General features: G+C 47.3%; 4 protein-coding genes across 9 annotated transcripts; 2 read left to right on the plus strand and 2 right to left on the minus strand.

The window, feature by feature from the left end:
• The first annotated feature begins 5329 nt into the window (after positions 1-5329).
• Positions 5330-255059, plus strand: DOK6 (docking protein 6). The gene is made up of 8 exons (XM_045850074.1): positions 5330-5625; positions 78783-78890; positions 96888-97002; positions 150236-150355; positions 160140-160329; positions 196723-196861; positions 207031-207148; positions 247351-255059. Exons 1-8 carry the CDS (start codon positions 5560-5562, stop codon positions 247488-247490), a joined length of 996 nt encoding a protein of 331 aa, XP_045706030.1. The 5' UTR covers positions 5330-5559; the 3' UTR covers positions 247491-255059.
• Positions 255060-266284: 11225 nt separating this feature from the next.
• CD226 (CD226 molecule) lies at positions 266285-317345 on the minus strand. Of its 4 annotated transcripts, none has more exons than XM_045850177.1 (7): positions 317217-317345; positions 305263-305334; positions 304595-304933; positions 281440-281787; positions 272140-272242; positions 268882-268930; positions 266285-266580 (listed from the first exon to the last, which is right to left on the minus strand). In XM_045850177.1, exons 1-7 carry the CDS (start codon positions 317227-317229, stop codon positions 266467-266469), a joined length of 1038 nt encoding a protein of 345 aa, XP_045706133.1. In that variant the 5' UTR covers positions 317230-317345; the 3' UTR covers positions 266285-266466. The 4 variants fall into 4 exon arrangements, with proteins under 4 accessions (XP_045706133.1, XP_045706134.1, XP_045706135.1 ...); XM_045850178.1 differs by lacking the exon at positions 317217-317345 and adding an exon at positions 310930-310985; XM_045850179.1 differs by lacking the exon at positions 317217-317345 and adding an exon at positions 305540-305707.
• A 19785-nt stretch (positions 317346-337130) lies between these two features.
• On the minus strand, positions 337131-428613 carry RTTN (rotatin). Of its 3 annotated transcripts, none has more exons than XM_045850265.1 (49): positions 428353-428613; positions 427952-428139; positions 426944-427121; positions 425736-425825; positions 424534-424624; positions 423287-423401; positions 422217-422367; positions 420447-420612; positions 418151-418344; positions 415945-416060; positions 408904-409074; positions 405727-405939; positions 404407-404519; positions 402825-402951; positions 400421-400546; positions 399595-399711; positions 398645-398784; positions 395774-395945; positions 394483-394582; positions 392303-392391; positions 391771-391888; positions 391410-391506; positions 390707-390775; positions 388935-389123; positions 388078-388317; positions 386834-386978; positions 385734-385888; positions 383219-383438; positions 379824-379952; positions 379270-379380; positions 377190-377348; positions 376406-376477; positions 371635-371824; positions 369697-369788; positions 364006-364105; positions 360452-360644; positions 359449-359539; positions 357517-357670; positions 355022-355159; positions 352371-352588; positions 347751-347856; positions 346883-346980; positions 345669-345746; positions 344512-344638; positions 342412-342614; positions 340887-341154; positions 339508-339611; positions 338458-338527; positions 337131-337566 (listed from the first exon to the last, which is right to left on the minus strand). In XM_045850265.1, the coding sequence occupies exons 1-49, from the start codon at positions 428381-428383 to the stop codon at positions 337481-337483; spliced, it is 6708 nt and encodes a 2235-aa protein (XP_045706221.1). In that variant the 5' UTR covers positions 428384-428613; the 3' UTR covers positions 337131-337480. The 3 variants fall into 3 exon arrangements, with proteins under 3 accessions (XP_045706221.1, XP_045706222.1, XP_045706220.1); XM_045850266.1 differs by having other exon boundaries at positions 346883-346968; positions 360452-360650; XM_045850264.1 differs by having other exon boundaries at positions 360452-360650.
• Positions 428614-489499: 60886 nt separating this feature from the next.
• SOCS6 (suppressor of cytokine signaling 6) lies at positions 489500-495104 on the plus strand. Its single transcript, XM_045849831.1, has one exon. The coding sequence runs from the start codon at positions 489624-489626 to the stop codon at positions 491247-491249; it is 1626 nt and encodes a 541-aa protein (XP_045705787.1). The 5' UTR covers positions 489500-489623; the 3' UTR covers positions 491250-495104.
• Positions 495105-576716: the final 81612 nt, after the last annotated feature.

The following is a 576716-nucleotide window of genomic DNA, read 5'->3' on the forward strand; positions in this document are numbered from 1 at the left end:
AATGTACTGTAAATGCCCTCTACAAGTGGCTTTTACATACTTTAATTTATTAATGATTTCTATTTATTTAGAGAGCAAGCTAGGTCCAGGGACCCACACTGGATATGTTGAATGTTCTCAGCGAGAATAAGATGTCTATACAGTTTGTATAAGTCTGCTATTAGAGAGTTAAATGCAGTCCTTGGTGAAGTAAACGTTCTTCTTTTCTATGCTCCAAATATTTTAAAAGGTTTGTAATAATTAAAGTTATAGAAAATGAAATGTACATTTGTAATCTGCTTTAAAGTTATACTGCTTTCATTCCACAGTCATTTGATGATCATACCCACCATCTGAAACATTTTGTTTGTATTGGACACCCACTTTAGTTTTACCAAATAAACTTAATATCAAAAAATATAAATTATGCCCTGGCTGGCATAGCTCAATGGAGTGAGCGTGGACTGTGAATCAAAGGGTCACCAGTTCAATTCCCAGTCAGGGCACATGCCTGGGTTGCGGGCCAGGTCCCCAGGAGGGGACACTTGAGAGGCAAGCACACATTGATGTTTCTCTCCCTCTCTTTCTCCCTCCCTTCCCCTCTCTAAAAATAAATGAATAAAATTAAAAAAATAAAATAAATGGTGGCCCAATCTTTCCCAGTTCACAGAGTTTATAGATTCCAGAAACACAGCCTTACATTACAGCATGTGACTTCAAACCCCGTAGTCTTGACTCACTTTCAAGTTGCTTCTCTGCTAGATACACTGCCATTTTAAGTATAAGGTAGCTGCACAATGCAATATCCAATGTTTTATATATTATACTAATGTTGTTAAATACTGTGTATACAATATTAAAATACTAAAGTATTTTACATTAAAATATGATGTAAAATACTTAATACAATATGAAACACAGTAACTGTGAATCAACTAGAAAAACTATTTTGACTGCAATTAGTAATACTTTCTCTATTAATAGTAATATACCTTGCAATTAGTAATACACCTTGCAACTAATAATACACCTTGTCTATTCAGTTATATATATGTTACATATATATAATATATATAAAATAGTCTGTCCAGAAAGTATCCAACCCAGCCGTAGGCTATGAAAAATGGAGACATTTACTGAAGAACAAGGTACAAGAAACATTGTACATAGGACAGTGACGCCTCAGTCCCCTTCAAAGTAGGCACCTTGGGACCTCCCAGTGTCTCTTCCACTGTTCAACACACTCTGTAAAATCCTTTGTTGGAATTGTCATCAGCTACCTGGTCATATTTTCCTGAAAGTTTTCAAACATGATTTTAGTTATGGGAAAAGCCAGAAGATTTATTGTTAAGCATGAACATTCCTCCATGGGAACTATTTGAATGATTCAGAAGGCTTTTGGTGATGATGCAACGAGTACAGTGCAAATAAAAGTGAGGCACAAACACTTCAATGATGGTTGAGAACCTGCTGGAAGGGACCCACATTCTGGAAGGCCTGCGACAAACAGAACACCTGAGAGTGTTGAACGGGTACAGGATACAGTCAACAAAGACTCGTGACGCTGGTGACTTGGCCCTGTTATAGCTCAGACTTGATGTCATGGCTCTGCTGACTCAGTCATTTTGAAGGCAACTGCCACACCTTACAAATGCTCACTCAATGGCATCTACCACCCCCAATGACTAGTACGGTGAAGCCATCACTGTTCATGCATGTGCATTCCAGTCCACTCTCCTTGACTGCCAGGTTACATTGATGACATGCAACCATTCTCATTATTTTAACAGACCTCGTGTGTGTGTGTGTGTGTGTGTGTGTGTATGAGTGTGAAATGGTCTGTCCAGAAAAAGATAAACCCAAAACTAATAAAAATATTTTCCTAAAAAGAAAGGCAGAAAACAGAGAGAAAGGGACAGAAAATAGAGCTGTATCTCTCAATGTGCTTTGTTTGGAAGATTTGATTTTGGAAACTCGCATATTTTTCACATAATGAAAATCTCAAAAGAAAATAAGCAATGCTTAAATATGGGATCTGTCGATATTAATTGGGGTTGGAACTTTTCATAAAAACTGATCATTTTTTTCTTTAAAATGTATGTCTAAAATAAGAGCATTTCATTTCTCTGCAACTGAAAAGATTTGAACCACTACCTCAACAAAAGAAAACAAAACTAAAAACAAACAAAAAATCACCTTAGTAACCAGATCATGAGAACTGACTTTCAATTCCCATTAAAACAAAGGTTCCTAGGAAAAGTAATGTATTCCAGTTCTGAAGTTCGAAATGTACAAGGTGAACCTGGGGTATCTTGTGACTGGTCACAGCAAAACTACAAAGGTCCAGGGGTGCCTGATAAAAACAAATAATAAGCGTCCACTAAGCTGATCCTTCTGGTTAGTGACAGGGCAATTCAAACACAAAAAATGATTACTGTGAGGTATTGTGCAAAACTCCATTGGTATTTCAATAGAGAATGCATTGGATGTATAGATTGTTTAAGGCAGTATGGATATTTTAACAAAGTTAATTCTTCCTGTCCATGAGCATGGTATATGCTTCCATTTATTTGTATCTTCTTCAATCTTTTTCTTCAATGTTTTATAATTTTCTTAGTATTGTACTTCCTTGGTTAAATATATTCCTAGGTATTTTATTTTTTGATACAATTGTAAATGGGATAGTTTTCTTAAATTTTCTGATAGTTTGTTATTGTTGTGTAAAAATGCAACCAATTTCTGAATATTAACTTTGTATCCTGTTTCTTTGCTGAATTAATTAGTCAAGTTTAATAGTTTTTGGTGAACTCTTCAGGGTTCTCTAAATAGAGCATCATGCCATCCGTAAATAATGACAGTTTTATTTCTTCTTTTCCAACTGGATGCCTTTTATTTTTTTTCTTGCCTGATGACTATTGCTAGGACTTCCAGTACTACATTGAATAACATCGGTGAAAGGAGACATTCTTATCTTGTTCCTGATCTTAAGGAAAATGCTCTTAGCTTTTCATTGCAGAATACGATGTTAGCTGTGGCTTCGTCGTGCATGGCCTTCATTGTGCCGAGCCGCATTCTCTCCCTGCCACTTTTCTCAGAGTGTTTGTCATAAATGGGACCTCGATTTTGTCAAATTTTTTTTATGAATGTCTTGAAAAAAGTATGTGCTTACATTTCTAAGTCACATTTCTAGCTAGCAAAAGTTGGAGGCTTAAGTGACACAGTAAATGGTGTAATGAAGATATAGTTAACCAAATCCAGAACTGGGTAAACTTAAATGACAAATGCCTAGTGCTTTAAGGCAGCAAACAAACCAACAAACCAACAGTTTAAGAGGGAAAGGGTACTTACTATAAACACACACACACAAATTGCTACATCAGAAATTTCAGCATCATATGTGACTGTAGGAGAATATTTAAATCATACCAGGGTGTTAAGAGACCCAAGTAAGCACATGCACAAAGGTGTAACCATTATGTATTACTAACAACCAGACTTGCAAACCACACCTCCCTTTAGTAAGCACGAACATTGTTGTTGCAATGAAGTTAATCCCTCACTTCAAATATTTTACAATTGACCTGTGGAAACAGATTGTTATATAAATAGTGGTGGAGGTAGAATTACTGTAGACTCAAAACCAGTCTTGAAATCATGGCTCTACTATTGAAGGTCCCTGAGCTTGTTTCCACATCTCAGCAAGTAATTTTTGGTTAACACGTGGGGTTGCAAAGGAAGACTGAATGAAATAATGTATTTAAAGTACCTATCTGCAAACCTCACAGCCTTTGTGTAAAGAAAAGAAATAATAGCCATGTAGTATATGTAACAGCAACAAATGAATGGAATGGTCAACATACCTGGGCGTCTGGTAGAGGGAATCACATTAAGTTAAGGGGAGTGTATGCAAGTTTTCTGGGAAGGTCAGCCTAAGGGATCTTGCCACGTGATTCTAGGTTTCTGCCCCAGCCTCCAGGGCTCTGCATGCTTGACAGACCAATTGTTTGCTGCATAAAGAATGAACAGGACTACTATGCTGGTAAGGCAAGTTTGAGTTCCTATGGAGTATTTAGATGGAGACAAAATGATGGGACAAAACTCTCTGTGGTTGGGTTCATGGGCATGCTACCATGTTATTTGAGCTTTCGTATTGTTTTTTTTTCCCCTCCTCAATTAACTAATTTCCTTTCTCGCTTAATATTATTATGTTTCCAATAAGGCAAAGAAATTTTAACTGAAAACATGGAAAAATACTGCTCCCTATAAATGAACAGAAATAAATACAATCTTTTGACCTTTTATTAAACATAGATTTTATAAACAAAGGAGTCATAAAATTTTTAATCTCTGTACATATTTTTCTTAATTAAAAAAATCCTAAGATACTAAAGATTCCTATTATTACTTAGCAATAATTCTTATATTTTACATTCCTATAGCAAAAGTCCATACATTGCCTGCAACCCAAATGCAATACTTCCTCATTTTTTTCCTTGAATCTTTAAAAAAATGATATTTCAGATGACAATTTCTTCATTACAGAGAATAGCCTATTTTAAAATGCCATGCGTTCCCACATTAAGAGGAGAAAGTTCTTCGTCGTTTTGTTTTTCCAAGTTGATCATTTCCATGAATCATTTGCACCCACGGGTAACAGCTACGGTGCCCATTTTTTTCCCTAGAAAATGGAAAGGCAGGAGCCACTTTCGGTCGTAGTTAACCGAAACGCGTGCAGTAATCCATTCACGCCGGCCCTGGCTGCTTGCTGGGAAGGGTGTAGGCGACAGGCTGCCTCGCCCAGCGTCCCCAGCAGCACAGGGATTAGACACATGCGCACGATTGGTCTCTTTGTGTGCACCGGGAAGGGCTTGGCGTCGAGCCACACTTCCTAGCGGGGCAAAGACCTGGAGGGCGAGCCCGTGCCCGGGAATAAAGATGCATTGTAAACACGGCCCTTGCAATACACAGTTGTCTCGCGCGCGGTTGCCTCTTTCCTCTGAAGCCTCCCAGCCGCCTGCCCTTTTCCCGGGGATGCACTTAGGAGTGGAGATCAAGAGCCCCAGAATGAGGAGCTGGTGCTCAGGAATCCGGCACTGGGAGCGGCACTGGGAGCGCGCTGGGCCGAGGAGCCGGGTGGGAGCGGAGGGGCACTGGAAAGGGAGGCGGTGTCTGGCGAGCGTCTCCCAGCCCAGCCACCCCGCCGGCCGTGGGGGGCGGGCGGAGGGAGCCGCACCGGCAAATCGGCCCGCCCCCCGCCCCTTCCCTCCCCCTCGGCTCCCGGGATCCGAGATGGTGCGCTGCAGCCGGCTGTGCGCCGCGGAGTGAGGGGCCAGCTCGCGGGAGCTGCAGGGGTGGCGGGGGCGAAGGTGGGGACCTGCACGCGGAGGGCGGGCGCAGCTCGCTGCGCCAGGCCGTGTCCCTGTCCGCGGCCGCCCTGCCACCCACCCCCTGTCCCCGCCGGCGGGAGCTCGGGGGCACCAGGCGGCGGCGCGCTGCTGGCGGCTGCTGGCTGGATGCGGGACTGGCGCGGACCCGGCGGCGGACGGCGGCTCTGGACTCTCGGAAGCCGAGCGCGCTGGCATGGCCTCCAACTTTAACGACATAGTCAAGCAGGGCTACGTGAAGATCCGCAGCAGGAAGCTGGGGGTGAGTGGCTCGCCCGGCTTTCTCCTTCCCCAGCGCCCTCCTGGCTCGGGCCGGCGGAGCGGGGGGCGGGGAGCAGGGACTGGCGCGGGGGCTCGGGCAGCGCCCGCAGACGGCTTGCTTGTTGCTGGGCGTCCCGGGCCGCACCTGCCTCGGGGGCTCTGCGTGCGGGGCTGCGGGCTCCGGGAGCGTTCCGGTCCCCATCCCCGTGTGCGCCAGGCTGCTTTGGACCCAGACTGAGATAGGGACTGTCAGATCCGCGAGGAATGTGCCCTAAGGACGGTTCATACACAGTGTGACCCACCCGTGGTCTGTTCTCCAAAGTGTGCGGGGGCTAGACCGACCCGCTGGTGCGTGTGTTTAGGGTCACCATTTTCTGGTTCCCGCTTCCCAAGCCCATTTCGAAATTCTCTCGATGCCCAGGCAGCACCGCGCGCCCCTGCCGCCGACTGCCAGCGACCTGAGTGCATCCTGAGTGGGTGTGCGTGGACGGGCTCCCTGGCCATGTGTGCTCCCGGACAGGTGCACCTGCGCCCGGGCGCGGGCAGGTGTGTGCTCGCAGCCGCTGGCACTGGAGCGTTCACAACCACAAAGTTTACGGAGACCTTTGCATAGTTTTGTTTTGTTTTCCTGAAAGATGCTCTCTGCCCGACAAGGGCAGAAACAATGTAAACCCCGGGGGTTTGGAACTTCTCTAGCGACTAGACGAGGAGGTAAGAAGGACTCGTGCGTGGTCGTGGAGGACCTGGGGTGTGGACAGGAGGGGGCAGGAGAGGAGGGGCAGCACCTGAGCTGAGAGCTGCCCAGCCTTGGGGGACGTGGGAAGAGGTGGGAGCCACTGGCACGAGGTTCCGGGGAACCACAGGGTAGAGGTGGGCACTGGGTCCCTACCCGGGCTGGCTGGTCCGGGGCAGGAAGATAAACCCCAGCTGTGGGAGAAGAGTGCCCGTTTTTTTGGATTCCTGGGATATCGGTCTCCCTCACTGTTCTCAAAGTTCCTGTTCCGAAAGCTCCGGAATTTGGGGGCAACGCGGCCTTGGACGAGAACATCCCTTACCTTCCCCTCTGAATGGAGGAATACTACAATCGGGAAAGGGGAAAAGGAGGGAGAGCCTCATTCATTTGATCACAAATTAAAAAATGAGAGAGATGAATATAGCTTTAGAAAACTGAACGAAGGCGGGGTAAAGTCCCTAGAAGAGGAAGGAACCCCAGACACCCCAAAGGAGTCGCTTCGTGGGGAGTGGGTGGGTGGGTGGGTGGGTGGTGGGCTCGCGTGTTGGAGGCAGGGGAAAGCCGACTCGCCTTTTTGTGCTGCCGCTTCTGGGTTTCACGCTCGAGGTGCAGATTGCCCCCCAAGGACCCAAGAGACCCGTTAGGGAACTTGGGCAGATCTGGAGAAGAGGGGGGTGTACGACGCCCCTCCCCGCAGCCTGGCGCGGGAGGAGGGGGTGCAGACCCTCAGCGGGGGCTCAGGAGCTGCTCTCGGGTGGAAGAATGCGCCTCCTTCTCGTCCCCGGAGATAAGGCAGAAGCCACGCGAGAAGCTGCGGTGGTCCGGGCGGGAGGCCGACGGCTGCTCCGGGCCGGGAAGCAGGGCTCAGATCTGTCCCCCCGCACAGCCACCATCCACGGAAGGAGGTGCGGAGCTAGAACCGGAGGCGAGAGCCGTTTCAGGAACTTGACCTTTGAAGCCCTCCCTTCTCCCACGTGGTGCTTATTCATCATTCTTCCTCTCCCGTCGTCTTGGAATCTCAGTGGTGTCTGACGCCTCAAAGGTTATAAGGTCCTGGATGATTTAAGTCCCCTGGGGACGTGCGTGTGCGCTCCCGCGGAGTCACCGTGCACGTGAAAATGAGACCGAGGCACGCAACAGCGCGGAGAACTCTCCTCCCCGCGCACCTGGCCCGGGGGTCTGCGGGGCTGAGCTTTCCTGGATTGCATGCGAGAAAAGCAAATGTGCAACCTAATTAAAAGATAGGATCCAAGGGAAGAACCGTGAACGCTTCCTGGGTAACCATGGCATTACCAGCCTCTGAAACGCCCTCTCAGAGTCCCATTTCCCCTCAAGATGTGTGGGGATGTGTAGGGTTTCCCTTTTCAAAGCTGCTCTTCCAGACACGCGGTTGAGAGTTGTGCCTTTGTGATGCGCAGCCTCCGTGGAAAACAATAAAAGCGTTTTTGTACACAGAGGAATTACTTTTGTGTTCCATTCGTACTTGAGAAACGTGAACTTCACTGAGGTTGGTATTGAAACAGTTTGTTGTTTTGTTGTTGTTTTAATCTTCAAATATTAAACTCGATTAACCTTGACTCTTTTGGAGAATAGTATTTATTTAAAAAAAACTTTACAGATGATTCTGTTCAGAATATTCGAGTGTCCACAAGGGTGAATGGGAATGACAGGACTTCAAACACATGTTTCTGTGAAGCTTGATAAGTGGGTCCCATGCGATAAGAAAGCTCTAAGCAAATATCGTTGCCTTAAAAATGAGAAGGTACAGCCATATCCAAAATCATAGAAATTGGAATTATATAAACATTTCATTTTCATAAGTAATACATATTACTAATTTTATGGACTCAGAACTGTGGGCTTCCCCAAATAAACTATTTTTAACTCAAACGATAACATCATGATTCTTCTATGGTTCACGTTCAAAACGAAATTTCAAAATTAAATACTAATGAAACAGGTACAGGCATGTGATTCCTTAAGGGCGTATGCTTTCAGACACCCAGTTTAATGGGATTGAAAAGGACCCAAGTAGGAGGCCAGTTGAACCCGAGACTCTTAGGAGGTGAAAACATAGTTGGAGAGGAAATGTTGTCATGTACCTTCACTCCTCACAGATCAGTGCTGAGTGTTGTCCCGAATGAGGCCGCAGCTGACCCCCACCCAGGAACCTCCCGGGGTGAAGTGTCTTCTGGGATATCCTAGTGCTAACTGCTGAGGGCGGCCTCTCAGCTGGCGGTCCGGGCAAAGTAGAACTGTTAAACCTTGTTTTGAATGTTTGCTTTGACATTTGTCTTAACTGGTTAATCAGCTTTTTGTCCTTTAAGAAAATAACGTTGAGGAAAAAAAAAATGTTCCCGCATTTTATTCTTGTCCTTTAGAAATGTTGATTGAATCATTAAATGTTTAAAGGCATCAAATCATGAAAAGCATTGTAGAATGGCATAACTCTTACAATCATTTCTGTAAATTCTGTATTCATTCTTTCCTTATAACATACCCCTCTTTCCGTGAATGCAGGGTGGGGCAAAAGTAGGTTTACAGTTGTGAGTATGGGAACACAGTTTATTCTTGCATAATTATTTATTGATTACTGTATTATTTTCCATGCGGACAGCTGTAAACCTCCTTTTGCCTCTCCTTGCATGCAACACACCTGGCTCATGGTAGACCCCGCCCTTTGACCTACTGATACTGGTATTTCTAAACAGCAGACACTGACGCGACTTGCCACAATGAGGGGACATCAGTAGTTTGGGAGTATTTTATATTTGATGTCACCTCTTTGGGACACCACCTCTTTGCTTTGGGCAAACTACTTTGTCAGGTTTTGTATTTGATACAGTCAAGGGATGAAGGTGCAGTCAGATTTTAATCCAGAGCAGTTGCTTGAGTAAAGGGGTTTTAGAGGTATTAGGTGGGCAAATGACGTGCCCGGCTGGATGGGCGTGAGGCCGCGGGAACCAGAGGGGAGGTTGCCAGGGTGTCACGCACAGGCAGCCCCTCCAGGGAGGCGCCGGGTTGCTGTGCTTCCTCACCTGGGCCCTGGGACCTCCTTGTGTATGCCAGACTCGCTCTTTGCTGTCAATCTATAAAAAGTCACCGTAATTTTCGAGAGATACCAGAAGCACAGGTAATATGACCTAGAAAACACTCCACTTCTGGCCCTTCCATTGTGCAGGGCCTGGCACAAATACAGCCCTTTTTTATTACAAAATCTTTTATTACAAAATCATAGGCATGAAATTCTGTAACATCACAATTTCACCCTCAAGCATACCACGTGACATTTTAGGTGAAGTGTTCAAATTAAAACTATAAATTATTACACCCATATCATTATCCTACCAATCACCCTCAAGCAAGCATAACTTCTGCCGGATCCTGTAGATACCTCGCCAATTTCCAGCCTTAAATAAACTTCATGTGCTTCTAATACCTCTGTTACATGTGCTGGCGGGGGCAAGGCCCCCCGCACTGTGCCTCGCCCCCTTTCTCACCCTGGCTTTCACTGACTCCCCTCCTCCTTCCGCTCTCCCCATCCGCACCATTGCCACGGTTCTCCCAGTCTCTTTTTCACATCCTGTCCTCTTTCCCTTGCAATTCTCATTTAGTCCTGAGCCCTACAGTTTTATCCCCACATCTCCAGAGACTTCTCTAAAGTAGCTATTTTAAACTTTCTTCTCACTTCCAGTCTCCATATGTGCATGCTCCAATTTCTCAGAAACTTCTGCTTGGTACCTGTAGTGCACTTCAGACCAATGAATGAGTCTCAATAGAACGTACTCTTCTTCCCAAACTAGCCACTCTGTCACAGATGAACATATGTAAGTAGATGCTTCTATCAGCATTGCTCTTCATCTAAACATGCTTCAGTATCAGATCTCAGAGACAGTACTGGATCTTTCCTTTCTCTGAGTCACGACACGCAACCAAATGCCACATCTCATTGATGCCACCTGGGAGTGTCATCTGTGGCCTCTCTCCAGTTGAAATTCCTCTTCTGTAACTTTAGGTTCAGATGCTGATGGGACTTCCCAATGGTCTTTTTTTACTGCCTGCCTGCTCGATTACCTTTGTAGTCCTGCCAGAGTAATTTTCCTAAATTTCAGTTTGAAACATATAATTCCCCCTCTTAAGTTTTCCCATGGTTTCTCATTACCTAGAGTAATAATTAAACTTAAACTTGTAATTCAGAGCTATCCACAATACCTACCATTGTTTCATTTAGGGATCTAAAAATTATGTAATATCCCAAGCACACTGGAAATGACACAGACTCATATTACAAACTACCCATATTTTACCAGTGTTATCACCGTGCCTTTTTCTGATTTAAATTTTTAAGATAGAAAAATGCCGAGTCGAAGACCCATTTGAATCCCTTGCTGTTTAACACACTCCACAGTGGCATTCAGTGTTTCTCTGTTCCCGTACAGACCCAGTTTGCCCATGCCCATGGTTGCATTGCCTTGTGTGGCATGAAGAAAACCACACTCCTCTGTTGATGGACATTTCTAAGGTTTTTCTGTCTGTGTTTCAACAAATACATGTACATGATTCTCTTCGATCACATGTATCCAGGGTATGTGGTGTGGATAAAAGTAGAGTTGTTGGTTTTTAAAACATGTACGTTTTAACTTTACTAGAAGTTTTCAGATTGCTCACAAGTAATTGTTCTAATGGATAAGCCCAGAAGCAATGATACGAGAGAACTTCCTTTATCATATCCTAAACTGTAATTGACACTGCTGTATTTCTTTAAATTATAAAATATTTCAGGCATACAGAGAATATAAAACTTTATTAGAATAATATTTTGCTACATTTGCTTTAAATTTAAAAATATATTATAAAATGGATAAACCTGAGGCCCTTATACATCCCAATACAGTAACTTCAGAAGTAAACTTATACTTGTAAATCTATGCGTATAGTTTTTCTATATTTATTACATTTTTATATTTATTTCATATATGCTCTTGTTTCATATAGTTTCTACTTTATATAATCGGAATCATATAGTATGACTTCCTGAAACATATTTGGTTATGTGTTTGAGATGTAATCATTTTGATAGATCAAGTTCTAGTTCATTCATTTGATTTCTGTGCGCTTTTTCTTTGTATACATACTCCACAGCTTGTATTTCCTGATGCAAGTGTGCAAGAGGTCCTTCAGGTTCTGTGCTCAGTGATGGATTTGCTGGGCACGGGCAGGTCCATGCTCACTCACTTCTGTGCTTCCCCACGGGGTCCCCTCACTCCGCTTGCTCCTCAGCGCCTGGTGGGGTGAGACATTTTCCTACCGTGGATAAATGAGTGTTTCAAAGTTGTGCTTCCCTGCAGTTTGAACATGTTTCCATATGTTTATCGACACATTAATTTCCCAGGTTTGTGAGTTATCTCTTCAGTTTCGCAGCCCATCTTTCTGTGTGACGTGAATGTGCAAGAGTTGTGCCTCCTTTTTGAGTACTGTTCTCTTGCGGTTAAAAAACTACACAGCGACCTACACCTATGCTGTGGCTTGTCTTTAATTTCCTTATGGCCTCCTGTGTCTTACTGATACTTTAAGTTTTAGTGAAATCAACTTATTTATTTTCTTTGTGGCTTATACTTTTTGTCTTATTTAAAAAGTCATTCTTCACTGTAACGTAAAATTGCTGTTTTCTATTTTATTCTGTTGTTTTCATGCAAGTCTGTACACACTTAAATTTTTAATCGGCCTATAATTAATTCTTATTTTTAGATTTAGGTTTGGAATCTCTTCATATCCATATGGAATAGCAGTTTTCCACATCCATTTGTTAAATGTGCTTATCTGTGAGCTTGGTAACCAAGTCCTACTTATTCGTGTTTTCCAATTTGTACCTCCAAAAGTTTGTTTATGTATTCTTATGTACTTCATGTTTTTTGTTGTTGTCTGAATCATTCCTTTTGTTTCAAGTGAGATTATCTCATTGGTCACTGCTGGTTTATACAAAAGCGGTTGTTCTTTTCATAGCTGGTATCTAACAGCGATCCGCTCATCGGATGATCACCGCCTGGAGACCCTCCTGTGCGCAGGCACCGTGTAGGTGGCTGGGCACGTCAAAGCAGAGAACATGACTTTTAAGTTCTAGGAGCACGTAGCATAAGGGATCAAGAAAGCAAACGGACAGATTTTACACGTGCCTTTTACAAGGGAAGATGGTGAAACGAGTAGAAGGTGACGCTTAAACTGAGAACCAAGAAGGCTCCCCAAGACATGGAGGCCTTTGAGTTAGTTCTGGGGAGGAGGCGGAGCTCGTGAGGTGGGTGCAGGAAAGGTACTGGGCAGGTAACTAGAGTGACCTGGGCAGGTAAATAGAATAACGACCTGGGCAGGACAAAGGGACCATGGATAGTCTTCATTTGTTTTGTTTTACTACGTGTATGAAAAATAGCGACTGCATTTAAGCATTGTTTCTTTAAAGCCACAGCCATTAGATCATAGGAATCTATTAATATACATATAAATTATAATAACCAAAGAAAAGGAAACAAAAAGGAATCTGTAAATATATTACAATTCAACACAAAAATATTCCATAATAAAGGATAAATTTAGTGAAACTTTTCTCAAAAAATTACTAAACTAAAACCAGTTCATCGTTGAAATTCTGAAGTGGTTTAAAAGACCCCAAATCGATCGATAAACTGAAGAGTGAAAATGACTTTCAGCTGATTGTTGAATAGGTATGCACATTTCTGTATTTGAACAAGGTTTCAATATGTAAAATTAATCCTGTGGACAGTTTAGTTAATTAAATAGTGACTACAGGCAACAGGAATACATTTGTTGGTGCTGATACCTAGACATTAGAGTTCAGAGTTTATATGTTTAAACTCTCCCTCAAAAAGAGGAAAAGAGCAAATTACTAATGGAAGAAAATAAAATGTTATTTAAAGCATCTATTAATACAATTTTCACATGTTCATTAGAAAACACTTATTTGTGCAGTGCTTGAAAGATATCAGATGAATTAAGCTAAAGAGTAGCTCCCTGATTAAAGATAAAGTGAGTGTGCCTGATACTTCCGGCCAAATAAAGGTTATTGAATCAAGGCTTTGAGGCTGTGGGGATGTCTGCTGGACCTCGGAAGGCAGTTATTTACTTGCTTTAATGGTTTTGATTATTGCCAAGTCATGGAAGTGGCAGCTTGCAGAAAGAGTGCTGTCAGTGAAATCACAGACTCTGCCTTCTACTCGCTTCGTTTTACTCAAAGACCTTGATCGTGTGTGTGTTCTAATGGGTCTGAATCTACTTTGTCAATGTTCATACAATCTGAATTTACTTGAAAAATGAAGTAGGACACATCCCACTTTCCTAGGGGACCTACTAGCTCTGTATTTGTTAATGCTCACTGGCCACTACTATTTTTGGAGAACAGATAATAATACTCTCTTAAAAAGCAGGCTTCCATGTTCCTTCCTGAATTTTTTTTTGAGATCCAGTGAAATGCTTTTAAAAATTATTATTTAATTTAGTGGCAAAAAAATAATAGTTTTGACTTCAGGGAAGCTTTCTCAAAGATATTTCGCAAGAACCCCTGTCTAGCCCATTGCGGTAGAACTGGCAGGGGAAGTTGGAGGTGACTTTTAAGTGAACAACGTTTTATTTTTTTTATTGCATCCCACGTTGTAAGTTAATTAGAATGTAATAAAATATTTTAAACCAAAATAGCAGCCAAAAGTCACCCCAGATAACGCTAAATGGCACATCCATCCAGGCCTGGTGCTGGACTTGACACTGTAGCGCAGGCGCGTTGGCCCCGAGGGGTCCCGCTGCGGGTCTCGGAGTAGCATCCCGTGAGGCTTGGTGCGCGCGGGGTTTGGAGGCTTTTCTCTGTGTCTTATGTGCACACAGTGGAGAAGACGACACACAGACTGTCTTTCCTTTTTAAAGACCTGGGTATATAACTAGTTTGGAAAGAAAAGTGGAGTGCTTCCTCTCGGGAACTATTTAAATATATAGTCACTTACAGGACACTGACGTCACCAGCGAGAGCACAAGTAGGGAGTGAACGGCAAGAATTTCCCATTTGGGATTGTGTCACATATTTTCCTAAGTATTTTCTGACCTCAGATGTTCTATATCCTGTAAAGTGTGCCGAAGCAAGGGGGATGTCGGAAGCACACGGGGTGCACCTTCTGTGCAGCCGCAAATACAACAAGGTTTCCTATGTATACACCTGATTTTTCCACTGGGGCTATCCCGTTTCTTACTGCATTGTGTCTTTTAACTATTTCTTACCGACTTTGGTTCTTTTCTGAGCATAAGTATGTGAGGATGCCTCCGATTCGACTGGGGGAGTTGGGGAGGATCTTGGAATGCTGGTGGAGGGGTGGGGGCAAGGTTCATAGCCAGGGAGAGCTGTGCTGGGAGCCTGTCTCCGGTTTTTCACTCATTCCACAGTGACCCGTTGACCTCTAGCCCTCCCGGCGTCTCCATCGTTAATGTTTCTGCCAGGTGACCCCGCGTGATCTTGGATGAACTGCTTAAACACATTGAACTTAAACTGAGTCTCCCCTTTACAACGGTGAAGAGGCTCAAAAGAAAGGAAAGGAGCCCGCAGATGCGCACGAGGGGGGCCATGCACAAATCCCCACCGGGAGGCCTACTGGGATTGTCTTGGCAGGTACCTGTAGGAGGGACTGGCACAGGGAGATGCCGGAGCTCTCGCGGCTGGAGCTGTGGCTGCAGCCTGCCCCTCAGGGACCTCAGGGACCTCTGATACTGGGAGGGCTCTAGAGAGGTGTCACGAATTGGGGCAAGGAGGCCAGCCTTCCCATCCCACGTGCCAGCCATAGCCTCAGGGTGACCCCTCCAATTCACGATCCAATCGCGTTTAAGTCCATGCCGTCACCGATCTATCAAATAGTCATCCATCTGCTGGAGACAGACAGAGGAGACACGGGTCCTTCCATTAAGGAATCACATGGAACCGGTGGGGATGGTCTAGTAGCTACTAATTTCTGTGGAATCTTAGCAAGCTCACGATAAAATAGGGATATGTTTTGGGCTCATGAAAGCACAGAGCAGGGCATTTCCGTTAGAGAGTGGACGCGGGGTGGGAAAGGACGCACGGGAGATGTGGGTGCCGCACTGAGGCTTCGATTCAGTGAGTAGGTGGACGAAGGAGTGGTAAGAAGTTCAAGTTGCAGAATAACATAAAATATTCTCTGTGCCCTTTAATGAATCTATTCAAATTATTGTATTTGCTTGTTTTTTTTTTGCCTAAAATATTTCCAATGTTTTATTTTTTATTTTTTAAGAATATATATATATATATTCTTAATATATATAACTTGCACACAATTTTAAGTGAGCATTTCTCTCTTTTTTGGTTTCATCCCTCTGAGGTTTATCTACCCTTTCTCTTTGTTTTTCATCAGAGATGTAAGGATAATGTTTAGGATAAGTTAGCATCATATGTCTTCACTCTCTGCCATAAAAGTAGATAAAGTTAGCACACATAAATTTTCTTCTTTCTGATTTTTGCATTGTATTCTAATGTATTAGGGCCTTTTAGATCTATAATCTGTCTTATAGAGTTCTCATAACTTTTAAAACCTCTATGTTTGTATTCATATTATATTATTAGATATTATATAGTTATGTATAGTTCTATATTTAAATGTACATGATATTCACACCACAGCCTCTCCATTCTTGAGCCTTTATTTGGATACATATACTGGTCAGTCGGCCGTCACCAGGAGATTGTTTTCAGGAAGACAGGGAGAGTCGCCATGAGGAAATTCGCTTACGCACTGCATACGTGGGCGTGTCCGCCTGGAACTTTTATACTTGAAAGAGAACTTGATCCCAACTATGAGACATTCGGGAAAAGGCACAAATCAAGGAGACAGTAAAAAGATCAGCGGTCTCCAGGGCTTTAGGGCCGTGAAACTGCTTGTTGCTGTTATGGTGATGCCTTCATGTCATTACACGTTGTTCGAAACCATAGAATGCACAGCACTAGAGCAGACCTTAACGACAACTATGGGCTTTGCACAAAAAAGAGGACTTGGGCTTGAATATGTTTCTTGGGTTACAGTTTTTTTTCAGCATTTTATTTTATTTTTAATTATTTAATTTAATTTAATTTTAATTTTAATTTTATTTTTACTTTTATTGTTGTTCAAGTACAGGTTTCTGCCTTTCCCCCCATCCCGGCCCACCCCCCAGCCCTCCCCACCTCCCTCCCGTTTTCATCGAGACCCTTCTAGCATTGACTTTCCCTGTGGAAAATTTCGGTGTGTCGGTCGTTTTGCTTTTCAACCCAAACTGCTCTTTCTTCTTGGGTTTCCATTCTTACCAAACAATACGCTTTGTTTCCCTTGACTCCGGAAAACCGCAAATGTGAGACTGGGAAAGATGGACTCTGTTGGAAGCCCTTCCCTTTGAAGAGGGGAACCAGTGTGCATGCGGGGTGCAGATGAGGCTTTGCTGCACGTCCCGAGGGGCGGGAGATCCAGGACTCTGGAAGCACCCCAGACCCCGCTCTTGCACGCCCAAAAGGCTAATTTGAAAGTCGCTTCACTGCCTTACGCATTCGAAATTACAGTAGAAGACAGAAACACGCTACCGTTAAACTTTTCAAAATGATTCTACATACCTCCTTTTTTCCTGGCAAATTTTGTGTTTTTAAAGTTTATATTAAATCACTCCTAATAGTCCACGAAGAAAAATTACCCTTAGTTCAATACCCAATGATATTAAAGTAACATTTCATGGCAGGTCTTATTATAACACTGTTACTCTCAAGAACAGAGTCAAAGTATGACAAATTACTGTAATGGGGCTTACTTTTTGAAATTCTGTAGTTGTTCCTCTTCTGTCCATTGTATCATCTTGTGATAGGGATTTTGAAGACACTGGAAGACCAGAGAAAATACATTTAATGTGTCATCTCTGTATATAACATCAATTGGTGTGCAATTTACTTGGAATGGTTTTGAACAACATTTCTCACAAAGAGAACATTTTAAAACCACACCAAGCTTACCTGCAATGACTCACTCAAGCATGGGTAGCCTGGATAACTTGAACTCACAAGTTATTTCTGAATCAGAGGAGTCTGTTCTTTGGCCCACCAGAACACGCACGGGGCGATGTAGCAGTGAATGTAGATGCAAATCGGTTATTCTTTTTTGTAATGGAAACATCAATGGCCGGGGGACGTACAGACGCCTCGTGCACTGAGCAGCCGGCGCAGGTGAGGAGCACCCCGGGGCCCTGTGGTGTACAAAGAGAGGGCGCAGGTGGGAATGCAGCGCCGGAATGTGTGATGCAGCGCCCCGCGCTCGGGCTGCCTTCAGAAAGACACAACAAAGCATTTTTGATGCTGAGAGAAAAGGACAAATCATTCTCGCTGGAAGGAGGGCAGAGTTCAGAAAAATACTTTAGAAAGGAGATAACGTTTAAGCCGAGGATTAAAATAGGGTTACCCTGGGGTACGCGCAGATGGGGGAAGAGAACAAAATAAAGGATTCAGAAGATTTGGATAATCCTAAATTGTGTACACACTCTGCATAATTAATCAGTCTTTCTTTTACCTTGTGGCTTATTAGAACTTTTTAAAAAATTCACCATTAATGTTGCTTTGGACTTGTTTTATCCTCTTTCCTTAAAATAGAGTACATTTGTTCATCTTACGGATGCTTACAAATCACCTGTTAGGTGCTTTTAACTTTTAGCTATCTTTTAGGATTCTGAATATTCTTGGCAAGTTATTTTTCAGCAGTAGAAATTCAATTTCTTCTGATACTTGTTTACATGCGGATTATTGTCTTAAAAAGTACTTGTATTTTCTCCTCAGAGCAAATATCGTGGTCTGTAATTATATAGAAAGAATATATATTTTCTTAGTGTTTCTCTCACCCACTAGCTAAGCTCCTGAGGTTAGGGACCACTTCCATTGTCCTCATTCCGTTCTCATAACGCAGGATGCCCCGTGACAGGTGCTCTGTAAGAATTCACTCAATCCATACACTAATCAATGGAGGATAAAGGTTTCTTCACACTGATTTTGTCTAAAACTGATGATGATGACTCAGTTCTTCTCGTTTGGTATAAAGAGGGTCCGTAGTGCGTGGTCTACCTCACAACAAATGTTAGGAGATTCAGGGTGTGAATTAAAAAACTAGAAGCTATAGATTCCTGAAAATGATTGTTCCATATTGACTTTTAAAATCTCTATACCTATGGAAAGATTTTAGTGTCTGGACATGAACACGGGTTACGTAGCTGTGAATACAGGGCCCCTCTCTCAGCAAGCGGGACGGAGCCCTTAGGAGACCTGATGAGGACTCCGTGGCTCAGTAGCTCGGTGCACAGACGCCACAGCAAGCCCGTCTCGGTCAACACCTCGCTCCGCCCTGGCACTTCCTGGCCGTGGTGGGCATTCACCTGCTCTTTGTTCTCCACTTTTCTCCTCTGCAAAGTGCTGTTGGGGTGAACACTAAATCAGCTTCATCATTTAGAAAAGTGCTGCAAGCCCAGTGCGATCACAGGGTGTGTCATTGTGATATGACTATGGGGACCAGGGGCCCCCATGCTCCTGGCCGCAGCTGCCTAGGGCAGAAGCTACTCCTCCTACGCCGGGGAGATCTGACGCCCTGTCTGCTTTGTGGATCCCTCTGCCCGTAAGAGAGTAATTGTTGGGGTGCCATAGGGGTTCCACTTGCTTCCACATTCCATCAGGTGGCTTGATGGTGCTGTAGATGAAGTCTAAACGCAACGTGGCCTTCAGACCGTGCGGGACCTGCCTCTGTCCGTCCAGCGTTTCCCTGTGCACCGTACTCGCTGGGCACGTGGGCCTGCCTGCTGCTGACCGCGTCTTCGTGTTGCTCCCTGCACATAGACCTGCAGTGTTCTCTTTAAAGACTTATTTACTTATTTCTAGACAGAGGAAGGGAGGGAGACAGAGAGGGAAAGAGACATCAATGTGTGGTTGCCCCTCGCACCCCAGCACGTGCCCTGCCTGAGAATCGAACCGGCAGCCCTTTAGCGCACAGGCCAGCACGCATTCCATTCAGCCACACCAGCCGAGGCGGGACCTGTGGTATTCTTCTCACGGTATTTGCCGGCTTAAATTCCCAGGTGTCACCTCCGCTGGAGATGGTGACCTAAGTCCAGAGTAGAGCTTTGTAGTGAATTTTAAAATCAGGAACTGAGTCCTCCAACATTCTTCTTTATCGTGATTATTTTGGCTCTTTGGGGTTACTGACAATGCCATTTTGAGTTTTGAGTTATATAAATTTTTGCAAAAGGCCAATGGGATTTTGATAGGAATTTCAGTGACTACGTAGGTCACTTGCTGGAGCTGATGAACGTGAGATGTCTGTCCGTTTATTTAGGTCTTTAGTTAATTTTGGAATACTTGATAGTTTAAATTTACTAGTCTTCCACTTGGGTAACATTTATTTCAAAGTATTATATTTTTGATGCTATTGTAAATGGAATTGTTTTCTGGATTTCATTTCAGATTATTAATTGCCAGGTTGTAGGAATCCATCTGAGTTTTTATGCTGATCTTGTATTCATTCTGTCACTTGGCTGAATTTGTTTATTAGCTCTTACAGGTATTGTGTGTGTGTGTGTGTTTTAGAATTTTTAGATCGGGCCTTTTGCAAATATACTTTTGCTTCATTTTTTTAAAATTTGGATGCCTTTGATTTTTTTTATTATCAATTAGTTCTGTCTAGACTTCCTAGTACAACGGAGAACACCAGCCACCAAAGTGCCCACCCTTGTCTTGCTTCTGCTCTTAGAGTGAAATTCAGCCTTGCACCACGGAGTGTAGTGTTAACTCTGCGTTTCTCACAGATGCCCTTCTTTGGATGAGAAATTTCCTTCCATTTCTAGTTCATGGAACGTTTTTATTATGACAGAGTTTCGGATTTTCTCAAATGCTTTTCTGCGGTTGAGATGATCAGGCGACAGGGACTTTTTTCTCCAACATATTCTGGTGTGTTACTTCGATAGATTTTCATATGTGGAACCACACTCGCATCCCTGAGGTAAATCCCACTTAGTCATGGTGTATAATTTTTTGATGACGCTGGATTCGGTTTGCTAGTATTTTATTGAAGATTTTTACAACCACTTTCACAAGGAGCATTGGTCTGCAGTATTCTGGTGGTCTCTTATTGGTGCTGGAACCAAGGTAATTCCTTCTTAATTGAATGAGTAAGCTGTGCTCCCTCCTCCCTTGCTGTTGTTTGGAAGAGTTGGAAAAGGATTGGTGCTAATTCCTGTTTGAAAATATTGTGTCGTTCAAAACTATCTGATTCTGGGAGTTTTTTTAAGGGTGGAGGTTGATTACTGATTCAATCTTTTAAACTATTATACATTTACTTGCATTTTCTATTCCTTTTTTGGTTTGGTAGTTTATGTCTTTAGGAGTTGTCTATTTTGTCTGGGACTTCTAATTTTTAGCATAAATTTTTATCATATCTCTTCCAATCCTTATTTCTATAAATGGTGTAGTAATCTCCCCCGTCTCATTTCTGACTTTAGTAATCTGAAGCTTCTTTCTTTCCTTCTTGGACAGTATAGCTGAAGGTTTGTCAATTTTTCATCTTGTTTTCAAATACTCTGCTTCAGGTTTTGCTGATTCTCTTTGTTGTTTTTCTGTTCTCTGTTTCATTGATCTTTGCTCTAATCTTCGTAATTTCCTTATTTTTCCCGCATGCTTCAATACTTAGCCAGCCCAGGGACAGCTCCGCCCCAGCCTCCCCTTGGTGCTTGCAGGGACCCCGGAGGTGAGAGAGCCGTGAGTGCTTACATGAGGCTCAGCTTTTCCAAGAGCAGGTTCACAGCCCTGGGCACGTGCCTGGTCTTCCCGGCTGCCCAGCACACACACATGTTCTGGAAGCTCGTATTGTTCCAACATGTCTCTTTTCTCAGCCTCTTCTTCCCTGGCTTTCTGGTCTCTTGCTGGTCCTGCTACCCCTCTCCCAGGCTTCGGTGGCCAACACTTCTGCCTTGAAATGCTTTTGGAAAGTGCTGCCTTATCCCCCTGGGAATGCCCTGACTCGGATGAACTGATCATAAGCCCTCACGCTGGTCATCCAGGGGCCTCTCAGGCAAGTCAAAGAGACACCATCAGGGTGCTTCGAGAACAACGCCCATGGGGTCCCCTCTGGCCCCAGGAGCCTGCGCTGCTGTTTCCCTGGCCACCGCTGACCTGGAGAGCGGCAGAGGTCCCGCTGGCGATTGCAAATGCCGCGGCATCTCTCAGGGCAATGCAACATCTTCTTCCTTCAGAAAGCTTTCCCTGGTGGTTCTAAGTGTGAGGCACAATTCCAGAATTCTGCAGAAGTTAACTCTGCCAGTTTTCCTGATTTTTAGAGGCTTTTGCGCTAAGATAGGGCCCTGAGTCCCCCACACTGCCATTTCGGTGATGTCACTCCATCTTGGTCCCCAATAGTGGATGGCTCACACCAGTCTTGATTTTTAATGGGAACTTATTAAATGTAGTTTTAAGTACTAGATAATCAGGAAATGTGTTATCTTTTAAATCAAGTATTAGGGACAATGAAAAGTGGCATACTTAATATGTTCAGCAACTACTGATTAAGTGGCTTTTATATCAATGACCACATTTTTAAAAAGCAGGATATTGGAGACAACTGTATTTGAACAACAATAAAAATGATTTTAAAAAAGCATAGATTATAGTAAAAGGTAGTGAAATAATAGGAATAAAAAATTAAAAATAACCAAAAACATTGCAACTAAAATAAAAGGAGAATATTGCAAAAACACAGACTATATTTTAGGGTGATCAAATAAATAGTCACTCAACCCTGGACCCTTGGAAAGTTCAAAAAGCCAAGCAGCTAGGAGCTCAGGATTACAGTGTACCCGGACCATATTGACTCCCCAGTACGTGTGATTATTCTAATTCAACCTTCCTTTCCAGTGAATGATGAACTGGACTCATGGTCTGCAACTGTGGTTTGTAATTGTCAGTTTCTGATGTCCTGCTATAGGTGTGTAAAGAGCTTGTTGTTAAAGAGTTGGGTAAAAGATAAGCCTGTAATACATTTATGAACAGTATTTCCCGTTCATTTGGGAATCGTTAATAATAATTATTATTAATTAATAATAATTTATGGCAGATATTACATTAGAAACCTTTGCATCACTGCTGTAAAAATGTAATTTGATGTGCAGTATGAGGAATTAAGTGCTTTTAATTTTTAGTATTGAATCCACTTTTACTAATTTTTGTGTATGGTATCAGATAAGAGCTCATTCTTTTACATGTGACTGTCCAGACATCCTGTGTCATGGAGTGTTTAAGTGTCCATGCTACCCCAAGTGATCTACAGATTCAGTGCAATCTTTATTGATCCCAAAGACAATTTTTACAGAAATGAAAAAAAATAACTAATTCTATACTTAATGTGGAATCAATTCTATACTTAATGTGGAATCACAGAAGGCCACAGATACACATAGCCATATCAGTCCTGAGAAACAAGAACAGAGCTGGAGGCATAACCCTTCCTGATTTCAAAATATGTTTTAAGGCTACAGTCATTGAAGCAGTATGGTACTGGCAAAAGCCATCCTGTTGACCAGTGGAACAGAATGGGCAGCCCAGAAGTAAATCCACATCATGCGGTCAGTTCATCTTCAGCCAGGATGTCAAGAGCACACAGTAACCAGAAAAATAGCCTTTTCAACCAATGGCGTTGCGGAAACGAGTAGGTAAGCTTCCGGCAGTAATCATGGGATTCCAGCAATGCTAGAATTCCATTCTTGCTGGATAAAAAGTCACTTGGCCTTTTCACAACAGAAAAGCTTTGCTACATTGAGGGTCTGTAAATTAATTTCATGTGTGTATTCGTTTCAATATATAAAGTGAACATGGCTTGAACTGTTTTCAAAAGAAATATGCATCCATATATTATATGTTGATGTGTTTTGTATATTAATATGTTATTTGCATATGGATGAATAATTCATAGTATAAAATATCTCAGTGTGGTTTTTTTCCATGTGCTTTCTCTTTTTTGGCATATGGGGCATATTTGTTAGAATCATGTAGAATCACAATTGTGCATTGGGAGATATTTGATGAGTATGGAGGGTCATGTATACATGGAGATATGAAGGTAGACCCAGAGGGACTCAGGACTTTAACTGACAGCAGATGAGGAGCACAGAACATGTTAGGGGTAAATGCCACAGGATAAAATGTAAAATATTGGCAGTCCTTCTTTTTCCTCAAAATTACCTGCAGCTGTATTGGCAAAGGACTTGTCATTTATATTCAAAAAGCTAAATTATAGGCAATTTGAACTCATTTATCTTTTTTAAATTCAATGCAAATAATGACAACATTAATCTTTTTTTCCTTCAAAAGAATGAACAACTAGTTGGAAATGCCAATTCTCTTAGAGATTTCCATGACTATAGTGTATCCAGATTAAAAACCAGAATTTAATGGGGAGATTAAGGACTCTAAATTTGTTTTAAGTAGAAGAAACACAGGTTTCAAATTTGTTTCTCCATACAAAAATAATTATTATTCAAACATTACAGAAGAACCACATCTACCACATCAAGATGTGTGTTTTAAAAATGTGTAGAAACTTAGTTTTTATTCAGAAACACATTTCAAAAGCAAATTCTTTTATAATATTTTCACTATAATCCAAATTCAATAAAGTCAACTGTAGTAACACCTAAAATGTGCTTTTCGTACATCCTAGGACTCAACAGTCTTTCTGAAAGGTTGGTACTGTTTCTCATTTCACACCTGCTGCCTAAGTTTCTTCCTGTCCTCCTCATTGGTCCTCATGTTTTATCGGTGGGTGACACCAAACGCCAGTAATAATGAATGGCCAACCTTGACCGATGATGCCGTCACACGTGTCAATGTTCTCTGCATTTTACTTTTTAATAATTTCACATCTACCTGTCTGGATATTTGAGGAAAGTCAGGCATCTGGCGAGTGACTGGCAAATCCTGAAACAAGGTTAACGGCCAGCCAGCCTCATCTCCAGAACCCAGGCTCTGAGCACGCTCCTCACAGCCTTTGGCGATGGTTGTCTTCTGTGTCTGTATTTAGTTCTCCACGACTAAGCTTCTGCCATCATTGTTAGAACCCGCCTGCCACTGAGCTCGATGAATCCTGTTCCGTAATTCACGTTCAGGAAAACATCTCAGCAGGAGCTGGGAAAGCAACATATTCATTACATTTGGCACTTGGTTTCAATGTTCATAATCGATATAATTTTTATTAGAGAGTCTAATAGTGTTTTGGTGCTGTTATCTATGGATAAAAGTCATGCAATAAAGAAGCTCCTTTCCTATTCATGCGTTGTGTCAAAACAACTTTTTCTTATTTCTTTAATATCCTTTGTGTATTCATTTTAAAAAATTTGATTGATAATTAATGTCTCTCATTATTCATCTTGATATTTAAGTTGTCCCCGAGGTGGTCTCTGAGAGCCTGTCCCTGCGAGGTCCCGTGTGTCCTCTTCACACACCCACCGGCTTTTAACCAGCTCCTTACTTTCTGGAACAATATGTAGGTGTGTTGCGGAGAGGAGAAAACTTCTCTTCCAAAGAGTGAGCAATGAAAATGCACAAAGAGTGGTAGAAGTAGAAAGAAAAGTATTCTTTTACAATCACTCAAGTAGTCATTGAATCCCTCTGGCCTCATCGATCATGGAGTGATAACAGCAAAAAGAAGATTCACAACTTAAAAGATAAAACTTATGACTGTGTATGGGCCCAGTGAGATTACTGGATCCTGATATGATGCCAAGCAAGGAGGTACACATGCGAATAACAATATAACATATCAAAAATGTAACAGTTTAATAGTATAATGAATATGCTAATATGGTATATTATACATTAATAATCATTAGATACCAATAATATTGTTGATGCAAGTGAAGCTGTGACTCTGTGCTTTCTATAAAGCTACTGGATGGGCTTGGCCAATGTGTTTGTACTTAAATATGTTCATGTTTCTACATACACATTACATATTGTGACATAGTAATTAAATATGAAGCCATTCACACCCTTCCATGGGCAGGAAAGAAATCGTATCAAACTCATAGACAGTGAAGAAACTGTATAGCAAGCTCCTTGGTCTGAGAAGTTTACATCAACTGACACTTCTGTGAATTCATTACTTTCCCACTAAGCTACCAAATCTACTGGTTTTCAACTTGTACAGAACTGGTAAAATAGTGGCATCTATCCTAAACTAAGTGTATTTTCTTCTTCCCGTGTTTCATAACCATTGTTTTCGAAGTCCCCTTCTGTCTTTCTGGAAGTTTCCTCTCAATCCGGGCCATGCTCACGTTGGGCTTCCCGAGGGAGAAGCACATTCCGCTTCTATTTAGCCATTTCAATTTGTCTCGTTTGTGTGTGTGTGTGTGTGTGTGTGTGTGTGTGTCACTGTGTGTGTGTGTGTGTGTGTGTGTGTCACTGTGTGTGTGACTGTGTGTGTGTGTGTGTGTGTGTGTGTGTGTTGGCGTTTCCACTAGCCACAAGGTCCGTGAGAGCAAGCCTCCTGTGTGTTTCTCACTGTGTGTTCTCAAGGCCTAGCCCAGGTGTCCGCAGAGAGAGGTAATTCACGAACCGTTTATAAGATAAGATGTTAGTCTTGTGACATAGAGGGATGGGTGTGTTCTCAAACCTCCCCGTGGGCTGCAAGGGTCAAGACATTTACGAAATGTATCCTCAAACATCAGCTTCCCATGAATATTTTGTTCACATTATTGCTTCTTTCCATTTCCATATTAAAAATTCTAAATGCCACAGGTATTTAAAGGTATATTTAGTCAACACGTTATTATAAATGATAGAAAGGCCCTGTCCGATTATGTGCCAGCTTTTGGGTCTTTATTTTTGTTAAAAGCTTTGGTGAATTGCTTTGGCTAAAAAAAAAATGTTTTTATAGAGCAATCACGAAGGGTATTAACTGATTAATCCTTTTGCTAGAAAATTGTGAAACCCTCCACTCTGTGCAGAGTTCAACAAATCCAGATTAATAGCATTTTAAGCACTGGAGAGGGGGTTTCTTTTGGGAGCTTAAGCATTTTTTTTAACTCTATGTCCAACTAAGTTGAGCCATTAAGGATTGTCCTGCCTTTGAAATTGCCTGAGCCAGGAGGATGGCTGGCAGGTCTACCTGTCTTTCATTCCTTTCATCCGTAACTTCTCTTCATCCTGTTACGTGGAGGTTAGTCTTTGACTAAGCACCGGCCATCCACATCGCCACGCACCCCCACCCTGCTTTCCTTCTCCTAAGACTTGCTTAAAACTGAGCGTTTGGGGATGGACAGCAGCATTGATAGGATGGCTACGTATTGTGTGGCTTCTTCCCATGGGAATGTACTCAGTTACTGAAACACAGAACTGTTGTCATCAAACTAACAGACATTTAACTTACACCTAAGTTAAGACACTTGATAAAGAAGTCCACGGAACACGTTCCACTTCTACGGGCTGCACGGAATAAGCTTTTTCCCCGTCTTGTGGGTACGTTCTGATCTTCACTGTGCTCTTGCTCTCGAGCGGATTTCACGCCGCTCTGTCTGTGCCATCGACACAGTGCTTAGCGCCCCGCTGACATCAAATAAAGCTTCAACTGGAATCGTTGCAGTTGGGCTGCTTTTGTTGGAGAATAATCTTTACTATTGACTTTTGTCAATATTGTGTTACTTAACTCGCTTCCCCCTGCGTTAATAGCGTTCTGAACTCTGGACCTAAAAGCGTAAAGATCTGGGCCATCTAAAGATCTGGCAATTTTTTTAAGTGCACAGTAAGTCCTGGGCTTCCAATGTAATTGGAAATTGTAGCGCGATTAATGAGGACAATACCCAAACAGCATGCTTGTTGTTTCCGTAAACATGTTAGCTTAATGATAGACTCGTATCTGAAAAGAAATGATCTAATCAATGTGAATTCCAGTAATTTGTCGCAGACCCTGATGCGGGAGTGACATTTTCCAAAGCGGGAGATTGTATGTAAGACATGCCCTTCCGGGGAGGGCGTATATGTATTTCTGTTGCTTACATTTGCTGTTACGACCCATTTTTGAATTCTTTCAGGGGAAGTCTATTCCCTGAGTTGTCTATCTCTTTACCTTGAGACATGCTGACAGTTTGGTGACATTTGTCTTTTTTTTTTAAAAATGGGACTTTATATTAGATTATAAGAACTGGAAGTTAATACGGAGTGGCATTTTTATTTCACCATCTCCAGTCCAAGATGCAAGGGTTCGGTGAAGAATTCTGCTGTGAGAAATGACGGAGGCAGGGTGACCGGTGAGATGATGCGGGCACGCAATCTGTAAAACTCTGCAGCTGAAACTCCGTGGGTGTCTTCCATTGGTTGTTGACAGAGTTTCGCCTTTCGGGTTTATTGTGGTGAGCAGAGGCAGCCTGCGTTGATTAACAATGTAAGCTACGGAGTGTCTGTAGAGACGTGTAACGTCTTCCATGAAGTTAATCGGGACCTGAAGGATCTGCTTCCAAGAACAACGAAAACAAAAACTACCCCTATTTTTAATTTTCAAATCACACTTTTTAAAGTAAATGCTCTTCAAATGTACTTCAAATGAACTTTTATTTCAAATTATTTAATTCCCTGTAGCATCTTTATGTAACTTAATTGGCTATGAAGTGCTTTTGTTTACAAATGAAGTTAAACTTTACTTCATTCAATATGGTTCCATGTTATTTAAGTCTATAATTTGTTGAACCCGAATATGGGGAAAAAGATTGTAAACCCACACATACACACACACACATGCACACACACAAACTAGTTTACTGATTTGACTGTATGGGCTTTTGCTTTCTATCCTGGCCTGGAGGAATTTTAGATTTCTAATAATAGTTGTCATTGAAAGCAGATATTGATGAATTATGTGTCTTTATTTTAGACAGAAAAACCCTGAATTTACTTTTGCATTTTTGTGATGGCATTGTAAAAGAATGAGCCAAATTTTTAATAAGAGGGTTCTACTATTCCTTAAATATAAGTGTAATATATAATTGTGTGTATTTCCCTGCCTTTAAAAGGTTTTCCAAACAAACAAACAAACAACATAGGAAGAATGAAAGAGACTCTTCAACATACTGGATGATTAATCACATATGTAATGCAGAGTGAGGCAGAAGCAGGTTTATAGTTCTGGGTATGCAAAACAAGTTATTCTTATATTATTTTTATTTATTACTGTATTATTTTCCATACAAACAACTATAGACAAAGATCCCAAATGTGAGAGAGAGGAAGGGAGGGAGAGGGGGAGGGGAGAAGGAAGGAAGGAAAGAAGGGCCCTCTCTCTGTCCGTAATGAGATAATATTTTCTGATGAATAAGGTGTTGATCCAAGTTACTTTCAGATTGATACTGGGGGAAATTAGGGTCCCCTGCCCTCTCTTTTCCCCTCCCCATCCCCCCTTCCCCTTCCCCTCTTCCCCTGAAATGGGAAGGAGAAAAGACGAGGAAGGCACTCCTTGCCAGGATGGGTGATGACATCAGAGAGACCATGACTAGTTGTAACCTCGGCGTGTGCGGGGAGGGGGGGCGGGGGGAAGGACCCACCCGTCCTGCGCGCGCAGTGTGATCCGGCAGACTATCGTACTGAATATGTTATAAAGCGGAGGGTGGGCATAGTCGGTGTTTGAAAGAATGGTGAGAGTGCACCACGCTCTAACAGTTGCAGGAAGAGGCCTGTGGCAGCCACGGTGATTCCAGATTACTGATAATTCCCATCTAAGATCCGAGGACCATTTTTAAAGGACACGCATGCACGGAACTTCTTCAAAAGCAATATTAAACACACACAAAAAAACATTGGCAATGAACCAAGTAAGACTTTGTCCTGAATCAGGCAGTGAAGTGATCCTGTTCTAGTCATTAAAACACAAGTGTTTTCAAACGCCATCTCACAGTTTTTCAAGGAAATGCAGTTTTCTTCCCTGGTCCATATCAGCACATCTGTATCAGACTCACTGTATACATTAATAATTTTGGATGTGTTTTCTATAAAGCTATCTAGATATTATTATCAAATCACTTATTTTCTTACATCTCTTACATAATAAAAGTGGTGATATATATATATATATATATATATATATATATATATATATATATCCTTGTGTATACCACCAGATAAACGCCATGCAGAATTAACCCTGAAGTGTGTAAATATGCAGTCTTCTGTGCCATTGGGTGGGAGTTATTTCTCTGAGGCACACCTTAACTTTTGGTCTTGGTATTTACAATTATTATTACTATTGTGATATCTGTATTTGCACTGAGGATTGACACAGTTAGTTACCCAAAGGATTTCAAGAGACGTGCTAGCTCCCTGATTGGCACTGGGAGTTACAGGGCAGAGAGACGGCTTACAGTTTCAAAGAGCAGAATTCCATGCGATGGGCAGTGATTTAACTTCCAAGTCATTCTGTTACATTTTCAAATGAAATGAAAACTCTGCCTTTTGCTGTGTGCCTCGTTGTTCATCATTTATTCTCCTTAGGTGATGGTCATGGTTCGTGTGCCACTCCCTGGCTCGTCTCGTAGACACAGTTTCCATTATGTGCCGGTGGCAATTTGATAGTTTTCATTACGACAGAATTGCTTCCCTTGTACATGATAAAGGAGGCTTCTGCATTTCAGGAAGCAAGTTATGCATGCTTATTTAACAAAGAGAAACGTGTCTCTGAGTAGATTCTTCCGCTAAGTTCTGGTCCACTTGGAATTTCAGACTCAGTTCAACTCAACACATTAGTAACACGCCCAACACATCTCATTGCCTGGGGTGCACCAGGTCCTCGGACAGGAGAGGGGCGCTGTGTGGACCGCTGAAGAGTGGTTGGCTCAACACACGGGGTTTCTGCTGTAGTGTGGTGTGTGTGTCTGTAGTCAGTATACGTTATATATCATTTCATATATGCTATATATGCATATATTCTGTATATGTGTATATACACTATATAGGTGTGTATATATATATTTTTTCTGTGCACTATGCTGGTTGGATATCCTAAAAAAACCTTTCTGGCCGGGAGAGACTAGCCAGTCCTAACCTGCCCACCCTGCCCGGTGTGGCCGATCCCGCGGACTCCCCAGTGGAGTCCCCGGCCTGGTGCTCCCCTCGCTCCCGTGTCCCGCCTCCTGACCACCCCGGCGTCTTTCCCGTGCGGCTCTTTGTGTACCTGCCTCCTGCCCCCAGGACCTGCAGGTGCTATAGACTTTGTTTCCCCGAGTTTCTCCTCTGTCTCCTCTGTGGCTGCTGACTGCCTGACCAGCTCACATAGGGACACAAAACGTCCCCGTGTTTCTATCCATGTATCTGTCCTCCCTTTGCTGAGATCCGAGAAGCAGGGATGAGGCTGGAGAGAGGAGCCGCAGGTGTCACGTGTCTCATGTTCAACTGCACTAAGATCTGGGGCATGTAGGTCTCGCACTTAGATGGTCGCGTGGTACTGGTCACAGGTCTGCGTGATCGAGTTGCTTCCTACACACAGGCGAGAGCCCTTCCTAGAGTCTCTCACTCGTGAATGACGAGCTAGAAAGAACCAGGAGTACAGCAACCAGCTTGACTATGAGGAGAGAAACTCAACTGTGGGTAAACGTGGGGGTTTGTTTTTTGAAACAAAAACAAAGGAAGAACCATGATATATTTCAGACTGAGCTACAACAGGATTTTGTAACGACTTGGATATTTGGGACCAAGATGTGGGAAGAGCTATTCTTGAAGGTGGCGTCTTGTGTGGCTGCTGGGGCTGAGGGTAGTGGGGGTGCTGCTGAAGGAAGCATGGGTGTGAGTAGACACTTCCCGAGTTTGCTGGTGTTCGGGCTGACTTCCCTGGGAAAGGAGAAGCAGCAGGGAACAGCACCCACGCTGCGGGACAGGAGCCCCGTGAGCCAGGGCGGGAAACACCGACACCTCGCCCTCCCCCGTCTGCCGAAGACCCACCGATCATCACGCAAGTGGATTTGACGTCATTCGATTTCTTACTAATTTACTTACTTGTTTTTAGTTTTGTACAAGTTTAAACAACAAAGCCTTGTAGCCTTATCCTTAATTTAAATATGAATACACTACTTTACGTTCAAATAATTTAAGTTTGTGTCACTGCCGTGTGGGATGGAGAAAACAATTAAGGAATTTGGAGAGGTGGTGATCTGATCTAATTTTTAAAAAACACATATCATTTGCGAACCACTCCAGAAAGTTGGCACGCTGAAGAAACTAGTGTAGGAGCGGAAAACAGTGAAAGAACCTTGTCACTCATTCAGTTAAGAGTTGTTGATTTCGACTCAGGGGCAGGGGCCGGCACATGGGAGTTCTGTCCTCACAGAACTTCTGTTTCAGAGGATGGATGCAGGGAGTAAACACTGAAAAATAAACAAAGGGACAGATGAGGATAAGTGCTCTCTAAGGAGTTTTGAAAGTCTGCTGCCCTAGGGGACGCGGGAAGGGCATCCCAGACTCAGGGAGCGGACCTGGCGTGTCGGAGAGACAATTTGCAGAGCCTGGCGGGACATCAGCCAAGCGAGGCAGGGCGTGCTGTTCGGATTTTATCTCTGAAAGTCAGGGCACACTTCTAAGCAGACATTTGCCCTTATCTGATTTCTAGTTTTCAAGGCTCACTCCGGCTGCTGGGTTTGAAGTGGACAGGGGCTGGAGGAGACGGCTGAGAAAGGAATCTGGGAGCCTACCGAAGATGCTGCCGTGATACTGTTTTATCTGGAATAAGATGCTAATCAGGAAATTATGAATGAATGAGCGCAAGGTCTTCGGCTCCTGCTAGCACAGACAGAGATTAGTTCTTGGTCGCCCAGCAGATGTGGAGAAACCATCCAAGCGCCTGATGGGATGGGCCGGGGCGCTGGCTGCTGAATTGTTTCTCTCCACTTCTTTGTGGCAGGGTTCGTGCAACCTAGTTTCTTATGCCCGTGTGGCCTCCATTTTACTGCAAGATTTACAGGAATGAGTATGGGATAGTTCGAATAGAGAAACTATTGTTTTGTTACTAGTGGGCTAGTTTCACTGAGTCACTGAGCAAGCAAGGAGTGTGAGCAGCGTTTTTGTGTGCAGTATCTCATACCAGTGTGTGCAGACCGCTCTGTGAATCAGGTCATGTAAATGCCCCCGTGTTACCTACAAGGAAGCTGAGGCTTGAGATCTGCGTTTCTTCACTGCTGCTTCTCTCCCGCCCTCCTCGCCTCTGGGCGTGCTCATCCTAGGACACCCCAGGAGAGAGAAGACTCTCCCATTACTTCTAGAAAGAACCTTTTCATCATTTATCTTCATCCCCATTCTCACATCAAGAGAAAAATTAGGAGAAAAAACGCACGTGTCTGATCCTGTTATGTCTCCAAAGAAACATTTTTTTTTCTTTTCCATTTGTCCTCCATCACAAAGCCTGGCCTAGAGGCAGACAAATTATCCGATTAAAATCATCCAGTTCCAGAACTCCTTTGTTAGAAACGAAGAATGTCCGTCATAGGTTGTTCATGTCATACGGGTGCCGCTCTTTCTTCCCCGTGTCGAAGAAGTTTATTCTTATTGAAACCCCTTCAAGTTCCAGAGCGCTAGTGATAGGACTCCAAGCACATTGTATATTTACTTCATATAGGACAATGTAGCAGGTACAGACTCGGAGGGCGGGATTAATATTCTTTATTTTATGTAACTAATATCATCTTGCTTTCCAAGTTTGAGAAAAAGTTCCCTTGATTACGAGGCATGTCAGGTAGAACACAGGACGCACAGTTAGAACAGAATGTCAGTCAACCATGAATGCGTTGTCTTAGTGTGAATTCCACGCAATATTTGTATTTTTATTGGCTAAATCTGACAACCCTAATTGTAACCTTAATTATACAAGTATTCTTAGTTAAAAAGCCAGATAACAGAAAGGCGTTAAATTGCGTCGGATTAGTTGACGCACTCCCCAGAGCGAAGTGATGTGCCCTGCTCTGTCCCCAGTAGGTGGGAGGAGCCCTGTCACGGTTGTCCTAGGGCCCCTGCTAACACAGACTCACCTGAGCTCTTGTCACTGTGGAAGACCCCCGTCCCGACACCACTTTCCTTGGCACCTGACCTCTGTGCCCCCTCCATGAGCCTCTGCTCTGGGGTCAGCGGGGACCCTCACCACGGTGGCCGACCCTCCCGTGTCCTGGCTGGGTGTCCTGAGGGGTTTGGGGTCCCTTTCATGTCACAAGCTTGCTGAGGGAAAGGGACTCACAGTGGACGAGTTGTTGGGACTCTTTTAAATTGCTTCGGCCCCCTCGCTTGCTGTTGGGTCCTCTGGAGGGGTCCTGATTTCTAGAAATACAGATGCAAACAGGATGCATGCCCGTCTGCTCTTGGCTTCCTACTCACCCTTTCTGGTGTTTGTATCACGCTCCGGGAGTCCCCGCCCAGTGGGGGCCTGGGGAGAAGCGGCCTAGTGGGGAGCGGGGCCTGATGTTTCTCTCTGCCTCCAGGTCTCCCTTCCTAAGTGGAAGGCCGCTTCCTGTCAGCAGGGGGCGCCTGTGAGTTCAGCCTCCCTCCCCCCCCCCCCCCCCCCCCCCGCAACCATGGCTTAATGCTTAGCTCAGGAGTGCAAAATGTGCCTGTAAACATTAGGAATATTTTTTCGTTCTCCATATATCCAGGCTTTGAAGACTCAGTAAAGATATCGGAAAGCAGGTTTTCAGATTCAGTGACCCCTTTCTCCCAGGTACTGGCACCCTCCCTGGGACAGGGGGGCCAACCATGGTGGGGGGCAGCTTCAATGCAGTAGGATTTCAGGGACTGAAAATATCCTGCAAAATAGTTTTGAAATCTCCCATGATACAACTCTTATTGTGTGTGTGGATGGGAGTGGGTGTTCTCCGCCCCGCCCCTGACTCTTTCTGTTTTTAAAACCATGTGATTGTATGTGCATACTTAATAAAACCAACATGGCCCCCTAGATACTGGGGAAAAGGAAATCATTTGAAATGCTGAACAACGCTGATGCTGAAATTTAGGTGCAAGGCGAACGAACTCTGGGCTGCTTTATTCTAAGATGAATATGAAACATTCATTTTATTTAAACTCAGCAAGTGAGGGGTTAGATCTTTAAAATAAAATTTTTACATACAAGTAATTTGAATTTGCCTCTTGATGTGGTTTATAGAAAGCTTAATATATTCCAAGGGCCCATTTCTTAGAAACTGTGTCAAAACTCTGAAAGCAGAGGGGAAAGGAGCTGCCTGTCCCTTCTTTGGCGAGAAAATCTTTGGTCGTAGCGTAGGTAAAATAGTCCCAGAGGTTTCCCGGTGCAGTGTTGGAAGGGCATTGTATTCAGGGGTAGGGCAAGTTTTATCAAAACCAAAAGCTAACGCAGTCTCATAATTCTTGTCAATAGCAAAACTAAAATAATCTTCTCATAAACACTACAACCCATATATTAATTACCTGCAAGTTAAAAACTTGAAACAAATCAAAAGGTATGACACAATGGAATGCTTTGTTAAACAACAAGGTGTTTGTTCCAGATATTTTTCTAAAATATGTTCATCTTGGGTAAAATTTCAATATATAAGTTCCCAAATAAACCCTGCACTAGATAGATGTTTTTCTGTTGAGTTTCAGGGGGAGCATATTTGTATTGGTTTGGGCATATTAAGGAAAAGTTGAATAAATCATTACCAAAGAAATAATGTAATTTAACAGCAATTTTATGCCTGAGTATTTTAATCTATGTTAGCAAAGCAGGACAATAGTATAATGTATTCAACCATTTTAGAGAAAAGAAAGAAACTCCGGTTATGTAAAATATAGCACTGGAATCTGACTTCCCCCAGCGTTCTGGGAAAGCAAAAATACCACTCCTACCCAGAGTAAGGGGCTTTCAAGGCAGAAAGCAAAACCAAGCACCCAGAGCAGACCTGTGCACCTGTGCACCTGTGCAGATAGAGGCACTGTATCGATCACAACTACCTGCTAATAATGTGTAACGTGTCCATTAGGAGATAGTAAACAATGAAGTACTTTGAAATTAGAAGTATGAGACAAAGATTAAAACAGGAAGGACGGATCCCAGAGCTGGCAAGTATTTTGACGAGAGAAATTCATCGCTTCCTGTGCTGTTGGGTACTGCCTCCGACTTTTCTAAGTGAGCCCTCAGGAACGTGGCTTCGTCCCGGCTTGACCTGGAATCGCCTTCCTGAAGGGAGGGAGGGAGGAGGCGTGACTCTCACTGGCAGCGCACCGAGCTGTACGTCGGCTGGAAAATCGTCTTCCTTTGGAAACACCGGCTCTTCCAGCAAATGTGCAGCAGCTGTCCCTGTCTTGCTTTCCATGCGAATGACTTTGTTTTCGCCCGTTCTATTTTATGAATAATGCTCTTCGAGTTCTACGGAACAAGCATTAAACAATCTGAGCTGCTTCTCGTGGGTTCCTAACATCCTAAATGCAGCTCTCCACGGGCACGTTTTTGTGATTTTCGTATCATTGAGTTCATCCACGCGTCAGCTGTCAAAGGGAGTTGGCCTCCTCTGAACCACTTTTTTCTCTAGCAGGTAGTTTTTTAAAAATATATGCACATATGTGAATTTTTCCTATATAAAGAATATATCTGAGCAAGAAAGTTTCTAGATAGTCCTAAGACTCTTGGTCTCGTAATAAATGTCAGTTCCTGAGGACTCGTGGTTTTTATCTTCTGAAGAGTGGGTCAGCAATCAGGGACTCTTGGGAGACACATGCAGTGGTCGTTTCTTCAGTCCGGGTCCCTGGAGGAGTCAGGCGGCCCTCTCAAACAGAGTCATTAGGGAAACATTGTTGTGGACAAGGCAGTGAGGGGATGGGTTCAGGGAACCCAATGATAAGAGCCAGCGTCTGCCGGCCGTGGGCCTGAAGGACAAGCAGAGGGACTGTGACTGGCACCGGAGCTGGCGGTGATGGCAGAGCTGCCCATGGCATTGACCTTGAGCACAGGAGGAGGAGCAGGGTCTGCAGAGGCCGCAGCTCCTTGGAGTTCTCCTGGGTCAGAGCCCCAGTGAGACCATCTGGAAGCACAGGGGCTGGCTCTGCGGTCCCTACAGAATAGCCTGAGGGACGCAGAGCAGGACGGCGGAACCCAGGACACAACGCCCACGCTCACGAATGCAGCACACCACAGGGGGATGAGACGACCTGGGTTTGCGGCTGAGGCCGCCTGCGAGTTCTGTGAACACGCCCATCCCTGGACCCGGGTGCCCAGCCGGCTTCCCAAGTACATTCCTTGTCTCCTGGGGACACTGTATCTCTGTTTAGAGATGGGTTTGGTTGAGTGACAACTGTGTCATCATCTCTTCCCTTTGGGGGGGTCCTAGCCCGGTAGGCCTTTACAAGGGGTGGAACGTCACAGAGGGGATGTGTCAAAGATGCCAGGGGCTTCCCTGTCCATGAGTGTCCTCTAGATCTGAAAGCGTATGCCTCAGCTTCCTGACCACTCTGGTCCAGAAAGCGTTCCAGTTAGAAGTTAAAAATGTGAGAGTGAAACTCAGCAAAGGGTTCCTGCACTGACCCAGAGAGGACGGGGAGGCAGAGTTGGATGCGCAGCCCAGCAGTGGGCAGTGCGCGCGCTGGACAGGGGGTGCTGAGTCTGGGGGGTGTGCCCCCAGGAGCTGCCCTGGGTGGGTGGGGGTGTTGGGCCAGTTGGCAGTAAATACAGAGGCAGTTGGGAGGGTTCTGGGAGCATAACAAACAGTACAATCTTTTTCTCCACTTACATTTTGCTGCAGATATAGTTTATATAATATGATCGCTATCATAAATTTTTAGAAATTTTACTGTGAGCTCTTCGGAGAGAAAACAGTCCATGAATGCAAGTTTATATGTGTAAGTAAAACACTCTTTTCTGGGTAATTGATTCATTCAGCATATTTTTACCAAAAAGGGAATACTCTCTGTCACTTATGGTTACAGTTAGAAGTGACTTATAACTTATTTCCACAAGGAGAAAAAAGTGCTTAACATTGTTAAGTAGGGCTCTGAAAATAATTTAAGGAAATCCTTCTAATTCATAAACTATTTTGAATGAAGGATGGCACTAACATAATTAAACACTTCTTTTGCATCTGTTCAGTCTCTTGTGAGTATGGGGTAGTGACCTGATTTTAATTTAATTATCAAAACCACTAATAAATTTAGACATAAATCAAGAGGGAGCAGGTCAGTTCCAAGAGTTGTTAATAAATTGGCACACTCAAAACTATTTAATTCTTCAGCATCTAAACTAATGAGATGCTACAGGCTATTTGTTGGCATATTAATATAGCTGAATACATTGCTATTAATCAAATATAGAACAGTTGAAATGGTAAAATAGATATATTTTATAGTCGTGATAACTTACCTCAAAGTAATTTTAACTAACTTAAAAATAAATTATAAAGTTCGACTTTTAAGTAATGGCTTGTGAACTATACTATCATTTTAGACATGCTTATTGATGTGCAACTTATAAGATCAAAGGTAATAAATACTACCCCTGGGAAACTTTTTTCTCCAAATTTTATCTAACTTTTAAGATGTTGAAATTCATGTCAAAGTTATGGATATTAATAGAATACCTTAGCAACAAGAAGCTAACACATTTTTTCTTTTTTTTAAAGATTTTATTTATTTTTATTTTTAGAGAGGGAAGGGAGGGAGAAAGAGAGAGAGAGAGAAACATCAATGTGCGGCTGCTGGGGGTCATGGCCCGCAACCCAGGCATGCACCCTGACTGGGAATCGAACCTGCGACACTTTGGTTCTCAGCCTGCGCTCAATCCACTGAGCTACGCCAGTCAGGGCTAACACATTTTTTTTATGTGTTAGTTATATGTCCTTGTTAATCACTTTATGGAAATGAAGTAGCTCATCTAAAATATCCCTGTAGCCTCTTCTACAATTAATATGATTCTCTTGAGTTTATATCATCAAACCAAGACTAGTGATATATCTGATCTGTTTGAGCTCATTGAGATATATTTATCAATTTCACTTGCAAATGTGTAACCTGAGTACACACATCAGGGTAAATGGATATGATCTTTCACTTCAAAACCTTTTAAAGTCTGGGATGTGAATTATTGGTGCCTGTAAACAAACAAACAACATTGAGCTATGGGAAGATCTCAATAAATGACCTCATAGGTAAACACATTTTTTTTTCCACACCTCCCTTCACCAGGGCAGTTTAGTTCGGACTGGAGAGTACCTTTGTGTTGTGTTGTGCTGTTGGGAAGTATGTAGTTACGACAAGAAGTGTCTTACACGTGAAACACAGGCGGGGAAGGAGATGGGATATTGAGGAAACCAAGGTCACAGCCCAGTGTAAAGATTTTGAGTTGGCACAGGATTGTAGACTGAGCAGCACCCAGGTAGGTGCTGTTGGGTGAGGGTGGGCTTCTCATTTCCAGGCTGTTGCGTTGGGTGGAGGCTGCCCCACCACAGGGAGCTGTGGGTGGGGAAGACCGGCAGGACCCTCTGCAGAACTCACACAGGGGCCAGCGACAGCTGGACAGCCAGTCAAGGTCAGCCAGAGAAGTAAAACTTCTCTACTTCCACAATGCGGAGGGGAGGGAAGAGATACACAACCTTCGTCCCTGGCATCCCCTTCTCACGTTCAGTGCCAGAGGGTGAGGCTCTGCTGAACAGCTGCAGGAGGACCAAGCCCGCACTGGAGCCCACGTTGACCACGGGCGCTTGAAAGAAAAGGAGGAGGTCACGCCCCCACCGTTCACCTCCCTTGAGCCCCCTGCTTCAGAGTAGAGGCGAGGATTGCAAACTGTGCCGCACGCAGCCCTTCCCAGCTGAAAGTCGTCCAAAAATCGGGCGGTCCACCCAGGTGTTACAAATACCTGGGTGGACCGCCCAGTGGGGCATGGCATTTTCAATCTAGCACGTTTGGGGGAAGACACGGAGGAGAAATTAAATTGATTCAGGTCTATATGGCGTTTAGAACACTCAACACCCTCATTGCATGTGATGGAAGGGATGGGCTGCAGCTGCTGCTGAAGCGGACCCCCCATTGCTCAAAATGAGACGCACAGTAAAAATGAAAATGATAAAACAGATTGATACTTCACAGATGAATGAAAAGAATCCGTTTGAAAAGTTTTGGTTTGCATAGCATATGTGTATCTCTGCTCTCTGGGATCTTTCTGCTTTAAATATTCTACAAGATAAGGAACATTATGAAAAAGAATGAAATTAAAGAATTATGTAAGAAATATGAAGAATTTAAAAGAACTGCCAAACAGTTTTCAGGATTTCCAGCCAAGATGGAGGTACAGGTAGACACACTGTGCCTCCTTGCACAACCAAGGACAACAACAATTTAAAATTGAAAAACAAGAACTGCCAGAAAATCAAACTGTATGGAAATCCGACAACCGAGGAGTTAAAGAAGAAACACTCACCCAGACTGGCAGGAGGAGTGGAGACAGGCAGCGGGGCAGACAGGACTCTCGACAAGGTGACGGCTGGTGGACCGGGGGTCCCACATCTGCCTGCAGAGAAACCGGGAGGAACAACTGGGGAGTGAGACAGACGGCACAGCCCAGGGTTCCATCAAAACCTCTGACCGAGAACACCTGTGGGGGTGGAGGTGACAGAGGGAGAAAGTCCCAGCCTCATGGGAAAGCTCATTGGAAAGACCCACAGGGTCCTACCTAGAACATACACAAGCCCACTCACCTGGGAATCAGCACCAGAAAGGCCCAATCTGCTTGTGGGTAGTGGGAGAAGTGACTGAAAATCTGCAGAGAGCGTAGCAAGCTGCATTGTTCCCTCTTGGACCCCTCCCCCACAGACCTCAGAACAACGCAGCCACGTGGGTTGCCCCGCCCTGGTGAATACCTAAGGCTCTGCCCCTTACTTTGTAACAGGTGTGCTGAGGCAAAAAAAAATATGGCCCAAATGAAAAAACAGATCAAAGCTCCAGAAAAAAATACAACTAAGTCATGAAGAGATAGCCAGCCTATCAGATGCACAGTTCAAAACACTGGTAATCAGGATGCTCACAGAAATAGTTGAGTATGGTTGCAAAATAGAGGAAAAAGTGAAAGCTATGCAAAATGAAATAAAGGAAAATGTACGGGGAACCAACTGTGATGGGAAGGAAACTGGGACTCAGATCAGTGGTTTGGACTAGCAGGAAGAAATACAAATTCAACCAGAAGAGAATAAAGAAACAAGAATTCAAAAAAATGAAGAGAAGCTTAGGAACCCCTGGGACAACTTTAAACATTCCCATATCTGAATCATGAGGGAGGGGGTGCCAGAAGAAGAGGAAGAGCAAGAAATTAAAAACTTATTTGGAAGAATACTGAAGGAGAATTTCCCCAATCTGGCAAAGGAAATAGACTCCTTTTCCAAAGAAGTTGGACCCAAGGAAGTACACACCAAGGCACATCATCATTAGATTACCCAAGATCAAAGATAAGGAGAGAATCTTAAAAGCAGCAAGAGAAAAGGAGAGAATTACCTACAAAGGAGTTTCCGTAAGACTATCAGCTGATTTGTCAAAAGAAACTTTGCAGGCAAGAAGGAGCTGGAAAGAAGTATTCAAAGTCATGAAAGGCAAGGACCTACATCCAAGACTACTCTATCCAGCAAAACAATCATTTAGAATGGAAGGGCAGATAAAGTGCTTCCCAGATAAGGTCAAGTTCAAGAGGTTCATCATTACCAAGACCTTATTATATGAAATGTTAAAGATACTTATCAAAAATATGAACAGTAAAATGACAACAAACTCACAACTATTGACAACTGAACCTAAAACAACAAAAACAAAAATGAACTAAGCAAACAACCAGAACAGGAGCATAACCACAGAAATAGAGATCACATGGAGGGTTATCAGTGGGGAAGGGGCGGGGGAAGAATGGGGGGAACGGTACAGGGACTAAGAATCATAAATGGTAGGTACAAAATAGACATTGGGAGGTTAAGAATATTGTGGGAAATAGAGAAGCCAAAGAACTTATATGTATGACCCATGGACATGAACTAAGGGGCAGGGATGATGGTGGGAGGGGGGTACAGAGAGAAGGGGAATAAAGGGGAGAAAAAAATGGGACAACCGTAATAGCATAATTGATGAAATATATTTAAAAAAAATAAATGACAACCGCTGAATGTCCATTGCCTAGTTACTGTGCTTTAAGGATGCAGTACCGCCCAGTGGCCCCGAGGTCCCTCTGTCTTAGGAGGCTCATTCTGTTTCCAAAGCGGAGTCTCAGAAGAACACTGTCTTGAAAGGGTCTCAGGCAGCTTGGGTGCCGCGGGCCTCCATCTCCTATAGAAGTTTAACAGACTGTGGAGTGGTCACTCTCCAGGTTCCTCCTTGTGACCTTTGCCGGCTCCTCTTGTCTTCGGAACCTTTGTAACATGCGAGTCCCTGCGGCTCCTTTGCCCTGAGTAACTGTGGTGGCATCCAAACCTCGAGAAACTCTCCCCACCGACTGGGATAACAAATTGTGCAGGGGAGGGTTGCTTAATGGGTAATCCTCAGCAGGACTGTGGGTTTAAATCCTACTTGACTGTACACAACTCAGAAAAGGAAGACCTTAGGCGGACGAGGATCTGAATGTTCCTTTTGGACTTGTTGCACAGCCTCCATTTAGGAAGTTAATTGCTTCCTTTTAATGATTAAAATGATTTTTCTGGCCAATAATGTGCCTGCCAAATTGAGTTCATTCGATTATTTAAATCTTTTTAATTTTTCAAATAAACAAGCATGTTCAAATTCTTCAGAATTAATCCTAAAGTTTTCTTTTTTAATTTTTTTAAGATTTTATTTATTTATTTTTAGAGAGGGAAGGGAGGGAGAAAGAGAGAGAGAGAGAAACATCAATGTGCGGTTGCTGGGGGCCATGGCCTGCAACCCAGGCATGTGCCCTGACTGGGAATCGAACCTGCCACACTTTGGCTAAAGTTTTCTTTATCTACGACATCAGAAACCAAGAGACTGAAGGCTCTCTGATCTTTGCTGACATCTGTGACCTTAATATATATTGAATCACCTTTTGCTTAATTTATAAACCCAGAAGCCTGAATCTAACCACTGAAGATAAATTAAAGGTCAATGCAAGAGTAGCTGAAATACTACCTTTTTAAAAATTAAAACACTTTTTTATTTTTATTTTTGACACTATTTCCGAAGTCCCCGTTTCCCCCCTTGTCCCTGCCCACCTCCCCCCAGCCCCCCTTCCTTCTGGCCGTCAGCACACTGTTGTTGGTGTCCGTGGGTTGCGCATGAATGTTCTCTGGCTAGCCCCTCCCCCTGATTCCATTCAGCACCCCACCCCCTCCCCTCTGATATCTGTCAGCCTGTTCCATGTATCCACACCTCCACTTCTATTTTGTTCATCAATTTATTTTGTTCATTAGATCCCACATATGAGTGAGATCATATGGTATTGGTCTTTCACCAGCTGGCTTATTTCACTTAGCACACTGCTCTCCCGGTCCATCCACGCTGTCAGGAAGGGTGAGAAGTCCTTCTTTCTTAGGGCCTGAAGTGTTGTTGTTCCTATGAAACACTTTGATGGACTGATTCTATGTAATACGTGTATTGTTAATCAGTCTCTATAATGTAAGCAACTGAAATATTTATTTTTTAGAAGGAAGCCAAATAAGTGTGTCAGCTTCATAAGTATGCATAGAGATTCTCAGTTGATTTATTTTCGGTGATGGGAGCAAAGCCTAAATTTAGAAGCTATCTTTTTTTTTTTTACAGTACAGACCTAAAATACTTCGAGACATTTTCTGGTTTTGTACTCTGTATTTGCTTAATGAATTCAACAATTAGCATGAAAAGATGTAGATGGACTTTAAGCTTTGCACATTATTGGGCAGTATATTTTAAAATAGTTTTGTTTCTGACAGACCCATGAAAAACTAAACATATAAAAAGTGTATTTTAAAAATATGTTTTAAATAGTTTCCAGAGTTACTTCAAGAAAATGGACTCTACCGTACTCATGTGAGGAAAGAGTTGTATATACAATTGATTCTCATTATTCATGACGGTTATGTTCCGCAGTTACCGAGAACGTGGAATTGGCTAATTTAACCCATTTCTCCTAGGAGAGATAGAGCTGGGTCCAGTCATCCTGTTTACATTTTCTTTAACCAATCAATCCATAAACTTGTTTTCAGTATGTACATATTTTTAAGATTTTATTTATTTACTTTTGGAGAGAAGGGAAGGGAGGAAGAAAGGAGAGAAACATCAATATGTGGTTGCCTCTTGAGTGCCCCCTACTGGGGGGACTCAGCCTACAACCCAGGCATGTGCCTTGACTGGGAATCAAACTGGTGACCCTTTGGTTTGCAGGCCAGCTCTCAATCCACTGAGCCACACCAGCCAGGGTTATTTTCAGTATGTTTTTGGTTAAAGGTGCATTATTTCCTGTGGACTGTTGATGGGTGAGCACGGAGCTCATGGAAGCGGGCCCGCATGGAGCTTCCCTAGAACACATGTTTTCTCCCAGATGCACATCACAGTCGCCCTGCGCTTGGGGACAGGGGCCAGCACCTCAGCACGGTGCTTGGGGCCTTTTTTAAAGAAAACAGTGCAACCAAAAGCACAAAAATGTAAACTATATGGCTAATACGCATTCCATGAGAGAAGACACTTATTTACAGTAAGGGAGCTGACACAGAAAGACCGAGCGTCACTTTGTGGGGCCTCGGCTGGGAACATGTGGGCCCTGGCTGGCTCTCGTGGACCTGAGGGTCACAAAAAACACTAAGGAGCAGATGAATTCACAAATAGAGGATCCACAAACACTGAGGACCCCCTGCGTTCCACAGCGCACCCTTCGACATCCTGTGGAGATCGGACTGGGGACTCTAAATTCCAAGCCCGGCCCAGGTAACCCAGGGGCACAATGCGGATCTGCAGCCCACGGAGCCGGGGCTAAACGCCAGGCTGCAGGCTCGACAGCCTTGTAGCAGCTTGATTTTAGATCTGTCAAAATGAATGATGTTCTTAAATGCGGTTCTATGTTAGACATGTTTATTTTTTAAGAAATGTATTTTTGATGTACTTTATAAAGTGCCTTGATGGGTAGGAGGTTTAAAAAGAAAAGTTGAGCCCTGGCTGTGGTGGCTCAGTGGATTGAGTGCTGGCCTGCAAAGCAAGGGGTCTCTGGTTCAATTCCCAGTCAGGACACTTACCTGGGTTGCAGGCCAGGTCCCCGGTGGGGGGTGCGCAAGAGGCAGCCATACATTGATGTTTCTCTCCCTCTCTTTCTCCCTCCCTCCCCCCCCTAAAAATAAATAAATGAAATCTTTTTTTAAGAAAGGGGAGAAAAAAGAGATCCTTTTCCCCAGGCAGTTGGAGAGGATTGGCTTTGGGTGGTCATTTAACTGTCCCACGGGTCCAGAAGACAGAGCAGATGGCACAGCAGACACCCCGTGTTGGGTTCCTCGTCGTCCACCCTCAGCGACCCCCCTGCCCAGGCCTGTCCATGCTGGGAAGCGAGGACTCAGCCCTGTCGGCCTCGCCCTGCACTCGGGGCCTTGGGAGGAGGGAAAGTGGCGGGGGGGGGGGGGGGTGCGGTGCTAGCCGACACCTGACTAGCCTGGTTTGTCCTTCTGCGGAATATAGAATTGACAGTGCCTTAAAAACAAAGACATTTTTCTGGTCTGGTTTAAGACGAGACAAAATATTCTCTGATTCTACTGAAAATTTTAAACCCAAACACTCTGCATATCTTGGAGTGCATGCGTTATATGTAATGCATATATATATATGCACATGGATAGTCATATATTTATTACATATGCACATATATTTGTAGTAAATAATCTATAATATATTGACAATCTATAATTTATTTATGTATAATTAATTTTCTGTTCATTCACAAGCCCAAGTGTATCACATAAGTACTATCACTCATTTACTTACAAGCATTTAATGAGCACCTTCCACGTTTGGGATTTGTTCAGTACTATTTGTTGGATGATTTTGTTCATCAATGTCTCTTAAATGCTGCTTTTCAAATGGAAGAAATCGGTTCTATCCAGGCCGCTAGTCGAGAGAAGATGACACAGATGTTGGAGAATGGAGCCCTTGGGGGAGGGGGAAAAAGGACGACTCCATAAACGATGAGATCGAGCACACTCGAAAACGTCTACTAGATAGATGGCTGATTACCAGTCTATGCATCTGGTTGTCAAAAACCAGGTAAAGATGGGGAGAGCGTAGGTAGGTGAGGACCCTACTCCTGTCTCAGAGAGTGGAAGCAAACTTATCACACGGACACCTCGGCTGGGGGCCCTGCTGCCTCTGCTCACCGGGGAGTCACCGTCTCGGACAGGCTGCCTCCTTGGTGGCCACCACAGAGATTAAGGGACTGCAGGGTGAGCCTTTTCACTGACAGAGCTAAAGGTGACATAGGTTGCTGTTGCAGAGTAGTGGTGATGTGGCCATTCCAGGGGCTCGGGGCCAGGGGCCAGGGGCCAGGGGCCAGGAGAGCAGCTGGAATGCGAATGAACTATGCGTCTGATGTCAAGGAGCGGTGACAGGGATGAGATGCCGTTTGTAACCTGAAAACGTTTTGTGGCTAGAACTTAGGTCAGCGAGTGCCTTGTAACCTACTTGCAGGCAATGGGTAAGTGTGACTGACTTTCTGTTTAAACCCATCATTCACTGCATAAAATACATTGATGTTCATCTGGTGACACTAACTAATCTAGGACAGCGGTTTTCTAACAGTGTGATTGGGGCCCACACATCTGTGGGAGGGTTTCCAGAGTGTTCTCTGCAGGAAGAGGGGAGATCAGGTGGGAGGAACATGGCCAGTCTCCAGGTTTCGTTTCTCAGGAAAGAGGAACCCTCAACAGTGTCCTTCATTGCAATGATGAAGAAGGCTTTGTTATTAAATAATAATAAAGGAGAAATTTCTGTTACTGAAGAATCATTTGAAACTGAATATTTTACAGAAACATCATGTCACTGCCATCACCAATTTGATTTTAAGATCTGTAGCACAAAAAGATAGAATTTTAGGTTCTTGATGACCAACCTCTTTGACATTTCAATGCAACATAAAAATATATATATTTTATTTTTAGTATTTTACTCCACTGTGATAAACATCTTCTCACTTCCCGATGTTTGAGTATCAATCACCTAATTCTAGTCTTAAAATAGATTTGCTAACTTATAATGTCATATTTATACATTGAAGAGTTGCATTGTTCATGAAGAAATTGAGTGACAAAGCCAATCACTGAAAGCATAAATTATGATAGTGTATTAACTTCATGGTAATGCATCACCACAGTGAATACAGAAAATATAAAATTATATATGAAACGTCCTCGTTAATAAAGGAATTGTAACAATGCAGAAATGCCTTGCAGGAACAGGGATCAAATGAGTTGAAATAATGAAACGTTATTAAAGCATCTATAATAGATTTTGAACAAGCCTTAAAGAGAATTACCCTTTGGAAAAATGCCACTCCACTCACAGTAAATGCATGGTTGTTACTTTCATTTAAACTATGTTATGCAAATATTTGACAGTGAAGTCTAAATCACTGACGGAAATTGCCGTGGTGTTGTTGGAGCCTTTGACATTTATTTCCCCTGCGAAACACATTTGTTTCCGTTGTTCAATATTTAATATACACTGCAGATTAGAAGTCTAAAGATGGATGACAGTCCATTGATAAAAATTAAAACTGCCTGTGGCCTTTTAGGAAGGAAAATACTTTCTTTTTTAAAGTTTTATTTATTTATTTATATTTAGAGAGGGGAAGGGAAAGAGAAAGAGAGGGGGAGAAACATTAACGTGTGGCTGCCTCTTGTGCACTCTCAGCTAGAGACCTGACCCGCAGCCCAGGCATGTGCCCTGACTGGGAATCAAACTGGCAACCCTTTGGTTTGCAGGCTGGCACTCAATCCGCCAAGCCGCACCAGACAGGGCTAGGAAAATACTTTCATACTGAAGATCTATTAGAATTTTCTTATTTTTCTCTGTGCACGTGCTATGTTGAACCACAAAATACTTAGAAATAAACTCCAAGTATATCACTGTAGATAAAGATTGTGTAGAAGCTAGAGTTAGTAATTGTAGCAATGAGAAACAAAATCAGGGTTTTTTTTTAAGATTTTATTTATTTGTTTTTTTTTTTAGAGGGGAAGGGAAGGAGAAAGGGGGAGAGAGAATAAATGTGTGGTTGCCTCTCACATGGCCCCCAATGGGGACCCGGCCTGCAACCCAGGCATGTGCCCTGACTGGGAATCGAACCTGCGATGCTTTGGTTCGCAGCCCACACTCAATCCACTGAGCTACGCCAGCCAGGGCGAAACAAAATCAGGTTTTTAAAACATTGTTCTTGTTTTTTTCTCTTCTGCATATTGGTCCATAAGCAATTGCAAACGCCTTTTCTCACCCCACGAGCTCCATTCAGCCCAGGACAGCCTTTCTGGCCAGCACAAAGCAGGCATCCAGCTGCTAGGCCGCGTGCCTTGGAAACTAACCCACACGGAACTGTTTGTGAGTTCCGAGCACGGACAGATCACGCCTCTAAATATTAGGATAGCTTCAAACTTCATACACCATTAGACATAAAACAGAAACAGTAATGTTTGTTTTGCTTGCCAGGACAAGTCAGTGTCCTGAAACAATGACATTATCTCATTCACGTTTTTCCAAGGTTGGAAAGAATGGTTCGTCCCTGATCTATGGGGTAGCAGCAGGAGTGACAGACGCTGGAGCTTTGCTTCCCTCCACGCTGGTTTCTTCCTCACTCCTGGGTCTGGGTCCTCATGGGCCCGGGATTCCCCTCTCCTAGCTCGGGCTCAGCCTCCAGGGCCTCTCCCTGTGGCTCACGCTCCTCCTGGTTCTGTCACACCTGCACGTGCCAGGTTTGCTTTCCAAACACAGGAGCCTGAGTCTCCAGTCCAGCTAGTTTCTGTGACAGGGACTGGGGCTGCTTCATTCCATCACACGCTTTTGGTCAGAGCGGTCAACGGTCTGCCCAGTGCCCGGGATGTCGGGGGTCAACCCCTCCCCTGATGGGGGAGGAACCAGGGCCCGTAGCAGAAGGACACAGCATAGGAGATGTTATGGTGGCAGGCTTTGTAAAACAAAATCGGCTACAATTCTTAACCTGAAAAAAACGAAAACATCTTAGAAACTGAAATTTTCCAGAATAACAGGTCAAAAAGTAATGAATTGAGAAGCAAAGATGTGATTAACTGTGAATACCATTTCATGGCACTTGCATAAACACTATGCGCATTTTGCCACGTCACAGGGCCCTGAAGAAATGTACACTCGCTATTAGAAATACAGAAATTCCAAGGATAGGTTCTAAATTATGATCAGCAAGCACAGAGTAAAACCTTCAAATGTGTACCGCAGTTTGAAAAGAGGCGACACTTGTATCTGATGGGCTCCAGGGTGACATGAATACTGCTGGGGAATTGTGAGACGTCTGGCTGGATCTGAAGCGAGGGAATTTGTGTTCTGCCTTGGGGCCATGTAAACACAAACAGCAAAACTTAATGTAGCTGAAAAATGGAGCCAGCACATTCCCTATTAATCCTTTGGTTTGTCATTAGCGGGCTGTTCTTTGCCATGGATGTTTATTGCATCTTCAGGCACATCCTCCACGTGGGTTCACAGTGGTGCATTATAATACGGCGGGTTTCCGCGTCAAATATGAAGCTGATTACTGACCTCAGTGACCGTCCCCAGTCTATACGGGGTACGTTTCACAGAGAGGACTGTCATTTCATCTAGGTAGCTAGATGTATAAGTACACCCCAAAAAGTCTTTCTTAAATTTGTGGGGTCAAGAAGATCTATTAAGTTGAAATCTCTAAGTCTTCTTTGGAACTCCTCCAGCTACCCCTTCTATCTGCAAACCACCAGCAAGGGTGGGGCGGCACAATCGTCTAAAACAAATACACCTACTCTTTCCTCATGAACGTGGTTTTCATGGAATTAACATGAGGAGGGAGTAGAAAGTATACAAAGAGTTTTATATTGGAACCGTGTGATTGATATTTATCTGACTCTGGCCTCTGGTTACTGCTTATTTTAATGCTTGCTGTGTTATTTCTATACCTTGAGTGATGGACTTAATGAGACATGTTAGTGAACAGTGTGTATTCCATGAATATGAAAACTGGAAAGAGCATATAATGAATAATACTCACATTTAAAAATATACAGTTGAAAGTGCATATTCTTTAATAGTTCATTCAAGAAGAAATATATGTTCTCTGTCTTAAATAAAAGTGGCATCTTTTGGACACATGTTTAATATATGAAATATCACTCTATGATGGGCTAAACCAACCACGGGCCACCAAGTCACAAGGGCCATCAGGAGAAATTGTCGAGATTACTTATGAGACATGGTCTAGGGCTTTTGAGATTCCACAAGAGAACCACTTAAATTTTTTTTTTTAGTTTTCCACCAAAATTCTAATGTTGTTACAATAAAAAATTGAAGACTTCGAATAGGACATTACATAATGGAGACCACGACCAAATGGTTTTGCATTTTCACATAGAAATGCTTGCTTGGTTAAGGCACATTTTAATTCTCCTTCCCTCCAAGAGCACAGTCCCAAACAAATTGCTTACTTAATATGTAAACTCGTATTTAAATAAAATATGAATGCTTATATTTAACTACAACAGTCCCCATGGGATTTTATTCCTGGGTGAGCACAACCAGATTGCACTGATGCCAGTGCTGAGATTCTTGGGGCGCCGTGTGTTTCCGCCACAGCCAATGGGTGTAAAACGCTGTCATTATTTCCCCTCTCCAGGACGGAAATAGCCCCAGCAGCCTCGGCAGCAGCCGCAGATTTTTTTGCTCGTAATGTTCGCCTCAGTCAAACCGCTCCGTCTGGATGGTAATTCTATTAGATGAGTGTTGCAGCACCCCCATCTATTGGAAGGACGGTGATTCAGCGTGAATTCTACCCTGCGATTCCCCTCCTTGGGGATTAATGCTCTAATTCGCGTTTCACAAGCTTATTATTATTTTAGAATCGTTTTGGCTAAAATTTGATCATTCTTCGAAACAAATGAATCCCAGATTTCTTATTAAGCACAGAAAGCAATAAAATGTGAATTTATTACACTGAATTGGAGCTGCTGGGTATTGTCTGTTTAATTCTTTATTACTCGTATATTTCTTTTTGGCACTATTAGAATCGTACGATATTGCTTTTAGGTAATAGCAACCATTAAATAATGAAAACATCTTCAATCACTCAACAAGATACCTTACCTCTCAGTGTTCATACCATCAATTCTGCTTTGGTGAACACAGACTACTGTTTTTATGTTAACTTCTTTACTAATTGCTTTTAAAACATTCATGCCAAGTATTTTTTAATGAAGGAAATGAGTTGGAGTTTTGTGGATTGGTTCATTACATTTAAATACCAAACACTGAGCGGATTGTTCTTAAAATTTTCTGTGGTTTTCTAAGGGGAAATTGCCAAGGTGAATGCCACTAATTTTTATTCTACCCAAAGCAGTCTATATTATTGTAAATTGGCCACAATAGAAGGCATTAGCATATTTGAAATTATGTTTAATGCACCATACAACAAGTGTTATGATTCTAAATTGGTATGAAAGTGACAGGAAGTCAGATTTGATCTAATCAATTTGATCAATCACCTTAAGAAATCATATTTAAAAACTAATTCTAACTCAAGGTTAGAATAATTTTGATAATTAAAATTATTTAGATTTTTTTTTGCTTTTTCTCCTCCTCTTCCTCTCCTCTTTATTTTGTATTTGAACGAAATTATCAACGTTACTAAAATAGGTGAAGTTAAGTGGGAGAGATTAGGAAGAATACGAATAATTCTGGTGACATTATCTTATTTACAGAACAGCAAAAGTAAAACAAGACTTGTTAGCAGAGGAAACGGATTCTGAAGAGGGATGATTGGAGCACGCAGATGGCTCCATATGTGTGACTTTTTTTATATTAAAAATTACTTCCTTCATATCCTCCACATCTGGTATTAAAACATTATGTTTGCAGTTATGTAACTCTTCCTGACCTTGGACCACGTCCCATGTCATCTGCTCTTTATATCTTGGCATACAGCTCCCACACATGATGACAGTTGTTTTTTCATTGAAATGCACCGCACTACATCAGGGTGGAGGTACAGATCTGTAATACTGTAATCTGTGGCTATTTCTGTGCAGTTCTTGTCCTCTCAATCTGACTTTCACTCAAGGGTTAAGCTCTAAGAAACTCCATGCCTAGGAATTAAGGGTAAATATTGAAGGACTCAGATGCCACAGGGAACAAGAGGTCTTCCAGATACACAAAACCTTGCTTCAACTTTATTCTCCCCACGCAGACCCTCCCTAAGGGGTATGGAGTCTTATACACACAGGCACACGGTCATTTTTCAGTTTATTAGCGTCATATTTTAGCACAGTAAGTGGAAGTTGGTGGGTAAGGCACTTGACCATGTTGACATATGAAAGCATTTTCATTCATTGATCCCATGAATGGATCCCAGAGACCCATCTTATCCCACATTTAATATTACGATTGGCAATATATTCTACAAAATATTAAACAGTCTGCCTCGCTAGTTGTACAATGTAAGCACCTTAATACATCATTGAACTTATAGCTGTTGCACTAAAGCTCTTGTAGAATGTGACTCATTTAACGTCCATTTTAATCAAGCATCCAGGAGGCTAAAATCACTGTACTTGTGGTAACACGCACCAGAATGCTGGCTAAAGCTGGGAAACGTGCTGGGTAGCTATGGTCTGTGTGTTGAAGGGGACATCAGTGGGGTCAGGCTGGGGCCGATATTTGAGTTCATCCTGATAACCTCGGTAATGCTTCTGAAAGTGGATATTAGTTGGTTTTTCTGTACCCACCTTTCTGCCCTCCAGCCCACCTCATTCACCCCCCTTTCACTCACTCATGCGCACACGCACACACACACACACATACACTCTGAGTCTCTTTACTTAAAAAGCATGCTCTCGGTTATATCCAGTAATCACAACACCCGGGTAAGTTCTAGCTCTGCTGGGAAACCGGACAGAGAACACGAAATGCATTACAGCTCAAACCCTCATAGTTCTCCTAAGAAAAACAGCATCCAAAACTTCAAAAGGAAAAAAAAGCCTACTTCTTTATGGAAACCACATCCCTTATTTCCAGATAGGGCTGCCTGTCTCAGTACTCCACCAGCTTTCATAAACACGGACAGGGCCGGGATGCTCACGCCTCGCCACTCAGCGTCCTCTTGTTCTTGGGCGTAGTAGTTTGTTCGAGTGTGGGCCTGCAGTCCAGCCAAACCTGTCAGAGTCTCCCCCCTCAGACTTCGCCCCTTAGACCATCAAGTAAAGAGTTTATCTGGGTAGCTGGAAGCCAAAGAAAACTGTAATATAAAGAATACCAAACTAACCTTTGCCTATAGCGTTAGCAAGGGATAGCATCTTGATAAGTTCCTCAGCTCCCTGCCACTCAGCCCCCAACTAGGAGACTGAGAATTTGGTCTGGGCCAGTGGTTGCTGTGGCTGTTAGCCTTTACAAATGGTTATGCCTTTAACGCAAACAAAGCAGGTATACGCATCCAGACTGGCTGAATTCCTTTAGTAAATTTAACCTTATTTTCATTACCTACCACAAATATACGGCTTTATTAAATATATAAGGTAAAGTAGTACATTGCTGTCAAATTTAACTCTGAAGTCTATTTTTAAATTTTTATAATATAATTAAAATTCAGCAGTAAAAGCTGCTCACTAAATCTGATGCCTATTTTAGCTTAAATAGTTTATATTTGCACATTACAAATACTTGTTTCTGTTCGTTTATTTATATTGAACAAATCATGGCAGAAAATATGTTTGGTCTTGTCTACAAGAAAGAGGAATCGCTCTTAAGATGTTCTCTCTTAAATTTATCACACATCTTTCATCTCAAACAATTAAAGCAGATTTTTTTGTTGGTGGTGGTTTTGTTTGTTTATTTGTTTGTTCGTTTAGGGTCTGTTTTCATTTCCATATCAGGTCACAGCCCTGCGGGGCGCAAAGACAAAGCCCCCAGGTGATTACGCAGCATGCCCCGCCCCCTACTGTCTGTGAGCTAGAGCCCCCCTTTTCTCGGAAGACCCAGGGCATCAACGCAAGCCTTTGGGTGTGGCAGGCAGGCCCGCTCACCTTGACTCTCAGCTTTGTCCTCTGTCCGTAAGGCTAATCACACGCTCAGCACAGTTACCAGGATGACGTGGTGGGAAATGCTTCAAGTGCCCCATGGTGGATCCTCAGTGACCTGCGACTGGCCTCGCGTAGGGGACGTGCTCTCGTTCAGGCTAGGGTGATGTCAGCGTTCTCGTTTCGTTTCAAGTGCTAACCCGTTTTCACCGTGCTATGAACACACGTGAGAGGAGACCAGCATTGTTCCATCAAAACTGATCTTGCCCAACGTGGTTTACAGTTTAATATGTCTGTCATTTCCCAGATTCCTTTTTTTTTTTTCGACCATAGAAGCAGGAATGCGAAGTGGGGCTGTGTAAATATACATGGGACTAAAAGAAATTTCCATATTTGGGGTCCGATACCCTTTGTAATACATAGGAAAGAAAGGAGAAATGTTTTCTTTTCCTTTCTGGATTTAAGGTGAACCTGATCATAAATTCAGCAGCCTGTGTGCTTCATTGTTTTCTGATAGTCGCTAGATAACCTCCTTCTTTGTCATCACTTGGTCAATTATTTGTCTTGTTTCCCTTTGTTTCTGAGCCATCTAAGGATGTCATTACCACAAAGCCAGTGACATGCTGAATAAATGAGGGATCCAGGCACGAGCTACACAAGATAAAAGCTATTTTTAATACTCTTTGTTCCTGCCACAGCTCAGATGGGACAAAAATAGAATGGATTTGAAAAAACAAACACATATCTGAAACCAGACAAAGGAGAAAAATCAGAGAAGTCAGTGGGGAAATAACTTGGGAGTGAAAAATACATGGACACTAATCTTTTCACTCTCACTTAGCCTGACTTTACTTTATGTCCACATTTTTCAGGGGAAAAATGAACTTTTGCGTAAGACTACTTTTGTAGAATAATAGTGTCCCTCATCAACCCTGTCTTCCCTTCTTATCTGTCTCTCAAACTGGGATCAAGTTTTTGGAGAAGTGGTACAATGGAAGGAATGCTTTGTTCTTGTAGAGTTTCCCAGAGTTTTCAAGGGTGTTAATAGGAATTATAAATTTCTCAAACCGATGTATGCATTTCCAAACTCTTTAGACCACAGGTTCATTTTCGCCAGAACTCACGTTAGCATGTACTGCTTTGCCTTCATTATAGAGAAGAAGCTGGTCAATTGTTACTTTTTTGCAGCTCTGTCATTCCCAGCATGATTTCAGTCCCCATCCCAAAGTTCACGAGAGACTCTCAAGGGTGCAGGCTGAGAGCAGAGACTTTGTCTTATACGTCTTGGCGTGCCCGTAGATTTTACAAAGTGCACGTCATCCAAGCAAGTTTCGTCTTCCAGGCTTTGTACATCCTACTGTGGATTCAGATGTTACCTTTCCTGCACTTGAACTAAGGCCTGGTCTAGTGACAATGGCAGAAACACAAGTGCTAGCTGTCATACAAAGAATGACTGTTATGATACAAGTGCATGTAAAATCCTAAGTAATAATTCAGTAAAAGTTCTTCATCCTCCACGGAAGACTCGGGGTGAACAATAGAAGCAGTACACAGAGCATGTGGGTAAGGAATTGTGGGGGATCCCGCCCCGCAGTGTCCCCCAGAGTCACGGATGAAACGAGGCTACCAACGCAAGATCTGCTTGGGGAGAGAAGGCTGGCTAACCTCTCAGAGGACAGGAGCCCTGAGGTCCTTTCTCCTGAGGCTCATTTTGAGAATGATGTGTGCAGGGGTGTACAGCAGGCATGCAAAGCTCACCAATCAATGTTGAAGGACATGGTTGCAGAAAACAGATACTATCTAGAGATAACAATTGAGGAAGCACAGAGATCTGCCTCAGGTCAGGGTCTGTTAGAGGTGCTGATGCCAGAGGGTCGTTAAGGCTGGTTCATGAGACTAGGAATTCACTCCTTCTGATTTGGGCTGAGCTACCTGATTCACGGCAACAGGGCTATACAAAGCAAAGCAAGCCTCAAGGGGAATGATGCATTCTTTCAGCCTCATTTCCCTCGGGAACCCTTGGTGCTAGTATCAGGTCATGCTTTCCTCCCAGCATTCCCAGCGTTCTGGTGAATACTTACAGGCCTGGCTTGCATGGGGCTACACTTCCTGATGCTACACAAAGTGGTCCCCGACAAGGAATTAAACAAAGATATGATAAATTGAAACATTTGATCAGAATTTCATATTAACATATTATCATGGAACACGTATGTTTCACGAGTGGTTGCCAAACAATTATTTTTTAGAAAGTAAAACAACAGTCAGATATTGTACACTTCACTTGAGAAACAGTGTGCCGCTTTGTTTATTATTCAAAGAAACAAATTTAAATTTAAACTCTAAAATTGGATTAGTGTAATACATGTCATAGAAATGATTTATTGGGTTTATATACAAGCTTTTCTATTTTGATTTCAAAACAAATGCTTTATTGAAGCCTGTATAACCTTTTAAACCAATGCCACCCCCAATACATTTAATAACAAATAAATTTTTAAATGCTTTATTTGATGGTTAAAAATATTTTCACTTTAATTTTTTTCAGACACTATCAATATTGATCTGCCACCAAAACTTTTTTGCCACTATATAATTTTTCCCATCTCATTTGGTTTTGTATGTTTTGTTTATGTGCTTTTGTAACTGAGTCAGCACCAATAATGTCTGCACTACTGGAGCCTCCCAGAAACTCTACTCCTTACAGTAATGGGTAGAGTCATGTGATCTACAGAAAACGGATGAACATAATTGCAAATGCATTAGGTGAACGTGACCCAACAGCTAAATATTGACTTGGAATTTTGTTCTAAAGCTATTCCCAATTCATAAGTGTATAGTCCAAAGCGCCTCTCTCCGTTCCATCCCTGTTTTTCTGCAGTTGGGATACTGCGGAGATGACGTCACACATGCACAGGTGCCGACGTCTAATTCCGTTACAAGGGATTGCATCCGCACCTGCCTGCCGTGTGAGGTGGTTTTCATATCCTGGGGTCTGCGAGATGCTTTGTGTTTATTTTGTGTTTGAGAGAAACACACTAATTGTGTGATTTTGTTACTCTTTTGGTCAAACCAGACAGTTCTGCATAAGAACCGAAGTTATGGAGTGAATTAATTATTGAAAGTTAACCGCTTGAAAATTCCATGAGGTTGAATATCTTAAACGTAAGAAATGAAATGAGCAATACTTCATGCATGTGATTCAAATGTTTTGGGTGTTATCACCCCTTAGCAGAAAGTATGTTTTATTAACCGTTGTCATGGTTTCATGAGATATTTTATATAACGTAAGGCTTTATTAACAGCACTGGTACTGAGTCTGTTGTGAAACTAGGGTGTCACTCTCATTGTCCCCACATTCCTTAGTAGAGTGGAAAGTGTAGCGACTTCACCTGCAGTGTGGATGTGGCATAAAGTGACTTCTGGTGATTAAAACAGACCCTAAACATCGTTTAGTGTGGACAATTATAATCACAAATGCACTAAGGAAACCGTCTAGATCAAGGCTATTTAGCCTGTTCAGCAACTGCAGTGGAAGTGTAGAAAGATCAGTGAGTCATTATTCTATTTTTCTGTTTAACTTGAATCTGATACCTCCTCTTCATCTTCACAGCATTTGCTTTAGTCGAGACACACTCAACTATGCTTCGCTATATATCTTCCTGCTCCAGGCGACTTGCCATGATTGGGGAATTTAGCAATTCTTTATTTCTACAAAAGGTCCAATAGTAAATATTTTAGGCTTTATGGACCATAAGTCTTTGCCACAACTACTCAACTCTGCTACCATACTACAAAAGCCAATATAGACGATGTATAAATGAATGATTATGGATGGAACCTAATGGAACTTTATTTATGGACACAAATTTGAATTTCATATAATTTTTACTTGACATGAAATACTCTTTTGTTATTTTTTCAACTAGTTAAAATGTAAAAGTAATTTTTGGTTTTTGAGTCATGCATAAATCTGACTTGTGTCCTTTTTGTGTTTTATGAGCTATGGAGCACACACAATAAAATCTGAGAAGCACTAATAGGCACAGTTTAAAGCTTATTCATGATGCCATATTTATAGAAATAAATCATTTTATAATAAAGTTATGCATGCTTTTACTTCCTTACTAAATTTTTATACCAGATTTCTTGAGATATAATTCACATACTGCAAAAGTCACCCATTTCATGTTAGCAATGAAATGGTTTTTAGTATATTCACAGAATTGTACATGTATCACCACAGTCCTCTTTAGAACATTTTCATCATCATAAAAAGAATCTCATAACTACTAACAGTCACTCATCATTTTCTTCCAATCTCTCCACCTAACCCTAGGCAACTACTGATTCATGACTTATGTTGATTTGCATATTCTGGACACTTCACATACGTAGAATCATACAATATGTAGTCTTTTGTGATTCACTTCTTCCACTTGGCATAATGTTCTCAAGGTTTGCTTATGTCGTAGAATGTGTCTGTATCCCATTCCTTTATATTGCTGAATACCATTCTACTATATGGACAGCTCACCTTTGAGTTGTCCATTCGTCAGGTGATGGGCATTTGGGTTATTTCTACTTTTTGGTCTATAATGAATAATGCTACTATCAACATTTATGTATACAACTTTGTATGGAGATAGTTTTCATTTCTCTTGGGTAAATCCCTAAGTTAGAATTGCCAAGTCATATAATAATTTGCCAAATTTCTTTTCATAGCAATTTCTAATTTCATTCCATTGTAGTCTTAGAACATCTTTTGTGTAATTCCAATTTATTTAAATGTGTTGAGGTTTGTTTGAGGGCTCAGCATCAGGTCAATACTGAAAAATATCCCATGTGCACTTGAGAGCAAGAAAATACGTGTCTATGTACCAATGCACGCATATACTCATACAGATAAATATGTCTATAGGTAAACATTGATCTGTCTTCACATCTCACCCACTACCCTGTGGGTCCTTCAAGTCTCCTTCCCTCTCTGTAACCTTCCAGTTCCACAAGGAGAAGCCTGGTCCCCCCCCCCGCCATCTACTGTGTGGTTGTGGTTGTTTAATTCCAGGACACGGGTATAGTGGTCCCAGAACTGTTAACTGCAGTCTCGTTGGAAACAGCTTTAGCAGTTAGAGTAGAACAGTTATATGGTCATTTTTGCCCTTAGTTTTACATTTCCACTTCTTTCCAAAGTCACCCAGTTCAGCACCTAACCCCCCACCCATTCCAGCAAGGTGGCCTCATGCATGTGATTCGATCGGATTATCTCGTAACTTTCTGCATGCCATCCTGGAGGTCCAGCCTTCCCGTGGACCACCTGCTGACCTGTATGACAGGGGAGCCTGCTTTGAAAAGGCGAAGAAATGCTGAGCTCTTATTGATGGAACTTTGTACTTTTAAAAACCAGCAATCCTGTTTTATATACCTAAAGAACAATCACCGTGAATGAACTTTGAACTTGGCAATAAGCATCATCGTTAAGAGCCATCTTCCAGTACATGTGCTTCGTCATACAATTGCATAAACTAAGACTGAGATACAGGAAGCCCATTATTACTATCACATAAACTAACGGCAGAGTCACTGACAGGTGGTTCTTTTCACCATTCTTCCCTATACTCTCTCAGATACAACAATATCACAAACAACTCTACTATTCCCTACTGACATTCCTTTCAGAATGTTAAGTTTTCTAACATACCTAGCATTAATATAGGATGGAAAATAACTGTGAAGTAAACAAGTGCATCCCTCCTCCGTAGGTCTTAAGAGCAGGTTAGCCTCTGAGTCCGGTGAATTAGAGCAGGGAGAACTTCGATTTCTGCCTTGGGCACTTATCCAGGAGATTCCCCGAAGCACAGCCCGACTCTCACTGCTGGGAAGGGTACTTCCCCCAAGGAAGGCCCTAAGCTCGCCAGCCCTGCAACAGCAAGGAGCTCCAAACCGTCCTCCACGCCAGCATTTATTTATTTAGACATCCTACTTAGAAGTAAGGTTTAATAAAACTGGACCTCCATCATCTGAGTACTCATCATTTTCTGGAGGTCTCCCTGGGCCTCATTAATTAATCTTCGGTGCAACCGTGATGTCTGTAACATTACTCAACGTCTCTCTCGGTTGGAAACTACTGAAATAGCATCTCGTTACAGCAGCTGGCTGGGCGGACATTACGGTCTTCTCGTCATTCTCCTTTCAGGAAAGGGGGAAACACAAGTGAATTTCCATTGCCCTGAAAGGTCCAAAGCACATCTGCATTTTTGGGTTGTTGACTCTTGTAGTCGGGTCTTGCAGGGAGTACGGTGTGTTTGTTGACTACACGTATCTCCCCGCTCTTGCCATGCACGCACACATGTGTGCGCACTCCGCTCACTCTCTGCAGTAAAAGGGAATTGCATAGTAAATCAGGTGATTTACTGCCAAGACTGAATCGTAGTTATGCAGCCGGCATTATTGAATACTCTGTAAATTCCATCCTGGTCTTGGTTTAATAATTGGAATTCCTCTTTGATTTCTTTCTCCTTCCCTCCCCTTTGTGAGTAACCAATCGTCCTTTCCTGGCATTCAGACTTTTTCCTACTGGCTACTTCTTTTAAATTCCCCCACTCAGCAGCACTTTATACCTTCATCTCAGATGCTGGAATCATTTCTCCACAGACTCCAAACTCCGTTCTCCAAAGTATGTTCCCTGTCTGCAGTCTCTGCAGTCTTCACTTCTTTCTGTAACTAACCTGTTCATGGCACTGGGGCATCGCCTCGGGAAGGAGGAAATGCTGGCTGAGTCTCAGCCCCCGCCGCGCAAAGCAGTGACTGCCAGACACCACACTGAGGGGTCCCCAGCGCAGTACGCCCTCTGCCCCAAAGACCTCTTGCATGTTCTTTCTTTACATCTTTGCTTGTCATTCTTACTAATCAGGAACGATCTTTTTTTTCTTACTTTTGTAAAATTCAACATACCAATCCTTTCAGGTTTAATATTAATGTCCCTCTATTCTGTGGAATCTTCAGTGGCAATCCAAATGGGAATGGAAGTCTTATTCTTACACTTCCATATTATTTAGTCCGGGCACTCTCCTGTTTCACAATTCCACAAACCTTTAAATCATTGTTATACTAATGCACGGGGCACGTACGGTGCATTATGTCATCTGCGCTCCAGTGCACCAAGTACGGAATCTGAGAGGCTTATTCTGTGCCTTGTCTTTGGTCCTTTCCAGGTGAGGAGCTCCGGGCTAGTCCGTTAACCGTCACTCTAAACCCACCAAATCAGAACTATCACGGGGTCTCATAATGTCATTGTGAAGATAAAATGTGATTAGGCATGCGATCCTAGAAAGGGCATTCACAATTGCTGTTGTTATTAATGAGGTGATCACTGATGGAACTGACGCACCGGCGGCGCAGGAACCCGACCAGGATCGCACTGTTGGGGAGCAGCCCAGCCCGGCTCCCTGACTGCAAGTGACGTGCGGCGTTGTCTACGGCACGTTCCTCTTTTCCGTGAGACTGAAGGGTTATCTTTTATACTGAAAGTATCAGACACACGGTAGCTGTATCTTAACAGCAAAAGCACACTGTGTGTTCCACGTGCTTCAACTGTGTAAGACTGCCCCTTGAACCCTGGCATCTCACAAGTCTACCTGAATCCGAAGCTGAGCTTAGGCTGGGAGCAGGTAACATGAGCATGTCAGCCGGGTCACCTGGAGAGCAGGTGCGGCTTTCAGTGCCTCACCGAAGGTTAGAGAACCAGGGAGGGTGAGAACTGTCAAGAGAAAACTGGACGGAGTTAGACAGACAAGGAAGATTTCTTTCAAGATCATTGCAATAGGTATCAGAGATAGAACTCAACTCCTCCGAAAGGCAGGAGGGTCTTGGAGCACAGGGCAGGCTAGAAGGAAAATACCAGGCACTGGAGAAGGGATTTGTCCACGTGACTGAGGCATCGGCATTTGCTAAGGGTCACTTAAGGAGTGAAGTTCCCACCCCCCCACTGAGCCTGAGCGAGAGGGGCCCTCTCTCCTCCATGACCACATTGCGAGGGGATAGCTCCCCCGTCCTCCCTTCAGCAAGACTGTCCTGTTTGTCACACTCCCAAGAGGCGGGGAGAACATCTAAGGCAGAGGAAGAAATGGCAGCTGAAAGTTTTCTCAAATAAATGGTAGCTAGGGGCCCAGAATGAGGAAAACCGTGGTCTGGAGCTGAGGGAGCTGGAAGCAACGTCTTGGCCACAGTCCCAGCAGTCACCCTAGTCCAGGGCGTCAGAGTCACCAGAGAACTTGTTAAAATATATGCAGCTGGGACCACCCCCAGGGATTCGACTCATCACTTATTCCCAAGGGATGCTAAAACTACTGGCTCCACACCCCGAGCGGAAGGGTCCTCGAAGGCGTGTGCCATGGTATGAGGGCCGGTCCACCATTTGCCCTCACTGGGAGGACGTTGGCATCTATCAGAGGCTCCGGCCGAGTTCTTTGCATCACTTTCATTCTCTACAGAAATACTTGAAGACTCTGCATCAAACGATATATCTTAACCAATGAAAGGACACTTTCTCATTTTATAAAAAGGTGAAAATAAAAGTTTTTCCTGCCAATTCTGGTCAGAATCTGTTTAACCATTCAAAAGTCTGATGGAATGGGTTAGGTAGTTTTCTTAACAAATTAGGCAATAATTTTCTTTAAATGCATATTCACTGTCAATAGCTTTGACATATTTATGGAAATAAAATTGCTATAAAAATCAAATGTCGGTGGTGGTTAAATATTCATAAATGTGTGTGTTGTTTTCTCAGCCAACAGCCTTATGAAAACCATCAATTTCCAAGTCTGTTCTTTTGGGACCAAATGAATCCAGACAGTCATTTTGAAAGGTGGTGACTTTGGTGATACTCTACGAGAAATAAGGAGACATAACAGTACAAGTAGGTTCTTTAAAAGAAGATATCATACGTGTAGGGTCACTCGATATTTTATCCTCCTTCAGAAAAAATGGTTATTTATGGAAACAAAACACTCAATCCTCTGCTTCAAGTGGAAACTGCTTCAAGTTTATTTTAAATTGCATAGTATATGTTTAAATGAACTTGCATATAACATTGCTCATTGCTAACATCATTCCGGTGTTAACTGAACATTAGTTCTGAAAGATTTCTTTTTTTTTCAAACATTTCAATTGTATTCTCATTATCCTCTAAAAATTTATTTTTACTGTGGCTTGTCATGTCTTCTATAATGCAGAATAAAGCATGTCTAACATTATGCCAACAGATTTTTCTATTCCGTCAAATTGAATAAAAATAAGATTCTAGCCATTATGTCCCAGAAAATTATAAAAATGGAATCAATTCATGTTATGCAAATATAATCATTAACCCAAAACTGTAGGAAAAAAGAAACTTTAATAATCATTTTATTTCAACAACCAATATGAGAAGCACCTTAATAGAATCATTATGTAACTTTTTCACTTGTTAATGGAAGAAATGTGGAACTATGGGGAAAATACCAGATCAAGAGTATCAGAAGGGAGTTCCAGCCCTAAATATTTAATTAAGAAGTGCCACTGATTTTAGGGAAATTATATAGTCTCCATTTTCTCATCTATGAAATTAAAACTAGGATCATTTAGATGAAGATGATCTCATTAGATATATGATGTTTACAGACAAATATCTGATACTTTCATCCTAATAAGAACCAGAGCAAATTGGTTTTAATTTTGACATCATTAATCTACAAGTCTATTCAAAATGAAGTCACTATTATACATTTCCCAAAGAGCACGGGTATGAGCAGACAAGTGTGGTATTATCTGGTCAGTCCATAACGTGGGAAGACCACGCCCTAAATCATCATCTACCTCAGTGAATTGTTGTGGGTGCCAATTAGTGACCTGTGGTATAAATTTGCCTATATGTAAATGAGAGATGAGATTCCCCCAAGGTACTTAAGAACTGCCCTCTCCAGCACCAGCGCTTATGGTTCTGCCTCTGTAGCATCTGTGAGACTGGACCTCTGCTCTCCTCGGTGTTGCTTTAGTAACTTCAGTCTTCTCTCCTGTTTTCCTAACTGCAGCCCTTACTGGTTGTATGTGCTTCAGCCCGGGCTCAAGTTCAACCTCACAGGGAATCATTGCTGTGCCATGGCTTTATGCTGTCAAGTTTCAATCGAATGCCTTGAATTTTAGCTCAACTAATCAACTAAATGTTGGTGCGTTAAAACTACCCCACTGGAACACTAAATTATCATGGAGCCATGGCACATTCTGATTCTTATTACAGAAAGAGAAAACTTCATATACTTATAAGTAATAATACTTTGTTTTCCCAAACTTGGGAGACAGCAAGAATTAGAATGATGAAATGTACTAACTTGAAAAGATGAGTTATTAAATTTCCTCTCAAAATCTTTATTTATTATGCAATATTTTATCAGTACAAAGATTTAAAGAATAATAAAATCAATACTTGTATATTCTCCAACAAACCAAAGAAAAAATTAACTACACAGTTAAAGAGCCTTTGTGTATTCTTTCATATGTGCTGATTTGCTACTGGCTTTCAGTCAAAAATGTCCAGGTTTTCTAAGTTATATACATATCATTCTCTCTTATGTATTTTTCAGATATCATCTGCAGGAATGATATTTTTTGACAAGTAACATTTTATACTTTAATTTACTTAATGCTTATCAATCTCTACTTTTATATCCTGTGCATTTTATATAGTCAAAGAAATTCTTCCCAAGCCTAATGGAATAAATTTATTTCCTATATTTACTTCATAATTTTTGTGTTTCTTTTTACATTTACAGTGTTTATCCTCAGGGACTGATTTTACACATGGTGAGAAGTTGGAAGAATACTTTTCTTTGTTTTTTCCATATGCATAACCGGTGTTTCCTAGTGCCATTTATTAAGTAGTCTTTCCCTCCATTGCTCTGAATTCCAGCTCTGTTACGTCATTATCCCGTATATTGGTAGACTGGTTTATGAGCTCCATCATGTTTCCACCTGTCCCTTTCTCTGTCTCTGCATCAGCACCACACAGTATTAGTTATTATGCCTCCATTAGAAGTCTTCATATCAGAAAGGAAAGATCATTACATCATTATTCTGCAGCATTCGCCATGGTCTTAGATTTGCCAAGTTGGACGAAAGAACATGTATAGGCTTTGGTTGAAGTTACGTGTATAGATGACTGTGGGGAGAATCGTGGTGAATTCATCTCTTTAGGACTTTAATATCTTTCAACACAGTTAGATATTTCTCCATAATACTCTTAATTACCTTCCTTAGATTTCTTTCTGTTTTGTATTCTCAGTGCCGTTGTAAAACTAATCTTTTCATCTTGCATTTTTTACATCTTTGTTGCTGATGAATCAGAAAGCAATTAATTACTATACATTGATTTTATTATTGACTTGATGAGATCTCTATAATTCTTATAATTTGATATAGATTCATTGTTTTCTAATGTAGCCAATATAATTTCTATAAATAATAACAGTTCTGGTTTCTTTTACATCTTTCTAACCTTTACATAGCTTTTATTTTTTCTTGATTAATGAGCTTGCTAAGAATTTTAGATAAAATATATATGATAGAGGACTTTCATATAATGTTCTTGATTTTAAGCTTACTCTTTCTGTGCTTTATTGCTAAATATAGTGTTTCAACTTAGGCTATATCAGAAAAAATAAAAACCCAGAGTTCTTCAAATTTCCAAACAAAAAAAGGATAGGATCTTACGGACAAGCCTCAAATCTCCTTATGAAACTTTTGATTCCAAAAAATAGCAGATCAATACCTATAAAGTTCTGAGTGATAGGAAACCTTATCCAAAAAATCTTCCACTTGGCCAAATTATGATTCCAATCAATGCAACAGGCACACATTCCAAAACATGAAAGATCTTTAAAAATGTATCCCCTAGAAAGAATTCTTGAGAAATAATAATAAACTAGAAAACCCTGCCAAAGAACAAATTGAGATGACATAGGGAAAAGACCCGTGCCAGACTCAGAATCCACATAATTAACAAAGCTCTCACAGAACCGAGCATTTACAAAGAAATTGAATCCAGTCAAATAGTCGATGAATATAAAGAAGACACGTGGCCACCTTCAACACTTGAAGAACTCAAGGATTAAGCCTATAAACCTTTCTGAGAACAAATGACTTGGCAGCAAAACCAGGTCCACTGAAACATGTGTGGATGTAATTACCTCTGGAACAGAGGGTCTATGATGAAAGGATTTGGTAAGCACTGAATCCATTGATCTCTAAATAATTTATTCAGTCACGAGCAGAATATAAAGTAAATATTATAGAATTTGATATGTAAAATTATGACTAATTAAATACAAATGGCTGAATACACATATTGTTAAAATGGAAAAGTAAATTTATTTAACTTTATCAAATACAGTTTTATTAAATATATTTCATTTTTATAAAATTAGCTCTGACTATCCATTTATTCATGTACATGAACAAAAAATCTATATAGAATATTGACTATTTTAATAATTACAGTTATTCCCATTTAAAGATTTTCTGCCTTCTCTACAATTTTATGGTGTTTAAAATTTTTATAATTAATATAGATGTCATCATTTTTATTAAAAAATCACATCTTAATTTTGATTTATTCTTAAGATTGAACAATAAAAAAGATGCAGCCTACAAATTATGTGTATTAATACGCCCACAATATATCACAACATTTTTTGTTTTAAAAGTACTTTTAATAGTGATTTAGTTTAACTCATTCATTTTGTAGGGAAATAAGAAAGTCTCAAGGGTTCAGAGAGCTGTCCACTATCACTTAGCTGGCTAGAGATTGAATGAATGTAGGATAAATTTAATAAATCTTAAATTAATTCATCATAATTACCATGCAGACTAAAGAATATACATATGGACAAGAAAGAAATATTGAAATCCTATTCAAGTAATGATAGATAAAATGACTTGTAAGGATGATTTCCTATGATCTTATAAAAGACCTTTGAATGTTTGGAATTCTGCTTTCTGCCTATGGTGTTGCCTGGTTAACTGAATCTCACTTCAACCCCCTTTGCTTTTTCCCCCTTCTCCCCGGGCTGTGCCGTGGCCCACCTTGTCTCAGTGCACCCCGAGATGATCACCATCATAGCACTTTCTGTAGTGAATTGAAATTATCTTTGCCTGCTGGTCTGTCCCCACTCAACTAGATGTTCCTTCAAGTCAGGATTCACTGATTATCATATTCCCCAGTTCCTAGCACAGTGCCAAATATTATTAAGTCTTCTGTGACTATTTGTTGAACTGACTGAATTACATTTAGAAATCTGTGCACTCAACAAATTATTGAGCACGTATTCAGATACATTGATAATAGCTGGATCATTCCTTTCTGCCTAGAAAAATTTGCACAGACATGCAAAATTCTACCTCTTTTCTGATCTTATGTTTTTTGGACAAAGAACAATTCATGACCTTGATTTGGCAACCACTTTTCAAAGAGGTCATCAATATCACCTGGCCAAGATCCCGACAAAATCTCATTACAGGGGGAGCGCTCTCTGCTTTTATATGACTTTTATCACAGTGTGCCTTAAAAGTATATCAACGGTATAGCCCAACATGTCCAAGATGTACCAGAGATATAGCTTCCAGTAAAAATAAGCTCCTTAGAAAGCTTTTTGTATTGTTATTTTTTTCTGGAGGAATGATTGAAGGGTTTTGAAAAGAGGACTTGTATCTAAGCGGAGATTTTAAAATAAGACTGTCATGTTCAATTTGATGTTTCACAATTGTGACATATGAAAAATCCTGTAAAGTTCCAGGGCTCTCATCATTTTACTGAGATCCTAGGTACATAGGCTCTTTTCTCGTGTATCTTCTTGGTCAAAAAAATGTGTTTTGCAAATAGAAATGTTATTTTGATCTATGAGAACCTACCTGGAAGATAAATAGGAGAAGCATGAGGAGAAAGATAAGTCTTATTGCAAGTCCTGTAGCTTTTAGATTATAGCAGAGGCCACCGTGGACCTGGTATCTAAGTTTTACTATTATTTTTCAAGTGAACTATAGATTGCCCTTTTCCTTCCCCAATAAACATCGTTAAAGTAAGTACCTTAGATGGCTCATTCATCTTTTACTATGCCATTCTTCAGATTCCCACCTGCTCTCTTAATCACTGGGATACTTCACTCTCTCATTACTCTTGGTACCTTTCTGATTGTCCTCCACGGCATCCCTTCTCCTCATGTCCCTTTACACGTCAATCTTTCCTGTTCTTCCTTCTTCTGCTCCCCTGTGCAAACGCTGTTTTGGTCCTCTAAGGCCAGAAGGCACTTTGAGTTCGGTTGCTTCCTCTGTGAAATGGAACTAATAGGAGTAGCCCCCTCACAGCATGGTTGTGAGAATTGAAGAGGGCGCCTGCTGTAGCAAAACTGTTGCGTGAGTGTCAGCTGTTATGAGACAGAAAGCCAGCTACGGGATGTCCCCGCCTGCGGCGTTTCTTCATCCAGCTGCTCTGCACCCCACAGCCTGCCTTAACCATTCTAAAAGCCAGCATGCCCATGGAGTTTTCCAACAGCTCTTTATACTCATTGTCTTTTAACAGCCGAAACATCTCTGTGAAACATTAAATACTTGTTGATCATATTTTAATATTCCTTACCAGCCAAGGACAGGCAAAGAACATTACTGGCCGGTAGCTTATAAATTGAGAGATTTCTCTCTTAGCCTCACCTCTGTAGGCCTTATCCCTGAATCCGATAGTGGAAACCAATTTTAAAGATTTTTTTACAGTTCTGTTTCTTAATGGAGGTATAAGAAAATATGGCCACATGGTTTTAGTTTTGTCATTCTTATACCAAAGGGCATATATGTGTGAAAAATAAATAAATAAACTTGTTTTTTTTCACACATGAGCATATCCTGGAGATATTTTTACATTAGAACATAAAAAGCTTTCTTATTTCATTGTGTGGGTGTGCTACACTTTATTTAATGAGATCCTTATGAACAGGTATTAGTGTTATTTTCAATACTTTGTTATCATCAGCAATCCTGCAATGACATATAACATTGCTGTGAATGCCAATGTATCTATGGTGTAAATTTTAAAATGTGAGAATGATGGTCAAAGTCATAAGTATGTAAATTTGATATATTTTTTAAATGTTCATGATCCTTCCTGAATTGATTTGTTGAGATGCCACCTTTATTATAACACACTCTTTGCAGAATTTCTGTTCTGTTCTATTGGTCTGATGGTCTGATTATTCAGGTGCCATTACCATATTGTTTTAATTACTGAAGTATTATACTATGTTTTAATACCTGTTAGGTCTCCCCCACCTTTGCTCTGTTTCCCCAAACTGTTTGCCTCTTGAAGATAAGTTTGAATCATGTTCTTTCCTATTACAAGCATGACATTTTTCATATTGCCAGCATTCATTTATGGTGCAATTTGAATGATAAATTAAGCCTCTAAAAATGAAGCTTACTGCAGTTTGCTCTTATGCCCTTGAATAATTCCTAGGTAGACATATTTACGTGCATGTGATAGAGGAACTGGTGCCCTTCATATTGGCTGAATAGGTAATGCTTGGAGCTAATGGTGGATGAGAACTCTGCATAATGTATATTATCCACAAAGAATGAAAGCATCGTTACATTATGATACATGTTTGTGGCCTGTAAGCCATAAGAAAGTGGAGACTGGAGACATTATCATGAGCGGGCAAACTTCACTTGCCCCAAGCTTTCTTCTTTGAAACTTAAGTATTATACTGATAGCAAAAATCATCTGGTTGACCAGATGGCTGGACTTCTGGAAGCACAGGATTAAATATGTAGTATGGTGATTATAGTTATCAATACTGTAATGTGCACTTGAAATTTGCTAAGAGGGCAGATTTTTGTATTCTCACAACAACAACAACAAAGAAGAAATTATAACTCTATGGAGTGACAGATATATTTACTACCCGGACTGTAGTGATCATTTTACAGTTTATGCATACAGTATGACCCCCCTTATTTGCCATTTGTCTTTCTATGGGTTCAGTTACCTGTGGTCAATCAAGGTCTAAAAATACTAAATGGGAAATTGCAGATATAAACGATTCATAAATTATAAGTAGTATGACATTTTAGTGGTGTGATGCAATGTCACACTGTCCCCCCTAGACGTGGCTCAGCCCTTTGCCCAGCCTCTCTGAGCTGTAGAAGCTCCTGCCTTTGGTCATGTGGAGGCCATCTTTACAACATGTGCCCCCGCACTTGTGTTCGATTAACCCTCCCTTTACTGGATAACGGCTCCCAAGTTAGTGATGCTGGCAATTCAGATCTGCCAAAGAGAATCTTGGAAGTGCTTCTTTTAAGTGAAAAGGTGAAAGTTCTTGACTTAATAAGGACAGAAAAAATCATACACTGAGGTTACTGAGATCTACAATGAGAAGGAAACTTCTACCTATGAAACTGTGAAGAATGAAACAGAAATCCGCCTAGTTTTGGTTCTCCTTCTGACGTCCTTCCGCAGGTCTGTAGTGGCCTATGCTAGGTCCCAGCCCCCACATGACTCTCCTGCCTCCATCTCGTCCCGCCGGCCCTGCACCCCCACACAGCACCCCAGGAAGGGCGAGTGCAGCCCCATCAGAGAGCAGGGACAGGCCGCATTCCCGTGGCTTTAATTGCAGCATATTGTCATAGCTGTTCCACTTTATCAGTTATTTCTGTTCATCTCTTCCTGTGCCTAATACATAAATCTAATTTCATCAAAGATCTGTATATATAGAATACAACATAGTATACATAGAGTTCAGTACTATCTGTGGTTTCAGGCATCCCAAACATATTCCCCAAGGACAAGGAGGACTACTGTATATCAAAACATGAAATTGTATACCTTAAATATACATAATTTCTGTCTGTTGTACCTCAACAAAGATATTATTTAAAAAAGGTGTTGGTGAGGAGCTGTGAGTCCCAAGTGGGCTTAGTTTCAAGCAAAGGAAGGGGAGACAGGTGGCACAGCCAGGTTAGGGACGGTGTGGAGGTCTTTGTCTACTCGGCTCATAAACAGAATCAGTGAAAGGCACCATGGAATTGAGAAAGTGTTAGGGCGATTATTTTAATGGTGGTGCATGGAATCATGTCAAGTACCAAGAAAGCAGAGATAAGAAGCCAAAATTAGCAAACTGTAACAATAATTTACCACTGTGCCAAACTTTAAGTTCCTTAACTTTTCTACCCGACCGCCCCACTCAGGGATCAGTGATGATTACACCGCGCACCTCACTGAGTTTGGGTGTGGTTTAAACCATGCTAACATTCGTGTGTGTTCCTTGGAGCAGTGGGGACCATGGTAAGCACTGAAGATGCTAGTGATTGCTGGAAGCCCTGGTTGCTGCTGGAGCCTGAGGGAAGCGATGTCCCAGATGTCGACCCAGAGAAAAAGTCAGGTTCCACTACAAAATTAAAATCCTATGAAAACAACAAATGCGGAGCACCCACCCCTAATTATGTAGCTCTAAACAGAAAGTCCATAATTTTTAAGAGAGAACCAAATTACATTAGAGAAGATGATAGAAATAAAAATGTAAAGTAGATTTTCACAAAAACACTGCATACTATTCGCAAAGAAATTAACTTTCTGAGTAAAAACTCCTGCTGGAGGTATTTCATGTCAAGGGAGCTCCATATACTTGAAACCTTGAAGCTGGTTTTTCCCCTGGGATTTCGAAGTCCTGAGCTTCTGCGTCTTCTTCATGCTATGAGGGGGACCTTCCGGTCGGAGACAGAGCGTGGGTTAGTGCCCCAAGCATAAGGGGCCCATGCTCTCAGATGCCACTTAGTGTCAATCGTGACATTTTCTTTTAGTCTTGATCTTTTCACAGAATCACTTATTGCTGCACAAGTTTCGTGTCCTTGAAAAAATGCAAAGCTCGGTGAAAGGGGCGGGTTTAAAAATAGTCTGTCTGGAGGTAAGAATTTATTTATAACTGAAGAGTGCTTCACTGGGTTAATCACCCGTGACCCCAGCACTGGCCTTAGGTTCCCCAGGTTTCAGAAGAGGAAAGTGAGCTTCAAACCCTTTCTCTTTCCGCTCCTTTCAGGCATCTGTTCGGTCCCTCCTGGAGTTTTCAGACGTGACATGTTGCAACTGTACTGAAATTTTCAGTGTATCAGAATGAATGGGCGATTCTCCTTCACCGGCTGGTTTCTGAGTCTTGAGACTATCTTCTGGATAGTTAGGATATATTTCTTTGTGATTTAGGGGAACCGAGAACATGTAAGAAGGGGGAGGCCTGGGGGAAAGAAGAGAAACTGCTTTCCAGGGGAGGACTGGAGAGGGATGTTTCCAAGACTTCAGAGTCAGTTCATTGTCAGTCTTCAAGGGCAAGCTTCCAAACTTGACATTACTTTTTTTTTTTAAGATGTTATTTATTTTTAGAGAGGGAAGGGAGGGAGAGAGAGAGAGAGAGAAACATCAATGTGTGGTTACTGGGGGTCATGGCCTGCAACCCAAGCATGTACCCTGACTGGGAATCGAACCTGCGACACTTTGGTTCGCAGCCCGCACTCAATCCACTGAGCTACGCCCGCCAGGGCTAGAATTTGACATTTCTTTTATGAGCCATGGGCAGTGGTGAGGCATTGAAAGGTTTATTGATGTCCTTTGTTCACTTGTGACTCGGTGGGATGAGATGCCTGACTGGAAGTGACATTCAGGATGTTGAACGTGGCAGTGGTCCCGTGGGACTGGAGGGAAGCAAATGTGAGGAAGGCCAGAGGTCAGCTGGGCAGGTGCTAGAGCAGCTGCTTCTAGTGAGAGTCCACTAAGTTCTGGGGGTGGGGAGGAGACGGGGGATGGCATGCCTGGGGGAGTAGATATTTTGCCCCTACATGGGTATTTTTTGTGGAGTGGGATGAAAGGTTTCAAAGACTGTTGAGGGGAAAACAGGGGGGAATCTAAGAAATTCTATGAATCCATCGCAGATTAGAAAAAGAGTAAAATAAGTACATTAAAAAAGAGAATCAAACAAAAATGAGATGGTGGAAAGTTCTGTTGTATCGGTAACCACATAAGTGTAAATAAGCATTTCCATTAATAAACAAGTCATAAATGTACAGCCATGAAGGATATCATTGACACATTTGACTACATTAAAATTAAAAACTCTGCATGAAAAATTAAATTATAAAGGAGTGAAAATTTAAGCCCTGACCCGTGTGGCTCAGTAGGTCGGGCATCATCCTACAAAGTGGAAAGGTTGCCGGTTCCATTCCCAGTCAAGGCACACACCTAGGTCTCAGGATTGGTCCCTCATCGGGGGCATGCGAGAGGCATCCAAATGATGTGTCTCTCTTACATCAGTGCCTCTCTCCCTCTCTTTCTCCTTCCCTTCCCCTCTCTTTAAAAATAAATAAATAAAATCTTTTAAAAAAAGAAGTGAAAAGTTAAGCTACAATAAAAAGAAAGGTATTTCCAACACATCCACCTGATAATGGATTTAAAATTAAAATATATTTTAAAATCCCTGCAAATCAATAAGCAAAAAGAGAAAAAAAAACTGTGACATATAGCAACATGGATAAAGCTCAATCATATAACTGGGTGTGAAAATTAGATTTTATAATATGTTATATGTGATATTTTAGACTATTACTATAACATGTAAAACACAAAAAGTATAATAAATATAGTGGACATATTATAAAGTCCTTGATTAGAAGGATGCCACATTGGTGTTAAGATAATATATGTGTTAGGCAGTACCTGTGCAAAGGAGAGTTTATTTATTAGCAACTATTCTCCGTACAGCTCTGAAATTTCTTTTCAATCACTACAAAACTTCACTTACAATCAACACTTTAGTAATTCTTTAAATCGATTAACAAATCTGACAGCTGTTTACAGCCAATTGAAATAAAACCAGTAACTTCAGCTATAAACAAGTTTATTAACATAAAATGCACATCTTTTGAAACCATACTGTAAGCCCCCCTGGGGGTAAAACCAACATCTGAGTATGGATTATTAGAGGCATTGAATAGTTCTATTTCGGTTTAAAAGATTTCATTCAAGACAATTCAAAAGGTATGCAGAAACAGAGCAGGGGACCCGTTTGCTGATTTGATATTTTAAACATATTGAACCTTATAGTTTTAAAGAGGCAGCAAAAAAACACCATGTGTTGAGTAGCAGGGAGAAAAATCAACATGGGATGAGTGTGCAAATTTACATCAAGAAACTGAAGCAAGACAGTGTTTCACAAGGAGGATATATTCGATAATGAGAAATTATTCTAAGAGGTAGACTGGAAAGCACCCATTTTACAAGAAGGCTGCAATTTAGAACTTTGTCCAGAGCAGCTTGGGTAATGCAAGTGTTTAAAAGTCATATCGAACTCAATGTGCATAAATTTAAACTCCTCATTTCTTAGGCTGTATGACAATAGCGTAAGTGACATCATTTGCTTAGCTGTGTAGATGTAAAAACTTAGATACACCTTTAATCCATTTCTTTCCTTCACTCACTCATATTGAGATTATTGCACAGTTCTAAATTTTTCTCCTAATTCTTTTCATCATGGGCTCATCCTCTCTCTCTCCACTGTCCTCAGTACTGTTTGAGTTACAATCTTGTCTGGTATAAATGCACTAGTTACCTAAGGATACTTCCTATTTTCATGGTCATTGCTAACCCTGCTACCGGTCTAATAGTCTTTAAATATTATTTGCATAATATCAATCCCTTAGTAAAACTAATTATTGATTCCCGTGTTCTGCTGCATCAGCTGAAAAGCACCTAGCTTTCAGAGTTAGCTGCTATTTTTATTCTTATTCTCCATTTCTTTCCTACATGTGCTTTTTTCCTCAACCCAAACCATTGGACTCAGTAGGTCACACTGGCATCCCCCTTTTGGGATTTGCCCATTGATTTTGGGGTGGTTTAGGTAAAAGAAGAAAAAAATCACTGGCGACACGAAGGTTTGAAACTGTGTGCCTAAACATACAGTTAACCAATGAAGGAAGTAAGAAATGCAGGAAGAGACGGTAAAGGGAAAATATGTTGAGCTTCAACTTAGACATCCGACTCACTAGTCAAACTATCAGCTGCAAAGTTGCAATCCTGAAATTTCAGGAAACGGGTCTTGACACGAGGGAACCCTATCCGAACCCGGGTCCATAAAATAAAAACAAAGTGGATAAACAGTTTGCCTTGATTACTGAGTTCTACTGACCGATAAAAATAGAGCACTGTGAATTTCCAATGACACATATTGATACAGAGCCAAAGAATATTCTGTTTTTTGGAGAAACTGAAACCACGAGGCCTGGCTCCCGTCTGGACTACTCGCGCAGACAGGAGGGACTTGCTGTCTCTCTGGTGCCAGCGAGGGGCTCTCGGAAAGCGGGAGGTAGAAGAACCCTACTTGTAAGTGTCCTTTCAGGGCGGCGAGCATTTCTAGCAATTGCCCACTCGAGGGGTCCTGCTCAGCGGGTCTACTCTGCAATTCGTTTCCATTCTCTTGATAATGACAACAATTTCCCACTCTCACTGAAACCTTGCTCCTGCTGTGCAGCATTTCATTTCTGGCTGTGACTCTCAACCCCGTGTGTTCTCTCCCTGCTTTTTATCGATTGCCTGGTAGACGCGTGCACTAGGAATACGTTCAGGTGGGAAAAACACACACACACACTTGTCCTCCTCAAAAATTGCCATTGGTGCCAGTTTTGGAATCGTCATTTGCCCTTTATGAATTTCAAAATTGTTTTTCTGGATAAAGAGAGAGCAAGATAATGGAATCAGAGAACACTGACACGTTCGCTTTGGCCTTTCCAACTACACGAAATGGGCAGAATTGAGATAGACATATTGCCCTTCAAGCATTTTCCAGTGTTAATGGATAATGGTGTTTATGTTTGGCATTAAGCAATGCAGAAGGAGGCAAACCTGTTGAGTTGCAAAGTTGGTGAGAACTTTCTCATGAACGTGAACTTCACATTATACTCCAGTGAGAAAAGGAAGTTTACAATGTTTTGGTCCTTTCACTTCTATTTAAATAGGTAGGTGTTCACACAGCAATATACTCATATACTCATGTACATATACTCATGTACATTAAAGACTTTTTTTTTCAAAAAAGTGGGTCTTTCAATGGTACGTAAACAATTTGTGAGAAGACCGAGACCCAGGACTTTAGTAATTGAACTTTCTCAGAAAATAAGCCCGCAGTAACGATGCCTGGATGGGCTGTGTTCATCTTGTTATTTATTTGCTGTCTTGCTTTGTTTATGTGGTACACCATTATAAAGAAATAACTGGCTTCTATACCCCAAGTCATCACTTATGTAGTATCTTGCTTTCAGAAGGAAACACGAATATAAGCTACCCAAGACATGCTGCTTGCTTCTCAGATCTTCAGAATCTCTAGAGACGGCATTATTGTGACTCCCTTGAGGGCAACGGACTCTCCTATCATCAGAAATTCCTCCAAGTTCTTAACCAAAATCCTGTTTGGAGTGCAGGGTTCATTAGGTCAACCTCTTGTGATGGAACGGGCCCATTAAATCTGACGTTTGGTTAAGTTAAAGCTTGCTAACGGGTCCTAGCTAAATAAGGTAATTATGGCTATGAACTCAAGCCAAGAAATCTGCCCTCCCCTTCGCAATGTTCAATGAACAAAGATGCCCTTTGTGTAAAATCACCTTGGAAGAGAGAAAGCACCAAGGAAAAGGGATTGCTCTGAAGGAAAAATGGAAAGGGATTCTTTAATTATAGCAAGCCGGCCGGCTGGCTGGCTAATGCAGTGGAAAACGGAGGCCTGAGCAGCTGGGGATCCTGGGGATTTCTGGAGTCTTGGCAACAACATGGAATTTTCTAGAAGGAAAATCTGAAGGCTACCCAGGAGCCTATTTGGTGAGCCCACTGGCATGTTTAGGAGGTAACGCCGAATGAGAAGGTGGAATCGGTGATTTCTCCAGGAGAGCGTGAAGCAGCAACTCGACGGTGACGGGGCGGGAGGGAGTGTTGTTGGCAGGAGAAAGTGAGTCTAAGCAATAATTCCCTGCTAACCAGCAAATGGTCCGCATCCTCGGATGCCCTTGAAGAGCAGTAACTGAAAAGTGCACTGTCTGCTCCCACTACTGCCAGCGAAGGAAGGACCTGTCTCTATTCTGTCTCGAGGGGGGGGATAAAAATGAGGTAGCTAATTTCCTTGATGTGGTTCTCTCTCATGTTCCCCAAGAATTGGTGTCTTTCATTTATAAGCGAAATAAAACCTATTCCTTTCATTTTATTTTTGTCCCCAGAGGACGGATTTCCTGGTGTCCAGCAGGCCTTTGGACTGCCCGTCTCTGTGCTTTGTCCGACATGCTCCATGAGGCATCAGCTCCAGGGTCCCCCGCGGAACGCAGTCCGCCCTGTTTGAGGATGAGCCGGGCGGGGGCGGGGGGGGGATCTTGTGCTTCTGCGTAGTGTGTGCTCCTGGCCCGAAGGTGGCTCCTAGGGCGCCGACTCGTGCAGAATCTGACTCCCCGCAGACACACAGCGACACTTCCAAACTGTCGGCACCAGGGCCTTCTTCATTACTTGACTCCTATCGAAAAGCAAAATGTTTTTTAAAACTAGATGCCCCCCCCAAAAAAACACACACACAATAAAACCTCTGCACTCATTAAATGATCCTTTTACTATTTTAAGTTCAAAAATTCAAGTATACCGCTGATCACTAGATAACTATCCCATAGCCATGATGAATTCACATTATTTCCCCCATAAATTATTTGTTTTAACCGCTTTATTGTGAGATTGTCATTAGGATTTTGAAACATCCAAATAACTTCATTGATACAAACAGAAATTGAAGGACATTATATAAAATAGCCTTCCAAACTGTCAAGGTCAGGAAAAGAAAAAAAAAGTGAAGAGACTGTCATGTCGAAGACCAGAAGAGACTGAGGATTCAGGACAACTAAACCCAATTTGGTGTCGTCACCTGGACCCTGAAACGAAATCGGGCGCCAGAGGGAACAGGTGCTGACTCCTAAATGTAATCTGTCACCGAGTTACCGGTGTTAATTCTTAGCGCTGCACACTGGACCCCGATTATATTGGATTTCACATTAGAGGAAATGAGTAAAGCTTTTACAGGAACTCTCTTCATCATTTCTGTAACTATTTTATAAAGCTAAAACTATTCCCAAATAAGAAGATAATAGTTTAAGGGCCTCGGTGTGGCAAACGTAACCGACATAACACCAAGTCTGCAGAGATCAGTTTTTGCTATGTGGGGGGCCTCTCTCAGTGGAACAGCAAGGCCACAAGACACTGTGGAAAATGCCAAATCTATTTTTCCTTATTAGCTGTGATGAGGCTTTTCGTGTGGCAACACGGAGCACCTACGTGGAAACACGCACGCTTGGTGACTCATGTTTGACTCGCTCTTTCACAGAAAATAACTAGACACGCAAGCCGGGGCGTTGCAGTCGGGGAGCAGTGTCTGTGCAGTTCCGTGAGTGTCAGAAGGTTCCTCCAGACGTCACAGTGGTCCCTGAGTTAGTGGCGATGGGTGCGCAGGGTGCTGGGAAAAGCATTCCCCTGTAGGGAAGAACGGGAACCCCACGATCAGGGTTGGGTCCCCATTCCATTCCAAGGGAGTCTTCCCACCTCAACTAAGACGCAAAATCCATTCATAAATAACTGGGAGATACATTTTGATCATCTATATACCTCCCACTTTGCAGTGATACTTTTACCTGCCTTCCATCTCTCAAATTTCTGTGCTGATCCCTGTAACTGTGTTCCGCGTCCACAGTATTGCCACTACGGCAACTGTCCCCGTCACCTTCGTCTTCACTATCTCTGCCAATAAAATAAAATCTACCATATGTCCTAGTCAGCTAGGATTGCCATAACTGGGGCCATGCCGAGTTTTAAATTGTTGGTACAAGCAATGATTTTTCCAATATCTGCAAATATCCATAATGGCTACACTTGCTCTGAACAAAGCCTGCCGCTAAGAGCATTTTATCTGTTTTCTTTGTACTGCCCTGTTAGTTTTTTAGGTGCATAAAAAATACTTATTCCCAGTGGATTCATTCAATAAATTCCTGATGCTTCCAAACTCATGTAAAAAGGTAGTTAATATGATTTCTTTATTTCCTTTCAGATTTTCAGACGCTGTTGGTTGGTTTTCAAGAAGGCTTCTAGTAAAGGACCCAGAAGGCTAGAAAAATTTCCAGATGAAAAGGCAGCCTATTTCAGAAACTTCCATAAGGTAAATCTCAGTCTTTGGAATTGCTGGGGAATCGCTGGACCCTTGGCAACAACTTGTGGAGACATTTATTTTGATTAATGAAATCTGCAAAGGAAAAAATGCGTGGCCAGGATAAAATGTCTCTGTTCTAATAAAATGCAAAAGTTATTTTTCTCCTTTATTTTAATGATCTGCTGTAAATGCCAGAGGTACCTCTGCAAAATGAAAGACTCATTTTTATTGCTGCTCTGCAAAATGAGGTGACGCATAACTCAACCAGATCATTTTCCGAGGTGCTGAGTAAGCATTTTCTTGCTCTTCGGATTAATTGTGCATTTGTTACTTTGATTTAGACCGTCAGCTATATTTAGGAGATACACCTTTTAAGGCTGGAGTCAGTGGTGCTGATGAACGTGGTAATGGACGTGGCATTTGCTGTTTCTAGCCTTAACAAGACAGTGATCATTTAATATGCCGATATGTAGAGATGGATGTGGCAGAAATTCTAGGAATGAAATATCAATTTCTTGAGAATTAAATGTAAAAAGGAACGCTGCCGTGACGCTAAACATGCTGCCTAAAGTTATCTTTGGTGAGAGTATGGAAACACAGTTCAGCATTGGGTAGTACTGCAGAGGACTCACAATCAGAACTCAAAATTCAAAACAGCACTGCTTGTTGGCAGAATGTCCGATTATCCAGTAAAGATTCCTGTTGCTAAGTTTAACATCTGTTTGAGCTTGCATAAGCTAGTTAACGTCTATGGACCTACTTTTTCTCCTGTAACAGATGAAGATTACAATACTGCCTACCAAAGAGAGTTATAAGGGATAAATGGTACTACAGACTGACACAGACACCGGCCCGCAGTGTCCCCGTCATTATGGATGAAATGAGACATTCACACGGACTACTGAGTCCAGTGGAGGGAAAGGGGCATGGCTTTCCTCTCCAGGGGAGCAAAAGCCTTGGCCCTTGCTGTGACTGGCCTTTATTGGATTTCTCAGCACATTACTTGATGGTCCTCATTTACTATGCACAGGCTCGCTTTAGGTGGTTACCTTATACAGAAAACAAAGGAGCCGATGCCGCTAATCACATCACAGAAGAGGGATATTTGCAAATGAAAAGGCAGAAGTGGTTGAACCAGTTACACTCATCCTTGGAAGGTTTAGCATGGATTTTAGGAAGTTACTTTGCAGTAAATGTCCTCAATTCAGGGTGAGGGAGTTTTTTTTTAGTAACAGCAAGACTCAAAGCAGCCTAGGCACATTGCAGACCTGATTCCCCACAGGAGAACCTATCCGTGGGCGTGGGTCCTGTGCATCTCCCAGTGGGAGCTGGGCCCACGCCACGCAGAACAGTCTCCTACAATAGACGTAATGAGAAGAAAAATAACTAGGTATAACACTGAAGTTGGAGGTCAAAGGACACATTTTGAAATTGGTTTGTGGCACCTGACAGGCCGTCCTTGGGGATTAGATATTGGGGGTGAGCGAAAGGCAGGGCTTACGGGTGACCTGGGAATGTGGGCATCAGCAATAGAGATGTGGGTGGTGTGGTTTATGAAGGTGGGGAGACTTGAAGAGCAGGCATTGGGTGAAAATCACAGGCTTCCACCTGGTATATGTTGAATTTGAAATATCTATTACACATGCAGACTAAAATGTCAAGTAGCTCATTAGATAAACAAATGTGGGCCCGAATGGGGGAAATGTCATTGATAAAGAGTTACTCATTTCCCCATCATTGGCTTCGTGATAATACTTCATTCTGCAGCACTGGATACAACGTCCCTGAGAGAGAATGAGGAAAGAGGAGATAATTAACACGTCCCCAAAGTAGAGGATTGGCTGAGGTGGAGGAGGAGCCAGAACAGAGATCTGAGAGACACAGGCAACGAGAAGGATTGCACTGGAGTAAATCACAGGAAAGCAAGAGAAAAGTGTTTAAACAAACTGAGTGACTGGTCTTCTGTGTCTGACCTGAGGGATGGAGAAACTTGACAGAGAAGGGACCCCTGGGTCTACAGCAGGGAGACCTCAGTGGCTTAGCCCAGGGCTGTCTCAGTGAAATGCAAGGCTCAGTTTCGCTTAGAGACTTCCAGGGAAGTGAGAAGTGAGGGAAGGGCAGCTGCTCGGGCCATTTATTTCCAGAAGTTTCGCTGTAAAATTGAGCCAAGATGGGGAGCAGCTATGACCTGAAACCATGACATGTGTTGGCGCACATCTGTGTGCCCACGTGGGGATCGGGGAGCCCGAAAATGCGGCGCTTAGAGATCCCTGCGTGGAGTGATAGGGTTTGGCCTTTCACAGAACCCGAGACCATCCCAGCAAAGGGGAAGGAATGAGTGCAGGTCTGAGTAGGTTGGACAAGCGGGGATGCTATGACTAACTCTTCAAACACGTGCGCACTCCAGGTGCCTGAGCTCTCTCCCTCCGGCCTGTGTAAATTAAGCAGCAAAAGATCAAGGGGAGCTCAGTGAGAATAGGAATCGTTAATCTTTTAATAAATAGCAAAACAGATGCCACTGACTGCAACTTGAAGCTCCCTAAAGCGCTTGAATAACTAGATTCTGTCTAGGTGACAGCTAAAATTTACTTTCCTCGCGTGATGACTAAAGTTTTTATTATTACAATGTACTCTTCATGGCATTTAGGAGGCTAATTCCATTTCCTAGTGATGGAAATTTTCTTTCAGAAATTTATTTTTATTTTTTTTCTTCAGCGATTAAGAAACTACAATGGGGAAGTCACACCAATTCTGATATGACAGTAATAATAAATCTTCAGGGTTGTTTTCAAGAAAAGTATGTAAATGGCCTCCTCTCATATTCTGTCATATTTTAGGAAGTTTTGCCCTATCCTTCTAACTGGCTGCCTTATGAGAGGCTTTGGGTAAGCAATCAGAGGCATTCCCTCTCCGTGAGTTCTACCTGAAATGTCTATTAGGCATTCGAACCAAAATGTTCGTGCCACCATCACTGCTTTCCTTCTCCCTACAGCCTTAACCGGCCCCGCGACGCTGGTTTTTGTGTCTTTTTCCTTAGAATGTACATCTAGTGTTACTCAGATGACCTTGTATCCTCTTCAATGACTCTATCACACCACTCTTTATCACTCCGTTGTGATCAGCCTGCTCATCAAAATTATATTACCAGCCCTGGCTGGCGTAGCTCAGTGGATTGAGTGCCGGCTGTGAACCGAAGTATTGCCAGTTCGATTCCCAGTCAGGGCACATGCCTGGGTTGCGGACCAGGTCCCCAGTGGGGGCCATGTGAGAGGCAACCACAGTTGATACTTCTCTCCCTCTCTTTCTCCCTCTCTAAAAATAAATAAATAAAATTTAAAAAATTATATTACCAATAAGCACCTCTAACTTTGTTCAAATTAAAGTAACAACTTTTAGCACAAATACAGGCTTTCACTGGGTGAGATGAGAGACATACAGTTGCATCCTGCTTCTGCTTACCAGGAAACTGCTGTTAAACACAATTCACTATAAATAAATAAATAAAACACCCTTTTAATAAAACACATATTTTTTGTGAGGCTACACTGCCCAGAGACAAAATAGAAGGGCTCAGGCTCTGCTATCATTTATGCAGGAGGGACAAAAGTGTCGCCACTGCCCAGGCCTGTTATAAGGAAATAAATAAGATTCTACACAGTCGATAAATGCTAAGAGTTGTCACTGCTTTAAGATTTTACCATTAGACAAAATGAGGTTTGCAAATCGCTCTCGGCAATAAAATAAAATGACGTGCAAAGGGCAGATAGAAAGCACAGGGGAACAGTCAGTTCTGCCCCCGGAAATCAGGACTTTCCGAAGGAGGGAAGGGTCAGGTGGTTCCTTAAGAACACTCTGTTTTGACAGAACAAACGAATGGAGAGGAGGGCGTCATTAAAAGGGGATGAAAAGTGGGGTTCCATGTAGTAAAAGGTTCCATTGCAGGGCGAGTTGAAGAAAGTTTGAGTATAGTATCAAGGAACTCTGGCAGGAGGGCTTGGGGGACGGCGGAGAGAAACGCCCCGAAGAAGCAGGAGGGGCACATGATGACTCAGTCAGCGGCGCCTTACTCATGTGTTTGGTCTTGATCGTTCGAGCAAGAGAGAGGTTGAGGAGGGTGTTTCAAATGCCTTTTCACATCTTCAAATATACATTTAAAAAAGTAGTTTGTGTGATGTCAAATCCAATGAATAGGATAACAGAGAAACTATATACAGAGAAATGTGTTCATTGGATATCATAATATTCCCACGTCTCCAAAATAGACAACAACGCCCTGACTGGGTGAAGGTAAGGTGAGTGGCGAGGGGTGGATTTGGGTGTCTTTCCCCAGGTGTAGTGATGTGGGCTCACGGAGACTTGCTGACCGATTGCATATAGAGAGGGTGAGACGGGTGTCAGACCGGTACTTTTTGGGGACTGACGTCGTGGGGAGCGTCTGCTGTTCTTGGGGCCTGAGATCACAGGGCGGGGAGCACTGTTCCGCGGCGAAGAAAAGAAGTCACACGGCTACTTGTGAATTACGAGGTATTCGTGGTGTGTTCAGGGAGCTATTTCATTAAACAATTGGAAGTACAGCCAGACTGGAGTGACACCGTCTGGGACGGCTGTTGCACAGAACTGGTGTTAAGGCGGGTGTGTATCCACACCCGTCTGTGAAAGCCTTCACGGTGTAAACTGAAACCGTTCTCTGTAAAAGCCAGGCACTATCGTGCCAAACTTATGGTGGCATCCGGAATACCCCACAGGTGTTTCCATTCCAGATGTGTTCAGAGTTACAAATAAAAACAAGGGACAGTTGAATGAAAAGAAAACCAGCTAATTCAAGAAATAATAGCATTTTGGGAAAAGTGCTGTTTCAATGAGGAACTGTCAGTGGAATAATGGTTAAAATACTGAACAAATTTATAAAATGTATGGTGATCATCAAGAGCCTTTAAATACACTCCAAAATGAAAACGTAATAGTTCTAAAGAGATCATTGTTCCTTTTCCCCAAAAGCAAATTACGGAAAATACGGACACCAGCAGAGGGTCTGAAGAAGAGCGAGCCGTGGAGGGCGTGTGGCCTGCTCCTCCCTGGGACCGTCCCTCCCTGCGGGAGGCAGACGGAGCGGCTGGTGCGGAGAATGCCAGCCCAGGGGTCAGGTGGCGGGAAATTTGTTTAAGGCCTGGACAACCAGCCACCAAGTCAAAACCAAAAAGGGCAATTGAAATTGTCCTTGATATTTTTTATCCTCAAAAATCAAAAGCTGAACCACCACTTCCTATGGCCTTTTTTCCATTCAGAGAACTAGGAACCCTGTTTATTTCTTGGAAGTGAACAGGGGCGGAGCTGTACATTGCTCACGGTTCCCTCTGACAGCCGGGTAAATAAAGGAAGATCTCCTTCCAGAAAAGGCTGGCTTATTTTATATCTTTGTTTTCTCTGGGGTAGTTAATGGTCAGTCTAAATATTCGATTTCCAGAATAGAGGGGTGGAGGTAGGAGGCAAAGTTCTTCGTTTTCAAGAAAGGTCAAAGAAATAGACGAGTATGACTTTTCCAAATTGTCCCATTTGTTAATGTTTAAATACTTCAAAGTTATGATTAGTTGGTTATTTTGATATGCTTTAAAATATACTATAAGGCTCCAAAGCAATAAATGAAAATAATCAATCAAATGAGTGAAGTGTTTTCAGTCTAAATAAGGGACTTCGGAAAAAGAAGCTAATGACACAGTTATTTCTTTGCCGACCTTAACTTTGTGCTATACTCTGTCTGGAATATGCATATTGTAAAACTTACGAGTATTAATGGTCTCATTTAGACATTTGATATGTTTACTGTGAAAGAACTCGCTGCATAAATCAATTCTTATATAAAACTGCTGTAAAATGGTATAGACTTTTTTTTACTTCTCGATAGAAAAAAATTTGAAATTCAAATCACTAGTTGCTGAAGGAAGTTATTAAAAATGTATTAAGTTGGAAAGTTTAGCTGTATATAATTGTCATAACAGATATTCAAAACAAATTTATCCACAGTGAAAACTGAAATACAGCAATTTACATACAATGAGTTAATAAATTTTTCTTAATTTTCTCAGCAGGTGAAGAAGAGATAATTTTTAGAAATTTTAATAAAATAAATGAGTGCTGTCGGTAGGGAGGAAAATATAAATAAGTCCCCTAGAAGGATGGATGAAGGTAAAACTACCAGTGAAGAATTTAAGAAGGTAAATTTTCCAGGGCAGAAAATTATGGGAGCCTGAAAAATTGATGCCTACATCGGGGCCAATCTTATTTCTAAATTCCCTGCAACCTGACATTGAAAACGCCATTTTATTCCATCTTCTTTTCTCCTATTTGGAATTGTCAGTATTGATCTTTATGTAAAGCAAACGTCTGAGAAAGTTGGGAAAAAGATTAGGACATCCTTATGAAAAATAGCCACCTGCAAATATAGCACGTCCTCAATGAGAGAAGCAAAATCATCGATGAGTGTGGAATAGCACATGTGCACAATGTGTCATGTGGGAGATTTTCATTTTTATTCCCATGGCTATGTGCTGGGATAACTACACATTCGGTGCAACACGAAGGGTGTTCAAAGGGTTGGTGGCTCTTCAAATACCTGCTGCAAGTTCCCAGAGTGATAATCATTTATTCAGATGAAAGCATCTTATCCATCCATCCATCCATTCATCTGTAATTTCTTAACTTGAAGAGGTCTCAGTTATTTGAATATAAGCTTCCATTAACACGCTTGTTGTTTCCTGGGAAGATCACACACTAGTCCATGAGTGGTCGTTTTACTCCTATTATCTGGTCACATGCTAGTCCCTCCGGGAAGACTGAAGGAGATGGAACAGGGAAAGGGGGTCTCCTGCAGGAAGTGAAGGAGGAGGGAAATGCCCAAGGCGCGGTGCCCGTCTGTGTAGGGTCTCTGGCGGAGGTGAGGGTGGTGCTGTGAATGGGCAGCTCCAAAGCTGGGGGGTTGGGGGGCGGGAGTGAGCGGGAGCTAAGATTTTCAGGGGGAGGGGATCTGCAAAGGTGTGATCTCAGAATCAGAGGAGACTCCCAGGGGGAAACTTGATCTTGGTAATACTCGAATCAAGGCTAGTTAGAATTTTACAACATCTAAGATACCTCAGAAGGATCACTCTGTGCTGCTTAAGGCTGCCACAGAGCATAGATCGCTCAGCAATCAGGACTTTTATTTATAACCTCCTGTTCCACAGCACGTACCTGTTCACCGAATAAGGAATCAGACTTAGAAAATATCTGGAAGATTGGTCTGGGCTTGACTTGGAGGATATAGGCGTATGATTTATGTTGGCAAAATTATTCTTTATTCGACTTTTGGAAACTATCCATTTGTGTGTGTGTGAGGCAATCATCCACAATGGCCCTACATCAGAAAAAAAAATGTGGTATGACTTCAACAGTATCTTTCTCTCGTTTTCCCACTGTAAACTGCAAATAGTATCTTAGCTCACAGAGTAAGATGACAATTTTGTGTTAGATGGTAGGTAAAGCGTAAAGCGACTGTGGTTGTACAAGTCACTGCTGCTGCCTATTTTGCATCTTTGAAACCAGGGAAATAATTAACACTGAGTTTAGAAAAGTTTTGAAACCAATTTGCATAATAAAGTAACTTGTAATATCAAACAAGTCATTTTACATGGCAAATCAAATAGTAATTTGGGAAGGAATATTTAACTACCCAATTCTGTTATGACATTATTTCCATTATTTCTGAAGCTTTTTTACATTTAAAGGATTGACACCCAGTGCTCTTAATTATTATCTCAGAATATCATCAATGCATTTTTGGTTTTTAAAAAACTCTTTTTTTACCCATTAACAAAGTCTAGCTAATTGTACAATCTCTAATGAATGGGATAGGAGAAATGCTTATTTTATAATTGTCTTTCTGACATTAATGGAAGGGTATGTATTATACTTCAAGTATAATTTGAATTGCATGCATGCTTATTTACAACATACAACTTGAAAATTATTTCAGTTAGAATTTATTCATGAATTAATACTTTTGCTTCATTATAAATATCTATTTAGCAACTTTTATAAATAACAATGCTATTATATTTAGTCGAATGTATATAATTTAAATTTTTAATTTATTTCTGCATCTAATATTTCTATAAAAACTGTTCAAATTTGAATTAACCATTAGCAAGCCTAGGTTACAAATTAATAGCAGCCACTTAAACTCGTTTTATTGAATGGAGAATAGGTTTTTAATTTAGGGAACAATGCATTTTGAGATTCAATGAAATTACTTCTTTGGATGATAACTGTTGCATTTGTTCTACTAAGAATTATTTCAGACCTAATTTGACCTCCTGAAGAAATGGTTAAAACCTGCTATACAATAATCAGGGAAATAAGGTGTGTGGGTTTTTTTCTTTCATTTATTTGGAAACAAAAAGAGGAAAAGAGAGGGTTAAAGTGTTTGTATAAAAATGCAACAATATTTGTTGAGTTCTCCTTTTCTAGATCTATGGATCTAGTTCATCCCATTTACACATTCAGTGTACTATAAAATTAAATTTTAACCTAATTCTCAGTAGCCTAGATTTCCCTTTTAATCCTTTAATGCTTTCCTAAAATATTTGCCTTGGTATAGAGAAATTTGTCTTCCCACGCTCAGAGCTGCCAACATTCCCCTAGCCGTAGAAATGGGCCAGAGGTCCATCTTCCTGCCTTTCATTCTATCTCCGTCTTGCACGCGCACTGACGTCAGAACCATCGCTACCCCCAAAGGTTGAGTCTTTTATGCAGTTCGGTCACTCACAGTCACTGGAGTACTTTTACCATTTTCTGTTGTTGAATAACACACGACCACAAACTCAGAGGCTCAGAAACACTGACTTCCCAGCCTGCAGTTCTGTAGGTCAAACGATGCAGCTCGTCTGTCCTCTGCGGAGGGTTTCCCAAGCCTGGGGTCACGGTGTGTGTCGGGCCGAGGCGTCATCAGTGGCTCTGGGGAAAACCCTGCTCCACGCTCTCCATCTGTGGCTGGCCCACTCAGCCCCGCGGCGTTCCTGCTGGCTGTCCAGAAGTGCTGCTCTCCAACCTGGGCACGTCTGGTTGCCTCCCTCTCTGCGACAATCAATGGTGGCACACCAAAGCCTTACGTAGTTTTGCGTCTCCGACTTTCCCTGGCGTGACCAACTGGAGAAAACTGCTCTGGTTTTAAGAAGCTCTTGTGACCACATCGGGTGCACCTAGAGAATCTCTGTGTTGTGATCTAACCCCAGCGGCGTGCTATTTATGGTTTTGTTTTATCTCTCATTTGGGAAGGAAATTTTTAGGCTGGTGAAAGTGAGAGAGCCACTTTTCCATCATTATAGCAATCAAAACAGTATGAAAATGGCCGAGAAACAGAAACATTCACCAGTGGAACTGAACAAAGAGCCCAGAAATAAACCCCAGCATACATGGTCAGCTAGTCTTCATCTAGAGCTTCAGAAATGCAATGGAGAAAAAACCGAATCTACAATAAATGTTGTTGGAAAAACTGAATATGCACATGCAAAACAAGCATGAAATCAAACCCTTCCCTTACGACACACAGAGGAAACAACTCCAGAAGAATTAAAAGTTTATCTGTAAGCCAGAAACCGTAAAACTCTTGGAAGAAGACAGAGAAAAAGCTCCTGGACATGGGTCTGGGCAATGATCACTTCAGGTAGGACTCCAGAAGTTGAAGCGACAAAAGCAAAAATAACTGGGACTAAAGTCATTGTATTATCATTATGCATGCACCCAAATAAGTAAATAAACAAGGAATAAATATATATACCAATTTTATTACATTTCAACTTCAGAATGACATTGATGAATCAATAAAAATTATTAATTTCATGAAATCCAAATCCTTAAGTACATCTTTTTTAATATTCTGCCTGAAAAAAAATGGCAGGGACACACAAAACCCTCTGCCACATCTGATATGCAGTGTTAGCTCTTGGAGGAACACTGCGTGATTTTCAGTTACATGCAAAATAGCTAATCTGTTCTCCAAAGAACAACTGTTTCCATAAGAGGGTGCTTGACAAACTATGGTCATTCAGATTTAGGTGTCTGTCAGACATTGTCTCAAAAGTGAACTAAGTGAGGGAGAAAACACTGTATTTATTAACAATGCTAAAGTGTAAGTTTTCAAGTGAAAATTAAAATATGGGAATCTCATATCTGCATTCTCAAGCTTGATAACTTCTTAAAACCTACAGATTTTTCTGTGGAAATCAAGGGTCATATGAATGTATATTTTATATCAATAATGAAATATGTCCACATTTGTAGGAGCTTTATAATTCAGTGAGCCAGAATTACCCCAGCAATCAGTCAAAGTTGAAAATAGACCATCCGATTTTAACGCAACGGAGTGTAAAAAGGTGTGTCGCGTGATGTCGGACTCTCCATGGCAACGACCTTTAAGAAAACATTTGCCAATTTTGGAGACAGAATCGAAGAATACCCACAGTTAACTGAAACTGCTTTTAAATTATTCTTGCCTTTTACAACTTCATGTCTGCATGAGGCTTTATTTTCTGTGTATACTTAAAACAATACATTATAACAAGTTGAATTCGGGAGAAGATAGGAGTATTAAGTGGTCTTCTATTAAGCAAGACATTAATAAGAGTTTTGCAAAAATGTAAGGATATTTGCCATTCTTCACCTATTTGGGGGATTTTAAAAAAGATTTTATTTATTTATTTTTAGAGAGATGGGGAAGGGAGGGAGGAAGAGAGGGAGAGAAACATCAATGTATGGTTGCCTCGAGCACACCCCATACTGGGGGATATGGCCTGCAACTCAGGCATGTGCCCTGACTGGGAATCAAACCGCCATGCTTTGGTTTGCAGGCCTGAGCTCAGTCCACTGAGCTACACCAGCCAGGGCTATTTGGGGGATTTTTATTTTAAATGTTTTGTATGGTATCATAAAATGACTTTATTAAAATTTTAAACATATAACTAAATAAATATTGAATGACTTATAAGTTCAAACATTTCTTATGACCATTAACATATATAACCCATATCAACAAAGCGGAGCGGGACGGTAAGATTTGGGAGTTGTCCATGTGTACGTTATTCTTGTGCTTCAGAGTCCCGGGACGTGTCCATGCACTGGTTGCAGAGATAAAGCACGCCTCATTTTGCTTCATTTTATTGTACTTCACAGACAATGTGGTTTTTTACAAGTTGAAGGTTGGAATAAACCGCGTCTGGCAGCTCATTGGTGCCATTATTCCAACAGCACTTGTTCAATTTATGTCTCTGTGTCACATTTTGATAATTCTCAAGATATTTGAAAGTTCTCCATTATTACTGTATTTGTTATGGTGATCTGTGATCAGTGATCTTTGATGTTACTATTGTTATTTTTTGGGCGGGGCACCACAAACCGTGACAATGTACATGGTAACTTAATCCATAAATATTCTGTGTGTTTTTTCTGCTCCACCAACTGGCCATCCCCCCATCCCCCTCCTTCTTCTTGGGCCACCCTCTCCCTGAGGAACAACAATATTGAAATTAAGCCAATTAATAACTCTACAATGGCTTTTAAGTGTTCAAGTGCAAGGAAGAGTCACATGTCTCCCATTTAATCAAAAGCTAGAAATGATTAAGCTTAGGGAGGAAGGCATGTTGAAAGCCAAGAAGAGTCCTTTAAACCTCTTGAGCCAAACAGTTAGCCAAGTTGTGGATGCCAAGGAAAAGTTCTTGAAGGAAATTAAAAGTGCTCCTCCAGTGAACGTACAAATTACAAGAAAGCAAAACAGCTTTATATCTGATATGGAGAAAATGTTAGTCATCTGGCTATGAGCTCAAAGTGGCTACAATATTCTTTTAAGCCAAAGGCTCACCCAGAGCCAGGCCCTAACTCTCTTTAATTCTTTATGAAGGCAGAGAGAGAGGGAGATGAGAGAGAGAGAGAGACAGAGACAGAGAGAGAGAAGAGAAGGAGAAGAGAGAGAGAGAGGAGAGAGAGGGGGAGAGGGGAGAGAGAGAGAGGAGGGAGAGAGAGAGGAGAGAGAGTGGAGAGGAGAGGGAGGAGAAATCCGAAGCTAGCAGAGGCCGGCTCACAAAGTCCAAGGAGAGAAGCAGTCTCTAACCTAGAGTGTAAGGCGGGGCAGCGAGTTCCGAGCTGACAGCTGCAGCCAGTCACCTGGGAGATCCAGCTGTGTTAATTAATGGAGGCAGCTCCACTAAACAACAGATGTTCCATGTGGACAGAGCAGCCTTGTACTGGAAGGAGATACTTTCTTGGCTAGAGAGGAGAAGTCAATGCCTGGTTTCAAAGCTTCGAAGGACAGGCTGACTCTCTTGTTAGGGGCTAATGCGGCTGGTGGGTTTCAGTTGAAGCCAGTGCTCATTTACCATTCTGAAAATCCCAGGGCCCCTAAGAAGTATGCTAAATCTACTCTGTGCTCTATAACTTCAATAACTAAGTCTGCATGACAGCACATCTGTTCACAACATGGTTTACTGAATCATTTAAGCCCACTGTTGAGACCTTTTTCCTGAAAGGAAAAAAAAAAAGATTCCTTTCAAAATATTACTGCTCATTGACAATGCACCAGTCGCCCAAGAGCTCTGAAGGAGTTGCACAATGAGATGAATGTTGTTTTTATGTCTGATAACACCCACTTTGCAACCCAAGTGGTTTTGACGTTCAAGTTTTATTATTTAAGAATTGCATGTTGTTAGGCCTTAACTACTATAGATAGTGGTTCCTCTGATGGATTTGGGCAAAGAAAATTGAAAACCCTCTGGAAAGTATTCACCATCCTAGAAGCATTAAAAGACATTCATGGAAGAGGTCAATATGCCAACATCAGCGGCATTTGGAAGAAGTGGATCCCAGCCCCAGGGATGGCTGTGAGAGGTTCCAGGCTTCTGTTCAGGAAGTAATGGCAGATGTGGTGGAAAGAGCAAGAGAGCTAGAATTGGAAGTGGAGACGAAAGGTGTGACAGAATTACTGCAATTTCATGATAAAGCTAATGGGGAGGCATTGCTCCTAATGAATGAAGAAAGAAAATGGTTTCTTCAGATGGCATTTACTCCTCATGAAGATGGTTGAAATGACAACAAAGGATTTAGATTACTACATAAAGTTAGGTGATAAAACAAAAAGGAGGGCTTGAGAGGATTAATTCCAATTTTGAAAGAAGTTCAGTTGTGGGTGAATAAAGTCGACTGATGCAGCAAACACCTTTTTTTTTTATTTTAAGAAATTGCCACAGCTGCCCCAGTCCCTAGCAACCCCCACCCTGATCAGCCAGCAGCCATCAACACGAAAGCAGGGCCCTCCACCTGCAAAAGGAGTATGACTCACGGAAGGCTCAGGCGATAGCATTTTTTAGCAATAAAGTATTGGAATTAAAGTATGTGCATTGTTTTTAAGATATAATATTGCACACATAATAGTCTACAGTGTAGCATAAGCATAAATTCTATGTGCACTGGGAAAACAGAAAATTTGTGTGACTCACTTTGTGGAGATAGTTGCTGTATTCTGGTGACCTGGAGTGGAACAGGCACCATTGCCAAGGTATGCCTGAATGGGTCTCCTTCCTCATTGCTTCATAGCTGTTTTCAAGTCTATAATAGGGCTTATCACTGTTAGTTGTGAAGTCAGAGGAAAGGGTTATATGTTTCATCTTTGAACAATTTGACTTTAGCACCATGAGTTCTTTAGGGATTGCTCCTTGAAAAAATTTAAGTCGCATCAGTTAGCAAACTCATCATGTAGGTATGTTCATATATTGGTTTTAATTATATCACTCATTAGACCTCAGTATTTTAAATTGTTGACTATGGTATTTCTTGAATTAGAACTAAACTACCTGAATCATTTCGAGTTATTTTTCCCTCATTTAAATTCTGTTAATTTTATATTTATTTAAAGTAATTATTTTAATGTCTTTATTAAACTTTAATTGATACTTAACAATGCACCTGGTCATTCAAGGTGACCATGTGAAAAATTAATATTTCAAAGTATAGATTCAATTAAGTAACACAATAATTGATTGATCTATTATTGAAATGCTATAGGATTTCCACAATCTTAATAAATGTTGATAATGATTTTTATGTTATATTGACTGGATTTAGACTAATAACATTTTTATTTTAAAATGGACAAAAACATCATTTTTAACGTGATCTTCATCTATGAAAATGCAGTCTCCTTCCGGATGGTAAATCTGTAGCATCCCGAGAGTTAAAAGTGAGGTTAGGACATTTAATATATTAGATCTTGAACTCAACTGCTAGGATTCAAAATGTTTTTTTTTAAATGCACATTGAATTGGAGAAGAACAGTTTCAAAGATACACAGACTCCTTAGAAAAGCCCCTGGTCTGATTTTAAAACAGCTTATAACTCGGGGTAACACTTGAACTTCCTAACAAGGACGAGTGAGAGGAGCGAGTTCACACTCCTCACGAGCGCCTCGCCTTCCTGACATCTCTCTGATGGCCCGGGGCGCAACCAGGTGCGCGGCATCACACTAATGATCAGCCACAAAGAGCTTCGCGCTGCCCCGGAAACCAGTGTAACAGAGTCTGCCCGGAGAGCTTGTCTGCGTTTCTAAATGTAAATCTTGCAGAAGAGCAAACACCTTGTTTGAACTCTATCATCTGTCAGATCACCCGAGGCACAAAAGTTTGAAAAGTTAGAAAGAGCTGGCTGTATTTTGGTAGGCTATCCATTAGTTTGTTTTCTTGGTTTTTGCTATGAGAAGACAGAGGTAATCCATAATATCTGTCCTAATATTTTTTAATATTTATAAATAAAGATACTTGAAAAAGCCCTTGAGCAGAATGTTTTTATATTCTTTTGTACAATGAGATTACATATAATGTATCTTCCATAGCAGCTTATCAATTTTTGCTCACCTGACATAAATTGCATGAACTCTTGAGCAACACAAGATCCTCATTGCTTTTAGACTCTACTTAATTTGGTAAGATCTTCTGTTTAGTTAAAATTAATAATTCTTGAATATATCATCTCTTTTTCAAATATAACTTCAATTTACTGTGTTAGCATAAAATTTGGCTTAAATGTCACTTGAGTCAATTATCAAATCATTTAAATATTCAAGAGTGTAACTACATTTGAGAACATACTTTAATGCACTTTGAATATAATATGTGAATCATCGTTCCAAAAAGCTTTCTCATCTTTCTCTCTAGGGTATTAATCCTTTGCTATTAGTGTCTAAATTGGCTTTCCTGGAAGAGAAGCTGAGTATTTTCAGACAAATAGGTGATAGGTAGATAGATAGGTTAGTACATAGACAGATAGGAAATCTATATAGTATATGCCTGTGAATATATGTAAGATTTGCATAAATATACATATGTATACATATGTATTTGCATATACATATATGTATATAAAAAGCACTCATCTTGCTTATCTTAATTTTGCATGTTAATCTAATGAGATGATTACAAGTAGAGAGAAAAACAAATACGAGCAAAGGATACATTAAAATGAACTCTGGCAGTGTGAGAGGACTGTGAATTCACTGGGGCAGAAGTCGGAAGGGCTGCTCCAGAGAGCCCACACAGCAACCCCGAGCAACGGCTCCTTCTTTTCTCAGGCTGGCAGTCTAGGTCACTACAGATTTTAGAGGGAAAGGTGACAAACAACATCAAGTCCTTTAAAAAGTTATATTTTACAGATATTATTTTATATGACACAGGGTACATTGTTTAGCCATGTATTGATTATGTTAAGTCTTTCTATGCTACCATGTTCTAATCAACATTGGAGGTATGATCTTATGATCTTCAATCTGGGGGGCCAACATTTTTTTTAAGTTTTTATTTATCTATTTTCAGAGAGAGGGAAGGGAGGGAGAAGGAAAGGGAGATAAAAGAAGCATCAGCGTGAAAGAGAAACATTGATTGGTTGCCTCTCTTGAGCCCCCAGCCAGGGACAGAATCCACAACCCCGGCATGTGCCCTGACAGGTGGCTTCTACCTTTGCAGGATGACTCCCAACCAACTGAGCCACACTGGTCAGGGCTGGAGGACCAACATTTCTTCAAACACAAAATACACCTGTAATTTTTTATCCATTGTGAACATTAGTGGGTGGTTGGTAGTGCTTTTAGGATGGCTTGGTGACCCATGAAGGGAACTAAGTCCTTTCCCTTCATTAAAACCCCTTGTTGGAAGTTATAGCCGTGTCACACACGGAACGCACCGTGGAGTGATCGGGAGAGTCAGACAGGCACCTTGTCAGAGACGAAGGACATGCCCGCTCCTGCCCACTGTCGCCGCTCTCTCCCACCCAAGGCTGGGGCAGACTGCGGGGCGCTCGTCAGCACACAGTCCAGAGGCTCAGGCTCACTGAACACCGGCCCTGCCCCACCCACACACGCCTCACCACCTCACTGCAAAAGGCCAATTTACAGCAAACTCTTTGTACCCAGGACATCATCTGTGCTGTCGATACAAAGTTACAAGACATACCAAAAGACAAAGAACACAATCTGAAGAGACAGAACACGCCCCAGAACAAGCCATGGCAGGGATGTTGGCCTCACCGGGCCAGGAATTTCAAGCAACTATGATTAACGCGCTGAGGGCCCTGAGGGGTCCAGTAGACAGTGGGTAAGAGCAGACGGTCCATGCAAGGAGACAGATGGAGATCCCAAGAAAGGACCAAAAAGAAAAAAAGATAAAAAACACTGTCTCAAAAATGAAGAATGCCTTTGATAGACTTATTAGTACACTGGATGTGGTTGAAGAAAGAATCTATGAGCTTAAGGAGATCTCAGTCGGAATCACCAAAATGAAAAAGTGAAGAGAACAAAGACAAAAGCCAACGGTATGTCCAAGGACTACGGGGCAGCTACAGAAGGGGTGACACGTGCATAACGGGAATTCCAGAAGGAGAAGAGAAAAGGTAACAGAAGAAATGTTTGAACAATAATGACTTACAGTTTCTTCAAAATTAATATCAGACATAGAATTACAGATTCAGGAAGCCCAGTGAACATTAAGCAGAAAAAAAATGACAAAAAATAACTATACCTAGGCATATCACTTTATAACTATAGAAAATCAAAGATAAAGAAAAAATCTTTAAAGAATTGGGGGGTGGACACCTTATTTGTAGAGGAACAAAGATCAAAGCTATATCCATTGTCCGCTCAGAAATCACGCAAGCAAGAAGACAGTTGAAGGAACTATTTAATATCGTGCGAGAGAAAACCCTCCAACCTAGAATTCTGTACCCTGCAAAATTATCCCTCAATAGTGAAGCAAATTTAAGGCTCTATCAGATAAATAATATTGAGATAATTTGTTGCCAGGTGACCTGACTCACAAGAAATGTTAAAAGAACCTTTTTTAGATAGAAGGAAAATAATATAGGTTAAGCAGCCAAACCTATACAAACAAAGGAAAAAGCATCAAAAGAAGGCGTAAGTGAAGGTAAAGATGGACCCTGTGTGCATTTTTCTTGGGAGCACATCCATTGCTTATGTTGAATGACACTGAACTTTGCAAGTCATTTTGTCTGCCGACCAACAGATGTCAGTTGCATCCCGCCTCTCGTCGTACCAGCAGCAACTTGCATGATGGGTGGGAGCGAGGCGAGAAATGAAATCCAGTCAAAATTCAGTAGAAGTTGATTGGGAATCTCCTGTGCAGCACCAGTGCTGTTGTTTGCAGGAGATACAGTTTTAATACAAGCACAAAGCCCTTGATCACATGGAGCTATTCCTCTACGTAATCTTAAGACTATTTCAAAATTCAGGTAACAATGACCAAAACTGAGGGCATAATGGAAGACATTTTGTCGTCTCCTGTGCTGTTTTTGGCCACAGTTAATTAGAAGGGAGTACCAATATCCACTGGAAACGTGGGATAAGGGAGGAATAACTGATCGTTTTGTTGAAGCACACTGGTATGCAGCATACACTGTACACTAAGTTCAAAAATATTTTTTTCTTCCAAGGTAACCGAACTGCACAACATCAAAAATATAACCAGACTGCCTCGGGAGACAAAGAAGCACGCGGTGGCCATTATCTTTCATGATGAAACATCCAAGACATTTGCCTGTGAGTCAGGTAAGCAATGATAGCCCCGTCTGCAGCTGGAGGGAACCGCGCTGCTTCTGAGACAGGGGAGCAGATGAATTAAGATGCACTGCTGAATAGGATGGCTTATTGTGATGAGAATGCGCCCTAGAAGGCTTTATTCAGAAACTCAACAGAGTGGTTTTTACAGGCGTTTTTGGTGCTTGTGTATTATCTGTCAGTGTCTGGATTTTGCTCCCAGGTGGTCAGAGGACTGTTCGGGTTTCCGTTCAAGTCTGGAGAATTAAGGGAGCAGTGCCTGGGGGATGTCGTTAGGGCAAGGTTATAAGGTGCATTCTGGTTCTCGCCGGGTGCGGTAGGGGCGTTTGGGAGGACAATAACGAAAGGGACTGGTGGAAGGGTGGCAGTCGGTTACTTTCACAGATTCTCAAGCTGCAAGTAAATACATGATTGGATTTGAGTAGCCCACTTCATAAAATATTGAGACACAGAGCAGCCTCTACTTGGAACTTGCAGAATTTTTCATTTTGCAGTTCCTGTGCTGTATAATGTATTACCGGTTACGGTTTTTTAAAGATTTTACTTAATGAAACAGCACATTCATTTTAGAATGGATGGAAGCAAAAAGCACTAAGGGTTTGAAAGATGGGAATCTAAAATAATAGCTAAATGTTTAGGAAAAGAATTATTGAGTACTTTAAGAATAAACCCTTCTGGATTTATAGTTAAAGTATATGGAAGTCAATGCTACCAGGTGATATTATTCTAAAACCAGTAATGTCATTTTGCCTAAATAAAATTACTCGCACCTCCGCACCTACTATTATCACACTGTATTCGGGAAGCATATTGATATGTTTTACGTTGACTGGCAGTGGAGCACGCGATAAACACTACTCACAAACAGTGTGTTATCTCAGTTTTACTGAACAATTAGAATTTATCAGAGTGTCCTTCTTTCCTTGAGTACTTCATCCCTTCTGCTATGCATTTCACTTGTCATCCGACTTCATTTCATCGTTTAAAGCCAACTGTTTGGAGTTGCACAGAAGGCTGTTGGTACCTGGTGTTGCAACTCCCTATTCTGTAACGGAACTCGCATCCTCGCTGGGATCATGTTTTCATGCATCCAGATCCTACTGCCTCCTTCTCCTCTGTCTTCAAACTGCCTACGACCGTGTCACTGTTTTCTGAGCTCTGAAATAACGTGTCCCATTAAAACCCATGGCATTCAGAAAACTGGTTTTCGAAAATAAACAGAGGATCATGTTCACTATTGATGGTGTACTTCAAGCATCAATGTTCACAACTGCTTTGCATCTTGGAAATTATGCCGAGCCATGTTGTGGAAACCTAGGCCGCTCTGGACTCTATTATTTGAGATGAGAAGGCCATATTGAAGTATATTCCAGCATAATTCAGAAATACAGTTCAGATTTGTAACCCGCAAGTCCAAAGTTGAAACATTTTTTAAATTGTATTTAGTTATTTATTTACTTACTTATTTTCGCAGCCATGGTGGTTTCATGGCTCATGTAAGGTTTTTGAGAAACGAAGGACCCTTTGCTAACAGAATGAGCTTAATTCCCAAGATCAGAATTTCTGGGGAGGGAGGCTAAAACTAGACCCAAATACAAAGGCAGAAGAATGTTTGTTTAGATTATGATTTATGTGAAGGCATTATTTGTTTTTTTAAACCATATTTTATGTGATGATATAATAGCGTGCTTGAACCTAGTAATAAATCACGTTTAAGAAACAATGGCACAACTTTTAAAAATGGTCTTCGTGGCACATGCCAGTGGGAGAAAAGAAGGTACTTTCAAGGAATTTGGGTGCCTTTGCTTGCAAATGACAAGACTCGAACTATAGAGCAGTCAGGATGTGAAAATCAAAACAGCGAGAAGATTCAAGCCAAGAGTGAAGAGAGAGCTGTGACATTTATTTCTAACGCAAACACAGGTAAAACTGCAATTCTAGTAACAGCTCGTGGGAGTGTGAATTATTCCAATTATCTTTTCAAGAATACTGGCAACTGTCATGAAATAAATATGCATCCCCTTGACTTGTGAACCTTTTCGGAACATACCCATGTGGACCTGTGCGCTGGCACGTGGATGTGGGTTTAAGCACATTTTGTGTGATGACGACAGAATGAGAAACCAGTGAGTGCCTATAAAGAAAACCATTGAGCCCTGGCTGGTGTAGCTCAGTGGATTGAGCGTGGGCTGCGAACCAAAGCATCGCAGGTTCAATTCCCAGTCAGGGCACATGCCTGGGTTGCAGGCCATGGCCCCCAGCAACCGCACATTGATGTTTCTCTCTCTCTCTCTCTCTCTCTCCCCCCCCCTTCCCTCTCTAAATATAAGTAAATAAAATCTTTTTTAAAAGTTTAAAAATTAAAAAAAAAGAAAAGAAAAAGAAAACTATTGAATAAGCTATGGTATATTCTTATCCTAAAATAATATGCAATCACTAGGACGCATTCTAATTAAACCAGTTAACTTCATAGAAAACATTTCTATATACTGAGAGATATATACTGAAATGATCACATTTTGTAAAATAAATAATGGGAGAGAGTATTATGTGTGTGTTTAACAAGCATTACCAGGGTGAGGGAAGATGATACTGAGGTGGATGGAAAAGGAAGATGGGGGAAAACAGACAAGCAAAGCAGGAGAAGTAAGACAATAGAATGAACAGGAGACAATACCCAGCATATAAATGTAATTTACATGAAATTATGTATGTAGGAATGTGCACATGAATAGATCCAGATGTTTTAAGTTAGTCATCAGAAAAATGCTCATTAAAATAACAATGACATATCAGTGAGCACCTATCAGAATGGCTAAAATTAAAAACAATAGTAACACCATCAAATGCTTGTGAGGTTTTGGAGAAACCAGATCATTCATACACTGCTGGTGGAAATATAAAGTGGTATAACCATTCTGGAAAATGTATGGCAACTTCTTGTACAATTAAATATGTGATTATCATAGAACCTAACAATTGCACTTTTGGACATTTTTCTCAGAAAAAAAATGAAAGCGTGTTCATACCACACCCCCCCACACACACACACACACCTGTACAAAAACACTCACTGCAGCTTTCTCCATAATGGTGCCAGACAGGAGAGGACCCAGATGCATTGCGACAAACTGGGGTTCACTCTTATCATGAAGAACTCCTCGGTCATAAAAGCAATAAACTATTGATCTATGCAGCGACCTGGATGAATCTCAAGTGAATTACACCAGTTGAAAAAAAAAAAAAGCCAACCCAAAAGATTAGGTACTTGGTAACTCAATCTATAACATCTGTGAGATGATAAACTTTAGAAATGGAGGACTCATTCGTTGCTTAGGTTAGGAATGGGATTTGGGGTGGGGGTCAGGGAGTATGAAGCCATAAAAGGGTCACATGAGTTTCTACTGAAACTGAACAGTTATCTTGATTGTAATGGTGCATTCACAGACCTACACAGGTGGTAAATTATACAGAATTTACACACACACACACACACACACACAAATAAGTACAAGTAAAACTGCAAACATCTAAATAATATCAATATCCTGGTTGTGATATTATACTATAATCTTGCAAGATATTACCATTGGGGAAAAGTGGGAAAAATGTACACAGATCTCTCTATAATATTTCTTATAACTACACATGAATCTGCACTTATCTCAAAAAATAAAAATTAGACCCTTTATCTGTAATGTCAACTATGATGTATTTTTAAGTTAAAAAACAGGGTAAGGAGAGAGTTGCAAGAAGAAAAGGTACTTGGTATATTCTACTATGGTAAAAAGAAATGGACATAACAGCAAGCAACAAAAATAATCCTAAACAGGCACCTGTGTAGCCTGTGTCTGTTTTATGAGCACCAAGATACATGCTCCAGTATATATGTCCAGGTCCTGCCCCTGCTGCCATGGAGACCTCCTGTGAGCGTCTCCCAGCTTCTGTGCTGCCAGTGCAGACACCTCACCCGCCTCCTGCCCTTCCTGCCCCTCATCTTACTTGGTGCTTCTGCTCTACACTCCCATAGCACACTGAACTTGGACTTCCCATGCCCCATTCAAAATCCCTCTACTCTCTCAGATTTGAAGCCGAATGCAGACATGACCATATTGTCTTTCTCAGCCTGGAATTCCCAGCACTGTGGTGCTGATAAGAATTTGTTGGCTTAGTGAACCCATGAATGAATAAAATTTATATTTAAGTTTTGTTATAATGATATATTAATCATACTCTTTTTACAAAGAGATCATTTCTTTTTGAAAACAAATTTTATGGACTAATTGGGCATCACCATGGGTAAAATTATTTAAATTGCCAAATAACAGATTGCCGTGTTTGTGATAGTGGGGGGCGGGGTGAGGGCAAATGAGCAATGCTGTGTGTGTGTGTGCATATGTGAGTGTGTTTGTGCATGTGCGTGTGAACACCCATGACCCATCAGGGCTGCTGCAATGACTCTGTGATAAAACACAGTGGGATACAAATGAGAAATTCTGCATTTTGCCTGTTCCTTGAAAAGGAGCCCTGGTTGTGGGGGCGGGTAGGCTGAGCATGTTCAAGCTCAAGTCAATGTCTAATAAATTAAGGAGCACACAGCTCAGATGTTGGCATCCCAGAGACTGGGTAATAGATCCTTCTCCCCTTCATTTAGGGAGAAGAGACACTCTTGTCTCTTCTCCCAAAAGAGAGCTTTTTCTATATATGAAACCCCAAAACTTATCTCCAAACAATTTATGGTAAGAAGTATTTAAAGCCTGGAAACCCAATTCGTTTCCTAAAAAACTATTTGTGGCATTGAATTTATTCTCTAATATAATAAAGTTATCTTAATACTTTCTCCCATTCAAAATTCATAGTGGTATATTTATGAAATTAATAAATTATCCCACATTAAAATGAAATATATTGGGCAAAAAAACCCAAATCCTAACATATCCATACATTCATAATTATTTTTCTAAGGTTTTGCATAAGTATTGCTTTGTACCTGAAATACCTGGATATAAGTATATCACATTTCAGTTTATTTTCATATTTCACAAATTCTATATCCTTATTTTTGAGAGACATTGTTTTCTAATACAACCTCACTTTCTCACAAATTTATGTTAGTCAATAAGATGTATTTTTATTTTATAAAGCTAGTACTGAGCCTTATAAGAAAGCATTTTTTTTTGCAGAGGATTCTCTAAGGTTTCTGCCTCTTGAGCTTCTCATAATCTTTCCTATTAAGTCCAAAAAGGATTTAGCCAAAAATCCTTCTTAAATTTAAAATGACAGGTAATAGGCATGCACTTAAGCCTATATTTTGATTAACATTTTTATTATATATGCAATTACAAAACCTGTGTTTGTTCCCACCTGTGACCTAGAATCTGTAGACATTAGAAATAAACTTATTATTCATCTTTATTAATGATTTAGGCACTAGACAAAAATCTGTTCTTGGACATAGGTGAATGGAACTTACTGTGAAGTCCAATTGCTATTCATGAATATTATAATAAAGAATGTGTATATGTATACATAATATTAAGAAATACTTTTAACCATATGGGCTATTTAATTTTGGAAGGACTCAATTCATGCTTAAGAATGAGGAAAGGGTCCCTCGTATGAAGGTTCTACACATCAGGCACTCACCCCAGATTATAGAACTGTTTTTGTGTTTGTGGTAACAAAGCTAGTTTAACAGAAGTAAGCCAATAAAACAACTAATAGATTTTAATGATCGTTTATTCATACAATCAAATATGACTTCAAATTCTTAAACTATAGTTGATATAACCCAAATAACAGCTGACTCACAACCAGTGCAAAGGAGAAAATTGATTTTATTGCATTTAAGAAGTCAAATTGCTACCATTGGTATTTAGCTAGAAAAGGGGAACTAGACGTTGAGTTTAATAAACTGGGAAGCACAAGTCTGCCCGCTCCGCTCCATAAGGAAGCCGCAGCTTCCCACCCCAGGGGATGACAGCACGTCTCCGCCAGAAGAATGAACACTTCTCACGCCCTCACTCCAGTCCCAGACTGCCAGGTGGGCACAGGGGAAGGCAGGCGCATGTGCAGTAGAAGCCAAACCGGCACAGGGAGCAGTGCTGGACCAAAGAGGCCTGTCAGTCTAGCCTGGGGAGAGAAGGGATTGGTTAAGAGGTACACCCGTCTGCAGCCTGTGGAAGCCTGGGAAGTTCATCGGTCATTTTGAAAAGGTACCTGGTCTGCGCCACATCCGAGCTGATGTGATGATCCCAAGGGAACGAAAGAGCTGTCTGCTGCGTGTGACCTGCACTCACGCGGTGCACGTGCCTTTCTCTCCACGTGGCTCTAGCAGTTGCACGGCCCATGGCCCTGTGACTCCACACGTGGGCTCCAGGAGGAGGGAGCCCGAAATGGGCCGCAGCTGGAAACACACGCTGAGCCAGCTGGGTGCTGGGCCGGACTTGAATATGGAGCATGGACTCTGGGCAGTGGCCTTCATCCTGGCCTCACCAAAGACAAGACTGGACTTTTTCCGTGGTGCGACAGATGGAGGTGGGACTTCGGGAAGTCAGGGGGAACCCCCTTCATTATACATCCTCAATGACCATACCACCGAGCCACATCCTAAGGAAATTCTTTTCCTTTTCCTACCACAAGAACCCCACTTCCACCGGTGATGGAATTAGAGTGTGACATTGGAAAAAGATATTCACTGTGACTGCTCAGAGACACAGGGTCTGCAGATAAACATCATACTTCGAGAGATGGCAGTCAGCTTGTTGACGAGCAGTCCATTTACTTTGGGGATAATGGAAGACATTTCTGTTTACTGACTGTTCGGTACAAAAGAGAACGTGAATGAACTTGGAACAACTTGTGTTTGTAGCTGACTCAGTCACAGTGCAATAGAGTTGCTGGTTTATAGCCATCTGCTTCTTAGCTATACCGCTAAGATTTGGAAGAAATCATAAAAAATACAAAAAAAAATAATAAAGAAGCTAGTAGCCTTACCTGATCTGAAATGTGTTGGGATTTTGAGGTTATTTCTTTAGAGAGACTGAATTCTGTGTGGTAGTAACAGTGTAATGAGACTTTAATTTTTTTCTTTTCTTTTTAATTTCAATTTTTTTGTATTTAATCTTCATTGTATTTCTCCATTGCCTTTTAGTTCCTTTATACACCCCTCCTCCCAGCAGTCACCACACTGTCATCCATGGTCCTTGTTCCTTTTTGCTCAATCCCTCCATCCCCTAACCCCCCACCCCTGGCATCTGCTCTCCATCTATGAGTCTGTCTCTGTTTTGCTTGTTAGTTCTGTTTGGTCATTAGGTCCCACATATGAGTGAGATCATATGGTGTTTGTCTTTCTCTGACTGGCTTATTTCACTTAGAATAATGTTCTCCAGGTCCGTCCATACTGTCGCAAAGGATAACATTTTCTTCTTTTTTATGGTCAAGGAGAATTCCAATGTGTAAATGTCCCATGGTTATTTTATCCACTCACCTACTGATGGACACGTGGGCTGCTTCCATATCTTGGCTATTGTAAATAATGCTGCAGTGAACATAGCGGTGCTTATGTGCTTTGGAATTAGTCTTTTGGGCTTCTTTGGATATAGTCCAAAAAGTGGGATCAAAATAAAAAGACAACCCACAGAATGGGAGAATATATTTGCTGACACATCTGATAAGGGGTAAATATCCAAAAATTACAAAGTGCTTACAAAACTCAGCACCATAAAAAAATCCAAAAAAAAAGCCCCATTAAAAAATGGGCAAAGAATAAATAATTTTAAAAAAAATGGGCAAAGGACCTGAATAAATAGTTCTCCAAAGAAAACATACAAATAGCCAATAGACATATGAAAAGATATTCAATGTCACTAACCATCAGAGAAAGGCAAAATAAAACCACAATGAGATACCACCTCATACCTTTCAGAATGGCCATCATCAATAAATCCTCAAACAACAAGTGTTCGTAAGGATGTGCAGAAAGGGGAACCCTTTTGCACTGTTGATGGGAATACAGCCTGGTGCAGCCCCTGTGGAAAGCAGCATGAAGATAGCACAAAACATTAAAAATGGAACTGCCTTTTGATCCAGAGATTTTAAACTTCTAATACTCTTTGCAGACTCACATTGAATAAAAATGCCAAAATTTCAAGTGCAACGTGTCATGAAAAGATTAAATATTTGGCAAAATTTGGGCACGATTATTAGGTTGACATGATAAACAAATCACAGACAGAAACAATCTGAGCAAAACTTGAGAAGCCCTGGTTACCTTGCAGTGCCCAGGTGCGTGTGTGGCACACATGTAGGTGAAGTGGTCTGAGAGATGCAGTTCCCGCTCAGGCCGCCAGAGCACGGCTGGGGTCGGCTGACCCCACCTGGCTTGACTGTGGCTAGTGCACCACTCCTAAAAGGGGTTTTTGTCCTGGGACACTAGAAACAAAAAGGAATTCATTCTTAGAAGGAAATATATAACCTGATAAACAATTAATCAAAGTATAGGAAGAGGGACCCCAAAACTGGAATTTGTTCATAAACAATTGTGTATTTATTCATACATGTTTAAGCTTCAGTCACCTTCAAAGTATTCTCCATTTCATGCAATACATGACTATCAAGACATTGTTTCTGCTACTCAAAACAGGTTTTGAACTCATTGATTTTGGTGGCTGACTTTTAGTGCTTCTGCCATTTTTTGTTTCACCTCTTCCACATCAGCAAAACATTTCTATTTGAGGACTTTTTTCATTGGGGGAGGGGGGAATGTCTCTCAGGGCAAGATCGGCTGAATAGGGAGGTTGAGGCCCAGGGGCCATGCAGTTTTTGGTCCAAAACTGCTGAACACTCAGCACGGTGTAGACAAGTGCACTCATAAACCACCCATCATGAAATGGGCAAATGCATTGAAAGAGTCTTCAGAAAAATTCCCTGAAGCTGAACACAGCCTCTCACAATAACACCAGCTGGTGCACTGGTACAGATGGGTTCCTAGAACTCTCACCTAGTGGGGGAAGCCCGTACTATAAGCAGCCTGCCCTCCAGTTTTGGGGAGGCCCACCCTCATATATAGTTAAGTGCAACACGCATGATACTGATGTGCCCTGGTTTAATCATTCTCGAAAGATGAATAGACTCGAGGGAACGATGACTTGAGAGTACAATCCAGCACCTACGCCCAGGCGGCCCTCTCTTCCCCACACCTGCTCTCATCACCCCTGGCTGCTGTCCTCCTGCTGGGCTGCCTCTGCCGGTCCTCTGCCTGTCCTGTCATGTAGTGACACGTCAGGGGACCCTTGTGCGCCTCCTCCGAGGCAAGCAAGTAGATCCCCCTCAAATCCATGAAGCACCAAAAAAAGCACTTTTAGAACTACTATTGGGGCAAGAATTGACAAAGTACTTTTCAAGTTTTATAAACAATTAACATGCATGAGTGTCAGCTGGCAAATGGTGTGATAGGGAGGTGTCGTTCCTTATTCCTGTATATTAAGAAAATGTATTTTTGCTTTACTTTCAGAATTTACATGAAGAAATTACCTTTGATGTGTCACTCTAAAATTATACCATCTGCTCTTCTGTTACACAGAACTGTTCTAAGAAATCAAACTATGTATAGTGAGGTGCCAGACTTTTGAAGTCTTTGATGCAGAGAGTTTGAATATTTTTATGGGAGGAAAAACATTTATTTGAAGTGTTGAGGGAGGACTTAAAATTTAAGTATTTTTCTTAACATAGTAACCTATCTTGGTAAACTAACAAAAATGTGTTTTTTATTTCAACTCTCTAAAAATGTTTTAAACAATTATTATTCAATAGTGGAACAGGCTTTGAGACTGAATGTATTTTTTGCCAACTTATCCTTATATGTCTGTATATTCATAAAAGACTCACTATAAACAATAAGATGAGGTCAAAATGCAAAATCTTTTGTACCACAAAACAATTTTACAATAAAAAAAGTTTGTACTTTTGGCCAAGATGGAGGCATGGGTAGACACACTGTGCTTCCTCACACAACCAAAAGAAGGACAACAAATTTAAAAACAAAAAACAACAAGAACTGCCAGCAAATCAAACTGTATAGAAGTCTGACAACCAAGGAGTTAAAGAAAAAACACTCACCCAGACCGGCAGGAGGGGTGGAGACAGGCAGCCAGGTGGAGAGGACTCTTGACAAGGTGGCGGCTGGGGGACAGAGTGATCCCACTTTCATGTGAAGATAAACCTGGAGGAGCAACTGGGGAGCGAGACAGACCCACAACCCAGGGTTCCAGGTGCAGAAATAAAGCCTCAAACCTCTGACTGCAAACACCTGTGCAGATTGAGCTAGCGGGAGAGACTCCCAGCCTCACAGGAGAGGTTGTTGGAGAGACCCACAGGGTCCTAAAACGTACACAAACCACCCACCCGGGAATCAGCACCAGAAGGGCCCACGTTGCTGGTGGGTGGTGGGGAAGTGACTGAAATCTGGCAGAGAGCAGAACAAGCACCATTGTTCCCTCTGGGACTCCTGCCCCACAGACAGCGTCACAGTGCAGTGACCCATGTTGCCCCGCCCCGGTGAACACCTAAGGATCCTCCCCTCACAATATAATAGGCATGCCCAAAGAAATATGGCCCAAAAGAAAGGACAGATCCAAGCTCCAGAAAAAATATAAGTAACCAGTGAAGAGGTAGCCAACCTATCAAGTGCACAGTTCAAAGCACTGGTAATCAGGATGCTCACACAAATGGTTGAGTATAGTCACAAAACAGAGGAAAAAGTGAAAGCTATGAAAAATGAAATAAAGGAAAATGTACAGGGAACCAACAGTGACAGGAAGGAAACTGGGACTCAAATCAATGGTTTGGATGAGCAGGAAGAAATGACATTCAACTAGAAGAGAATGAAGAAACAAGAATTCCAAAAAATGAGGAGAGGCTTAGGAACTTTGGGACAACTTTAAATGTTCCAACATCTGAATCATGGGGGAGGGGGGATGCCGGAAAAAAAAAGAGGAAGAGCAAGAAATTGCAAATTTATTTGAAAAAATAATGAAGGAGAACTTCCCCAATCTGGCAAAGGAAATAAACTTCCAAGAAGCTGAGGAAGCTCAGAGAGTCCCAAAGAAGTTGGACCCAAGGAAGCACACACCAAGGCACGTCATCATTACACTACCCAAGACCAAAGATAATGAGAGAATCTTATAAGCAGCAAAAGCAAAGAAGACAGTTACCTATAAAAGAGTTCCCATAAGACTATCAGCTGATTCATCAAAAGAAACTTTGCAGGCAAGAAGCGGCTGGAAAGAAGTATTCAAAGTCATGAAAGGCAAGGACCTACATCCAAGATTACTCTATCCAGCAAAACAATCACTTAAAGCGGAAGGGCAGATAAAGTGCTTCCCAGATAAGGTCAAGTTCAAGGACTTCATCATCACCAAGCCCTTATTATATGAAATGTTAAAGGTACTTATCTAAGAAAAAGAAGATGATCAAAAATATGAACAGTGAAATGACAATAAACTCACAACTACCAACAACTAAACCTAAAAAAAACAAAAACAAACTAAGCAAACAGCTAGGACAGGAACAGAGTCACAGTAATAAGGTCACATGGAGGGTTATCAGCAGGAAGGGGGTGGAGGGAGAATGGGGGAAAGGCGCAGGGAATAAGAAGCATAAACAGTAGGTACAACATAGAGAAAGGGAGGTTAAGAATAATATAGGAAATGCAGAAACCAAAGAACTTATATGTACGACCCACGGACATGAACTGAGGAGGGCAGGGGAAGCGGGTGGGAGGGGGTGTGCAGGGAGGAAGGGAATAAAGCGGGGGAAATGGGACAACTGTAATAGCATAATCAATAAAATATATTTAAATTTTTTTAAAAGCGTTTGTAATGGGTTGAATCGTGCCCCTCCCCCAAAAGGATTTGTTTAAGTCCCCACCCTGCTACTTTATGCTGCCAAGCCCAGATGAGGTCAGAGTTGATGAGGGTCACCCTGGGTCCGCCCAGTGACTTGTATTTCTGTAGGAGAAAGGAGAGGGAAGTTTGGCACAGAGACACGGAGGAACAGAGCAGTGTGAAGACGTAGGCAGAGACTGGAGAGATGTGGCTAGGAAGGATCAGGAGCGCCAAGATTGCTGACACCCACCAGCTGCCGGGAGAGAGGCCTGGAGCAGACTGGGACTCACAGCCTCGCGCAGAAGCCCACTCTGCTGACTCCTGGATTTCCATCTCCCAGTCTCCCTGCCAACAGAACAGGGAGAGAATGCATTTCTGTTGTCTTTTTTAAAGATTTTAAAAATTTATTCTTAGAGAGGGGGAGAGAGAAAGAGAGGGAGAGAAAGATCAATGTGTAGTTGTCTCTCGCGCCACCCCCCCACTGGGGTCCTGGCCCTCAACCCAGGCGTGTGCCCTGACTGGGAATCCAGACAGAGACCCTTTGGTTCGCAGGCCAGCGCTCAGTCCACTGAGTCACACCCGCCGGGGACGTTTGTGTTGTTTTTAAACCACGCAGTTTGTCATCATTTATTACGACAGCCCCACTATTAATATGGAGCTCTTCCAAATTAGGTTTTAAAAACGTTATTTGTGGAAGATTTTGAATGGGTGTCAACAGGAAGGTAATGAGAAATATGGATTCCGTGTGCCAATGCAAATGAGAAATGATGAAATTCCTCATGTTTTTAAAGCAGTTTGGGCATCGGGGCAGAAGAATTGAAACAGCTGAGACAGGGCTGCAGTTTGGGCTTTGTCCTGAACACACCTGGGGCGAGTTAAAGCTCTTTCTTTTTAAACTACAAAGTACTTATTCTTTATGGTTATCAAAGTGATGTGGGCCTTCTCGCTCCGTAAATAAGGCTGACTTTATGTCCTGAAAGTACTTAGAAATAAGCACTAAGTACAATGCAACGTTTACATGCATAGCTCAGCCTACATGAAAGCGAACACCCTCTCGAGAGGCGTGGGTTGGAGCCCCGGGGAGCAGAGCGGAACCGAGGCCGTCGGACCTGCAGTCCTGGCTCAGCTCCGCCGTCAGGAGCGTGGAACAAGGGTGCGTCTTCGCACGGTGACTGCTGGACAAGGGACAGTGCCCGGGGCTTCCACAGGCTGCGGAAAGAGAACTGGGAGCTGTCAGGAAGAAAGGATTAAGGGAAAATATGCAAGTGCCAGCAAAGGAAAAGAACTAGGAAACTTGCTCCTTCAGTCCCAGCGCCGCCTCGCCGGCCTCTCTCTGCCATGCTACCACCTCCGCGGGCCGGCACTTCCCCAGCCCAGGGGTGTGTCTGAAGGACACGAAAAGGGCAGTTCTCCTTCGGCAGCACGTGCCTCTCGGGATGCCCCTGTGGAGCCCCTAAGACAGGCCTTTTCCAGCGATGACGGCCGAGGTCATAGGCCAACAAGTTAGAAAACAGACAAAGGGCCGTACAGGGAGGAGCGCCGCTGTGCTTTTTGTAAAATAGAAAAGTGAATGAGCTAACCAACGTGTAGGAGTTACAACGGGTGATGTACGTTTGTGTTTATTGGCTTGAAAAGAGGCAGGTTAAATAAAAAGTGCTGTTCTCAAAATATACCATAAAGTGAGCCCGATGTTTTGAGCACGCAGGAGTGTGCACACACAAATGTCTGTGTCATCAAACAACGGATTGAAAATTCACATCGCCTGGCTGGCGTAGCTCAGCGGATTGAGCGCGGGCTGCGAACCAAAGTGTCGCAGGTTCGATTCCCAGTCAGGGCACATGCCTGGGTTGCAGGCCACGGCCCCCAGCAACCGCACATTGATGTTTCTCTCTCTCTCTCTTTCTCCCTCCCTTCCCTCTCTAAAAATAATAAATAAAATCTTAAAAAAAAAAGAAAATTCACACCAGTGACTTCGCCTATGTCGGGGAGTGTCGGGGAGGTTCTCCTTATTTCTTCGTACTCTAGACGTTGTTTAATTAGCACGCATTGTTTCATTATTTTACGTATCATTAAAACAGCATCCAATGGTAATAACCTAAATACTAGTACTACAAACACCCTGTGAACCCACCAACCACTTTAATAAGTCAATCCAATGTGGTAAAATATGATGTGTGCTTTTGTTAACAATTACATCAGCCCCTAGAATTGTGTTGTATGCACTGCATGTTTTATTTAGTAAACATTTGACTTACATTTATTTCTAGAAGTCAGGAGTTTTTCAATGTATTTTTGAAATTTATAAAAATGTATTCCATACTTCACTCTTGGACAAGTTGACATTTTCCCTCGTGGTTGTGTTTGTGAACTTCTCCCCTTTTGATAAATGTGGTGCTGGTTCACTTTATATCCTTACAGGGCTGTACCCTGCTGTAGGTCTGATGGCTAAGTTATATTCTCAAAATGTCACTCACTCCAAGCTGGCCTCCATCAGCATCACCACATGACTCTTTTCCCTTAAACAGTCGATAGAACTAACTGTTTTAACAAATTCCCTGCAAAGTCATGGTCAAGAACATGCTCTGGAGCCAGACTCTCTGAGTTCAAATCCTCCCTGTGCCCCGATGGCCCCTCTGTAAGCAGAGCCAGGAACAGTGTCACCCGATGGGATTATGATAACATGCAATACCAAAAGAACAAAGCCTGGCACATACTACACATTTGACACATGATAGTGAATAGACGGTGGGGCAAAAGCAGGTTTACGGTTGTGAGTGCACGATGCAGAGAGTTTAGTCTCATATTATTATTAATTAGTCATTGTGTCTTTTCCGTATGAGCCACTGTAAACTCACTTTTTCCCTGCCCAGTAGTATCGCTGTTTTTATTTCAAGAGTCAGCTCCAATGGGACACGGTGAAGCCTTATCCTGAATAGACTTTGAAATCCATTTGCCCGCCACACCTAGGCTTTTCACAGCTACACTCAGCGTTGAGGACAGGCCTGTGAGTTTTTCGTACTTTCCTAGACAGGCTTCGGCCTCAGGGTGTCATCAGTGTCATAAAAAGAAAAAAAAAATGTCCAAGCGCTCCTGATTTTAAGCTCTAGAGCCATTCAACGAAACAAGTGAAAGACTAGTTTCATGTTGCTTCTGAAGCCATCACAGCCCCGTACATGTTGGGGGGACACTTCGTCTATGAACTGGGTGGCTTTCCAAGGTGTCCCGCCTGCATTCTGGCAGCTGGTTTCTCTGGGAGCCTCCCCTGCTCACCCTGAGTCTCGGATCGCTCTGCGCCTGACCAGGAGAGACCGCAGCCCCTGGCCTCGACTGCCTGGGCTCAAACGCTGACATTTTAGTGGTGTGTTTGGGAGAAAGTGACTTTCCCTGCACGAACCTTGGCCTTGACATCTTTAAAAAGGCAATTAGAGAAAGTACTAAAATTATTCAGCACTTGGTGGCATGGCTGGAGCTCATTCCCTTTATTTGTATACACTTTCTCATTACTAATATGATGTACTTGTCTGCCTTCTTTTTTTTAGCTACTTAGAGTGTTTAGGAATCTGTACATTTTCCTGTCTTGTTTTAGGAAGGTTTTGGCCAGTGACTAGGAGGAAGCAAGGGGCCAAGTCCAGGGGTTGGCATGACGTGCCTCAGAGTGATTCTAATGGTTGGCAGGAGTTCCAGCTGGGTAAACACAGGAGCGAGAATGTCAAGGGCTCATGGAGTTGGACTCTCTGGTAGAATCAATAGCAGACTGGTGGTCTCCATAGGGTCTGAAGGGTGTTGGAATCAAGTTACTCCATGAAGTCAACTGGAAAGACAAGAGGGGCTAGTCTGAGATCAGAAAGTGTGGAAGTAGTTTTAATGAAAGATATGAACTTGCGTTATTTGGAAATTCTTCTTACTGGAAATAGTTAATTCCTCAATAACAAAAGATGGTGCCTTGCCCAGTCGATTCACACAAAAGAGCTGTTACCAATCATGTGTGTTGAAAGGGAGAAAATTACCTTAAAGTGTATGGAAAATAATAGAACTGGAAGTTCATTCCGATTTACTCCTTCTGCTGTGCTGGCTTCTGGGGAGGATGTAATTTTTACGCACACACACACAATACAGTGATCTAATTTTATAACTTGCCTATACTTAAGTACAGTCACAGATGGGGCATTAATTTCCCTTTTGAAGTTTTTAGTTTCAGCAGAGTTGGAGGCCAGGAACACGTAGCGCCCACTGCACCCAGCACCACCCTGAGAAAGCCCAATCTCTTCCAACCTCCCCTTTCATTTTCAAAAGCATCCCCTTCTGATTGGGTTTCCCAGGCCTGCTCCTTCTTATTAAACCCCCTCGCCTTATTTTTTATGGCTTTCTCTAGCTATATAAGGAGAGAAAACAAGAGACTAGAGAATTATATTTACGTCCCCAGTTTGATAACCTTTGTCTCCTGTGAATAGAGCTTTGTATTCTAGAAACACATCACAGTGACATCGTCAGGATTTATTGTTTCGATAACCATAATTTCCTGGGCAGAATGTGTCACGAGCTGCCTCTCCATGTCTGCAGCCAAAAGCATTTTCCTCCAGTGTGTCGCTGAAAATGCCGTGAAATAAGAGTAGGGTGTTGTGTTTCAGGGCCCTGTTGCCATTTGCTTCAAGCTATATGTTCCCGTCTTTAAATGTACTACTTCTAACAACATGGCTGCGGTTCACTAAACTGAACTGAATTTGTTTTTAAATAGTGAGGCAGATGTCAGCAGCAAGTTAGATTTAATGCCAGTCACCACGGCCTCCTTAGATAAAGAGCTTGCGGGCATTGAATGGAAATTGAAGAATGACACAAAGAAAATTGGGATTTAGAGATTTGAGACACTGGTGGGCCCACCAAAAAAGTGTCATTATGGGTTAAGCGATCCTAATGTAAAAACTTAAAAAATATTATTGACCTTGAGACTGGTCCCCACTTGGGAATCTGAGGAATACGAGAATTTGCAGGAGTGTACCAGACCGAGAAGAGAAAAGGTAACTACTCCTGTCCATCACTACCTCTCCTAAATCACGTGAAAGCAGAATAAACACTCCTGAGTTGGACTTACCATTTCCCTATTTCCACCATTCTTTTTTAAACACTGTAATAATGATTGTGGACACTTCATGTTATATTCCAGGAAGCTTCCTAGCATATGGAAAAGGTGATAACATCTACCTCCCATACAACTAGGAGAGCAAAATCCAGCATAGGTGGAAATAATTTATTGAACACCTGTGTTGTCCAGATGATCCTGGCTCATCATGCGCATACACAAATTTACAAGAAAGGCACTTTGTCTTCTAAGAAAGCAAAGCAGTGTGGGGCAGTGGGAATGGTTGAACCCAGTCCAGCCAGCGTCCACCCTGGGACCCTCAGCAATGTGACTGAACCCCTCTAAGGATGGCTACTACTACCTATCAAATACCATCGTGTTTCCTGCCCTGCGCTCTGCATTATGAACTCCTTTAAATCTCCTACTAATTCTCACAAAGCTCATAAAAGGTTATTAGTCCCATTCCAGAGGTGACAAAGTGAAGTCAGACGCAGAGCGGCTGCGGTGCCCCCATTCATAAGGGCTAGAGGCAGGATGTGACGGCAGAGCCTCTACTCCTAGCTGCGGTGCACGCGCACACGTACGAGTCTTCGTGTTTGCATCTGCAAAAGGGAACAGTTCACAGCGCTGTTAGCAGCCAGATGGGGTAGATGGACAGCTCCGGGCGTCCAGCAAACCCACAGTGAGTGGCAGCTGCCACCACCTTTCGGCTCACACAGCTGTGTCTTTCCTCAATTCTGGACGCAGGTCAAGGCTCTATGCCATTTCAATATTTGGGGAGTTCTCATGTTTAAGAAATCTGAAAACAGTTCCGAAAGGAGTTTGTTTTATCTACTGGCCCCTGAAATTCTTTTCCCCTTTCCGGAACCTATCCTCAGTTAGAGCGCAAAGAGATTCCATGACCACCGTCACTGTCATGTCCTCCCCAGCTGGTTTTTCTCTCACGGTGCCGAAACAGTTAATAAATCATCGTCATTTTTACTTCTATCTCCGATCAGTAGAGGAAGACAACAGCCTAATATATTTTTAAAATATAGCAGGCTTTTGCAGACAGACACTTCTATAACAAATGCTAGCAGCCAAGAAACAAGACCTTTCAAATTGTATTTATTTGTAATCTGGAGTCAGATAGAAATGCAGGTTTTTCTGTAATCAGAGGAAACGTCCATGGAATCACAATCTCTTTGTAAAAGTTGTTTGGAGTCACTTTTCATGAATATAGATCTCTCCCTTTAATCAGTAGACCATCCCATTGAGTTGCTATACCACATGCAATTAACCCAACAAAAGCTTAGCCAGGGATGAATTTCATGAGAGAATTATGTTTTTATTCTTTTCCTTTTTCTTTTTTTTTTTCATTTCCATATTCATTTTATTTTTATTTTTTTATTGTTGTGCAATTACAGGTGTCCCCATTTTCCCCATTGTGCTCCCCCTGTCCTACCCTCCCCCACTTCCCACATTCAATCCTCCCCCCTCCCCCGTTGCCTTTGTCCCTGGGGCCTTTGTACATGTTCCTTGACTTGCCCCTTCCCCTTCTTTCCCCACTGTCCCCCTCCCCCCTCCCCTCTGGTCACTGCAAGTTTGTTCTGTGTTTCCATGCCTCTGGTTCTATTTTGCTCACTTGTTTGTTCTTATTTATCTTCTTATGTTTCAATTACAGTTTACATTCAATATTATTTTGTATTAGTTTCAGGTCTACAGCGTAGTGGTTAGACAATCGTGTACTTGACAAAGTGTTCTCCGTGATATTTCCAGCACCCACCTGGCACCATACCTAGTTATTACAATGTTATTGACTATATTTTCTATGCTGCACTTTATTCTGTAAAAATGACTATTTTGTAACTACCAATCTGTACTTCTCAATTCCTCGCCTTTTCCCCCCATCTCCCTAAACCCCGTGCCCCCTGGCAACCATCAGTCTGTTCTCTGTATCAGTGAGTCTGTTTCTGTTTTGCTTGTTCATTTATATTGTTCTTTAGATTCCACACACAAGTGAAATCATATGGTGTTTGTCTTTCTCTGACTGACTTATTTCACTGCGCATAATCCATTCTAGGTCCATCGGATTCTTTTCAGGGGCCATATTTTCAGTTTAATTAACTGATTCCTAAGTTTATTTTTTTTCCTTAGCAGTGCCATTTCCATTTGTCATTAAATTTAGAATGAATCTTGGCTTCTGAATCACTTTACCAAGCAGGCGAGAAGCAGACCCTTCCCAACTGGCATGTGAAAAATGGTGTTTTCATGCATTCTTTTACTTCCTGCCAGTCTTATGAAATGTGCTCTTTCTTTCCCCAACCTGTTTTTCTGAACATTTTTGAAGATCAGTTTTACTTGAAAGCTTCTATATATCCCATTCCACTGGTATCTGGATATGTGTTTATTTTTTAAGTGCTGCTGTCAAAGCCATTATTAAAATACACTGAAAGCTGGTGTACATTCTAGAACAACTTGATGAGGCTGCTCTAGAGAAGATCTGAAAACTGGTTTTCTTCAATTTCTTCTAGCATTTTCCGTGTCCCTATCACATAGGTAAATGCCCAAAATGCCATTTCAGAGGCTATAAAACAACACAGTAGGTGACCTAAGAATGCAGTAAACTCTTTATTACTATGAAGACCAAATCAGAATTCACTTTAAGGTCACAAGTTGGAGTTGTTTTATTACATTTTCATGAGCCAAAATCCTAAGAGGAGCATGTTTTATGGCTGGAGGGTAAGTTTGTTTTATAATTTGTCAGGGAAATAAAATCTATGGCTTGATCAAGTTCCCAGCTAGCGTATCTCAGAAGGGTGATTCGCCTTAAATCGTCTGGATTGAAACTTCTGCTTTTAAGAATAAATTTTATAGCTGCAGTTAATGAGGGCTGGTCTGCACCCAGGCAACCCTGCAGTCAGACTCATTATGTCTGTTATTGATCATAAATATTTATCTTTGTTCCACAGATATAAGGTCAAATGGGCATGTTCACGTGTGTAAGTTCAGACCCCGAAGCTGGGGAAAAGGGTTCCAGGCTTCTGAAGTGCTTTGTAAAGCAGGAATCTCAATTGCTCCAGGAGAGATGCAAATCACTATTTCCTGTGCCAGCCGCATTGAGATTACCACTGACGGTGTGTGTTTTAGGACCAAACCAAGGACTCAGAATTCACACAAAACATCTGAACTCTGTTAAAAATGTTCATAGACTCAGGCTCAGTGATTTTAAAATTCTGTTTAATTTTTGTTTCAAAACTTTAATTTATAAATATCATCTCTATGGAAATGAAGTCACTAAGGGGCAGTTGATGAGTCCGGGTTTTCACGGATGGAATGAAGGGGATTCTGAGACATGGAGCAGGAAATACAGCTCCCTGTCTGCATTCCCGGACCAAGTAAAGGCCAGCCTTATACTGAGGTTCATATCCAAGGTGCATCTAACTTCAGATAATTCCTGAGTCCACTGCTCACTCCTAAGCAGGAGGACATATTAATGTCACCCCTCACTTTAAATCTCCACTCCATCCATCCATTTACTTTAGGTGACGATTACCAGAAAAAAAAGAACATATCCACCTGCCTGCATTTCCCTTTTTTAATTCATTAATTACAAAACATGTATTAAATGTCAACTGTGTAATGGCTTGGTTCGTGGCACTAAGGACACAACTGTGAACAAGCAGAGAAAAATAGTTTTCTGCAGAAGGCTCACACTCCAGTGGAAGGAGATGGAAAATACACACAACACACGAGTAATATGTTTAGTTACCTGGTACGTGTCACACGGAAAATCGGCAGGAGCAGAGAAAGTCGGTCTAACCCACAGCAAAGGTAAACTTGCTCCTATCTCCATAACAGGAGGCATGGGAGTGAGACGCCAGGGACGTTGGGTGCCTTCCCTCCCCCGGAGCCCGGGAGACAGGATGCTGTCTTCCTTCAGGGTGATGCGTCAGAGGGACGGCTCCCGGGTCCTTCGTGGGTGGCAGCACTGGCCATGGAGCCCCTAAAAAGGATTCCCGTGTCAAAGGGGCAGACAAAATGCCCTAGTGGGGGGGACTGGATGACAAAGGGGAAGGGATCAGCCGAAGACCATGCGTGTGACCCACAGACACGGACAACGGTGTGGGGGTGGCCGGGGGAAGGGGACACGGGGGCTGAGTGGGAGGGGCAAAGGGGGAGAAATGGGGACATCGGGAACAGTACAAAGACAACAAGACAAATAAAGAAAAATAATAAAGTAAAAAAATAAAGGAGAAAGGCAAGGAAGAGGGGGAACCGCTCTGGTTAGGCCATCTGGACTGTTATGTGGTGAGGCGGGGGCGAGCGGAGGTCAGAGACCCAGAGCCGGGCTGGGGCGCCGGCCGGTGAGACTCCTGACCGCCTTAGAGGCCTGGGCTGGGGAGAGGGGAGGGCACGGAGCCTCACCACGCCGTGCTCTGGCTCACTTTTCTACACCTGAGCAAAGCAGGATCCAAGATGAGAAACGGGGAGCCAGAGGAGGGGCAAGACAAACGGAAGGAGAACCGGGGGAGGGAGGGGACAGTGGCAGATAAGGGGGGAACCTCCAATGACAACATGCCCAAAGCCCAAGTGGATGCGTCCTCCGTTGACAGCCCGGAGGGGGGACAGACACTAAAAACTGTCTGCAGACACATTTCAACAAGCAGTCAGGGCAAATCCACACCTTGCGTTGGAGGGCGTTTGTGACATTTTGTAGATAATTAAGCTTCCTAAACTTTACGATTCTTCAAGCCCAGAATCGTGGCTGTCAAATCAATCAAGTAGCACGTTGAAGAGGTTTAACAACATCCTAGTAACTTAATGGAGTTTATACCTGGGACAGCACCCTTCAGGATAATTACCCACAACATTCATTTCTATGTAAAATATAGAGCTGTCACTTCATAAAACTATGAAGTACAAGAATCTGAGATGCGCATTTTGCCCTTTAAATGAACTTTTACATAATGGCCTCCAAATTTGTCTCCTAAACAATTCAGAATCAATGTTAACTATGACCATCCGTGAGCAATGTGACAATTTATTGCACCTAACTTGAAGAAATTTGTGTCGTGTTGGTGTGTCCCCAAATCGCCTCCTGTAGACTGTTAATTTTTTGTAAGTTTCGTAGATCTTAAATGAGGAGAAGATGGTTGAGTGATCAACTGTTTGAGGAATTCTGAATTAAGCAGAGCTGAACAATTTTATTTATTATAGAAATACTCAGCACAATTAATATGTTATAGTAAGCCATGCCTCTCTAAGAGAGGGATATTTCCCAAACATTATTTGACTGTGGTCTCCCCTCTTTTTGTAAACTGTGACTATATTTCAAGTTCTGTAGAAACACAGAAACAATTATTACGTTTATTGGTTTGAGGGTGGCTTAGACATTGGTCTAAATATGAGAGTGATTCACACCTCATGGAGAGAAGTTTCTTAGATGGATGGGAGCAGGACTTACGGGCACCAACGAGTTAATTGAGGTCGGCCGGGGGCAGTCTCTGGGCAATATGCACACACACACACATCAAGGTTAAGTACGGGCTTATCCACAGACCGGAGGGCGCCTTGTCCCTGGCTGGAGGGATGATCCCGTAGGAGTAGAAACCCCTCCAGTTTCTTCCCAAAGGCTGAAGCATTTTCGGTCAGAGGGGAGGTCGGGGCTCTGCAGTGTGAGCACCGCGGCTCCTGCCACATGAACCCGGCAGCTGTTCCAAGTGTACCCAGGCGCTCTGGATCTTCGCGGTAGCAGCACGTGTGCAGACTGACCGACGGCCAGGCTCCAGGGAGGTCTGCAGAAGGCTGGTGTGGTCTTCAGGGGCACGGTGAGGGGCGGGGCCTCTGCAATCAGCTCAGTGTGGAGAGCTCAGAAGGAAGCTGGCCGAATTTAGGGTAAGATATTAGACATGATTATTGCCGTGTGTTTGATCGTATGAGATGTCCATATATTAAACTCGTCACTGACGTTTTTCACGGCCCACATGCTGCCCTTCATTGAGAGAGGGGCAGTGGGGCGGGCCCCTCTCCTCCATCCTTCTTGCTTCCTGCGTCTGTCCTTCTTGGTGAAAGAGGAATTTGCGATAGGAATCAATCTTAATGTTAACTTATTAAGAAGCAGAATAAAAGACCTCCTTCAGGACTTGGCACTGGGGAAGTAGTTGATATTTTTCTTTTATATCTCCAGCCACCATAGACCCCTTGTCCTGTGTGAGCACCCATTTGGGACAGCCCTGTGGTGACAGCTCTTCCTATCCCCTGCGGGACTGGAACGAACAATTGCCAAGGCACTAGATACCGTATTTGGCCATGTACGATGCACGCCCATGTTTCTGGCCCACACTTTCAGGGGGAAAAATCGTTCATTTTCATTTTTAATTCAATTATTTATTTATATGTAGATACTTATTTTTTGTATTATAAAGGAATTTTAGCATTTATTTCTGAACATATTATGCTACAAGAAATTTTATGTAACAAATCATTACAAAACACAAAAACACATACGAGGTATTTCATGTACTCCCCATAAAAAATGGGCACACTTATTTTTCCCTCAAAAATTTGGGCAAAACAGTGCACATTAGACGTGGCAAAATAAGGCACGTCATGACGACACGGCAGTGAAAAGAGAAAGCGGTGCCTTTGAAGGGAACTTGGGGATGTCCTGTCCCTGCAGAGTCAGAGGCTGCTACCCGTCACTGCCACCCCAAAGGACCCGTCCAGGGTGCAGGTCCTCAGGTCTCTGCATCTCAGCTCACAGCCTCCTTCAGCCCCAGTCTGCAGGCTGCCCTTGGCTCTGCAGCCACGTCCAGGAGAAACAGTAACACCCAGCTGCCTCTGCATTTGATAGTTGTGTTTACCAATTTCCCACCAACAGCTGGAAGCAGTCTAGGTGCCCATCAGTCAATGAATAGATCAAGAAACTGTGGCACATTTACACAATGGAATTCTATGCAGCAGAAAGAAAGAAGGAGCTCCTACCCTCTGCAACAGCTTGGATGGAGCTGGAAAGCATTATGCTAAGCGAAACAAGCCAGGCAGTGAAAGACAAATACCATATGATCTCACCTTTAACAGGAGCCTAATCAACAAAACAAAGAAACAAGCAAAATATAGTCAAAGACACTGAAATGGAGGACAGGCTGACAGTGACCAGAGGGGAGAGAAGAGGGAATTTCAGGGGAGAATGGGAAGGGTTTACAGGAACAAATATGAAGGACACATGGACAAAAACTGGGGGGGGGGGGGTAATGGGAGGGAGGTGGGGAGGGCTGGGTGGGTGGGCTGGAATGGGAGTAAAGGGCAGACAACTGTACCTGAACAATGATTAAAATAATAAAAAAAATTCCCAATTCCTCAGGAAAACCTCTGAGGTGATGCAAGTGTACTTCGCACACTATGCAGACAGCAAGTTTTCAGAAAAGAGTGAACCCTGATCATTTTAAAGGAGACGTTTCAGAAACCACCGGCAAAGGGACCCTGGGTTTCTTGACTGCGCTGTTCTCTTGATTTTGCCGTAGTCTTTGGAACGGGGAAAAACAAAACCAAAACAAGATGGGGCACGTTGTCAAACTGTAATTCCTATGGACTTTTAAAAAACATTCAGTAACATTTATGTTTAAATGTATTTTACTTTAAAACTTTCTGCACAAGTGAAGAAAGCTGTATATTTCTTCACATTCTATCATTTATTATTCATGAAATCAGAACACAAATAGACTGTCAGAATCTAGCCAGAGGGCTGAATTTAGACTAAGAGGCTTGCTCTTGCCACAAAGTGCTATAAAAAATTGAAATCATAATAATGGGGGGCAGATATATAGTCTGCCCAAGGGAGTGTCCCCAAGTTTCACAAAGCGTTAATCATTGTATTCATTTCAGCTTTCCCAGATCGAGGAATTATTTTGGATTTCTTTGTTCTCTGTTGAATGGTGAAAGTACACTCTGATGGCACGGACTGCATTGTACATTACAAATCTTTATTGAATTCCGATGAAATGCTTGTGCGGAGTGCTTTGGGTGTTGCCGAACACTTTCCGTGTTATTCAGAAAAAATGTAAATGAATTGGCCTTTCCTCGCAATAGTTTCTTAAGGTGGGAAAAAGTAAATACCTCCAAGTAATCGTCAATGTTTAGAAATGTAAATAACTGAGGGGTAGCATAGCAACTGGGAGGAGTCAGCTCGAATTGTTTCGTACAGTCGTTGCGGAATCAGGATGCATTGCTCTGCCGGAAAGTCATTCCTATTCTAATCAAGTATCTCCAGCTAAATCTACTTTGGGAGGAAAAAAAAAAGCAGCTCTCATCTTTTCATTTAAGCACATTCCAAGTATCCCTCTTGAATCAAGCACCAACTAAGGAAAATACACAAAACAAAGACTATCTGAGAAAACATGTTTTCTAATCATCTCTTTGGAGAGGATGTAATTGTTCATGTATAAAGCCAGTGTCTTCAGAGGCGGCTGGATTCCCTAGAGAAAGGCCAGCCAACAAGACCCTGACAATAATTTGTAGGTAGAACCTGAGGAGGCACTGGCAGGTAATGGATGACTCGCTGAGCCCACGAGACCAGCCCCGAGGAACACGGCAATTGCCTGCACCCAACTCGAACACCAGCTTCCATAGCCTTTGCTCACGGCTCTGTCTCCGTGTGGCCGCGTGGGTCACAGGAGCCCTGCGTCATCTGGCACACAGGCTAACTGACGCTCTGACCACCCTGCCATCACCCCACCCACAGCGACGCCAGGCTCCCTATCCGTCACTGAGTGAAGGACTCACCCTCCAATTCACTAGTCATGTGGCTAGAACGCATTACAGATTATTCAGATACAGATGTTTGATCTTCCAGGAAAAAAAGACATATTATCACAAAAAAGCAGATTTGCTTTATTTGTCTTAGGAGAACATACCGTCCCTGCTAATATATGCTGTAGAACCTCTGATAATGGGAAACTGAATATAATCTATAATGCAATCAACACTTGAGCATCTTGGTGTGGGGGGGTGGGGAAAACTTCTGTGTATTTTCTAGTCTTTTAAAATACGTGTCTCCACCCCTGTGCTCTGAACTTTCCATGTGAGACCTAGAAAAGTGATTACAATTCCTAAACATCCTGCGTTCAAATGTTTTTTCTTTAAAATATTACCTAAATAATCATGTAATTCTAGGGTTAGGGCATCCTATTGGCTCAGGTGAAATCCTTTGTATAGGAATACTGTATACAGGATGACGCCTGGGACCACAGACTCTCACAGGTATAAATGTCACATGTCAGAGTCACCTAGTGGCCTCTGACAATGGAAGTAGTGTTACCAGCAGGTGTCATCCTCTTACCTGGTAGCCAGGTGTTTGAAAGTAAACTCTCTCTAGACCTATTTCTCAATATTTAGACATCTACTGTTTCAGTATTTTATTTAAAAACATTTGTTGATAAATTTATAACTACATACAGTCTACAAATCCCCACACCATAAATATAAAAATAAGCACCATTTGGTACAAAAAACAATGTTAGAATCCAGCTAATTCAAAAAGCAGCAGTGATCTAACATTTTATTTCTGCTAATTCTACTTGTAAGACGTAACTGTAGAAGTGGTCCTGGTCAGGGACCAGTCTGGGTGGCCACCACCAGCCCCCAGGCAGGAGGTTCCGAGGGCATCAGGCTTTGCCTTGGTTTGTTCCACGTCTGTCCTGCATTCAACAACGGTTAGTCAGCGTATAGCTGACAGTCAGAGGTCCTCCATGTGTGGCCCATGTGCGGCCCTCAGAGAACCCACGAATCCCCTGACCTCTATCGGGTTCACGTTTCTACGGTGATAGGTGACTCCCGCTGACATCGCGCAGGTGCAGACTCACAGTGCACGCACCATGGGGCTGTCACTCTGCTCCACTCATTTCCTGTGGACACCAAGGCCCCAGGGACCACGGGATCCTGACTGGCACTCAGATGGGCCACTAGAAAGAGTAGGGGTGCCCCGAGACCATGGTATAAACCTGCCACAGTGGCAGGGGGGGCAGGGTTTACACCTGGTGTTCATTTTCTCCCCTGATGGCTCGAGACGCAGGTTTGATGGCGTTTCAGGAGACAACTCTGCTACATGGAGAACTCATTTGCATGCAGAGGTGGCCAGCTCCATCGGGCCTCTTTCTCTTGGCACGCCCTGTTTTTCTGCCCCCCTCACTGCTCCTGTGGTAATTGTACTTCCCGGGGAAGTAGCACAGAAAGCAGAACAAAGTATGCCCTGCCTTTGCAGACAGGACTGGCTGGAGGCAGCAGCCCTCAGGGTAGGTCTGGGAGTTGGATGACTCCCTTCTGATATCAATGGGAACCAGATCTCTGCTTATAGACTCACAGTGATTATTCGTGGGATACAGCAGCATCGCAGTTACCAAGACTTCCACTTGTCGTTAACCTGGATGGGGTGCAGGTGGAGGTGGGGGTGCTGGGGTTCACTGTGGCAACGTGTCTGGACTCCCCACACAACAGAGGACAAGTCACAGTGAGCACCGCCAACCGCTGAAAAAGGTGTTCTGTGTTTGTTTGGAGGGTTTCTTTGGATTCGGGAAACAGGGTATATCAGGTTTCAGAATCATTTTCCAAGCCATTTCCTGGTTTGCCTGGAAGCTTGCCAGTTTTCAGGGGCGTCCAGAACACAAAGGGACACTTCGGCACGTCTGGCTGTGGCTGTGTGGCAGCCACTCCCGTCCCTGAGCCCGTGGGACCCATAGATCCGATAGCACTGCTGGCGTGGCAGCCACAGTGCTGACTGAGGGTGCTGGCAAACCCGGGTGGGTGTTCTGCAGTGCAGAGACCTGGTGGTCTGGAACAAGTTCATGCCCTCGATGGAATGCTGCTCTCCATCCTATAATTGTCCCTAGCGTGACCAGCAGGGAAGAAGTATTGGCCCCCAGGGCACTGAGTGCTTACGTGACAGGAGGCACCTTTGGGGAACTGCGTATTTGTACACCTGCCAGATCTTAAGGTCAGGTGGGCAGGGGAGCAATGCACGTCACGATGAAAATATTCAGAACCAAGTCCTAACAGATACAGACAACTCAAGGCATCAAGAACAGAGGGCACGTGTCACATACCTCACGTCACGTACCGTTCTTGTCTTCGCATCTGTCTTTTATTCTCTGCTTGTTGCCTCATGTAACATTCTTTCTGACGAACAAAAAAAAAAAGGAGAAGGAAGCAATCTAGACATTGCTCACCGGTCAGTTAACAAGTCACGTCTGCGCTGGCCAGAGGGGGACATCTGCTGCACAGCGACTTCACACACGGTGTTCCTGAAAGACAAGGAGAAGAAACGTCTTGCAAGTGGCCAACGTTGTTTGCCTCAGGCTCTGCTTTCTGGGGTGACAGGTCACCTTCAAAGATTGGCATCTCTCTGCTATGTCTTCTACTGGCTGCCGCATCTTAAAGCTACTTCGCCAGTCTTTGCACCTGTCAGTGACTTCCCAAAGCTGTGGCGGGGCTGCCCGAGGTACTATTGCTCAGAAATCACCTTTTGTGTCCCAGTACTGCAAAACACGTGCCCATGTGCAAATGCAGCCCACTTCAACTAGAAAGTGAAAAATTACAACCAGGGAAGTGAGGGTTTAAGCAGGTGAAGGGACTTCACTTTGGGGCAGTAGTTACAGTCCCCGGATGATGGTGTGTGTGTGCCTTACAAACTTTGCATTGCATTCTGAATGGCAGGGTACCCCTCTTCACCTCTGAACCCCACACTCACTGTCTGGCACCCAGAGTCATTACCGGGGGCCTTCAGGCGAGAACACCCCCAAACACGGCCCCCACTAGGTCTGCCTTTGATTTGTCTGATCGCCAAATTCCTCTTGCCATTCCCTTTTAATCTGCCGTCAAGCCCCCCAACGGCCCGCTGATCAACAGTATTTAACGAGTATTTTCTGTAGAAAGGAGGCCACAAGAGATGTTCAGGAAAATGAATTTTCATGCTTATATGAATTTGGGAAATACAATGGGATATGTCTCCCCTTTTGAAAATTCATCAGGTACATTTACATAAAAGGTTTTTAAAAGAGAGTAAAAAAGCAATAAAAAGACACTTTTATCCTTATTCAGTTCGGCAATTACCAAACTTATGGGCCCACGTACCTCCACTTCACCTCTGGTTTAACCGCCCCTCCTCCCTCCCTTGTCTCACTGCCTCCTCAACATTCAGGGAGAAAAAAAAGGCAGGCGATCATAATAACTCTGAAGTATCCGTGCAGTCCCTTTGCGTTCACAGAAGTCTAGAATTCAAAGGGGCCTGAGAGACTATCTTACCCAGTGGTTCACAAATGTTTTATCACGAAAGCCATTCTACCCAACTTCTCCTCTCAGACGCACGTTTTGCCAGACTCCTCCCCCAGTCACTTGGTAGATGACAGTGGCTTCTCTATAGTCACCCCCATGAAGGCTTTGGTTAATGTTAGTTACGTATTTACTTTGGTGGGAAAACACTTTCAGCAAAATATCAAAGGATCTTGATCTTTTTCCTTGGCAGACTTCTAAGTTTTTAGGAAGAAATGACCTATTTCCACGGTCTTCTAAGGACGGGAGATCCACGCTTTGTCTGTGCCCCATCGTTTACGGGTAACTTGCTCTGGTTTCGGAAGGGCTGACCAACCATCTCACCCCACGCTCTTGGGCAGAACGGACACCGCCACGCAGAGCCCCTCGTCCCCCGATCAGCAATCTTCCTGTGGCCTTGGATGTCCCTCTGGAGGAAGGGCTAGCAAACTTTCCATAAAAAGCTGGAGAGTGAGTGTTGCAGGCTTTGCAGTTCATCAGCCTCTGTAGAAACTACTCGCCTTTGTTCCTGTGGTGTAAAGGCAGCCAGACAATAGATAAATGAATGAGCATGGCAATGCTGCAGTCAAACTTTATTTACAAAAGCAGCCGGCGGGCTGGGTTCGGCCCGTGAGCTGTGGTTTGCCGACTCCTACTGCCAACACTTTATCAGTGTCTGGCCTGGTTACAGGAATCACTTGACCTTTGGCGTTGGCTGTGGTTCCGCTATGTCTTTTGTAAGTCTGGTTTAGTAGGGGGTCCAGGAATCTGTGTTCTCTTTAAACATATCAAGTGGGGCTTTTTCCCAAGGGCAAGTTTGGCAAACATTGATTTAGGGTACAGTTAGTCTCCGCATTGTAATATTAGAAAACCACAAATGTTTATTTCCAGTTTTAACTGATTTATAATAACTCTTCCAAGGGTGAGTCAAAAAAACCTTAATATTTGGCTTCAGTTTTTTTTTAGCACATTGATTAGATTCAAATCATCAATTTGTGGTTTAGTTTATGTTTTTAGTTCATCTATGGCCTATTGCACTACTTATTACTGGTTTTTATGTGGTTCATCAATACCAGCAGCTCAGAGAAGAATCTAGAAGTATCCTCTAAAGGACCTGAGGCTTGCTTAAGGAAATATAAAATATGTATATACATATAGGTAGGTATATATCATGATATTTAAAGAAAGGTTATGGCTAGTTAGAATAGGGTTTTAAAAGCAACTAAGAGGCCATCAACATTCGCGCGATACCGCGCAACTGGAAAGGTGCATTGTTCTCACCTGATATTTACCGTCATGGGAGAAAGGTCTTTTCCCACCCTGTAGCTGAGCAACCTAAGGCTCAAGTCACACAGCTGGTCGGTGGAATTGGGACATCAACTCAAGACTTTAAATTTCGAATTCTGTGCCCATCCTCCTGCAGCGGAGGCGGTAGGAGTCAAAGGAGGAAACCAGAAGCTATGGAAAATACATGAACCAAGAAAAACCTTTCATCACGGTGTCCATTTCTCCTCTGCTGTGCGCCTACAGGAAAATCCCAAACCCCTGAAGGGCCGCTTTGCTACTCTCCCGGGAAATCAAGTTTGCCCAGATATCTCTGAATGCCTTCCAATCCCAGGACTGCGCTGGAGCACACTCTTTGCACCAGTGAGGAGCCTTCCTGCAGCTTGAGAGCCCAAGGTCAAGAGCCCACACTTGAGGGAGATGTGGAGGGGTTTGGGAGAGAGGAGACCTTGGCGGGTTGGGAAGAAGGGGATGCCCGTGCACTCAGAACTGGCCCCGCCCCTGTCTTCTCTGGAAAGCCCTGCCCTGCTGGCCTTTCCCATGGCTCTCTGGCAGCCTGACCTGCCCGCCTGTGAGCCCCAGGACTCTCTTGTCCTTGTAACGCCCCTCTTATTCCGCCTTCTTCTCAGATGCTGTGGGATGCTAATGCAACATCTTGTTCATTGTTTCATTCCCCACCAGTTGGGGAATAACCAAAGCACGGAGTCCAATGTATAAAAGTGACTGAATGAATGCCCCCCAAAAAAGGAAAAAAAGAGATGAGGGGGAGGAGAGACAGAAAGACAAAATGGTGAGTGTCAACATGGACACAGAGACACAGCAGCATATTAATTGGCTGAGGAATAGCTAATTGACCATCTTGTCCATCGTATTCTTATTTCTTTCCTGTTCTTAAGCTAAACCCGAGTGGCATGACCATCCCCAAAGTCCCTTGTCCTCTTCTCATGTTTTCAGCTGGAGCCTGGCCCTGTTAACTGACCACGAGAGGCCGGGGCCTGTTCCCCAGGTAACCTTATACACCTTGAGCCAAAGGTCTTTTTTGTAGCGACCCATTGAACTGGCTTCTTGGATTCTAGCCCGTCTCCTCGGTCGATGGCAAGAATCCACGTGGGAGCTGCCTCCTGCGGAGTCGTCATGAACCACGGCCCCTGATGTCGCCATCTGGCCTGATAAGACCTGGAGGCTTCGGCTGGCTCTCAAGGCCCCTGAGCGCCACCAGGCGAGACCCGTGCCCTCCTCCCACTGCTGGGTGGCTGAGAACCCAACCTTCCCCAAATGGGACCCCAGGTCTGTGGTGGTCCACTCTTCCCCTAGTCAGCCCTTTTTCAATGAGAATCTCACTGTCCTTAGGCTTCCTTAGCGGTTTGTGTTTTCCTTTTAAGCAATGGCTATCTCTTGAGAGGCACCGTTTTGGGAGAAGAGCATTTTGGAGCCGGAAAGGTGCCGAGGCTCCCGTGCCTGCAGCTCAGTGCCCCGGGACCAGCGGCCCAGCCACGCGGCTTCCGTTTGCAAATCTGCGCGTTTCAGAGAGCAGTGTCTCCGCTCGTGTGTGCGTGGCCGTGTGTGCGTGGCCGGCAGCGACTGGAAAACTGCCCTGCTGGTAGCAGAGGCTTAACTGCCTGTGCGCTGAGTGACGGGGAAGCCAAGGTCAACGTGCAGGAGCGGAGGGAGGTGGGGACCGCGCGGCGGGAGGGAGGGGCGGGGCCGCTGGACCAGAGAAGGGTTTTGTAGAGTCATTTCAACTTTATTATTAAAGAAAATGGCAGATATTTTTCTTTAATGTTATGGCTGACAGACACTATTTTCCTTCTAATTCCAGAAAGGTATAAAGAAATATTAATCACTTAGCAATCAGACATCTATCATAATGCTTTTCATTATTCTTTCTCGAGCAGCAAACTCACCTGTTTCTAACAACACCAGCATCCCTGTAACAAATTAATATAATTGTATGCTCTCCACATCCTTTAAAATACGGATGTGTTTCTGCTTATTTTCCTAAAAATCTGAGCTCAACCTTAATGGCAATAAATAGGAAGTAATGCGAATGCTTCTCCCAAACGGATTTCCACTTAATCATTGACCAGACTGATTACAAATATTTAACAGAAAAATGGGAAATTTTAATTGCATTTGTTTTTATATTTGCACACTAGCAATAATACCTTAATGTCAACAGTCGTCCACAATCTGAGCTGATTCACGTTTGGAGCAGCCCCCGGAATTTTTCATGGAAAATTAAGGCTGGAACAAGGTCAAATCATTTTCACTTTCAAAAAGGCAGATGCTGAAACCATGACAATAACTTAAGTTTTTTAATTATTATTTTTGTGGGGGGTTTTTCACACCTGACATTATCATTGACTTGGGAGCTAGAGTTTGGCTGCCCAGAGTAATTATGCGGCTTGAGAAACTCTACAATGAGAACACTGCCCCGAAATGACTATTTTAAAACTCGGTCTCTTGACTTGAATGTTCAAATTCCTCCTTACACGTAACAGTGTTTGTTTGCATCCTGAAACAAGCAACGGAGCAGCAAGCAGGAGACGTGTCCAGCAGAATAATTCTCTGAGGCGTGAACCTGCCCTCTTCTCTCCTGCCTCTCGCCGCCCTCACTGAAACTGTTGGGAGCAAAGAGGCCAGCATATTTTTATTTCTTTAGGAGCCTTTAATAACCCCTGACTTTTTATGTTGAAAAATTACAGACTTAAGAGAAGTTGAAGGGATAGTAACATGAAGATGTACTTACACTTGAACTCAACAATTAATATTTTGGTGTATTTATTTCTCTTTCCCTCACCCTGTTTCTATTTAACTATGCAATCTAAATTTTTGAAAGTATGTTGCACACATTATGATGTCTCCCCTATTATTTCAGTATCTGTCTCCTCAAGAACAATCTTGTCCATAAATATAATGCGTTATCATATCTAAGACACAGTACTGATAAAGAATCACTCATCGCTTTGGCTATCACATTTAGTTTCCTTTAATTTAGATTTTTTTTTGATCTTCTAAGACACTGCCATTTGGGAAGAACACAGGAACTTGTCTTTCACCGTATCTCCCTCCTTGGCTTTGTCATGATTTTTGTGCAGGTTGAACATTTTCAAGAAGTGGTGTCTCGTGCTCCTCACAGCCTGACTTTACAGGGTACACCGTCAGTCTGTCCCTGCAAGGGTGCTGTTGAATTTAGTCACGTGGCTATGGTATATTTTGCCAGATTTCCCTATTGTAAAAGTAACTTCTTATTTGTAATTAATAATATTTTCCTCACAAATGTTAACTCAGTAGATTAAGAATCTCTTGATGATCACTGCCTGAAACAAATAAGACACTGGGAATTGCAAGACGGGGACTCTGCTGTGACTTCTATTGTTAGGTGGCCATGGTACATTACAGAAGAGCCTTCCTCATCATTGTGTGCGTGTCCTTTCTCTGATTATTTTCTGACTTACGTATCAGTCTGTACGCATGCGTTCTTTGTTGTGTACATTGTGTTATAAACCATTACATTACTCTTTTACTCTTATTTTTAATTGAAGATTTTATTGAAGTAATCATAATTCATATACATTTGTAAAAAATAACAGAGAGATCTCAACAGCAACAGTTTGCAAAGTAATGGTGTCAGATAACCACCAGGGTATTGACATTGTTAAAGTTCACCTGTCTTCAGGTTTTCCCAAGCTGGCTTTCACTCATTTGTGTGTGTGTGTACCTCTGTACACTTTTATCACCGGGGCAGGTCTGTGTGTGTGTACACACCACCACAGGCAAGACACTGGACAGCTCCCACGCCACAGGGACTTCCTGCTGCCTTTTTATAACCACACCACCTCCTCCCATTCACCCACTCCTGTCCCTAACCCTTGTTATCTTCCTCCGTTTCTAAAATTGTGTCCTTTCGAAGTGCTCCATAAAGGGCATCACACAACACGCAGTCTGCTGGGATTGTCCTCTTGCACTCAGCATAATTCCCTTGACCGTACCTTGCCCCAGTCCTGTAACAGGCGGAAAGAAACATCCGTTGATAGTCTATTCTTCTCACGGCCGAGTGTTTCATGGCGTGGCTTTATCACAGGGCATTTAGCCACTCATCCCCTGAAGGACGTAGGGGTTGTTTCCAATTTGGGGCTTTTACACATACAGCTGCTATAGATATTCATGCACAGACTTTCGTGTGGACATTAGTTTTCATTTATTGCAAATAAAGACAAATGAAAAGGCCAGTTGGCTCGGAAGGTCGGTTCCAAGTTCATATGGTGGATATTTGTTTAGTTTTAGAAGAAAGTGTCAACACATTGTCCCAGGCACCTTTGGTGTCCCACATTCCCGCCAGCAGTGTCTAAGTCATCGAGTTTTGTCACATCTTTGTCATCATTTTCTGCTGTGACTTTCTTTGAATTTTGGCCCTTCTGATAGGTGTGTGCTTATACCTTAACATGCTCTTAATTTGTGTCTCCTTGAGGAGTGACTTAGAACATATTTTCATGTACTTATTTGACATCCATATGTTGTCTTTAAATGTCTGTTCATGTCTTTTTGCCCATTTTTCAACTGGAATTTTAAAAATATTTTTACTGTTGAGTTCAAGGAGTTTTTTAAAAATATTCTAGATATTAGTCCTTTGTTAGATATGTGGTTATTTTCTCTCAGCTGAGAGCTTGTATTTTCATATTCTTTACATGGACTTTTATAGAGCAACAGCTTTTAATTTTGATGAGACCCAATTTATCAACTTTCCTTTTGTTAGTCCTGTTTTTGGTTTCAAGGCTAAGAATTCTTTACCTAGTGTTCATTCCTGAAGATTTTCTCTTGTTTCAATATTTTTTTTAGTTTTACTCTCTACACTAAAGTCCATGATCCCTTTTGAGCTAACTTCTATACGAGGTGCGAGCTGGCTGGGGCCAAAGCTTTCTTGCCGATGGACATCCAGTTGGTCCAGCGCCATTTAATGAAAAGGTTATCCTTCCCACACTGAACTGCCTGGGCACACTTACCAAAAATCATGTGGGCATACTGCTGTGTGTCTATTTCTGGATCCTCTGCTCTGGTCCCTTGACCTGTGTCTCTCTCTCTCGCCAAGACCACACCATGAATTACTGCGGCTGCATCATCAGCCTTAACACTGGGTGGTGTGGTTCCCGCTACTGTGTTGTGTGATTCCCCCTACTGTGTTGTGAGATTCCCCCCACTGTGTTATTCTTTCTCAAGACTGTTTCATCTATCACAACCCGCTGATAGTCGTGCCGGTGGCTGAGTCTTCAGCAATCAAGTCTTTCTTTTCTCTGACCCAGGAGTTCTTGGCATCTGTCAAAATCCATGAAAGAGCAGCAAGTGCAATTGTTCCTTCTCGATTCTTCAGACACATTTCCCTTTCTTAGAAAATGTAAAATGAATGCTTTGGATGGGCCAATGTTAAAATTGTGTTTTCCACTTTTCATTTAGAAACAGTGGCAGACTTAGGGAAAGTTGCGAACATCACGCGGTGAGCTCCTGTGCCCCCGCCGCAGTTCTCCCAAGGGTTACAGTTTACGGAAGGTTACAGTTTACAGAAGCACACCATCGGGCCCGGGCATTGAATAGGGGCACCGTGCGTGTGTGGAGACCTCGATGTCATCTCATTGTGTGGGTAGGTCTGTGTAGTCACCGCTGCAGGCTGGACGCAGAACTGCCCATCATCCTGGGAAGTACCTACGGTTCACCCTGGTCAACACTCTCATGACCTTCCCCTGACCACTGGGTCAATTTAGTCTTAAAATCCATAGTTTTACTGAAGTGTAATGAGGAATCAATCATTTTTCAAATTTCCCCAGTACTCTTTCTCCATGTAGGTTGTGATTATTCTCAGTTCCGAGCATGTTTTAGTTTTCGTAGATACATGTTAGTCCCACTCTGGTGTTTTCTCTTCTTCAGGTCTCCAATGATGTATATTTTAATGATTTTTCCCTATTTGTACCGCTGTATATTTTTTCCATATCTGTTTCAGGATTTGACAATCTGATATTATGTGTCTTGGTTGTTATCATGCCTGCAGCCACCATTTGTAGGTGCTTAATGCGGATACGGGTACTGTATAATTCAGTTCCCCTCTGCTTTCTGACTATTTCCCAAGAAAACTGCCACCAGCTGATATATTGGTTTCTTTTTTTTTGAACGTCTTCCTCCAGTAGCTCTGCGTCTCTCCGAAGACGTGCAGGTGAGGGCCGGGACACGGGGACCGCTGGCGCGCCGCACTTCTGTGGTGTGCGGTCCTTGGGGGAGGGTTGGCAGCCGGGCATTGGCCTCCCTCAGCATCCTGTGCTTCTTGAGGAACATTGCTCTGCCCTGTTTGCTACTTCCTTTCCTGTACCCCTAGACCTCTAAAGGATGCTCCCCTCTCCCCGGGGCAGGTTCTCACGAGACTGGCCCCTTGAGTCCTGCTCCTCCTTAAGCTCTTCCCTTTCTGTTCCCCCAAGGCCGGGTTCTGCCCCTTGAGTCGCCAACACTCCGGTTGCCTGTATCTCCCTCAAAGTGGGACCCCCCTCTCTCTCTGTCAGGGAAGTGACCAGTGTACTGCATCACTGAGCATGCTCTACTTAACCTTTAACCTTTACCCCACACACCTAGAAAGGGCAACTATGATCATATCCACATTTCATTAACATCTCAGTTCCCTACAGGTATTTATTGTCATAGTTAAGATGACTATTAAAAAGAAATAAATTCATGTTATTATGCTGACTTTCAGAATATTTGTAAGTTAGGTGCAAACCAAGACTACAAGGTATATGTTTCTGACAAAACAAACCAAAAAAGGGGTCTATTTTCTTTCTTTTCTCCGCTGAAGGATGGAAAGGATGTATTCACCATCCATGCTGGAGAGTTATGTGAATTTAAAAATCACAATGAATTCTTATTACTACCTCTAGAATAAGGACCAGGATTGGCAGATGGGAGGGTATGAAACTGTGGGCTCTGCATGGCCCCTGCTGACGAGTGGGTGGAACTCTGGTGCCCGCACCTCAGCGCCCTGAGCCCTCCCACTGCCATTGCCTGAGGGTGGAGCCTGGTTTGCTGTAAATATTTACTGTAATCGAGTTTACAGTAAATAATCACAGCGACCCTGTCACCATCTGCAGTGAAATAAGGAACAGAGTAAAATATTTGTTATAGAGTAATTCCTATGCAGAAAATCAAAGCCCTGGCCAATATCTGATGTGTATTATAAAAAGAATTCTATAAACTAAGAGTAAGAACATGAGCTGAATCACATGCAAAAAGAGAGAGAGAGAGAGAGACACGGTGTGTACTATCAAGCACAACACCCCACTAGGTATGATATTATTGGAGCAGGGCATTCAGGTGGCGTGTCCTTGGGTCCCAGTCACTTCTTGGAAAGGAAGTTTCCCAGACTTCTCCTACTGTGCACACGACTTCTCATCTGAGGGGTCTGTGGCTGTATCCCTCCCTAAGGAAGGCCACGTGCAAACACAAGGCTCATCTAATTATAGAAAAGAAAGATAGTAAATCTATATTCATTTAAGAAGTAGTTACGACAGGCTTTTCTCAAAGCCTTTTCTCGACAATGAAAAATCTCTATATAAGAGAAATAATTCATGACTACATTAACCTCCTTGTCAGGGGTCTGAAAAATGATGCCTTTTATTGTGCGGGCCAAACTTTTCCAGATCCATGGTAATAATGAGAAAAGGGGTCTGTTGGTTTGGGACATGACCTTTCATTGCCAAAGGCTTCCCGCTTCTGTTAGGATGGAGACGCTGAAGTTATCAGCCACAACAGATATTCTCAGGGCTTCATTTATGTGGCTGTGAGAAAATATTTCTGCAGAACCACTGTTTTAAAATAGTTGAGTCATGACAAACTCTATGATTTTATAATTAGAAAATGCAAAAAAATCAATTGGAAATGGATTTGAATTAATGAGTTCAGTAAAGTGGCTTGATTAAAGATCAATATACAGAAACTAATGACTTACGAAGAAGCAATAGGTATCTCGATAAGGTAACAGAAACAAATGACTTTATTTCTAGGGACAAAGACGCCCATAAAATTCCCAGGAGCAGGCAATTTGAGAAATGTGCAAGCCCCACATAAACGCAGAAATCATTACAGCATACAAAAGATGTCATATCTTGCTCTGTTCATCTATGTATGCAACGTGATCCCAATAATGAGACTATTTAAAGAAAGTAAAACTGGGCCACTAATCCTACAACAGATCTCTCATGGGACATTCCTTTGGAGAGGGCCCCACATGAAGCACGGACACCAAGTTGCCAACTAATGAGTTGCGTGGGTCCCAAAGGCTGAGACCCAAGTAGAAAAAAAGGTCATGAACAGAGAGCTGAGAAGAGCTTCAGGCAGTCTTGTGGGACTGGGAAGAAAAAAAAATGAGTTTAGATAGTTGCCAAGGCAACCAGAACTTGAGGAAACAGAATCCTGGAGGGAAGAAAGCACAGAGAACTGAGCCTGACATTTCATTTTGCTTTGCTTCCTGGGGTACTTACTGCTGGGTAGTAACCTCCAAGGGGCGGGGAAGTCCAGCTGGACGTGGTGGTTAAAAGTCTTCAATAGCCTCCTGATACTGGAGTCCAATTTGGATTTCCACGTGCGCCAAGAAAAAAGGACCATAGCAAACATCCCAGATTCTGGTGGGATCCTAAAGTGCTACACTCCAGAGGTAAGGGAAAATTAAGTATAAACTAATACTGTCAAAGACAGAAACCCAGATTCCAGTCATCTGAAGTCGGACCAGATAATGCGGATGAAGACTCTAGCTACCAGCAAAATGTTCAACTGAAGGCTATTTGGATGAAGCTAACATCACTCAAATCCTCAAGTTGTCTCTAGGATGTTTCACACATACTTTCCAGCAGCCAATCAAGTGTCAACAATCAAATCCAGGAAAGGAGCCTAGAGAAAAATTAGTCAATAGAAACAGGACTATAACTTATGTAATATAGGAGTTAAGCAACATACCAACTCGAGACATAAAATACGAATGCCAAGGTGGAAAACCAGCAGAGAGCTGGAACCTATAACAAGGAACCAAATGGAAATTCCGGGAAACATTACAAATGAAATCAGAATTTAATCAATTTCATCAATAAAAACACAATGCATGTTTTTTAAAATAAAAACAGCCAAAGAGTATACTAGTAAACTAAAAAATAAGTCACTAGAAACATCCAGACCACACACACACACAATGGTGAAAATCACCAGGGTAGGAAATACTACCTTGACGTTATGCCAACATGACATGGGGCTGTGGACTTGAATTCCTGGCATAAAATTGGGCTCCACAAGTGTTCTCCCCTTCCTGGAGAAAGGAGGAGCACAGCTCGACTGGATGCCCCGAGAAACAAGGAGCGGGGCCAGCGTGGGTCTCAGAGGTCGGAGGAGAACAATCATGCACGTGAAGGGCCGCCACATGGGTGCAGGTGCAAATACCATAAACTCTCTGCGTAAGGAAAGAATTCAAGCTGGTATTGAGCTCAAAATTCTTCCAGAATTGCTGGCTTCTGCAGGGCTTTGAAAGTGGTGAACCTGAAACAGTTTTGTTGAAGGCTTAAGTGGACCCAGGCTTGTGAGATTTCCCGAGAGAAAATCTTTCTGAACATGAACTTACAATAAAACAGTACAGACCGTGAGAACACATCACAACGAGACATCTGGTTTTTAAACAGGCAAATTAGCACCCCAGAATGGCAAAAACAGTAAATGTTTTAAAAGAATAAAAGTACAGTGGTGGCTCAGTACACATCACTAATGCCTCTCGAAACTCGTGACGAATGCCGAAACCAACGAGTACCGAACAGGAAGCATTTTCTCTGGTGGGGCGGCATCGTGACTCACACAAGTGCTAGCAAGCGCGACGGGCCCTGAGCGAGTGCCAGAGCTGAAACATTTTTTTCTCATCAACATGCAACAAGCGCAGGGTTTGATGGGTTCGGAAGCCAACAAGTTCTGAGGTCTGACTGTAACTGTATTTGAAATGATAAACATAACAAAGGAATAGACGTATTTTGGAAGACATAAAATATGAAAATCAAATTATATGCAAAATACAATATGCCACTGGAACTTATAAATATTTTAAAGCCTTTGAAACGGAAAAGATTTTAAAAAATAGACTATTTAAGATTACCAGTTAATTAGAAGATAAATCTGAAGATGTCAAGAATATAGCACAAAATATGAAGAAATAAAAACAATGTATAAAAAACATCCTAGAAGTGAAGAAAAGACATTGTCTTCGAGTGTTACATCAAGCCAATATATAGACACGTATGTAAATGTACAGAATTACATGTAGAACAGCCCCAAAGGACACAGACGACTTTTAGAAAGGAATGACAGATGAGCAGATGGCTCCATATTGGCAACAATAAGTAGAAGACATTAGAGAAATATTTTCAAAATTCTGGAGAAAAATACCGATCAAAATCAATGATCATTCAAGGGTGAAGGTAGAAAGACATTGTCAGGAATACAAAAATAAGGAAATGTATTGACCTAAGCCACCACAGAACAAACTGCTACAAATGCATTCTTTAGAAAGGAGGACACTAAAACCAGCAGGAGGGGGTGCCGGCCCCAGTGGTGAGGTGATACCGTAGGGGGGTTCAGGGTGAGGACGCTGTGCAGCTCCGAGTACAGTACCTCCCGTCCCTGAGCCTCAGTCTGCACGTGTAAAACGAAAATAAAAATGCCAGCATCACTCACATCATAGGCTTCTTAAATGGGGAGTAAACAAGTCAATCCTTGCAAAGCCCTGATACGTAAGTATGATAGATATTGACTAGAACATAAGCAAATAAATTGCTAAATGTGAAGTAATGTTGATATAAAATGCTAAGAATAACTTTGAAGATTGTATTATGAAGATTTTATTAAGTTTATTATTTTAAAAATAATAAACTTGAAGGTCCAAATAGAACTTTGGAAAATAACAGGGTGTAAAGACAAGAGGACATTGTGAAAGTATTTTAAGATCGCTGAATTGTTTTCTGACCCACGGGGGAGGGGGGAAACAAACACAACACAGGCCATGCCGTAGAGTAATGTGGCTGCCAGCCCGGCGGCATCGGCATCACTGGGAATTTGTAAGAAACGCAAATCCTCAGGCCTCGCCTCAGACCTGCTGAGGCAGACACTCTGAAGCCGGACATCCAAGTATAAATTTGAACAAGCTCTCTGGGTGACTGTAAGGCACAGTAAAGTCTGAGAACCTCTGGCGGACAAGACAACAAAGAAAGAAGTGAGAAAAGTGAGTTATAACAAGTGGACAACACAAAATTACCAATAAAAATCCAAATAAATATAAATACCTACCTGTTTTTTTAAAACAGATCGCACACTGGATTAAAAAATCTAGGTGTATACTTCTCATAAGATGCGTGCACATGAGAGGAAGGACCCAGGGTGGCAGAGAGTACAGAGACGGGAAAAGGCGACTCCCACGTGGCAGACCAGCGGTTTCAACCGGCGAGCCGCAAGAATCCTTGAAACATGCCGCCCCTGCCTATTGGGGGCACTGACCTCTTTTCCCTCAGCTTGTCAAATAAAAAATGACAACGGCCAACACAACCATAGCTGTCCTGTGTGAATGCATCAAAATTATACCTACTTTTTCATCAGGTTGGCAAAAATACATAATTTTTTGGTGGTGCACCTCAGAATTTCAGGAGTTGGTTTATTATGCATGCCACAAGATAAGAAAGGCTGAAAATCACTGTGGTAGACTCTTGCTGTTTCCATTTGTGCCCACCGTGCTCTGTTGGAACATCGAACCTTCTCCTCTGCAAACTTGCCTTCCTCAGTGCCCTGTGGCAGAAGTGACATGAGCCAGGTCTCAGGTGAGCAGCCTTGCCTGGTTCCATCTGTGCTTTTCTCCTCTTCACCTTGAGACCGGCATAAAGGTTGCCCTTTTGGCCAGGTCCCACCTGGAGGAACCCCGGAGTAGAGCTGAAGCTCACCTGCATGCAACAAGGTCAAGAGCAAGAAATACGCACTTTTGTTACAGAAACCCAGCGAGGTTGCAGGGCTGTTTGTCACCACAGCATAACCTAAGCCAAAGCCGGTTGGTATAGTGGAGTGAGAGGTTTGAGGTTAAGACATTCACTAGAAATAACCTAACAGTCCTCGGCTCTTACACACCTAAGAAATAGCTCTTAAATAGAAGCCCTGGGTTGATAACATTGTAAGGGGAAATTGGCCCAATCAATACATGCAAGAAGTAGCAAATCTACGAGCATGAAGGGAGATGTTCACCTGCATCTCTTAGAACTCTGCACGTAGGTCTGGAACCCTGTCAGACCTAAGGTCAAAGTCAACCTGAATGTCTTACTCTGGGGAGGAGCTGGGGCCCCGTGGCTGGCCGGCTGCAGGTGACAGCTGGCCTTCATGTGCTGCGTGTGTGACTCAGGCCTCAGTGCCATGGTCTGTGTGGTAAGGAAATGGCCAGGGGTGAACTCATCGTGTCGGTGGGATGCGTGCCTGCGTTGACACGCGCAGCGAGAAACTCCTGGGACAACACCCGGCACAGTAAAGATTTAAAAATACTAACTGTGGTGTTAGAGTTTGGGGCAAGGACAGCAGCAACTACTACAGTTGCCATTGCTACTGTTATCACAGAAGAACCTTATGTGGTGTCAGAACAAGACAGAAAAGACACCATAGTCCAAAGTTTCCTTTATTTCTCCGTTTTCCTGATCAGGACAGAGGGCTCCCTCTGCTTCCTCAGCTGAGCGCCTAAGACCTCCAGGAGCAGCTCTCCCTGTTCCTCCATGTGTCTTACAAATAGAAACAGACCTTTTTTTCCTGCTGTCTTTTTCTCAATATTCCAGAATACCACACAAGCCAATATAGAGAGCGAGACTCAAAAAGCTTAACTGTTGCACATCGAGCTTTCTTTTTCCAATAAGGGGGAAAGGTCACTGACAGCTGGGTTCCCCATAGCCCATTGGTCTCAGTATTCCCGGTGAACACTTAAGGCAACCAGAAAAGTTGCTTGCGTCTCATAATTAAACACTAGCCTTTGACAGACTGGGAGGGCTCAGGCTGGCCCTGAAGAGTTATACAGCACGGTTTTGTCTTAAGGGGGATGATTTTTCTACTCCGGACATTTGAAAACACATTAAACCCAGTCCACGCGGTGTGGGAGAAAATGTGAACATCTCATTTAACCCCTGGATCTGCCTGGGTTGCCACTGAGGCCCTGGGCGACAGGCTCCCTGTGGTGTGATCACCTGGGCTCCGTCTCCACCTCCCCGGTCCATGCACGCACACTCACTTTCCTCTCTGACCGGCTCAGAACCAGCTGGTGACAGTCCCACTGCTCCTGTTATACGGGTGACGTTCAAGGGTGATCACCAGCCACATCCACGTGCCCTCCGCTAAAGGAGGCATTAAGCGTTGAAGAAAAGTGTCCATAAGGAAGAGATGAATTGACCAGGAGTGCAGTAAAAGGATGCCGCTTTATTCATAAATTCATCTTACCGAAGATATTCACCTAGTAACATATTCTGTGCTTCTGCACACTATTTCTTTTTGTGTTTATTGTTAGTTCCCTGAGAAACTGGGCATTGCTCACCTGGACTGGTGGAATTTCATCAGTCCAGCAGCCTGCGATGAAGTCGAGGCACAATAAACATGATAAGATCAGGAGAGCAGGCACGTGCTGGGCAGGTGCTTGACAACTGCAACACCTTTTGGAGTGCCTGAGAAAAACGGCTAAAAAGGGCTTTCATCTGAGGGGGCCTGTCATTGTTTGCTAGGATATTATCTCTCTGAACACCGGCTAGATGCTGGATTTTCAATATTGGTAGATGAACCATTCAAATTCCTGGCGTTTCAGTATAAGCAGTCAATCAGAGAAATGCTACATCTACTGAGACACGTGACTGGGCTGTGTCGCAGCTCTGCAAGGGGACACGACCTCTTCCCTACCATGCCTCATGCACACACATCATCGGTTCTGACGTCTGCTGTCGCTGGCCACCAGGGCCCCAGCGTCCTTCCTGAAGGCCACTCAGAGCTCTTTCCACGAGGTGCCTGAGCTTCTGGCCATGCCTAGCAGCCAGGAATGGGCATCCGTTCTTCCCAGCTGGGGACATGGACCTCGATCACTGCCCGAATGTGTCCCTTTGTACGTGGAGAGCAACGGGATGCAAGTGTCTCTGTTTATTCAAATACAAGTTACTGGCTGTGAAATTTCCACTGCTGTAGGTGTGGACTCTAAGATACAAATCTGAGAGGCTGGCCACTTTCTCTCCCTGCTTCACAAGGGTGCAGTAAGGCAGGGTGTTGGCCTTGTTCCCATATTGGTCTTAACGCCATCGCTAAAATGATTTTACGTTTCTCTCTCTAATGACACAACCATCATGGCTGAAATTTTCTGAAGGGTTCCTCCACCACCTAACTTGAACACGGTTTGGAGTTTTCATACAATCCTGAGAAGCAAGACACTCTTCTTCCCGTTTCTTACGGAGACATTCTTACTAATCTGTGCTTGATGTTTCTCCTGCTTGGGTTGCCAATTCAGCTGAGAAGAGAGCAAATGCGGAAAGTTTGAAGAGGTGGAATAGCACTTCAACATTTATCCAATGATATTTATAAGCACTTAATTTAGGAACCAAAAAAGAAAAGCAGTGATTGGCACCTCGTGAGTAAGACGGCAGAGCTCAGCGGGCACAGGTAGCTTGCTCAGCAGCGCCCGTGGACCACGGTGGAGCCCCTTCCCATGACGTTCTGCACTGGGAGTTCAAGGTCCCTTTAGGTATTGTCGTCAGATAACGGTTCTAAAATGTAGCTCATTCTTATCAGAGAACATCAAAATGTAACATGATTAATCACCGCCTAGTCAATTTGGGTCGTCCTGCCTAAAATAATTATTTATTAGAACTTGAATTTAGTGAAGTGATCTTGAAAACTGAATACAAACGCAGAAAGCTTACAGCAACTGTGAGGTGTGGACTGTCACCCTCACGATAAACACTCATTCCCAGTGTGCTCTGACTTGCCTGTCCAAATCAGAAATCTGAACAGCGCCCCCCGGCACCCGCTCTGAGAAGCTACGCTCCTGGACTTAGCACAGAAACAAGCAGTAATAACAAGAGGGGCAGCCCCACTAGTTCCCACCTCCGCTCTTCTACCTGGACCCTGAATTCAATCTCCCCATCACTATTTTGATTCAGGAGCTAATTTCCATTTTCTTCTGTCTTTCCTGTTTCTCCCATAGTTCTGTCTTGAGACTCTCACATTTTAATTAGGATATGCATTTCTCTCAGACACTTTTAGAACTCCTGCTCCTAATATAGTTTACTGCTTTCTTTCCTTCGATTCTTAAAAAGATGGCTCTGCCCTTGAAAATACTCCTAATATATAGGTTCTTTTAAGTTCTTTCCCTGTTATTAATTTGGGTCTGTTATCTTAATGTCTTTGTCGTAAGACAGATACCATCTTCGAACAAATAGAAAATACTTGAACACAGTTCCATGTTGATCCATTTTAACCAAATCAAACCTTGCAGAGTGTTCAGCAACAGATTTCCACTGGGACTTCCCCTAGTCGGTTTGGAAGCCTCTACTTGGAGAAGAAAACCGATTCTGATCCATAAATAAGCAAAATGGTAATGATTTGAAGATTAATCTCTTGTGCCACGCCAATGCGACACTATCCCATAGCCAACTCTCCGACGATCTAACAGCCACGCTGAATTTATTGCCGCAAAACTGATCTTCAGGCGAAGTGAAAACAGTCACTTTCATAGAAACACGTACTTCTTAGGGACAAATGAATTCAAGCAATAGGATGGATCTAGTTTTCAAGGTGACATTTTTCATCTTCGTTCCAAAGCCTACGAAGAAAACCAAAGAGAGCTTTTTGGAACTGTTCCCAAGCCATCCAGAAATGATTTCATGCTGTCTCCTTGGAACAGTGTTGTGGTCCCCCAGCGTCTTAAAAAATAGTCCCGTTATTAAGAGAAATGGGGAGGTAAAGGACTGCGTCTGCCTGCAGACTTTGCTGGACAGTGTGTCACGTGTAGGGACATAATTAACAACTGGAATGGAACCAGCCAAGTTCTTGGTTCCGGGGAAATCCTTAGATCATAATGTATTCTGAGATAATTTGGCATCCACATCATCCTGCGAGTTTTATTTTAAGATTGGCCAAGAGAAATTAGAATCACAAGGCATTTAAGCACAGGAAGTCCCTTCGGCCTAAAATCCACCTGGAATGTGAACACCGTCCAAATGAGTGGTAGTGATCATCAGTCCACGTGTGATCTCAGGGTTGATTGTGAAAACACAGACACACTGTGGAGCACTGCCAACTGGGAAACATCCAAGAAATTCTGGAGATGTATCATTCTGAGAAGACCTGGGGAATTCTGCTACCCTTTTTATTCCCAGAAACAGTGATGTGTTTTACACCAAATGCAAAACATACCTTACTATTGGGTAATGCTTCACAAAAATTTTGTCTCATAAACTCCTTTTATTCTTACATATAATCTCTTGAAACCTACCAGTAATTTTATTAAAAAGTTTTATCCTCACCCAAGGACATTTTTTCATTGCTTTTAGAGAGAGGGGAAAGGAGAAAAAGAGACACTGATATGAGAGAGAAACATCAGTTGGTTGCCTCCCGTAGAAGCCCTGACCAGGGGTTGAACCCGCAACCTGGGTATATGCCCCGACAAGGAACCAAACCCGCAACCTTTCAGTTACAGGACAACGCTCCAACCAACTGCGAGCCAGGGTCTTCTTAGTAACTTTAAAAAGTTATTTTATCACATGTGTATGCTACATGTTCAGGTAATTTTTTAAAGCAAGAATATTTCATTTTTGATCAGAACGGGATGAAGGAGTATGGAACCAAAGAGTGAAGTGTCTGTATTTGGGGGTTTGGTCTTTTCTCTCGGGTTGTTGCCTTCATCTGTTCCTTGTCGAGTAGCTCTTTCCTCCTCCTCAGCCACAGTGAGGTTTCCTCTTTGCTTTCTGGCCTTACAATCCAAACCTGCCAATCATGGGCTTGGGTCTCCGACCCCACGCGGAGCTCTCTCCCTCCCTCTAGCTCAGGCTTCCGCAAAGACCGGGCATCATCTTTGATCTCCTTGTCCCCCAAGTTCTGGCTCCTCTGCTTGCTGAGTCCTGAGAGAGTGGATGGAGGAGGCATCCTCCGGTGGGTTAGCATCGTTGCCGTTCTCCCTTGGGTACTCAAGGTGGCCGTGGGGCCGGCTCTGCTGGGTGGGGCCGGCTCTGCTGGGCGGGGCCTGCGAGGACTTCAGGAAGCCCCGAGGCTGGCCGCTGGCTGCTGGCCACACTGACCCTGGTGTCCTGGTGTGAGCCTGGTGTGCTTCAGCCACCGATCTTGCGCTCCCGTCTGCTGACCTCTGCCGGCATTCAGCCCGGTAGTCTACCCAGAACTTTCTTTGTAAAAATACATTTTATTGATTATGCTATTACAGTTGTCTCAATTTTTCCCCGTTTGCCCCCCCCCCGTACCCCCATTCCCTCCGGCAACTCCCCCCACCCTAGTTCATGCCCATGGGTTGTACAGTAAGTTATTTGGCTTCTCCATTTTCTGTACTGTTCTTAACATCCCCCGTCTATTGTGTACCTACCAATTTGTACTTCTTAGTCCCCGCACCTCTTACCCCAGTCTCTCCCTTCCCCCTCCCAACTGATAACCTTCCATAAGGTCTCCATATCTATGATTCTGTTCTGCATCCAGAACTTTCTACAGCTGGGGTCTCCTCTCCAGCCTTCACCCAGCAGGTAGCCCTCTTTCTATCTTCAGAAGCCAGCTGTGAGCAGCAAAAGTTACCATCTCCATTTAAATGGAAATAAATAGACTCTGAAACATCCAGCCTGTGACCACTCCCCACATTATCTGCCCTTGGTCCTAGAATCTGTCTTTTATTGTGTAATTCCCTACTTACTCACTCCGCAAATGAGTTTCCATGTCCAGTCCCGCAGGAGGGTCTAGAGTGACCAAATGGAGTAGGTCCCTGGCACTCAAATATCTTAAATACATGGTTTGGGAAGAGCAGAGAAATAACTCAGTGACGCGGAGGGGCTGGGACAACATAATGTACAGAGTGCTGTGGAAATACGGACGAAGGGTGGCAATTGTAAGCCTGGGTGTGGAGGGGTTAAGCTGAGAAGGTCGCGTGTGGAACCGATCGTAAAGGATTAAGTGTGAGGGAAGGTGGAAGGGTGCAAAAGCGGGCCCTTTGGGGAGGGGGAATAAATGTATTTTCTACTTAGAAAACAAAACTAAAAGCTCCCCCATCTCAAAACTGATCAATCTTACCAGTGTGACTTCATCAGAAAAGGTTCTTTGTTTCCTGCTATAAACAGAGACACGGTCTTTCCATCTTTGCTGAAGCAAGTGTTGAGGTTATAACTGGTTCCTTGCCACCCTCTAAAAAAAGTGAGAAAAAAATGAAAGTCATAAAATATCAACAAAGGCCAGTGAAGTAACAAGTAGTTGCCAACTTTCAAGAATGAAAAGGATCATCAAAATGGTGTGTATCTTCATAAATCTATAGATTTCAAATAAAAATAATGACATCTGTATTCTTTAAGAAACAGTGCACATGGGGAGATATTTTCTTCACTTTTCAGCCAAGCATGGGTTTAAGAAGACTTTAATAAACATTAAAACATCATGTACCCCCCAGTGAGAGCGAGCCTACACAGAAGAATTTGGTATACATAAGAAGAGCTGGGTTTGCTGATGACAAAACAAGATGATTGCACCTACATTTTTCCAAGATTATTAACAAGAGCCAAATCCAGTGAGGACTAAATATAATAATTCATTGTCTGTACACAAAACTAGTCTTGCCCGCATGTTAACAACAAATTAACACAGAACTGGTTCCGCGCAGGTTTTAATTCTGCTGTATGATTCTGACTGATGGCTTGATTTCTGTGTATGTGATGAAAAATTGTTCACTGCTTTTAATATAGCCTATTTGGGGTTGTTTAACTTTCATCTTATTATCATAAGGTCTACCTTTAGTGAAAGGAATACAATTTGACTTTAATCATGTATCCAATAAGTATTTATTCAAGGTCTGCTCTGAAATGACCTCTTCGGGTTCAAGGGTGTGTAGCTGTACTCTCCCCAGAATTCGGTGAAATAAGGGGTGAAGCTATTCACTCTTGAGTCTGTTTCTATTTTGCTCTATTTCTGATCAGCCTTTTCCCCACAGTCAATAAACCCATTAGTTTCATGATTCACTCATTTAGTTTACTCTCTCTTCTGCATTTGTCTCGTTACTTCCAGGTATCTTTGCATTTTTCTTTTGGACGGTATTGAATTTCCTCATTTAACTAATCCTACACCTGATGAAAACATTATGTGGGTTTCTGTCCTAGAGAAAAAGTCATTTACCTAAATTAGGAATTTGATCATAGCTGCAAGCGATTTAGAAAAAAATATCTTAATGAAAAAACACTTCCATCACAAAGAGAGAAACATAGCAAACCTTTTATGCCTTTGTTTCTCCATAAAGAAGTTTAATTATTCATATAGTACATGTGCACTAAGATAGAAGTTTGAAAGATAAAGCAAAAAACAAAGACTAGGGAAAATAAACAGTTAAAATTCAATGGGTTCAGCTTATTGCATTTGTATTTAATCTCAGATGTGTAAGAAAAATAACATGGAAAAGGAAAAGATAGAAGATAATTCAGAGAAAATCACCAGTTAAATAATGATGGGGCAAAATTAATGAACAGACAATAAAAAAATAAAGGACTTTAATACAGAGAATTTGCCCATGAGAGACCAAATAAAAGGCATAGCTATAATGATTTGAAGGGCGAATCAGAAACAGATTAAAAGCCAAAACCTTTTATAATACTCAGACAAATTCAACTCTTCTGCAGCAAAACTGTTAGATCCAGTATGCAGATTAGAAAGGTTAATAGTGTCGAAATGAAGGTTGCGGGCTGATCTAATGGAACTGCACGGGGCAGACCTCGCTGAGGAGGACAGAATGCTGATTGTGTCTCGGAGTTCATGCCAGGGACCCGGGACATCCTGGGCTCTTCACGGGAGGTCACTCTTACTGCCCTGGACAGGCCTTCCCAGCTCCGCCCTCGCCGCCCTCCTCGGTCCAGCCTGATTCTCCAACACACTCACTCACACACACTCACAAATACCCCCATACCAGCATGCACACTCATCTTCACATACTGTCACACGTTCTCCCAAATACCGTCACAGTCACATATACTGATACCCACTGACACACCATGCACACACACTGATCACACATAGAGACCCACTGATTACACACTCACACAGACACACTCACATACACAAACACCCTCACCTTCCTCCGGCTGGCCCTGCAGGTCCCGGATCAGAGTCCTTCTGAGCTGCTGACCTTGGCCATCGCTCCCCACTTCGTACCTAGCTAAGCCCTCCGGGGCGGGGGCACACCAGCCCCACCCACCTGCCCACCTAGACTGGAAGATGACTGAGACCAGGAACTGTGTGTTTTCATCCAACCTCCTCCCGGCACAGTGCCTGGCTTAGAGCCATGCAGATGAGACGCTAACTGAATGTGCTTTTACTGATGATTTCAAGTTGAATGAACGTTTAATTGGGAGTCCTGAGAAATATTCAAAACACGAAAATGCACAAAGACAAAGCAGAGTAGTGGCATCCCCTAGATGAGTCAGGCCTTTCTACAGATACTGTAAACCGGCCTGCGGTTTTGATTTGTTGTTAGGAAAGCTTTCAAAACTTTTATAAGCTTTCTAAATCAAACTCAGATATATCTAACGAAAATTGTTTTCAATAGATGCTGTTGTCGCCCCTGTACATTTTTTTCCTGTGGAGGCTGGCAGTCCCTGAGGCCCTCAACAAGGGTCCATTTACTCAACCAGGGCCCTGCTTGCAGCGGGGGCGGGGAGACGGTCGCCACCTCGGTTTCTGAGCAAAAGGCCAAGCAGCCCAGCCCAGCCTCTGACTCCACCACCTGTGGGAGGGACCAAGCTCACAGGAGAGTCTACTTGTCCTTGACTCAGGTAGACGGTGCACCTCCCACTATAGAGAGCACGGACCCTACAATATGCAAAATAGTTCGTCCAGAAAGACAACGCCCTTGGTGATCAGAACAGGGCGCTCTGTCTTCATTGGAATGGTACCCTGTGGGAGGCTGCGTGCTCTTTCTCTTGATTTTCTGACACTATTTGAGGGCCTCGATAGACCTGAAAATGAATGACAAACCAGCCCTGACATCCCATTGGCCAAACCTATTTTTGACACTGAGGCAGCGTGACTGGCGCCGGAGCAAACGTCCCGAGGCTCAGCGGTGTTGGCCGTGCCGCAGAGCGGTTGGCATTTAGTCCACGGAGTCGAGAACCTGTCACACACGGCTTTTCATGGGGAGTTTAAAATGCCAAGCCAAAGGTTGGCGTGTCATCCACGGAGAGCAAAGAAAAGATCTGAAGGAAATCTTATTAAACTCTTCTGGTGTAGATTTGTGCTTTGTGGAAAAGTCTGACATTAATCTGGGCAGGTGTCCATGGAGAGAGTTCTTCATTAATTTCATGGAGGGGTTTGGGGGAGCTTGGCTCAAAATTTTCAACCTTGTATCCTTTTTGAGATCTCTGCATGTTCAAAACGGCTAGAAAGCCTGGGTTCCAGTGTGGTCTTGGGGCTGACCAGTGGTAAGGGTATGCTGCGGGACCCAGGTAGGAATCCGACCCTTGGTCGCCTCACCTGCGCAAGGCTTACGTTAGAATCTAACTGACTCATGCCTGTGAGAGTGTTCGACACTACGAGCCTCTGTAGAGGTCAGACATTCTAATGTCTCCAACGAAGAAAATACTTGAGAATATAAAGAAGTTGAGAAGCGACCCTGGCTGGGTAGTTTAGTTGGTTAGAGCATCGTCCTGATACACCAAGGTTGCGGGTTCAGTCCCCCATCAGGACACATACAAGAAGCAACCGATGAATGCACTGATAAGTGGGACAGCAAACTGATGTCTCTCTTTCTTTCTCCCCAAAGTCAATCAATAAATAATTAAAAATATACTTAAAAATATAGAAGTTGAGAATTTATAGGAGTAAAAAAAGGGATTATCTAATCAGTATCTTAGATCATTGGCATTTGCTAAAGAGGAACAATACTTTTAGTAGCCTATCCCAAAAATTTTTCAAGTAAGGAAAAAACAAACTGTCACATTCTTCTGCTGACCTCTGACCCGTTGACATTCAGACGGACTTTGAGCCGGACCTTCAACCCGCACGAGTCTGTCACATTTAGCAAAACCTCCCCTTGCTTAATCTAGTCTGACATTTTCAACTATTTATTACATATGTCCTCTTATATTTCATTAATTTTTCGAAGGAATTTCCCTTCCAAAATCAAACCACTCTACATTATACCACATAGTAAGCAAATATTCCATTTGTTATTTTTTTTTTGTAAGTAAGTTGAAGCACATTGGAATACTTTAAAGTCACCTTAAAATATAATGTCAGGCTATGGGAAATAGTTGTGCGGATTTTTTTTCACCTCTTGAATATAGCTCTTTGGCTTCCACCGGGTAGATTTTACTGTCACCAATCCCCTGGGGCAAGGGTCCAGGAGGCCCTCCCCACCCCCAGCCCCCGTGCAGCGCGGCCTGACTCTGCCCACGTGTCCTTTCAGAGCTGGAGGCGGAGGAGTGGTGCAAGCACCTGTGCATGGAGTGCCTCGGGACCCGGCTGAACGACATCAGCCTCGGGGAGCCTGACCTTCTGGCAGCGGGCGTGCAGCGGGAACAGAATGGTAAGTGACTGTGGCCTTCCGTCATTGTCAGGTCCGCTCACCGTCGTAGAACTGTAAGACCGAAAAGGAGCCCAGAAATGTTTCAGATCAGTCGTTTTTCAAGGAAAGTGAACCGATCGAGCTGAGCTAAGAGACTTTCCCAAGATCGCACAGCAGTTGACGTCTCCTGACTTCTCCCTTTGTGACACCACTATTTATCTAAATAAATAACGAATACATTAACTCACCAGAGATGAGGTTTTGAATGTACAACATTCTTACATTTTCTTCTCTGAGAGTTGTTGACTGTCAGAGTCTATATCAACATATTTGGCTTATGTCATTGATCAAGTGATTTTAGGGAATTTGGCGAATACAGAGTCTTGGCTTACAATGCCGCAACAAAATACCACAGACTGGGCGGCTTGAGCAACAAGAATTAATTTCTCACAGTTCTGGAGGCTCGAAGTCCAAGGTTAAGGTGCCAGCAGGGTTGCCCTTTGCTGGGTTATGATAATCACCTCCTTGCTGTGATCTCGTGTGCCACAGAGAGACAGAGAGAGCTCTGCGGTTTCTTCTCACAAGGGCGCTAATCCCACTGCAACGGCCCCGCCCTTCTGGCCGCATCTAACTTTATTTCCAGAGACTCCATTTTCATGTACTATCACTTCAGAGGGTCAGAGCGTCAGGATGTGAATTTGGGTTGGGGCGGAGGGGGTGGGGCACAACTCAGCCCAGAGCAAGCATCATTAGGACGGTGCCGTGGATGACATCTCAGGGTGGAACAAAGTTGAGTTTCACATGACACCCAGAATTTACTCCTGAGTTTACTTCCTACACTGTCCTGTAGCTTAACAGGCATCTCTGGCATCTCCCAAGGACTTGTACTGCAGGTTCTTGACTAGCAGCTGTCAATAATGACATCACAGCAATGTAATGAGCTCCTCTTTCTCCATTTAAAAAAAAATTTCCCTCACCACCGATGATCTTGTGGTATGAAAATGGAAACATTTCAACGTTGCTAAATTTGGATGGCCAGTGTTGGAAAAGGTTGACAGGTATTGGCAAAGCTTGACACTGTTATTAGAGAGACATCCGGGAATGACGTGTGGTTTTTCGTTTAGACAGAACAGGTAGCAGGCATGCATCACGGTGACGCTTGCTGGTGATGATCCGGTCACAACTAATAATGTTCTAGTAACCATCCCTGTCTCACAGTCCATTAAAAAGCAGTACTTGCTGTTTGTTGCTAAACTGAAAAGCAAGTTGTCCACACTAGTGGGTCACGAACACCTACGGGCACCAAACACGGTCAGTGCTGATAGTTCTCAGAGGGTCACGAAGGCAGTTCTGCCGCTCCTTTCCTCGCCTCCTTTTTCTATCGTGGTGTCTGGTCCACTCGCTCGGATCCCAGCCCTCTCTGCAGCAAGCCCAGAACCACACTGTTCGACATGCTGCTCACTTCCAGAAAGAAAGGGGAAAAACTGTGGCCGCTAACATTTGTCAAGCTCAACAGAAAAGAAATTCGAAGAAAGCCACTAAATTAGGCCTCCGAGGGGAAGCCGTATTGCGTGGCTGCTCGGGGTGAACTGTGTGCACTTTTATTTTAGTTTGGGGGTTGTATATGGTTTCCATGCAAATGGATAATGCAGTCCTTTGAGTTATTATCATTTTTATATCTAACTTGGTGATCAAGTAATTTGTCTAGTATGGAAAGGGAAATTTTTAATACATTTTTGTAGGATAGGACAAACATGGAATTCAATGCTAGACCTACATTTAAAAAAAAAATTAAGCACAAGCCAATGCAGCCTGAAAAGTCATCTTCAGGCCCCAAGAGAAATGCAGGCTCCTCCCCACAGACGAGACACGATCATCTAGTTGTGGTTTTCTCATTTCAGCGTGGAAATGAACTAATACTCACTCGCAGGGCTGTCGTGATGGTGAAATGAGACCGTGTAACACAAAGACAGACTCTCGTGCTTAGCTCAACTAAAGAACCACGAGGGTCTTTAAACATATGTAAAAACAAAGAAATAAAAAAATAATTCTTGAAGATACTTGAAAGAAGTTCTGAAATTAATAAAGCTGCCCTTTTGTAACTTCCAGTCGCCATTCTAGAAGCTTCAAGCATAACATCTCTTAAAAACCCTTCACTCCCTACTACATGCTTGAAGTCATTAACATGTACAAATTGGGATAAATCCTTTATGAACTGTTTGTCATTAGATTTTTTTCCCTTAAGGCATTTTGGTTAAAATATATAACTCACTTTCCATCAGAAATGTTACTTTACTATTTTACTAATGACGTGCTGGGGCTCCCTTTGAGATTTCTCCTGAGCAATGAGGTGCACACATGTGCAGAACTGAGGTGACAAATGACACGATGGTGGCTCGTGTGCTCTCGTGCTGTCCTATCACCAAGGAGAGATTCACTGCTCTGCTGTGGCCACAGACTGCTGTTTTTCTTCGGCTGTGTGCCTGACTCTTCAGGCAGCTCGGTCTCATGTCCTCGAGACTAGCTGAGAGTGAGCATTTGTGCAGATAATGTTTAAAGGGGTAATGCATGCATGTTGCTGAGATACAAGTAGTTCTCAATTAATTTTTTGCTGTAATCATTTTTTCTAATGTTGTCAGTCACTTTTATATTAACTCAGACTCTCATGTGGCGCAGGGAAAAAGTAAGCAAACACATGCACACACTCACACACACACACACACACACACAGAGTCTTAGTCTCAGATGACACTGCCACAAGAAAGTGTATATTAAATACACATTTTGAACTTTAAATTCCTACAACCTCCAGGATCTTCCCATCTTTTAGTAATGTTTAAGACAGCCTACAGTGACCTTAGAAAATATTAATGTATGGTGCTCCAATCACAGTGATTTATAGAGGAGTCCCAAGACCTAGTAACGATTCTAGAGAGGAGATGCTGCCTGTTCAGTGTTAACAGGGGAGGCAGCGTCACAACGAGGGAGCGCCGCACCGGCAGGGCGTCCCTGCAGCCGTAGTGAGAAGTGGACCCGGAGCGTCGGTCCGGCTTGGAGCTGCTGCCCGAGAGCGGCGTCTGGGAGAAAGCGGAAGAGGGACGACAGACGGACGGCCGTCTGGTTCACGCAGCATCAGAGCCGAGCGTCTGGTTTTGGCCAGGACCCAGCGTCCCTGCCTATGCACGGACTAGACTTGGCAGGAATTCCAACTTTTAGCCTAAAAACGATTACAGCCTTTCTTCAGAACCAAATCAGTATTCCAGCGTTGTTTCTCGATTATTTACCTGGGTCGTCCTAGCAACCGTGCTCCTCGCCTTCCCCTCAGATACCCTTGCATTTATTCACTCATTCATTCACCTATTGAACACTTTTGAGGCTATCTTATGCAATAACTGAGTTGAGAAAGTGTAGAATTATGTAGAATACAGTCATTACTTTTAAGCCACTCAGAGTAGTGAGGGAGACGAATCTATAAACAAAGTGTATCACTGTTCTCTGAAATAATGCTGTGTCACTGGTCCCCCGACACCTCAGCAGCACGGAGCTGGGTGCATGACTTCACACTCTGTGCACGGGCCAGGCTCCGCTGATGCAGGTTTCAGTGCCACCCAGCTGGCTGCAAGCCACAGACAGAGGGTGCTCACGTGTCCCGCGTGCCTCATCCTCCCGACACTAATGACTGCCCAAAGCATAGTTCTCAAAAAACAGTACAGCACGAGAGTAAGCCCAAACTTGCAACACAGCGGTAACCCTCTGCATGTGTCCTGTCCACGGACATTTCATTGGTCGAAGCAGATCCCATGACTGAGCCTCAAGTCGACATGTGAGGGTAGAACCTGTGACCTACTGTGGAGAGGAAGTGAATGCCAGAGAAACAGGCCTGATCCACCATGTGGGGTGTAATAAAATACAGACTGAGATAGAAATACAGGCACTTTTGTGTCCATGTGATCCACTCTGATCACAGCAACCTAACTTCTGGGGTTCTTTAAATTATGTTTTATTCCCCCCAAAGAAGCTCTCCCCGCCAGGCAGGTCAGAAATTCTGAACGCCCATCAGGAGTTGCAGCAAACATGAGCAGGACTTGGCTCCGCTGGACAGTGTCCAGTTACTGAGAAAACGAGGACAGCAGCAGCAGCAATATTCCTCTCGCTATTTTAAACACCTTTGGAAAAACATAGTTTTCAAAAATGATCGGGGTAAACCAGAGCCACTCTTATACACATTCTTTATAAACAGGAACAAGAGAGTTTTCCAGGCTTTTTACTTGTCATTCACAGGATAACAGTGGGCAAAACCAACTTTTTCTTGGGAAAAGAACCTGTGCATACCTATGCTTCAGCTTCTAGTAGTCCCCAGGGGAGTTCCCGAAAAGACCACTAGGACCCCAGTGCCCTGTCTGAAGTGAAGGAGTCGCTGAGGGGGTGTAATACTCCATCACACTGCTGTAGGTTAAACTGTGTCCCCCCCCACAAAGACCTGCCAAAGTCCTAACCCTCAGCACCTCAGAACACGACCTTGTTAGGAACAGGGCCTTTACAGAGATGACCAAGTTTCGATGAGGGCATGAGAATGAGCCCCAATTCAATAGGACGTGCCCTGTTTCCTAGTAAAGTGAGCCTTATCAAGGGGGGAGCTTCGGACACAGGAAGGATGAGCTGAAGACACATGGAGAGCACCTGGACACGTGACCGGGGTGAGGCGTCTCTAGGCCACGGGCTGCTGGCAGACGCAGAAGCTGGAAGAGACCAGGAAGTTTCTCCCTCTGGAGACTTCTAGAGAGCCCGGCCCCACCAGCACCTTGATTTGGGACCCCTGGCACCTAGAACCATGAGGTGCTAAATTTCTGTTGTTTTAAGGCACCCAGTTTCTAATGATAAAACATGCATTTATGGAAACAGCCCTCAAAACCCTAGGTCTAGAAGGGGACTTTCTCAAACCTGATGGAGGACATCAGTGAAAAATGCCATTCTACAAATATCATCCTTGACAGTAAAATACTAAACGCTACCCTCATATGACTGGAAATAAGTAAAAACATCCTTTCTCACCACCTCTATTCAAATTCTGTTCTACTTAAGGTCCTAATTTGTATAATATGACCAGAAAAAAATAATAAAATTAGGAGAAATAATAATAAGCTAGGATTGTGTACCTGGAACATCATAAGAAATTTATAAGAAAGCAACTACAACTAAGTAAATTCAGGGATATTGTAGAATAAGAAGTTAATATGCAAACATTTATATATATGTATGTTATATATTATAATCTGTATATTTACACACATTAGCAATAAACAAAAACATTTGCAAAATGAAATATAAAAACATCACATATAACATCATCAAAAAGTCACTTCCTCGGAGATAAAATTGGCAAAGTATATAACCCTATCTCAACCCTGAAAACTTAATATCACTGAGAGAAACTAAGAGAGATCTAAACAAATGAAGCTGTAAACCAGGTTCATGGTTGCAATATTCAATATTTCTTTAATTCAATATAAAGAAACAGTGACTCCACTATCCAGAAAATGGCTGAAGAGCTCATTGTCCTTTTTTCTTCTGTTTGTTTCCACTCACCGGATGGCGGTTTTGCTTCCTGTCAGAAACCCCATCTTCTGAGACCCTCTGCTTCCTGCAACAGCGGCGTACCCCACTTCCCCCCACTGCCAGGCTTCGCCGCACCACTATTTGTCATCTATGCAAAGTCCCAGCAGCTGAGAAAGGAAGGTGTTGACCCTTCCTGGGGCTGATGACCCAGTCAGTCTCCCGCATGTAGCCTAAGGCTTCGCTATTCCTTTCCCCGAGTCATTTCTCCTGTGTGTCCTACCCTTTCTCGCCAGACCCTGTCCAGTTCAATTCGACTGAACCTTGTCTAGTAGTTCCCCCGAGACCATTCTTGTGGTTGTGACTCTAACCCTGTGCCCCAGCCTTGGGGGACACGGGCTGTTCCTCTGGATCACGTAATGCAGCCCGGGCGTGAAAATGTTCTTGTAAGTGTAACTTACAGATTCGGTAATAGTAAGCATCTTTGTGGGACATTAGTTTTATAAATATTTGACCTTGTTACTGTTTTGGCCATTTAAAATAAAATTATGTTTTCTCCTAGATGAGCTACTATATGAACCTAAGTTTTACCAAAATGCAATTTTGTGGACAATTCTATAGTTTATATGTGTGAATATGTTTTGATCTAGTGTATTTTACCCTTCAAAAACGTATTTATTCACCCATTCAGCAGTCTTCACAACACTTCATATTACTAGAACTGTTGTTTACGTTCTAGAATATTATCTTTGTTTAGAGAACTATGTCTTCTCTAGTTTGTTTTAGATACATGGATCCATGTTGTCTGGTGCTCCTTAGCAGTGTTTTCTATTGTTGTTGTTGGTTATCTGGAAAGAAACTGGTTGGAGCATGCGCATCTCGATGAGCTGGGAACTGTCATGCGCCTCCTTTCTCTCTACGCCTCCCTTCCTTCTTCGGTCCCGTTGGCACACCTTGCCAAATAGTCTTGAGTTCACAGAGACGGGATTAATTCATTTGAGCAGAGATAAGAGAATAGTTTTGAATGAAATGTGCCCGTTTGTTCTCCTGGAACAGAGCATCACTTTTCAGAAGCATTCTTCATGGGTTCTCTAGTGCTACTACTTCTTGGGCTAATATGAGTTTCCCAAACCAGCAGTTTTCCAAGTGAGGCCCCCTTTGTGGCAGCTGCTGTGCCGCCTGGGAACAAGTGGAAATGTATTCAACCCCAGCCTAGACCCCCCTGCAATGTCAAAGACGGGAGTGGTGGAGAGCGGCCAGCCCTCTGTGTTTAAACCAGCCCTTTAGGTAATTTGGAGGCACCGTAAAACCTGATCATGGGTTCTCTAGGTGGTAAAAACCAGTGTAGTTCATAAATAAGAAAGTGACATGGTTAGAGAAAATGTTTAAAACAGGTGCCTGATAAACTTATTTCACAAAAATAAATGAAAGTCATTGTATTTATTTAAAATAGAAGTCATTTTAGTGGAGCCAATTTTAACTATGCCGTATTGAAATGGTTTTTCCAATGGAAAGCATAGCAAATTGGAGAAAAGCAGCATGTTTTACATTCCTAGGGGTTTAGATTAGTCATTCAGAGCCAGCGAGGAAAACTTCCTTCCACTACGATGGACTACGAGGAAATGTAATTTACCAGATAATTGATGCGTCGCTCTCATCTCTACGTGCCCAGTTTTCTGCTGGATGACATCAGTCTTGCTTTTAATTGAATCTCAAATCCTTGGAAATTAGTTGTTAGGGGAAGATAGATTTGAATATTTAAAATCGAAAATAAAAATTTTTAGGATCATTTCTTCATAAGATGCAAGCAGTCGAGTTAACAGGAAGATCGGGGGCACGCTGAACCACAACAGGAAGGGGTTCAGTTAAGTTGCTAGGCAACTACGTGCATGAGGACCGGGAAATCTGAAGGCAGGCGAGGCAGAGGGGCCGCCACAGGTCCGTCCCACCTGCGTTATGTGGTCTGGAGCTGGCTTCGGAAGAACTCCTCTGGGGCCAGTCATTCCATCACTCTGTATTTGCTTGTGAATATCTAGATCCCTCTATTATGTGAGTCTCATTCAATTCTCTTGTGTATTATTCTCCAGCTTCCTCCTGTGTCCACCTTGGTGATTGCACTCTTTCCCTCTTCATTATTGCTGGGGTTAATCTGCTCGCACTGGCGCTCACGGATATTTCCATGAACATGTGCTCCTTGCAGGCCTCTGACGATGATACTTGACGTTTCTTGTGCTCTCCCCACAAAGGACATCCAATGTCCGGATTATATTTTTACATATGTTTTCTTTTTTCGAATATCAAACTGTGGGTATGAATATCAAGGGCCAATGTGGCCATAAGCAATAGTAGAATTGCTGAACGATGTTCATTTATTTTAATATTTTGGAAGAAGTATTGATGATTCTTTGGTTTTTATCTTCAGACCCTGGAATTGGTGGTAAGGAAGGAATTCAGAGGAATGTTTTACTTTCTACGTTTATAGCAATATTTTTGTTATACACAGCAGATGCCACTGACATAACATTAGTCCCAAATGTAAAAGGTGAACTTCATGCACAGGGTCTCGGCCAAGGAAAAGGAGACTGCGCCCGAGGCATCATCTGTATTCCTGAGGCACTCTGCTTGGCCCAAGTTTCATTTACACTCTTATATGAGGTCATGCCCCTTAGATTTACTCCTGGCAACCCCACTGGTGTGGGAATCGTGGTGGCAATGCGAATGATACGTGTATTTAATGCTCAATGTTGATACTGTACTTGGTTGCCCATAAGGATTTTGGAATTTATAGACTATATATGTGTGCCTTTTGCTGCAGATAATTAACAGGGCAGTGTTCTTTCTTCATTTTTCAGCTACGGAATTGACCTCATTTTGTCTTTAGGAAGTGAATGTGAAATGATATACAAATTAGTTTTACAGGTCAATAACCTAAGTAAAACATTGGATCATTAGATTATTGTAGTCAAAAATATCTAGACACTTGATTATAAATAGTGTTCACATGGTTACTAAATTCCAAGCTGTTACGATTCAATTAAATTTAACCCATTTGGAATCTGATTTTTTTTTGCATCAACAAATCTTTATTCAGCAAAACACCTGCCCCAGAAAAGATTCTTTCTGTTGCCCAGACAGTGCCAGCTCAGCACAAGCGAACAGCCAGTGTTGATGAGGGAGGGATTCTAAAGGATGATAGCCCGTCCCTAACACATCGACCCTTTACCAGCTGCAGCTGCACCATCGCGCCTTTCGGAGTCATCCACACAACAGCAGCGCCTGTAATACACTCCTCACAGTTAAATTCAACCTCACCAAGATTTCTCTGCCAGTAACTCTTGACATTTTTCTTGTCGTGACTCATTATTTGTTTATAATTCCTGAAATCTGGCAACTCATATTTATTATGGTGATGTTTATTTCATTCATACAGTTAACCAATATTTACTGATCACTCACTTTAGACCAAGACTAGGGTGCTAGGGTGCTCGTAGGGCACTTTGTAGGTCATCCCGAGGTCCTTACTTCCTAGAACTTACAAACTAACCTCACTTTTCAAAATAAAGTGCATGTAATGCGTTTAAATGGGGGTCAGGGGCTGCAGAATTTTGTGATAGCCTTTAAGATACACAAAAAGTTAGTAAACTAGGTTTGGAGTGAATGCCTGATGATCAGATCTTCAACTACAAAGTATTCAGGAATGAAAGCAGTTGTATGTTTTCATTTTTGCTTACCAAGCCAACCTCTGAAGTTCTACAGTAGGCAGGAGTGAATGCCAGCCATTATCATACACTGAGATGGACGATGGATACAATGTGCTTTGAGAGTCCGTCTGAGTGTGCATGGAGCACTTTGTGCCACAAGGGTGAAAAGGAGCAAATTCTTGCATAAATTAAAGGAGACACTCCTCTCAGGAGTTGTGTCTATGGCATCCACTTAACATACGTGAAGAAGACGTTGGTATGCACCCTTTGGGCTAAAACCCACTTAGCTCTTTACCCCTATGTCTCTGGCATGCGCTGTAACCCTTTAATGCCCTCCATAGAGAAGGCAGGCAACAAAATGTTGTAGAGTGAGTGAGTTAATTCATGACTAAGAATACTTTAATTAACTCCTTCTTTGACATGCCACAGGGGAAGAAAGCGGTGTCTCCCAGCGTACAGTGGTGTCCGCAGGGGCATGGAACCGCTCCAAGGACAAGGTAATCGGTGCTGCGTGGTCACGCCTCTTCTCTCCATTCTTTACTCCCTTGCAGAGCGATTCAACGTCTATCTGATGCCTACACCGAATCTGGATATTTATGGCGAATGCACAATGCAGATCACTCATGAGAATATCTATCTCTGGGATATCCACAATGCCAAGGTCAAACTGGTGATGTGGCCTCTCAGCTCACTGAGGAGATACGGGCGGGACTCGACGTGGTTCACCTTTGAGTCAGGAAGGTAAGTGCTGAGTGCTGAGACCAGGGGTAGGAGGTATGTGGCAGGCAGACTCCTGAAGGAAAGGCTCCATCCACCAGTGCCCAGGGTGGCTGTTGTTTGTATAAAAGGTACAATTCACCCGATACATATTGATTCTAGTTTATAATTAAAAAATTGTGTCAATTCTATGGTTAGTTAGTTACCCCATTCAAAGTAATTTCAGTCTCTTATGCTCACATCAAACTAGTTTCATAATTATTTAAATCAATATACTTTGTGATACTATTACAGTATTACATTTTAGTACATTTTTAGTACGCTAAAATTCCCATAAAATTCAGCATGTCCTTACCAGCATTATTTTGTGAGTGTTTTATATGCAAACAACTTTGAAAGAAGTTTTACTGAAAATTGCTTAAATACTACTTTTTGCGTTTGAAATGAGTTAATGAACATCCATTTATCCAGGTGTTTATGTGAATACCATGACTAACTATAAATATTAATTCAGAATAACCGAATACGTGTTGGAAAACCCATAGTTTATGGCCTGGGCAACTCAGATTTTAAACTTGGTGTATCAAGTTTCCTGATGATGGCACGTGGTTGGAATCCATAAATGTCTGAAATGAATGCTTGCTTCACCGTCGTTATTCACAGACACGGTTCAGACAGGAGCGTCAACCAACTAACTCAGTGTCTCTGTGCTCTGACGCCTGTGTGACGTTGTGGTCCAGCATCCCAGACAAGATCTAGGTTTGGGGATTCTACATGAGAGATGTTTAATGTATCTGTATTCACACTGGAGGTGTGATTGATCACATTCCGATCATGAATTTGTGGTGCCATACGGTAATTACAGTGAAGTTTTGTTGCACTTGATATAGCAATTTAATTTCAGAAGTTTCCTTCTTGCAAAACTCTTAAGTACTTAGTCAGAGTCAGGTTCTAATAATAATCCATCTAGGGTAGACCAGATGTCTTTTAATATCTTAAGGGAAAACGAAAAAGCTTGAGCAGAAGTAATTATATGAGTCTGGAGCCTTTTTGCACTAAGGTAGCATTAAAGTCTCTACCACACTGATTTCTCTAAAAACCTCCAATCCTGTGTTTACTTAGTGGCGGGGAGTTCACCCAGCTGTCTAGCTACATCTGCCTAGGTATCAACAGTGGAAGCGTAATCACATTCTAGAGAAGTATTAGGAGATAAAAATTCTCATAAGAAAATGAAAAATTTTATACCTACACACTATTTTAAAAATTGCATAGCTATGAAAATTATAGTTTTGCAGGTTAGAGTTTCACTGACTCTTAAATTTATGATACATTATTTTTGCAGGCCTTAAAAGTTAATGTATGTATATATAAAAAGGGAGACTGTATATTTCATCATTTAGCAACACTACCCCCAGGGTGCCCTTGCCTGGATCTTTCTCCTGGGTTCTCCTATTTTCCTGTTTTATGTGGAACACTTCAACCACCTTGTCTGCTTCCTCATTTCGGTAGGCACCTCAGGGTTTTCAAAAGCAAGTAGTTATTTTTTAGAGTGGTTATGCAGAAATTTCACTCCATGTGTACCTGTGTGCATTTGTTTTTACTTTGTTCCTTAAAACTTTCTAGGGGGAACATACTGGGTGCTCATAGGTTTTTAAATTGATTTTCGCAACCAAAACATCAAACTACTTGATGTGCAATCTGGCTTATCTAACATTCAATATTAATTGTTTTTCTGATCTTGCTGATTTTTAATAATTTTAAGATACATGAAAAAATATAAATATATCAGAATAGACAGTCCATAGTCCTCAAGGTTTTTGTGTTTGGTTTTTATTTTTGCTTGTTTATTTTTTTGTTTTGTTTTGGTTTTGGTTTCAGTTTCATTTGTTTGCGGAAAAACTCTTAAAGATGAAATATCTCAATGTCTAGAAATTATGTCGACACCCATAATCCCGTGGGCCCTGGGAATTAGGAAACACTAGATTTACATCAGAGCTCTGCCACGTGTTAGTATTTAGCTTGTGCCATTTGACCCCTCTGGCTTCCAGCTCTCTTCTTTCCATCGGGAGAATCCTAATCGCTGCTCCCTAGGTGTGTGTGGAGAAGTCGAGTGACTTCGTGAATATAAAGAAGCACATGTGGTATTGTCACAGGGTGGCCACTGAAGAACTATCATTACCTACTCTTCATCAGAATTCATAGAATTTGCCATTTCCTAGTTTCTGAATGAAGCTTGTCCTTAGTTAGGGAGAGCTCTCTCTGTAAAGAGCTCTGCTGAGATACAGCCTGAGCCAAAAACACGGGAAATATGACAAGAGAGAAACCAAGCAAAAAGCTTGGGAGAATCTTGCGTTCTCATGCTGGACAGATCATTATAAACTCAACATCTGGAGTCGGAAGTTGGTGTCTCCCATCATGAGGCAGGAACTGGAGCCCAGGGGAGAATGGAAGGTACAGGAAGAGTTTGGAGCACAAACGAGGTGGGTGGGGGGAAACCGAGTGGCTGTCTTTATACTAACTGGTGCTTGGAACAAGATTTATGAGTCAGTAGCCTATTTTTGAAGAATCAGCAGATACACCAGAACTCTCTAATTTACCATGTGTAATTCTTTGGAATGAGATTACACTCAATATTATTGCCTGTGGAGAAATCAGAGTGTATAGCAATGACAATCAAACTTCTTTAATGTTAAAATATTAAGGGAAAAATATAAAGTAATCTCAACCAAAAGCTACTAAAACTTAGAAGGGAATTTAGCAAGATTTCAGCATGTAAGATCAATATACAAAAATCAATTTTATCTTATATATGACCTATGAGTAATTGGAAGGGAAAAAATTTTAAATACCTCTTATAATGTCATCAAAATATGAAATACATATAGGTGATTTAACAAAAAAATGTGATAGAGCTGTCCATTGAAAACTATAAAATGACCGAGAAATTAAAGAAGACCAAACTAAATGGACACATGTGCCATCTTCATGAATTTGAAGACACCATATTGTTAAGATGAATATCCTCTCCAAGTCAATTTACAGACTCAATATATTCACAATAACAAATTACAGCTGCCTTTTCTGAAGCAAAGGACAAGCTGAGTCTAAAATGTATATAAAATTGCAAAAGATCTAGAATAGCTAAAGCAATTCGGAGAAGAACATATCTGATGGATTTCCACTGCCCGATTTTCAGATTCGCTATAAAGCTGCAATAATCCAGACAGTATGGTATTGACATCAGGGTAGACTTAACAATCAATGGGAAAGAATGAAGACCTCAGACACAGACATCTGCATATAGAGCCATTTTAAATTAAAAAATATGCTGAGGATACTCAGTATGGAAAAGAAACAGCAGTGCTGGACCAACTGGATACCCGCAAGGGAGAAAAATGAACTTTAGCTTTTATCTCACTGCTATGTACTAGATTGTGTCTGCCCCCCAAATTCATACATTGAATCTCTAGCCCTGGATATGATGGTGTTTCATGATGGGGCCTTTGGAAGACAACTCAGTTTAAATGAGGTCATAAAGGTAGGACCTTCGTGAGGGGATTAATGACCTTAGAATAAAAGACACAGCAGAAAGCTGTCCTCTCTCTCCTGCCATGTGAGGACACAGGGAGAAGGTGAACATCTCTTGGACAAGCCAGGAGGAGAGTGTGCACTGGAAACTGACTCACCTGGCACCTTGATCTTGGAATGCCACCTTCCAGAATTGTAAGCAAACAAATTTCTGTTCTTTAAGCCATCCTGTGTATGGTGTTTTGTTACAGCAGCTAAAGCTGACTGATACACTTCACCATACACCCCAAAATAATTTCAAATGGGTATAGATCTCAATACATAAGCTGAAATTATGAAACTTAGAGAAGAAAACAAACAAAAATATGTGTAACCTTGAAACAAACAATGATCTCTCCAGTGCTGCACCAAAAACATGATCTATAGGAAAAAAAAACTGAGAAGGTGGGCTTCACCAAAACAAACAACTTCTGCCCTTCAAAAGCCATCTTAAAGAAAATACAAAGGCACAAGTATAAAAAGGGGAAAAACTCACAAAACATCTATCTAATGAAGAACTAATATTCATCATCCTTAAGGAACTCTTACAACACAAAATAAGACAACCTTGTAATAAAAAAGGTAAAACAATTTGGACAGGTCACAAAAGAAGATATACTGATAGACAATACATCCAAGAAAAGATGCTCATCTTCATTAGTCACAAGGAACTACAGATTAAAACCGCAAAGAGACACCAGGCCATCTTCTCCCCTACAAAACAACAACAACAAAACACCTGAGAATGTCCAGTGGAAATGCAGTAACCTTGACCCTCTCTCATAGCTGATGTGAATGAAAATGGAATATCACTTCAATTAGTAGTTTAGTATTTTTTTACATGTACCATATGACAAAGTACTGTTACTCCTAGATATTTACCCACCAACCATCCAAAAACGACATATAAATATTGGTGCTTGGAGGGTCAAAACAGCTGTACTTGTAAGAGTCAGAAACTGGAGACAATCCAAATGGCCATCAATACGAGAGTCGATAGACAGATTAAGATACAGTTACGCCACAAAATATGGTACCTACCAATGACACAGAACGTGGATGAATCTCAAACACATTATTCTAAGCAGTATGCATGATTCCCTTGGCAGAAAATTATACAACAGCACAGCTAATGTATAGTGACAACGAGCAGACCTGTGGTTGCCTGCGTTTGGGGGTTGGGAGGGGACAGACTGCGAAAGGGCGAACGTGAAATTTGGGAGGTGATGAGAAATGCCCTTTGTCCTGACATGTGTCAAAACAAACCATGGAGCCATTGACTAAATACTGGTTTTATTATATGCAAATTCTACCTCAATGCTTTGAAAATTTAAAAAAAAAATTGTGGGGTAGAGAAAGGAGAGGCTCTACTATCCCTGTATTTTTTCATGCTATTTGGATGTTTGAGAACGATCAGTTGGCACTTCCATAGTAAAACGCTTCCCTGGGGAGCAGGCAGAGCCGTGAGCTTTCTGTGGGTGGGCGGAGGGGTCTTGAAGCAGTGAGATGCAACCATGCCTTTATTCCTGGGTACGGTAAGGTCTGAAGTCTGTTTTTATAGGCAGGGTAGGCTTTGAACTTTAATTGTTTTCTTTGCAAATATCCATTTATGTAAAGAAAAGCTTAAATCACTCAATTCTCCATTTTGACACAACTACTTTTAATATTTTCATGTAATCTTTCCAATATATTTTAAAATCAATATAATTAAAGATATCCTGTAATTTCACTTAATACTATATTGAGAAGTAATCTCTGAGTCCTTTAAAATCCAGTTTCTCATAGCTGTGTGGTACCTGAGCATATGGCCGCACCATCACTAATTGAACATTAAGATGTTTCCAGATTTAACTGTTAATAAATAAAGCCACACCGACCATCTGTGAAAAGATGTGCAACACTCTGATCATTTTCTTAGCACGGGCTTTTTAATGAAGAATCATTGCGTCAAAGGATGTGACCATTTCCAAGGTTCTTCACAAAAGAGTAAATTGCTTTCAAGGAAACTGCTGTCCGTCCACACATCCACTAACGTGCAAAGCGTGCCCCTCCTGACCCCATAGCCACAGACATTAAAGTGATGATTTAAGATGTTTTTGTTTTGATAGAGGACTTTGATAGTTTATTTTTTTTCTTTTGTTTGTTTCCTTCTCTTTATGATTGGAGGCTTGTCCTTGTGCATGCTGTTCACTTGCAATTTTTCCTTCACGGAATTTTGGGTGTTCTCTATCCATTAATAATTGGGATAGTGATCATTGTTTGTGCATCTATTTTATAAATCCCAGACCACCTCACTCTGGTTAAAGAGAGTTAAGGGCAGAAGGGTTTGCTTATGCTTCTTTCATAGACATAAAAGCTCTTTGCACAGGTATGTCATTAAGTAGCAATTGTTAGCCATTTCTTCATATTTACTGCATGTACTGGAAAGTAATAAAATTGGATATATCAAAATATGTTATTTCACTGATAGGTTTCTTTTTTAACTGCATTGTTAAATTCTACTGTAACACTAAAATATAAATATGAACAGTAGGTCTAGATCCAGATCATTCTTTCCGGACAGACACACCTCACTCATCCTCATAACTGCAACCACACACCACTGTAAGCCTCAGCAAGTCCATACGGAGTGGGAGGACCAAGGACAATAAGAACCAGGAATCTCTTAGGGGGCGGGGTCTCCCTCCAAGGGGCGTGGCATTGGGGGGATGAATTCTCAGTCCCACGCTAGTTTAGAGCAACCCCTCTTTTACTAGAATGATGGTACGTTTGCATTTTAAGAGCATGAAACAACCAATTTGCCGTGCAAGCTTACTTTCCAAAAAAGTCAAAACAGATATACATACCTGCAGAGGAAATCTAGGATTTGTGATTATGTGCCATTTTATCCTGTGAAAGACAAAATGACTTTTTAACAGCTGAAGTGGCGTTTTCAGTTCATGTCATCTCTTAGATAAGATAAGCAAAAATCAGGATGAGTTCAAATACCTGTGTAACAGAATGCATGTGAGCCCAAAATCTTTTTATAAAATTATTGTTCAACATATAACTCCCCTATTCAGCACAAAGCTTAATATAACAAAACTGGTGCTTTAAAATATATATATCTTACTAACTTTGGTGATATTGTGTCTTCTTGGAAGGCTGGAAAAAGTCCGGTTACGGATGTTTACCAGCCGGAAATGTAAAAGAGGGCTGAAACGTTGCAGTACAGTTTCTGTAGGATAACGGTTAATGAAAGCAGCCACGTGTGCTGTCATCAAGGATTCTATGATGTCACAGGTCAGCTTCATTTATCCCTACACCTGCTTTGTTCACAAATGCAGAGAGATGTTCTTTCTTCTCTAATGCATGACCAGTTAGTTAAAATGAAATGTGAGGGAGAAAGTTCTTAAATGTGATATCAGAGCATATAGTTTTAAAAAAGACAAATTGGACTGGATCCAAATTGGAAAGTTCTCTCTGCAAAAGACATTTTTAAGGGAGTGAAGAGACAGACACAGATCTGGAGAGAATATTCAAGGGTCACATATTTGACTAAGCATTTGCACTCCAAATATATCAAGAACTTCAAAACTCAAAAATAAAAAAAATGCAATCCAGTTTTAAACATAGGCAAGAGATTTGAGCACCTTACCAAAATGATATATGATTAACCAATAACCACAGTAAAAGATGTCAAACCTCATTAGTCATTAGGGAAATGTAAGTTAAAACCACACTGACATACAACTAGATACCCATTAGAATGGCAAAAATTAAGAAAGACAATCTGACAATACCAAGTACTGACAAGGATGCACAGCATAGCACAGCAAAATTCTCCTATAATTTTGGTGGGATAGTCATTCTGGAATGCAATGCTAGCATTTTTTAAATAAACATAAATACATACTTGACATATAATCCAGTGATTCTGCTCCTAGGTATTTGATCAATAAAAGTAAAAAATATATGTTCGTTTAGAAAAAAAACTTTCACATGAATTGTATACTAATTTTATCATCATAGCCAAAAAGTAGACACACCAGAGGTCCTTCATGGAGCGGATAAGCTGGCTGGGGTAAGTTCACAAACAGAGAGCTGTTTGGCCAGGACAGGAACGAGTGACTGGTAGACACCATGGGATGGATGGATGTATTGCAGACGCGCTGTTCTGCGTGAAAGAAGCCAGGTCCAAGCGGGCAGACTCTCTGACCCCAATGACATTCAATTCTGGAGAAAGCAATAGAGAAAGGCGACCAACAACTGCCTGAGGGTGAGGTATGGAGAGGGATTGACTGTAAAACCACAACATACGGGAAATGCAGAGGATAATGGAACTGTGTTTTATCTTGATTTTATGGTGGTGGATATGAAACTCTATGCGTTTGTCATAACCCAGTGAACTATATAGGGCAAAGAGTGGAGATTACTATATGTAAAATTTTAAAATTAAAAATACATTTTTAAAAAGGAAAGAGTTCACACATATGGTTAATTGGTTTTTGACAAGGATGCCGAGACCATTCGCTGGGGAAAACACAGTCCTTTCAGAAAAATGGTGCTGGGAAAACTACATCTTCACGCAAAAGAAGGAAGCTGGCCCCTTAAATACCACCATCTGCAAAAATTAACTCAAAAGGGATGAAAGACCTAAAAGTAACAGCTACAAGTATAAAACTCTTACAAGCAATGGAATGCAAGCCTCACAACTTGGGATTCGTCAGCGATTTCCTGGATATGACAACAAAGGCACAGGCGACAACAGAAAAAGTGGACAAATTGAACTTAATGAAAACGTCAAGAATTTGTGCATCACACAGCAATAGCAGCAGAGCAAAAAGGCAACTCACAGAATGGGAGAAAATATTTACAAATTGTATATCAATAAGGGATTAATATTCAGAATATATAGACAATTTCTTAGACTCAACAACCAAAAAACAAATAGCCCAATTAAAAAACGAGCAAAGGACTTGAGTCGACACTTCTCCAAAGATTCACACGGTCAATAAGTACACAAAAAGGTACTCACTGTCACTAATCCTTCAGGAAATGCTAACCAAAACTGCAGTGAGCCCTCCTCACGCCCATGAGGAGGGCTACTATCAAGCAAACAAACAAACAAACAAACAAACAAACAGAAAATAGTCAATGGTGGCGAGCAGGTGGAGAAATTGGAATGCCGCGCACTCGTGGGGGGAAGGCAAAGCAGTGGGACACTGTGGAAAAGAGTATAGTGGTTTTTTCCCCAACAACAGAGACCTGCAAGCAAAAAGGAAAGGGATCTGCAACATTCAAAATCCTGCAAAACTGGATAAGATAAATATGTTGACTTACCAAAGAGTAGGAGAAAAAAATAAGAAAATCTTTAAGTGACAAGAGCGCATTAAACCAGCTTCAAGGGAAAAAGGCAGGTGAAGTGTCCCTTTGACTAATTAAAGTATGACAGGGTATAGAAGGCAGTTTAAGGGTATGATGCCCGGTGTAATCTGTTAATCAGATAAAAATGACCCAGGGTAAAGAATCGAGTGTGCTCCTACAGAACACGATAAGGTCACGATAGCAACTTTAAATCAAAAGAAAAAGTTTTAGGGGAGAAAAAGATATTACAGCAAATCTTCAGAGTGTGTATTCAAAAACACTCCAGAAAGACCGTGTTGCCTTTGGTTCATGTGCTCAACTGGCATTAAATATACTAACACCTTATAGGACTTTGACAGACTTTTACAGGGGGCAAAAACAAAAGCAAAACAAAACGTAAGCCCTAAAATGTTTATGACTTTTTAAGACTTGATCATACTCAGATCCCTCACATACACTTTGCAAGGCAGAGACATGTGCTAAGCCCCAAGGGGAATATTTTCCCAATGTCCTCTTCACACATGGCCACGGAGGAGAAGGGTAAAGGGGAATCTTCCCAGTAGGGCAGACAGCAGAGCCCAGGAGGATAAGGAACAAGTCAGTTCCTCCCCAAGGGCTAACAGAGGTCCAGGGTCCGTGTTGACCAGCAGGGCAAAGACCCGCAGGCTCTCTGGCAAACCGCATTCCGAAATTACCAGGACCAGTCCTGCCTGCCATGCCTCCTATCCCTCCTTTGCTTGAAGGGGAGTGTTTGCTTTGGTAATAGGCTTTCTGTTCCTCTTCAACCACTTCCCGTTGGGTCAGGGTGGGTAGAGACAGAAAACTTTCCTTTAGATCATTCCTTTGGAACCAAGAGGAGTCACGTCTGGGCTAATAAAGACACTACTGCACATCACGGAGATTCTGGACTTGGAGCTACTATCAATGGCTGCACAGATTGCTTTGGGGTTCGTCCCCTCTGGGAAGGACTGTGGTGTGCAGAAAGAGGGGAGAGAAGGGATCTTGGCTGACCAGGACCATCATGGAGGCAGGCACGCCTGCCAGATAGTCCACCTACTGCCCCCTCGCTGATAGCAAGAGCCACGTGAGACACTGCTCTGCCCTCGGGCTGCCCATGGAAGTAACGCGCGTTCCCTCCGCGCCAAAGAATTCAAACATCTAATCAAGTGGGGCTGCCCTAACAAAATGCTGCAGACTGGCCGGCTTCAGCAACAGACATTTAATTGTGCGCTGTCTCAGCTCTGGAGGCTTGAAAGTCCAAGATCAAGGCGCCAGCTGTAAAGGCTCCTTGTGGGGGCTCTTTTCTTGGCCTGCAGACACCCGCCTTTCCACTGTGTCCTCACACCGGGGAAAGAAAGGAGGAGAACTGAGCTTTCTGGCATCTCTTCTCATAAGGTCCCTCATCCCAGTGGTTCAGAGCCCCACCTTTATGACCTCATTTAGCCTGATTACCTCCGGAAATGCCCTGTCTCCAAATGTAGCCACATCGGGGTCGGAGGCTTCAATATATATGAATGTTGGGGGGCGGGGCACAATTCAGTCCAGATCATGCCTGTTGGGGCCCTTCCCTGCCCTTTGCCTGCTACGGCAACTGACAGGGTCTGGTGTTGAGACGCGTGAGCCACAAGATTGCGGCAGCCTACGTTTCTGAATCCAGCCGTCCTGCTGATTAGTGCAGAATGACATCAGATACAGCTTCCGTGAGAAATAAACCTTTGTTCTGTTAAGCTGTTGAGAGTTGGAGTTAGCACTATTATTATTTTTTTAAATTACATATGTAACCTATAATACATATGACCCTTCTGTGATTTCAGTACCCACTCGCTAAATGAATATATCCCTATCATTGTATAATTCCTACATTATGTTGTATTCCGTGGTTGATCTGTCTCTGGGCTCACTAAGGACAGGGATTGTGTTTTAGCTGTCTCTGTTTCTCTCATTCTCATCGGAGAATTGGCAAATGGTTTAAAGCCTCCCGGAGAAGAAATGGAGTTTTTGATGTCACAAAAATGTAAATCGAACTGTTCAGTTGGGTTTCAGTCGCATGTTACAGGGAATAAGAAAGCCCCCCCTCCCTTAACAGCTTGCACGGGGGATGTCTGTGATGTTTACAAGTAACATATCTACATAAATGTTTTCTGTAATTCCAAAGAAGCAATGCTAAGACAAAGCCTTTCAGGAACTTGGTGCCTTTTTTCTGTGTTTAATTTGGTAAATGTCTTGCTACTATGATACTGGGACTAATATTTTTCCCCTAGGATAAAACATTAATTAAATGACTTAAGAAACTGTTCTTATCAAGGAATGGAGGCTCTGATCTTAATTTTTGCTCCATTAACTTTAAAGTTCAATACATTTTTATTGAACCCACACATACTTTAGTGTGAATTGCTTTTCATTAATTGGTCTGTAGGGATCCCAATGACAGTTTGGCCTTCCTTTTAGGTTTTTTATATTCTCCTTCAGAAAGTTTCCAAACTTTAGTAATACTCATTAAATCAAGGAGTGATAGCCAGAATCAAAGAGACAAAAATCAGTGGGGAGGGATGTGAAGTTCTGGCTTATTTGCTATTTTTATTGTAATAAATATAATTTAGATAACCCACCCCTTAGAGGGAAAACACTAGAATGAAAAGAAGAAAAAAAAAAAACACACCTTTGTAGCTGGCCAAATTTGGCGTTATGACATTATACATTCCGCACATCGAGATCATGTAACGACATGGGTTTAGGCCAGACCATGAAACCTCAGGCAAACCATTCTGGGTTAAAAATCCCCTTGTGTGAGACACTTCGCTCCTCTGAGCATCAGTTTCCTCATCTGGAAACCGGAGGTTAATTTTGCCTGGTCTGCGGGGCTGGTTTAGAATTAAACGGGCTGATGCACACACGTAAGGACATGATTGCAGTCCCTGGCACGCAGTGAGTACGCAGCAAGCACTGGTCACCGCGGCTATGAATTAGACCCGTTGTGATTGTCTGGTTTCATTTAAGGCTGTTTCTGAACTTAAAAGACAGCAGAGTTTTCTATTTTAAAGGGAAATTACCCATCAGGCCACATACGGGCTTATTAAGCAAGGTAGCCCAGGCTGACAACGTCTCAAGCCGCAGGCATTGGCGCCCTGCGCGGTGAGGCAGAACTGTCCATCAAACGCGCAGTTAACCACGGGCCTGAGCGACGGGAAACACAACAACACTGACGTTTGGTTTTGCCGAGGCGGTGGGTTCGTCCAACCTTGCAGTCTGTGACATGAGGGGCTCTCTCCGGAGCTCCATTTGAAAGGCGCACGCTCCATTGCTCTGTAAAGGGATTGTATTCGAAACAAGTCAAAGTAGGGTTTGAATTGGCCGTGCAGGCACTGAACGGCCCCCCGCTGACTTGCTCTGGGCTTTTTCCGATAGCCACTCCAGAGCCACGCTGCCTGGGCGCCGCAGCCCCGGGGCTCCTGTGTTCTCCTGCACTGTGTTCCTGTTAAGGCCATGGGCGGGAATGGGTGCACTCACCGGGGAGCCAGACAGCAACACCATCCTGCTGGAATGAACTAATTTATTTTAAATATAAAGCCTAATCAAAAGGAAAAGGAATGCTTTCACAACAGTCTTCAGCAGCCGAGTCCCAGCTCTATTCAAATGGACTCATGTAGGTTTCCACCCAGCTCGCTTAGCAGGCTCCGAAGGAATTTCTCTCTCTCCCGCGGTGGTCGGAGGGTGACCTAGACCCTCAGTGAGACCGTGCCTCCACGAGCTAGCTTCTTTCCTGCCTGCCGGATTATTGAGGAATTCACGAAGGGAAGCCCACTTAGTCCACGTTGTTCTGGAAAGCTCCCGCTTAAGGAGTAAAGTGGACAACTGTAGCTGAGAACAGCGCCCTATCAGGAGAACCGCGGGGCATTTTAATACGTAGCTCACTTCAATTGCAATGATAAGGGACAAGCTATGGCTGCATCACGATGAGGTTCTACCGGGGTGTTTCCCTATTCTACTCTCTTCACTACAGAGATGGTGAAAACCTGAACTCAAAATAGCGGGGGTTCTATTTTGTTTTGAGCCTTTATTTGGGCAGGTTCCACTGAGTATTCTAGGCACACTGATGTTTGCTTGTTTGTTTGTGGTATAGTCTACCTTAGAATGTCCCTATGTTGTTTCATTTAAAGAAAATTCTCAGGTCATGCCTTCAGTAACAGGCTCTCTGCAGAGTTGACAAAAATACCTTCCTCTGGCTCCTCACGGCTCCTGCCCCAGAACGGTGCCTTAAATTCTGGGGCTCGTGCTAAGAATAACTTGTGAATTATTTCTAATTTCTAGATGGATACCAAGTGAGCAAAACTATCCACCCGTCCCTGGCTCCTGGGAACATTGATGTGATTTTCTATCCCTTATAATTTTGGGGTTTTTCCAGAATGTCATTTAAATGCATGTCTGGCTACTTCCATTTAGCATAATGCATTATCGAGTCTTCCATGGTGTCTCATACAGAGGAGTTCATTTCTTTTTATGGTGCTATGAATACGCTACCAATTCTTTACCCACTCGCCAGCTGAGAATTTTAAACATATTTTAGTTTCTTGCTTCACATAAACTCATAAGAGTTCTGGTTTTAAGGAAAATTCTCTTTCACTTTTTCTATAGCCTAGAGAGATTGACTCAGTTTATCCCATAAATTTCTGGATCTAATGTAGATTTATTTCTGAATATTAATACCTACACAATGTAATATTTCATCATCAAAAGTTTTTGTATATTTAATACAAAGATTAATATATAAAAGTATTCATTGATTCATTGTCTCCTTTGAAAATATATTTGTGAGTAAAAACGTAAGCTTTGAGAAATAAAAAATATTTTACAGAAGCAATAGAAAACATGGGAAATACATTTCATTTTGCAACTAGTAAGTATTGATAAACCAAAAAAAAGTTACTTAGAGTACATACATAATTGTTTTAATAGGTTTAATTATTATTCAGGTTTGGTCAGGTCAGCATATCAGGAGATTATGGCCTTTGGAAAGAGAGTCTGCTACTCACAGTCCCCAAGAGGAGGGGGCTGCTATGGCCGGGCAGTGGCAGGGGGTGGGGGGGCCAGGGAAGCCCCCGGGCTGGTCGGGGGCAGACAGGGAACTGTGGGCGAGGGCCTTCCTTGTGGAATGAGTGAGGCAGGGTAAGCAGGTTTAAGATTGGTTGGTCTGGATAATTTCAGCAGCCATAGGGGCACAGGGGCTGCCCCAAGTCGCTGGTTACCTAGCCCTGGAGTGGCTAGCGCAGGTGGATGGGAACCCGGTGTGTGAGCGCCTGATGACGTAAGAATTGGAGGTAGGGCCCCTGGATTGGTCAGGTTGCCCCTGAGAAGCGTGCTTGCAGGTGAGCTGTTGACCATCCTGGGGTGGGAGGGTCGGCAGCACCGCTGGAGTTAGCGAGGCCCCAGACGGCAGAGCATCAGCGCACAGAAAATAAGACATAGTTACCACCGTAATGTTTTCTAAGTATAGTCTTCTACAAAAGGGAACTCTTTCAATGCTCTTTAAAATCAGATGGAAGTCGCCTTCCTTAGCGTCTGCAGCAGAATGCCACATCAGACAGCTGGTGGGAAGAAGGGCAGAGGGATCAGTGCTGTCCACATTGTGGCCCGAGTCCCTGAGGAGTCGCTCTGGCTCTCTGTGCTTTGGAAGGGGTTGTGTGGAAGGAGGGAAGGGGTGGGGCGAAGCACATGGCAGCTGACTGACAGCTGACGGAAACACGCCATTCCCACACAGCAGCACGTGCTCAGTGGGCTAATTCCCTGGGCAGAAAGCAGCCGCTCTTAGGTGAGTAACAGCACAGCACAGTTTATCGAGAAAGGAGCTAGGAGGCAGGGTTTGGAAATAACAAGGGGGTGAAATTGTTAGAGAAAACATTTCTCTGCTGTCAGGATGAGGCCTCCGTTTAGTTGGAAGAAGGAAGACCTACTCTGTGCCCCACTCATCAGAGCGAGCAGTCGCTCTCTGTCCTGCCAATAGCTGAGCCTTATCCGTGGGAGAGAACGAGTCTGCTGTTTTCACGCGGCCGTGCTCTCTAGCACTCAGACACACCCAGCAGCATGCACTATGGATGCTTATGTCCTCTCTGGTCTGCTGGTTCTCCAGTTGCCACTCGTTTTGCAAGGTGACCAGCTGACCAAAGACAGCGTTGACCAGGGTGGGTCCTGCCCGTGAGAATGAGGAAGACCATCTATGTGAGCACATCAGACTTTGGCAAAAGGAACACTGGGGTCAGCTTAAAATCTAAACAGTTAAAACATTGGGAATTCAACATCGTGATTCAATATATTCTCGACCTTAGTTGTTCTGTAATCTTAGAAGAGGGAAGGATATAATTAAATTGTGGAAAGCAAAATGGGATGGCCACCTAAAGCCCCAGGCCCCCACGTGGCTGGCGAGAAGTTTACGTTAGCATTAATTCTCACCAACAGAGCAGGCTTGAAAGATTAAGCACTGAGCCATGATTAAGGAAACCAAGACTTGCATGGATGGTGTTTTTATATATTTTATCACCTGATTTACATTATTAAGCAGCATAGTACCTACTGGCTTCCTAAGATATTATAGTGTACAATTGCCCTTTTGAATGATCTTCCTGTCTCTCCCTCTGCCTCTCTGTCTCTGTCTCTCTCTCTATACACACACACACACACACACACACACCCCAAATATAATATTTGTTGTTATGTGCTATTGAGTCTGCTCCAACTCCTGTGACTCTGGGAATGAGTGATGTTCCGCAGTGGCCTGTCCCGTAGAGTCCATCCATCAGTCTTCCTCTTTTTATACAGCTTTTGATTTTTCCAAACAGTGCTGTCTTTTCCAAAGAATCCTGTCTTCTTATGACGTGCCTGAAGTGAGACAGCTTCGGTTGTGTCATTTTGGCCTCCAGCAGTTTTCGGGCTTAGTTTTCCCTAAAGCCCACCATTCATCCTTCTGCTGGTACCGGTGCCTGCGGCGCTCTCCTCCGGCGCCGTACTTCAAGTGAACTGATTCCCTTTCCCAGCAGCCTTCCTCACCGTCCAGCTTTCACGTCCATGCATGGCAGCTGCCAATGGGAGGGTGTGGATCATCTTAGCCCTGGCCTCTCACGACACACCGTTGCTCTTAGGGACCTTTCATATCTAGGCTCTTCATTTGTTTTTCCTTTACCCACACCTTTTGGCAGGTAACTCTTTCCCTGGCAGCCCAGTCTTGCAGCCTGAGCCCTCCCTAGCAGTTCCCAGCACCCTTTCCAGAACTCACACTACTTCTGTTACAGCACTTACCACCTTAGCTTATCTTTCGTTACTTATGTAATTGTTGCCTCTCCTCCCGATGAAGCTCTGGAATACCATGACTATGACTTATTCATCTCTGTGTCTTCCGTGCATGTACAAATAAATTAATTCCAGAATGAATAGATTTTCAAAGTTCTATGATTTCTTAATTTCAAAGAAATAAATCTGAACTCGTATTGTATTTATTTCTCAAAAGATATGTGACCGTTTTTATTTTGGGCTAAAGATAAAGTTTTGATGCCGTAATTCACTAAGATATCCTTCATCTACTGAGTCATTCTGTCAGCACTCTCATTCACAGGGCAGAATTTATGACGGCAGGATTTGGAGGAGGTAAACATAAATTGTCTCAGGGAAAAGATAATATGCATTTTAGGGCTCAGATCATTTTAATAAAAAGTTTATCACACATTAAAAAATAATTAGAACACAGCAAGATGAGATACAGTGAAGAACAATGGGAAGAAACAGTGGACAGGAATGACCAACCCAGAGAGAGACACCAGGCCCTGGAGTCGTCTCCTGCAGACTTGGAGATACATGCACTTACAACGATCAAAGAGATAAAGGACAAGATTGAGGATTTAGTCAAAACAATGGGAGCTATTTTTAAAACTGAGCAAATGAGAGTATCAGAACCAACAAATACAATGCTCCAGTTACCCTTCTACTCCATCTGAAACAGTGGTGTAAAATAACAAACATTAGTATTGTTATTATTATAGCATTATTAATATCATTGCCATCATCACCATCTCTGACGAGGCTCAGAGTTGACCGGGTTTGGCTAAGCAGTCCTTGCTCGCTCATGGCCCTCACACGTTTGCAAGCAGCTGGATGGACCAGCTCAGAGCCGCCATGTCTGGAGGCTGATGTCATTCAGATTCAGCTGTCCAATAGGAAGTGGAGCCGCTATACAAGGAGCCTCTTTGATGTGGCCTACAGCATGATGAGTGAGCTCCAAGAGCAAGCATCTCCAGTAGGAGGGGTCAGGTCCAAGCTGGATGTTATGAGCTGAAAGTGGAGGTCATGCATGTCACTTGTGGTGCATCCCATTCACTAGAAGTAAATCACGAAGACAAGCCCAGATTCAGTGGAAGGGGAGTAAGATTCTTTCCTGTGATAGAAGTAATGTCAAAAAATTGCAGGTCCATACAGCACATAAAACAACAAGCATTATGAACTAATTAAATGTGTATAACTACAGATGAGACGTCCCTGAAGAAATAATTAATGAATGCAAAAAAAAACTCAGAAGAAAATATGCAGAAACAAATTATAGACAAAAGGCTAGAAGAGAACATGAGAAACTGAGGAAATTCTTATGTTTAATTGGTGTCCTGGAAGAGAAGAAAGGATGGACAGATGCTAAATTTTAGGATATAATGGCTGAGAATTTTCAAAAATAAAAGACATCATACCACAGAAGCAAAAATTTCTCCTAAACTTAAGATGAATAACTTTAAAATACTGCACTTACAAAGAAACAGGTTATTTTCAGAGTTCCAACATAACTTAGAGCTAATGGCTCAACAGAAGTTATGAAAGCCAAGAAAAAGTCGAATAAAACCTAATAAAATACCAAAGGAAAATAACCATCCACTTAAAATTATATTCTTAGTGAAAATATTCTTCAAGAGTAAATGCAAAGTGAAAATATTTCATACAAACCAAATCGGACAGCAAACCTTCACCAGAGGGAATTCAGACATGCTTTATGCAAAAGGAACCCATCCCCAGATAGAAAACTAGAAATACAATACAGAATACAAAGAAGACACAAAACTTAAGAAGCTGATTTTGACAGTTATATGGAAGTGAAAACAGAGAAACCCCTGTGATTTAGCCAATTCGATCTTGAAGAACAAATGGAGGAGACAGGCCCCCCCAGGGTAGTATTAGCACAGGAATAGACCTTTTGTCATTAGGAGGAACACACAAACGCCTCCACAGATACTTGTTTTACAGCAAAGTGGTACTAGAGAAGCTTGGGGAATAATTCATGGTTTTTGTAAATAGTGTGTGAGAGTAAATTGAATAACCCTACTGAAGAGAGTAACTTGACCCAACCCTCAGATTTGTTATTTTTAGACATTAAAATTTCCTGAATCTTATTTCAGGATACTGAAAGCCAGAACATGTTGAAAAGTACAATAATTCTAGTCTGTACCTATTAAAGCATTTTGCTCTTTTGATATCAGGTTAACTTTCAACTCATTATCTTCACCTCCAACTTCTTAACTGAAAGAATATTTACTGGATAAAAAGATTATGACACGTGGTTAAGTCAGGATTAGGTCGATGTTTACATTTCCCTTTTGATCCTATGTTAATTCTAATGTTAACTGTCTTTGGTGAGGACAATGAAGAAAGAACCATTAAGACGAAAATAAAAAGATCTGAATACAAAGTTCTTAGATACTTTAAACGTGAGTTACCATTGGCCCAGAGTGTCAACGTTGATTTCCTGAAGGATAGTCAGATGAGAGTTCAAATGGTTGAATGTCTTCCATCTATCACCATAATTTACATGGACATAATACTTAACTCGTTCATTTATTTCTTCATATAGTCATAAAATTTCACAGCTGTTGGGTTCTGGCTTTTGAATAATAGTGAGGAAGGTGATTTTAACATCATGTTCCCTTATAAGGCTATTTCTTAACTTCAAAATCAGAGCTTCGAAAGATTGCATGTAAGAAAATTCATTAAGAGTGACAATTTCAATCCAACAAACATACTTTAAAATCTTAACAGGTACAATAAGGAAATTCCTGTACTAAGGACTAAATACAACCGGGAAGAAGGGGTTTTTCTTTTGTTCTTAGAAATGCCCTTACAGCCTGCCCCATAAATGTATTTGTACATTCAACCTTGACTTTCTTATAATTTTTTGTCCTTAATGTGGCTTGTGTTCACTAGCATAAAGATTGCACATAAATTCCAAAGCTCGCCTTCATCAGGTCGTAAATAAGAAGAGCCTATCCTCCTCTACTTAGAATATTATACAAATGCCCAGATTAAAATATTCCCTCCTGTGCTCTTGTCAGAAGATCCCTTCGTAGGTGATGGAGGATATTACCTACAGTCCTTCTCGGAAAGGTCTTTTCTCCGACAAGCAGATTCATTTCTGGCACAGGCAGGCGCACAAAAAATATTTGCTTAATTATGTCAGGCTGTGTGTAGCCTAAGTCAGGTATTGACTTAAGGGAGTGAGGATTTTTTCCTGGGTTATGCCCCCCCCTTCCAGTGAAAGCGCCCTGATGAAGAGCCCGCCAGAGGCTCCCAGGTAAGGAGCTCTGGATCTGGCCAGACTTAAAATAAACACAAACATGAGATTTTCAATAAAAAAGATGTTTATGACCATATAAATTATAAAACTAGGGAAAGAACGTGTTGGTTATCTAAAAGAAGAGAGTGAGGGTAATTTGCTTTCTCCCATCACGCGGGGCGGCTGCGCGTTCTCCAGCTGCACCAAGCGTTTCCATCTCCCTGTGGTTGACATTAGTCATCCATCAAGAAATGCTAATTATATCAGTGCTTTCCTGAGCTGGTTCCCTTGGAAGGAATTTTCCAAATGCAGTAGGAGCATTATTATGGATTTACTTAAAGCGGCATTTCCTACATTTATTGATGAGAAGAATAGAGGAAAGAACCACCGAAGAAGTGTTTTTCTTGCAACTACAGAAGACAACCTTAAAATATATAAATAATGTAAACACCCAACTTTTTAATAAGAATGAAATTAAAGAATCATGGTAAGTTTCATCTTTTCAGTGACAACTCTGGATGTACTGAATAAAACCTACTTAACCTGTCTTGAAACAAAGAGGCTCAAATTATGAGGGAATTTTTAGGCTGCAAAGGGTCAGTTCAAGAGTGTGTGTGAATTTGGAATATTATGGTAAATTGAGGGACATCAAAAGCTCTCTCTAAAAAAAAGATACGGTGTTGTTTCATGCCTCTTTTTAATGGAGACCTTAATTTAATTCTACATTACAAAATAAAATTATATATTAGGGTCCATGTGTCATCTGAGTAGCTGAGCTTTGGCATTCTTCGTATGTTCTTCAGGGAAAAAAATTTTTTTTACTATTCACATTTACACCTTAGAACTTTTCATTCATATTTATAAAAGACAGTGGTTTCCAAGTAAATTATTGTGCTGTCTTCTAACGAGTGCCTTCAAACAGCCTAGCGGCTCCTCCCTATTTGGGAGGACCTCAGCACTGGATGTCACCTGGTGTCTCAGCCTGACACACTTTGCCTTTGACCAGACTGTAGAGCCAGTGACCATGGTTCCTCCCCCAAATGCCCATCTCCTGTGCACCTTTCTCAGAGATTTAACATGGACTGGACCAGCATGATCTTTCAAATGTACCAAACACCTGACTCCAAAAAAAATGCAGCTCTTGAACTTTTCGGCCTAGTCATCATCATAGTTGTCTGGAGAATCCCTTAAGCACACTCAGAGCTCATTCTCCCAAGACTGTCATGGCTCCGGATGGAAAAGTAGTTGAATAACATTTATTGTCATGTTCAGTCTATTTCAGCCAAATACAAGATGATATGGCAGTAGCTTCCCTGGAGATGGACTCTTTGACCTAGTTTGAGAAGTCTTCTAAGTCGAGGCCCTGAAGTGTTTGAATTCTGTGCTCTCTCTCTTAAGACTAAATTCTGAAAAATTTTATTTCCTTTCTGCCTTCTAATTCTTCTTTGCTTCTTATTATGTAATGTTTTTAATTTCTAATTTCAACTAATATGCAACACCTAAATTCACCTATTGGCATGCATGGCCAACATGTCTATGGAAACACACATGTTAAAAATTTTCCCCCATTTAACTGCTACTGCTCAAGCATTGTGTGCTGAGCGAAATTGCTCTATCTGCCCTGAACACTCCAGAAAGCACGGCTTCCTACCTGTTTCTCCCTACCCGGGAGAAAGACCTCCCGGGAGCACCTGTTTTTCCTGCCATCATAGCATATTGACACTAATAATGTATGAGACAAGTCATTCACTTATATAACACAATATGTAAAATAATTATGTTGGACTTCCAGCCCAGTTGAAGGCATAGGTAGATACACCATGCATCCTTGCACAACCAAAAGAAGGACAACAACAAATTTTAAAATAAAAAACAACCGGAACTGCCAGAAAATTGAACTGTATGGAAGTCCGACAACCAAGGAGTTAAAGAAGAAACACTCATCCAGACAGATAGGAGAGCTGGAGATGGGCAGCAGGTCAGAGAGGACATGCAGCAAGGTGGTGCCTGGTGGACCAGGCGGTTCCACACTCAAGTGCAGATAAAATGGGAGGAACAAGTGAGGAGTGACACAGACCGCATAACCCAGGGTTCCAGGTGGGGAAATAAAGCCTCAAACCTCTGACTGAAAACACCTGTGAGGGTTGAGCCAGCAGGAGAAACTCTCAGCCTCACAGGAGAGTTCATTGGAGAGACCCACAGGGTCCTAAAACATACACAAACCCACCTACCTGGGAATCAACACAAGAAGGGCCCAATTTGCTTGTGGGAAGCGGAGGAAGTGACTGAAATCCAGCAGAGAGTGAGCAAGCTGCATTGTTCCCTCTGGGACCCCTCCCCCACAGACAGCATCACAACACAGCCATGTGGGTTCCCCACCTTGGTGAATGCCTAAGGCTCTGCCCCTTATACATAACAAGTGTGCAGAGACAGAAAAAAATGATCCAAATGAAAGAACAGATCAAAGCTCCAGAAAAAATACAACTAGGCAAAGAAGAGATAGCCAACCTATCAGATGCACAGTTCAAAACACTGGTAATCAGGATGCTCACAGAAATGGTTGAGTATGGTCACAAAATAGAGGAAAAAGTGGAGGCTATGAAAAGTGAAATAAAGGAAAATGTACAGGGAACCAACAGTGATGAAGGAAACTGGGACTCAAATCAATTGGTTTGGAGCAGAAGGAAGAAATGAACATTCAACCAGAAAATAATGAAGAAACAAGAATTCAAAAAAAAATGAGGAGAGGCTTAGGAATTTTGGGACAACTTTAAATGTTCCAACATCTGAATCATCTGAAGGGGTGCCGGAAGGAGAAGAAGAAGAGCAAGAAACTGAAAACTTATTTGGAAGAATAATGAAGGAGAACTTCCCCAATCTGGCAAAGGAAATAGACTTCCAGGAAGTCCAGGAAGCTCAGAGAGTCCCAAAGAAGTTGGACCCAAGGAGGAACATACCAAGGCACATCATCATTACATTACCCAAGATCAAAGATAAGGAGAGAATCTTAAAGGCAGCAAGAGAAAAGGAGACAGTTACCTACATAGGAGTTCCCATAAGACTGTCAGCTGATTTCTCAAGAAACCTTGCAAGCAAGAAGGGGCTGGAAAGAAGTATTCAAAGTCATGAAAGTCAAGGACCTACATCCAAGGTTGCTCTATCCAGAAAAAACTATCATTTAGAATGGAAGGGCAAATAAAGTGCTTCCCAGATAAGGACAAGTTCAAGGAATTCATCATCACCAAGCCCTGATTATATGAAATGTTAAAGGGACTTACCAAAGAAAAAGAAGATAAAAAATATGAACAGTAAAATGACAACTATCAAAAATCGAACCTAAAAAAAAAACAAACTAAAACGAACTAAACAACTAGAACAGGAACAGAATCACAGAGATGGAGATCACATGGAAGGCTATCAGCATGGGGGGATGGGTAAATGGGGGGAAGGCACAGGGAATAAGAAGCATAAACCGTAGGTACAAATAGACGGGGGCAGGTTAAGAACAGTATGGGAAGTGGAGAAGCCAAAGAACGTGTATGTACGACCCATGGATACGAACTGTGAGGGCAGGGGGAAATGCAGGAGGGAGGGAGTGTGCAGGGCAGAGTGGAATAAAGGGGAGAAAAATGGGACAACTGTAATAGCATAATCAATAAAATACATTTAAAATAATAAAATAAAATAAGTATGTTGTTTTGCATTTGCAAAGAATGATTCCATCAGCTGTCTGTTAGTATTGTAACAAGTCATCCAAAATGTAACGACTTAGACAACAGCCATCTATGTTTGTCTCAGGTTACATGTTCTGCTCAACTTGGCCAGGTCCCACGGACCTCAGCCAGGAACTGGATGGTCTGATCAGGCGTCCCCTACTAGTATACTGGCTGGCTCAGTGACTAGTTGAACATGACTGGAACATGGGTCTTGTCATTCTACAGATCCCCTGGCTGGTTCACGTGGTGGCAGGGAACCCAAGAGCACAAGCACCTCATAAATTGTTGATAAAACCTCATTTCTTATTTCCCATTGGCCAAAGCAAACCTCAAGTCTGGCCCAGAATCAAAGGTTGGAGAAAAATGCCCCCCTTTGATGGGAGGAACCCCAAAGGCAGGTTGCAAGGGCACGAATGCAGCCTGGGAAGTCGTTGGTGGACATTTTTGCCTTCTATCACTCTGTAATGGTATTAGGAATAGAGGGTGAGCTGTGAAGTAGGTTCATAATGCATGCCAGGTATTACTGTCACCATTAAATTATTAGCACCCACCAGGCAGATCCTTTTCCCTATTTATCAATGAGAAAACTGAGACTCAGAGAGATTAACGAACTTGTTGTCAATTAAGTTGAGCCCCAGCAATAAAGAAATGACCTACTCAAAGAGTCCAAGGAGAATTCAGTGTAGAAACTGTGTAAAGATAGGCCAGAGTGAGTAGGGGGGAAATGTGAAATGATGAAGCACCCGAAGACTAGCAACAGAGGATCAAGGAAACCAGGACCCAGAGGGAACTTGGATCTTTGGAGGAAGAAGGACTGCCCACGCCAAAGGGCTGAGCCAGGAAGGACGGAGTGGGGAAAATACCTCGACCTGCACTGCTCCCTCCCACTCCCCTGTCTGCTGTCAGTACCCCGCGCCCTTTGGCCAAACCAGAGGGCAAGTGTGCCTGGGCCTGCAGAAGTCAGCTTCCCAGGCACAAAGCCAGGCGATCAGGGCAGAAAAGGACGGAGAACTACCAGGGTGCAAATAGAGAGCAATCGATACATTCAAGGTCACGTCAGTCATTATTAGCACATCTGGCAAAGAAAGCCCTCTCTGTAGAGTTTGAATCCAGAATTCTTTTCTCCAACTAGAAGATTTAAGTGGTAAATTATTAGATTGTCTTCTTTAGCATGTGTTTACCCTAGCAGCAAAATACTGCATACTTCTAAAGTTAAATTTATTCATATTTATGTTCATTTAAAATATAATAACCAACATTCAACACCAAAGTCTCAACTGACAACACAGTATTCTGAGGAAATATATATCATTGCTCTATGTACTACTAAAAATGGTTCTAAATGAACCCTGCAATTACATAGAAACCCTAAGGATATAAGAAATTGCCTTACTCTTTGTGCCAAGGTAAATTGCTTTGTTTCAAAGGGAACCCCAGAGAAAAATACATAAAGTCACCCAAATCCAAAATCAAAACTAAGCCTTTCCATGCATTCTAATCCCAATCTGCTATAAATATTTTTGCATGCAGCATTGCTGTTAAAGGTACACATAAACCTGACAATAGCTATAGTCATGGGTTATTTTGCCTGCAATTCTAACTACATTATCTCCATGCTCTGCTGCACTAAATATAATGAAGGTCAGGACGGGGGAACATGGCCCAGCCCAAGCATAGAAATGAACTTCAAAAACAGCAACATGACTAGAGCTATCCAACCCAAACTTCCCGTGGCAGGAGGAGCAGGTCAAAAATGACCTTTATGCCTGGCTGGCATAGCTCAGTGGATTGAGCGCGGGCTGCGAACCAAAATGTCGCAGGTTCGATTCCCAGTCAGGGCACATGCCTGGGTTGCAGGCCATGACCCCCAGCAACCGCACATTGATGTTTCTCTCTCTCTCTCTTTCTCCCTCCCTTCCCTCTCTAAAAAATAAATAAATAAAATCTTTAAAAAAATGACCTTTACAAGAGCTGGTGAAACAGCAACGTGGTTTGTGTTCCCTTCACAAATATCGCCTGGGCTGTTGGAAGCGGAGGCAGCCATCCCCCACCAAACGCTGCCACTTTCCCCGGGGATGTGGTTTTTCCCAGGCAGGTTCTCAGGTGGGGACAATTGCCAGGGTATGACTGAGCCCACCAGAGGGCTTGGGGGGTCGCAGTTTGAGAACAGGAACTGCCACCTCCAAACAGAGACAATGCCATGTGTCATTGGAGGTTGTCAGAGGGGCCAGTGATAACTCAAAAGCGTGGCCAGGAGACGTTCGCTAAGGAGGATGGTTTAGGTCTCCAGAGACAGCAGGAGTCAGTGCTCTGGTGAAACCACCTCTCCTAACCCCACTCGGAATATCTCCTCACAGCGTTGACACTTTTCGGAATGTTTTACGATGAGCCTCGTAGCCATCCTAGCAGGTGTGTGCAGCAAACAGGTGTATGGGTGAGCGGCCGGGGCTGGGAGGCAGGGGACCTTTGCAAGGCAACCCAGCGAAGCCCAAGCGCTTCGGTCTCCCTCAGCATGTCTCCCCAGGGTGCTCTGTGCCTTTCCTGGGTGTCGCCACACCCTTCTGCCTCTCTAACCATGACATGCACCGCACAGGATTGTGCAATCTCTTAACTTGATCTCAAAATCTTTACCACTTCCGTGGGCATGGATCCTTTTTGAAAAGACATTTGCTTTTCAATTCTCTCTTGCTTTCCATCTTACTACTTCCTTCTCCCCCTCAGTCTCTGGTACTTTCTAATGGAAATAGCAGGAGAAATGATCACTGGGAATTGAAATGAGGATTCATTCCCTGGGTGTAAAAGTAGGATGAATTATATAAACATAAGGTGTCTTTGCAGCTCAAGCATTTAGAATCATAGACCACAGAGCAGTTCAAAGCCTTCTGTAATTGAGATGCTCTAACATCCTTCCATGCAATAAGGAGAATGACATCATGTAGATATTATTGAGCAGCAAATGATTGTTTATTCCTGAGAAGATAACATTTTAAAAGAGCACCTCGTGGAGCCCGAACAACTAGCCTGCTGAACGGAGTGTTTCTCACCGAGATTGCTGTGAGCCATGAGAGGTGTTTACAATATGCAGCCGAGGGCTTTGACCATTAAGAAAAATAAAATAAAATGTATACGGCCTGAATTCCCATTAGATCTCAAGGGTAAAAGAGTAAATTTCGCTCAACTGCTTTCCTGTGGCATTTTTATTTCATCTTTGCAACAGTGGGTGCTGGGCAGAGAACAGTGGGAAAGGTGCCAGGAGAGTCCCGCCTTTGTGTTCCCGCGGCCTTTCATCCAGAGACAGGACAGCGGCGGGAGGGGCACGCTGCCTGTCCCCACCTCCACCTGGCAGCTCCGGGAGGGAGTCTGGGGAACCCGGATGAAACCAGCTGTTACATTAGCACAGAGGCCACGTAACCAGCTCTTATCAAAACGACACAGGACATGCAGTCAGCATCGTCTGTCACTTAGGGTTTTCTCTGCGTGCTCCCGTCCTCCTGCTGACCCACCCAACAACCCCTGTCTCCAGGCAGCCCCCTGGCGGGCAAAAGCAGCCAACAGTACGTGGTTTTCCCTTCTGAAGACATGAAATTGCGCTGCCCGGAAAAGCAAAGCTATTGCTGTAACTACTTCTCAGGGACATGAGGCATTCATTCATTTGTCCCACCAGCCCCTCCACTCTCTCATAGGTGTTTATTTGATTAACAATTGAAGACATTTCTGGAAATAGGGAAGGAATGAATTTGGGTCCAGGTATGAAGACATGGTGCATGAGAAGGAGGTGGTGGAGAGAATATAAAGCACTCAGGAGAAGCTCCAGAATTTTACTCAGGTAGCTTTTCCAAGTCAAATCCCTCACTGCACAGCCGCAGACTGGCCCGGGCCAAGGGCCTTGCCTGTAGTGAATGAGAGAGAAGTGTTTGTTGAATGAATAAACAAGCTGATGAATATCTCTGGTCCTGTGCAGAGGCTTGGTGTGGTTCTTAGTTCTCTCTGCATTTAGCAGAGAAGGAAACCACCCTGGGCTTGCTCTACAAGCACTTGTTTCGCATTTAAATGTGCAGAAGGGCCACCTAGAGTGTTCCTGAGATCAGGCTCCATTATCTGAAAACTTATGGAATCAAAACACATGCAACAAACTATACCCAGCCTCAGACAGTGAAATGGACCAGAGAGCTAAAAGCTCAGGGAGAGGCTGCACATCCTCCCCGAGACCTGTTCGATGTGCCTGCATCCCTCCCACACACCTGACATCCAACACAGGTGTTACTACCCCCGAGACTCACAGCTGACACCAGGGACCAGAAAGAATCTGATGCTCTCCCCCCCCCCCACAGCCCAAGTTACCAGGGAAATGAGTCAGTACCCGCAGCCAGGGCTGTGGGCAGGATGAGCAAGGAGAGATAACATCTAGAATATTCTCTGGTGATGAAACTCTGAAGATAATTTTTATATTTTATTTCTATTTTAAAAACCACTTTATTTTATTTTGTTTTATTGTCTCTTTCTCCATGACCATTTATCCTTTCTCGACCCTCTTCCACCCCCACCCACCCTCCTGCCCACCGAAACCCCCATCTTGACTGCCTCCTTCCGGTTCCTGCAGCCTCTTCTGTCCTCGGGATGCGACCGGCTCGCTCCCTGAAAGGTGCTCTTGTTGGAGTCAACGTTTTCCCAAGTCCGTCCGTGCTGGTTTTTACCACCATTTGACTCGCTGGACATTCCCAAGCATGTTTTTGCCTTTCTAACTTTTTCTGAAATTTGCTTTTGCTCTCTCTCTCTCTCTCACCACATTGTTCCTCCAGTTCCTTGCTAAGCACTGATCTCACCTGGGAAATTGTTCTGCATGTACTGACTCGCACTCTCCTGACTCCGGTGCTGAACAGTCACAGCCGAAAAGGACTCCGGTGCTCACACGTGCCTGTCCCAGCAACCCTTTCTGCAACGGAACTCGTAGGAAGTGGCTGAAATCTAGGTCACCGGGGCTTCTTCTAGGACCTGTCATCCTCTGCGCTCAACACCAAAGAACACATTTTTGGTGTGGGCTCGCTCTGTGGGGTTTTTTTTTGACAATGGCAAGAATCTCTTTAGCAGTAACACCCATCAGAATAAAATACATCAGTTCGCCCCATACCCTTAAGTGGTTGTGGGGGCCGGGAATGATAAGGTGGAGGATAGAAAGAAGTGTAGGCAGAGAGTTTGGACGGTCGGTCGGTATAATTGATAGTTGTCCTCTATGACAGAAAAATTCTTGCAGAAACTTACTCAGCCTTCCTGGAAGTAGAACACCCAAAAGAAATATAAATTCCATTCTAAAACACCTTGAAATCCATCACATCATTAATGGCGGTCTTTTTAGGAGGAGTCGTGAAGGGGGATTAAGTGCACACGTGCTAGCGAGCAAAGTATCTCAGCGCCTCTCTCTCTCCCCAGTGTCTCTCTCATGCCCATTCTTTCAAGCCTTGCCGTACCTACCCAGCCACCCCCCAGTCTCTGGTGGTCTGCTCTGATGGCTGCTGGCTCCTGGGCGGGACCCCCGCTCCGGCACAAACAGCAACACCCGCCTTGGCTGACTGAGCAGTTTAATCTCTACACACTCTTTCTGATTTTTCCTGTCATCCCCACCTACCTCTGCTTGCAGGGGGTGAGAGCCTAACGGGAAGACACGATGTTAAAATAGGGGTGATAGGACCCGAGAAGCACTATAAGCGGGTTTATACCCGATGAGGCCGGGGAAACAGAGCTGGCTGGTTAATTTTAGACTAGAATACATCAGTGTGAGCCTCGACGAGCACTAAAATTCTATACCTAGGAAGGTCAAAGATAATGATTTTATATTATCCCTTGATAATATAAATCCCTTAATATAATATAATGCATATTATATTATAGATTATTATATATAAATATATTAATATATTATATGATAATATATTATATTATGTATTATATATAATTTATTTAATATTTATTATGATAATTTATATATAATAATTATTGTGTGATGATATATTATATAATATAATATCAAGGGATAATATAAAATGACTGATACTTTTATTTATGATGGGGAAATATTGGTCCCATTTCTTAGCTTCTACTTTAAGGTGGTCCACATGATGCTTGTCATAGTATCACTTTATATTATTTTAAGGAATACAATTTAAAGTGTTCAATAAAGTTTTAAAATTAAGGTTTAAAATTTACTCACTTGGGATAATGACCTTTGATATCATAAAAAAATAACCTAGGCCGTTTAATTTAAAACCCTTTAATTTCTCAAACCGAAGTAGGTTGATTTTGTCATCGTGGCACTGAGTTTTAGCTTCTGCTTCAAAACAAATGGAAAAGCTGTAGCTTAAGCACACGCCCACATCTCTGGTAACACAAGTGAGCAGTGGCCCTCGGCGTCTCGGAGTGATTTGTGCTGCGGCGCGTCGGGGGGCGGGGTGTGGTGACGGCGGCAGGAGACGGCAAGTTACGCTCGGAGTCACCTGTCCACTAAGAACCTCTGGAGGGACTTTCTACACAGGAAGGATAAACAACTCAATAGTTCTTAACCTCCAGAATGTGCTATGTTGTTACATGCTTCATGTAACCATCTACTCATTTAATTAATTGTATAGAAGTAAAATTAAGTTATAATTTTTAGAAGTAAATATAATTTATAATTTTTAGAAGTTAATTATAGTTAATTTTAAAGAAAATATATATATAATAAGAGCACAGGCTATTCATAAATTAATGTTTATTTACATATTTATATTTTAAATGGTTTTTAGAAATACTACCCAGAAACAAACACGGTGCCTGCAATAGGATAGGTGTCCAAAAAAGTTAATGAATGAATGTATATAACTTAAGAAAAACAGTCAAGCCTTAATTAAGGTAAAATCAAGTATAGCCTTAAGTTTCTTTTCTATTTTGACTGTAATTTAATCACTTTCTTCTCTAGTGACTGAGACACTGAAAGTACATTTTACATAATAAAAAATACCTTAATTAACTATATTTAATGCAAAAAGAGAATGAAAATGTAATTTTTAAACCCTGATTACATGCTCCTTTGCTCTGAGGGAATATAATGATCTCATTTTCAGGTTTCCCTCAAAATGGTGGAGAGGAGCATAACTCTTCTTTTCTACTTCAGTGACTAAATATTAATAACTTGCATGTTAAACTATAAAAGTTGTCCAGCCGTATCCTGGCAGCCAAATTCACTTTGAAAGAGACGTATAATTTCTAAGCAATAGAATGTAAGCCTTCGCCTGACTTGGTTTGTTACTAGCTTTTCCCCAGAAGAAGAGGTTTGAGTCCACAGTGTAGCTCTTTCCTAGGATGGGCTCGCAACTGTGAAATGGGATGAGGGTCCCTCCGCTGGGAACCCAAGAACCCATCAGCTCTCCGTTTTCCTGTTGACTGGTGCACTCCATCCAGAAGGATACACTAACACCATGGGATCGTTCATCCAAAGGAAAAAAACGTTTCTCTCTTTTACATTTTATTTTACTTTATTGTTTTGCTCTCAGACACTACAAAATCAATACCGACCAGGTAGTGAAGAGCCTAGCTTCCCTCACAGATTCGAGATCGTACTTTAATCCCATACTTAACTCTCATACAAGTTGGGCCTATTTCTGGACTTTCTATACTGTTGCTTCTGTTACAGACTAAAGGGGTCCATTTGCCCGCGTGCATCTCAAAGCCCAGTAAGAGAGGAGCAGGTGCTGGCCGCAGAGAAAGGAAGGGTGTATTTCCAGGAAGTAGCCCACCCCCAGAGACAGACAGGTGGGCTACCCTGGCTTCCGTGGCTTCCAAGAGATGGAATATGGGGGGCATGCTGGGGAGGAAATATCATTACCATGGTGACTAAGGGAGTCAGGGTCATGGTCAGGGCCAGGGTCTCTGGTGGGTGCTAGGGTAGGGGTGGTTGATCCTTGCAGCTGGTCCTGACCCTCACATCAGCCAGGGCCTCACCTCATCTGGTTTTGCTGCTTTTCTGGGTCTGGAGGTAAAACACAGCGGAGGCCTTGATGTTATCTCTGGTTTGAGGAAACTCTCTCTGGGGTCAGCAGACCTGAGTCTTTGTTCCTGAGATTATCGGACGCTGATCAGAACCTCGCTGTCCTGAGGGCTTCGTGATGAAGGGAGGGGACGTGCCAGGCAGGGAGAAGGAGGCAGGAGGCAGGTGAGTCAGGGTGCTGGCTGAGGCCGGTTCGAATCAAAAGGAAAGAAAGGAGTAAAGGTCGTGGCGAGGAAAAGAAGTTTCTACACCGTTCCACCTTTTCCTTGCAGCTGGTAGCACGGACCGAGGTCTGACTCACCAGAACTCGTAGGGAGAAACCGCAGCCTCTTCACGGCTGCTTTAAAAATAGTAAACTGCCAGCATTGTTACATGACAATAAAGATTAAACTGTTAACAGCATAAAAGTGTTAATTGGTTTTAACTGCGCCGCAGAAAAGCTGTGCTTTTAAGAATTTCATTACTTTCTATAATTAAACATTAAATTTTAAATACTGAATCGAAATACCAGTGGGGTTCAGGAGAGTGCCCCTGTTCCACTCCACTGCTGAGAGTTTAAAATGTCTGTGTGCGTGCAGGATAAATATTCGGTCGTTAAACAGACACACAAAACCACAAACCGCTCGGCGAGAATGAAATCGCCCAGCTGCGGACATGGGCAAGATCGCCGAAGATCTACAAATTCGTCTGGCGCGAGAGTTTATCTAGACGCCCACGGGGAATGATTCTGAAATATCCACTTTTACTTTTTAAAAAGGAAAGTGTTTCTTTAACGTTTGACTTGGTCAATTTCTTCTGCGCGTCACCGGGAAGAAAAACTGGCATTTGGAAGCCGCCCCTGGGGCTGGGTTGGAGGGTCTGGGGGAGGGTGGGGGAAGGGCGGAGCAGGCACAGCGGGAGCGGAGGGATGGCCTCTGGGATCCCGGGTCAGGGTCCTTCCTCCCCTCGAAGGCGACGGTGGGAAGCATGTCCCACTTACAGTTCAGTTTCCTTCGCCTGGTACAGTACGTTCACGGGGACGCCACTGCGCCTTCTGTGTTACAACATAACAGAGACAGGACTGCCGGTGCTTGTCCTTCCCGTGACTCTGGAAGTGAGCCATCCGTGGGGTGGAATAAGGAAAGAGGGCATACGCCTTTAAGATCCCCAGAAGAATGGAATTTGAAAAAAAAAAATAGCCATTTAGGGGAAAGATTAGGATATTTTAGATTCTTTTTTTTGTAAGATTTTATTTATTTATTTATTAGAGAGGGAAGGGAGGGAGACAGAGAGAGAGAGAGAGAAACATCAATGTGCGGTTGCTGGGAGTCATGGCCTGCAACCCAGGCATGTGCCCTGACTGGGAATCGAACCTGCGACACTTTGGTTCGCAGCCCATGCTCAATCCACTGAGCTACGCCAGCCAGGGCTAGGATATTTTAGATTCTTATATTAAAAATATATTGACAACCTACCACAAGAGGCTGTCTTAGGGGGAGGGCTCTCCAAGACCACCCTTAGGCTCAATGATTCTCCAGAAAGACTCAGAGAAATGTGACTTTACTCGCAGCTGTGGTTTATGACAGTGAGGTCAGTGTGGTTTATGCCTCGGCCTCCCGCAGAGCAAACCAGGCTTTCCCCGTACCCGGCCCCAAGGGGGCAGCTCAGTTCAAGGCCTCGGCCCCCGGAAAACTTCACTCATCAGGCTGAATATTCCAGAGGCTCGGAGGTCACCGTCTATCAGTCAGCCAAGGAACCGTGCCAAGACGGGTGCAGGTTGGAACAGCCCGGGCCCGCCGCATGAACCCTCCCCACGCCGCTGTCACACCCCACACATCGTCTGTTTCAGAGAACGACCCTGAGTCCCAGTCCTGCTGCCCCTGTTTTATAGGGAGGGGTCAGTGGGTGGGTGGCACCCTTTGCTCAGCTCAGGCGCCACCGTCTTCCTCTCCATCCTGCGCTTCTCCCTGGGACACTGACCGCCGCAAGCACGCCAGTCTCTGAACAACGCTAACCTGGCCAGCTCCTGGGAGGCTCAGAGGCGGTGAACCAGGTCTGCTTTCCCTGCTTTGCACCCCCGTGCTCAAGACCTGGCCCGGCCTGCAGCACGTGAGAAACACATGCTCAGGGGATGTGCTCGGCCGTGACATCGTGGTGGAAAGCTGTGCCCTTCGTCTTTTGATGTCCCTTAGATTACAAAGTCAAAACAAAAAAAGAAGAAAGAAAGAAAGAAAGAGAGAGAGAGAGAGAGAAAGAAAGAAAGAAAGAAAGAAAGAAAGAAAGAAAGAAAGAAAGAAAGAAAGAAAGAAAGAAAGAAAGAAAGAAAGAAAGAAAGAAAGAAAGAAAGAAAGAAAGAAAGAAAGAAAGAAAGAAAAAACAAGCTAGAAATAAGTGTGTTGGTCCCACCTACTTCTTAGATTTTTTCAGAAGCTCTAAGCCTTAAAGCCGAAAGGGACTTTATAGATGATCTTTTTTAACATTTTTATTTTAGGTAGGGAAATGTAGTCATTTGGTGTAAGTGCCTTCTGAAATATAAAGATAGATGACATTTCTGTAATTGCCTATAAATTTCCATAGCATTCTAGCTTGGAATCAGAACAAACATACACCGTCCAGGTTTTCCCTAATATCTGTAAATAAACGCAACTGAAGGGTGTGCCTGTTGGTGACATGTGCCCCTGTTCACACAGTCAGATGTGACGGGTACCTCTGTCCTGGGTGTCCCAAGGTAAGGAGAGGATTCTTCTAGGGTTTTCTTTTTTTTCTTTTTGTCCTGTTGCTTGTTTTCTAGCCCTCGGTTTCACAACAAGGTCTTCAGCTGGGGTTTCTAATTTGTCCTCATTTGGGTCCGAAGCATCACTGCTCAGACCCCTTTGGCGAAGCAGCGAGCCGTGGCACGGGCTCCCCAGGCCGGCGCCCCGCACGCTGGAGCGTGCGCAGGAATCGCTGGAGATGCGGCCAAAGGCAGGACCCGTGTCCGCGTGTGGACCGGCGCCGGGGCCGCGGGGGTGGGGGGGGCGCAGGTCCGAGGGCCGCACGCTGCACACCCAGGCGACAGCCGTCAGAATCAGGTCGCCTGCGCCTCCGTGATCTGCTCCAGTGCTGTCTGGCGACCAGTGAGCTGTTCAGACGCACAAGAAAAAAGTCTCCATATCTGCTGCTCACCAAAGAACACGTTTCAAACAGGAAACAGGAAACCTAAATGGTTTATGTCAACGCTGCTGACAAAAGGCACAAAGATGAACCAATCTGACTGAGGATTTTTCTTTCTCTTCTTTTTTTTTTTCCAATTCCAGTTCACATTCCAATTTAGTCCGTCTTGCTTTTGGAAGGGTTCTGCCCTCAGCCTGGCGTTAGGGAGGCGCCTGCCTTGAAGAAAGCACCCCTCCACCCAAAATGCCTTTGCTTCCTAAGGTGGCCTGTTTACTGCCTCGTCCCTGATCAAAGGATGAAGTTCACGGGCGCATTTATGTCGGAGGCTGGAAGAAACCCCTCTGGAGGCACCCAGACCCCCTCCCTGGGCAGAGCTGCGTCCCCGGACGCCGGTGTGAGACCTCTGCCTGTGGGTGCCTGGGTCTGAAGTGACAGCTTGTGTCCCCATCCTGTCATCTCCGCAGGCTCACGGGCGGCGTTTTTCAGATGACAATGAACAAAGCTCAACCTCAGACCAAGCGTGCTCCCTGCTTCCCACTGGTTTTCCTGCCCCTGCCGCGGGACTGCCTTCCCCCGCCTCCCAATCCACTGTGGAGAACGCCCATTGGTTTCACTCTGTGAAAACTCTTCATTTCCCCCCAGACTTTCCATTTCACGCTGGGTGGGTTTTATGAAGGTCTCTTTTGCAGAAGCTAAGTGCTGGCTCCATGCGGCCCTGAGGGAGGACAGTCAGAGCCTCTGGATCGTCTGTAGCCTCTTGAGACGTTTCTTTGCCACCGAAAACTCCTTGGAGAATCACAGCGAAGAACCTGAAATCTTTCAGGTGCTGGAAGACACAGTTTGGTCGTGTGAACGTTTTGTGCGAACCTTTAGACGTTATAACCTGAAAACCAGCCACACAGCAATTCAGCGACCGTCCGATGTCTGAGTGGTGACATTGGATTGGTAATGAGTTTTTCCAAAGGCCTCCAATTATCTTTCAAAACTGGCCTAAACTACTATTTTAAAATATTTTCCACTGTAGAATGACTCTTTGTTAATAAAACGTAGCTATAGTCCTGTTGCCTAACAGATTGTCACTGGTTTTAGTCCAATAAAAATAATTGGGAAAAAAATGTGTGTTTTGATTTTCCTCTTGAATTTCTGTAATAAGAATTTCCAATGTATTATATGCTCTTAGAAATAACAAAAATAGTTGTGTAATAGTCCATCTGATAAGAATATAAATAAGCCAATCATTTCTCTATAGTGGATATGAGATTAGCTCCATAATTTATCTGTGGTGAAATAGGAATAGCTAACATTTTTGAGCATTTAACCTGTGCTTAGCGACACTATAGATATTTTGTATATCAAGTGTTTTAACTGTCATACAGACCCTATGAGATGGGGACTCTCGTTCTCATGTTGGAGATGTGGAAAGGAGGTAAACAAGTTAGTTAATTTGCCCACGGTCTCCCTGCTGGTCAGTGGCAGAGCCGAAGTTCAAACCAAATAAAAGAGTCTCTTTTATACCAAGTGGTTTCCTAGGCTATACCAAGCTTTACATAAGGATTACCCAGTTTAAATAAAAGCTTCATCCTATGTGTGCACATTCATAAACTAAAACCTTATATTCTCCTCACTGGTCACTACTGCAGTGAGTGTATAATTGCAGATTTTTCTTAAGTTCCTCTGTTTTCAAGAGCTACCAGGTCACAGGCGGCAGCACTGTGATATCACACATGTGAAAACCCTGTAAAAATAACTATGTGTTTTTATTCTTCATGCATTGCAATAACCCCAAAGACTTTAACCTCTTCTTTTACACTCTCACGAACACTTCGTCTAAAAATCCAAATGTACTTGGATTTTCGCCCTTAGTTCTGTTCCCCGTGCCATTTAAAGATGGGTCGGTGGGTTGGTGGGTTGGTGGGTCGGTCAGTGGGTTTGGTCAAGGGTGAATCTGCTTCACTAGCTCCCGTCAGTCGAGGAGGAGGGCGCCCCAGGGCAAGGGCGTCTTTCCCGTGGAGAACTATTACGCACTTGAACCCATGAAGACCCATCTCTTTCCCTCTCTGTTCTCACAGGATGTGTGACACGGGAGAAGGACTGTTCACTTTTCAGACAAGGGAAGGAGAGATGATCTATCAGAAGGTCCATTCCGCGACACTGGCCATAGCTGAGCAACACGAAAGACTAATGCTAGAAATGGAGCAGAAGGCCCGGGTAAGGCTCCCTCCTCGGTAACCGAACAGCTTCTGATGCGCGTCGTGTGTGTGCGGGTCCGTCTGTGTCTCCACCCCAGTGTCCGCCCCCACCCCGGCCCCCAGAGCTCATCCCAGCGGCTGAATCTCATCTTCCTAATTCCCCATTCAGCTGCTGAGAAAAGAAGCTACTTATGGTGACTAAGAGAGAACCTTGAACTCTGTGTATCTACCTATGCATGACCTGTTGCCATGGTTACCCAAAAAGGGTGGCGTGCACAGAGAATGGAATAAGCAGCCATGTCCTCTGCATAGCCCCACATACAGCTGGACAATCAGAAATTCAAATGTAGGCCCAGGAAAACGTAGTAACCACCAGAAAGGATGCCACTTTTCTTTTTGTGGCATCCTAGCCACTCCTAGCATTTCTGAAATTTCTCTGTCTTTCGGTGTGGGATTCAGAGCCAATAGTAAAGGAGCTTCTGTTGTTGACAGAGGAAGTGCATTGCCTGTCTACTGTCCAGTCCTAGAACCATACTACCTACAGTTTCGGGGATCAGCTAAGAAGCAATTTAGTAAAAAATCTGCAATAGTAAACTACACATGTAGCTGGAAAAATTATAAGCTTTACTACTGACTTGGAAAGGCAAACAGTGGGATGTTTATTGGCTACAATCTTAAGAGGTGAACAGGCGAATATTGTTTATCTCTTCAGGACTTCCAGAGATGGGTGAGATTTTACCTGTGAGAGCACAGGCAGCGCTTTGGGAAATAGGGTCCCTCGTCACAGAAAAACAGTGACTCACTTCGAGTTTAAGACTAGAGACTTCTGTATCTAGTATTATAGTAGTTTTGATTTTAAAATTCCTCAATTGCATAACATTTTAAATATAAAAAACAAAGTAGTTCAACAGATGATCTCATGTTATTCTTAACACATTTTGAATTTTCTCAACACTCTAAGCATCATTTTCTCTCTCTGTCTAGGATGTGGTTTAAAGGGCTTTCTCAACACCAAACGGTGACACGCACAGTTCAGGTTCATATAGGACATTTGGCCTTCCACAGGGGAAAATGAGCTGCTTGAACATTAGTAGGATTATTATGATAACTAGGGGATTAATTAGATGCATTAATAGGAGGTTGGAATGACCTGGTCTTCTAGATTTGAGTTAAATTTAAGCCACTGTAGCAATGATCTAACTAATATGACATTTTTCTAGTGGCTTCAATAATTGCCAAAAAAAATTACATTTTTTTCAGAATCCTGCACTTTCCTTATCAGTCCATATTTGCAATTGACAGCCAAATGATTGGCAACCAAAAGTAATACTCATGATGTCACTTTCTACTGGTTAACAGCTGTAGTTCTTCTTTACTTATACTTGTTTCAAACAGGCAAAGTGCTCACAAGTCATTTAAATTATATTTGCACACAGGACATTCCACGAGCTTTTTCACACCACTATAATCGTCCACCACAAAGGAGATCATTCAGTGTGTGTTCTGGGTCCTCAGTTCCACCCCTTACTCACTGTGGAATCTCGGGCGAGTCATCTAACCCCTGAATGGCTTGTTGTCCTTTACCTGTGAAGTGAGAACATAACGGTTCTATTTGTTTGGTTGCTGTGAGGTATCTGCATTTATGTGTGTGCGTCTCATAGACTTCTGAGAACAAACCTGGCCCATAGAGAGTACCACACACCATTCCTTATTATGACAGTGAGCCATCTGCAGGAGTGACTTTGAATATGTATAAGATTTGCAATGTTTGTGAAGACACTCCCTCGCTATTCCTAAAGACGGCTAAATAACATCCTTCAATCCCTTTCACCTATGTCTAGCAATCTTGTGCCAAAAAAAAATTTGGAAAGCAGAATTCAGGCAGCACGTGCTGCTGATGCTGTGCGTGTTGCGGAATCCTGGCCCTCTGAGGGCGCGTCTGGGGAGCGGAGCGGAGCCGAGCTGCCACTGGGAGGGGCCTGAGGTGCTGGGCTGGTCCACTGTCTCAGGTCTTGGGCTGCCTAAAGCTGGAGGGGACACAGGGAGACGGGCACTCAGAGGCAGCAGGGGAAGCGGGGCAGGCGTTGAAATAGCAGCCTCAGTAAGTACGGCTCGACAGAGAATCCAAATGTTTCTAGAAATCACGAACTCAGAGACTCCAGCAACTTGTACATACATGTAAGTGGAGGATTTGGCTTAGTTTCAGAAGTGATTGCACAGCTAAGCTTTCCTCTGAAGGTTAAAGCTCATAAATTACTCCAGGTCGGGTCCATCCTTCGGAGAAAATTGAATTAATGATGCTTTCCAGACGGCAAGTTATACAACTTGAAAACTGCCCCAATTCCTCAGATTCTACAGTCATAAGCAAAGGTGTCCAGGTCTCCAAGGTAGTTGGTTTTTCTTTTCCCCTTTAAGAAAGTGCCTTTGCATGCACCAATCTCTTCTTAAAAAGAAATTCTAACAACAGTGAAATAGTATTTAAATACCCTTTTCATATTCATGAAGCAATAACTCTTCATTTGCTTACTTAAATAAAATAAAGGCCTTGTGCCATAAACCAGACAAAAATGTAACGAGAGACTTGGGAAAGGACCAAAAAACCTCTCCAGGACATAAAAATGTTTCATTTCATTCATTATGTATCTCACACAAATAAGACGATGACACTGTTCATTGGCCTCGGAAGATTAATACTGATCAGGTAGAAAATGTTTATGTATTTCAATGTGATTAAAAAGGTCTTACAAGATTAAATTATAATTGAGCGGTGAATGTAAGCGATGAAAGCCCCGAACATAATTGTTCAGGCAAAAGAATGAAATGTTTACTTGCATCCTTTCAAAGGCCATTCCGGAGTGTTGCTGGCTTTGGAGATAAACCTGAAAAATAATGTCTCCAGAACCATTTCTTAATTATAAGAGAAATAATTCAATATAATCTTTTTATATCACATGTTTGTAAAACCTTGTTTTTCCCTTGTTCATTACCTTCCTTCCAGCGGAGCCCATAAATAAACACATTTGGGTATGTCACCACAATCCGAGTCAGGCAATATTTCTTTTCTCGTTTGAAGAATCTAATACCTCGAAAAGCAGTACAATTTGCCCGGCAGAATAGCGGATATAAAGAATCACTGAGTTGGTAAGGCTTTTAAAAGTGTAGACCTTGATTTCCCTCACTAAAAAGGGATGTTGAAAGAATGAACTAATATGAACTGAGTGGATTTGGACATTTCTAAGAGAGGGTAGCTGTTTGTCAGCCACTCACAGGCCGCCTGGTGCCTACTTGGTGCTCAGAACCCTGCACGGCAGTGTGAGGGCTACGGGAGAAGAGCCAGAAAGTTCCTTCTTTCTCAAGTGGCCCAGAATTCCATGGGATCCAACAGTTCATGCCGCCCAGAGTAAGATTATCTCATGTCCTTTCACTCCTTAAAATATCAAAAGTGTATCACGCCTAACTTAATCAGATGGGTAAGATAGCGCCATCACAAAATTTTGGCCACTGAGACCAACACCACCATCTGGGCGTCTTCGCGTGGTCGTGACAATGCAGCCCGACTGGTTTCTCGGAGAGTCCACGGACTGGAGGTCCTCAGACCACCCTCCACGGAGAACGGTTTCCGCAGCCGGAGAAGACAGTCTTCCCCTCTTGCTGCCCACGCCCGTGTCCAGCAGGGAGTTGGAAAATGATCATGATAAAAAAAAAGGATAGCAATCTTAAGTAGTCTCTCAATCTTCTTTACTTACTAATCCCAAACCAGTCTCGTTTTAAAGAAAGTTTCATTTTGGGGGAGTGCACTGGAAAATTAAGTCAAGGTGATAAATTTTATTTTCTTATTTTTTTATAGTCACAATAATCCCAGTTTTTTTTATTGTTTAAGCTGTTACCATTGTTCCATTTTTCTCCCCTTCCCCTCCCTCACCCCTCCCCACCCCAAGCCAATCCCCACCTTGTTGTCTGTGTCCATGAATTGAGCATAAATGTTCTTTGGCTAATTGCTTCACCATTTTCACCCCTTCCCCTGCCCCTTTCTGGCAGCTGTCAGTGTATTCTATGTATTCTTTCACTGACTAGCTTAGGTCATCATTTTCTGCAGTTCCGTCCATGCTGTTGCAAAATGCATTGGAGAATTAAGTCACAGTGATCAATTTTAAACTATTCCTGAGAGAGTACTAAGATTCAAATATTTGAGGATATTAGTAAAGCTAGGTATCCAAACAAACAACACCTCTAAAATTTGTTTCCATTTCACAGAGATCAGTCTGGCTCTTTTGGATAATAACCATTCAAAAACAAATCCCCTTATTTGCATCGATAATATAAAATGAAAAGACATTTCTGACAAAGAAGCGGCATTATCTTCCTCTGCCTCCACCACACCGGCATGGACACGTGCCCAATGCCACGTTCGTCCCAGTGAAGGCGACGTGGAGAGGGCCCAGAGGAGAGAAGGAATGGAGCTTCCTGTATGTAAAACTCACTAAAGTAGCAACTCAAGGTTAGGTAAATTTGCTCCTCCAGATTTGTATGTGAACATAAAACTTACTCAAGTATTGACAATTACCAGCCCATGACATAATCGTGGTCTACATAGTTCCCTGAACAGGGAAATACTATTATATTGCATCCGTTCCAAAATGCACACAGTTTTTTCACATTTGAACATCTCTCAAGTCCAATGTGAGCGGCAGTTTAATTAGCAGCACTGCTCTTTCATGGCACGACATAAAATAATGTTGTCTTTCCGTTGATGGCATCTTGGAGTGCATAATGCTTGCTATGAGACATGTTCTGAAGACACTGAAATGTGATGTCCAATGGTAGCTAAATAATAGTTTTCAATTCCTTTCAAGTACGACCACGGACACCGTGTGCTCATCTGCAATGTTTGAAGGAGCGAGGAAGCCTTCCAGAATGGTCTCTATCCTTGGCAGTTTGACTTCCTTTGCAGGGAGAGTGTTCTCCATGCCCATGTTTTCCAGGAATCCCTATCAGTTCTGAAAAGGCACTCACAAGTTTTCTCACGCTGAAAATGTGCAGAATCTGGAAGCACAACAGCCCGAGGAGAGTGCACAGAAAAATTTTACCACGTTCTGCAGCCTCTTTTCTAGGTATTCTTCATGCGCATTCAGGAAATTCCAGGAAAAGTTTAGATGTGTGATTTGTGATCGCAAGTGGTTATGTAATATCTAATACACAGAAACATCTGCTAATTAATTCATTCTTCAGAGTTCTATTCACAGATCTATTTATTGCTCAATATTACCAATTATTAACCATAAATCAAGAGCCTTCGTTATTATTGACAATGACCAGTTCCTCGCTGGGACATGCCATTCACATCATTGTAAAATTTCACTTTGCTGACTGATAGGCACGGATCAATGACTCAACCCAAGGTCAGTTAGAACAAACCATCACAGTCGATAATGGAAGTGGGCCCGTGGTCCTAATCAGTCAGTTCACTTACTATTGTTCCGATTTCGGAACACCAAAGAAAATGTAGCCCCTAAATAAACACAAAGAAAAATATACATTTCTGCATACATGCACAAACGTGAGGGAGACAGGGGGAAGGACTGTATGTAAGTCTTCTAACGAACAGCGCTGTAACACAGTGTAACAGCACGGATTTCATTTACATCATGTTCTCTTCCCTTAGAATTTGGTCAATGCGTGGTTTAAAATATATAATAATAACATTCATTTTTTTCAAGTCTAACGGAAATAATACCCCACGTAGCAGCTGCCATTAAATGGCTGTGTAAACTACATTTTATTTGTTAGTCTGGTGCAATCTAAGCAAAGTGTCTTCTAATTCCTTTCCATTTATCTTGAATAAAATGGAAGATTAAATGTAAGATGTCCCCTATTGGAAATTAAGTCGAGTCTGTGAGAAACCAATTGCCCATGAACCTTCCAACTTCGGAGGCCGGTTTGCACGAATCCAAACAGTGCCAGCTTGGCTGGCGAAACACCCCCGGGGGCTCGCTTCTGCGCAGGTTTCTAGTGTCGCGAGCTCTTTTCCAGGAACAAAGAAAACTCAGTGTTCTTGACTCGTATTCAGCATTTCCATACTAAGCAGCGCCACATTTTGTCTTACCCTGACCTACATGAGCCTGTTCCCAAACCACTTGTATGATATCTTTGTAGTGTTTTTCATGGAGAGTGTATATCCCTGCCCAGTCCCTCTCATCTCAGACCTACCGGGGGGGCATACTGACACTCCCACCCACTATGGTATTTCCTAACTCCACCCCTCAGAAAGACTGGGGCTGTTCCCTCCCGGCATACATTATGCATGTGTGCAGGTGTGCAGGTGTGCACACGCACACACACCCCCTTCTACCAGTGTTGCTCGCCTGCCCCCCAATCTGTGTCCCACCTGCCCAAATATGACTCATTTGTAGTCATATTTATTGGATTTTGTACTTCTATTAAGGTCGTAGACTCAGACCCGAGTACAGGACTCTGCCTTCGTTGTCATTTTCTCGGTCCCTCATTCGGGACAGATTTCCATGCCCTGACCACACACGTGCATGGACACCTCCTGTCTGAGCCGCCCCCCCCCCCACGCGCTGGGGGCAGCGATGAGGCAGCACCTCCCCTGAGCACACTCAGGTATGATAAACACGGTGCTTTCCACTCCAAAAGCATCATCTTAAAAAATATTTATAACCCTCAAGGGGGGTTATATTAACTCCAATTGAGAGATAAGGAGAAGTGAAGTCTGAAGAACAGGGACAGGGTCAGCTGAGTGGGCATCTGCGGAGCTAGTGTTGGATGGCAGGCCTGCGTTCAGCACAGCCGCGGGCTGACCGGCCTCTGCCTCCCGTACCTGTGCTGTGCTGCGTCGGGCAGAGACAAGAGGCGCTCCCCTTCCTGCCTGGTTCCCGGGGAACAGACCCAATAGGCGTAATTCTCACCTCGTCTGCTCCCAGAAGACAAGGGGTCCAGTGGTTTGCCTTACAGTGAGTTATGGGGAAGAGGGAATGGCATCGTGGTCTCGGAAGCCTCAGAGACATCACTCACGGGCTGTGTCGCCACGGACAAAATAGGTTATCACTCCGAGCCTCCTTTTCCTCGCCTTTGCTGACAGTTTCTGTGGGTGTTAAGTGAGATGACGGATGATACCCGTTTGCACACTGCCAGGCACAGACAATGACTCATAGATGCTCATTTATAAATGCTAATTTTTTTCCCTCTCCTGGTCGTACAAGTTTGCATCTCCCGTGCTAATATCACTTTCCATTTTCAGGGCAATAATTAGGAAGATACAGAGCAAAAGGAGAATTAATTTGTTAACATTTTTGATGCAGATGAATTTTATGTGGGTAAACACAAATTAGCATTAATGTTTATCACAGGAGGAGGCAGAATCTCGAAACAGTACAGGGAAATTGCAAAAGGCATAAGGTCGCCTGGATAGCTTTTTTTTTTTCCTGTAAAAGCAGGAAGAGGTGCTGGTAGGCAGTCCTTTCACACAAATCACAGCCATCAGTCAGGCCCTCCCGGCTTCTTCTGGGCAGCAGAGGTCCTCTTAAAGTACAAGACTGTATTGTTGCAAATTATAATATGTTAGAAGGGAAAGGGAAAAAAGAAAAGATAGAGAATAAACAAGAAAACAACTTAAGAAAAGCAGAAGGTGAAAATTAATTAAGATAAGAGCAAAATATCAGAAAAACTGAGCCCTGACAGGTGTGGGCAATGTTCTGCAAAGTAAAATGTTGCCGGTTCGAATACAAGTCAGAGCAGATGCCTGGGTTGTGGGTTCGGTTCCCAGTCAGGGCATGTGTGGGAGCCAACTGATTGATGTTTCTCTCCCACATCAATGTTTCTCTCCCTCTTTTTCTCCCTCCCTCCCCCTCTCTCTAAAGATAAAAATAAAAAGTACATGTGTTAAAAAAAGAAAGAAAAGAAAAACTGAAAACTATAAATTCTTTAAGTGAAGTTAAAACCCCAAATCTCAGAGGTGGGGGTTGGGGAGGGTGAAAAAAGTGAAGAAGAATATAATCCATTCAGTAGTGTGACAACTTTGCCTGGTGACCGCGAGTTCCTAGACTTAGCAACTAACTGTTCTGTTTCCGAGAATGGGAAAAAAAAAAGAAGGAGAAGAAGGAAAAGCACTTTCATCAGCTTTGGGGAAGATGGATTTACCACTGATGATCGCTAAGTAGTAAACAACGTATCATAAATTATAAAAAGGATTTAAGAGTAGACAGAGTGGGATTAATATGAGATTCATTTCATGGATTAGCTGATGTTATTAATGGGCACTGCTGACACTAATTAAAGATTTATGTGTTTAATTCAGTTCCTGCCTCACGTGAGGAATTGGCTTTAGACAGGAAAGCCCTTTGGTCCCCGTGACGATTTCTCAGAACGAGCCCCGGCGTCCGTCCCTTTCCGCAGCGGGATGATGGCTTGTGCTTGAAGGTCATTTGGATGTCAACATGCACAGCCCTCCCGCAAGCTCTCCGACCCTCTGCTCCGGGGTCAGACGAGCAGAAATGCCCGGGGTGACAAGCATCACAGAGATTCTGGGGTGACCTGGAAAGTGAGCTTCTCCCGCACCCTCCCTGCCTACCAACCGCGGCATGTGGGTGCAGTTGGTACACCCATTTTCGTAATAAGTAGGAAAACTCTGAGATGTAGCAAAGTTTGAACATATAAAAATTGGTTGCAATGTTGCTCTTCAGAGCCATCTTTGAAAAAATACCTTCACCAGGGCCAGACTTTTAAATACACCACGTACGGCACTTCTGTGGCAAGACACAGAGCCCTGGAAATGCCTCACTATTAAAAAAGTAAAATCAAGGCCCTGACCAGGTAGCCAGTTGGTTAGAATGTTGTCCCCAATATGCCAGGTTGCAGGTTCGATCCCCAGTCAGGGCACAGACAAGAAGCAACAAATGAATGCATAAGCAAGTAGAACAACAAATCGATGTTTCTCTCTCTTTCTCTCCCTTCCTTCCTCTCTCTCTCCAAAATCATTTTTTTTAAAGTAAAACCAAATAAGTACATTTAAAGCCCTTTGCCTTCTGATTCTATTCAAACAGAAATGCCTCTTATTCTGACACATGTTCAAAGTCCTGCCGTATCCTCTCAGTACTTTGCTTACAGCATCTTCCATGAAGGGCTGACTCCTGCCGCAGAGCTGTGGAGGAGCTCGGGGAGGAAGACCCCGGTGAGAGGGTGCGCACGCAGCCAGCCAGTGGGCTCAAAGGCTGCACCGGCCTGAGCTGATCTCTACAGCCCTCAGTTCTGCCCCAAGTCAGGTGCTACACGAGGGGGAATTTGAGATTTTATTAGTCGGCGGATGGCCCATTTTCTGTGAGAAAGGGAACGTTTGCTCAGGGGGCATCAGAGAAATGTGTCCTAAGACCAAATAAAACCATCGCTGGGTGTGTGTGTGTGTTTTTTTATTTTTAACCTGGTGTGAATCAGTACAAATAAACTTTCTTCTTGAAAATGCAGGGTGAAGTATTGCACTCTGCACTAATCAAAGGCCTGGGCGCCCAGTGTGAGGCGTGGGTCTCTCCAGCTGGTCTTACCTTTGTGTTTCCAGTAACAGAATAGGCCCCAGTGTCCTCACGGAGCTCCTCAGGGAAAACGCGTTTCCAGTACTCAAGGTGGTACCGAGGGTCCAAGTCCGTTCGAGAAAGAGGCATCGGGTCAGGATGGGGGTGCTGCCGGACAGAACTGAGAGACTAGGGCACAAGAGAAATGGGGTCCCGGGTGCCCGCAGTCGGTGTATCTGTTTCAGAAGGAGCTTCTACCTCCACTCTTTGAGCTACGTTAAAAACCAATTAATTGTCGGAAGCCGATAGACATAGAAATGCAGATAAATTCTCCTGGTGGAATAATGCAGCTGACTATTTCTGTGCCTATGAACCAGCATTCCTGATGGGCGACGTGTCCTTTGAAGCCGACTTGGAACCGGTTGTACCGTCTTTTCGTCCGCTTCTTAATTGACAAGTGGGATTAAACCATCTCCCAGTGTCCGCTTCCTGTTTTCTCAGTCCTGGTTTTACGTCTTTAAAAAAAAGTGGCCCTTCCACAGCAGCTCGTGGTACAGGGATTCTATCGGGTTACACGTCACCCACATTTCACCCCCAACTTTGAAAAGAGCGGATTTCAGCACGGCATTTGAAAGCGAGCCTAAGACCCCTTTTCTCTTTCTCCCAGCTGCAGACAAGCCTGACGGAGCCCATGACGCTCTCCAAATCGATCTCTCTCCCTCGGAGCGCGTACTGGCACCACATCACCCGTCAGAACAGCGTGGGCGAGATCTACAGTTTGCAAGGCAAGTGAGGCGGTGGGCCGCGAGGCCACGGGCTCCCTCCGGCCGGGCTGGGCCAGGCCGGGAGCCCTGCGGATCTCTGTGTTTGGGTGCACCGCCTGCTTTTCCTCCCTTTCCATTTCTCAGCTGTCACTGACCGCCGCGAGAGAGCGCTGAGGTTGACGGCGGCTTCTCGAAAGCTATCATTTCAGACGCATGATAAAAGTTATTTCAGAAACCACCAAGGGCTGAGGACCTGGATAGGGCACAGGCGCTGGACAAAAACACGATCCCATGCGTCTTATCAGAAGCTAAAGGCAGTTCATACCAGGGCCTGTCTGGTGCTGCGTTTTACAAAGGATGTCTTTCTTAGCATCTTTCACTCCGTGACAGCGTTGAGTATAAGTTCAGGAGGCTGACCTCAGGCTCCGTAATAAAATGCTACATAAACCTACTCATAGCAGTTTTAAGGTTTTTCCAAAGCCATTTGGAAAATGTAGACACCGTTTGGTTGCGGAGGGTGGCAATGGGCAGGGTGGGGACAGAAGGAGACAAGTGTAAATAACTTAATTTCTGTGTTATTCCTAATGAGAAACGGTTAATCATATGGGGATGGCTCCCCAGGTTCATCAAATTGTGATGTAACAGGTATTTCACCAACAAGAGCAGAAACCAAAGCTGTGGCAGTTCTTTTCCTACTCCTTCCCTTTGCCCCAAAAGAAATAGTCTGACCCTTCAGAAAAACCCTCGGCGCAGGCAGCTGACTAACAGCTGACCGAGACTGGAAGGGGCGGGCGCGGAGGCACACAGGCCACCACAGCACAGCTGCGGACGCCCGCCCAGCCTCACCTGCTGAGCACACGGGCTCGCACGCAGTAGAGCCCGGGAAACATCTGGGAAGGAACGACCACTGGGACCGCCGACAGACAATAGTTGGGCATTTAGGGCACTCGTTCCTTTTCTACTTTAGCTTTTGCTCACAGTAACAATACTAAGCATTGTGACAAAAGAAATTCTATTACAAGCAAACTGAAATAGTATATTTTTTGAAGCTTTATTTATTTTTAGAGAAAAGGGAAAGGAGGGAGAAAGAGAGGGAGAGAAACATCAATGCGTGGTTGCTTCTCACGTGGCCCCTTCACTGGGGACCTGGTCCACAACCCAGGCATGTGCCCTGACTGGGAATTGAACTGGTGACCCTATGGTTCACAGCCTGTGCCCAGTCCACTGAGCTACACCAGCCAGGTGAAATAGTGTATTCTTTTTTTTTTTTTTTTTTAAAGAAGATCCTTTTTTTTAACTCTTTTTTTTTAAGATTTTATTTATTTATTTTTAGAGAGGGAAGGGAAGGAGATAGAGAGAGAAACATCAATGTGCGGTTGCTGGGGGTTCTGGCCTGCAACCCAGGAATGTACCCTGGCTGGGAATCGAACCTGGAACACTTTGGTTCCCAGCCCGCGCTCAATCCACTGAGCTATGCCAGCCAGGGCGAAATAGTGTATTCTTAAAGCAATATTTTCTTGCCACAGTTTCAAAGCTAGACTAATAGAATTTGATCAGTAAGAATTAATGATTAAAGATACATTCCGAGGAGTGACATCAGCGTCATGGTGGAGGAATAAGACCCCTCTGTAGCTCCCCTTAAAGCTATAAATCAGACATCTATAATCCAACAAAGTCTCCTCTGCTCAGTGCTTGCCTGAGTGATCCACTCATTGAGAGGTGGGCATCTTGGACCATGTAGGGAGGGCAGGATGGTGGGAAGGACAGGGAAGGGGTGGTGTTCTCACACAGGGTTTGGTGCCCACCTGGGCCCCAGCTAATGTGGTGGTGGTGGAGGATTTGGGGTGCACCTCCACACTGTGGCTCAGCAGAAGGTCAGAGGCTCGGCAGAAGCAGCATCGGCACATGCGACACCGCCCACCGTGGTGGTGGTGCTCTGAGACTCAGGTGACTTGGACATAGCGGGGACCCATCACCCCAGTCATCTAGTCATCAGTTTCCACTATCCCAATGATGCCCCCCAACAAGAAGCCAATGGGTGCAAGTAGCAACAGGCAGAGAAAATAAAACCTGGCACTATATCACCATGTACTGGAAAACAAAATTATCAACCCGCAGAATTGTTCAGATCCACATGGTAACTAAACCACAGAACAATTCACCACCTCAAATGTGCAGGCGGGAGGACAGCCCATCGGGTACCATGATTAGCCACGTTAACAAGCTAACATGGGAAGAAAATGACAAGTCTCCAGGAACCAACCCCCAAATCACGGAAGACTGATTCAAACGACAGAGAATTCAAGGTTACAGTCATGAAGAAATTCAGTGAAGTACAAGAAAACTCCAAAAGCAGTTCAGTGAGCTCGGGAATCAAATTAATGAACAAAAGGAGTACTTTACCAAAGAGATGGAAACTTTAAAGAGAAGCAGATGTTCTGGAGCTGAAGAACTCAACAAGCAGGAGGAGGAATGCATTAGGAAGCACAGGAAGGAGAGCAGACTGGATGGAGGAGAAACTGAGCAAGCTGGAAGACAGAAATCTAGACATGCTTCAGGAAGGAGAAGAAAGGGAACTAAATGTTTTTTAAAAATTGAAAGAACTCTATGAGAACAATCTGACTCCATTAAAGATACATTCTTCAAGAAAGAACAGTCAGAACAATTTCAGTCACTTATGAAAGGTAATTGCTTTTAATGTTTTAAATGAACACCCTTATGGCCAACTTGACTCCCTATGTTTAGCAGGTAGTTCTTATCTTTTTGTATTACTTACTTGTATAAGAAAATTCTTAATAGAGTTTAAAATTCAGAGGAGTAAATTTGAATATACAACTGGCTGTATGCAGTGATTCATGATTCGGGCAGCATCCCATCCAGCACAGAGACGGAACCGCTAAAGAGCTTCAGAAAAGAAAACGTTTTCAGAGGTAATGGGGGTTGGGACATGGGAGCCATAAACAAAAGAAAAGATTGTTTCAGGCAAGTGACACACAGGTCTCTTAGGTAGATTACCTCACTAGTGCTGGCCAGGAAATTCCAGGCTAACAGGTTAAGTGAGAAATTACATTCCAGGGGGCTGGGGGACGGCGTGGAGCTACAGTCAGGCGAGGTAGGAAATCTCATTTCTGTGCCGGGAGCTTACTCAGGTGGCTCCATTTAAGGCCCGTTGCATTTTTTTTTCCAACAGGAAAAGGGAGGAGGATGGTTTTGACAGTTTCATGAATCAGAAAGAGGATCCCTGCCTCATTCTTTTGCCTCCCTCCACAGTTGCCAAGACCACGGGCTAAGGTTGCCTGATCTTGTCGTGATCTTGTATGATTAACTAATTTTGCTTGATTAGAAATAACTAGAAGACACACTTTTCTTAAAGCCTAGTTTAAGTATTTCATTGTGTATTTACATTTTCTTTTTCTTTTTTATTTTATTTATTTATTTTTAGAGAGGGAAGGGAAGGAGAAAGAGAGAGAGAGAGAAACATCAATGTGAGGTTGCTGGGGACCATGGCCTGCAACCCAGCATATACCCTGACTGGGAATCAAACCTGTGACACTTTGGTTCGCAGCCCGAGCTCAGTCCACTGAGCTACGCCAGCCAGGGCTTAGAAGACACACTTTTAAAGTAAGGTTGTTTTTATTTAAATATAAACATATATAGTGAATATTGATATCCAATAGAAAAAGCCAAAACTATGGAATATTTGAATGAGGAAATACATATCTAAGCAAAAAGAAAGTGAGATGCTAATACAAATAAGTTGGAAATAGGTGGGAACCCACGTAATGATAACTGGTTGTTGACAAGAGCTTGGCCTATAATTCCGAGAACACAAGACTCTGGTTTCCATGGTAGTGCACGGGAAACTTTTCTCTGAATGGTGAGCTCAGACTTAGGCTGATGCACAGCTTCAGAAATAACATCATATGCATTCCACGAGAAACACCAGAATGCACTGGAATTTCTTAAAACGTTCCCAGAGACTCACTGGAGGACTATATTGACTTACACAATAAAATACAGCCAATAACTAATTAGAAAACTCCATGATTTATCTCACTAATACTGATTTCAAGCAAAGTTAGGGGCTTGAAATATCTTACCAGTTATGATGAACAATTTACTTATATGGTCTTGATATCATATTTTTGGTTGTTTGTTGTTTTATGTAACAAAAATACATTATTTAATTACTATAGGTCAGATAAATATAAAACGCATTCCATGTAAATTACATTTCACTAAATTTTATTTTTATATTGTATACTTCTTAAAGCAATTAATTTTACAACTTTATATTCCCCCTCATTTTATGGTTATATTATATGAATAGAGAGAGAAATATAAATATTCAGGCAGGTAGATAGATGGATAGATAATATATAGATAGATATAGATGTAAACTTGTTAGTGATACTTTGAGAATGGTGATTTATTTTATTCTATTGAGGCAATTAATTTAAGCAGAGGACAAGAGCCTCTGACCAATTTTTTTAAATTCTTATTGATTTGAGAGAGGGAGGGAGGGAAGGGAGGAGAGAGAGATTTGTTGTTCCATTTATTTATGCAACCATCAGTTACTTCTTGTACGTGCCCCGACTGGAGATCCGACTGCAACCTTGGTGTATTGGGATGCTGCTCTAACCTGCTGAGCTACCCAGCCAAGGCCTGACCATAGTTTTTTATTGGGTTGTACTCTATTCTGACTGTACCCGAATGGAGTCAGGACAGAATAAAGCTACTGAAACAAAAAAGAAACGCCGAGAGAAACACTCAGCACCCCTTCATGCACACCTCCGTTGTTTTTTCACCAAGCTGCGTGTCATACGGGGGCGATTTCGTGTCTCATTTCTTCACTTGTGCTCCTTGAAGTGGCCTCCCCTCCCCTGTCCAAAGAGGAGAGCATGGTGGGGCAGCTGTCATTTTTGATCTCCCAAAGTCAGAGAAGAAATTTGGCGATGGTGGGTGCTATATCATCAAGTAAACCGCAGGGAGCATCCAGGAGCAAAAACATATCTTCAGAACTTCTCCATCATATTGTTTGTATCCTCTTGGTGCAGAGGAGATCAATATGAGTTAAACTCGGCCGGCTCTCATTTGGTAGATAAAGGAGGAAGTGTTCTGATGTATTTAAGGTTTAATAGGTGGAGGTTCGTTATGAAGCAACACATGTACTCGAATCGGGAAAAGATTCACGGTGTGGAGACAAATCCATCCTGTATCGACTCTCCTATCACTCTGATTGCCTGTCACCCTCCAAACTGCACTTTGCTCACTTTTATTGTCTCTATTTCTGTCACCCGTTTTGTAACTATAGAGGCGAGATTCACTCTGGAAGATGGGTATTGCTGCACTGCATTCACCTTAATGTCTGGAGAAGGGGTTCTCCACGCTCCGCCCGGAACGGTGCTCTGAAAGCAGAGATTGCTGGTTTCCCTAGGGTGCTCTCACTCCCCGGAGTCGAAAGACAAAGACAAAGGATAATTAGCCCTTACAAGTACTCGTTAAACTGAGTACCAGGCAGCTACTGTTTAAAATCTCTTCCCCTAAATGGCTTCTGATGGGTATGTCCCCTCTTCCTGCAGAAGCGGTAAATAAGGATGTTTCCTTTTCTCAGTGTTTGTCAGGTAATAGAAATGATCATTTGTGAAGGCAATTTTCTGTTCATATTTCTCCAACATCTGCCACTACGAAAAACGTTTATGTCACAACACAGTCTAGAGATGTCAGCTCTACCAGGAGTGCCCAACCTTTCGGCATCTCAGGGCCACACTGGGAGAAGGAGAGTTATCTGGGCCACACATTAAACACACTGGGACACATAGTCACCAAAAAAGTGTCGTCATGTTTTGTGTTGGGCCGTGTTCACAGCCACCCCAGGCTGCGTGCAGCCCGCGGGCCACAGGTCGGACACCCCTGCCGGGCTAGACTGAGGGGAACCTCCTCTGTTAAAGGGAAGAAAACATGATTTCAGACTCTTGACTCAAAAGTGAATGCTTAAACGAACCATTTGTTATAATGGTGATGGAACTGTGCTTTGAGTTCTCAGGCCTGAAGCAGAAAACATGCTGGAAGTATAAGGAGCCCTCAAAAAAGGCTAGGAGAGAGGGAGGGAGAGAGGAGGGGAGGAAGAGGAGAAAGAAAAAAACCATAAGGAGGCCAGAATTTTCCTTCCTTTAAGGCTGTCCCCTGGACCTGTAATGTAATCACCACTGTGCATATTTATGCCACAGACGACAGCAGAGTCTTTAAACTGGGATTTGCCAAGGTGACAAAAGCATCATTGAAAATGACAAACTAGTAGAAACCCCCGAAGGCACCAGGCTCACACTGGTCGTTGCCGAGGCTTTGTTGGATGCAGAAGTGGAGTCGCAGTGCATTATGGAGGATGCCCTGGCTGCCCTGTCTCCTCTGTGAGCAAAATCCTCAGCTGGTACTGTAAAAGGAACCGCACCCAGGCCACCCGGCAGCCCACTGGCAGCCCCGATCCTCCGTGACCACGCCCCTCCGCCCCACCCCCCCACCCCCACCCTGTGCCCAGGTCTCTGTGGCATGTCAGGCACTTGCTGCTGCTGGGCGTAACTAACGCCCAGGGAAGCACGTGAGTCCCTGAGAGAGGCTGCAGATCTGTCCTCTCACCTGACAGCTGGGTGTCGCCTCTCCTCCTGCTGCTGCTTCCCCGGGGTGAGTTCCTCCACCAGCTCCCGCGGCGGAGGGAGACGAGCGTGGGAGCTGGGAGTGGTCCCCCGAGAGCCGGGGGCTCTGTACTCTCCTTACTGAATGCGCCCTGGTACATTTAATGAGTCCTCTTTGCACAAAATTGTATGGATTGTAGGCTGATTCATTTTCATTTTACTTTCATTTTAAAATTTTTGAAATTTATGGGGGTGGCATTGGTTACTAGGGTTACATAGGTTTCACGTGTACATGTCTGTGATACATGACCTGGATATTGCATTGCATCCGCCCCAAGTCTAACCTTCCGTCACCAGGCATTCGACCCCTGTGCCCTTGACTACTTCCCCTGGGAGCCACGGTACTGTGTGTGTCTGTGAGTTTTTGTCTGGTTTTCTTCTTTGTTTATGTGTTGCTTTCAGGGTTGTTTTTTTTTTATTTTAGTTGTTGTTCCAGTACAGTTTTCAGTCTTTTACTCCCATCCCTGCCCACTCCCCAGCCCTCCCCACCTCCCTCCCATTCCCACCCCCGCCCCTAGTTATTGTCCGTGTGTCCTTTATACTTGTTCCTGTAAACCCTTCCCCCTTTCCCCTGAAATTCCCTCCCCTCTCCCCTCTGGTCACTGTCAGCCTGCTCTCTATTTCAGTGTCTTTGGTTATATTTTGCTTGTTTCTTTGTTTTGCTGTGTAGGCTCCTGTCAAAGGTGAGATCCTATGGTATTTGTCTTTCACGGCCTGGCTGGTTTCGCTTGGCGTCATGCTCTCCGTTGTATGTCCCACGTATGAGTGAAATCATATGTTCTTAACTTCTTCTGTCCGACTTATTTTACTTAGCATGATATTCTCAAGATCCATCCGAAATGGATCAGAGACCTAAAACTTAGACCTGAAACAATAAGTTACGTAGAAGAAAACCTAGGTCCTAAATGCATGGACCCTGGTTTTAGAGGAGCTGTTATAAATATGACCCTTACGGCAAGGGGAGTAAAGGTAAAAATACATGAAACTACGGTGATGCATTTGTGAGCAGCCCGAACCGCTAACTTCACTCTTTGAACCCAGGATGACTGAGACGCCCTTCGTAAAGGTTGTAATGGTGCAGTTCTGCTTTCATCAACACTGATTGATATTCCAGGGCCAGCATCTCCCTCCCTCTGCCTTCTGTAATCTGTCGTTAAGCTCCAGACCCCGGGTCAGCCGGGCGGCGGGACCTGATTACACAGAAGGTATTTTATGTTCACCGGAAGGTGTCCGCGCTCCAAGTTCTCAGAGAGCCAGGAAGCAAACAGGCAATTAGAATTAGAGATAACCTTCAGGAAACAGTAAACAGAGTTCCAGCGTAGATTAGGGAGGTCAATCAAAGGATTTGCTTCTCTTTGCTCAGCTGCGTCCTTCTATCCGTCATTACTGCCCTGTCAGTTTCAAGATGTAAAGAGCTTTCATTGAGATCTTCTGTTTAAATTTTTATTCTATGATGTTTCCCAAATCGCAAACTTAATGAAAGCCTCCTGTAGTGGGTACAAATAAAGAATCGCACCAGCAGTAAAAAGCAACCCGTGTATGTCGAAGCCGCCATCGTGTCCCTGTGTTCGATCGATCCATGGTCAGGTCCGATCCGCCGTGACCTTCAGCAAGAGCCAAGTACGCCACACATTCTCAGCAAGGCCCAGGCTGCTGGGAGTGGTTTGGCAACAGCCCTTAAAAACACGTTAAACTTTCTCTATGAACTTTTATTGCATAGCCTTATCTTGAGAAGTATAAGTCCAAGGCAGAGAATGCCTCCCTGGATACCCATTTTTTAAAGATAAACTAATCCATTGCTTCCCCAAATAGACGCCATAAAAATGCTCGAAATATTCTCTCTGTGAAACGGTGCAGACCTCACACCCTGCAGTCATACTCAACAGCCTCTCCCGTGCTCCCAGTCATTTCTGTATAACTTTAAAATGTCGATGTTTTTGTTTATAAACGTGCTTCTTCCGGGAGGTGGTGAAGTAGCAACTTGGAATGACTTGTATCCCCCTGCCCCCCCCACCCCCACTCAACCCCCGCCCCATTGTGAAGAGATACTCTCTGTGGAGGTTAATCTTGAGTCTTGGAGCTAAACCACCTTGAACTTGCACATGACCCTTATTTACCATTGCTGACTCGTATAACTTCAGGCAATGTACTGAACCTTTCTAAGCCTCGTTTTCCTCATCTCTATAATGAGGATAAGAGTGCCCACCAGGGCGCCTCAAGGAGGCCATCCACACAGGGCTTGAACACTCAGTCCTTACGAACCACTGTGAATACAGTGAAGTCAGTGAGCTTTGCACGGATCGGCTTCTTTCTCTGGGAAAGGGCAGGGGGCGCCCTACTCCAGTCTATTCTAGTGTCCACTTTAAAACGCTGTTGTCGAGTTCCCACTGCACGTGAGGAATCGGGTTTTGTTCCAAGGACTCAGTACAAGTCTAGCACTAGAACACGGTGCCAGCTTCTCAAGTTTTAGAAAACTACCGACAGTGAACTCTCAACCTAACGCTAAGTTGTCAATGCAAGAAAGAAAATAGGTCAGGTGAAATGTCAGGCTGAAGCCCTCAGTGACTGTGTTCCTCCCACCGGTGGGTGTGAACAAGACGTGGCCACACGCGCGCGGGAACCTCTGCCTCCGAGCCCTACGCCTCACGCGGCTCAGCCCAGGCGACCTGCGCGAGGGGAGCTAGACCCTGTTTTTCAGGTCAGGGGTTGGAAAACTCCTGGAAGGGCCTCATGCAGCTCAGTGCAGAGAAGGTGCCGCCGCCCACCCCCGCCCACCCAAGATCCGTTCTGGCTGATGAGCTCGCCAACCCTGAGAGCCGAGAGGCCTTGCGGGGACCTCTCTTCCTTCACCGGGCACCAGCCCGTCTCCCACTGCAGACGAGCCTCGCTCCGGCGAGTTTTTGCTGAATTTATTCTCTGTGGGATGCGTGCCGCCGGCTGGACCCAAGTGAAAGGCAAAATATCGATCTTGAAGTTCTCCGGACAGAGCACAACATACACTCCAAAGAGGACGCGCAGCGTGAAAATAACAAGTCAGCCATCCCGTCGTGTTCCCAGGCATGTGACGGCACTTTCCAGAAGACAAAGGCTCGGAGTTTCCGGACGTAATCTGCCAGGGGTCTCAGGAGAAAAAACTGCTTCGCGTTCTCACGTTCAGTCTGAATTAACTCTGAAACTGGTTCTTCATACTGGATTGTTTTCTTGTTCAAGCTTCCCTCACCTGATTTTGATAAATAGGTGATTTTGATTAAGTTCTATATAAATCAAACTTTTGCCCTGGCTGGCGTAGCTCAGTGGATTGAGCACGGGCTGCGAACCAAAGTGTCGCAGGTTCGATTCCCAGTCAGGGCACATGCCTGGGTTGCAGGCCATGACCCTCAGCAACCACACATTGATGTTTCTCTCTCTCTCTCTTTCTCCCTCCCTTCCCTCTCTAAAAATAAAATAATTAAAAAAAAATAATGATTTCTTTAAAAATAAATAAATAAATAAAATAAGCCAAACTTTTATGGGCCCACTTTCACATTTGAAGGAAACCAAAAACAAAATATGACGTATAATAATTTCAGAATTACACACATTCCGATCAATATTTTGTTTCAGTTATGTAAATTAAGAAGTTTTGGTAGACACAGTCTCTCTTTCCATACAGCATAGAAGGTTAAATGACATCTTCTGCTGCCTGTGAAAGTGTATTTATTCTACAGTTGAGCCCATGGTTGGTCACATTATAAACCAGAGCTGAGGTTTTAAGTGAAAATCATGTGATCGTATTTCAGACTTCTGGCGGCGTACAGGATGGGAAAAGCTTTATTTATCAGTGGGCCCCAGGATGTGGGGGTGTACCGGTGGGTGTCTGCTGCAGAGGGCATGTGGGGGCTGCAGGACTCGGGGTGTAGCCCCAAGGGGTCCCCTCCCTTGCTCACTGAGGGACAGGCGGTCGTTTGGTGGAAATGCCGTGGCTCACACAGTACCTGAAAACACTCCCAGCTGCCAAGAGAAAATATTTTGAAACTAGGCTCCAAATTCCAGCTGATCATCCGTTTGTCCTGTTCAGAACGTCCAGAGAAGGATGTCAGAAGATCATTTTCTTGACTTAAATAATGTGTTCTCTTAAATGAGAGAATTTCTCTTTAGTGCCATGAAAGTCGGAATTTTGGCTCAAAGGGCTAATGAAGCACACAGGCTTTTAGTGGGGAAGCTTGATGGTGTGATGTTTTCACCTGTGACAGCTCCTAGACCCTGGAGGAAAACGCACCGCTGGTTATGTAAGTCACCACGCGCCATCTGTTCGTAGGACGCAAACTCCTCCATGGTGCCAAACAAGCTTGCTCTAGTTTTATCATCAGTGTTAATCACAGATACGTGTTATGTGATCGGAAATACATGTTAGTCATGTCATGATTTATCACCGAAACATATGACTATACTGAGTAGGTAAAAGTAGAGTAGGTGAAATTTATGAAAAATACTTCATTACCGCTGTAACTAAGTAGATATTTTTATGTTAAACAAATAAATGTCTCAGTTACAGATGGAGAAGATAGGCTAAAAAGTACATTTTTCACATGGGATAACAGAGGATTACATAAGGAATGGTCATTTTAATTGAATTTTACAGATAAGTATAATTGAACTCATTGTGCCACTTAATTTATACAAACATGGTTTGGAAGGTACATTTCTAAAATGTGAAGTTTCCTCTGTCAGAACCAAACCTTGTCAAAGTAAAAATGGCCTTTTCATCTAAATGAAAACCTTCCCATGGTATTTACCTTGGAAAGAAAACTGTTGTATTATAAACAACTAAAATGACCTGTTTTCTGACAAAAGAGAGAAGTTTCCTTAAAGAATAAGACTTCTTTGTGGCTTTGGGCGGGCGGTCCCTAACTCACATCTGTCATACGGACTTTGCTGAGGCCCAATAAGCAGTCAGAAGGAAGAACATAGCAGTTCCATGCTGGCCAGAGCCAACACAGCATTTAGTGACCATGAGAAACTGGAAATGTGTGTTACAGTGAGAATGCATGCCCGTAGGGGCTACAGGAAGAGCGGGCATGTTGAAGAAGGGAGCCCCTCTTTCTCTGTCGTGGCCAGAGAGCTTTAAAAATCCAGAGCTGCCTGGAAATGTCGTGTGTTCTAAGATTTTCCAGCGCTGCACGCACCCGCCCCCTCTCTGAAGGAGCTGTCGCAAGAGAGAGCCATGCAAGGGTAGGAGCAGTCTGTGCTCCATTAAATCATCTGTTTTCAAAAACACATCCAAGTAGCTCCGAAATGGTTCCAAATACAGGCTTGCTGTTCATTCCCACGGTCTTTCTTCGTGGTCAATCCATCCTGTCTCCCCATCCTGTGGGTCCCCAGGGTCTGGTCACGCCGGCCACCCATGTGCCCTGAAGCCCAAGAACCCTGGAAGAAATGGACAGGAACCCAGGGCCAGGCGGGTCCACCCTAGGTGGGCTTCACTCACGGGTGCATTTTATTTGCGTGACCTGTCGTTGATTTAAGTCATAAATCACCTGGAACACTCTGTGGGAAAAGGCTGGGTAAGCCGTGGTTACGGTGAATGTTAAAGGAAATGACTAGAACTCCGTGTGCTCCCTTAGAAAGGTCATGTTTGCTCTGCGGTAAACTCTCCGAGTAAGTCATATACTCACTGAGTCTAAATGCAAATCACAATATCTCCAAGACAACAATGCAATTGGAAATGTTAATACTCTTCCTTGATCCGTGATTTTCCTTACAAGTGGGAACAGGAAAAAAAATAGTAAGTGGAATTATCTCTGAGTACTTTAATACTTTTTAAATGTTTTCATATCTGTCAGGATTGTTAAAATTATCCCAGAATGCAAAAATTTGAGTGCAGGTATGACATGCTTTAGTCAACACAAATTTTAAGTGTCTGCACTAAAAAATAAAACAACTTTAACTTTTTGAATTCCTTCTTCTTTAAACATGGAGAACAAAATCCTCTGAGAGTAAACCATTGTTTTATGGGCACTGGAGGCCATGTAACCTAATATGAATATAGAGGAGGAATTAGCATAAACTGTATTACTTGTACTTTTCCTTTCTAAAATTAATTTGTATTACGATATAATTGACTTACAAAAACACTGGATAGAACTTGGGTGAAAAAGGAAATTACACACCTGTGAAACCATCGGCCTTAGATTTATTATCATCACCTCCAAAAGTGTTCTTCCTCCTCCCTCTTTTTTTTAATATATTTACATAAGATCTCCCCACTTAACAAACTTAAAATATACAATTTTGTATTAATTATATACATTATGCTGCACAGTGGACCTCTAGGACTTGCCATCTTGCATCAGTGAAACCATGCGCCCTCTCATTAACACCCCTTCCTTCTCCCTGCTCCCGGCCTTACTTAACTGCCATTCCCCTGAGTCACTAGGAGTCTGAGTAGTTTAGATTCCTGACATCAGCTGGATCCTATGGCGTTTGTTCTTTCATGTCTGGCTTATTGTACTTTTCATGTAGTATCTTCCAAGACCATCATATTAAAGCAAATGGCAGGCTTTCCATGTACTTTAAGGATCAATAATATTCCATCATATGCATACACTACATAGTCCTATGGAACATTTAAGAATTTCCAGGTCTTTGTTATTGTACATAATTCTGCAAAGGACATGGGAATGCAGGTCTATCTTCAAGATACGGATTTCAGTTCTTTTGAGCATCTACCAGGACTGGAATTGCTGGATCACGTAGTAGTTCTACTTTTAATTTTTTGAGGACACACCATCTCCCTTAGTGGTTGTCCCAGTTTACACCCCCATGAACAGTGCCCGAGGGCCTCCCTGTTCCCACACCCTCACCGACACTTGTCATCTTTTGTTTTCCTGACAATAGTCGTTGCAACAAGCGAGGTGATGGCTGTGCGTGGTTTGATTTGTATTTCTCGGATGATGATGACAGTGAGCACCTTTTCCAATATTTTTGGCTATTTGAATATCTTCTTTGGTCTTTTCCCCATTTTTGAGTCAGGTGGTTTGGTTTAATGTTTGCTCTAGCGTTGTAATAGTTCCTTATATTTTTTAATATTAACCTCTTATCAGACACCGATGATTTGCACGTATTCTCTCCCGTTCTGTAGTTTGCCCCTTCACTTTGTTGTTCATTTCCTGTGCTGGGCAGAAACATTTAGCGTGCCGTTGTCCCATTTGTCTGTTGTTGCTTTTGTTGCATCTGTTTTAAATGTCATATTCAAGACCAGTGTGAAGCAATTTTTTCTCTACATTTTCCTCTAGGAGTCTAATGATTTCAGGCCTTACATTCAAGTTTTTAATCCATGTCCAGTTGATTTTTGTGTGCGGTTTAAGAGGAGGGTCCAATTTCCTTTTCCTTTTTCTTTTCTTTTTTTTTTTTTTTGCATGAGGACGTCTTTAAAATTAATAATGAATCTCTGTTCTTCTCCTTGCTCCATTGTGTGCATTTTAGACTAAATGCATTCAAGCTCAAGGCTAACCTTCCTCCTGAGGGCATTCATATCCTTGTTCTAGCTGATTTATTAACAAATGCTCAGCACCCACAAGAGCATTTCTGAAGAAGGGGCTCAGTCCCCGGCCGCCTCTAAGGTACTTTGAAATCTTCCCATGGTGCCACCCTCCTAGAGCCACTAAAGGAACACAGTCTCAAAGGAAATCCATATTTCGTCTGGCACTTCTGTTTCTCCACTTCAGAGTGCTAACGAGCTTCAAGCATCAGTGGGTTCTCCCAGGTCTCTCCTGGATCAAGCCAGGGGCCCTGAGAGCCTCTTCATGGAGCAGACCGAGCACCCGACACGGAAGCAGAACCACTCCCCACCAGCGTGGGTGCCAGTGTCCGCAGGGATCTAGATCCCTCCCGAGCCCTCCTTCACCCACCCAGACCACGGGACGGTTCAGAAAAACAGAGTCACGATTGACCTCCTACAGAGTGCAGTCACAATGTGTGAGCACGCAGGGCCCCCTTGTAAAGCAAAGACACTGGAGGGCTCCGCGTCATTTCTGTCGTGTCATCGTGGGCAGGAAGAGAGGGGCCCCCGGCAGCTCCCGCTGTTAGGGAACAAACAAAACTCAAGGAGCAGGTGGAGGTGCCCTCACTGAAGCGATGTTAGGCATGTGATCCGCCTGCCCTTGGCACTTTGGTGGTGCATGGAGCTGCCGCAGCGTCCTAACCAACCGTTTGGAACACCGGGCCGAGCGTTTGGCATCAGACACCATGCAGCAGCGCACTCAGAACGTGTCCACTGCGGTGACGGTGCCTCTCGCCCACCCGTGTCAGCAGCAGAATCACCGCCGGGTGAGGAGGGCGGGCTACCTGGCAGGAAGCACGGTCTCATTTGCCCCTCTGACCTGTCCCCGTGTGTAGATTAGGAGGCCAAAGATGGGTTCCGCTTCCCTGTGCTCCCACTTTGAGCGAGGCTGTCTCGTGAAATCCTGGGAATGTTTGCCTGCGGATGCATCACTGACCTGCAGAAACCCCTCGGCTCATTCTGATGCGACCGAGTGCGGCCCTTCAGCCCCTTCCGACAGGGGCATCGCGCCCACCCAGCGTTTCCTTAGGATGGGAATGGAGTGCTACTTACTGCAGTCCTTCAAAGCCAAACCATGTTTTGCTATTTTTTTTAAAAGGAGTCTGTCAGATAAGAACCAAAACCATGTATTTGGTTTACAAACATGATCTTAGAAGTACAGGTGTATACAAATTGTGGAAAATGAAGGTGTTACATTCTTACCCTCTCACTCTGAATTCCTTCTTTCACTGGAGTGACTGGTACTTATCCCTAAGCTTTATGTAAATTATTAAATGATTGTCAAATGCACAGCATAAATATATGCCTCTACATGCAAATATATATGCAAAATCTATTACTTTTACTTTACAAGTAAACTATCTTATAGGACCTATCTTTTAGTTTTGGGGGTTCATTTTTGCTCTTTCCATCCTAAGACCAGTTATGTTGCATTGGTACAACTCCTCAAATAAAGTCGAAACAAAGAAAAACTTAATTATCTCTGTAGCTTGCAATAACCCGGTACCAAACAGAAGATCACCAATTTTAACTGTATACCTGTTTCATTATATTTATTTTATTTTTTAAAAATGTTATTGATATATAGCACTGTGTATATGTCAGTTTGATACATTGTGCATTGAGAAAAGGTTACCGTGTAGCGTTAGCTAACACCTTTCTCGCTTCACGTAATTACCCTTTTGTGTGTGTGTATGATGAGAACGTTTAAGATTTACTCTCTTAGCAACTTCCACGTGTAGAATGCCATGCTCCTGGCTACACTCACCATGCTGTACCACGGGGATCAAATGATCCCCGAAACTTGTGTTTTGATAACCGAACACTTCCCTCTACACCTGTTTTGTACTGTGGCAGCGGGGGTGGCAAGCAACTGAACACACGGTTTCTCAGAGTTGCCAAAAATAACATAGTAAGACAACTTTCTGCAAACATACTTGGCAATATTTCTTTTGACAAAATTGTTATCGATTCAGTACTCCCACTCAACCACGTTAGCTCTACTAAGCCTAGTCTTTCCAAACCCAGTTCTGGCTAACCACTAGGATTCCAGCTGAGACTCTTTGAGTCTCATGTTCAGAATGAATTTTGAAACACTTTGTCTCCTCAGCTTGAACAATCCAGCAGGCGTTCTGCCGCGAAGGCCCCCACAGAGCTGCAGTGTGAGGCTGAGGCACGCGCTGTCTCCAGGACGCAAAGGCACTTTTAAGCCCTGACTCCAGCTGCATGTTATTGAAAAGGCACCAATGACTTCCTTTGGTTACTGTGGTGGGGTAACGAGCTCAGTGTCCTCAGAGCTGCCCAGGACACGGGCTAAACCCCAAGTCCTCTGTGACCCGCGGCCGGGGACATTCTGGGAGGACAGGGTGTTTCCTGGTCTAGCTAAAGAAGCACCGGCATTTTTGCAATTTAAAAACATACCGTTTTTGAGAACCACATTATAAAACCTAGAAAGTGTCTATAACTCATTGTACTACCTAATCAAAGCACACTCCATGCAAGGCTGGTTTCGGTTCCTTTAAAACACAAGACAGAAGACACATGGATCTTGGTCATGCGTGGTGAGCAATAGAGCCATCACGTGGGTCTATGTCGCTTTTCGGAGGCAGTGCTTCGTCCTGGTACGCAGGGGACCCCCCGACCCCCAAGAGAAACAGCAGTCGGTGCCCTGAGCCTTACAGTTACAGCGCGGTCCACCTTCATCCAGGGTTTGTCGTCCTTGATCGTTTCGGTAAACAATCCCTCAGGAAACGATTTTAAAAGTCATGCAAATTTTAGAAAAACAAGAAAAATAGTCTCTGTTTGGAAATTAATATAGTCTATTAAGACAAACAAGAGATGTATTTGTCTCTAGGTCACTTGGACCTTGCCCGCTTCCCACATCAGGTGGGTCCCATTTTCATAGTTAGCCCACCACATGGGGCCAGTACCACTGTAAACAGTCCTATCAAATATCCAAACACACGTTAGCCTGGTTGCCGCAAAAATAGTATCAGTTTGTGTGGCCCCCTTGGGTAAGCACTATCTCTCTAGCTTAGGTCACGAGTTAATGTCATTAGGCAAAGGAGAAGGCAAGCACACGGAAAAGGAATGCCTTATTTTCAAATCCACCCAAAGATGGTCTTTTGCATCATCATGCTATTTCAGCCCTACCATCCAATGCTATTTCTTTAAATGAAGTGGTGTTTTGACTTCGGATTATTGGCAGTGAAAGTAGAGCCAACACATCATAATTTACAGACTGAGATTTACGCTCCGGGATTTCAGAACAGATACGCCAAAAACCCGAGTCCCACGGGACTCTTCGTCACCACATCCATCACACCCTGTTGACGGGCAGGATGTGCGGCGCATTATTATGGATGCCGGGAAGCCTGGGCTGTCATCGCGGGTCTGTCATGAACCTCTGGCACAACTTGGAGCCCGCTGATCGCCCCCTCTGGATTGTCCCTTTCTCCTGTCAAACACACAGCAGAGGACAGTCGAGGTCATTTAAGCTTAGAAACTCCCAGCCCCTCCTTCAGTATGTTGTACCAGGGTTGTGGAAACCCTTCCGTCTGTTAACCCAGGTGGTGAGGCTCTGAGCACGTTTCCCTAGAGCTGAGAATGCATTTGCTTCCAACTCTGAAGCTGTGTGCAAACCCTTTTCGAAGTCTAAGAGCCATACATTGAAAGACGGCGTGACGTGACTCCCCGGGACAGCAGACAAGACGAAACCCTTCGGACAACGCTGCTCACGGTGACAACAGGATCCCCCGCTCTGACGCCTGCATCCATCTCACAGATGTCCACTAAGCACCGACGGCGTGCCGGGCACAGGGCCGGGCCCCTGCTTACGGACGTTCGGGCGGCACACACACGGAGTCACCCGCCCGCGGCGCACTGGGGAATGTGAGCATTTGGCAGGCAGGATAAATGCAATGTCTCACTGCACTCAAACTCAAGGGCTTTAATGCGAAGCTTTAGCTGCTCTTAAACCACCTCGTGAAAAGTGGGAAGAAGAGAGAGGCGTCCGTGGAGCCGCCCGGGCTTACTCTCCCTCCGAGGAATCACGCCGTGGACGGCACGGGGAAAGAGCTGGCCGCGGAGCTGCCCGGGGTGCTTCTAGAAGAAGGAGCTTTCTGCCCTAGTGCTCCTTTGGGAGAGAAGAGAGATGAAGTGAAATGTCACAGCAGTCACCTGGGCGGGGCACGGTGCGGGGAAGGCAGGCAGCGGCCAGAGTCCAGGTCCCTGGGCGAGGCAGCGGCGGTCCCGGTACCTCCCGTCACTGCAGGTGAGCCTCTCCGTCACACGGCGGCGAGGCCGTGGCTAGGATTCCGGAGAAAGTCCTGGAAGCACACACAGAGGAGCACGGCACACTTTGTCGGCGTGTTTGGGGCCCACATTCGCGGTTTCTTTCATCCACATTCTGCCACTCACGACGTGCAAATCGGCTGCGGGGGATGCGCCTGCGACGGCCTTGGCCGGGTGCCTTCCTTGCCCTCCGTTCCGAATGATTTCTTTTTCTTTTTTTTTATTGTTGTTCCATTACAGTTGTCCTCATTACCCCCCATTACTCTCCTCCACCCTATGCACCCCCACTTCCCACATTCGAACCTACCCACCCCATCCGTTGTCTTTGTCCGTGATTTCTTTTAATATTTGTGGGTCTCACCAACCACGTGGGTCTGGTAGAAATGAGAGCCATCCTTCTGAGGACGAAAACGGCTGCACACGCTTCGAGGGAACTCGGTCCATGTGGGAGGGCCTTCCAGATACAGACACACAGATCCTTAAAAGTCGAGCGTGCTGTGCACTGTACACGGCATGAATCGATTTCCAAAGGGATCGATCTTGCTCCTGCAATAACGTGTATAGAGAGATGAAAGTCACAGGCAACTTGGTGAGATCCCCTAATGAATGACTGTAGAAAGCGCCTATGTCAAATTAGACACTAAACTCCATTCCAGAGAAAGAAATCACGGCCAGAACTGCCTACCGTCAGTCAAGCCCGGCAGACCGCTCCGGGCGATGGCTGGTGTCCCCGGGGCCTAGGAGAGAGAAGCTCTTCGGGGCTGCATGGCCCCTCCTGAATGATGTCCCGAGCAGAGAGGACAGCTGGAATTGAAACCATCAGGAGCCTGTGTGCATCTTTTTTTTTTTTAATTATTCTTAGCCCTGGCTGGTGTAGCTCAGTGGATTGAGCTCGGGCTGCAAACCAAAGCATTGTGGGTTCGATTCCCAGTCAGGGCACATGCCTGGGTTGCAGGCCATGGCCCCCAGCAACCGCACATTGATGGTTCTCTCTCTCTCTCTCCCTCCTTTCCCTCTCTAAAAATAAATAAATAAAATCTTTAAAAAAAAAGAAAAAGATTCTTGAAAACACTCTTGTCTGATGACTCGACTCAGCTGGACTGTGGTGATTGCGCTTCCTGGAAATTGCACCTGTTGATTTGGTAATTTTACAGGGATGAAACTATTATTTCCGATTGATTCTTAACTCACCTCCTGGTGGACATCATTGCTCCTATCAATGTGCTGAGTAGGCGGGCTGCTTCAGTCCCTTGAGGAAGACACAGCATAATACATCGGGGGTGAGGCTCTGTCCTGAGAGTCAGTCACTCCAGAGGCCCCCGCATGCCCGAGCCTTCCATTACAGTCGCTCACGCCTCAGTGGTTCCAACCTGGTGCCATCGGCTGGGAACCCCTCAGACCTCACAGCACAACTTGATTCTCCAAGCCATTTGGCCTCAGTGTAAAAAGCAAATAGAAGTAATTATAATAGCTGTCTTTCAAGGGGCGGGAGCCGCTTCCCAGCATACACAATTTTAAGGCAACAAATTGAAATCCACAGGAAAGAAACATTTGCAGTTCCGCTTATTTTTATGGAGTTGTTTTTACTATGTTTAGTTTTTCTTTATTTCTGTATGCGCTATAAAAACACAAAAATCGGAGCCATTCAATTTGGCTTCCTTTTTTTATTACATTGAAACAGTGGATGGAACCTGAGGCCACTAACCTATAAATTTCCCTAATTCCAAAGTGTTTTAACGTTTTTCTTTAGATACCCTACTATACCAAATGGCTTCTCATTAAATGCGGTTTTAAAATACACTCTATATTACAATTAGTTTCTGCTCTTCCCCATTATATTTTCCAATTGCTTATCACAAAGAAGCTAAATCATTTCTGCATTTATGTTGCCTCTGTTTAGCCCCTCTTTGCAGAAATCACTTATGTTCCAGAAATGACCCATTATGTTTCTGAGTAAGATATTAAGTGCTCGTATTAAACATGATTCATCCAATGCATTTTGTCTGTATTCATGCCCAATAGGCTTACTTTAACGCAAAAAGCTTTGTTACTTCATTGTGTCAGAATTGACCATTTCGGGGGGGAAAAGTTTCACGTGCATATTTTCTCTTCTCCAGACTTTTTCTATCTTGGTGCTGTAACAGGTGCAGAAAGCTGGGCTTTTGAAACATTCATTTCCAGAAGTGGCCCCTGTAAGCCACGCAGCACGGTGCGTTATGGTGACTCACTCTCACATGGCCAGTACTGACCTGGGCCCTCAGACTCAGCTCTGATGGCTTCGGTCACTCTGACCAGTTGAGAAATGTCATTACTCACATCTGGATGAAGTTTGTGCTTCAAGAAATGTGTGGGGGGGTTTCCTAACACTACACTTTTTCCAAAGAACACGACAAATGATTTTTGAAATGTGTGTTTTAGTGATTTTGTTGGTACAACCCACGTACCTTTGGAATTTTTCTCATTGAGCTAAATGGATGTACATGCTTGAGTCGGAAAGACGCCCACACGGTAGCGCTTGAAATACAGAGCATGTGATTCCATTATACTCTCTGTCTCCCACGACACCACCGTCCCCAGTGGTCACGGGGGCCGGGGGCATGGAGGGGTGGAGTAGGGTCTCCGCGGAGATCCCGATCGCTGCCACTTAGCAAGCACTGTAATCCCAGCTACACCGGTCACCCTCTCTGTGCTTTGTCATCTTCATCTGTCAAATGAGAATAATTACAGTACTCGCCATGTAAGAATACCAGTATTGAGTTAATATTTTTGCTTTTATTTTTTTCTTTTATTGTTGACACTATTACAGATGTCCTCATCCCCCACTGCCCCATACTTTGCCGGGCTCCACCCAGTCCCCACCCGCCCCCCACCCCCCGCCATCCCCACGCTGCGGTCTGTGTCTGTGGGTGGTGCACACGTGTCCTTTGTCCAATCCCTTCCCTGGTTTTCAGAGTGTTGGAGTAGCGCGGGGCACACGATGTGCACTGAACGTGCATCAGTGCTATTTTTACGTAACTGTGGAAGGCGCTCACAGCACACTGAAGAATGGCTCCGCAAAGACGACCGCCTTACACCCTAATCCTGGGAACCTGTGCTTGGGTGACCTTACGTGGCAAAGGGACTTTGCAGGTGGGCTTATCCAGGTGGGCCCTAAATGTAACCCCTGGTGCACTTAGAAAGGAGGAGTCAGAAGGGGACTCGGCTACAGGAGAGAAGGAGGTTGAGTGACTGTGCAATCAGACAGACGGGAGGTGACCCGACAAGGGGTCATGAGCCAAAAACAAGGACAGGGTCTGGAGCCGGGACGCCAGCCGTTCCCTAGAGACTGCGGAGGAGCACAGCCCACAGACAGTTCTGTCCGGGGACATGGTTCCAGACGCGGGCCTGCAGCACTGCAGAGAGTCATTGGGGATTTTTAAGCCACTCGTTTGCAGTCATTTGTTGCAGCAGCCCCGGGGAACCGACACAGGCATCCAGCCAGGTGTCAGAGGTCCCAGAATTAAACCCTCACCTCTGACTCCCTGGCTATTGAATGTTTCATCACGTGTGGGCTGATCCATAGAGAACGCTAAACATTCGGGGTCGCCTCCGTGGCTTTGTTAAGTACCACATGGCGGGGCCTGACTTTAAATGGTCAATAAACTATGAAAGACAAATATTTACTCATAGTTTAAGAAAGCCACTTGTTAACAATGCCTGTCATTTTTCCAAGCAGACATTGGTCGTGTTCACTTCAGTATGAAGTTCAAACCTGGGGGAGGAGCACCCTCACCAGCAGGGAAGGCTGGTGACTGAGTAGAGCGCCCCACATGGGAAGCACCCCCATATACTGCCACTCAGCCCACTTACCTCCTGAGCTCCAGCTCTGGTGGTCCAGCTTAACTGTGCCCAGGTACCAGAGGACAGCTGGAAGGTACCTCCTGCCCCCCATCCCTTTGCAAAACTAGGTTGCCTCATGTTCACTTGATGGATAAGAAACAACATTTTAAGAACCATGGTTAGTACAGGACCTACTCTAGGCTGTGTTATAGCAAATACATTGCATAAAATAGTCTCTCTTTTCAAACACATTTTCAAAAATGGTTTATAAGCAGAGTGGGGAGGCAGGAGGGAGGTGTTCATAGTATGTTGTAAATGATAGTTGCAATCCCACGGTCTAATTTTGCTAGTGGACCTTATTCAATAATTAGGAATGTTTTCGACTGCAAGTAAATTAAAACCCAACTGACAATGTCTACACCAACAAGAGTTTATTTCTTTATCAAGTAGAAAGGTCTCGCCGGCAGGCTGCTGTTGTTGGTTTCTCTGTTCAGTGATGCCCCTGGGGACCCAGGTGGGTCTGTGCCTCAGCTTTCCTGGGCATTGCATGTCTCCTCCCCGTCTTCATGCTTGCGATTCATGCGCACAAGATGACTGCTGTAGCTCCAGGCATCACGTCCACTTGGAGAGCATGAAGCAGTGGAGGTTACTTGTCAAACTACCTTTTCCTTAGCAATATGCTGCAGCCATTCTCCCACACCACGAATAACACCCTTCATAATGGCTACGTAATAAGCCAGGCAGTGTGTCTGCAGCGTGATTTATGTAACCAATTCCCATTGTCAAACGTTGGGATGTTCCCTAGGTTTTTTGTTTGTTTTGCTATTAAACACCAATTTTTTTTCTACTGATGAGAACTTTTAAGCCCTAATCTCTTAGCAACTTCCCAGTACAGTATTGTTAACCATGGTCACTGTACTGTATATTACAACCCCGGGATTTATTTATCTTACAACTAGAAACCAAACTTCTTAAGCTTCCTCAGGAAATCTTAAGCCAAGGCTTTTTCATATTCACAAATATGCTGACTTTACAATCTCAAGTGTTAACGCAAACCACCAAGTGGTGCTGGTGTTATGTGTGAGTCATAAATATTCTCTAACTTTGACTTCGGTGAGGCATGTCTGTCAGAGGGTATCCGCAGGGCTGGGTAAAGATGAAGCATTGGTGGCTAGAGAACAGTCACAAAGATGTAAATCACAGCACAGGGAATACAGTCAACAATATGGTGAGAACTACTTACGGGGGCCAGTGGTACTGGAAATAGTGGGGGAACCGCTCCGTAAAATACGTGATTGTCTAGCCACTCACTGTGTTTGTACACCAGAAACTAATACAGGATACCTGGAATGCAAACTGTCATTGAAAAATTAAAAAAAGAAAAAGAACGCGGGTGAGAATGGACGTCCGCTGAGAAACCGGGGTGAGTCGCCGCGCTGCGGCCGCCCCACTCAGTGTCCTGCCGCTGCGGAAGTGGGGGCTTTGCTCGAGGGGGGAGTGGAACGGCTGTGATGCTGAAGTGCTGTCCAGGAGCCAGACCTCGTGCAGCACAGAGACAGTCCCTGCACTTGCGGTTTATAACGGAAAGGAGGCACGCGTGCTGCAGAGACAGTAACCTCATCACCAAACAGAGTGTTCTCATCGCAGAGGACGGAACTTCACGAGCACTGATGGGGGCGGTTTTATTTCACCTGCTCTCCCCTTGTGTGGAGGATGGACACGGGAGGGCAGGTTTATGAAGCACTCTTCAAGGCCCACGAGAGGTTTGCGTGAAGACAGGGAGTCATGAAAAGCAGTGATAAAGAGGTAGAGACAAGGATACGGATGGAATCATCCATGAAAGATACCATCGATGCAGTCCTTTTGAAGTGCGCACGGCCACATGCAGAGTAGGCGGGGTCATGACTTTGCGCCTGTAAGAGCCTTCAACCAACACCCCATAAACCAGAACACGGGTCACAGGCCTCTGAGGCACACGCTGCGAGGAAAGCAAAGGAGAAAAGGAAGCCGAAGAGGCCATAGGGTCTCCGAGTGAACCCCACCTAAGGCAGGTGCGTGACCATGTTGGTTGGAGCATTGTGGATGCACAGACCCCTCCATTTCCTTGAAGCTGTGACTGCAGGCTTGCAGGCCTACCGGGAACTTCTGAAGGTGCAAATACGCGAACAAATATTAAGAAAAGTCATTTGAATTGCATCTGTCTTTTCTAACAAGTTTTTTGTTTACTATTAAGAGGAGGAAGATCCTAATAATGCCCCCTTCATGATTATTTAGTCTTTTAAACTAAATTCAGGGTGCATGTGTCTGTGTATGAATATTAAAAAAAAACACAGGGAGTGGGATTTATTGTTTATTTTTTCCTTCAAAATTTCTGGTGTGCGTTTCAAAGTTTGAAACTGAAATTTGCCTTATATCCATTTAAATGTCTTTCATATCTGGTCTCTTTTTAGTCCTCTATCAGAGTAGAACCCCAGCCCAAAATAATTACTTGTTCCATAATAATTAGTATAATAAACATGTTTAATGGTAGCCTTACAATTTAGAACATTTATATTTTATTTGTATATTTTAGATAGTTTCACTGCCTATACATTCTTAATGGAAAGCAGCTGAATAAAATACTAAAATTACAGGCGCACGCTAATTCTATTTTTGGACTTGTTTTGTTTTAGCCCGTCTCAACTTGGAATGCTGTAAAAGGTCAAATGCAATGCACTTCTTAATGTCTGCACTAAATGCCACATTAAGCTCAGTGTAATTAATGAGCTTGTCCTGTATTTATTAAGCAGGAAAATAGGATTATTTCCCTCAGAACCCCAGAACCTAACAGAATAATAGATAACAGACATAAATTTTGCATCTGCCGCCTTGACTAGAAACAAGTTATACAGCTCAAGTAAATTCCTTTTTAGCTTAATTTTCCGAGATCCAGAATTACAGTATAAATCCCGTTTATCAATCACTGTAGTCTCATTATCATCAACCTTAAGAATCCATATTTTACGAGGGAAGCGAGGTAATTGAATACTCACGTGACTAGGCAAGCCATCCTACCACACTATTATGGTAAATGGCAGGCCCATTCGGGAATCGGATTGCATGCAAATTGGCTTTTATGTCTCTACCAATTTCTATAATGTACACAATGGCATTCGAGCTCATGATATATTCCAGTGGAAGATAAAACTAATATTGAATTCCCACCCAGCTCCAGGCAGCCCTGGTCCAGAGGTGCTGGTGGGGATATCACGAGCTTACTCCTTTTTAGTTGCTGTGCCCAGCTACATGGTTTTAGTGACGGCGCCCACTGTCTGCTTACTCCCATTCGCGGACAGTGAGAACTTAAGGGGATGTGAAGTCACGCAGCCTGGCAGTTCTTAAATAAGAAGCATCGTTATCGCCAGGAAGCTTGTCAGAAATGCCAGTTCTTGGGCCCCACCCCAGACCCACTGAAAGAGAAACTTGGGGGGGTGCAGCCCAGGAGTCCGTGTTCAGAAAACCCTTTGGGTCATTCTGATGAATGCTGAAGTTCCAGGCAACTTCACCTCATTTTTTTCCAATTCTGTGAGCGACAAGACAACACAATTATTGGACAGTGAAGGCAAAAGCATCATCAGATCTCCTGCCTTCCCTGTGAACGTCATCGAGATAAAACAAATGTTTATCCACACCCTCATGGTGATACACAATGCCTCCAGTGTTACAGGCAAAGCCCCCGTCTCCATGGAGCGCACTTGCTAAAAGACGGGGCAAACAGAAAAGAGTGTACACGCCTGTCCGGAAAGTATCCGGCCGCACGCTAGGAAAAGGAGTGACATTTACTGAAGAAGATACGAGATACAAGAAACATCGTACACAGGACAACAACCCCTCAGTCCCCTTCCACTGGGCACCTTGGGCCCTCACACAGTTCTCCCAGTCACCATGAGCTGCCCTGCGGTATTTTCCTGAATCTCACTGATGGCCTAAAGTCTCTCCCCTTTCAAAGGTGATTTTAGTTTTGGGGAAAAGCCAGGAGTCGCAGGGCACCAAATCTGAGCTGTAGGGGGACTGAGTCACCTGGGTGATGTGATGTTTCATCAAAAAACTCTGCACGAGACACCATGCAGAAGCAGGCACGTTGTTGTGATGAAGCTGCCAGTCACCAGTTGCCCATAGCTGTGGCCTTCTGAGCCATCCGGATAGTTTCTGCAGAGGAATGTTCAAGCTTCACGCAAAATTTGATGCAGATTTGTTGCTCCACTCAGTCATTTTGAATGCAACGGCCACACAGTGCACATGCTCACTCAATGGCATCTACCGCCCCTACTGACTAGTACAGTGAAGGCGTCATTGTTTGTGTATGCACATTCCAGTCCACTCTCCTTGGCTGCCAGGTTACATCGATGTTGTGCAAACCGTTCTCGTTACATTTCCGGACAGACCCGGTAGAATGTCAAAGAGTGACTATGCTAATAAGAAAAGTCAAGCGGAGTAGAGAGAAAGTGAGTGCAGTTTTGGAGCAGTCAAAGAGCCCGTCTGTGGAGGCGGCTCAGCGGAGCATGTGCCCCGGGCCCAGAGGGCGTCGCACAGAAGGGACGGCCTGGGGCAGCTGGTGCTGGGGTCGGGCCCCAGGAGCTGGAGGAGGGTTGGGGTGGGAAAGAAGGGACAGACGGTGCCTTAGAGCTTGGTGGGCTCGAGAAAATCAGCTGAAGTGCTGGTGTTGGAACTGTCCCTGACCACAGGATGATAGGATCACGGGACCCGGGGGAGAGGAGGAGCCAAGTCCATCAGCAAGGACTGCAGCGTGGCGTCTCGCCAACCCTTCCAGCACAGTCTCCCAGCGAGACTTGGACAAATGACAGCCTTCATCCCGGGGTCTGGTGTGACCACCGGTCGTCACTGCGGTTGTTACCAGTGAAATCTAAGGGGTGATCCTCCCTGGCCTCCCCCAGAAAGCTACTGGAAGGGTGCGGGAAAACAGCGTGTGTAAAAACTCACTGAAAACAAAAGTTCACATACATAGTGTAAGGGAGATTTCCCTTGCACCACTGTTAGTGTTCGTAGCGGAGAAGGTCTGCTCTCCAGGGGCGGGAATATTCCTACCGGTGCCTGGGCACTAAGCAGCATCGTTTCACCAGGAGTAAGCCTTGAACCTCAGCTGCTTTTCTTCAGTTCCACGTGCTTCCTGATTTTAATGCGTCCGTCTAATCCATGTCTTAGTCTTGGGATAACAGCCATTGATTTCAGCATGTGTTCTTCTCAGGGGTAAAGTGTGAAGGAAATGTTTTTTTAAAAGTCTAGACAAAACTATGTCATTGATGCAAATTTTCCAAGCATGTATAATGGCTGCTGCTCAGCAAACAAGCGACAGCCCCTGACAGTTCTGTGGCTCCGGCTGTGGGAGCGTGGGAGCCGTGCCTCCCCCACGAGCCTACTGCGATGTGTGCTGGCTGCACCCCGCACCTCCGGTCCCCGAGACTGGAGGGATTTCGGGCCATGACCTTAACCACCCCCCCAACACGCATGCCCCAGATCTCGAGCGTCTAAATGGACAAAAATTATCGTGCTTTGTAGTTTCTACTACAAAGAAAAATACATATGATATTTCATATATATATATGCAGATTTAATGAAACTTCTAAAGTAGTCATTGTTAGTACGAAGCAAAAGCAGAAGACCATGCATAATTAGGCACATCGTTGGTGAATTTTTTCCCAATGATACACGCTTCAGTGCACGCCAAGCAAGAACTGAGCCACCTCTGTGAATGGATTAGGTCCATAAGGTGCATAGATTAGCAAAAAGAATGAAGAGTAAAAGACATTTAACCTTCAATTTACTGTCTCTTCCCACTCAGAGATTTAAAGTCATGCAAAATTGTAAATTCAAACATACAGATGCAATATAGAAACACACCAGAACCTGTTGTTATGAAACTAAAAAGCCAAATCATTTGTAAATATTAAAGTAATGTAATTATTGGTCATGCATGTATGACGTCATCACATTTTTGTCAAGAGAGAATCAAGTGTCAACCACGCTGTGAAAATTGCCCGCAGCGGTTAAAATGGTCTCGCCTCGTGAGGCAAATTAGGAATTGAAAGTTATCAATAGAACAGAGTACGCCTGGCTCTTGACTTGCTTCTCGCAACCCCTGCACCACACTCCCGGTGTGGGCCGTGTTTCTCCGCTTTGTATCCTGCTCTGTGACAGCCAGGAATAGGACATTCTTTTTTTTTTTAACCTTACCTGGTTTTTATTTATTTTATTTATTTTTTAACCTTTTTAAATTGTTGTTCAAGTACAGTTTTCTGCCTTTTCCCACCACCCCAGCCCTCCTTTAACTGGAACCTAATCAACAAAATGAACAAGCAAGCAAAATTTAACCAGAGACATTGAAACTGAGAACAGGCTAACAGTGAACAGAAGGGAGAGGGGAGGAGATAATGGGGGGGAAAGGGTGAAGGATTTATGGGGACAACTACAAAGGAAACAGGGGAAGGGGGTAGGATATTCTAAAATACACAGTAACTGCATCCTTCTGTCTGTCGGGGCCGGGGAAGGGAAGACGAAAAGAAACTATTTTAACAAAAGAAGTCTGATAGGAGACATTCACCAGTGAATCATCCCTGGAATGTTAACCAGCGCAGCTTGCAAGCTATTTACCCCCTAATCTCTTTATTTTCTGTCTTTGAAATACCCTATTGTGGTGGAGCACTAGTGTCTTGAGTAATTTTAAGGGGCAGCGAGTCTTTGAGAACAATTTTTCATATTCAGAATTAAAACCTGCTCCGTGGTTTTTAACAAAGCCTCTACCAGGAGAAAAGCTCCATTCTAAAACCACAGGAATCACTCATTTTCGCTGCTTTGTGTTTGTCCTAAAATAAATGCTTCCTTTTTTCCCTGTGAAAATCAGATGAGCGCTGTGATTTTTCCCCGTTTCATCTTTATGTTGACAGCATGCTGTTGTTTTAAAAAAATTCATCTGAAGAAAAGACTTACCCCATGAAAACAAGAACAGCAACAAAGTCTGCCTTATAACAAATCGGTTAGCTGTTGTTCTCAGGTAACTGGGCTGGCATTACTGGAAATTAATTTTGATTCATCATTATTTCAACCCCATGAGTTTGAGTGGTAAGAGAGTTAGTTGCCTGATTTTCTATTCTCTAGCGAAAACATTGTCCATATTCCTTCTTTCTTTTTCATGTATCATAGGGTTCTCAGCTCTCTTTATGAAACTGTCCTGTTGGTCACTGGCACGTAAATTACCTCATTAGGGCATGATGTATATTTCAGATAAAGGAAAGATTTCACTGGCACTTGGCAGACTCTTAGAAAATGATGCATACATGTAAAATCCAACAAAAATTGGAAGTCACTGCCGTTAGCGTGTGAGTCATTCAGTATCGTTATTTATTAACATTGTCAAGAACTGTTAAGGATTTAGGATTTCATCCTACGTGCCAGCTAGCAAGTTAGTCCGCCACACACAGTTTTGGGGGTTCGGGCAGGAGAGATGTGAGATTTCTGGGACTGAGACAGAGGGCTTTTATGACTTGTGTCAACAGCGTCAGCCAGAGGAGCAGCACTTATGAGCCCCAATCCCCACAGGGAGATGCAGAGGGACTCAGGGGACACCTACCCATGAAGCAGGTTGTTTTATGGGAGAGGAACCCTGAGTTTAGGGAACCCCAATATTTTATAATGGGCAAACATAGAACCTGACATCTGTCCCAGAAAGAACCATCATCTGTATTGTACTGGACACAAACGCATCCTCCCCTGTGCTCTGGAGAAAGGCGCTATCTCCGTCCTCCAGGGCTGTTCACCCTACCGGTCTCCCTGCAAAGATAACCCAGAAAAGAGAGGCCACTGGTGTCTGCTCACGAAACGTGCCCAAGCTCAAGGTACTCATGGGCCTGTCTACCCACAAACCACCACCACAGAGGTCTTTCTTCCTCATTTTCTCACCACATCTGTTTAGATCTTTAAAAAGCCTTTTAAACTAGTACACTCATTGGGGTCAGCGTATTGTAATGGAGCTAAAAAAAAGTCATTTCCTTCTTTTCCTACTTACACCTAGAGTAGAGGTTAGACAATCACATTTCGCCTTATATTATTTAAGTTTTCATTGTAAAAAGGATTGTCATTTTCCCATTAGCCAGGGCCAGGCCACACAATTACATTACTTCGATTCAACAGATCATTATTGACCTTCCAAGACATGCAAGGTACCCTCAAGATAGCTGCATTTCTCTCTATTTTCTGCTCTGCTCGTGCACGGAAGGGCGAGCTGCTGCATGCATTTTTCATAGTTTCATTCATTAATATTTGCTGAGTGCCTGGTGCGCGCCTGGCATTTTACAAGGCTCCAGAACCGTGAAAGTAAATCAGCGTCCTCTCAAGTTCAGTGTGAGCTGGTAGAGGGAGACACAGGGAAAAGAGACAGCGGCTCCTGACTCAGCTGGCTGGCTGTCGTGGTGGAGGGATGTGTAAGGAAGGCTTCCTAGATTAATTAAAAGGGGGAAAAAAAAGGAATCAGCCTAGTGAGAGTGCAGTGTGGGCACTCCAAGTCAAGGAAGAAGCCCGTGGTGTGGTCCCAAGAGCCTGCTTTCTCTGGGGCCAGTTTTCTCTGGGGCCTGCGCGTGCTTTATTCAGATCAGGGCCTGGAGCGGAGAGCGGGAGGCGGAAACCAGAAAGAGAGGAGGATGGAGCGGGGAGCGCAGTTCCAGACACATCGTCCTTGGGAGAAACTCCAATCTGCTCATACAAGGGGGGACCCCCCAAAACCCGGAATTTATTTATAAAAAATTCTGTATGTGTTCTCACATGTTTCAACTTCAGTCACCTTCAAAGTGCTCTCCATTTGATGCAATACACCTATCGAGACATTTTTTCCATGGCTCCAAGCAGTTGTTGAACTCGTCAATTTTGATGCCTCTTAGGGTTTCTGCCGTTTTTTTTGTTTCACCTCTTTCATATTGGCAAAATGTTTCTCTCTGAGGACTTTTTCATTCCGGGAAACAAACGAAAAAAGTTGCTTGGGGTGAGATCCGGTGAATAGGGAGGGTGGGGCACAGAGAGCAGGGGGCATGCTATTTTTTTGCCAAAAACTGCTGAACACTCAGCACAGTGTGGGCAGGTGCGCTCGTAAATCACCCATCATGCAATGGGGCAAACACGGTGAAAGCGTCTCAAAAAAATTCACTGAATCCAAACACAGCCTCTCACAACAACGCCAGCTGGTACACTGATACAGGTGGGTTCCTAGAACACTCACGTAGCGGCGGAAGTCTACTACACAGGACCCACCCTCCAGAAGATAATTTTGGGTTTTGGAGGGGTCTACCCTTATGCATGTACACAGGAAAAAGTTTAATGAAGGCTTCTTGGTTAGAAGGGAGCCCTGGAGTGTATTTGTAAATAATGTTCTTACATAGGTTTTCACTGGTAAGGAGTGTACCTGGTGGATTTTGTACATGGGGCTCAACTGAAGAACTCCCACCCCTTGGCACTGCCGCTGAGAACTTGACCTTCTATGCTAGGGAGTTTGCCTCCACCCTGGAAAGGTGAAAAACGGAGAGATCACCGGGTGTTCGTAATCACTGTGGCAGAGTGCAGCTTACAGGAAGGTGGGCACTGTTGTTAGGGAAAGCAATTAGGTGTCCGTAGTCAAAAGCCATGAGAAATTCAAGGTAGAGGTAGTGAGAGCGAAGAAAATAAAGAGATTCAAGAGGGTTTAAGGAGGCAGCACCTACAGGGCTCAGTGATTGACAGCTGGGCGGAGTGGGGGGATGGGGAACCTGGGAGACCACACAGCTCCAGTTCTGTGCTGTCGGGTCGGTGGGCGCTGCTCTCCGATCCAGTTAGTCCAGGAGGAAAGGGGCGTTGGGGAGGGTAGGGAGATGGCTCGGTTCTGAAACTCTGATTCTTGCTAAGAGGCAGTTCCTGGTCGCCCTCTCTTAGTCAAATGAAGAATGCCTCCTTGGAGAGGCACGGAGGTTTTATTCAACGCCAAAGCCTCCCATTCTTGGTCTACAGGGGGTAGGGGACCTTGCCTAACCAAGAGCCCCAAACCAACTTCCCTCCCTCCCTCTCTCTCCCATTTTTGGAAACAAACAAAAAAAATATCTCTCCAATTTATCAGAACCTAGTTGTTTAGTAAATCAAACACTATCCAAATACATTTCAAACAAAAGCAAAGGAAATTGAAGGTACGAATACAATACATTGGGCTCAGTGTACCCGTTGGTTAAGTTACATTCCCTTCCTTGATCTTCACAAAGCTGGGCGGTGACTGGGACTGTTGTAATTTCACGGGCAAAGAGGAACCTGAGGCCGAAGTTGCAGTCAGGGCTCACACGCAAGTCCGCCACCACACCCTGGGTTGTTTTTTTAACACTTTGTTTCCCATACAGTTCCTCTTCAAAACTTCTAAAAAGTATCGTATTTTGTTATCTTAGTCTTGCTCCTAAGCCTGCTGAAACCATTTAGGTCGTTTGTATTGTAACTTCGTTCATGTTAAGTCATCCAAGTCCTTAGGTCCCTGGTTGTCCGACTTCCATTCAGCTCGATTTTCTGACGGCTCTGGGTGTTACTTGTTTTGAGGTCTAATTGTAATTCCTCCTGTGGTTGCGCGAGGAGGCGAAGTGTGTTTGCCTATGCCTCCATCTTGACCTAAAGTCACATTAGTTGAAATTTTTTTAGAAAAGATTTATAGCCAATATAACTTTCCGTTTTCTCCTTAAGACATCATCTTAAGGACAGTCAGCTCATATATATTCTTGTGATTGGTTTATAGGAGATTAATGTGACTTTTCAGTAAATTTGTTAAATACCTCAATTTTAGTTCTGGAAATTTCTACCTGACCTAGGAATACTCTACTTCACGATCTGGAATAGTTCCTTGACTGCTAAACTAGCAAATAATATGTTCAGAAATGGACACAAAGATACATCAATGTATGATTTTTTAAATTTTATTAACATTATATTCAAATTTTCATAACTGAACCCTTGAAAACAGCAATGAAGTATTTATAGTTCTAAAACTAAATATCTGATTTTTTTCGTTATATTTTATTGCTTCATCCCTCTGGTTGATCAACATTAATGAACTTTCATTTCCTGTATTCTCTACTTCTCATAACATGTTTCGACTTAGATTATTTCATTTTATTGGCTGACACAGATTGCTTATAAATGCCATAATTATTCAAATATATTCTGCTAACAGTGAAGAATTCTGCCAAGTTTTACAAAGAGTTCACAGTTGTAGAAAATTAATATCCCAGTACATAATTAGAATACAAGAGAAATTAAACACGGGCAACAAAAATGAATGAATGCTACATTGACCAGAATAATAAACATAAGACTATTTTTATTCTAGAGAATTTCTAAAATAAATATTATAAATGTAATTCTGTGTGAATCAAATTGAACCATCTTTAAGACAAATTAAAACATTTTAAACTACATTATATCAGATATTTTTTAGTGTTAGAACATTATTGCTAATCTTTACCAGTCTCTTTGTAACTGTAGGCTGGGTACTACATAAAACTGAATAATATGCATCTTTCTATTCAAGACTTACTAATTTTTGAAAATGTGACTAAAGAACATTTAGATGTCTGCTTATAAAATAACCAAAAGATTCATAGTTTTGGGAGTGAAAGTGCCATTAATAATAACAATAAAAGTATGAGTGTATATTAAGGAATGGCGAGCAAGGGAGGGAAGGGGAAAGAGAGAGAGAAACCTTTTGCAAATTAAAATTAGAGTCATAGAAATTTTGTATAATTTCATAAGCTTGGGAGATAAGGTTAAACAAATCTCAAATATCCCACAAGATAAAGCAGCAAAAGAGAGTGAAAATAGAAATGGTCTGGGAATTCAATGATCCGTGTAGCTCAGGAACATATAAATATGAAATACTCTAGAAAAAAAGAACAGAGATGAGAGAGAAACAGAAAAAAATGGTAGAAGGGAAATAATTAACAAAAATTATAATTCAGAAATATTTCCAAGAAATGAGACAGCTTAGTCTCTTGATTGAAAAAAAAAAAAAACCCTCATAAAGTCTTTGAAAAAGTCTTCACACCAAGGTGTCTCATCATGCTGCTCATAGCAGTGGTAAGAAAGAGAAGTTCTCGAAAGTTTGACAGGACAAAAACAGGTGGCCGAGCATCGATCGGTGCCACGCACCACTGCAAAAACTCCGTCTCCCCGCAGCACCACTGCGAACACTCACTCAGTGAGCCAACAAGGGGGGTGTGCGTTACAGTCTGGTGCCCCTGCTCTTGCAGTTAACACTGCATTACACGAACACCGAAGTAATGTACTGTTAGACTATGCTACTGTGAACGAACTCACTTAATACGGCGTTCTGTTGGCAGAAACTATTGTGAGTGTCGTTGTACACTTGAGGAACCTGAGGGACAGAGCGACAAAACAACTTTCCAGGGGCCAAGCAGCTACAAAGGGTGTCGCTGGAACTCAACCCCTTGCAGTCTCCCTCCGGCGCTGACACTGCTCCCCATCACACGGCGCAGCTCCTGACTCACGGCATCAACAAGGATAGAGTCCCAGCGAACCAGAGAGCCAAAGGTGACCGAAGAAATCGGTGAAAATGTGAAAGTGACTTATAAGAAAGTATATTAATAATCTTGTGATGAGAAAAGTCTTATTAAGATACAGAACTCAGAAAACACGAAAAGTTGACTACAAAGACTTGAGTTCTTCATGGAGCAAAAGGAAATTAATGAAATACAGTTTTTCATCCTTCAACTTGGGAAGATTATCACCTAATAATATCCAGATCCAGCTAATGTCAGGAAAGAAAGTGCTTTTAAACCCTGTAGGAGGGTGTGTGCGTGTGTACAATGAAAATTGACGGTTTATATCAGAAACTTGATGGCATAAAACCACCCTTAAATTCTTACATTCTTTTTTGATAATTTGCAGGATAAAAATTACATATCCTATTTTATTATTTTATGTAATCCCAAACCGCATTACATAATTTCACTAACAAGTACAAATGCCTCTCAGAAAAACGGTAAAAAAAAATCTCCATCAAGAAAAAAGGTGTCACCTACACTATTTTAAGATAATGTGTCTTTACCCATTTTATTTTTTTATACCTTGCTGTAAATTGAATCATGGCCCTCCCAAAAAGGAAATTCATAGATCGGAGCCCTGACCCCCACCCCTACCCCAGAGTGGCTGTAGGTGGAGACAGGGCCGTAAAGGAGGTAATTAAGGTTAAATGAGGTCATGCGCGTGCCATCTGGAACCCATAGGACTGAGGTTTTCGGAAGATGAGCTGGAGAGCTCAGGAAAGCACACAGCGCAGGGCCCGCACGGGGGCAAGGTGAGACGGCCCAGGGAGAGCGCCCCCACCGGAAACCAACCCTCGGCACCGGCCGACCTCGGACTTCCAGCCTGCGGAGCTCGGGGAAGACCGGGTCTGCTGTTGAGGCGCCCCCGTGCTTGGTTACGGCAGCTCGAGCGGACGAAGAGAACTTTGTACTTGCTTGAATGGCTGGCTGTTCTTTGGCAACAGACGCCAGCATTTCAGAGGCACTGCCACAAGTCTTTAGGAACTAGGTTGTGAAAACTGGCCTTTCTCCTCCTCTGAAGCCGTGCATGTACAAATACACAAGTAGTTTGCGCTTCCCCGAGCAAGGCCGGTGTTGAAAGAGGGCCGGGAGGACACGCAGCAATGCGCAGGCAGGGCTTTGGGTCCGGGTCGCAGCAGACCCAGGTCTGACGCCGCTGCTCGGCCCTTTGGTAGACACCTGCAGGCCTGGTTTTGTTCTTCCGCTTGTCGCGTGGGGGCGTGCACGCTCGCCTTGCAGAACGGAGGTGAGGGTTTTTAGCAGTGACATCCCTGAGGTACTCAGCAAAGTGTCAGCATGAACAAGTGCTTAATGAACAGTGGTTATTATAGCACGGCTTTTCCAAATCACTTTCTCGATGAGTTGAAACTCATGATCTTTCTGTTCCCTGCGGCTCACACGCGCTGCCTCTGAGCCTCGATGCCCACAACGAATCCATTCGAGGGCCACGAGGCTCCTGGGGTCGGGGAGTCTCCTCCACAGGCGTGTCAGAGGCAGCCCTGGGAGGGCCCAGGGGTGCGCCTGCACTGAGTCTGGTTCCAGCTGCAGTCACAATGAATGGAGTAACCGCACGCGGCTTACAGTGGAGAGGTTGACAAGGAGTCTTGGCATTTCTCAGCGTAACTAGGAGGTGGTGGGTCACCTCTAAGACATTCCCCAGACACTTCTGCCCCCTAGAAACCCCTGGCTCTGGATTCACTGCGGTGACAGCCCTTGGAGACCTCCGTGTCCACCCCAGTGGTCATCCATCTGTCCTCCGATGTCAGGTCTGATCTGCCCTTTCCTTTTCCCCTTGTGGCTAGAGAGCCCTTGTTAACAAAGACGAAGACACTGTCTTCTCTGTGTCTACCTGGACCCAGTAGTTGTTAATGCCTTTGCTCCAGGCTGCACCCTTCTTCATGAAGCAACTGCTTTATTTGTTATTCCTCTGCTTTGTTGTTTTAATGTTGTGCTATTATTTAAAGAGACAGCACCTTCCCTCTCCCCAGATTCCAACATGAATTCAGATCAAGTAGTTTCACTGAGACTCTTTGCTCTCCCCAACGAATAACCACAAGTTTTGAGCTTTGGGAGCCTCCGATTTCCTCCAGAAACAAATGGCTCCTCCTGTTAGTTTATTTCCAGAGCACAGTGAGTGTTAGCAGTTGTAGCAACGCAGAGGCCTGAGCAGCGGGGACCCTGCTCCCCTCCCCAGGGAGGGGAGGGCATCCGAAAGTGCTGCCCTCTGGCTGTTCTTCGTGGTGTGGCCCAGCCCGGGGCTCTGCTCTTGCATTCTGACTCTGTGACTCCTACTGCCTGTTCCCTCTAGTTCATTACTGGTTTGGATCCTTTATGACGCAAGCAGACTTACCTTTATCGCTAGGGTGATTTCACCTTTCTTGGCCTGTGATCTGCGTTTAAGTTTTTGGAACTGGGGGCATTTTTGTTACAATAACGCAAATGTTTGAAACCTCACTCTGTCCATTATATTTTCTTCCTTATGGAACAGAACTCTATTTCTCGGCTTGGGGCTTATATACACATCAAGGGGAAGGGGCAGGGGGTGGTAGGGGGCATCCTTCCAGAGTGCACTTCAGACTGTCAGCTAAGTACCCTGTGTGCATTTCCCAGATCGCCGGTGTCACCTGACTCAGTGGCCAGAAAGTATTATTTTCCATTAAAACAAACATGAATAGACCATGGAGTAGAACCCCAAACTCAAAAGACTTTTTAAACCACACAAATAGCTGTTAACAGGTGTGTTGCTTTTTAATTCCAGCCTCCCTCGGGTCCTTAGGGCACAAGTCACCTCATCCACCCCCCAGGTGGGCTGAAGGGCAAGCTCAGGAAGCATTCGAACACAGTCTGTGTTTCACGAGCAGGTCTGTTCCAGCAGGTTTTTAATGTAAGCCACAAAGTTCATTTCTGTTTTGCTTTGTTTCGCTTTCACCGACAACGCTAAGGGCATCATTCAAATGAAGGTCGAGAAAAGGTCTAATTAATTCTCGTCTCTGTCCTCACACTCCTCGTTGCCCCAGTCAGGTGGCGATCGTCCGCCCTCACCTGCGCCATTCTCGCGGAGGCGCGCTTGGTTTTTGTGACGAGCGTTCAATGACATCATGTGCTCAGAGTCCCTAAAGAAGTGGCTGAGGTGAGGAACAGCCGTAAGTTCATCTCCAGCTAGACTGCAGATTGCTCGCGGAGGAAAGGAAGAGAGCGGCGCTGGCCTTGCAGGGGAATCGTGCTCGGAAGCGGTCACCGTGGTGCAGGACAGCGCAGATGTTAAAGAGGAAGAACGCCAAGAATACGCTCCTCATGGAGACAAGGGGGGCCCCTAATATCTGCGGGGGGGGAACTCACCACCCCAGGTGTCTTTCTAAGAATTTAATTTAATCCTCCAGACACCTGGAGAAACACGTGTCGGCAGACGGGGCAGGAACAGTGTTGGTGGAGAGGGAAGGAACTCAAGGCCTGGGTCTCAGAAGTCCCTGGCAGTGGCGGCGCTGGCACACACATGGGGCGAGGCGCACGAGGACTTGGACGGGCGTGTGCAGTTCTGTAGCCGGTGCCCCCGAGCTCCGTCAGCACCCTGCTCTGACCCTGAGAAGCCACACTCGGCTGAGATTTTGGGGGAATTTAATGCACTATTACTGAAAGACCTCTGGGTCAAGTTACAAAGCCTGTAAGGGATCCCGAAGGGTAGGCAGGAGCAGGAAGCCACCTTGGGGCCTGAAGGAGCAAAGGGGTTCTGGAGCCCTGGGAGAGGAGGAAGGGGGCGGAAGGGTCTGGAAGCTCAGCCGGAAGGAGGCTGGGCCACAGAACCACAGGAGCGGGCGAAGGGCTCGGGGGTACCCACGTCTCTCTTCTCCCCGATCTGCTCACGTTGAGTCTTTTTAAAAAATGTTTTCTTTATTGATGTGGGAGAGAGAAACATCAATTTGTTGTTCTTCTTATTTATGCATCCATTGGTTGATTCTTGCATGTTCCCTGACCAGGGATCAAACCCGCAACCTTGGTGTATGGGGACCACGCTCCAAGCAACTGAGCTACCCAGCCAGGGCCTTGTGTTGGGTCTTAACAAAAGAATCAGTCCAACAATGAAGCTAAAAGGATATGTACCCAGAAAGCAAGGTTTCGCTCTCACAATATTTTCACCTTAAGGGGTTCTAGCAGTTTAATTAGCTTTTGATTACCCAATTCATTTGCATTTTCCCCCTGGATCCCAAGCCTCAGACGCTGCAAGGAAAACACCCGACAATGAAACGGCTTTAAGTGCGTGACCTTGGGAAGGACAGCGCCTCCTGAGGGCCCGGCCAGACGCTGGCCGCTTCTGTGTAACAGATTGTCTCCCCCGGAGGCCTCCCCACCAGGACCAGAAACAGCACAGATCGCGCTCCAGACGTCGCCTCCTTCGGGTGGGACGCAGTCTGAAGGGCAGAGCACACAGATCTGTTCCTTTCCTCTCCTGCTAAGCTCACCCATGAGCTAATTAGCATTCTCAACTCCGAAGGATTATTCGTCATCCCTGGTTAACCTGAAGGATGGGCAGACGTTTCAGCTGCAGCCTGCGAACACACACATTCTCCCTACATTCCAAACATCCTGCCGAGCGTTTCAGTGGTCGCTGTGGTTGTTGGTGTCTGAGCAGTTCCTCATCGTAGGTAGGGGTGCATCTGAACTGGAAGAAGCATCAGTAGAATTTTCTGAAAATATGTCTTCTGTAGGATTTCCCTTTCAGGGAGCCATTTGAATAACTATAAAGGTTTATCATTTGGGCTAACCGTATCCTGAAATGGGTTCAGTTACTTACAAACCCACTAGGATAAGCCAGGGCCTCCCTCGGACGCTCTCGCCGATAGCTTCCTCCCGATAATTCATGGCTCCTGCCCCAGGTAAATGTAGTTCGCCTACTCAGAAAGTTTTGAAGGAAGTGTGTAATGTGCTTGTGTATGCCAAACATGACTATAAAAGAAAAGAAAGCAGCTTACTGGCTCTCCATCAAAAACAAGTTTTGTTTTGTTTTGGTTTTTTTTTTTTTGGAAAAGCTTGTCTGCTTCTGTTTGAAAAGTCGAAGGATGGTAGAAGTTTGAGATCCTTAGGAAATTCACCCTGCGGGCAACATGTGTAGCTCCTCAAGGAGGAAGGCGCCAAGTGTCTCCATTTTTGCCTCCTTACCTGGAGCCCCAGGCGGAGGGAATGAGGCTCTGATGGGTTGGTCTGTTTCCCCAATGTATCCTCTTGTTTTGCTGAACCTGTTTCTTAGCACAGCTCTCCTTCCTTCTCCCTCCCCAGGTCACGGGTTTGGTTCTTCGAAGATGTCACGCGCACAGACCTTCCCCAGCTACACCTCGGAGCAGAGCGCAGAGACTCAGCAGTCCTTGTCCCGGTCTAGCAGCTACGGATTCAGCTACAGCTCCAGCCTCATTCAATGACACGCAGAGAGCCGCTGCTGGCCAGAGAGACAGTCTGCCCCGGACCCGCTTGCGGGGGGCCTTGTGCCCTCCGCCTCCTGGAAGACCGACCGCAGCCCAAGTTGAAATGGGTCGGGTCTAGCCCCCTCCCCGGTGGAAGGTTCAAACCTGGAGTTCCGCTTCCTCGATGCTGTGGCTAAGTCCTTTATTTATTGAATTTCTTGGGGGCGGGGCACATCTATGTTTTACGAAAATAGAATCCAAATCGTATGGTCAGTCATTTCAATAAAAGTGTTTGGGTCTGAGAGCAGCAGCAGCCCGGGCCCCGTGAGCGTTGCCCGCACAGGCTGGTGCGGCACCTGGCGGGGGTCCTCACAGCTCCGCCCCACCCCGTCTGATGACAGCAGCGCCCGTCCTTCGGCAGAAAGGGGACCCACCACAAGCTGTGTGGCCTGGAAGGTTTTGACAGGGACAGATCCAGTCGGCCCTACAAAGGGCATTGTAACTCTCCATATAAATAACCCCAGTGACCACTAAAGGAACACGAAATTAGAACACACTAGTAAGCAGGGCCTTGTAGCTCTCCTTGTGTGTGTGTGTGTGTGTGTGTGCGCACACGTGTGTGCGTGTCTGTAGGCAAATGTAGGTACGGATACTGCTACACCCATCCATAGCTCATGAGCATTAGCCAATGCGTGCTGAGGGTGACAGGTTGCACTCACTGAAATTGTCGAGAACTGTAATTTGGTGCATTAAATTTTAAGATTGTTATGCTGAATAGCTATTTTTAAAACCGTGCTATGAAAAAAAGGCTTCTTATTAGCAAAAGTATTTATATAGTCGAGTCTGCTCCTCTGGGAAGTGTGAGGATGCGAGAAGGGGGGACACTCTGGAGACAAAAGAACCGGTCCAGCCGTCCTCCCTGTCACGCCCCGTGGGCCCTCTGGTGGGTGTTCCCTTGTTGCTCACCACGTGGCTTCTCCCCTAGGCCGCCCTCTGAGCTATGTAGGCAAGACTGGGTGTGGTCACCAGCCGGCCACCATTTAATCTCACGAAAAAAGACTCTCACGGAGACACTGCCGAAGAAAGAGATAAAAATACCCTTGCAAAGAACCCAGCAGTTTTGCAGCTGGGGGGACAACAGGCGCAGGGCTAGAGGGATTCAGAATCTCGCACGCGCTGTCCTCAGACAGCCGTCCGGGACGTGCCGTGCACGGCACAGCCAGAATTTGCTGGGCTTCCGATCCTTTTACTGGACACGGTCGGCTGGGACCGTGAGAAAATGGGTTACAGATCATTTTTTTTTCATCTGCCACACTAATAACAAATCTTTGAGGTTTAAAGGCAAGTGGTGATTTCCATGTGAACTGAGGAAGTCTGGCGAATCCAGGTCACTGTAGATAGTTTTGCCCTCAATTTTGGGTTCGGTCAAGTAAACATGAAAACGATTCTGCCTGCTTCTCCGGTGCCACGGGCCTAAGTGGTCAGTGCCCCAGACTCCCCCCTCGCCCCCCCCACCCCCGCAAGTGGATGAAACAGCAGTGAGCCCAGCCCCTGTAAGATGAAAACCTGATTTCTTTTTCTTAATAGCAAAACATTTTAAGCTATCCAGGTTAGTCTTTTGAAAGGGCACCTGGTTTGCTGGTCTGTGATAACGCTGTTTTCTCACCCCCACCCATAGCTCGAACGCAGACGGACAGTTCATTTCAGGGAATTCACACAGAATTCAATCACTCTGGGTCCCTCTCTGATAAATCCTCACTTAGAGCAACAACCTACACTCTCCGCGTCTCTCAGATAAGTATGAAACCCCCATCAAGATGCTAATCATAAGAGTTAATGTGGCTGTGAAAAATAATCATCCTAAGCGTTCAGGGATAAAAAGAAAATTGCTCGAACGCTCTGCGCTGTGAATTGTGCTGACGGAGCCGGGAGCCAATGGCTGGCTCCCAGCGACAGCAGAGCCTTCCCTGACATCCCGGCATTGGGGTTAGACACTCCGAGTTCCTTGAGTCGTGGCATTACCTTCTGAAATGCCCAGTGAGACCCCAGAGCGGCTCCCCGCTGAGACCATCCGAGCGCAGCTCCTAGTGGCCTGGGGCTCAGAGCCAGGCTCTCGCCTGTCACTCAGTCGAGCTGTTGCTTAGAGACCACGGGTTTCTCCAAGGGACTGATGGGGAAAGGCCCTCTGAGGTCCTGGTTCATGTCTCAGCTTTTACTTGACTCAGCTTGACCGTGCCCAAAGCACAGACCGAGAGTCCAGGGTGGGGGAGATTCTGCGAATTGGCTGAGGCTGCTCTTGTGTCTGGCGGGTGGGAGGCGCAACACCCGCAGGGAGTGTCCGGAGAATGCCGTTTTCTTGTGATCGTTGCCAGGGAGCACGCCTGAGAGGGCACCAGAGACCAGGCACGACCTTGAGCCCGTCCCCTCTGAGAACCACGTTCATAGAAAGAGTCTGCGAGATAGATAGAATGTCCTTCCCATGTCTTTATCCAATCTCATCGCAATGAGAATAATGCTATGTAACTTATCTCCTGGGACATTTTTGGAGATTTATTCTAGCACACACCTCTAACTATACTTACAATTGTAGCTAAGTCAAAATTACTAAATGAACAGATAGGAGAACTCAGATTAACCTAATGTACTTGACATAAGGCAGTGGTGAGCTGATAAATCTTCTACAAAAACCAAAGATGAAAAGGTAATGAACCAGTCTCCTGGGACTCCATGAAATCAGTTTCACTGGAGCAACCGGAGTGGCCATAGGCATGTATATGACTCCCTCCAGCTGGTAGGTTTTTGACTAAAGACGCCGCCACACTCCGAAAGTCGTTTTTCTCCCTCTAGAAATAGTATTGTATCTTTAAAATACATGTGACTTTTTCCTTGTGAGGGAGTGACTCGCTACGAACCAAAGACATCTTTTGGCTCCTCTGAAAGTGACTCAGTATAGGGTCCTGTCCAGATGGAGACAGGTGCATGAAGAGGGTCCCAATCTCCACGTCGGGCGGGGAGAGGACAGCGATGATGGAACCCAACCCGCATCATCAGGGGTCCTCTCGGGGCAGAGCCGGCCTGGGGGGCATACACACTTCACAGAAGGGTTACACGAGCAGATTTATTTCTTATGTCCCCAGTTTTTCCCTCGGATAATATGAATGGTACTTGTGACGTTATATTTCAAATGCGTAAAAGTATCAAGTCACTTTAACCCAAATAGCTTACTGTTCTGATGAGGGCAGAAGGAGACACAACGTTCACTCATTCACTGAGCGACTGGTAGGCGCTCAGAACTGGTCGATTTGTGCAGGTGCAAATATTTAGGAATCAATGGGTTCTGGCCACTAACACCATTTGGACGTAATGAAATAAAAAACATATATTTACTTATATATCAGGGACGATGCTGTTGGACAGGGCATGTGAAGGGAAGTGACACATATATATTAAAAGCAAACCTCACTTCTTTCACCAAGTACTAACTGGAATACTAGTCCTCGTGTCTTGTTGTACAGTTTTTCTCTGTCTTCACTGGGCGATTATGTTTGAAAATCATCTATCACCTATAAAATGGTCAACCAGTTATACTTTCTGTCCAACACAGGAACAGTGAACTGATAAATAACTACACTATTAGCAGTTTCTACACATCCAATGTATTGCATGTGCTATCTTTGTAGCAGATATTAAAACACATCATAAAAATTGATGGCTGCCCCTCATTCTTTGGCCAATATCTCAGCGAATGTTGTAACAAAAGCATGACTACACTGTTCCCTAGGCAATTTGAGCCACTTCCTAAAATTGACCATTAATGATACAGTGAAAACGAGCTAAGCAAATGATACACGTATTCTTATAAAAGCATTGTAGGCCAGTTTTAGTTATTATCACACAGTGTGATAAATGGGCAAGATACATTCAATGAGGCTGAGCCTAAAGACCTGTAATACTTCATGTTAAAACAAATAACGTGCTAAAAACTGCTCAAAGTGAAGAGTGCGCATTTTCTTCAATTCTATTAACATATTATATCTATTGATATCTTGCGATTTCAAATTACTATACTAATAATTACTTATACTTTACAATCCATGAACTGTGGCCTTCTCAAGATAGATAAAAGTTTGCCTACTAGTCATACTTGTACATTAATAATTACAATAATAGGTAATATGCTACACAAATGAATTTCTAGCCAGTGAATTTCTGGAGTGTGGTTTCCCATAGCAGAGGCCAAGGAGGACGGCACCAATTGAGATAAGATTATAAAGACTCCAATGAAATGTCCAGATTTACTTTCTTAACATTCTCACCTTGATTCCACGTCCCAGACTTGGCCTTCTTTACGAGTTTCGGTGAGTGCTGAGTGTGCAAGACGACATCCGTTGTGCCAACTTTGAAGTTACAGCACAAAGACAGCATGTGACCAACAAGTGTGCTTCCTTTAGTTGAGTGAAAATTACAGTTGAGGGAAAATTATTTAACACCAAAGAACGTGTAGGCAAATCCTGGTGGTCACGCGTCTCCTCAGCCACGTGAGGATCATTTTTGGAGAGCCCACCTCGTGGGAGTTTCAACGTGAAGATACTTTATCAGTGAGACGGGTGGGGGCTGAGCGTGCCAGAAGAGACGCACACTGCTCTGTATGCATTCCCCATAAGCGTACTTGGAAGTTTAACCCGCCCCCTCCTCCCTGGAACTACCACAAATCCTTACCTTCTTACTGGAGAATGTGAACCTTTGTTGATCATTTCTATAATTTATTTCACTAAGCGGGGCGTTAGGTAGTTTATAGACTCCGGTGGAAGTAGGGTGAGGTTTGGGGTGCAATTTCTAGCTAGGCGGAATGCTAGCTGGCTCTGGAAGCGGTCGTGTAGAGCACAGGTCCCACTGCGTGTTCTGCTCGGGAGAAAAGTGACCCCCATGCATGTTGTAATGTATTCAAAGGCAGGAATGGGGGCGCGGGGCTAGCAGGCCCCGGGTCCAGCAATGTTTCCTTGGCTCCGTCGAGTCTCCCGGGGACAGGTAGTGGGAGCTGATACACGCCACGTGGCCTGTCAGGCAACAGGCCCTTGTACTTGTGTTTTCCACATTTTTCAGATGTTCCTAACTCTTCCTGGACTCATCGCCAACTATATCGATAGAGAGGCTTTATGAGGTGATTCATTATGCTTCCAGGTCATGAATGATTGGTATAAGTGTTACTATTTCTGTCAATCAGTTCTTTGTTGGAAACTCAGACAACTTTTCTAAGATGATGGTCAAACTAAAAAAAAAAATAGGTGTCTATGTGTTGCATTCCTACTCATTTGTCATGCTGTAACTATGATTATTACTTTGGAGATTTTTATTACTCTGTAGCACTTCGGTTTAATTATTTACAGCATCTGTCACAGCTTTGTTAGGGAATGATAATACCAGGACTATAGTTTTTTTCATGTGGACTTTGAAAAGCTTCCACTTTCAATTGAAATTTGGGGAGTGACTTTTTGTTTTACTTTACATCAAGTTTTCCCTTATATAATTACACAGGCAATTATTTCAATTAATTGAAGTTTAGATAAATTAGACAGAAGTTAAAGTTACTAAGCAATATATAAACCATATTTTATGTGTGATTTTCATGTACTTTCCTTAGTTCAAAATTTTAATATCTTGTAAACATTTCAAGGAAGGGAAAAACCACACTTGTAATAGGAATGTGTCAACTTCCTCCTAATAATTCTGTTTAATACTTTTTTATTTTGCCTCACCTCCTGTGTCTGCTACCCTAATCTATATTCCATACTCTGGGCTTATTTTATTAGCTGACACAATTAACGTCCTCAATCTACTCTCTGCTTTGTGGATGATTTTAGACTTAAAAAGAACATAAAACCATCTCATTCTGTAGACACAGAATTGTGCCCCCAGTGAGTAGGGTGTCTACCCCAACCCCATAGCTGTGTTCATGTTGGAATTTGATTGTTGTTTTAATTCACCCAACTAACCCACAGTCTCATAAGACTTACTTATTTTCCGGAGTCCAAAATTTAAAAACCCAAATTTAGAAAAAAGAAGATTAAGATAACGATTTAATTTACTTTTTAAAGTCACTGCGGGTTTTCTCTCAAAGAAAACGTTATGGAAGGGGTTTTTATGATTTTTCAATATCATTAACTACTGGACAGAGAGGTTGAAAATCAGGGAAAATGAAAAATAAAATGATAGTATCTTGATATTCAATATAAATCAGAAATTAATATGATGTATATAAAAATGATAGCATCTTCATATTCAACATCAATCAGAAATTGCCATAAGTCAATATGAAATCATTTGATTAATAAAATTCAGATTTACATATCTATTGCGCAATTCAAGAAACAATGCTTATTCTTATCAAAAAATACATGTGTCCACGGGTGGAGTGCAGAAAGAGACTTCAAATTTTTGTGAAAGCTTGAATTAGAAAATAGGGATTCTTTGCAGTTCTAAGACTGGGTTACTTCGGTGATAGCCCACAGTCTACTGCGGCCATCGGTCTCCTCCCTGACGACAGATGACGGTGAGAGCCAGCCCCGTCTGAGCTGCAGACAACGGAGACCTCCCCTAGCACCCTCTTTACATCAGCCCTTGCACGCGCGCGCACACACACACACACACACACACACACTTTTTGACTTTGACCTACTGGGTATGTCCCCCTGGAGTAATCTTTTTCTTGGGTCCACACAGAAATCTCCCATCTTGAAATATCCTTATCCCTATGAATCTTCAAAAGGTATTAAATTATGTGTGTTATGTGTTTGCTTTCTGTAAATTCTTTTTTTAATTTATATATACTTTGTGAAGTCTTATACTATATATTCTACAGGGCTTATCATTTGTCATTGATTAAATAGAATGCTTATGATCATTTTGATAAAATAGCTTTGGACACTACATCCCTGTTAAGAAGTAAAATGCCTATTATAAATGTATTTCTTCTGGAAAATATATAATTTGATACACTTTATTTTTAATCATGATCTATTCCAGATAATAGTTTGGGGACATTTGTACTTAAATATTAGCTGAGCTACCTTTTGGAATGGAATGAAAAGGAATATGATCCCTGGAAATTAAATGTAAATATCTGGCAGAACAGAAAATATTATAGTAATGAGGCAATAATAAAATTAGGAAATTAAATTATTTTTAAATCTGTCTATGTAATTTTTCCCCTTGGTAAAAAATATATAAAATGCATAGTTCAAAAATTACCTTCTAAATTGATAGTTTCTATATCACAATCCTCAATACATAAACTATTGTTAATAATGTCTTACTTATAGTTATAAGAAATTTGCAGTTGAGATTGCTACCAAGAGGATCATTTATAGTTGTGCAATGTTAAAATCTCCTCCATCACAGAAAAAAGGTAAAGCACCTCAAAAATACCACTTTGCACCACAACTTTGCATGATTGAGATTTGAACATCTAAATGGCTGGTTTTTACCCAGGAGTTATTGAATATTGTTAGCATTGTAATATTATATGATCTTTCATTTTTGTTATCATGTGAACTATAACTATGTAATTAAACAGAATTCTGACAATCATATTCTTCGAACCTTTAAAATGTCACTTATTCCTTTATATATTGGCTTGCAATTTTCAAAATAAAGCAAAAGAGGCCCTTTATTAAATGTGAGATTACTGAGATTTCATTACATATTTCCAGTGTTTTCCTAACCCTGTGCTGTAATAGGATATAATTTTTACTAGGTTGACTCAGGTTTGGTGGCATCATAAAATATTAAAATTGGAAATGACATTGGTGACCAACACTTCTGTTTTCTAGTGAAGTAGCATGAAGTAGCATCCAGAGAATTTTTTAAGTGGTTTTCACCACAGCACACACAACTAGGACACAGTTTTTTCTCCAGCATGTGCTCACCCACCAGTACAAAAGGAAATGATTGAAAATGAACATTTGGTAGACACACATCTAACATCAAAAGTGGAAAGCATGCAGGCGTGACCACACTAGCTACCAATGTCTTCCTTGTTATTTGCCATCTGTGAGAGAGTGGCCTCTGTCACTTGGATTTGGATCCACCTGGAAACACCCTTACCAACTCCATTTCTCATACTTAATCTTTAAATATTAGCTGGGATTTTATTTTCCTGGTTCAATGGATTCATTTGTTAGTAATGCTTTTCCTGCCAGAGAACTATGCCTTCAAAGAGAGTGTGAGGCTTCCGTAACATCAGAGGAATCAAAGTGCACGAAAGAGAGCTGACATCAAAGAGATCGTTAATGTCACAAGGCACAGCCCAACAGCAGTTCTCCCTTATTTTTATAATGGACAAACACAGAAAAACAAAACTGAATAATCTCCCAAAGTGGCAGACCTGCTATCCTGATTTCCAAGCTGGTCAAGAAATACATTAGACAAACTTACCAAATTTTGATGTTGATATGATGAATTAATAAAATAAATGTTTGATGTGGATAAAATAGCTAGACATTCAGGGAAGTATGAATTATCCTAATATCAGGGTGTTTTCAGAAAATCAAGCTGCTCATTTACATGATCGTAAAGGCCGGTTAATCACTAAACTCTTACCGAGTGCCGACTACCTACAAACCCTGAATGAAGAACACGCAGTATCTGCCAGCACTTGGCTTTTACTGCCTGTGAATTCCCTTTGCTGTGCTTCAGGGCCTGGGGGCAGTTTGGACAGCTTTCTCTTGGAGAAGATCTGCAGGTGGCTGGAGGAAGGGGGTGGGGGGAGGCAAGAGAGACCACCCTCCCCCCCTTCCCAAGTCCTCTTCTCAAAGCTATTCCTGAATTCCTTCCCTCCTCCTGCTCCTTTCTAGTTAGAGCCTCCTCTTTTTAATCACAAGAAGTTATTATAGTCTTGCATAACTCTAAAATTACCTCTTGCTATTTGAATTGTATAAATTTTTAAAGCGTTTTCCTGAAGTTCTCAATTCTCTCTTGACACAAACCGGCATATGTGAGAAAAATCTTCCCTTATCACTTCCCATGTATGTGTGAACCACAAAGCCCAGCTCCCCGAATCTTGAGCTCTTCTGGGTATTTGCACACCTTTGTTAGATAGCAGCCCAAATATAAACACTACGTTGGTTCCCAGTCTGGCGCTCACTCCACTGAGCCACACCAGCCACGGCTTACTACTTTAAAATTCAATTTAAGAAACGGGAAGTGAAGAGCTGAGGTTGCAAAAATGAGTAAGACCTGGACCCTCTGTTCGGGGGCTCCCTCGGTAGGGAAGCACGCACGGCGAGTCAGGAGGCAAGTATGTCCACTCCATGTGGTTCAGCCAACGCTCCCTGGCTACTTTCTTGTTCCCGAAAGAAACTCAGGAACAAGAAGACAAATTACCTTCTTGTTCCAGTATCAATTACAAACATGTTTTAAGGACTTCCTGCCAAGATGGAGACAGAGATAGATATACCATGCCTCCTTGCACAACCAAAAGAAGGACAACAACAACTTTTAAAACAAAAAACAACCAGAGCTGCCAGAAAACCGAACTGTATGAAAGTCTGACAGCCAAGGAGTTAAAGAAGATATGCTCACCCAGACCGGCTGGAGGGGTGGAGACGGGCAGGTGGATGGAGAGGACGTGCAGTGAGGTAGCTGCTGGTGGAGCAGGTGGCCCGTGCAGATAAACCAGGAGGAACAGCAGGGGAATAAGACAGACTGCACCAGGGCTCCAGGTGGGAAAATAGGGCCTCAAACCTTTGAATGAAAACACCTGTGGGGGTCGAGGTGGCAGGAGAAACTCCCAGCCTCACAGGAGAGTTTGTTGGAGAGACCCACAGGGTCCTAAAATGTACACAAGCCCACCCACCCAGGAGTGAGCACCAGAAGGGCCCAGTTTGCTTGTGGGTAGCAGAGGAAGTGACTGAAAGCCTGCAGAGAGCCCAGCAAGCAGCATTGTTCCCTCTTAGACCCCTCCTCCATGTACAGAATCACAACACAGTCACGTGGGTTGCCCCACCCTGGTGAACACCTGAGGCTCTGCCCCTTACTATGTAACAGGTGTGCTGAGACAAAGAAAGATGGCCCCAATGAAAGAACAGATCAAAGCTCCAGAAAGAATACAACTAAGCAAGGAAGAGATAGCCAACTTATCAAATGCACAGTTCAAAACACTGGTAATCAGGATGCTCACAGAAATGGTTGAGTGTGGTCGCAAAATAGAGGAAAAAGTGAAGGCTATTAAAAGTGAAATAAAGGAAAATGTACAGGGAACCAACAGTGATGCGAAGGAAACAGGAACTCAAATCAATGGTTTGGAGCAGAAGGAAGAAATACACATTCAACCAGAAGAAAATGAAGAAACAAGAATTCAAAACAATGAGGAGAGGCTTAGGAACCTCTGGGACAACTTTAAATGTTCCAACATCTGAATCATAGTGGGGTGCCAGAGGAGAAGAGAAAGAGCAACAAATTGATAACTTATTTGGAAAAATAATAAAGGAGAACTTCCCCAATCTGTCAAAGGAAATCGACTTCTAAGAAGTCCAGGAAGCTCAGAGTGTCCCAAAGAATTTGGACCCAAGGAAGCACGCACCAAAGCACATATTAATTATATTACCCAAGATCAAAGATAAGGAGAGAATCTTAAAAGCAGCAAGAGAAAAGGAGAGAATTGCCTACAAAGGAGTTTCCATAAGACTATCAGCTTATTTCTTAAAAGAAACCTTACAGAACCCTGGCTGGTGTAGCTCAGTGGATTGAGCACCGAAGAGTTGCTGGTTCGATTCCCAGTCAGAGCACATGCCTGGGCTGTGGGCCAGGTCCCCAGTGGGGGCCACGGGAGAGGCAACCACACATGGATGTTTCTCTCCCTCTCTTTCTCCATCCCTTCCCTTCTCTCTAAAAATAAATAAAACCTTAAAAAAAAAAGAAAACTTACAGGCAAGAAGGGACTGGGAAGAATTATTTGAAGTCATGAAAGGCAAGGACCTACATCCAAGATTACTCTATCCAGCAAAGCTATTGTTTAGAATGGAAGAACAGATAGAGTGCTTCCCAGATGAGGTCAAGTTAAAGGAGTTCATCATCACAAAGCCCTTATTATATAAAATGTTAAAGGGACTTATCTAAGAAAAAGAAGATTAAAAATATGAACAGTGAAATGACAACAAACTGACAACTATCAAAAATCGAACCTAAAAAAATAAAAACTAAAACAAACTAAACAAGCAACTAGAACAGGAACAAATTCACAGATATGGAGGGTTATCAGCCATCCATGGAGGAGTTACATGGAGGGGTATGTGGGTGACACAGAGGTGCAGAGTAGAGGGGGAAAAAGAGAAGGGTGGTGTTGGGAACAGCCCTGCCTGGTTTCAGAAGCTGTAACCGCCCTTCCACCCACACCCATGGCTAAGGCTGAGTGTCTAAGGCTGAGTGAGTAACCTTTGGACCATAAGTCACTAAGGAGACAAAGCTTACCTCCCCTGCAGGAGCGCCACTTCGGCTCCTTTTACTGCACCCTGCCTGGCCCCCAATGCTTGATCGATTAGCCAATGACAGGTAAGATTCCCCAAGGTGGGGAATGACCTAAGACAAGCACGATCACAGGGAGGCCCCAGGGAAGGACTTGGGGGGCTATGGAGAAAAAAGGTGATGGACCCTCGCCCCTCAGCTTTGACATAGCCTGAGTCCTCATTCTGTCTGCGAGAAGTCTCCTAATCTCTTGGCTGCCTTACTTCCCTGCCTGACTTAAGCCTAAAACAATGACAGAGGGCAGTGCAGCCCTGTGCTGGAAAGGGTGGGTTCCCCAGGTGATCAGGCCTAAGAAAGAATACATAAAGTCCTGTGAAACCTGCTTTGCTAAGAATGCTCTCAATTAAATGATAAAAGTCCGAGCAGGAAATGAGTTTGTTTCCCAAAGTTTTGCAGCCCTTTAGCTAACAGACCCTGACTCAGAATAAGCCCTAGTAGTTCTTTGTATGCTATCTATTGTTTGGTCCTTACTGCCTGGCAATGATCAATGAGCTTTACCTGTATTCCCATGCAAAATAAACCCAATAAAAGCCCATTGAGGAAAAGGCTCTTGGCCCTTCTCCTTTGAGAGATCGGCCACCTTTCTTCCCCAAGCAGATCATGTCTTGGTAGACTTATTCTCATCCGTGGCAGCGGGCGGGGTGGGGGGGGGGCTGTGGGTGGAGCTCCTCCACAGGGTGGGAATCAGACAACTGTAATAACATAATCAATAAAGTATATATTTTTAAAAATTTTTTAAATAAAAAAAACTGAAAAAAGATGGTTTAGGTAGCCTGTGTTTTGAGATTTATCCTTTTTTAATAAATATAATTATATTTCAAAAAGCTAAATATAGAGGGAACTTGATGTCCAAAAAAATCAGTATTAAAGCCACTCTTCAGAAATTATGGATTTCACTCACGCCCACTACTCACCTCACTCTTGGGGATGGAATCTAAAGAAAAAAAGATGCTACAAAGACTATATTGTGAACATTTCACTCAAATCCTCTGGCCCTCCTTTCCACCGTAGCCAATGCTCTTTTTTTTTCTTGAAGATGGCATTCTACATTCTAAATTGCAGGTAAGAGGGACTCTTTCACACATTCCAGAGAGCATTCCAAGAGCCAGCATTGAGTGGCAGACCATTCTGGTTTTGTTTGTCTTTCTTTCTGTTATGTGTTGTCTTCTCTAGAATTATACGTATATAATTCTATATTTCTTGGTCATGCTGTTCCTGCCTTGGTTCCTCTTACTCAAGGATTCTTTTTAACTCAGATTTACCTTTTGTGCACCAAAACCTTAAAATAAATTAGTACTGAATACATGTGACCAGGGAAACACTTTCCGGTGAAGCGTATTTTATTCCAGTTTAGTAGAAGCCAACAAATGGTCATTGAACCTGGCACCTGAGACAGTGTTCTGTGTCACGGATGGGTCCTCTGGTGTAGCATTTGCTAATGGAGGACACTCAACACATCACTGTTTTTTTGGTGGCTTGTGATGGAATTTATTACCTTATACTTTTTTTTGGACTAAAAATTTCTGAAGCCTGATGTTGGTAGGAGCATGATCTCATCCTAAGCCTCAGATTTCATTCTGTATTTCTTTGTGCCCAACTTTTCATATACCATAAAAATGTTGTCACCTAGCTCTATTTTGCCTCACTTGTCAATTGGGATAATAATATTTATTTTACCTATATCTTAGAGTTGTTATAAGAATCAAAGAGGAGAGTACAAGAAATTGCTTCCAAAATTGCAGTAGACAGCAGAAATATAAAATGGTACATTTTGTCAATAGTCAAACTTTATAGTAGCTAGCTATTCACTACCTAGTGAACTCATAATCAGAGTAATAGACATGGGGAAATTATAGGAAGCCTAGAAGAGTCATCTATGTTTCTAGAAGCTACTGAGAAATGACATTTCTTTGAACAATTCTGTGAGCTAAAAAAAAATCAAAATTTTTTTCTGATCCTCTTTCACATGGTAAAATCAGCTTAACTGAAGCCACATAGAAGCTGTAATTAGAAATTTCAATAACGTTACGAGTTCATCGGAGAGCTTAAAGTCTTATCCAGTCAGCTGATTACAGAACAATGGTCTTGCTCACCATAAGTACTTCTGAATACCTGGGATTAGGGTTGAAATGAGTAAGTTATTAAATAAGGAAGAGTTCTTAAGAATGAATTTCCAGGAAAACACAAAATCAGTGGAGATTATTTAAAATGTGAAGAGTGAAAAAAATAAGTTATCAGAGAGTCTCAAGTTTTATGTCTTATAAATAAGGTTGGGCATCCCTCTTCAGGTATTCAGAGGATGTTGCTTGATATTTTAACTTTCTTAATCCTCACCAGGGGATATGCTTGTTGATTTTAGAGAGAGAGGGACAGAGGAAGTGAGAGAGAGAGACATTGATGTGAGAGAGAAACAATGATCTCATCTCGACCGGGAATTGAACCCGCAACTTTTTGGTTACAGGGCGATATTCCAACCAACTGAGCCACGCAGCCAGGGCTGTTGCTTGATATTTTAAACTCACAAGAATTTAGTCCGGAAAGGGCCTTTGCTCACGTGACCACACATAGACAGCTGACTCTGCCTCCCCACTGCCTTCTTCCTTTAATAACACTGATTTCTATCAGTCAAATGGCACTTCTTATAATTGTGTAGCATTTTAATTAGCAGTTTCCTATTAAAAAATCAACAAAGGTCAACTGCTAATGTGAGATTTCGGAGGTAGTGTGTTACACAGACATTGATATATAAAGATGTCTCTGTCTAGACCAAAGTTGAAATTTTAAAAGTCAGTAAACTTGAGTAAAGTTGAAATCTAGAAAAAGAAGCAGTATGTTTATTACTTGGGGGAACTAGTGAATGCTAATACCCAAATCTCATCTCAGTAGGAAGGGCAGGGAACAGCCTTCTGAAACGCCTTGACTCGTTGAATGCCACGTGCGTGTAAAGGCGCCCAGAGCTGCACCAGGGCAGAAGCTGCACCGTGCCAGGGTTAGAACCATTTCTGCCTTTACCTCCTCATGTTCCTATTATTCTGATGAAATCCTTGCCTAATAGTCTTCCGTGACAAATGCAACTAGTGACCGTGGAGCACTGCATTGTATTCATTCAAACAACAACATACAGGAGGTCGAGGAAACCTTTTCACGCAAAACCCAAAAGTCTGAAATCGCACGTAAACCTGGAAAAAATGCTCTACAGGATGGTAGCTATATAAGGTCGTTCAGAGGAACAAGAGGCAACAAGTGGTGATGAGTTCAAACACTCATCACCCATACCCCCAATTTAGATCTTATCTTACATTTTACATTGTAGTTAGTGCTTTAAACCTGGAAGAATATAATACGTAAGCCAACATTGATGATTTGTAAATGTTCCTTAGAAAGCACTGCAGTTATTCTAGAAAAGTTTTTTTTTTTAAATGAAAACTTGGTTTTATTTTTCAGGTAGATATATAAAGGCATAGAAACTTAAGAGTAATTCCAGTGAACAAAGCAATGAAAAAAATATGGTGATTTAGGCAAAAGCATGGAGATGAAGGACTACACTTTCTAGACACTGCATTCTCACAGTGGCCAAATGAATAAAGATAATGAAGTAACGGTGTTACATGTTTATGTCATTTTATGTTACTCAAAGATATGTTCTTATCACTAGTGTGAAAAGAAGCTAAACTCTATTCACAATTCAGCATGTCCACCTATACTTTATAAGCATCTTAATTCTACAATATTTTCGATCAAGCAGTACAAGAGTACAGAACATTATTATAAATCATGGACACCTATGTTGATTATAATGATTCCTAATTACAATGTGGACTCTACCAATTTGGAATATTATTGCAATGAAGCTGTGATTTTTTTTAATACCGTACCAGAAAAACCAACATAACAAGTAAAACTGCTAAATTATTTTTATTTGACTTTCTCTTGTAAGTCCATGTATTTCAACTTTATATGTATTTTAGTAGTAAGCTTGAATGACTTAAAACGTTTTGTGAATCTGAATATTTACTAACTAAAAACGATAGGCTCACCCACCTGCCTCCCATCCACAAGCATGATTACAAGTGCAGGCAACTTCCATTCCGTTTTCCCAGCATGCACAGAGGCCTTAAATGATGCCTCGGGGTTGCTCTGACGATGATATAATCAATACCTAGTCCTGGTAGGTTAATTAGACACGTCGTCTCCCTGACAAAACTATGCATTCTGTGATGCCATTTAACAAACTCGCCTACCTTATCACCAAACAGCAATTCCCTCTAACTGGTTACTGTAATGTAAACATAAAAACAGAGGCATTCAGAGGAAACAGATTTTTATTTAATATATTATAGATCATATGAATTATATACATAAAAGAGAATCTTAGGAAGCATCTTGCTTCCTAAGTAGCACCTTGCAAAAAGGATTTAAAACATACTTTAATTCACTCTGTGGATGTGGTTTGATCTCTTTCCTTAGTAACAACCAGAATAGCGGGTACAACCGATTGGGGGGATGGATGTACATACAAGTGTGGATATATTACATATGCATATGTATTATATCTGCATATGTATGTAATATGTATGCATATATAATATTCATAATGATAGAATTCCAAAAGTCTAGCAAATTAGCCATAATAGTAAAGAGACTACAATGAAAGTGCTCTGTGAAGAAGTCCGGAGGAAAGAAGAAGTGGACGAGCGAACAGGACTCCACCAGCGTACCAGCTGACAGTGGGAGGGGTCAGCAGGGAGGTCAGGGAAGTGTCCGCAGCTCTGAGGAGGGCTCTGACTCCGGAGCTCCACCCGGGAAGAGCACAGGGAACCAGCTGTTCCCGTAAATGCTCTGAGTGAGAGATGAGAAACACTGAACTGCCCTGGAAAAAGAGGCAAGTTCCAAGTGTTCTGGAGCTCTTTGCACAACACGTACTTGGTGCGTCCCAGAAGCGTTTGCTGAAACTGGAGTGAGGCCGCCAGGACAGCGGGCTCTGCCTGTCCCTCCCCTGCCTCCACGGCCGTCATCGTCTCTTCTGCCCCGGGACTGGCCTCCCCTCCCCAGATCACCACGGTAGAGATGTTTTCCTTCTCCTCCGTGTCAGTCACTGACAGTGTGGTTATCACCGTCATCCAGAAAGGAATATCGTGGTTGCCTTTAACTTTTCGGAAAAAGGAAGTATTTCTTTTTTTTTTTTAAACAATGTGAAGTTTGCTCGACCGTGTAGAGTGGTAGATTCAGCCATGGAATCTCTCCCAGGTCTGACGCAGTCCACAAAACAGAGCATCATTTTCTTGTGAACCGTCCTCCAACTTGGCTGCACCAGCTAACCTGTTTGCGGAGACACCTCATGAATCCAGACATAAAGACCTGTGAGCTAACAACATAAAAACGAGTGCCAAGTCTCCTTGCATGTGCATGAGTACAACTAGAAAGTGCTCATTTTACTTTCTTCCCTTCTGAAACAGACAGGGACACTCCCAGTTCCTGTAATCCACAGAATAATTGCACTATTTAGGATGCACGGTATTGAAAGCTAAAATCATAAAATCTCCAACAACTGGCTTAAACCTGTCAAGTGCGGCTGGGAACCGGTGTAGACACCAGGAGAGCTGGGTTGTGGTCCACTTGCAGACTACCATGAAGTGTACTGTTTCCGTGCTGTGGTGCAGTTTGCACGACGAGTCTTTCAGGAGTGAGTCATCGGTACTTGAGACAGGAACAAGCACTATACTTGGTACCTTGATTTAGCCTCAGAAATACTTTTCAATGTCTGCCTCCACCTAGAATTCAGATGACGGCAGGCTGGTCTCTAGTGGGTCTGCAGTGATGTCACCGGTGTCGTCTTTGGCCAAACTGGGAAGCAGGACGAGTTTCTCTCTGCATCTTCCCTCCCTTCAGTCCCCCCCTTCTTTTCCATCCCCCACAATGCCCTCCCCCCTCTCATTCTTCTGCGTGACCACACTATACCACCACGCCGTTCTTTCTCTCATATTCAAGTGTCACACCATTATTTTTAAAGAGCTAATATTGCCTATGTGCCTGCTCCTTTTGAGAAACTACATATATTAAAATAACCCTAAAAAGTGGGAAAATTCGATACTAACATTAAATTATTACTGGACCATCTACCACACTTGCTCATAAGGTTAGGCCAGCGATAGCGGCAAGAATTCCACACAGACTCAGAGATAGATTTGTTGGAGAGCAAAAAGGGGAGGCATTTCCCTTTCACACGCATCTCCCTCTTGAGCATTCATGTATTCTACTGTCAGAGACTCTCGAGAAGTATGCTGATACAGCAGATTCTCCAGTGGGCGAGAGAGCTGACTGAGATCCCCCAGCAGGTTCTCTTCGTGGCTGACCAACGGGAGCTGTCTCGGAATGTCGCTGTGGGCCCCATTTGCTGCCGACCAGCTGGCTTCGGAGCTCCCCTTCCCCCCTCTCACAGGTCTCTGAATCCCCCAGCAGCTGTGTTTTGGCCCCACCCCTAGCGCCAGAGGCCAGCAGCTCGGTGACTGAAGTCATTCCGTCCTTCCTGGCCATGAGACCCGTTTAATGATAGACACATCACCCAATGCATCTGCTCTAGGACATAAGTAAACTCCCCACCAGCCAGAAACAAGGATGACGAAATGCCAGCGTTGCTGGCAGCACTCTTGGGAAGCAGAAGGGCAAGGCCAAATGGAAGTCAGGCTGGCACCGCTGCAGGGAGTCCGACCTCATGGCAGGGAGTCCGGCCTCATGGAAGGGAGTCCAGAAGCTGGCCTACGCCCATACTTGGTTCAGACTCAGCCCGGAAGCCCTGGCCAAGAGCCCTCGTCTGCGGCTTGACCCCCCTGGATGGTTCCGTTACAGGAGTCAGCGCGTTGCCGTTGGTGTCTGAGCTGATCAGAGGCAGGTTTGCTGCGACACTTCTGCTGCCATCGTTCTCTTTAGGTGACGCAGGTCGCCAACCCCAGGGAGAGCGAGCAGGCAGATGCGGCAATTCTCCCTCCATGGCCGGCAGGAGCTGGGGCAGCAGGGGCAGCGGCCCCGGGGCAGGACTGACTGACGGGGCCCTCCGTGCCCTAGCACAGGCCCGGGATGGGCGAAAGCAGAGGACTCTGGACATCTCCAGACCGACAAGGGCCTGACCCTTCAAGTACGAGGTGATGAGACCATGGACAGAAGAATTGCCCTTAATATCCTGTTTTGTTAATAAACCCCAAATTGTGTGTATGTCTTTTAACTTTAAGAAATTAGTACATAGGCTTCTGTTACTTATCAGGCAGAGACTGTATATGCAAACGTAGCACGGGTCATCCTTTTTCCAGTGTTTTATTGGGGAATTAAATAGTGTGATATTTGAATTGAAAAAATAAAATAAAATAAAATATATTCAGTCAAGTGGTATCCGGGGTAGACACAGAGTAGTGAGAAGAAACTGTATAAAGATCCATGTACATAACAGTCATCGTAAGTTCGATCGGGCCAAGGAGCAAGCTCAGACTCGAGCCTTCGGTCTGTGGGAGAAGGTGGGGAAGTTGACGTACACGTCCTCTCCTGCACCATCGGGCTCCTGGGTGGGGAAGGGGGGGCTTCGGTAGTTGTTGGATGCCTAGAACGACAGGCAGAGAGGGTGTCAGTAACTCACTGCACTTCGGCACAGAGACACCAGAAGCAAGTGCCTCCCCCCGCTCGACTGTATTATAGGTTAGAACATTCTCTTCACTCAGTTGCACTTCTGTGAGTGACCACGTTCCTGGCCCGCAGGGCTGCGGGTGAGACACGACGGAAGCACAGCCTGCGTCACCACTTGCGGTGCTGGGTTCCCGAGACGCCCGCTCAGGGCAGCACCCCCTTCCCCGGTGTGAGGCTGCTTTGATGAGAACAATTATTCTCACTTTCTGTATGAAAAGTCGAGTATCCTAGTATTTTCCCATAGTGGGCACCCATTAATTTCTGTTGAATGAATGGCATCCAAGACAATACTTTTTTTTTAATTTATTGATTTATTTGAGAGAGAGACAAACATCAACGTTGGTGTTCCATTTATTTCTGCATGCATTGGTTGATTCTTGTATATGACCTGACTGGGAATCGAACCTGAAATCTTGGCATATTCGGTTAATGCCCTAGCCGACTGAGCTCCCTGGCCAGAGCCCAGAGACAATACTTTTAAAGACCACAGTGTCCTGGCTTAAAAATAAGTCATGGAACACACTTAAAGAAATGAGCAAAATAAACTGAGATTCACTTTCAAGATGATGTTATACTAGTGTTCGAGTGGTTTTGGTGTTTGCAAAAGGAAGCAAAGGAAAGTTCAGGTGTCATTGTTAACTATTTAGCCTGTCCAAAAAAAAAAAAAACCAAGGAGGTCTAACTTCATCTTAATATCAACTTAAAATGTCACTTTTTAATCATCATTCAAAATAACACTATTCTACAAAAGCCTGAAGAAGTTGAACACCCAATGCAGGAAGTCGCAAAGCTCCTTTCCTCCTCGGAAATTCACAGCGATGAGTCTGCTCTGGGTTGGCTCGAATGGGTGACAGCAAAAGACAAAGGACAGATCCAGAAAGTGCGTAAGACGGTGCACTGTTCAGGTGCGTAGCTGCGGCAGGTAACAAAAAGCGAGACGTCTGGGGTCTTTGCCAGGGGTGCCGAAAAGTAAGCCATTAATTACTCAGGAAGAAAACTTTGTTCTGCGAAGAGTAATCATGTAGTAGAAGCAAAAAGTTACGCTGGGAGATCGTGAAGAAGTAGCACACACACTGTGCTGTCAGAAACGTTTTAGTGCTTGACGCGTTGGTGGGGCAGAGTGTAACGATGGATGATCACGTTGAAGAGAAATGGATGTAACTCTAGATGACACTTGGAGATGTGATCTACTGTAAAGTTTCCTAAACGGAAGAGTATGTGGTACGGAGAGTATCTGACCTATTGTGGAGACGGCGAGCACGGAAACGAGCAGTGCTCTTATCTGCAAAGGTAGATGCAACCTTCCGCTCTTTTGGGTGAACAAGGGGAGCAGGATCCAGGCAGAGTGAGGAGGAAAAGCCCACAGTTCATCAGGCTCCTGCAGACTCCTGCAGACCCTCCAAAAGCTCATTAGCTTTATAATCTGAGAGCCTATTAATTAATAAATTATCAAAAGGTAATAATGATCATGCACATCATGCATTGTGTCCTTGATTCTTGCATCATTTGAGTCTTCTATGTAGTTGGACTTCATTTAATCCTCGCAATAACCTCATGGCATAAAAGTATTATGCCCTGTACAGGGTCAGATAGTGTCCCCCCACATTTATGGGCTTCCCAGGCCTTCATGATGTGACTCGGTGTGGAAATAGTGTTGTTGCACAAACACACACACACAGGGCAGAAGGCCAGGTGAGGACAGAGGCAGAGACTGGAGTGGTGGGGCCCCACGCCAAGGACAGCCAGGGAGTGCCAGAAGCCAGCAGACACTCAGGGGGGAGCGTGGACCAGACTCTCATCCCAAGAAGGATCGCGTCCTGCTGAGACCTTGATTTTAGGCTCCAACCCTCCAGACCTGTGAGAGAATAGATTTCTGTTGTTTTAAATCACCCCCTTTGGGAATTTGGTTGCGGCATCCCTTAGGAAATGAATACAGATTTCGGTAATGCACAGTGTTGATTATTATTATGCTGGTGTCATTATTCTTTTATTGATATTAATGTAAAACAAACAGCTTCAAAGGGTATTGATAATAGGAGAATAGTTCAGAAAAGAACTGTTTCATCAAATGGCTGGTCCTCGAACCACAGGCAGTTGCATGGCCAGGTGGTTGAAAGGAGAGTAAATAAGAAGATTGCTAATTGCCAAATGGACGGAGTTTGCAAAACACTGATGATGCACAAAGGGGCCGGGAATGACAAACTCGGAGACAACTTACCTTACTCTTTGTTTCCTGGGGCTCCTTACACTGGAATCTTTTCTTTCTCCTGGAAGTACATGTTCAACAGAGGGATTAAGAATTACATTCCAGACTGGTTTTATTTCAAATCCTCTGTATGCCTCATCTATACCCCAGCTTCCATGACCTCCCTAAACACGTTGAAGCAGCTACCCACACTTGCTTTATACATACTTACCCAAAATTCCATTGACCTAAATTTTTGTTTTATTTTCTTACCATCTCAGTGTGCTCACCAGTGGCAGAGTCAACTAAATGGATGTCTGGCCAGTGTACATTAGTCATGCACCTCAGTGAGTTCACTAAAGAATGGTTCACAGCGGCTTATCAGATAAATGGCTTATAGCCGTCTCCAGGTCATTTCAGAGTTAGAGATTTCCCACAATTAAAACTTCCTTATAAATGTTAACAGAGTAACTTCTTGAGCTTTATAAAATCTTCTAAGTGTTTTATTAAACCACCTAGGTGCTCTGCGCCTTACTAGTGATCTGCATGTCTAAAGCTCAGTCCCCTCGCCCGTCAAATCCAGCAAGTGCACTGGCTCGTTCCAGGCTGCCCGGCCGTTCTGGCTGGTGGCTTCTAAAGAGTTTCCCAGGGGTGAGCTCATGTTAGTGCTGGAACTTGGACAATCCCGGGCAGAGCAGACACCCCACCTGTTGCGAGCATCCACGTGGGGGACAGATGCAAAAACAAGTGTCCAGCACTTTGCTCACTGAAGCTGAAGTTGCTCCCTACAAACACAGGTGCCAGTGGGCAGGCGGACTGTCGTGCACGCCGGGGCTGGGCACTCGCGCCAGCCGTGGCCGCTTAGTGGCGTCCCGCTCCTGCTCTACGAGGGACGGGGGGTCCACGAGGGCTCCGAGAGCCTCTGTGGCTGAGCTCCTGGTGGGGTTCACGGGAGGACTCAGGGCCCTTCGGGCCCACTGGGGTTGACTGTGGCTTCCATCCAAATCAGCGCATGCGAAGCCACCGGAGTGTGGTCCACAGTCACGAGGACAGAGATCAGAAGGTCACTGCGTAGCCCTGGCAGCGTCTTCCCAAACATGTCCCTTCCAAGGAACAGCACTCACTGACGTAGTGGCAAGGTGGACAGAGCAAGTACCTGTTCCTTGTGTTTGGCTGTGATTACACATTCCAGTCCACTAATCTTCTTTTTATCACGTCTAACCAAGTGGAACAGCACATCCCACAGCTCCATTTAGCTATTCGTGTAACAGGGATGCATTTTCATGAGAGTAAATCCTGGGTGTCCAACCTCTGCGACCTTCCGGAGACCCGCTGCCACTCAGCTGTCTGAGCCCCGTGTGTTCCTGTGGCCACATGGCTCCTCGGTGCAATTTGTTATCAGCCAGAGTGACACGGTGGAGACATCCTCAGTGTTACAGACACCCGGGGACCCTCGCCTCAACCGGCCAATGTCTGGCCCGAGGAGGGGAGGGCAGCGGGCTGAGAGGAAGGAGGAACGACAGTTCTGCATTTCAGTGTAATTAGACAAATGCTTTTTGACTGTCCCTTCTTTGGGAAGATTAGTGCTAAGTGCTATCAAACTAAAAGATGCACATAGCGTAACCCCGCCAACATGAACACAAAGACAAACACGGGAGTGACCGAACCAGAAAGCAGGCTGCCAGGTGTGGCAGATGAGAAGCGTGTGGGGCTCGGGGTGGGGCCCCGGGTCTCTTTGCAGGGGGAGGGGGGGTGCAGGACAGACCCCCACAGGTGACACGTGCCCCACAGCTGACCCACAGGATTAAGGCCAAAGGTGGGGGAACAGCATTCTGGTGGCAGATCAATGGGAAGAGAGTCGAGTGTGTTCACAGAATAAAGGCTGCGGCTTTCATGAACTTTGTCAGCATCGTGGCAGCAGGAGAAGGAGAAGCAGGAAGGAGAAGGAGGCTGGCGGGGTCAGAAAGACAGCACCCACACGTCCTACCGCCAACACGTCCTACCGCTGCTCTGGTGGCGGTGGAACGGTAGCCCGGGGCTTTGAACCGAGAGATGACTTGGCCAGTCTTGGCTTTCAGGAAAGGAACCAGGAAAAATCAGGCGCATTGGAAAGAGGGGAGACAGCTCTGAGCAGGCAGGCGGACTGGGGAGCGTGCCTAAAAGCTGGGGAGCAGTGCCCAGAACCTCCAAAGAGGCAGAGGCTGAGGAGACGGAGGCGAGTTGGAGGAACCCCTGCAGATCCACTCAATAAGCCATGCATGCATGTGTGTGTGTATATGTGTATGCATGCATGCATGTGTACAAGTGTGTATGTGTGCACATGTATGCAAGCACACGCATGCATTTCTGGTGATATTCTGGGGTAGAGAAGAGGGGGCATAGACGGGTTTATCTACTCGATAAACGTAAATAAAGTGTCTGTGATGTGCTAGACATGCAAAATGTAGGCATCAAACGTGAGGTCCCTTCCTCTCTGAGGAGGGTAGCAGTTCCGCCGGAACGCAGTGCAGGGGCGGGGTCCCAGCGAAGACGGCAACAGACCCTGGGACGAGCGCGTGCGTGAACACGGAGAGCCAGGAAGGGAAGAACGAGCCCGCCAAGAGTGTCCTGGAAGCTTCCAAGGGCGCCACGGACGGCAGCAGGTGGGAATCTAAGAGGCAACAGCCACCTGCTCACTCTGAGATCGCCCCTCCCAACCCCTTCCTTCCTGGATAATTGTTAATAAAGCACCCACATTGCTCATTTCAGAAAATAGACAACTGTCCCAATCTCATTGTTTCCTTGTTAGAATGTGTGTTTTGTCACATCTTGTTCCCACTGTCACAGTCAGGATCTGGTGAAGGATAAATGAGGGCATTATTACTGTTCAACCCTGCTCTTACCCTCCTTGAAATCTCTCGGAATCTCTCTCTCTCTCACACACACATGTGCACACACACACACACACACACACACACGCTCGTACCACCTCGCCCAGTGGCCTTTATGCCAGCAGGAGAAGGAAGATGGATGGGGGAGGAGACAGAGCAGAGGCACCGGGCAGTTGGCTGCCCGGATACAGAAGCTTTGTTAATATGGGGCAGGTGGCCAGCTCCTACTGATTATTGAGTGAGCTCTCCTGCCTTCTCCTCCAGTACTACAATTCCTCCCTGTCCTCTGTGTACGAGCAGCACTCCACACTACGGGAGTGCTAAGACAGCTTGAGTAACGACGGGGTTATTAATAACAGAGAAACCCGCACGTCAGGATCGCTCAGGGTGAACAGGATTCGGGAGAAGAAGCAATGCTCACCTGTTATAAACAATGACAATGGCGGTGGCAATTAGGATAACAAACAGCAGCAATAAAACTGACCCTCCAGCCGTGAAGAGGATATAGTGGTTAACGGTTTTATCTAGGAGAAAAAATATATATATATAGTAGAAATTAGGAATTCAGCTAAAGCCAGCAAAACGGAAGGGAGAAAAATGAAGTACAGGTACATTAATCATCACAGGGGAACCCTTTAAAACAAACCACAAAACCAAGAAAAAATAGGACGAGATCAAAAAAAGATTATTTTTCTTTCAGAGTCTCCTAAATAATTCTGCCTCTCACAGATTTGTATTCGTTCCTTGACCCCTGCGTTTAGGTTGGACGCCTTTGGGTAAGAATGAAAAGAATGCACATCCCATTCGAGCTAGATACCACTTCGCTCTAATGAGCTCCCGGGACCAAACGTAAAATCTTTGTAGAAAAAAATAACGATCTAAATTGCATACGAATAAAGATGGCCTCTTAAGTCTCATACGTATGTGCATTAAGTACATTTAAGACACAACGGTACGTGACTTTGATGTTTATAAGTAGCATTGCGTCTAAGAAGTATTTTCTACTCAGCTGGGGTTCATGATAAAAAATAATCAGTAAATGTGTGTTACTCCAACTCATCCCTCCCCGTGGCCCGCCCGGGAATGTGAAACTCTCATCCTCGTTCTTCCACTAGCAAAGTTTTTTTTTTTGTTTTTTTTTTACCTCCAGCACACTCTCACACTCCTCCTCCGCACGCCTTTCTTGCTCTGTCCACTAACCCAGAACTGTGGTAAGGCTCGGTGACACTCCACAGTAGCAAACCCCTGGGGAAAGGTCACCTCCGGAGCATGGCCCCATGAGCTCAGAGAGTGTTTTACCCTCACACCGCCCTCCAGCCCAGGCGCACCCCGCCCTCCGCCCCCCACAGTCCCGTGCCCGGAGACAAAGCTCCACCTCTTCGTGCTGTTGTTGGGAGTGGGACTGCCCCGAACCCAGGAGCTGCCAGCCAGCCACCTCTCTTGGGGACAGCCAACAGGCCGGCAGGACCCCAGGCAGCAGGACTTTCCACCTCTAGAAACTAAAGCCCAAACGTTTGTCCTGGGATGCAGGGCGTCCGGCCTGCTGTGGGAACAGGAACATCAGCTTTCCTCTGGATTTGTAACAACCTTACAGGTTATTTCTTTCTTCCTAGTCCACTGTTTAGCGGCCCCTTTTTTCACGACAACAGCTCACAGTCCACTCATTCTCTCAAGCATTACTGCAAAGAAAAGCTCAGTCAAACAGTAAACATTCCTTTTATGTTTTAAATTTGTTCAATCCAGAAGGCGAAGGAAAGTATAAAAGCAGCTGAATGCTTTAAAGACTTTGTGCATGGAGTCTGAGTGTGGGCTCTTGTGCAACGATGCTGGGCAGGGGGAAGGCAAAACTCATTCAGAACAAAATTATACTGAACCACCACTACAAAAAGAACAATAAAGTTTTCTCCCCCAAAATAAAAAATATCAACATTTTAAAGCTCTTGGCACATTATAAAAATACAATACCTGAAATTATTTTGCATTATAACCCGGGACTATAAAAGGATTATACTTGCTATACCTGAACTAATTTGACTATAATAGCTGCTGAGGTTAAATAAAAGAGGCAATCATAGCAAGAACATAGGAGTTATTGTCAAAGTCATTGGCCATATTCTGAAAGAACTGTTTACCTACTTTTTAAAAATGTTTTTAAGTATTTGTTACAGTAAAAAAAAATCTGGGTAAACTAGAGATCTAATTTTTATCTAAATGTGAGAAGAAAATATAAGTAAATCTCTGGAAGGAGCAATGACTTTCCCTTAATAAAAGTAAATAAATATACAGGCTTGAGCCAGTCAAAATGAAAAATAACTATAGGTTGAATTATATGTGATGATATGTAAAGACGAATAAAAACCCGGTGAGTAGCTGTAACGTGTCCCTACCCTCAAGGGAAAGGGACAGGAGACGGTGCGAGGGATGCAGCTTGACAAAGAAGTTCCTCAAGAGCCAGTGTGTCTGAAAGGACGTGTGTGGTGAGCGGGCCCAGCTCCATTCGAGGAGGAAAAGCTGCTCCAGCTTGCAACAAAAAAAAAGAAATCGGTCTGTGTCACGCCCTTTCACTAGGTGCTTGCACCTTCGATGCATTACTTTAGTCTAAAGAAATACTCGGAACTGTGAAACGTTTATAACAGGAACAAGAAAATCCTTGTTTCTCAGCAGTAGACCAACTAACAAGAGTGTGCAGCTGGGGCCGTCAGACTTGATCTGCGGCAGGATCGGGGGTGGGGGGTGAGGGGATGAGGGGGTCGGGGTGGGGGGGGTGGGAAGGGCTGTCCGCCCCCAGGTCGCCGAGCCCTCCCCTCCAAGTTTCCAGGTGTGACGGTGCAGGACTGGGTGGGTCCCAGAATCAGCAGCCGTCACGGATGCCTCAATGCTGGCGTGGGGCCCACTCTTTGGAAGTCACAGCTATAGACAGTAGAATGATGAGTGTCAAGAATTCCAGTGAAATGAAAAGCTACTGACAAGAGAGAGCAAGTTAAATAACGTTTTTAAACCAGAATTCACAGCGGCGCGTGTTGGAAGATCTCAGTGGAGTGTGGAGCTCCCTGGAAAACAAGCCTACTAGGCAGCAACACGCCGAAATTTTAAAGTGACAATCTTCAGGGAAAAGAGTTAAAAACAATGGTTTCTTTAGGCTTTTTGGTCTGCTTAAGGGAATTTTCCAACGAATGGAGGTATTGCTTTCAGTGATCAGAAAAAAAAATAGCACCCAATTTAAAGGTCTGTGTGCTGAAACCAGAATAATCTGCCAAAATTTAGAGGTTCTATTTCAAGCGCAGCGTGCAGAGAGCGTCTCTGCAGAAGTGTGCACAGAGCCCTGGAGGACGAAGGCGGCATTTTTATGAAGCTCTGCACTGGATGAATGCAGAAGCAGAAGCCACGGAGACATGTGGCCCTGGTTCCACACGGCAGTGCACAGACAGGAGTGGATGCTCTGGGGGGCTGACGGGCAGTCCTGACATTCACTGTTGCCAGAATGCTGCTAGCAGATCCTGGCCGGGAAATGTCAGCCCCCCTCTTAAAGAAACCAGAATGATGGTCTATTCTCAGCAGCCGCTACTTTGCTGATTTTTCTTTCTGCCTCTGTCACAATGCTGAGCTGATTCTTAGGAAGACGAAAGTGTCCTGAACCATAACGTAACTGTTTCCCCTCCCACCACGGAGGATAAATACAGCCCAAACAAACGGCCAGTGGGATACATAAGTGAACAATTCACTCCAGGGCTGTAACCTCCGGGGCGAGTACGCACGGCAACTCCAGCTGAGGTTGGAAGAAGCTGGCTGGCTGAATTGTGATAGAAACAATAGCTGAGCTGTTTCTCCATGGCAATTCTAATTTGCCGTGGAGAAACAATGCTATTAATCTTCTATGAGGAACTAATTTTTAAAAATTGTGAATTATTTCCTACTCGCCTTTGGGAAAAATTTCACACAATCATCTGTGTTCCGCTCCTAATAAGGCTCTGAGAGACAACCGCAAGCTGTTAACAGTTCCCAGATGTGCTTCACAGAGAAAAATCCCCCCCCCCCCGCCCCACGACAAAGAGTGTAAACAGCTGTTTGCGGCTGGGATCATCAGGCAGGTCCCCCGAGCAAGCACGGCCATGGGTTTCCAGTGGGAAGAAAATCGGGGCGTGGTGTGAATTTGAATATCTATCTGCGCTCCAAGCTCCTAGGGAGAGGAAAGCTCAAGGAAATAGCTTGAAATTCATGCTGCGGATAAAGATCCACTTAAAACAAAACCATCCCTAGAACTGGCTGCTTTCTAACACTGCCAGCCGACATTCCTTATCGTGATGTTCAATTAGCATCTGCTTGACGTGCCCCGTGTACCAATGCGCACTCAGCGATGTTCTCTTGGAAGAGCATCGCCAATCAACGCAATGCCACCTCTCTCAATGCTTCTGCCCTCCGTTATTACCTCCTTGTCCTTCGATTCAGCATCCTGTTCATCTATGCAAATACGTTATGTATTAAAGATGACTATGGGATTTGGGGCATCTGGAAAGATGAACAAGTCAATAAGCGTGGTTTACCAAACAAACTGACCGGTGGCATGTTGTTTAAAGCAGTGACTCCTGAAGAAACAGGTTTGGGCAGAGGCAACTGTAAAGAGCCAATGACATAGCAGCCCATGAATGAATAACCAGCTCGCTTATGATGCTGGAAAAAGTATGTTTCATCTGGACACCCCATTGTTGTCCGGAATGCTCAAAGCTTAGCTAAATTGGCCTGAAAACTGCCGTCGATCCGTTTCATCAGAGGCTATTTGAACTTGCACGCCGTGACACTGGTGCTCCGGGATTCTGGCCTGTGGTTCTGTCGCACGAATCAACCGTCGTGCACATTATTTTCTGTGGACGTGGGGAAGATACAAGAGGCTGAATTCATCCCTCTCAGCCCCACCCTCAGACCAGCCCCACCCACAACATTCACCTCCGTTATACTTTCCTAGGAGTGGGACCCAAGGGTCCACATGGACCGGCCCGACGCCCCCCAGAAGTGATCTATGGGAGGGTTCTCCGGGCCCTGAGCCCACGACTTCCTAGTGAACCCTTCTGTAGTCTTCCTTTGCAAAACCATCTCCTGGCCAGGTGACTAGCAATTACGTACTATTTACATAAAATATGCAAAATAAGAAAAATGAAGTTCAGAAAGGAAGCCAACTTTTTGGAAAGCTATAAATGCAAACAAAGCTCATGACAATTTCTCCTCAAACAATGTAATTAATCTTGAAAGAGTTCTGGTTTCTTTGATCAGAAATCACTAAGCTTCAAAAGTTAAGTTTTGATGAAGAAAATCTAGAAGTAATCTAGCTAGAAAACTTGAACTCAAAATGGACACAGTCCCTGCTAGAATACAAACACATACATTCACATAATATTCTTTATATTAACATACAGAGAATCAGCCAAGAACACTGATTAACACATGGTCTGCAAAGATACTTTGAGCACTCTAATCAGAGATGCCGTAGTCCCTAATCTCAAATAATTTGTAATATGAGAGTCTGAACCACAGCAAACAGATGCAGGTGTTAAGGGACTGGAAGGTATAAACTTCCAAGTTGTAAGAGTTTGAGAAATTCAAGGTGTCTGATGGTTCAATGGCCAGGAAGCAGCGGGGAGGCAATGTGGGAAAATCTTAAAATGGTGCGATCTGGAGGGAACCCTGAGGAGGAGAGGAGGTAACCGTGGAAAAGACTGGTAGGCTGGTGAAGAAAAGGAGAAAATAGAAAAGTGTGAGTGGCCATCAAGGTGTGACAAACCCAAGCTGATACTTCCAATCAGACCAAATCCTCTCCCCCATCGGTGCCCATCCACGGTGGGCAGCGGGCCGTGGCCCACCAGCAAGGCGGTTCGCCAGCTGGGGCCTGCATCGGCCCAGAGGAAGGGGCACCTTTCCCTGATTCGTCTGCCCAGAGGAGGAGCCATGTGAGGCTTTGTCTGCCTGGCGTGGGCTCCTTTTTGCAGCCCGAGGACCCCGTGTGTGATGCCGGCAGCCTCGCCCGAGAGTTCAATCCTTCCTGTGCAGCCAACCAACTCCTGGCTCTTGGCCCCCGCTGGAATTCCTCTTTTTCATTCTACACTCGACTCTCTGACTTTCCCTTCCTTGGACGTTCTTTTGCCATCTTTGGTCAAGGACTGATAGTAGCTTTCATGGCCCTTAAAGGAGGTGCTAGATTTCAACAAGTTATCACTTAATCGGGCCTACCACCTCCTGTGCTAACCCAGAGCTCAGACTCTCCACACCTGCCCAGCCAGCGATTGCAGCCGCCCACACGCAACTTCCTCGGCCGCTCGCTTCCTTCGAGCTGTTCCCCGCCTCTGCGCTCTCTCTTTCCTCTGCTCTGGCATCCGTGTCTCCTGCAGAACCCGACGGGTCAGCTCAGCGGCCGAGTCAGCGGAAGACGGCAGAAGGACACGAGGAACTACACTTCTCGGCAGGGCCCCAAGGCCATCTGTCCCCAACCAAGCTCCCCCAGAAACACTCCGAGAATGCTGTTTGGGTATCTTTGATCCTCCTCCTTTTTATCATCAACAAGCTCAGCTAAAACAATAGCAGTTTGAGCATCATGTAAGTTACTATGGAAAGGCTTCACAAATGCTTTGGATGGAAACTAAAATACTCTTGTCATGATTAATGACATTCCAAAGAATGTGAAGGGCCAAGAACAACTTTGGTCCCTGTCGGGACACAGCCAGTTTCCCCTGTTTCTTGCCCCTAAGCTCCAGACAAATTCCAAGTGCAGAAAGGCCAGTCCGGAACCGTTTCATACCACTCCTCGGAGTCTGAGTGCCGAGAACAGGAAACAAGTAGTTCTACCCGTTGCTACCCCTTTAGCAAAGAGAGCCAATAGTACATTCTAGTTCATGCATGTTTCCACCACTTTCTCTCTCTCTATTCAAAACAGGTCTGGATAAATGACATGTGGGTTGACACCGTGTCACCTTTTGGGTGATCTTGGAGTGCCTAGTCCTCGCTGGAGATGAACACAGGCAGACACATGCCAGGGGAGGAGCCCCTGCATGGGATTGGACTCGGAGGGTCCAGCCAGTCTCTTTGGGATCCCATGAAAGGAGAGGACGGGAGGTAGCCAAAGAATGCTCAGTCATCTGTGAACTCTGTGGCACACTCGTCTTCCCCTTGACAGCCGAAACAAATCAGACCTGCCCCACGCTGACACCTGTCTCTCTGCTTTCATCTGTACATGGATGTGTGACCCGACAGCCCCAAGCTTTGCAACCAGCAAATCGCACCACAGAAAAGGCAAGTGATCTTGTTTCATTTTCCATGCGAGTTTCTATACTCAACATGTACTTCTGACTATTTTGAAAAGAGTTAAACCAAAACAAACAGCCAACAGCCGTCATCTCCTGTCAGTGGGCCCAGCTGACGTCCTTCCGAGCTGCCCACGGCATCTCAAAAGGCCATCCTGTGGGCGTTCCAAACACGGGAACACCGGCAGTGCCGGCCGCTACGTGTGGCCACTCGCGGTTCAGCGCTGTTGACAGCTTGTGTGCCAAGACAAGGAATAGTTATGTGCGAGACACTCAGTCATGCTTGAACAAGAGAAAGACGTTTTCTGAATTAGTAGGAGTTAAATAACTATACCTCCTAAAAAACCTATTACCCTCATTTTATCTATGATTTAAGATACTTATGCCCTGGCTGGCGTAGCTCAGTGGACTGAGCTCGGGCTGCGAACCAAAGTGTCGTAGGTTCGATTCCCAGTCAGGGCACATGCCTGGGTTGCAGGCCACGGCCCCCAGCAACCGCACATTGATGTTTCTCTCTCTCTCTATCTCCCTCCCTTCCCTCTCTAAAAATAAATAAAAAAATAAAATCTTTAAAAAAAGATACTTATAATCACTTTTTGAACATACAATGGACAAGATCTTACTTCATATGTGTTTGAAAATGGTTCTTCAAGATATTTTTCTGAACAGAACTTTTTCTGGCCTTGGTCTCAGAGAGAAGGTTAGTGACTATTTTTAGTCTTGTGTGTGTGTTGGGGGTGGGGGGCAGGTTTAAAAAACACTTCTCTACCACAAGGTTATTTTGAGCTAAGAAATATTTGCTATATATGTCTGAAGCGAAGAATCTCAATTAATTTTCTCCCCCAAATAGTCTGTCAACTCTCTTTTGCGTCAAATTCTAAAAAGAACGCACGTCTTACCCATGGCTCCCACTGGCATTAAGAGGAGCAAGGAGCGCTTGATGTGGCCGGAGGCGACCATGCACGCAGAGGGCTGCCCCCTGCACGTGCCCTCCTGAGCCCACGTGGCTGCTGCGGCTGCCCTGGGCAGGGGGGCCACCATGTGCTCAAAACCATTTGTCCCTCGTCCATCCTCGGGCAGCAGAAAACACCCAGTGCAGCGCAGGCCGGCCACGGTGGGGGGGACAGCCAAATCCCTGGAAGCTGTACAAGTCTACACACAGCAGAGGCACCTGGGCTGGAAGGAAGGAAAGGAAAAAGGAAGGAAGGAAGGAAGGAAAGAAGGAAGGAAGGGGGAAGGAAGGAAGGAAGGAAGGAAGGAAGGAAGGAAGGGGGGAAGGAAGGAAGGAAGGAAGGGGGAAGGAAGGAAGGAAGGAAGGGGGAAGGAAGGAAGGAAGGAAGAGGGAAGGAAGGAAAGGAAAAAGGAAGGAAGGAAGGGGGAAGGAAGGAAGGAAGGAAGGGAGGAAGGGAGGAAGGAAGAGGGAAGGAAGGAAAAGGGAAGGAAGGAAGGAAGAGGGAAGGAAGGAAGGAAGGAAGGAAGGAAGGAAGGAAGGAAGGAAGGAAGGAAGGAAGGAAGGAAAAGGGAAGGAAGGAAGGAAAAGGGGAGGGAGGAAGGAAAAGGGGAGGGAGGGAGGGAGGATAAAGGAGAATTTCTGTCACCAATAAAAGCAGAGCCCAGCCGAGAGCACCTGGGACGGCCTCCCTCCCCCGCGGCGGGAGCACAGGCCTCCACCCAGACTCCAGAGGCCGATCTCTCCGTGCCTGCGCTTCCACGAGCGAGTGGAGAAGCCCTTTTCCTCACTGCCCCGAGGGTGATGCAGGGCCCGCAGCCCACACAGCCTAGGGCTTCCTTAGGGCACAGGAGACGCATCCCTAACACCAAATTAGCACTGGGCCTCGGAGGGGTGGCTGGGGGCAGAGCCCTCAAGTTCAGCTCCGACAGCCTCGAGGCCCCCAGCTTCTGGCCCCACAGCGGAAAACAACCAAGGGACTCGCAGCTCGGTCGTGGCAAAGCAGCAACCACAGTAGCAACACTTACTCAGTTGCTCCAGAACGGATTCAGTCAACACCAGTCTGACACCCCCTTGTTATTGCTGAGGCTGTAGGAGGCTCATGAAACCGAGTCGCCACGCCCCAAAAGATTTTTTTTCCCAAAAAGTTTTCATGTAACTGCAAATTAGGAATTAAACAGTTGAATCTTATAGCCCGGTGATACCATGTATTTTTTCAGACTCACTGCATTATTTTTTTTTTCGTTTGAGGATGGTGGGGCAGATCAAGAAAATGGGAAAGATCTATCCTTGTTAAATTTGTGATTGATGGATCAGCAAGATGAAGAAATACTAAAGACCGCCATTCAGTAACTGAAAACTTATCTAAATCCAATCCTTAAGAAACATTCTGAACAATAAAACCCTGGCAAAGACAAGAGAAGCCAGCCACGGTGGTTGGCCTTTTCTGCGTTGACACGCGAAGGCCTCCCCGCCACATACTCACCGTCGGTCACGGTCAGCCTGAACACGAAGGTCTCGTTCTCCCCCGTGTCGGCCTGGAAGCGGCAGCGGTACAGCCCGGAGTCGGAGGCCGTGACATTGAGCAGGACGACGGTGCTGCTCCTCGTCCCCTGGCCACAGGTGCTCAGCATGTGCCTGCGGTACTGTGAGGTGTTGCCTTTGCCCTGGGACAAGTTGCACCGAGTTAAGAGGTCGATCTGACGAGGCTGGATCTTCTCCCACGTGACTAGTTGCATGGAGCCGTTCCCTTGAAGCTCATAGGTGAGGGTGACGTTTTTTCCAGTTTCTGAGACCACCTGGCTATTTGGGGACACGGCTGTCTCAAAACGGTCTGGAAAGGAGGAGAAATGGATTATACTTGGGTCCTCGGATTTTTAGGTGCGAAGGTAGAAGCTACTCAGACGATTTTGCTGAAATGATTGATGATGTTAGTTAACAGCTTATGATATCTCTACGCTGCCTCCCTGCACGCAAGGGGCTTTCTGAAAGGCCATGTTCACACGTGTGCCCTTAAGTTTTTCTTAGTTAACCAAGTAACGAGAAATACCCTCAGACCCTCTGGTAACGTTTCTTGGTAGCGATCACATCAGGAGGCTGAACCGCACAACCCTGGCTGCCGTCCTGCCGGGCTGCCGACTCCCACGCCGATGCTGGGCGTCAGCTGTCTAGACTGTCGTTACGCTAACTGAGATGTTATTGTTCGTGAAAGAGACACCAGGTCATCTTCCTTGACTTCACACATAAACTCAGTTTTCCGGCGCGTGGGCTGTCTTAGGCAGCGGTAAAGGAGGGACCCCATGTTCTGTCAATTGCTGGGTACCACGGCGGTCCTCCAGGACCCCCCCACCTTCCTCCTGCCACAGCTGGAACTCCCAGCACACAGCGCTCTGCGCCGCGTCCCTGGAGACCTCAGTCAGCAGCTCTCACAGTGTGCTCAGAGGACCCCAAGGGTCCCTGTGTCCCTCTTTGACACCTGCGAGATCAGACTGGTTTTAACACTCACGTTAAAATGTAATTTACCTTTTTAACTCTTCGTCTATATGAATATATATTCTTAGGAATTCACTCTTATCCTATAAAAATATACAGTCGATATTTTCAGAGTCTCAATGACCATTGGGGTATGTGCTTATAGAATCTTGTCTTTTAAATTTTGCTCAGTTTTCATTTTGAATGCAGTCAGTATTGATAGTTATAACCCACATCAACAAAAGCCCTTCGGCATCTTCAATCATTTTTTTAAGAGAAAAAAGGGGAAAACAATCCTAAAATTCATAGAGAACCACGAAAGACCACAAATAGCCAAAACAACCTTGAAAAGGAACACAACTGGAGGTGTCCCACTTCTTGATTTCCAACTAAACTACAAAGCTACAATAACTAAAACTATGGTGCTGGAAAAGGGATGGAACCACAAAGCAATGGAAGAGACTAGAAAGCCCAGAAATAAATCCACAGGCATCTAGTCAACCGACCTTCAACAAGAGTGCCAAGAGCACACGATAGGCAAAGGACTGTCATCTCTTCAGCAAGTGCTCTTGGAAAGGCTGGGCGTACACAAGGTCAACGAATAACATGAGACCCTCTTCTTTTTCTTTTTTTTATTTTAACCATTGTTCAAGTACAGTTTTCTGTCCTTTACTCCCATTCCAGCGCACCCACCCATCCCTCCCCACCCCCCTCCCATTTCCAGCCCTCCTAGTTTTTGTCCATGTGTCCTTTATACTTGTTCCTGTGAACCCTTCCCATTCTCCCCTGAAACTCCCTCCCCTCGCCCCTCTGGTCACTGTCAGCTTGTCCTCTCTCTCAGTGACAGACCCTTTTCTTCCACCATGCATAAAAATCAGCTCAAAGGGAATAAAGACATAAATGTAAGACCTGCACTATAACACTCCCAGAAGAAAACATAGAATACATTTTCCTGACATTGGCCTTGGCAGTGATCTCTTGAATGTGACACCAAAAGCACGGGGAACAAAAGGAACAGTAGACCAGCAGGACGCCATCAGGCTGCAATGCTTCTGCAAGGCCAAGGACACAGTCAACAGAGAGAACCCGCACGAGGGGAGACAAGCTTTGCAAACTATCCATCTGACAAGGGTTAGTTTCCAAACTACTTAAGGAATTCCTACAACTCAACAGCAAAAGACCAAACAAAATAAAAACCATGATTATCTAGCTTTAAAAATGAGCTAACAGCCCTGGCTGGCGTAGCTCAGTGGATTCAGCTCGGGCTGCGAACCAAAGTGTCGCAGGTTCGATTCCCAGTCAGGGCACATGCCTGGGTTGCAGGCCACGGCCCCCAGCAACCGCACATTGATGCTTCTCTCTCTCTATCTCCCTCCCTTCCCTCTCTAAAAAAAAAAAAATAATAAAATCTTTTTTAAAAAAATGAGCTAACAACTTGAACGGACATTTCTCGGAAGAAGGCAGACCAATGGCCGACAGGTGTACGAAAAGACGCTCAGTGTCACTGGTCACCAGGGAGACGTGAGTCCAAACCACACTGTGATACGGCCTCGCACCTGATCGGGAGAATAGCCCTCAGGACCAGCTCTCGAGGGCCCAGAGCAGAAACGTCACTCTGTTTGGTCTGACCGCTTTGCTGCTGCTGACAGGGAATTCTGACCCACACTGTCAAGGTGGAAGGGCTGTCATGGTGTCACAGAGCACGGGGACACTAGCCAAAAAGTGCAGAAATGTGCAAGACCATCTGGCCTGGGACCCCCGTTCTTAACTCCCAACGGGACAGCAGAGGAGAGAAGAGAGGGCAGGAGAGGGGCCCGGAGCGGGGGGACGGACGAGGAGCCGCCCCAGCGAAAGCAAGCAGAGGGCGGGGGGAAGCACAGCAGGGCTCGCCGTCTCCATTCCACTCGAGTGCTGTCGAGGACGGTTCCCTCTCCACAGAGACGGCTCCTTTCCTTCAGAAAACGGCTGCACGCGTCAGAAGCGTGGGGAGAGGGGAAGCTGCAGCCGTCCAGGGCTCGCTCTGTCACCGGGCGAGCGTGCACCAAAGCTCACGCTGCGCCCACAGAGCAAGCGCACGGGAAACAGTTCGTCTCTGAGTCGTGAGCCCGCCCACGAGCGAGGGAAGGGGGAAAATCCCTCAGCGAGGAAAAAGACAAGAAAATAGAAGCTTAAAGGAAAACAAATGAGAAAGTGGAATAAACTTAAGACAGGGAAAAGGAGGCGTGAGACAGTGAGAATGAGGGGCAATATAAACAAAAGGCTACAGCAGACAATGTCACACGGTGTCGGGGAAATGGAAGGACGGGAAAGAGATGATGACAAGGAGGAGAAGCACAGCTTTCCCTGGGAGCCAGAGGCAGGCTCGCCTGGCCTCGCCGCAGGTCCGATGTTGACGTCCGGCCTGGCACCCCTGCTCATCTGCCCAGTGGCAGCCACCCTCCTCCAATCTCAGGAACTGTCTTTATCTGCTCATCTAGCCAACGCCCACTCTCAAGAAACAGCCCACACACTGCCGACCAGGGTGTGAAGTGCAGTTCTCTCTTAGGGGCGTCTGTGTTTGCCCAAAGGACAAACCCACCAGGACAGCTGATGCAACCAGTGAATGAACACATAAGTGTAAAAATAAATTGATGTGTGTTTCTCTCTCTCTCTCTTAAAATCAATAAATAAAAATGAAAGAAAAGAAAGACGAGGTCACACTAAAGTAGGGTGGGCCCTACGCCAGCACCCAGGGCTGGTGTCCTCATAGAAAGGGGACATGGGGACGCAGACATGCACGCAGGGACAACACCCTGTGAACGTGAAGGCAGAGATCAAGGTCAAGCATCCACAAGCCAAGGGCTGCCGGCGATGGCCAGAAGCCACCAGGAGCTGGGAGAGCCCCGGCACACACTGCCCTCACAGTCGCGGCAGCCACCCCGCCAACACCAGACCACAGACTTCCAGCCTCCAGAACCGTGAGAGAGCCCAGCTCTGCTGGGGAGGCCCGGGGCCGGGCTCCTGCTACGGCAGCCGGAGCACACGGACACACGGTGAGGACCTCACTGGGGCAACCTGGATTTTGTCAGCGCCCCCGGTTAGGGAGATGGGTCCTCTTCTCCACGCCCCTCCCCAGGTAGGGCCACTCTCTGTCCTTCACTCAAAGCACAGATACAAGGGAAAGGAACCAAAGGAGATAAAAACGAGCTGAAGGATTGCCTGACGGTGCAGCACAGATAAGGGAGGAGGAACAGAGCTGCTGAAAGAGATAACGCCGCCGCCTGACAAAGCGTCCTTTGTCTAAAGGGAAGACATAACTAGAATCAGGCAAGCGTGGCCTGAGGGCGGATCAGAGCTTCGGCCCAGACCAAACACACTCAGAGGCCTGCAGCTCGTCCAAAATGCACGGTTCCCCATAGGAACACCAAAGAGCTAAAGACTCGTGACCCAGGCCTGGGATGGCCTGTGATTCAAAGCTCCTGGGGCGGCTACAGATGGGGCCCAAGATCCCACGCTGCCCCTGGCTGCCTCGGAGAGGCCCCCAGAGCTGGAGAGTGTGTCCCAAGGGCTAGCCAGCGATGCACACGCTGTACCTTTTGCTTATGGGTTTTACTTATTAAAAAATCAGCTTTTATCGCTCTGTTACGGTACAGTGAGGGAGAACAATGCTTTCCACTTAAGTCAGTATCACGAGCCTGGCCGAAATCCATGAAAAAGTCTTCACTTTTGGGCAACAGTACACTTTCTCCGGCCAGGAAACGAAATGACTCATGGGACCTGAGGAGTTTAAACAGCACAGTTCCTCGGTCTGTAAACCAGAAGATGGCCACACAGCCCCAGGGCTGGCCGCATTCTGTGGGCGTGTTGCCTCCCAGGCTTGGAATTTCTGGCCGGCTTTCTGCACGGCAGAGTTGCACAGAAAGAGAATCAAAAGGTGAACACCGACGCCAATCATCCCCTGCTAGAAAACAGACTGTGTGAGTGCGTATCGCCGGAGACGATGTTGAGCATTTCGTCTGAAACACATTTAACACTGTCAGCATATTTCAAGGGCAAAATAATCTGCCTTGAGCTCGTCCTTACTATGCGCCAGCACCAAATGCGTTTCACGTGCCGACACACTGAGCCTTCACGACATCCCGGAGAGCGGTCGCCCAGCTGGTGGTGGCCCAGGAGGGAGCCGCACCGGGCAGGAGGCCCAGGGCCACCATCCTCGTCCCTGGGAAGGGGTGCCAGGGGACACGGAGAATTTTCCCTCCCACCCTGCAGCTTGGCTGCCTTTCCTGGAGGACAAATAGTGTCCCGGGAAGCCCCCTGTTCCTGAATATCTCATTTGATGATACAGCCTCAAATCCTGTCATTAGAAATCAGTGTCTTTACTTGTCCCTGTTAGAATGCACACAGCAACCTCAGCTCCTGGCGGGCGCCCACACAGCAGTGTGAAATCCATTAGGTTGCTGTCCCAGGGGAAGGAGAGGAAGCCGATCTGGTGGCCCGGAACAGGCTGGCGGCAGTGCAGCACCCAGAGGAGAGCCAGGAGCCCGCGTGTTGTCTGAGGTCACAGGTCACAGGTCACAGGCTGCCGTGCCCCCTGGGACTCCGGGTTAGAGGAGGAGTGCCTGAGGAGCGGGGTGGGGCAGAGGATTTAAACTGGAAGGCCAATTACAAACAGGAGGCAGCAGGCAGAACTTTTCCTCCTCTGTCATTCATTCATCCATTCGCCCCTTCGTTCATTCAGCAGAGATCGCTGAGTACTGACATAGAGACAAGTACGGCACAGCTCTGAGCTGATGGGAAGACACACAACCAGCTCGCTGCACAGAGGCTCAGGAGTCCCCCCACCCACAGTGTCCCGTGTCCCCCAAAACCCTGGGAGAGAAAGATGCATGTTGGGTCCCCGCCAACCAGAAGCCATGCTGTTGGCCGGCTCCGACCTCAGCAGAGCGTGGCAGAGGCTCTGGGACTGAATGCAGAGCTGCTTGCCCAGAGAGAGTCTGCTGAGGACACCAAATGCAAGATGCTCGGTTGATGAAGCTTCGTGCGTTTAGATCAGCCACCGCATGTCCGATTTCCTGCCTCCCCCCACACTTTCTGCCCATGTCACTGTTTGTTTATTTTAGTATCCACTTCATTACATTTCTTACATGCATCCAGCTGGTTCTGTGGAGAACAAATAAGCAGAAATCTGCGGACGAAGGGCAGATAAAAATGACTAAGAAGCAATGGTTATAATGCTAAAAATAGAAAAAAGCGAAAGGACCCACACACATCCCCACAACGCATCAAACTGTTTTAAATAAATGCCCTCTCCTTCCCCATGAGCCCAAATCTGCCCACTTCCCAGCGTCCCACTCTTTGAGGTTCTTCTGCCCACCGCCCTCACCCCGGGTTGGAGCGACAGCTCCCCTGGTAACTGCTCCCCTGCTCATGCCCACTCTCCTGCACCCACCCGTCAGAGAGCCAGAGAGATCTTTGCAGGACACGAACCTGACCCTGGAAGTCCCCAGCTGAAAAGGCTTGACGGCACCCCTGGAGACTTCATGATAACATCCAAACTTCTAGACACATAATATAGAGTTTGCCCGGTTTCGCCAAATTTCAACTGCAGTCCACCACGCACCCTGTGCCCACGCTCACTGTCAGGCCCCCAATCCACAGCACACACGTGGTCTTGCCTCTGAGCCCCGGACGAGCTGACCCCGGACTAGGTGGCCCCTGTCTCGGCACCAGCGTGCCTTCCCTGTCTACGGCCTCGGGCCTTGGGTCATGTGTACACCCTTCTGTTAAGCTTTTCCGAATCACTTCTCTCCCTCAGACAAGACGATGCCCACACGCATTCCCTGTGCCGCTCCTGAGCTATGCCTCTCACCTCGTCACCACTTTAATAAAGAAAGATTTAACACGGTTTTCTATCCAGTTTTCTCTTGTTAGTCTGAGTGCCCGTTCCCACATTGTTTCTTTCATCTCTTTCATCGCCCAGGACGTCCGCTAGGCCCCGGCTTCCATGTATAAACACGTCTTTAATTCCTCAGACAACTTGTTAGGATCCAGGCCACCGTGCAGGATCAAAGACTGAGGCTCCCATCTGACACCCAATGCGCTGATCACTGCGCTTTGAAGTACCAGGGCGAACATTTGGCGTAGGCTGGAATCACTCCAAAGGAAGCAAAGATCTTTATAATTGCCAAGAGTCCCTGGATTCGAACCTGGAAAGTGAGTCGGAGCGCCTCCAAGCCTGCGGTCCGAGGCACAGCAGGCGGAGTCGGAGCTGTACGAGACACTCCGAGCCGGGCACAGGTGGGGCAGCCCCGCGTGGCACAGCCTTCCCGGTCCTCGGCTCCGCAGGGAGCTGACCTCCTGGGAGCAAGCCAGCCCTCAGGAGGCTGTTGTAAAAAGATTTATGAGGCGATACTTATGGGCTATATAGACCATGAGCAAGACCGATGGCTACCCTGAGTAGCTTACAAAAGAGTCACTTGCTTTCATCACTAGTTCACTTTAAAAACATCTAGTAAGGGCCTAATACATGTGAAGGACTGAAGAAGATATTAGGGATACAGCTAAGGCAGGCGTGGTCCCTATGCTCATAGGGCTTATCAACTAGTAAGGAACCACGCAATCACACAGATCGTTGTATCTAAGCCACACGGCCGTGTGAGCCCGGAGAGGGGAGGCCCGGCAAGAGGCACCGTGTTGCAGGCAGAGAAGCAGAGTCTTGGCTGGACGTGGAGAAAAGCCGAGGAGGCAGGCAACCACCCAGGGTGGGGTCGCACTGGGGGCTGAGGGACAGACACCCCTCTGCGAACTCGGGATCACCGGAAACACAGGTGGGGAGGAGAAAGGCCTGGGATGTCGGCCAACGGGCTTAGCTTTGCCGCTTGAACGCTGGGGGCTGGGTGAGACCTCAGGGGGGAGGCTGAGCAGGCGGCGGTCCTCCGTGCCGACGTAGGAACGACCGGAGCCTAGACATTGACCATGAAGGAGCATCTGAGAATCCACGTCACTGTTGGAGGCTCCGGCCGAAGGAACCAGAGAAAGGAGGAAAACGCAGAGAAGTGTCACACACCGGAACAGGTTCAAACCTTCAACAGTAAATACTTGCACGCTGAAGGCTTCAGCCGCTGCACTGAACGCGTGCTGGATAGAGTCTCAGCTAATTTGCTGCTCCGCTTCTCCAGGAGAACCAGACGCAGCTGCCGCCTCTCTGCGTCCACCACCCTCAAGGCGAGGAAGAGTGTTGGAGAGGCTCCAGCAAACCCAGCAGCCCGGAAAAACGGTTAGGGGGTGTTCTTCAAACACGGGCGAAGTAAATTCATCTTTATATGGCTACAAAGACTATCTAAAGTGTTGCAAACGAAGCCTGGAACCAGGGGATTTTATTACCTAAGAGAAAAGATTTCATTTTCACCAAAATGTGTAAAGGACCCTCGGGGGAGGCAGGTAAAACCTTCCCAACCATGCCTGGCAGCCAGAGCGAGCTGAGGACCCCATGTTTTGCAAGAGCCGAAGACAAGAAGATTATCTAAGTTTTCAGAATACACAAACACGGAAGAAACAAAGTGCATTATCTCTGTGTGAAATAAACGACAGTCTGCGAAGCACATTTTCATCTTTTCTTGCAGAACAGCCCGGGGCAGGATTATCAAGCCGAACAAAGAAGTTGTTTATCATGACAGGATGTGTAGTCTACTGACTAGGACCCAGTGCTGCTCAAGGATTTAGAAAATTAATTCCTTTCAAAAAGGAGGTGATCCGTCACCTTCGGGGAACGTGAACTGCCCCTTCCCTGCATCTATAATTTTGTTTGCACTCCTTCCCCATGAGCCCAGACCCCGAGCGGGAAACGGGAACAGCTGGAGGAGGCAGGAACAGCTCTGCGTGTCTTAGAACATGTCTACACGTGAACACATTTCCCTCCCCCCCTCGGTCTGATGCGAGGGGAGCCTGGGTGTCTCCTTTCCCTTCACTTCTGGGAAGCTTCAGATCACGGGTTCGAAACACAGGGATGTCCCGCAGACAACACCCCCTGTCACCTGGAACAGGCTCCTCAGATACAAGATGAAAGAACAGCCGGTAGAGTCACGGAACCACTGACTGTCTCGCTAACGCATCCCTTCCTCCACTTCTGTGCAATTTGAAAGACCTTGACCATTTTGCTTTTTAAGTCCCGTGTGCTTCTCTCTACACAGTACCACTCATCATTCTCCAAAAGAAAATAACTTTGGGGCATTCTTCCTGATGTGGTCATTGTGACCAAGCAATAATAATACGTAATTTATACGAAGTACTTACGATCTGACATGAGATGTCAGATTGTTTCTCCCCACATGTTGGCCACAGTTATCATTGTCCTTTTAAAGATGTGGTAGCAAACGTGCTGGCTAGTGAAGGTAGAGTCAGCATTTGAAACCAGAAGTGGGATTCAAGGTATTATTGGGAAGAAGCCGATGATGTGCCGGAATCTGTCTACAACCTACAGCTCCTCATGGCTCCCGCGTGGGCAACTAAAGCCGTGAACGGTGGGCCCTCTCGCTAGAAGTGTCTCTCGCCTGTGCTGTGTACGTCAGTTGCGTGCTTGTCCCTGGTCCCTGCAAGCAGTCACTGCCACCTGAAAACGCATTTACTTTGCACCCGTGTGGACCTTTGCAGCCCCCTTTCCTCGGTGTGAGTGGTCCTTCCGGTTGTGCCTCTCATCGTGGCCCACTCCAGTGCGAACCTACAGTTTCAACACCCCCACCCGCCTACAGCCTCGCTCAGCACCAGCCCCGCCCCGCCCCGTGCCCCCATCACCGCGCCCACCTGTGGCCCCTAATCTCCGTCCTCACCAGACCACGCGAGGCCCCGTCCCTGCGCTGTTCTGTCTGCTGAAAGCCCCCACACTCGTGTTCACCCTGAAAACCTCCCCGAACGGGGCCTTCAGGGAAGCTTTCTCCAACCTCACTGCAAAGTACAGGCTGCACATTGTCATTTCTCCACCCACGCTGGACACTTATGAGATGTTGCCGTGTCTCGTGGTGCCATTCCACGGCGGGCTTCCCCGGGCAGCAGCGGCTTCTTCATTGTTTCAGAGGGGCCGATATTTTTACTCTCCCAGCCCAGTTTCATTAGTAGCCCGGCAGCTGTCCCTCCAGGCAGAGCCGAGTGTCCATGTCACACAGACAGGAGCCCGGGGGGAAGCTTCATGGGGCTCCTCCCTGGCCTTGTCCTGCGAGCATGATCTTGATGCCCAGTAGTCAGTCTAGGTCACTGGACATCGAAGTTAAGGGCACAAACATCGTATGGCCCACACTCCCCAAATTTTATCCAGTGCTGTTCGGCATCATTGCCTCCACAATATTCTTCTTACCATGGTTTAACTTGGGTGCTCTGTGTGTGTGTATATACATTAAAAACAAGATCCCATTTCTGGTTCTGAGTAATTACAACTAAGGGAGTACTAGGAGTCCTCACTCTTTTCATTGTCAGAAACCCCCCATGACAAATGACTGGTCATCAATGACTAAATGGAGCACTACCGTCTCTACAAACCTGGAAAAACAAGCACTCAAAGGGTTACTACAACGGAGCTGAAGGTAGGACAAATACATGGCAAAAGTTTAAACTCATTCTAGTGAGAATGAATATTGTTGTTCAAATATTAATATAGGCCTACGAGGAATGAGAAATAACGCCGTTGTCGAGAGGAAAAGCCTTGCGCGTTCGCTGCGCATCTATAAATGTTTTACACCAAACAATTCATGTCCAAGGGCCGGAGGCCTGATGGAGAACTCTGTAGTTCAAGAGCCTCTCAGACTCTCGCCTTCACTAACCCCACAGCGTCAGGAACCGGAGACTCCGGCCATTCTGAGGACGCCCCGTGCTGGAAACATGCGCCTCGGGCCCTTCACCGTCCGCCTAATTGTACCCCAGCACCGTGCAAAGGGGTGCAAGCAGGTGACAGTCAGGGGCCTCAGGAGCAAATGCACCCGAGCGCCAGGAAGGGGTCAGGAAGGCCGAGGGCAGAGGCTGGCAGGTCCGGGTTGCAGCGGGACTGACGAGCACCCCATGGAGATTTGCCACGTCTCTCAGCATCCACTGCTAAACGGTCCTCCTTTGTCTGAGCCCACCCAGGAGCTCTGGCCTTTTTTTAAATTTGCTGCTCCCCAGTGAACTCTCCACCCCCTCGGTAGAAATCCATAACTTTATCTCCACACATCCCGGAGGCCTAAAAAAATTTAAGTAGATGAATGGGGAACTCGAGGAAATGTGACAAGCTTGATAGAAGCGACACGTAGGATTCGGGATGGAAAGAGGTTAGTCAATAAAAATCGATGGAGTGTTGTGCCCTCGGACTGCAGAAAGAATGCTTCTGGAAGCAGACACGTCAGTGTGTGTAAAGGACGGCAGGCGCAGGCATGTCAGGTTGACGACGCTGCAGGAGCTCCGCATTCCTACACGGGGGCCGTGCAGGAATTCCTACACGGGGGCGCTGGGGTCATTCTGTAGACCTTCCAGCCGATACTATAACACCAAGAGAAAAGATTATGCAAAGCGGAGCAGGCTGAAAGAATAAACCGGTGGACTCAAATTTATCTGTATCTTTCTAAAAAAATTGTATTGAATGTATTGGGGCCACATTGGTTGGTAAAGTTGTATAAGCTTCAGGTACACCGTTCTCTAGCACATCATCTGTGTGTTGCGCTGTGTGGTCACCAGCCCAAGTGAAGTCTCCTTCCGTCACCATGCACCCCCTCACCCCCGTCCACCCCCCGCCCCCGCTCTCCCGCTGGACATCACCGTACTGCTGTCGGTGTCTAACAGCTGCGTTTGTTTTTTTTGCTTAATTCCTTTCACCTGCTTCATCCAGCCTCCCGACCACCCTCCCCTCCGACAGCTGTCCGTCTGTTTTCTATCTATGAGCCTCTTTCTGTTCTGCTTGTTAGTCTATTTTGTTCATTAGATTCCACATATAAGTGAAATCATACCATTGGCGTATGTCTTTCACTGACTGGCTTATTGAACTCAGCATGATGTTCTCCTCCAAGTCCATGCTTGCTGTCGCAACGAGTAAGATGTCCTTCTTCATAATAGCCAAGTAGTATTCCATTGTGTGAATGGGCCACAACCTTCTAATTCAACCATCTACTGATGGGCATGTGGACTGCTTCCCAGGCTTGGCGATTGTCAGTAACACTGCAGTGGACATAGGGGTGCGCTCTCTGCACTCGCTCTTGCACCCCCCTCTGAGACAGCTGTGCACCCGCTGCATCAGGACTGCACAGGGAACCGGCCCTGAGGCCACCAGAAACGAGAGCACGGGGCTATCACACTGCGCGCCTTGAAGTGCATGTCATGGGCAAAGTGGCTAGAGGCACTTCTAATAAAAAAAGCAAAGTTTTTAAAAAATCATTGGGAATTTTGCATAATTACAAATAAAAATAATAAAATGCACATATTCTGGTTTTGAAAAAGAAGATCTAGTTAAAGAGACAACGACCCCAAAAGCAATACGAAGACGACTAAAAACCGCCGTTCGGAAAGTCCAGGGAACAATGCCGCCGCTGCACAGGGTCTGGCCCTCAAAGTAAAGCCCCTTCCAGCCAAACTGGCGAGTCGGCCACGTAGGATGAAGCATGCCCACAAAGCAGAGACCGCCCCACGGGGACGGTGATGAAGCCAGAGGTACAAATAATTAGGCCAAAAGAATATCTGCAAAAACACCTTGCAGAACGAGACTCTAAAATAAATGCCAGGAAGTGTTTAAATGCATCAAAGAGAGGACGTAAGAGAAACCCGTTGCATTTAAAAATAGCACCCACGAAAGTTCAGAGAGGGACCGGAGAAACACAAGGACACTGGCAGAATTTGGTTCCGGTGTTACGGAGCGAACCACCGGGGAATGTCCGAATTTTCGCACGAGCACAGACTGGTGACACGTTGCTGTAAAGACACAATGAGCCCTTGACCTGGAACTGGACAAACAGCGGCCTCCCCGGGAATGGGGGCCTGCGCTCCCTGCTCGGCGGGGGCCGGAGGCCAGCTGGCTGGACAGACAACAGGGGCAGCTGGCGTTCACGAGTGGCCGCCATCCTTCCAAACAAGTATCTGCCCGCGGGGCACCGTCCACAGGGAGACTGCAGGCAGGTCAGGAAGTGAGCACTGGCGGAGGCTGGGTCTGGGCTGGAGCCCGGGGGAAGGGGCTGGAACAGCGGGTCACATGTAACCAGCTGTAAACCAGGATGGGGGTGGCAGCGTGATCGCCGCCGCACAGGAAGACGGTGCTAACTCACCCCCTGGGCCCGGCTGAGGACGTCAATCCCGTGGCTAAAGGGAACCAAGGGACACACCTTATTTACATTGTCAACATTTTCCCTCTGCTTTCTGTTCACAGGTACCCAGAGCCATATTCCCACCCCCCAAATGGACCCCCTCCCATTCTCCCCGCTGTTGGGAAGCCAACATTGTTTTTCCGGTCTCTGCCCCGCCCCTCCAGTGATTGCTGGGCCCTGGCGCTCCTGCCTTCTGAATACCTCTGAGACCTGCGCCTGGTTCTCCACCCCGTTGCCCGATTCTGGCCCAGCTGCCACTCTCTGCCAGCTGTACTCCTGAGACGGCCTCCGGCCCAGCCCCTCCCCAGTCCTGCTCACAAATGGGATGCTCCCAGGATGCTATCGGATACCTCCCTCCTGGGCGAGCTCCTCCAGGGGATCCCCGACACGTAGCCCCACTCGGGGCTTGGCACCCCACTTGCTTCTCTGCTCGAGTCCGTCCCCACCCTCACTTCGGAGTTCCCACTGCAGGGCCATGGGCTCGCTTTCCAGCCTCAGACGCGTCAGAGTCCTCCTTCCCTCTCTGGACCTCGCGCACGCTCTGTCCCCAGCAGAGAGCGAGCCTGCCCTGCCCCCTCCTCGGCCGACTCTTCTACCGCCAGTAGTCGTCGGACGTGCCTTCACCTCCACGCTGACCAGTGAAGGAAGACAACTGTCCCCTTGAGGGGTCTAGGGGCCCCCTCCTGGCATTTGTCCCCATCAGGGCATTTCACACGCTGATACACTGTCTACCCCTCCTGTCCCGGCGTAGAACAGGGATGAGGGTGCAGCTGCAGCGCCTCACTCATCATGGGAACAGCTCTGGTCCCCAGCGGAGGGCCTGGCAAGCGGTAGAGCATGTTTGTGGAAATGCTCCTGCTCTCTCAGGCCGAGCAAGAACATCTAAGTCCTCAGGGAACTCCATGCAACGGCCACGTTGTTGTGAGCTCCTGCCCTGTGCTGGGGACAACGCGTCTCATTAGTTCTCAAGCCTGCGCATAAGGTGCATGTTATCATTTCCATCCTGTAGATGAATCAGCCGAGACTCAAAGATAGGAAGGGACTTTCCCAGTGTCACAGCAGGACCGGCTAGAAGAAACCCACCTTCGTTCTTACTGTCACGAAGACAAAAAGCAGAACAATAGATAGCAGGACTCTCTCGAAATAGGTCACTGTTCACAGTGACATCTCCCACAGGTTAGTAGTCCTGGAGCTAAACTCAACATCAAATACCTCTGTTTTTTAACTGCGGTAAAATATACATAATGTGAATTTACTATCTCAACCATGTTAAGTGCCCAGTTCAGTCACGCGAAGCACATTCACATCATTGTGCAACCAGCCTGCAAAACTCCTTTCATCTTACAGAACTGAAACTCCATACCCATTAAACAACTCCCCCCGCCCCCGCCCCCACCCTTGACAAGCGCCGCCTTACTTTCTGTTTCTATGAATCTGACTCCTCCAGTCACTTTCTGTGAGACAGCCGTGCAGCGCCCGTCCCACTGCAACCGGCTTATTCCACGCAGGGGGACGCCCTGAGGGTTCATCCGCGTGGTAGCCTGGGTCAGCATCCCTCCCTTCTTAATGCTGAACTATAATCCACTGTGTGTTTGTACCACATTCTATTCATTCGCTCAGCCCTTGACGAAAACCTCGGTTGCTCCTACACTTTGGCTGTTATGAATAACTCTTATATGAACACAAATGCACTGACCTGAATATATTTGCACGTGATTTGCTAATAAGTCATGATAGCAAAACCTTGCAAATGACACTGAACTATTCTGGGTGGAGAAACCACAAACTAAGGGGGTGAAAGGCCAAGGTACCTTGGTTAAACTAGCCATAGAGAAGTGGTAGATGCATTTTAATAAGTGCCCCCCCATGGGAAGAATATATTTAGGGGGGAATCTCTTCTACTTATTTTTTAGGTATTAATAATTAAACTATTTGGGGAAATAAGTTTACACCGAAAGTACATCACACTAATGTGTTTGACATATTATGGGCTATCCGTGTTCCCAAAGTGTAAATGCACTCGCTGCTTCCTTGCAGGTGCTCATGAGAGATCGTCCTGTTCCATTTAACCAAGTTCAGGGTGCACGCCTTTCGGGTGTACAGATGAGGGGCGAGTGCTGACGATTCTCCATAGAAGCACCCCTCCCCTGCCCTCCCCCTCCATCCTTCTGCCATTTCATTCAGCAAACTCCCAGTGAAACCCCCAGGACGAGCGCTATCGGCCTAGCTCTGCTGGGACCGTAGGGAGGGTGACGCTGGTCTCACTCGCTCCTTTTCTCTTCCTGAAATGCGCCCTCGCTCCGTCTACTGCTCACAATTCCAGGGACAGCTAAAGACACTTGCCCCGGTCCCTGGAATGAGAAGCACTGGGGGGGTGGCCCCTAAGCACTGGGGTAGGGGCACAGTGGTGGTGCCATCCTGCCCCAGGTGTGACCTCCACCATCAGCAAACTCTGCTGGCCACCAGATGAAGCCCGAAAGCTAGACCTTCTCCCCCACCCCGGGCCTTCCCTGAAACCGGTGACCAATGGTACTCTCCATGTGTCCCAAATATAGAACATGTTCCCCTCACCTGTGACGTTTGTCCAGAGTCAAGCCCCGATGTCCCACCTGGTGCACCTCCCTGCTTCCCTCAGACCAGAAGGAATCTCCATCACCTCTCAACTCCCCCAGCATTGTCCCCTGCCATGTGACAAGTCCCACTCTGCATGATGGGGCCATGGTCCCCATGTTTACATAATGGGCAGTACATACCTTTCCTGGTAGATGAGAAACTTTTCAAAATCAAAGAGCTTCTTATTCATTGCTTCCTCTCCTCACAGCAAAAGGTGAGTGTCTAGCCAATGGATTTAGAAAGGGTGTACTCAAGTTTCCAAATTACTATTATCAATATTCATCCCATAAAGAGCAGACTTTAGCCCTGGCTGGCATAGCTCAGTGGATTGAGCGCAGGCTGCGAACCAAAGCATCAAAGGTTCGATTCCCAGTCAGGGCACATGCCTGGGTTGCAGGCCATGGCCCCCAGCAACCACACATTGATGTTTCTCTCTCTCTCTCTCTCTTTCTCCCTCCCTTTCCTCTCTAAAAATAAATAAATAAAATATTTTAAAAAAGATTAGCTAAAAAAAGAGCAGACTTTAATGCCTCAAAATGTCATCTGAGCAACAATGTTTAGTAATTTGCTCTCTGAGGCACTTCTGCTATTCCCACTGAAGACACAGTCATCAGACTGGGTTAAGTATAAAACCGTTCAACAAAGCCCAGTGCCAGCCCTCGGGAATGTTCCCATCTTGTTCAGTGTCCACTCTTTCAGGGGCCACGTCTAGGATTTAAGAGGAATGGGGGGAAGAAGTAGCACAGTGTTTATTTTAAATAAAGGTTCTTTATTTGTACCTATTCAATGAGCAACTGTGTCCCCTAAAAGCTAATAAAGAGATATTTCGAGAAGTATGATCTCACAAACTAAGACAGACAAAAGCGTCTCATTTGTCTCAATCACTGTTACTGAGCTTGGTCTCAGAGACAATAACTGGATTACCTGGCAGTTTCTCCGATGACAAATGATACATAGTTCCCCCCTTATCTGCGGGGATGTGGTCCAAGACCCCGCTGTTGGATGCCTGAAACCACAGATACTATTGAAACCTTTGTACACTGTGTTTTCCCCATACATACACACCTAGGGTAAAGTGTAAGTGATGAATCAGGCACAGTAAGACATGAGCGGTAACTAATAATAAAGTAGAACAATTATAAGAATATGCTGCAATTAAAGCCACGTGGACGTGGCCTGTCCCTGCTCTCTGATGGGGCTGCGCTTGCCCTTCCTGGGGCGCTGTGTGGGGGTGCAGGGCCGACGGGACGACATGGAGGGAGGAGAGGGACAGGGCGTTGGGACCGAGCGTTAGGCCACTGTAAGCTTTACTTGAACACGGAGTCGGTCTGACCGCTGAGCCAGCTGCCAGGTGACTCATGAGCAGCGGGCAGTGTGTGTACCTCGTGGAAACGCAGACGAAGGGACGAGGCACGCCCCAGGTGGGACAGAGCTACTCAGAACGGCGTGCGACTCAACACTTACGAATGGTGCATTTCTGGAAATTTCCATTTACAATGTTCAGACAGCCGTTAGCTGCAGGTAACTAAAACCAGGGAAAGGGCAACCTCAGATGCCCTAAAACTTTCTAAAGTTCCCGGGCTCTTTGTATGTCGGGAAGGAAGTTGTCCCGCACACGTGGAGAACACGCATGCCACCCCCCCCTTCGCTCAGCCTCCCTGGACTCATCCGCGCTGGGAGCGTGCACACCTCGCGAAGCCCGCTAAGAAATGGGACAAGTAGGTCCTTAAGAGCCAGTCTGCTAAAATGAGGACGCAAGTTTCTCAGAGACTTGGCTAGTTTGATGGTGCCCTTCCGTGCATGCAGAATTCACACCCAGATGTCATGGTCACCAGCCACAATCGTCACCCCACCGACATCAGCAGGTATGACCCATGGATGCTGTTTTGTCGATGTGGCTACTGATAGGAAGTCTCCACCTTAGAAAGTGTGTGGACATCGGTCTTCTCTGGAACACGGCCTCTCTCTCTGGGCTGGTTAGGAAGACGACCTTTTTTTTTAAGTGTAGCTTGGTTAAATAGGTGAAGCCAGGAAAAACGTCTCCGCGCTGAGGTTTATTGGGTTGTGAAGGATGCCTCCGGGGAAGAGCCGGACGCCCCGTCAGCCGAGTTACTTCATTAAAACGACCACGGAGACCGAGGAAGAGAAGTCGCCTGCGGGAACAATGCCGCGCTCACCCCTGAAGTGTTGTCTCGATGGCCCTAAAATTCTGATCGGTTTCAAAATCTTAATCGTCTTCAGAAACTTTTTTGAACGCGAGGAAAAGCCACCCTGCCTGCCATCTGTGCCCCGTGTGAAAGCAAACAGAAACAAAAACTACCTACGGACTGAAGCACAGCTGGGCATCCTGCACCCGCTGCTGGGCCCCGCGGGGCCCGGGGCCCGCCGACTCAGTGAGAGCACAGACTGAGGGTCCCCGGGCCTCGGGGGAGGGGAGGCCTTTGCTTCTCCCTCCTTTCGGCAGCTGTTTCTTCTCCTTTTCTGTTCCTTTTGTTTTGAACATCCAAACCCAGCCTTTGCGTCTCAGAAGATGCACACAAAGAACCGTCCTCTCAGTTAATATTGCGATCTGTCGACAGGCAAGTTCCAGCGGCCCCTGAAGGTCACGGACCCCTCCCCGCTCACGGCACAGAGACCTTTCCGGGAGGAAGCTGGGGGACCGGGCTGGGTGTCTGCAGCTCTGCCCTGGCCCAGGGAGGCTTCTCAGTATGTGCAGGCCCGGAAGGCCCGGGGGAGGCGGCCCGGCGTGTGGGCTGAGCTCTTCCAGTCTTCGGACGGCTGCGACCCATAAAACCACACTCGCCACTCTGCGCTCACACCCACACGCCCCCAGCACCCACCCTGAAGAGGAAACCCAGCCCAGCCCCTGTCATCGGGGCAACCACCTGGTGCTGGAGGAACAGCAGCTGTGGTAGAGAGGCACAGGAGGTGCGAACTGTGCGGTTTCTGAAAGTCGGAGGAGAAAACCCAGGGACTCTCTGGCCTCGGCTGCGCAGAGAACATCTTCCAGCGCCCGGGGAGTGGTCCAGACGTCAGCGGCGGCTCATCCTGCAGCCGTTCGGCCTGATGTGCCCCGACCCCGGGCACGAAAAGAACATCTCCCAGAAGGAGGGGAGGGTGTGAGTAAGTACACAGAACGGCCGCTCTCGAAGACTATGGCTCTCGAAGACCACGGCCGACGCCGTCCCCTGCTGCGGGTGGCCGTCGCATCTTGCTCGGGACGAGCCTAGAGGCAAGGGCCTCTCCCGGAGGCACTGCGGGCCGCGGGTAGAATACGGAGCCCCCGGGGGCAGAGGCCGCCGAGCCGCACGCGTGGAAGCAGCGACTCTCAGGAACCCAGCCGTGCCCTGTGCTTGCACGTTACCCTTCCTCCGCCCTCCAGGCCCTGAATTTGGTCTGTGCAGCCAGCACTCTCGCCTTGTCTGGGGGTGGACCCTTCGTTTCTCTCTCTTTGACTTCTGGTTACTTTCCTCCAAGAGCTGGCCCTCCCGGGGGTGTGCCCCCCGAGCCCGCCCCTCCCCGACTTCGCCGTCGGACGGAAAGCAGGTCCGCAGAGACAGCCCCGGCCTGCACTCCCACGCACCTCACCCCCGAGAAGGGCAGGGACCCCCTCCCGGCTTTCCAAGAGTCCCCAGAGGTCCTTCATCCTCTGCCTCCTCTGTATCCTGTTTGACTGCACGATGCCGGGAGATTCCTCAGCCTTTAAAATGTTTCTGTTTCATCAGTTGACCATTGCTTATAGGCTCGACTAACTATCTTCTCTCTTTCTTAAGTAAAAAAACTGCCAAATTGTAACATCTGACAGAACCCTCTTCACATGCATGTGTGTGTGTGTGTACATGTGTACACTTGCTGCCCACTCTGCAGATCTGGACTGGCCGGTCTCCATGATCATATAGCCAATTTCTTGTAATAAATTTCTTTCCCCGTATACCACATCTTATTGGCTCTATTTTTCTGGAGAACCCTGGAGACTGCCAACACCAATGACAGAAAAGATGCGTCGATTTACACTCTGACCAGCAGCGCATAAGTGGGCCAATCTGCAAAAAGCTATTGGTTCTTTGGCCCTTAAACTCTCCCCTTCCTGCGGGGCTGCGACGGGCCCAGTCTTCCGGCGGGTGAAGAACACAGGTTTACCCCGTGCCTCCCTCTGCAGGTCACCCAGGGGACTCTTCAGTGGTCTGCACTGCAGAGCGAGGCTCACGCCCTACCGGGCACAGCGAGGTCCAGTGCCCTAACGTTCCAGGCTCTCCTCTGACACTCCACTGCTTCATGTTCATTGAAAACACGGAATCTACCAGGTAGACCTTTACCCAGGACACCCACGTATCATATGCTGAGGCCTTTGGCTGGTGGGCAGGGAGAGGGCCCCATTCTCACAGTTTCTCCCTCACCCTTGAGGCCACCTCTCAGGCCACCTCTAGTGACAGTGAAATGTCACAGCCTGGGGTGAGAGCCACATCCTGTCAAGGAATGTGCCCTGGTCGGACAGGTCCATTCTGTGTCCCCTGCAGGAGTTGGAACCTCCACTGCGCCCTTCTCTGTGGCACCCATAACCCCTCAGACGCCCCTCTCTCTCCACTTCCTCTCCTTCCCTCACCCCAGCCCCCTACCTGCAAAAATCCTCTCCCCATCTTCATGGTCCAGCACAACCTGTCCTTCCCGTCCTGGTGCTGCAGCTGCGCTGCTCTGTGACCTTGAGTTCACCGGTGACCCTGAGCCTCAGTTTCTTCATCTGTGTCACGGGCACACATGACCCCCCCCCACGGTGCTTCACGAGGATTACATGAGATGACCTGTGTTTACTTAGCACCCCGTGGGCACCCAGCAAGAGTGAGGGGGTAGAGTATTTTGGGTAGGCCGCCCATTTTGGAGGACACTTCCAGAAAATCACTACGTATACTCTGGCTAGTAAGGACAGAGACACGTGGGTCATGGCGATTTTCTCCATGAATGCCTTTCCCCCATGAACGGCCTTGAAAAGGTGACCTTGACATGTCACCTCCCAAGTCACCCCAGAAGTGACTTGGCTCATTTTCCCAGAAGCAGTAAACAAATGAGCCTTTCTTACCCTTAAATTCTCTAAATCACTTACTGAGCGAGAAATGCCTGTTCTGAAATTCACATACATTCCCACATCATTTTGCATTCACGGCACCATTTATCCAGAACAAAGCATCCAATCTGCTCTCCAGCTCTGGGCTGCAGGCTTGAGGGGGAGGGGCAGCCGGGATGCAGGGTGGTCCACGACTCCTCCTCTGAAGGCCCCGGGGGCTCCTATGTCCCCTCGAGTCACCCCTCTCCATCCGCCCACCGTGCCTTGATCTGACGGGGCACATACGAAGCCTGAGAACTTGGGCAGGTGGCTGGACCTCACTACACCTCAGGGTCCTCACCTGCAAAGCTGAGGTCATGGCCACAGCCACGGGCACAGAGAGGGTCCAGTGAGAAAGCCCATGTAAGACAACAGCCGAGCTCCAGCCACAGAACAGCCGTCAGGAGAGAGGAGGACCCCGCACACGGAGGGAGCAGGGGGGCTCAGCTCCTTTGTCCTTCTGAATCCCTCACCGTCTCATCTACAAATTGGGATTTCTGGACCCAAAGTCCAACCTTCTATTGCTAAATAGTTTGTCAGCTCCCCCTTCACATTATACACATGTGTAGTATGTCCAGATCCTGGTATGTTGTTAATAAAGCACACAAAGGGAGCCCTGGCTGGTGCAGCTCAATAGACTGAGTGCCTGCCTGTGAACCAAAGGGTCACTGGTTCGATTCCCGGTCTAGGGCACATGTCTGGGTTGCAAGCCAAGTCCCCAGTAGGGGGCGCATGAGAGGCAGCCACACATCCCTTCCCCTCTCTAAAAATAAATAAAATAAATAAAAAGTTTAAAGCACACAAAGGGAAAATTTAAATATATTTAAGGATAATTTTGAAATACAGCTACTATATATATATATTTTTAATCCCATGTCATTCTTCATTAAAAAAAAATGAAGCTTTCCAAGTCTCAAAGGTGAGGGGAATACCCTCACCAGCCTGTCAGAAAATGGTTACTACAGTCAAGCTAACTAACATATCATTGCACAGTAACCATCTGCGTGTGTATGTGTGATGACGGCCCCCAAATCTACTCTCTCAGCACATTTCCAGCATTTAATACACTGCTATTAGCTACAGTCAGTTGCTATGCTTTAGATCTCAAGATGGATTTAGCCTGCATCACTGCAGCCTATCATACAGACCCCTTAGAAAGAAAGCACCGCCTCAGGTACCACACTCTCTGAGTAGGCACTTGGCCCACAACTGGGGAATTATCAGACGAGAAACCCACAGTTCCAAGGTGCTCCCTCCCTCACACTGCTGCTAATACCTGGAAATCTCATCACCGGGCATGTTGTACCAAAAGCATTGCAAATAATAATGATAATAATAATACCTACGGTTCCCCGATCACCAAGGCTAAGTTCCTGAAATATCTGATCCCCAAACCCTTCAACAAAGAGATGGCGTTGTTGACTCCATGTCCTGTTGAGGAACCTGAGCCCGGAGAGAGACTGAGCAGCTAACGCAAGGTTCTATGGGAAGCACCTGCTGAAAAACTTGAGGCTCTCCACTCCACCGGAACCAGTCCATGTGGCCAGTCCACCAGAACCAGTCCATGTGGCTGCTGCACACTCAGCGCAAAACCACAGCTACAGGCGGACACCAGGAGAACGCTGCGAGAGGTCGTCGGAGTCTTTCAGAAACGACAGCTCACCACTTCTGCAGGGTTCTCCGTAGTGAAACTTGAAGGAATATGTGTAGCGAGTGTTTGAACCCTGCCCGGGGTTCACTAACCCGTGCAGAATCAGCTCCGCAGGAAGGCCCGAGGGCACGCAGGGGCTGGGGCTGGTGGTGCTAAGTGCCCGGCACAGGGCGGCAGTGGCGCCGCATCACCAGAGGGAGGCATTTGGTGCCTGAACCCAAACACTGCCAGCATCAGTGTAATGTGGGGTCAGCTTATCATTACGACAAGACAAGACCTGTGCTTTCGTCCACGACATTCAAATTCCTGGGAGCCTTCTTCTCCTCCAACATGACAGTACATTAAGAAAAACAAAGTGAGCTCCTAGTTTTATGCCTCCGAAACCACATTCATAGGATCCAGACAGGGACTCCAAAAAAAGCATGGCGAAAACACGGAAAAGCATTTCATAGCTTCCGTGTAGGCTTTATAGACTCCAACACGGCATATCAGTGAAAGCGGGAATAAAATTGGCACTTACCTGGCGGAACCACCTGTATCACCTTTTCCCAAGATCCATGCGGGAACGTGTCCAGAAGACAGGAGTAGAAGCCCACGTCGGCCTCCGAGGCGTTCCGAAGGGACAGCACCCTGTAATTGAGCACCGAGGGCAACTCGACCAAGTCGACCCTCCCGGTGTACGGCTCCCTGATGTCCCTGCCGTAGTCGGGGTGGAAAATGGCGATGGACTCTTTCCTCGTGCCGTCCAGCCTGAACCACTCGATCTGGGTCAGGTTGAACGTCAGTGGGTGCACACACTCCAGGTGCACCGTCTCCTCCAGTTTGATGGTGGTGTCCCAAAACCTGGCTTCTCCTAGAGCTGAAACAGACACACCATCAGGTCCCGCTGACGCTGTGGCTGCAACCCCGCACAGACACCCCCGGAGCTTGCTCTGAGCTCCCTAAGACGTGGCCAGGTGGGGAGCTGAGCTCACGGCAGAGGCTCGCGGTGCCTACCTTACACCCTAGTCTGTCTAACAAGGTTTCCGCTGCTGGCGACAGGCACTGGGAAACATTTGTTTTTTTTCTGAACAAGTGAAAAATTATCTACGCCAAGAGGAGAGCATCATAATTTCTGAACATGCCACACTCTAAGACCCAAAAAAAAAAAAAAACCCCGAGTAAATTAAATGAAGACGTTGTCTCTACCTCTGTACACATGAAGGAGAGCCAAGAAGAGAGTCACACGATCCATCTCTGGAAAGCGCCCGGGAGGCTGGGCTGTAAGGAAGGCAATTTTGACAGCGTTACTCGCACAGGCCCGGCACCATGCACCGTTTCCTTCCTCTCAGATGCTATCGGCAGCGCCTCCTCCCTTTGAAGCGCGAACACAGGAAAAAGGGCTCGGCTTCAAAGTCCAGCTCACTCGCGTAGCGAGGATGGGCAGATGTGAGCTGCTCCTCTCTCGGGGAAATTGCCAACCTACCCTCACGCTTTCATGTTCTGCAAAGATTCATTCATCGAACAAGCACCTGCCGAGCGTGTTCTCGGCGCCAAGCTCTGGGAGGTGGGCGCAGAGCAATGCATTAAACTTTTAAGCCATCCTGGCCACCATGGAACTTAGATTCTAGTGGGAGGAGGCAGAAAGGAGAACAAGAGGTGAAGAGTATAGTGAGTTGCAGGTGGCAACTGCCGGAGAGAGAACGCAGCAGGGGCGTGGGGACAGGGAAGGCGCTGTCTTGTTTCCCTTCAAGAGACGGGCCCAGGAAGTCCTTGTGAGAGCACGAGATTGGAGCGGAGACCCGAGCGCAAGGGTGGAGCCTGCGGCGGCAGGGATGTGGCCACCGCGGGCAGCGCTCTCCGGGGCTGACCTCAGGCGCTCGCTCTGGCTCTGGGCGAGGCAGGGGCCCGCAGAGCCTCTCTGGAGAGAAAAGTGTCATGGCTCCGGGGTGGGGGGCGCCCATCGACCACATGGTTGATTTTTTCTGCCCTTTCAGTTGTGAATAATTACAGAGACACAGGAATTGGCCAAGACAGGACAGAGAAGACGTGTGAACCCTGTGACCAGTGTCCCCAATGGTCACAGCTTCCGTGACCACAGTGCAATATCAACACGTGATCAAGTTCGTCAGGGCTCCCTCCCACCCCTTGTAAGATGACAATTCAGTTTCTCAAGATCGTGTTAGCACCATAGTACTACAGGAGCATAAAAATACAGTATTGTCTCTACGGCAACAGGGATCACACAAATGCACGTGGCCCCTGATGGGCCAGTGTCAAAATAAAAGATGGGTAAAAGTTGGGCATTGGAGGGGCAGCACCCACTCCAGAAAATTCTGCCCGATGCCGACTCTGAACCTCCGTGTGGCTCACCCCGACGTTTGCCGGTTGGCGTTCACTAGCTAGCATCAGTGGCTGAGGTGGGGACTGCTTCCAGAAACATGAAATCAAGTACAAAGTCAACAATGTCGTGACGGTCAGAACAAAACTGTAATGTGTACGTGTAATGATGCATGGTGCCAGCATTTGCTTATGTAGCGTTCAATTTTCCAAAAACTGGCCCATCAATGCTGTTATTTGTGCTTGTGACAACTCTGTGGTAGTCACACAACATATCTGCTCCCTCTCTTCTGTGCGTAGCTCAGTAACACGATTTGCTGCAAATCTTCCTGTGTTGTGCCAGACTCCCTGCTTGGGCCCCAGAAACACCAGCCTGAGACAGACACAGCGTCTACTCTCAAATCAGGCACAGTGTACTCGGTGAGGAAGATTAAAGAAGCAACTGGTTACAATAACACTTGGTAATTTCTACACAAGTCATTTGATCAAGTTTTATAGCATCCCAGCGAGGGAACAATTCACACTAACAGATTTGGGCAGGTTTCCTGGAAAAGGTGCACCAGATCCGGGGCCTTCCAACCTGAGTAAGACTTTCCAAGAAGAAAAATGGGAGAAAGATCGTGTTGTGATGACAGGGGGAACTATCAGGAAATGGGGTGACCACAGTCTAGTGGGTGGGAGCTGACAAAAGTGAACTCAGGTCTGGGTGGCAGGTGTCTTGAACGGCGTACATAATGAACTTCATGCTTGGCCGTCAGGTACCCCAGCACCCTGCTCACACCTGTGACTCAGCGCCAAGGATGATTCCTGGAACGTAGGTCTATGGCACAAACATAGCCCTGAAAAAACCTTTTCAAAGTCATTGCAGCCAGAGCCATCAAGGTGAGATGCGGACAAAAATGACAGGAAATTGACTCTACAGAGAGATGGGGTGAGATAACGTTTGCTCTTACAGACTTTCTGGTATGATTATAAAAGCAAGTGGAAGCTTTTGGAAGCTTTTAGGTACCAGAGTAGGATCTGAATTAAATTCCTAGACAGACACCTGAACATCACCTGTTTCCTTTTCCTCATCCCTAACGGAAATCTGACTGTGTTTGGGGATCTGTTCCTTCTCCCCCGCCACAGCGATATTAGGAGAAATCGAGGTTGACAACTATGACTCTTTGGGGGCAGCAGTGGAGAAGCCAACTGTGGACTGAGTTGACCCATCTGAGCAAGGGACACCATGAACACACCATGGCAATGACAGGTGTCTCTCCCTCCCTTCGCTCCCGCCTCCCCCCTCTGTCTCCTCCTTTTCCTTCTCCTCTTCCTCCTTTTTCTTCATCTTCACCTTCTTCTCTATCCCCTCCCCCACCCCACTGGAATCTTACTGAATTCTTACTGCACTTCAATAAGGAAAAGTGTTCAGCCCGACGACAGAGGATGGCAGAGAGAGACGGGCATGAACTTGGGTCACAGGCGGCATCAGTGAGCCACTGAATTCAAAACTCCGGAGTCGGAGCCTATTGTGTGAGGTTATGATTGCCCATGTTTTATAAGCCTCTGGGAAAACGTGTGTCTGTCTCCTGCATCCATATGCTTCAGAGCTGCTGGGACTGCTCTGGCTGCTGCAAGAAGACCGGATTGGGAAGAAGGAAAAAAGGGACATCTGACTTGGGGCGCTGTCACCATGACCTGAGCGAGATAGGCTGATGGCTCATCCCACCACAAAGATGAAGGGAGAGGGAGTGACTGCTGGACTTCCCTATGGTCACACGGAGATGTGACAATGACAAGGTTCCTGCCTCCAGGGGACCCGTCGGGGTCCAGTTAGGAAGGCAGAGACGTGCCCACTGGTTCAACAGAGGGTGTTTGTGTTTCATAAGAAAAAGTACTAGAAAGAGTAATAGGAAAGCAAAAACAAAACAAAACAAAGCCAGCTGGGAGCAGGGAGACAACTCAGAGAGGCGCCCGAGGAGGAACCCACTTCCGCCACTTGGGCTGGAGGGCCTCGGGCCAGGAGGCCAGGGCTGCGCTCTGTGGGGGCCGCCTGTCTGCCCCAGGGCCCGGGGGGAAATGCAGTCCTTCCACAGCTGTCAGGAGAGGTCAAGGAATGGCTCTGCTGGAAAACAGGGGGAGCGGCAGGTGAGAAAACCTGTGCTCGGAGAACTGAAGGGACCGCTAGTGGAGGGCCCCCGTGAAAACGCACCGCCGGCCTCACACTCGGTGGTGAAGGTGTCCCCCCAAGGTCAGGTGCAAGACTAGGATGCCCGCTTTCACCACCACTGTCCACACCGTCTTTGAAGGTCTAGCCAGAGCCGTCAGGCGAAAGAAAGAGAAAGAGAAAGAGAGGAAGAAAAAGAAAAAGAAACGAAAGGCATCTAAATGGCAAGGAAAAGGAAATCCACAGGTTTAAGGCAGTCCTTATCAAAATTTCAATCATCTCAGGGGCCTTTTGTTTTGTTTTGTTTTTGCAGAAGTGGAAAAGCCGGTCCTCGGATTCAGGCAGAATTGCAAAGGGGCCTTGGAGAAGAGAAAAGGGACACTGTGAGTCACGACTTTCTAGTAACAGCTGGAAATGAGTGGCCCAGAAGCTCAAAGTCCAAGGTGGTGGCGATTCATGATATAAATAATCATTACGCGATTATTAAACAAATGCCCAAATACACATACACATACATGTATCAAGCGTGTGCGAGTGTGTGACTGCGTATGTGTCGCCAGGAAGAGAAAGAGGGTGTCAGGTACGGTGGGGCGGGGGGGTTGATTACTGAAGGGAAAGTGCTGATTGATAATAGCCCGTAGTGACCCCTTCGTTCCCGAGCCTCCAAAGCCAACCAAGCTAAGGGATAAAGGCAGGGCACGTGCCCTTGCATTCCGAAGCCAGGGAGGTAACTGATCCTCTTGAGAGGTGCTGGAGGGCGTGTGGCTGAAGATAAAGTTCAGCTGTGACCATTCTGCTGAGGATGAGCCCTCTGTGTCACCGTCTACCCCAAGACAAATAGCACGCTTCAGCTCTTATCGTGGTGTAGGCAGCCATGTTTTGCATGATTTATGGAGGGATTCTGGCTTGAGGTTTTGTTGTTGTTGTTTTTAATAGAGCTGTCCGTATGAAAGCACTTCATCCTCCAGGAAGTCATTAATCAAAATATTCCTGGAGGTCTCCACTGGTGAACCGCGTAAGGATGAATTCATCCGCTAGTTCACCTAGGGGACCTGGGCTGGTGGCGGCCCGCCTCTTAGCCTGTCCCCACAGACACGTCTCTATCCGCCCAAGGGCGCTCTTCTGCTTCCTGTGAAACGCCTGCTTTCACGTCTCTGGCCTTTCTGAATACTGGCACGATTCTGGTCTCCCTCCTCCGTTACCCAGGCCCCCTTCCCCAGCACGCGGACACTCGGGACTGTTCTGACTCCGTTCCTCGCCGCTGCTGTAGACAACCGCTGGCCGGCTGCAGAACGGAAAGCCGGTGGGAACCTCTGTGCACGGATGCCTGGGGCTGGGAAGGTCGCGGGAGTGCTGTCCCAGCTGTGCAGAGGCACTACTCCCAGCAAGCCTTCCACTGGGACGTGACGGTCTAGGTTTCCGCTCCCTGCCTCAAAGGGCTCCCTGTCTCCTTAAGAGAACCTTTCCAATGAGGGGAGTGTGGTTTCCCTTCCAGGGGTGTCCAACCTGCGTGTGGCCCGTGGGCCGTGCGCAGTCCGTGATGGCTGTGAATGCCAAAATCATAAATTTACTTAACATATTATGAGATTATTTTGTGATTACACGTCACAGTGTATCTAATGCGTGGCCCAAGACAACTCTTCTTCCAGTGTGGCCCAGAGATGCTAGGAGGCTGGACACCCGTTCTAGACCGTGATGCCCTTGACCTTCAGCATGCCACAGACCCACCCCTCTGAGGGAACAGTAAAAACGCACTTGCATTCAAAGCAGAGACTTCAGCTGGGGTTCAGGGGGGATCCTCCAGGACAAGGGTCTGCAAACCGCAGCCCGTCGGCTGAATCCGGCTGACCCTGTAAATGCTTCCGTTGGCTCTGGGCCAGGCTCTTTTCTCCGCATGTTTTCTGTGGCTGTTTTTGTGCAACGATGACCAGTTGCCACCGAGACCATACGGCCACTACAACCGAAAACCCTCCCTCTCTGACCCACGACAGGACAAGAGCGCCCGCCCTCGTGCAGGACGCCCTTTCGGTAAGGACCACTCAGCACGGGAGTTCACCCCTGCTCGGTCCTCCTGCTCGCCAGACACCGCGAGAGTCAGCTCCCTTTCCTTATCCCCGGGAACTCTGTCCCGGACCTTCCACACACACAGTTCTTCCAGAAACAGACTGGGAAGCACGTACAACACACCCCTAACCAACCAGGCCCATCGTTCAGCTCGTAGGCGTGCAGACACCGACCGTTCAGCTAAGGACACCCATGCGCCCGGGCCCTTTCCCGGCCGCGTCCACTTAGACCACAGTTCATTCGCAGCCCCGCTGCTGGGACACTGGTGGTTTTACAAGGGCCAACTCGGCCCCTTTCAGACTTGTTTCTGGAAGGTTACTGACCTTGAGATCGGAGAGCGCTCAGGCTCCGACTCCCCTTCCCCAGCGCGTGTGTCCCGGTGAAGGGCCTCCTGGCTCCCGCAGCGTCTCTGGTCTCCGCCTCAGCCTTTCCCCGCCCCTACCGCCGGCGGCCAGCTCCCTGCTTCCTCATTCCTGGGGGCTGTCGTCCGTCATCCAGGGACGACGTCACTGTCCCACACCGTCGCCGCGATCGACTCCTCTGGCCACCTGAGCCGCTTCAGGCAGGGGCTGTGGTCAAGCACGGACGTGCCGGTAGGCACTGGGGTTCGAAGGACCCAAAGCAGCCCGGCGGACCTGCCTCCAGAAGCATCCTTACCGCTTCGGGCACTTGGACTCATCCCATGCTCAGATGCAGTTCCCTCCCCCCCCCCCAAAGATTCAACTGTTACAAAGGATGAGCTGCTAATGCCATCGCTCAGCTCTACATGGAAACCACACGCGAAACCTTGTTCTGGTTTCTGCCCCTCTCCTTCCCCATTGATCTTCCTGCCGCTCAACGCCCTGGGCAGTCAGAAGGGCCTGAAATACGGGAAGCTCCCCCCACCCTGCCCCACCGCCCCACCCAGCCCGGGGCTCAGCGGGTTCCAGCCCCGCATCCCGGAGGCTCTTCTCGGTTTTCTTCTTCGTCTCCCGTTTCCTGACACGAGAAGGCCCCGGGTTGCTGCTTCCTAAGAACTGTCCCAGGAAGTTCAGCAGCTTGTGTGTGCGTGTGTTAGAAAAAAGCTTCTGTGCTGTCCCAGAGGACAGCCAACTTGGTTGTATTAATATTCATCCTCTTAAAAAATGTAAAATATGTTTATTGATTTTAGAGGAAGGGGAAAGGAGAGAGAAAGAGGAAAACGCCGAGGAGAGAGAGAAACACCTGACGCCTCCCATACAAACCTCGACCAGGGACTGAACCCACAGCCTACGTGCGTGCTCTGACTGGGAGTCAAACCACAGCCTTTTGGTGTGGGGGACGATGCTCCAACCCACTGAGCTGCCTGGCCAGGGCTTAGTGATCTTTCTGATTTACTGGCTAATGGAGGCTGCCTGTTGCATAGACCACCAGAAGGATAGTGGCTGAGGCTGTGTTTGTGAAATTTGTGTGAATCCTGGGAAGGAAGGAAGGAAGGGAGGGAGGAAGGGAGGGAAGGAGGGAGAGAGGAAGGAAGAAAAGGAAGGAAGGAAGGGAGGAAGGAAGGGAGGGAGGGAGGGAGGGAGGAAGAAATGGAAGGAGGGGAAGAAGGAAGGGAGGGAGGGAGGAAGGGAAGGGAGGGAGGGAGGAAGGGAGGGAGGAAGGGAGGAAGGGAGGAAGGGAGGAAGGGAGGAAGGGAGGAAGGGAGGAAGGGAAGGAAGGAAGGAAGGAAGGGAGGAAGGAAGGAAGGAAGGAAGGGAGGGAGGGAGGGAGGGAGGAAGGAAGGAAGGGAGGGAGGGAGGGAGGGAGGAAGGAAGGAAGGGAGGGCCTCCTGAGACCGGGGAGAAGACAGGCCCTGGGAGCCACGGCTCTGGGCTCCCCCGTAGACCGCTCATCCGTCTGCAAGAGCGGGGAGGAAAATAAAATGTCCTTTCACTGCAAAAATGGCTTTGGAGCACTTACTGCCAGACAGAAGTGGCTTTCTGTTGTGAAACCCTGCCTGGAGAGGCCTCTGCCTTCGATGCCTCGCCATCTTCAAAAGGACATCAAACTCTTCAGTGACAGACAGGGCCAGACCCGGTCAGCAGCTGCGCCTCTCCCAGGCCCGAGTCTTAGGAGGTCGTTCCCTCCCTTCCCCAACCCCCCACCCCTGACCCCCCGCCACTGCAGACCCCCCAATAGTTTATAGTCCGAGAACAGACCCACAGGGCAGGCCCTTCGCCCGAGGGTCTCCCTGACTCCTCCCTTCCCTCTCCATCCGAGGGGCCCAGCTCAGGTGGCCCTCGTAGGGTTACTCATGAGCCCCCGTGACTGGGGTGGGCACACATCCCGTGCACGCCCGGAGACCCTGGGTGCACCCTTACTGTCACAGGAACCACATCCTTTGGGACGGCTCATTTCTTTGCTACGTTTCTTCTTAGCCCAATAAATGCCTTCAATGCCCAGACAGGGCCTCTGCCCTCGGAGCTGGCTCAGGGCCGGGCACTTGGCTGGCGTTCAGTCCGTACTTGCTGAAAGCGGGCAAACCAATGGCTTCCACGTGGGACGTGTCGCCCTGTGCTGCAGACACTCATGGCAACAGGGGTCCAGCCAGCTCCCGTGTGTGGTTCTTGCCCTTTGCCCCACTTCTCCTCCAACAAACGAGACAGAAAGAAATCTTGCACGTCGATTGCACGTCGTGCAGGAAAGAAAAGCACGTCGATTCTGCAGGACAAACCCAAAGAAAAACTTTTCTGTTTGGGGCCTCCTCTTTATCAAAATGACTCAGCGGGCCCTGAACGGACCACACACATCGGCTGAGACAGTCGCTGTCTGCACAGATGACGCACCACAGGGATGTCGGAGCCCACTGTCACGCTGGTGGGATTTTGTTTCGCCTGCCCTGAGTTATACAGTCCAGGTGTATGCAGCCACTTCTCCCAAATGACCCTGTCCCTCGTGAGCACTTCCTAATTCAGCATCCACATGCAAACACACACACGTACACACACCCCGTCACCATCATCATCCTCGGTACCACCCACGTCCCGTGCTAAAGTGATTGCTATCATTAAGGAAGGAGAAATGAACACAGTTTCCGTTGCTTTTCTGTTCGGACCATCTGGTCCCGTCTGGTTTCTTTAGCTTCTATCTGGAGGCTCTCGAAATCTTGGAGTCTTGTTCAGTGCAAGGAACCTCACAACTACCTTGTCTCCATCCCTTGGGGGACACAGACAATGTCTTAACTTCCGGAATGCAACCCTATTCTCCCCAACAGGAAGCCATGTGATCTTATTCAACACCCAGGGGAAATGTTTAAAAGTCACACAGACTATAAAGAGCCCCACATAATCAATAAAACCCTCCCGAGGCCAATACAACTGCTTTGTGCCTCCAGAGAAAAGTCCCCCTCCATGTTCCTACCAGGGACAAATGGAGGGGGAAGACAAGGAGATTGGGGGGGCGGAAGGAAGACCGTGTCCCACCCAAAGAGATGGGCAAAGTCCCTCCCTGCTGTGTTTGCAAGTAACCCCAGCGAAAGGCCTTTCAACAGCTTCAGCGTACAAACACCCTTTGACATTATCATTGGGTGGCAGAGCCGGGGAGGGAGGGAGGGAGAGACCCTCAGGGCACAGGGTGGCGCACCTCTCCCGCTTCCTCCAGCCTCCCCGTCTCCAAGGTCAGCGGGGCACCCGGTCAGGGTGCGAACCCTCAGGGAGTGGGGGGGACAGCAAGCACTCAGCCCCGTTTCCTGTACAAATCGAATGTCAGGGAAACCTAAGTTTCTCTCTTTTTAAAAAAAGATTTTATTTATTTATTTTTAGAGAGGGAAGGGAGGGAGAGAGAAAGAGAGAGAGAGAGAGAGAGAGAAACATCAATGTGTGGTTGCTGGGGGCCATGGCCTGCTACCCAGGCATGTGCCCTGACTGGGAGTCGAACCTGTGATGCTTTGGTTCGCAGCCCGCGCTCAGTCCACTGAGCTACACCAGCCAGGGCCTAAGTTTCTCTTAAGGAAAACCAAATCAGCTACTAAGTCAAGAAAATAACAATAGATATTTTAACATCATTATTTTGCAATCCCTATTAAAATGACAGTCTGAGACCATTTTAGTAGCTGCTAAAGCCTGTAGGTGAAGGTTTGGGGGAACTTTACAAAGGAAGCTACTGCCCGTTGACAGTACCTGGCCCTCTGACCCAGCGTGACCGCTGTGACGTGGTGCCGCTGGACAGCAGGGGACACGGGAGCCGAAGAAAAGCAGCACTGGGGCCCAGTCTTACCAGAGCACCCGGAGCCGAAGCCGGGCCAGCCCCTAGGAGGAGCGAGCGGCGAGTAAGAAGTGCAGGGCACAGAAGAACCAGTTCAAGGGTGCCACGGGGTGGCCGTGAACTTCACAGGGAAAGCAAGCGATCCCGCAGAACACATCTCGGGGGCTCAGTAAACAAACAGCAGTTAGCGTCCACATAAGGAAACACCGCCTACTCCCCAAGACGCCCCAAAGGCACTGGGTGGTGCTGAGTATTCTTTTCTAATGAAAAACCCACATAGCAACCCTGGAGTTTAATGAGCATGACGAGGAAAACGGACTAGAAATGAACGGCAAGCTGGATGGTGAGACCCTGGGGGGGGTTTCAACTGAGCTTCTACTGAAGGCGAAGCTGACCACTGTCACTGCAGATATTAAATATCACTCCGGGAGTTTTAACGGATGCCGTAAGTTTTAAAAAAGAGTGGGGAATTGTAAATGCTGAAGAATTATTTTGAATTCATTATTATTTGTACACGATCAACCTGGAGAACTTCACGATCGAACCAAATAAAAAACTAATAAAAGAATAAAGAAGGTGTCAAGCAAAATAAATTTATAAGACTCACTAGCTTCATTTGATGGCGTATTTTAAAAGGACACATACGTGGACGCATGTGCATACACACGTGTCGGTGGAACATGTGGGAATGTGCCCCACGGATTTGTAGGAGTCATGCGAAACCTGAGAATTCCACCGACGTAGGTTAAACCTCGTGAACAGATGGAGGTAACGTGCTATGTTCCTCTCTGGCAAGACCCCATTTGGGGAAAACACATCAGGATGTTTTTTAATTTCCCTGGAATTTCATGGTCTCTTATGTTTCCGAGCAGGCTGGCCGGGCCATGAGCGACTGTCCCGTTAGGGCTCTTGCTGGCCACACGCTCCAGGGGACGGCAGCGGCCGCAGGGGACAGCCAAAGGCCCTTCTTCGAGGCACCCGGCTTGGCGTGTGTGTGTGTGTGTGTGTGTGTGTGTGCGCTCACAGAGTGAACACAGTGTTCTCGGTGGACAATAGCCCCGTTTAAATGCAGAACAGCCAAGAGCACGTTTAATTAGAAGACACATGGAGAGAGGCCCCCTGCACCACCAGATGCCAGGACAGTGATAAAATCGAGACGGCAAAGTGCCTTGTTCTGCAAGCATCGAGAATTCAGAAGAAGACTCAGGCGTTACAGGTTTTCAGGGGCAGAGACCAGCACACAGCTGGCTGAGAAGAGAACACTCATGACCTTGCCCCCCAGCAGCCCCGGGGCCCACGAGAGGCCGGCAAAGCCGGTGATCCTGCCCCATCACCGGGAGCTGAGGGAGCTGAGGAGCTGAGGAGCTGGGGAGCTGAGACCCGAGAGACCTGCCCCGACCCTGCCTCGCGGCACCCACAGCCTCGCCCGCAGCGGGCTGGGGGGTGGGGGAGGATGGCCGCTTTCCCAGTTCTGGGAAGACGCTAGAGCGGAAGGGTCTCCAGAAGGCACACAGCCTCACAACACCGGCTGGCTCCCGGGACAACACGAGTGGCCCCACTGGCTCCGGCCCCTCTTGCCGAAAGTGGGGGAAGTGAGCAGACCTGGGGCGGGGCTCAGCTTGCCCGGAACGTCTGATATATACACACACAGAACACGGGGGTTGACGTGGACATAAGGCCATGCGAAGATAATGCATAAGATACATATGTGAAGATAATGTATGTGACAATAACATATACCAAAATGCATAGGCTATGTATGCATATACGTGGTGCATGCCAAAGCCAGCGAAAACGTGAGAGCTTTTTCTACACAACAACTAAAAACTCGGACATGGCTCACTTCACACACCAACAAAGGAAAAGAGAAGGCAAGAGAACTGGGAGAGGAACCTATGAAAGTTTTGAGAAAAGTATAATGCTTTCTAAATGCAAAGCATTTAGGTGTCCGTGACGGAATAATCCACGGACACCCCACGAGGAGAGGAGGCGACGGGCGCTGGCCACCAGACCCCAGCGGCGGGGTCAGCGGTGCGCAGGGGGCGTCTCACGGGTCGCACCCTCTGACCCAGCAAGGCAGGCTCAAGGTATTTATTTACCCGAAGGAAGGATAAATGCGGCAGATCTAGCAAAGATGTGTACCTAAAAATGTGTGTTTCTTGCAGCATTATCTGCACTAATAAAGTCAGAGAAGAGCCTTCATTCCTCTCCCTCGAGGACAGGCAAACGCGCAGGATGAGTGCCCCGGTGCTCCTTACTGGCTGTGCAGGTCTGGACCGAGACACGTGCGCGTCTCTCACAAGCTGCGTGAAGCGCTTGTTTCGACGCCCGTGAAAGGGAGACAGAGGGCGAGGCCCCGGGGAACGGCTCCCACCGCCGGGCACGGCAGCCCGAGCCCCCCACTCACCTGGCTGGGGCATCGCCGGGGCTCGGCCGGCCCCCTCCTCCCGCTCTGTTCACAGCTCTCCCTCGCCGGCGGCGGCCTCAGGTTACAAGGACATAAACGGGCTCCCAGCCTCGGACAGCAAGCCTGGAGAAGCAGAAAGCTCCTGTCTGGGAATGCGTTCTCAATGGCCCAGGAAACAGGAGGTGACTGGGCTCCACGGGGTGACAGGGGCTTGCTGATGTCACCTATCTCTTCCCCCCAGCTGACAGCTCTTTCCTTCCCCCTCCATAACCCGCACGACTTTGACAGCTTTCCCTCTGCGTCACGGTTAGTTGGTGAGAAGAGAGTCCCCACCGCACTCTAAGCCAAAGAACGTGGGCTTTGCAGCGACTCGAGTTCAAAATCCTGGTCTAATTCCAAGCACTCCGATGGGGGCACAGACCCTGTGGAGCCAAGGTGGGTGCCCAGGTAGGCAGACCCCACCCTGGGATCCTCTCGCCAAGTGCGCCCACTCTCAGCAGGACTCAGCCAGGGATTCCAGAAAGCGAGAAATAAGATGAGAATGAAATTGGGCTACATCCTAACTCAAAGTCAAGTCTGTGTGATCGTGCATGCAGCTCGTGTTAAATCTTGTGCATTTGGCTCATGTTAAGTCGTTTTACTGCCTCCCATTTGCTTAAATCTCCGCCGTTGCAAACTCATTTTCCTCTCCTGTCGCTGCTTAAGTTATGCTCATGGATTCCTCTCGGGACACTTTCAGCTCTCCCTTCTCATGACGCTTCTCTTCATTCTGAGCACCAGTGTGCCGCTCCCTCCCTCAGCCTTTGCCCAGAGCACCAGCCCCCCACATCAGTGCCTGCACGAGGAGCTGACACGTCCTCCAAGTTCAAAGTTGCACCATGGGCACGATTTTCCCCATAGTTCCACCGGGTGGTCAGGCGTCCCTTTACCAATATTGATCAGATTTCAGACTTCTGCATAAACAGACTGAAACTCCATTTTCATAAGTTTCTACACTTATGAAAATCAGAAATTAAAATGCATGTTGTCTTTTAACTAGAACGCTAAAACCATCTGGCCCACACACTACCATCCAGGACACACTTCATGCACGGAGGCAACAAGACCCGTCTCCCTCCTGCTGAGGTTCTGAGTCATCGTTTCTAACCCTTCGTATCCAGTCACCAAATACTGAAAAGTCCAAGAAACTATTTTCAAAATAAGCCTCTCCCCCCAACATGCTCCCCAACCTGGTCCTTGAAGCCCCCAGTGTGGGCCCACAGGTGCCCCTGTGTTCTGACTCACCTGGCACCTGCCCTTGGAACCACTTTCCTAATCATGACTTTCTGAGTCATGACGTCCACCGGTGCTTTGACCAGAAACGTCACAGGTAGTGGCCACAGGAGGGCTGCTGTGGGCCTGACTCTTCTCTAACGCTTTCCGTGTTTCATTCATAAACTTCTAAACAATCTTAGAGAATAGGAATGGCTACTATTGTTACGGTACATTGGAGGGAAGTGAGTGGTTAAGTAACTTGCCGAGAAATGCAGAAACCACGCACTGCAGCATGTTACAGCGTATTAAAGGCTCTGACAAGTCCCGCTGCAAAGAAGCCCTTTGAACTGAGTTCCACCAGTTTCTCAAACTGGTTTGGCCATGAAATTATATTTTTATGTATCTTCGGTCAGCATGTATCACAAAAGAAACGTGGGGAAATGCCATGCAATAAATTCAAACCTAAACACCTCGACTTTGTCTTCAGTCTCACATGATCTATGACCTTCTTTACCTGTCCACAGTCACTTCTCATTTGAAAATCCAATCAATGTAACTTCATACATCAGCAACTTAAAGAAGAAAAATCAAGTGATTATACTGATTGACACAGAAAAAACATTTGACATTTGATACCCACTTGCAATAACAACCTCTGGCAAGTCAGGAAAACAAGTGAATTACCTCCACCTGTGAGGCATAGATCACCTGTGAGAAACCTATAGCTGGAAGGGCTGGCTGCTTCCCCCTAAGGCTGGCAGGCATGCCAGGTGGTCGGTTCTCAGCGCTGCCATGTGACATCGTGCTGGATGTTGTAGCCACTGCAATAAGACAAGGAAAAGAAATAAAAGGCATCAGGTTAGGAAGGAAGGAATAAAACTACTGCTAACTGGAAATAATGTGTTTGTCTATGCAGCAAACCCAAGAAACGTACAAAATCTTCTAGAATAAATGAGTTGAGCAGGTTTGCAGCACACAAAATCAACACCCCCAAGCCAACTGGCCTTCCATAGGTTAATGCACATTAAAAATAAACAAAGTTAAAAACATCATACCATTTATAATGAATCTACATAAAGTAAAGACTTAGTAATCTGGTATATCCATGCCCTGGGATACTACTCAGCAACAAAAAGGGTCAAACTATCGAGACACATAAACACTTGGAGGAACTGCCAGGGAATCAGGCTGTTCTCCTAAAAGTTACAGAATGAATATATTCCATTTAGAGAATAGCCCTAAAGGAACAAAATGGAAAAGATGTAGACACTTTCAGGGAGGTTAAAGGTTGCCAGAGGAGAGGTGTCGGGGAGCAAGGGGGTTCAGAACGGGGTGTGATGTGGGGGAGGAGAGGCTGTGATTACCCCAGACGACACAAAGGCTCTTCATGGCGCTGGGGCTACGTAGCATCTTGACTGAGGCGGCGGACAGGAAAGCCTACACAGGTAATGGATTGTGCAAACCTCGGTGTAATTGCCCTGACTGGGCAGCTCAGTTGGTTCAAGTGTCATCCCAATCCACCAAGGCTGCAGGTCTGATCTCTGGCCCGCACAAGAAGCAACCAATGAGTGCATAAGTAGGTAGAATAACAAATCAATGTTTCTTTCTCTCTCCTCCTCCTTCCCCTGTCTCTAAAATCTATAAATTAAAAAAATATATAATGAATGCAATTATTCTTGTATTTATATGACATATGTGTGCATCTTCCACAGCTTAATACAACGGCACTCACTCACATACACACAATCTAGTCTGCAGGTGGGCCGCACCAATGTCAATATTCTGGTTGTGATATTGTGCTATATTTGTACTATATTTTGTGAGACGTTACCGCTGGGTAAAGAATATATATGGAATCTCTCCGTATATGTCTTACCACTACATATGAATCTACAATGATCTCAATAAAATGTTCAATTAAAAAAGAGAGAAGGCAATAACATCATAACTTTTATGGTTCTTTGGTGCCCCGCTGCCGGGCATTTATGCCAAGAGCCGGAACTGGGGACTCATTCACCTTTTCGGCGCCATCCAAAGAGTAACTAACTTGGGCTTTTGAGAGTTCCAGCCCCTGTGCTGCCTGTCGGTCTTTCTCCTCAGACACACTGTGACACGAAGTAGCACAGGAGTTCAGAAAGGAAGCTGGCATTTTTCCTGCCACTGGAGAATTGCATTACCGGGGATAATTAAATGAAAATGAGACCAAGATGAAAGTGGTAGTCACATGTGGTTTAGTGCATTAAACAATTTTTATCTATTTATTCATGAATTTTTTTTACAGATTTCATATGAAAATGTATTATTTTTACAGACAAGAGAGGTTTTTGATAGATAAATTCTTCAATTGAAACAGGTTTACATGTTGACACTTAACGGCTTAACTACAATAATCTGTCCGATAGACAAGAACGTTTTAAATGGAAAAAGGAAATGCATGATGGCTTATTGCGTGGATTACCATAAATCCATCATTCATTTCAATACAATATCCCATCCATACAATGTAATCCATCACTACAATACAATGAATCCTGCCCTGCAAATTTTGTATAGCCCCCGGTGGCAGCACAGTCCGTGAAAACACAAACTCTTCAGGGAGTACTGGTCGACCTGCCTGGACTCTGAATGGAGGCAGATGAGTCAGTACAGGAGTGTCCTCGGTTCTCAGGAAGACAGTCACTGCTCGCATCAGTCTCCAATGGGCGACAGTGGTCCCACTCACGGCAGATCACTAAGACCACGGGACTCTGCCCAGGGTCCCACCGAGAGCAGATATTCTCCTGTGAGTCTGTGTTCTGCAAATGGCACAGATGCCCGTCACAGTCTGTCCACACTGGCTCTTTCCAAGTCCCCAAAATACACACTCTGGTCACGCTCACGGCGGAGAATGGCACGCCCTCCGCGAAGAAACCATGCCCTTCAGCCTCCGTGCTTTCACGTGGACAAGGGCCTCTGCTCTGGGCCCAGTGAGCGGAAGCACGTACTTGGACCCAGCAGTCCCCCTCCTGGGAACTGGCTCTGAAAACAGGCTTCTACAAGTACAAGTCTGCACGGGAACAGGTTTCAAATAACTGCGGCGCTCTCTCTGAGGGCGGAGCACGGGGCACAGCTTCGTCCTCGCCCACGAGCAGCTGGCTGAATACACTATGGTCCATCCACATAGCGGGACACTGGGAAGAGTGAGCAAAAGCCGTCTGAAATCAGAGTGGCTTCTGGGGTAGACTTTAAATGACAAAAAGTACAGGACGGTATCTACAGCATGCTGCCCTCTCTGTAAGAAAAGCTTAAGAAGGAAATGTGTAACAATGTACAGGGGCCAGCAGTAGTGAGGCCTGCTCGGGCGTGGTTGGTAGGGCAATAACATGGGTGGAATACTTTATAGTTTTAATTTGAAGATTTTACCTAAAATGTCATATGGTGTGCTTGAGTGTGACATTGTTTCTGTTACAGAATTTCATGCTTACGGTTTTCTAATAAGGGACTTTGTACTAAAAAGGGCCCCCTTTATTAATTGTGCCGGGCCTCTAATATATGTCCTGTTTTTGTACAAAGTGATACAGAAGATGTAAGCCAATGATGAGATGGACATGCGGGTTGGTGGGAGGCCACGGGGTGCACGGATGGATATGATACTCCCTGACTTTGACTTCAAAGTTATGTGTTTGACAGAGTACAGAAGAAAATAATTCAAGGAAAGCATGAAGAAAACCACACTAAAATGGACTCCAAATAAAAACTATCCACCTAAGTATACATCAGATACATAACCACACGGGAAAAGATAAAGAATTAATTCCAGCCAACTTGGCACTCGAGTCTCTAGACACTGCAGTCCTCGGGCTACCAAACACCAAAATAATTGCCAAAAAAAATACCGAAGTTTACTTAGCAGCGAAGTAGGACAGTCGCACCGGCTGTGGCCCTCGCCTAGTGACTCTGAAACAGCCCCGTGCCCCTTGTAGGACAGAGGAAACGAAGGCCTCTATTTCCTCTGGCTGGTGGGTGGGGGGTGGGGGTGGGCACCCTCACCGCCAGGAAGGGACACCCCAGTGCGGACTGGGAAGGAGAAGCTGGGCTCTTGGGTTCCTGCCCGCGACGCGCATCATCAGTGGGAACGCGTGGTTGCACTTTCCCAGAAAAAGTTAAGCAACATTTTTGATTTATAGCCATTGTGAAACACTGAGGTGGTGATGACAGAGCACCTTACAAAACTTTGTTCCTATTTTTAAAACTCCCGTTTTACGGGATGATTTTTTTTTTAAAGCTGCCTAAAAATTATGGTAAGAACTCTGTGCTTTTCTGTTACACCAGCCAGGGGTCATCAGGGCCTGAGTAGTGTTTTATTTTTATTTATTTATTTATTTATTGCATTTATTGGGGGACATTGGTTAATACAAATACATAGGTTTCGGTTGCACAATTCCATAACACATCATCTGTATATGGTATCGTGTGTTCACCACCCCAAGTCGAGTCTCCTTCTGTCACCATTTGTCCCCCATGTACCCTCTTCTACCTATCCCCCCCTTTCCCTCTTGGTGATCACCATCCTGTCTGTGCCTGAGTTGTTTTTGGTTTTGTTGTTGTTTTGTTGCCTAATCCCCTCCCCTTTCCCCACCTGGGCTGCCCACCCCACTTCCCTCTGGCGGCTGTCAGTCTGTCCTCTGCATCTGCGAATTTGTTTCCATCTTGTTAGTTTGCTTTGCTCATCAGAGTCCACGTGTGAGACCGATGGCGCCTGTCCTCTTCAGAACGGTCCACCCACGGACCGTGCGTGTGGTCACAGAGGGTAAGATTCCCTCTTCGTTTTAGGGCTGAGTGCTCTTCCACTGTGTGCACGGGCCGCAGCTTTTCACCCGCTCGCCTCCTGACGGGCACCGGGGCTGCGTCCAGAGCGTGGCTGCTGCACATGGACTTTACATGCACGTTTCCCAGCTCTGTCCACTCTCGGCGGGCCCAGAAGCAGCGACGGCCCAGCAGCCGCGCACACACCGACCTGCCCGACTCGGGTCTGGTTTCCAGATCCCACCCCCAGTAAGGAAGCCCGGGTCCCGTGAGAGACTGCCGACTGCAGTCTGGGGCAGGGAAGACAGGGAAAACACGGGCTGCGCCACTCTCTAACCCCGTCTGGGCACAGGCACCAGCCAGGTCCCCGTGCAAACCCCCCAGAGCCCCAAACGCCCCTCCCAGCCGACAAAGGGATGGCTGCCTCGGCACCACCACAGCTGCAGCCCCTCTCCCCCTCACCTCCATCCCAGTACAGCCCCCCATTCCCTGACACTCCTCCCCTACCTCCTAAGACAAGTCAAATCCTACAGCTAACATCTCCGACAGCAAGGCCCTGCCCTTGGCCCTGGTTGGGGGAGGGGGGTCCCATCCTGCTGCAAGGGTCAAAGCTCCTGACTTTGTTGGGGGCCTGGCTGTGCTTCTGCTCCTGATGGAGGGGTCGGCACCCCGGCCACAGGCACCAGGCAAAGCCCTGTGTCAGCTTCTGCTCTGAAACGCTGTTTGTGGGTGACCGTGCTGGAACGAGGGGGGGGGGGCCGGAGCCTCTTCCCGGAATCACACAGCCCGAAGGCTTTTCAGAACAGCCCGCCCTGTGCCCTCCCCCTCACTGTGCCGCTCCCTGGAAAGGGCCGTTCTCGGATCTCTGCCTGCTCTGACGACAGGCTCCTGCCTGCGCTCTTACGTCCGGGCTTCCTGACCTTCCACGCTACCCTGTGCCCTCTCTTCACTATCCCTCTTGTCCCTGGGAAGGAAGGGCTCTTCAGGCTCAGGCAGGGCGAAACGCTCAGTGCTGGCATGCTCAGAAACGCTGAAGTGTTTTCTCCTGAAGCCGTCTGACGCTCGCCGGGCTCTGCTGGGGAAGGGACTGTGTCTGCAGAACACCGAACGCCGCACTGTGGATGACGGTGTCTTCTTTTGCACACGCCCTGCCACCTCCTCCTGCCACCTCCTCCTGCCACCTCTCAGGGTGTGTTTATCATGATTTTTTTAACTTGACCAGTATTGGGGTCATCACTATGACTGTGTGAATGCTGGTCATTGCTTCCTGGAAAAGGTTTTGTTGTTTTGGGTTTGGTTTTTTTTTGCCAAGTGCCGCCCCAACTCTTCTCAAACACGAAACACTCTCTGGGCCACGGTGTCCTCACCCCACGCTCTTGGCTCCCCCTGCCAATATCCCTGCGGGGTTCCCAGCAAGAACCACAGCTGGAAGGGAATGAGGGCAGTGCAGGGTGAGGGGTCCTCACGGGATCCACGCAGCTGCCCCCCCCCCACCGCACGTCCCACACAGGGGGCCTCGTGCACCTGAACTCGCGTCGTCTAGGTGAAATGTGCCTCTCAGCCTGGTTAGGGGGGTCCACAGAGGAGAACTGGGCCCAGGAGAGCCGGCCTTGCTGTTGAACTAAATCTGGTGTTGACAGAGGGTGTGAATTCCTCCCTTCTTGTACTATCAGCAGATGGGAGAAAGAGTTCACGCCAGTTTCATGCAGCTCTGCAGACACAGTCTGACCTTCATTTGGAATGCTCGAAATCTCTCAGCCACATTCCACATTTGATCACGTTTTTGGCCCCGAGGTCCCTGTTGCTTTAGCAGCCACAGAATGAGGTCAGGCTCGTTCTCCGAGTCCGACATCTGAGGCCCTCAAAGAGGAGGTAGGGGCGGCAGAGGAAGATGGAACCATTCCCGAGGTGTTCCAGGTGCCGGCTGGTGCGACCGGTACTCCGGTGAGCTGTCGTTTTGGCAAGGTCAGCTGATGCGAGGGCAAAACTGTTACCCACGGAAGGTTTGGACACGCCTCGCGGTATATTTTTATTCCTTTTCAAAGTTAGCTATTTATCTCTTCGTTACTTCTTAATTCACATTAATGTTGTAAAAACGGATGGAGAAGAAGACCCCAAAAATTCTCCAAAGGACATTAGCGATCCTCTGGGGTCCCTGCACATCCGGCCGTGACGGTTGGTCCGTCACCGGGGCCGTGTGACCGCTGCCCCATCAACTCGAGCAAACTGCGGCTGAAGGGAGAGGGGAAATGCCCGGGTCTGGCTGCGGCCCCGGAGCAGGCGTGGGGTGCGGAGGAAACCTGCACCCCACGGACAGGCGGGTCCCATAGGTCCGACGGACGTGGGAAACCGGCCTCAAGGGTGGCCGAGAGTGGGCAGGGACAGTGGGGGTGACGCAGTCGCTTGTGGGGGGCCCAGGGTCTACCCTGCAGGGGCACGGACCGAGGTCGGAGGAAGTGGTGTGGCACCTGGGGGAGGTGCGCGGAGGAAACAGAGCCGAAGAAGGCTGACAGTAAAACTAAACCAAGAAGTGACACCAGACCAAACCCTGAAGCCCACATTCGTGAAGGGTCCCTGAGGGTTCAGAAGGCAGGCCTCATGGTGGGGGGGGGGGGGCGCCAAGTTCTCAGAAATGAGCACAGGCGCACGGTGAGTGGAAGTAAAAGTGAAACACAAACCCCTGCCATGAATGTTTCCGTGGTGGCCGCTCTATAATGAATAATAAGTGACGTTTCCCTCCTATACAACAGTGCCAACAAGGCATCCTGGGTAAGGAGATCTGGAGACTGAATAATAAAAATTCAGCCATCCTCAAATGCTAGAAGAAGAATAAGAAGTCTCCACAGGATACACACACACACACACGCTGATTTCAAATGCATGAAACGTCTCAGCGAATGCATCAAGCAGAAGGAAGGGGCTCAGGGGCCGTGTTCTGACTTCCTGGGACCCACAATTCTCTGGTGATGGAGTAGAAGCAGACCAGCAGTCATTTCCGTTTTAATCCCGTCGCTGTATTAACTCGATCGGCCATGAGCAAAGGGGAGACAAAACTTGAACTTTCCTTGGGCCACAGAACAGCACCTCACGGGCAGATGTTTTCAGGGAGTGAGGGTGGTGATACAAATGTCTGGCCTGTGCCTGTAAAACCTGTCCGAAGATCACTGTACAATCAGAAGTACCCTACTTGTGGGGCCAGCTCACCAGTTTAAGTGGGGGTGGGTGTATGCAGGTGAGGACAACACAATTTTACACTCAAAAATGTGCTAGTAAGGTGAATCTCACACTACATGTTTTCATAGCACACTAAAAAAGTCCTACTACTAAGACCCCTCCCGATGGCTAGATACACGGTTATCATTCACCCGTTTTGCCTGCTGCATAACACTCCGTTGTGTGAACTGGGACACTCTCCCCCTGCTGGACGCTGGAGTGCTTCCGCAGCTTCATCGCTGTGCGGAGAGCCGCTGTTCCCACACTTGACGTGTCCCCTGCTGCTCACACTGAAGCATTCTGGGGGCGCGAGTACCCGGAGGTAAAACTGCTAGGTTATGATTTATTTGTGCTGAACTATAGGAAGGAACACCAAACTGTTTTTGCAAAGAGCGCGCAGTGACCTACACTTCTCTTGACCGTGGACGGAGAGCTCCCGCGGACTGAAAGCCTCAGGAACACTTGTCAGTCCGACTCTTTACTTTTCTTCATCTCATCGCAGCCGTGGCTTCTGTTTCCGTGAAGGAAAATGATCTTGAAGGTGTTTCTACAGGCGGACTGGCCACATGAGCTTCCTTTTCTTGAAATGCCTACTCCTAGTTCTTGGCTATTTTTTCCACTGAATTATGTTCTACTTACTGATTTGTGCAAGTTCTTTAAATATTATGGATATCGATCCACTGTCGGTAGCATATGATGCAGATATGTATTTCCTCAGCTTATAACTTCTCTTTTCAAATTCTGCATGGTGGGTTTTTTTTTTTTAATTTATTTATTTATTTTCAGAGAGGAAAGGGAAGGAGAAAGAAAGAGAGAGAAACATCAATGTGCGGTTGCTGGGGACCGTGGCCTGCAACCCAGGCATGTGCTCTGGCTGGGAATCGAACCTGCGACACTTTGGATCGCAGCCCACGCTCAATCCACTGAGCTACACCAGCCAGGGCACAAATTCTGCATGATGTTTTTAATGGACAAAGTTATAAATCATATCTATTGAAATTTGTCCATCTTGTCCATTATACTCAGTGGTTTTTTTTTTAATCCTGTCGAAGAAATCTTTGCTAGCCCAAGGTCTAAAATGTGGTAATGTTTTCTGCTGGGAGTGTTAATGTTTTGCCTTGGACATGCCAGTCCTGAAATCCTTTGGCATCGGTTTTTACTCATGTTGGGAAGAAGGAATCCAACTTCACCCTCTCCCCAGGAGTTACATTTTTTCCTTATGCTCTGAGTCAAATTGTCCCTCCTTTCTCCATGTCACGGCTCTTGAGTCCTGTATCACCTTCTGTGAAGGTCCCGCTTCTCCCTGCAGACAGAGTTAGTGGCCGCAACTTCACAGGGAGTTCTGCTGCCCTGTAGGGTGACTGCCCTCTCCCTGCCAATCCTCACCAAAACACGTTCTGGACATCTCGGATACTGGTTCTTCCGTGAAGACTTGAGTGCAGTCTCATGATATTCCACAGGCAGTAACACCCTGTTGGAATGTCGACTGGGATCGTATTAAACCTATTTGTCAATTGGGGAGGAACCGAAGTCTAAAGCCGTGAAACAGCAACCATTTGGGACTCGGGGAGCATCAGGACCCCGAGAGCACAGTGTGGATAGGTCACCCTCCCATCTGGGGCCTCAGCTGGGAGGAACTGAAGGCGAGGACGACCGGTGGCTGGGAGACGGACGCACCTGGAGGTGCAGTCACTTCCAGCAGCTGGAGCCGGCTGTCGCCCAGAACGCCACGGGCAGCCTCCCCACGCGGCTGCTTGGCTGTCTCCCAGCACAGGGGCTGGGCTCCCGGAGAGCCAGAGGGAGGTTGGGTGACCTGTGACCGTCTAACCTCAGAAGCTACATGGAAGCCTTGACCTCTCTCTGCAGGGGAGACTTATCCAAGCCAATTTTTAAGGAAGTAGGGGGTGGGGGGTGGATAGGAGATACTGTTGTGGCCATCTTTGGAAAACAATCTGCCCCAGGAGTCTTCCACGTGGTATCGTTCTACCTTCCCGGGTCTTGCACTACTGTCTTAAACCTTTCTAAAGGTCCCTGTAAAGGTAGGGCGTGGCTTCACTTAGATCTAGGACTCCGTACCTTACATTCTCCGTTGCTATGGTCAGTGATGTCTTTTAAGGGTTTTAGTGGTTTGTGATGCACAGAAATGCAAGTGATTTTGAATCCAGCCACCTTACTAAACAGTGGCTTTTAAAATAATTCATTTTAAATTGTTTTGACCTTTTATGCAAGGGATTATGTCGTTTGTAAATAATACTTTTTTTTCTTCTTTCTAATTTTAATGATTCTAGTCTGTTTTTCTCACTACACCGCCTTGACCTTCCAATAAAACCCGAATGGAGGCGGAAAGGGCAGGCCTCCTTGCAACATTCTTCAACTCTCAGGGAATAAACACCTGTCTTGTCACATTTTCCCGTTTGGAATGGCGTGCTTTGTGTTTTTTCTACCCACCCCCAAGGGGTTACGAAATTCCCATCTACTTCTAACTCACCAAGAGATTTATAATGAATTATCATCAAGTACTATTTCCACATCTACCGAGGTAAGCACATAGATTTTTTTTTTTATACATTGTCCATTTGATCCGTGCATGTTTAGGATCTGTGCCTCTGTTTGTGAGAGAAATGGGCCTCTTCGCTTCTCATAACGTCTCGGTTTTGTCTTGGTATCAGTTACACTGGCCTGGTGGAGTGAATTGGTATCCTTCCTTCTTTCCCTACAACTGCAAGGAGTTTGAATAAAACTGGGATTGCCCTTTGGATACTTGCTAGAACTTGCCTATAAAGCCATCTGCCTTGCGTTCTCTTTGTGAAAAGATTATAATCACTGCTTCAATTTCTCTAATAGCTATGGGACTATTACAGTTTATTACTTTTGAGGCCAATTTTACTAAATGATAGTTTTCCAAGAATGTGTCCATTGCATCTATGCTTTCAAATTTGCAAGTGCAGGATTGTTAATATTCTAGCAGTGCCTCTTTCATCTCCACTTTATCTTTCTTATGCCCCCCTTCCACTGATCACCGTGTTTGTGCTTTCGATTTTTCCGCTGATCGCTTTTTGGTAGAAATGTGCCTACTGCCATTTTTTCAAAGAACCAAGTTTTGCTTTGTTGATTTTCTATCTTTAATACCTTGGGTGGCATTTCACCAACTTCCCCTCTTGTTTTTTTATTAACTCTTCAACATAATTGGGGTTTATGCTGTCATTGATTTTCTAACTTCTTAATATAGACCCTTGTCTCTTCACTTTGAGGCCTCCCTCTTTCAGAGAAGCTTGAAGATGAACTTTCTCTGGAGGACTGAGAAAACGTGCGAGAACAGTCACCTCTGCTGCGCCCCACAGGCCTCTCTGCGTGGCGTTCTCATTTTCATTCAGTAAATTTCCACTGTGGTTGCTGCTGTCACTTGTGGGTTCTTTAGAAGTACGTCTCTTAATTTCCAAATATACAAAAATACGTTACCCATCTTTTCCTTATTAGATTTTAACTTAATTACATAGCGGTACAAGTTCCTGGTGCACGCGGACCCGGTCTTCGAAATTAATCGAGGCTTTCTATGCTGCCTGATATTTGTCAGTGCTTCATGGAATTGAGGAGAAAAGAGTGATTTCTCTGATTCTTGATGACAGCATTTTGTAGATGCCCGGTAGATAAAGGTTACGGTGTTATTCAGGTTTTCTATCTCGACCTATCACAAATCAAGGGTACGTGTTGGAAGCTACTCCTGCCGTGCCAGATTTATCCATTTGTCCTTGGAGTCCTGCCACATTTGGCTTTATGTATTTTGAGGTCATTTTATCAAATGCATGTGTGTTGAAAATGGCCACATCACCTTGATGAGTTGAATCATTTACTATAGTGATATTTTTCATCTCTAAAGATTTTATCTTAAGGTCAATTTTATTCTACATTAATATCTGTCTTGTTTTGATTACATTTGCTTTCATTGCAAACTTGTAAGCAGAATATAGATTTTTAAAAATTTAGTATTTCGAGACCTTTCACTTGAGAGTTTAGTCTTTTTACTTTTATTGATATATTTAAATGTGTTTCTATCATCTTACTTTGTTTGATCAGTTTGTCCCCTTGTTGTATTTTTACCCATTCTCATAAAAAAATAACTGATATCTGCATTCTCTGCCCCAAAAGCACCACGGCATTCTCCTAAACCTTTTCTTCTCCCCCCGCCGATGCCCATCGAGTTGGTGTTATCCAAACGTAACTGCTTCTCTCCTGTGTCTTATTGAGGCAGAATACACATACAGACTTCTCACACATGCACACACCTGTGTCAACGCAACCCGCAGCAAAAAGTAAAACATTAGCCATCAAGACAGGAGCCAGATGGCAGCTCTGTGCTCCTTTCAGTCCGCGAACCCTGGGCATCGCCGCCGTCCTACAGGTCCGTCACCGCCTCTCACGGACCCTCTCTGACGCGGAGCTGAGTTCCGGGCTGCGCTCTTTGCGTCAGGCCGCCCCTGCTCAAGTTCACGTTGTTGACAGCTATTCGTGATGTGGGCTTACCAGTATTTTGTTTTTTTTTTTAATTGCTGAGCAGTATGTAATTGCATACATATATTGCAATTCTTTTTAATTTATTCTCTCATTACTGGGCCTTTGGGTTGTTTCCAGTTTGATATTCTGAAATTTTGCAATGACTGTATATATGTGTGTGTGTACTCCTTCCCTCTCTTGCCTGTGAGCTCTTTAAATATAAACTTTGTCATCATTTTTTACATCAGTACATTCGTTTCCACTATTTCAAGTATTTATTTTTATTTTTATTCATTTTGGAGACCCCTGCCACCCATGCAGATGTGACACGCCTCTATCCTCTGCATCTCTGACGTTTTATGTTTTCATTTTCTATTTCCTATTTATTGATCTTTTTTTCCTCCTCAAAAATTTCCTCCACTTTGTTTTCTAATTCATTAATTGGTAACTCGGCTGGGTTCATTCTAGCACCTGCCCTGCCTGGTCTAGTCTTTTTCCAACCTTTATATTCGTCTCACACAGCATTTTCTTGTCCCTTCTTTATGATTTCTAATTTGGGGCATATATTTTTAATTTCTCCCTTTGCCTCTCTTACGTATTTATTTGGCAAACTTAAGATCCTTGTTTCATTTCATATTTCTGCTTCCTTTGGAAAATTCCCAGCACGTTCTTTTCCTCTGGAAGCCTTTACAGTCGCCACACGTCTCGTTCTGCTGGCGGTGAGCTCACTTTCCCTGGGCCCTCAGGACACGGAGCGGGAGGCCGGCCTCTCGTCTGCAGATAGCTCCGGGGCGGGGGCAGTGGCCGGTGCTGGCCCCAGCCAGCCAGTCGCTTCTCACCCCAAATACCACCCCAGGTCGGGCCCTCACCCTTCACTCCCCAGGTGGGAGGGAACATCGGGAAGAGACACGTCGGAGACCACAGGGCCCAGGCCTGGGGGTCTCGGGGCAGCAGGGGACAGAAGAACTGGGGGACAACAGAAGTCCCACCTGTCTACTCGGCCCCTCACGGAAACAGGGCTGTGTACCGCTGCACAGAACGTGTCGGGGGCAACCCTGGGCCAGCGACCTGAGTGACTGGGGCAGCCACTCTCGTTACCATGGCAACGGCAGACCCCAGTAGCCTCTGCTTTCCCTCGCAGGGCTGGCAGGGCCATCCCCTGACCTTGACCAGAGATGCACTGCCCGCCCCCCCCCCCCACAACCCGCAGCAGTTACAGCAGCAGCTCCAGTGACCCCGGAGCTTCCTCACTGTTCTCCTTCAGTCCTGCATTCCGGGGCGGGGTCAGCAGCGCTCGTCCTTTGGCATCTTGGTTAGTACCAGCCCCCGCGGCTTAACAATTTCAAATCTTTAAATCATCACACAGAGCAAATGCTACACACGCTGGAGCTACTGGTTTTGAACCAGTCTCTGTACACGTGCAGCTTCCCCACTTGGGGTCCACACTCAGGTCCACGGCGGGAGCCACGTGGAGCTGCGTACCACCGACCAGCTGTGGGTGAGAGTCGTGCGTGGGGGGTTGGAAGTGATGCGACCGCAGGCTCCATCCCTCATCCCGATGCTACCGGCGGGACGAGCGCTTCCCCCACTTCCCGTGGAGTCAAACGCGTGAGCTTCCTTCCGGCCTCTGTCTCCACCAGCTCCTCACGGGCTGTGAAAGCCCTGTTGCGGTTCTGAGCTGGGGGCCGGCCGGTTCTCGCAGTGCCAGCCGCTGCCGAGTGTGGGCACCGGGAGACAGGGGCTGGAAGGAAGCTGGCAGCTTGTCTCTTGTCTTGTAACCGCTTTCCCCGCACTGCTGGACTCGCAGCTTAAAAACACGATTCTCAGAATTCACAGTTCCGATTTCCAAAAGCTGAGACCTACACCCCACTCCCCAGAAGGACTGTCCCGGGAGAGACTCCTACTAAACGATGGATCTTGAAAGTTTAAATTCTCAGAATTCACAGTTCCGATTTCCAAAAGCTGAGACCTACACCCCACTCCCCAGAAGGACTAACCCGGGAGAGACTCCTACTAAACGATGGATCTTGAAAGTTTAGAGGAGTGTTTGTCTCTTGTCAGATCCAGTTACATCTTCAAATCATATCTAAAATGTTTTTTGTTTTCTCTTCCTCTACTGAACCAAAAGAATTCTAAGAATTTTGAAGTACTTTTAAGCACTGTTTTGGGCTCTCATTTTTTATTTTTAAAACATAACAAAAATCTGTTCTCATAAAACAAATGCTTATGGCTGTGCATCTTTTGACAAAATCAATGTAATTTCTAGCCCAACACAGTATGAACTTCTGTAGCTTTTACTCTTTTCCTCATCCATTCATTCACATAAGCACAGGTTGAGCACCTGCCTTGTGCAAGACAGTGTGAGAGGCAGTGTCCCAAGTTCAAACAGAAGTCATGTCAAGCAGATGGTGGGAACAATGACAAAATGCAAATCAGCATAATACAAGGGGAAAGAGGGTAAGTGATATAAAAGCCTTAAAAAGGGGGGGAAAAAACCCTAAACCAAACTAAAACTGGTATGGAAACTCAAAGAAAAAAGAATTTCCTCCCAGCCGGGGTGCCTGTCACAGCTTCATGGGAAAGGTGACATTTGACGGTGGCCTTTGAACGCGGGCGGGGATGGAAACCAGCAGTGGGCGGAGGAAAGGTCAGGACAGCGGCGCATGAGAAGAGGGCACAGGACACGCAGGCCGGAGCACGGGAGGGGGAAGAGGTGAGTGGGGGGACCCGCGTTCCCATGGGTGCCTGCCTGTGAGGTCTGTCCCTGGCGGCAGGAGCCAGGCGAGGACCGGCCTCCTCAGAAACCAACCAGAAGTTCGGTGTCAAGAAACCTTGAAAGCACACAGTGTAACGTAACCTCTTAATCATGCTTCGCAGAAGGGATTCGCTTGGATTTAACCGTTCTCACCATTCTCCTCCTCCATGAGCTGGCGGGGACGGGGCCCTCTGTGCTGATGGACAGCAGGGCACACGGGCTCCTACACCCGGTGTGCCACTTAGACGCGCCCCTGGGGTGACAACACTCGGGGCAATAGTAATGATGTGTGAGATGAAAAATGATGGTTGCTGTGAGAACGAAGCTTAATTCTTTGCAAAGAACGGGTAACACGGAGTCAAATTGTTGCATTTTGTGCTGAGAGGAAACTTCAAAAGAGTGTCAGACATGGCACAGACCTCTGGGAGAATTCTTGGATAAAATGGCTAAAAAAAAAAACAAAAAACCTGGGAGAGGTTGGAATTCGGATTGTTTCAAAAATGTCTTGGTTTTTGCTCCACTTCCAGAAACTGCATCCGGCCACGGTCCAGATGCATCGGGTGTGATTTTTGCCAAAAAACAGTGTTAACGCCAATGAAGGAACTGGGTTCAGAGGAGGGCTCAGACCTTAATCAAGGGATGGGATAATGAACACACTTTCACATACTTGAAATAAAACACCAGAGGCACACATTTTTAAGTTTTCTCAGTAAGTTTTAGTTTTCAACCCATCAACCAGGTTTTAATCTCTCTCTCTGAGGACGCCCGAGTCTGCTCGAAGAGGTTCCTCGGTCTTCGCAGGGGTACTGCTCCGGGACAAGCAGTCCCGTCCAGCCAGCCGGGGCTCCCACCGCAGCGGCATGGGGACCAACCCCACGCAGGGCTCCGGCTTTGCACCGGAACACCGTCCCAATCCAACCTGACATTCACAGTTCCAACTCTGAGCGCAACGAGAATGCATCACAAAGTCTAAATGCATGCCGCATAAATTCAATGAGAATCTAATCTCTCTTCTTTACACTCTATGTGGGAGGACAATACTTTTACTCCTAATGACACCGCGTTTTTCCGTTAAGTCAGCCAGAACACCGGCCACGGGGCACAGGCCGGCAGCCGCCCCACGGAGCCCGAGGCCCCTGCTGGGCCAGCGGAGGCCTGGGAGGCAATGGGATATGGGAGGAGCCCAGCTAAAGGCCTGCAGTCCTCACCCCCGGCAACCGTGAGGGACCCCCTGACCATGTTCTGTCCAAGAAGACGTGAGGGCAGGCTGTTGGACCGGTCTTTTCGGGAAGGCTCCTGGGAAGGGGGACAGAGAGCTGGGCAAATGCTTCTCCGCCCTGTCCCCTCCTGACAGGCCCCAAGGGCCTCGCTGGAGGAGGCGCGGACCAGAGGTGGCTGAGCAGCAGGATGAGCACCCGAATCCCCGGGGGGGGGCGGGTACAGTCAGCCAAGGGCTGCCTCTGGGGGCTTCCTGGACGTGGGCAAAGCACCGGAACAGAACAAAGAAACCCCTCCTACTGCAGCCAGTATCGTCCTGGACCATTGTGGCTCTCCTTAACCTGTAAAAGGGGACTTGAAACCATAAACTGCTTCTCTGCAACCCAATCTTTGTGAATAGTGTCAGAAAACGATTCAAATAGTTTCCCTTTTGCACTCAGTCTCTCCACGGTACACCAAGGGAAGAACGTTCTAATCGAGGGTCGGAGGAAGTCACGCTTTCAGAGGCGTTTGCTGGGGACTGCTCAGTCTGCTCCGAGTGTGGGGTCTCGCCGCCCGGAGGAACCAGAGGGGCCCAGACGCCCACCCACGGGCCCAGCCAGGGGCGGGGCCACACCACGGGGAGCGGCATCCTTGAGAAAGACCGGGGTGCAAGGTTTCCTCGCCGTCTCCACGAAAACACCTATTTTTCTCATGCTTTTCGTGCAAAATCCATTCAACAGGAACTTACTGAACGTTACTTCACGGAGCTTGTGCGAGCCATCGTTTGGAAAGAGCCGGCGCTTTCTGGGGCAGATTCCGCAGATGCAGAAGGGGCTGCTGAAGCAGGCCGAGGAGTGCTGTTGGGACCCCGCCGAGCTCCTCTGTCCGGCACCGGGTCTTGGGCTCCGGGGACCCAGGCGTAGAGGGCCCCCCCCCGCCCCCCCCCCCCGCCCACAGCGGGCGCCCCAAGGCCCAGGGGACTGCCCCTCAGCCCCAGACCCGAGTTCTACGAGGAATTTCCTGCGAGGAGCCACTTCTAACTGAGCAAGAACAGCCTCTAAGAACAGCGGCGTTTCCCTGTCCACTGCCTCGGACTCCCCGGATCACGCAGGTCACACCAGGTAGAGGGACAGTGAGCCCTCCCAAACAATGGCTTCTCCACACCGAGACGCTCCTTTGGCGGCCAGGTTCGGACTGGTTGAGTTTTCCGTGTTCACGACTCCCAGGGAGGGAGAGCAGCACTTCACCGACTGGCAGGGCCACCCGACCCCCAGGAGGACGAGATGTGCTGGTCGGTGCGTCTCCCACGCCCTCCGCACAGCACGGGCCGGGCCCAGGCCTGCCTGGTGGCCCGCGGAGCGCCTGCACCTACTGGCCCGGGGCCCACATCGCCGCGGGAACCGACCTGGCTTCACCCAACACAGCTCACCTCCCTTGGGTGGCCAGGGCACAGAACACCAGCGTTTTAATGAGGGAGAGATGACTTTGGGGGCATTTTAAGAATAATCAGTCACTGACCCCAGGTAAGGGACGACCCTGGTGGCAGTCACGAGGCAGGAATCCTCGGCCCCTGGTCCAGCAGCGGGGAGGGCCTCCGGCTGCTCCCGGGTCCCCGGGTCGCCCCAGGTCCCCGACCCTGGAGCCCCCGCACCCCACGGGCTCTGTGGCGCCCTCCTGCTCTCAGAGCCTGAGGCCCGTCACAGCCAAGCAGCAGCTCGGAGGAAACAGGGACAGCCGGGCGCAGCCCCCAAGGCCAACGGCGGAAAACGGCTGCGGGTGGCGAGAAGCCCACTCCAGACGGCGAGGACAGTGGGCAACCTGCAGGCACACGGGCACGTTCTGTCTGTCCCCCCACTCTGCACGGACACCAGGGAAAAGCCCCCCAGACACTCACCTGTGAAGGGGGGTCTGGAAGAGTGGGGGAGGCCCCCACTGGGGCGCTAAAAGTTCTAGCTGTCTCCTCCGTTTTCAGAACCAGTGGCAGCCACCCCCCTCAAACCACTCAGGGGCACAGCCCCGGGGGCCTCCCCGTGGTCCGTGCCCCGCCTCACGCGGCAGCAGCTCGGACACGCCCTGACCCGGCACGGGGGCCTCGGAGCCCACGAGCCACGCCCTGCCCCCTCCCCCGTTTCCCGGCTGCACCTCAACCAGGGACACGCGGGAGAAGAAGCCCTTCGGTGAGAGTCAAGTCCCGACGTCACCACTAAGTGGCTGAGTGACGGTCACGTTATTTTATTAAATAACTGTTAAATAGGGTCTCGCAAAGCAACCGCACAGAGAAGGTGGTCTCCAGAACTCTCGGTGCCTTCTCTCCGCGTCACCTTCGGGTCGGCTGCTCTCCCCCGGAGAGAGCCGGCGGGAGCGCGGGCGGAGCTGGACACGGCAGCCCGCGTCCCGGCGGGAAGAGAGGCGCCGGCACCTGGCGGACGGCGCGCCTGTCCCGGGGCGACAGCTGGGCACGGGGCCGGCTTCTCGACCGCTCCCCAGCTCGGCTCGCCCGTCCACCTGCCGCAGCCGCAAGGCAGAGCGCAGCCGCAGGGCAGAGCACCTCCGTCCTCGTCCGTCCTCAGGAACAGGCCAGCTGCTGGACGAGGTTCTCGAGGCATTTCAAGTAGTAGGCCCTCAGAGGGTTTTCTTCTGAGCTTGCACAGGCTGAGAAAAACAAGGGCGTGGGGAACCAGGTGATTACACTCGGCGCCACACCTGAGCGTGGCCGAGGTTCCACTGCACCCCGTGACGCACTGGCACCAGGACGTTCACGTTGGAGAGAGAGAGAGAAGCCACAGGCTTGTATTTGCTTTCCATTAGCGGGTTGGCCCAAGAGTCACACTGAAACCCACGCATCTGCACGGTGGTGCCGTTACCCATAACCCTCCCCTCCCGCCCACCCCAGAAACACCACTTTGCCTCGGTCAGTCACGACCTCCGGAAGCTCGTGGTCGCGGCTAGAAACAAATGAAACAAAAATCCCATGGCCCTTCGGGAAAAATCACCCTGCAGAAACGTGTCCGAGCACAAAAATCGGCCGGAGAACAACGCTCACTGAGAACCCGCACCACTCCAAGTGGACACTGGCTTTAACCGGCAGGCCCCGCCTCAGGTGGACGGAACCGCAGGGCCCGTGGACGCGGGGGCGACGGGCCCCGTCTGTGGAGGGCGGACTCAGCTGCCCGGTGAGCGCGAAGTCTCCTGGCCGGGCCGGGGTCAGCGCTGACGGGCCCGGCGCTCATCCCCCAAGAACCCAGTGCAGCCCAGGGGCCCGCCGGCAAAGTCCGGTGCGAGAGAAGTGACTTGGAGAAAGACTGCAGATGTGTTCGAAGGAACTACTGTATTTTATGACTTTGAAATGTCAGCATGAAAAGCACGGGCCGAATACTAGCACGCTGTACGAGGCTTCGACTAACAACCTCCTCGAACGTCGCTGTGCGACGGCAGCACGGAAGAAACTGCTCCTGCACCACGAACCGCCCCCATGCTTCATTCACCAGGGCGCTCGCGCCACACCTTCCGAGGTGAACCGCGGTCTCTCCCGAGGAAACTTACTTTTCTTTGCTGAGGAATACGCTTCCTCCACTCTTCTTTTCATCGACGGGTTCCTCAAAGTCGCTCTCGCCTGGGGAGAACACGGGACGACCCGAGGAGTCAGACCCGTCTCCGTGCGTGAGGGGTCAGGACACAGTCAGCGCCCCCCCCCGCCCGGATCCCTCCCCGTCGGTCCCACGTCCTTGCTGCCCCCTCCTCCCGCCCGTCTCCCTACCCTCGACCCCCTCTTCCACACTGCTGCACCCCCGTGTGGTTCCCTCTCGCTCCCGCAGGCCTCGGGGCCCAGCGCCAGCGCCCCGCGTGACCAGCCGGCCGGCAGAAATTCACTGAGTGGCGCTGGCGCACCAGGGCGCCGAGCCCTGGGGCCCAGGGCGACAGGGTGGCAGCAGCCCCCGTCCTGTGAGCGTGCGCGCGCACCGTCCAGCGGGACGAACAGCTGCCCCGACAAGCGCCGGCAGCTGAGAGCCCGTCGGGGACGCCGGTCCACGCTCTCACTGTCACGCGGCCACGACCGAATCCCCGGGCGTGCACGGGCCTCTCTCCCAGGGGTGAGACGAGGCGTCTGCACGGAGAGAGGAGACAGGCCGGACAGAGCGGGCGCGGGTCCCACCTGCTGCCCCGGGGGGCCGGGGCCGGGGCTGGGAGCTGGGCTTAGCTCAGAACTCAGCAACCAGCTGCACCAGAGGGAGGGAGATCCCGAGGCTGGATAAAACTTGGTTATTTGGTGTTATTTCAAGATGCATTTTTCCGTGACCCTTCTTTGAGCGTATAATAACATGGCACCAATACGGCAAAGCAGCTCACGCAAACGGGGAAAACTCAGCCCAAAGAAAGAAGCCCTTCAGCAAGGAGACCTGCCGGGGGGAGGGCTGGCGGCCGGGGGGAGGGCTGGCGGCCGGGGCTGGCCTGCGGACTGCTCGCCATGCGGGTGCGTGCACAGCACGCCACGGCCCCGAGTGGGTCGGGCCCGCGCTGATGCCCCACAGACGCCCCGGGTGCCCGAGGGGTCGGTGTTTGCCCCCGGGTGCGACGGGGGCTTCACGAACGGACCTTCTGGTAGTTGTGGGTCAGAGCCCAAAGCGCGGCAGCTCCGATCCTCTGGGTGCTCGGGCTCTCGCTCTCCAGACAGGCGGCCAGCACGCTGACGACTTTCTCTGCGGACCAACACAGAAAAGGGGTCGGACCGTCCCTCCTACCGCGAGGCACGAGGGAGGACGCCCGTAACGGGCTCCGCGACAGCCAGGCTGCAGCCGGGGCGGCAGCGCGGCCCGCCATCTCCGGCCCCTTCCCACAGCGGCATTGCTGGTCCGCCTGCAGCCATGGGGCAGTGAGGGGTTCCACGGTGAGCCGCACTAACAAGCTCTTTACAGCTCTCACGCCGGTGTGCAGGGACACAGACGTGCTCTCGCGATAAACCATAAAGACCGGTACGCGGACACACCCGCAGCTCGGGCCGCTGTGTAAACTGACAGTCAAGGAGCAGCAGGAGGCGAGCCTTGCGCGAAGGACCACGCGCTGTAGAGGAGCGTGCACGGCCGGGGTCCTGGGTGCCGGGGGAAAGCCGCTCAGACGCCCGTCCGCACGCGCGACGGGCCTTCTCCGCAAAGGCAGCCGCAGGGCGAGCACAAGCCTGGGACGGCCGCAGCCGCCTGCCCTTCTCGGCGGAGAGCCAGAGAGGCCGGGGCTGGGGGGACGGCCGGGCCGCTCAGAGCAGCACGGGGGCCAATGGGGTGGGAATTTTATCTCTATAGAGTGGGACTTCAGAGTTGCGAGACGTCTGCCATCGGGTCTCGGCCCCGCCTCGGCCACACCCCGCCTGCTGGTGCCCCCGGCTGCAGGGCTGCTCTGCAGAGAGCAGAGCCTGCCTGCTCCCCGGCGGGCCGGGCACAGACTCCCGACCCCAGCTGGCCCGGACGTCTCCCACCACTTCCCCACTTCTGAGATGGTTTCAGAGGGGAGTGTTGGCCTGTGCCACCTGGAAGGTGGTGGTTGTTTGCAGGAGAGACGTGGCCTGACGTGACCGGAAGCAAGGAGCCCTCAGGACCCATTCCAACAGCCAGGCCAAGCCCCATGCATGGCCCCGTCCACCGGGACCGTCGAAACCCGACGGGCCGGAACCGTCTGGGCCTGCGGACCAAAGCCAGCAGTGACCCTCACCCGGCAGGTGGCGGAGCCAGGGGGCTCTGCGGAGCCCGTGGGGGCTCCTCGAGGGCCGGAGCCCCACCTGGTCCGTCTCTGAGGCCAAGCGTCCCCCTGCCTCACCGTCTCCGCCGCCCACTGCGCCTTCCACAGCGCGGGGCTGGATGAACACTGGCAGATCACTGACACGACGATGCCGTGTTCCGGTCGGAACGGAGCGCGCTGTGCACCAGCACGCGCATCATCCAGGCCGCGCACGCACGCGGCGCGGTGTGTGAAGAGGCACTCACCGTTAGCCAGGACCCGGGGCTTCAGGGCGGGGCTGAAGCAGAGGTTGTGGAAGACGAGGAGAGGCAGGCTCGGGCCGCGCCGCGGCCGGAACCTGCTCATCTCCGCCAGCAGGTCCAGGCAGCCGTCCAGCCGCACGATCATCTGCTGCCCCTCCTCCCCGAGGGACAGGCTCAGGAGCAGCTTCAGCCAGAGGACGGCCAGGCGGCTGAGGTGCCTAGTCCCTCCTTTCGGCAATGCGAGCGACAGAAAGTGCTGTAGGAAGTTGGTCTGCGGGTAAACGGAGAGAACGTTACTTGCTTCGTCCCTCGGAGACCGATGAACCAGCCTTCTGCCCTTTCTCCCGACTTCAGTATCTCCGTCCTCCAGAACCTTCCAAGTGCTCCAGCTACGCTGTTTCCAGGTGCAAGCGAGAAAGTTAGGGAGAACAAAATAGTGCTCAGGTGTTAATTCTCAGTAATCCCTTTCTGAGGGTGGATGGAGCAGTCAGAGCCAGCTCTTACTGATCTAGGACTGGGAGTTCAGGGTGGGGGTTGTTTCGGGCCTCCTGGGTTTTCCCCGTCTTCCGGCACTTCCGCTGCTCACTAACAGCTACCCTGTGGGGAGGACAAGGAAGCAACCCCCGCCCCCCCCACCGCCGGACGGCCGCCAGAGGGGAGGGGACTGGGGGGGCATGGGAGAACCTGGTGAAGGGGAACACGGGGCACCAAGTCCCGGTTACAGGATAAACGAGCCGCGGGAATGTGGAGAGCGGCGCAGGGGAGCAGTCAATGACGTGGTAATAACTTCACTGCCTGCGGGGACGGGGGGGTCTGCACTCACTGCGGTGGTCGCGTCCTAGGATACGTCGATGTCAAATCACTGCGTCGGACGCCTGAAACGTGTACTAGTAACAGATGATGTGATCGTACATCACAATTTTAGGGATTCTGTGGAGACGCCCCTCAATGAGGTCTAACTGAACGGCTGTACTAGAATTTATTTCGACCATTCAATCCCTTTTAAATTAAAACCAGCGGTAAGAAGTCCAGTTGGGAGTCCCAGGGGGCTGATAAAATCACCTTCCGTCGTACAGCAGTCAGGTCTAACTCAGAGAAAAAGGGGCCGTGATTTCATAAACCATCCTGACAATGTAAATTGCACTGAAATTGTCACTGCTCAATTTGCTCTTGTTTAAAGACCGATATATTACTTTCATGATCTCAAATAAATGTAAGACAGCTGCCTTTCATCTCAGACTGATAAAACATAATCCAGAGCAAAGAAGATGAACTGAAAGGAAATGGTGTGATCAAATTCCAGCCTCTGCAATTCCCACGCAGCAACTTCCAGCCGGCTTTGAACAAAGGGAACCTCGCCGTGGTTTCACCACCCTTTCCGATCACACGTCTTGGTGTCGAGCGAGTTAATCCGAGAAGCTGAGGTCTGGGCTTCTCACTGCTGCCCCGGACGGGAAGGGAGCCCACTCCGCTGCCCCGCGGGCGGACGACGGCGCAGAGGACGGCGGAGGAGCGCGCGGGCACGTACCTTCTGGATCACCCCTCTGCAGTCATGCGACAGGGCCAGGTTGGCGAGCAGCAGGAAGACCGCCTGCTGGACGGCGGTGCTCCCCAGGGGCGCCTGGGAGGCCAGCTTCAGCACGCACAGCATCAGCGAGCTGCCGGGGCCGCCCCTGCACACAGCCGGCACCGGAGACGGCCCAGGACTGGACCAGCAGAGAGAACTGCAACCTTAAAGACAAGAGCTCGTCACAACGGCTTCTCAGCTTCCCTGTTTAGCTCCACACACCCTCAGCGGCCCAGCCTCTCAGTCTGTGCGACAACGACCTGGCCATCGGCCCGTGAACTGCGGGACAGCACTCGGGGCTGGTGCTGCCTGCCCAGCGAGCCGAGTGGCCCTGCTGTCCTCACGGAGGCCTTGCGATCGCAACAGAGACCTGCAAAACACTAGTCTACTTTTTAAAAAAGACAATAAGCGTAACAGGGGTTTTAAATAGGTCCTAAATTAGACATCTAATTAAACAGGAAAAGAGGTTTAGAAATGGGGGGTAACTTGGTCCAGTGCCTTCATTTCCCGGAAGGAGAAACACGACAATGCTGTGGTGTGGGCACAGGACAAACGCCACAGCCACAGACGCCGGAAGAAGGGCACAGCTCAGAGAGGCCAGCGACCCGCTCAGGCCGCACAGCTCGCAAGCAGCCCCAGGCAGCAGTGGCACCCCCAGTGCTCCCCTCTCGTGCCTCCTCAGTAAATTAAACCACCACCCGGGAGTCACCGAGCGAGGAAGAAGATCACACGGGAACCAGAAGGGTGTGGGACTGTAACGCAGCAGAAGCAGGGGCTGAGAGGCCCTGGCGGCCCAGGCGCGGGGCCGGCTAAGGCACGACCACGTTCTGTGAGACAAACTCACACGGGGCCAGCACTCTCAACACACACCCCGACCTTCCCGTGTTCGCACCGCACAGCAGCGTGCAGACACCGCTGTTCCCACTCGCTGTTCCGTGAAACTGTCACGAATGAGGCGATGTTGCTTGGAAGCAACCCAGACAGGAAAACAGGAAGTTTCCTCCTCAGTTTAGTTACCTGATCACATTCTCATAGTTACATCACTTGTAAGTATGAAAGTCACACAGATAACAGTTTCGAAAGACTGATATTAAAGGAAGTGGATTTTTTTGCTCAACAGTTAGCCACTGATTCTTTTTCCCTCCTTCCTTCCCCAAACCCTAAACTGAGGGGTAATGGGGCGGGCAGAGTAAGCGCTAGGGAGACGCACACCCTGCACCCCACAGAGAGTGCGCTAGGGCTCGAAGGCCGGTGTGGCCGGCCACAGGCGAGCTGCGGGGACCCCACAGACGGACAGTTCCAGAGGGCAGTAAGCTCATCACGGCACTGCCTGGGGGCCACATGGGCTCTGCTCTGCTGCTGAGTTCCAGTCCTTCCTCTGCACACCTTTCTCTCCTTGGACAGCCCCGCTGCCACGCTGCTGGACGTGGGCAGAGAAAGCGCACAACCTTGGGGAGCACCAGCAATCCCGCCCCACCCCCCAGCAGTGTCCTGTCCCCCCACTCACGCAGCCTTTCGCTCACAGCCTCAGCTCCCCTCACACCACCTCCTCCCTGTCTGCGCTGGCCCTCAGCGGCAGGCCTCCACAAATGCATGGCCCATAGTAGGTGCTCAATAAAACGTCCCGCCCAGGAATGAAAGGAAGGACAAGGCGTCCAGCTGTACCAGCCATCACCAACCCACCGTATTCAGAATGACCTTTCATCAAGCCAGTGCCCTGCTCTCAAAGCTATCAAAGTTTTAGCCTTTCCCTATGTTTTAAGGGCTGACATCCTAATTTTCACTCTCAATTTTCCTACGAAGTTCAATTCCTCACTGATAGAATGAGGCCAGTTTCTCCCCCTCTGTTCCCTGAGCTGGGTCACGACTTCTCCACAACACACGAACACACCTGCCTGCTCTCAGATACCTACGAGGCAGCGAGCCCTCGGCCCGCACACCCCGATGAGCAGGAGAAACACTCCGAACCATGTGCTGGTTTTGCCCGCCCACTGTAACCAGGGCACAGGACGCTGGGACTTGAGCGCACCCCGTCCCTGAAAGGCAGGCCGAGCTCATTACCGCTGGGGAACTTGGCAGTGTAGACGCACAGCAGCTGCAGGGCGACCTGCATCAGGGAGTCGTCCATCAGAAGCCAAGGCCAGAGGGCGTGCAGCACGGGCGCGAGGTGGGCCGCACGCGCCGCCTCCTGTTGCGGGCGGGAAAGAAGGCAGCACTGGTCAGAGTGCAGGGAAATGCAGCACGGGGTCAAACCCCAAACAGCAGTCCCCAGCGCAGGCAGACGACGACCGGATCTACCCTGTTCTGATGAGCGCACGCTGGTCCCGGGGGCCTGTGCCCCAGCAGCCCCGGGGGCCGGGCCAGCGTCAGGAGTCCCGTCCACACCTGGGAGGCCGGGCAGACGACGTGCGTAAGAAATGGAGCAAAACAGCTCCCAACGTATCAGTTAAGCAAGACAGTGCCATCTGACAACACTGAATAAACCGTAAGTGCTCTGATGCGGTTGAGAAAGGGGATTTTCTGCTGAGGCAAACGCTCTCATCAACTCGGAGCTCTCCCTTCCGCCCTCTCTCCGAGTGTGTGCGTGTGTGTGTGTGTGTACACGCACACCCAGTGTATAGGGGCAGGTAGAAATAAACCAGGTAGGGGTGTGGCAGTGTTTTTAAGCTGTTGCTCACACCAGAGCGAGCGGGCACCTCCGCGGCTCCGGGCCGGCGGGACTGGGGGTGCAGGGCCCCCCCAGGTAGTGGCCATGGCTCCACTCAGCCGTGGTGGGAGCTTCCCCCCACGGCAGCCGGGGACACGCTCGTCCTCTCCCGAGGGACGCAGACACCTGCACTCGCTCCCTGGGAAGGCGTCTGACAACCAGCCGCCTCCGAAACTCCTGCCTCAAAGACACACGCAGCGTCTCGCTCCGTCCCGGCAAGAACGGGGGCGATGCCCCCACGGGACAGAAGGGGGCGCACGCCTGCTTGAGCCACCTGACGCTGGAGTCTCAGTGATAAAAAACTCGGACGTGATGGGGACCGTCGTCAGTGCCGAGGGACGAGGGACGAGAAGGTCAGGGGCATCGGTGTGAGAACAGAGGCGAAAGACCAGTCGGCTGCGCATCTGAAAAGCTTCCCAGGGTTTCCCGCTCTCCCGCCCGTGGATCTCACACAGAGACGGAGCTGCCCCAGCGGCGCTGCCAGGAGAACCTGCGAAGTAGCGCTACTCACCTTACATTCCTCGTTCTGATACAGGCAGTTCCTCAGCAGCTGCATGGCCGTGCCCAACTCTCTGGCGAAGCCATCCTCCTGTGCAGACAGAGCGCGGCTGAGCAGCGGGAGCACAGAGGCACAGCCCCCATCAGGCACCCCAATTCCCAGTCCCTCGGGCCCCGGTGCGGCGCAGCCCCGCCCTCGCCGCGCCCGGCCCGTCACTGCCGGGAACCGCGGAGCTCCTGAGCCCTGAAGGGTGGCGCATCTCAGGAAGCACACCCACCACAGGAAGGTGGCTTCTGTTCTCGCGCGCGTGGAGAGACTGAGATAGGCAGTAAGCTCCCTGTTTCATCTCAACAAAGTGAAGCAGGCACCCACGGGTGCTCGGTCACCGCAGGTGTGGGCCGGCCTTCCCAATGCCGAGGGAAAGGGCCTGGGCCGAGCGAGGAGGCCAGAAGCGAAGCTGGAAGCCACGGTAACAGCCGGCATCAATCTCGTGATGAAGCGTGGCTTCCACTTGGTTTCTCACCGAACGCAGCTGAAATGGGTGATTCCACAGACGGCTCCCCAGTGGCCTCAGCTGCACACACGAGTGTGCATTTACATATTTACAAATACACACACTCCCGTCTTCTCAAGGGGCCTGTGTGGCAGCTCTTTCTCACCAGGGTCACTACTATTAACCACTGCTACCCCATGAAAACAGTGTTACATCAAGTGTACGTACACACGCAGTTGGAACGACTACCCCAGCAGAAGGAAGGGGTGATCACACTGGGAACACCCGCCCCACGGCCCAGCAGGCCGGGGGCAGACCCTGGCCTCACCGATTACTAGCCGCGCGACTGCGCTGCCGTGAGTGTGCCCGGGACGGCGCACAGGGAAGGTCGGAGCAGCGCCTGCCGGGGGAAGTCAGGGCTCACCCCTAGGGCGCCTGTGCTCACTCAGAGGGATTTGCTTCTGGTGCTACGGTACCACACATGCTCCAAAACAAACATCCGTAAGAACAAACATACGCCTTTCATTTAAGGATCTTCAAAGGGGAACTAAGACACAGCACAAACCCCCCGAAATGGCTAACGTAGAAACCCCACTGACTTATGACTGGGCCTTCCCTCTAACTGAGACACTCGGGTGGACCCCGTGTCGGTGTCATCTCTGGGCACCAGGAGGGCACTGGCGAGAGGGTCTCTCCGTGGCGGGGCGCTCGTCCCGGAGCCCCGGACCCCTACCTTTCTCCGCAGCACCGCCCTGCCCGGCCGCAGGGAGTCGAGGCTCAGCTGGGCGTGCACGTGCTTCATCTGCGCGACGCAGCTGCCTACCAGGTCGGCTGGAAGACAAAACCCCACGCCAGCCGAAGGATAGCCACGTCCCGGGAGCTAAAGCCGCATACGTCAGTCAAACGCTCAAAAGCCCACTTTACACTGCGGACCAACTCCACCTGAGCATTTTCAGCGAGCGAGGACTGAGTCAGAGGAAACAGTGTGAGGGAGGGAACGGGCCCAGCCCGGCCAGGCTCCAGCTCAGCGCAGCACCCCGGAGCCCGAGTTCCCTTCTGGGATGGGCGCCCTGTGTCCCCGCGGTGACCCGCAGCGGGCGTCAGGGACCTGGCGGTGCTGGTGCTCCCGCTCCACTCTCAGACCCGGGCTCTCGCTCCACTCTCAGACCCGGGCTCTCGCTCCACTCCCGGACCCGGGCTCTCGCGCTCTCCGGATGAGCCGCTGCAGGACTCGGGGTGGGAGGGTGCGGCTCGGGATTTGCGTTGAAATACAGGATCTTCCAATGCTGCTGACATCACCATCAAAACTATGTTCTATTTTTTAGGTATGTAACGTGCTAGTGGCTACTAATATCTAGTTATTATAAAATTAAGTGGTGTTACTTTTTAAGCCTTTATAATATTTAGAGAGTTCCAAGAGCAGAAACCATTGCACACAAAAAATTTACACATGTTATCTTATCATGTTACAAGTGATGCATGCTTAACTGTTTCTAGCGACCCTGAAAACGGAAGTGTTTCACATGCGGAGTCAAAGGAAATGAACACGAACAAGCAGCAGCGCCTGAACCTGAACGCCAGGTGCTGCCCGCGCAACCCACCTTTCAGGGCGAGCCTCTGGGCCTGTCGGCTGGCGGCCAGCAGCGCCAGCAGCCCGCGCCCCGCCTCGCTGCTCAGGGGGTCTCCGGGGGGCTTCCCTCTGTAGCACTGCAAAGAGAGCAGAACACCCATGCATCACGCCCCGAATCTAGACCCTCGTCTTCTCCCACCAGCCTGCACCCGGGGGTGCACCCGACCGCCGTCCTCCCAGGGTCCCGCTGCGGAACAAACGGGACCGTCACCCCCCGGGGTGCCCCCGACCTGCACCTGTCTGTCCGCCCGCCCCCTGGAGAAGGCCTGACCTCGCCTCCTCTCCTCTGCGCTCCCCAACTACTGCGTGCCTGAGCTCTGCAGACCTGAGCAGACTCAGGTGGGACTGTTGTGGTAAGAGTCTCGTGTGCAGACACACACATTTCTACTACGATGTCAAAGGGCTCGTCAGTTCCAGTGGCAGAATCAAGAAGTTCCTCATTATATTTATAAATATCAGTTAACTCAGATTTCACTTTTCTTTCTACCAGTTAACTTCCAAAATAATCCAGCTTGATAATATGGTGATTAAAACTAAGCTTAAATGACAATTTCCCATAGAACATACTACGGCTTAATTGCTGGATACAGCTCCACTCACAACTGGGTGCGCGTTTGGCGCTGAGACCCGGGAGGGAAGGGCCTGCGGGGTGGGGGCGGGGCCCGTCCTCGGTGTCCCTGGCTGTGGTCCGGGCTGCGGGTGAGACGTGCTTTGCCTCAGGCCAGGGCTGCTTATCAGATGACGGTCTCACTGGGTGTAACCGTGAGGTGGGGGCAAGCGTCCCAGGACAGTGAGAGCGTGTGGAGTGAATCCTACGGTCCGCCACGAGAGCCCTGCTCTCTCTGTGAACTCAGCGGGAGGACTGCTCTCCTACACACAGACGCGCCGAAACGGCTGAGTCAGTGATCCTTCCAACCTAAGTCCCTCCCTCAACCCAGCCAGAACTTTAGCGTTAGGGGGGATGAGCATGCTCAGAAGATTCGATCTCAAAAAAGGCCTCCTACGCACCTTTCCCCTGGAAGGTGCTGGAAGAGACACTGTCCTGGCATGGCCCAGGAAAGGGGGGCGGGGACAGAGGACAGAGGAAGGAGATGGCAGCAGACAGTGAGGCCTAAAGGAATTCCCCAGGGAGGAGGGTGACACTGGGCACCAGGCCGTCACCAGGAACTGAGAGTGATTTCCTCCGGAGGAAAATGAGGCTGAGACAAGTTCAGACGCTTCTGAAATCTCCTGAGAGGGACAGGGAGCTTATCAGTGGTAACAGAAAAGTCAGCAAATTGAAAAACGATACAGTTTGCCGCTGAGAAAAAAGCAAGCTGTGCCGGAAACGGAAGGTGAATGCGTGTGCGTTGCCCTCACCGCACGCTGAGTAATCGCTAGTCAACGTGGGGGTGCGTGACTTTGGGGGACCAGGAGGGGGCCCCCGTGGCTGGGTGGGGGCTGGGGTGTGGGGCTGTCCTCCGCAGCAGGAAACCAACGGGCGCTGTCCCAAACTGAGTAACCAAGGCAGAGCACTCCTGTTATCTCTACGTGTTCGCAAATGGAGCTCACTGAGGATCACAGCACGAGGGCAGGCAGAACTCCATCAAGTCAAGTGCTTTCAGCACGTTATGGTCGAAACCCGACTAATAGTTTCTTAGTGGATGTTCAAATGCCGGCCCTTGGAAGGCAACTGGCCGAGGCCGAGGCTGGTGTGGCCCCGGTGCACGTGAGTTTGACACCCTGCCTTACGGAGTGCCGCCGCAGAGCAGCCACTTAAACGGTTCTCCGCCAAGGCACTTCAGTTGGAGGCACGGCACGATAAGCGGCTGGAAGAATGGAGAGCTGAGTCAGAAGAGGTTCAGTGATGTGCCCAAGACCACACATCAAAGACTGGCCTTTATTTATGTTGTTGCTGCCTGTAACGAACGTACGGCACAAACCATGGCTTACATGGATGTATGTTATTTATTATAATGCGCTGCTCTTTGATGTGGCTTAGTGATATTTTAATTCACCTGTCTTACAGAAAGCAGGGCAGAGACGACAGTGCTTGCAGTTGAACGAGCTCACCGGTAACGCCCCGCCTCCCGCGGGCACGGTCCCAGGGCCGAGTCGCAGGCCCGGCGCCCTTCCTCACTCCGTCTGCGCCCTGCCCGCGCCCTCCCGACCGACACCCCGTGTTCACAGTCGGCTGTTCACGTGTGCGAGAACAGTGTGACTTGTCGGGAAACACGGTTTACGTCCTTGGTCAGTACACCCACATCCACACCGAACACCGCATGCACTGGGCGCCGTGGAGGGGAAAATTAGCTCGTCATTGGGAGGATCGCTGCGACAGCCCTGCGACTCGTTCTCCTCGACCCAGGAGGTAACAGCACAAGATTAAAAACGGTGACTTTTATAGTATTATGAAACATTGAAGAAAAACCAGGACGTGGTACATTTAACACAATCCTGTGGCACTGCTTCCCTGCGTGTAGCATGTCAACACGGCTCCTCCTCCCCGCGTGGCCCCGTGCCCATCAGAAGCCCAGTCACAGCTCCCTGAAACACAGCACCACCAACAAGCAGGAGAAACCTTGACCCCCTCACCCCCAGGCCCCGGAGGCCTGGCTGCGGGGCCCTCTGGCCTCCCTCCGGGGGAGAGAAATCAGCGCGCACCGTGGGTCGGTCCGGCCCCCGGAGGGGGAGAGCGGTCAAGGAGCGCCGGGGCCGGGGCCCTTCCCCTGCAGAAGACTGTTCGGCCGGAGCCAAAGCTCAGAAAAGACTGTCGTTTTGGGTTGGGGCTGGAGGAGTTCTGTCTAGGTGTGAATTTGAGTTTTCATGATTATGTATTTTTTTAAGTACATCTTTTAAATCCTCACCCAAGGACATTTTTTCATTGCTTTGAGAGACAGACACACACTGATGTGAAAAAGAAACATCGACTGGTTGGTTGCCTCTCATACTCGCCCAACAGGAGGTGGAACCCGTAACCCAGGTCCGCGCCCTGACCTGGGGTCAAACCCACCACCTTTCCGGTGTACAGGACAGCGCTCCGACCCACCGAGCCACGCCAGCCAGGGCGCTTATTACGTCCGTGAAAGTGCCAAACAGCACCCAGTGACTCATGGGGGAACAGAGCCTGCTGTTCTGATGGCGAATGAGATCAGTGAACCGTGTCCAGTTTTGGTTGCAAACGGAGAGAAACTGAGTGGAATGAGGATCGTAGCTCCAGGGAAGCTGCGTCCTCCCAAAAAGAAGGGACAGGGAGACACTCTCTGGGGACCCTGTTCCCCCAGAGACCCAGAGTCTGCCCAGCTGCTGGAGGGCAACAGGGAGGAAACTCAGGCCCCTTATCAGGCTCCTCATCGCGGCCTCCCAGGCAAGAGCGGCCGGCTGGGCGGAGCCGCGCTCCTGAGACGCCTGTGACCCCTCCTCGGGCAGGTGTGGGCCGGCCGGGCAGCCGCCGTGACCGCTGGCGGCCTGTCCGCATTCCAGCGCAGCCAAGGCCTCGGGGGCACGAGCGCGTGGTCGTTCCGGAAAGGTCTGCGTGAGCAGGGCTCACACAGGCAGGAAAGGGCAAACCCCCGCGTCCTGGGAGCAGAGGGCCGGCCACAGACTGGCGTCCTGCCGACTGCGCAGCAGGAGGGGACCGGCCACGAGCGAGCCGGCTCTCCTCCGCCTCACGGCGAGAAGACAGAGCAGGACGCCACACGGTCCCTGCAAATAGTCTCCATGCCCAAAACCTAGCACCTCCTGATGGTAAAAGACAGCTGTCCGCCTCAGGAAACACTCCTGGTTGTTTTCACTGTTGCCCTATTTATAAAATGACAATACAGAGATTTTCTAATGCTTTTGATGAAACAGAAAGCGTGGTCTGTGTTTTAGGATTGCAAAAAAACAAGGGAGAATATAAAGCAGGCACCCAAGCTCGGAAAGGGGGGGGCGTGTCCTCACAAATGTAGCAACCAGGCCTGCCATCTCGTATACACGAGCTCCTCAAATACGCATGGTTCATGTAGGTGAATCAGGTGTCACTGGGGTGAGTACATTTTCAAAGACGGAAACGGTCTTTAAAATGGAAACAAACTGAATTACACCATCACCCTGGAAACATACCCAGTGGCCGCGGTCAGGATGAGACACACTATTCTGATACCCTGCTGGACTCAGACCGCGAGTATTTCACTCTGAGTTTCTGTGTCGTATTCTCGCCAACACCAGAGGGTGGGACTGAATAGGAAATGGTTCCTTTAACTACATGTATACTCTTGTATTACTTAAGTAGTCATAATGAGTATTAATTATTCTTTTTCTAAGATCTATGTATTTTTTTATTTTTAGAGAGGGGGGAAGGAGAGGAGAAAAAGAAACATCAGCGCGAGAGGAAACATCGATCACTGCCTCTTACAGGTGCCCTGACCTGGGAGCAAACCTGCAGCCCAGGCATGTGCCCTGACCAGGAAACGAACACGTGACCTTTGGCTTTGCAGGATGATGCCCAGCTGATAGCCACACCTGTCCGGGCAGTATTAATTACTTTTTAATTCAAAAGATTGAATTTTTTTTTTTTTTACAAAACCAAGCCTGAAAAAGTAAAGCTTTAAAAGCTCAAGAAATTGCGCACCTGAATCATGACTTCACTGAGTCGTTCTAGAGACTTCTGACCTTCCCGCGTGTCGTCGAGGAGGGAAGCCATCGTCGGACCGTGACCCGAACTGGCTGCATCCTTATCCCGAAGACGCCGCTTTGCTTCTTCGGTCAGGAGCACGGCGAGGAACTGCAGGCTGGCGGTGCAGAGCGCGGGGCGGGAGGCGGACAGCCCCGCGCACTGGCAGAGCCTGTCTGGAAGAGAGGACCGTTCCGCGCGTGAGGGTCGGACAGTGCCTCGAAACAGAGGAAGGGGGTCAGAGTGCTCCCAGTAATTTTTAAGGGAGGGACGCGATCAAGGATGACCAGAGTAGGTCTGGTGTTCGGGAGTAATTTAAACAGTACTGAGACAACACACGGAATCAAGGAATCTACTTAATCTTCATTGCACCTTTTACATGAGCTCTTTTTTTTTATGTGAATGAGTGTGTGTGTACAAATGCACACACGCGTGTCTGCCAGGACCCAAAACACTCCTTGTAAGAGGGATGTGTACAAATGGCTATTGATCCCTCTGGGGTCTGCTGGGATCCACAAAGTCTCTAGAGTTCTTAACTTTTTCGTTTTTATTTCATCGCTAACCTAAAAAGAAGCTAAGGCAGCTACACCCTGAATTACTGAGATGGCCACCTCGTAAGTGTGACTACGTTTCCCCTTCCAAACCAGCTGATGCTGAACGGGACCCAGAACGAGACGGTGCGCAGCGCTGGCGGCATGGAAGGGTCACGGCCGTTCCGCGGGAGAGCACGGGCGTGAGGGACGGAGGTGCAGACTCGGCAGGGCGGGGCGAGTCGGGAGGCCCACACTCAACCAGCCGCACTAGTCTCCTGCTGTGAGCGCTGATTAACGCGATCAGAGGAACGTGTACTGCGTGACGGTGATTTCATTAAATTGCTAGCACCGGTTTACAATTGCGTTGTTTTAGGTGTTATTTCAGATTCACACTTGTGTACGAGTTATCACCGGGAGACTTTCTACCGAGACTGAGGTTACCGAAATGCTCGTGTTCTTCAGTGACCTAAGGAAAATACTTCAGTCAGCAGTGGATTCCTTGAGAATTGTGTTCATGTAAATCATGTCTAAATACTAGTCCAGTTTGAAAGTTTGAGCAAAGATTGTTACCGATGACGTAAGTTGCAGTAACCACAAGATATTTTAAATGCGTGTGCATACATGGCATAGCAAATAAACAAACAAAAACAAGCAAAAACATCTCCATGGCAAGGAATGTCACGGATTGTTATTAGTTATGTTTTCATCGGCATCACAATGACCAAAACCAACTGTTTACACAGTAGGTTATTTTTGATCAGCACCACTACTATATAAAATTGTGTGTATGTGTTTTGCAGAAAGATTTTTAATTTAACGTGTCTTGATTGTATCCCTAGGGAAACAGTGTCAGGTCAGCAGGCTTAAATCAGGGCGGCAACCCTCCCCGCAAAGGCCCTGAGGGGGTGATATTCTCAGCCCGCGGGCCACAAGCCTCAGTCACAGCCAGCTGCGGATGCCAGCGCGGAGGAGTCACACCCTGGGCGGGAAGGGGTGGGGCTCGGTGCAGCCCTGCTCCGGTAACACTGCGTTTCCATAGCAGCTCACAGGCCTGGCCGGGCCAGCTGGCTCAGGCGCCCGTGCATCCCATTAGGCATCTTGCTTTGCCTTATTAGTGATTCGGGCAGTGAAGCCCCGTGCATGCAACAGGCAAATCTCCGCCTCAGCCAGTCAATCAATCAATTTCAACTTTTCCTTCTTTTACTAAAATAAAGATCTCTAAATGGATACTATTCCCCTTAGGGAACTCCTATATACAGGTACCTAACAACTCCGTTTCCTGTTATACATGTATTTCTCCATAAATCTTACTTTAGAACAAATCTCTGGTTACAAAATATATCACACATTTAACTTACAGAATGACCAAATGCTGAAATAAAATGTGGGAAAAAAGTCAATTAAATTACCAATAACTTAGAAACTTAAATTCAACTTTGAATATGTTTAAACTGGTTATTTTTAAAAAGCAACAAAAGTTACTTAAAATATTTATATAAAAAAAAGTTTCTTGCCATGCTAAAATTTAGAAGAAACTTTATGAAAAATTAAAGGCAGTAGCTATTTAAGTAGTTAAGGAAACATCGTCTAAAAATAACGACACTATGTCCTCGGCACTTCTGTGAGAGAACTCACTGTAGGAGAAGCCCTGTGTCTGGGAGCAGACACCACTTTCGCCAGAACTCTCCACGTGACCCAGGCGCAGGACGCCGCGTGCAGGTCTGCCCGCTTAAGCAAGTGCACGCAGGTGAGGGAAGAGAAGAGAGCGGTCCCCGCACCAACCACGGTTAACCTCTCTCACTGTTTTAGAGTCACGTCACGTGTACCTGCGTAACGCCAGGGGCTTTTCTTACCCATTTTCGTGGTCCCCTGAAAGGTGTTTCAATGTTTCTAACACACACTTTGGGGGCCCCTCACGGGCACTGCAAATGTCTTGAAGCAACCACCCAGTGTCTCTTTCATGGGCCATGCCGTCACTGCTTAATTTTAGAGAGGGCACGTGTATGTTCAGGTGTAACAAAGATGGTCTCCATCTCAGTCAGCAGAAGACCCCAGCTGGATGCGAGTGCCCCTTACCAAGCACCGCCGCCCAGTGCTGGGCCAGCCCCGTGGCGATGGGCGGCAGAGAGGCAGCTGCCGCCTTCCTCAGGAGGGTGGCCAGGAGGTTAAATAAATGTGCCCACGCCTGGTAGAACGCCGAAACCAGCTCTCCATCTGTGGAGTTAATCACAACATGTCAAGTTACGAATGCAAAGAAAAGGGGCCTTTTAAAATACAAAATTCATCAGACACTTCATTACACTTAAAATAAGGTGTGTACTTGTCAGACAGGGCCAAATGCAACTCAGCATGAATTTACTTCAATTACTTTCTCTTTTATATTGCTTCTTAAATATATCTTTCCCCCCTCTTCCTGCAGACAAATAAATATGCGCTCCCACATCCCCTCCCATCATTAAAGCACATCCAACAGACACGAGTGTGACAGACTGATTGTGAGGCCAGAACTTGAAAAGCACTTATCGGGCACACTGTAGAAAGATGTCAGTGTTGTGCTGCTTCTGTAGAAGCCAAGGTTCCCCGGTTTCCTTCCCCCTCCTGCAGCCTTGTGGGGGGGGGGGGGGCAACAACGTGCCAAGGCCACGGAGCAGAAGAGGAGTTTCTCGAGGCCCCGGAGGGGGGCTGCCCCACAAGGAGGACGGTGCTGCAGCTCTGCCCAAGGCTGACGTCCCGGGTAGCCTTCTCCCTCCCCTCCGCTCCGCACCGGAAAGAAAGCTGGAGGCAGCCGCTCTCTCAGGGCTGCCGTCTCCGCCCACACTGCCCGCAGGCTCCACCCACCTGCGTCTGCCTCCACCACCCGGTGAAACCAGGACGGCCCTCCACCCCGCTGTGCTGCAGCACCCACCAGGCGTCTGGAAACAGCCCTTGTCTTTCTCTACTCCTTCGTTATCGCCAGTTCTACAGGAGTCTTTCAGGCAAATGCTTTCTCATGACCAGCCCCGTTAAGTATTAACTCCACAGATACTGCATCTGCGGATGTGCTGCTATCCGTATGTCTGCACTTCACACATATAAAGAGTATAAAGCTTACTAGTTTTATTCAATACAGGCTTAAGGCAGCTAAATGAAGTATTTCAGTGGCAAGTTAAATTAAAAATTTAAAAACTATTAACATTTAACTTTATAACTATGCTCGCTGAACAACTTCTAATTTATTCATATATCCAAATGTACCAAATTACATATGAACATTACAAATCATAATCAATTTTTATAAAATTACTCAAGACTTTTATTTTTCCAGAAAAAAATGTTAATTTCTTAAAAAATATTTTAGTGGACTTTTAACTCTTGCTAGATATGAGAAAATAACCTTTAACTTAACCACTTAGTAGATATACATTCAGATGCCATTGACATTTTTCTCTTCAGCACCTGATGTAATCGATAGGTTCAACACTTATGTAATTAAATAATAATGCACTACTTTTATTTAATGCTCAAATCCCGAGTCACGCACAAAGGCACAGGACCAGTGGTGCGTCCGCAAGTGGCCGCCAAGGTGCGCGGGCTGTCGCTGCCACGAGGCGCAGGCGCCGGCACCCGCTGGAGCAGTGCAGTCAGGGCCCCGGGCCGGCAGCTCCAGCCGGCACCGCTCCGGTCCGCCTCCCGGGGGCTCCGCGGTAACGCTTCTCAAGCGGCACCCCAGGAAACCCGACCGGAGGACCACATACTGAGGAATGAGATCTCACTGGGCAGAGAGGCGAGCTCTGGCGGCCACAGACCGCTGAAGAGCTGGAGCTCTTCCCCGCCCCTTCACCCAGGTTCGGTTTTTGCTCCCTGGGGCGGGTGATGTCACCCTCCTTGTAGAGAAGGCACAGCCGCACGGATCAGCTTAGTCAGGACCTCGCCGCCTTGAGCACTGGGACACTTACAACACCGATGAGACACGGCACCGGCGTGGCTGACTGAGCATCCTTGAACATTTCTCTTAACGGACCTCAAGCCAAGCCAAGCCACAAAATTCGAAGGACCAGACAGGAATGAATTGACAAGCAATGAGAATTGCCAAATGATCGATCACGTCGTCATAAACAATTTTAGACAACTATCCCATGTTAATTTTGATCAAGATCCCACTTTTTTTATTGGTCTCTACTACTAAGTACTATATTCAACTTTTCATCATTTTTCCATCATTTCACACCTAGATGTTCTAATGTTAGCCTTGCCTACACTTATAACTGGAGGTGAGTCACTGGAAGGTCTCCTGGCCTTGGCCACGGTTTACAAGAATAACTGCTAAAGCTCTTCCTCACGTTCCTCACATTCCATAATGAACTTGACTTTTGTGTAAACTGACAGCGCAGGGACGGCCCTCGGGCCCACACAGACTGCCCTCAGGTGGTCCCCCGGCACCTCCTACTGCACCCAAACTACAAAACACACCCCGAGACCCCCAAACACTGGTACCGGGTCCCCTGAAGCGCACCTTGCAGCGAACACCTGGTGCAGAGGTTTTCCCTGCAGTCTTACCTGCTTCCCTCCCGAACTGACACAATAAAGCTCACCCGACAGGTCGCTGGTGCAGACGGCGAGAACTCTGATGACGTTCGTGACGAGAGGGTTCAGAAGCCCGTCCAGAAGCACGAGGTCGGGGTCCACCACCACACAGGACTGCAGGAGCCGGGACAAGGAGCACAGGTACTCGAGGAGAAACGACACCTGCGGCGAGGGACAGGACGTGAAACGGGGCCCGCCGCGGGGAGGATGTGTCCTACTTTTCCACGCACTGGAAGGAACCTCTTTGTCAACACGGCAATAGAAAGACTAAGAAAATAGTAACCACAACTTTCAAAGACCTCAAATGAATACACAGTGGATGGGGCATTGTTTTGTTTTGTTTTTTTTTTTCATTATTGTTTGAGTACAATTTTCTATCTTTTCCTCCCATCCCAGCCTACCCATCCAGCCCTCCCCACCTCCCTCCATCTCTACCGGCCCCTAGTTTTTGTCCGTGTGTCCTTTATGCTTGTTCGTGAGCACATCATTAACTGGGACATTAACACCACCAACTATATCAACACCAAACAAAACAACATTTATGAAGCCAACTGAATTTCCATTTAGAGAAAGCAAGCCTCAGAACTTTTCAAGTAGCTAAACTGTGGAATCAATATTCTCAGAGAAGCAGCAAAGGGCATTCCAAAGCCATAAAGCCTATAATTTTATACAGAAAAAAAAAAGAAAAATTATAAAACACTCTTCAAAGGGCATAACGGGGGGGTGGGGACAGGTAGCCTACTAGCCTGATTATTATTACAAATAAAATGCAAATGATTGCATGTCTGCCCTCAACCACCCTTCAGCATAAAAAATACTATTAATTACAAAAGAAAAATTCAATCTGCCCCAATATTACCAATAAATCCATTTCTGGACTGTTGCTTGTAATATTATAAGAAGCATTAACTGACAAAAGTACTTTAAGAAAACTTCCTGGATATGTAAAAAGTAAAGAATAAGCTGCGATGTCTCCTTTATCTGTGATCCCCGGGAAATGCAATCGTGCACACGAACCAACGTCAGAGAGGCGCTCTGAAGGCCCCTCTCCATATGTGTGCACACGCGGCACACTCATTCCTCCCACTGCACTCTGAGGCCGCTGGTGGCACTTCAAGTGACTGTGCTGTCACATAAGTTAGCGCGACAGGCGTCCCGTGCACGCTCACTCCTGCGGGGACTCACTGACCCCCGAGGACGGGACCAGCACGGCCAGGGACAGGCCTGGTGGGCCCTGGGGTCCCTGAGGGCACACAGACAGGCCAGCTCCCAGCCCCCCCGGAACCCCAACGAACACACAGAGGCAGGGTGCTGTGTTCCTCACCCTTGTTGGGGGTCTGCCTCGTTCTGAAAGCAGGAGACTGGGCTGGCCCACCTACGCCTTTACCCCACACGCATCCTGTAGCCCTTCTTACAAAATTGTTGATTTTGAAGTGACGTTTCTATCAGCCACAACTACCCAAAGAACCGTTAAACATTCTGTCTAGTCAAGAACTCAAAAATAATTCACATATTCTTATCAGACTGGGTTTTGAAGAGACACAGAGAACTTGAAACAATGCCACTGTAGGTGAGCATGACGGAGATAGCCTAAAATCACTGATGGGGACGAGGGGCTGCTACCCCTCCTCCTTCCTTAACTTGGCGCTGAAAGATACCCAGATCCTGGATTAAACCTTTATCGCTCGTTAATGATGGAAGCAGCAGCAGAATCCGTCTTCAACCCCTCTGCTCCTTTCTGTGCCCCAAAGGTGAAAACGTCAAGTCACCTGTTTCACACGACCCCATCACAGCAGGGACAGCCGGAGAGGTGTCCGCCGCCCTCCTACAGGCAGTGCGGCCTCGGGGGCGGGGGGGGGGGCGGTTCGTGTCCCCGGCACCCACAGCTCGCGGACGCACAGGCGGGCCCCCGGGGCAGGAAGGAGACGCGGCCCCCTCACCTGAGCCTGCGTGTGCCCCGCTGGGGGGGACGACGGCAGCGGGGCCTTCAGCTCCTGCACACAGCTCTCTATGAGGGTGGCGTCGGCGACACTGTCGGGGACAGAAAAAAAAACCCTCTGATGATTAGCAGGCCTCTTGTTAAAGATTAATAAACCCGAATTTGAAGTGAGAATGTAACCTTGAATAGAATTCAAGAGAAAGGGTTTTAACAAAGAAAAGTCGATACATGTTTATAAAAAGGAATTTCAGAGCACAGGAAAAGATCTTATCAGACACAAGTGGGAAGCAAAGACTTTCAAAGAAAAACGTCTAATGAAACCATATGAAAGGCATCGCTTGTAACCCTCACGCTGACCCCATTAAACAGGTGTCGTCAGCGACACCCGGGGCCACGGCTGCAGCGCTGCCGAGGGGACCAGCTCCAACGGGACCCTAAGGTGGGCTGATTCGGCGCCCACGGCCGTTTTTACCATACCGCACCACCAATAAGAACTCAGAAAAAGTTATGTCAGAGGCTTATTAGTACTACAGATAAATGGAAGATCCAAATCATGATTTCCCCAAATCTTATAAGAATTTTTTTCTAGTAAAAAGTTCAGTCTCCATCACTAAATAAATCCAAATGCATTTTCAAACCGTGGACATTCCCCTGATAATGACCACTAGGGGGCTAAATGCCCAACTCCTCCACTTCCGGCCAGAAGGACCAAGGGGCCGGAACAGCCCTCGCGTGTGGTGGAGGGCAAACAGGGTTTGGAACCTCTGAGTTTTACAAAGTCAGGATTTTTTTTCCGAGGGGAGCCAAACAGTCAGTGTAACGAACTGATACAAGTGGCTGGCTGATCAGCTCTAAAACCAAGGCTGTCAGGGCGGAGCAAGCATGCAGCCGGAGGAGCCCGCAGAGGAGAAACAGTCCGCCGGGACCCACAGTCCTGCAGCGGCGGATACAACCTTCAGGACCCACCTCCGCCCCCGCCCCCCAGAGTGCTGCTTCTCTCTCACCTGCAGAGCAGCTCTAGGAGCCGAGCCCGTCGGAAGGCGTGCGCGGTGTCCCTGGGGGCGATCACCAGCAGGCTGTCGCAGAGGCTGCACACCGCGGAGAGGAGGGGCGGGGTGACCAGGACGCACGGGCGGGGCCAAGGAGCAGAAAGGGACGAGTCGCGAGGAAGCCGTGGGGACACAGTTTCGGCCTGACCTGGGATTGAAAGCACGCAGAGAAAACATCGTCTTTTGTTCACCCTGCGGTCCTGTGCAACAGCGGCCAGTCTGACAGTCAGAGGAAGTTTCTGCGCGTGTCAGAGACGGCTGGGAGGCCCGCGTGCTCCACTTGGGGCCTTCGCAGCGGGGAGACGTATGGGCCCCACCGGAACCAGATGGTCAAGGTCAACACCACCAATAACAGGACAGGCAGGAACCACGGTTCTGCTGCAGGAGGCGCCGACGGTCTCACCACGGGGGAACAACCAGACGTCTGACCTCCTGCAGCGCAACTGGCCTGGGACTGTCACAAAGGCCAGGGTCCGGGAAGGCAAAGCAAGGCTGCGGAGTGCTTCCGGGTCAGCACCCGAGAGACGGGGCAGCTGGGTGCGCAGCCAATCCCAGCCCGGATCTAGCCGAGAACGGGAACTTTTTCCTCTGCTACAAAGGACATTCATGGGACGATATGCAATCTTTGGAAAAGGTCTACAGAATAGATCATATGGCTGCGTCATTGTTAATTTCCTAGTTTTGTGATTATAAAAGACAAAATTTCCCCTCTAATTATTAATTCCTTCGGGAAGGCACTCTGAGAATATATATCACCAAGAAAGATCTGACATTTTAAATCAAATAAAACTGGGAAAATTAAATTTAGGTAATTCTACAGAAATACCTCAAATGGTTTTGAGGGAGAATTTTAAATACTAGTCACAAAACATGTATTACATACATATCTTCAGCACGTCTGTCCAGGGTAAGCACACAGAAGAAAGGATACCAGTAAAATGGGGAGGGGCACAGCATTAAAGAAATTCACACTCAATGTATCTATTGTAATTTGTATATTTTATCTGGACAGAATTATCCCAGTTGTCCATATGTACAGTACCCAAATAGATAAACACTGTTATTTTGTGATGATTAAACTAGATTAATCAAATGTAGCTTCTGGCTCAAGAGACCCTGGTAATGGTTTTCTTATAACAAAGAATTTTTCTTGAACAAAAGTCAGAAACTAAATTGAAAGATGAAAAGCCGGTGTCTGGAGCGGCCCTGATGCACATGCGAGAGAAACTGCTTGTCGCCCCGCCCTGAACCACGCCGGGATGGGGTCATTCCCAAGTAACTCAGGAATCACAGCGCAAGCAACCAGACGGCTCGCTAGCCTCAATGAACAATCCTGCCAGACGTTCCAGCTGAGGGAACTAAAATCTCATTATCACGAAAAAAAAAAACAAAACCTGCATCTGAATACTATTTTAATAAAAGATGGGATTCAGGAAGACATCAAAAGCACTCAAAGCTGGCCTCGTCTTGCGGCTCACTGCCAGCACAGAGGCAGTGCGGGATTTCCGGCCAGGTTCAAAGACGTGTGACAGACCCAACAGAGAGGCTGAAAAGCTTTTTGTCAAATACACACACTGAAGTGACTGGCAATCGGTGAAAGTGTCCATGAAACATACGTCCTAAGCACAATCCTTGAAAATAAACTAAATCCAAATCAAGAATGACAAAACGAAATACCCACGCAAGTGTCCAGGGGTGGGCAAAAGAGGGTTAAATCACCAGTCGTTATTATACGAAAGGTAAATCAAAACTAAGGATATACAACAACAACAAAAAGACAACAGACCACACAATAACAAACAAGAACAAACTCTGGGTCTCGCGCACTCACGGCTGAAACCTGCTTGGCCCCGCCCCCGGATGTCCACACACAAATCTGCACGAAAGTGACTGCAGCATTATTACTCGTAACAGCCGAACGGCAGGGAAACCCCAGCGCCCACGACTGAAGGACTGAAGGACGGGCAAACCACACGGGTCCGTCCAGGCCGGGGAGCGTCCTTCGGAGACGAACAGGAGCAAGGCGCTGACACGCGCCACCGCACGCATGACGGGCCTCGAGGGCCTCGTGCTAAGCGAGAGACGGCAGCCACAGAAGGGCACGTGCTGCAGGGCTCCATTTACAGGAAATGTCCCCACTGGTGGGTGGGCTGGGGCTGGCGAGAGTGGGGGCGGGGACGGCGACCCCTAACGGATGCAGGGTTCCTTCCGGCTGATGAAACGAAACATTCTAAAGCTGACTGTGGTGACGCCCGCACAACGCCGTGAACATGCTAAGAACCGCTGAACCGCGCACTTAAGATGGCACGTGAGCTGTATCTCAAAAGAGAGTAACACGAGGCAAACACACGTTCAGAGGCAAATATTCATGAAATTCTTTATCAAATTTCATTTCACACTCTTGCGTCTTTAGCTACTTATACAATCTGCATCTGTTCCTTTGTTCTCAAGAAAATCAAGTAAGTTTTTCCTCACTTTTGTATACTGTCAACATAAACTACTAAAAATCAAAATGGGAAATGGTTTAGGAAGTTATGAGCAAGTACTGAAATAAAAATTCAGAGTAATGTCTTAATTATTTTTGAAGTTCTAGAAAGCATTTTTCTCAGCGGATGCTTACTCTTCAGTGTTTAATGTTACCTTTTTGTAAGATAGTATATTCTGACCTGGCTGGTGTGGCTCAGTGGATTGAGTGTCAGAACGCGAACCAGAGAGTCACTGGTTGGATTCCCAGTCAGGGCACACGCCTGGGTTGTGGGCCAGGACCCCCCAGTAGGGGGCGTGAGAGAGGCAACCACACATTGATGTTTCTCTCCCTTCTCTCTCCCTTACCCTCTCTCTAAAAATAAACAAATAAAACCTTTTCGAAAAAAAAATGCCTATTCCTTACAGGCTAGGAATTTAATGTTAAGTTGTAACCTTCAAGCATAAACATATATGTACGTGTACTTATATTTAGAAGCATAATGGAGTTGGAAACAGTTCCTAAGGCAAGGTGTAACACTGTACATATTGCTATTAATAAAAATGAACCCTAGGCTACTCATCCCGCATTTGTAGTGAAAGAGACCCAATGCATTCTGTGTGCTTTACAGTGGAAGCACAGTCGGAAAAACACTCAGGACACGACTCTCGTCACTCCAAGGGGACTCCTGTGGTAAACCGAACTGTTCTTCCAACGGAGGGAAAACATGCAGTTAACGAATACCCATCAGCCCCCCAGTTATCTGTGCTCAACTAACACAACTCCACACGCCATCAGACTGTTCAGTGGGTGGCCAAACTCCCGCTTACAGTTAGAAATATTGGTTTTGTTACTTTCAGATATATTTATTCTAATTGATTCTATCATGTTCTGTGACATTTCATTTTGTTCTGTTCTAGACACTTTGTTCTGGAGCTTATTCAATTCTGCTCTCATCTAGACGTTTACTGCCAGAACATCTATCTGGCCCGGCCTCTTGTCCTTTTCCTTCTGCAAGTACCGAGCAGACTCTTCCCGGAGGTACCTGGAGCCACAAACAGGCCGCGCGAGGAGGATTCCGGGAGGGACGCGGCGGAGGGCGGCGCTGGCGGTGACAGTCCCGAGCTCCCCGAGGAGGGCGCCACCTGCGGAGCAGCAAGAACACGCTTTTACTCACGGCGACCGCGCCTGCGGGTCACAACACGGACAACGACAGACAAGCACGATGTGCGCGGAAGGGTATCCCGAAACGGGAGGTCTGGGGCCAAGCCGCACCCGCTGGTCTCCCTGGGGACGGTCTGTGTTTTGAGAGTTACCGCCGTTTGGCGAGTGGCATTTTCTACTTCTTATGTACGACCTGTTGCAGTTTTTGTATGTTCTGTTTGTTATGAGCTTCACCTTATCCACTTATTTAGGTATGGACTCTTTCTCTGACTTACTGAACTTAGCGTGCTACCTTCGAGGCCCACCCTTGTCTCGCGGGGCGCGTGTCCACTCCTGTTTGGGCTGATAACCGCCCCCTCCTCCCCCCACCCCCCGCCCCTGTACGTGTACGTGGTGATTTCCCCACGGGTTTCCACCCACCGAGGGAGAGTTCGGCTGCGCATCCTGCTCATTGTAAAGAACGCTGTAACGAACGTGGGGTGTGCGGAGCTCTCTGAGTTAGCGTTTTCATTTCCTTTGGGTTAATTTCTTCATTTCTTAACTCATAATCAAAGAGGTGTTTTTAAGTTTCAAATGGCGCACAGATTTTAATAGTGCTTATGAACAAATTAGCTGAAGTGTTAAAAGAGTTTTCTCTACCTCTCCCCATAGTGCAAAAGGATTATTTTTAAAATCAGGAAATATCCTGACAGTGTTTCAGTTACCTTTTTTAAAATATTAAACACAACATAAATTCTGTAGAAGGCAAACACAATTTCACTATCAGTTTATAGATAAAAAGACTGCGCGGCCTCCTAAAACTGACAAAGCCCAAACCGGTGAGTTCGGCGCCTCCTGTGTGAAGAATACCTCGTCTAGCAAGGGGACGCCACTCTTTTTCTCAGCGCCCACGGGTTCTCTCTGCCACGGCACCCACTCCCGCACCGGGCACGCACTCCAGCACCGGCCGAGGTCCGCACCCGGCGAGGGCCGCGTCGGCGCATGCGCACAGCACCCGCTGTCAGAGAACTCGGGAATCGACCCTGCCTCCGGCTCACACATTACACTGCGCTGCTCCCCACGCGCGTGGAGCGCACCGGCATCCTAACAACACCCGCGGGAGGGTAGCTTAGCCTCGAGGTCACAGAATGAAGGCAAAAGCCAAGGCTATTTTCATTGACCGTTCCTCAGAGTACAAAGAGTAAGTTTGAAGGAAATACTAGAAGAGATGAATATGCAGGTTGAAAACCCACCTTTCAACGTTAAGACCTTACTCTCCTCTTACCGCTTCCAGTCGGACATTTTGGGAAAAAAAATAAATAAAAGAAGCGACAGGAAGCTGCAGCCAAAAAAATAAGCTACACACATAAAGGCATCCAAAGAGGAAACCTAGGTAACTTTCAGTCTAAGTAACACATAAAAAGGATGTCTATTAGGTGCTTTATTTTATATTATATTAGATCCAGATAATAGGGAAAAAACTGATAACTTGTTTTTTTTAAATCTGCCCACGACTGGATATAAGAATGTACGAGGCAGAAGAAACGCCGCCAGCAGACACAGGACACCTCCGTCGTGCAGCCTGTGACCGCACCACAGGCCGGGACCGGCATTTTCCCCCCGCGGGCACAGCATGCACGGAACCTAAGGAGGAGAAGGCTTTCCGCTGGAGCCCTCCTCCCCTCTTCCTGGACCCACCTGGGCTGCGACACTCCCGCAGACCCCCGCAGACAGGCACAGAGGCAGCGCCCAGGGCGGGGCTCAGGGCCCAGGAAACACCCGGCTCCCAAAAGCACAGCCGCAGTTCCTGACCAAAGGTCGGGGGTTCATAAAGGCTGTGTTTTGTACACTTATTTTTCTCAGTGCAGTCCAAGGAGGGGAAGCAGAAATTGGTAAACACAATTTTACAAAGAACCTACCAGTTAGTTGTATGGGGTTGGGCAAAAGTACGTTTACAGCTGTTCCTATGGAAAATACGAGTGATGAATAATACAAAAATGAACTGTGCTTCGTGCACTCACAACTGCAGACCTGCTCTGACCACTCACGGACCACAGCTCATGCCGGTGGACGGGGAGGCACAAGGACTTCTCCGTACAGTAATATGCTGTGTTTAAAAAACTCACTATGGGTGACTTGTATTTCTACTAGCCTATCTATACTTTAATATTTGCCACATTAATATATTTGATCAAGACAAAGAAGTATTAGACTGAATTGCTCCAGTTCAATACTCAAATCCTTGCTTGTTTCAAAATAACCTTCAATGAAAATTTGTTTGATTATATTTACTGAGACCCATCAATATATAACTACGTTCCTTGTCATCTTGAAAAGCGGCTGTCAGTCACCGGGAGGGGGAGGTGTGTGTGAGTCTCAGATGCCACAGGTACCCAAGGCCTGACTTCCTCTGGGTCCTCACTTCTGGAAAAGGACAAGTAGGGGTGTGGCCACCTTCGGACTCCTGGTAGGATTCTGACACCAAGACGGTAGTCATGGCAACACAGATCAACTCAAGTCAGAGGGGCCATGCTTTTCCAAGGACAGACCTCTGCTGACCTGAGACTTCCACCCGTTCCCAGGGGTGGCGGTGGGCTTAGGTCACCGGCAAACTGAGCATGTTACGTCACCCCCTCACTCCCCTCCAGGGGAGCACAGTCTCATTTGCTGTGCGCCCCATGGGAAGGACAGGCCCCCGGTGGGAGGCCAGGGTCGTCCTCCTGGAACAGTGTGACTGTCTGATCTGCATCTAGTTCTTGCTCTAGTCACTAAAACGGCCTCAGGAAAAAGCGCAGCCTGGACTTCTCCCTCCCTTTACTCTGCTACATGCCACATCCTGAGATCTGCCATTCACATCCCACAGCAAGACAAATGAAACTGAGTTCCCCTTGAACTGAAGTGCGTACACCTCTGGCCTCACCGCCTCCCTGGTATTACAGAAGGCAATGAACAGCCACCGCACTGAGAGACCCAAACGTTGCTGACACAAACCAAAAGAGAGAACCTCTGCATCAATGTCTGTAAACAGGTGTGATAACTAAAGAAGTTATCGTACTGCATTGCAACATAGGCAGCTTTAAGAGAGTTGCAGTTTTAAGAGAGTCCTTTTGAAATAGCTGGAAACAGCAAAGTCACTTATCACATCAACATAGAATTTGAGTTTAAAACTGTTCTCCTAGTTTCCTGTCAGACAGACAAAATGCGTCAACTGACCAAAAACGGTTTTCTCTGTGCTCTGCCTTACAGAAACAAGCGTTCCCTGGAGACTTTAAAATTTTTCAAAAGTTAATTCAGGAGTTGCGTATTTTATTTTTCAAAATGATTTCCTAATACCTTTCATCCCCTTTCATCAAAAACAGCACTGGTGCCTAAACATGTTATTTGATTTAAAAAAAAAAACTAAGAGAGGACACAGGAAGACAATGAGGGTCTGTGATGTGAAAACAAAGAGAGGGTGGAAATCTACTCCCATGTTTCAAGCATAACACAAATAAGATCTGAGAAGTTTCTAAGGAATGTTAGGTGGCACGTGGACGCCTTTCTCCACGTGCCCGAGAGCGGAAACGCTCCGGCCTGCTTCGCAATCTCCGGTCCTGGATTCTAGGCAAACTGCCACCGGAAGCTGAAGTCACTTTAACTGTATACACTCGCATCGTGACTGATATGCATACAACTTAAAAACAAGGGAGCTCAGGAAACACCATGGAGGACGAAGAGGAGAGGACAGGTCCGCTGACTGCCCTCCAGCGGTGCAGCCCTGACCCCCGAACCCACCGAACGCGTGGCCGCACACAGCTCACGCGCAGGCGCCGTCCCTGAGCTCCTGGGCCAGGGGTTATTATGTAAAATAATGGGTCTTTCACCAAGATTCAGAACATGTATTTTAGTACAAACATATAATGAGACCCAAACCCACTTCACGTATTTCAGTTAGAGATTGCTGCTTAATAAAATTGCTGAAATCTAGTTCAACATGTTTTTGTTTCTTGAAACGTCTGCCCTTGAGAGCAACAGCTGTAACTCTGTAATTACTTAGCTTGGAAAACTTCAAACACACCAAAATGAGTACAAAACACGGAAAAAGGTACAATAAATATTATTGGCTCTTCCTAATAATTTTTAAAAGAATAATTATAAAATAGCACGTGCTCTGCACACCAAAGAGAACGAATGTTCTATCTATACCTGCCATTGCATGCGTCCTACACAGGTGTCCCCAGGATGCACTTCTGTAAGTGCAGGTGCCATCCCAGCACAAATGAGCTAACGGCCTCCACATTGACAGAAGTGCCCCTAGTCAAATAATGATGACAACAGTAACACATTTTCAGGGCCCTTCTCAGAAAACCTAGTACCCTAGTCTCTGAGATTTATGCTATAATAAAACTGAGAAATGCAAAAGTTTGACTTGCCTTTGCTTTTTGTACTGAAGTGTTTTTGTGTACGACCAATATAACTTGGTATCTACAACACAGCTAAGATAGCTCAAAGCTAATTCCAGCAGCTGGTGTTTGCTGGGGTCTCACTAAAAGCGAACGACTGAAAACCATGCGAAGATTTCCAGGTTAGCCGGCAGCCCTTGAACAAACAGGGAAACCTAAGGAGTGCTTTCAAGCGCAGGTGAGTTAAATAACCCTCTTTGCCTTCCGTCACAGCATTTCTCTTACTGAGACGCAGACACAGAGGCGTTCCAGCTCAGAAGGGAAAGCACGACACCTAGTGGAGCCAGGGCAACCACTCCACTTCCCCAAGGACAGCTGCAGGTTAGGACCGGGGGAAAAAAAAAAGAAAAAAAGAAAAGCACTCTTCTCTCCAGTCTCAAAAAGATTAAAAAAGAACTCTTAAAACTGTAGCAAAAAGCACCAGTTTCTTGAGAAACTGTACCGTAAGTAGCTCCTATTAATGCCTGAATAACGGCCATCATTCTCACACTTCTTTGCCCCTGGAAGCCGGGGACAGCGTTGGCCTTCCTGGTTCTACAGCACCGTAATTATTCCAATGACACTTCACAGCTGAACGTGATGTTTCCCAGTGAAGAATAAATGACTCTGCCTGCTTGTAAAGCAAAGGGACCTTAGGGTCGTTATTATTTAGAAACGCTTGGTGTGCCAAACTTTGCAGAACCGAGCACCCGGCAAAGGGGAAACAGGCAAGAAGGCCCCCCTAACTTTCTGGTGCTCTGCACAACCCAGACGAGCTGCTCCCTGATGCGAGTGTGCAGGAGTGCGCTCATCAGCACTGCACTGCGGTCATTTGAGGGGGCAACCATCTCCAAATCGCTCGGCCTGAAGCCAAAGACAGGTCAGGGGCATCAAGCGTTACGAACCCTTTGGGACCTGCCCTCTTCTCCTACCAACCACTGAAAAACACCAGGGAAGTTTCGGTTCTTTAGAAAAGACAGGAAAGAGGCTGGGAGCTCATCTCCAAGGGTATCCAGTGCAGCGACACGAGCGAGGCTCAGGCTGCGTTTCGAGTCCGCCGTGGCTGCCACGGCAAACAAAGCCGCACGCCTCCCGCCACGCCACCGCTCCCCTAGGTGAATTCGACTCTTCTCAGAGGTCAGGACAAGCACTTGTGAATTCTGTGGAGGTACCATGGTTTCCGAGGTGGAGAGAGAACTGGGATCTCGATCTTGATGGGACATTCTAGATGGAGCACTCCAGAACTTGAATGAGTCGTCCAAGCCTGTGACAACAAGAAGACTGTCACCGTGAATGTCTCCTAGGTACTGTGGCAATTAACAGAAAAACAGTCACTACATGAAAGCAATCAAGAACCAAGGAAAGGTTTGCCTAATTGATTTGTATATAGAGCTAGTTTTACTAAAAATTTACAGACAATTAGCTGAATGTGCTTTAGCTTACTCATATGCAGTTTATCAAGAGCACCAGCTCCCAAACTTTCACATGCTCATTGAAGCAGTTCCTGGGGCCTAATCCAGGAGCCTCCTCCACACCCAAACCGGGCAGCCATCCACGTGCACTGCTAACACACTTACAGCAGGTGTCCATACTCAAGGTTCACGGGCCGCGCCTTCAGTAACACAGGTCCAAAGACACCCCAACAACTGAATGGGTCACTTTCCTAACAGGGACACTTATTTAGAACATCCCTCCTAAGTCCTCCAAGTAAGCAGAAAAGTGAATTAGAAATTTACACTTAAATATTTCAAGGTACAGAAACTTCATGCCTGGGCCCTGGCTGGCATGGCTCAGTGGATTGAGTGCCGGCCTGCAAACCAAAGAGTTGCCAGTTCAATTCCCAGTGAGGGCATGTGCCTGGTTTGCAGGTCCCCAGTAGGGGGCCTGCAAGAGGCAACTACACACTGTTGTTTTTCTCCCTCTCTTTCTCCTCCCCTTCCCCTCTCTCTGAAAGTAAATAAATAAAATCTAAAAACAAAAACACTTCATAGCTATAATTATCCATTGACTCAGAAAAACATACACATATATACATGCACATAAATAACTTTTATTCATAAACACATATACATACACACATCACAGAGGACATATATAATAAAATTATACTATTTCTATACTTTCTATACTATTTCTATACTATTATACTATTTCTATACTTTCTACTATTCTTGGACCTTTTCTGTAAGTGTGAAGTTATGTCAAGATTTTTTAAAATTGCATAAAATTAATCTTAAAATTCAATTTATTTTTATTAAAATTACATAAAATTAATCTTAAAATTCAATTTATTTTATTACTTTTATAGATTATTAAAAGACATAAATCATTAGATGTTCTAAGATCTTATACTTAGGAAATCCAAGAGAATCTACAAATAGAAATGAAGAGGTTTCAATAAGATTTCTTGACAAATGAGTAACACGCCAAACACAAATACATTTTTGGGTTCGTTCGCAAAACAAAGGAGAAAACTTAGTAGGGGAATGTCCTATTCTCAAGTGCTTGGGAAGAACCTTTCTGAAGTTCCAGACAACAGAAGAGGAAAACATAGAACTGTGCTGAGGGTCATGAAACACCTCATGAAACATTGATAGGGTTTTAAAGGTGGTTTCCATGAAGAATTTACAACACAGGAAAATGCTTCAGCGATGTTTCGTGAAAGAAGGGGACACAAAAATGCACGTAAGACACGAGGACCCTGTGACACACGCCCGGCTCCCGGAGCAAGGGGACGGGAGGGACCAGGCCACCGGCGGCAGAGGCGACACCCCGGGGGGGCAGGACCGGAGACGGAATCAGTTTGTCCCGTGTACTTGTCATTACGTTTCAACATTCGGTAGCAAACACTCGGGCTCCTGACAGTTGAGAAGGTGTTATGTTGCTCTGGCTGGCATAGCTCAGTGGATTGAGCGCGGGCTGCGAACCAAAGCGTCGCAGGTTTGATTCCCAGTCAGGGCACATGCCTGGGTTGCAGGCCACGGCCCCCAGCAACCGCACATTGATGTTTCTCTCTCTCTCTCTATCTCCCTCCCTTCCCTCTCTAAAAATAAATAAAATCTTTAAAAAAAGTGTTATGTTTTATAAAAACACCAAGGTGACGTGCTCACCATTCAAGTCGCTGCCGTCTGACGCTCGGTCGGGGGCAGGGCCCTTCCAGTCACACGTGTACAGCCCCAGGTGACACTGCCTCACCATCTGCTGCAGGTGTTGGTAGAAATGGCAGTGATGCAGAAGGGCCTGCAGGGCGGGCTTTCCTGTGAGCGACAGGCCGGAGTCCTCGTCGTGGACACAGGGGCCCTGCGGGGGAGAGGGGGCGACAGGGAGAGAGGGCGACTCACCGCATCCTTCCTCCGGAAGCACCCTTCCTCCGGAACCCGGTGGGCCCCAGACGCCGCACGCCCCGACCCTGCCACACGGGCGGCAGCGAGGCCGACCCGTCACCTCACAGCCGCCTAAGGGGCCACCGCCGACAGAGGCGCCCCTCCGTCTCTCCAGGGGCCAGTCCGCCTGAAATCTGTCCGTGGAATGGCACCGCTTCACCCAAGTACGTATGCGCTTGAGCCATAACCACAAAAAGCTATTTCACAGCCTGCACAGCATGATAAGCATTAAAATAACAGACACCGTGTGACCCAGGCGGCCAGAACGAGTCTTCGTGGCTATTGACACTCTGGGTAAACGGCAGAGACCCACCGAGGCCCACAGTCAGCGTCGCCTGCCACCCCCCGGCCACCTCACACACCGCAGTACACGAATGAACTGAAGCTACTACACGAGTAGCACAAACAGTATTTTTCTAGATATATTTCATAATCCCAGAACAATTTAAAAATATTACACAAATTACATAAAATTATTCAAAATTTCTGCTTTTGCAAAATTGTGTCTGTATAATAGCCTCCTGGGTGAGCTACCACCACAGGGCAGAGCTGACAAAGGTGTAAGAAAAATACATGAGAAAACGGGGCCCATGTAAACGTCAAAAACACATCACTCCAGAGCTCCTAACCCGCCGACTGTTCATTCCTAAAGGCCTCCTGAGGCTGACGGCTGTAACGTCTGCTACCAGGACAGGTATTGGAAACCTACTGTCCCCTGAAATCCATCCCTTCCTTAGGAATAAGTATTTGCAAAGTCAGTGAGAAATTATACATGAAACTATCACGTAGACCTGTAGTAGCTATTCTATAAAGAGGTATAATCATCATAACGATGTCTAATTAAATATAATCACACTTATCCTCCACGTATTCATGTATTTTAAAATTGATTTTTTCTCCAGTTCTTACTAACATAAAAAGAAAAAAAGATTTATAAAGATAACAAAAAATGTCATATGAGACATAAATTTAAAATTAAATCAACCTAATAAAGTTTTAGAACCTGTTTTTTTGTTCCTTGCCTCGAAATCAAGGTGAAACTTATTTGGTTTACCAAGACTGAAGTTCAACCAATTCTGACATGAAACAAAGCATGAATATCCCAGCAAAAAAAGACTAAGAGACAGAAATGTAAAAGGGTACAAGGAAAATCAATTCAGGAGGCCTAATATGGAACTCCTACAATTTGTGTAAACATAAAAGAGAAAAAAAAGTGATTTTTAAAATAAATTAAAAAAAAAAACATCAGAGCCAAGAGATACAGCACATCTGTATCTTCCAATTAAGGAGCTTAATGAGTGTCAAGCAGGAGAAATAGAAAAGACAGATGATCGTGACTTCCAGGATATGCGGAGTGAAGAGAAGATGGGGAGGAGAAGGTCAGCCAGGAAGAGCAGGAAGAGCCAGGTGGGCGTCCCCCTGGTCATCCGCAGCCCCTGACGCTGGAAGACGGCGGCACAGATAGATTCTCACGGACAGCAATGTCCGCCTGGTGTCTGCTAACGAGCCCCAACAATCGTCCGGTGCAATTGAAATAAATTTTCTAAAATGCAAGAGCTCACGAAGTGTATCACTCGTACACTGGCTCTTAGGTAAGAACACAATCATTTCGAGGCTGATTAGTGGAAAAGAAAAATCTAATTAAAGAAAAAGGATGATTGTGAGCTTAGGAAAACTTGCTATGATAAAAAAAACGCAGTGCAATCTAAACTGCAAGGGGGGGAAATCACCCAAATAAATTTGGTAATTACACACACACGCGCGCACACACACACACACACACACACAAAAGCATCTCGTCTGCGGGCCGGGGAGCCCCCGGCCCGGGAAGCGCACGGAGAACGTGCCACCGCAGCCCAGCCACTGGTTCCGTGCTGAATCGCTGGTTTCCCCTTTCTAGAGCCAAACCACACAGATCAATGGAGGCTGCTGGAGAGAACAACATAACCGCACCCGAACTACACTAGGAAAAGGGAAATCGGGCAAAGATGATAAAACTGGTGAAGATTAGCAGCAGCAGGGCGGAGCAGACAGCAGTGACAGGGTAGGGACAGCTCAGCCCACCTTCTCCCCTTCCACGTGGAGCCCAGAGACGGGCCGCAGGAAAGGGGACCCGCATCCGCGGGGGCGGCCAGTGGAGGAAGTGAGGGCAGCAGCAGGGCTACACTGGAGGAGACTGTTTCAATGAGCCACGTCCTGCGTGCCCATGCAGTCACGGAACAAACACATTCCTGCCAACATGCTGAAGAACTAAAACCAATAGGAGGTGAAGGTGCCTCTGCGAATGGAGAGAGGCGGTGAATTTCACTGTAAGCGCTATTAGCTCTTTTAAGCACGTGTACTTATTACTTGAAAAAATCATTTCTTCGAAAAAGTCAGACAATTCATTCAAAACACGTTTTACCTTCTCAAAGAAAACCAAGCGATCTGGAATAGGTGCACATTCTTTTTCATTCGAGTTACCCTAACTAAGCAGTGGGCCCGACCTGCCTGCCCCCTCCACAGGCCCCAGCTTCCTAGCGGCCAAGGCTCCTTAACGCAGGGAAGGACTCCCAGCAGCAGGGAAGCCACACCCAGCCCCGGGGGCCACAGCGGGGCCTGACTCAGGCTCTCCACACGTGACCAAAGGTCCGAGGGCCAGAACCTGGCTGCCCTCCACGCAGAGGCCAGGCTCCGCCCCACAGAGCCACACGCGGTAAAGGAAGCCGGATGCCCGAGTCCTTACCAGCCCTGCCCTCAGGTGGGGGCCGGGGCTGCCGGTCAGCGGAGAACAGCCAGGGAGCCCAGGTAACGACCGAGTGCAAAGCAGGGACACTCTTCAAACCACCAGGAGAAGACTGCCAGCACTTGGCAGTTATTCTGTAATAACTGCTTCGGACAAGAACATCACAGGACACACCCATTCATTCGAAAACACTGTTCTCAAGGACGCAGTAGGCTGTCATACTACTATTCAAACACAGTTCACCCCCAGTGTCGGGCGCTAATGTACCCGATAGCGGTGACGCTTCAAAACGGACTACAAACAAAATGGAAATCACATTTAAGGACAGAGATTTAATGTTTTCAAGGAAAAAAAAATTTTGATATATAAGAAATTTTGAACGTGATAATGCCATGTAGAGATTGGAAAAATGGCCCTAATTACATAAGAAATCCTTAACTACGTATAAATTATGAATATAGTTAAAATGATATTGTTTCTTTGACACTAAGTAGTTACTGTTTTGTGAAATCAACACTCATGACTTGTGATGAACACAGTAAAAGATGAAAAATATGCAACGACAATACCATGTTAAACTATGAAAATGACCCATGACTGAAAATGACCCACTCTCCAACCCCCACACACAAGCAGACATGCAGACGGTCCACAGAGCGCACGGGAGCAGTGACAGCCCCTGCCCCCGCCCCCGCCCCCGCCCCCGCCCAGGAGCAGCGAGCATGTCTGGACACCAGATTTCCGTCTGAGGAAACCCGGGCTCTCTGCGCGGAAGTCTGGTTCCAGGCTGGGGCTCGGAAGTCCCGACGTCTGGCCGCACGGAAAGTAAGCAAGGGCCCAGAGGCGGACGCAGACACGTGAAGAGGACGCCAGGCTTCACGAAGGGGCTCCTCCTGGCCAGATTTGGAGCAACTTCAACGTCTACGTAATGAACGACAGAAACAGACTATAACCCAGGAGACGAACTAAGGGTCCTGGAGTCCATACTGCATACTGGTGTAAATACTGCATACTGGTGTAAATAATACAAAAAAGGGAGTGAGTAAATGGGCAAGGAAGGAAAGCTCCTCCTCCCAGTAAAATGTAACAAACGTACCGGGAGTGATGGAATCGGAAGTCACCACTTGGCAATCATTCTGTAGTAACCGCTTTGCACAAGGACCAACAAGGAAAAGTTAGTGCTAAGAAAGCAGATGCGGAACTGTATGAGCACACTCATATACAGTCTCAAAAGGACCTCCCTGCAAAAGGGAAAACTGCAATATGACTCCGCAATGGAGAAAACAGGCGGAATTCACCTCCACCAGGCGAGCAAATTCCGACCGGCAGTAACAGGACAGAGACAACGCGTCTCCGGAGAGACCGCACTGATGACACACACCTCCATGGCTTTTCTGTGAAACACGCGCAACCTGATCACAGAATATCACAAAAACTAAACGGGCCGCACCCCTCCAGTGCCCTCCTGTGAGGTCGCGAATGTGAACTCAGGCACTTTGCCCTGTAGGTGAAAGAAACCAGGCAGCGCCACGGCCCCGTGGGCAAGCGCCCGGTCACCAGCCTGGGGACCACCGCTGCTGCTTCGAGTCCCCTCACCGCCCCAGAGGAGAACGCAGAGACCTGACCGGGCGCCTGAAACGTTCTGCGTTTCCTTTTAAGAGACCCTGCTGCCTAGAACAAACTTCATCAGTAACGAAATACATACATGCTGAACCTTTACCATCAATCAGCCTCAAATATCTACTGATTGATAAATTGTTGGAAGTCACCCACCTGCCAAGTATAATCCTTTATAATGACTGACGGCATCGGAATGACGAGGAGATTCTGAAGAATAAATGCAGCCTGGAATTAAAGAAGAAAGTCAATACTGCCATCTTGTGGTCGTCTCTGCAACAACCAGCCTCCGTAACTTGGTAACAAAAGTGCCCTCCCTGGGCGGCTGGGCGTGCTGAGGGGCCGGAGAAAGGGGGCCCTGCCGCTCTGGTCTGGGGACCACTAGCAGGGCTGAAACTGTTTCATCGGGAAATATATTTTCTCCTACTCCAGAGTTTTGTTTTCCAAAAAAAAAAAGATCTGTATAAAATATAAACAGTTCTGGTGGCAATGAGGAAATACATTTTCACCATTCTGTCACCCCTGCACACCCACTGTGCGCGCGTGCACACACCCCCCCCATCTTCGCCCCTCTCTCACACGAGCCCCTCTGCATGAAGGGTCCTATCTAACAAAGGTCGCAGAGGGGTCCAAGGAGTATAGGGGGCAACCCCTTCACTAAGCTTGTAAACACGAGAGACCCATCGACACAGAGGTGACAGAAAGTACTTCTCCCGTGAACCTGTTCAGTGCACGATGGAATAGCACGCTGAAACACACCAAGTCTGCTCTGACCCCATCAGGACAGAGGACGCCCACATTCACTGCGGGTTAACACCGCTGCCATGCGCACTAGCACCTCAAGTGGGCTTCCTGCGGGGCGTCAGTGCGATTCCCAGGCCCAGCCCCAGTGCATGTGCACGTCCACGAGGAAGGGGGGAGGTGGACACAGAGGGCGTACCTCCCGGCGCACCAGGCTGCACTCCGACTGGTCCAGGAGGATGTTCACCACGGTGCCCCAGAGCCCACCGGAAATGTTCTGGCAGCTCTGGGCCAAGGCCACGCAGCCGCTCTCCAGGGTGGTCAGTGCGGACCCCAGCCCCAGCGAAGTGAACCGCACCTGCTCGGGTGGAAGAAATGTTCTCACATCAAAGAATCTGATTCCCTAACATAAACTGTTCATTTTACTGGCACGTAAAACATCACACTTTTATGACATTGTCTTGACAATCCTGAATTATAAAAGACACATAAAAACAGTGTCCTGTAAGTGCATGAATAAATAAAATCCTATTCCACAACTCAAGAAGGCAGTAATATAGGAAAAAAACTTAACCAAAAGGAAATGTCACAAAGTGTCTAAACCAGTACAAGTAAGAATAAAAAATACAGCTCACAAGACCTTTTCTAAAGAAAGCAGAGGGTACTTACATATCTTCAATGAGCCAATTCCTGATCATTCCTCATTTTTAAAGAGACTACCTATTATTTTGTACTATCATCCTTAATTTTTTATTTTTTAAAGACTTTATTAATTTTTAGATTAATAGAAGGAGAGGGGAAGGGAAGGAGAAAGAGAGGGAGAGAAACATCAATTGGTTGCTTCTCGCACACCCTTCACTGGGGACCTGGCCTGCAACCCAGGCATATGCCCTGATTGGGAATCGAACTGGTGACCCTTTGGGTCACAGGCTGGCACTCAATCCACTGAGCCACACCAGCCAGCGGCCATCCTTAATTTTTTTGTTTCCTCCAAATAAATGGCTTTAACTTTTTTTAAAAATTGTTTTTCAAAAAGAATAGATTTTTAAAAGATATTTAGCATTTTCCCTGAAAAAAATTTTCAAAACATGTTTTCAAATAAGTTTGATGTAGTAAAATAGGTGCGCCATAGAACCACACCTGCCCAAGCTATGCATTGTGGGGAACTTCTCAACTCTCTGAATTCTAATCCCAAGTACACTTTCACTGTTAAGGTAACAAAAAATGTAGTCATGATATAATCACACAACAAGTGCAAGGGAGAAACTTGCAGAAGTCCAAGTTCAATGCATCTAAACAATGTAACCTCTCGGTTCACATCAAATAATAGCTCCGTACATCAAGGTTTCTATTATAATGGGACATGATCATTTCTTGCTTGAATTAATGGACAGTGTGTATAGTTACCATTACTGTATTATATACTTAAAAATTTGCTACGAGTAGCTCATAACGCTAAACAAATAGTGAAGAAGATGGGAAGAAACTTTTGGAGGCAAAGGGTATGTTGATGGTATTGGCTGTGGTCGTGGTTTCTCCAAACTCATGAAGTTGTGCACATTAAGTATGTGCAGTTTTTTGTATGACAATGATACGAAAATTCATTCACAATATAGAACTTGGCACTGCACTGGGACTGTTCTACTAATGACACTCAAATGTCACCTGGCAGCGACCCTTCTCGCCTGGTGCAAAGTGACTGGGTGTTCCCAATAATCTTCACTGCTCTTTCTAAAAGTGATAAATTCTATAGTTCTTTTATTTGTCATATGTTTAACCTGCACCTGAATGAACTGGACTGCAGAGGCGGTGCTGTGAACTGAAACGTGTCCCTCAAAACTCGCATGTTGAAGCCCTAACTCCCCGACTGACTGTGTGTGAGGACCAACCAGGCTTTCAGGTCAGGGGAGCTCAAGGAGGCCGTAAGGGTGGAGGCGGACGGGACTGGTGGTCTTAGAAGAAGAGGTGGGGAAAGTCATACACCTGAAAGCAAGAAGCCTGGCTCTCCCCAGAACCCACCATGTTAACATCTTAACCTTGGACTTCCAACCTCCAGAACTGTGAAAAACAATTTTTTTTCCTTTGAACCCACCCCCACCTACCCCATTCTAGGGTATTCTGTGTTGGCAGGTCACGCTGGTTACACAGTGGTGAACGAAGTTTAAGGTTTAGTAACTAAATCAATCACACTTTGGAAAATACGAACGTGGATATGCATACGCTTTGCTGCATGTGTTTCTTAGTCTGCACCTAATGGACTCATTTCTCTTCTCACTGACCTCTGGGTCTCGGTCCACCCACAGCGGAATCAGCCATGCCAGTCCCTGCTGGGTGGGCGCGTGGTCCTCACTGGGACCACCCAGGGGCAGGGACCACAGCGACACCCACTCCTGCAAGGGAAAAGGGAAAAGGGAACAGAGACATGTGAGGCCCACTTCTCCGAGAACAAAATAGAGGGAGTTTTAAGTAAGTCTGACTTTTAAAAAATCAAAACAAAGTAAAAATGTACTAAACGCTTGGCTTTAATTCACTACTTAGCCAAAACAAGGCAAACAAAAGTATTGGCTTCTCCTTAAAAAGTTAAACATAACACTTTTTCTTCAGAACAGCTATTTTCCCCATGATTTCAAAACAACATCGTCTACAATGCAGAGGTCAGTCAAAATAAATCTCAAATAAAATTCAGATTTGTGTAAACAGGCAACTTTTCAGAAGCATCTTAGTCAAACATCTCTGTCGTCTCCTAAGGAGAACAGGCGAGAGGTTTCCCCGCCGCCGTAGCCCCCTGGGCCCGGCCCGCCCCTCGCACCCACCCGCTCCCTGGCAAGCTCACCGGGCCCGGGTCCTGGGCCGCCATCTCGTGGGACAGGTGGAGCAAGCAGAGGACCGTGCTCTTGGTGACGCCCTTCCCCATGAAGGACATGGCGTTCCCCCCACGCTCCACGTAAAACGAGGTGATGACCTGGAAAACAGGGCCGACGACCTCACAGGGGCTGCGCTCGGGCGCTCGGTGCCGGCAAATGGTCACTTGCCAGCGGCATGTCTGGGCTGACTCCTAACCACAGTGTACACATTTAAAAATGGTGAAGATGGGAAATTTTGTCATCTCACCACAGTTAAAAAATACGTAGTCACCAGTACTGCACCATATATTTAAACATTTGTTAACAGTAAATCATAACACGTTTTTCCTGTGGAACTTATATAAAGAATGTGTAGTGTCCTTCTAAGCGACTTTAGTGATTCAGAAAATACCCATAACATTCTTCAAATGTTTAATTCCGTTAAACAGAAGAGTTTATGAATGCCTTCTTTGTGGAAAAGTACGCTCATAAATTACTAGCTATACGAAACTCCTATGGACTACCAGGGTTAAGCCAGATTTTCTAAAATTATGGTTTAAATGTAAACAAACATTTTCCCCACTTCTGAGCAATCTCAGATTTCTGTGTCATATTTAAGTAGATGCTTATTTAAATCATTAGCTGTCAACTCCTTTTCTCCCACTTCTCAGGGATTTGACACATTTCCATCAGCAACCACACAGCGTTTCTTATCTAAAGAAAGGAATACGCCCTTCACATTACAAATAATGCTATAAATCAGGTACTTGTACACTGAATGACATTTCAAATGCGCTAGGGAAGCCTACTTTTTAAAACACACTTGTAAGTCTTTACATAATATATCCATTCTAAAACCTCACACATTTCTTACCGCGGACACCTTGAAGCGTGAGATAACTAATTAATATACTGCACTTTTTCAGTACTTACACTTATTCAAGAGAAAAAGTTATTTCATTAAAGTGACTACACAAAAGTCCCTATTAAATTTTATACCTCAGCTAAGAATATTTGGGATTTTGAAGTCTTAAAAAGCAAGATCTACTTTTGGGAAGAAATTCTAGATAACACCATCTGAAGCAGAATTTATACCCACATCACCTTTAAAACAAGACTTATTAATGAAGGCACAAAAATTAAATAACACACCTAATGTACACTCATTTACGTCGCATTCCAGGACTCAAACCGTATTCTAATCCAAAAATCATACGGAAGACACAATGTAACTTAAATTGCCCACTGTCTGTCCACCGTGTACGAACCCCGCGGTGGGCTCGTGGGGGTGGGGGGGGGGAGGGGGGCGGCTCTGGGGCGGCGGAAACGGCCGAAGGGGATTCTCACGAGCGCGGTTCCCACAGACCAGGGCGCCGAACACGGTGAGGATGCGACGTGTTAGGCGCGGTGACAGCGACCCAAGCGGCTGCAGGTCAGAAACCTACAGGAGAGACCTCTAGTCACAGAGTCCACGCGGAGTGTCCACGCTGGGAGAGCAGAGTCGGGCCCGCTGGAGGGCGGTCATGAGTGGGTGAAGGTAAGCAGACAGGCGAAGGGGAGTGGACGAGGAAAGGTAAACGAAGGAAGGTGAGTGGACAGACACGAGGTCCGACCGAGAGAACGAGGAAGGGGAATGAGCGTCTGCGAGGCAGTGGGGCCTCGCTGCATGCCTGGCAGGCGTTTGACAAGTGCGACGATCTGGTGAGTCATTTCAGGGCAACGAATTCAAAATTTTAGGTAAAGTTCTAGAAAAACATCGCTCACTACAGTCGGCACAAAAAGGTACAAAATCTAAATAATTCTAAATTTAAAAAATTCATTTAAGCCCGGGCTGGCGTAGCTCAGTGGATTGAGCGCGGGCTGCGAACCAAAGTGTCGCAGGTTCGATTCCCAGTCAGGGCACATGCCTGGGTTGCAGGCCAGAACCCCCAGCAACCGCACATGGATGTTTCTCTCTCTCTCTCTCTCTCTCTCTCTCTCTCTCCTTTCCCTCTCTAAAAATAAATAAACAAATTCTTTAAAAAAAAAACAAACAAAAAAAGAAATGAAATTCTTAAAAAAAAAAATTCATTTACCACCTTCCCAAAAGAAAACTGCAGGCCCAGACTGCTTCACTGTTGAATTCTACTGCGCATTTACTGTGGAAGTAACACCAATTCAAACAAGCTACTCCAAAGATGAAAAAACATTGTATGAAGAAAAGGAGAAAATTACATACACATATGGAAGACATGATTTCAATGTTAAAACCTGACAAAAGTTACATGAGAAGGTGCAATAATTCTAAAACATTTTTTGCATAAGTAGATAGAATAATATTTAAAACATTAACCAAGTAAATCTGTTTATAGTATAAAAGAAATAATGCATCATAACCTAGTGGGAACTTTCCACAAATTCAAGGTTAACATTTTGAAACCAATATGATGCATCATCTTTAATGGACTACAGGGGAAAAATTATGAATATCTTAAAAGATACAGAAAAAACAATATACATTTATCATTTTTAAAAAAAGCTCTAAACAAAATAGGACTAAAAGAAAAATCCTAAGTCTGATTTTTCTTGAATTGAAGAAACTGCCTCAAAGAGTACACTGAAAGATGAAAAAGTAAAGCCTTTCTTTTGAGTTTGAAAACAAGAATTGCCAGTACGTGATTAATATATAAAAACTAAGTGTATTTCTACACACAGACACTAGTTAGAAAACAAAATTACAAAAACTCATTTTCACCAAGACAAGAATGTTCATAGCAGCAATACCCAAAATGGCTCTAAATTGGAAGAAAAGAAAACAAAAGAACATCCTCCAACACTGCAGCTGAGTGTATAGGAAAATGAAGTTAGACCCACTCCACCTCCGGGCAGCGAGTGCACGGCTCCGACAGCGACAATGACGCGAGGAGCCAGGACTGCGGCTCCCGTCTACCCACCAGGCACACCAGTCACTGTTGTACGTGTGCGCACCCAAGGAAACGGCGGAACTACCAAGAACGGCTTTCCCACGAAACTCAAAGTGCAGCTCCCTCCAGGGAGAGGAGCGCAGTCTGGGGAGGGGGCAACGGAGCTGTGGGGGCGGCTGCGCTCTGCTGGCTGTGTGTGGGCGGGGCGGGGCGGGGAGGACGTGGGTGTCCCTGTGCAACTGACTGGGCTGCGAGTTCACATTTTATGAGTTTTCTGCACGGGTGTTGTGTCACACAAACATACAGGTTAAGCAACATAAGTAAAGGAGCAAATGACCCTCATGGGAAGACTTCAATGTGAGCCTTGGTTTATTTTTCTTGGAAACCAGGGAACCATCAAAGTGGTCTTCCTCACTGAACAGGGAGCAATCAACTGCCCCCTGAGGGCTGCTGCAGGGGGCGGCCCCGGGCCTGCTACTCACCTCCAGGAGGCCCGACAGGTACTTCCCGCAGATCTCCAGCGGCGCGGCGAGGGCGGAGTGGGAGCCCCAGCCGGGCAGTGCCGTGAGGTGGGCGATGCCCCGCAGGGTCCTCTCCAGGGAGGGCAGGCCGTAGAAGTGCGGCGCGTCCGTGACGCGCAGGCACTGCAGCAGCTTCAGCGCCAGCTGCGTTTGGAAGACGTGAAAAAGCTCCAAGCACTTCCTGTGTGCACAAAGAAGGGAAAAATCAACCAGGAGGCGAGCGCGATGGCGTGGCGGGTGGTCGTCTTACTGGTGGCTGAGGGTTCCCGACAAACACTGTATCAGAAAAGTATGAACTAAGAGAAAAGGCAGAAAATATTCCCTCTCAAAGCAAATTTTTCAAAAAGAAAAGCGTAGTTAAACCACCACCCTGGGTATAGAATGTAAAGTACCAGCAATACATTGAAAACTACATAACCCTGGCCGCTGTGGCTCAGTGGACTGAGCAGCCAGCCTGAGAACCAGAAGGTCACTGGTTCGATTCCCAGTCAGGGCACATGCCTGGATTGCAGGCCAGATCCCCAGTAGGGGGCACCTGAGAGGCAACCACACATGGATGTTTCTCTCCCTCTTTTTCTCCCTCCTCCTTTCTCTAAAAAAACAAAATAAAATATTTTTAAAAAAAGAAAAATATATAGATGGATATGGTAATTGCTACCCAATAATAAGAAAAATTGGAAAAAAAGCTAAATGCATACTTTAAATGAGTTTAATTGCTATATATTAAATTGCTATACTTTTCAATCATTTACTATCATTAAAAAATTGAAATTTTTTTGGAAAATGTATTTTTCCCAGAAAGCTAAAATAAAAGAAAATGAAAGGTCTCGATACATTTCACACAATTTATACAAAACTGCCGAAACAATCAAGATACATTTTCTATTAGAAAATAAAATCTCTGAAACTGAGCAGCTAGGCATGGATCCAAAGATGTGATTCCCAGAAGTGGCACCATTGTGTAAGAACACACAGAATGAAGTCTAAACGTTCTGCAGCTTCGCAGATCCTCAGACTCCAAAAGTGACAACTGCGGACTATATCACCTATTCCATCCCAATGTTATAGGTTTACAGGTCTATGATTTTTAAATACCGTAATTTTCCTATATCTGTCTGTTATCCAGATGCTTTTCAAGTTTTAAAATGTACATATATTGAGCCCTGGCTGGCATAGCTCAGTGGATTGAGCGCGGGCTGCGATCCAAAGCATCGCAGGTTCAATTCCCAGCCAGGGCACATGCCTGGGTTGCAGGCCATGACCCCCAGCAGCCACACATTGATGTTTCTCTCTCTCTCTCTTTCTCCCTCCCTTCCCTCTCTAAACATAAATAAACAAAATCTTTTTTAAAAAAAAGGGGAGGTTTGAGAGACCAAAACAAACCCCACCTCACAATTAAAAATAAATAAATAAAATAAAATAAAATAAAATACACATATAAACTCATATTTCTCACAGGTCGGCAACAAAGCAATCTAATTAGTACCAAAGAAAAGTTCACGTCCCAGATTTCTGTCTCCAGCCCCCAATCTTTTCTAACCCCCTGCTCATTCAACTCCGTCTCCTCAATGCACATCCCTTCCCGGAGGCTGTGGAGACCGGACGGCACTCAGACAGGCTGGAATGGGGCACGTGCCCCGACTGCTGCGGCCGACGCAGACTCGGCTGTGTGCGGGTGTTCGCAGCGGCACTGTCGGGGTCCTCCGGGGTGGACGCGAGCCCCGGGTCTGCCGACAGACACACGGACAAACACGAGCTGGCACGTCCACACAGGGAGTACCGTTCGGCCACAGCGGGAAGGGAGCACCGATTTGTGCTGTGAAGTGGACGGTCCTGGAACACGCAGCGTTAGTGTTGGCAGACAGAAGCCACGCACAGAAGGCCACGCTGTTGGACCCCATTCATACGAAACGCCCAGAGGCGTCAGACCCACAGGCACGGAGGGGGCGGTACTCGCTGCCTCGGCCTGGAGGAGGGCGGGCGGGAAGAGGCTGAGTAACGGGCACCGGGGTTCTCTGCGGGAAACCAAAATGTTCTGCGACTGAATAGTGGCAGTCGCACACCCGTGTGAACACACCAACAGCCATCAATTCTACACTGTTAAAGGACCAACATGAACAGTGAAATTCACCTCCTTTTAAAAATTAAGAGAGAAACGCCAGAACCGCAGTGGAAAGGCACGAATGCGAAAACACTCATCAAGCCACAGAAACGGGCATGACTGCGCAGGGCGATGCGTCGAGAACCGAGAGAGGACCGAGAACTGAGACCCGGAGAACCGCGAACTCCCCTGCGTGTGAACCTGCCATCAGGCCGCACCGGCGATCCCGCCGCCACCAAAGCGGACCGCCCCACTGCTCCACGCTGAGGCCCCCCCACCCTCGCGGTCCACGGCAAGGGGGAAGTGAGACTCTTCGGAACTCAGACGAGACGCGGTCCTCCACCGGCGCCCCGAGCCTCCAGCGGTGCGCGGTACCTGTCAGTGACTGCGGCGAAGCTGAGCAGCAAGGTGCTGAAAAAGGCCGTCAGTTCCTTCTGCAGCTGCTGCCGGATGGCGGCCCGGACCTCGTCGGCCTCCTCGCGTGCCTGTGGCTCCGCCAGAACCAGCAGGTCCGGCAGCGGGTTCGGGCTCTGGAAGGAGAAGTGGGCGGGAAACATGGTTACCTCCAGGGGGCGATGGTGGGTGGTGGTTCCCCGGGACGGTCGCGGCGGCTCACGATGTCCCGGAGAACTCAGAGTCGCACGCGCACACCTTGCCGGCGGGTGGGGGCCTCGCTGCACCCGGGGGCGGCTCTGCGCCCTAGACCAAAAAGTCTTCTCAGTTAGAATGTTTAACTTACACCATATCGGTGCTTGGTACTTTCACAGAGAATCATGTTTTTAAATAAGCTTTGTAAGTGTATTAACATACAATGAGAAGTATTTGCATTATAAAGTCTACTGTCTTATCAATTTAGGCCCCCTGTTCTCACTTTATGTAGGTTTTCCCCGTGATCACTCGTAGGAAGGTTTATCGCTGCCAGGTTAAGTAAACTCATACGGTGTTTGGGAAAAACGGGTCAACGATACACGGCGAGCAGGCTTCTGGAGGGTCTTCCTCAGCGCGCAGTCAGCTGGAGAGCGGGGCGCAGTGGGGCCGCAGGGGACGCCCACGGCGAGCGAGCGCGCGGCAAGGCCCGAGCCCCTCCGCCCCTCCGCCCCTCCTGCTCGCTCTCACCGGTCTCACCGTCACCGCGCCCCTCGGGCCCCCGCCTGGCTCTGCTCCCTGCCTCTCCGCGTTCCTGTCTTCACTCCCATGCTCCAAGGCCCCCGCTGCAACACACGGCTGCAGCGGAAAACTCGCAGGGAAACAGGCCTTGCGGAGCAGCAGGACTGAAGGTCCCTCTCATCTGCAGACTTCCAACTGAACAAACCTGCTCACGCCCACAGCAGGGAGGCCACGCGGCCGCCAGCCCTCAGTCCCAGCACGAGGAGCACCCGGCACTGGCTACGTAAACATTCCACTTCTCCATAACGGAGCGTTTTCAAATAAAGCACCTGTCATGCCCAAATCCCACATTCCTCAGCAACACTCACAGGTCTGAGAAGTAATTCCAGAAGCCAGCTGAGAAGTTCCACTGATGGGTTTTTCCTTTGCTCCTTCAACAGCTTATTCAGGAAATGTATGATGTCTATCAGCAGCTTCTCGTCTTCGGCACAAGCAGGGAGCACCTGCAGAAACCTACAGCGAAGAAGGCGGTAACTCAGGGTTTCTGGCTCCTGCAGTGGCGCGTTGACGAATACTCAACCACCAAGACTGAGAAGGGGGTGCCCGTCTGCTGTGTCTGCCCAGGTCCACAGTGCAAATGCCCCCGTGGCCGACGGCCAGCCACCGACGTACCACGCAGCCGCGGAGAGACGCACGGCATCATGTCGGGAGCACAGGGCAGACGTCCCCTCGAGGGCACGGGTAGCCGCGAGGTGCCATAAAATGACTGGGGAGTGGTAACTCCTGCAAAACCGTCACCTTCATGTTCACGTGACTCGTTTAACTGTGAGTCCGCACAACTCCGTATTAGAGAGTGGCTCTGTTTAAACCAGCCACCGTGGTGACACCGGAGACGGCGGTCAGAGCCGCACCGTGACAGCCAGCACCTCGGGACGCGTCCACCTCCGTTGGGCGAAGGGCCCACTTCATGTTAGATGACAAGTCGCCCATTCTCCACTGGAGTCACAGGGAGGCCAAACTGGGGGGCCACTGCTGCTGACCCTGCGCCCCTCTCAGGTGGGTGAGCAGGCCGTGACAGGGTCACCCAGCCGGGCTGGCGCCGCCCCCACAGCCCCTGGTGGACCTCCACCATGGGCCAGCAGCTTCGCAGAAGTCACAGCAAACACCGAAGTGAGATCGCACTTACGGCAAAAGGCAAGATAAAACCAAACACAACAGCCTGCGACACGGGTACGAAACCCACCGCCAGCCCACGGACGTCCTAAGTCACCTGTGACGCGGACGGTAACAAACATTCCGTCTGTTCGTTCATGTCCCAGCCCAGCCGTTTACTTGTACAAGAGCAAATTTTCCACGATAAGGACATTTTAAAAGCTGTTATAAGCGCATTAATAATTCCTTCTAAAACGCAGTGATCAGGTTAAAATTTTTCTCTTCTGCTGCTATTAGATGTGCATTGCAGGTGATAGAAACCCTGGGTTTTTCCTTCTACAGAAGTGTTTCTCTCCTCACAGCACCAGTGAGATGACACGCTCACACCGTCACAGCTGCACCGCAAACCCATGCACAAGCAGCCCGGTCCCGGGACCCCGCCGACCGGAGCCCCACTGACCTGCCGAGGGCACTGTGCCAGGACAAGGACCTCAGCGCGGCCCCAGCAGGGCCAGCGCCACCCTCGAGAGACAGTCTGTCGTTCAGGAAATAGAAGCTCATGCTGGTGACCGCGGCCCTCACTTCCCTGTGGGCGGCGGCCTCCACGACGGCCTGGAGACAGCCCCCCAGGCCGCTGGCCGCATGCGTCACCGTCAGTGCCAGGGTGTCCTCTGGGGACAGCCTCAGGGTGTCTGAGAACCTGAACACACGGGAAAAAGAAAGGGACACAGCTATTAAAACAAAAGCTCACTTTCATTGTAAACCCTTTCTCCAAAGTTCTGTTTTATCTTGCTTTCCCTTTAACCAAGGGTGGGCTCCCTGGTCCGCCCAGGGCAGGGCGGCCTGGTCCGCCTCTGCCAACGTGAGGCTCGTGCAGCCGCGACCCGCTGCCCACGCGGACAGGCCCCTGCTCCCCAGCCTCACAGAGCTAGCGACCTCCGCTCCAGCGAGCAGGTCCTGCGGGACCATTCAGACATTGGTTGGGGAGCAGTGACCCTCCGCCTCCCCGTCGCGGCCGACACACGCTGCCGCCCTGTGCACCCTGGCCTGGCGCTCCCCGGCAGAGCCCTGGTCCGGGCGACCCCCCCCACCCAGCAGCTGGGCAAACGCCGCCTGATTGCTAGGGCAGCCTCCTCGTGGAACAGTTTTTACAAAGTGATGAACACACACAATCTTTAAAACGAAGTAAAAATTATGATCTTCAGAACAAACGCAAAACCAGGTGCCAGGAAGTAAAAAACTGCTCGACTTAAAGGGAAGCTAAACCCTAGCTGGTTAAACGGGGGTGTGCTTCTCCAGCTACACGCGACAGCTCACTCTGGGACCCGCGTTCCGGAGTTCTCGTGCTTCAGCAGGCTGTCCGCCCCGTGGTGCCAGGACAGGTTCCACGCCATTCGCAGCATGTCCGAGACCGGCCGCAGGGCCAAACAGTCGGCCGGCAGCGGCACGACCACGGAGTAGGGGCTCACGGCGTGGTGGCCGAGCGCGTGCACCGGCAGGTGGTACCTGGAAAAGACGCGCCAGCAGTCACAGGCTTCCCAGCTCCCCAACGCCGCTCAGAGCGAGGAGCCGCGAAGGCGGCCCAGTTCCACACGACCCAGGCTCAGGCGACCTCGAGACGCGTTTCCGAGTGCTCTCTGACCCCTCCCCCCGAGACCCCCCCACGGCCACGTCATCCAGCTCTGTCCTGAGGACACCCCGATGTCGTGCCGGGGCCCCGACTGCAGAGAGGACAGTGCCCTCTGACCCCACACAGGTGTTCAGCTAAAACAGGGACACTAGTGTACGCCCAACGCTGTGTGCTGGCCCTCGCTCGTTCACTCAGCTGCGTGGCCTGGCCATGTGGCCCCCTTGCGTCCGTGAGGCCCCCGCTGCTGTGTGGGCGGGGGTCCCTGGGGGTGGTGCGGTGGTCCATGCACGCAGGAAGACAGCACAGCTCCTTCACCAGTTCTCCCGCTGTGAGACAGCTGGGAGGTTTCCGGCTACTGGCTACTGCAGGCCAACGTGTTGGAAACGTTCTATCACAGGGAAAAGAAGCGTGGGCGGGGCGAACACCAAGGGCTGGGCGGGTGTGGAGCAGCCAGCACAGGCACTGCTACTGGGGATAAAAACTGCTACAGCCCTGGAGCCCTGTCTGGAAGCACCTGCCGAACACGAGAACGCCACCCCCCCCCCCCCGCCCACACGCGCTCAGAGCACATGCCCGTTGACGGCGAGGGCCAACGCTCCGCTGCACACCCTCACACCGACTCCCACAGAGCAAGGGGAGTGACCAAAACACAAACCCCTCTCCGCGGTGAACCAGAGAAGCTGAGTATAAGCATACGCTCTGTTTGTGCAGTGCGACAACCAGCAACAACGTTGCACAGTAACAGAACCTAAAGTGGAACTACCTCCGTGGGATGTGGAAAGTAACCAGGGAGGCAGGGAAGGGCTCCCTGGCAAGCTAGTACCACTCTGCGCCTTAACCTGCAGGGCAGTGAGTGCCATGGGCGTATTTGTTCGGAAAAATGAATCAAATACTTTATGATCTGTATACTTTACGTGTGTATATTTACAGTGGCTACATGGGGAAATGTCTTTAAGTTATGATTTAAGGATGTGTAACCTAGAATAATTAGGTGGGAAGTAAAATTATGTCCAAAACTTATTTTCACATGGATCAGGAGGAAAAAATGCACATGAACAAACACACATATGGGGGCAGAGAAAGGGAGACAGGCAGCCCATCAGGTAACAACTGCTCAGCCCAGGCTGAAGGGTGGGCCGGCGTTCACTGCTCAGTCTTTCGGCTGTTCCGTGGGCTTGGACATGTGTGGACTTGAACGTCCTGTGAACTTCAACATCCTGTGGACTTGAACGTCCTACAGACTGGGACATTCTGTGGACTGGAGCGACACCAAGACAAAAACCCGGCGATGGGACGGACCCCCACTGACTCTCCAAGCCCCACCACAAAGGAGGGGTCACAGCAGCGCAAGCCCCGCGGCTGACACGCTGCATGCACACTGTGGCCGAGTCACAGGTTCTGACTTCCATTCCTGCAAGAACAGTTCTCCTTCCAGAAAGACGAAGAGAAGCACCTTTACCTTCTGAAAACGGAGACGGGCAAACTGAAGGCTGCCGGCGAAGAGGGTTTCCCGGGAGGAGCGGCAGACCTGTTTCGGGAAGGAAACATGGAAGGAAAGGGGCGGCTGAGTGGCCCACAAACGCAACTCGCTCCGCCGCCGCGACCGGAACTGCGGGCACGAGGGCAGCCGGCGCCGGCGTCCAGCGCAGTTTTAACCAGTTTGCCGCAGCCCGGATCTGCGTGGGGAGAGCAAACCGCGCTCCCCTTCAGGAAGTGCGCGTCGCACCTGGTCCCCCCAACACGGTGCCGTCGCGGCAGGTGGACCTGCGTGTGCCCCCGCCTGCTGACCCTGCTCAAGGTCAGTGTCAAACAGGTCATTACCATCCTCAGCACCTTCCTGAAGTTCTTTTTTAGAATAAAATATTAAAGAAAAACACGCAAAACTGAGTACACTGAAAAACAGATCGCCGACAAAAATTACTGCAGCAATTTTAAATTTTCTACCTCGTGATGTTTACCAATAAAAGCTCCGCGTGGCTTTGAGAGCCAGTGGGCTTCTGAATGCTGCTCGCTCAAGCCCGGAATCCCGCCGCGGCACACCGACCGCGGGACACACACGGCCTAGGCCGCGAAGTGCGCGCGCCGCCGCCGTAGGGCTGCACCAGAAACCGCAGCTGGAGAGCCCTGAGCAAGCAAAGACCTGGTAACCTCCGGGAGCTCACCACGCGTCCGTTCTCGAGACTTCGTCAAACAGCAGGAGGCAGAACAGCGCTCCGACTTCAGTCACGACAGTGCAGTCCTCGTGGAATATCAAGGACACTGGGAAGTAAAAGGAAGAAGTAAAGGACGTTATAAAAGGCCGGAAACGAGGAACTTCAAATGTCGAGTGTCCCAGCTCGGAGGGGAGAGGCAGTTCTCAGAGAGACGTCCAGGGAGTGTTCGACAGGTCCTGCTGCGAGGGGTTTGTAAGTGACCAGTAAAGTGGGAAGCTAACGTCCCCTGCAGTTACACAGTGACACTTACAGCGTCAGATCGAACCCCCATCCCCCCCCCACCCCCGTGGGCAGCAGAGCACTCGCTCACCTCTGAACAACAGGGTCAGCAGCGAAGGCCTCTGTGCGAGGGCGTCCCGGGCCACCGGGTCCACGCAGAGAAGCTTCCTCAGGAGCGCGAGGCTGGGGGGGACCAGACATTCTACCACCTGGGGGGACGGGGGCGCACAGTCATTCCGAGCTCATCAGCTCTGAGGTGAGACCAGACACACTTCACTATTATCCTGTTAACCTTCTCATTATCCTATTATATTCCTATTATCTTATTCTAAGGTTTACGCTTTATCCAAAGTAGGTGACACAAAAATGCAAATAAATACTAAGAATCGATTTCCACTAAAATTAAGCTTTGTGTAGACTTTTGTGTATGCACCAGGTAGAAATTTCAAGACTAGCTTTTCTTTAGAGAGGCGCCGATCAGAAACGAGCAAACAGACAAGGCAGTGGGTGTCAGGGACTAGACGCCAAGGGCTGAGGCGAATCCAGCTGAATTCACCCCCAGGTCTGATGAATGGAAACACTGACCCGTAAAAATGTATCCAGACACCCACTATTAGTCTTACCTCGCCATCCTGACCCACACACTCATTTAAATACTCAATGATCTTGTCAATTAGGCGTAGCTTTTCCACCACAGCATGCATTTTAATATCTGTAGACAAAAAAAAAAGTTACTTCAAGTTAAAGAACATTTTCTGTAGTTTTACTAATGCAGAACAGAAGAACAGATACCCACGTAACTCTCAAACTATTAAAAACAGTCACACCTGGTGCTAAAATTAAAGGACAAAACCCCAAACTTGTTTTTATTGTGCAGTCCCGGCTGCCCCACCTTCTTCCCCAGGCCTTCCCCAACCCGCCCCCCACTCCCCGCCAGTCCGCCCCACCGCCCACGCCCCTGCGTCCTCTACTCCCGTTCCTTCGCTTGCCCCTCCCCCTTAAGCTGTCACTTCATACACCCCTGAACAGTCTGAACACTTCCAGGCAACACGCAGGTCCTACTCTTAAACTGTAAGAACCAAAAGAGTTAAAAAAGATGAACAGAATGAGTCCAGACTCAAAAGTACTCGAATTTTAGTCCCACAAATTAATCCTTTTATTTGTACGTGACGTATTATTGTATTTATATTGTTTCATTGACAATGCTTCTCTTTTCTAAATCCACTACCTGAAAATGTTCAGGATTCTCCACAAGGTCATGGATAAATATGGTTTGCGACATGGTCCTTTTTCTACAAGGAAGATCTCTACCCACAAGGTGTGAACAGCAGACATAAAGGGGAAGGGGCTGGAACATACTGGGTACATGTTAAAGTGTGTGTGTGTGTGTGTGTGTGTCCACTGCTCTGGACCCGGTATTTCCGCCCCGCCCCCCAAAGTCCTAGTGGAAACCACATCTCCAAGTGCCACGGTGCCAGGAGGCGGGGCCTCTGCGCGGACGCCAGGTCAGGAAGGTGGGATGGGGACCCTTGGGAAAGGGGCCCAGGGAGCCCCCCGCCCTCCTCCGGGTGAGGCCCTCCGCAGCCCCCAGACTGCTGGCCCGGGGTCTCGGATGTCCAGCCCCCGGCACCGGGAGAAACGGAGATCTCGTGTCTAAGCCCCCACTGTGGTGCCTGGTACGGCAGCCCAAACAGACTAAGGCATGCACACACGCGTGCACACGCGAGCACACACACACGCGCGCACACGATGTCACCAGCTCCAGAACACCGGGCGCTTACAAGTCACTTACGAGTATGTAACGATTTGATAACGAGCTGTGCTCATTTGTTCTGCTCATTCGCAGCGAAGACGCACAGTGGGGAGCAGACAGACGCACACGTCCGTGCCGGACCAGGGGCCGTCACCGCAACTGTCTTTCCCGACACTTTCTAGGAGCGCGGTCTCCACTGCCCCAGCACAGTGCGCACCACGACTGCACGCTGTGTTTCTGAAATGCTGGTGACGCCGAAAGAGCACCTTCTCATAAACAGTTCCTACAGCTTTCTTGTCAAGGCTCACCACATTTTGGGAGCCCTATTTCCTGGAGCCTGCGTCATTACCATTCAGCCCCAGACGGGCTGCATACATGTCTTTAAGTCGCTCTCTCTTCCCAGCGTCTGCTAATGCCAGGACAGAAACACTCACCAGGCCCCAGCTCCAAGTCAGAAAAACCTTCCCATGTAATGCAGCGTTATTCTCTCCCTCAGGTACTAAAGACAAGCTATGTATCTCAAATACAGGAAAAAAAAAAAAACTAACGCGAAGAATGGAATAACAACGTTACAAAGTTAACAGTATATTTCACTAGTTTTTTAAAAAGTAAGCCCTTGGAGAAAACACAGTCACGGCACGTTACTATGATCTCTCCTACCCACGAACAGCACCGTGCGGCTGACTCTCTAAGCAGGGCGGAACAAACTGAAAACCTCGTCTGCCGGGTGAGCTGGGAGAGGAACACGCAATGCTGTTCGAATGGCAGCCGTCTCCACGAAGGAGGAGAGTCTTGTCCAGGACACGCTACAGGTAAAACAGTGAGGACGCAGACCAGGAGTCAACACGCTTCCTTTGTGAAGAACCAGACGGTGACAGGTTAACCGTCGCTGGCCACACAGGGTGTCTGTCCCATATTCTTTATGTTCATCTTTTTTAACAATTCTTTAAAAACCTGAAAACCATCCCTAACTCACGGGCTGCAGGAAAAAAGACAGCCCCGGCCCGAGGCCGCCGCGCGCCACCCCGGCGCAGCAACCACCCACACTACCTTGCAGAATCACGGCCAGCTGCTCCGCGGCGGACTTTCTCAGCACAAGGTCAATGTCGTCTGAGACATAGATCTCATACACCTTTTCCACAGTCTCCAACTGCAAACCAAAAGAAAAATTCATCTACTTCCAATTCTCCAATAAAATTTGATAGTTCACATTGTAAGAATAAAGCTCAAAAAGCCAACTTAAGGAAATGACATAACTGCATCCATGTAAATTTGCAAAAATAGATCCATCCAAAGGTCGCGGCAAACGGCCCGGCAGGGGTAGCAGGACGCCCAGACCAGCACCCGGCTCTGACTCGGACTCTGACTCGGGAGCCGCCTGGGGGGTTCCCGGCCTACCCTGTCCTCCCTCCCGCAGAGCGGGAGGCACACAGCCCCCCGACTGTACCCATGCTGGGCTGTACCCATGCCAGGGCCGGCTGCGAGGTGGCAGCACGGAGCCGGAGAGGGGAGAAGAGAAGAGCGAAGCGGACACCCCTCCTCCCTCCCGCCCGCTGTCACCTGCTGGCTTTCACACGGACTCACGGGACGGTCCCGGAACAGCCACCCCCCACCTCCCTGCCCACCGCACGCAGGGCACAGCAGGGACGACCAAGGCTTAGGACGCAGGGCGTCCCCAACAGGACCCTGTGCGGGGCCCTGGAAGGTTCTTCCATCCTCCTGCCCCGGCTGCCCGGCGGCCCCTAACACCGAGCCTGGGGGAACACTGGACGCGGGTCCCCGTTTAGAAAACCCACTGCGTCACCCGCGTGCTGCCCCAGGGCCGCCGCGGGCTCAGGCGCTGCTCCGTGCCCAGACGAGGAGCCACCTATGCCCCCGTGCTACTCTTTTCCTCTTACCACGAAGAGGCTAAAAATGTCTATTACAGGAACTTTTTCTTCTTTGCTATTCTAGGCAGTTTCCACCGTAAGGACGAGGGTTCTGAACAGCTTCACGTTACTGATCTTCCCACCACAGCCTCAGCCTGGCGCCGCGCCCAAGACGCCGTTCAGATGAAGGGCGTGTCCAGGGTCTGCATCACGCGGAGGAGGACGAGGTGCCTGGCCCGTCGCGGGCACTCAAGGAATCTGTCCACTCGGTGAACGAACGTACCCCCGGGCCAGAAAACGCCAGGACACGACCTCAAGGCGGCCGTGTGGAGCCGCACTGGAAGCCGCCACTGCTCCCCTCCCCTCCCCACCCCCCCGCGCCGACCACCCGCCGAAGAAGGCAGCGTCAGGCGTGTGGGGCGCCCAACAAGGGGCGGCGCCCTCACAGAGACAGACCCCGGTCACCGTGTCACCTTAATCATCAGCTCTCTCCGGTCGTCCAGCTTGAGGTCAATGGGCGTCTTCGCGACAAACAAGTTGGAAGCTCTGGAGAGCACTCGGGCGTCTATGGCAGGGCGCTTGCGGGCGGCCCCCTCCTCCCCGGCGAGGTGGCCCGCCAGGAGCTTCAGGGCCAGCGAGCGGACCCTGGGGGACAGAGCGTGCAGGTCAGCACCTGGGGCACCGGTGTCGCCAAAGCAGAGGGGGCTGCAGTCACAACCAGGACCGCACGTCACCACGAGCCTCCGCCGCGCTCACACGGGCATCCCTGGTAACACTTCACTCCTTCCACCAGGACGCCCACTGTGTGACGACAGCCCTCCTCTCTGCTGTGTGTGTGTGTGTGTGTGTAAGTAAACATCGGGGAAAAAGAAGAACCAGTAACTCATTACAAACGCAGAAACAGACTCACTGAGCCTGTCAACCCCCTTGTCGGCGTCACTGTGAATAGGGGGTGGTCACAGTCAGTCACCTCCAGTGAGGCGACCTGCAGATCAATCCTATGACTCCCGCCACCGAGCCTAGTGCTCTGTCTCAGCCCTACGGATGGCCGCAGAGCCCTAAACGGGGTCTAAACACTAGGCCCAAGCTGATGTTTGTCTGACGGAGTAATCACACTAATGACTGACAGCCAGTATGTGTAAAAATCGGATAGACTCCCCTCGGATGCGGACACAGGAAAACTGTGGACTCCCACCGAAATCCTGCCTTACCCGGAGTGCATCAGGGACGAGGTCGGAAGAGAGGCGCAGACTCCCGGAAAAACCACTTTCCGCATGCCGTTAGCAGCAGGGAAAACCAGAGAAACCGCCCCGTGGACGAAGGGCCCGGAGCTGGGAGGCGGTGAGGCAACAAACTACCTGCCACTCCTGGGACAGGGTCCTGAGCCACATGGAACTGGGCACATTTTAAGTGACGGTGCAAGTTCCAGGTCTCAGGGACCACTGACGAGACGACGATTGAAACCTGCACGCTCCCACCGCCACGGCCGGCCACCCTGCCGTGTCCCGTCGCCCTGAGGCCCCCTGTCCTGACACTGGCCTCGCTCGTCCCAGTGAATCCAGTGCAGCTGCTAGGGCCTCTCTGCTCAACCCCACGCCCCGGTCAGGGAGGGCCTGCCCGTGCTGTGCGCGGCTGGGCCCCCGGCTGTCCTCGGTTCCTGGGCGCACAGCTGACACTCCGTGCGTGCTTCCCCGTGTACGCAGGAATCTCCCGTGCCAGCACTGATAAATGTCATCTTCGGAGCAGTCACGTTTACTCCAGATGGCAGGAGAAGTCAGGCGGACGTTCTCCGTGTCCCACCTGCCGTCCCCTCCAGAGCACTACGAACAGCCGACTGTCCACACGGCTTCTCCTGGCTCCCTCTGCTCCCGCCCAGCACGGCCGACAGAAGTCCGGGGCTGCCAGCTCGGGCACAGTCGGCGCCCCAGGGAGGAGGCGAGAGAGGGGTGTGCGGCACACCGAGTTGTGCGTCTCCTCCGGTGCACACACTCAGCACCTCTCTGGGGTTAGCCTGGGGCCCAGAGGCCAGCTGTTCATTCCTCTGCACCGTCTCTTTCAGCAAATGCAGTGTGCACACATTCATGTTATGTCCCAGGCACGCTAAGAAGTGCTGAGGATGAGCACTTCTAGATGAGCCCACAGGCAGGGTTTCTGCCCCGTGGAGTTTAGGGTCTAGTGGAATGAATCGACTAATTTAAAAATATATATGTAATCCAAACCGTGCTAAGTTCTATGTAATACGGTCTTACCCAAAGAGAGGCCTGGCCTCACCTGCTAAGAACGTCTTTGTCTACCTGGGGACCCGGGCCCCACGGGCGATCAGAAAGGAAACTTCTACTCTGCTCAGCGGCCAGTTCCGGGGCGGGCGTGGGCCATACCAGCGCGTGCTGAACATGCGGAAGCCGATCCTGCAGAGCAGACACCGACCGACCGCCACCCGCCCCGCGCCGCCTCTAAGGCGACGCTACACAGAGATTTCTACGATCGATCTTTCTGATCCCCCCCACCCAGTTTCTTAGTATTTTATTTCCGCCTACGGATTTTTCAGCCTGATCATCTGCTCACGAACAAGCTGCTGCCTCATCAGGACGTGTGGTTCGGGGAGCTGAGAACTGCCCACCATCCAAGAGCATGCTGGTCCCCCTGCCTTCCAGCTGACTCCTCTCCCCACCCCCGCTTCCCCATCTGACCCTGGGCTGCCTATTCTCCGTGGGACAGAATCCACCCAGCTGCCTGCACAGCGACAGAGAGCATGGCCGCTGCACGGACGGGGAGGGAGGGACAACAAGGTACTTGTCCCTCGTCAGTTAAAATGACACTGACACTGACGATGCAGGACAGGCCACTTTCTCAGATTCCCAGAGGACAAGACGAGCAAGACTAAACCGCCTGCGCCCTCTGGTACGCGCGGCCACGGGGCCACCACGCTTCTGTGAAACACTTTATTTTCGGGAAGAGCGTTCAGGAAAGGGCCACTCCCGGGGAACAGCTTCTAAGGAGAGGAGGCGGAGGAGGTGCTCTGTAACTTCTGCGGCCCGCTGATCTCCGCGGCAGCACCAACGGCAGCGAGCCCGGCGGCAAGGCCGGCGCAGGCCCCACCACTGCCCTGGGAATGGATGGATGCTTCCAGAAAGCACCCGAAACACCGGATCTGCGTAGAGAGCTTCACCCGTCAGCTTCCTCTGTTTATTAAAAAGAACCTCCTTCCTTCACCGCCCCCAGCCCTGGTCTGCCACAGTCTGACGTGACCACCGCGCCAGCCAGCCTCGCTTACACCGTGCCCGCAGCCTCGTCCACGCGCCCGCCCGCCACCCGCCCGCTCACCGCTGCCCACCCGCACTCACGACGGCTTCTTCACGAGCAGCAGGCGCAGCACGGACTTCAGCCGGGCGGCCGGGGGCAGGGCCCCCGCGGCCCCCTCGGCGCTCGCCTCACTGAGCAGCAGAATGCAGTTGCCCAGGGGGTCCTCCGTGTCAGCGTAGCCCTAGCAGACGCCAGGAGAGAAGAGAGCACTGTTGGCGCGTCTGCACGGTGTCAGCTGGACAACGCGAACGGCACTGGCCTGGCGGGCAACTCTCCATTTCTTTCAACTCGGCTGAAAAGTCACTCTCCAACATGACCTGCACAACGTGAAAGGCCTGCCCAAGACTGGGCTTCGAAAGGGCTGCCGAAGCCCTCCGGGAGAATATGCCGACCCCTGGACGCCGGCTCACCGTTCCCACTCCCGGGGTTCCCTGGTGGCGGAGGCACCCCCGGGTCCTCGGGCCTGTGCCCGCGGGACAGAGGCGGGGCGTGGCAGACGCCTGCGTGGTGAGCCTCCAGCCCAAGGCCCTGGCTCCTGCCCCACAGGCTGAGCCTGGGGTGGTGCCCACCGCCCCTCCCGTCCCCGGGGCAGGAACCACAGTCCCCTTGCTCCTTCTACGCCCACGAGGACTGCTGAATTCAGGGGAAAACTCTAGCCACATACATGCACAGAACTGATGCGTGGACCAAGGTGTTACGTCACGTCTGCTTACCAGCCTGAGCTTTGCCTAAAAGCCTCCACGTAAGGCCGAGTTCTGTCCTTCACATCACGGCTGAAGGCCGGCGCCCCACACTGAACCCCCCCACCCTGACGCAGAAGGGGACACCAATCAGCTGTCCTGGCTCCTCCGCCAGAAACGCGACAGCCACCGCTCGCTGCTCTCTCGCCCACGGCGCCTCCACGGCGTCTCTCCCCCCCTTACGACATGACAGCCCCACACATCCCGCTGGCCAGAGAGCAGTGGGCTCACCAGCGGGACGGACACCATACCTGCAGCACCGGGACGACGGGGCACAGGGACTGCACGAACCTGTCCCAGGTCGGCGCCGTCATCGTCAGCCGCCCCTGCAGCAGGTACAGCAGGATGGCCTTGGCAGCGGCGTTCACCTGCCCGACACGCAGACAAGACACCCGGCAGGGTGAGGCGGCCGCCGGGTCGCCGACACACCCGGGACGTCAGACAAAACCCGGACAGGTGCTGTGATTGACAGCTCGTCCTCCCGAGGCTCCCACTGCTGGAGCACCACCTCACGCTCCTTTTATTTTTTTTACCTTTAGGGTACATTCTTCCATTGAATAAAAACATCCCGTAAAGAAATAACCTACTGCCCTGGCTGGTGTGGCTCAATGGATTGAGCACTGGCCTGTGAACCAAAGGGTCGCTGGTTCGAATCCCAGTCAGGGTGCATGCCTGGGTTGCAGGCCTAGTCGCCCATAGAGGGTGTGTGAGAGGCAACCACACAATGATGTTTCTCTCCTTCTCTTTCTCCTTCCCTCCCCCTCTGTCTAAAAATAAATAAATAAAATCTTAAAAAAAAATAACCTGCTAACACTGCATAGTTCTCTACATCTTGGATAAAAAAACACAAGCAAACAGCTTCATATGAATTCTTTGAGAGAGTATGTCATATATTTTGATTCTCGCATCTTCTTTAACATTCCCATTTATTTAAATAACCTGACTGAGCCCATACATCAAAGACAAGTTTCTTTCCTGTCCCTCATAATGCTGTCCAGTCACATGAGGATGTTACCTTGGTTTAGCTGAGTGTCTGAGGAATTACAGTGTTCTGCACTTCCTGTTAATGTGCCATACCTCATTTTTAGGCTCTTGCATGCCAAATGCAGAGATTTCATACAGCACTTTCGGGTGGAGTAGAAAATGAATCCCATTACAGAGTGAAGACACAGGTTTACTGACATTATGGATACCTAAACATTCCTGGAAAGCAAAACAAAGAAGTTTTTAAGTACTAGTGACACTGATGTTTCAAAAGGACTCCCCTTTCTCCTGTTTAAAATTCAATTCCAATTTTAGTGTTCACTTCACTGAAACTTTTCTTTTGCCCCAAGAGGATGCAGGGTCCTCCCGCCCAACAGCTTCTGAGTCTGCACGAGACCCGGACTGTGTGCCTTCCGGCCAGCAGCGCGGCCTGAAAGCCAACCAAGCTGCTGAGACAGCCGAGTCCCTTAAGTTGCTCATAATGACAGACATATAGGAAATAGGAAACACCATGAGCTATGTCCCCAAAAGAACTAAAGCAGGTACTCACACAGATATTTGTATACCTACGTTCACAGAAGCATTGGTTACAATAGTGAAGAGATGAAAATAACCCAAATGTCCACCAGCAGATGGATGGATAAACAAAACGCGGCATACACAGACGAGAGAATGCTATTCAGCCGTAAAAAAGAATGCAGTTCTGATCGATGTTATGACATGGACGAGCCTTGAGGATATCACGTTGGAGGAAGAAAGCGTGCCCACAGCAGTCGGATTCAGGACGGGAAGTGGAGTGGGGGTTGTCCGGACACGAGGGGGCGCTGAGGAGTCACTGTGTGACCGGCTTACCCAGTTTCCCCTCGGGAAAAGCAGGACGTGCTGAAGGCGAGCAATGCTCACGGCTGCACAGCAACGTGCATGTACTCCATGCCCCTCAACTGCACACAGTTTAATCATTTTAACAATGATTAAAATGCTAGGTTTCGTGTTATGTATGTTCTACCACTATTTCTAACAAGCAGATTAGACATAGCTAAAGAAAGAACCAGTGTGCTGAACAGCAGCACTGGGGAATTCCGTCCAAACAGAACAAAAAGAGATGTGGAAGATATTTTTAAAAGGCTTAAAAGGTGCACAGGGTAAACTAGGAAGGTCTAACAGGGCCCTCATGAGCGCACCGCCCGGAGGGGGCAGCAGGTGCAGAGACACGATGACGACGGAGAAGGACCCAGAAATGAGGGCGGACACGAGTCTTCAGGTGAAAGAGCGCTACATGAACAGGGTAAGTGTTTTAAAACACATACACATACAAAGACATACTGTACCGAGGCAAGGAAAAGATCTTAAAAGCAACTGGAAAAAAAATACCGAGCAATTGTAACTTGACTGACAGCAGACTTCTCAGCAATGACACGGAGGACGAAGCAGTTCCGCACCGCGCGCAGGGAAGGCAGCAGCCGACCGGCGACTCCACACGCGGCCACGCTGCCCCTCAGGAGCGAGACTGACAAACCAGCATCCAGAGCAAGGGAGAGCCAAGAGGCTTCCAAACGCATGCACCGCTCGTCACAGACTGCTATTGAAAAGCTTATTCACACAGAAAGTGGACTGGACTTAAACATTAATTTAAAAATGAAAGAGAAGATAGTCAAACTAAAGAGCAGTGAAGGTGAAGGAACCAGGCAGACCTCAAGTCCTACGACTGCATGAAAAGAACAGGCAGCCGAAACATGTTCGGTACAAAACAATAGTATGTATAGTTTATAAAGATACGCATCTATAGTAAAAATACATAAAACAATGGATGGGAAGGACAAACACCAACTTTGTAAGAGCGGTTATCTCGGTGGAAGAAACGGTAAGAAGAAGAAAAGAGGCTTCAGTTGGACTGTAATATTTTTATCTTAAAAGTAAAAATGGTAAAATGTAAACATTTGTTAAGTGTAGATAGTACTTACCAGAGTGTTCAATGCAAGAGGACACTTTCAAGAGTACAGAGGAACATATGCTTTTCAACATTGTCCTACGTACAATGTTCTTTCCAAAATTGAAAAAGGTAATGTTCTATGCACTATTCTATGTTGAAATATTTGATGATTTAAAAACATAGAAAACAAATGTTTCAAAAGAAAAATATGACTAAGAAAAAAAAGACCTGAAACTATGTAATTGAAGCCATAATAACCTAAACCTTTCCCTGAGCACAGAGATCATTTTAAATACCTGGCACTTTTCCTTACAATTTCCCATCACTAAACAACACAACATGAATGCAGTTCTCATCAAAACCTCTCATCAAGCAATTCAACTGCTGGCCTTACAAAGTCAAGGGAACTGAACAGCACAGATGTCTCAGAGTTGACCAAAAACTGCACCTATTTTTACGGCAATCGTTCTTGTATCTCATGTAAAAGGTCGAGTAATCTGATGTGAGAGTGACAGGAAGAAAACCCACAGTTACTTCGCCCCCAGAGATCAGAAACCAGAAGCCCACCTTGACCACCTCCAGACAGCAGCGGTAGGTCTCGGCCTTCACAGCGGGCAGCGGGTGGGACAGCATCCGCAGGAACACCTTCTGACTGTCCCCCTGCAGCAGCGGGGGTGCCTGGGCCGACTTCCAGCTGCAGAAAGATGAGACAGCCAGGACATTGGTAAGGCGAGGAAACGACCAAGCCGGCGCTGGAAAGCACAGTGGGAGGAGTTTCTCCTATTCCAGTTCCTCTGACTGGGATCGTATCTGAGTAACCCAGTATCAGTATTTACCCAAACATGCACTTGTTTCAAGGCAAAGAATATTCTCTTCAGAGTATAAAAACCACCCAAAACGTATTTAAAAACCTGTACTTGGGATGTCTGTTAGTACAACCATTATGGAAAACGTATGGAGGTTGCTAAAAAAATTCAAAAGACAACTACCACATGGCCTAGCAATCCCACTCCTGGGATCAATATCCAAAGAGAAGTACATCGGTATATTAAAGAGACATCTGTACTCCCGTGTTGATTCCAGCATTATCCACGAGTCAGTACATGGAAATAACCCCAGCGTCCACCCATCAGTGAATGAGTCAAGAAAATATGTAATATTTTACATATAAATAATAAATATAAATATTTATATTTATATAAATAAATACTTATATTTATATAAGATAAATATAAATAATACAATAAAACATTGCCCAGCCTTTTTAAAAAAGACGAAAATCCTTCCGCTTGCCACATCGCTAAACCCAAAGGGCACGATGCCAGCTGAAATCAGCCACACACAGAGAAGTAAATGCCGTGCGACCTCACGGCCCAGCCCACTGGGGCGGAGTGTGGCGGTCATTTCTGGTGGGGGGGCGTAAGGGGGCGTGGCCAAAGGGCGGGGCGTTCCAGCTGCTCGGCAGGAGCACGTTCTAGGACGCGATGCTCTGCATGGTCACTGCCGTCACGGGTCCCACACTGGACATTTGGAATTTGTCAAGAGAGCGGATCTTAAATGGCACACACACGCAAAATGGTCATTACGTGAGGAGGAAAATAAACAAATGTTAAAACCCTATATTGAACTGATATTTACCACCATGCAATTTGCTCTTTCCAAAAGCAATGAAAATACTGAGTTCCCATAGGAATCTGCTCCAATGATTCCCCCAAAAATTAGCCAATGCATGATGTTTTCCAAAAATCCATATAAGGAAAAGGTAGGAAGTAATGAAACTTACATTAAAAAAAACAATTTAAGTTATTGATTAAAATTTTAAAGATAAATAAGTAAACTAATATGCTTGAATCCCTGGTTTGAATGGATACCAAACCAAATGTATAAAAATCCAAGGATAATTCACTTTGATTGTAGCTGGAGATTTTTAAAGTTTACTCTTGAATAAGTCAACTGTCCTAATGCAGCTATGCATACACAGTGAAAAGGCCAGACCCACATAAAAGCAATTTAAACTAAAAAATAGTGATGATAACAAGATTTAGGACCAAATTCATTTTCATTGTGCTTAATTTCCCTCTCTCTCTCTCTCTCTCACACACACACACCATGTCCTATAATATAATCACATTAAGAAAGAAAATATTACATCTTGGAACACAGGCAGACGATTTCCTTTATTAGGGGAAAATACTGATGATAGGAAAAGCTACGCAAGGCTTGGTCTGCCAGCTCCACTAATTCCGGAAGATTCTTCTCTCCCTAAAAAAAAAAAAAATCAGAATAGAGCAGTAAATGTCAAGTTCATGTGTAACAAAATAACAAAATTCTCCATAGTTAACTAAGCCACTTTAAGACATTAGATTATTCAGAGGCCCTGAGATTGCTCACCTTTGCTTATGCCCGTTTTCTCAACAAGCACCTAAAACTGTCAGCCCCGGAAGAAAGATGGGGGGGAAACCCCTGGCTAAGTGCCACACCCCTGGGCAGGCCTGAACAGTCCCTCGATGACCTCTGCCAGCGGTCCCACCTCCCTACTAGCCGGAGCGCAAGGCGGGGCTCCGGTTCTTGTGGCCCGCTCCCCATCCTAGCTCCCCCTTCTGACGTCCTGCCCAATACATGCATGCTTGGCTGACAGTGCAGAAAGCTACGGAAATAATTCAGCTTAAAGACAACTCAAAATCCTACCCTTGAGGAAACAAGGAGCCAATGGCATCAAGACATGGCAAAAAGAAAAGAGGGGAAAAAAGCAAGAGTGGATAAAGGAAAATCAGAAATAATGCACTTCAGGCAGGCTCCAATGTAAGGACCAAAAAAAAAAGAATTTTGCCCCCAATATTTTCAAGATCTTCAGGACCCAACTTGGTATTTCCAGACAATAAACAATTATCGCAGTCAATGCTACTTTAGACTCATTAACCCTTCACTGATACGCACTGAAGAATTCCCTAACAGGAATCAGGAAAAACACGCAGCTGTTGCTCTATCACTACACCCAAAGGCACCCTGCACCTTACGACCTAGTTCACGACTTCATTTGACAGCACCACCGGGCTCCTCGCGTGAGTCCATGAGGGTCTATCAGCATTAGAGAGGAATCGTGTCCACAGGAAGCACGAAAACAGCCCTCACAGTCCTGTGTGCGGCGGTGCTACTCTTCACACACAGCACGCCACTTCCAAGAGGGGAACGCACGGTTAAGTGTTAAGACGCTGAGAATAATTAATGATTGCTGATTTCTTAAAACCTCTAGTTTCGTGAACGTACATCAGCCATTAACCTAAAGTCTTCATTTTTTGTTTTTACAAGTCAGAGCCTTACTTCAATCTGACAATCAGCCCACTCACTAGTTATGTATCCTGTGTCTAACAATTCAACTGTTCCATGTCCGTTGATTCGAAAGTACAGGTTACACTTTCCAAATATTTTATCACCGGAGTTTAACAGAGGTGATAGTGAAACTTCTTACCTCCTTCCCCACGTCAGACAGGAAGGTACAGGCACACTCAATGGAATAAACGGCCTCCGCAGTTCGCTTGTAAACGCTGTAGTTTTCAGAACTCAGCTGTTCCAAGTAGGCCACCGCGGCTTCGTGAATGTTTGGGTACTCCAAAGAGATAGGCATGTCCAAAGAAACTAGAAACAGTGCTGCTGACATAGACTCTGGCAAAAAGTGGCTTGCCTTCATAGACAGGAAAAAAAATAATTTAAAAAAAGCATTTTTTAGATAAACATGGTAAACTATAACCTTAATGTAGTTCAACTTTCTTTCTTAGCAATTCTCTATCACAAAGTCCATACTTCCCTGAAGAGAACTCTATTCCCCAAAACATCCATCTGTAAGCCTTCACTGAATACAATTTTTCTCAGCCCACAACATCTGGAGCCCAGGTTCTGACTCTTGCCCAGTCCCTCCCCACGCCGACACCAGAGTGACCCCCCGGGGCCCTGCCTCCGTTTAAGGCTCTGCTGCGGACCGTGTGCGCCAGGTGCCTCATACACGTGCACACTGGTCACCAAACGGATGCGATGGTGGCTTGGGGGTGAGGGCACCCCGCCGCAGCTGAGCACACAGGAGACTGGTCCTTGAGTGGCATAGAAACAACAGGTTCACATGCGATATTGTTCTGTACTTTCAATCAACTGGGTTAAACTAAAACAACTGTTTTCTTTAAAAATAGTTCTAGCTTCATGATAGGATTCTATGCATCGACTGAGAAAAGAAAAAGGATTAAAAAGTCAACACTCAGAGAAAATCACCTGGCAGACAGCGCTATTTTGGCTGAAATGCTGTCTTTATTAAAGAAGGCTGGTCGTGATTTATTTCACAGGTAACCTATCTTAAAGGTGATCGCTAACCGCCTAAAAGTCTAAGATTAAGAGCTGAATCTGCTAACCAACGCTTTTAAATCGAAGTTGCCAAGGGAGTATCAGAACTAGGGGACTCAAACCCTTAGGTGACTACGCACACTGCACTTGGGGAAGCGCTGCTCCACCAGATGACTCCACCAGATGGCGCAGGTTTGCGGGCCTCTCCAGGACGCCACAGCCTTGGGGTCTAAGCCCCTCCTGACCTCCCCCGGCCTGGTGAGCGGGTCCCAGGGGCTCCTGGGAGGCTGTGCCCGCCTCCAGCACAGGGCCAGTGGTTGTACCCCTTACTTCCCAGATGGTTCCCCCAAATGAAGTTACCTTTGTTTGTCTTACCAATCTCAATTTACCAAGCAGAACATTTTTACAATATGCCAATGCAGCATTTTAACCTGTGCATGGGTTAAAATTGTTGATTCTCGAAAATCACTTAAAATCAACTATTTTAAAAAAGGCTTTCAAGGCCACTTTGTCAAAACCTTCAAAGCTGAGAAATCTCTACACAGACTCATATTACCACTTTCCAACCTCCAAATCAGGATCGGATAAGTACAAACTCAAGTATTTGAAAGCACTTTCCAGGGGGAAGGTTCGGAGCCCAGACTGCGGCACTTGCGCCGGCGGTGGGCTGGCGGCCGGCAGAGGGCAGCAGAGCCTCGCGCTCACACACGGACTGAGGGAGGCATCCCACAGCCGCCGGGCGGTGCTGTCCTTCTGGTCCCACCTGACAGTTCTCGGTTACTCAATCGAAGCAGTTACAACCATCCATACATTAACGCTGCACCTGCATTCTCTTCCACGACCTTATTTATAACTGTTCTCATGGACTCCCAAGTCACATATGCAAAAGAGCTTCCAAAAATTACAGGCACTGACTTGCCTTCAGAAACAAAAACAAATACATAAAAAATAACTCCCTTCAAAAAACTGGAAAACTGGTTTTACATTTTTCTAACACTACATTAAGTCAAAATAAACCAAATTATTGATTTCTATGTTAACTGTTTCCTGCCCACATGAGCCCATAGAAGAAAAAATCTACAATCAAAAAAGCAGTAAGCTATACGCTACAATTGATTTTCCATCAACTGTACAAGTGTTTTCCACCAATACTTCAACTGATGTATAGACTGATCATTTATAACATTTAATAACAAATTATTGTAGCACTACTAATTTTTCAGTTATGTTATAATGTAAAGTGAGATATATATTTTAAACAATTATGAGAATGCTTCAATGTATAATGCTTATGCCTTGAAAAATTATTACACCTTAAAATCAAAAAAATAAGTCACAGATATGACTAACGAATAGAAGTTAAAAATGAAAATGAACAGAAACGGTGTTACTCTCCCCAAAGCAAAACACTGTATTTATAATGTAATGTTTTATCCTTGTTTTGCCAGGCGACCTGGCAGTGTTGCACGTGTAACCCACTTAAAACGGGAGTTCAGACGATACGCTCCGCGGAATCCTGGGGAACGAAGGGGCGCGCGGCCGCAGGCGGGGCAGCACAGGCGCGGAGAGCCACTCCGCGGTCGCGCTAGCTTCCGGGCGCCTTCACGGAGGCCGCGGCACCCGCCTTTCTGCGGAACGTGCACACTGAGCACTCGGGCACGAGCCATCTGAGACATTTTTACCACGGACATTCAAGTGCAAAAACATAACCTCCATTTAGAAAAAGTGAAAAAGCAATTTTAACGAATATTTACGCCTGTGAAAATCACCTTTACCATAAAATCATACAGTGGAATGATATACAATAAAAACTAACGTGCAACTGCTACAGGCAGTAACAGTGAAGAATCCTGGAAAAACAAAAAAAAACAAAAAAAACAAAAAAAAAAACCCTTGAGCACAAACTTAATATGATGTGTGGAAACAGACTGGCCGGGGGTGACCGAGCCAGAGCGGCGCAGTCCCGCGTGGGAAGGACTGCGAGACCGCGCACGGGGCGGGGCCTTGGACCCCCTAGCCGTGTTCCCCGTCCTGTGCTAGGTTGGTTTCGCTTCTGAAACCCGATACACTCACTTACTAAAAATACACCGAACTGTGTCTCTGTCTTAACATATGTTACACTGTATTTTTTGCAAGACCTTAAAAAAGCTTTACAGAATTAATGTGTTTTTTCCAATCAAACCGGTCAAAAATGCTAGCCATTTGTCCGTTCGCACGTTCCAGTGTCACCTTCGTACACGGCGAACGATCAGCGGGCACTTACAACACGTGTGTGCGACACTCCGCGCACTAGGGCGGGCCACGCTCCCTGCCTCACCTTCTCCACCGGGAGCAGCGTCTGCAGCAGCCGCGCCGCCAGCAGCGCCAGGCTCACGAACGCCATCCGGTGCAGCCGGCGCGCCGCCTCCGCCCGCTCCAGGCCCGCGCTGCTGTGATGGTGGCACAGGGCTTCTCCCAGGGACCCCAGCACCGCAAGCAATCTCTCCTTCTGCAAACGTGGAAACACAAAACAGGGAAACAACCAATCTGTCATAACGAACACGTGAAAAACGCTATCATTAAGTAACAAAAACCCTGGCTGGCGTAGCTCAGTGGATTGAGCGCCGGCTGCCAACCAAAGCACTGCAGGTTCGATTCCCCGTCAGGGCACATGCCTGGATTGCAGGCCAGTTCCCCAGCAACCGCACATTGATGTTTCTCTCTCTCTCTCTCTCTCTTTCTCCCTCCCTTCCCTCTCTAAAAATAAATAAATAAAATCTTTAAAAAAAATCTTAAAAAAAAGAAACAGCTTCAGAGTACCCTGCCTTTAAATAAATAAATAACAAAAACCAAAGTGCAATTATTCCGATCAATAGCTGCTGAGGTGACGAAAGAAGGATGAGCACACCTAAATTTTTAAAAACTAACCATCTTTAAGCATTTGATCTGATGACTTCTAACTAATAATGAATAAAAATAAACATTAGAGGAGAGCTGAGTGACCCACAAATGTCGCCTACTTTCCTGTGCTTAACTGTCTCCACTTTGAACACCCTCGGGTAAATCTCTCTGCAAGTATTTATTAGACTCACTGTATGCTAAAACGCACTGGCTGGTGTAATGGAAAAACGCGTTAGTACAAGAGACATGATCTTCACCCTCAAAGTGAACCCAAAAGTACTACAGAAACGAAACAAGGGAAGTCAAATAATTAAAAACAATTAAATATAAAATCGTATGAGCGCTCTTCAGGTAATGAGGTCGTTTCGAGGGGAAGTGTTCTGCCATCACCAATTTCGAGATAACTCATTACTTAAACAGATATTGTATCTTTTAAACTGGAAGGCACACATAAAGTACAAAGAGAAAGCTAAAATGCAGCAAACTTGCCAATCATGGGGACACATGACAGACCAATCACATCCTGGACCTGGGGACATGCCCCCACCGGCGGGTGGGCAAGGGACGCAGACTTGAGCTGTGGCTTCTGACTCTCACCCTTCCGGTGGGAATGTCCGGAAATAACACAGCACGGAGCCTGCAGACTAAGGACCACACTCCCCTGCGTGTAGTAAGTTGCTTTATTCACGGGCGAACCCATGGGGAACAAAACTAAAAGGTATGATGAGCACCGTAAGGACCAGAGCCACAGGAGCTGCCACTTCACACCCATCAGGACAGCTACTGTCAGAAATAGTGGAAAATAATTTTCTGCACAAAAAGTTAAAAATTCAGCACTGTAGTGAAAAATGAACAATATGTGAACTATGAATAAACAATTCGGGGCAAAAAAAACAGGTCAAGGGGGTCGTTTTCTGCTGATAAAAAGCATCATTACAAGTAAAGACCCAACAGGAGAGAGCCTCTGCGGTCTGACTCATGGGGTCACGCAAAACCTGCTACCGAAACGAAAATGGATTTCATAAAGTTTTAACTCAGTCCGCTTGAACCTAGTTAATAAAATAAATAGATATAAACTTGAGCATTTCAAAGACTACAACTCCTCCAGTTTCCAAGGACACTGACAAAGGACGAACCATCTACTTAATCACGTAGAGGACTTCAACACATGTGTAAGGCTACATTCTCCTGATCCCGAGGAATAAAGCTAAAAGTAAAACTTTAAACTGAAAGGAAAGCAACGCTGACTAGATTAAAACAAAACAAAAAAAATGACAGCCGCTCGAGTAATAGCTGCCAGTCTAGAGAAAACGACTGAGAAACTCAGTGACGGTCTCGTCAAGCAATTCGCTCACTCAGAACAACTCCATTAGAGTGGTACTTTTCCATTCCACCAACACACCTGTTACTCAGCATGAACTCTGACCATTTGCATTCTTTAAATCAATAAACACGTTTAAGACCTCGGTATTTTCAGGCCTTTACTAGAAGTTTATTTGCTTGTAAAATTGTTTCAAATAATCCTGCTTATGCTCATGATGAATTACGTGTGAATCAGTCTTGCGATTTTCACTATTTCCATCATTTCATCCATGTCAAGTAAAAGTGGTTTTTAAAAAAAAAAAAAGTTTTAAAAAAAGGAATGAAAAATAGTAACTGGTCCGCCGTTTTAATTTAAAGGCTAAAAAAATTTTTAAACACCTACGAAGTAGTTGAGGGTGGGGAGAATTGGCAGTTTTCAGAGGACCTTCACAGCTTTTACAAAAGAAGGCACAGAATTAAAATATCAGATTAGCAAAATATTCTAAATATTCCCACTCAGACAGAATTTATAGTGCAAACACGGCTTCTCCAATATGCACACGAGGAAACAGACTGTGGAGTCTGCAGAGCATCTGAACCAGCGACTGGCACCAGATGCCCCGCGTGCTGCCAGCCGCACCCACCCCCCCTCCCACACGGCCGCCGATCCCCACAGCAGGTGCAGCCTTCCAGGCACTCCCCACGGAGGGCCGGCTCACCTGCCCGCCCGCAGGACGGAGGGCCGCGCCACCCAGCACCAGGTCGCAGAAAGCACAGCCTCACCGGACGCCAGCCTCTCCCGCCAGCTCGCGCTGAGGCCCTACTTGTGCATGCCCCCCACTAGCCCCGCCCATTACCCCCAAACAGCGGTATCTGTGCGGCCTAGTCCCTCCCCCCACTGCCGGGTGACAAAGCCTGGCTTCGTCTGCCCAGCGGAGTCCTAAGTGTAACCCAAGACACAGCTCAGTCCTGATGTACAAGAGGCCCGTCCTCAGACCCCAGGCTGAGCGTTTTCCAAGCATCCCTGGCATTCGCCATGATCAAACACGTAGAACTGACCTTGAAAAGAAACCGCCTCCACCTCCCCATCTGTAATGAGCCACCCGCCTCACAGGGCCGTGATGGCTGAATGGTCTCATAAACACCGTGTGTGCAAACAGCATCTACCCCATCATATTAAACCTCTCTCTATTTAGCGATTATTCCTCTAGGTCCCCCCCCCCCCCCGTTTTACGAGTGTCACAATAAAAGTGCCTGTGTCCCCCGAGAGTGAACACTGCCGCTCCTTCACATGCAGAGCCCAGCACATGTGACAGGCGATCGACACCGCCTGGGGAGCCGAGAGAACAGTCTCCGGAGGCGGCCGCAGCAGGGAAGGCCAATGCCAGCCGGAGACCCCGCCCTGGGCACAAGCCGCTGCCACCCCTGCCGGCCCCACCTGAACGCCCACCAGCACGTCTTCCCACCCACCTGGAGCCTAAGTGACTGGCTCGTGGCAGGTAAGACGGGCAATGAGAGGCAATGGGTCACGGAGAAGGAGGAAAGACTGCTCTCTGTGGCATCACAAGGACAGGAGTGACAGGGAGGAGGTAAAAATGGATGGGTCCCGGCCGGGCCCGGGAGTCGGGGTCCGGGAGTCGGGGTCCGTGGCTCCAGGGGAAGACCCTCGTCCCCGAGCCTAACTTACCCCGGGCACAAGGAAGCAGACTTGGTTTCAGGGGGAAAAAGGGGGGACGACACTCTTCAGGTCAACCTAACCTTCACAAGTGCTAATCAATAAACCTTTTCATTAACAAAATATAATAATTTCAGTATAAATGTTTTTTCTTTATTTATGTCAAGTGAAATAAAAAATATGCAATTGGGGACATTTTTTTTGACTGCACTTCCACAAACTGAGCTATGGAGTTCCAGACGTGACCACTGTTGGCACTACTTGGAAAGATCTAGAAATCCGCACATCCTCAGGTATTCGATGTGTGAATTGGTAACAGCGCATTTATTATTTTGCTCCCTTAATGACAGAACAAAATTATTACTTCTATCTTTCTTTTTAAACTTGGCAAAAGTAAAGACAATAAGAAATTCTACTTAATTGTTTCTTTTTATTAATATATAGCCAAAATACTGAGATTTTTCCTCAGGCATTTATAAGTAAAAGTAAATCAAATATAACTTCAAACAGTACTGTTTTATTTAACATTTCTAACATACCAATTGGCACTTATACAACAGACTTAACCTTTAAAATAAAAATAATTCACTGAATCACAAAAGATTAGCAGCCAAAAATTAAAAGTGAATGACTAACTTTTACAGATAAATGTTCTGGCCAAGAAAATTTAAGTTAATTTAAGAAGCAACTGATGAAACAGTCTTCACACATCCAAGGAAAAAACTCATTTGTTGAAAACCTTCAGTATGTGAAAATCTTCTGAAAGCACCATAAAACAGCAGGGTAACCTTAAGGACTAAAGCAAAACTCAGAGTAAGAACTGTCTTCCCTATCTCACAGATAAAGAAACTGAAGGACTTGAACAATGTCTTGTATCAACTGAAAATATTTCATTGGTTTCTCTTTTCAAGAAATTTTGTTCTTAGGAAAAAAGTCTACGTTTTTTACCCATGGGTATTGGTATTAAGTAAACATCAGCATTTTGTTTATTTTTCATGCTCTAACCTCTAATCACAAGGATCTCAGACAGCATATAACAAAGTTTAATAACAAATAGACCCAGGTCAAAACAATATAAAGAAAAAACACTTTAATAACTATGAGAGTCAAATATGTTTTTATGACTAATGAATTTTGCTTCCACCTCTCTGACAATGCAAGAAAAAAAGACTAAGTTACTAATTTACATTAAAAAAGAACACCAGTATTTCAAAAAAAAAATCAAGGTCAATGAATAATTTCAAAATAAAAGATATAAAGTGACAAATAATCTATATATATTGAAATGTAAAAGAGAATATGATTTATAACTACATGGAGGCATACTCTAGTAGTTCACAGATGTCTTAAATATTATTTACAATATACCATTCCCAGGAATCTTGTACATGTGTTGATTACTTATGCAAATATTAATCAAACATTTCTTTCAGAAAAAATAAAACATAATGTCATATTTTCCAAAAAATATTTTCCCTACTGAAATGCAAAGAGTAAGGCATCCATCAATAACATGACCTAATGAATGCAACAATATGGGTATATCTCAAAGTAAACAAACTGAAGAAAAAAATGAGACAAAAAAAGCATACGAGTTCATTCATATCAAATTCTAAAAAATGCAAGCTAATCTATATCATAGGCGTATCTGTACGTTGAGAATTCTACCACTGAACCGCCAATGTATTGTGTATCTGTACATTGAAATGTACCAGCAAAGAAACATGTGCAGCCTATTATATGTCAATTATATTCCAATAAATCTGTTAAAACCCACGTAAACATATTCACACATATACATAAAAAATAGATAAGAAATGTGCAAAATCTACATGAGGAAAATACTCCTAAAAGACAAAAATGTACACTTCAAGAAATGGAAAGATACAGCACATTTTCCCAAGGTGTAAAGAAAATCTTTCTAAACTTTGATTCAAAATACAGAACCAAGTTTTGTTTTGTTTTTAAAAAAGGGAAGAAACTGATGAATACAGTTACACAAAAATAAATAAATATCATTAGGAGAGTTAAAAAAGAAAAACAAATAGAGGAAAAATTACAACTTGTTTCAGAAAGCCAATGTCCTTAATATATAAAGAGCTCTTAGAATCAATAAAAGAACAAAAGTCTAATCAATGACCCAAGACAAAAATGGATAAAGGTTTAGACAAGTTTTAGGAAAAGAAATGACAATGGCTCTTAAAATTACAGAAAAATGTTCAACTCTACTCAGAGAAAATTGTAAATTAACACTATCTTGATACACCGTATTTCATTTATCAGAATGGCAAAAATCTGAGGTTTGGCTATAAATCCTACTGCTGAGCCTATAGGTGAAACCACATTCTAACCAACTGCCAGTAGATAGCTAAACAGTATAGCTGTCTAGGATAATGGGACAGTATCTACAACTAAGAATATTCACATTTTAATACAGCAATCCCACTTGACAAAAGTCTCCTCTAGAGACACACCTGTGCAAGTAGGAAATGACATGTGCACGGCGCTCCCTTCATGACTGACAGCGGCAACAATGCCCATCACCAGGAGACTGAGTGATGAGCCAGAACCAACGAAGCCCCCGCATCTTAAAAAACAGATAAAGGGCTCCACGTACAACAGGGCATAATCTCCACACCTCTTCATTCCATGCATGCAGGATGCAGTTTTAATTGCGAAAGCTGTGTAAAATCGTATAGAATCCATTACCTTTTATTTAAGATGTGGGAGAGGGAATAAAACTCTACACACTTATTTGCTTACATTTGCAAAAGCTACAATAAAAATGGAAAAAATAAATCAAGAGAACAACATGGCAGAGAGACATCTCTGAGTTAATTTTATGAAGAGAAAACTATGCCCCAAAGTGAAAACAAACGAAAACAAACCTGACTGTGTATTGTACTGCTAACAGAGAAGAGAACTCTTTGAAGAGACTTTCAGGCACAGTATTTGACTCTACATGCTCAGTGAGAATTGGTCTGAGTAAAAAAGAACTGCAGGGAAGTCCTGAACTTTATTCGCTACGAACCACAGTGGTACCGATACTGCTGTTCTGAAATTAGTGTATGCTGAAGGCAGAGCTGAAAAGCAATCACGTTGATACTGTTAGTAACTAAGACTTCCTGTGAGTGACAAGTACAAGCAAAAACATGTAAGTTTAAAATCACAGAAACAGAAATCTGAACTTAGGATTTTTAAAAAATATATTATTTCCTAGTTCTGCTACTAAAAGGGAAGAGCGGTACCCCTGCACTAAAGGCAGCCCCAAGGCCTGTTTCCGCCTTGACACTCACGCACGCACTCCTCCGTGAGGGGTGACCAGAGTCCCTGGAGAAGTGGCCTGTATGCAAGGATGCGCGAAGCAGGCTGGGACACACTGTGTCTGAGAGAGAGAAGGCTCTCGAAGACTAGTGGAACAACCACACCAGCTTAAAAGGACCGAAACAAAGTAAGACGCAATGCTACTACTCGGAGCCCAAGAAAGTCATTGGTTCTCACCATATCCATAGCAAAAAGGCTGCTGTCATCCCAGATGTCTGTTGAAATCGCTTCACCAACAAGTACCAAATCCTCTGCGAGCAACTCCAGAACTCTTATTATCATCTGTCCATTACCTGCAAGAGAGACCAGGAGAGAAATAAGAAAAACAGTTAACTTTCAAACAGACAACTGAATGCCATATTGCTCAATCCTCTAGTTAGTCACGCCCACAAATTCCTATTTCTCTTTTGATACTGCTTTCAGAATTGTTGAAAGAGATACATAGGGAAGCCACAATCTACCCCTACCATTAAAGACTTCTGATCATAATGCTGTTTTCCTACAACAAACTGAATGTGCTCACCAGTGGGAAAGACAATTTAAGTACTGTGAGACAGGTTAAAATAATTTTTCAAATTCAGAGACCACCCACGCTGCACGTAGTATATGACAAAGCACCAGGCTGGTTTAGAAAACGCGTTCCAAGAGTTCCCATTTAGGACAAGCAGGCCCACACAGGAGAGGCCCGGAGAGCTTCACCTGGACAAGAGCACCTGACGGATAAACGTCCATGCTGGAGTGGGCTGGAGAGATCCGGAGAAATCCCACCTGGAACATGTTCTCAAGCCTGTGCTCCCCTACACCCCGCTGCAGGCACCACGCCACCCCGCGCGACGCCCCTTCTCCACACAGACAGGGTGACGAAGCAACACCAGGACCTGGCAGCCTGAGTGAGGGGCGTTCCGTGAAGACCTTCCTACCCACCCACCAGAGGTCCATCTCAGACGAGTGCAGAACAGACCACCAGATCCTAAGGGTCTACGCTGAGCATTTCATTAGAACAGCTAGAGAAAGTTCTTTTGGAAATCTCGATGATACTGAACAATTATAAATTATGCAATAATTTACCACAAAAGGGCAAAAGAACATTTAGAAAACTTTATTTACCACGATACAGCTTAGTAATTATCCATCTGACTTTTCACAGCAAATTAAGAAAAGGTTAAATGCAAAATCATTAAATGTAAAACTGTTCTTCTCCATATACCATGCAAACATATACACGTTATAATGCCAAAGTTCAGATTTCCCTTCACCGCATTATTAGTACATGAATTAATATGCACTCCTAACCCCCAGAAGCAGAGTCACTCGGTCAGAAGGCAGGGATAAAGTGAAAACGTTAATGCTTTCCCAACAAATACCTACCTCCGCTCCCCGCCCCACCACCCTCAAGCAGGCAAAGAACAGGCGCAGGCCGTCAAGAACTCGACCTCTTCGTTACTCAGCCAGCGTAAACGAAAAGAGGCAAATCTCATTCAGCTTGCAGTCATGTCTCGACAAGCTTATCACCTACTGAAAACGCACAGATTTACAGAATAAAAATCATCGCTTCCACCAGATCAAGTCTCTGTCCTCAGCTGTGGGACCCAGGACGGCTCCTAAACCGATCTGCAACAACAGGGGTGCCAGCCGGGTACCCGTTGCACAGGCCGGCGCTGGGAGCGCTGGGAGCGTAAAGAGGGTGGGGACAGAGAGCACGCGACTCTGCGACTCTGCGCGGAGACGGAGCCCGGGAGCCGCGCCGCTCACTCGCTCCAGGGCCAGACCGTCCGCTCCAGGACCAGACTGTGCACCTGCGCCACGGGCATCGCCCCGCCCCTCGTCTGCCGCATCACAACTGCATCCCCATGCACGTCCACACGCCGCCGCTGCAACTGCACTGGTACCTTCGAAAGAAAATGTGAAATCCTCGCGTGGTGTGAGTTTCGTTGTTTTCTAACTCCAGCAAAGGTAAGAGTCCAGCTGTAGGCGTGTTTCTAACCCGCTTCTGGGCTGGGGTACCAACCAAGTGTAAAGAGTGAACTGAGGGCAACTCGGGACGATTCAGAGGAGCAGAGCTCGCGGGTTTCCATTCCGGTCTGTCCAGGCCGCCCCGCCGTCCCCGGCGCGGCAGGTGCACGACTTCCGGTGACGCACTGACGCCCCAGGGGGCAGCGGCGACACTCCGCCCCAGGGCTGCCCCGCGCCACCCACGCTAATTACACACCACACTGAAGGCCGCACTGGGATCTGGGGACTGTCCCTCCCCAAGGAGGAGGGACTCTGGTCCCAAAGGTCCGGACACAGACGGCCGGTGAGAAGCGAGAAACGAGAGTCCCAGGAAACAGACAGCACACACAGATGACATAGGCGCCACCCGCCCACCAGCCAGAGCACGGACCTGAGCGCAGCAGCGGCGCGGCGGCCTCCAGCACGCAGACGCAGAACTGGGGCAGGCTCAGCTGCTGGAAGCGCAGGCGCAGCGCGTCCTCCTCGGCCTCCAGCTCCGGCAGCTCCAGCGGCGGCGCGGCGGCTGCGTCCAGGGGCGACGGCAGGGAGATCCCCGAGTGCGCGTGCGCGTGGCTGCTGCTCCCGCTGTGGCAGAAACGGGGAGTCCGTGAGGATGGGGCGGCGTGCCTGAGAGTGGGCACGATTCTAGCTAGGGCTTCAGGTCCCGATTCAGGTCGGGTTTGTAGAGACCGTGACAAGTTTATGAAAGTCAATTCCATCAAGATGGATCAAAACTGTAAGTGAAACCAAAATGCCTTTACAGTTTGCTTTCAAACGGATGTTCTGGAAACGTGTCAATCCTACAGTGGCAGTCACAATCAGCACTTGCTAAGGAAAGCAAGCAGATTCGCTGCAGAGTTCTCTGAAATCAACTATAAAGGCAAAACTAAATAGTTCTTACAGTGGCCTGGGGATCTCGTGACTTCCACCAAATGTTCTAAGTAAGCCAATGCTAACTGAGGAATGCTAAAAAATGCCAACACAGAATGAGAAATGGATTATTTAGTACATTCAACATCACACAATGATTTTGAAAATATACCAAAAGATGGAACATCCCATCTTTGTTGGCTTTCTTCATAAAAACATTCTTACCTGCCTATCAAGTGGTACAGTAGGGACATAACTGTGTAAAAAGGCTGGAACCTACGTTTGCAAAGACCCTAACGTCAGACTTTCGATGTCATCCACACGCAAAGCTGTCACAGAGGTGCACTGATGCCACTGAACTCGCAGAACTCCCGGAGGCTGCCACACATTCTGTCATTCCTTCCCCTCCAGTGTCCCACGCATCCCCAGCTGCACTCACACCCAGAAAGGCGCCGCGAGGAAGCGGACACTCAGCAAGGAGCAGACACTCGGCAAGGAGCAGACACTCGGCAGGGAGACACTCGGCAGGGAGCGGACGCTCGGCAGGGAGAAGCTGCCCACTGCAGCGCGCAGACGCAGCCCAGAGAGCAAGGCACAGGGGCTGGACAGGACTGCGTGCACAGGGCTCCCCGAGTAGCACGGCCCCCGGAAGACCGCAGCTCGGGCTCTGCGATCATGCCGCCCAAACCCTCCTTGTTCCTCACCAACTGCATGAACCGGGGTGTGCAGACCCTGCAACCCTCAGGGTTTTCTGTAAAACCGTGACGACAATAACACCAGTCCCCTCACGGGATTACTATGAGGACGGCTGAAGGAGACAAAAAGCGTGGCAGCACCTGGCGTAGTGCCAGGCACGCTACGAGCACGACTCAAGGTCAGCAGTAGCTGCAGCGTCATGAGCACACTGTCAGGCCAACAGGCACGGCTCATCGGACTGTGCATTTGTTAGGATGACACCAGAAAAGAGATTCACGTTTTTAAGATGCTTGCAGCCTACGGATGAGGTAACAAACAAATACCATGTGACCTGGCTGGTACAGCTCAGTGGACTGAGTGCTGGCATGTGAACCAAAGGGGTACAGGTTTAATGCCCAGTCACGGCACATGCCTGGGTTGCTGGCCAAGAGGCAACCACACACTGATGTTTCTCTCCCTCTCTTTCTCCTTCCCTTCCCCTCTGCCTAAAAATAAACAAATAAAATCTTTTTAAAAAATACCATGCCAACACCTTTAAGAAAACTTGATATATAAAAATCAACATTCACACAAACAAGTAAAACACCATACACGTACACCTTGAAGGAGTCTTTGTTTTATAGGTTGTCCAATCAAGTCCTTGAATAAGAAACACTGTTGCATTTAAATTATTACACTTACAAAAATGGGTTTAAAATACTATCAAAGTGTATTTAAAGCAATAATGTTAAACTAGATCACATTCCATTTGGGGCTGGTAAAAATAATTTAGTGGGTTGGAATCATCATTTTTTAAAATGAAATACAAAGAAAGAGAAAATACAGTTCACTGTGTAGCACGTGGAATCAATACTATTTTGTGAACATTTTGTTTTGGTAGATAAACGCACTCACACACATACACAGAGTATATGTCTGCACCCAGAGCACAGAGTTACAATGTAATATTTATTTCTTGCTGCGGGCCATGGTCAAAAAAGTATGAAAGTCGCTGGTTTAACACAAGACGGACCCCTGTGGCATATCTGAAACGAGGAGGCAAAGGAAAAAGCAGGACCTCTCCGGAAACTGAAACACACACACACACACACACACGCGCCACCCGGCCCTGCCACGCTCACCTGGAAGACGCCGCGTCCCAGTCCTGGCCGTCTCCCCGGGGCCGCTGCCCCGTGCGCCCAACCACAGAGGGCCGGGGGCTGCTGGTGCCGGGGGAAGGGTTCTGAGAGTGGTGGGTGACTCTTACGTCGGGACAGTAAGACAAAGAAGAATTCTGGGAAATTGTGTCTGGAGAGAAAAACGGAAAACGAAAATGATCCCTCAGTAGAGACAGATTACTGACTACGCAGTACTTCTAGCTAAATTAAGTTGGTAGAAATGTTTCTACAAGAGTAAAAATTTTTTTAAAAAAGGTCAGCTTTTTCTGCAAGTACTCACCGAGCACACTGAGGTCTCTATCTAACCCGATTATAGAGAGAACCTTCCAGCCAACACTACTCACTTCCAGCACCAGAGACCGCTAGGACTGAAACCAGATCATGCACGCCCCTGCTCAGCACTCCCCAAGAACCCCGACCTCAAACCATATGCAAAAATTAACCCAAAACGAATCAGTACCCTAACCATGAGAGGTGAAATCATAAAGCCATGAGGGAAATACAGGGGTAAACCTTCACGACCTTGGATTTGGCAATGGACTCTTAGGCATGACACCAGAAGTACAACCGACCGGAGAGAACATGAGCTGGACTTCATGGACACTACAAACTCCCTCCCACGCATCAAAGGACATTATGAAGAAAGTAACAACCTCCAGAATGGGAGAAAGTATTTGCAAACCATCCATCTGATTAGAATTTAATATCCAAGAGACATAAAAACCTCTCAGATGCAACAATAAAAAAAAAACCCTAATTTAAAAATGGGCAGCGGACTTTAATAAACATTTCTCCGCACACATCTGCGTGTCTGGAACCAGTTTGCTTCTCCCTGCCCCAACCTTACGAAATACAAGCTGACAGAGGCTGGAACCCTAATCCAGCTTTGTTCAGTGCTGTACCTCCACCCCGAGACTAGAACATTGGTTGGTATATAGTAGGTGAACAATAAATATTTACTTAATGTATGGATAAATCTTCAGAGATATAAACTATCCTTACTGACACTGTAACTCTTTTTGTGATGAAGGATGAGCTGCCCAGAATCTCACTAACATTAGTCATCTGCTAGAGGCTGTATCTCAAGGACCATAATGACGAAACCCCATGCCTCTGAGATCTGTAATAAAGCTAATCAAAGAACAAACATTCAAACGGCTGAGGGTCAGTGAAACTCTCAACAAAACAGGTTATCTGTGACACTCGATCACCAAGCTTGGTAATGTGATGTTCGACTTTCCACACCTGTTGTGCAAGTGCGTGTGCCCAGAAACCCTCGAGTGTGGATTGCACAGTTTTGACGAGGCCAGCCTCGTCCTCTATTGGTCCAGTAGGTGGTGCTTTTCCATGAAAAGTCAGGCACTGGGATCATGTAATACTCTGACGTTGACATCACGAGTTGCATAAAAACAGTTGCCATAAAATAAAAACCAGTATTTTTCAACCAAACCATGCATTACCATGTAACTGCAAAAAATGCCCAAAGCCCCACACGAATAGCCGGACCAAGAATCCCGGTGCCCGGCTTCCAGCGACCCTCTGCACGGATGAAAAGGGGGCACGCCTTGCAAAGGTCTCTCGTAAAAACGCACCGGCTCGTGCGTGGCTCTGACACGCAGCTTGCTGCCCAAGGCGGTCGTCGGACTGCGCCGAGGAACGGGGAGTCTGCCTGACGGTTCACACGCAGCGAGCGCTGCCACTTGCAGACTGAGGGGAACACGTGACCGCAAATACCTTGTTTGCTGCAGAAGAAGCCCGGGTCGCGGTGGAAGTGCAGCCGGCTCCGCAGACACGCGCACAGCTGCTGCAGGCAGGACAGCGCCTGCAGCGCCAGGCGGGGCGCGGCGCCCGCGCCGGAGGCCAGCTTCAGCAGGGACAGGAGGCTCTGGAAGGAAGCGGAGCCGTGAACACCAGCGCGGACCCAGGCGATCGGCCTCAAAGGACGTGGGGCTGAAGGACGGTTAGGGAAGCACCGAAGGAGGCAAGTTGCCAGGTATTTACAAGACAAGGAACAGGAGTGGGCAGAGGTGATTCAGCGTAAGGCAAGGAAACAGGTCAAAACAGAGAGGATGTGAGAAGAGCAGTCGTCTGAGCACCTTCGGAGGGAACACAGGCACTGCTCCCCATCGCGGGGACGTTAGGTTTCACGGCACTGTTTAAAAACCGCGTCAAGGTTTCCGCGTCTCAAAAGCTAAATTATTGTGCCACGTTTTGGTAATTAACCGCTTTTCCTCTGCTATCACTGGACAGTGGGCACAGGATGCGTTCGCCTCTGCATTCACGGGAGCGGTCTTCGGCCCTGTGACCGCAGAGTGAGGGTGCCCGGCACCACCAGAGCTCACAAGACTGCGGGCCCGCGCCACCCCCGGCCCTGGACCTGACGCCTTCACTGTACAAGCAACAGAGCAGGCTGCAAAGAACCCACCTCTGCTGCTACCACGGCGGCCAGCACTGTGCTTACACACACCACGCAACCAGAGAGGGAGATGCTATTCTTAATGCTCCGGAGGGCTACCGCTGCCCCCGCCCCGTTTCCAAAGTCTAGTCATCACTGCAGGTGACCCCCACATGGCAAACGCAGGGTGGCCACAGGGGACTGCACATGTCAAACGAGACCTCCTCCTGTTAGAAGGACGGCCACTACTGAGACAAGTTAGAGACTCGGGGGTTGAAATAACCAGATGCCCTATTGTTTACATATGCCAGTGCACATTTCCTTCCCAAGGACACCTACGTTGCAAAATTCATTTCATTGCAGAAAGGCCTCTATTTCCAAAGCCTGAACAATGAAGGAGGATACACACCTGAACAATCTTCGGCCTCTGAAGGAAAATCTCAGCAGGAAAGTCTTGCATGATAACGTCCTTCAGTAGTTCACAGGTGTTCCAGATCAAAGTGTGGTTACTACTTCTTAAAGAGCTACAAAGTAGAGCAGTTATTTATCTTTAAAAAGAGTTTACTGGTACCAGACTCTGGGTAACCCAGTGGCGAGTGACTCTACTCACACCCTTCAGGCCTCAGCCGAGGCATCTGCTCCCTGAGCAGTGACCACCCTGGGCAGGGGCTCCCCCCAGCACCCCGCACTGTCCCGGTCAGACGGGGACCACGTGGTCACTGTGTGTCCCCCACCAGACCCTCCTCTAGACCTCGCGCCTGGACTATCGCTGTGCCACAACATGCGGTCAGTATGGTGGAAGGGGACAGACTGTAAAGACATCTGTCGTGTGAACCAAGAAATGGTTCACACCAGTGCCCGTAGAGTTAAATTCTAGGAGTCGGACCCCTTCCTGTCCTTCCCCATTCTAGGTGAATCCAGCTGGGACACCCCTCACCTTCTCAGACTGCATCTGCCCTCCGAGGGGTGCGGGAGGCCCCCCCCCCGCCCCTTCTCTCAGCCCGGCCCCAGCGCCTCACCTCTCTCCCTGGGGGGCTGGCCCAGAACTAAAGGGTCACATCCGCCCTGCCTCTCTCCAAAGTGCATCACCAAAGACCACTTAGCAGCACCCTCCTGTCTCTAGCCCTCACGCTATGAAGTTGGTCTTTATTTTCCAGATTTTCTGCACCCCCCTCCCTGAAAAAGACAGACGATTCATTTGTTGTAGTATTTACAGAAATTAAAGTTCTAGCAAAAAAAATGAAACTAGACATTAAGACATTCTCCAACCTTCTATAAATCAGCTACCTACTTGGGGGTGTAACGACCAATTAACATCCACTACGTAAGACCATTGGTCCCCACCCTTATCACGAAGCACGTGTTCTGAAATATACTGCCTGCTAAGAAAACTGCACGTGTGCTCAGTTTTTCCACTTTGGTTAGGCCATGGCCAGTCAGAGACCCTGGCCAGTAAGAGATGACCAAGGAGCTCCGGCCAGCTTCCACCCGCCCCGAGGCTTGCTTTCTGAAACACTGGAAACCATCCACCCGTTCCCGGGACTCCATTCACAGCCTCCTAATGTCTCCATCAGCTGCTGAACGTGCAGCGGAGGGACTGCCAGGTGCAATGGCTGGCGACCGCCCGAGCACGCCGGGACGCCGCAGGGCACGTACCTCTCGTTGGAGGAGAGAACGTGTCTGTCCGTGGTGGTCAGGGGCAGCCACGGGAACGTCGCCCACTTCACACACTTCGCAGTCGGGGTCACTGGCAAGGGGAAAGCAGAGCTGAAGCCGTCCGAGAAGACAGTGTTGGCACACTCACCTTTAAAGTCACTCCCCAAACAGAGTCACAGAGACAGCGACCTAAAATCTACCCAACAAGGTCGGCTGCAAACCCTCTCCCTCGCAGGACGAATAACTGAGCTCTCCTTCTGACATTTAAACAGAACTCACGTGCTGTCATTAGAAGAAGAGCATTGAACACAAACCCGTACCGAATGACACTTTCAATCACATTCCCCATTTACTGGCTGACCAGAACCCAGGGCTTCCATTTAACATGAAAGGACCTGGCATTTGCAGATCTATAATTATACAAACAGAACTCTGAGTTAAACAGAATCCCCAGCCTCAGCTGATATGCCCTTAGACACACATTTTTCCAACGACACAGGCAGTCAAGTACACAGAGCATCTTTACTTAACCGTTCCCAACCACCAGGGGCACCGGGAACAAAGGTCTCCTCCTTTCCAGGCCTCAGCATCCTCATCGGAAAACGGGGACACTAATGTCCGTCTCACCGGGCTCCGTGCTCTGAGTGCCTAACGCATTTTCGGCATCGTTCTGCACGTGGGGATGAGCCGTGTTTGCTGCTATCACCAAGCTCATCATGACGAAAACAAGGGAGAAATATGTAACTTCCGATCAGGACACGTGTTAGGAAGAAAACTAAACATAGAAGTGACCACTGGCTCAGGTCCTCAGGAAGGCCTCTTTGAAGAGACAGAGGTGATGCTGAGTCCTCGGCCGGAGTGGCTGGGCGGGTGGCCCGCTGCGCAGCCGCGGAGGAAGATGAGATGCGCGGGGGTGCGCCCAGCCCGACGAGGGGCTGGCGATCCGGGCGCACCGAGTACTGCCGCCGCCAGTACCACCCGCCGGCGTCCTTGCCCAAGTGCAGTCAGGACGTCACAAAGTTCCACCAGCCAGACTCCACGTCCCAGGCAGGTCTGAGGAAGCTGAAACACTCGGCTTGGCACTGGAACACCCAGGCTGGACCACAAGGCGCCTCCACAGCAGGGAGGAAAGCACACCAGCTGCTGACTCTCCCGGCGAGCGGGGCCTGCCCGCCCCCCCCCCACCCCCCGCGTACACTCACCCACGGCTCCCAGGGGCCCTTCCGTCTGCTGGACATGGCCTCTGTCCTGAGGAAAATATCCTGTGAAGGTTTCCGGTGGTTGTGGCAATTCTGAAAATACAAATATTACTGCATGTGTTATTACTGGCTCATTATTTGCTAAAAATCAAAGTGACTCTTTTCAAAATGAATGTTTTCTCTTGAATTTGTGGATCATTTTAAAAACTAGAAAAATAATCCAGTCTTTTTTCCTCTGAATGAGGAAAAAAATGTGAATGCTGAGTCAATTTCGTATCGGGGGCTTTTCTCCCCTTTCTCTCTCACTGTTTAGCAAATTATTTGTTGGGACGAAAGCATCCACAGTGGACGAGGAGAATCCGTTCGGAGGTGTCCATTCAAGGACTGTCGGTCTCTGCTCCTGGGCCCTCCTCCCTCCTCTCTCCTCTCTCCCGCTCCAACCACCCAGCCCCTGGTCGCAGCAATGCACATCGGGATCTTCTGTTAAAAGTCGTCCAAGTCAGAGGAGTTGAGCACTACTTTTCAATGCTTTCGCAATCCTATCACACATGATTACTTGCTCAGCAGGACAGAGACAAAGACATCAGGAATGAGAAAAGGGCTAAAACTAAATTGTCTAGTTTTCTGTTTGAAGTGCTCACACCAGCGGTTCTTAGCCCAGATAACTAGAAATTAGAGTCCTAGACCAGACCTCTCACCTCACCTGTGAGGAACTGGCTTGAAAATTCACGATTTAAGATTCTACTTTATTAGCTACAGCTCAGACAGAGCCGTAGACTTTATCCGCCATCATTTTGATTGAACCCCACAAAAACAATCATGAGCTAGGGCAGACATCAATACGCTGCTTGAAGAACGGTCCAAAAATGCAGGTCTAAAGCACTGAGAACTACATCTGACACGTGGTAATGCGTGCTCAAGGAAGACGTGTGTTACTGTTCAAGAAGCAATCTGTCCAACTGGTCTCACAAAGAGAAACTCACTGCATCTCTTAGGCCCCTTCACCGAAAAAGCAATGAATACAAATGTGGCCTCCTCTGAACAACAGCAGAGAAGGGCCAACAGGTCAAGCTCAAGTAGGTCAACGCAAGAAAAATATGTTGGGGGTGGATTTTTTTTTTTAATCTCAGGTTCGTTTCCTTAGAATTAACCACTAGAACCAACACATTTATATTTTAACCGAATGCATCAGAGTGATTCCGGAGAGTTACCCGTCTGAACAGTCTGGTAAGACGCAGAACACAGTGCAGGGACGTCTGAAGGGAGGGTGAAGAGTCCGTCCAGAATGCCGTCGATTTCAGCCTGCAGACTCGGCTCCACATTAGCTCGAAGTTTGGATAAGAAGTCGACTGCACCGAGGTCAACCAAATGCTGGACCGCTGCGGGAAACTGAAGGAAGAGGAGGGCCATGAGATTCAATATCAACGTTTCCGGGCGTTGTCTTACAGCACTTTAACACACCAGACGTTCCTTCTTTAAAAACTAGGTCTTGCCCTGACAGACCCAAAAGTAAAGAACTTCCATGAATAGGACACAGATTTACAGAGACATAAAGCGTTTAATAACAGCTCTGAGAGAAAAGCCCAGAGCAAACACCAGAAATGCACACCATCAATCCCCATACTTTCATTTATCAGAGGGAATACGTCTGCCCACTGACATGCACGCTATCGCCTCCTACCCCCAACCAGCCAAAATAATAATCACCCACAACTGCACAGTGATTTAGTTTTGAAAAGTTAAACTTGCACCTTGACATCTGACCCTGCCTACTAACTAGTCTCAAGATACAGTGAGAAACATAAATCTAAAAAACAGATATGGGTAAAAACAATTTAACCCACTTGTGCAATTAACTGTGGTCCATAACATTACCTTTAAACGTGTCCTGTTTCACGCAGACACGTCCAATTTTTAACATGCAAATAACAGACCGCAAGGAAAAACAGAGTGACAACTATTAACCTCCCTGGATGATTTGCAAAAACCAGAACCTAACGGAACTCAGATCTGGGTCACTTAAGAGCACAGTGGACAACGTGAGGTTTAACATCACAAACCAGAGAAAAGAAAGACTAGAACATATACCCAAATGAGTTCAAGTTCAACGTCTTTTGAAGAAGTTGTTTTTCAAAAACTTGTAAAACTGACTTTTCCAGCAATGCCCCGATAAAATGACTAAGACACTCTCCTGGGTCCCTGTGTCGGGGTGATCGTACCTTGACCAGCGTGCTCAGCAGGCCGAGCACCTCCGCTTGCAGGGGAACCGACGGGAAGTTGAACCACTGCAGAAGGTGCACGAACAGCAGCCGGTCCTGCGCCAGGTCCGCGCCGCCCACCAGGTTGAGCTCTACCTTGCTGAGAATGGTGCGGAGCGCGCGCTCCCGGATCTCGACCAGCTGGTGACCTGCGCAGGACACGCCGCTCTTAGCCGTGCCCGACTCCCCGGAGTCGCCCACCCAGAACCTGCCCGGAGACCGTGAGTACGCGGTGCCGAGGACCGGGGTCAGCGGGAGTCGGGAGGACAGAGTCAGGATCAGAAAGAAACGACACGGCCATTCTCAACGAGTGGCCACGCCGGGGGCGGGCAAATTCAGCGAGGGGCAGCTCAGACTGTTACCCAGTTTCCTGATGAGCCCGGTCAACACCATCCCGTCCCGCTCAATCCGCAGCCACCGGAGAATTAAACTGCCGCGCCACAGCGTCCGGCCACGAAGACGGTCCCCCCGGAAACCCGGGCAGTGTGACTGCAGGTTCCGCCGCGCCGGGGCGAACCACCCGAGCTGTGAGAGGCATTCCGTGGGCTGTTCCCGGCCCCCGCGCGCCTGGAGACGCTTACGGCTTTTCTGCGATTACCATCACGCAGTTCCTAGACAGCCGTCTCTGCGGCAGGAACCGGAAAGATTGAGGAGGCGAGCAGAGGTGGAACCCGCTTTGGCCGCCGTGCACGTCGGGAGTTGTAGTATCGGCCCCGCCGTAGTCCTTTCCCGGGATTCCGGGCCCGCCACCGCGCCCGCCTGCTTGGGGTTCCCGCGTCTGAGCGCGCGCTGCGGGCGGAAGCCCGGCTCCGCCACGCATCCTCGCTCTGCGGTGATTCGTTCAAGATCCTGCCGATCTGAATGTACAGAGCCCAGAACTCCACAAGTCATAGTGCAGAGTTTTGTTTTGTTTTGTTTTCCTCCAACCACGTTACAAAATGACTTAACCACTCACTAACTGTGAAACGTAACCAGCAAAGTCAAGCTGAGTCTTGGATAAGATCGGTATAAACAAGCAAGCCACAGAAGGAAAGAGAGGGGAGAAAGGGAATAAAGGAACAGAAGAGAAAAAAAGGGGGGTGCAGACAGAAAAAAAAGGGGGCGTAAAGGTTTGAATTAGAATTTGCACCGATTGAGTTTTGCACTGTGGTAGATCTAAACAAATAAGGGAACATTTTAAAGCAATGGGACAACAACAATGACAAAATTTAATTTGTAAATTAAATTTTACAATTGCTTTTTTAAATGCTTTGCATTTTAGAGAACATTTCCTCTCACTGAGCCTTTTCAATCTCGCCTGATAAGGAATGCCAAGGCAGCTATTTCCGTTCTTACGTTGGAGGGGGCGGGGGGGGCAGGGGGGGAACCAAAACTGTTGTGGGGGGGCCGGGACGGGGTCAGGGAGGGACTTAAAATCAAAGGAATCGAAGAAGTGCCTCACCCAAGGTCACAGGGAGTGGTAAGTGGTGGATTAAGAACCTGACCTTAATTTCCTTTGTAATAAATATTCGGAGAATCTTTCTGTCTCTGCACGTGTAGAGAAGGTGGACCTATAATCGAATCTTGAAAGGTAGGTAAGGAGGAGTCTATTTGCCAGGCAAAGGAGTGGAGTAAGGGGTTGCCTCGGGGAGAAAACTCTACATGGAACAGCAAGGATTCCGAGGGAGTCTATCAAAGAAAGGGGAAAGGAGAGATTCTAGGTGGCCAAATTACCTCTGGACTGAAGAGAGAGGGGCAAGGGGCTGCTAGTGTGCCGGTTATTTTCTACCCCACCGCCACCTCTTCATGGGCAGAAAGGGGCCTGCACCTCCCAGCCTCCCAAGCCCTTGGCTTATAGCTGCTGCAGAAGTCAGAGTGGGAGGAAAGAGAGGTGTGGGTATTTAATCGAGACTCCACTAGCCCATACCTAAGCCTGCCTAGCCAAAATTGTAACAGTTGGGGCCTGCTTCCACCCTAGGGTGTCAAATGGACCAAGAAGTGGAAAACACGGAGGCAGTTACACCACCGAGAAGTTCCTGTCGTTTTCCGGGCACGAAGGTTTGAGTTGTGGATTTGACATGACAGAACACAGGAATAACAGAAATACCTTCTCAATGATATCTCCAAGATGAAAAGAAACTGGGAATTGGGGGTGTCAGAGGGTAAGGGGTGGTAATACTGTGGGAGAAAAATTAAGCAACTTGCAAGTAAAATGGAGTCAAACTAGGAAGTGGTCTTATTTATGTTGCTTTTATTTTTTAAATATTTATTTTTAAACAGAGGGGAAGAAAGGGAGAAAGAGAACATCAATGTGTGTTTGCTTTTCGCGCGCCCCCGGATGTGGCCAGCAATCCAGGTGTATACCCTGACTGGTGACCCTTGGGTTCGCAGGCCTGCGCTCAATCCACTGAGCCACACCAGCCAGGTGTATTGTCATTGTTGATCATATGTTGCTTTGAATTACACAGACTCCTTAGGTCCTGCTTACTACATTCAAAACAAAGAAACTATAATTTTCCTATTAGACTAAATATTACTTACCAAATTTTCCTCGAAGAATCAACATTTAATTTGTTGATTCTACTGTTAGAAATCACACACATATATTCTAATGTATTCACTATATTTTTATTTATCATCAGTTACTTGATCATTCTTTTGTTAAGCTTGTTTTTCTGTTTCTTTTGTAACTTCTTGAGCTAAAGGTTTCATTGCTTTATTTTCATTCTTTTTAATTCAGTTATAGAAAATTTGAAGTCCATGAATCTGCATCTAAAAAAAGCTTTAAACAACACATTGTGAATTTAGATTTATAATGTTCTATTGTTATTCACAACCATGCTGTAAGTGCTATTTTGATACTTTCTGTTCCACCTAGGATCTATTTAGGAGGGTTGTTTTTTAATTGTCAAGCCTTTCTTGCATATACATTCATTATTAATTTATAGTACATCCCAATCAGCAACTGGGCATTTTGTAATTTTGAACTTCAAAGTCAAATATTTTAAGTGATCCTGAAGAATTTGAAAAAAAATGGGCAACATATATATTTGTGTGGGTGTATGGAGAACTGTAGGTGTATGTAACTTTGTAACTTTCTACTTGTATTTATAATAGCTTTTGTTCCATTTGCTTAAATGCTATCTTACAATAAATCCTGTTGACTTTTATATGATGGAAAATGATAGTCATTCCACTGGCGATACATATATGGATTGAACAGATGTGAAGGGTAGAGACGCCATAGTCTGAGGTTTGCTGTCATCACAAGCCAGGCAGCAACACGTGGCCTCGTGGTCACAGTGAGGTCATTACCGAGCCCCACTTAATTCTCAGTGGCTCTTCCACCTCTTAGTCAGGCATGGGAACCACCGGCAGTCATGGCCACCGCAGTCTGCTGGGTCAGATCACTCGGATTAGATGAAGTTATCTGTACCCAGAGTCACCGGAAACACTCAGTTACTCTCCTAAGAACTCATATTACCATCCATGGTGATTTATTCTAAGAGAAAAATAAATGCTTTATTTTCTCCTGGAAAAGACATGCATTTTTGCTCTTCCTCCCAGAGCAGACATGAATTTTAATCCTCGGGGTCATGGACAGTAGTTCTTTTAGTTGTCAGCATGTGCATTTCAGACCCCTTATTCCCGTCCCTGGACTAACTTCACATGTCTGGCTCGCGGCCCCGTCGGGAAACAAAGAGCCGCACAGAGCGCAGGCTCCGGGCCAGACAGGCCCGGGTTTCCAACCGGCTTCGCAGCCCCCTTCACCTCACAGTAGTGGGCAAGCTTGGCTTTCTCGCTGCAAACGGCAGCACTCTCAGTTGGAAACGTAAGCAAAAACAAGTTGCTTCTCATCTCACTCTAGGAAAGGATCTGGCCTCAGAGACTCCGAAAACGGTCAATATTTTCCTCTCCATCTCTGGGCTTGCTTCTTTCAGGGTTTCTGTCTCACTCTCTGGGATCGCTGGCAGGATTCTACCAAACGATGGGGAAAGAGGAGATTGTGGTCCACACTTCCATCCTTCCCTGTAATGAGCCTGGAAGAAAAAGAAAGCTTCTCTCTCAACGCCTGTGTATCAAATCCATGAAAAAAAAAAATCCCCATGTGAAACATCGTGATGAGATTTCCTGATCCTGCATTGCTCATTCTCAGTCTGAGCAGGAGGGGAGGATATTATAACTGTCACAGAATTACAGGGAGTTGGCCAGAAGACTTCCATTGAGGAAAGAGAGGTATTAACAGAAAATGGGGGCAAAGAATCGAGGGTCCTGGGCAGGAGGAGTGGGGGAACCTGATGCCTCTATAACCTCTAAACCTCAGTTTCTGCACATAGAAGTTGGGACTAATAACAGTACCTCCTCATACAACTGTTTTAGGACACAGGAGATGACTTAGAGAAAGCACTTACCCGAGACCTCCCTAACAGGTAGTTACTATAAGAAACAGTTGTTGCAGAAGCTGTCAGACTTGAGGTTGCCTCGTTGCTGGGCGACTGCCTATTTGTGTCACCGCAAAATCCATGTTAAAATCCACAACCCCCCCCCACTGTGGTAGTATTAGAGGCAGGACCGTTGGGGTTAGGTGATAAGGGTGGAACCCTCATAAATGGATTTAAGGGGGAAAAAAGCCATCTACACACCAGGAAGTGGGTTGTCTCTAGTCGCTGAGTCTGCTGGCATCTGGGTTTGGGCTTTCCAGCCTGTCAACAGCTGTCTGTTGTTTGTAGTTCACCCGTCTGTGGTATTTTGGTATAGCAGCCCCAGTGGGCTAAAATACTCCTCTTTCTGGGAATCAACTGCAATGGCAAAGCACATCCTAGTGCTGCCTGCAAGTGGAACCACAAGGTAGGAGTTCTTCCTCCATCGCAGGGATCCCGGGGCCCAGAAAGAGCTTCGCCCTTGGGTGGGGGGTGCTTTGATGGTGGAGGCGTCCACAACCTTACAGCCATTTGTGCAGCCATATTTGGGCAACCTTTAAAAGAGAAAGAAAGAAAGAGAGAGAGAGAGAGAGAGAGGGAGGGAGGGAGGGAGGGAAAGAAAGAGAGAAAGAGAGAGAGGGAGGGAGGGAGGGAGAGAGAGAAAGAGAAAGAAGGGAAAGAAAGAAAGAAAGAAAGAAAGAAAGAAAGAAAGAAAGAAAGAAAGAGGGAGAAAGAAAGAAAGAAAAAGAAAGGAAGGAAGAAAGAAAAGAAAGAAAGAAAGAAAGGGAGAGAGGGAGGGAGAGGAGGAAGGGAGGGAGGGAAGGAGGGAGGGAAGAAAAGTTCTGACCCATTTTTCCTTGTTTTTCAAAGGGAAGAAATTATTGGCCCAAGGTGCTATCCTTTTACAATTAACACAAAAGTTACTTTTACATTAATTGGGTTACTAATTTATTTTTGAGAACAATGTTTAAAAAAGAAAAGAGAAAAAAAAAGAACAAGCAAGCAGAATTCCCAAACAGAGGTGTCTGATGCAATCGGTGTGTGGAAGGTACTCACGGTCCCCCAGGGCAGGCAGACAGTCTGTCTGTTTTCCAAGAAAGTCACCAGGACACCAGCCTCTTGTTTAAAGGTAAACACCATGATTTTGTGATAATTCTGATCTCTAAGGAGGAAAAATGGTCGAGACCCGAGGTCTCATCCCCCACTTATGAATTTTCCGACTCATGCCCCATAACTTCATCTTATAAATTTATATGATATTTAATTTTTAAGGGCACTGTCAAATTCTAATTCATCTTCCCAACACTAAAATAGAAAGTTAATAAATATTTCACACCATTTTAAAGTGGAAGGGTTGAAACAAGGTATATTTTTGTTCCACTTCAAATGGCAAGGCAACACGGATTTGAACTCCACTTTCTCTGCACAGTTTAACAAATAGGGGTCTCCGTTGTAGGTGCAGAGAGGCCGACATTGTCTGCCATCACCATCTCTGCTTCACATTGTCCCGGAAGTTTTATTCAGGGCAGTTGGACAAGAAAAAGAAATAAAAGGCACCCAAAGAAAGAGTAAATCTATTTCTATTGGCAGTCAAGGTGACCTTAGGTGCAGAAAATCCTAAGGAATCCACAAAGAAATTATTAGAGCAAAGCAAAGACTTTAGCAAGTTTGGAATATAGAAAATTAATATATAAAATCAATTCTATGTTTTATATACTAGCAATAAACAATCCAAAAAATGAGAAAAGCAATTTCATTTATACTAACATTGAAAAGAATAAAACCCTTAGGAATAAATTGAACACAATAAATGTAATACTTCTACACTGAAAACTGCAAAATACCATTGAATGGAATCAAAGACCTAAATAAATAGGTATTCGTGCCATGGATTGGAAGATTTGGTGTTATTAAGAGGGCAGTACTCCCAAACTGAATTACAGATGCAAAGCAATCCCTATCAAATACCCAGCTGCCTTTGCAGAAAACATTGACAAGCTTATCCATCTAGAAATAAAATAGACATCATTGACTTGTATTCACATGGAAATCAAAGGAACCAGACTGGCCAGAACAATCTTAAAACAGAACAAAATTGAAAGATCTACACTTCCCAATTTCAAAATGTACTACAAGGCTACAATATTCCAGGCTGTCTGGTACTGGGATAAAGACAGACACCTATGTCAATGGGATAGAATTGAAAGTCCAAAAATAGTCACTCCTCTTGGTGGTGACTCGATGACCCATCAGTGTGCCAAGACAATTCAATGAGAAAAGAATAGTCTTTCCAGCAAACGGGACAACTGGATATTTACATGCAAAAGAATGAATTTGGATCCATACCTCACACCATATTTAAAAAAAAAAAAAAACTCAAAATGGATCAAAGGCCTAAATGCAAGAGCTGTTACTATAAAACCTCCAAATCAGACTTAGGCCTGAATCCTCATGAGTGTGAACAGGCTATGGCTTCTTACATGTGAAAGCAAAACCACGGCCAAAAAATTTAATTGGACATTATCCAAATTTCAGACACTTGTGCCTCTAAGGAGACTATGAAGAAGGTAGAAAGTCAATGTGAGAATGGGAGAAAACATTTGTAAATCATATGACTGGTAGGAGTCTGTTATCTAGCATATGTAAAGAACTTTCACAACTCAACAATAAAACAACAAATAATTCAATTAAAAATGTGCAAAGGATCTGAAATAGACATTTCTTCAAGGAAGATGCATAAATGCCCAATAAATGCACAACGAGAGTCTACACATCATTAGTCATCAAGGCAATGCAAATCAAAAAAACCGGAATGAGATACTGCCAGGATGGCTATGATCAAAAGTAGGGGTGATTACTTCACAGAGAAAACTGGGAAGCCATTGGGAGTATAAATTGGTGTGGTCTCTATAGAAAACATGTCAGAAGTTCCTCAAAAAGGAAAACATAGGATTAACATATGACTCAGCAATTCCTAAATATATATCCTAGATATATATCCCAAAGAACAGAAAATGTGTATTCAGACACGTAAGTGTTCACAGCAGCACTGTTCACAGGAGCCAAAGGTGGGAGCAACCCAGGTGTCCCCAGGGGAGGAATGGATAAACAAAACGTAGTGTACCCATACACTGGAATAGTATTCATTCAGCCTTCACAACGAACAAAGCAGTGATGCCTGCTACAACACGCATGGCCTTTGAAAACATTATGTTACGGAAAAGAAGCAAGTCCTGAAGCACATATTGTACGATTCCAAGCATCTACGTATCAGTCTGCTGGGGCTGCCGTAACAAAGTGCCCCGGGCTGGGTGGAGTAAATAACAGACATTTGTTTTTGCACAGTTCCGGAGGCGAGAAGTCCAAGATCAAGGTGCTGGAAAATGTGGATCAGAGAGAAGCTCCCGGGTGACACAATCCTATTGGATTAGGGCCCCACCTTTTTTACCTCATTTATCCTTACTTACTTCCTTAAAGGAACTCTCTCCAAATACAGTCACATTCGGAGTGACGCATATGAATTTGGGGGAGAGGGTAGTTAGAACAATTCAGTCCAGTGTGAAATACCCAAAGCAGGCAGATGCAGAGAGCCAGAAAGCAGGTTGTTGGTTGTTAGGGGCTGGTGGGATAGGCAATGGGGAGTGACTGATAAACTGGTGCAAAATCCTACAGAGGTGATGGAAATGTTTTGGACCTGGATAAAGATGACAGTTGCACAACACTATGAATTTACTAAATGCTGCTGAACTGTGTACTTATAAAAAAAGACAATATTATTAGCAAAGAAAATCCATAGCAAACTGAGAAGCTGCAGACGCTGCCACATTAAAAATCAGGTCTTGCAAAGTATATATTCTTATGAGTTGTGTACAGACATGTGTTTCTATTTTTCACTGAATTGTACACTTAACATTTTTAATTTTATGTGATGTGAATGTCCCCTCAGTTAAAAAAAGTAAGTGGAACTTTTGAAGTCAGAGACTAGCGGCTCAGTTGATTGGAGCGTGATCCCATAACCACAAGGCTGCAGGTTCAATCCCCAGTTGGGGTGCGCGTGGGAGGCAACCAATCAATGTTTCTCTCTCACGTGGACGTTTCTCTCTATCTCTTCCTCTCTCTAAAAGCAATGGAAAAAATGTCCTCAGGTGAGGATAAAAAAAAATTTTTAAGAAGGTCAGAGAATAAGTTTTGGCGAGGAGGTGGAGAAATTAAACCATTATGCACCAAACTGTCAAGGGTTGCTACTGTTTTGGAAGATAGTCGACAGTTCCTCAAAAAGTGAAATGTAGAGTTACTGTATGACACAGCAGTTCCACTTCTAGGTACATACCCTCCCCCCATGAAAGCGTGTGTGTACTCACAAAAACTTGCACACAAATGTGTACAGCAGCGTTATTCATGACAGCCAACATGTAGGGACAACTCGAGTGTCCACTGTGGAGGAATACGCAACATGTGGCTGATACAGACAAGGAAATATCATTGAGCCCTTGAACAGGAATGAGACGGCAACACGTGCAACAATGGGGATGAGGCTCGATGACGACGTCAGGACAAGCAAAGGACAAACACGACATGACCCCGAGTGCAGTATCTGAGGCGCTGGGGGCAGGTCAAGGACCCGGATGGGAGGTTAGGGCCACACAATGTCAGACTTCCAAATGAATGTAGAGACTGTGGTCGTAGTTTGTTTGTTTGTTTGCTGGTTTATTTTTTGTGTGTGTTAGCCCAGTGACTATGGACCTCAAGAGTGTGCATGGGTGCCTAGCTTGTTATACTTCTCTTTTTCACCTGCGCATGTGCACTTTTGTGGCATTCATGAGATTGTCCCCACACATCATATCAACCTGCAGAAAAGGACAGAAACGGACCCAGTAGCCTCTGGCCTTGGTCCCACGTGCAAACTGAGATGGGAAGGCAGGCCCCTCCCAGGCCCAGGCGACTGAGTGAGCCAGGGTAGATTCCGCTTCCCTTTCCCACGAAGGTACTTGGGAGTTTCAGGTGACTTTCCCTCGCGGGCATGCTTCCGTTTGGAAGGGCGCTGCTGGAACTAGCTGTCCTTGGAACAAAGGAACAGATTGTGCACCACCACCCCCCGCCCCAACGTTGCTGCCCCAGCCTTTCCCCACCCAGGGGGAGCCCTGCGGGGAGGGTGAGACGAGGCTGACCAGGGCGGAAGCGCAGAGAGGGCACAGGGTTTGGCAGCAGCGACGACAGGAGGGGGAGGGCCCGGCTGTAACGCTGTGGATGTCCTTCGGCCTGAATGACTCCCCTGAGGTGGAGGCAGGAACTGGAACAATGGTCCTCCTATCGGGGCACCATCTAGACGCAGGGCTGGGCACGGCGCGGTCCGGCCTGGCCTCAGAGCGAGGGGATGGAGAGCGCTGTGCGGAGCGGGACCTTCCCGGGACAAAAGCGGGAGGAGAAACTCGGCCTCAGCGCCGGGACCACAAAGACCCGGCAGGCGGGCTGAGGACGCACTGCGGGAGACACCCGAGCCCTCTGCTCGGCTGGAGCCACGGGCTACGTGTCGGAAATGCGATCCTTTCTCGGGACAGCAGGTGCTTGCAGGCAATGGGTCTTAATGAGCACACGTGGACAACAGGTTTGGCAGGACACCGCCGGACAGCAGAGAGCAGAAGAGTGGAGTCTGGTAGCGGGGCGCAGTGAACCAGGGCCCACTGCCCCGCACGGCGCCCTTGCCCAGTGAGTCTCAAGAACGTCGTGCCAAGCGGCACAAGGCTGGAAAGAGGTGTTAGTTACATTAGCAGATGAGCACTGTCATCTAATTCAATGACGGGGCACAGCGTCTCCAGCAAGAAGCAGCATCAGCAGCCGGGGCTGATTCTGCCGCCACTGACTCAGCAGAACCGCCAGGGGCAGCTCAGGGGACTCGCTGGCCAGGGCGAGAGGCAGGGCAGGCACGTGGGAGACCCCGGCGATGAGTCACTTTCCTGCACGTGACTTTGCATCTGCCTCTTCCAGGCGACAGGGGGCGGGCGCGACTGGTGCGCAGGAGATCCTGGTTTGCGATTCCTGGTGTCCGTGAACAGTCAGCAGGCCTGAGCCATCGCCTGGGGGGGGTGGGGGGACTGTCTGACGAGGACCCCTGTGCCCCACAGCCAGAACTTGGGTGATTCACTCCGTGAAAAATAAAGATGAGCCCTGGCTGGCGTAGCTCAGTGGACTGAGAGCGGGCTGGGAACCAAAGTGTCGCAGGTTCGAGTCCCAGCCAGGGTACATTCCTGGGTTGCAGGCCATAACCCCCAGCAACCGCACATTGATGTTTCTCTCTCTCTCTCTCTCTCTCTCTCTCTCTCTCTCTCCCTTCCCTCTCTAAAAAAATAAATAAATAAAATATTTTTTTAAAAAAGATAACTAACTTCTTTAAAAAAATAAATAAAAAAATAAAAATGATTTTCCTATAATGTCACATGTACAGGTTTCTGTTGACAGCATTTTTTTAAAACCATATACTGACTATTGAGCTATCTAAGGATTATAATAATGTTTAATGTGAATACATTTTAATGAGGAATACAAAAGAAACCCAAAAAAAATCTATGTGGCAAAAAAAGTCCAATGAGTAGTATGTAGATACAATTGAAACAAAAAAAAATCTATGTGGCAAGAGAAATCCAATAAATAGTATGTAGATACAGTTTGTATCTAAACATCATGTAAATGGATGTTACTCATGCAGCTTAGCATGGGAAATTGGGGAAATATCTCATGTGATTAGCTGGTGTCGATTTGTCAGCAAGTGTAGCAATTTCATTTTTAGAATCAGAAGAATAAACATGCAATAAACTCTCAAAAATGTATTGCAATTAATCTAGTCTGGTTATTTTAACAACCTAAATAATTCAAGATTATTAGAATTTTAAAAATTGTATATTTGGAGTTTGCACTATAAAAGTAATCATTGTCATTAAAGGCGTGTTTGGAATCACAAAAAAGTGAAAGAGGAAAATTACATTGACTTTCACTTTAAAAATTTTATATACAGATTTCTTGGCTAATTTTGGGTATGAGTCACAGTTTACAATGCATATGATTTGTTATTATTTTTTTCACCTAAGTAAAGATCATCTTCTGATGTTACTATACTTTATTTCCAATAATAACTTCTGTTATTATACTACAATTTTTAAATTGTGTTTAACGGTTGCATAATATTCCATTAGTCATGTATTATTTACAATAAAATAAAAAATACTTAGGAATAAATTTAACAAAATAAATGTAACCCAGGTACACTGAAAATTTCAAAATGTCACTGAAAACATTTTGAAGACCTCAGCAAATGGAAAGGCATCCTGTCTCCGAGGTCGGAAGACCTGCTGCTGTTAAAGTGCCAGTACTCCCGAGTTGATCTGTAGATACAGTGCAACCCAAGACAGAATCCCAACTGCCCTTCCTGTAGAAATAGACAAGTTTGACCCTGAAGCTCACCGAACGGAGAGGCTCACAGACCCAACGAAGACGCTCACATCGCAGGGTTTGTTACGTGTCATTAGCTCTGAAACACGGGTGTGATTCATCACGGCCATCACAGCTGCGTGTGGATGGAGGCCACCAGGGCCAGCTTTCAGCTCTCTGTGTGGTAAATGGGCACTCGATTCTAGCTGCCGCCGAAGAGTAGATCTCAAAAGGAGTCGAACACCTTTCCTCACTTGGATGGGGATGCTATTCTAAAGTATGATTGATCAGCTAGTGGTCAACATTTTATCCTCCCGAATATTTCATTTATAACCCACATTGCTTCCAGGATTTCAGAGGGGTTTATTCCGTGATTCCTGCCAGGATATAATGGCATTAAACCCGTAGTAACTGTCCCCATTTCCAACAAAGCCATCAAGGGTCATTCTCCACTGGGTGAAGTTTTACCTTTATCCCATGGAGTACCAATTTGGCTGTAAATTCTCTCCTCGATCCCGTTGTCCAATTGAAATATGTCAACTACGGTTCAAAATGAGTTCCGTGCCAGGTACGTTATGGTCCTGGCTATGGACAGCGGTTTCTGCAGAGCAAAGCTCAGTTTGACTATAGGGGAAATACACCAGCATCATTCATCACAGATAGACAGCTTGGATTGTTTTTGAATATCAATAGAAATTCAAGACTATATTGAAGTTTTAATAATTAATCAGAAATGTGCAATGTTAATGAAGCTCAACATACTTTGTATGACTTGTTATAACACAGCATGGGCAGGGAGAAGCAGATATTATACTATTTAAATGAGACCACGGAGTTGGGAAAAAGCCCAATACTCATTGAGGTAACATCTTTCCTGGCTTAATTGAAGCAACTCTGTAACATATTATTGAAGCCAAACATAGGATTGGCCACAAAGAGCTGTTTACTGTATACTCTCCTTATTATAAAATGTTTTCACCCTGGCAGGTGTGACTCAGTTGGTTGGTGTGTCATCGCATAACCGAAAGGTTGCAGGTTTGATTCCCGTTCAAGGCACATACCTGGATTTCGGGTTCTGTTTCTGGTCCAGGAGGGTGTGACCCCTAGTCTGAGTGAATACGGGAGATAACCAATCGATGCACGCTTTCCTCTCTCCCTCTCTCTCTAAAAACAATGGGAAAATGTCCTCAGGTGAAGATGAAAAAAACCTTTTCAAGCTAATAGTATTAATATCAACAATGACATTCTTTAATTTTGTATGTCTATTAACTAAAAGAATGACAATTTTAAAAGTGTGGTGATATAAGAATATGCAAGAATTGCTTACGATAGCAAGACATACTATTGTCGTAAAGAATATACTTTTAATAATAATGGTTTCATTTGTGAAAATATTTTTTAAAAGACACATATCTAGATTTTAACTACTTTACACATTTTAAATAACAGTCCTTATATACTTAGAAAGGACTAAGTCCTTAGGCACGTAGAGTCCAGTAAAATCTAGGATTTAGGCTTGAACCCTCATGGGCATTTGCCTTTGTATGCAATCTTCAGTTCTGCAATTACTAATCAGTAACTTGTGCAATGAAGAGTTGTTGGCCTGAGAAAGCACCACTCCCAACCATCTCTCCACTATCCACCCACCCCAGAGACGTGCCCTTCAACTACTAGTCAGGGAGCTCGTGCAGAAATGAGTACAACCCGTCGAATGAGTGGCGGGCTGAAAGGTGACGAGCGCCTGGCGGCAGGCAGCACCAGGCAGGGGGAGCAGGCAGGCTGCCGCAGACCCCGGAGAGAGTGGAAGAACCTCGGCTTCTAGAACCAAAGACTTCGGAAGTTACCTAATCCAATGCCTTCTCTGCTTCACCAGAAAACCCGAGACCCAGCAAGGTCACTCCCCAAGGTCGTGGGGCTGAGACTAGACACCGGGTCCCACCTTCCTCGTCCCCGTGGGCGATTCCCAAAGGCCGGCCCACGGGTACTCCACACTGGGGTCGTCTCTCCACGGCACTTCACCGCAGAGGGGGAGTGTGTGCGGTTATCTTCACTGATTTAGCACCTCCCTCTCGCACGCATGACGTGAAACGAAGACGTCCCGTTTCCTTCCCACGGGACAACGTTCTGATTCCACACCTCCAGGTCCCACGCCTGTCGTTACTTTTTAAATTGAAGTCAGCTCTAGGTCAAGGTGAAAATCAATCACCAAGACAGAAGATGAAGAAAATTGCCCATGTCTGCTACAACGCCCTTTCCTGACGGTGCAGCTAAGCCCTCCAGGGTATTTTTCAAGACTCTAAGGTAGTTTTTGTGCTCTCAGACTGAAACTCTACCTATGGGAAGTGGGTATGAGCGTTGCGAAAGTTCTCTCACTTCCTTCCCTGCCAACCACTCACAGATTTAGGACAGAAACCCACATAGTCAGCTTATGGAAACATTGCTGGGGTGTCTAAAGCCCATCCCCTTAGAAGAACAGGCTACAAAATCAAAGATTTGAATTTGAGGTCCAGCTCTGCCACACGGGGGCTGGGGAGCCCAACACCTCCGGACCTTCCCATCCGTCTGTGCCGGGGAAGTGATGTTGACTCTTTTCTTTTCAAGTATTTATGGAAATAAATAGTGGTAATGCACGAGAAAATCTGTTGCTTTAGTGTGCACTAACAGATGTTCCAGAGAGGAAAAGCAATGTGTTTCAAATAGACCTGCCCGCAGAGAACTCGTCCAGGCAGCATCGTTGATAACCTGCGTGTGAGGCATTCTCGCTTCCAGTGTTGGGACTGGATCATCGCAGAGGAGGTGAGCGGAATGTGGCATGTCTGTGTGGATCGAAGACCATCTTGAGATCGATTCGCCCTCCTTCTGTCACAGACAGGCCAAAAGTAGTCACTTCCTTACATGTTGCCGAATTTCATAACGATCTTACAAAAATGAGTGTATGAAGCGTTTGCATGGTTTCTGACTAATGGGGTTCATGTACGGCTTGATCCACAATCATTATATTTTTAGGTCCGAAAAAAAAAGTCACACAAAACAACCGATGAAAGAATAAATGATTTTAAGATTTAAAAAGCTCAGAGTAAAAGTGTACTGAATAGGGTGTCGGTTCCTTTGTGGCCACAGCTACAGTGAACTCAGTGTCACTTGACATTAAGAACCGAAACCCTGTGTGTCCCAGCCCCGGTCACCAATGCCCTGGGTCTGTTTGCAGATAAGCTTTCCAGGGTTTGTTCGCCCTCCTTCACACGGAGCACCAGGCAGTGAAGGAGTGTCACTCTGACTGGGAAAGCTGTCTCTCAAAGCAGTGTTGAATTCAACAGCGTGTAGGTTGGCCGAGGATGGATGACCATCTTCCTTTTGAAATGCCAACGGTGCCACTTGTTCTGTGACACTAGGTTTTCCACTCACAAGGGAACAGGCAGGGAAACCTGGTGTACAAGGGGGGTTATTTTACTGCAAAAAAACAAAAACCAAAAAAACACACAACACATTTCACTTGGAAACTGCTAGCCTCTTTCCCTAAACAAGCTAAATTTTCTAACACAGGAAAAATAAAACAAGGTCATAGTAAAAGCCCCCAGGTACAGGCATTGTGGGGGAGGAACACACCTTCCGGTACCCTGAGGGTTCCTCTGGCCCAGCTGACCATCGAGCCGACCCGAGACAGAGAGCACGAGAAAATCAGCACCTTCAGCACACGTGCACGGGAACCCCGTGTATGTGGGAGAGTCAGGGACCCCACGTGCACCAGAGGTTCAGACGGGACGGGAACACGGGGTGTAGGACACCCTGAACGAGGGACAAGGTGAGAGACCTGGGTACTTCAGAGGGTCATTGCAGAGTAAGAGGAACAAATATTTGGTAAATAAAAGGTTGTTCTGCCCTAATGGGAGGTCAGAAAGGTTGCTGCTGATCATCTTTGTGGGCAAGGCCCCTAATTCAAGTCCCCCTGGGGAGTTACAGGAGGGGCGGAAGTTTGTCTTGTGCCTGTGGCCGAAGTTGCCTTGAGCTTAAAACAATCTACACACCAGGGAGGCCCATCTTGGGGTGACTGCTCTAAACCCCCAAGGAGTGATATCTACTAAGACTTGATCAGTGTATCGTCTAATGGCCCGTCCGTATGTTCTCTACTCTGGGGCCTAAGTGCCTGGCGAGTGAGTATCCCAAGAATATTTAAATGAATATCAATGCTCACTGGTTGTTTCTCTCTCCCCGCCCTCTGCTGTGTATGTCACTGTTGGGAGGAATGACTTGCACGGTGGGGGAGGAGGGTCCAGGGTCTCTGTGCCTGAATTGGAGGGTGTGGTGGAACCGCCCAAATACCAGGGGTACCTCCCAGTGGGTACAGTGTGCATCCTACCTGCCTTTTCTTGGTTAGAGGGGCCACCGGGCAGTTCCTTTAGAGAAATCGGAAAAGAGAGAGTACACCTCTGTTGAGGCTGTAAGCCATCCATTCCTCTTGGCCCTCTGGACTCCGGTTTGTCAGGAAATCAAATGGAATCTGAGATTGAAATCTGCTGGAAGGGCATGTTCGCTACAAGAGTGAAGGAATCTGGGGGAAGTCCAATCCCTATTTGAGCCTTCATAGTCTTTTCCAACAATTGCTGTTTGTAAAGACTCATTTCTCTATTCATCCCAGCTTTATTTAATTGCTTCCACGAGCCAAGCAGGGGTGAGATTCTATAACCAGGAAAAAGTGACGGCACATCCTGCATACTTTTCCAAGGTGTGCCTCTGTTAGCGCAACTCCACCAGGGTGTGGTAGAGGCCCCACTGGGAAATTAAAGGCTTACCCAAACAAAAGCTCAGAAGACACCCCATTCACAGGCAAATGGAAAACTCGTGAATTATTGCACTGCATTCTTAGATGCTCAGACTGGAGCCAGAAACAAACACACCAACAAAAATAGTCTCAATGAAAGTGTTGAAGTAAGTTTGAAGTACTTTTGAAAGGCTTGTTTGTTTGTTTGTTTGTTTGTGTAACAGGGATCTGTTTCTTGACACAAATTTGTAGGGCATTACAATGCAAGGCAAAATCCCGGCCGAGCTTGAAGGAATTCCAAATAGTACAATAGCTCCAGGTCATGGGGAAACCAGCCCTGCAGAGGGAACCTCAGCGCCCCGCATCTGGTGCTCACGGGGGGGCGCGCAGGCAAACGGAGTGGGATCTGGCTCACACTGGAAGAGGGGTGGCCCTGTTTGCCTTCTCTGGGCCCGGGAACGGGGGCCGCACGTGACTTCCCTGTGCCTCCGGTACCTGGGGCTTTCCTTCTTTGCTGACTCACGATTACTTTTCTCAAAACTGAATGACAATGGTACATAAGACAAGGGTCTACGGCATAATATTCACTCCCTTATACCTTCGCAAATAATTTTTAAAAAAAGGAAAAGTACCGTGGGAATTTCTGACGCTGTTTTGGAGACAAAAAAACACGGGACATTTTTCGAGCAGCAATGCAATGTTGTTTTGGTGGGTGGGCACAGTAACAGCACACGCTTGGAAACACCATGCTTTTTTAGTTCATGGAAAATACTTTTTAGACTTACTGCCGTTTATCTATAGGAAAAAAAAATCAATGTACCGAAATGGAAATACATGGCTCCTTTTCAGAATCATAAAAATCAGACAAAAACTTAAGACTTTATGTACAAGGACAGTGTATTAAGAACTCTAACATAAAGCAATATTTTTTTGCTTTAAAAGCAAGATTTTATTTATTTACTTTTAGAGAGGGAAGGGGGGGGAGAGAGAGAGAGAAAGAGAGAGAGAGAGAGGGAGAGAGAGAGAGAGAGAAATATCAATGTGTGGTTGCTGGGGGCTGTGGCCCAGCAACCCAGGTATGTACCCTGACTGGGAATCGAACCTGCGACACTTTGGATCGCAGCCCACGCTCAATCCACTGAGCTACGCCAGCCAGGCAAAGCAATATTTTTTTTAACATAGTAATTATGTTAAGGTAGTCTGGTGATTTGTGCTTTTTCTGTTTTTACAAACATGGTGATGTAGATACATAGAGGTGGATAGACAGACAGACATGGGAAACAGCTAATTTATATCACTGGTTTTTCGTATGCGTAAAATTTTAAGTATGGGAATGCATTTAAAGCAGAAATCATTTGTTTAACTTAAAAAGCTATATTATATCATCAGCTATATTGCATTGCTTAGATCACAGATAGGTTGTTGATATAAATATCCATATTTATTAATGTCCACAGTGTTCTATAAAACAAGCACTCAGAACTTTTATGCCGAAAATGTGCTCATGAAAAATCACACCTGCACACACACTCCGAGCTGACCACTTCCTTTGGCAACATCTTCCCATAATGTCATGCAGGGAGACATCTGCAGAACTCACCTCAGTGGGCCACGAAGCCTTTGCTATAGCTCCCATAATAGTCAATATTCCAACATTCTCACGAGAGTAGAACACTAGTTCTCCTTCAACAGTGGTCAGTGATTCCAAGTCTGAGCGGACACCAGTGGGAACTGATCATCAATGAATATTTTCAGTATAAATAAGTCCCAAGTATTGCATGCATACTTATGTACAAAATTGTTTGCTGTTTGCCTGAGATTTCAAATGCAGTGGGGTCTCCTATAATTTATTTGGCAAGCCAAGTTGTCTGGCTCTGTGTAAAACCAGTTTAACATACAAGCAATCCGTACTTTTTACGTTAGTGCATTGACTGAGAACTGGAAAATAAGGATCATTTTAATCTTACTAAACATAAGCTTCTACTTAACCAGAAATCGCCCTTTGTATCATCAGATACCACTGTACATTGGTCACTTAAAATGTAGATTGAGGCTATTTTTCCTGATGAACAGATTTCAGGAATGGATAAAACTCAAGAATAACTGAGTAGTGGTAAAAAAAAATTACGTGTGGGTTTTAAAGGCGCTCTTAGATAAGTCAATCAGTGAAATTGGAAGCAGGAAGAGGAGTAAATGGCTGTATAATTAATTATAAGATGCTCTCTGAGTGGTACAACAGCAAGGCATGTCCTCAGGGGAATGTGGTACACAGGGCTATTTCTAGGAAGTATTGGGGAACACATAATCTCATTACTTGCTTCCTTCTCTTCCTAACCATCCATTTCTGTCCAGCTGCAATCGAGTTAAATAAATTCCAAAGCCTCCCTTGAGGGAAAAGAAAGACCACAAAAAGGCAGAGGGTGGACTGCTTCTCCTTTTGCTTTTGGAAGGCAGGGCAGGGTTGGGGAGAGCGCAGAGTGAGTGTAGGTACCAATCGATGTCGCAGTAACCAATGGGGAGAAGAGGTGGGAAAGAAAATGAATCGGCCGCTTTATTTTCTCCTGCGCTTCTCCAACAATGGGCCCTCCAAGACAAAGGACTGGTACTGTCTATGGTCCAGAAGCTATAAAATGCGGTCGGCTATCATGTTTTGTAAAAAAAGAGTTTATTTATTTAGAGAGGGGAAAAGAAGGGACAAAGAGAGGAAGAGACACATCAGTGTGTGGTTGCCTTTCATGCACCACCAACTGGGAACCTGGCCCACAGCCTAGGCATGTGCCCTGACTGGGAATCGAACCTGTGAATTTTCAGTCTGCAGGCCACTGCTCCATCCACTGAACAACACCAGCCAGGGTGGTCAGCTATCATTTATAACAGATGCCAGTGTTCCAGGAGGTACGGATTTCAGGGAGCAAGAGATAAGTCGTTTGTCATTTAAAAATGATAGATAAATCTTGACTCTCAACAACGTGCAAAAGAATCATCCCCCAGATGTTTCCATGGTCAGGGCAGCTGGCGAAATGCACTGGCCCTCCTGGGTTTTGAGGTGTCTCCTGTCTGCCCCTTCACCCTGACACCCCAGCATCAGCATGGCCAATCTGCCCTGCCCGCTGCTCTGCCCCCTGCCCGCTGCCCCCCCGCCCCCCGCCTTCCCTCCAACTCACCACCAATGACACTGAGAGCCTAGAGCTGGCCTTCATTCGCGTCTTTCCCCTATTTTTCTCTGGAAGACTTCACTTTGCTCTGGCCCGTGCCTCTGTGAGACAGACATCCAGTGAATTGCTCGGCAGCTTGGTTCTGAATAAAAATGAACATGTAACAATTTATCTGGTAATTTTGATAGATCGGTCGTCAATTTCCAAGCGTGGAGCACTGCCTAGTTAAATCGTCTTAGATTTATGTCAATGAAATCGACTTTCTTCCCAACGATGGATAAAACGTAAAAGATTAACGATTTGAAGAGAAGCCAAAGTACAGAACTCTCAAAGCCCTCCAGGTGGCTTGGAGCCGTAAGGACAACGTGGGTGACTGTAGGAACAGTGTGATTACAGTTGGCCACTCTGAAAGTTGACGCAAGGGTACCATCAGACATAGGTGGCAGAAGCCACACAACTGGCATTTTCCCCAGATGACATTGTCTGTCTTGTGCTAGTTCAAAAAGAACCCACCTTGTTGAAAAGTTGAAATTGTTCTTCCTTAAGAGAAAGTCACGTGACAGTCGGTTGTCCGACAGGCCTCACCGGGGAGCCTGGAGAGGGTGGTGACCCGGAGCAGAGCCCTTGGGGACCAGAGGGGCGAATCATTGCCCCGGGGAAGACCAGCGGGCGGAGCCTTCCCAATTCCGCTCTAAAACTAACGTTTTGGACAAACACACTCCCAGATTCGGTGTTTGTTTTACTTTCGCAAATTGCTTCTGACAATGTTTGCTCATTTTTCACACCAATGCTATATAGTTCCTCAGAACGACCTTCTCATCTTTTATTGTTTTACCATCCTCGGCTTGCCATGAATAAATCATTTCTTTACTTATTGCCTTCCGATACAATTCTCTGAAGCCCATTATTCAGTGAAGGGGAGTGATCATTCTTAATGCCGGGCAGTTTAATAGATGGACCTGACAGTCATTAGTCTAGTTGTTTTTCCAGTAAACAAAATCGGAAGCATATATAAAATTTACATGGGAGTTGCAAGTGGGAGTTGACCATGAAAACTATGTGTAGCCTGAAATCCCATTATCAGTGCTGGCCCCCATGCAACCCTCTCGTTCACCACTTTTCATGTTGTTTTTTTAACTTCTTCAACTATTTATTGCTAAAATTTTAAAGCATAAATTTGAAAGAATCATATGATAAATGACCACACTGCTCACATTACGTTTTATCTCAATGTCAACATGCGTCGCCTAAAAATATATTCTCCTGTATCATCATCAAACAATTATCACATAAGAAAATTCACAATAATGCCCTAATACCCAGTTTTCAAATTTTCCCCAATTTTCTGTAAATGCTTCTTATAGGTGGTTTTATTTTAGCTTTTGTTTTCAAAGGAAGTATAATATTTGTCCTAATTGCAATTCTGTGCCAGTCTTGAATGGGAGTGCATAGACATACAGGACCTGGCTCAAATAACGCCCCTTTTTTATTACAAAATCTTTCATTGCAAAACCATACGCACGTAATCCTGTAACGACAATATCACGCTGAAGCACACCATATGACACTTTAGGTGAAATGTTCAAATTAAAGCTATAAATGAGTACACCATATTACTACCGTGCATCCACACTCAAGCAGGCGTTACTTCTCCTGGACCTCGTATACTCCATTTCCTTTCAGTGTAAAAGCTGGAGGGGATGCATTTACATATTTACAGCTATTTTATAGGTGATGCATGTACTGCATCTCACATCCCATCAAGCAGTATATAATGTCAGATGATCATAAGACATTTCCTGGAAGGCAGGATCATTTCCGATACGGCAGAGACAGATCACTCCATTGCCGGCACTTTCAAACTTGGTGATTAAGAAGTAGAGTGGGTTATTTACGACTCAGCAAATGCACTCCTAGGAGCCATCAACTATGCCAAATTATAAAATAAGAGCCACAGCGTGTATGAGAAAAATGGGGTGGAAACTCATCACAAAAATTCATCAGTGGCACATATAAAGATCTCACTGAAAGGGGAACCCCGGTGAAAATGCTGCTCCGGTTTTATGCGTGTGGAACGGTTTAGAAATAGATAAACACTGTGTAAGTGCTTTTCTCCTGCAGAAACCTGGAGTCTGTCTGTGGGGAGGGGGATGGGGCCGGACGGAAGCGTGTGTAAACACGCGTGAAGTGTGTGTTAAGCTCACATGCTGTCCCCAGTGTGTCGATCGCATTGGAACTGAACTGCGGTTTTCAAACGAGCGTTGCAGCAGATTGTCCTCTGTGGGCCGTTCCTTTGGAACCGCACGAATGCCCTGTTCCTCACCGGCCTTTGTCCTCCTCCTGGTGTTAGTGTCTATTGGTTATCCCTGCCCGAGCCATTGATTTCAATGGCACTTGCAAAGCGGCGACTTTCAAATTCTGACAACCCTTCTGGATTCCTAAGCAGACACCGATTTGCACAAAATGCTTTTCTTCCTCCTTCCAGAGAGTGGCCTCTGCCGCCCACTTGGAACACGCCCAGGGCTAATCCTTCTGGTGCTGGCTGCCCTTCCAATGCTTTAAAGCCACGATTCCCGGTGCCTTCATCACTCCTTCCTGTCTCCCAATCTACAGTCCCATTTCTTTAGCTGGTTCTCAGATCACACGCCTCGGGACTCCTTTAACATTCTGGCCTCTGTCTTTTGAATAAGCTCTGATCTGCACCCAGAAAATGTACTTTCCACACGGGGTCTGACAGAGGGGCCTGAGGCCGGTGCCTTCCTCACTCTGGACATTGCAGCTCTCGTAATGCAGCCCCACGTCCGAATTTTGCAAGGTCACATGCTACTGTTGATGCACATTATTGCTGAGCTAAATTTCCTTCAATCATACCATTCAGTTTTTTTTTGAGACCCACTTTCAAGGATTGATTGTGTCCAATTTCACGTTAGTAGATTCAACCCAATTGTCCAGCTCTTTCTGTTCAATTTTTTATACTAGCTAGAAATCTCCGGGGCTCTATCTTTTTTATCCAAGTCACTCATAAATTTGATCAACAAAGGGCCAAGGACAAGGCTCGCCCTTGATTATGATCCGTTGGTATTTGTTGTTTTTATTATGATCACTCATCCTGAGTTCAATCCGTCAAGCTGCCCTTGCCTCGAGCTGGCCTTTCTGCACCGAATCCTTAAAGATGTCACGTGAGAGACCTTACCCAATGCTCTGCTCAAGTCCAAATACCCCGGGTCTGCAGCGTGGCCCTTTAATTACCCTTCCGGTCACACTGTCTAAAAAAAAACTAAGGCTAGTGAGCCATCGCTTGTTTTCAGCGAGACCATGCCCCAGTCCCGTGATCCCGGCGTCCTTTCCGAGGAGTTCACCAACTGCTGCGTGTCAGGCAGCTCATTCAGCATCATAACAAGAGAGCTTTTTACAAAGTAAACGTGAAATTCACTCAGGAAGAATGACCTTAAAATTCGGATAAAATGATGCATTGTAATGCTTGCTTCCTTGAAACTCTGTAAGTTTGCACTGTGCTGTGATGACGGGTGAAGGTTGTGGAGGAAGGAAAATGTAATAAATGGCAATAAGAATAATTGATTTCAAAAGGAAGTCTTTCGTTTGTGTTTTTGATGCACCATATTACATTTTATTGTTACGTATTTTTAACACAGTTGTAACAGGGTGCGGCCAAGAGGGGGGCCCCAAATAGGGATTTGGAATGGGGTCCAGAACTCAAGGTGTCCAGGAAATATTAGGATGTCCCCACCCCTTCCCCCCACAGGTGTGAGTTGGGGGAAGGGACACATGGAGCAGGAGCATGCAGGGCTGTTTTGTACAGCAACAGCTTTGCAGCTAACCTCTGGCACGGTCATTTAACATATCTATAACCTTTAACTGGTTGCATAGATATGTTAATAGCTGTGGCCATGCTTTGAGCCAGGGAGAAGGGGGTAACTTCCACCCAAGATGTAACTGGGAGGCAACTTCCCCTACTTACAGCGCCTGCATGAGAGCTTGGAGATGATTGGCTCCATGCCATGGGGTCACGCCTGCCCAGACTCACGATGGCAGCCCAGTAAAGCTGGATATGAGGGTGCTGGCAAGTGTAGCCAGTTGTGGGAAGAGTCGGAAATGGGGCTGCAGAGGAGGATTGGCTCAGGGATTTAAACCGAGACGTGGCAGCTGTTAAGGGGAGAACCACGCGGTTTTGCCAGAGTGGGGATGCCTCACAGCCCTGTGAGGGAGAACCACGTGGTCTTGGCAGAGTGGAGACCCCCGCAGCTTTGCAGAGGAGAACCACGTGGCTTGATCCTGGCCGACCTCACGGCTGATGGTGTCGGGAGCCTGAATGTACTTCTTCTGAGATACAGTACCCCAAGTTAGGGCAGAGGAAGAAGGAAGGATTGTGTGTGTCTGTGGGTATCCTAAAGGACTTTGATATCTTAATGAAGACATTAGGTCACTACTTTAAGTCTGTATAGCTTTAAATAAACATTTCCTTTCCTTTTCACAAATCTCTGGCATTGAGAGACGGCTTTCCTCTGGTGGTGGACAATGTGAACCTAGTAGGGGGTCCTTTCAGTAATAGTATATCGTACCCCCTTTGGCCCTGGTCTGTTCTGTAACACGGTCTCATGAGCTTCAAGGGTTTGCAATTCCCTAAAGGGAAACAATGTTGAAGTCAGTCCCATTCTCTAAGCGTGCTTTTAAAATTTTCACATTGTCAGCCTGCGGCACTGCTGTGCAACCACGTTAAATGCCGCTTCTGCACCACCAGCTTTACGGGACGCTCGATGGGTCTGTAAATCTATCTAAACAGAATGAGGAGGAATCGGTTAACAAGCTCCAACCAAAGGGATCATGGCAATTTCATGGCAGGCAATCCAAAAAATAGCTTGGTCTGTGTTAAAATTTTAGCATTGCAAGTTATATTCCGGCGTGAAAATCCATGCTGCAGAGTCGACACCACATCCCTTCATAAAATGAAAATATGAGTGAGAAAAAGTCCAGCGACTATTTTTGCATAGCCTCAAATCACTGAAGATGTGTTTCAGGCAATAAAGTTTTGTCAGTGTTTCAGCAGCACAGTCTTTGTCGCTGAGTCCCTGTGGGAAGTCAGTCAGGGGTGAAACAGCCAGAATTTCTCTTGTGAGTTATGCTGCTGAAAACCAACACAGTAGGGTATGTAGTTGACATTGTAAAGACATATATAATACTCAGACTTAAGCACTTAAATGTTTATTCTGTTTATTTTAAGATTTTAAGATAGTTGAAAAAGCAAACATCCATGCTAAAGGTTTAGGGAATATAAATAACTTGATATGGAAGGAGACTAGACTTGGGGTGGTGAACACACTACAACATACACATGATGTCTTGTAGAATTGTACACCTGAAACCTACATAAGTTTATTAACCAATGTCACCCCATGAATTCAGTTGATCAATCCATAAATAACTTGATATGAATGCAAGTGCTAAGCAACTAGTCCAAGAGAAACTATATGCTTAACATTGTCACGGTGTGTGAACGGATCATTTCATTATTACAAAATAGAAAATATGGAGGTCAAATAGTACCAATTCAAAAGCAATTTTTAAAAATCCTAGTTAAAAGAGAATAGTTTCTTTTTCTTTCTTTTTTTAAGTATATTTTATTGATCATGCTATTGCAGTTGTCCCATTTTTTTCTCTCCTTTATCCCCCTCTGTCTTGCATCCCTCCACCCTCCAGCATCCCCCCCAACCCCCACCTAGTTCATGTCTGTGGGTCGTACATATGAGTTCTTTGGCTTCTACCTGTCCCCGTCTATTTTGTACCTACCATGTATGCTTCTTATTCCCTGTCCCTCTTCCTCCATTCTCCCTACTCCCCCTAGGGCCCCACTGATCACCTCAATGTAATATCAATTTCTGTGATTCTGTTTCTGTTCTAGTTGTTTGCTTAGTTTGTTTTTGTTTTTTAGGTTCAGTTTTTGAGAGTTGTGAGTTTGTTGTCATTTTATTGTCCATAGTTTTGATCTTCTTTTTCTTAGACAAGTCCCTTTAACCTTTCATATAATAATGGCTTGGTGATGATGAACTCCTTTAACTTTACCTTATCTGGGAAGCACTTTATCTGCCCTTCCATTCTAAATGACACATTTGCTGGATAGAGTGATCTTGGATGTAGGTCCTTTCCTTTCATGATTTCGATCCTTTTCAGCCCCTTCTTACCTATAAGGTTTCTTTTGAGAAATCAGCTGATAGTCTAATGGGAACTCCTTTGTAGGTAACTGTCTCCTTTTTTCTTGCTGCTTTTAAGATTCTCTCCTTATCTTTCACCTTGGGTAATGGAATTATGATGTATCTTGCTGTGTGCTTCCTTGGGTCCAACTGCTTTGGGAGCTTCCTGGACTTGCATGTCTATTTCCTTTGCCAGATTGGGGAAGTTCTCCCTCATTATTTTTTCAAATACGTTTTCAATTTCTTCCTCTTCCTCTTCTGCTTCTGGTACCCCTATGATTCACATTTTGGAATATTTCAAGTTGTCCCAGATGTTCCCAAGCCTCTCCTCATTTTTTTGAATACTTGTTTCTTCATTCTGTTCCAGTTGAATGTTTATTTCTTCCTTCTGGCCCACATTGCTGATTTGAGTCAGGGTTTCTTCCCTTTCACTAGTTGGTTCCCTGTATACATATTTGTTCACTTTGTATAGCTTTCACTTTGTCATCTATTTGTGTCCATGATCAATCGTTTCTGTGAGAATCCTGATTACCAGTGTTGTGAAGTCTGCATTTGATAGGGTGGCTACCTCCTCTTCACTTAGTTCTTTTTCTGGAGTTTTGACCTATTCTTTTATTTGATCCATGTTTCTTTGTCTTGGCACACCAGTCGGGATGAATGTTTCTTTTTTTTAGTCCTTGGTTATCAGACTTCCATACAGTTTGATTTTCTGTTGGTTCTGGTTGTTTTTTGTTTTTAAACTGGTTTTTGTCCTTCTTTTGGTTGTGTGAAGAAGCAGTGTATCTACCTCCACCTCCACCTCAGCCAGAAGTCTAAAAGAGGATACTTTCATTACTTTGCTTTCCTGAAAAGGAAATTAGCACTTTTCACTTATTGATGGAAATTGCACTAGGAATTCGGGATCTAAATATTACTTGGTAATTCTCATCTGCTGTTGAAATATCAATCTTCTTTTCCCTGAAATGTCCACTAAATGTCACATTAAGCAGGGAATAAAATTTATAAGGCAAATGCTCTCTTCCTGTTTGTCCACATTGAAAACAGAGCGGATATTGTCTGCCTCTTTCATGGTGGTTTTTTTCAGTCTAGGTAATTACTATGGTCTTTGTATTACTGTTTATCAGGACAGCCTATACTTTAGAAAATTATGGAGTATATATCATACAAATGAAATCAATTTGTTAGTAGCAAATTAGACACAATATGTTTTCACTGTGCAAAGTTTAATGCTGACTTCATGTGGCCTTCCTCTGAGCTTACTCCTCTTCCCTTCCTGCACCCCATTTAAACAAACTATGTTAATTATCTGGCTCAGGAAATTACAAAGCATGCTTTTCATCTATTTGTAGTGAGTTCTCCAAGACTATAAAATTAGTGAAATAGAACATTGTCCAGGTTCTATGCCAATTATTTTAAAAATAGGCATTTTTAAAGTAAAGGGAACACTGTAACAATGCAAGTATTTGATTTAGAAGATAGTTTTTAAAATTAGAAGAAAGTCTTGGCTCAGTTTCTATAATGGTACAATATTACTCGAGTCTATTATTCTCTTCAGACTGATGAGACCCACTGTGGATGGCATTTAATTAAAAAAGATAATGCATGTTCCTGTTACTATGAATGTTCTTATGTAGCCCTTAAGAGGGAGTCTGCACAGTAAAGAAAGTCACATTTTACTGGTTACATCAAATGATATTTCCCGGGCTGGTGAATATAAAAGGATTTTGAAGTATAAGGATTTTTTTAATATTTATTATGTTATACTCAATATTGTGTTAATTTTACAAATCGGCAAATTAAGGTGTTAATTTTCCCCATTGTACTCTTTTTTAAATAAAAAGTCTTGTGATTCTTAGATATTTCGGTCATGTTAAGATCCCTATCTTTGTGAGAATAAACTTTTCCCTTTTCTAATATAAAAATATTCTAGTACCATCCACAGTATTACATAATCCACAAGAGCAAAAGCATTCACAGAAAAGAAAGTGCTGACAGAATTTGTTCTGGAAGTTATTACCTCATGTTATATCACATTTTTCTACCAGATATGGATACCAGACAATCAGTATACTCTATGCGTTAGAGTCTTCACTTTGAAGAAATAATTTCAAAATGAGAAAGTAGGAATGTAGCCACTTCTAGATAACCAGAAAAAAAAAGACTAACTAGGGCCCTTTGTTTCACACAGAGGACACAGGTGACAAAATAATGAGTTCAAACATGTGGAAAAGCTTTGGCAGGGCGCTCAGTTGCTTGGAGTATTGTCTGGTGCACCCAAAGGTCGCAGGGATGATCCCTGGTCGGGCGAGTACGGTAGGCAACTGATTGATGTTCCTCTCTCACATGCCTGCCTCTCTCTCTCTCTCTCTCTCTCTCTCTCTCTCTCTCTCTCTCTCTCTCTCTCTCTCTCTCTCTCTCTCTCTCTCTCTCTCTCTCTCTCTCTCTCTCTCTCTCTAGTTAATAAGCATATCCTTGGAGGAGAGATTATAAAAATAAATGAAAAATCAGTAAGAAGAATAAGAAAAATGTGTCTATTTGCAACAAATGTCACGTCAGAAATGAACTCACTCCCTGGCTGGCATAGCTCAGTGGGTTGAGCACGGGCTGCAACCAAAGCATCGCAGGTTGGATTCCCAGTCAGGGCACACGCCTGGGTTGCAGGCCAGGTCCCCAGTGGGGGCCATGTGAGAGGCAACCCCACATTGATTCTCTCTCTCTCTTTCTCTCTCCCTTCCCCTCTCAAAAAATAAATAAATAAATAAAAAAAAAAAGAAATGAACACATATGGAGGGATTTTTACTGGACCAATGAAAGAAGGTCTTCCCCTTCCATTGATGAAATGCTGGAATGCAAGCAGGTTGCTTATTAAGAGTGGTTTAATAAAAGAATAAATAATTTTTTCAATCGATTTAGACATCTGCAAACTAAAGAGAAAAGGGAAAGAATGGGATTAATATGGATAAATGAAATGCACGGGTCATTTAAAATTTGTAAGTTAATGACCTTTATAATATTTTTACAAAACCTAATAACTAGCATAGAATATTTTAAGAAATAGGAAAAAATAGCTAATTTGACTTTCAGTTTAATTTCCAATCTTAGCCTCTGCGCGGATGGTGATGACCTCAGAGCAGGCATCCAAATTGACGTTAATTAGTTAATGATGGTGTCAAAGAGAGTACAACCACAGTGTTATCACTGAGATATTTTAGGATCGAATGAGGCTCTGAAGTTAGAGTTGAAATAGAATTAATGAAGAAGGAAGACAAAGTATTTTAACATGTACGTGTGAGAAGATAAAAGAATGATGGAATACCCACGTGAGGGTGTTGCCACGGTGTCCACTTTTATTACACAGACATCGATGTAGGGGCTGAGCTTACACAGGCCCTGGGAGTTGGCCAGACAGTCTCCGGACAGCTGTCGTCTTCCTGTCTGGTCTTCGGTCTTCGGTCTTGGGTCTTCGGGGAGGAAGAAAAGACAGTGGAAGGTGGGGGAGAGGATGAGCAGGGCTCCCGAAAGACAGCCTGGAGCCCGGTGAGCCTCTCACCACTTCCAGCGCTGACGCGGCGTCCGGCGGGGGAAGCTGGCACTTCCCATCTGGGTGCCCCCCGTGCCTGGCCCGGGCATCAGAGGAGGAGGGACAGGGTGGTGTGGGGGTGACGACACAGCTGCCCCCGGGACTGCCCACATGGAAGATGTGAGCCAGCAGGAGCATGGCCGCCATACCTGTGCCTCGCAACCGATCTCCCGAGTGTACAGGGAGTGGGATGCTGCTTCACTGCCCCCCCCACCAGCCCCCCAGGTGTCTCTGTGGCTTGCCCTAACAAGACATGCCTGGGGTGACGCTTCTGAGACCTGTCGTCCCACCTCGCCAACTCAGCACGTTGTCAGGACGCCAGAGTGCGCTACGGGACGATCCAGCAAATAAACATGACAGCTTGGTTCCAAAACATACGCTCCAGGGAAACGTCCCCCAAACTGCAGACCCGAGGGCCATGTGCCTGCCAGGAAGAAGATGTTTCCCATGCGACAGAGGGCTGGCAGAGGCAGGAGGCAGACCCCAGAGGGTTTAACCACAGGCAGCTGGCGAAAGGGACAGCGCACGGAGTGGTGAGCAGAGTTAAGGACTCACCAGGGGCAAGGACACCCAGGAACTGGCAGCAGTGGGAAGCCGTTCCCCCCCAGAGCAGCCTGATTTGGCCGAAGGGGTGCGGACAGCTCCCGTGAAAGAGGGAGCGGTGGCTGAGAGGCATCTGGGCAGGGCCCCGAGCCAAGAAAGGCAGCCTCGGTCGGTCTGCTATTGGACAAAAGCATCCACCACATGCCAGTGAAAATGCAACCTTGCCATAGGTGTTTGCTGACAGACATTCAGTTATGTTCGACCTACGAGAGAGTTGTCTTTGCCACGTGTTTTCATAAGTTGCGGTGCAGCCTCTTCTACTTCTGGGTCTCGCTTGAAGTCATACTTTTTCATGACGACAGTAATAACCCAGGGGTAATTACAAGAGAGAGGCAAGAGGTGCCTAGGTGGCCAGCTTGGCATCTCTTGTGTCGGGACCATTATTAATATACAGCTAAATGTTGAACTCTACTTTTAGGTTCCTGCCAACTTCTCTCGATCAAAAGTTGAGGAATGAGGGGAAATTGAACACTGGCCCACACTTCCCTTCTCTGCCATGCAATCGTCACTGCGTTTCTTTCCCACAAGACATGGCTGCCACGGACACAGCGGGGACTGTTCTGGCGTCAACGGTAGAGAAAGCAGAGCTGGAGCAAGCACAAGCTCAGGGCTCTTTTATAACTAAGGGGCTGCAAAGGACCTGGGGTTAAGAAAATTAAGCAGTTGGTCTATTCCGGCCTCTTACCAGTGGAGGTCGAATGTCATTTTTCTTAAAATGTTACTACTTCGTCAAGGTATTGAAATGGAAACTCTAATTTATGACAAATTAAATTGTATTAATCCAGGCTGATATTACTGGCAATGGGAGGTGAATCAGGGTAAGAGAAATATGTTGCCCCCACATAAAAAGTTTTTTGAATAAAAACGCACAAAAAATCTTTATTATAAAATATTCAGTTATTTTTGGCTTCTAAAGAAGTTCAAATGCGTGTGAAAGCTTGACGTGTACAACATAGACCTCGGTACTTTCTGCTCCATGTTTCTTGAACCCCAAACTGCTCTAAAATAAAGTCCACTTAAAATTCTAAAAAAAACAAACGAAATAAAATTCTAAAATCTGGCATGCTCATGTACTCGTGTACCCATTGGCCGCTTGGAATTCACCCCTCACTGTCTTTACGGGGCAGAGGATGGCATGTGATGGTGAAGCAGTTGTTTCGCTAAACAAGTGGTGTGAGTTCAAATCCCGAGTCCTCCACTTTCAGCTGTGGGGCCCGCAAAGCAGGTTATGTGGCCTCTGAGCGAGTTATTCTCCTCATTCGTAGGATGTTATCAACCACAGCAAAATCAGTCACTCCAAAACATGGTGTGAGGTTAAGACACTAAACACGTGGATCTCACAGGATTATTGGGGCAAGAGCTCAGACACAGTTCGGCTGAGTGGTTCTGGTCTTTGGTCCCATGGAGCTACAGCCTCAACTTCCGCCCCCTTGGGCTTTTCCCGGGCTGCTTGAGTCTCCTCGCGAGATGGTGATGGCTTAGCACGAACCCCCCTCCCTCGTGTCTCCTCGTGGTGATTTTCCATCCACGGACCACCCTTCATTCTGCCTGTTGGCTATAAATCCCCAGCTGTCTTCACACATGTATTCAGAGGCAAACCTGCTCTCTCTCCCATTGCGATGGTCCTGAAACCTATCACAGTCAAGTCTTCTTTACAGCTGTGACAAGTGTCAGGATGATTTTCCCTCTAATTCCCTCCAGGAAAGAGTGCTCGTCAGTAGCCCGGTCCAGCCCAGGTTTGTGGTCCACAGAGGCGGGTCAAGGGCAGGTGGTTCCCTGCCCTTGGCCTGACTCACTCCCAGGGACAGGCCCGTCTCTTTGTTCTGCTGCTGGGTGGCAGCTGCTCTGGAGAGTCCCCAATCTCCAGCACACTCATCATCTTGTGGCTCAACATGGAGAAGCAACAACCCCTCCTCCCCACGCTGGAGGAGAGGACATGGAGCCTCTTCTCTTGAACACCCTGAAGCTAGGCAGGTTGGCGAATTCTGGGGAAACAGGTTTTGGAGTCACTCCTTCTGCAAACCTGGTCTAGTGTAGCCCGTTGTGTAGGGCGCTCAGCACCTATTGTTTCTGACCCCTGGACCCCCGCCAACACTCCAGGCCAAGGCCACGTTGACGTGGATCCGGAAAACACCCAATGGCACTTCGGTCACACAGCATGCCTTTGATCTCCAGTCCTCCGGCCAGCCCCAGCTGGAGTGTGACTCAGGATTGGAAACCACACACGCCCATAGCAGAGGCACACTCGTCATTGCTCTGTCACAAGAGGTAGGAATGACCAATGTTTTTTTCCAGCCCTAGCACGAATCTCACACTTCCCAAACATGCCTGCTGTTCACTGAGACGAGTAAAATTAGTCCTGTATAAAGTACACTCTCTCTAAATGCTTTCTCATTCATTGACCAGTGGCCCTCTGTGTCATGACTCATGTTCTCTACACGTACTCGCCGTGGGTCGCCCCCTCTGCGATGCAACACGACACTCTGACGATCCAGCGTCTGCGCCTCGACGGCGGGTTTTCTCTAACGAGACAGGTCTGACGTTCCGCACAGGGAAGCGTTTTCTAGTCGGTGACCAGTTTCATTCTCAACTCTGGATCCGAAGGGGAAAGTCAAGGACAGCCACCCTGAAGTCAGCGTCGCCCGTCCGGCAGTTCCCCACGTTGGAAGGGGATTAGCACGTGCCAGCCCCGTCCAGCCCCGCCGCGCTGGCCTGCGGACGAGTCCGGGCCGAAGGCGGCCGGGAAGAGGGCGGACACAGGGAGTGCTGCCCGCCCCCCTCCCTAAGAGCAGGGCAGAGAAGTGACATCGGTTTCCAGGTGTCAAGGGGTTCCCTCTCCAGGGACCGCACGTGACGCTGCACACCAAACCTCACGAAACAGCCCCACAGACGTCCATTTCTCAGTCACTTTTCCACAAGTTTCCATCCCTGGAGCCCAGACGCCTTTTCCTTTGCCTGGTCACCTCCCCAGAATGTGCCTCCCTCCCTGAGAATTCAGCATGAGCCCCCCCCCCCCCCCAGGCTAACTGCTTCTCTGGGCTTTCTCTTCTTTTCTGGGAGGCGCCTGGGCACGTGAAAATATTATCATCAACGAAAAAAACGTATATGCCTCTTTGTCTGCTACTTGGTCTTTTGTCAGTTTAATTTGCATGCCCCAGTGGCAGGACTTAAGGGATGAGAATGTTTTCCTCCTCCACACTTTGGGGGACTATGCTGTGAAAAAACAACAGTTAAAAATTAAAGGTTGGTAATGAGTTAGGTTTTTATTGATGGGATCGGGAACATGGTACCCCCAAGTATGGCACCCTGACGTATTGGACATTTCAGGATGGAGAAATTTGAGTAGCGGCAGGCGCAGGGTCTGACCTCCCTCTGGGGCAGGTCAGACAGGCCCTCTCTTGCCCTGGAGGAAAGAGCCTCCTGATCTGCAAGGACAGACGGACACAGGGAGGAGTGTGGACAGACGCCTTGCTAAGTTTCCTCGGTTCCCTACACTCAAGTCAAACTCATTGTCCTTGCATGTCTTCCCACAACTCCCCACCCTTCACACAACCTCGGAGGAGGACACTCAGGTACGGACATTTCCTCAGGTTCTATTGCTTTTAGGAAGACTCCTCTGTTGTATATATAACTTATGGTCAATAAGGTGGCATGCATTTGGGGAGGTTTAAGGTGGATCGTGATAGTCTGCTCAGATTCAAGGGCAGGGGGCACAAAGCAGCAGTGTCAAAGGACTTCTAGATAAACTTACAGTCAACTTGATCTGGTTTTTGAATCGCTGTGCTCACCTGTTAAACTCTAACTCCAAGCAAACCCGCTGGCTGCACTTCCACGACCTCTGCACCCTCGTCCAGACTGCCGGCACCTCTCCCCTGGGCTCCTTCCTCCTCTTGCTTCCGACGTTGTCCTGCTAACGTCCATTCCGCATCCGGGCAGTGCCAGAGGCCTTTCCACAATGGAAAGTAGTTTGTGCCGTCCCCTGATTAAAACACTTGTTACTTCCCATTGCTCTCCAACTAAAACTGAAACTCCTCACCTCCGAGGCTTGTAAGGACTGGGCCCTGCCTCCATGCTGACTTCCTCTCCTGTCTCCCCGCGACGTGCCTCCGTGGTGCAGCTGGGCCCACCTTCCTTCCTCCTGAGACGCTCCGAGTCCCGTCACAGCCCAGAGATTTCCCTGGACTGGCCTTCGCCAAGCTCATCCTAGACTGGCTCCTCCTTCGGGGCACTGCCTCGGAGTGGCCCTCCTGGACCCACCCATGTATTGGGTTGGTCAAAACATCCATTTAGGTTTTTCTGTACAATGAAAGACACGGTTTCCACTTTCACCAATGACTTGACTGATTTGGGTATTCCGAGTGTGTCGGCTGTCTCCCAGGCGGTATGAGGTTGAGCGGTCTCAGTTGAGCTCTTGATCTGATGTTACCAACCTCTGCTCGTCTGCCCAACACCAGAGCATCACCCAGCGCGGGTTCTCCAACACGAAACTTTGCCACCCACCTCTGACACTTCTATCCAGCGCAGAACCTTCTCCATACTCCGCACAATTTTTTTTTTTTGGAGTTTCAGTTGTGTCTTTACCTTTTTTGGAATAAGAAAGCTGAATATGCTGAACATGTTGTGTGTGTTCTCCCATCTTCAACATTAAAATGACTACACAAAATTCACCAATTTTGATAAGTGCTTTCTTTTTAAGATTTTATTTATTTATTTTTAGAGAGGGAAGGGAGGGAGAAAAAGAGAGAGAGAGAAACATCAATGTGCGGTTGCTGGGGGTCATGGCCTGCAACCCAGGTATGTGCCCTGACTGGGAATTGAACCTGCGACACTTTGGTTCACAGCCCACACTCAATCCACTGAGCCAACCGGGGCTTGATAAGTCTTTCTTAAATGCATGCCGATATGACAGCTAACACAATACAACCTAACAAAACTGGTCTGAATGATATTAAAGACAACTAAGCGCTACTAGAGCCATCGTATGGAAAAAAGCCACTTTTTGGTCAATCCAATAGGCACCACCAACCCCTCCCCTAGTCACTACTTACCCCATCACCCTATTTATGTCCTTCATAGTGTATCTTTAATTTGTTGTGTTCTTAATAATTGCTTAATAATTTGGTGTTGACTCTTCCCTCCCCTCTCTTCCCCCCTTCCCACTAAATGAATCTCTTTGAGGTCAGAGAGCTGGTCCACCCCATTCATTCCCTTGTCCCTGCGCCTGGACCAATGCTCAGAACATAGGAGATGCTCAACAGATACTTGTTGCATATTGGACGGCCGGCAGCTACAGCCTCACTCCGTGCATCCAGCAGTCTACGCGATACTGTCAGTTAACTGTGTCTGTTTCCTAAGGCCGGGATCACAAGGAACCACCGACTGGGTGGCTGCAAACCGCAGTGCACGCTCTCCCCGTCCTGGAGGCCAGGAGCCTGAGGGCGAGGTCTGGGCGGGGCCAGGCTCGCTCTGGAGGCTCCAGGGCGGCGTCCTTCCCGCCTCTCCGGCTTCTCGTGATCGCCAGCGATCTCGGGCGTGCCTTCGCTTGTAGCCGCAACGCTCCAATCTCTGCCTGCATCTCCGCACGGCGAAATCCCTGTAGGTCTGTTTTGAGTGCTCCTCTCCTAAGGAACCAGTCGGTGAACACGTCCACTCCAATCCAGTGTGACCTCAGAGTCAGCTGATTGCATCTGCCACGACCCTAGTCCGACTAAAGTCACATTGACAGGTGTGAGGGGCCGGGACGTCGACATACCTTTCGGGTGACACATTCAAACCGCAACAGTACCTCACACTACTGATGCTAGGGACTCGGGGTGGAAAATTCCTTTCTGCTGCCTTTTCTGTGGCCCCCTAGAGATTCCCTGCTGAGATTAGACGCTGGCCCCAGGCAGTTCATTCACCCGAGGCCCTGATGACACCAAGGCCTCGCAAGCTTTTCCTCTGGGGGCTGAGACCTGGTGTCTTCATCATTCTGACGACTGCTCTGGCTGCCGACCGCTACTCATTCCTGGAGAGCCGACCGCTGGCCAATGCGCTAGGCTGGCTTTCACGTGGCATAAGCCGTACTGGATCGCTGGGGAGACTTAATATTCATTCTAGTCGTATAACTTAATTGTATGATAGGCTTTGTTTGGGAATCTAAGGACTGTGTATAACGGTGCATTTTCCCTTAGACACATTGAATTATAAATTGAATTTATAATTTCAATTACAAGTAAACTCTTGGAATGGAATTGCACAGGTAAATTGGGGAACACATAGATATAAAAAAGTTAAACATGCTGTGACGATCAGGATCACAGGATGAGTGACATGCGATCACAGGGCAATAAAGAACTGATGATACTCAACGTGCTATTGTTTCTAGGGAGCTGTTTGTACTTCAGTATCTCCGAATCTCAAGGAAGGAAGCTGTGATACAGAGTTTTAGTCAATACCCTAGGGGGTATGGTGTTTGTTTGTTTTTTTTTTTCATTTTTTTTTCTGGGTTACCAGGCCTTCCTGTTGCTTTAAATCACAAATATGGGTAAATCACAATTTGTTCTACCCGTAAAGGCTGGCCCTGCAGTGGGCTTCCAGCTTTGGCATGCAGTATGCCAAGAATGCACTCCATCTTGCCACGAAGAAGGGACCTTTACGATGTGGGAGCCTACCCGGGCAGCGGTCTGCCTGGGAGGAGATGGTAGTTCAAGGCCACCCGGAGCGGGCCACGGGCGTTCTGGCTCTCTGCCTGGGAAGGAGGAATCCCAGTCCTTTCTTCCATTGTTCGGTGAGTAGGGAGGAATCCTATGAGATGTTACTCTCTGCTGTAGGGTCTCCCTCCTCCCGGGCTTCCAGAAGAGGCAAACACGTGCCATTAGCTGCTCTGGATAGTAACGATGCGCGTTTGCTGGATCGCGTTGCATGAGGTCCATCGTGTCACCTGACGCAGCAAAAGACTCCTCCGCAGTCGGAGGGGTCTGGACCCTGGAAGCCGAGAGGGCAGGCAAGAGTGGGGGGTATTTCTTTTCATTGTCTACAAATAAACATGTCTGATCTGAAACAGAAGATAATGCCGCGGTGGGACTGATGTGTCCGACTCTCTTACCACCTAGGAACAATATTCGGCCGAAGCACTGTCTTTCTGGGTAAACAAGCTGGTACCCACACACCTGCCGGGTCTGAAACATCCTCAGAGCCCGGGCTGGTGTGGCTCAGGGGACTGAGCACCGGCTTGCAAACTGGAAGGCCACTGGTTCGATTCCCAGCCAGGGCACGCATACGCCTGGGTGGTAGGCGAGGTCCCCAGCTGGGGCTATGTGAGAGGCAACCAATCAATGTTTCTCTCCCAGTCTTTCTCCTTCCCTTACCCTATCTTTAAAAAATAAATAAATAAAGTCTCTTAAAAAAATCCTCAGAGCCCCTGGCTCTGGGCCACAGGCATCTTTCCTCTGATACCAGCACGCTCCCAGCGAACAGAACCCAGCTGCTCACGGGAAGAAGAGCACAGACTTTCCCCTTAATCAGGGGTCCTCACTTTCCAAAGGACGAGCCAAAGCCCTGGCTGGCGTAGCTCAGTGGATTGAGCGCGGGCTGCGAACCAAAGTGTCGCAGGTTCGATTCCCAGTCAGGGCACATGCCTGGGTTGCAGGCCAGGCCCCCAGCAACCACACATTGATGTTTCTCTCTCTCTATCTCCCTCCCTTCTCTCTCTAAAAATAAATAAGTAAAATTAAAAATAAAAAAGACGAGCCAGCCACCTCTCTCTCTTAAAGGGAACCTTTGAAAGCACTTTGAACCATCATTTATTAGCAGCCTAGTCTCAAATACACGGAGAGAGGAACGGAATATTCACATGCATTCATGGAACATTTCTGGAGTCCCTATTGTGTGAAAAGTCTTTGTTCAAAGCACCCCTACGTGTCATAGAAAGAGAATAAACAAAACACCTGCGTTCCAAGGAGGAGCGAGGAGAATTGCTGCGGTGTCGGGTGTCGCCTGAGGTGTGCTCTGAGGGGCTGACCTGGGTGGTGTTCCTAAACAGGCCACCGCACTTCTGATGGGTCGGGTCGGAACCTCGACTGCAGGAGGGGAGGATTTGCAATGCGCAGAAACAAAAAGAGGGTTGGGGGAGATGGAAGACCCTTCCAGTCAAAGAGAAAAGCATGGGTTCCTCTGAGCACAAGGCTGGGGCTCTCTGGAGGGGGACTTACCCAGGAAAGGGGAATAGGAGGATGCAGAGGCCTCCGAGAGCTTTGAATACCAGGCAACTGAGTCACCATGGTACACTTCAGGTGGAACGCAGAGTGAACGCAGAATTTATTATGACCCGGCGAAGTTCCGCGGTGACCGTGGTAATTGGGAACCTGCAAGAGCAGCTGGGATTGGGAGGAGGCTGAAGTGACTGGGAGACAGAGAACGGGGTGGCGTGGGGGAGGGGTGGGCAGGCCTCGGAGCGCTGTGCTCATTCCCTGCAGCTGCCCCCACAGAGTGCCACCCGCCGGGTGCTTCACGTAATGGCTCCAACACACTCTCTCGTGGCTCTGGAGGCCGCCCATGCAAGGTCAAGGTGCTGGCAAGGCTCTAGAGGAGGATCCTTCCTGCCTCTTCCTAGCTTCTGGGGTTGGCCACCATCCTGGGCTTGTGGACGGATCGCCGCTCACCACAACGTCCGTAGTCTTCCCCACGCATCTCCACGTGGTCTTCCTGCTGCACGGCTGCCGCCGTGTCCCCGCTCTGACAAAGACACCCGTCCCATTGAGCTCAGGTCCCGCCCTACTCTAGCAGGCCCTCCTACTAACTTAACAACGTAGATCTGTGTAGAAGACCTCACTTCCCAGCAAGGTCACGTTGGGAGATTCCGGACAGGATGTGATCTCGCGGAGCGCTCCTCGGCTGAGCAGAAGTACCAAGCGGGGAAGTGTGACTGTGTGCAGGATGCTCGCGACGCTCAGGCCGAGGACCCTGGGCGGCAAGAGGGAAGGCCAGAGCGTGGGCTTGTACTGACTCCGGCAGCTGCCCGCGGGTCCCAGGGGGCACTTCCAGCACAGAGGGTGCCCTGGGAAACCTGCCTGCTGTATCCTGTCCTGTGTCACCCTATTTTCTCAGCTCTAGGCTCCCCTCCTTGCCCCTGCTGGAAGAAGGGGAGACGTCCAGGGACGAGAAACCAAACCAGACTTGAAATTGGGCGACGGCAGTTCTAGTCAGGACTCAACCACGCTTCACTTTGTCACTGTGGGCGAGTCCTACGACCTCTGTGTCTGCCTCCTCCTCTCTAAAACGAGGATGTGCGGGAGGGTCACGGAGGGTCCTCCTGGCGCTGTAAGCGATGACTCCAGGAGGAAGAAGAGGGACTCTGCTCTGCTGCCCGCATTAGGATGCTTTGCCACCATCCCCATCTTGTACCAAGTGTATCTGTCAGGCGGTATTTGTGGTTGCGAATGACGGACACTGGTTATCCTGAGCACACCAGGGATTTCTTAGAAGGCTCTTGGGGGCGGGCACCAATCACCACTCGACCCAAGTACCCCAGCAGGGTGAATCCGGCCCCCCTCCGCTCCCATGAACCTCTGCGTCTGCATATCTTGCTTGAGTGTCAGAGCTCCGGGAAGAGTCTCGGCTTCTAGCCGTGCTGGGTGTGGGCGGAGAGGAGATAAGACTTTCCTCTGAGGGCTGATCCGAGGGGAGGCTGGAGGGTGGGCTGCCAAGGGAACACACTCGCACATCAATAAGTGTTTGGAGTGCAGCCAAGAATGGAGGTTTTAATAGTATATTTAGCCACTGGTTTCTCTCCACTAAAGGTGTTCCTGTATTATTATACTGTTACTGCTCTTATTTTAATTTCGTGGGCAAGAGCTCACATTCTGGAGTGAGAGACACCTAAGTTGGAGTTCCAGCTCTCACACAGTAGCAAGCAGTGTGGCTTGGGGAAAGTTATTTATTGCTTAGACTAACATACACGGAGCCTGTCTCATCATCTGTAATGTGAGGATAATACTGACCTCACAAAGGAATATATTATCTCCTTTAAACTGTTAAAATAAAAGGAGATAATATATACCAAAGAGCTTAATGCAAAGCCTGGCCCACAAAATAGACATCACCTGGTAATTAATAATCACTATGGATCAGGCACCACGTTAAGTGGCTATTGTGCATTGTTTCGTATAATCTTCACAACTACTTGATAGTGTTAACATCAAAGGCCCCTGCCCTCCCCCCCAACCCCTTTCCCTGAAGGTCGAAACTGAGGTTACAACCGAGAAACCCGGTTAAGGATACACAACGACGTGAACGATCAAAGTGGAGATGCCACCAGACTCCTCCACCAGACTCAGACTTAACCTTGTCTGCCAAGTTCAGCTCATGGCCATCTTGGTGCTCACCAGCCCAGCCTCCTGGGAGGCTGTGGCCTCCCAGTCCCCGTGTTCTGGAGATCAGGTACAGAGGCTTGTGCCCAGGGTCCTCCCATCTACCCTGTGCCTCGTTCGGAAAGGGCTGGGAACGAGAGGCGGTGGGTGGAAGAGTTCGCTTCCTTTCTAGTTGCCGCTCGTTTTCACCGCTGACCTCGCCGACAGAGCGTCAGCCTCCGCTCAGCGCGATGAGACATGCGAGAAGCGATTCCATTGAAGTTAGGGGAAGACGAGGACCGTGGTCTGCGGGATGACGTCAACCTTCTTCTGTAGGTACTATTTGGTCACACAAACGGATGGAGTCACCTGACAACCCAGTTTTCTACTTATTAATCTAGGTTTTTGTGTTTAGTATTGCACACCAGACATGTATAGGGATGAAGATCAACCGCTGGAACTCTCTTAAAATAACAGCTTTATTGAGGTATAACTCAGATATAAATTCACCCGCGAAGGACTTGAAGAATTTTTCCTCCAGCCTATTGGTTTCTCTCGTAAGAGGTCCCTACGACTCCAGACACAACTTTTAAAGTCAACAACAACATAACTCAAGTTTGATTTTCACGATGCTTGTCTGCGGTCGCTTTTTTTTTCTTCAAAAGAGAAGCACACATTTTCCTACGGATTCCCACGGACAAAACCCAAACGCGCTGCTATTGCCACACGCGAGCAGCACGCTCGGCCCGTTTCCAAAGAACTGAGTCAAGCCAGAGACCGGCCTCGCAGTTTGGAACGAGCGGCGGGACCAGAGCGCATTCGCCCTCGAGGAAAACCCCACGAACGAGGCCACCGCGGAGCAGTGGATGGCTCGGAGCAGAGACTAAGTTTTCTCCGAACAAGTGGGTCCACGGTTCAGCCCGAGGAGGTGCGGGGAGGGCTTCCCCCGGGCGGCCCTGCCGCCTGGGCCGCTGCCTCCTCGTGGGGACGGGCCCGGGTCGCAGCTACAGGTGAGCGGGCCCCGGTCCCAGGGGCCGGCGGGGCCGGCGGGGTCCCTACCCCGGTGGCCCGGGCCCCCAGGCTGGGAGCGGGGAGCGGGGGGCGGGGGGAGGACAGCGATCCGAGGCGCGGCCACCAGGAGAGGCGCGGTGCGGGGGGCGCGGGAGGGCAGGCCCGGCCCCCACGGCAGTGCCGGACTGCCCGGGGCCCCCGGGCGCACTCCGCCCCCGCCCACCCCAACGCCTGCGCCCCCCGCGCGCCCCCCGTCGCGATCCCGCCCCCAGCGCGCCCCCCGGTCCCCCGCGCCGGACGCCCGCCTGCGCCGCGGGCCGGGTAGTGGGCGCGGGGCGGCCCGCTCCGAGGAGGAGGAGGAGGAGGAGGAGGAGGAAGAGGAGGAGGAGGAGGAGGAGGAGGAAGGCGGCGGGAGGAGGAGCTGCGGGGAGGCGGGCGGAGCGCCGCAGTCGCGCCGGCGCTGGGCGAGGAAGCGGAGCGGCCGCGGCCGGTGAGCGTCCGCGGGGCAGGGTCGGGGCCGGGCCGGGCGTCTGCTCGCCCCTCGGCGGCCGGGCGGCGGGCCGCGGGGCGCCGCTCCCGGGGGCGGCGGGGCCGGGCCCGGGGAGGCGGCCGGTGCAGCCCGGGGGCCGGGCGGCGCGAGGCCCTGCGCCTCCGCGGCGGGCCGGCGGGCGGGGAGCGGCGTCCGGGGAGCCGGCGGGGAGGGCCGAGGCCTGCTTCCGCCGCCGCCCGCCCGACCCTCGGCCTCCCGGGCCGCCGCGCGCCCGGCCGGGCCGCCGCCTTTGTGGCCCGCAGCGGCCGGGGACAGGCCGGGGCTCGGCCTGGCCTGGGGCGGCGGCGCGGGGCCTGCGGGATCCTCACCCGCGCTCGGCCCGCTCGGACCCCAGGGCTCGCGGCCGGGGGCCGGGGTCTGCGGGGCCCAGGCGGGGTGGCGGCGGCCGGGCCTCTGGGCCACTTCGCAGGGGTGCTGCTGCTGGTTGAATTCACTTTCAGGGCTGCGGCTATTTGGAGGTGGCCGGGCGGAGAGGCGCGCGGGGGGGGGGGGGGCGTCCGGCAAACGCCCCGGGAACCGAGGCAGGCCGCGATTTCCAGGTCGCTCCAGGAGTTGGCAACTTCAGGGACCCCGAGGTGGCTCGTGGTGGAGCAGGACTGTTGGCATTTCTCAGTGCGGGTCCTGGCACAGAACTTGCAGCGCGCGCAGGTATCGCGGTGGCAGGGTCACGTGTAGTCGGAGTGTGGGAGTGCATCCTCACTTTCTGGAATCCGGGGCCAGGTGGGAACGCGCGGCGGGACGCGTGGGCTTCCGGAAAGGAAGTGCACAGCGTGGAACTCGGTGCCAGAAATACTCCTTGACCGGCGGGCCCAGCCTTCCCTGGACCACGCGACGACGGGCATCCCCGTAACCAGGCGAAGGAGACAGAACGATCCCCAAACTGGGTGCTAACTGAACGGGTTCCTTGGAGTGAGAACGTACTTGTGATCAAACAAAAAGTGAACGGCCCTGTCCTGCTGGATGAAGTCTCCGCGGTGTTCTCAACCCTGGGAGGCACGCATTTCTCTCCACTCCTTTCTGAACCCGGCACACACCGCGGCCTGAAATACGTGCGCTTTGCTTCCTTGAATGAATGAATTTTAAGTAGCATATGTAGTGCTATGGGCAGTCCAGCGTTCTTTAAAAACACCAACGGCAGGGTTGACCAGGTTTCACTGGTAAAGCTCCCACATGCAGCTTGTGATACAACTCCCCCCACACTTGGGTTCCGTCTCCCTGGCTGCTGGGCCTGGCAGCCCACTGGGTGAGGCTCCGAAGATCTCCGGCCCTTAGGTTCCAGCAGGGACCCTAATGTTCTCTGGTTGCTTTGGGGGAAGCTGGCTCCTCCGATGGGGGACTGGAGGATCGGTCTGGTTATTCACCTGAACCTTCGTCCTTTTTAGGACCCCCTTCCGCATGTCTTTGAAACACTTTCCCTCTTTATTATGGTCCTTAAATATCTTGAGTTGGTGGGGGAAGTATGCTGTTCTTTTCCCTGTCTTTTTATTTATTTAATCCTCACCCCAGGACATTGTTTCATTGCTTTTAGAGAGAGAGGAATGGGGGTGGGGGGAGAGAGACAGAAACATCAACTGGCTGCCTGTCCCATGCACCCGGACTAGGGATCAAACCCACAACCTGGGTATGTGCCCTGACTAGGAATTGAACCCACAACCTTTCCATCTAGGGGACGATGCTCCAACCAGCTGAGGCACCTACCACGGCTCCTTTCCCCTTCTTTCTGTGGAAAGACCGGTGGACCTTAAACAGGACTGCCATGGTATCCAGGGACACACCTCCAGGCGTCACCTGGCGCCCTGCCCTCCCCAGGCAGTGCCTCGCAGGGAGTGGCAGAGAAGGGGGCTGGGAGCCCTTGACCTGGGCTGTACCTGCCCTGAGAGGAAAAGCTCCCCCGTCCTGGCCAGATTCCTGCTCATTCCGAGGCCCAGGGTCCTGCGGGCTCCCTTTAATGGCCCTAGTTTTAGGGAACAGAAGTATGTTTCTTAAGACTGTCTTGTTATGGACCTTCCCTCCTCACTGGTAACTTGGGGAGTTTGGTCAGTTGTCAGGAAACTTCTGTGTTACTAGCACTAACTGGCAGAAACAATGTTACTGGTAGGAACAAAGTTACTGGTGGAAACATCATGGTCAGTTGTCAGGAAACTTGTGTTACTAGTAGTTAAGTAGTCAGTTGTCAGGAAACTTGTGTTACTAGTAGTTAAGTAGTCAGTTGTCAGGAAACTTGTGTTACTAGTAGTTAAGTACCTTTTATTTTGCTCGTGAACATTACTGTGCAGTCTTCTTGAAAAGCCATAAGCTATTCTGAAAAAAGGAAACGTTCCGTCCGTTTCCAGTTTGTGGCAGTCGTTGTTTTCACTTAGAAACACGCAGCCCTGGGAATGGGTTGGCCCACAACTATGCCGAAGCGTGGCCTTTATTTATTTGTAACCCACTCTAGCTGACGGGTGTGCGTGCGTGCATCCCTGCAGCACCTCACAAGGGCAGACAGGCCCATGGCCCAGAGCTGAGGTCGCCTCCTGCTGTTTTCCACTTGGGGCATCTTGTGTGGGAAAGTGAAGGTTGTCTGTTTCAGCCCCCTGTCCTCATCCCTCGCCCCCTCCAGTTTGGGCACGGTGTACCTGTCGTGCCGGAGTACTTTTGTAAAGTCACTCCTTTTACACGGGAGGCATTTATAATAACTAGTGTCTGTCACACACAGGCCAAACTTTTTGGTGTGTGACTGGGCTGATCAAAAGAGTCACCTAGCAGGAAACTGGAACCCACAGTGGGACGCGATTCCTGTGGACTGAGAGTGAAATTGGCACCCGTTGGATGGTGAATTTATTATGCACGATGCGTAGGCAAGGCTTTAGGACCGAGGGCACATCTTACTTTAAACTCAGTGTCTTGGGTGATGATGCCCACCAACGCCCCATTTCACTTGGTCGGAACAATTGTTTTTAGGTGGCTGTTGGTCACGTTGAAGTGTCAAGAACAGACGGAGCAGGTAAAGCCACTGAAGATTTCATTTCCCGAGTTGCACCCACAGGGTGTTTTGGAGGCGTCAGGTCTTTCAGAAAGAGTGCGCATTGCGAGGCCTCGGAGACATCTCCTGTCCCCTCTGCGTCTCTTCCTCGCATGCGGCCAAAGTGGGGCCAGTCATCCATTTGACACCGCTATCGTGAGCCTGTTTTGTTTAAAGTAGAATCCGAGCCCTGCCCTGGGTTCCAGGGTCTCTCTCTGGTTCTGCAGAAATTCACAGGGTAGCTTTTTGAAACCAACCGCCAGTCTCGTTTGCCTTACCTGTCAAGTGAGGCCTTTCTCAGCCTCGGCGTGAACGTTACACGAGATGCTGCGTGTAGGTGTGTGGGCCCGGTGCCTGGCATAGGACCAGCAGTAATAGTCGCAGTTGATTTAAAATACGCTGGGGCCGGTGGACAGGAGTAGTGTCCTTGCTGGTCCTCAGCGTCTACACAAGACTCGGCCTCCCCTGGTCCGGGAAGCCCGTGTGGGGAAAGAAGGAGTTGGAAATGCGCGAGGAGGGACTGGGCGTCCGGCCGCGACAGGTGGGGGGTGGCGGAGGCTTGCCGAGTGCACAGCGGTGGGGCCGCGTGGCCCTGGGTCATGGCGTGTGTGTGTCGAGGGGTCGAGAGCACAACAGGTCCCACCCGTGTCCTTCCTCAGGGCCCCGTGCTGGTTTTCATGTGTGTTAACGTTGTTTTGTCACTCTCAACAGCTGCCACACTGAAACATTTTTTTTTTTTAACTGTTAAAAGGGCATCATCACACTCCGAGACTATGTCTGGGGAGCGGCGGCTGCCCCCGTGCGCCTGGGAGCAGGCCGTGGAGTAGAGAAGGCCGAGACAGGCGGAGGAGGAGGACGGGACCGGCGCTCGGAAGGCCCGGGAGACGCGCCGCCGTCTGGGCGTCACGGACCCCCGAGGTGTCACCATGCCATCCTGAGATTTCCCAACAGGTAAATGCGGTGATCCGAAGAGGCCCCTGCCCCCTACCGCAGTCTCGTGGCAGTGTGAGATTCTATTTAATATACACACTAGTGTTTAAAGTTTTTTTGTGTTTTTTTTTTTTTTTTTCAGAAAGCAGAGGTATATCTGGTTTCTAGTAGGTAAGGTGTTCATCAAAAACAATGGAAAGAGTTTAAGGGTCTTCTTTAGAACCGTGTAGACATGGCGTATTCACCAGGGGCTCCAGACGGCCTTCCCTATGGTGCTACTGACAGTTGACCCTGCAGTGGTGACGGTTGTTCCCTGCAGTGGTGACGGTTGTCCCTGCAGTGGTGACGGCCGTCGCCCTGGCCGCGCCTGGAACCCGCTGCTCGGTCGAAGCGGCCGCGATCCGCTTGTACAAGGAGATGAGTTCTTACTCATGGGCTGTTTACTTGGTTTTGGTTTTGAAGGAAATACTCCTTTGGACAGTTGTCGTTTTTGTCTGCTGACATTTTTTAAAAGTGAACACACACACACACACACACACACACACACACACACGGACTTAGGGAGTAACGTTATTACCAGATATCACAGACTCGGATGAGGTAAGCGGGAACCAGACTGGGTGAGGGTTTCAGTGGTCTGGCACGTGGTCAGAGACACTGCGTTGTAGATTTGGAAGGACAGTCCTGAGGGTTGACTGGCTTCGTCCTCACCCGGATGATGAGGGGACTGGGACTGGGAGTGGTTACTTAGGGACTGGCCGGAGTCCCACGCCCCGTGACACACCCCGTGGTGGAGTGGAGGCCGGAGTCTGCCGCCCTTCGCACCACTGATGCAGGATGTTGCATTGACTCCTGGCCGCAGGGGAGTTTGGATCTGTGTCTTCAAGGAGGATGTCACCGCGGAGCCGGCCCTTGGAGGGTGACCTGTGTTTGATTGGGAAGGGCTAGAAGTGACAGGGATGCTATCACAAATACAGTGAATCAAACCCGAGCTGTATCGTCCACCTGGAGTTTTCTCGTCTCCTCTTTCCCGAGTGGGGCTGCCTGCTTTCCGTTTCTTAGTTTACTTCCTCGATCTGGTGGAGCTCATCCTTGCAGTGATTTCCCAGACGGGGGATGGCGGAGGGGGGTGGTGTCGTGTGTGTGTGAGCGTTTGACACCTTGCATGTCAGAAAACGTCTGTGTCCTCAGTATCTGATTTAGAGCCTGCCCGAGAATAGATTTCCAGGCTGCTGTTTTAAGTCAGGGGCAGCCTAACTCGGACATCTCAGCACACCAAGAAAAGGTGTGTTTCTTGCCTTCACTGTGTCTGCTGTGGGCCTGGACTCCTCCGGCATCTTCCTTGGGTCCAGCCTGCTTTCACCGGCGCCCTGTGGCTTGGGCCACCACGGCAGGGGCAGAGAGAGCTGACGGGCAGGTGATGGGGCTGGCACTGAAATGTTTGCCGCAGAAGTGGCACCTGTCACGCTTGCTCACAGCCCGTCGTCCAGAGCCACTCACACGCCCCTGCTGGGCGCCGGGAGCTGTCGTCGGCTGAGAGCGTGTGCCGTGTGCCGTGGTGAAGGTCAGGCTCTGGGAGTCTGCACGGCGCTGCCCCCCAGCCGCCCCCAGCGCCTGTGCTCACTCAGTGTCACCGCGTCCCGGTCGTCTGTGTGCGATTTTTTTCCCCTCTTTCCCTATGCCTCGCAGGACCTTTGTGTCACTTCCAAACTTCTAAACTGTTACTGTGATGTGCCTGATGATTACTGGTTCTTTTCTGGATGTACCGAGCATTCCGTGGATCCTTAGACTCTGTAAACTTGCATTCCTGGTTTGGGGAAAATGTTGAAAATTTCTTTTATAATTTCTTTCCCTTGAATTTTTTTCTTTCTTTTTGACTGAAGTTCTGTGTTACGTGTTGGACTGCCTGAATTGGTACATTATTATTTTTTAGCTTTTTTTCCTCAATTTTTTAAAACTCAGCTTTGTGGGGAGGGGAATTTTCTCAATTTTTCCCTGTTTTTTGAATTTTAATTTTGGCTGTAGGAGGATTTGTTTGCTAACTGTTCTCTCCCTGCATTTTATTTTCAAGATTTTATTTATGTACTTTCAGAGAGTACATAGGGAGGAAGGGAGGGAGAAGGGAGGGAGAAGGAGAGGGAGAAGGAGAGGGAGAGAAACATCAATGTGTGGTTGCCCCTCTCACGCCCCCAACTGGGGACCTGGCCCGCAACCCAGGTGTGTGCCCTGACTGGGATTCGAACTGGGGATCCTTTAGTCTGCAGGTTGGCACTCAGTCCACTGAGCCACACCAGCCAGGGCCTGTCCCCACTTATTAAAATCAATAGCTTATGACTCTTGCTTCGGATTTGCGATACCTGTCCTTAGACGCCTGATTGTATTACCTTCCCTCCTGGTGGGTGTGGGTTTCAGTGTTCTCCACTCTCTCTACGCCAGTTCACACTGTTCTCTGTTCTCCATTTCTCAGTGTCCTCGTGCGTGTTTTTTTGCGGGGAGGGGCAGTGGTGGAGATAAAGAAGTATACAAGTTCATTTAAACTTTTTTTTTGCTCTTTTTAATAGCTTGTTTTTGTTTTCCTAAGCATCAGTGAATATTCCAGCCTTTTGCCTTGGGGGAAGCTCACCTGTACTGTGTCTTTCAACAAAGGTTTTCGGTTGTCGTTGTCATGAAGACACACCTGTGGCATGGAGTTCTGTGCACGTGACCCATAAAGTGCCTGCTGGTCTCCAGTGGGCAGTGCCCGTTGTTTTAAGTGGGATCATCTTAAAACCGAGAGGTCCCGTGTTGGGCAGCGCATGATCAATGATTACATTTGACAGTTATCATTTTACAATGCATATGTTTTCCATGGTGTGAGAGTTTATTAGTATTTGCTTTAATAGGGCTGTATTATTCATTTGAATGATTACTGTACCTCAGGATCCCCTTTATCTCTGAGGGTCGGTGAGTGAGGTTTACCTTTGCCGCTAACATACATTTAGTAAAACTTAGGTGGACTACTTTTTGCGTCCCAAGTCTGCTATTCTTAATTTCAGTGTACTGATAGAAAATGCGGAGAGATTATATATTCTGAAAGCTCGTATTCTCCAATGTGAGCTGAGTGAAAAACTCATGTCTTCTGTGCAGAAGCATTTGAAGAGCTGACAAACCGCTCGTCAAAACTGGAGCTCCTGTGTTCAGATCTAAAGGCTGTTAGTGATTTCCACGGGCCTGTTGCCTTTAGGAGTTCAGAGGTTTGGCTTCAGTAGTTCAGTATGGCGAAGAGATGTTGTGTATAAGGGCATAACCTTACATGTTGAAGAATGAAAAGTAAGGAAGGAATGAGAACAGAAACAGAGGTTGGTCCTTGGAGCCTACCTGTGTGTCCGTGTGTTTGGCGGGAATCCTCCCAGGATGCTGCCTACCCGGTGGCTTAAACAATGAGGTCATTCTCCGTTGGCGGCAGGCAAAGCGCTGAGGCTGTTCAGGGGATCGGCCCTGCTTTAGGCCCAGACCCTGGCGAGTGCTTGGAAAGGTGTAAAAATATGTCCATTCGCATTCAGTGTGTGCCCGTATGTAAAAACGGGGGTGAATGCTTATATAAGCGCACTACTTTTTAAGACCCAGCATGTTAAAGCTCAAATCAGAGAAAACGAAGGAGGGGGTTTATTTCATTAACTGACTCTTGCAAGGCAGCTCCATTAATGTTTTACATGACCTCCTATTCAATTTCCTCTTCCTAGCTCACATGCAATTTAACAGGAGTGCTTGAACACAGTTCTAGGAGAAGATGCTCAGGAACCTGCAGGGAAAAGTTCTCTGCCGGTGTCATGCCTGCGTGTCTCCCTGCTTTATTCCTGTTGCGTCAGATGCTGGAGGCGCAGGGCGTGGCTTTGGGGTGAGCTTGTTTCCATGGGAAGACGGAGACCCGGAAGGTTCGCTCAGGGTCCACAGCAAACGCGGGGCCGCCCCGCATTTTCAAGGAGGCAGCCTGCAATGTGGAAGTGAACCACCTGGGTATTTATCAGAGCTTTGGTTGTAATTACACGTTCATTCGCAGTGTATTACATTTTCAATTATTCAACACCTTGCAGCCCCTTTCTCCTAACTTGCTTATCTTTAAATGTCTTTACCCACCTTTGCAGTCGTGCAGGTATTCATGGTTTTTTTTTTTTAAATAAAGCTTATTGTGGTAAGATCTAGTAGAGGCTCTAAAAGGAGGCAAAAAACATTTACTGTGTTCAGTAATTTTTATGTGCATGGAGTTCCCAAGAAGGTGAAGAGTTGGAGATTTTGCCCCGTGGGCAAACCGACAAGTTGGCCTGAAACGGAAGAAACGAGCCCCCTGAGCCAGAGATGAAGGCCTTTTTCCAGGAGACGGTCAGTAGCCAGGGGTCGGCATTTGTGCCCCCTCCCCGACGCCTGTGCCACGCTGAGCTAGTGCCACGCTGAGCCGGGAAAGTAGGGGACCCGCAGAGAAGGCAGGGAAAACACCTCGGAGGCCTGGGCTGTGATGCCAGGACGATGGGGCCGCAGGTCGGGCCGGCGCGGTGGCGGGAAGGGACTGGGTTCTGCATGTACCGTGAGCCTGGCTGGGGCTGGGGCATGTCATGACATGCGGATGTGGCCTGTGGAAGAAAGCAAGGGGCCGAGGACGGCTCCAGAGGTTTGGTCTGAGCAGCTGGACGAATGGAGTAGCCGAGAATGGGTGGGAAAGGCAGTGAGGGGGAGGCAGTGGGGTGGGATGGGAGAGATCCCGAGTCTTCCTCTGAGCGGGCTGAGTCTCTGCTGTGCCTAAGACAGCGCGGTGGCCACGCCAAGAAGGGAGCTCAGGGTAACCAGGGCCACTGAAGAGAGAGAAATCTGGGAGTGGAGGGCACATCCGTGTCGTGTAAGGCACGAGTACCAGCGAAGTCGCTGAGGGCATGCGTGTGGGTGGAGAAGAAGGGACCGAGGGCTTGTGCGGTGCTGGGAGCTCCAAGGCGGAGGGCCTGGAGGCTGCTGGGGGCATGACCTGAGTGTCAGGTGCTGCTGCTGCTGATAGTGCCCTCGGATGAGGACCAGGAGCTGGGGCAGGATTTGCAGTGTGGATGCCACCAGGGACCTTGAGGAGGGCCGTCTCCGTGTGACCGCGGTGGCGGGGGCATCTGGAGTGGTTGGAGAGGATGCTGGGAGATGGGAATGGCAGGCTTCCGGTGCGCATGCTTTTCCCGCCGTGTTTGCTGCAGGGGGATTGAAAAATGGAAACTCTTTCTCTTCCCATAGCTGGTGGGAAAGTGGGGTCAGGACAAGTTCGCTCACACACGTGAGCATTGACATTTTCAGGAGTGATCTTGTAGCGTGGGGAAATTGGGCAGTGAGGGAGATCACGTGTGCAGGTGGAGGGGGCCTTTAGAAAGGTGTGTGCACCTACACAATAACAGGATGGAGGGGGCAGGGAGACCCATGTTGCCAGATCGGTGGGAATGACGCCAGAGTTCAAGGTTTTTCTGTGATGTTCATTTTCTCGGTGAAACAAGAAGCTGGGCCACCAGCCGAGATCGACGGTGGGGGACTAGGTGTCACAGATGCGTGGAAAGCTGTGGAATGGTCCACCAGAGCAGTGAGAGAGGGAGCGGACCAGGGAGATGCAGTTTCATTTCCAGGCAGCGTGGAGACTCCCCCTGAAGTTCACGGCCATGGCTATCAAGGGAGACCCCGCGTTTCTCCCGCCACATTCCCCTGTGAGGGCGCAGGTGTGGTCTAGGCAGAGCTGGGCTTAGCCAGGGTTGTGGTTTTGCCAAGAGAGTGAGGGCAGGGAATCGAGGGTCTCCGCTGGGGACGGATTGTGATGACTCGTGGAAAACAAGCTGAGCTCAGAGCTGCCACTCTTACCTTTTGGGCTTTGAACATGCCGGGCCACTCCCTGACTATGTAGACACCCAGCAAAACGGTAGATTACAAAAAGCTGTTTTTGGTGGGGCGAGGAGAAGGGGGAGGCCGCCTAGGTTCTCCTAAAACAAACATAATACAATTATTTTTATCTACCGATTTACGTCTTTGTTTGGCTGTCACCATTAACCGAAAGCCAAGCAAAGGCCTGCGTTGTGCTCTAACCTGACGGGTTTGTGCAACCATTCCCTTTTCCAGAAGAACAAACAAGCCCACGGCCTTTATTCTTCCTGTGAAAAGAAAGTCTTGAAGATGACGTTTGCAAAGACTTCCGCGATCAAGTGACAGTGTTGCTGTATTTCCTACTGGTCCCGTTTTCCTCCCTATTCTTTCTATAGAATCGAGACCACACTTTACATGCCACGATTTTGTTTCCTGTGCTTTCGCACGTAACAAATGAACAATGTGAACTTCTCCCCCGTGTTATTTATAACTCCGTATAAATACCAGTGTTAGTGCTTCCCTCAAGGCCCATTATGTAGATGTACCAGCATTCTGTTTCCAGGTCTCTTACCATTGTAAATTAGAATGTTTCTGATATTTAAGACTTAAATTTGTTTTGTTTTTTTTTCATATATACCAATGCAGGGGACATATGCTTTGATTTCGTATTGTTTCTCGAAGATTTATAAAAATAGCATTGTTAGGTCGCAGAATATGGATATCTTTGAGTTGCATATATCCAAGTTACATTTCCCCAGCTATATTAAGACATCTTCATATAATCAGTATCGTGGTTTAGGAAAATCTTTGCTGATGTGACTTGTGAAAAATCATTGCTGTTTTAATTTGCACATCTTTGATTCTTGTGAGGGTCAGCATTTTTCTGGGAATACGTGGAACCGATGAGTTATTTATGGGGAGAAGTACGCAATTTTCTCTGCCTCGCACGTGAGCCCATGCCAGATTCATCAAAGACGCGCATGTGGAAAGTACAGCCTCAGTACGTTCACAGGTAATGCAGGAGAATCTAGTGCTTTCCAGTGTCGGGATTCCTTAAGGTAGCAGAGGGGCAGGCAATAAAGGAAGACTGACCAATGTGACTAAAATAAAATGGGAAACCTCTGTTCTTCAAGGTACCACACACAAAAAAGAGAAAGTCAGGACACAAGTACTCTACCGCGGCGGAGAAAATAAGGAGGCAACCTGTGTGAACCGGCGTGGAGTGGTTTAGGGTCTGGAACGGACCTGCCAAATCACGAATCTTTTTTTTTTGTTGTGTGTATTTGGCCATGCGTTTAAATGATTTCTCGCACAGTAATCAGAAAAAGAAAAAAGTTGACTAAAAGCCATTTAATTAGATGACCCCGCCAGTGCTGCGTGAGGGTTCCCGGTCTCTGCAGGGGTGTGGACCCTGGGCTTGCCCTTCGGGGGGCGGGGGGGTGACACCTCTCTGTGCTTTTCATTTCCCAGTGACCAGGGACCGGTGTGATGAAACACCTTGTCACCTTAGTCATTTGTACGTCTTCTTTGGTCAAAGTTCTATTCCAGTCTCTTGCCCATTTTAAAAATCGGGCTATTGCCTCACCTATACGTTCTGGGTCCGAGTCCTTTACCTTTATCAGATACATGACATGCAGACACGTCCCCCCTTTCTGTGGCTTGCCTTTCAGCGGTGCGTTGGGAGCACAGGGGTGGGGGGTTTCCACGACCCCCATAGCTGCGTGGTTTCACCAGCGCCTTCTCCGTGGGCCCTGCTTGTCTCTGGACCACCTGCCGGAGTGGCTGCTTGGACAGGGTGGCCCGCTGGAGCATTGGGTTTGCAGAGACAGTGTATCAGCTGCTTCGCCCCCTCCCTCCAGAAGTGAATCCCCCGGGTCTGTGTTTATTCTGACCGTTTTCCGATGAGGAAGCTGAGGCGTGGACGCCCCAGCCTCGTGGGAAACGGCGGCTGTGGTCTGCGCTCAGGCGGCTCTGCCGGGCTCCGTCCCCCGAGCCACGTGGTGGGCTCTCGCAGTCGGATGAGGCGCTGGCTTCAGACCCTGCCCCGAGGGGCCAGCCCTGCGTCTAGGTGGCTTGTTTTGTGACTTCGGGCCAGCTGTTGAACTTTCTAGCGTTTAGTACCTTCCACGTGGGGTTCTAGGGAGGATTCAAGAAGATTCATGCACATTTTTTAGTGCGCATCCGGTAACCTTCGGCTGGGTGGTGGGTGGTGGTGGCGACAGAGCCGGAGCAGGGCGGCAGGAAAGCTCCCCTCCTCCTCCTCGTGTGAGTGGGGCGTCTCTCTCAGTGGCAGTGTGTCCTGCACGTGTTTCTTCCTCTGCAAGTGTTCGCATGCTTATTTTCTGCACTGCAGCCTTGCCGGTGTGCGGACTTGGTTTTTCATCCCTGGGGTTTGCCTGGCTTGCCGCTGTCTCCTCCTGCTTTTCAAGGGAGGGCAGCGTTGCATCAGTATCAGGACCAGGATGGGGCCTGGGGTGGTAGGATAAGGCAGGTGTGGGGCCCTGGTCAGGGGGCTCAGCTGGTTGGAGCATCATATGCTACACCTGGGTTTGATCCCAGGTCCGGGTGCATATGGGAGGCAACTGATTGATATTTCTCTCTCTCTAAAATCAATTAAAAAAATATCCCGAGGGTATTTTTTATCAGTAGCTGTGAGGATAAAAAAAAATAGGCAGGCAAGGGAGGCAGAGAGGTGGGCTTGCATTACGGAAGTTTCCGGCATCGTGGTGGGTGGTGCGAACCCCTTGCTCTGTGGGGTGAGCTCGGGCACCGGGGTTGTGCAGCGGGGCCTCGGGGCTGGCGCCCGTGGAACCGGAGCCCAGGGCAGTCTGAGTTGTGAAGACAGAAGCCGGGACTGCGGGTGTGGGTGGGGTCTGCAGAGCGAGGCCGGCAGGAGGGGTAGACCAGACCACCCTGTGGGTTAGGAGGGGGAGAACCGGGAGTGGTTGGGAAGGCGGAGGGAGAGAAAGTAGGGAAGGCTGTGGAGACCCGGACCCCGAGGGGTGGAGAGTCCCGCTTCCCACGGTTCCCGGTGGCAGAGACGCACAGACACACGGTTTACCTGGACCCCCTGCGTTCCGAGTGGGGGTGGGGTGGCAGTTCTGTCGTGAAGGCCTGCTCCGCGGCCACCGAGAGAGCCAGTGGAGAGAGCACGTGGCTCCCTTTTCCTGTTCTCTGGAGGGAGTCACCGACGGCCGGCTCCTCTTTCGGACAGCGTACTCCACCTGTTCGGGCTTGTAAACAAACATACGCACAAGCGGGGTCCCCGTGGCATTTTGTTCTGTAGCTTGTCGTTTCCAACGTGTGCCTTGGGCCTCTTTCTTTACCTGGGTGATATTTCGTTGTACCGACGGAGGTTATCACTTACTAAACCAGTCCACTGATTTTTGATGTGTGCTGTTCTTGTTTCTTGGAAGATATTTAGGTTAAGTCCACGATTTCCCCAAAGAGACTTAGACAGTAAAAGTCTGTGTAGTGATTAAGTGGGCTCTCTCTATAGAATCAGTTGTGTGGTTTTAGGCAAGAGCCTTTCATCTCTGCCTCAGCTTCCCCGTCTGTGCAATGGGAACATTGCTGCTACCACTACTGTTAGCCGCAAGCGCTCCAACTTCTGTAGCCTCGTAGGTGCTAGACGTCTTTAAAGGACATCACATACATGAACGCATGTAAACCCCACAACTGACTTGAGTGATCCATGCCGTTATTTCTAGGGTCACACAACTGTTAGATGGTGGAGCCAGGATGCACGTGATTTCTGAACTTGTGCTTTCTGGTCCCAGAAGAGCACCCCCGTTGTGCTGTACTCTGTGAGCCCAGTACTGAGTTTTCAGGGTTATAAGGATTGACTGAGACACAGCAAGTTCAATGGCTTCAACCAAGGCCCGGCACCCACTAGGCCAATATGTGGTCTGTTTTACCAACAGTAGGCTGGTACTAGGTAAACGATCCAGTACTATTAGCCTTTTTCTATTTTTTAATTAATTCTATAGGAACATCGTTTTCCATATGTCCTTGTTTTAGGCGTGAGTGTATATCCAAAAGACAAAATCCTAAAAACCAACATAATTACTTGGTTAAAGCATATGTGAATTTAAAATTTTGGTAAGTATTTAAAATAATCCTTCACAAATTGTACCCTTTACACTTAAACAGTTACATGCAAGTGCCCAGCCTCCCGTACCCTTGCCAACATTGTTAGCGACTTAACTTTTCAAGCTCACGGGGGGAGAGATACTATCTCGTTTTGTGCTGAATTTCCTTTTCAGTGCATTTTTAGAGTTGAAACACCATTTATGTGCAGCAAGACTCACCCTGCCCAGCGCACGGTCTGTTGTTTACGCCAGAGCCTTTAGGCGTGCGCCCCCCACCCACACCCGAGATTCAGAGGGGTCCCACCTCCCCAAGCGTCTTCGACGTCGTTGTGATCAGTGAACTCAGAATCTTCCAGGCTGCTGATTGGTCACTGGAGTTGGTTTACTCCTCTCTTTTTTCCCTTTATTTCTCTTGCTTCTTTTCGTGCCTTTTTTTTCTTTCTTCTTTCCTTCCTCTGTCATTCTCTTTGTGTGAAGGGTTCCCCGGGATATTTTGCCCATTGGCTGATGGGAGTGCGTGCCTTTCTCGTACTGATTTCTGAGAGCACCGTCTCCGTTACAAAAGTCGGCCTTCTGTCACGTGTTTGTGGTTTTTCTCCAGGTTCTAGTTGTGCCTTATGTCATTTTTTGGCGATCTGGATGTTTGTGAATTTTGCTGTATTCAATTTATTGTTCTTTTTCTTTGTGGAGTCAAGGTTTTATGTAACGCATAGAAAGTCTTTCTGTAGTGCAAGGTTTTAATTGGAATATTTTTTCCCAACTTCGATTGTTAATGTTTGCATACTTGATCCCCCTGGAGTTTATTTTGATGTGAGAAGTAAGGTACAAAGCCCTGCTGCCCCCACCCCGCCCCCCTGCCGCCACCATTCCCAGATGGTTACCCAGCCTACTCCTCATCACGCCTTGAGTAATCCCCCCCCCCCCGCCCCCCCCACCCCCGCAGTAGTGCAGCCAGCCCTCTGAGTCACAGACTCTCTTGAATGTGTCTTGGTCTATTTCTTGACTTTCTCGTCTTCTTTTCCTCTCCACGTGTAAGCGGTCCCCATGTGTTTTAATGCCTTGTGCTGCCTAGTTTCTCTTATTTGTCATTTAGAATTTGTCTTCCTCTTTTTTTTTTCATCTGTCCAGGTTAGCTTTGCCATTTGTCAGGTTTCTGGAAAAATCGTTTTAGAATATTTTCTTGGGATCTTGAGTGGGTCTTTGGACAGGAGGGAATGGCCTTATCTAAGAGCAAGGTGTGTCTTTCTGTACTTCTGTAGAACAGGGATGACCCCCCCCCTCAGGAAAATTCTTGAGACGGTGTCAGATTTCGCAGCACAGTCGCCCCCAGAAACTGTCACTTGTTGAGGTCTGGTGTCGTACCGTGGATGGCCGTCCACAGTTACGGGAAAGGGTTGTTGCACAGAACGCTCCTCCCCAGAGCTTCCGGCCGTCTACCTGCAGGAGGGTAGGTGTGCTCCCTTAACTGAAGCCACGCATCGGAGCGAGCGGACGGACGGACGGACGGGAGAGTCCCCCAGTCCCGAGTCAGGAGAAGAAGACTTTCCAGTGACATGGAACGGCGATACTTCTCTCCCTGAAGTTTCATCGTTCGAGAAGTAGCTTTTTTTTTTTTTTAAGATTTTATTTATTTATTTTCAGAGAGGGAAAGGAGGGAGATAGAGAGAGACATCCATGTGCGGTTGCTGGGGGTCATGGCCTGCAACCCAGGCATGTGTCCTGACTGGGAATCGAACCTGCGACACTTTGGTTTGCAGCCCGCACTCAATCCACTGAGCTACGCCAGCCAGGGCTTGAGAAATCACTCTTATTTCTTCATGAAGGTGTTACTTGATATTCCCACCGGCATGAGTGCCCACATGGTCATTTTAAAATGAATCAGTAATTACTTATTTTTTACATCTTCTCAGTTTTCATTTCTGAGAGTATCCATTCCGGGCAGTGTCACCCACGGAGACAAAGCCTCGTGAGGTCGCCGTTCACCTGGGAGGAGGCGGAGGAAGCGAGTCCGGCCAGTGCGGGACCCGCAGGGGTGAGCGGCAGGCCGGCCCACCGGTGGGACGCTTGTCCCAGGGCACGCGCAGATGCCCGGGCGCCAGCGGCCCGGCTGAGGCTCTGGGTCTGCTGCCTCCCCGTGGCCGTTGTTTAACTTCATTCGGCAAATGTTAATCTTTCCGGGACCGGCTTTCTTACTCGCAAACTGACAGTAAAAAAGCCGTTTCAGTCGTTGAAGGTTACGTAGTTTGATGCCGTCTTTGAATTTTTGTATGAGGTGTTACGATGACAGATGTGACTACATCCAGTCATTTCTTGAAACACGGATAGTAGATTACTTAGAGATAGTATCTTCTGCCCGTAAGCATGGAATATTCATGTCTAAAACCTTTTCCCTCGCAATGTTATACATGTTTTCCAGTATATGCGTAAACTTAAATTTTTACAATTAGGGAAGCAGCAAAACCAATTCGGAATGTTTCCTCAGGCAGCATGAGGCAGATGGTAACCCTAGAAAGAGATGGCATGTATTTTCAGAAGTGCAAACAGAAAAACAGATACTCCTGAAAATTCCAGTGTCATCTTTGCCTGGAAAATGAAAGGAAGGGGATGAAAGACCACGTGGCCTAATAGAACTTTTTATAGTTTCTAATGTCTAGACTTCAGTTTGGTCTATTTAATGTTAGCATGGAGCTGCGTGTGGATTGATAGTCAGAAAAAAGAACGATTAATCAGACAGATGATTACCAAGTACTTTGAACTGTGACTGTCCGACCCTGGCATCCTGTGAAATGGACGCGGGAGCGGGGAGCAGAAGCGGATGGCCCCAGACTGAGCAAGGGTCCCGTAATTGTGAACGCCTGTCACGTGGGAGCGGGTGTGTGGGACCTCGGCCTCCCACTGCCCGTCACTGCGGAGCGTGTGCTCACTCGGTTCCATCCGCTGTTCACTCGGCACGCAGTTCCAGGGGGGTGCCTTCTCTGGGCCAGGTGCGAGCGCTAGGGGCTGGGGATACGGTGCCGAGAAAAGAATTGACGTTCTCTCTGCTCGCACGTCCATGAGAGTCTGCTGGGGTGCGAGGCATGCGTCAGATGGCGACGGGACAGGCCTGAGCGTGTGCACACTCATGCACACTCATGCACGCTCGCGGCAGCTGGGGACTCTGGGCAGGAGAGGCGCGCCGTCCTCCGAGAGCCTGGGGCTGGGGGGTTGCGGAGTCAGGGAAGACCGGGGTGTGCGCGGTGCCTGAGGAACCGAGAGACGCGCTGGAGGTTGAACAAATGAATCAGAAGGGAGACTGGGAAACAAATGCAAGTCAAAGGGCCAGGAGCTTAAACGGTTCTGTATTGAGAGAGAGGGTATGGAGAACAGGAGTGCTTTCGGTGTGGATGGTCCAGAAATCAAGTCAAGGTCAGACAGGCCGTGTACCAGGGGTGTCTGACCTTGGGGCGTCTCTGGCCCACACATTAAATACATTGTGACACGTGATCACACAATAATCTCATAATGTTTTAAGTAAACGTACGATTTTGTGTTGGGCCGCCGTCGGGACACCCCTGGTAGGACCTTTTTTCGTACCTTTTTCCTAAATAGTGATAAATTATCCCTCAGGAGGGGATGGAGTGGGGTGGAGGTGGTCGGGGTATCTCACTGCTGGACCCAATTAGCGCTGCGTGTCTGGATTCATTTACCCACAGGTACTGGGCCCCTCCGACGCCCGTGCAGAGGCCCTGGACTGTTGGGGGATGTCAGTGGGTAACGCACAGTTAAAATCCCTGCTTCTGGAAAGCTTACGTTCTTCCACATAAGGGGTCCGGGGCAGGCAGAGAATGCCACAAATGAGAAAGTCTGTTGTATGCCAGAAGAAAAGTAACACCGCGCTGTAAGAGGGTCAGTAGTGTGGCTTGAACAGCATGGTCAGGGGAGGTGTCACTGAGAATGGGCGGTCAGCGCTGCCCCGAAGGAGGGAGGGCAATAGCTGGTCGTATCTGCAGCACCAAGGCCCGCACGGCGGCACGTTGCCGAATTCAGAGCGTCCGGAAGGTCGGGATGGGGGCCAGGGAACAGTGGCGTGAAGACAGGGGGCGTCACATCACGTGGGGCCCCGCAGCCCTGTGCCTTAGGGCTCACAGACCCCTGTACAGACTGGTGTACACTGAGGGAAATGCAGCGTTTGAATCGTGGGATTCCCCCTTCCTGAAGTTTGGCCGTTGGGTTTGAGACAGACCCGAGTCTGAGGCTGTGGCCGCCTCATGGGCTGCCTCCCACGCCCCAGGTGGGGTCTGCATCTTCTGTCCTCATCCGCACATACCTGCATGCGGTCCTCGACCCTGGACTCACCGTGTGGGGCGCCCAGGGTCTTCCACCCAACCCGAGATGGGTCCGCACGTACTCCTGCTGCGTCAGCGGTGTCCACACCCTGACACACACGTTTCTGACGTCAGCACGAGTATACCGCGAGCCGGTGGACCCAGCGGGGTCTGCAGCTAAGACTGTCTCCGGTCAGGTGTCAAGTTTCAGGCAATTAATAATTCTAATCGAATGTTCCTCGGTGTCACCAACATTATGTCACAAAATGGAGGCATAGTGAAGAACTTCTTGAAATGGAAATTAGACGTGAATAAAACTTTCATTGCAGTTGACTCAGGTTTGAGACTCTCCAATGCTTCTGTGTTGAACTTGAACTTTTTTTTTCAAAGCTATGTTGGATGCTTCTTTATTTTTAAAAAAATTTTTTTAAAGATTTATTTATTTATTTTTAGAGAGGGAAGGGAGGGAGAAAGAGAAAGAAACATCCATGTGCGGTTGCTGGGGGTTGTGGCCTGCAACCCAGGCATGTGCCCTGACTGGGAATCAAACCTGCGATACTTTGGTTCACAGTCCACACTCAATCCACTGAGCTACGCCAGCCAGGGCAAACGTGGACTTTTAAAATCAAACCATTGTTAGGGAAATTTAAGAGGCTTGTGGCCTACTAGGGAAAAGTGGATAGTACTCTCCTAGAGCTGCAAATGGTCCTCCTAGAGGTACAAGTGATTGTTTTAACATCTTATATTTTATTAACCTGTTAGTCCTTTTTTAAAATGAGGCAATCTGAGACCTTCGGGGTGTTCTACTCTGTTTTGTTTTTTCCTTGTCATCAAAGTTGCTTTCCTGGGAGGTTGGGGTGTGTGTACAGAAGAGGATGCTGTGTGGGCTCAACAACAGGGAAGTGTACATATACACTAGACCATACTGATGTTTGAAGCCTTTTAATTCTTCTCATTGCACTAAGGCTCAGACCCGAATACCTTGAACTTGGCCACCATGTGCCCCTCATTCACGCCCCAGGCGTCAGGCACGTGGGGCTTCTCAGTGTCTGCGTCTGCTGGTCCCCTCTCGGGGCCTCGGCACGTGCCCTCCCCTCAGTCTAGAGCACAGGCGGCACACACAAGACCGACCTACCTGCCGTGCGGGGTGACATGGAAGAAAATCCCTCTTGTAAGGGACCCGAGCTGCTTACGCCCCCACCCTGGTACCCTTGTTCAACGGCTAGCAGATTGAAACCGAGTGGAATAAAAGTCCTGTGAAAAGTTTTTTGATGCGACCTCTTCCAACAGTTTGTTTTTGTTTTTGTAGAAGGTGGCTCCGGAGGGCGCGTGAAGCTGGACAGCCAGCCAGATGCAGTGTTGCGTGCGGCCCGTCAGATGTTCCGGGAGAACATTCCAGAGAGAAACTGAGCCCCTCGGAGCAGGCCCTTCGTCATAATGAAGAAAATCAGTCTCAAAACCTTCCGGAAATCTTTCAACTTGAACAAGAACAAAGAAGACGCGGGTTTCATGGTCGTCCAGCCACCCTCCCTCGCCGGCGATCTCGGGAAAGAGGATTCCCTGTTTGGCAGCTGCTACGGGAAAGACATGGCCAGCGGCGACCTCCACGGAGACGACGACAGAGGCGGCAAGAGCCGGCCCAAGAGCGAGAGCCTGATGGGCACGTTGAAGAGGCGGCTGTCGGCCAAGCAGAAGCAGAAGGGCAAGGGCGGCGGCGCGCCCTCCGGCGGCGTGGCCGACGACGACACCTTCTCCTCCTCCTCGGCGCCCATCGTCTTCAAAGACGTGCGAGCCCCGAGGCCCATCCGGTCCACGTCCCTCCGCAGCCACCACTACAGCCCCACGCCCTGGCCCCTGCGGCCCACCAACTCGGAGGAGACGTGCATCAAGATGGAGGTGAGGGTCAAGGCCCTGGTGCACTCGTCCGGCCCGAGCCCGGCGCTGAACGGCGTCCGCAAGGAGTTCCACGAGCTGCCGCCGCCAGACCCCGCGTGCCAGGAGCAGAGGGGGCCCCTGAAGAGCGCCGCGGCTCCCCACGGGGACCTGCGCCTTCACCTGGACGAGCATGTGCCTGTCGTAATCGGACTTGTGCCTCAGGACTACATCCAGTACACCGTGCCTTTGGAGGAGGGGCTGTGCGCCTTGGAGGGGTCGCGCGGCTGTTGTCTGGACGGCTCTTCTCCCATGGAGGTCTCTGCGGTCCCTGCCCCGGGGGGCGGGGGCTCCTTCCCCGAGGACGAGCCTCAGGGGGACCAGGAGCTCGTGGTGGCCCCCGAGATCTTCGTGGACCCGTCGGGGAACGGCTTGCTCATCGGCACCACGGGGGTGGTGCTGCAGAGCCCCAGAGCGGGTCACCACGACGACCGCGACGACGCGCCCCCACTCTCACCGTTGCTACCTCCTATGCAGACGAATCCAATCCAAAGGAACTTCAGTGGGCTCACGGGCACGGACGCCCACGTGGCCGAAAGCGTGCGCTGCCACCTGAACTTTGACCCCAACTCCGCGCCCGGGGTGGCCCGAGTGTACGACTCGGTGCAGAGCAGCGGGCCCACGGTGGTGACGAGCCTCACCGAGGAGCTGAAGAAGCTCGCCAGGCAGGGGTGGTACTGGGGCCCCATCACGCGCTGGGAGGCCGAGGGGAAGCTGGCCAACGTGCCCGACGGCTCCTTCCTGGTCCGGGACAGTTCCGACGACCGCTACCTGCTGAGCCTGAGCTTCCGCTCCCACGGCAAAACCCTGCACACGCGCATCGAGCACTCCAACGGCAGGTTCAGCTTCTACGAGCAGCCGGACGTGGAGGGGCACACGTCCATCGTGGACCTCATCGAGCATTCCATCAGGGACTCGGAGAACGGAGCTTTCTGTTACTCGCGGTCTCGGCTGCCCGGGTCCGCGACGTACCCCGTCCGACTGACCAACCCGGTGTCGCGGTTCATGCAGGTGCGCTCCCTGCAGTACCTGTGCCGCTTCGTCATCCGCCAGTACACCCGGATAGACCTGATCCAGAAACTGCCTTTGCCCAACAAGATGAAGGACTACTTGCAGGAGAAGCACTACTGACGTTAGGGGAGCCCTGCGGCCCGCACTTTGGGAGGAGGAGGAGGAGGAAGAAGAGATTGGAACACAGTTTACAGACGTTCATCGCTATCAGAATCTTTGCTGCCATACTTAATTTCAGTTTTATGTGTGTACAAGAGTGATCGGTTTGTTTTCCGGTGTTGGCAAGGTGTCTTGGCTTTGTTGAGGTTTCTTTAAAAAGGGAAGGCTTGAAGGTTTAGAAGTATGAATTCTCTTTCCCCCGACATGCAGAATAATCACAATGTGAACGATCAGATTCTCCTTAACCCCGACCCCATCCTTTGCTGCTAGCCACTGTGATTTTTATGCATTAAAAGCACATTTCGTGTGTATTCAACCCTACGTAAAGTTGAATGAAACCTATAGAATGAAAATTGTTAGTCTCTTTCAATGGCCCATTTTCAAAGATCGTGTTGAGTGAACATACCCATGTGATAAAACACAGAATTTATGCATACACTGAAAATGATTTTTTAACCTCATAGTTGAGAAGGATCTATTGAGAATTATGAGTGATGGAGTCTTGGGTACGGGAACACGGACCTGCAACATATCTTTTGTGACACTTGTTTCTAAATTATTTTTAAGGTTGTGCTAGGTTCTCTTTGCCCTTTTTTTTTTTTTACTTTGGTTGTGAAAATTTGGACTTTTCTGTTGCCTTCATTCTCGTCTTGTGGTTTGTCTATTTTGATAAATGGCCTTACATTAAAAAATCATAAAGAAATATGTACCACCAGTTTAGAAAGTGTTGCCTTTTCCGTCTTTAAGCTCTGGTACAAATTGTCATAACATATAAAGACCTAGACCATATCAGACTAGAAATATTAAACACTAGATGGTCCTAGTTTCCTGTGGTAGCTGTTTTTTGTGTTATGTCTGTTTTCCTTTGCTAAAATGTTTTGTCTGTGATTTCTTTAGTTAACATTTTCTTGGGTGAAATTGATATAGAACTGATTTTTGTAAATGGACTGGATTCTGTGGGAACACTCAAATTTTAGGTTAAGTTTTAAATTGATTTGAATGAATACTTCATTCAACTCGATTTGAATGCATTTAAATCGATTTGAATGAGATTTTTCTTTTACGCAGTCACTATTAAGAGATGTTAGATTTGACCCTTCATCCCACCGAGAAAGCCAACGAGCCCGGTAGCCTAGTTGAAAAATCGTGGAAATTGCGAAACACTACGCAAGAAAAATACTGAAACCACCTCAGATAGCATGGCGGTCTTGTCGCTCACCGTAGAGGGTGCTGCTTCAGTCCAGGTTTCCTATTGGTTACTTTTTAAGTCTCGGAGAAATTGGCATTGGTGTCTCTTTTATCTCTTTGATTCAGCCATTTTGGTGGTGGTGGTCAGGGGGTGCTATCCCCCACACTTTGTAGTTATGTTGAAATGTCATGTTTACTCACTGTGTGGTTCCTTCGTGCCGTATTTTGGGATGTCCCCATCCAGGAAATGTTCCCATCTCAGATGAAATGTGTAAGTAAGACATTTTGTCCTTTGTCACCCAGTTCTTCGCCCCATTGAAGAGCAACAGCAAACATCTTAGGTCAAACTCGACAGCTTTGTCATTCCGATATAGCAGTATCTCCATTTTTTCTCTACTTGCTTTTTAGGGTCAGAACGGAGAGTTAACAAGAAAAGGCACAGTATGGTGAAATCTTGTTCTGGTATTTTGACTTAAAGGGGAAAAGGTACTTAATTGTGGTGGAATGTACATTGTACCTTGTTGCAAAGACTCACTTTCTGATGTGTTCACCTAATACGATGGAATACTGGGTATACTGTAATAATATAATTTTAAGTGTTCACTATAAGCTATTTGGATTGAGAACTATTACAGAGTTGTAAACGTATCAAATTAATGCAAGACATTTAAACTATTTTTTTGCAAAACTATTTATTTTTAAACAATTTAAAATATATCTAGGGTGAGTTAAAAGTTCCCTGTGCATCGCTGTCAGATGGCAGGTATTGTCACAGAGTCCCCGTGTTTTAAGGATAGATGTTGAAGTGGCTTCTCACGTCTGCAGAAGCGTGTCTGTGTGCTCTTGGTGAGGCTGTGGCGCACAGAGGCCTTGCCACTCTGCCCGGGGCCCCGTCTTGGCATGGGGGGCCAGCCGCTCCCCGCCTCTCCCTCAGTGGGATGTGTTTAAGATCTAGCCGTTCAGTTTCAAGTTCCGATGATTCTGACTTTCATTGGAATGTTTTTGAAAAGCGTGTTTTGTGTTTTTATGGAGGGCGAGTCTCACTGTTCTCATGTGGAAAGCCAATTCTGTGTGCTTTTGTACATTCTTAATATCAAATACTTAAAGTAAAATGGGGTCTGATGGTGTGTTGATAAAAATAAATGGATTTGCCAAGAAGTTACAAGAAAAGAAGTATTGCAATATTTTCTGTTAGTGCCTGGAGAGAACCATATGAAGTAGGCAACACAGCATAATATGAAAGATTGACTTTATAAGATCCCAAAACAGTCTGGTTAAAAATGGACAGGGTGGGGAAAGAGATCAACGTTCAGGGTCTAGAGACAATTTGGATACGTTTCTGGATTACATTGAATGGCAGCTTAGATGACACGGGCACAAGCAGTGAGTGATTTTTAAAAGTCTGAGCTCCAGGCACGAAGCAGGAAACAGGGAAGCTGTGTCCTTTCGCCATAATAAATGAATCAGAGTTGTTTTCATCGACTATTTCATCACAAGACATGATGGAGGCCAGAAGCTATGTCCAGGCTTCCTAGGACACTATTATGCATTTTTACTTAAAAAAAAAAGCATAGAAAGTACTTGAAAAATAATCTCACTCTTCTTTTTCCAAGGAAATCTGTTCTCTTTCTTTCTACTTGGTGCAATAATCTGAAGATTTAGGGGGTCAAAAATTTATACCACGGGAAATGATCATAGAGCTAAAAATAGTCTTTAAGGAAACCAGCTACACGGGGCAGCCGTCTTGCCGTTGAAGAAAACTGTGTGCCAGAGCCTAGAGTTCATTGGCGCACAGGGAATGGAACCAATGCATTATCCTTTCTGAGCCGGTATCATTGACACAGGATAAAAGTTCCTGATGTCTTAAACAGAGGCTGTATGCCATGTCTCTGCCAGTGCTGACGTCTAAACATCTTTCCCGACAGCACTTTCAGAAATGCCAGCCGTAATCATCGTGCATTTCACATCGTATGCAAGAGGGATTTGCTTTGCGGGGTTCCGATAGTATAGTTTCCTTTTTTTGTGTGTGAATTTTCATTGAATGTGAAGTCTCGATTTGAAATTGAAATCCCTACCAGCAATAGACAGTTTTGTCCAAAACGAATCAGGAACAACGACCAGTTCCATAAGTAACTTAAAAATTCCAAAATGAAGCATGGGTACGTTAGGAATCAGAAATTCGGTTTCTTCGAATACTTTTGTAATCCTGCGAAGGTTTTTTATAAGCATTTTTAATTAACCAGTCACAACCTGGTGGATGTGTAGTTGCTGTTTCTGAAAAAGTGACCCAAACCGCCCATCCGGAGAGGATGAAACATTCTTAACAGAGTTTTGTAATAAGTACACATGTTGGGTTAAAGAAATTTTATAGTCGTGGGAGTGCCATGAAATTAATCCTTGCGATCAGATTGCTGTCGTTTACACTTTTCTGTATGTTTCCGATCAGGCGTGTGCCATTTGTACTGAGAACACCACAGAATGAATTATCCAAAGTCCATTGATTTTACTACGTGTTTTGGTTTGTACACAAATTATAGTAATTTCTTGCACATTTTTGGAAATTAATTGTATAAGAATTTATGTATCTGCTTCTAGATACAGTGTGTAAATAAAAAATTTCGTTCCCAAGATCTGTCTTGTAGTCTGTTTAATGCCTAGGTGCAGATTCTAATTAGCATAGGGTTAGTTAGATGGTTTCTGGATGTCCCGTAAACGAGGCAGAGACTGGAGAGTAGGAAGTAGCAAATTTTAGTCAAAAGGGGGAAGTGACATAGTGTCCTTCACGGGAGACATCAAATTAGGGATACGCCAATGTTGCTAATGCCCGAAGTCTTCAATACAAAGGCTGGAGTGAGCTGGCGGAACACTTAAACAGAATAATTAAAATCAACACAGTAATAAAAAAATGTTTGGATGTGACATTTAAAAAAAGCATGTGTCTTATTGATATTATTTCATCCCCAAGTGCACTGTGTAGATAGCAGTTATTTAGAAATCCACAGCCGGTGACAGTTTCTCATGTCCACTAAATTTAATGATCGGTTTTTAAAGTTGTTGAACTCCATATTGGGTTAAAAGTTCACTTTAAAATTTTGTCCTGTTACTTTTTAGCAAGTCTTGTAAAAAAAAATCCTGGCTAATTCAAAGATACATTTTTAAAGGACCTGGTGGGGAAATGTCACAAATTTTGATGAGCCCAAATAGCGGCACATTTTCATGTTCCAGACGTGGTCTCAATCGGCAACATTGACTTTGATTTTCATGTCGTATTTAATCTGCCTGGTGGGGGTGGGGTGGGTGCTGAAATATGGAATTATGGGGAGAGAATGGTCAGGCCTGTGGAACTGCGGGAAGGCTGGTCTGTGGACTACATCAATGCACATAGGGTTTTGATATAGATCAAAGGATGTAAAAATCATGTCAGAATAAAGACTTTTTTGATTGACTTTAGAGAGGGAGGGGAAGGGAGGGAGAGAGAGGAAGAGAATCATCGGTGTGAGAGAGAAACATCTATCGGTTGCCTCTCGTGCATGCCCCAACTGGGAACCGAACCCACAACCCAGGCATGTGCCCTGACCAGGAATCAAACCGGCAACCTTTTGCTTTGTGGGGCAATGCTCTAACCCATTGAGCCACACTGGTCAGGGCAGAATAAAGCCTTTTCTAATTGGGACAAGGGATAGTATAAAGTGGGAAGAAAAATGAGCACAATGTTTGGAATTCTTAATTTTAAAAGTCAGTGGTTTTTAAGAAGCGTTGGGGTGAGGAGCTGAGAGAGAGGAGGTATCTGAATTTTATTACCGGTTTGACTACATTTTAATTTTAATAGATATTGCCTGAACGGGAACATTTTAAAAATTCAAAGATGCCTGAATTAAGAATCACTCTGATGAACAATCTTTCAATAGCTAATAATTTTTAGATACGGGAATTGCAGAATAGATACAAGATTCCCTTGGCATAAAATTATTTCCATTTTTTCCACTCTAAGAAAATTGCCTGCTGCAGTGTCAAGACTTTGCTGTCCTTTATAGAAAAGTGTCAGATATTGAATGTTCCTTTGACCCACTTAGGGAGACAAAAGACTTTCTCTTATTGAATTATTTAAAGAGACAACCTTAATTATAATAAGGTTAAAAACTTCGTATGCCCAATGGGCAGAGCTTACATGTTTTCCCCTATTAGGCTAAATGTTTGGTTGCCAGGGTATTTCTGATACTACCTATGAGTCCGTGATGGCATTGTGGTTGTTTAAAAATCCTAGACGACCCCAGTGCACAGCCGAGAGAACTCTCCCTTTTGTTGTCAGGTGAATCTGCTCCGGATGGAAAACCGCCTGCAAGTAATTTCTTTCACTGTGCCCTGGCCGCCCCACCCCAGGAGTCTTTCAACTCTAACCCAGCCCGTTTTTCTGCCCAGAAATAGAGTTTTTATAAACCCGAATCGCACCTGTGCCAGGCCTGGTGGTATCTCACAAAATTCCTTTTGCAAAAACAGGGACGGATTTCTGTCAGAGAGAGATACAGTTCCGAAACATTTCATCCCGTCTGTGCATGTGAATAAACTAAAGGTACAAGGGCGTGTGAGTGGCTGAAGCTCTTCCATGACAGGGTAAAATCGACAACCTCTGTGCCTCCCTTGGTCCATCCAGTCCTGCTTTTCTTTACCGCCCTCCGCGTGCAGCAGGTTAATGGGAAAAAGATGGCAGTGTGCACAAGGCAGACGTAGAAATCAATACTTTTTTTCTGCAGCGACCTCAGGGCTCTCAATAAAATGCGCACACAGTGTGCTTGCACGTCCCTAAATGGTTCGCCAGATGGTCTTTTCCTGACTGTGGTCACTTTCTGAGCTCGTGTCCCCCTCTCCCCGGGCTGTGGCCTCGTTTTCATGTGAGAACGCCTCTCCATGATGCAGCAACCTGGGGAAACCCACCTTCGCTCTGTGTCCTTTGATTACAGCAAAAATATGGCTGTAAGTCCCTCGTTAGACACCACGTGATTTTGGGAGCCTTCGGCTGGAAAGTACAGCGAGGTGTGGAAGATGGGGGTTTGTATTTCTGCCTTTGAGGCCTCGCTCAAAGCCTGACTGCTCATTTCCCCAGTGAGGGTGGTTGGTGGTTGGTTTGGGTTGCTTTAAAAAGTGACTTAATTTTTTTTCCCCTACTCCCCAGGAAGTAGTTTTTCACTGTTTAGAATTTAAGGACAATTGGTGGAATCTAGAACTTCAGCCAATGCCAACTATTATAGAAAGGGAAATCTGTCAACTGGAGTTTTTAGGGCTATTTGCACAAGATGCTACTAATTTTTTTTGTTAGCATTCTGTTTTGTGTACTGAAAGAACTACACGTTTATATTGTTCCTACTCATTTGTGGTTTTCTAAGCCATCTGTGTTTGCTGTGTGAAAAGAAGAATAAACATAAATGAAGTAAATGAATAATTTAATTAATTTGAGTTACTGATTAGCTCAAGGGCATGAAAGAGTTCATCTAAGTAGTTGAAATATGTAACATCTATCAACTAATAAGAGCTGAGCTTTATTGATTGATAGAATCTTGGGTTGTAACCTTGCTGTGAAACTCTTTCAGTTGAAAGAATTTCTCTGCTAGAGCTGGGTTGTGAGGCGAAACAGGGTGGGAATAGATTTCCATTGTTTTCAGAGGAAGTCAAAATGTTCAAATCACTAGAAACGCGAGTAAAGCCCAGAGTAAAGGAAATACACGTACTAATTTTTTTTTCAGATTTCACTTCCATGGCAGCCTTAGGATAAAAACTCAATCTCAGTGTCATAATGTTTGTTTCTGTTCATAACTCATAGACATGGGTATGCCCAGGCCCAGAGGTTGAATATATATTATGGTAATCTGTTTGCATTTTGGCATGAATTCTTCGATTGCATGCCGTAAAAACTTACAGCTTAGTAAATTTTTTAAAAGATTTTATTTATTTATTTTTAGAGAAGAAAGGGAAGGAGAGAGAGAGAGAGAAACATCAATGTGCGGTTCCTGGGGGTCATGGCTTGCAACCCAGGCATGTGCCCTGACTGGGAATCAAACCTGCGATGCCTGGTTTGCAGCCCATGCTCAATCCACTGAGCCACGCCAGCCAGGGCGTAAGTTTTCTTTTTCACCTAAACGGACTATAGGATAAGGTTCTGGAGCAAACTCTGTGATCGCCCAGGTCTTTCATGATGCTGAATCGATCGCTCTATGTTTATAGCTCTTGTGGTGGCGGTGAATCACAGACTGCCTACCTGTTCGCGCGCGGCTGTCGGGTCTCCACAAAGATGACAAAACGCTGACAGCTGAGGTTGTAACATTGCCACAATAGCTAGCGTCTAGGCCTTGATTGCTTTCTTTAAATATTACTAAAATTAATAATAACTGTCATCAGCAGGCACATTGCCACCCTTGTTCACAGTGTAAAGATGAAGGCGATTATAAGTCTTTTCTTCCTTTTCCCAAATTCTTAAAAATCATAAGCCTTTTTGAAAATTTATGTATCTTAAATTCTTCATCTATTGCAAAGAGGACTATCCAGGTTTTCAATATAAATTTAAAAAGAAAGGAAAATTGTCATCGTTGATATTTACATTTGAGTATGTCTTTTTTTTAAGATTTTATTTATTTATTTTTAGAGAGGGAAGGAAGGGAGATAGAGAGAGAGAGAGAAACATCAATGTGCAGTTGCTGGGGGTCATGGCCTGCAACCCAGGCATGTGCCCTGGCTGGGAATCGAACCTGTGACACTTTGGTTTGCAGCCCACGCTCAATCCACTGAGCTACGCCAGCCAGGGCTCTGTTTTTTTTTTTTTTTTTTTTTTAATTCCAAATGTTTAGGAGTCAAAAAATAACTAGGGCACCTGAACGACAATGATTTGAGCGGTCTGGGTGCATGTGCCGCTGGGTCCGTGCCGTCTCTGCATCCTAGCTCAGTTTCTGGGAGGTGCAAGGGCCCGAGTGACTCATCTGGATCATCTGTGTCATCAGGACGGTGCCCGAGGGACCGAGCACAGGCTGGGACTTCAGATACCTGGACTCCACTGTCTGCTGGCTGACTGGCTGTCTCCGCGTGGGGTTTCATTTTGACCGTGGTTTAAAGGTCGTCCTTTAACGTCATGTTCTTTGTGTCTCTCCCTCTAAAATGGCAGCAAAGATCTTGATCCCCCCTCCTCCCCACCAGGATATTGCCAGGATGAATTATTATTAGAGCAAAATAGAGCAATCCGTCTCTCTGGAGATGTTTGCTCTATAAACGTGAGGAACGATCCTCATGAATCCCAGGGTCTTTGCCGCTGTGCTTGCAGGGTGAGTAGGCACTTTCTCAACGAGTAAGGTGTGTTGAAGCTCCTTCCAGTGAAGTCTGGCATTTATTCCAAAGGGACCCGGAGGCTGGGAACCCTGGGATGTTTCCAGGTTCTTGCTCTGCAGGGAAACATTCCCAGGATGAGCTGGTTTAGACGGGTTAGTCACGGGTCTGGCTGCTACTGTTGCATTGTCCTGGAGTTGCTTTTGTCCCGTGTTTTAGAACCCCTGCAGTGCTGTAGGTCCCCACGCTTCATCTGAGTCAGAACATGTTCTGTGGTCACAGGCAGAATCCTAGAGCTTGGGGGAACAGTCCGCTTGTTAAGAAGGGACACTGACTGTCAACTTAGTTCAGAGGTAGGTGTTTCCGGATTGGTTGGTGAGGACATCATGGGGGTCCCCATGCTCTTCCTTTCCTTCCCCTCCGATGTCAGAAGCAGGTTTAGGTCTTGTCTTTCATTTGGGTGCTTCCTGGGTGCCAGAGGGTGTCCCCACCTATAGGCAGTGAGTCTCACACAGCCTGTCCGAGTGTGGAAGCTGTCAAGAGAGCAAGAGGAAAGAACCTGCCTTCCACTTTTATCCAGGAACACTCGTGTTTCCCAGAAGCCCCCCGCCTTTCATCCACTGGGGCAGAAGGGGGTCTTGTGGCCTCTCTCTCGCAGCCGCCAGGGGGGCAGGGAGAGGGAGCACCTTGCTTTTTCCATATCTGCACCCAGAGCTAGGAGGTCGGGAAGGAGGAGGCTCCCCAGACCCAAGTGCTGGTCACAGCTAATCGGCTCCGTCTCCTCCTTTCCCTGTTGCCTGGATCCCAGCAACCACTGCCACAGCCCGCCCCATGGCCTCGGGCACAGACTCTGACAAATGTCCCCATCTGTCAGGACAGCCGATGCCTCCCTCGATCCCCCCAAAGATGAGGATGGAAGGTGCGAAGACAGGGCTCTGCACCTGTTCTGCTGGTTTGAAAGGTGATGGGCTCCTGTATGCGAGTGGATGGACAGGTTGATTTAACTGGCTTTGAAGTTTTCGAGTAGAGCACCCCACGACTACCCACTGAGGAACCGAGCAGAAAAAATTCCGCCGGCCTCGACCTGTGTGCCCCATGGACCCAGGGCCGGGGGCAGGCCACCCTCCACCCTATGGACTCTGTCCATGAAGTGAGTGGGGAAAGGTAGCGGTGCTGGTGCTGGGAACTGGGGGGCAGCCCTTTGATTTCCAGGTGCTGAATGACCGAAGGGGCCTGGACTGGGAGCTTTCTGTCTGAGACACATTCCTGTGGGTCCGCGGATAGCTGGGATTCACCTGACATCCATGGAGCTCTTTTTTTTCCTTTAATCCTCACCTGAGGACATCTTTTCATTGCTTTCAAAGAGAGAGGAAGGGAGAGAGAGAAACATTGACTCGAGAGAGAAGTATTGAGTGGGTGCCTCCTGTACCTGTCCGGACGGGGGATCAAACCCGCAACCTTTTGGTTAGGGCAGGGTGCTCCAGCCAACCCAGACACACCCTCCAGGGCTTTGGAGCTCTTTTTAAAAATCGGTGTCTCTCTGATTTCCTTGCCATTACATTGAAATTTGTGCCTTGTTTGCTCTAAGTGATTGGAGAATTGCATGGCATAATCATGTCTTCAGACAATACACAATACAGCCAACACAGGGCGAGGATTCTAGAGTGGTTTCCCTTTGCACCACCGCACAGGGACACACTGGCCTCGCTGTCCCGGACACTTCTCTCTGCCTGTGTTGTGTCCAGTAAGACACCGAATTCAGTCGCTCCCCCTGGATGAGAAGGACGACGAAGTGACTGTCCTTTAGTTTTACTTGATCACCAAATGACAGGACCCCAAACCTGTCTTCCTCCTCATGGGGTCACTTGTTGCAGTGAAGGCAACTTGTCCATCTTCTGAAGGTGACCCCTTTATCAGAAAGGAAGGAAATAATTTGATATGAACAAAAGCCAAGGAATTTTGGACAGTCCGGGGTTTCTTGATCCAATCTCTCCACTTGGGAATGGTCTGAGAGTGACAGAAACTTTGATGCTGTTAGACAAATAAGCAGTTTATATTTTCTTGCAAAAAGCATGGAGGAGGTCACTCCTGGTCCAGTGCAGTGGCCCCTGGGCCTGGAGCATGTTACCTGTGTGCTCTGACGTCCTTTGTAAGTGCCGGGCATCTGACGATTATGTCCGAGTTCCAGGGGCCACGAGGAAATGAAAGAGCAAGGAGAAGGCTCTCTGAGGACTTGGAGCAGTTCAGGGAACCCCAGGGAACTTCATCTTGTTGCTCGAACCACGTCCCCAGCCACCTTAAGCCTCCAGAGTCGGGCGGCTGTAGGACGGTAGCTGGGCACAAGGCCACTCCTGCAGAGACTGAGGCTTCCTGCATGAGGACGACGTGGGGAGGTGGTGTCACCATGCGCTGTGCCCAGTGCCACCAGGCCAAACATGGTGTCTGCATTCCATTGGTCGGTCATCGCTCTCAACATCCATTGCTGTAGTAACTGTAAATAAAAATGAGGAGCTATCAAAACCGAATCTGTCATTATTTCTTTTCCAGGGAAGCACTGGTAGCCTTCCTATGCATGCTTCTGAGCAGACCTGAGGTTTATTTTCCTGTTTTCCGTGTACAGTTTGCACATGGAATCCCATTTCCGGTGAGGAGGTGAAGGCTTGTTTGGGTGATAAGTGCATTTTGGAGGGCCGAAGTCATCGGCTTGTCAGAGGGGACTGAGATTCGTCCTGGGACCGCTGTGTCCCCACAGGGCCGGGACATCCTGGCCTCCTTTCTGGAACCAGCGCTCCGGCCCCGACTAGACCTGGAGGCGACTGGAGCTCAAGGCCGAGGAGTAGCTTCTGAGTTGGCGGCAGGGGGCCCGTTTCCCACTGTGCCTGGCCTGGCCGTCCAGCTGGGTCTCTAGGGACGCTCTGGGTGGCGTCAGGGGCAGCAGGTCAACAGTGCATTCAGACAGGCAGGGAACACTGGGTGCATCACCCCCCTGCACTGCAGTCCGAGGTCCTTCTGGGACCTGAGAGTGTGGTGGGCATTCCCACCAGCAGACTCACCCACAGTTGGCGCCTTTGCAACCCAGATACCAATTTGAACACTTTCCCCCTAACATTCCCCCATTCTTCCTTCTTTTTCTCTGTTTAGGTTTTGTCTTAGAAACCTTGTTCAAATTGTCAAGGTGGAAAGACTTAAAGAAGTCACCTTTCCTAAGTCCCTACCCGTAGGGACCTCAGTGGACCCCACCTAGGCCCTTGGTGCAGAGATTAAAGGCAAGACACATGCGTGAGCTCACAGACCGGCCAGCTCTGCATGACGCGTCTGAGAGGTGTTGCTTCTGCGAAGCTGGCGCCTCCCACCGGATTTTGTAATCTCATTCCCACAGCGCAACTCCCAATCTTCCTCCGCACAATGACCGAAAGGACTGTGGTGCTCGCTGGGTATGGCGTCGCTAGGTCTCCCCTTCTGTTTAAGCTTTGTTGCTTCAGAACCGAGCTTATGCGTCTTAGGAAGTTTGGAGGAAAGTACATGTGAAGCAAGGCAACAATTCTGTGTAAAAGCCGAACAATGGGATGAGTGCGAAAGAGAGAGAGAGTGGTGTTATTTGCCAAGGGACTGTCATCTTCCAAATGAAGACGTGGAGGATATATCCTTGTGAGGATCTTGGATCGTATTCCTCTCCATTCTCAGCAAGACTATAGAAAAGGTTTATCTCCCTCCCTCCCCTTCTTCTCCCCCATCTTCCTTTCTTTCTAAGGCTTATGACTCTGAGCGTTTCAAGGAGAGTTTAATCAATTTGATTTAGCATGATGAGAGAAGGCCCGAATTCATCGTGAAGAATGAGTATCGGAGTCCGGTCAGATGGGACGGCGGAGGTTGAATGAAGACAGATGGACTGATGCCGTGATTTGTACTGTGTCTGCTGGAGTGACGTAGTCCCGACGGCTCAGGCCGCTGTGTCACACGCCAGGTATTTAGCCGGCAGCCATGACTGTGGGGGGTGGGGCAGAGCATTCACCAACAGGCTGATGTAGAATTCAAGCTGAATACTCAGAAGTACTCAACATTTTTCTCCAGGGGCACACATGATAGACCTTCCCGGGCAAGACACCTCCAAAAGGGGCCGTGTGGGTCCCATGCCATTCTGCACAGGCTGCTGTGACTTTCTCCCGCTCTGTGTTGAAAGCAGCCTGCAAAGCAAGCGCAGCGGCACTGCCGGGGAAGCAACCCAGGCTCTGTATTTGTTTCTGAAGAGTTGCCACAACTGAGTTGAACTAACCATGCAGGTGACAGGAGTTGAGGCTTATTGAAAGGTTAAAGGCCACTTTTAGAATTCATCCAAGTCTGTTTACTTAGGGTTTAGTATACAGATCCTCCTTGGCTTACACTAGGGTTATACCCCAATAAGCCCCTTTAAGTTGTAAATATTGTAAGCCCAAAACACATTTCAGGCACCCAGCCTATGCTCCGTGTGCGTAGAGCGCTTATGGTAGCCCACAGGCAGCGATGATTCCAAGTCCCAGCTTCTTCTCACCAGAAGCAGAAGACACTGCTGGGTGCTTTGTCAACAGATTGGGGTGCTAAAACACAAAACACAATACCCCCCAAAATGCTGGTGACTCAGCATGCTGTAGAGTATTAGGTGGTCCCCCTCTCGATCCTGTGGCCCCCTGGGAGGTGGGACTCGCCCTTCCGCCCAGTGTCGTGAGAGAGTATCACACTGCACATCGCTCACCCAGAAAAAGATCCACATTCACAATTCGCAGTATGGGTCCCATAGGACGATCATGGCTTTTGCAGCATCGTAATCAAAAAGTCGTAAGTCCAACCATCCTAAGTCAGGGATCATCGGCAGTAAGGGAGTCGGTTGCTATTGCATTTCTTTTGCTAGAGAAACTTGGGAGTTGAAAGAACAGTGAGTTTATACAGCAAAAAGAGGAAGTCTCAAGACGGTCTTTTGTTGGTCAGCATCCTATGTAGATGGGACTTTCTCTTAGGGTGGGGTTTTTGGAAGTCACATGGAGGTGGTAGGAGTGGGTAGTGGGCAGGGAGCCTTCTGATTGGCTTTCAAATTTATTTGACAGTCTTTGATTGGCTCCCTATCAGTCCTTATGTACTTGAGGGACTTCCTAGGCTGGGTGGGCTCCTAGGGGTCTTCCTGTTCCACCTGCAGGAGTTAGCTGGTCCTCTGCTTTGAGTTCCAAGTCTAGCATAAGCCAGGATTGTTGCATTAAACTGTAAGCTCGTTTTTTAAATTATGGACCAGTGCCTACTATACAGTATGGGTTCAATACCTACTTGTAGAATGTATAACCAATATTTGACCAGATGGATTTTCTCCCAGCATTGTCCTATAAAGACTGTCAAATAAATGTATCAGGTACATCACAGATTCCGCTGGCTCTTGTCAGATACACTAGGACTTGACCAGCATGTCTGTCCATGCTTTTGTGGGAGGTTTTGTGTATTTAAAGCTCTCAGCAATAAGAGTTCAAGGCAAGTTTTGGACAATAATCCATTGTTCATTGCATCAGCCCATACTATGATGCTGTTCTACTCTCCTGTGCATTGATTGTTCCATCCAAATACAGGTTTCCCGCCTATGAGAGGCATCAGAGAACTCACTCACTATTCAAGTTATTCACTATTCAGGTTCTAAGTTATTCAGGGCAGGGAACTTGTTTTCTGGTTGCTGTGCAACCTTTGATATGTGTATATATGTCCTCGTTATTGTTTTTATGTGCTTGTTATTATTGCTTTTATGAGGAGGCCTATGGGACCTACTTTAATTAGCTAGGTCATGAAATAACTGTTTAGCCTGATTTTTGCCTTTTTTTGCCTCCCTGGGCTTTGAGTGTTGCCTCAGTTAAACAACGACGGACTGTCAATGCGTTCTCCTCTGGCTCTGAGAGTTCGTGTCCTCTGCATTGGCTGTGTTAGCTTCTGTAGACAATTGTTAAGGGAGAATTTGCTTTTTTGGTTCTGCCGTGGATTTATCTGTATTGGTATATAGACTCCTATCCTCAGTTTTTGCATCTGAGAGACAAGGAAATCTCTACCTCCCTTTCCAGTGCCTGGGGGTGGGAGGAGGGGGATCGTAACTAGCATCAAATAAATGGCTGTGTTTCCAGTGGTCGGAACACATTTCCTCTGCGCTGTGATGGTTACAACACAGCCTTGAGTGTGTAGTGGGTGATTTCTCCAGGGACTGGCCGTGTGAGTTATGGTATTATTTCGATTGCTCTCCAATGAACCCAGTGGGAGGACAGGACCACTGCCATTCTCAGGGGACAGGACGGAGGGTGCAGGTGGTTTGCTCCAGGTGGCTCAGCCCAGGGGCTGCAGAGACAGCATTGGTCTTTTGGACTTGGAGGGTGTATTCTGAAGTTTGTTGAATGACCACTTACCACAAAGGAACACACTTCTTCCCTCTTAGTGTGTTTGTCCACATGCTTAAAAAGCTCAGTAATTGAGCAACCAGGGTTAAACTTCGAAAGGTTTTGGGAACAGGAAGCAAGGCGGCCCTTGTCCAATGAGGAGACAGATAGTGCTGGCAGCGCGTGCCCCGTTTGGTGGTGACACTTCCGTGCTTGGGGACGGGCGCTGGACGGTCTTCCTGGGCCAGTTTCTGCTCTTGGGTTTCCTACGCTGCTGGCCACACAAAGACTCCTTCCTGCGAAAACGAACTCCCCATTGTCCTGGGGAGCAAGGAAAGAATTCTCTCTCCACTTGACAGCACTACAATCTTTTATTTTTATTTTTTTTAGCTGCAGATCTCTACATGTAAAAGGAGGGTGAGAATGTTAGTGGATAAATTACTAAGGCAAAACTGGCATATTTTTTAGTTGTCCTTTGCCTGGAAGACAGTTGCCAAGAGATCTAGGGCTTCCCACACAATCCCCGCCCTATCTCTGCGTCCTTGTGTCTTATTCCAGTCACTGTCAAAGGTCATCCTTACTGACTTACTATCTTTCTCGGTCATTCGGGGTGTGGACTCGGAGAGGTCAGTGCAGGTGGTGACGTGCCCAGCAACCAGCTCTTCCTTCTTCTTTCTAACAGTGAAGTCATCTCGGCCGGACTGACCTCGCCCAGCATCCACGGAGGAGCCCTCATTGGTTTCAAACAATAGGTGCTTACCATTGTTTTAAAAAGTATTTGTAATTGCTGAGTCCTAATGCTACATGTAAAAGTGCCAGCTGTGAGCCAGGCAGAGCCTGGAGTACATTTCACCTTGGAAAATCACACCTGTCCTCTGTCTCGTAAATTTAAAAAGGGACCCACAAAAAGGAGGAATTTTCAGTCCCCACCCCCACAATCAGCACTTCAAGCCTAGCATGAAGTGCTAGAGATCGCTGTTCCTGGAGATCGCTCCCCTTCAGCCCAGTTATGAACGAGTGGCTTTTTCCATTGCTTTGTTCTCCCGAACTGTCCTGCTGGGTTCGGCGCAGGTGTTGCTGCGTTGCAAAACCCGAGTCTGCCTGATAAAGTCCAACGCTTATCTCTTCCCGGATGTGGAGGAAAGGAGGAAGCTTGCAGCTCTCAGACCCTGCCGGAAGCCATCCTGGGGACAAGTCAGGGGTCAAAATCGTCCAAAGAGCAGAATCGAGATATGGAAAGAGGTCGGGTCTTTGATGACCAAGCCTCACCTCAAATCTAAATATGGACTTTCTCAGTCAAATGGATAAACAGTTCCTCCAGTTTTTAGGTGACATTCAGCTGCACCTTCCTTACCTCCTAATGGGAGGCGTCTTTACTGATGCAGAGTCACGGTGAGGACCCGATGCGTCGAAGGAGCACCATACCGTAATGGGCACTCCATAGATTCCGTCTGATTACGACGGCTGCCCCAGAACAAGCACAGCATGGTCTCTGTGCCCCGGGAGGGTCCAGCCCAGCCCTGGGTGGGTGCCACCGAGGGTCGGTGTCACGGTCGTGCTCGGAGGACGTTGGTGCATGTGGTCGCCTGCTCCCACGTCTCAGTTCACACTGTGCCCTCTGCACACCCGAGCGTCCCCCCCTCGACCCGCTGGGACAAACCAGCAGCCCGCCGTCTCACAACGCAGCAGTCGGGGGGCTACGACGCCGAGATGTCAGCTCTTTCCCACGTAGGATGTCCCGTCCTCAGTGCCTGGCAGGGGCGTCTCGTGGTTCTTGACAGTTACAACACTTTGTGTCCTCACTCCGCCTTGTGACTCTGAAATCCCTCGTGGCCCCGATCGGATGTGGGGAGTACGTGGTCAACAGCCCTGGTTCCGACTCTGCTGGTCTGAGGGGTGCGTAAGGGGGACCCCTGGGCGTGGAGGGAGCCCCAGGCTTCTCGGTCTCTGTCACGCATCCTGCCCGTGAGCCCGAGGATGTCACTCACTCACAGCCCCACCTACAGCGGTAAAACGCCAAGAGTGACCAGAACATCTGGTGCCGAAGTCAGTCGCTCTTGTACACCAAGTGACAATTCTACCTGTGGTCATGTCAGAAAAGGCTATGATTTTATTTATTTATTTAAACATATTTTATTGATTATGCTGTTGCAGTTGTCCCATTCCCCCTCTTTAGTCCCCTCCACCCTGCACACCCCCTCCCACCCGCATTCCCCTCCTTTAGTTCATGTCCATGGGTCGTACACATAAGTTCTTTGGCGTCTGCATTTCCTGTACTATTCTTAACCTCTCCCTGTCTATTTTCCACCTACCATTTATGCTTCTCATTTTCTGTACCAGGAAAGGTTATGATTTTAAATGAAAAAAGCACAGTATACACTTGCATTTATATTATGCTTAAAACTCACTGCAGATGAGAAGATGGAAAGATATACAAAATAAAAACAATAGTTAATGCTTCAGTTATGAGGGTAATTTTTCTGTTAAATATTTATAAATATTCTATAACTTTGCTTATTCAGTGTTCCTGGGTCAAACGAATAAAAATAAGTTAGGTTTCCATTTTTTTTCTTTTTCTGCTACAAACAGAGAAAGTAAAAAGGGGACCCATAGGATAAGGGTGGTGAAGATAGCACTTTGCAACTATACCCTCCAGGGGCCTCAGGCAGGGTTCCAAAAATAAATAAAATGATCAAGTTTTAAGTTGCCGGTGAAGCAAGCCAGGAGTCCATACCTCCCACTCCTTTTCCAAACCACTGTAGCTGTTCGTTGAATTTACGTTGGCAATTTGATAGGAGCCAGGGGTCAGCTTACAAAAGGAACGGTTTTACGAGAAGCCACAGCGCAAGAGGAAAACGTGAACCAACTGTGGGAACAAACCCAATTACAAGTTCATGTTCGTCTGTCCGGAAAGAGAGCGTCTCCTGTGTTATTCCGCCCCGGGCCGCTGCGGGGCGCTCTCCCTTCCGAGAGAATGGACCTGGGCTCGTCTTAACCGGCGTTAGCGGCTCAGACCTGCGCAGGTTTGTGTGCAGGCGCAGGGTCGCGCGACCCTCCCCGCTGTGCCTTCCTTTGTCTGCCGACCCTTCAGGTCCGTGTTGACAGGGTCAGCGTTTTCTTCTTTTTATTTGCCCGTGTCATGTAATCATGGCGTTGGTCTCGGTGCCTCACAGCCGTTCAGAAAGGATAACGTCCTTTTTCTTAGGGCGCAGATTTTCAATAGGGAAGCGTCTAAGGTCATGGGTTAAACAAGGTCAACAGCAGCAAACTCAGTGTGAAACAGTGGCCTTCACAATAGTGGAATGACGGGGAAAAAACCATTTTACGTCTTTACAATTTATGAAAATTAATATTAACATCTTAAAAACAAGCTTGAACAAGCATTTTACAGATATGAAAAAATATTTTTGCATGTACAAGTATAAATATATATGAGTTTTTATCATATATAATTTCCTGCAATGCTATTTAGCACCAAAAGATTCATGATTATCATCGTTGTCAGCTTTTTTATCATTATGAAATAACCCTTTAACATGTTGCCTTAAATATCATATTATCTTCTCTTAGTGTTGCTATTCCTACCTCTTTTTCCTTATTTACTTGATAAATTATTGCCCATTGCTTGTTGTCAGCCCAGTCACCTGGTTGCTGTTTCAACATCTCCACAACCAACCGCTCACAGGACTTGGCACTGTGCTGACCAGGCACCTGCACCGCCCGAGCTGGCCTCAGCTGCCACGCACACAGGGCGTGGGTGGTCAGCAGGGAAGGACACCCTTTCAGCCTCGCTAGTGTGTGATGGGACATGGAGGAAGCCGAATTACACGGTTTTCCGTGCGTAAGGGATGCACTCGTCGGACATACAAGGAGAACACAGGGAGTGTCGTACTCTTTCTAGTTGGATCCTTTGCAGAGCCTGCTGCTGCTAGAGAGAAAGAAGATTCTTTCTAATCTTGTGACTTGGGTGCTTCATTTCTGAGCCAGCATGTCGGGGAACCAGCGCGGGTCCAGAGGGGCCCTCCGTCCCAGCCCACACTGGCCTGGCTGGCTTTTAGTTTTGTGATGAAGCATCCAGAACTGAGCAGAGCTTCCCGGTCCTGCAGCTACTTCTGAAAAGCTCCTTTTTCTCCCTGGAATGCACCAGATAGGATGTTCCCTGTTATCAAGCATCCCGAGTCCTTGAGAACAGAGATGTAACATTCCGGTGTAACAGTCGTGGTGGCTAACCCAAATGCCCGAGGCTGGACCTCAGACAGCGGCAGAGGTTTGGTTAATTGGATATCAGGTAACAAACTGGAGGTGCCTTTCCTGGCCCCACCCAGGGGTCCACCCCGCCTCTGCGGGGACTGGTTGCCACCCACTCATCTGTCATCTTGCTTAAGTGTCACCTACACAAAGCCTTTCTGTCTACTCCCCAGGCAGTGCCAATGGCTTCCTCCTCTGGGCCCCCCAGGCCTTTGTGCGATATATTTAGAACTAAACACATTGTTCCGCAGTGACGTGTTTACGTAGCCATCTCTCCCAGGAGGTGATGAGCCCCGAGAGCCAGGGACTAACTGTCCTCATCCTTTTTATACACCCATCTCCTCTGCTGAATAAATCTTCGAGTCATTTCTGCATCTCTTCCCATGACTCTCATGGTCCTCAGCTTACACCCCCAACTCTGCTTCTGTCTGGGGCCTCCGCACCGTCACAGCGGCCATCACGGTGACCACCGCAGCTCCCCTGAGCCAGGGGGGTGCTCTCCCACCCCTCTCTCTCCCCATAACGTGCCCTCTGCTCACACTGTATCTCCCCAGATAGCCCTGCTCTGGTGAACTCTCCCTCTTCCTCAGTGCTGCTTAGGAACACACCCTGTAGATTCTGTGCTGTTCCCAGCACGTGATACCACACACGCTGCTGGGAGCGCCTGCGTGGTGTCCGCTCCCCCCCTAGGGAAGGGTCCTTGAGCCCAGAGTGTGGCACTCAGTAAATATTTGAGGATTGCATTTCTTACAAAATCCATGTCACGTATCACGGGGCTTTGTAATAAAGCAGAACCAGTGTGCAATCAGAAAGTAGAAACCTTGAGTTCTTGTCTAGGCCCTGCTATTTATAGAAGGGAAGAAAATAGACTATAAAAACTTGCCTAATTGTAAGAGTGCTTCAGCAAAAAGTAGACGTAAGCCAATAGGAACAGACCCTGCCAGGAATAGCACCCAAAATACAAGGGCAGGGGGAAATCAGGCACGTCAGCTCAGCAGCACCTGGGGCCAACAAGGCCTGGCGGGAAGGGGACAGCATCTCCTGATGTCAACAAGGGCACCTGACAGTGCAGGCCCCAGGACAGACCTGTCCTGTGCCCAGGCAGAGTGGCACCAAGACCACCCCAGGGGCAAAGAGAAAGGCTCAGTCATTGGTTTGGGATAAAAATAGACATCAAGCACTAGATTTCTTTATTGACACACATGTCTGCCCCATGTCCCCTGGGGAAGCCGCTGCTGGGACAAATCCATCTGCCGTGTGGCCTTGCGGCATGGAAGGGACCCTTGTGGCAGGATTGGCACGGGACAGCTGCTCGGACCGCTGGCCCTGGCGTTGTCAACACGGACTGTGCGAGGGCTGACCGGGCTTTCCGAGTGTGAGTCAGAGCCCCTTTCTCAGTAGAAACGAGGAGGTATACTTACCTTCTGAATCTTAGATGATGCAAAGATATGTATGAAACTGTTTGTGCTTTCTGTCCACGGCCACATGTGGAAGCGAGTGTAGTTCTAAGGACAGATGCGTGTCTGCGTGCTCCAACCAACCTGGCTGTCACACACAGCGGCTGTCTCCAAAAGCTATTTACTCCAACAGACGTGGGGTGACTTCTCCCTAAGTCTCTCCCAGGGGTCAGCTACCTCAAGCCTGCATTCCGCATGCCTTCCTCCCATCCTACTGCACTCACGGAACAGAGGTGTGTGGTGCGGCCTTGTCTGTGTCAGGACCACGGACAGGAAGTCGAAGCCATGACACAGGCCATGGCGACGAGTGGGGGTGCGGGTCAGCAGGTGGGCGGGATCAGGGGGGCGGAAGGCCCGGCACCCAGAAGGCAGAGCGGTGCTGGCTGGTGGACACCGCTCGGCTCTGGGTGCAGGCGCCCTCTGCTCTCTCTGCCTTGCACCGTCCCCGGGACTGTGAGCAAGTGACTCCCTTACATCTCCCAGCCTCAGTTTACTGTCCTTGGGGCAAGAACACCAAGAACAACCTCGGGTGTCGAGCAGTGCATCTGCGGCCTGTGCCTGGGAGCCCAGACGTGCTCAGCTGTTGTTTGTTCCTCATCGACTTCCGACATCAGCTTGGAAAACGAGGTGCCACTGTCCCCCCCAAACACGTGAGGAGGATGAACTTCAGTCCGCATCAGTAAGCGAGGATGACACTTTTCGTTAAGCGGCTGATTTGAGTTTCGAAGTGGTTTTGTCAGATACTCAAAAGAGGGGCCCTTCCACAGCGCCAGGCTGAATTAGGGGTGGTCCTTCGACTTCGGGAACTTTCTTTCCATCTGTGGTAAGGTCACTGGCCTTTTCTAATTTCTTGACTTCAGATCAACGTGTCTTCTGCCCGCTCCCTTTCTCCTAATAGAGCTTCCTCTGCCCGTGGCCAGGTGCTCAGGGAAGGGACCCTATTTTCAGAGCGTTTGAGGCAGTTCGAGTGCCCACACTCCCTCTGGGTGGGCAGGCTCGTGGCGGGGTTCTGGGGGAGCTGTGGGGGATGAGGAATCTCCCAGGAAAGTTTCGTGGCTCTAAGAAGGACACACTGTAGCTGGAAGGGACTAGACTGTGACAGAGTCTATATCCTTGACATCGCTGCCCGTTGGTGATTTAGGCAACCCTGCACCCCCCCCCCCCACCCCGTGTTACTGTGCCGCCGGCTGAGGCTCTCTCTTGTGACACCTGGTAACGTGGACTTGTTTCCGAGTTATTTCGAACACGAACTTTTGTCACTCACAGCGAAAAGGATCTGGGTGGGGTCATCGCCACATGATTCATCAAGGCCATGGTTCATCCAGCTGCTGTCATCACTGGACATTTTGCTGCGAGCCTTTTCCTCAGTGACCAGTACAGATTGTGGGGAAATGGGTTCAACCGAGTCTTACTGATGACGCTGTAAGAAATGCCCAAATCTGTAGATAATTTTATAGGAGTTTATCTGAGCCAAACTGACCACACATGCGAGAGAGTAGGATCTCCAGTGCTCCAGGAAGGACGGTTTTGCAGCTTCTTCTGTGCATTTGAAATGAAGGATTGGATGCAAGGAAGGTGGGAGAGAGCAGGGCAGTATCGGACTACAGGATCCTTTACAAGAGTATGGTTCTTCTGAGGGTTAATACCTGCTTCACAGGTGTGCTAACCTAGATGCACAGAACCACCTGAAGGGTCAGAACCACCCCAGATGGACACGGTTCGCTTAAGGCCAAGATAAAGCTTTTACTGAAGAGTTCTGTGCCTGCGGCGTGTCCCGCCTCACCCCCCCACCCCCGACCTGCCCAGATAGGAGTTTGTGACCGGGTCGCCCCGTGAGATTGCTTTCCACAGACCTCGCTTTGTTTTCCATCTGCACTGAGGAGAATTGAAAGATGGGACTGACCATGAACTTTCAGTTTTAGAATGAGTAGGTTTTGGGGATCCGATGTCCAGCACAGTGACCTGAGTTAGTAACACGGCATTGTGTGCTTGGACTTTGCTAAGAATGTACATCTCAAGTGTTCTCGTCACACTCAGGAAAAGGTGGCTGTGTGACGGGACCCATGTGTGGGTCATTACCTGGTGGTGGCGGTCATCTCCCCTTGGGTACTGAATGCATGCTAACTCTGTGTGGCACCCTCTCAGTGTACACACCTTTCATTTGTCCATTCAACTCAGTAGAGCTGGGGGGGAAGACAAGGACGATGTGACTTCCTGTGTGTAATGAGGACAGGTGCCCTGGGGGGTGGCCGCAGGAGGTGATGATAAAGAACAATGGGAAGGTCCTTCGCCCGCCCAGCTCCCAGCTGCGCCTTGGGGTTGCGCTTGGCCACAGAGCTGCCTTGCTCGCACGACATGTCCTCTGCGGGGCGGCCACCCTCAGGGCCCGATAGACGGGGGACACCAGGTCCCAGCTCTCTTGTCTTGGTTCAGTTCAGCTCTGAAGGCCACCCAGCTGAGAGTCTCCAGTGGGATTTTTTCTTGATGTAGAAACAGCTTGAGTTTCTCTTCCTGGTCATAAAAATTAGGTTTGCACAGGAACTGATTCTGCCTCTCACATACCTGTCCCTTGACGTTGCCTGCTGCTGAGTCAGTAGGTAGTCCAGACTACTACTATTATGTGTGATCAGGGTTACTGCAGAGACCTCTGACCTTCTTTCTGGCTTCCAGACCTTCCCCATTCCCACCCTTTTCCTGGGGTGACCAGCCACCTCCCTACAAGCCAACCTGACTTCATTGGTCCAATTCATCAACACCAGCAGGCAATATTATGGGAGGAAGAAGTGAATGAATGAATGGAGTGAATTACATCGAGGATGTCATTGGCTATCATCCTCTCTCCATTAGGTAACACTTAGAGAAGAGACAGTCTTAGTTGTGTCTAGCTTCCTTGACCAACAATTTCTTCTCCCAGGGCATGAATTCTTCCAACACTTCATTCCACCCATCAGGCGATGCTGTGGGAGGAACAAGTAAGGTTCCCAGCAGTGTTCGTGCAGTTTATCCCCAAGGGCCTTCATACCTTTCATTTTCAAATCGCTCTGCAATTTCAAGGAAACGATGACAATTATACTGGTCTCCGCCTCACGTGGCTAGAAGTGCGCTCTGTTGTCCTTTCAGTTTTGCTGCTTATCTAATATCTACAACCTTTCACCACACCCACGCCCTTCGCCACCATCACCACCATCATCACCTTGGCATTGTCTTATTAGTCAGCTGTCACCTGACCCCTGGACACTCGCCACCTGCCCCTTCGCTCACTGTTATGAACTGAATGGCGACCCTCCTCCCCTAAGTCCTGTGTTGAAGCCCTAACCCCTGGGGTGACAGTGTTTGGAATTAGGGACTTTAGGGAGGTGATTAAGGTTAACTGAGGTCATACGGGTGAGCCCTAATTGACAGGACTGTATAGCCTGATATGGAGAAAAAGAGACACCAGAAAGAAAAAAAGTCTCATCAGAAACCAGCCCTGGCACCCCGGTCTGGGACGTAGAGCCCCCAGAACCGTGAGAAAATAAACCTTCTATTCCAGCCCCCAGCCGGTGGTCCTCTGCTACGGCGGCCCGAGCCGACCACAGCCCTCACGTTGCCGTGACCTCCCCACTCCCTTCCCTTTCACCTGGACCCCCGAGGGGCGCTGCGTCTCACCTGGGGTCCAGCAGCTCCATCCCTGGGCTGGAAAGGAAGAGAGTGGGCGAGAGGCGGGTGAGGACACAGGGCAAGGGAGAAGAGTGACTCTCGGGTCTCCAGCCCCTGGAAGTCTTGGGGCTCCCACAGCAAAGAGCGAATGAGCGTAAGGTCTCGGAGGAAGGTGACGGAAGAGAGGCCATCGTTGTCCGGTGTGGACATCTGGGCGCGGAGCCTGCCCCGTCCCGCACAGCCCACTTAGGCGAAGGGTCCCCGGGAGAGTGGGCTCAGGGTCCGGGGTCGGGGGAAGTCTCGTAAGTAGAGCGCTAGCTGCTGTTCTTCTTTCTAGATCTTTCTAATGACCTTAACACACACCTGGACTCATCTTCAGAGCCAGCCTTGAGCCTAGAACAGTATCAGCAGTAACCCCTCTTTAACAGCATCTGGCTTATACTTGCACACCTTAGAGGCAAAGGGACAGTTTATTTATTTATTCAAGTTTCATTCATGAGTATAAAGTGTGTCTGTGTATCCCCGGGGAGGGGTCGAGAAAACAGAAGTGTCCAGAAGAAGACAAGGAGAGCGTGCCAGTTACATGGAGACGGGAACCGAAAGTGCAGGCCAGTGGCTGGAGGAGACGGTGGGCCAGCGACCCGCCCCGCTCAGGACTCTGCCTCGGCCCGTACACTCAGGTTCATCGGGATGGAGAGAAATTGAAAATGGCACAGTCGCTGCCTGCGCTCCTTGCTCACACGTGACCTCAGCAAGGGCAGCAGCAACAGGTGGGAGAAGAAAATAAAAACACGGGCCACGTTTCACTCCTTCTTCGCGTTTCTTCTCCTCGACGGGGTCGGCGGTTTCCCCGGCTCCCAGCCTGGGGCGCTGCCTGGGTGGGCAGCAGCGTGGGCTCCCCCTGGGGGCGTCAGGGTCACGGTCACCTCACCCTCAGTCCCCTTTAGCCTTGGACTCAGCGTCAGGCCATCCAGGTGACCGCATCGCGTTGTCCCCACTCCCTATGGGGTCGGGGTGGGGACAGACTTCCTGGGAGCTCACTTCGCAATGGATATAAATGTCTACCCACTACGCTGTCCTCCTGAAACTAGTGTAATACTGAATGTCCACTGCGATGGAAAAATTAAAAAAAAAAAGGCTGAACCATCACCCAAAAGGATGCAAAAACAGACAGGCCCCGCATCTCCCTGCTTTCACGGAGCAGTGGGGCTGCGGAGCTCGGCAGTGAGGGGTGGGTATTAGGATCCGTGAGTCCTGTAAGTGTCGCTTGGTAAAGAATTATATGTATATGTGTTTTTTTTTTCCTTAGGGTTGTTTCTGGTTTTTTATGCCCAAACCCCGCCAGGGGCCTGAGGTACTTACCATGGGCCCTGGTTGTTGTGGATGAGGCGGCTGATTGAGTTAGGCATGGGGGAGCCAGGGGACATTCCAGAGTCCAGGATGCTGTGTGTCTGCCCCGACTCTGCTTGCGGTTCTTTTCCACTCCGCTGGGCTGGCCCCTGGCCTTGGGGGCTCGGGGGTAGGTGGCTGCTGCCCACTTCCCTCGGCCGGGTCCCTCAGGACGTCCTGAGCCCATGCCGCCGATGGCAGAACTTCTTTTTCTCCGGACACAGTGTCCCAGTCAGGTGCGGCTTACTTACAATCCCAGGTTTGAATAAAAATAGCTGCCTTGCTAGGTGGGGCTCCGTCTGTCAACTCTTAGAGAAAGAGATCCAGCAGGCTCAGGAGGTGACGTGAGGATGCCATCCTGACCCCAGGATGGCGGAGGACCTGGCCCTGCAGAGCTGGTGAGTGCAGAGGGGATGTCTCGGTGGCGGGGGGGGCAGGGCAGAGTGTAGAGGTGGCAGCATGTCGCTGGAAACAGCACTTCATCCCACCCCAGACGTGGAGCGCGGCCCGGTTCAGGCAGTGGACCAAGTGGGTGTGAGCGTGTCTTACGGTCAGGGTGGCTACGGCACCAAAACCCACGGGGCGGGGCGGGGTGAGAAAGGAGCCCAATACGGCAGCTCTGGGGGGGGGGGGGGGCGCGGGGATGGGCCTGACTTTCTACCGTGTTCTCGGTGCGGAGAGGCAGGCGTCATTTACCTCCTGATTCGTCTACTCAATTAAATGTTGCGTTGGTTCGTGGCTCCAGGCCTAGCAAAAAATGTCCATGCAACGCACATTCCCTGAGAGGCTGCCAAAGGGCTTGCCTTGCAGAGAACAACAATCCAGCAAGTTTTCAACCTGTGCAGGTTGCTCTTTCTGATTGCAAAAAAAAAATGGATGCACACCTTGACAAGCGCATTGGCTCTGTGAGAAATTCAGACAGTTCGAAATGTAGGAAATGAAGAAGCGGAACTACCTCATAATTCCTTCCTCCAGACACAGCCACGGTTCACACAGTGTCCCTTTAAGACCTCCTTGATATACTTTGACATACCTACTTGGGAGTTTTGAACAACTTAAGGGAACTTGAAAAATGTAGAGGACATGAATGTATTGACATTCCAGTTAAACAAAACAATCTTAAAAGCCTTCCCCAATTTTATTTTGGTGTCACTAGACAGGATCTGGGTCACCAGAAGGATGTTGCTGGTTAATTCGTGGATGAGACTTGTACTGAGAGCTGCTCCGGAGGGATCCGTAGGGACCCTGGTGGAGTTGGCTGGTCCTCGCTGCGTCCATGGAGCTGGTGTTCGGACCACTCACCTTAGTGATCGCTCCTTCAGGTAAGGCCACACAGCTTTCCCAGGACCCTCATGCTTGAAATTGAAGAGCTAATTGCCCTTGACCGGGAAAGCACACACCTGACGTGACGGCATCTAGTTTTCTGAGAGACGGCTTGCGAGCTGGCTCGGAGGGGTGACACACTTACCCGAAGACGCAGTGGGCTCCCTCCTCCATGCAGCTGGCCAGGAAGGACACAAGGACGCCTTGAGTGTGTTCGGGGATGTCCCCCTGCTAAAGATACCACCTAAATAAGTATGTATTTGGAAGAATTTTGTAAACCATTGTAAGGAGTGCCTTTGCTCTCCACTTTCTTGTCAAAAATCTTACTCACTCTTTAGAGCCACGCTTAAATCTGGTGTAAGTTCTTTGGTAGGAATATTCTTTCCGTTGCTCTTGTTATTTATACTTATACAAATCTATACTTTAATTATAGTGAGATGCCGTTAGCCGCTCTCTTCGCTTGATAGCAGACTTCTTAAGAGCAACAATTATTTATCTCTGTAGAAACGAGTGGTTAGTTCAGTTAGGGGTAAGAAGATGTTCAGCCAACATACAATGAGGGAACATCTACAGCGGTGTGCACTGGAGTGTGAGGGCAATTACAGTGTTTGGCTACAACGCTCGGACCCCTCCATGGGGGCAAGGTTTGCAGCGCTGGCGCGTCTAGAAATTAAGGAAGTACCCGGGCACGTCTCCTGACGTTTGCCGCCTGCACCTCTGCCTGCCTCCACACGCCGCAGAGCAGTGGAGCGAGTCCTTTCCACTCTGTGATTGTCCTGCCTTCCTTAGGGCTGCCAATGCGCTGGCCACGAGGAAGGGCACTTGTCTTCGCCTGTGTTCTGTCTCTTCACCTTCTATCGTGCCGTCATGCACTCCCGTCCTGGCTTGCTCAGCGTGATACGTGCCCCCGACTGGAGGTCATTGCACCCCGTTTTTACAAATGTTTCTTTGAGCAAGGAGCACCCTCCTTGCAGCCTTGTTATAGTCCAGTGACAACACCGGGGCACCTATTTTGCTTCTTGGAAAAGGGGCAAGCATGGTCAAGGCGCTGAGTTCTGAGCTCCCCATGTAACGACCACAGAAGACACTCATTTGCAGTGTTGCCTGCATGAGTGTCATCCCAAACCCGGCATGACCCCTACGAGGAACCCGAGAGCCCTGAGACGGACGGCCGGGAAACCACTTTGCCCTGTGACTCTGTAGCACACCCTCTCACGAGGGCCCGAGCTCTCCCCGCAGAAGATAATCAAGCTGCTGCGTTTCCGCCTTCCATTCTGGACTCCAATTTGCTTATCAGGCAACCATCAGCTTTATCATTGTTCCTTCATTTGGAGACAGAACTAGGGAGTCTCGGTCAAGCCCTGTGATTCATTTCCTTACTTTCAAGCAAAGGTCAAAGCAGTTCCCAGTTCAGAGTCCTGCCCGGCGCTCCCGTCGGGGGCGGGGCGCAGCCCGGGCACTCTGGACTAGAAAGGGCTCTGCTGGGGCGGTGAGTCATTCGTTCCCTGATGTCTTTCCCAAGCGCAGATGAGACCCGCGGTCGGTTAAACGAGGAAGCAAGGTGTGGAACGGGGGTTGGCACTGCTCTCGGAAAAAAAAAAAAAAACACAAAACACAACCAAACACATTTCCTTTTCCAAAGTAAAATATTTATTTTAATTGGCTCACAATAGATAGTAGGGGCACTAGCCACTAACAAAAGAGAAGTGCACTGTGGGGAACTGGGCTGGAGTGAAAAAGAAAAACGTACACGGAGATGGGAAATGTTACATCCACCCTCTTCGTGACTTAGAACCGTTTCACAGGATTGTAAAGTTTGCGGGAAGGAGCAGCCCTGTGGAGTAACTGAATCCCAGTTTCAGAGCTGGGAGGCACTGTATGAAGTAGCTGATTTGACCCCCTTATCTTGCAGATGGGACGAAACTAAGATCCAGTATTTAGAGACAGGACGGTTATCCCAGTGCCTGTGCCCTGCCCCTCGGAGAGCTCAGGCGGATCACGAATCTTCATGGCCAGAGGCGTCCAGAGTGATCACACCGCAGTGAAGATGCTGCAGCCGGCTGACTGGCCATGGCTCCCCCCACCCGCTGGCTGGGTTTGACCCAGCTCCCAGGGTGTGCCTGCTGGGTTCCGGGGCCAGCCCTCTCTGGGATGCTCCGTGCTGCGGAGGCTCGGCTGTTTCCAGGCTCCCCAGACCCACATGTGTCCCTCAGTCACCTGTTCACGTTAGTTGCAGGCTTCCCGGGGCCCTGGAGCTGCTCTGGCAGTTTGGAATGTGGTACGGAGGTGGGGCTTAGGATGAATACTTTTACACTATACTATGTTAGTTTTTGGTCTTCAAAAGGCCATCATTGCCAACACTGATGTTTTAAATGCAGGTTTTATTATTATTCAGGCATGGTGGGTGGTCAGCAGTTGCCATGGAAAGTATGCTCTGTTGCTCCCAAGTCCCCAGGGGAGGGGCGGGCCACACCACACGGGGCAGCCCGGGTGGGTCCGGGAGCCCAGGAGCGCGGGCAGCGGCCTTTCGTGTGGCTTCCTCAGGAAAAGAAAGGCCGGGCAGGGTAAGCAGGCTTCAGAGCTGCCTGTTTTAATAATTTCGGAGTCTCTGAGGGGCAGTGACCTTGGGATGATTGGGGCAGAGGGGTGCCTTGGGGCCTCCTGGGGTGGGTGTCAGCGAGAGCCCCGTGGAGCATGGGGCGGGCGCGTGATGTTCATCAGCGCGGGAACGGCGAGCTCCCAGGTAGCGTGCACCGTCGTTAAGAGTGGCCGGCCCCGGAGGGCAGCGAGGCCCCGGGGGCCAGGGCAGGGAGGACGCCGGAGGCGCAGCCCTCGTGATGGGCACCTGAGGGATGTCTCCCAGCAGCGCAGTGCTCCTGGGCGCTGGGGGAGCCAGAGGTGCGCAGGTGGGTGATGTCCACAAGGCAAAGTGAGACCCTCTTGCCTGCGGTCACTTAGTTTGTAAACTGTAAGAGAAGCTGCTGACTTTTATTGATGCTTCAAAAGAAACCGACAGACTGACTACTCACGAGGCTCTGTCTGGTCTGCCTGTGTTCCTGCTCACGTCGTTGGCTAAACCAATTTACGCTCACTGCTCCACGCACCACACGTGAGCTGACTTCTTTCTGGAAACACTCCTCACCCTCTCATTTTAAGATAAGGAGGCAGAAGAGTGCGCATGGGGTGGGGGGTGGTTGCACACCTACTGGGGGGTGGTTGCACACCTACTGTGTAACCAGGGCAGGGTGCTCCAGGCCACCGGACTCCCCTGTCCGCCCTCCACCGCGGAGCTCCGCAGCCTGCAACCCACGGAGGTCCCTGGTTAGAGCTCACACCTGGCCTACCAAAATCTGTTGTTTCGGTGAAATTAGTTATGTAAGTCGGTGTCCGGTGGCATTCAGATAGTCCCAGGGTGTCTTGCACAATGCAGACGTGGGCATGCTGGGCTCGCCCCGGCTTCTGAAATCCACCTACAGGGATGGGCAGAATGCGGAAGGGCTTCTGAAACAGACCTCTAACCCCAGAGAAATGGGATGTATCACAGCCTGGGGACAAATGAACCCCGATGGTACTGAGGGCTGCAGACCCAGACTGTCCCCGGTCCCCGGCTGCAGCCTGACTCTCCCCCTCCCCTGACCGACAGGTACACGCTGGCCTCTAGTTGGGGAGCAGGCATTGTGGGGTCTCTTGATTTGTGTTCAAACTCAGCCAGGCACTACGACATTTGCCTGGGCATTGGCGCAATAGTCTTTTATTTGTTTTAACGCTGGGATGTGTTCCAGATGAGAAGACTCACTGTGGTTTTCATTTTGCTTTTTTTTTTTTTTTTTGCATTTCTGCCACCCAACACCATTTAGATGAATAAATGGGGGAGAAAGGGATGAGAGACTGGGAAACCGGGAAGAGGGTGGCTGCGTTACTCACGCCTAAGTGAACGAACCGGGCCCACGTACCCTCTAATGACAACTTTACAAAAAAGAAACCTCGGAAGACTCTCTTAGTTTTGGTTCCACTTATCAATGTAATTTCCAAGCAATACCAGCCACCTGGGGCAACAGTTTTCTCTGAAAAGTCAATAAAAACAATATACATGCCCAAGAAGAATGCTAGCGGTTGACTTAGAACATCTCATATTAATATCGGCTAGGACATAGCCAGTGCTCAGTCACTATTCAGATGCCTAGAGCAGATCCGGAGGAGCAGCTCTGATGACCCCTACCTCGTCACTGGGGCCGGCAGAGGTGACGCGCCCAGTGCCACACAGCTGAGCGCCGGAGGAGCAAATGAAAGAGAACCCACGTCTTCTGATTCTAAAGACAACACTCTTAATCGTGATTGCTCTCAAAGATGATTTTTAATTGATTTTGTTACTTTTATTTTTTTAAAGATTTTATTTATTTATTTATTTATTTTTTTAGAGAGGGAAGGGAGGGAGAAAGAGAGAGAGAGAGAAACATCAATGTGCGGTTGCTGGGGCCATGGCTTGCAACCCAGGCATGTGTCCTGACTGGGAATCGAACCTGTGATGCTTTGGTTCGCAGCCCGTGCTCAGTCCACTGAGCTGTGCTGGCCAGGTGATTTTGTTACTTTTATAATTGAACCATATACAATCATACTTCTTGGAGGGGGGAAAGGAGAGGCAGAGAGAGAGAGAGAGAGAGACTATATCACTGTAAGCAGAAATCTAGAGAAATGGAAGGAGACTCAGATAAATTATCTCAGTTTTTCCTTAGCCCTTACAACCAATCACATCTCAGGACTTGTCTTCATTTTCAATGACGGCTGTAGGAAGAACAGGGGCCCCACTTGGGAGGTGGCTGGGCCCAGGGGAGTCAAGGTCCCGGTCATTTTGGGGGGATGACCTAGAAAGGGGGCTTGAACAGAAATCGGTGCTTTAGCAGAGATTTGCTGTAATTTTGCTACTGCCAGCTGCCCCCCGGGGGGACCCCCTCAGCCCATCACCATCACCGGGGCCACAACTTCTTTCTCAAAAAAGAAGCTGAGATTTACAAGACGCGTGAGCAGGTTGCTTGGCAGAAGCACCCAAACAGCAGGAGGAGGCCTCGCCCATTGGCACGTTTTGCTGGTGCGTTTCGGTGTCTGATTCGTCTTTGATATTTGGGGAGCTGTCGTGCTGACTGGAACCACTGTCATGTTAAAGAGGGAGAAACCTCTCCCGTGAGCACATGGCAGGCGGGGGGGGGGGCCGCCGATGTCAGGGGGTGAGTCGGCTAAGCGGGGGGCGCCGCCTCCGCCGGCGTGCAGAGGGCAGGGCGTGGGGATGCAGACCATGAGACATACCCAGTAACAGCCGTGGGCAGGCGGGCCACGGGCTTGTCCTAAGGAGCCCCTCCCAATCCCGCCACAGCCGAGGGAGAGCAGGTCTTTGCGTTGTTCAAGTTTAAAAAATTATGACGCAGGTCATAATGATAGAAAACGACAGAGCAAAACGCCAGCAACACGGGCACCTGCCACTGAGCTCCATCAGAGCTCCACCCTGGGCCATCTTTGCTTCGGGTGGGTGAACGCGAGGACGAGTGACCGACGTATTTGAGCCCTCTGGGAGGTCTTCCTCTCCCCGCCCCCGCCCCCACTCCGCTTTCGGAGAAGGGTGTGGTGTTCATTATTCTCATGAGTGGTTTCTTAGGAAAAGTCACTTTCTCACTTCTGCAGGTAACTATGAATTATCGACAGTATTCGGAGGGGGTTGAATGGTGGACCCCCAAAGATATGCCCTCATCCTAACTCCCAGAACCTGTGAATGCGACCTCATCTGGGAAGCGGGTCTTTGTGTAATTAAATCAAAGATCTCTCTAGAGGAGAGGATTCTGGGTTTACCCAGCAGGCCCCACAGCCCATGGCAGGTGCCGGCGTCAGAGGGAGAAAAGGGGCCTTGCACACATGGGGGCAAATATTGGAGGGGTGTGGCTGCGAGCCCAGGGGTCCGGGAGTCACCGGAAGCTGGAAGACACCGGGAAGGACTGTCCCCCAGAGCCCCTGGAGAGAGCACAGCAGTTCCGACACCTCGGTTTCCGACTTCTGGCCTCCGGAGCTGTGACAGAGGGTCCATTTTTTTGTGAGCACCTCCCCACTCCATTTGTGCTAATTTGTCCTGGAAGCCCCAGGAAACTGGAACAGTATGGGGGTGCCCTTTTCAAACTTCTTAAAGCTAAACTTCTTTCCTAAGCTGAAGTCACAACATCTTGCTTTCATATTTCTTTTAAGTGTTTTAATGGATTTGATTTTCACGCCTAGGTTTTTAATAGACTTTGAGTTATTTCTGTGCATGAGGAGAGCAAAGGATGTAATATTTTCTGTGCAGATGATCAATGTTCGCATATTTACTGAGAAGACCAGGGAGCATCTGGGCTCTCCAAGGCACTGGTCTGTCTGCTTTCGAATCTTGCAAGAAAATCCACTCCTCTCATTGACGACGGTCTCGTAATAGTTGTCATCAGGCAGGCAAGGTCTCACTCTGCTCTCTGCTTTTCGTCTTCAGAAATGTCTTTGCTGTTACTGGCTCTTTGCTCTTCTATATGAGTTTTAGAATATATGGGTCCAACTTTAAGAAAAACCCTACTGATTTTGTTTCAATTGGAGGTTCATTTTTAAGATAAGCTTTGATGTACAAAATGAGTCTTTCCATCTAAGAACATGGGCTGTGTCCTTTAATGACATTTATCATTTTCTCCAGAAAGGTCTGGCCCATATTTTTAAAAATTTACTTCTTTGTGTCCTACAGTTTATGTCACTACTTTGTGGCATCATTTTTTTTTTCTATTAAATTTTGTACTCACTTATTATTTGTTTATTCTAAACTACTGCTGAATTCTTGAATGGTTTTGCTTGTATGTGGCACATTTTTTTGCAAAGTCGGAATTTTGTAGAAATGTTACCTTTGTGATTCTGCCAATGTTCATCTCTGCTTTCATTGTCTAGAGCAGAGCATTTAAAAAAATTTTTGTATTTTTACCAGGTGCTGTTATGAGTGGGGGGTCTGACCTCTTTAGTTACAGCCTGAGTAATAAAAAACATGGTTTTTCTTGGCACCGAGGTTGAGTTGAATGGAACACACACACGTATCAGAGAGGATGCATGTGTTATATATATAAATAAATCTCCCCTCAACTCCTCTTACTGCTTTTGAATGGTGATGATCCAAGTTCACTTTTGCACGGAATATATATTTTAACAAGTGTATTTTTTAAACAAGTTGATATTTTATAGCATGCTGTAACCATCTGTCATTCAGTACGTCTGAAAATCGGATAGCGAAACTAACATTTCTTTTTCAAAGAAGAAAATGTAATCGTTTCTTTCCGACCTTCATACCCCCAAAGGGATTTAGGGTGATTTTGCTCTGAAGCAACACTTGCCTCCGGTGGCCAGGGGAGTCTTAAAAAATGATCTTTTTCTTTTTACTGTGTCTCCTTTTTAAGAGTTTCTCTGTCACATTAATAGCTATTTTCAGTCCACGCAACTCGACTTAAGGATGCTGATAGCGTCCATCCACAGTTCTCGCCGGCCAAGGCCACAGGTGAGTCAGGGCCTGTGGGCTGTGTCGGACGCGTGGGAACCTCTGCTCAGTGGGGGCTCACAGAGCAGGGGGCCCCGGGTCAGGGTCGTGGGCCTCCGAGTGTGGGGCTACTTCCTGCGTTTATTGCCCGTCCCCTCTTCCATTTCTGTTGTACACGAACCCACTGTATTAACCGAGTGGTGGGAGGACCCAGGAGGCAGCCGGCCCGCACTCCACCCATTTCCGTTCAACATCCCTGCGTCCCCTCTCGTCCTCCTTCACCAGCTCCGGCTTCAGCTCCTTCGAAGATAACAGCGCCCCCTTCTCGGACTGCACACCTCTCTTACGACACAGCGAGGGATGATGGACACAGGACACTGAATCGGTCGCAGGTGCACCACGTGTGACTCAGCGTTTGTCCGTGCTGGGAGGCCATCACCACAGCGAGTCCAGGTAGCATCTGTCGCCGCATCATTGTAGGGTTTTTATTCTTGTGATGAGGACCTGGAAGATCTACCTGGCAGCCGCTTTACTGGGGGCAGCACGGTGCTGCTCTCTCTGATTGCCACCCTGGGCCACGCAACCCCAGTGCGGAGTGGGTGACTCCCTTCACCCCATCCCCTGCGCCCCACCCTGCACACCTGTGTGCGCTCTGTGCCTCCCTGTGCTCTCTCTCCTGGGCTTGTCCCCCAGGTCTCAGGGGCCCCGTCCCACTGCTGTCCTCAGATCGGTGGATCCTTATGGGCCTGTGACCTTGGTTAGGACAAGGCAGAAGCCGAGATGGTTGTTGGATGTACGTCTGGATCTAATTATAAAGTGTGGCTATTCTGGTCCGCCTTGTCTGTTTTATTGCATGTTCTAGGGCCCTGTTTTTCTTGTATTTCCTTGTCTGGCACAGCCGCCCTGGTCAGCTCTCCCCAGGAGGTGGGAAGGGCATGGCGCTGCCCCAGTGCACTGGGCCAGCCTTCCTCAAACAGCGAGCTTTAAGGTGTTGTTTCAGCTGAGTTGCTGTTGATTTGGGGATAGCGTTCGGTTGGCCAAAAAGTTCGCTTAATATTTTCCATATGATGGTCCTAGTACTGCTTAGTTGTCTTTAACTTCATCTGGAACAATTTTGTCAGATTGTATTCCAATAGCTGTCATATCATCATACATTAAAAAGAACTTATCAGAATTGGTGAATTTTTGTGCAGCCATTTTAATTTTGAAGATGGAAGAAAATATGCAACATTTTCAGTGTATTGTGATTTATTATTTTAAGAAAGGTAAAAATGCAACTGAAATGCAAAAAAAAAAGATTTGTGCATTGGATGGAGAAGGTGCTATGACTGATCAAATGTGTCAGAAGTGTCTTCTGAAGTTTCTTGGTACTACTGACATTTTGGCCAAATACTTCTTTGCTGTGGGGCTGTCTTATGCATTGGAAGATGTTTAGCAGCATCCTGGCCTCTCTCCACTAGGAGCCAGTAGCAGGAGATAGCCAATGTATTCAAAATATTCAGATCAATAAAGTTATAAAGACAATCAAAACTGTGTCTTTTATCTTAAAGAAAAAAAAACTACATGGAAATTTTGGCCAACCCAATATGTTGGGTTAACAAGATTGGATAAAACCATTTTTGTGGTTCATCCTGAAAGTGATTCTTGAAGCATGATCTAAGGTATATCCCAGGTCTTATCGATTAAATAAATGCGTTTATTAGAAAGACACAAACCTGGCACTGTGAGAGAAGCTTCGTGTTTGCATTGTCACTCCTAGGAAGGCTTTTCGGCCAACTCATGAAACTGCTTGTATCATTCAGACCCCCAGTTTCAGGGAACCCTCGGAGACTCCACCGAGGGGGCGTTAAGAACAGGGACATTAGTTCTGAGTACAGCAAAACCTGGCTCAGAATTTCAGAACTCCATTTGCATTCTAAACCTTCAGGGGGGAGGTTTTTTTTTTGTTTGTTTGTTTATGTGCTTTTGTTTTTCTCTTGGCCCTTGAGAATGTCACAGAAAAGCGCGTTGGACTGCAATGACGTGCAGAGTAATTGGAGGCGGGCGGCAGGAAAAGACCCCGCCCCCAGGGGACTGCGCGTGGAGACGTTTTGGGAGTGGACTGCCCGCGGAGGAGAAGGAAGAACGCGATGAATAGGTCTCCAGGGCAGGGCTCTGCTGAAAAGACGCGAAGTCTGTCACTAGGAAATGAGGGAGCAAGGGCTGGGGAGTCCCTAGTGTTTGCCTTTTGATACCGGTGTTTCTGTTTGACGCTCTGTTTCTGGATCTATGTCCTTGAATACATTCCTATTTTAAAACCTCTCCTCTCTTGTGAATGTGTCCGAGTTTACCTCCATCTTCCAGGAGGGTGGAAATGGGAAGATTAGTTGTGTTTTTACCGCGGGCGCTAAGGGAAGGCTCCTGTTGGTTTACCGGCAGCGCCCCCTGGTGGCATTTATATGTATTCCTTAATTCTACAATAAATGGTGAAATATTTTCCAGGACAAGGAGAGGCCACCTTGGATTTGTAAGCTATGTTTTGTGTCTCAGGCTGTTAATTTCATTATTCTCTTCTCTTGCTGCATCTATTAGTTCAGGCTGAAATTCATTCTCACAGCATCGGGGATGGGTCTACTGATATTAAATTTAGGGATGAAGTCGGTGGCTTGGAGGGGACTGAGCTAAAGTGTCATGTGGGGTTTGAAGACATTTAATTACAGGGAACACTACACCAGTGGCAGAAACCTGTGTTGAATTCTTGCACTTGACCTGCTTTTAAACATGAGACTGTTTTAATTATACGGATACTTCTCTCCAGACTAAGGTATTTTTGTTAGCGTCATTTCATCGTATTGCGCTCCTTTCTTCTTTAGTGGAACTCAGAACATAAATTCTCCAGATGCGTTCATCGCCTAGTTAACATAACTAAAATGTGTATCTTGGGCAAACCCTATAAACTCGAACTCCACTTGAACTCTGTGGGAAGTCCTTTGGAAACTGTTTGAATAAAAGTTTCATATGCGAGAGGTATAGACTCAGCAAACTAGGGCTACCACCGGCTTTAACTTTTGAAAAGAAAAGCCCTCCATTTTCAAATCACAGCATTAAAACTCAGAATTGATACTTTTCACATGAGCTGAATATCTGGCTAACTCCAACTCTAGAGTTAACACCAGTGTTAACTCTAACCCTAACTCTAACCTTAACTCTAACCCTAACTCCAACCCTAACCCTAATTGTAACCCTAACTCCAACCCTAACCCTAACTCTAACCCTAACTCTAACCCTAACCCTAACTCCAACCCTAACCCTAACTCCAACCCTAACCCTAACTCTAACCCTAACTCTAACCCTAACCCTAACTCCAACCCTAACCCTAACTCTAACTCTAACCCTAACCCTAACTCCAACCCTAACTCTAACCCTAACCCTAACTCCAACCCTAACCCTAACTCCAACCCTAACCCTAACCCTAACCCTAACTCTAACAAGTCTAGCATCAAAACTGATGCTGACACTACTTCTTTACAGTTTTCCCTTTCACTCATCATAGTTTCTGTTGCTGTAACTACTTTTCCCTCTGTCCTTCAAGTTTCCCTCTTGTTTGAGTAATTTAGGTTAGCAGGTCATTCAGAGCTCATTTAAAACACAGTTTTGCTGAGACTGTCTTGCACCTCTGTGTTGGAGGGGTGCTGAATGATGCTTAGCTATACAAGTGACCGGTTTGGGGGCAATTCATTTAGAAGCCAAGGCTTTGCTGTGTGTGTGTGTGTGTGTGTGTGTGTGTGTGTGTGTGTGAATTAGCATGCTTATGTGTATTTAAAAATCCATATCGGGTTTACATGTGTTTTGAATGTATATTCTGGGGAAAATTAGATTTCCTTCTCGAAGCAGTGGTGCAGGTTCTTTTAGTGAAAATCCTATCTTTGGTCTCTTTCTCTGTCATCTGGGCGATGGCTTTCTAAGTGCTACTTCGGCTTGTGCAGTCCAACTCATCACTCTAAGAAGGGCTTTGGATCGGCCCAGTGAAGACCGTGCTGGTGTAAAGAACTCTAACTCCACCAGTAACTGGGTTTCCAGCAGAGGAGTTGGCGCACTGCTTGCGGCCTGCAGACTTTCGAGCTGTGAGGTCCTTCACCCCTGGCTTGTAGTTCCTGACGACCGCATTCCTTCATAACAAAAAATCTTTTAAAGATACTTTGAAAACTTTATGGACACGTTGGGTCTTCTCATTAATACGCACTTTCCTTTGCTTGCTGGCTAGCCTGCTAGCTTGTTTATTTATTTAAATTGTGGTAAAAGTCACATGTGATGAAATTTACCACTGGAACCATTTTTTTTAGTATACAGTAGAGCAGTGTTAACTATTCATGTTTTTGTGCAGCAGATGGCCAGGAATTTTCCATCGTGCAAAGCTGAGACTTGGTGCTCTTGGCAGGACTCCCTGCTTCTCTCTCTCTCCCTCCAGAAGCTCCTTCTTCCGAGGCTGTGGGCCCCGGGGCGGTGGGGCGGGGCGGGGACTCGGGTGGGCAGCTAGCTCTGGGAGAAAGGGAGTCGGGTGGTGATACACAAAACAAAACAAAACAAAACAAAACTAATTTTCATTCGAATCAGCCCATAGTGCTCAACTGTCCTTCATGAAAAGCAAATTAATCTTATCCCGTTGATGAATATAGCTGGGCTATTTTTATGAATTCTTGTACCCTTGTTTTCTCTCAAGGCCCATTTTCTTGATTTTTAAAAGTCCAGTTTCATATATGGGGGAGGAGTCCACAGGGTGATTGGTGCTGGACAGCTTTGCTTTTAAAAAACTGAACTTATTTGGGTGCCATTGGTCCACAGACTATACAGGTTTCAAGTGTATATGAGTGTTTGTACAGTACATCCTCTGTACACAGCATTGCATGGTAATCACCCGAAGTCAAATAGTCTCCTGCCCCCACATATTGGACCTCCTTCATCCTCCTGGTTCCCATTCGCTTTCTCAATCTTTTTCAAAATTAAGTTTATTGGGGTGGTATTGGTTAATAAGATTGTATACGTTTCAGGTGTACATTTCTATGGCACACGATTCGTCTATTGCATGGTGTGCTCACCACCCAAGGTCAAACCTCCGCCCAGCACCATGTGTTTGGCCCCCTCCACCGTACTCCCACCGGCTTCCCTCCGGAACCACCCAACTGCCGTCTGTGTCTGTGAGCTTCCGTTTTATATCCCACGTACAAGTGAATTCATACGGTTCTTAGCCTTTTCTGACCTACTCATTTCATTTAGAACGATATTCTCAAGGTCTACCCATGTTGTTGCAAATGGCGGTATTTCACCTCTTCTTAAGTCTGAGTCCATTTCCACAGTGTAGATGCACCACATCGTCTTTATCCCGCCCCCTGTCGAAGGATGCCTGGGCTGCCCCCGTGTCCTGCCCACTGTGAATAATGCTGCAGTGAACATAGGGGTGCATAGATCTTTGCAAGTACCTGTTTTCCAGTTTTGGGGGTAGGTGCCCAGAAGAGAGATTGCAGGGTCATATGGTGACTCTGTTTTTGTTTTGTTCTTTTTTTGAGGGTCCTTCATACTGTTTCCCACAGTGGCTGTACCGGTCTGCACCCCCACCAGCAGTGAATGCGGGTTCCCTTTGGTCCACAGCCTCTCCAGCACTTGTTATTATTACCTGTCTTGTTGGCCACGGCCATTCTAACAGGTGCGAGGTGGTGTCTCACTGCAGCTTTGACGTGCGTTTCCCTAGTAGCTGGTGAAACTGAACGTCTTTCCCGTATCCATTGGCTGTCGGGGGTCTTCCTGGGAGAGACGACTGTTCAGTTCCTCTGCCCGTTGTTAAATGGGATTGTTTGTTTGGCGTCGAGCGGTATGACTTCTTTATGTACTTTGGATGTTAACCCCTTGTCAGAGCTGTTTGCAAATATCCTCTCCCAGTCAGCTGATTGCCTTTTTGCTTTGTTGGAGGTTTCTTTTGCCGTGCAGCAGCTTTTTAGTTTGACACAGTCCCATCACATGTTTTTGCCATTACTTCCCTTGCCTTGGGGGTCAAATTCATAAAATCTTCTTCCCAAAGACCAAGGTCCAAAAGTTTAGTACTTTTGTTTTCTTCTATGTAATTCATTGTTTCAGATCTTTTATTTAGCTCTTTGAGTCATTTTGAATTAATTTTTGTACAAGGGGACAAACTGTCATCTAATTTCATTGTTTCGCATGTGGCTTTCTGATTTTTCCAGCACCATTTAGTAAAGAGTTTTTTTTTCTTCATTGTATGGTTTTGGCTCCTTTGCCAAAAATTATTTGCCTGCACACATGTGGTTTTATTTCTGGGCTCTTGGTTCTGTTCCATCAGTCTGTGTGTCTGTTTTTTGTTTTGTTTATTTTTTTTCCCAATACCATGCTGTTCTGATTACTGTTGCTCTGTAGTATAATTTGAAGTTACACAGTTTATGTTTCCTCATTTCTGTATTTTACTTGTTTTTGGTATTGTCCGCCTCTGTCCTCTAGAATATAAATTTCAAGACGACAGGGATTTTTTTTCCTATGTTGAGCAGCATTGAATTCTACTTAAGTACTTGACTATGGCTGAACACGTAGCACAGACAATAAATAGGTGTTAAGTAATTACATAAATAAATGGAAAAAAATAAAAGGAAAGGATGTGCTGTACCCCATCAGTGAAATTTGATGGAGAAAAAAAGGTAATCTTTTTTTTTAAAGATTTTATTTATTTATTTTTAGAGAGGGAAGGGAGGGAGAAAGAGAGAGAGAGAGAAGCATCAATGTGCAGTTGCTGGGGGCCGTGGCCTGCAACCCAGGCATGTGCCCTGACTGGGAATCGAACCTGCGATGCTTTGGTTCTCAGCCCGCGCTCACTCCACTGAGCTATGCCAGCCAGAGCTGAGAAAGGTAATCTTGTTCTTGCTCTTGGGGTCGGGGTCTCCCCATCTCCTCTCCCAGGACACTTTACATCGATGACCCCGAGCAGTGCCTGCAGATTTACCACTTAAGGCGAGACGGGAGGCGGCGGCTTCTGGAGAGGAGTGATGAGAACTGGGGGGCGGACAGTCAGGAAGGGGCGCGGACGGTGAGTCCCACTGGTGACTCCCACCAGCAGTGGGCATGGGAAGGGGGGGAGGCGGTGAGCTGGGAGTGGAGGGGAAGTGGTAAGCACACGAGGAACCGATCGGCCTTTACTGAGCTAAGGACTGGAATTACGGAGTAAACATACAGAGTGACACGGAAAACAGGCTGCTTTGGAATCACTAATTTAAAAAGGAGAGTAAATCGCTTCATTCAGAAAAGCTGCTGTGAACACAGAAAGAATTCCAGCAAAATGGATGGAGCCCCCTCGCTCTCGCTGCGGAAGCTCACAGTGGTTCTGGTTCCAAGGTCCCAGGACCAGGCGGCGCCAGTGCAGCGGGACCGGCTCCATTCCACTCTCAGGGGGTCATTTCTTCTCCTTTTACTGGCTCTGGGATGACTCACCGCAATGTTCTCATCATACAGCTAACTTCAGGCGCAGGATGTCCAGAACAGGTGAAGAAGAAGAAGAGCCTGGTTTTGCGGAGGCTGGGGTTTTTGTAAAATTTGGGCTGCACCCATAAGCTTACTGGTCCAATCGGTCACTGCCGAAGAAGCATCCCTGACCTGTTCGCTGGGCTGTGAGGAACGTGACCCCAAACAGAGGACAAACAGGTTTGTCTCATTTCTCAACGCTGAATGTCGAGTGTAGGGTGAGCCTTCTGTTGTATTACCTGGTCACTGAATTTCCACCTGAACTGATGAGTTTTTATATGGCTTTTTAAATTGATTTGAGAGAGAGCAAGGGGTGGGGGTGGGGAGAGAGAGACAGACAGACATTGTTTTTTTGTTGCACTTATTTATGCATTCATTGGTGGCGTCCTGTCTGTGCCCTGACTAGGGATCAAACCCACAACCTTGGTGCATCAGCACGATGCTCTAGCCAGCTGAGCTACCTGGGCAGGGCTGATGATTTTTAAAAAAAATATATTTGCATGAGCACTTGACATAATGAACATGTTGTATGGTATGGTGACTCCTTATCCAGGTGCCATTGTCCGGAGAGAAGAAGAAGGAAACCTACGTCAGGAAGGAAAAGTAACGTTCACGTTCTGGGCTGACGTCTCAGCTTTCCCCTTCGGAAGCGGAGCGATCCGTGGAGCTAGCTCCCCGGGCGATCACGATAACGCCGCCGGCAGATTCGGTGGCCGGTCCGCAGGCAGAGCGTTCTCCAGCGCAGGCAGGCCCAGCGGTTCGAGCGGTTCTGGAACGCGCCCTGCGGGTCCCATCGAAATTCCTCCGGCCGCGACTCTGGGAACACCTGCTTTATTGCATCAACACGAAAATCGCGGAACAGTTTTCCGATTACCTTTTGTGTTCTCGGGCAGGCGGACTTCCGACCCAGGAGCCGCCGGCCTTGTCCTCCGCGCCCCGCTGACAGTGGTTCCTCTGGGCCTTGACCCCACCCGCTCTCGGCTCTGACCCCGCGTCTGAGGGCTGCCCTGGTCTGTGAGCAAAGCTGTGACCTCCTGTCAGTCGTCTCTTTGCCAGATTATTTCAAGACTCCTTCCGTTGGTTACTAATCTAGTCTAAGGATGTACGGGAGGACGGCGATTGAAAAAAAATCCAAACGTTTGCTTTTTCCACCCAGGGTGGACAGCCTGTGTGGGTGGGTACTGAGAGTGCACAATAGCAACCGGTCTGGAGGGGTGGAAGGCAGGGGGCAGGGCTCCTCTCCCCGCAGGGAGGGACCCTGGACTTGACTCTGGTCCCTCCGGGCCCAGCACCCTCTGAAGAGCGACTTCCCAGGCCAGAGGGCTCCTCACAGCAGGGGAGGGAAGGGACATAGACCGTGCCCCATCCGAGGCCCGGGCTCCGGCCCAGGCTCACGAGGCGGAGGTGCAGTGCAGCCCTGCGTGTGCCTCTGGGCGTGGGGAAGATGCGGGTGCACGTGGAGGGGGCGGGGCGTAGGGGCAGGGGGAGGTGGGAGGGGCAGTGCGTGAGGCCTCTGCGTGGATCTCTCGGGCTGCACGTGGCTGCACACGGCAGTGCGCAGGCGCTCCAGGGCCACGGCAGGTCCTGCGCAGGACCCCGCCTACTGCCCTTGGGCGGAAGGTGCCAGACGCTGGTGTGACGCGGGTCACCCTGAAGGTGTCCCCGCTGAGGTCCAGCTGCCACCTCTGGGGGCCACAGGCTGGAACTCTGCTCATGCCGGACAGTGAGACGACAGTGACCTGCAGACTGTCACCAGCTTCTGCACAGCGGCCCGTCAGCGGCGGGAACCAGGCCCGGTTCAGGCCTGCGGTTGGGGCCCAGTCCGCTCCCGGCACCTCCTCCGGGGGCAGCTGGAGGGACACCGTGCTGCGCATGTCCATGCAACATGAGATTTTACCAGCGTTTGAGAAATTTTACGTTCATGTGGCTTTTTTTGGCAACATCTTCTCTTTATGAGGGTGATTCCAAGCCTGGGATATATTCAGCGGATCCCTGGACCTCTTCTTGGACAATCCCTGTTCTTTTCTAAGGTAGGAATATGCCCGTGTGCACGTGCATGTGGGCGTGCGTGCACGTGTGCGTTGTCCTCCAGAGTTGTCGGGAGGGTGCAAGGCATGCTGGGACAAGGGGATTTACCATAGCTCTTCTTTCTTTTTATGTGAAAGTACGAATTTAAAGTCCATGAACTTTTTTATTTCTTTGAGGAAAAGAGAAGCGGCCCTCTGTTAGAGACTTGCCTATGATTTTGGAGAATATTTTAGGCCATGAAGCAAAAATAAAAAGGAAAAGAATCTAGCCTTTCATGAAGAGAGATCAAACTTACACATTTGAAAAAAAAACTTTGTCAGCTGCCTATTCTGATTGTTCAGACATTTTCTTCCTGGGTTGGGGCTGTTTTATTTTGGAATGAAAAATTATATGCCCCCTTCCCCAGCTGTTGCCTGGGACCCTTCATCATCATACACTTTGACACAGTGAGGAATGAATGCCATTCATTCTGTTTCAAGTTCAAAATGCTTTAGGATAAAGTGTCAGTTGCAGAGATGTTTTTCTTGGAAGGAAATCTGGGAGAATATTAAGCAATTTCACTCATTCCTTTTCCTAAATTCATCTCTTTTTCATAAACTTAAGGATACTTCGAATTAGCAATGAAATAAAAATATGAGTGATATAGTAAAGGAATTTTAGGTGAAACAAAAAGTTGGGGAAGAATTCGACACAAATTTGATAGACAGAGGGTAGACTTCCTCAGTGTGGAAGAACTCATCATACCCATTCACTGAAATCTTGCTTCAGTCTTCCATGTGGTTCTTTGTGAAGTAACAACGTCACGTAATCGGATCCGGTGGTCCGTTGCCTCCTGTGGAGCAGAGGTTGTGTGGATGAGTGAACTCAGGTACCCTAAGACCTGCAGGGCTCTGCACACGTCGCCAGGGTGGTGAGTGGCCGTCTGGAGTGCATGCAGGTGTGTGGCTGCATGGAGCTGTCACCTCTGAGCCCTGGGACTCTTCTCTGCACCTGGCTGATGGCGACTTCTGTGTGTCCCCTCCACCGGCCTGAGGGGCGGCTTGCTGGCTGTTTGGGGGCGTGTCTGCGAGGGTGTTTCCAGAAGACGGTAGCCTGGGCAATGCAGGTGGGCGTCCTCCAGGCCCTGTGGGACCTGGGGAGGACAGGAGGGCAGACGAAGGGGGCATTCGCTCTCCTGCCCTTGGAGATCAGCGCTCCTGGGTCTCAGGCCCTCGGGCTCAGATGGGACCATGCCACCAGCCCTCCTGGGTCTCCAGAGTGGGCCTTCCGGGCCTCCGTCACCTGGGGAGCCCATCCCTGTAAAGGTGGTCCTTTCAGGTAGCTGTGTATCAATCTGTCGGTTCTGTGTCTCTGCAGGACCCTGACCCACAGGGTTGATTGTCCGTCCTCTCATGACGGAAATTCCCGCCATCACCCCTTAGGCTAATGAGGGCCCCCACCTTGCCCCTCCTTTCACCTGCAGCGAGTGGGCCGCCCCACACCATTCCCGGAGGGTCCGTGTCAGTGATACAATGGGGCAGAGACAGCTGGACAACATTAGCACTAGTGGCTAGATGCAAACCAGGGGACGGACAGTCGGAAAGGTTCGGGCGTGCAAAGAAGAAAAGCTGCAATTCATAATTCTGACCACACGCAGGCCTTGCACTGTTGATTTAAGGGGCAAGTCCTATATAAAGTTTCAGAGTTTCTCCCAATGAAAAAAATTAGGGATAATTATTTTTTGTTTCCAGAAAATACACGTGATTGTGGCAGACAAATTGCAGTGTTTTCAACCTACTCTTGATTGAAGATCTGTGACAGAGTGAAATTCCCATTTAGTAAATGGAAGGGTTAGGGCAGCTTGTTTATAGTGTATTATTACTAGTCAACAAATTAGGAGATCTTACCCATAGTAACACTTGAACTTTATCCTAATGAATTTTCAGACAGTCCCCAAATGGTACTAAGAACTTAACAAATGAGGAAAGAGCTCTCAGCTTGTTGTCCTGGAAAATTTTGTGTTCATGAATAACACGGAGCTCAGGGTGTCTATTATTAGCACCCAAACACCGCCAGGTTCTATTTTACGAAAATGCCACCAGTGACAAAAGTTTAATGTTGTTATTTGAAAATTCCACATGCAATCTTCATCAGCATGAATAAATCATCAACTCTGTTAATCCTGGGCCAGGCATTGAAGAAATGCCGCAAACAGGAGTCACAAGATTTTTCTTCTTTTCCTTCCTTTGGAGAACCCCAGCCGAAAATACATTCAACACGTGTTCCGCGTCAGTGCGATACTTTGCAGGAACCCACCTGTGGGTCGCAGGGCGGGGCAGAGGTGGGGCCGCAGGTGTCCGTGTGGGAAACAGTGCAGTGGTTGATGAGTGATAGTGCGAGAATAACCAGTGTTTCACGCGCTCACTGCTGTGAGCCTGCTTTTGCCCACCCTGTACGTGACACACCCAGTCCCGGGGACGGCACCCTGTGCTCCCATAAATGCCCGTGGCCCGGGGAAGGGCTTACGGAGGCCAGAGCCTCGGTGACTCGACCCTGACCCAGGGCACGTATGCAGGGCGGGGACGTGCAGAGTTTGCAGCCAGGTCTTTTGGGGTCCTGGTTCCACGTCCTCTCCCCCACATCGAGGGGACCCCTTTCCGCTTCCGACCGCACGCTCTGGCTTGGCTTTCCAAAAGCCCATGGCTGTGCGAGACGCGTGTCCGCTGCTCACACGCGGGCCGCAGACCTGGGGCAGTGACACACGAGGAACCACGTTCGTGTTCTCCTGTCCCTCTCCCTCCGCTCAGCAAACCACTGTGGTTCGTGGGAAGGACGGTCCTACCTGGGTGCTTTTCCAGGCCTCTGAGTCCGCAGAGAAAGTGAAATGCTGAAAAGTGTTACAGGCTCGTAAACTTTTATTTTATCGGCAAGGCTGCCATAAAAATTGCACTTTGTTTTCTGGGACTTCTTTTTTTTTCTTTTTCTTTTTTTTAGGAAGGAGCCATTTGTGTGTATTCAGCGTTTGTGAGGGTGGTTCTTCCCTCCGAAAACGGCCCAGTCCATTTATGTTAGCCCTTGAACCGGGGGCGGGCGTTGCATCCATTTGCACGCAGCCCGTCAGGACCGGATGGAACAGAGGTCGCGGGGCCAAAGGCAGGGGGAGGTGCCTCCTCCGGGTGTGGCCGGGCCTCGTGCCAGGCGAGGCCGAGCCTCCCGTCGGTCACACCACAGATGGAAACGAGGCCAGCCGGAGCAATAGAATTCTCTCAAGGCGTTAACACTGCCACTGGGCTGGACCGCCAGGCTGGGTCTTGGACATCCCGCTCCGGCTGTGGTTTGCTCTAGCTCGTGGAGTCCGAGTTGTCGGTTAGCAGCGTGTGTGCACCAGGGTGATGGGCCAGCGGCGGGACAGGACCGTGAACCTGGAGGCACGGGAGCCGCGGCCACCCCTGTGCAGGACGGGGAGCCCAAGGCCACCTGGGGGCGGCAGGGGACCTGCTTGCCTGAGTTACGTTCTGATTTGGCTCCCGAAGGGGCGGCGGGATTTGCCCTCCTCCGCCCTCCCACGTTGGAAGGCTGGGCCAATGAGAGCGTCTGACGAGGGCGGGTTAACAGGAGAAAAGGTGTCCCTGCGTACTGATGTTGCACGCCTGGGGAAATCTTGCATGCATGCCATCTAAGGGGCAGGGGTGGTAGAGCTGACTTAGGGGCGCAGTGGATGATTTTCAGGGAGCATGAGTGGACTCATTCTCTCGGGGAGGGGTTCTGTGAGCGCTGAGTTCCTTCGGAGACTGTCCTTGGGCAGAGAAGGGAGTTCAGAGAAAGCCTTGCCCCACCCTGACTGATTTCAAGTGTCTTCAGCCCAAAATAATCTGCATTCCAAAGCAGCATATTTTGGGGTGACATATCCCGAACCCCTTCACCCAGGGGAGAGAGGAGGGGACTGCACCCAGTGTGGCCCCTCGAAGCCACGGGGGGGGGGGGTCTCGGCTCTGGGCTGGCAGCTGAGGCCCAGGGCACGAAGAGGCAGAGGCCGGGACTCATGGTTTCCCCTCCCCTCTGTCCCCTCCAAGCATGTCACCGTGTCCCCAGTTCCCTTCTCTCAGTAGCAGGGGTGCTATTATTAACCACGGGCTGCTGTGGCTGCCACTTTCTCCGTTTTGATTAGAGCTCACTCTGCTCTGCAAGGGTCTGGGGGACATCCACACAGTGTGGATGTCCCTGCTTCAGTCATGCTGTCCAGGGGGGTTTGGGGGCAGTGACCCACCGGGTGAGTCCCTACAGCAGGGAGTGAGGCTGGACTCAGCGGCAAGAGCAGAGTCTCAAGGTGGAAGCAGGAGGCAGGTTGGGGTGGGCGGGTGGCAGGCCGAGTTTTGTCGTGGGCTCAGTGGCCCCGGGGGCAAATTGGCTCTTCGACTGCAGGGTCCGGCAGAACTCGGGCCTGCTGGAGTGTGGTTGGTAGGGCAATAACATGGGCGCAATAATTTACAGCTTTAATTTGAACACGTCTCCTAAAATGTCACATGGTGTGCTTGAGTATGATATTGTCGTTACAGAAGTGCATGTTGATGATTTTGCAATAAAAGTTTTTGTAATAAAAAGGGGGCATTTTCGTGCCAGACCCTGTATTTTTCAGAACTGACCCTGTGCCAACACGCAGCACTGATGACTGCAGCCAAGGGCTGGGAGATTGAGGCCCAGAACACGTTTTAGGGAATGTTGTCACGTCCTGTTTCCCGGTGTCACTTTGGGCGGGTGTCATGCCGTCCCCCCAGAGAACCTTTTGTTTTTCGGATTATAAAAGAAACAGATGCTTTTTAGAGAGTACTTGAAAAATACAGGGAAGTATAACGAAGAAAACAAAAATCACCCATAATTCCACAAACAGAGGTGACCACAGCAAATATTTGGGAAGTGTCGGCTTTCATTATTTTTGAAACACATATTCCTGTGTAATATATTATTTGAGGAATATCACATTGAGAGAGTTCAGATTTTTTTTTTATTAAACAACTTCACCAAGATATAACTTATATACCACAATATCCACCCATTGTGAGTGTGCAGTTAATTTGAGTAGGTGTGTGAACCTCGCCATCCCCACTGCCCAGCGGGGGGACAGTTCCATCCCCCCAAGAGGAGCCGCCTGCCCACGTGCAGTGAGTTCTCACCCTCACCCCAGTCCGCGCAGGCGACCCCTGGTGAGCTTTCCGTGTCTAAATTTCCTTTCCTAGACTTTTCAGGGGAATGGAACCACGCAGGGTAAGAGCCTTCAGCTTCATCCTCTTCGGATACGTTTCTGAGAATCGTCCCTGTGGTGTCACCTGCATCCCCACTTCATTCGCGTTGACCGGAGACTAGTACTCCGGTGTGTGGATAGGCCAAATTTTGTGTACGCCTGCATCCGTGTTCGGTTAATAGGAATACTGTTGCTGTGCATGTATATTTGTATTGGGTAAAGTCCAGAGAGTTCCATCGCCGGTTTGTATAGTAAATTTATATGTTGCCTTTTTTTTTAAAGATTTTATTTACTTATTTTTAGAGAGGGAAGGGAAGGAGAAAGAGAGGGAGAGAGAAACATAAATGTGCCGTTGCTGGGGGCCGTGGCCTGCAACCCAGGCATGTGCCCTGACTGGGAATCGAACCTGCGCCGTGGCGCATTCCCACCGGCGGTGCGGGAGGTTGGGTTTCTCCGCCTCGCCAGCCTCCCCCCTGCCTGTCCTTTCCGTCCTAGTGCATTGTAGTGCCGCTCCCCGGGGTTTTCCCGGTGCGGAGCGCCCTGCCGTGTGCTCGCGAACCACCGGCATAGCTTCCGTCGCGAACTGCCTCTGCAAATCTTGCCCATTTAAGCACTGGACTGTTTCCTCCCTGTTTCCCTCTGAGCTCTTTATTCCGGATGCAGTCCGCGCGCCAGACGGGTGATTGGCAGGTCCTTCCGCCCCCGGGTCGCTGCTCCGCCCCTCACGGTCTCTGTGCTACCCTTTGAAGCGCAGAAGTTTTTCGTTCTGGTGCAGTAAAATGTATTGTTTTTTTTCTTTTCTTTTATGGGTTGTGCTTTTGGTGTCCTATTTTAGAATTCTTCGCCCAGCCTAGGGTCATCACACATGTCTCTTACGTTTTCTTGGAGCGGTCTGGTAGTGTGGCTCTTACAGCTTGGTGTCCAATACATAACCCACGTGGAAGTAACTTCTGCGCGTGGTGCGTGACAAGGATCTTAGTTCTTTTTCTATTTTTTTTTCTTGCACGAGGCTGTTCAGTGGTCCCAGCACCCTTTCCTGAAATGCCTGGGCGCCTTCGTTAAACATCCACTGACTGTTCATGGAAAGGTCCATTTGGGGACTTCCCATTCTGTCCCGCCGATCTCTGTGCCTGCCCTTGTCCCCACCCTCCTGGTTTGCTGTGACTTTATAGTCCTCGTGGAGCTGGGCACCGCCAGAGCCCTGACGGTGCTCTTCTCTCACAGAACGGTTTCGGCCGTTTTTGTTCCCTCGTGTGATAAAAACAACCATTTTAGAATCAGCTTATGAAATTCTACAACAGAAGCCTGCTTTGATTTTGATCAAGGTTTCACTGAATTTACTTATTTATGAGGCAGGGGGGTGCCCAGAAAAACTTGGAATTTATTTATAAAAATTCTCTATTTTTACATGTGTAAACTTCAGTCACCTTCAAAATACTCTCCATTTGAGGCAACACGCACATCGAGACGTTTTTCCCACGGCTCAAAATAGTTTGAACTCATTAATTTTGATGACTTTTCGTGTTTCTGCTGCTTTTTTGTTTCACTTTTTCTATATTGGCAAAACATTTCCCTCTGAGGACTTTTTTTTCTTCCAGGGTAACAAAAAAAGTTACTTGGGGCAAGATTGGATCAATAGGGAGGGTGGGGCATGGGGGTTATGCCATTTTTGATCAAACACTGCTGAACACTCAGTATGGTGTGTGCTCATCAATCACCCATCATGAAATGGGCAAACACATTGAAAGAGTCTTTAGGAAAAAAATTCACTGAGGCAGAACGCAGCCTCTCACAACAACTCCTGTTGGCACACTGTCACAGATGGGTTCCTAGAACGCTCACCTAGTGGGGGAAGCCTATACTACATGGGGCCTGCCCTCCAGAAGATAATTATGTTTCTTTTGGGGGGGTCCCTTCCCTTGTATTTTATCAGAGCCCTTGCCCATGTTTTCACAATTCTGATGCTTTTAATTGGGAGAGAGTCGGGGGCATTTCTGGCGGGAAGAAGGGGCTTGGGCTGGATTGCCTTTCAGTTTCCCTTTTCGTCCTAGAACCCACTCAGCGTTCGCCCCACGCCACACACGTCTGCAAACGAGAGCATGGGTCTTTACAATGGAGAAGCCTGTGGCTGTCCCTCCGTCACCTCGCACCTTCCTGCCATGTCCGCGGGTGCCCTGCAGGGGAGTGAGGGGCAGGGCAGTCCTGGAGCCCCTGAGAGTGCAGGTTGCCCAGGATGACCCTGAGATGGCACAGATGCCTGCTGGCACCCAGGCGGCACCTTCCTGCTGTTTCCTGACCCCAAGCCCTGAGCTCCATGGGAGGCAGCGCCCTGCCCAATGGGAGGGGCTGCCCCTCAAGCACCCCCAGCCCAGGAGTCACTGTCTTCTTCCAGATCACGAGGCACAGGGTGGGGTCTGCGGCCCTCGCTGCTGATGTTACAAGGTCAGAGGCAGCGACCTGGGGAGCGTTTCCACTCAGTGTAACTGTTACTGCTTCATGAAGTGGGATCGCCTGCCCCCCAGGCAGTGGAGCTGCGGGCGCCCTGCTGTGTCCTGGGTGCGGGCGGGCCATTACTGCCTGCTCCAGCCCTTTCACTGCAGGGCTGTGCTATTAGCGGGGGTGTCCGCCCGGCAGGCCCTGGCCAGCCTCAGGCCTCATTTTTATGTGTGTCAGCATTACTGCGACTGCACGGTACAGGCTGTGGCTGCTTGGGAAGGAGAGGAGAGCCCCAGGTCTCTGAAGTTTATGACGCACCTGAAAGGAAAGGCACCGGGGGAAGCAGGGGTCTGAGCCGACAGGTGGCTCGGGGGAAACACGTCCGAAACGTGAGCCAAGCCAAGTGTCCCAGATGCAACGCTGCAGCCACCCTAGCAGGGAAGACAGACGTCATTGAATAACACGGCCACGGAGGAAAAGCACCTGCCGAGGCAAAAGCTGTTGTTAGTCTAGGGATGGAAAAATATCAACCGCTTCTCCCTGCATGTTAGGAAGATCGCCCCAAAACACCCCCAACGTCCCCAATTCCCAGTGGCGTGTCCAGATTGATCAGAAGTCTTTCCTGAAGCCGACAGGAAAGAGCAGGTCAGGAAAGGGAATGTCACTGGGCTCCGGAGGGCCGCAGAAATGTCCTCATTACGCCAGTGTGGCACCGCCCGAAAGGGGTTTTGTGCTCTCGGTCAGGGGCCGGCGGATGCAGAGGTGTCGGCCCAGAAGGGGCAGGCAGAAGGCGAGAGTCCCAGGCTGCGTCGAATACGGGAACAGGGCTCAGAGAATTGCTTCCGCGAGGGTGACATGGGACACTGAAGTCTGGGAATGGGAATGGACCAGAGTGCGTGTGTGTCAGAGAGAGGAGAGAGAGAGAGGGAGAGGGAGAGGGAGAGGGAGAGGGAGAGGGAGAAGGAGAGAGGGAGAGGGAGAGAGGGAGAGAGAGGGAGAGAGAGATTCTCTAGACCAGATGGTGATGAAAAAGAGGGCTGTTAGCTGAACAGGGAAGTGAAGGGTTAAAACTTCTCGGGGGACCTGAGAGTTGTGCTAGAACTGTGTCTCGCCTGGTCTGGAGAGAAACGTCTTTCCACCCAGCACATCCGAGTAGCTCAGCTGCGACAGCACAGACTGGGAATAAGTCTTGAGCAACTCCGGGATTTGGTGAGCAGTCCCGAGTTGCTCTTTGTTTTTGTTTTGTGTTGTTTTTATTAAGAGCAAGCAGGCTTTGGGGGACCAGTCAGGAGGATCCCAGCAGCAGTAATCCACACTGTTTTTAAAACAAGCATATGGTGAAATCTCCATCGCGGTGCTGATTCAACACACAGTTTTTGTCCTTATCCTCAAACCGCTGCGGTTTGCCAGGTCTATACGTGAAACCCAGAGGCCTCATCTAATTAATTCAGCAAAAGGTCCAAAAAGTGGCAAGTGCACCCCAGGTCGACACACCGAAAGGGGGTGTTCCCGGCAAGCTCTCAGCAGTGCAAGTGGGACCCTCAGTGTTAGATCCACTCCACTGGGGGACGAGGCACCAGAGGGGGCAGCTAGTTTCCCCGAAGCGACACAGCTCCTGGTCACTTACCTGCCGTTGGACTTCTAGTTTGGGGGGTTTTCCAAAGAAGTTCCACTCACGGGAGCAGCCCCATTCGAGTCCCACTGAACGCGCAAAGGAAAGAGATTCAGATGGACAACCCATGGCGCTTCCTCATACAAACGAAGACACAGGCCCGACGTACGCACCGGGGTCCTGCCGAGAAACAGCAGGAGGAGGTTAGACACACACACACGCACACACACACGCATACACGCAAACATACGCACCCAATACTGGTTATAATCGGCCTATTTATCACAAGTCATCGGTAATTTATTATAATATAGTGTCATTTATTCTATCTTTATTACAAGTCACTTAATGTCAGGCAAGCTGGAGAGCAAGGACACAGGCCTGAGAACTTCTGGGCTGAGTCCGAGTCCCAAGACAGGAGAGGACCCATGCCCCAGCTCCAGACCAGCCAGCCCGAGAGAGGGCCATGGCCCCCTTTCTCGGCCTTTTCGCTCCAGCCAGGCCCTGGGTGGGTCGGGTGAGGCCGCCCTCCTTGGGGAGGGCCGTCGGCTTCCCCGAGTCCCCCGAGTCAAATGCCAGCCTCGCCCAGAGATGGCCTCACAGCCGTGCCGGAATGGGGTGCAGCCAAACGCCCGGGCTCCCGTGGCCCGGTCAGGCCGACACATGCAATCAGTCCTCATGCCCAGCCCCCCGTGAGCCCCCCCAGAGCTGTGGGGACCCCGGTAGCTCCTGAGTCCCCGAGTCCCTTCTCTCCCCGTCTCACCTTCAGGTCGAGGCGGCGGAAAATGTGGGTTTCCGACGTCTCGATGATTAACGTACGACTCTCCTACATCTCATTAGCGCTAGTGTATGCACATTTGCATAATTAATTTCTAACAAATTTCTGCAGTGTCTTATACAGAATTTTTCTCGAACGCTTGGGAAGGAGCTATTTAATTTACATATTCAGAAGAGCGCTTTAACCTCCAGTTAGATGTGCCCCCCGTGCAAGTGAACGGTTCGTTGCCGAAACGCGGGCTGCCTGCCGGTGGCCTGTCCGTGAATTCGGTGTGGACGACGGCACAGGGGCTGTGCAGGGGATTTGGCCGGGGATGGCTCAGAAAGAAACAATAAATATTTCCTAGATTGAGATGAGACAAAGAAAAAAAAGAAGGGTGTTTTCTGTTCCTTTGCATTGCATTCCCTTCGTGAGAAAGAGCTTTGTTCGATGTTGACCCTCGCGTGACATTATTTTAAGCATCTTGTAGACATGCTAAGGAGCTGCCGAGTGTTCTAGAAATTGGTGCGACGCGGGCCACCAGACTGGCCATGAGAGGGGAAGGTGGGCAGGCCATGTCTGTGCGCCCTTGATGTGGACGTCATGCCGGACTGGCCCGAGCCGTGGGAGGGCCGCGGGGCTGGCAGGGACCTCAGCACGCTTGTGTGAGCACAGCTTATTCCGGTCGCCAGCACGCAGCCGTGCGGAGGAAAGGCCCCACCCTCGCCCGGGGGCTATCTGCTCGCAGACGTGCCTGCGTGTGCAGGCCTGGCTGCGTCTCCACCCCAGGCATCCTGAGGGGGTTTGCCGGACTCGGGCCTGCCACCCCTCCTAGAACTGGTTTTCTGTGCTATCGATGACGACAACGATGCTGCCATAAAAGTTAGCAACAGTGAAGGGCTGGTTGGTTTGGCAAGAGGCCCTGCGCCTGACAAGGAGTTCACCCCTCTGACGTCCCCGTTGTAAGAGGTGGATGGAGCTGGCCTGACTCCAGGTGTAACCACAGGACGTGACTCAGTTACCGGCTGGAGGAGAGGGTCCACTCGCCCGCAGCCCTGAGTCCACGCGGAGAATCCCAGACGCGCAGATGCAGTTACGGGGCCGAGCCCCCCGCCAGGTCCCGCTCTCTCACTGCACGTCGGAGACCCCCTTCCTCCAGCAGAGGCCTGTGGGCACTTCGCCGTTCAGAAACCGAGAAGAGTTTCCTGCCCTGGACAGAGCCCGGGCTTCTGCTGACTCCTGGCCTTGGCAGGCGGGCTCCCAAGCCACTGCACTGTGCTGGAGGTTATCTGACAGCAATGTACAGTCTTCAGGGCCGGGGGCTGCTCTGAACCCCGGTTCTTTCTCTTCCTGCACTGATCCAGAAGACTCCAGGGTCCCGGGAAAGTGGGACCCTCAGAAGGCAGGCATCCTGGGAAGAACCCCTCTGGTACGGAAACCACTGGCACACAGAAGGCCAGCTGTTCAGATGCAGCTCACACTCACCGATACGGATTTCAAAATAAAAAAGAGGATCACCGCTCCCAGGATTAATCTAGGATTAATCTAGTTCTTCAATACCAAAACCACAGATGTCCTGAAGGAGAAATGGATGCTCTCTTTAAAAAAAAAAAAAAAAGAAAACACAACTAATAATTCTGTAGAATCATGATTCTCCTAAGGAGATCATCTTCCGTGAGCAAGACGGCTTCGAAGAAATTCATCCCCTGATCAGCTCACGTCCGTGATTGATGCACCGGCGGCTGTCCCCTCGCGGGTGACGGAGGCCGGGCTGGGCTGACGTGAGGAGCGCCGGGCTCTGAGGTCGATGAACAGTGTTGGAGCTCGGCAGCGAGTGTCGCGTTCCCTGCTGAGAGGCGCCGGTGAAATACCAGCTTGGACGTGTTCCTGGTTATTAACCTTTGAAGAGTGGGAGCTCATCCACATTTTATTAAACCCATTTTCTTTAATGCGGCCTCTGTATTTACTGATCACCTCTCCGCTGATGCATCTCACTGCAGGCGGGCATTTTGGACCATTTTGTGTCTCTCTTCCATCTTCCCGTGCAATCACCTTTGATATTTAAGATGTAAATATCGATGTCTGTCTATTTAGGGAGGGGGGGTGGGGTGGAAAGGATGCTCTTGTCCAAAGTCTGTATTAGTTCTGGCCCAAGCCTTTGCCTGAATAAGCCTCTGGATGAATTAAGAGTATGAATTGAGTAGGAGGTTGACTAGTAAGATTTTAACTACTGAGGTTCCTGGCCCTGACCCTTGAACTCTGTGGTCGGTAATGACGGTGGTGGGAGGAGGGGGTAGGGAGCACGCTGTGCGGCAAACCGAAGACAGCACTTCTGAAAGGAGTCTCGAGGGACTGCCGGTGACATAAATATAAATTCGTGCTTAAGGTTTCGAGTCTTGGAACCAGACTGATGTGATTCAAGTTCTGCTGCTGCTGTGCACAGGCAGTCAGACCTCCCCAAACCTCAGTTTCCTCCCCCTGCCGTGGGGACAGTGAAGGTGCCAGGGGCACAGGCCCTTGGGCGAAGGGGGACTGTTGGGAGAGCCCATCGCCGGCGTCCCACCGGGAAGACCACTCTGCTCTGAGCTGCGGGGTCCCTGGCTTCCCACACGCATGGTCAGCAGCCACGTCAGCGGTCAGTCCGTCAGCATGGGTCTCAGTTCAGGTCAACAGTGCAAGCAGACCTTGCGTCCTGAGCAAAACTGGTGGGGGTCCTGCTCCCATGGGAAGTATGACTTGCTAGCAGACATACACTGGGAGCTAGTTAACAAATAACGTGATGTCACGAGTGCCACGGGGGGAAAGAGCCGGATGCAGTGATGCTGGGAGAGAAGGGAACAGGACCCATGCGAGGGGTTGGGGGCCCCTCCTGGCGGGAATGAAGGAGGTGACAGTCAGTCTGAGAAGGGACGGAGCACACGCAGGGCCCCGGGTCAGCAGCGCCACTGCCCGCGCCGGTGTGTCGGGGTGCAGGCGGCCGGGCCGGGGGCCCGGAGGGGCGGGCAGGGCGGACCAGGATGGCGAGGGGTGTTCGGGTCTGTGGTCCAGGCCCCGAGCCACGGCGAGGAGTCGGGAGTGGGCGTCCGGTGACGTGGGAAGTTACGCTGCTGTTTTCAGCAGGCGAGCGATGTGTTATAGTTACTTACACACGCATTCGCACACATAACACGAGCGTTTCTGTTCGTCTCACTCAGGAGCACTTGGCGAGCTGTGGTGAGCCTGGGCCGCATCGCCGGGACTCGCCGGACTTCTAAGGCAGCAGCAGTGTGCCCCATGAAGGGCCTTGGTGGGAAGGTTAAGGGGACAACGCCCACAGGATAGCCTTTGTTCAAAGAGAAAAGTTAGTGGTCAGTCGGTCCCGGGACTCTCCATTTTTGCCTCCCCTAGAAGGGAATGGTGAAAATTGTCAATGAAACGAAACCATCGCCATGGAATGTTTTTCCTTGCAATATTTTGAGTGAAAAAACAGGCTTTGAAACTGCACTTCTTTAACATGAAAACACGTTGCTGATGGGGAAGGCACTCCCATAGATTGTCACCGAGGTGAAAACATGTTCGTCTCATCGACACAGCCAGTAGAGAGGATTACCTGAAATCGGGGGTTTAAGGGAATGATTTCTGGGCTAGCCCGAACCTGTCACCTTGGGCCGAGTGATCACAGCTTTTACTGTTGAGGATTTAGGGTCGACTCAGCCCAGGCTCTGAGAGCGCCCCCCGCCCCCTGCCCAGTCCCTGCCCCTGCCCTCCCTGTGCAGCGACATCAGGGAGGTCTGGCTGGGAATATTTATCACCCGCATCCTGACGCTGCCACAGGATGGGAAGAAACTCTCTCCGGAGCCGAATCAATCAGAGAGGATTAGGAATCTGTGTTCTGTGATGTCCTCGATTTATGTCAGTCCAGCTTCTGGCTTCGGAGTGTAAAAAGCTTTCGGTGGAGTATCTCTCCAGCCCTGTGAGTGGTTTGTGGCCCGAGTTTCTCCGTCTTTCCTGGAGCCACGAGCAAGCCAGGGGCGTAGAGCCGGCTGGGGGGCCCCACACAGTGGCCATCTGTACAGAAGACCACGCATGTGTTTGTGAGAGGTGACGGGCCGACCTACTGCGCGGAAGACCGTGAACGCTCTGTGTGTGAGAAGGGGACCAGCCTGCTGTCCCGGGACTCCAGCAGCCTGCCGGGCTGAGGGACATCCTTCTCACTGACAGGAAAGAGGAACCATTTCACAGTTAACGTTGATTATGTTTAAAACATTTTTGTGACTTACAAAGAAATTTTACTGAAGTTGGTGGTGCCTGCGTGCACCCCACCCCGATTCATGGCATGTGGACCTGAAACCAGCAAAACTGTTCGACTTTGTCGTCCTTCCTAAACTTCAAACATTTCTGGTTTGTGTCCGTTGAACCCTGTGCACAAAGTCAAGTCCAGTGACAACCACGCGTGTTCACGTGAATGCACAGAGTGCAGAAACGTACTCGGATTTTGTAATGGGGGAGGACCCACCATCAGAAAGTTTGAAAACAGTCGATAAGCTCATTGGAGATCATTCACATGTGCATGGTCAGCACCGTGCGCTTCCGTTAAGTCATTTAAAAAGGGTCTCATTCGCACCCATTTTGCTGCCCGTCAGACTTGGGGTCCCGCCCGGGTAGAGACGCCGTTGGAGAACACTCACGAGCTCACGGCCAGAGGCGTCCACCCACGTGAGGCGGCTCCGCCGCGTCCCGGTCGGTGCAGGACACCCCCGCCTTGAGCTGCACCGGGGCGCACGCGCCCCTTCTCCCGCAGACGCAGGGCCGGGCGCCGCAAGGTGGCCCCCGTGCGGCTGGAGGTGGCGGCCCCAGGGCCCGTGTCTCTACTACAGTCAAAGACCCCTTGGCCCCTCAGCGGACCCCCAAGACCTCCGCCAAGGAAGCCGCAGGGGTCGCGAGGGACCGAGCGGAGCCTTCCCACTCTCACCGCGTCCCCGGGAGCCCTGTGCTCGTCGGCTCCGTCCAACTGGTCCAACCGTCCCCGCTCGCTGCGCGCTGCGCTCACGCGTCTGAAGCCACGGCAGAATGACGTCATCGCCACAGTACCTACGCAATGCGCGCTGTGGACGCAGCATTGCCCGAGATAGATCTTTTTATATTTTTCGATATGGTTTTTAAATTTGTTTTTGTTTTTGTTTTTTTTAAAGAATGCTATGAGAACAGGGTCAACAACAACCAGACAGCGGCAGAGCACGGTACCGCAGAGGCGGCCCCTGCGCTTTCCTCCCGGCCCCACGGCCGCTCATTCCAGAGTCTCCCCGACGGGCGCTGCCTGTCAGCCGGCGTGCGAGTCGGGTTGTAAACACAGAATGATGTTCCTCGTCCTGCCTGCTCTCCCGGTGACCAGTGTCTCGGGAATCTTTCCATCCTGCTGCTATGTCTTCATGCCACCCGCACTCCGAAAGCTGGTAGAGGATTCTGTTGTGCAGATGCACTGAGATTTGTATTCCGGCCTATGCTGGGGGTGCTTTCGTGGTTCCCGGGTTTTCGCGATCCCAACACAGGATGCAGGGACTATGCTTGTAGCCGTGTGAACAGTTGTGGGGGGCCGGTGCCTAGCCCTGTGGGGCTGTGAGACCGACTATGAAAAATATAACCAAGCTGTCTTCCGTAAACATTGTATACATTTATTTTCTTCCCAACAGATGCTTACAGGGGTCATTTACCCATACCTGCGTTAATACACAAAGATGGTGACATGTTTTTTTTTTTACCAGTTTGAGAGATGTTAGATTAAAATGTACCTTAGCTGCATCTCACTCATCGTGAGCGAGGCTGAGCGCGTTTGCAAATACTTCAAGACCACCTGTCTGTACTTCCCCTCTCTCTGGAGATGGTCCAGGTGTGTCTTCCTCAGTGGCTGGCGGGTTTCTTACTGGTTTGCTTCGGCGCTTTTTAATTACTGAGGACTGGAGCCTTTTCCTGCACGTGGCAAACATGTTTCCCAGTTTGTCATTCGTGTTTTGACGTTTGGGGGGTAGTGTTTTGCACAGTGAAAGCTTGCCGGACTATGTAGTCGGATCACGCAATGTTATCTTCGCAATTTGTAAGTGTTGTTTCTCAGTGGGAAGACCCTTTGGTGCACTGGTGAAATGGTCATCAGCAAAGATGTGGTGTATCTGTCTTCCTGGTGCTCCTCCTGCTGCAGCTCGGAGGGTGTGAGTCTCAAGAATTTATCTTTCTATTTTTGAAATAACATTAATTTCTGTTCTCTCTCCAAAATCACCTCTTTTCCACAAACTATTTTTTAATTTGCAAATTTTCAAAAAAATTTTTAGTTTGTGAAATGTATTTTTTTTTTTTGAGATACCATTGACATCTAACATGAGTTTCAGGTGTACGGCATAATGATTTGCTCTGTTTATATATTGCAAAATGCTCACCACACCAAGCATCGTCAGCATCCGTCACCACTCAGAGTTACAATGTATTTTCTCTGGTCCTGAGGATGCTTGAGATCTGCTCTCTCAGCAACTTTCAGATATGTAATTCAGTATTGTTAACGATAGCTACCTCGCTGCACATTGCTTCCCGGGACTTGTTTTACAATGGAAAGCTTGTATGTTTGGATGCTCTTCACCATTTCACCAAACCCCCTGCCCCGCCCTGCTCTCCGCCCCCACCCTGCCTCTAGCCATCCTTTCTCTGCATAGTTTGCCTTCTCTGTCTGACTGACTTCATGTAGCATAATGTCCTCCAGGGCCATCCATGCTGCCACAAAGAAAGAGATTTCCTTTTCATGGTGGAAAGATGTGCCATTGTGTGTATAGGGCACATTTTCTTTATCCACCCGTCTGTCACAGACACAGGTGGTTTTCCAGGGCTTGGCGGCTGTGGATAATGCTGCAGTAGACACGGGGGCAGATCGAGCATTTATGAAAGTGACGTCTTTCGTTTTGCTCCAGATCAAGTCAAGTCCACTCGAGCCCCGTGGAGGAGCCCAGAGCGTTCTCTCCCTGGTCCCAGAGGCCGCCCCGTCTCAGAGGTCTGCCCCTGCGTCCCCCTGCGTCCCCTGCTTTGTCCTCAAGGGGTGCCGTGTCTGCCTTCCTGCCCCTCCTTACTGACCTCTGCACCAAAGAGTCTGGCCAGGAACTCAAGTGGGATTCTCGGGCGGGGACCCGTCTGCCTACCACAGTGCTGGGCTTGTTCGCTTTTCTGAACTTCGTGAAGGCCCGGCCAGAGGCTCAGGGTGCTGCGCGTGCCCCGCTCTTCGTCACCTCTTGTGATCGAGGACCGTGTGCCTCTGGACCCCAAGACACACCCTAAACCCATGGGCGGGGCGCTTATGGCTCATTCTGGTCCTGTGGTTCCTGCTGCAGCTTTTGGAAAACAAATCAGACATTTGCTGAATGTTTATCATATTCAAGGTTTCAAAGGTCAGCAACTGGTGCTGTGCCGTGCGTGGGTGAGCTCACAGTTCCAACGGGGAAGATGCAAGCTGAGAAGGGGCAATGCAAGTGGTTAGTGCAACCGTGGAGAGGCGGAGAGAACGCCGAGCAAATACATTGTGAAGGAGGGTACAGGTGATGGAACTTCTGACCTGGGACTTGAAGTGGGCGTAAGAAGTCTGATTCTTTCAGTATGTCCTGTATTTTTTGCAATGAATCTTTCTTTGTACATGATAGCTTCCCCTCTGTTTTGTTTGGTGAAGGTAAACACTTATTTAATAAAGGAATGGCAGCAGTGAAGAGCGACTATCTAGAATTGTAACTCTAATGCCCCGCCCCCCCAAAAAACAAAAAACAAACAAAAAAACCCTAGTATGTTTTGACGTCACCCTGTAACAAATCTCAGGGACTTTGTTTTCCGCAGTGTTTAACAAGTTGGCCAGCAGAGGGCACTGCGCACTGACAGTGTTTCCAGGCAGGATGCCCAAAGCTCAAATGCAGCAGAAGTATCCCAGTGTCACTCAGGTGTGTTTGCAAGTGCTCTGCTACTGTTTCAGATGCAAATACGTGCCAGAAATTGAAAGAGAAGTGTGGAGAAGGAAATGAGATAAATGGTATAAGTTTTCCTTATTTGTTAACAAAGAGAAAAGCCTTCTGCCTGTGCATCCATGTCTCTACCTGGTCGTGAACGTACCTATAGCTATTAAGAAAAGATAATATGATAACATTAGTTTTCTGATAATAGTATTACTCCTAAATCCTCTTGAAAATGTGTTTGATGTCACTAAAGACAAAAAAAAGACTCTTATTACATGACATTGTGGTCGACATTGAGATAAATATTGTTTGAACAGGAGCAAAATATTGTGGTTCTGCAAAAATTCTTTCCATCTCTGTTTGCAGAGATATTTACATTTGTTCTCCCCTTGGAATCTGAGGATGCTAAAACATGTTTAAGAACACAATTTTCTCCCCCCCCCCCCCCGTCTTCCCACTGAAACTTTCTAAAGCTGTGCTTCCGAACCCAGCCGCACTGGGTGCAACTTGGCCCCCCAGAGGGCCTGCACTGGCTCCATAAGTCCACGCACGTGGCGTTTGTGTATTTCCACCTGAGCAGCAGGCAGGGCCGGCCGCCGTCCCGACCTGCCACAGCTCCTCTCTTTGGTGAGAATGCAGGTCCTGTCGTTCCGTCACACTTGCAGGCGGAAGGCAGCCCCTGGGGACCAAGGCCAGAGTCGTAAACACTGTGGGGAACCTACCTCAAACCTTTCACAGCAGGACAGCAAGCAGGGAAGCTGGGGTTTGCAGGGACCCCTGCCCGAGGATCCCATCTGAGCGCTGACACGTCGTTCTAATATTTCAGACACGTTGAATGACAGTTTATAGCAAGAGCCTGCTCTGGTAGGTGGTGTGTGGAACCAGAAACCCGTCTCTGACACTTCAGTCTGCGCTCAGAGTAATTAGTTATTTTACCTGGGGTCCTTGCTTGGCACAATAGAAGCTTTATTGCGTAAATCAGATATTGCCTAACTCAGACCACTGCATCTGACTGGGGAAGCTTTGAAGGGAAATAATTTTAATTGGGAACAATGGCAAATAGCTGTTAGTGTGTGGAGATTTTGATGGGGGTTAAGCCAGTGCTGTGGACTAAGTCATGATTTGTCCTAAAATTGGACAGTAAATGCACATTAGCCCCTTTTCCCCGAGTGACCTCAGTGTCAGCATCTGTAAAATGGGCACAGTAACAGGTTGCCGTGAAGATTAAGTGCCACTATGTAAAACATTAGCAGTCATTAATTATTTTTTTAAGATTTTACTTATTCATTTATTTCAGAGAGAGGGGAAGGGAAGGAGAAAGAGAGGGAAACATCAGTGTGTGCTTGCCTCTCATGCGTCCCCTACTGGGGACCTGGCCTGCAACCCAGGCATGTGCCCTGAGTGGGAATCAAACCCGGCGACCTTTTGGTTCACAGGCCGGCACTCAATCCACTGAGCCAAACCAGCCAGGGCTAATTATTGTTACTATCAGAACCGATGCTTAAACTGGCCTTTCCTATATGCTTTAACATTTTTTTAAATGAATATTTTTTAGAACAGTTGTAGGCTTCAGAAAAACTGAGCCAACAGTGCAGACATTTCCCAGCTACTGTTCACGCTGCACACAGAGTCCCGTCGTTAACCGACACCTCCCACGAGGGTGGTCCGTCGGTTACAGCCCACGGGCCAGTACTGACGCGCTATTGTGCACTGAAGTCTCTGCCTTGTGCACTGTATGGGTTTTGGTGACCATCACGTAGCCACCCTTAGAGCATCCCACGGGGCAGCTCCAGGGCCGTAAACCCCCCTGGGCTGCACACCGTCACCCCTCCCTCCCCCAACCCCAGGCGACCACCGATCTTTCCTTTGTCTCCCTGAGGTTTTGCCTTTTCCAGAACGTCCTGGAGTCGGAATCACAGCGGATGCGGCCCTTTCAGACTGGCTCCTCTCACTTAGCAATTCGTACGTGAGCTGGCTTCCCCCATGTCTCTTCATGGCCTGGGAGCTCGTGTCTCTTTACCTGGGAATTCTGTTCCACGGTGTGGCTGCACTGCAATTTGTTCATGCATCTGACCTGCTGCTTTTGCCACGCCGCCCACCGCTGGGAGCCAGAGGAGCACAGCGACCACACACCACTGTAGCCTTCGACCTGGGGCTGCGCTGGCTAAGTAGCAGGTCTGCAGCAGACGTTTGTTTAAACAAGAGGGGGAGGAAGAAAGCACTGCGAGCTTGGCTACGGTGGCATTCATTGTGGTAGGTGCCGCCGTGAGTGATTTTGGTCACTCGCTTGTTTTCTTCTTGGGAACCGGGGGAGGGGCTTGGCGGTCTTGGGGGCAGACTCCTCTGGCTGAGGCCGCACTGGCCCAGGGACTGGAGCGAGTGGGCACGGCAGCTGGACACATGTTTGCGGCTCTTCCAGGGAGTGCTGCTGTTGGGAGGTGGTCCCCTGGGCTCCGTGGAAGGTGGCTCCGTGGTGACTGTCACCTCTCTGCTTAGAGAAGAGCGAGTGTGGCCGGGGGTGATGGAGGCGAACTGGCCTGTGATGAGACACATTGTAGATCCCTGGGGACCCCTGTGAACACATCGTTAAGCCCTGGGGTGTCCGTGGCTGAAAGGGCAGCGGTCAGGGATTCACTGGAGAAGTCCAGAAATGTCACAGGCAGGGTGAGGAGGACGGACTGGGGGCCGCAGGAGGGAAGCTGTTCTCAAAGTCACCGTGACAAGCCCGGCAGGAGACAAAGGCAGAAGAGAGCCCTGTTGGGGGCAGCGCGGACTGGAAAGAAACCGTGGCCTGGAACTTTTTTTTTTTTTAACAGAGGAAAATATTTCTTCCACGAACTTGTGTCTGTAGAGAAACTGTTACTTGTTTCAGAAGAGGAGCAGATCTGATACATAATCATTCTGGGTATCGATAGTTATTGAAAAAGAGGACCAGAGACCGTCCTGTGGTGCGGCCTCCGTGGACGACAGCCCTCGACCCCCCGCCTGTCTGGGGAGTCACGACATCTCGGGTTTCGTGTGGCCGGAGCTGAGGGGATCGGGCGCAGTGAAGCAATTATGACCTGCTTTGTCCCATCACCTCCTCGTCTCCCTGTTGGCAAGGGACCGGCTCCCTCCCAGGGAGAGGGGATGGCCGGACACACAGCACCGGGCACTGGACAGATGACATGGACGGCGGCTTGTCAGTCACCCCCAGAGGAGGACACCACTGCTGGACCACACGGGGTGGCGCTCAGGAGCCGGGGCCCAGCAGGCGTGGAAAGTAGGCTCCGTAGTAACAGCCGAGGGAGGCGCCCCCGGTTTCCGCAGGGGGAACGTGATTGGCTGGCTTGAACCAGGTCACCGACTGGCTGGGAACCGAAACCCAGAAACCCACGAGGGAGAAGCACAGCAGCGCCCGGCCCCCGAGCGAGGGCCACTGGCGGGGGGTCCTTTTCCTCCAGAGCAGAGTGGGGGCGGGGGGACTTGAGCTTAGCCTCTCGGTTTCAGCGTAGGCCAAGGCAGCCCATAACGCCGGGTCTGAATGCTAGGTCTTCTACCACACGCGTGTGGATTCGAGGTGGCCGTCGGGGAGCGGCGGGCCGGTGGCCGTTAATTAAAATAATTAAGTCACCAGCCAGTATAAACCAGCTCACCTTTTTCCCCTCATGCACGGCCACCCGTGTCTCAGGTTCAGCTCCCTCCTGTCCTCTGAGTCGCTTTCTCTGAGCCCCGTCGTGGAGGACGATAAAAGGCACACACCTCCCGTGCTGGAGCACATGGGGGGCGTCCCGCAGAGAGCCCGCGCACCCGGAGCCGGTGGTTCCTGAACAGGGAGTGTGAACGGTGGGCCGGCCGGTGGCGTCGGGAGTTCAGTGGGATACAGGGTGCTGACCATCCACCGCTAAGAGAAGGTCCGTGCCCTGCCCGGCGTGGCTCAGTGGGCTGGGTGTCGTCCTACAAACCAAAACATCGCAGGTTCAATTCCCAGTCAGGGCACGAGCCTTGGTTATGGGCCAGGTCCCTGGACGGGGCGCGTGTGAGAAGCAACTGATCGATGTCTCTCTCACATGTGTCATGTGTGCATGGATGTTCCTCTCCTTCTCTTCCACCCTCCCTTCCCCTCTCTCTAAAAAATAAATACATAAAATCATAAAAAAATAGAAGTCGGTTCAATCACATGGCCTGCAAAGCACAGAATGGCTTCTTCCTGCAGACGTGGAATTTTCGTTATTTGTAATAACATGCTTTATCCTCCGGTGGCATTTTTCGTACACCAGCAGATGTCCATCCTCCACAGGCACACACACAGGAGAGCACTCACCTGTCATGGAGCAGGGGCAGAGGTGGGTCATTTCTTTCATCCGACACCGGGTGGCCCCGTTGTTCTGTCTCGTCGAGGGGCGCCCCCTGTTGACAGGAAGTGATTGTTTTAGTTCAGCCCGTGGTTGCCAACACCCGTGTCTGGATGTCCACTCTCGTTATTCCCAGGCGTTGCTGTGTGTCATTTCAAGGGCCCACCTGCGAGGTGGGTGAGGTCGCTGGGCCTAAATTCTCCGATTTTGCTAAAGAGCATTATTCTCCAGATTTTCTCCGCAGAAGCCCTCAAGAACAGAGCTTTGGTTCCCAACTGGGCTACTTGTTCTCCTGTGTGTCTCCACTCCGGGCTTCCTGCTCACGGGGAATAAATGGTGAGGTCCTCGCGTGCGTCTTTCTTGCTGGGGCTGGGGCTGGGGCTGGGGCTGGGGCTGGGGTGGGGGCTTCGCTGTGTGGACCTCGCCGGTCTTCCCAGCATCCCGTCCAGGCTAGGAGCTCGTGATGCTGGGGCTTGCCGGGAGGGAGGAGGGTTTGGGTGTGGGCAACGGCAAGGGTGAGGCCCGTCGCTGCACCCTGGCGAGAGCTAACGCACACGCAGAGCACGGCTTCGCATTCCAGCTGGAGGGTCATGGAAAGAGGGTGCTCTGCTGTGCTGTTCGACCTTGGCTTTGGATTCGGGAAAAGGCTCTGAGTAAAAAGCATCTGAGAAAGCCTATGAACAGCTTGAAAGTCCTTTCATATTCACAATGGGAGGGGTTTTTTGTGGGTTTTGTTTTTTTTTTTTTGAGCGCAGTTTCCAATGTCCGGCAATAATGGGTGACCCTGAGTCAGCCCCCTGCGGTGGGCGGCATTGTTCCTTCCTGCGACCGCTCAGGTGTCCGCCTCCCCTCGGAAACGAGAAGATGAGGACGTTCTGTGTCAGGACTCGGAGTCCGTCCCGGGCAGACGGCGACTGTGGCCGGCACCCAGCTTCGCCGGCCCTCATGCCAGTGACAAGGTTGTGGGGAGGCGGCTGGACAGGGGGCTGTGATGACAGGGTCAGTGTCTCCCTCGCAGACCCGCCTCCAGACCTGAGGGCCCGGAGGCGTGTTTGCCAGGTAACAGGTTCGGCTTCTCGAGCTTTGTTGTTACCCTGACGATGCGATGACCCCTGAGGTCGCAGCCTTGGCAGCTGCTGGAGTGGCCCGAGGTCATAGGTCGCGACGTGTAATCATCCAACCACGGTTCGTGCCCGCAGGTGCGTTCAGAAACATAGATGTTGGCGTCCTGGCTCTGCAGAGTTTGGCGGCGATGGCTGCTGGAACAAACACAATGCTGAAGTTGTCCTGGGACCACGTGCAGGGTCTTCTGAGAAAGAGCCCCAGTAAGGCAAATGCCATAGGATCTCACCTTTAAGTGGAACCTCATCAACAAAACAAGCAAGCAAGCAAAGCGTAACCAGAGACATTGAAATTAAGAACAATCTGACAGTAACCAGAGGGAAGGTGGGAGGGGACAATAAGGGGAAGGGTCTTCAGGAACAACTGTAAAGGACACATGGACAGAACGAAGGGGGCGGGTGGCTGGAATCAGGGGAGGAGGGTGGGGATGGCTGGGGCGGGGGGAAATGCAGACGACTGTACTTGAACAACAATAAAATTTTTTTAAAAAGAAGGAGTCCTATTAATGGAAAGAAAGCACGTTGCATTGTAGGTCCGATATGTTATTACTTTTAAAATATCTGAGCCGAGAGGAGGATCATTTAACCAGCGTTTGATGAGGGCCTCTCGGGTGTCACACCGGGTGACGGGGAGAGTGCGGCACTGGAAGCCCCACTTTCTGGCTCCACAGGCTTCTATGAAATCACAGAATCCTGACCCGCACATCAAGTCCTGTGATCAGTGCAAGCCTTATGTAAGCAAAGAGTGTCAGTTTAGGAGATTAGAAATTAATGTACAAATACTATTTTGGATCCTGAGGTTCATCAGAGGAAGCATAATGACGGCAAATTAACCCAGTGTCAGGGGATCCGGCCCATTTAAACCTCTCCCCCCACCCACGGGGGTGTCTCGATGGGTCGGTAATGGGGAGCACCTGCGGGGGTGGGTGGAGGAAGTTCGAAATATGCCCAGTACATTACAACATTCATTATGGCTTTTATAGTTTGAAATTTCCGTTCTGTTCCGAGGGGACCGCTAGATTTAGCATGTGAAAATACAGGGCACCTGTGACAACAGATTTTTTGTTGTTGTTGTTGGATTTGGGAAGAACCACTGAGGAGAAGCCATGCATAATTTTTTTTTAACTTTTAATGGACTAATTTTTCTTAAGAGCAGTTTCGGGTTCACAGCAAACTTGAGCAGAGAATAGAGAGGTTTCCCACAAAGCCCCGCCGCCCCACCCCCTGTGGCGTCCCCCACACAGCAGTGCGTGGTTTACAATCAGTGACGCTTCATGACGTCATTATCCCCCCGAAGTCCATCGTTTACGTGACGGTTCCCTTTTCCTGTCGTGCGTTCTGTGGGTTTGCACGAGTGTGCAGTGACATGGACCCACGGCTGTAGTGTCACCCAGAGTATTTTCACCGCCTTAGCTTAGCTCTCCCCATTGGTCCTCCCCACAAACCAGCCCCTGGCTGCGGTGGGTCCCTCCACCGTCTCCATGGTTGTGCCTTTCCCAGAACGTCTTATAGTCAGAATCCTGCCGTGCGGAGCTTGTCCAGATTGGCTGCTTGCACTTCGTTACGTGCGTTTAAGGCCCTTCCGCGTCTTTTCGCGGTTTGGCGGCTCATTTCCTTTTGGGATTGAGTAATAGTCCATTGTCTGGACGCACCTCCGGGTACTGACCCATCACCGACAGAGGGACGTCTTGGATGCTGCAGGTTGCGGGGACCATGAATGAAGCCGGGGCTGTGAACATCCATGTGCAGGTTTCGTGTGGACTCGTTTCCGCCTCCTTTGGCTGAGCAGCAACAGCGCGATGCTGTGGCAGGACTGCGCTCAGTTTTGTGAGAATCGCACTGTTTCGGTGCAGGCGCGCGCCCACTGCTGCGGAGCTGCGCTGCTTGCCCAGGGATCCGCTGCGCTTCGAGGCGCGCACGGAGGTCACGGAGGTCACAGCACTTTAAATTATGGAAATGAGCTTCTCTCCACTGTCTGGTGGAGGCCATCCACCTCTCACCCCCTGCTGGTTGCCATGGCAGCCAGTGGTGCTGGAAGGAGCCAGAGATCCCTAATCAAGGAGGCCTGAGCACCTGAGCACTTTTTTAAAAAAAAATCCTCACCCGAGGATGTTTGTTGATTTTAGAGAGAGAGGAAGGGAGAGAAAGTGAGGGAGGGAAACATCAGTGTGAGAGAAACATCTGCCAGTTGCCTCCTGTGCGTACCCAGACCAGGGATGGAGTCCACAACCCGGGTGTGTCCTTGACCGGGAATCGAACACACGGCCTGTTGATGTATGGGATGACACTCCAACCCACTGAGCCACTCAGTCAGGGCACCTGGGCACATTCTTGACGAGGAGTCCATGCGCTGCCTGCAACTCCCTTCTTTGGGCCTGGACTTGAACTTGGGGCGCAGGTGTCGGCTCTCCCAAAAGAGGAGAAGGAGACAGTTCCCGAGTTTGGAGACACAGAAATACACACACTGGCCTTTACTTTGTTACGGAACTTCAACCATAGAACCCTATCGGAAATACATCTCCTAAACAGAGAACAGTTTTTTTTAAAAAAAACTGCCGATAGATGTGAACCAAATGTGTTTCTACCTGGCAGGGAAGCCGGATTGCAGAAACCAAACGTAATGACGGCTTTCAAGCCCCCATCCTCCCCAGGGCCGTTTCACGGTGTGGTTCTCGGGTCAGGGTTCTTTGGTGGCACCAGGCTTCCAGTCTTCTGCGTTCCTTTCATTTCCTGCCCGCTTTCTTCTTCACTGTGACCTTGAACCCCGGTCCCCCGTCCCTGTCATCTCCTCTTTCCTTTTTCTCCTTCCACTTGTACTTTCGTTCTTTCAGCTCTGCCTCTTGCTTCTAAACTATGTTATGCACAAACAGCTTTTATCCCAGGTACTGAGAACTTTGCTAACTTAACGGTGTGTGTGTGTGTGTGTGTTTTACCTAAAAATTGAATCCAAAAGGTATCTACTTGAATGGAATCACTGGGTTAAAAAAGTCTGTGATTAAATATGTTAAACTTTGATCGGTGAAAATCAAAGATGGTCTGTGGTATCACACAGATATTCGAAAATAACATGGACTCTTTTTCTGCCAGAATTAGAATTACACTTGTGAGAAAGAAATTTAATCTGCTTTGGTTAGTTAATATTTTTTTTTTGCTGGTATATTTTGGGTGGATGTGGCATTGAGGAGTATCAGAGACATAAATGTTACACTGCTGATGCTGTATATATGCATTTATTTTGAATTTTAATCAACTTCTGCTATGTTTGTTGTACTTGTATATTTGTTTATCTCTTTCTCAATTTCCTGTCTTACATATTCTTGAGAGTGCATCTACCTGACACTTCCCATCTGTTTTCTGGGAAAGTACACATACTTCAGTGAGTATCTAGACAATTCTGGAAAATGTCTATATTTTGCTATACTGACATGCTTACATTTGCCCACATATGCACTACCATATTTTGCCATGTATAATGTGCACATTTTTTTTTGCCAGCATTTTTGAGGGAAAAATCAGGGTGCGCATATACATGAGTAAAGTGATTACATACCGTGGGTATAATAATCTCATGTATAATGTGCACAAGAATGTGGGTGTGCGTTATACACGGCAAAATACGGTAACTCATTGTGAAAGCGACACTTGCCGATGGAAAACCCAGAGCAGGGAAGCGCCAGGCCCTGTGCTGGGCGTCTGTGCTCTCCAGCTTGTCCCGGGTCCTGCACGTGCTTCCCGACCTCCGCAGGCCGCACAGCCTCCCGGGAGGCTCGCTGGAGCCGCCCGCTGGGGCTCACAGTGCCGGTCCTCCTGATTCAGTGCGTCTCCATGGGGCTGGGGGATTTTTCACCGCATGCGTGGGATACTTAGATCAAATTGCTCTAAAAGTTCCAGGTAGAGCTGATACCGCTGGGGCAGAAATCACACTTGGAGATCACTGGTCTATAAAGTGCTACATGTTGGATTTTTCTTTCTAATTTACTTTGACCAAATCTGTCTTAGTGGGGGCATCTAACTAACTTTGTGGTCAGGAGTGTGGCCCCCACAGCCAAACTGCCCACCTTGAAATCCTGGGGTGATCTCTGTGTGTGGTAAAGAAATAACATCTTCAAAAAAAAAATCATGCGGTTAGGTTAGATGTTTTGCATCGCTGACCCAAACCTCTGGGCCTCCATCCCAGAGTGACCGCATTCCTGCTGCTCAGTTCCTTGGTTGTTTTTAGACCCTGGGTTGCATGTCACCTTTGATCCACTTAATAACTTTGTCTCATCCAAGGCAGACGGGCCCTGCTGACTCCTCGCTTTGTGCTGTGAGGACGCCTGTGCCGTCCCTCTTGTCCCTTCCTCCCCGGCTCTCGCCGTCTGTCATTTCACCTCGTCGACCCTTCAGTGCCACTCGGTCACCGTGGTCGTCTCCTCTGGTTTCTCGAGAGTTCGATAAGGACTTGAAATAAGAAGCCGTTCGCGTGCCCTGGCCGTGCAGTTGCTGCGCGCTGGCGGGCGGCCGCCGTGCACCACCGTCGCACTTGGCTGCGGGCTGTTCGTTTCCCGTGCAGTTTCCATGGCCCTTTGTTTGTTAGTTTGTTTGGCTTGACTCTTGGCCTGCGCCATCCTCTCGTTGTTGGTCACATGAACATGACACCACCCTATTTTGTTGGTGTTCCCTTGACCCAAAGCCCTCTCTCCGAGTCCTCTGTCTTCTTTCTCTGATCTGAAGTGCCTCCCCGCTAGGATGCTCCGTGGCCTCTCCTTAGGGGTTCCCTCCTCAGCTCTCCTCGCTGGGCCCACCCTTCTCCCAAACCCCCCTTTCTCTGCCCCTTCTTGACGTAGTTCTTCCTTTTGCTGATTTACATCCCTCATTAATGTTCTAAGGAGGAAGTAACTATAGTGTCCCAGCACGCTTGAAAATGTCTTCGTTCGGCACATACAGTCACGTGGCTGACTTAGGTAGAAGTTTCCGTGGAGAATGATTTTCCCATCAGGAATGTGAAGTTGCTCCATTGGAACCCGCCATTTCTCATGTGGCTGATGAGAAATTTGATTCTCTTTCCTTTGCAGGATTTCCTCAAGTATCTGGAGTTGCTTGGTCGCCCGCTCACATTCAAGGGCGTGGTGTGGTGGTAACCGGCGCCAACCCGCGTGGAGAGTTTTTGCTGCGTTCTAAGATGCCCAGCTCCAGGGCCTGTGTTACTGCTAAGTCCCCCACTGCGGCCGCCCTGGTTCCTCCCAATCCTGAGCCCCATGCTTCAGGGGGGAGCATCTTTTTCTGGGGCTGGTGTTATAAAAGCAGGCTGCCAGGTGTCCTGTGCCTAGAAGTTGGGGGCAGGGTGGGAATCTATAGGCCATTTTTATTCCCCTGTCTCCCGCTCCTTCCTTCCGGGCACCTTGGAGTCTTCAGTTTCTCTACGTCAGTCACTGGCTCGACGGAGGGTCCCCTCCTCCACTCCCTGAGCACCCCCCAGGTTGTGATCTGACTGCCACCCTGGCATTCACACCCCCTACACCTGCGTGGTCCTCCAGGCCTTCGCAGAGGATCTCCTTCTCCCCTAAAAATTTGTGGTGGATCTTTTTTATTCATTCTAATGACAGACACTTCAGGGACAGAGGTGAAAACACGTTCTCAATCATACGTCCAAGGTATAAAATGCTACCTATAGAAGTTTATATCCAAGGTGTGTGGTATCTTATTTTCGGGCAACCCTAATTTAGGATTGTGTTTGGGCTGAAATTTTTTTTTTAAGATTTTATTTCATTTATTTTTAGAGAGGGAAAGGAGGGAGAAAGAGAGAGAGAGAGAGAGACATCAATGTGCGGTTGCTGGGGGTCATGGCCTGCAACCCAGGCATGTGCCCTGACTGGTGGGCTGGATTTTTAAAGATAACAGGAGATTCTCATTCACAGATGAGTGCACGGGATCAGCAGTTGGTCGGTGGGTCTCTGGGAAACCTCTTCTTTCACTTCTGTCACTGCGGGGGATGGTGTACATGGGAGGTGGTCTGGGCCAGCCCTGGGCCTAGAACCTTCTGCAGCGATAGAAATGTTCTTTCTAATTTTTTATTCCTCAATCACAGTTGACATTCGGCATTATTTTGTATCAGTTTCAGGTGTACGACCTAGTGGCTAGACAATCATATACTTTACGAGAGTCCCTCCTGATACTGCTAGTGCCCAGCGGGTTATTGCGATGTTATTGACTCCATCCCATCCCTTGTGCTGCGCGTGGCATCCCCTGACCATTCTGGAACCGCCCATCTGCACTTCTCAGTCCCTCCCCCTTTCCACCCAGCCTCCCCTCCCCCTCCCCTCCGGCCACCACCGGTCCGTTCTCCGTGTCTCTGAGCCTGGTGGCAGAAGTGCTCTGGCCCTGGGCTGTCCAGTTCGCATTCACTAGCCACGTGTGGTCATTGAGCGCTTGAAAGGTGGCTGGTGCTTCTGAGTAATGGCATTTAACATTTTATTCAATTTTAATTAATTTAAGTTTAAATAGCCACACGTGGCTGGTGGACTAGAATTTCCAGCTTACTGGATTATCATTTGTCATCAGGATGTACTTGAGTGGATTCTTTCTTAAACCCTGTGAGAACTTTTAACTTCCTTAAAATACTTACGGATGTTTACTTTGAGCCCATCGGTGCAGCGGATCCTTGAAGGTGGGGCTGTGGTCTCTCTCGGTCACTCTTGCATCCTCAGTGCTTATAAGGGTAGCCGGCACACAGTAGGTGCTCAAGAACATTTGTCCCCTGGACAGAGGAGCGAGAAAGAAAACGTTTTCAGTGCGCACACCCAAACGGGAGTTTTCTGAGGCCACGTCTCAGTGGAGGTTTCAGACTGGGTTAGGTTGTAAGGAAGAGGCACCGCCTTCCACTGGGCAGTGTCGCTGAGCGTGAGCCTTTCTTTGCGTTTCTCAGAGACACGCCGCATTCCGTGTGAAGCTTCTCTTCTCCCTGACGGCGTGCTTGCTCTGCTCTTCGTCCCCTTTGTTACTTCGCTTGATCTCTGTCTGCTTTGGATTCCGCCGCGGTGACATGTCCTCTGGGAGGTGGCCGTCGCTCCTGCCCCCGGCCCCAGGCCAGCCTCACCCTCCCGGGGGCCGGATGAGCCTCCTGCTCTGGTGTTATGGCCACATGGCCTGGGACTCACCTGGCAGCTCTGTTTCCAGGTGGCACACCTGCCCCACGACACTGCGAGGCCCTGGAAGGCCACATTGCATCCTGCTTATCTCTGGTACCTGGCGTCGTAGCGGAGAGGAGTGCAGGCATTTGACAGACTCATTTGTTCCTATCAATTGCTAAACTGGACTGTTATATGTGATACCAGTGGCCTAGGGAGGTAGGCATTTAATACCCCAGTGTGTCTGTGGTTGCTATTCTGGTAATTTTAAATGTAATTATGAGAGGTTGAGAAAAAGGACTTATCTTTCTTGGTTTTCCTATACACTTGGATCCATTAAAAGGCGGGTAAATATCAGGAATTCATAGTAACTAATACATTGCATTAACCTCCATCTGTGTGTTTACCGAAAAGGACTGAGCTGTTATCAAGACGGCGTTCCCTTGCCCAGGCGCCTTCTCCTGTTTGGAGGTACGGGGCTCAGGGGCACTGTGTCTGGGCAGAGCTCTGCTTGGTAACCGTGGGGCTGGCAGGACGGGATGCCTGCATTTCCAGACCCCAGCAGGACGATGCCACCTCCGCATGTGGGGTTCGTGGGGCTCTGAGGCACGTTTCAGCCACATGAGCAAATGCGGATAAACCATCCGCTTGGCGAGAGCTGGCAAGAGGCCGACCATGGAGTGTTTTCTTCACCAGAGACACGCAGAGGCTGGTCCCTATCACGAAACAGCCAGGAGGTCCCGTGTCTTTCTAGGGAGGGAGGGGGGGAAGACAGCTGCAGAGCCCTGGGAGTGTCATAGTAAACGTCATAGCAGGATCACGTGTCGTAGCCCGGGAGATGCTCCGAACCACGGTGACCTGCAGCTGCACAGCCGCACGAAGGAACAGCAGGGGGCCTGCGGGCAGCACTCTGGGGCAGGTGCCCGCCCGAGGGGGGGACAGCTGTCGGGCCTCTGTGTCTCCACCTCTGCCCATCTCAGGGCCGCACGGGGTCCCCTTCCTGGGTGACGGCACGTCAGGATGCTCCCCAGAAGGCAGTGACTGCACGATGCCCCCCACCTCTCCGTTATCCGGGAAGGAGATTAGGCGGGGAATGAGGCCCAAACCTCTCTGAGCCCCTAATGATGCACTGGACTTGTGGGTACGTAGGGGCGTTTTTGGAGAGAACTATACCATTTCTCCCGGTTCTGGAGGCTGAAGTTCAAGATCAGGGTGCCTGAGGTTCAGTTCCTGGGGAGGCAGACAGCCACCCCTCTCTCTCTGTGTCTGCACATCCCCTGTGCCTCTCTGCGACCGATGTTTAGAGAGAGGGGAAGCGAGGGAGAGAGGGAGAGAAACATCAGCGTGTGGTTGCCTCTTGCACGCCCCCTTACTGGGGTCCTGGCCCACAGCCCAGGCCTGTGCGCTGAGCGGGAATGGAACCAGTGACTCTTTGGTTCTCAGGCTGGCACTTAATCCCCTGAGCCACACCAGCCACAACCAAATCCACCCTTCTTATATAAAGACATCAGTCAGGTTGGATCGGAGCCAACCTAACAACCTCATTTAACTTAATCGCCCTTGTGTGAAGCTTTTTCTTCCAGTACAGTCCCATTCCGGAGGACTGGGCATGAGGGCCTCCCCCTGGGAATTTGTGGGGACCCGGTCCAGCCCAGAGCCGGAGAGGTCATCAGGGGTTCAAGCTTCTTCAGCTCTCAGCGCCGGCCCCACACGGTGGCGAGGGCTGCCTCGGCCGCCGGAAAGTGCCGGCATGGGGCCGCGTTCCAGTAAAACTTTATTTATGGCCACTGGAATTTGAATTTCATGCCGCTTTCACACATCAGAAATATTTTTCTTTCCTTTTATTTTCTCCATCGCTTTAAAAATGTAAGAACCTTTCTCCGCCTGTGGGCGGCCTGAGCTCGGGCCGCGGGCCAGCGGGGCCCTGGGCTGTGAGTGTGGGCTGCTGCTGAGCGCAGAGTGGGGGGCGTGTTTGTGACGCTGTCGGGGGACTCGCGGCGCGGGCAGCGGGTCCTCACAGTCCTCCCTGAGCTGCGCCCTGACAAGTGTTTGCATAGAGGACTCAGCCTGCCCCGGAGACGGTTTGCCCTTGGCTGAGACACCCTCAGCGGTCATCGCCGTGAGAGCATCCACAGAGCCCTCCCTGTCTGGTGTGTGCGGAGGTCGGGCCTGTGTCGCGCTCCCTCCAGGGGGTGCCGGGGAACAGCCTCCGTTTGAGCGCTTTTCTCTGGGGAAGGAGGCACAGGTGGTTGCGTCTGTTTCAACATCCTGGGGGCTTTTCGACATGCCCTGGGGGCTCGAGTCAGTTCCAGCGATGGGGTCTGAGCCCAGGGGAAGAGACCAGGTGTGTCCCTCCGCTGCTGCAGGACGCATTTCTTGACCAGCACCGGAGCGGCCACGCTGGAGTGGGACCCCAGGCCCGCGACCGACAGTGGCCGCCTCTCCTCCGGTGCGCAGTCCCAGTCCATCATCTGACTCCCTTCCTCATCCGCCAGCGCCAGCAGCTTCCTCTGCTCTGCCCAGAATCCTCGAGGGGTCCGGCCCCGACCTGGGGCCAGGTGGGGAGGGCACTCTGCTCACCGCCCCCTCCCGCCCCCAGGGTTGGTTGGGAAAAGCCTCTTCGCAGCTGGAGGCACTGGGGCAGCCCAGCCCCCGTTTTGGTACCCATCTGCAGACCCACAGAAGGGGGCACGATGGCCAGGTGGGGGCGCCATCTCTAGACTCGGTGGAAGGCCCTGTGTCCTCTGGTGGAATGGCCACCATGCTGGGAACCGAGGCCCCCAATGGAGCACGGCCTCCGTTTACAGGGCCGGAAGCACAAACTCCCCATGTGGCTCTCTAGGGCTGGTGGGTGGACAGTCGGTCCTGCCTCAGCCCCCGGTTCCCATCCCAGGGTGCATCTCGGGCATTGGGGGCAGGGCAGCATAGGTGGGCCCCTGAGAACCGAGCTTGTGGGGTGAGCTCCCCAGGCAGGCCTGCCGGGTCAGATGCCCAGAGCGCACTACTGAACCCCCCCACCCCCCTGCAGTGCTTCTGGGAGCCCCAGCCCCTCCAGGGAGCAGAACCGGTGCGTTCCCCCCGCAATCCCTATCCACGCTTGTGGTTGGTGCGGGTCAGGGTGCAGCCCTTGCTCAGGAGGGTGGCGACCATTAGCTCCCCGTTGTCCAATGCAGTGCGGCTTGGACTAAAACGTGTGTGACCAGGGGACTCGGGAGGGAGGAGCCAGCCAGGGACAGGAGAAATGCCAGCCCCGAGGACCGGAGCGGCGGCACGTCGCACCTGCGCATGTGGGACGTGAGGCCTCTCCTTTGTGCCGCGTGAGTGCGGTGTAGAATTTCTGCTCCGCGGGACACCTACTGCTTTCGTCTCCGATCTGGCCTTCTGCATGACTAGTATCCAAAATCAGGTCCCTGCATCTAGCAGAATCAGGCCCAGTTCCCGACCCGCTGTCCTTGACTGACTGTAAGTAAGTGCCTCCACGCCGGGTTCCAGAGTCACAGCGCGGCTGTGAGAGTCCCGTGTTGAACAGAGGCACGAAGTGCTCCCCAACCCCCCGGGCCCAGGCACGCTGGGCTCTCCCAGAGAGCATTAAATATCCGCACTTAGCCACCAGGAAAATCTACAGTGTATCTTAAAAATGGTTTGATTTTCTTTCTCTCTCTTTTTTTTTTTTTGTGAGACCACGCAAGGAAAACACAACTGTGTGAACAGCCAGGAGAAAGCTCGGAGTGCTTCATCGGCAAGGGAGCGTGGGTGTCCACAGGAAGGGCAGCTGGACGCTCTCCGGGGCGTCACGTCCAGGGACTTGGGGAGCGGTCCAGGGTGGGCGGGGCGCCCTCTCCGCCCCCTTGCTGCTTTGTGCTGTTGAGTCCTTCGTGTTCCTTTCCTGGGGTTTTATAAATGTCCCTGTAGCGTTGGGTCACTGCTCTCAGAGGATTGGAGAAGCACATTCTTTCCCCCTTTGTCCCTTGGTTGGCTCTTGTTAGCTGTTTTATGGAATCGAATAGCTCGTATCCATAGGAAATATCTTTCTCTCTTATCCTGCTGGTGGTCTGATATCTGTGTCCGCATTTCTGTGGGAGAAAAACGGGCCCTGTGAGAATGAACAGGCAAGCCACTGGCTGGCATTGAACGGTTGTGTGGAGGTAGACCTCAGAAGGACTTGAGTCACTTTAGTCAAAAATGAATCCAGGGAGAACCAATGTTGGCCATCTCCTGGGACCCTGCTCCTCAGAAAATACAGGCGGAAAAAGTCAGCATCGGGGGAGGAATGTGTCTGTCCATGGAGTCTCTTTGCTGGATATTTTGAAAAGCTAGAGGAACTTGTGATATGGCAAAACATAAAATAAATTTGTGAGGCTCTCATTTCAATCTGTAAAATTAAACTCAATTTAAATGCTCTAAAAATATAACAGGTGCATTCGCAAACAGGTATGCTGTGGAGGGGCGGGCTAATTTTTTTTCAAGGCATCGGGACTGTAAATATTCCTGCTGTTGTGAGTGGTTGAGTTGGCTTCTGACACTGGAATCTGGGTGAGTGAGACTCATCCGAGAACGGAGAGAACGGAAGCATCTGGAAGGCGTTCCCCGGGACTGCTCCCCGGCACGCCTGTGTGGGCCCTTACGCAAAGGAATGGCCGAGGAATGGCCGGCCAGCTGTCGTCATTTCTTTTCCAGCAGCGTTTTTCTATAAAAATGGTCAAACCCGTCCCTGCTCACAGATCTTATGGAATCTTCAGAGGAGAAAGACCAGTGGCCTTTATCGCTGGTGATACTTTGCTTCTTTGGGTGAAATATTTCCCTCACTCTCAAGTCCTCTCGGATATAAATTCCCAGAAAATCCTGTTCGTTCATTTAAAGATCAATCCATTTTTCAAATGCATAGAATATTCATATGCTGAGCCGTAGATTTGGAACAAAGCAAGTGAAGCTAAACAACCAAACAAATCTTCCTATATTGTTATTTGAAATCCAAGAGAGAGAGTTATCTCATTTTTCTCCTTCTCTGCTCACGCACATCTATCTACCCATCTGCAACGTTCAGGTGCCACCCTAACCGCCTGAGCTGGGGTTAGCATTTATTTTTGTAACTTTGAAAGGGGCTTGCGTACACGGTGCATACATGCGTTCCTGTGGTTGAAGACTCACACAGTCTGTGTGCTCCTAAGTCTCCATGGGCCTCAACCCATCTCCTTCCCCTTTTCAGAGGTAAGCGTGGCTGTTTCTTTCCTCTTCTTACAGAACGGGCTACCACACCTGTGGCAGCCTACACGAGCACCCCTTTATTATCTCTTCTGAGGGTCAGGAGAGCTGGGTTTCCTTCTCAGGGTCTTGCCTGGCCAAGCTGCTCACCTGGGGCCCAGGGTCCCCTCCCACCTCAGTCGTTCCTGGCAGAATTAATTCTTTCTCGCACCGCCCATGGGGCTCCAGCCCTCCTCCCGCCAGTGCCGGCACAGTTCCCGCCTCTCTCCAGCTTTGCCGAGTTCTCCCCCCGCCACTCTCTTCCACCCTCTTCCTTGGCAGGGAGAGTCTGCTTTTGAGAGCTCCCGTGACCACAGGGGATGCACTCCAATAATCCAGGGTGACCTCCCCATCCCAAGGTCATTCAATGACATCTCTGGCCGTGCAACTCATAGGCATGGCGCCTGGAGATGAAGGTCAAGGGGGCCCAAGTCCGCCTGCCCATGGTGGCAATTTGGTGCTTTTGGAGTGAATGTTTTTGGGGTCAGACATGTAGCTAGCTTTTATGAATTGCTGTAAGCACTGGCCAGGAAGTTGTTTTCATTCCTCTGTGAGTTTTCTCTGGAAACGAGATGTGGCTTCCTATGTTATTCAGATCTTTCAAGGCTGACTTTTTATCTGCTGGCCTGAGACTGCAGACTTGCTCCAGCGTCCCCTGTTGGCGTGCGCCTGCTGTCTGCTCCTCCTGGCGTCTCCTGCACTTTTTGCCGTACGGAGCGCACACACGCATAAGCGATCGCCACGTGAAATGTGCCTCTGGGAATTCGAAGTCCCTGTCTTTGCTGTTGTCATTTTTTTCATCTTGCAAAGTTTCTGGTTCTATATTTCATAGCATCTCTTTATAAGATCATGATCTCTCTCTCTTTCTCTCTTTTTGGTTTTGTTTCTTTTTTATTATCTTTTTGTGGTCAACCTTTCAATTCCATTTAGATATTTCTTTTATGCACAGTCGTTTTGTTTGGGAATCAAAAAAAAAACATTTCTTTTTAAGTTGTTGAGTTTAGCTCATTTACAGTTAGTGATAGAACAGATAAGTTTGGGCTTGTATTTTTTATAAATATTCTATTGATATGTTTTCCAGCTTTCTGGACCTTCAAAAGCATTTTACTGGAGCTCTCTGCTGCTTTTTTTTTTTTTTTTTTACGGTGTGTGCATGTATGTCGTGCAGTGTGTCTGGTGTTTCGAGGTTCACATGGTGGAGCTGTCATTGGATACGTACGTCAGCCCAAGGGAAGGGGTCGGCAGTGGCGAGTCCCCTTGGGGGACGGGCTTTCTCGCCTCACTTACTCGCTTTGCCCTTCACAGAATTTCCGGGATGTTGACCGTCTAGGTCCTACACATTTTTTGAGGGAGTTACCCATAAGGTATATAGTTTTTAAAAATTTGATGGCTCTTGCGAATGGAATTTTTTGTTATACTGTTCATTCGGTTAGGGCAAGCAGAGGGGGAGGCTACGGCTCTTTCCTTTGTGGATTGTGTGCGTGATCATTCCTTGTGGCTTCACGGTGTTACTCTGCAGAGCCGGCGCGTTCCCCGCCACCGTCTCTCTGTCTCCCGTCTCACTGCAGGGTCGGCTGAAACCCCAGCTTCCTTCATACACGTCCTCCTCCCTGGCTGGCGTAGCTCAGTGGATGGAGCGCGGGCTGCGAACCAAAGCATCGCAGGTTCGATTCCCAGTCAGGGCACATGCCTGGGTTGCAGGCCATGGCCCCCAGCAACCCCACATTGATGTCACTCTCTCTCTCTCTTTCTCCCTCCCTTCCCTCTCTAAAAATAAATAAATAAATCTTAAAAAAAATAAGCGTCCTGCTGAATGCTCCCTTCCCTCACAGCCTCCCTGTTCTCCAAGAAAGCTTTCTGCCTGTTGACACAGAGAGGGGATTCGTGCAATCTCTGTTGCTTCATTGACGATTTGTTTTCTTTCCAGAGAACCAACTGCATGATGGCTGTGGCCAAATTTCAGAATTCTTCTCTTGACACCCATGATTTCGTGACGTGGTCGTGGCGCTCCGTAAACACTCGCTCGAGTGACCGTTCTTACGTACGCAGGACTGGGATGATTCTATCACGTTAACTATCATAGTAGGTGGTTACTAGAATTCTGAAAATATTTATACAGAATGCATGCTTTGGAAAGAATCTACCTTCTCCGGTTTTTGCTTCATCAGTCGATGGTAACAACTAAGATAATTGTTCTCAGCGTAGACACTTGCATTTCTGGAGAGACTGTGAGACGCCCGCAGAATTCCGAGAAGGCTGTCTTCTCATCAGGCGTTCTCCTCCGAAAAAGAACAGCCAGGAGCCCTGGCTTGGACGTGGTTCAAGTTCATGTGCGGTTCCTCTGGCCCTGGCCCTGGATGGAACACACCCTGGGGCATTCGTCATCGTAAGCAGGGGACAGCTGGGAGCCCAGGGCCCAGGAGGTCACACGCGGTGTGCTGCTGCCCATTACTGTGACTTGTGCTCACCCTGGGACCAGACTGGTCTCCTGTCTCCTTCATTTAACAGTGTTTACATGGTGAAAATAAGCCGGCCGTAACGTTTCCTGGCCATTGTTAATCTGGCCCGTGAATCTTGCCTTCGCTGGGACCGTAATGGCTGTGTGGCTGCCTGTGTGACCCTGTGCCCCGTGCTCCCCCGCTCCTTGCCCCCCCTCTCCTCCCAGTCGGGGTCCAGGAGCTGATCTGTGTGCCCATGTCATCTGCTCAGCTGGCACTGCAGGGGCCGGGGTGTTTGTCTGTCACACTTGGGGGATCGATTACAAATCCAAGCCCACAAAAAAGCTGCAGGAGTATAAAGCGCTTATGTGCAGGCTCAGTGGAATGGAAGCCGCTCCGAGTCCTCCGCGGTGGGGAAAGGCTGGGGTGAGAAGTCACGTCTGGTACCAGGCTGCGGGTGACCTTCCGCGCGGTCTCTGTTTCCCTCTGCAGGGATTGTGGCTGCCTCCTCCTGGTTCCGCTTGCGGGGGCTGGGGCGGGGGGAAGGGGTAGGTAATGAAGCCCTTCAAATCGTGATGCATGCGCGTGTGTAAACGCGTCATCTTAAACAAGGTTCGAGCCCTGAGTTTCATAGTTCGGACGCTCTTCTCTTACTGCTAACATAAACTAAGAGCAAGACCACCGGGAGGGGCGTTACGCTCAGCGTTAGATCAAGGGTCCCAGAGGGAACCTGGCACTCTCTTCCTAGGAGCCTTGAAAAATGGGCGAGATCGTCACTGGTCCGGAAAAAGAAAAATGAAATAAGGATCTCCCGATGATGTCTTGCAGCCCTACACTCACGATCGGGGAACCATTCCTTAGCCAGTCTCTGTGGGCACATGCCCCAAGCTGTGGTAGGGGATGGTGGGTAATCGAAGTATTTTGCATAATATCTTCATTTTAGAATCGGAGTCTGTTGTGCATTTTATGTCCTCGCTTGACAGGACCCCAGGCGCGTGGGCCTGAAATTTGCATACTCTGGAGGGCTCACGCTGGGCCCCGTAACCGGATTTGCACGTATTTCTTTCTCGCGGGGCAGCCGGATGGGCATGCCCCCGGAGTAGACTTTGGGGGAAGCGGTCCGACAGGACACACGATGAGAAGGCCTCACGCGGGGTGGGGGGGTGTTCGCATCCCAGTCAGGACGGATGGACACCGAGGCCAGCGGGCCAGCCCAGCATTTGGGGGTCGTTAGCGATGCTCTTGTATCGGAGCCCTGCGCCCGCAGACCCCCGGACTGAGCTCTGCGCTTCTTTGCCGTGTTAGGCTTCCTCCGAGCGGTCGCAGTTTGTGGGTCTGAAGGGCCGGCTGGGCCTCGCTGCTCTCCTGCGTGTTCCGCCGCGGTAGCCCTGCCCCAGGCGGCGGCGGCTGTGGCTGTGGCTGCACCTCCACCCGAGCGGTGGTGGAGACTCGTCCCCCGCGGTGGGATAACGAAGGTGCGGCGTGCAGGGAGAACCGGCGCCGAACCCGAAACTGTGACCCCGAGTGCACTCCAGCCGTGCGCTCAGGGCAGACGCCATGCGGGGTCAGCATTCCCCGCAGCGGCAGGCCCCGTGGGGCTCGGGGGCTTCGGAGTGAGCGGAGGAGAGGCGCCCTCCGCGCAGCCAGCGCTGCCCGTGGGTGGCTCGGGACACGTCCCCGGTGCAGAGGGCTTCCCTCTTGTCCTGTGAAGCGGGTCCGAGCTCTGCTTCGGCGGGCTCCGCTGGCGGCGGGGGTGCCTCTCCTGCGTGTCTCTGGCATGAAGCGGAGGCTCCGGGTCAGGGACACGAAACCGTGTCCCCACCGTGCAGCACCCGGTGAGCCGATTCCTCTCTTGTCGGCCGCGGGGCGGCAGTGTCTGGAGACCAGACCGCTGGGATCCGCCGACCGTGTCAGTGCCAACTCCGTGGGGAGGGCCACGCCCCTTGGATTTTTCTTACCCTTTCGCCCCCGTGGGAGCGGGTGGGAACCCCAGGAGAAGCTGGCGCTGCCCCTGTTAGATATAAAATAGCCCCGCTGCCTTGTCCTACGTTTACCATGGAAAGCCACGGGTGATGCTCGCAGAGTAGACGGTGGGATAACACAATCCACGCAGTCTGTCTGTGTGTGTGTGGGGGGGTCCTCCCTGCTCCCCACGGAGAGCATCTCCACCGACACCAGGTCTCATCTGTGTTCTCCCGGCGCCAGGGCAGGCCGCCGGCCCTCGGAAGAAAAGGCAGTGATTATTTTAGGTGCAGAACAAAGCCGCCCCAAGTGCGATTCGAATGGAATGTATGTAGCAAAATTTAGAAGTTTAAGCCTTTAGGAATAATACGGTAGACAATAAAGGGGACGTTTTGGGTTTTACAGCATACTTAACAGTGAAGTTCTACCAGAGATTTTTGAAAGTGAAGTTGGATATGTACATGGACCCCCCCAACACCAACAGGAGAACGAGGGGGGTTCTAGCAGGGGGCCAGCACCACCACTTGGGTTGGGCAGAGACCCAGAGGCAGGCAGGGAGGGGGGTGGCTCTACTGGGGCAAAAGGGAGGCCTCACGCGTGCCCTGTGGGCCCCGGGGGGCTGCAGGTGGGCTGAGTGGGAGCCGGGCGTCCGTCCTGATTAGTCAGGGTGGCCTGTTGGCTTTCTCCAGCTGGCCCCACACTAGATTCGAGAGCAAAGACCAGTTACTAGTCTCTTGTTAGTCACGTCCTGGCTGATTCGGGCTGAGTGTCCCAGGGAGTATTGTCTGGCCCCCAGGACTGGTTGCTGGAGACAGTGGTCTGATTTCCTACACGTCTGACCTGCACATAGTAGGTTAGTTTTCTGGGCTGGTTCCTGCAGGTGGTGGGTTGGATTCCGGGGCTGGTTCCGCAGAATATGGCTCAGAGCTCTGTTTCCACCTGGGGTCTGGCCCCTGTCCATTTCTTTGAGACAGCAGTGATGAGCATCGGAATATTTGAAAATGCATGAAAAAACCCTTCACATTGTAAGACATATTATAAAACATGTCTCCCTATTAAAAAAGATCGCCATGGCCACAGTGCTTTGTAACACTCTCGAAATGGAGTGACTCTGACCTTAGCGTTTGGGGGCCCTGCAGGCTGTCACGGGACCCTTTCCACAGAGAGATAATTTCCCAAAGTGACGGTGGTGGCGTCCAATTTATTTTCCTTGCAATTAGGACAAATGCGATTCCCCAGGGTGACAGGGATGATGAATGTGGAGAGGCCCAGACAGGGGGCTAAAACGCTGTGGAA

Source organism: Phyllostomus hastatus, unplaced genomic scaffold, assembly GCF_019186645.2.
Source record: "Phyllostomus hastatus isolate PE091 unplaced genomic scaffold, TTU_PhHast_1.1 phas_contig_80, whole genome shotgun sequence".
NCBI lineage: Eukaryota > Metazoa > Chordata > Mammalia > Chiroptera > Phyllostomidae > Phyllostomus > Phyllostomus hastatus.

Excerpts from the sequence above, each read along its gene's own strand:
- DOK6 (XM_045850074.1), top strand. The coding sequence starts at position 5,560 with ATGGCCTCCAACTTTAACGACATAGTCAAGCAGGGCTACGTGAAGATC. Across the intron at positions 150,356-160,139 it reads CGTGCAGCGGGAACAGAATG|AGCGATTCAACGTCTATCTG; the intron begins GTAAGTGACTGT and ends ACTCCCTTGCAG. Across the intron at positions 196,862-207,030 it reads AAATGGAGCAGAAGGCCCGG|CTGCAGACAAGCCTGACGGA; the intron begins GTAAGGCTCCCT and ends TCTTTCTCCCAG.
- CD226 (XM_045850177.1), bottom strand. Across the intron at positions 281,788-304,594 it reads GATACAGGTGGTTCCGCCAG|ACCGTTTTGAGACAGCCGTG; the intron begins GTAAGTGCCAAT and ends CCTCCTTTCCAG. Across the intron at positions 272,243-281,439 it reads CAGGCTGACCGTGACCGACG|ATAAAACCGTTAACCACTAT; the intron begins GTGAGTATGTGG and ends TTTTTCTCCTAG.
- RTTN (XM_045850264.1), bottom strand. The coding sequence starts at position 428,383 with ATGGTGTTGACCGGGCTCATCAGGAAACTGG. Across the intron at positions 379,381-379,823 it reads CGGCCCAGGACCCGGGCCCG|GAGTGGGTGTCGCTGTGGTC; the intron begins GTGAGCTTGCCA and ends TTTCCCTTGCAG. Across the intron at positions 338,528-339,507 it reads TGACCCACAACTACCAGAAG|GCGAGAGCGACTTTGAGGAA; the intron begins GTCCGTTCGTGA and ends TGTTCTCCCCAG.
- SOCS6 (XM_045849831.1), top strand. The coding sequence starts at position 489,624 with ATGAAGAAAATCAGTCTCAAAACCTTCCGGAAATCTTTCAACTTGAAC.